The 576,716-nt window shown below is 45.1% G+C and overlaps 1 protein-coding gene across 1 annotated transcript; it reads right to left on the bottom strand.

Moving 5' to 3' along the window:
* Window positions 1-66,949: 66,949 nt before the first annotated feature.
* On the bottom strand, window positions 66,950-337,794 carry NOL8 (nucleolar protein 8). Its single transcript, XM_069206675.1, has 17 exons — window positions 337,659-337,794; window positions 306,017-306,202; window positions 294,467-294,529; window positions 263,984-264,062; window positions 259,105-259,252; window positions 255,095-255,157; window positions 251,685-253,880; window positions 249,026-249,148; window positions 224,467-224,586; window positions 221,425-221,515; window positions 190,132-190,276; window positions 189,495-189,578; window positions 186,239-186,534; window positions 171,126-171,261; window positions 128,593-128,663; window positions 88,426-88,508; window positions 66,950-67,313 (listed from the first exon to the last, which is right to left on the bottom strand). Exons 2-17 carry the CDS (start codon window positions 306,153-306,155, stop codon window positions 67,260-67,262), a joined length of 3,891 nt encoding a protein of 1,296 aa, XP_069062776.1. The 5' UTR covers window positions 306,156-306,202; window positions 337,659-337,794; the 3' UTR covers window positions 66,950-67,259.
* Between the last annotated feature and the right edge of the window lie 238,922 nt (window positions 337,795-576,716).

Here is a 576,716-nt window from a genome sequence, read left to right on the forward strand (position 1 = left end):
TAAAGTGCGTATGGGGGGAAACCCTGTCGGGTACCACATTCTTTAGAAAATGGAGTACAGAGTACAGAGCATGCCATTAACCTTGACTCCGTAGGGAGCAGTCTATAACATTCCAGTATATACCAGAAAGAGGGGAGCAATAGTCATTTTCACAAGAACCTAAAATCACCAGTCAATAGATTCAAAGGCCTTCCCAAAATAGACTAAAACCAGTGTGGAGGGGCCCTGGGATTCATCTAAACTTGCCTGTGCCACATGTAAGTGCCTGATTCCGTGGCAAGTGCCTAGCATGAAGCCATTTTTATATTGATGGATATTGATCATATTATTGTAATTACTCTAGAGGAAGCATCTTAGGTAAACGTTTTGTCAGTATGTTGATCAGTGAAATGTATCTGTCACAGGTTAAATCAGTTGAGGGCTTTTCAGATTTAGTATATCTGTGATAGTGCCCACAAGTCATACTGCATCAGGCCTGCCTGTAGGGCTTTCTCAAATATTGCCAGCGTCTGTGGGATCAGGGAGATGTATTCTTTTTAAAGAATTCTAAGGGAAACCGATTGGGGCCCGGTTTTTTAGTAGCCAGCATCCCCAGTATAGCCTCCTGTATCTTTACTGCTGAGTTTCAGAGATCTAGAGCCGATTTATGTTTTTCGAGTAGTTTGTTTATTATTAAGGCGTTTATTATTGAGGTTTCCATTTCGACGGGCAGTGGAAATACTTTAGTATAGAGTTGCTCACAGTAGTTTGCAAACACTTGTGACATTTTAATAGAATTTATCAAGGCGCCTAAAGATGGAACGTGAATTTATGCTATTAATCAAGATGTTAGTTCATGGTCAGCTAATCAGAATCACAATTTGTCGGGCTTGTCGCCTGTTTTGTATGCACTGTACTGTGTCGCTGCCCAGACCAGCTTAGCAATATTAAATACACCTTCGGCCACATTTACAAGGCACTGCAGGGTCATATTTACAAGGCTACATAAAGCCACCCTGCATGCCTTTTCATGGCTTTGTAAATATGGACTGAGTCAGCACAGCGCAAGTCACTGCGTTAACTCACCCTGCAACCGGGAGGCATTCTATGGGTGTTGTGGTGGGTGTTCCCACACAACACCCGTGGATTTTGACGCATTCCTACATTTACAAGGAGTTGTAAACCTGGGAGTTCGTCAAAAGCCTACACCTCCCCAGGGGAGGCATGCGTGAGGCGCAATGAGGAGAAATACCTTTATTTGTCCTTGTTTTTGTCTTTTTCTATGTGTGCTGCACTATGCAGCACACACAGAAAGAGGAAAACGCCTCTTGTGATTGTTTTTGTGTAGGACGGTATGCCTTCCTGCACTAAATAGGTCATCCCTGCAACGCCGACACCCTTGCACCATCGTGCAAGGGTACCTGTGTTGGTGCATGGCAGCCCACTGTGTGCCAATGCAGGGGGAAAAAAGACAGGAATGCACTGTATCTTGTAGATAGGGTGCATTCCTGCCCTTTTCTTTTGACGCAGGGCAGCACAGCAAGAAGGCTTGCGGCGCTGCCCTGCGCTAAAGGCATGTAAGTCTGCTCCTTTGTTTTAGGGATAGCTCGATCACTTCCCATTGACACAGGATCTGAAGGCACTCTTTTGAAAGATTCATACTCATATTCAGAACTATACCTGTGCACTAAAAATATCTTTCTCCCTCCTTCTCTGATAGCATGTACAGAGAGGCATAAATAATAAATACCATGTAGCTATTTTTTATAATTTTTTCCCCATTACGGAAGTCTTCCCTAGAAAACTCTGTTCACGCTAATTTCTGGGAGAATCATCTTAGCTTGAGAATGACAGCACGTATCACTCTATGGAAACAGCAACCCACAGTAATAATATTGAAGGATCAAGATAAAAGATCCTGAAATTGAGGGGACCCAAAATAGGAAAATAATATTTTTGGGGAAATAGACAAATTGAACCTCAAGTTTCCAACAGTATGAAAATGTTCCAATAATACCAAGCCTTAAAGTATTAACAAGAAAAGAGAAAGAAATATTTGGAAGTATACATTTTCTGAATCATTGACACTGTAACTTTGTGCAAGTTAACTATGAAATGTACGTCTTTATTGTAAAGACTTGCCTGCTTTCTCAACTAAATTTTTGTTGAAATACCAAGTTGACTCTGAAGAAGTACCCTAAAGCAGTGGTTCCCAACCTGTGGTCCGGGGACCCCTGGGGGTTCCCACGAAGCCGCCTCAGGGGGTCCGCGACTGCTTAGAAAATTAAAAAATATTAACAAATATTGACAAATTAGGTCCCCAGCTTCCAGTAATGACTCAGGCGGGGGTCCCCGGATTCCAATGATGATCCAGTGGGGGTCCGTGGGTTCCATTAATGTTAAAATGGGGGTCCACATAAGTCAAAAGGTTGGGAAGCACTGCTCTAAAGGAATGAAATTCGTTGGCTGTTAGATGTTTTAACTGACTAAATAATGAATAAAAAAGATTCTAGAATCTGCTGATTGAGTGCTTTTCAGATTATAATTTATTAACGTAACAAAGGCCTACATTTACTAACCTTTCATGCAATGCAGTGTAGCAAGGCAACTTGCTGCGCTGCATTGTGTGAAAGGGATAGAGCAGAAATGTGCCAAATCTACTAAGACCAGGGTGCCCTTTGTTACAAGGAGAATTGTTTTTGTGCAGGAAGGGACATATTCCTGCACAACAACAAACTCTGAAGGCAGATTGCAGCACAATAGAAAGAGAAAATGAGGAGAAAAAAAATGATTTTTCTCTTTGTTATGCCACCTCTGGGAGGCGTAGTGATTTCCTACTTTCCCAGGTTTACAATTCTTTGTAAATCTGGGATTGCGTGAAATCTACGGGTGGATGCATGGGATAGCCCTGTATTAGGTCTATTTTAGCGCATTGCTTGGGAACTCTTATTTTAGCTTTGGTCCTGAGGCCTCTGCCCTTTTACCTAGTTCATTTCTCATTTATTCCTTTTATTATTTTAGCATGGCTTCATTTTAGCAGTGATGTTTTATCATATTTTATCAATTGCTTTTTCTTGCAGGATTGTTATTAGCTCTTTCTGCACAACATTTTCATCTTGTGCTCGGCTCAAGGCGGTATATGATAATCTACCAAGTATTGCCTGTCCAAGAGCATGTATACCACCTTCTACAGAAAGGACGTGCTATCATTTTAAGCCGGTTCTTAGAAAACAACACATTTTATTATAAAAACACCATGCTGGCACTAATGAGGTTAGAGGGAACATTTCAGCCAGTCATGCTATATCATGTTGTTGCAGCTCTGCTGAACTTGGCCTTGTCACTCCAGCCACTTGGGAGGACTGCTAGCAAACAATAGACAAAGGAACCCTGCTTATTATGTCAGGTATGGGTCCGGGACTACCTCCCAGTGACTAATACAGGCAGATTAGGGCTAATACTCTCAGGTAGATGCTAGAAGTGTAGGGAGGGTTTAGATTCACTAGTGTGACAGGATGGTGGAACTTTTTATTTGTTTTACACTCTTGGTCACAATAATAGTCTTATTGTGTTTCATTTTCCTAATTATCACAACTCATGCTTTAGTACATAGAATGCAGTTAATTCAGTAAAACATATTGAAACCTGACCTGCATTTCTTTGTCTGCCTTGCCTGTATGAGACAGTGTGCAAATGAGAGAAAGGGGTAGGATCTGTTCTGCCACAGCTTCCCCGAGGAGTCTGAGTGTCATAGGTCAGGCTGCCACAAATCACCTTTACTTTCTAGGTTTGTGTGAGGTGCTGCTAGCTACCTGAAAAAGTTAGGCAGACAGCTGCCAGACGGTGTGGGCTTGACTCAGTCCCCCACACACGGTGGTGGTGTTGCCCAAAACAAGCAGTCTCATCTCTATGGTGAGAGTTCTACTACAGCCCATGTTCCACCCATGGAATGACTCTCAGAATGAAATGTAATGCAATGCAGCAAAAGTCACTGCATTGCATTACATTTTTTGACAAAGCCAAGCTAGGTGGCACAAAACGTCCCTTGCGCAGGTATGTAAATATCTACTAGCATTTTGCGTCATGAATGCATTACAAAAGTGCTGCAACAATGAAGTGGAATGTTAATAAATATATAAATAGTGTTTAATATACTTGTTTCAACCATAGATGAAGCTCTAGATTGAAGCACAAGGGCATGTGGAAACTCTACCTTCTTCATCTGAGAGCGAAGATGTTTTGGTTTTGATGCCCTCTCACAGTAGTATCTGAGTAGAAGCTAAGAACAGTATCATGCACGAGAGCTTTGAGTGTATACCATACTATACGATGTGGAGATTATAATACAATTCAATAAACACAGAGTTATGATCTGATATTGTTTTAGGATCTACCCTTATTGATGCCTGGTATATCATGGAAGTGAAGCCACGTATAATATCAAGTTTCGAATAGTTTTGATGCTGCTGTGAGTAAAAGGTGAAGCCTGCTTCGTTCCCACTCAGCTCTCTCTAGCCATTAGCTGACCCTAAAACCCCTTAATCAAAATAATAGCAAAGATTGTTCTGGACATTCTGTTCCTTCCTTTTATAGTAGCACTATCCAGTTTGGGATTTAAAGAGACTTTAAAATCTCTACATCCAGCATTTGCCAGTTCTGTCAGTAAAAAATGCAAAAACATTTCAAGGCTGTCAGTATTAGGGCCATAGATCGGACAGCTAGGGAGAACCTGCACACCATTGCTAACCTGTATTATAACCTAAGTGCTACTTCATCTGCCTTAGCTTCGGAGAATTGCCAGGTGTTGTTTTTACACATTGCTGCCAGCACTCTGATAGAAACCCTTTGAGTCAATGAGGCCAAAGAGAGAACAGCCCAAAAGCAAAAATGTGATGATTTTGAAATTAGATGTGCTTTTCCTGTAAACAAACGGTATTTGCCTTTATTTTATTAAGCACTGCTCTACGTATTATGTGCACGCGGAATGTACTTAAGCCATTCACATTTCATGTCACTTAACTAGCGGGAAATAAACTATGGGCCATATTTATACTTTTTGACGCAAAACTGCGCTATCGCAGTTTTGCGCCAAAAAGATTAGCGCCGGCTAACGCCATTCTGAAGCGCCATGCGGGCGCCGTATTTATTGAATGGCGTTAGCCGGCGCTAGCAGACCGGCGCTGCCTGGTGTGCGTGGAAAAAAACCACGTACACCAGGCAGCGCCGGCGTAGGGAAAAATGGCGTTAGGGCGTCTTAAAATGGGGCAAGTCAGGTTGAGGCAAAAAAATCGCCTCCACCCGATTTGCGCCATTTTTAACTTCGCCCAGACGCCATTTACATGAGTCCTGTCTTAGTAAAGACAGGAGTCATGCCCCCTTGCCCAATGGCCATGCCCAGGGGACTTATGTCCCCTGGGCATGGTCATTGTGGCATGTAGGGGGGCACAAATCAGGCCCCCCTATGCCAAAAAAAAATATTTAAAAAAATAATAATTATACTTACCTGAACTTACCTGAATGTCCCTGGGATGGGTCCCTCCATCCTTGGGTGTCCTCCTGGGGTGGGCAAGGGTGGCAGGGGGGGTCCCTGGGGGCATGGGAGGGCAGCTGTGGGCTCATTTTGAGCCCACAGGTCCCTTAACGCCTGCCCTGACCCAGGCTTTAAAAAGAGGCACAAATGCGGGTTTTTTTGCCCCGCCCACTCCCGGGCGTGATTTTTGCCCGGGAGTATAAATACGACGCATTTGCGTCGCAGTCATTTTTTTAGACGGGAACGCCTACCTTGCATCTCATTAACGCAAGGAAGGCGTTCACGCAAAAAAATGACGCTCATTCCTCATACTTTGGCGCTAGACGCGTCTAACGCCAAAGTATAAATATGGCGTTAGTTTTGCGCCGAATTTGCGTCGAAAAAAACGACGCAAATTCGGCGCAAACGGAGTATAAATATGCCCCTATAAGTATTTGATTACCTGATATCTTTAATTTCAAAAACCTTGGCATGAAAACAAAAGTGTTATTTAATACTTTATTTTTGCATTTTTCACTCCTGCAGCCATTACCCCTCCTACTGTACTACCACCACCCAGCCACATATCTGTTACTAATCACACTTAACCTTTGTGATGGTGAATCACCCACTACCTACCTGTGATCTTCGCAGCCATATGGGTGAACAAGGGTCTGCCTCCCTCCCCCACCTCCACCCCAACCTCCTCTCAGCAGGACTTGCTAGAATCTAGCCAAAAGTAGATAAAACATCTTGTGCAGCAAGAGACACTACATAATATGAGTAAACAATTCAACCATGAGAGTGGGTACTCAACATCTGATGTGGCACCACCCTTGCAAGAGTGAAAGTACTCTTGGAGCAAGATTTCAACATGAAAAACAGGGCACGAATGTTGTGATTGTTATGTCGTTACTGTTAAAAATTGAAGAAAACTTCCCTCAGTTTATACACTGGGGGGAATCATCTGTCTCTATCTTCTTTCAATGGTACTACGGCAAAATCAGATCAAAAGTGGAATGATACACCACACAAAGCAATTGGCTTATTTGGGCAGGCACGTTTATCCATACTTCCTCTAATTAGAACATTGCCAATATATATGACTCTGGCATGTAATGTTGAGCTGTGTTGAAATTTGACTGGGAGTTGATGCATCCTTCAAGTTATTGAATCCATATGCTATTTGGAGAGCCCAGGAAGTGCTTTATGAAAAGGTGAGCACTATAATTGCAAGCTTCTTCACCCCCCTCTCTTTCCTTGATGCAGTGTACCCAAAGATTATTCCTCTGAAGATAATTTTCCAAGCCCTCTAGTTTATTTGTGATAAAAGCAGATTTTGCCTCCTTGCTCTCTAGTCGCTTGGTAATTCAGGTACAGCAGTCTTCTATTGCGGATGTTCTTTCCTCAGTCTCAGAAATCCAGGTTTTCATAGGGCTCACATATTTTGCAATCTTGGGGAAGGTAGCCCTAGTCTTTAAATTAGCTGTTTCGTCTGACAAATGCTCATGGTGGTTCTCTACCCATTGCCCCAAAATTAGATTGCATATTTACCTCAGTGTCAGTTCTTGTATAGAAGAGTGGCTACTCTTAAGAGCCATACAAGCTGAACCATCTACTTACATTCAGTTACGCGTTTTCTTGTACATACTCTGTCTAGCTGCATAATGCTCACCTTTTAAATATTTCCCCAGTGTCAGACTCTATCCATCCCTCTTAGCAGTACCTCTACGTGCTCAGGTGGTGCCTTGCACTGATGCCATTCCGCTATGTAAAGCCAATGTAGGCTTCTGCACTCTGGTGTCAGTTGCATTCGAGGCATCCGCAGCTCTAAGCACACAGCTCCAGCATCCAGCTGACTCTGACCAGTGTGCAGTCTTGAGATCGTTTTTAAATGGTCACAGCCTAATTCACAGAACGAGGATGATGGGAGGGTATGTGGGGAATCTGCGATTAGACTGAGTCTCTACCAGAAAGCGGTTTACTGAAGGTAAGCAACTTGTTCTTCTGATAGAGACTCCTAACAGAAGATTCCTCATCTTTTGGATAGATACCAAAGCAATACCTTTTAGGAGGTGAGTCTGTGACTGGGCTCTAACCAAAAAATGCTGTAGGACAGAGTGGGTGAAATGCCCCCCTCTGCAAACCTAGCTATTCAGACACTAGTGCTACATGAACATATGGGGGACACAACGTTAGCTGACTGACATATGTCCAGGAGAGGAATTCCATGTGCCAACGCAGCGGTTGCAGTCTCGGCTCCAGTGGAATGAGTCTGTAATCCTTCCGGGGGCTGTTTCTTGGCCAGTGCATAGCAGATCGTGATGCAGAGCAATATCTAGTGCAAGATGATCCTTTTCTTCACAGCTTTGCCTTTCTTTGCTCCTATGAACCCCATGAAGAGCTGATTGTCCACTCAGTGTTCTCTGGTATGATTGACATAAAAGTTAAGCAGGCTGTTATGGCCTGATATCCGAAAAGTTATCCCCACCTTTATGTCATGTTTTGATGCAAAAGCTGCACAAACTTACAAAATATTGTCACATTTTGTAAGTTTGCGCCACTTTTGCATCAAAAAATGACATAAAGGCGGCGCTAACTTTTCATAAATCAGGTCCTTAGGGTCTAGCCGATGGGGTCTCTCCTCCTCCTTAGAGGTGTGAGGCAGAACATAGAATGGTGGCGAGGTGATCGTTTGACTGACGTGGAACATCATGACTACTTTTGGAAGAAAGAATGCCCAAGTTCACTGAACCAGTTTGTCTGGGAAGAAAGTGGTATGTGGTGCATTGACATAAAGAGCTAGGAGCTCATTCACCACCGCACCGATATTATGGCAATGAGAAACACCGTCTTGAGGGTGAGTAGCCACAAAGGACAGCTGTGTAGCAACTCAAAGGGAGTTCACATCAAATATATGAGGACTAGATTCCCACTGTGGCATAACAAAGGGAGAAGGAGAGAACAAATGCTGGAGTCCTTGCAAAAACACAGTACAGCAGGTGTTTCAAAATAATGAAGGCTTAACAGGCAACCGTAAGGTCGAAAGAACCAAAAGTTGCCCCTTAACTGTTCCCAAAGCAAAGGCTTGCAAGGCAAAGGACAGAACAAACAATAAAACATCAGGGCCCATATTTACACTTTTTTAGCGCCGCATTTGTGTCATTTTTTGATGCAAAAACGGCGCAAACTTGAAAAACTGCAATTGTATTTTGTACGTTTGCACCGTTTTTGCGTCAAAAAGCGGCGCTAATGCGGCGCTAAAAAAAGTATCAATTTGGGCCCAGATGACCTGGCCTGGAGGTGGTCAATCTGTCGTGCATTGCACCAAACCACAAATGTAACCAAACAAAAAGCTATACAATAGTTGTGGAGGAACGCCTGGCTGCCAAGATGTCATCAACCATCTCCGGAGGAACATTAAAGGTGTTCAGCTCTTGCTGCTCAGTCTCCAAGCATGAAGGTGGAGACTGTGGAGGGCTGGGGTGCAGGACCCGGACCCGTTGCTTTGACAGCAGAGCTTTCCAGAGGGGGAGCCTGATCGGGGGACAGATGTTCATGCCCAGGAGCTTTGGATATCATACTCTTCTTGCCCAATCCAGTGCCAAAAGGAAGACTTTCAATGCCATGTGGATGGCTTGCATTTCCAGGAGGTTGATGTGTGGCCAGGCTTCTGCCGGAGACCAGATGCCCCTGACCTTCATCTCTTTGCGGTGGTTGACCACCAGGTGACCACCCCAACCCAGAAGCAACGCGTCGGTCACCACTGTCAGCTCTGGGTGTGGTAGGGAGCGGGTCATCAGCTGATCCAATCGTGGCCATGCATCCACCACTACAAGTTGTTTAAGTCTCCTCTGATATCAGAACATGGTTGGAAAGGTCCTCCTTGATGTTGGGCCCACTGAGATTTCAGATCCCATTGCAGAGCGCGCTCACATATGCCACATAGCTTGCTTGACCAGCAGGATGCAGGAGGCCATCAGTCCCAGCAGCCTCAGAGTTGGCCTCACCTAAATTTAGGGACAAGACTGAAAGATCGGGATCATAGCCTGACTGCTCTGGACTCTGTTCTAAGGAATAGGCACAAAACCGGACTGTGTCGTGAATGGCTTTGATTAAAGGGAGCATCTGAGAAGGAGTCAGTTGTCATTTTGGCACATTCATAGTCAACACCAATGATGTCAGCAGGTTCGCTTTAGTCTGGGGGTGGGTGATGACTACCTGGGGGCAAGGTTGTCTTCAGCAGCCAGTCGTAGGAGAAGAACGAGACCCCTGACCTCCAAAGGTGTGCTGCGACCATCTCCATCACTTTTGTGAATGCCCAAGGGGCACTGGTGAGACAAAGGGGCACGGAGCAAACTGAAAATGCTCCTGTCCCACCATGAACTGCAGATTGCGCCTGTGGGCCTGCCTGATGGAAATGTGAAAATAAGCTTCTCGTAGGTCCAACATTACCATCTAGTCTCTAGGGTCGACGGTGGAGCATCTTGAACTTTCCCTTCCGGCGGAAGGCGTTAAGGGAGCACAGGTCTAATATTGGCCAAAGACCTAGTCCTTTTTTGACACCAGGAAGTTGTGGAAGTAACAAATATGACCCACTTCTGATCCGGCACCCTCTTGATAGCCCCTTTGGCAAAAAGGGCTTGCACTTCCTGATGAAAGGACAGATGGTCCTCTGTCAGTCGTACCGGTGAGGGTGAAAGGGGAGGTGGAATCCCAGAGAGCATGGGAATAGCCCGCACACCTATTGGGCCGGTTCACAGAAGCGATTACGAATACAGGGAGTAGTACTAGAGGAATACTGTTTTCCATATTGTCTCCAAACGTCCAACTCTCTATTAGTAACAGTGCGGAGAGGGCACTTTCCTTTCTATTTGTAGTAACAGCGAAGGAATATTCCCTGAATATTCCCATTGTAGCTGGTTTGGGGCTAATTCACAGAGGCATGTAAGAGTATGTAAGAGTACTATACAACTTCACTTCAGAAAATACACCTTTACTTCAGAATGCCTCTCTGTATAAACCCTTAGCATCTGAGCTGCAGGACACCGCTTTATGGCTAAAATAACGTATTAAGCATTTCTTCCATCTGCGGCTCATACAGTGAGCCCTGGTAAGATGGGAATAATAGCACACCTATCATTTGAGAACGATACGACAATTAGGATTGTGACGTGTGGACAATAAAGTTTGTGACGTTTGGTATAGTTAATTGTCAAAGTACCAAGACCATCTAGCGTGGGAAAAAATGAATTATGTTGAAGGTCTACATTGTTTTATAACGGTGAGACACTTCTATCTTGGCAGAAGAAGCCTATGTTTTGACGATGCAGTAGAAGCCATGGCAACTACATTGGCACGATATTTTTTCACACCCACCACTTCCCCAAACAATTCTTGTTTTATGAGTGTGCCTGATTTCTGTAGTCACTATTTCCGCTCCAAAGAATACGATTTCCTGCACCGTAAATATATAGGAATGGCGCCACCTAGAGATAAACTCAGAGATGGCAATGCTAAAGCGCGAGTAACATACCCTCACCTAACATTTGTTTATAATGTGAAAACTTGTGATTTAGGATCTCGTAGCAGCATCAACTTTTTTGCGACTTTGTGAATTTGATTGGGACCAATCCTTATTTCCGTTTAACTGTAATGTCACGGGAGTTTACCATTTAACATCGGCCCTGAAGCGCAAATTGTAGTTTAAAGTCTGGTGATGAAGGATGCTCCTCTGGGGGGAGAGGGGTCAGGTCTTAAAACAACCTCAACTGGTTTCTTTGTGCCTGATTACGAGTAGGCCCTTTGGAAAATAATTCTTATCGCATTTGATAAAATCCGACACCGAGATGTGCGGAATTTATGGGATGTGATAATTACTGCAAATTCCTACTTCTTGGGGAGTACCATGGGGATTTTGATGCATACTGCATATAGTTGGTTAGTCTAGGTAAATCCTGGGGTTTGATCTGCCTAAATTTAATGAAAAGTGTCTGGTAAATAGCCGGTGTAACAGGTCAAAAGTCCAATAAATATAGTGGGGGACAAAGTAACATCGGAAATGCACAATGATGCTTGTGGTGATATGTTAATGAATTTGTCGAGCGCTCAAATCCCAATGGCGTCTTGGCGCTAGTGTCATTTGTGATACAAGCTTAAGGGGCATATTACCTAATATGTCAAACTCTTGGCAGAGGGGAAAAGAAGGGAGACCTAAACCAATGACGAGAAGAGCCAGGTTTTTAGTTGCTTCCTGAAGGTAAGTAGATCGGACTGAACTCTAAGGTGATCAGGTAGCGTATTCCACCATCTAGAGGTCGCATGAGAGAAACTCGTTCCTCTACAATGTGTTTTATTAACTCTGTGAACAACCACCTGTCTGGGAGTACTGGATCATGAGGAACGGTTAGGCAGGGGCAGCTCCTCCTTAAGGGCGAAGGAGCATCCCCCCACCCCCAGCAGCAACCACTGCAAATCCTTTCACAAGGAACTATATTTATTATCCTTTCCTTGTGAAAGGGGCGGGCATTGGGGTGACGAGCAGAGAGGAGTGCACTGTGCACTCCCCTCAGAGCACGTGTGTTTGGCCGGCCGTCTTGGGCCGGCCAAACACACATGTGCAGTAGCCTCTTTCCAGCCCAGCAACAGTTGCCGGGCTAGAGAGAGCCTGCAAAGGCTCCCAGTTTGCCCGGGAGTGCCCTGGCTGGGCGCTCCCTGCCAATCCTGATGCTGCTTTGAGCAGCATCAGGATTGGCCGCAGGGCAAGCTGGGAGCCTGTGCCTACGTGCAGCAGAGGAGCGGTGTGGGAGCGGAAGTACGTTTTTTAAATAGATTTTAAAAAAATGTTAATTATTACTCCCCCCTCAACCCCCATGCGAGCCGCGACTGTGGTTAGGGGTGTATCATTTAAAGATTTTCTGGAAAAAAATGGGGCCTATCTGATGCAAGGCTTTATTGGCCCAGCATAGGGCCTTACATTTGATAGGAAGCCAGTGCAGCTCTCTAATTGCTTGAGACCCTGAACAATGCTTTGGAAGGTTCAGTAGAACCCGGGCTGCATTATTGTGGAGAATCAGTTTATTTAGAATGTGGTTTTGAATGCCAACATATAGGGCATTGCAGTGGTCCAGTTTTGGTATAACTAGTGCAGTGATTACACTTTTTCTCAAATCAAGCGGAATAAAAAGAAGAATCTTTAGTAGTCATAGGGTCAGGAAACAGGAGGAGGAGACATTGTTGGTTTGCTCTCTAAAGGTGAGTTTGGAGTCAAACATGACCCCACGTTCCGTGCTTTATGAACTGACGCTGGCAGAGGCCCTAAATCTGCTGACCACCATGAAGTATTCCAATAGGAGGAGTCACTGCCAAATAGTAACACTTCCAATTTAACTTTAAGTAGTTCCTCTTCCGATTATCTATGCTGCTTATAGGTTTGTTAAATTGACTACATTTTTTGGTTCTGATGAGACCAATACTAGTATTTGGGTATCATCACCATAAGAGCAGACTGAGAACCCATGTGCTCAAATCAATTCGACCAGAGTAGTCACGTATGCATTGAATAATGTGGGACTAAGTGAGGTCCCAGAGGGATCCCACAAGGAAGAGAGAAAGAGGCTGAAATAAAATCCACCAGGGCAACCATTTTTTCTCTGTTGGTTAGGAAAGATCTAATTAGTTTTAAGGCTGTCACTTTAATAGCAATCTTCTTGAGGCGGTTGATCAATAAAGCGTAGTCTACCTTATCAAATGCGGCCAAAAGATCCAATAGGATCTACGATGGTTCTTATTTCTTCTGATGCTGCCACTAGAGCCGACTTGGTACAATGGCTAGGTCTAAAACTATAATGTGCTGTTATCAAGGAGATTGTTGGCTTCCAGGAAGGAAATGATTTCCTTATTTAGAGCTTTTTCCAGGATATTGGCCAATAGCAGAAGGCACGATTTTGTCGTATATGGTTTCAGGAGTAATAAAATAGATGTCTTTTTCCATGCATCTGGATAAGAGCCCGAGGTTAGAATCTTTTTAAGCAACAGAGTAAGCTGGGCTGAGATAGATTTTGAAACAGGATGAAACACCTGAGGAGGACAAGGGTCGTAAGGGGCAATTGATTTAGTGGTTTCTATCAGAGAGGCAACTTTATCCTCAGTGAGTAGAATGATACTCAACAGAATGGGAAGAGTCTCTTTAAAAAGATCTTCTAGAGACGTTTGGTCTATTTCATTTATTGGGGGTGGGACTGGGTTGTTTTATGTTTTAATGAATTCTTGATACAGTTTATTTACTTGAGGAAAAAATAAATCAGCTATTGCATCACAGAACAGTCAGTCCAGGATAATCTTAGTTTTATTACTAACACTGGATAAAGACTTTACAGTATTTAAAAGTTCCTTAGTGGAAATGTCTGCTGACATGATTTTATCTGTATACAATTAGGCTTTGGCTACATGTATTTACATGTTATACTCTTTTATCATAGAATTGTATTTTATATTCTCCTCTAGGCAGTAATTCAGCCTCCAACGTTGTTCTTGATCCCTGCATTTTCTTTTGACTTCTCTAAGCTCCTGGGAGTACAACGGAGCCGACGGTGTAGTAGACCTATGGTTAGACCTAACTTTAAGGGGGCCATTTGGGTGACAGCAGCATCAATCCATTTTTAATAATTTGCTGCTGCTTGCTCAGCTTCATGAGCCATATGAGGTATGGTGTTGTGTAACAGCTGTTGTAGTTTTTAATTATCTATATTTTTCCAAGAGCGATATTTTAAAATAACTGGGGTCTTCTAACCTGTTGACCTTAGAATAGGGCAGGTCAGCCTAAAACAAGTGGCTGAAAGATCAGTTCACCAATTCTTAAATCAGGTTTACTAGTGAAAATGCAGTCTAGTGTGTGGCCAGCTTCATGTGTGGGAACTTTTATCTGCTGTATCACAGGAAGCGATGCCAAACTCCTTACAAATCTTTCACATTAAAAAGCAGTGGCTATTTTTCCCTTCCTCACTCGCCATGTGACAAGTATGTGACTGTGTGACAAGTATCATTCAACCCTTGCCCTAATGATAGGCTGCACAAGAAACACAGCCATCCTTGGCATGTGTGTCTTGTGTGATAGGAAGTGTTAGAGAATGAATGTGCAAAAGGAAGAGAAAGGAAGAGAAAAGAAGGGGTGACAAGCAGAGTGCTGCCTGTGCTGGAGGGTAACCCTCTGATAGGTAAGGGTGCAGGAGTGTGTATGTAAAGAGTGCTAGCGTGCCTGGTCCTTAGTAAGTAAACTTACAAGGGGATGCGTATAGGTCGATGAACCTTTTGATTTGCATGGAGTAGCCTAGCTAAGGTGTGACCAATGTACATCAATAATCAATACTCTAATCAATAACCACTTAAGAAAAAAACATTAATCATCAGTGAATAGTGTCATCTCATAAATAACCACAACTCAATTATACGTCTTTTCAATTTTATTTCCCTATTAGTTACAATACTAAGTCATGAGGTTAATTCAAACTTTATTCAATCCACTCGATTAATTCCTTAGTGACCACCAATAACATAGTCTAATCAGAATTAGAGAAAACATACATTCTAATGCCTCAACATAAGCCAAATACGAAGAATAGGTTAACATGGATAGCAGTGTTCAGCAAATCAGTCAATCAATCATTTGTCATGGTATATGTCAACGTCTCAGAATCAGAACTCTACCTAGCACAAATTTGGCATTAGCATGTGGGACTTCATGCGAAAATAGTTTAGAACATGAATTTGGAAAAACATGTAGCTAGGAGAAAAACTATGAAACAGCGCAGTTGGTACTAGAAAGAAAAGGCACAAAAGTTAATCAGTCACATTGTCATAGCTACCTATCCACGGAATGGATCAGCAACAAAGTCAGTCTTCGTCTTCAGGTCATTAATCGATCAGTAGCGCATCAGGCTCTCAGGAGCATGAGCCCAATGACAGAATCTCGCATTAATTTCAGCAAAGGTCTCTCCCCGATCATCTTCCTCTAACGTCTCCCTCAATTTCTGAAGTTTTTCCCCCTTGTCATGACATCATATTAAAGCTGCCTAGTCCATACCCTAATTCCTAATTGGTAAATTAATCACCCTATATGACGCTAGCCAATGACTTTTATTTTACAAATCTATGAATTCTAATATTTCATTGCTCTCACGTTTTCGATTGGTTCACGGTATGATGTCCTCATCATCCAGCTCATCAGATATCAAAAGTGTTGCATCTTCTTCTCCAGTCAGTGTCTCCATTGTTCGAGTCCTAGGAAAGTACATCTTGTCTGCTTTACACCGGGTGTGATACAATTTTTGATTCCCTCATCTCCTGTCCAGCAGTTCATTGCAGAAAATTCTAGCTAAGCAGATTTTATTAATGCAAGTGGTTCAGGGTCAGTTCAACACATCAGCTTTTCTACATTGCATGATTATTCAGCTTCTGCATGAGGCCTGGCAAAACTAGGCCACAACATTGGCTAAGTTAGCTCTACAATATAATGCAAAACATACGTTATATCACTCAATATGACATATTACCACATTATTATTATTACACATTTTCAACATTTTCACATATTTTTAGTCATTTTAGTATAATTCGTGAATTATGGTAACCACTCTTAGTGGGCACATTTTCAAACATGCACATTATTTTTCTACATTAATTTTCTCTACGATTTATTTTGTTATTCAAAATGCATAAACACTCATTAATAATTTTAATTAACATATCAGCAATAGTTTCAATGGAAAGATGTAAGGGGAATGTTTTAGTGAGATGTAGGTGCGAGAAAGTTGAAGCGACAGCTCATGTGAGATGGCTGAGTGTTCAGAAGAGAGACCAGGGGAATGCTGGCAAAAAATATGTGGGAAGAAGGCAAAAAATAGAAAATGTGAAAAAGAACGTTTGAAGCAAGGTAGATTATGACAACACTGAGGAAGAGAGTGGGAGGTGTGTGTTTTAAGTGTGCTACAAAAAAGTGTGCAGGAGGGAAACAAGAAGGGTGTCAAACGATAGCTAGCATAGGTGAATAAAAAACAGAAAGAAAAGGGAGGAGAAGGGTGAGGCTATGTGGACGCTTGGTGTAACAAGAGGAAGGGAGGTGAGCAAAGGTGACTTCAAGAGGGAGGAGGCACGAGAAAGAAAGGATAATCTAGAGACAGGGGAGAAGGAAGGGGGAGTTTTTTAGGGAAGGGAATATTAATTGGATTCCCTAGGGTTCCTCTAGCATGGCATGTCACATTATTAATAATACAAGCAGATAATTTTGACCTATTATTAGAGCGCGTGGGTCAGAAAAAGGCCTCTTCAGCTGGAGAACACAAGTCCTTGCACCTGCCCTAAGAGGTTTAGAGGGAGATACAGTAAGCGGTTGCAGGATGTGTGAGAGGAGGCAATCAAGAGAAGGAAAGAAGGGGAGAAACCCAAGAGAAGAGTGAGAGAGTAGATGTAAGAGAATAGGGCAGGATAGATGTAGATGGCCTAAGACAGTGCAAGAAAGAAAGGTGTGTGGAGGGAAGGGTCAGTGTAGAGGTTGAAAACAAGGCGAAACAAAAGGAATAGATAAGCAATTGAGATGATACAAATGGAGACATGAGAAGTGAGGAGCATGAGACAGAGAGAGTTAGGGAGTGCAATGGACAGCAAAAGAGGATGGAACTTACGCTGGAAGGAAACTGTGCATATCACGAGACACTGTAAATTGATTTGGCTGGTGTGTATGTTAGTTCTAATTCTGTTGAGTAATAATGTTATCATACGCCCGGATTAAGGTACCTTAATAATTTGGTAAATTTGTTTCGAATCCTAGCCCAGGGACATTCATTAGTCAGTGTATCACTATTCTGACAACAAGAACTGCTATTCCATTAATGACACTGCTACCCACTAATGACCTGCACCCGAAGTCTGGTACAGACATCAATGCAGGGCTTTCATGTCAAACCTGTATTTTGATCTACAATATGTACCACTATCCAATGACAGCTGCCTTGATTCATCTCTGTTTCTCTTCTCGTTACTGTTTCTTTCCCCTTGACACTCTCTCCCTGCCATTTTTCCTTGTACTGGTTTGATCTCCTGTTACTCTTACCCAAATGTTGTTATTGTCTCTGTCACACTTCCTCTACGCCACGTTCTTTCTTTCTGTCAATACTTCCCCATTACTAACAGGAGCCCACCTAAGAATGAAAACATGGCAGGAGTGCTATATGCAGACTTTTTAACTGTGGTTAGAAAAAACACACGTAAACACTCAGGGGCATATTTATACTCTGCGCTGAATTTGCGTAATTCTTTTATGCAAATTCATCGCAAACTGAACTCCATCTTTATACTTTGACGCTATACCCGTCTAGCATCAAAATATTGGAGTTAATGTAATTTTAAGGATGCGTGAAACCTCATTGTGTCAATGAGATGCAAGGTAGGCATTCCCGTCCAAAAAATGACTCAAAGCCCCTTGCACCTTGTTTATCCTCCTGTGCAAAAATAGTGCAGGGGGGGGACAGGCCTAAGTAATGGCGCTAAGCTTTCTTAGTGCCATTATTTAACACCTTGCTTAGTGCCATTATTTAACACATAGGGGACCTGTGGACCCATTTCCACGGTCAAACACCATGCAAAGAGCCCACAGATGCCCACTCCAAGCACCAGGAACACCCCCACCGAAACCAGAGGGTCACCAGCGGATGGGGGACCCCATCCCAGGTAAGTTGGGTAAGTAGAGGTAAGTATTTAAAAAATATTTTTAAAGTGCCATTGGGGGCCCTGAAATGCCCCCCCACCCCCCCCCACATGGCGACACTGGGTGCAATGGCCATGCCCAGGGGACACTTGTCCCCTGTGCTGGCCATTGGGGTGGACACCATGCAGATAACAGCAGGGTTGGGTAAAAAGCGTAATTGACTGCTTAGAAGCACTTCTTACATTGCAAGTAACCCCAGGAAGTAACGGATCAGGGTACAGCAATCGCTTGTAGAATTTACCACAACCATTGCTAGGAAGTGGATTACGTCCTTAAGCTCTCTTCGTACCCCAACCTCCAAAGCAGGTGATTTCATCGGGACAATTCCTTGATATCATTGTGGATCACATTAGTTGTATTGTTAGATTTTGTGTTAGATTTATACATATACATATTGTGTTTGTGTTGATGTAAGTTATAATTGTTTGATGGTATAAGGGACAGTTCGCCTCCTAGATGTTTCTCTTTTTCCTATTTGATTGTACAAAACTAAATTTGATAAAGAAATAATTATTCCAAGAAAGTATTTAGCACTTTGCTTGTTAGAAAATTGTAAAAAATTATCCCAGCCTTTTGACCAATGTTTGATGTTGATGTATACATGTTTCCTTACCCAGGTCAGGTAGGGTCTTTGGGTAAACCTCTTTTTCATTGTTAGCCATTGGGGTGGTGGGCATGACTCCTGTCTTTTATAAGACAGGAGTCATGTGGTATGGATGGGTTTGCATCAGGAAATTACGCTAGGCAGGTTAACTGCATTTTTTTGCCTCTAACCAGCCTAGCGTCATTTTGGAGGCAAACTCCCTTCCCCCGTACCGCCACCCCCACCCGGCTAACATCAATTTCCCAGACGCTAGCCCACCCTTTGTGCTGGCTTGCGGGGTTCTATAAATTTAGTGCCCAGCTGGCGCTCTGGAATGATGCAAGCCGGCGATATATTTTTTGAAGCAAAACTGCATTTGTGCAGTTTTGCATTAAAATGTATAAATATGGGCATCAATATGAGTGTGCAAGTAACTGGTTTATGCCGACATGCTCATGTTCAAATAGTGGTGCTTTTGCAGTATTTGGGGGAAATCTATTGAAGTGGTATGGTAAAGGACTACAGTCATGAAATATCTGGATCCCTAATATAGCCTTGCTTTATTTAAAGAATGATTTGCTTTTCCCCTAGCCAAAAGCACAGCAGGTCATAATATATGCACATGCAGCTGCCACAGGAAGTAAAATTAGTGGCCAGTGTTGGTTCAGCAACAAAAACTGTCTAAACATATCTGCATAGCGAGATATATATATATTTATCAATATTTATATATATATATATATATATTATACACACACACACACACACGTATGGTGCTTATTGTAGAGATAGTGCAGCAAAATTAGGTTGTAACAAAAGGAGATAGCCAGAGGTAGAACCAGGAATATGCACCTACATGGAATGCTGCAAGCCTGCCAGAGGCAGCTCCTCCGCAATGACGAAGGAGCATCACCCCACTGGCTGAGAGCCAGCAGATGAAAAATAAAACAATATTTTATTAGCGTTTTATTTTTCAGCTGCTGGCTGAGCCAGCATCTGGAGTGAGGGGTGGGGCTGGGCCAGGGGAGGGGGGAGGAGGAGTGGAGGGCACTTCAGTGCGCATGTCAGTTTGGCCATCCATCTTAGGCCGGCCAAACTGATATGGGCACTTAGGTTTCTCCAACCTGGCTAAACTGCACAGACTCCAATGCTCTGTCTGAGTGGCAGACCAAGCTGCTCAGACAAATCATGGCGCTGCTGTCTTGCTAGGTATGGCATTAGAGTAGCGCCAGGATTGTGTGCGGGAGCTTGTGCTGGTGTCCCAGGGACTGACGGGACACCATTAGGGGAGGAGCGAGGTGGCTTGCGGTGGCGGCGGCATCGAGCACAGTATTTTTTTTTTATTATTTAAGTACAGCGGGTTGTGGTCCTTCAGGAAGAAGGAAGAAACAACCTACAGCCTAGGTGAAAATACAAAGCTTGTCATATTCTAATGAATGTGACACATACTTTAACCAAGGCTGTTGCAGGACATCACTGTTTATTCATCTTTGAAGTTGTGCTGTATTCTTGGACTCTATATATCCTACTACCATTCACACAATATGGTGTTTACCACCTTTAAACTCGTCAGAGGGGGTGTCAGAAGTATGATTGACAGGTAGATCAGCCGAGATTGACTGCATTGTACATGACAAGAAGAGGCAGCAGCAGTCCTGACTGGAGTAACATAAAGTGTCTGGTTTTCAGGCTGGTAGGAAAATATGACAACATATATTGGCAACAGGACAGTGACAGTAGCAAAACTGCAGGATTTCATGGCAGCAGGACTCAAAATTGAAGTAGTGTTCAAAACCGCTTGCAGGATAAAGCTGAAGCATCTCTGACAGCACTGCAAGTGAAGCCAGAAGTGAAAGACTGTGACAACAGGTGTACTGACTTGGCATGACAATGTGAAAGTGGCACTCACCCATTCATCAACTTATTGACTCATCTTAGGCGATTAAGCACCTCCCCCAAAACATTTGTGAACACAAAAAGGAAATGCAGCTTTTGCTTAAATCCTGCTTCAACTCACAGGTGTGGACGCAGTCTTACTTCCACAAGAGGTCAATATTGCCCTTGAAATCCTCTGGTAAGTCAAAGTAAAGGCACAAACATAAAAGAACAAAGAGGGACTCAAAACTATCCCACCACTCTGAATCCAAAAGAAAGGCGCAATGGCATCATGGTGTGAGCGGTTCAACTTTGAGGTCTCTGGTCACGGAGCCCATTCCTCAGCTGATCCAGTGCACCAAGAGTTTCCTAGCAGTTTGCCGCAGCTGATCGAAGCTTTGAAGAAGGTCGTGATTCAAATTTTTGACAAGTTTCTGGTTCCCTCCAAAGCATCATGAGGCACCAAGGAGCAACGGGCCTCCCAGTTGGGTTATTGCCAGTGGATTCATCCTTGCCACCATCTGACCCCCGGAGGACCTGCTTCGGGTCCCGTACCAACACCTGTACAGGCATCCACTCCAGCTCTAAGACCTGTTATAGTATGATGCTGGCATCAGTTGGAGATCGAGAATGATACCGATGTCGGACACCGAACTAGCTTTGGCTTGGTCTGGTCAATGTTGTGCTATGAGATTACAAAAGCGGTCATTGACACAGTGCCTCTACCTCTACCAATGCCAGTTACGTTCCATTATCTTTTTGGCTGTGATTCAAATCAAGGGACAAAAGAGGATGTGGATGATGATGGTGGTGATGGGGATGACTTTCACCCCAACTACACAGATGCTTTTTACATAGATTTGCAGGACATCAATAGCCTTGAGGCCACTCCTGATTCCTGGCTAGACCTGCCACTTAGCCACCAACAGAAGAAAGCACCTCCATATCAGTGGTGGTCAGGAGGGCAGCTGAGGATCTGTATATGCAGCCTCTCCCAGTCAAGACCAAAACAAATGTCTGATCAGAAAGTTTGAAGCTTGGCTAGCTACTTCTGCAATCCTGTTCCCTTTTAATGAGGCCCTTATCTATATCTTCATGGACACTTGACTAAAGCCCTCTTCCAGTTCATCTGTAGATAAGCAAGTGGCCAGGGATCATAGGCCAGCCCCTGGTGATCCTGATTTTCTTACCAAGCATCCTACTTCAGACAGCCTAGTGATTCAGGCCTCAATCAGTATGTGAATCCCAATTCATTACCCACAACTTCTCCAGAGAGGTAATCCAAGAGCATTGAGGCTTTTGGCAAGCATACATGTTCCTACATCAATTTGACATTGTGGTCAGTTAATGCTGTTGTTTACCAGGTTGCTATACTGATGCCCTTTGGAATATCGCCAGCGATTCCCCGAAGACTATAGGACCACTTTGGTTCAAACAATTCATGATGGACAAGAAGCGTCCCAAATATATAATCCACGCTGGACTAGATATATGGCTTACCTGGGGAGGACAGGTGGCACCGGTATTGTGATTCATCAAGAAGCCTACTTCATAGTATTTTCGGGCATTGCACAGGCCTCGATCACAGATATGCTTTTTTGAAGGGTCTCACCTTTTTGGTGAGATGGCAGACTCTGTGCTGGAGCACTTTAAACAGCTGTTGACTAATTTCCACACCAATTCCAAAAGGTCAGGGACTACTCCAAAGGGCTGAGGTACAGGCAAGGACAGCCTTCCCAACCTGGGCAGCAGTCACCCTAGCCCTTTTGTGGTCATGGATGTGGGACTGTCCGGCAGCACATGGGTCAGAAGGGGCATCAGTCCTCACATTCCTCTTCCTCTGCTGCAGGAGACACAAAGTCACTTTAGTTTGCCCTTAGTGGCGCATGCCCAGCCAGTGGGGACAGGTTTCATGGTTTCCTCACAGAGTGATGATCCATTACCCCTGAAAGTTGGGTCTTACAAATCTTTCAACAAAGCTATGCCCTTCCTTTTTTCTTTGCCCCACCAAAAGAGTGCACTTCAAAAGAGCAACTGTCCATTCTGCTGCAGGAGGTGCAAATGTTAGTTTCCAGGGTGCTATCAAGAGAGTACTGGTCTCAGAAAGAGGATGGTTGTTACCCTTGCTATTTCCATGTGCTAAGGAAGGACAGAGTTTTCATGCCTATTTTCGACCACAAGTCTCTAAGGGCCATATTTATACTTTTTGACGCAAAACTGCGCTAACGCAGTTTTGCGTCAAAAAAATTAGCGCCGGCTAATGCCATTCTGAAGCACCATGTGGGCGCCGTATTTAATCAATGACGTTAGCCGGCGTTATCCGCCGGCGCTGCCTGGTGTGCGTGGAAAAAAACGACGTACACCAGGCAGCGCCGGCGTAGGGGGATATGGGGCTTGGGCGTCAAAAAATGGGGCAAGTCAGGTTGAGGCAAATTTTTCGCCTCAACCCGATTTGCGCCATTTTTTTCGACTCCCAACCCCCATAGAAATGACTCTTGTCTTAGCAAAGACAGGAGTCATGCCCCCTTGCCCAATGGCCATGCCCAGGGGACTTATGTCCCCTGGGCATGGCCATTGGGCATAGTGGCATGTAGGGGGGCACAAATCAGGCCCCCCTATGCCACAACAAAAAAAAAAAAAACACTTACCTGAACTTACCTTAATGTCCCTGGGATGGGTCCCTCCAGCCTTGGGTGTCCTCCTGGGGTGGGCAAGGGTGACAGGGGGTGTCCCTGGGGGCATGGGAGGGCACCTCTGGGCTCCTTCAGAGCCCACAGGTCCCCTAACGCCTGCCTTTTGCAGGCGCTAAAAAACGGCGCAAAAGCGGCCGTACGTCATTTTTTTTGACCCGCCCACTCCCGGGCGTGAATTTTGCCCGGGAGTATAAATACGACGTACATGCCTCGGAGTAAATTTTTTAGACGTGAACGCCTACCTTGCATCTCATTAACGCAAAGTAGGTGTCCACGCTAAAAAATGACGCAAACTCCATGGACTTTGGCGCTAGACGCGTCTAACGCCAAAGTATAAATATGGAGTTATTTTTGCGTCAGAATTGCGTAAAAAAAAACGACGCAATTCCGGCGCAAACGGAGTATAAATATGCCCCTAAATGCCTTTGTGGAGAAGCACAAATTCAAAATGATCGTGTTGGCCCAGTTCGTGCCTTCCTGGACTCTGGCGACTGGATGGTGTCCTTGGACTTGCAGGACACCTATTTTAATATATCTGTCCCACAGTCTCAAAGATGTTATCTGTGGTTTGAGGGAGGCCATAAGCATTTTCATGTTGCACTTCGACCTCACCAGTGCCGCATGGACATTCAAGAAAGTGATAGAACGGTTTTCTGCAAGTTTGGAGATACGAGATTTCACCTACTTCGCTGTGAAGGCTGAGCTCCCCGCTGTCAGCCTTAGATCACCTCCAGATCACAGCAGTACTCTTGACATCATTGGGGTTCACAATCAATGAACCATAGTCCTGCTTGACTCCTTCGCAGAAGCTTCCATTCTTTGGAGCTATCCTGAATAGGTTTTTCAGGGCCTTACCTCTACCGCCACAAGTCCAGGACATTTGGGCTTGATCCTGATTTGTGAGCCTCCATCCTGGATCTCAGTGAGTGCTGCTCTGACGCAACTTGGCCTCTCAGCCTCCTGCACTCACCTTGTCAGCTACACCAGATGACACATGCAGGCTCTAAAATGGAATCTGACATTCATATGGGCCCAACATCAAGTACATCTTACAATGTTATCCAGATCTCAAAGGAGGTGGCTCACGATCTGTAGTGGTGACTTCTCGAATGCAATTAGTCCAGCAGCAGGCCCCTCCCCCTGCCCCACCCTGAGCTGACGGTAGAGACGGATGAATGCCTTCTGGGCTTGGGAGATCACCTGGGGTAGGCCGAGTTCAGAGGACTCTGGTTTCCACTGGAAGCCTGATTCCATATCGGTCTTTGGGATTTGTGTGCCATTAATCTGGCTCTGATGACCTTCCTGCTACCCACAAGGGGAGGCTGGCTCAAATTCTCACAGACACAACCACTGCCATTATACATTGCAAAAAGCAAGGAGGAGTGGGGTACTGTCATGCCAGGATGCTCTGAGAGTTGGTTGGAGCACTAGGGCATTTCCCTGGTTGGAAACCACCTGGCAGGGTCCCTAAATCACAGAGGGGATATTTATACTTTTGTTGTGCCGCATTTGCGTCATTGTTTGACGCAAAAGCGGCACAAACTTACAAATCATAATTTTATTTTTTAAGTTTGTGCCACTTTTGCGTAAAAAATTATGCAAATGTGGTGCAAAAAAGTATAAATATGGGTCTCAGTGTCTGTCTGTCAGAACAGAAGTGGCGTCTACATCCCACTGTGATCCGGGCATCTTCCAACTGTGGGGTGAAATCTGGCTAGTTCTTTTCGCCACCATTGTGAACATTTAGGGCCTGATTCTAACTTTGGAGGACGGTGTTAAACCGTCCCAAAAGTGGCGGATATACCACCTACCGTATTACGAGTCCATTATATCCTATGGAACTCGTAATACGGTAGGTGGTATATCCGCCACTTTTGGGACGGTTTAACACCGTCCTCCAAAGTTAGAATCAGGCCCTTAGTATTGAAGGAAGAAGATTGACTGGACCCAAGTCATCAAAACAGCTCTGAATCGGTTCAGGAGAGCGTGGTACCTGGAGCTTCTGCGCTGAGGACCTCATACATGCCAGCATTTTAAAGGAGAAAAGTAGGAGATTTAAAAAAAATAATCAGAAGCATATATTTCTCCCACTGACTTCCATTAAAGCAGGGGCAATTTCAGACGGGAGACAGCCAGAATACAGCAATTTTTGGCATAAAAAATCGGGAATATCCCATCTGAATCAGGTCTATTGGCATGTATGGGACCTGTCCTCCGATCAGGCTGCTATTTCGTAAGGATTTTTTGTTCCACCAACAAGGCAGGAACATCCACCCAAATCTGCATAATCTACAATTACATGCATGGAGATTGAGCAGCACCAAATGACTACATTTGATCTGCCACCTGTAGTGGATGTAATTCGTGCTGCTAGGTGCGCTTCCTTGAAGTCCATTTATGACATGCGCGTTGGGACAAAGTTGTAACCTGGTGTGGTATTCAAAAGTCTGATCTTTTACAAGCAAAGTTGTCCAGTGTCCTTTTGCTTGTTTTATCTTTGGCCCAGAAAGGCCTGACAAGGGGCGGTATTATGTTATTTGTTGGCATTTCTACGCATACTGCACCAAACATCTTTGTTTAAATTATCTGTTTAAATAAGATTTAGTAAAAGTTTGACAGACAGGTTCCCTCCCAAGCTGTAAGTGATGTCACAGTGGGACCTTAATTTGGTTTTGATATTTTTCAGAGGTGCATCCTTGCGGCCAGTGCATAGTTGCTTGATGCCTCTAGAGTGTCTTCCTCATCACGATTACATCTGCTTGTCGTGCAAGTGAACTTCAGTCACATTAAGTGCAGTCGCCATACACCACAATTTTCTCGGACAATGTTGGTACTGAGGAGGTGGGCAGCAATCTTATCAAAAGTCACAACTCTTTACACATTGGGCAATCCATCACTGTGCCAGAGTTATTTGCTCCCCCCTGCCCCTCAAAAGAGGAGGAGAGGCTCCATGTGCTGCACTGCCAAAATGGGAGTTGAGACTTCATGTTGAGGGTACCAGGGAACACCTTGTGGACCATTAGCTTTTTGTGGAGCTCTCCAGGGTGAAGAAAGGGAAGGTATAGTCCTCTGCATCAAGATCTACTAGGTACTGGCATCTCCCAGCGGACTGGAAACACATTCTTCCAGTGTTACGACTACAACCACTGTGGTGGCTTGTGAGGTGTTTGTCTTTGACATCTGTGAGGCTTGGATGTGGAAGTCCTTGCATATATTCATAAAGCACCACTGCTTTGACAGCCAGGTCTGACAGGAATGGCACTTTGCCTGGTAGTTCCTGCAGGACGTTTTGGTTTGAGTCCAACTCCACAAACTCTTCACTGGGGGAGGTATTGCTTTAGTATTTATTCTAACTTGAGGAATCTGCAATTAGAAGTATCCATCAGAAGAATAAGTTACTTAGGCCCATATTTATACTTTTTTTAGCGCCGCATTTGCGCCGGTTTTTGACGCAAAAATGGCGCAAACTTTCAAAATACAATTGTATTTTGTAAGTTTGCGCCGTTTTTGCATCAAAAAGCGGCGCTAAAAAAGTATAAATATGGGCCTTAATCTTCTGTAACACTCTTTCTGGTGGATACTCAATCTAATTGCACATTCCCCACTGCCCTCCCACCTCCATGTTCTGTGGAGTGGCATCTTTTTAACTCCTAAACAATTTCCAAGCTAGTATTCACATGTTTGTACCAACAGATTTCATGTCCGCCTCTGAGGGCAAGGAAAAGAAGAAACAAATCGGAGAGGAGGGATGGTGCTTAAATGCAGCTCTGCTTCGTCACTTCTGAGCTGCTGCAGAGCCAACATGGAGCTGCATGGTGCCACCAAGCGGTGCACAGGAGCAGTGCTGTAAAAACACTTTTCTGCACTCAGTCTGGCAGCTGGATAGTATTAGAAAGTGAGGAATCTATAGTTAGATAGAGTATCCATCTGAAAGAGTGTTATCGAAGGTAAGTAACTTGTTCTTTTGACTCAAAAGTCAGAGTTGCTTCAAGGTATCATAAATGACTTTCAGCCATTTTACAATACAATGAAAAGCAAAATAAAATCTAGTTTGAGGGTTGTTTTGCCTTCTCTCTCCCATTACAAACTGTAAAACCTTTTTTTAATTTTAGTTTTGTAAAGGGAAAACTGTTTTTGATAACATCCCCCAAGACTGCCATGCAACTAGTCCTTCTCTTCAGTGCAACATGACTTTTGCTCTATCAGAATAAAGAACAGGCCGCATATCTTTATCAGGTAAGATGCAGAGAAGAGGGAGATGGCATTTCAAGTGCAGATGGCTGTTCCTCTCGTTTAATGGGCAAATATGAACACTCACAGGATGATGCATGAGAAACCTCAGTGTCCTGCAGAAAGAGATTCCACAAGGATCCAGCAGCAGCAACTGTGACTGAAAAGAAACGAGAAAGAAAAATGTGCTTCCATCAAAGAGCAGCCAGACTTCAGGTTCTGAATAAAAGGTACGCCTCCAAGCCTTCTTTGACTATAGGCAGTAACGGTATCCCCTTTATAAAGTTATTGAGGGGGGTGGGTGGGGTCTCTGTCCACACGCGTCCATCACCGACTTGTGTCTCCGGAAGTGCAATAAACATTACACCAATTATTATTGCAATCGCTGCTCTCACAGGTGTTTGTCCTGAGATCGCCATCTAACAGGACATTTGTAATCATGCCATTTGTGTTTGTATCCCTATTTCAGCTGTGATGCCCAGTCAAGGGAATATTTGTCCCCAATAGTCTGGGTATTTCTTGCTCCTGGTATTTGAAGCTTCAGAGAGGCTTATGGGGCTCTGTATGTACGTCCTGTGTCCCTGGCTGCTCTCTTCAACTTGTGGGCTACTGTAAAGAGGTGTCCTCTGGAGGTTGAGGGTCTTGTGACTCGCTAACAACCCATGCCAGTATGAGAGAATGAATGTTGGTTTGGCTTTGTTGTTGGGATGTGATGTGTGTGTCAACATAGTTGGCATCTCTGTATGTCCCAGTACCAATTGATTTCCCCATCCCAATGTAGGTGTGTTCCCAAACTCTCCACAGGGAAACTACATTGATAAGGTCACAAGGACGCCTACCAAATTGATACAGTTACCTGTAGAGCCCGGAATTGGAGAGGGAATTGGGAGGGAGGAGTGTAAAGGCTGCTGATTGCAAGCCCAGTGGCTTTCCTGAGCTCAGACTTGCAAAAGAACAAGGGAGACAGTGTTCAGTGGGAGATAAATGCCAGGGTATTAAAGGACATGCCTCGGAACACTGATCCCACGGCGACATGGCCTAGGCTTCCAGGTTAAACTTAATTTTATCTCTTTTTCCATCTTCCGCTTATCTTTTCTGACTTCTTTTTCCTTTAAAAGGAAGTTTTATTTATTAGTATAATATGTTATGTTATTACATTTTTTATAACAAGTTTTACTGGATTTTTTTAATCGCCTGCACGGACAGCATAAGGTCAGTAACAATAATGTAACAATAAAATATGCTCTCTCTTCATCCCCTGCATTCAACATTATGCATCATTGTCTCCCCGTTACTCCCAACCTCTTCTGAGCAGCTCCTCTTTCTCTCCCTCTCCTTCCAGGTTATCAGCCTTTATGACCCTGTATTTCCTCATCAAGCGTCGCCCATGTTCTTACAATTTTAAGCATGTTGTGCTTGATATATGAAACGGTACTCATTATCTCATAATGATAATTCTTCACGTACACTTTGATAGTTTAGGATTGTATTGTCTTCTCCTTATTCCTCAATAAAATCTTATTACACTGAAAAAAGGATCCTCAGAGGTTTGCCCCACCTACAGGTTAGAGAAAACACACACATACCTCCTTCCCCCAAATCGGGCATTCCAGCCTTCTTTACTCTCCCTCACTTCCTACCCACTCACTCTCCTTCGTGTAAAGTACTAAAGATTCCAGGCCTTTAATCCAGAGTACCCGGCTCCTGGACCGAAAAGTACCAAAGAAATAAGAGTAGAAATGAAACAAAGGAGAATCTTTAAGGAGAGGGATAGGTGGTACTTCAAAAGAAAAGAAGGACAATTAGAAACCTAATTGTGAGGTACCTCGTGGCATATTTACAAACCGCGTGGCGCAGGGCTGCGCAGCAAGTCACCTTGCTGCGCTGTTCTGCACCACAGGGAAAAGGCAGAAACGCACCATATTTACAAGATACAGTGCAATTCTGTCCTTTCCCCTTGCACTGGTGCACAAATTGCTGCCTAGCACCAACTCAGGCACCCTTGCATCATGGTGCAAGGATGTCTGTGTTGTCAGCAAGATTGTTTTTGTGCAGGAAGGGGCACCTTCCTCTACAAACACAATCCAGAGAGGCATTCTCCTCTTTCTATGTGTGCTGCAGAACGCAGACCACATGGAAAGAGGAAACAATGAGCAGAAATGAAGATATTTCTCCCCATTGCGCCTGGACAGGCGAACAGGTTTAACGCATTCCCAGGCTTACATATTCTGTTAAGTCCAAACCCATCGGTGTTGTGTGGGAACACTCACCGCAACGCCCATGGTATGCTTCCCTCACACAGTGACTTGCGCTGCAATGCCATACACGTTATACGTTATCTACAAGGCCATGAAAAGCCATGCAAAGTGTCTTTTTGTGGTCTTGTAGATAAGGTTCTACAATATGCGCTGCGGTGCATCACAAAAAGTGATGCACCAACAGCGCATGGGGCTTGTAAATATGCCCCCGTCTCCATGTTGGACATTCAGACTGAGCTCAGTATGTTTAAAATAGCGATCAAGTTGAACACAGCTACCATGGCACAACATATTACATTTACACCTAATATGTACAAACTGTTTGGCACAATGAATAACGCTGCTTTTCCATGATGTAAAAGTCGCTTGTCACATAGCTTTAAAGGGGGTCCTTCACATGGGGTTTTCTCATGTAGCAGATTCATCATGTCCCTTTTGGTCGATCTATAGAACAATAATTGAGACTCCATCAAAGTCCTTTTCCATGCTGCTGCATTTTTCAAAAGAAGGCAGATATTCTGTAGGTGGTTACAAAGCCATGAAGGGTCATATGCATCCTCCGACCACCAGACTACACTCAACTGGATGGGGGAGAACAGAAAAGTGCTGGGGAGCAGCATGTCCTTGGCCCCAGTGTCATTATAGGTTTATACTCCTACTTTATGTAATTAGATAAATGTGCCTTGACAACATATCCACCCCTAATGGCCTGTTGGTCACTGTCTCTCCCAGTACACTTTAATCACCTACATCTGAGACCTTCTCCATAGAAGACCTGCTAAGCCTTTTCCAGTCTTCAAGGGCCTCTTCATATGAAGCAGAGATTATCCCTTCACTTATTGTGAAAAAAATAAACTGTGCACTTACACTGCTACCAAATATCTCCAATGCATCCGTTCCTGAAGGCATCTTCGCAGAAGCTCTTGAAACCAGTGACGGAGGTGCGTCGCCCCCTCGCTGAGCCACCAGATGAAAAATAAAACAATCTTAATGTTGTTTTATTTTTCATAATTTTTCTTCTGCTGGCTCAGCCAGCAGTGTGTACAGGGAGGGGCGGGGTTGGGCCACGGGAGGTGGGGAGAGTGCACTAAGTGCGCAGGTGTGTTTGGCCAGCTGTCTGAGGGGCTGGAGCTGCGGCTAGAGGCGGTGGGAGACAGGAAGCGCAACGGAAACAGGAGCAGATTTAAGAACCCCTAGCGCCATCTTAGCGTCGCCATAGCGTCACTATTTTGATGCTAAGGTGGGGCTAAAGTGGCATTTTCCCAGCGCCATATTTGCAAAGTGACCGATTGCATGCATTGCGCCACTTTGTAAACCCTTGTGCCAGAATATGCCTGCACCAGGCATAATCTGTGCAAGGGGGGCGTTTCCCCTTTAGGGAGCTTAAAAAATGGCGCAAGGAAATCTGAGGGATTTCCTTGCGCCATTTTTTGGGCACTTTTAATGTCTGCTCAGAGCAGCCGTTAAAAGGGAGATTCTATTATTTAGATGGGCCCCTATGTACTCTGCAGGAGTGTCACCCACCCTTTGGCGCTACTTCTGCATGGTACATCAGTAGTGAAAAAAATTACGCTATTGCCCCCTACTTTAAATATGGCGCACACATGGTAGTGGTAGGAGGGTGCTAAATATGCCCCTAAATGTTGTTTTTTTTAAATGTTGGTTCCACCGTTGCCCCTCCCCCCTTGACATACGAGGCGGCAGCTGCTGCTTGAAACCAAACAATTGTCCCTGCCCCACAAAGTGAAGTCATTCCTTTCAGACAACACTCTCCCTTCACTCATTGTGAAAGAAAAAAAAAAAACACATTTAACAACGCTAGCAAATATCTTCATTGCATCCTTTTTGGAAGGCATCTTGATGCCCTTGAAACTGGACAACAGTCCCTGCTCCACAAAGTAAAGCAATTCCATTCACCCTCCAATAGCTCTATAAGCACTGATCCTGCTTCGACAAAGGCATTACTCTACTGACTGGCATTCAGCGTCCCATCTGATGCCAAAGGCAAGCATTTTTCAAGCAGTAGTATTCCTCATCAAAGGTCGGTGGACGTGAACTGGATAACTCTCAATGTTCAGTCAGACCCAGTGGTTTCCTATGCACGCATGCTTCATCTTACGGACCTAGTGCATTACCCACAGTGCATTCAACGAAGACTTGCCATAACTGGCCTCCAACACCAAGATGTAAGAATTTCTATCTAAGACTAACAGTGTCTGGAGGGCCATCTTTCAATATTGGTGACCTAAACCACTACCTATTGTGTCTCCTGCTGAAGGGGGTTGTTTTTTACCAAGCTGTGCATGCACAGCAAGGCTGCCAATCTGCAGGCAGTGAAGGCAAATCTGGCATTCACTGTACAGCAGCTCTTCCTCTTGACCTACTGAAACTTGCCCTCAGCTATTGCCGCTACTGCTTGCTGGTTGAGGTGGCTTGGTGATGGGCTAGGAAGCTGGTACTGCTACTATGGTTATCCATGGTACATTGTACATCTTGAACCCAATCAATAATATATGATAAGTGCCCAAGAGTTCAGCCAGGATCTTTCACATAGTTTACTGGATGAACATGCTGGAGGCTTATGTATTGTCAGGCACCTTTTTTCAGAAAGACAAGGGTCCAGATTTATAGTGCTCTAGCACCACATTAGCATCATTTCCTTTCACTAATATGGCATTAGGCTTCAAAAATCGCTGCGCCATGATTACAAAGTGGCACAATGCATGCTTTGCACCATTTTGTAACACTTTGCGCCACATTATGCATGCGCCGTGCATAATGTATGCAAAGGGGGTGTTCCCCTGTTAAGGGGGACCACAAAAATGGCGCAGTGGAATCTAAGAGATTCCATTGTATTATTTTTTGCAGCTACTTTTCACACTTGCTCAGAGCAGGCGTTAAAAGACGGCACTGCATTGGTTACAATGGGCACCTATGTACTGTTCAGGCTTAGCGTCAAAATGTTGGCACTAACCTTGTACAGTATATCATTAGCGTAAAAAAATTGACACTTTTGCCCTCTACCCTGCGTAATGGTGCACAGTATTTTAAATATGGTGCATGAATGGTGGCGGTAGGGGGGCAGTAAGGGGTACAATAAAAGTAGTGTTACATTTTTCTTAAATCTGCCCCAAGGTGTGAAAGAGTGATCAGCATTTCTAAAGGGAACTGAGGTGGAGTGCCGGTGACATAGAGGCTGCAATTCGAAGCTATCATATTCCTCATACCTTTAGAACAAAGCGCTATTACATTCAAGGCAAAACAAGTGTAACCCATAACATGTTGACTCTTTCATAAGGTGACCGCCTAAATGCGTGGAAAAATGTACGTGTTATTTACATAAGGGAAGTGTTCTTTTCACGTTTGCATTTCGAATAGTGACTTTTTTTTATAGTACTTAAGACGGTCAGAAAGCTTCTTCATGGCACCAATATGAACAAAACGGGGTCACAAATCTATTACAAACTGCATATGGTTTACATACGCACTTTATATCATAGTTACATGAAAGTATAATGCACAATGATAAGTTTTTACCTCACCTATGACTGCAAAGGAGAGTGTGACAAGTTTATGGCAACCATTATTTTTATGCAGGTGAGAGAGTGTAGCTTATAAAAGCTATATTAACATGAAATGTTTATGAACTAATGTACAGTAATGCTGCAGAGAAACTGTATTAATATGTTTTGTTAAAACATGCGCTTGAAATGTGCCCACGGGGGTGGCCGTCAACATATACGGGGACTAATAAAACTGACTAATAATGTTGAAATGATATGTTATGAAATGATTTTACACTAATAATAATAGACATATGTAAGAGTTTTGCTAATAAATCATTAGGCCTTAGTTAGCATGAGTCGAGGCCTAGCTGCCTGACTCTCATATTAAATGTTTTTTTCTCTAAACATGCAGTGTGCTGACTTGCCAAAGGACATGAACTCTTGTTTTTTTTTCTCCAAACTAGAAGCTGAATGTAACTATAGTAGATCCGTTCTCATGAAGTTCATCTTGCTTGTAGAAATATGTTAGCTAAATGCAACAGTGTAGATTAATGTTAGGTACAAGGTCGCCTAAACCGGTACAGACAATGGAGCCATTGACCGAAGATGTGCAAAGAATTACAAAAGGATGAAATCATACCGGACATTCTACCCCTAAAGATGTCAATCATAAGGATCAATAAAATGCATGAGAACTGTAATGGGTGACAAATTCAATGACCTAATGTAAAGTTAATTGGTTAAAGATAGTAGGGTGCAACCCTTTGTCCAATCGAATTTTAGGAGAATGTACAACGAAAAGGGGATAAAAACCCTTGACACCAGGAAGTAAATCAGAACTGGGAGTAGGAGACTAGGAGAGGGAGAGATGCTGATGCGATTTGCTATGATCCAGAGACTTTGTCACTTTGTTTAGTGACTTGATAAACTTTAGATTAGAACCATCCTTGTCTTTAGATTGCCCATTTACACTTTACCTCTTTATGAGGGAAGTGCCCCTTTTACCTGAGCCGAGTTCCTGACTGATAGCGAATCAACTGATGTCTTGAAGACGAAGACCGAACCTGAGTGCTGACCCAAACTTGGAGGGTAACTATATGACAATGAAATTGTGATTGTCTGTTTGCTTTTCCTTTCTAGGTACCAACTGCTTTTCTTTTTGACAGAGACCTTAGTTAGATGTTTTCAAATTGGTGTTACTAAATTGTTTTGCATGAAACCGAACATGCCAATGCTAATTAGAGGTTAGTTGAGAGGGGTTCACTAAACTGACGCAAATAGACAAATGACTGAATCAATGCCTTGTTGAATAATGTACTAGTGATACTCTGCTAAGGATAGTCTATGTTCACGCCTTGCTATGTTCTGATGTTTGTGATTCTTGCATTGATGAAATCTTATCAGAGTTGCCATATTGTGACTACGTTAATGTGTTTCTTTGTTTTAAGACTAATAAACTTATTAGTAGAATTGTAATCAATAGGGAATAAATATCACAAAACTCATACTAAACTGGTGTGGTTATTCATGACTGAAAGGTCATGGTGGTGTCTTGAGTTTAATTAAATGTCATTAACTAAGGTCAAATGCATTGTTGTGATAAATATTTATGACATTATTGACGTATTGATTGACATGTTGATTAGTTATCTCGTCCCAAGGTGTCTTCAATCAGGGTCAAAAGATTCATTGGCCTAAAATGAGACCCAATGTGTAATAATTAGTCATAAAGGGGCGTGTTAACACAGGCACACCGATTTGCGCTGCCTGTGCGAATTTGTCCTTCTCCTAGATTTATTAGGAATTCGTCCCTGCTTTCAGGGTTCATGGAACAGCAACATTAGGCATCCAACACTGGTTGGTTGGCACTGCACAAAATAAAGAAGTTATTTATTGTTCTTGAATTTGTGCGATTCTTTCGTTCCAGGGTCTTTTCCATTAACCATCATGCTTGCGAGCAAAGGCATCCTGCAGGGCACACTCCGTTTCTTGCATCCTCAACAGACCTGCTTATATAAACTGGGCTCCAGCAATTATTTGGTGCTCCAGTGGCTGTTGCTATCGCCAGGAATGGTTTGGGCCCTGTCACACAACATGACACGTCACTTCTGGCCAAATCCCTGCACCTTACAGACAAAGACTGCTCCGCATGGCAGAGTGAGCGGCAATAACAGACAGGTCCAACTAGAGGTGGGCGAGCCACCGGAGGGTCAAGCCAGATCCGCGGCTCAGCTCTATGTCCTTTTGGACTCTCAAGCCCAAAACAAGCCGCGCCTTCACGCCGCTTCTGCCTGCCATTCCCACTCTAACCGCATGCTCAAAGACTTATAGACAAACAATTACGCTTTGATGTAAATAGGGAGAGAGAAAGAGATACACCATTTAGCAAAATGTGTAACCAGAAAAACCGGGATCAATTCTGACTTCCCGCTTGATCAAATTGCCAGAGTTTTATTATTTAAACAACCTTCGTGCTAAAGTCAGCTGAGAAGCACTTCGGTGTTATCGTGGATGCTGCGGCAGAAAGCTGTGAATGAGAATGCAGCCCTGCAGGCCATATTTGCCCCAAAACAGAATGCATTCATTAAATGCACTGAGGCCACCTTCCTTGGACGTTAAACCGAAGTATGGGGGATAGACCGTTCCAACTAAAGAATATTTACAAGAAAGTGGTGCAGTAGCTATGATGCGCCACTTTTCCTGCATTGCCCTGCGCCCTCCCTAACATCACCATGGTAGCACTGTATTTACTATATAACGCACCAAGGAGCACATTAGCGTCATAATTTATGATGCTTTTGTGGTGCTTTGCTGGATTAGCGCCATAAATTGATGCCAGGGTGGACAAATTCAGCTGAGGGTGCCTAGTGGATCAAGAATAGTGGCTGTACTCAGAGGTGGCACAGGGCATCTTCCAACAATAGAGGGAACCATGGTGCATTTTTTTTGTTAGTTCAGAGAACATGCAGTGTCCAAACTTGTGTATTTTGGAGTTCTAAACCAGTTCCGATTTGGAGACAACTTTCACATGGATTGGGGTTCAGGACTCCTTTACCCTTTCCTGCCTCTATCGCAACAGCCCAAAGTTTGGAAAATCGATATCAAATGGGATCTAGTCATCCTGGGGGCTCCAGACTGGATGGCAAATGTATCCAAGTTTGTGGTCTGGAGGTACCCAGGGCGGGGCGTTGCACTACTCCACTTGGTGGGAGGGATGGAAGGAAGGAGAGCCATGCTTGGACTTCTTGTGGTGGTTCTTCCTTTTACCTGATGACTTGGATCTGGAAGAAGATTGTTCATGGGATCAGCCTTGAGAATGAGAATGCGTCTGTATCCTTGACTTTGAGCGGGATTGGGCCGTCCTACCTTTTTGTCTGTGTTTTGTGGCGTATAAATTGGCTTCATGATCACAGGAGGCCTTTGGATTCATCATTTTGCACTAGTTGCACAACGTTAAATTGCGTGACGTGCCCACAGAGATATCTCGGGATGATATATCACCAACATCTGTTTGTGACAGTCCTTGTAGGGTTCAAACCCTGTTGTTTTAGGAGGGGACATGTCCCTTGCACCATGGAAGAATTTTGAAGAAAAGTCTCTCAGGCCTGAAGGAATTCAAGGAAGCGAGTTACGGATTAACGTCCAAAAGCATGGAAGGAAAGGAACCTATGTTAGTGCGTCGATTGGTGATTATTAAAGGGCCCCAACGTCACATCCCTGGCAGGAAGGACCCCATGCGGAGCCACATGGTGCCACCTTCAGAAGTGCAAGGGAATAGCTGAGAAACATCTCTGGATCCATGCCTAGAATTACTAACCTTTAACACAACATAATGCAGCAGGGCAACTTCCTGTGCTGCCTTGCGTAAAAGGGAGAGAGGAGAAGTGGTCATTTCTATTAAGATATGGCACACTTTTGCTCTTGCACAGTGCTGGTACACTTCAGGCGGCCTAGCGCTAATGCAGACACCCTTGTGTCATGGTGGTAGGATGCCTACGTTATGGCCAGGATTGTGTTTGTGCGGGAATGTATACCTTCATGCAACTAAACAATCCTTAGAGGCATATTCCTCCTTCTGTGTGTGCTGCAGCACACATGGAAAGAGGAAGTAACAAGAAATGAAAATATTTCCCCTTGTTATGCTTCTCTTGGGTAGGCATGCCATTTTGGCACAAAACCAGGATTACTCCTTTTAGTATATCTAAGTTTGTGTCAAAATACATGGGTGGATTAGTGGGAATAACCATGCTCCACCCATGTAACGCCTATTTGACACTGGGTAATGCAAAGCAGTGCAAAGTGCTGTTATACTCTGTGGTGGAAAAGAGACACAAAACTCGATTTGTTTGGCTTTGTAAATGTCACTTCATCACTTGCGTTGCCTTATGCCGACTTGTGTGATGTATGGACAACGCAAATGCAGAGCAAATCTGGGCCCCTGCCTGGCACCTGGGGGTATTCACATTGTGAGGAATCTGCAGTTAGAATTGGAGCAGAGTAATTTAGTGCTGTACTCAAATATATGTTATTTATCTTCAGTGTATGTTTAATAATATTAATCTGGGTAAATTTATTTATAAAATGTAGTAGCAGTTGTACTAGTCCTCAAGATGAACAAAATATATAGATTATAATTATATAATTGTATTTTCTCATGTTAACTGTACTTTCTTGGAAGCTATATTGATTTGAAGTTGGCCTAACTTTTAACCAGACCCGAGTTGCACGTTTTGCACATTTACAAATGATCTGCAAGTTTCATGTTGTTTCCTCCTCTGCTGGTGCCTTATCAATCTCTTGTTAGCTAGAATAGTCTCATTGTTATTGTACTCACCTGATAGAACTTAATTGGAATTTAGCTTCGGACATGAAGACAGTGGTGGTGGGAGAGATCCTCCGGTACCAGAAAGATCATACTGATGATACATCCAAAGTCCGCAGATGTGTGTTCCTTTGTTCAGCGCTGAGAAACTGGGAAGTCTACCCGCTCTAGAGAACAGCTCCTGACTGATCAGTTTGGTGGGACCTGATACGAATAGATTTCCAGATTTTTTTTTATCATGTATTAATTGTATGTTCCATAGAACAGTTTAGCAGATCCTGTCCTCACTTCGCTGAAATAAGACCTCCTCTCAACCCTGCTCATATCCCCTGGCAGAGTGATGAGCTGAATGCTTGAGCACTCATGCCTTTTTATCTGAACCTTAAATGTGTTTCGTCTGATGCTGACACCTTCCTCGTAGAAATCGCCTTTGCTACTTCAATGTTTTATCGAGAATAGGGAAGCTTCTTTATGAAAGCTGCCTATTTGCTATTTTGTCTGTTCTATGTGGTTATATTTTGCATCTTTTTCCTTATAATATACAAATTCAGATTGCATGATCATATTAATAAGTATGCTCTTACAATATATTTGTTACATTTCTGATAATTGGGTTGACTTGTAACTTTGACTAAATAAAAAAAAAACCCTTATGATTGCGACAGCATCTTGTTTCTTTGGAGCCACTTTGGTTTGACTGATCTTGAAATGTATTGCTGATGTGAGGTCCTTTCTTACGCTACAAGTCGACATTCAAAGGTCCACATGACCTGTGGAAAGCCCTGTTTGATGACTTTACTAAGTTGCTGAGATACAAGGTTCTCCGCTCCATCAGAAGGATCCATTAGAATATTCTTATAGGGTGCACATGATAACTGTCTTCGCTCTTGGTTTTCCAATGGTAACATTATCAGGGCTTGTTGGGCTTCAGTTCATGTTTAAAAATTATCACTTTCAATAAATGCTTCTTAATTCTGTTACAATCTTATATGCTAAACTGGAACGCTTCTGCATGTTAAAAAAAAAAAAAAACATTTTGAAGAGACTTTAGCATACGTTTATATGATGCTTGTTGCAAAATTTACATGGCAAACATTTTCATGATTCAGCTTGAGCACGTTTTTTAGAGCCAAGCCACACCTTTGCCTGGCTTGAATCTGCCTGTTAATTTGTTGACTCACCCACCTTGCCCTAGGTCAGAGGTCTTCAATCTGTGGAGCGCAACCCCCACGGAGACCATGGCAATGGGTCACGCATTTCCCCCCTCACTTTGTCCCATCATGAACTTTCCTTCAGGGAATCTCCTGTGCTGTGAAATAAAGCCGTGCAGACAGCTAAAGACGCCTTTGTGCCAGGCGCCTGCTTCCTGAAATAAATGCAAATGTGCTCTCGGAGTTGATCTGCAACTGTAAAGGATGCTTGGGAGCTGGTTCTGGCTTTAAATGAACTAATCTCTCGAAGTTTTGTGAGGACAAATATTTATTATTTTTGAGTGATAGTGCAAAGAATTAACAAATGTGCTGTGAAGTGTGTGCTTTTAATTGTAATCCTATTTACGTAGCACTTACTTTACCTTTGAGGTGTTTAAGGGACAGCTATTAAAAATAAATGGTATTACATATACTCTGGTATTATTTAAATCTACATTTTGAAAGCACTGTTTTATCTTAAACCTTTTTATAGTAGCCTATATTATACTGTATGTCATGCAAGTATAAAATAATGCCTTAAATATTCACAGTGCTCTCTGTCACAGGCTGTTACCTCGTGGCACTAAAAGTACACATCACTATTCTCCACGGCACCAACCAAGATTTAATTCTGTTGCTCTCTGGTTACACAGAGACCTCTGTGGTGCATTAACTAGTAGAGGTTTCATAATGCACTAAAGTGCATTTCCCAATGCGTAACAACTTTATTAATTTTTCATTTAAGCTGACTGTTATTTTATATGTAGCTACCTGACAGTGAAGACCTAAAAAACGTACATAATATATTGGGGCTTATTTCTGAGGGGCTTGCGCTGGTGAAGCATCAGTTTTTTTGATGCTCCGGCGGCTCAAGCCTCTCAATCATACCTATGAGGCGACGTAAAGCCCCCTGCGTGGCTTAGCATGGCCTCATACATATGGAGTACGGCATAAGCAGCGCAAGCCGCTGTTTGGCCTTACTTTGTGTCAAGGAGGCGTTCCGTGAGTGTTCTCACGCAACACCCATGGATTTTGATGCCGCACCAGATTTCAAAATCATGTAAACTGGAGCAGTGCCAAAACCTTACGCCTTCTCTTTACATTGAAAGAGGGGAAAAAAACAAGAGAAATAAAAATATTTCTCCTTTTTAGGCCACTCCTGGTGAGGCATAAGGTTTTGACACTATTCCAGGTTTATGTCATTTAGTAAATCTGGGGCAGCTTCAAAATCCATTTATGCTGCATGATAAAACCCATTTCAACGTCCATGGAATGCCCCGACACAGAGTAAGGCAATGCAGCAACTTGTACTGCTGTGCTCCATATCTATGAAGCCATGAAAAGCCACAAAGAGTGGCTTTGTGTGGCCTCATAGATATGGTTCCGTGGTCTGCACCGCCGAAACATCAAAAAATGTGACGCTCCGGCAGCACACGGGGCATGTAAATATGCCATCTAGTTCTTATTAAAAGGCATGATTTTGTGCTGCCTTATGTCTTTTTATTCCACAAGCTGAAGCAGGTGCATGGCCGGAGATCAAGAATAAATGAGGAGGAGCTTTTATTATTATTTCAAACAGAATGAAGAAGACTCCTGCTGTGCTGATGTTTGCAATTAGGTTACTGTTTTATCTTGCAAGCAACAAGTACAACTGCAGCATAGATGATTTCAAGCTCCCTTTCAGGATGTGTGCATCGATTGTGGTCCCATTGTCTGTGGTATAATTATGTGAGATTAAAAATATATATTGATGTGAAAAATACACTGCCCGTAGAAATGTGAACAAACCTGGAAGTCTGCAAGCTGTCTTTCACAATCCACACAAAGAATAGAGAAAACAACCCCTGAAGAATTCCTCATGGCAGAAGACACAATAACCCAGGTTCTCAAGGAAAGCATGTGGCAGAAAGAAAGCACTGCAAGGCAGGCAACAGGTTGAGATTAACTCACACAGAACAAGTCTCTTCACTGGCGCGAACTCAAACAGGACCTGCTTTTGCACTTTTTAGGTCGAGCTTTAAACCTCTTGCATATCTTAGTGTACTTCTCTTCTGAGCTTAAAGCCACCCCTTACTTTCAGTAGTTTGTTTTAGTGTCCTTTAAAAATCCTTCCCTTCTAGTGGACAGTCCTGCCTCTTTGCTCCTCCTTTTTCTCTTTCGCTGTACTGTATTGTTACGCTTTGGTTGTTTATCTGTTCTTTGGGGGAGGGGAGGACTATTTTTTTTCTTCGGTTCCTACTCGTCTTACTGTTTGCAGCTTGGACACCGTAGCTGTTACATTTTAAAATAGCATTCCTCCATCCCACCTCCTTGACCCATTAGCCCTTTGTTTGCCTTCATGTCCGATGCAATCAGGTGCGCTTGTTGTTTTACAGTTTTATACAGCACAAACTCAATCCGAAGGTATTGGAGCACGTTACGTTATAAAAGGACACATTCATTTAATTTCTTTTTTTTTGGTAGGCACAGGAGATTACGTGATTTGCCCAGAATCACAGGATGTTGAGACTCAAACATGGTTACCCAGCTCCAAAGTCGCCAGCTCTGGCCACCACACCACATCCTCTTCTTCCTCATTGGGAAAGGCATCTGCAGGAGACACCAGAAAGTGAATACATTGTTCACCACACACACTATTGCTGCCCCTAGTTCAGCCCCACCCCCTTGCCAGGGACTTGACTCAGTGAGGCTGGTTAGCAGATAACTGTATGTCTTTGAATATACTGTGTTGTAGAAGTTGGCTTTCATTTAACAACCCGTTGCTTTCTGGACTTTGTAGTTCTGGTTGACATCAATTAAACCAGATGTATTACATCTACCTATTGCAATGGTTTGTGGCAGTAAATTCTGGACTGGTGTTCATGACAAGAAGCTATTTGCCAACCTTAAGAACTTGTTTACTCCAGCCTGTTTTAGTTTCTCTTCCACCTACTGAACGTAGCATCTGCTTTTTGCAGTATTTTTCCAGCATCCACTTTTCAATATCAGAATATAAATATTACTTTGAGAAAATTCAAGCACTTTTGCATGAAACCCTCTCGCAACTGGAAATTTGTCACCTCTCAACCGGGTTACTTTTTCATTTTGTATGTATTTTCTCTGCATTTCTCACGCTACCAGAAGCAGCACATTGAGACATTGTTTCTGTATAATTATGAAGCACCTGTTTAGTCCACCCTTACCCCACGATCACAACAAGGCAGCCTTCGAGAACCCCAAAACATGTGTGCCTCTGCGAGGCACTACATGAACATGAGGAAGTGGGAGTTGGAGAGACAGCAGACAGAATAGTAGGAGGGAAATCTGTTCATTTCATTTTTTTGGAAGGCACTGGGAGAATAAATGATTTGCCGAGAATCACAGGGTGCTGAGATGACGCCGGGACTCAAACCCAGTTCCCCAGCTCCAAAGGCAGCTCTGGCCATTACACCACATTCTCTCTCTCCTCATACAGTACAGGGAATTCCTGTTTTTAACATCTTCCACAATGAAGTCAGGCAAAAGGCCTTGTGCCTTTCATTATGTTTATGGGTGAAGTTCCTTCTCTTTGCGGAGGGCCTCTCCTCATACGTTAGTAACTTGTGTTAATGTGCCTGATCCTAGCATGGCACAAGGGATGGGCCGTGTCACGGATAAGGGTCCTTACACGAGAAAAAAACCCTTCTTAGAAATGCATGTCTATTTATTTGATAGTGATTTCTTCAGTGTTTAGATTTTTATTTTCTCGTTGAAATGCGTGGAAAGATTGCAGATTAATGCTGTTTTCTGCCACACAGCAGCAGATCCAAGTCTTAGTCTTGCCGGTACTCTAGCTCCTGTGTTGCTCCTGATAACCTCACTAAAATGCATTTTACTTCAAAGGGCTCAATTCTGAACTGGGGAGAGCAGTGCCCTCAGCACTGCAGCAGCAAAGGATGAGGGCTGCCGGTTTCTCACACCCCGCCCGCCCTCCCATTCACCACCTCCACCCGTTTGCCAAATGCAATAGCTCGCCCATACGCGAGACCCATTGGCCTTGCCAATGCTTGTTGTCCTTCTAGGTGGGACTGTCCCCACGCATACCCCGTGGTTGAGTCTGAAGCCTGTGTGGGGTGACTGACGCTCCCAGGGTCTGTGGCCCTGGTAACACCACATGAGGATTGACACAGCTGCTTGGGCAATGGGGCAGAAGCCTGTGTAGGTGTAGGAGCAGTGCTTAATTTGAGTCGGTAGTTGCAGGTGGGGCCCAAACCTGGCACTCATTTTTGGAGCCTGACACCTACCTTTCCTGAACAAACTTTGATCCGGAACAAGAGAAAAAAACACACCAAAAGGGGAGGAAGAAGGAGAAAGACAGAAAAACTATGGCAAAGGGAGAAAGCAGGGATGGAAAAAGGAACTGCAAGCTGAGAAGAAGAGGCAGGGAGTATCTGGTGAAGAATGAAAGAGGCATGAGGTGGAATCAAGATTTCGCAGCATTGGTATTCACTACCGTGAGCTTCACTGGCCACAGGTTCTGAAGAAAACTTTAGGGGCTAGCACTTTCTTTTACACATTAAGCACTGCATAGGAGTAGACAATGTCTCCTAAGCGAGGCCTTTTACTGCAGCCTGTGGGTAGCAAATATCAGTCACCGTATGACTGCGTACTGCGACTCACTAACTAGCGTTGGGTGAATAAATATGCACAAAAGGGAATCAGACGGAACCTACTCGTCATTTTTGCTTTGCCAGTACAGCGTTATTTGGCTCAAAAACGCCGAAATCCCCCAGAGAGATAGGCAGACTTCTAGATCGAACAGCCCGCGATTCACCAACTGTTCAAAGTGCCCCAGATGTGAATTTCGCAGCAGTTTGTGCAGCGCTGTAGAATTTGCCACTACAGGTAATTTTTTTAATGGATTCTGTAGGCTTAAATGAATCCAGCAAAATTTACGGGTTTCGCGCCCTGATTCACCTCCACGTACCATGCCAACAAAATATGCCAAACCTTATTACTGACACAACAGCACGTATGGGTGGGTTCCTAGTGGCACGAAGATCTAGTCTGAGTCTGCTGGGTTTGGGAGCAACTAGGACGGGAAGAGTCCTACTGCCTGTATCTATGCATGGGAGTATGGTGAGTCCGGAAATTGAACCCTAGTCTTGCTACCTTTGCGGAAATGTGAATCCCTCAGCAGTCAGGGGTTACTATACTTCGTTGGTGACCAATAGTTTACCACTACTGTCCTGGGGCCACAGAACCGATGGACCAACCTGAAATAGTGTTCTTTTTAGTACTCGACTCTTAACAGTCGCAGAACTCAGAGTACAATAGGGCACTTTAATACTAACTGCGCCCCCAGGGCAGCAGTGGAAGTGGCGGACACTGGAGGGTCAAAATTACTATTTTAAGTACAGTCTTAGAATATTTGGGGAAAGAGCAATTTCTCCCCAAATATTCCAAAAGGCCCATTTAGTATTCCAATTTCAGTCCTGTAATATTTTATTCCCCAAGTAGTTTTAGGAATGGTTTAAAAGCAATAATTCTGAATGGCAGAAAGTTCTGCCCTGAGGGCGCAGCTCAGGGCAAAAAACCTAGGAATACCTTAATACTACTTAATGACTGTCCAGTCAGGGCTTTACTTAATAACATAAAATACTATAATATACATTAGAAAAACGTTCTGCACATAAACTGATTATCCATTAAAACCAACCTCCTTAGCTTCCTAATAGGCAGGGGGATGACCCCAGATGCTTTTACAGCATTTATGCACTAAGTGCGACAATTATTGTTGGCGCCGGTGACTGTTCCACGTTTAAAGGGGATGAATTTGTGATTACACTCCTGGCTTCTGGTACTCAACGTGCGTGGATCCTCCCCCAAGGGACCTGTAACCACAAGCAATAGCGTACATCTCAGTTTTGTAAAAGATACCTTTCAAGGCCACACCGAAGAACACCAAAGGGCCCTGCCGCGCCTGCAACAGAACAAGGAAGCCTGCAACACCCAACAGCAACCACCTCCACTGCATAATCCTCAACACACGCTCCGCACGAAAGCACGCCATCGACCTCTGGAACCTGCTCGACACCACCACCCCAGACGTAGCCTTCCTGACCGAAACCTGGTGGAACGACTCCTTAGCCCCTAACATCGCCATAGCCATCCCTGACGGCTACAAGATCACCAGAAGAGATCGCCCCAATGGAATCGGAGGAGGAATAGCCATCACCCACAAATCCACACCCACACGGACGACACCCTGAAGACAGCTGAACACCTGCACTTCCGGATCCACACTGACCCCAACACCACCCTCAGGGGAACGCTCATCTACCAACCCCCAGGACCACGAGCCCCCTTCAGCGACATCACGAGCACCCACGCCCTCGCCTCTACGGACTACATCCTCCTCGGAGACCTCAACTTCCACCCGGAGAACAACAACGACGCCAACACCGCATCATTGACCGACAACCTCTCCAACCTCGGACTCAGTCAACTAGTCAACACACCCACCCACATCGCCAGCCACACGCTCGATCCTATCTTCTCCGCAAGCAACCACGTCACCTTCAGCCACACCACCGAACTCCACTGGACCGACCACCACTGCGTCCACTTCACATTCAAGAAACACACCGAACACCACCGCACCCCACTACCTCCTCACCGCCGCTGGAGCAAAGTCACGAAGACCAACTGACCAGCACCCTCGCCCAGAACCCACCTACCGACCTCACCGACCCTGACACCGCCGCCATCAACCTCCGACGGTGGATCCACGACTGCTCCAACACCCTCGCACCACTCAAGAGACCCGTCAACCAAGAAAAGAAAAAAGGCGCCTGGTTCACAGACGAACTCATCACCTCCAAACGCACCTGCCAGAAACTAAAGAAGAAATGGCTCCTCGAACGCACACCTACCAGCCTTACGACCCACAAGGAAGCCACCCGCAAGCACCACCAACTAATCCGACTCACCAAACGCTCCCATTTCACAGAATGCCTAAACAACAATGCATACGACAGCAAAGAACTCTTCTGCATCGTGAAAGAGCTCTCCAACCCCAGCGCCAATGACATCCCACCTTCCCAAGAACTCTGCGACGCCCTGTCCACCGTCTTCCATCAGAAGATCGCCGACATCCACAACAGCCTCAACACCACGCCTCCGCCAGACCCCACCCTCGACAACTCCTCCAGCGCCAACCGCCTTACCGCCTGGACCCACGTAGATGACGCCGAAACCTGCAAGATCATGAACTCCATTCACTCAGGATCCCCCTCAGACCCATGCCCACACCACGTTTACAACAAAGCCGACCCTACCATCGCACCCCAACTTCAAAAGGTCATCAACTTATCCTTCGATACCGCGACCTTCCCGGACAGCTGGAAGCACGCCGAAATCCACACCCTCCTCAGGAAACCCAAGGCAGACCCCAACAACCTCAAAAACTTCCGCCCGATCTCCCTCCTCCCCTTCCCGGCGAAGGTCATCGAGAAGATCGTCAACACGCAGCTCACCCACGACCTCGAGGACAACTCCATCCTGGACCCCTCCCAGTCTGGCTTCAGACGCAACCATAGCACCGAGACTGCTCTCCTCGCCGCCACAGATGACATCAGACAACAAATGGACAACGGCGAAACATCTGCCCTCATCCTCCTGGACCTCTCCGCAGCCTTCGACACAGTTTGCCACCACACCCTACTTACACGCCTCCACAAAGCCGGAATACAAGACAAAGCCCTCAACTGGATCTCCTCTTTTCTCTCCGGCAGAACCCAGAGAGTCCAACTCGTACCCTTCCGCTCCGAAGCCACCAACATCATCTGCGGCGTACCCCAAGGCTCCTCTCTAAGCCCGACGCTGTACAACGTCTACATGGCCCCGCTAGCACAACTGGCCCGCCAGCACAACCTCAACATTCTCTCCTACGCCGACGACACCCAGCTCATCCTCTCCCTCACTAAAGACCCACTCACCGCCAACCTCCACGAAGGTCTGAATTCCGTCGCCGAATGGATGAGAAACAGCCGCCTGAAGCTGAACTCCGACAAGACGGAAGTCCTCATCCTCGGATGCACCCCCTCGACCTGGGACGACTCCTGGTGGCCCACTACACTGGGACCCGCTCCTAAGCCAGCCAACCACGCACGCAACCTCGGCTTCATCCTCGACTCCGCCCTCACCATGTCCAAGCAGGTCAACGCAGTTTCCTCCTCCTGCTACAACACCCTCCGCATGTTCCGTAGAGTCTACAAATGGATCCCAACGGAAACCAGAAAAACTGTGAACCAGGCCCTCGTCAGCAGTAGACTAGACTACGGCAACGCACTCTACACGGGCATCCCAGCAAAGGACATCCGACGACTTCAAGGCATCCAAAACGCCTCCGCCCGACTGATCCTCGACGTACCCCGCCAATGCCACATCTCCCACCACCTGAAAGACCTCCACTGTCTCCCCGTGGACAAGAGGTTCACCTTCAAGCTCCTCACCCACGCTCACAAGGCACTCTACAACGCCGGACCCGCCTACCTGAACAGCAGAATCAACTTCTACGTCCCCTCCCGCCAACTCTGCTCTGCCAACCTCTCCCTCGCCATCGTTCCCCGCTTTCAACACAAGACCTCCGGCGGCAGATCCTTCTCCTACCTTGCCGACAAGACCTGGAACACCCTCCCCACCCACCTGCGGCAGACCCAAGACCTTCTCACCTTCAGGAGACTACTCAAGACCTGGCTCTTTGACCAATAGCAGCTCCCCCAAACCCCCCCACCCCCCCACCCCTCGGTGCCTTGAAACCAGAAACTGGTACGTAGCGTGCTTTATAAATTTCATGATTGATTGATTGATTGATTCAAAGCGGCAGGGTCCTTCTTGAAAAAGTATTTCTGTGTTTACTCTGCTATGACTGTGGTATCAGGTGCCGAAACTGGAAAGTTAATGGGTTTGAAACACCTGCAAGAAAACGTACTCGGATCTAAAGAGTTGCCCGCACACTGTCTCCCAAAAGATGAAGTGTGTACCCAAGCATTGGCAACATGGTTGGTTCTAGAAGAGCAGCAGCAAAGTCTACTGTCCCGTAACTGAGTATAGTCAGTCTGATTCCTAGCACACTGGCAAGTCATCGGGGTAACAGTTGGTGAAAGTGTACAAGAACACCCATGTTAAGCATGATGGAACAACTAATGCGGGAACCACACATGTCGGAACAATGACTGCGTTGTTACCACGCATGCCTTTACACGATTTTGTTGTTGTAAAAGCATGCCTAGCAAAGGTATGTGTGGTTCTAGCATGCCACCTCCCACCTGCCTCAAGGCCCAGAAGTACCCCACACCTAATACTAAAACTACCCGAGCCCCCAACCCCGCCACTAAAAACAAAAGTACCTCAAAACCCCCACCCACAGCCCTAAAACCTTACCGACCCTCCCCACCGCCCTAAAAACAATGGACCCCCCCACCCCTGCCCCTAAAAACAAAACTACCCCAACCCCTCACCCCCAACAAAACAAACTACCCCAACCCCTCACCCCACAAAAACCAAACTACCATGATCCCCCCACCTCTAAAAACCAAACTACCCTCACCCCTAAAAACAAAACTACCTGACCCCCCAAACCCACCCCTAAAAACTAAAGTAGCTGACCCCCCACCTTCAAAAACCAAACTACACCGACCCACCCACTCCTGCCCCCAAAAACCAAACTACCCCAATCCCCACAAACAAAACTAACCAGACCTCCCAACCCCTGCCCCTAAAAACCAAACTACCCCAACCACCCACCCCTCAACCCTAAAAACAAAACTAGCCCAAAACAAAAGTACTGCAACCCCCACCCCTAGAAAAAAAAAACTACCCTGACCCCCACCCCTGCCCCTAAAAACAAAACTACCCGACCCCCTCGCCCCTGCCCCAAGCCGTGAATACACCTCCACCCCTAAAAACTACCTCCAACCCTACTTACCTGTCCGCATCCTCTCCTGATCCACTCTGCCTTTTTCTCTGCCTTCACCACTCTTATGCGTTGTTCAGCACATGCATGGTTAAGGCAGAGAAAAAGCAGTCGATATTCCGGCAAGCGTGGCTACGCTTGTATTGTTCACGGCATCATTCTTCCAGTCCTTGTGAGGACGTTTCCACTCTGTCTTATGTAGGCAGATAAGCACTAAATACTGTTTGAACAAAGCTATTGTTTGCACGACCTTGATTGTTTGTTGACTGATTTCCACCTCTCACGGATATGTATGATCCCGAAGATGTATGGCCCTATAACGTTTTCCTACCAGATTTATGTAAATGGGTTCTAGTTTTGTTTTAAGGTGACATGTATGAACCAAATGCCCCCACTCCTGGTGACAGACACATACTTCTATATTTAAAAACCTATTAAATTTCACGACAGTGTTTGAGACCGATCATCTTCTCATTGTTATTCAAGACAAAGTGCTACATCTTGCACCGATAAATTGTGAAAATTGGTAACCATTAAAGACTGCCTATTGGAGCATATTATGTGTGGCATTACAGACGAAAACAAAATGCATTTTAAGCATTTTGCTATTAGTAGGAACACTTAGACATGCGGCCTTCATAATGTAAAAAAAATCATTATGCATAGAAGGTACCAGACCCGAATTATAACGAATTACATGCTCACCAATCTTTAGTGGACATTGCATAGCATCAGCATAATTCAATGACAGGTCATTAAACTTCTAGAGATGGCTCGGCGTAGGCAGATCAAATCAGACAAAGCCCAGTCGAAGACATAAGAAGGTCTCTTGCTATCACTTATTTAAACAAAAATAGAAATACAGAGAGAGCTTGGGATTTGCCCCCATTTAGTCTTTAGCTTTGATAGCTTGCCATTGTTTGAACGAACTTTCCAGGAAGAACAAAGCATTTCGGGCAAGGTTCCTTGTCCCATCTGGGTTTCCATGCGTGGGCCATAAAGTAGTCCCTTTGTTTGACAGCAGATGAGACAGGTATTTTGTAACTGATATCGAACGTGTGTTCTTTGGTGTATTTACTTTGTTGATATAAAGCGCTTTAACCACTGGATCGTGCCTTTTATGGTTAGAAAGGGCTTGTATGTGGACACCTAAACCTCTTATAACAAAGTGCTATTTACTAATCATTCTTGTGTATTCCTGTGTTTCACTTTGCTTGCACTATATGCTGCTTTGATTAAGGTTTCACAATGTAGTCGCATGAGTAAACATTTCCTTAAAGATGCAAAGAAAATACTGGTCTTTTTTTAAAAGTATTTACTATGCAAAACTTTGTGATGTATCCCTTTTAAGTTTGCCGCTTCCAACACAAACTTAATTTTCCAACTCCTTATAAAACTTAACTTATTACACTTAACTTAACTCTGCCTAGCAGTCTGTTAAACAAATGGGTCCTACCCCTAGCTTCCATATTCTTTGTACACAAAGGTGTGGCTCCATTGTGACATTTTTACATTTTCTTTCTAGGACAACTGGGGTCACACACACACACAGAGTCACTCAACTAACACCCAACAATTTCCCTAAAAAAGCCATACTTATTGGTTTTGTCCGTGCTTATTATAAGTGTGGTGAATAATTCCAGACTGTCCATTAGAACATGCTTCCATGGTGGTAGTGTCCACAAACATCTGCGGCGTACGACTGTGGAAAGAGGTTGCTCATTTTACAATTACCTCATCATGCTAGAGACCCAAAAGAGAACAGATGCAGTCACTAACTACCACTTGGTCAATAAACAAAATTTCACAATTAACACAAGTCAACATGCGTGCAATGAATATACTATCTAAAGTACCATCTACATTCAAAATATTCCTTGTATGTTATCAGATATTTGATTCTAAAGGCAAAATCCGTTGATTCTAAAATTTATGTGGGAGGGTAAACTCCAACTCAAGAACCCCCAAACCTTTATTCAGTGTTGGTTTAATGCCCTGTACCCTCCAGTGAGGAGGGATCGGGGAGGAAATGACAGTGACATGTCAGTCATGTTATCTGTGACAGCTTTGACATCTTATGAGAAGGCCATTTCAATTCGGATGATGGAGAATGAATGTCTTCATCTACTGGCACCTTTGAATTTGTTAATGTCAGCTGCTAAAATTCCACATTTCCTTTGCGCTTTTTCTCAAGGAGAAAATGGTACGCTGACTGATAAATTATCCTCTGATGTGGGGGCACCATTAGCTCGCAAGGGTGCAAAAACACTTTCCCTTACTTTATCCTTCTGCGTTTGTTGAAAACACTGCAAGTGACCAGTCTTTAGCAACATGACAGAGTTGAGAACGATACAAACCAGGCATGCGAATCATCCAAATAAATCCATCGCTGCAAACTGCGCATGGCTTTAGATTTTCTCTTTTGCATTGTGTTCAAGCCATTTCAGTATTTTACGAGTCAAAAGCATGGAAGGCTCTTACAGCAAATACAATGACAGAAACCCAAAAGCTAGAAAAGACCAAAAACAAGCCTGCATTTGAAATTCTGGTCATATTTGTTGAAATAACCGTGGAGAACTTGTGAGAGCCACTCGCGTTTGACGTGGTAGGAAACCGAGCTCAGGTCGCTAATAGTCATATAAATAAAATCCAAATAACTGTTTGACTGGCTTAAATTTTGGCGTGCACAATGAGACAAATGTGCTACTGAAAGGCACCGCTGTATTACAAATAATGCATAATCATTCTGCTTACTGTGGTTATTAATGTTACTACAGGCTCTCAGACTGACGATCGGAATGATTATGTCAGGATGCTGGGCTGTAAGTACAGCTCACCGCCATGTTGGGTTCATGCGCGAGGAAGCAGTACCTTTAGATTATCTACTACGCTGAAGGCTTTCCAAAAAAGGGAAAACTTGCGGTCAGTTTAGGAACTGGACACTGACTGGATTCAAACTGTGCACGTTAGGAACTTGCAGTGGGGTAGAGCATATGCAGTGAACTACATTTTCCAGTGAACCATGGGTCCATCTAGAGAGACTGCAGCCATCTTGAATCTTGAGGTATAATGTCTCTTGTGGTGCTTGGCGTCCTTGCTAGAAAATCTGTGATATAATGTTGCTGCTAAAGGACCCAGCTACATTGAGGTTGGATTTCAAGCGTCAAGTTCCCTAACAATTGGGTTAGGAGCATTTTGGCTGTCAGAGAAGTATCCTGAAGTTGATTTGATTTGAAAACATTCTATTTTGCACATCTGTTTGAATTCTAAAGGCTAGGGTTATATGTTCTTCTAAAGTTCCTGTGACAGAAAAGTTATGAATTTAAAAGGGCAGTTTAGAAGTATACAAATGTTAAATGTTAATGGATGAGTATTTAGGATTCCAGAATTACGATATAGGTATATGCTGCTAAGTGTACGGAATCAGAGGATGTTGATGATATTCAAGGTTTTCAGTTTACAGCAGTCAAGTAGAAACAAAATAGTTTCTTAGCAGCAAGAGTAGTTTTGCAGCTTGAAGAGTTTTCTGGATTTGCATGCTGTACATCTGCAATTCATATATATTTATTTTCCTTCCTTCCTTCCTTCCTTCCTTCCTTCCTTCCTTCCTTCCTTCCTTCCTTCCTTCCTTCCTTCCTTCCTTCCTTCCTTCCTCCCTCCCTCCCTCCCTCCCTCCCTCCCTCCCTCCCCCATTTGATGGAAAGTCCATCCTCTGTGTGACATCAGAAGTGTGCACCTGAAGTTCTTGTGCATGGTCACCATCTTTAGATTTCCCCTTGGCAACTTTAGTAGTTGGAAACTTCCATTCCCCTAAAGTGCTACTGACCTCACTATTTGTTTCCTCACATTTCCGGGGGAGGTGGGTGGGTTGCATTTTAATCCAGAAAACTATTCCTAGTGGTATGTAACCATTTCGTTTTGCAGCATGAATCATTTTCTGGATTCACATCCTGTGCACTGATTTTGTAGCTGTATTTGTCTCCTTGGGAGGTCCGGATGAAATGTCCTTCTGTTTGCAAACAGGTGTTGTAGTCATCTCAGTCCCTCCTGAGCTACCTTGTTGATCTGGATGTCCACAGAGTACTTTTAGAGACCATGTCACAGGGCCAGGGTTGCTCTCTTACTTGTGGAATGTGCCCTGGGCCACGGAGGCAAAGGTTTCCCTGCACTTGTATAGTGGGTTTGAGTTGTCTGTATTATCCATCATGATGGTTCCCTTCATTACTGGTATCCCCTTGCAAAGGGAACAAAAAGCTGATTTCCCTTAGAGTTTTTGTCTCTTGTAGGTAGCACACAAGTGCTCTTCACACGTCCATGGTATGCAGCATTCCTTCGTCCTTAGTCTTTAGATCCTGGAAGATGCTCTGGTTGAAATGGAATTGCAATACTACTTTTGGTAGCATCTGAAAGCTAGTTCTTAGTATCACCTAGACCTTGTGGATTCGTAGGTAGGGCTCTATTATGGTGAGCACTTGTATCCCGCTCACTATGTGCAGTGACATGACTGAAGATCTGCCTTGTGCTTAGGTTCAAAGAGTTCTGTCATCAGCGGTGTGAGTACAATGTTCAAATTCAACACTGGTGTTGGTGCAGCTCCTGGTGGAGCTACTTTCTTCGATTCTTCTAGGAATCTTTTTACTATGATATTCCCCATTATTTCTCTGGTGTATGCCACTATGGCAGCTAGGTGGACCTACATTGATGCTTAGGTGAAGCCGTAGTCTAGTAGGTGGATGAGGTAAATTAGCACCATGCTGTCCTCCATCCTTGTCTCTAATTTCTCATGATCCTTGTCCCAGTGGATGTATCAGACCAACTTAGCCATGTAGCATATTTATGTGCTCAATCTTCTTGCCTCCCTAAGGATTTCCATTGTCCTGGGGGAAGCTGGAGGTGGTCGGACTAGGGTATTCAGGAGCCAGGCTGCTAGGTTGAGCGTAGCAGGTTCTGGGTGACACACCATTCAGTTCTGCTTTGTTAGCAAGTGTTGTGAGGCCCTTATGGGCATGATCTTCCCTCTAGATGTCTCTAGCAGTCTGAGTACCATGTCTGTCTGGCTCACTGTGGGATGATGGGTCTGGGTGACATATTTGACTGTTTAAATTTGTCCAGCACACTTGAGATCAGGGGAACCACTGGAAAGGCATTAACAAATATCCCTGACCATTTTTATTCTCAGAGAATTACCCTTGGATTAGTGGTGTGTATATTTGCATGCAAAGTCTTGACATTTTGACCCTCATTACGACCCTGGCTGTCCGAAAACTGCCAAGGCCACGGTGGCAGTCTCACCGCTGGCCAGTCGGCGATGAAGACCGCCACAGAACGACTGTGGCGGTTTGGCCTCTGCCAAACCGACACATCTCTGCTGGTACCACAAGGGTGGTAGGACAGCCAGGCCAGAGGACAGCACCTCTGGGCCGGCGGTCCTCTGAAGTGAGTCACCTTTACGCCAGGGTTTCAGCGGGGTGGTAGCACAGTCAAGGAAACCTGGCGGAAAGCCTGCCGGCAACAGGAAATTTCTTTTTTGCCGCCAGCAGATGACTCCCCCCATCTCCCACCCCTTCAATTGCAAGACCCCTCCAACCCTCCTTTCATGACAGCACCCCCTCCCCCTACGCCACCCTACCCGCATACACACCCAATTGCACCCTGCACACACGCATTCACCAACACTTAGAAACAAGCATTCGCCCACCCGCATACATACACTAATTCACTTGCACCAACAGACACGCATTCACACAAGCATACCAACCTGCACTCACTTCAACAATCACATGCATTCACGGATGCACACACACAAGCATACACACTTACATTCACACATGCAGTCATACACCCATTCACACACAACACGCCCCTCCCATGTCTGATGATCGACTTACCAAGTCCGGCGAGGAGGTCGTCCGCCAGGGAACGGGACCCGACACTTCACCGCTGGCAGCGCCCTGCCATCAGTACAATACCACGCCGTATTACTGCTCATAATACGGCGGACGGAGTCCTTGTGGCAGTGTCGGCGGTGGGACCGCTTCTGCGCCATCAACCACTAGCATGACTGCTGACGGATTTCCACCCAAATTGTGGCAGAAATCCTTCAGTAGTCGTAATATGGCGGTCTTCTGGTGCACGCGGCTTCGGCGGGCTTAGAAAAAGACCGCCAAAGTCATAATGAGGGCCTTTGTGTTTTCTGAGCTTGTAAACCGATCTATGTATGGGCCGCTTCAACTCCTGAAAACATTCTCCATCAACTCTTGTTTTAGCTCCCATTAGTAGCAAGCTTTTGCTGGTCTGCTTAGTCTGCCTATTTCGGTAATCTAATCTCCTGGGAGATGTATCCCCACCAGATTCCATTTCCATTTGTCCTGTGCTAATTGAGAGAGTTTGAACAACTTTGTTTTCCCTTCTTTGTTGAGGTTGAGCATTGTTGTGCTGTATGTCTGAATAAGCACTGTCTGCCCCCTCTCGTGCGCCAGGAGGGCTTTTAGTGCTAAGAAGACTGTCTTGACTTCAGGTTTATGTATTTCACTGCGTCCACAGGGCTCCAGAGACCCCAATCTTTAGGTTGTCCATATGCGCTCCCCACCACATGTGGGGTGTCCATTGTTATGTCACCAAATGATTTGGTAGCTTGATGGGTCTCCCTATTGTTACATTCCTTGTGTTCCATCATGTTACTTCTATTTAAACCTTTGCAATGACAACCACTGGACCCTTCCAGCTCTTTGTGGCGTGTGGCCATTTGTTGCAGAGCAATTCTTGTATGGGTTGCACGTGCAGTCTTGACTATGGTATGAGTGGTATGCAAGATGTCATCATTCCCATTTATTTCATAACTGTCCTCACTGTTAAACAGACTTTTTTGATAGAGTCAAGCTTGCACTGCTATTGGCTTCACCCTCTCGTGGACTGGGAAGGCATGTGCTATCTTCAAGTTCAGTGTCGCTCCCAGGAATAATTTCTACTGGTCTGGGTGCAGAGGGGATTTTTTATGGTTTATGGTGAATTCCAGCTGTTGTAGCATGGGGATGACTATTTGTATGTCCTGTTGGCACTTCTTTCTTGAACTTGCCTTTACTAGCCAGTCATCCAGGTATGGGTAGATGTGTATACCTTGTCTCCTCAGGTGTGCAGTTAATGCTGCCAGGCATTTTGTGAACACTCTTGGTGCAGAGTTTATGCCAAAGAGTAACACCCTGAACTGGTAGTGTACTTTGTCTAAGACAAGTCTAAGGTACTGCCTGTGACCTTGGTTCATTGGAAAGTGTAGATAAGCTTCCTTTAGGTCTACAGTGGTCATGTAGTCTCCCTTTCTTAGGAGTGAGATTGCTTCTTGTATTGTTGTCATCATGAAGTGTTGTGCTCGCATGAGTTTGTTAAAATATATAATATCTAGCATTGGTCTGAGCTTTAGGTCCTGCTTTGGTACTAGGAAGTACACCAAGTATGGAAAATGTTACTTACCCTGTAAGCAACTGTTTGTGGCATGTAGTCCTGTAGATTAATACACTGTGCATACTTCTGCTATTTAGTGATGGGCTCAGACGTGTACAACTTGTTTTTCTTCAAAGGAAGTCTTTTTGGTTCAAGGGACCTAGTGACTTCATGTGATATTGCACATGGGCATCGCCTCCATTGTTCGACTGTTTGTCCCTGCACGTAGAGTGAGACTGAAGATGTAGCATAGAGAATACAGTAAAGGACCATACAGAGGAAAAGAACAAGAATGACAGAAAAATAATAGAACCTGCAACAACCTCAGGTGACGGGGTGGAGAGTAGGAGCATCTGAATCTACAGCACTAAATGCCACAAAAAGATGCTTACAGGGTAATATTTTCCTGGCATGTGTAGCTGTAGATACACATACTGTGCATCAACTGTAAAGCAGTCCTCCTAAAAAGCGGTGGCTTCGCCAGAGGGTGTTTCAGTAGACTAGAAAAGTGTATGCGGAACAGAAAGGCCAACTCTAGCTTGCTGTATGGCCACAACATCCACACAGTAATGTTTAGTGAAGGTATGTGGGGTAGACCATGTAGCTGCTTTTCAGACATCGACTAATGGTATATTATCCAAAAAGCCATGGAATCCCCGTGTTTATGAGTGGAATGAGGTCTAGGAGGGGCAGGAAGGCTTCTCTTAAGCTTTGACATAACAAGTTTGTATGCCTTTTGTAAGGAAATGCCTCCTTGGCATGGTTACCCCCTGACTTTTTGCCTTTGCTGATGCTAAGTTTTGATTATTTGAAAGTGTGCTGAGGCCTGCTAACCAGGCCCCAGCACCAGTGTTCTTTCCCTAACCTGTACTTTTGTTTCAACAATTGGCACACCCTGGAATCCAGGTAAGTCCCTTGTAACTGGTACCCCTGGTACCAAGGGCCCTGATACCAGGGAAGGTCTCTAAGGGCTGCAGCATATCTTATGCCACCCTGGGGACCCCTCACTCAACACAGACACACTGCTTGCCAGCTTGTGTGTGCTAGTGGGGATAAAAAGACTAAGTCGACATGGCACTCCCCTCAGGGTGCCATGCCAACCTCACACTGCCTACAGGTATAGAGAAGTCACCCCTCTAGCAGGCCTTACAGCCCTAAGGCAGGGTGCACTATACCATAGGTGAGGGCATAAGTGCATGAGCACTATGCCCCTACAGTGTCTAAGCAAAACCTTAGACATTGTAAGTGAAGGGTAGCCATAAGAGTATATGGTCTGGGAGTCTGTCATGCATGAACAACACAGCACCATAATGGCTACATTGAAAACTGTGAAGTTTGGTATCAAACTTCTCAGCACAATAAATGCACACTGATGCCAGTGTACATTTTATTGTAACATACACCCCAGAGGGCACCTTAGAGGTGCCCCCTGAAACCTTAACCGACTATCCGTGTAGGCTGACTAGTTTTAGCAGCCTGCCACACACCAGACATGTTGCTGGCCACATGGGGAGAGTGCCTTTGTCACTCTGTGGCTAGTAACAAAGCCTGTACTGGGTGGAGGTGCTTCACACCTCCCCCTGCAGGAACTGTAACACCTGGCGGTGAGCCTCAAAGGCTCACCCCCTTTGTTACAGCACCCCAGGGCACTCCAGCTAGTGGAGTTGCCCGCCCCCTCCGGCCACGGCCCCACTTTTGGCGGCAAGGCCGGAGGAGATAATGAGAAAAACAAGGAGGAGTCACTGGCCAGTCAGGACAGCCCCTAAGGTGTCCTGAGCTGAGGTGACTGTAACTTTTAGAAATCCTCCATCTTGCAGTAGGAGGATTCCCCCAATATGATTAGGGATGTGCCCCCCTCCCCTCAGGGAGGAGGCACAAAGAGGGTGTAGCCACCCTCAGGGCTAGTAGCCATTGGCTACTAACCCCCCAGACCTAAACACACCCCTAAATTCAGTATTTAGGGGCTCCCCAGAACCTAGGAACTCAGATTCCTGCAACCTAAGAAGAAGAGGACTGCTGAACTGAAAACCTGCAGAGAAGACGGAGACACCAACTGCTTTGGCCCCAGCTCTACTGGCCTGTCTCCCCACTTCTAAAGACACTGCTCCAGCGACGCGTTCCCAGGGTCCAGCAACCTCTGAAGTCTCAGAGGACTACCCTACATCTAGAAGGACCAAGAAATCCCGAGGACAGCTGCTCTGTTCCAAAAAGACTCCAACTTTGCAACAAAGAAGCAACTTTGAAACAACACACATTTCCCGCCGGAAGCGTGAGACTTGGCACTCTGCACCGACGCCTCCGGCTCGACTTGTGGAGGACAATCACTTCAAGGAGGACTCCCCGGCGACTGCGAGACCGTGAGTAGCCAGAGTTGACCCCCCTGAGCCCTCACAGCGACGCCTGCAGAGGGAATCCCGAGGCTCACCCTGGCCGCGACTGCCTGCTTCAAAGACCCGACACCTGGTAAAGGCACTGCATCCGCAGCCCCCAGGACCTGAAGGATCCGACCTCCAGTGCAGGAGCGACCACCAGGTGGCCCTCTCCCTTGCCCAGGTGGTGGTTACCCCGAGGAGTCCCCCCCCCCGCATCGCTGAAGAGACCCCTTGGTCTCCCATTGAAAACCCGACGCTTGTTTGCACACTGCACCCGGCCGCCCCCGTGCCGCTGAGGGTGTACTTTCTGTGTGGCCTTGTGTCCCTCCCGGTGCCCTACAAAACCCCCCTGGTCTGCCCTCCTAAGACGCGGGTACTTACCTGCTGGCAGACTGGAACTGGGGCACCCCCTTCTCCATTGAAGCCTATGCGTTTTGGGCACCACTTTGACCTCTGCACCTGACCGGCCCTGAGCTGCTGGTGTGGTAACGTTGGGGTTGCTCTGAACCCCCAACGGTGGGCTACCTTGGACCCAAACTTGAACCCCGTAGGTGGCTTACTTACCTGCAAAAACTAACAAACACTTACCTCCCCCAGGAACTGTTGAAAATTGCACTGTCTAGTTTTAAAATAGCTATATGTCATTTATGTGAAAACTGTATATGCTATTTTGCTAATTAAAAGTTCCTAAAGTACCTACCTGAAATACCTTTCATTTAAAGTATTGCTTGTGATTCGTGAACCTGTGGTTCTTAAAATAAATTAAGAAAAGATATTTTTCTATACAAAAAAAAACCTATTGGCCTGGAATTGTCTCTGAGTGTGTGTTCCTCATTTATTGCCTGTGAGTGTACAACAAATGCTTAACACTACTCCTCTGATAAGCCTACTGCTCGACCACACTACCACAAAATAGAGCATTAGAATTATCTCTTTTTGCCACTATCTTACCTCTAAGGGGAACCCTTGGACTCTGTGCATACTATTCCTTAATTTGAAATAGTGCATACAGAGCCAACTTCCTACACCTTTGCTTAACTAAAATGCTACACATACTATGGACATGGCACGTCCCTTGTGAGGCTTGGAAAATGACACTAATAGTTGCTGGGTCTTACAAAATGGTTTTGTTCTATCAACATAGTACAGGAGTGCTTTTTTGACATCAGAAGTATGCAGCACACATTCTCCTACAGTTTCTGGAATACAGAAAGAATATTGGCATTTTGAGCATCTGATTAAGGACCACCTTAGGAAGGAATTTTGGATTAGTTCTGAGGACCACTCTTTCTAGATGCACCTGGAAATAAAGCCCCCCCTCTAGAGTAAAAGTGTGTATCTCATTGACTCGTCTTGAAGAAGTGATGGCCACAAGGCAGGCCACCTTCCAAGACAGCAATTGTAGTGGGCAAGATTGAAGGGGTTCCGAGGTAGGACCCATGAGCCTAGTGAGGACAATGTTTAAGTTCTAAACCAGAGCAGGGGGTGTTATGGGTGGAATAACTCTTTTTAGGCCTTGCATAAATACCTTAATAATGGGTATTCTGAATAAAAAAATCTATTGTTTGCTCTGTAGGTAGGCAGCTACGGTACCCAAGTGTAATCAGATCTAGGTATAGGCTAGGCCTGATTTTTGCAAGTGCAGAAGGTGACAAACAATGTCCTGTACTGGTGCTGCAAGAGGATTAATGTATTTTGGGAGGCAGTAATGTACAAACTTTTCCATTTGGCTACATAACAAGCCCCGGTGGTGGGTCTGCGCAACTCTATAAGAATTTCCACATCGTGGGAATTCAAAGACCAAACTCAAAGACTTCAGGAGCCATTTTGGAAGACTGAATTCCTGAGGATTACGATGCCTGAGAGTGCTGTAGTTTTGTGGGAGAAGGTCCGGCACGTTCAGGAGATTCTCATGTGGGACTATAGAGTTCTAGCATCGTGGACTACCATGGTTGGTGTTCTGGAACCCAACGGTCTGTGGAGAAGCCCCTGTAATCTTCCCCCAACTGGTGTTATGTGATCATGAGGAAGCTGTAGGGCATCACTGTTTCGAGGGGACAGTCTTCTTAGTGATGGTGCCCTCACCTCAACCTCTGCAGTTATTGCCCTCATAACTGCCTCTATAATAACCTGTCAAGGGAGACTGTTGTGTTGGTCTTGTGAAGGTAGATAAGGTTTCTGGAGGGGAGATATGTGTGCGCCGAAAGGAACCCCTGGAGGTCTGTGCTTGGAGGGCACCCATGGCCTTAGCCGTCTCTGTCTCTTCTATGCTTGATTTTCTCAAGCATCTCATCTACCTAAGGGATGCTGACCATCAAAAAGGACGTTGAGTAGGTGTTGCTGCACATCCGGCTTAAAGTCTGAAAAATGCAGCCAGGAATGGTGTTGCAGCAGGATACTAGTGTTAATGCCTTGAGCTGATGTATCTGCAGCATCCAGAGCACAGCAGATGTTGGAGATGATCTTCCCTTCTGCCACCAACTGTTGCACCTTATTATGGTACTGCTCTGGGAGGTGCTCTACCAGGTTCACCATTTAGTCTTAGTGTGCAAGGTCATACCGAACGAGCAAGCCAATTTAATTAGCAATTTGCCAATGGGATGAGGAATGCTCTGCCCCTGCATCAATTGTCTTGCTGTCTGGTCAGGAGGCGGAGTCTCACCTGTTCCCCAAATGTTGGTATGCTTTCTGGCTATATGAACAACCCCAGAGTCAGAGGGACAGCTGGCCACGGATGTATGGTGGGTCATTAGGGGAGGCTTTATACTTCCTATCCTAGGTGTGGTCACTCTCACATTGACGGTGTCCTTAAAAATCTTAGTAGGAGGCTTGAGGACACCCTAAAGCAAGTGGAGATATTGTAGGGAGAGAGAGGTGGGTGGCGGAGAGTTTGCAAAAGGAAACCCTCTTCCTCCTGCTGCACATGGAGTTCTACATTATGCAAAATGGCAGCTCTGTGGAACACCTCATGGTACGATATGACATCATCAGGAGGGGATGGCTTAGTAGGGTACAGATCTGTGTCTGTGTCCACAGGGTATTCAGCCTCATAGTTATCCCATGGGTCTGGACCCTGTAACCATCCTCATGAGGGTAGTCATATCAGTCATAAGGAAGGCTAGGATGGTCCCCACCAAATTACAGTGAAGAACCTGTAGGTGAATGATGTGGCGACAACCCTAGAGGCAACACAGGAGATAGGTGGAGGTGGAGGAGGGGGATGAGTATGAGGTAGGGCCTTTTTGGGGGCTGGAAGTTCTGGTGAGTTGACAGCCTCCTCTATAGTAAGCTTCTTCTTCTTATGAGGTGCAGAGTTCTTTGTCCTATCTGGAGGTTTTGCCAAAATCCAACCTGTGTCTGTTTGGATATGAATGTTGTTGAGCATCCAAGTGTTCCTGCAGCTGCTCGAGAATTGGGTGATCAAACTCCTCTGATGTGGCCGAGAATGCACCATTGAAGGGCAGCCTTCATGGGACTGCATCAGTTCGTCGACCCAACTGTGTTGACCTCGATTTCAGCTCCAATTGCTTAGAGTCGACAGGTCTCAACGCTGTACTTGGCCTTGGCTCTTGATGTCTTGGGGCAGGAAGTCTCAGCTCTGAAGATTTCACTCAGAGGGTGACCGACGATGTGCCTTCAGCTCCGGTGCCAATGCTGCACTCGAGGTTTGGAGTGCATCTCCGAATGCCGGAGTCGATCATGACTAGATGGCGCTGGTGCACCAGAGGCCTCATAAGCGACCTGGGACCTAGAGGCTTGCGCTTCTATGTGGTGAGTTATGGGAGCATCCTTAACCCCTGCGACCCTCTAAGAGCGCAGGCTGGCGGAGGCTCTTTGTGGTTGACATCTGCCTCAGAAACAGATGCTTCCAGGTGAAAATGCCACCTCTACTACGATGCCTATTTGGCATCTGACTCCTGTTCTCCAAAGATGTCCTCTACCTCTTGTCTTTGTGTCATGGCGGTGGAGGCAATATGACATGCGCGTCAGTTCTGAACAGGAGCTCTCACTGTGGTCTGGAGATAAATAGATTGCAGACTTTGTGGAGGTAGGATCTCAGATACTTGGCCCAACAACTAGGATAAAATCAGGATGGAGTTGTTTCGATTACAGGAACATTCTGAAGTCGAGGGGATGGGAGTCAAGGGTGTTAGTTGAACTTGGAGTCAAAGGTAAGTAACGGTGGGAAAGTGACAAGAATGCAGGACTGTTGGTAGATACCAATGAGAGGACGTGTCCAAGGGTCCGGCGAGAACATCACGAGGCATCCAATCGGAGCTGTGGAAGACATGCCTGATCCAAACAGCGGAGAGAAAAAACAATCAAACAACGGAACCTATACCACTAATAGATGGAGTCACTGAACTCGGTGACTCGAAAAGTCTTCTTTTGAAGAAAAACAAGTTGTACACGTCTGAGCCCAACACTAGATGGCGGAAGTATGCACAGCATGTGTATCTACAGCTACACATGCCACAAACATGCCTCTTCCGTCTTCCCACTGTGGGACTATTTCTATGGCTTGTTTTCATGATGAGCTCTTTCACTTCCTGCCGCAGTTGTATGAGTTCTTGCTCCCTTAATTATCTTAACTTTGGGTAGAAAGAAGGAGGGTTCTTGAGGAGTTCTATGCACCATCTGTGCTCGTTTAGTACCCAACTGTCTGAGGTGACTGACCTCCATTCCTGGATCAATCCCCCAACCCCATTTCTTCCCCCACTGGTGTTCAGTGCAGGGTTGTAGGCAAAGAAAGTCACTTGTTTACTTACCACCCCCAACCAACCTCACCCCACCCAACTGAAGGTTGGCCTCTCCCACTTGGCTTTTAGCAAAAGGGCTGTCTTACCGGGTGCATCCACACCTGGTGAGTGGGTGGGTGCACAGTCTGCTGGCTGAAACTTTGCTGTTGTTTTTGTTGAGAGACTAGTGGGAATCCCCCATTGTTTGCAGATTTCTTAGTAAGCATTCCTTCTCTCTTGAAGGATCCCCGAACTCCAATGCACCAACTGCCTTTGGGATTTTATTGTCTTTTTTTAATTTGTTGTAGTGACTCGTCCACAGCCGGTCTGAAGAGGGGTTCTCCTGTGAAGAGCATGTTAATTACTGATGCCTACACCTCCAACTTGAATCATGAGACCCTTAGTCAGGGATGCCTCCTGTGTATTGTGCTTGTGCACATCGGCTTACTGGCCATGTCTGCTGTGTCCACTGCATACTTGAGGCAGGAATTTGCAATGTTCCTGCCTCATTGGATGACTGTCTTGGCTCTTTTCGCCCCACTGCTGTTGGCCACAGTAGTTGAAGAGGGCGTTGGGAGTTGGCAATTCCTCATTGTGTAGCCACTTCTCTTGCTTTCTTCCTGCCCAACAGGTCTATCCTCTTGCTATCCTTCTTTGGTGGCAGTCCGATGACTTTGGTGCATTGTTCTTTTTCCTGGTTGTAGCTATAATTACCGAATCTACAGGCACATTCTCCTTGAAGTATAGAGGGTCCTGTGTCAGATGTTTATACTTCTTCTCCACTTAGGGGGTTATAACAATTGCTGTGGCTGGCTTTGAAAGGCTTCTTTATCTTGTTCCAGGATGCTGGGTAGCAGAGTAGATACAGGTTTGCCTTCTGTGATGGCATTAGCTTTTAGAGGCGGAAACATGAGGCCTCATTCTCCAGTTGGACCCCATATGTGTTTGCTGCCCTCTTAATAAGTGAGGGGTTGTTGTTGACACTCTCCTCAGTGGATTCAGTATTAAGACCCTGCCACATGTCGTCAAGTTTGCCCTGACCTTTGGGTACAGTGAATTCGTTTTCACCTTAATTGAAGGGCTGCTCCTGCTCCGCTTCAGATGGCTCTGGAGTGAAGGGTGCCTCAATGTCTGGTGATTAACTCTGCATCCTGCTGCTCAAAGTATTTAGGTGGAATGAGAAACACCTTTAAGGAGTCATTGAACTCCTTTCTAACAGTGCCTCCATTTCGGCTTCGAGCCAGCATTTCTTCCAAAAAGAATCTGAAGATGGTGACCACGCACAGAAACTTTCTGGGCACGCATCTGATGTCACATAAGGTTGGACTTACCACCACATGGTGGTCGATACAGCCTACCTGCATGATGACTACCTATCTACATGGAGCTCATCACCGTCATCCTCAACCAAGCATACACCCCCTTCCATATATATGCAGATGACACCCAGCTCTACAAGGAAATCTCCTTACTAGATGACGTACACTGCCTAAATGCCATCCTAAAAGAAGTACAACTATGGCTATCCCACAACCACCTAAAACTCAACCAAAATAAGACAGAAATTCTTCTCATATCAAACACAGAGCAGTCCCCACCAGATGCAAGAATGGATAAACTCCATAGATGCTCTTAAATGCAATCTTACCCTAGTTAATTCTCTCAAGTCTCTAAGAATCACACTGGAACCCAATTTGACAAAGAAAGACTACATAAAGAACAGTGTGAAGAATGGTTTCTACAGCCTGAAACTGATGAACCAAAGTAAATCCTACCTGCCACCAGATCTAAAAAATGCCACGCAAGTGCTGGTGCTGTCCAGGTTAGACTACAGGAATGCCACCCTCACAGGCAAGTAAATGCGCATCTTGCACCCCTGAGACTAACTCACAATGCAGCAGCCAGAATGGTCACAAGAATCAAAAAAATGACCACATCTCCCCTGAAAGAACTGAAGTGGCTTCCAAACAGTGCTTGCTGTAGATTCAGAACTGCTTGTCTAACTCACAAAGCCCTTCCCACTGGGAAACCAGCATACCTCCCCTCTAAATTCAAAAAGGCATGGCAGACAAGAAACCTGAGATGCTCAAACACCCTACAGCCCACAAACAAAAAACCCAGAGCATTATTTTGCGAGCAATGCCCCAAAAATCTGGAACTCGATTCCAGCACACATCAGTACAAACCCTTCTTTCTTATCTTCAAGAGACACCTAAAGGATCTCCTCCTCAACCAACATCAAGGAGCTCCTCTTCAACCAACATCTCAACCAGACCTATTCATATTACACACAACAGCATACAGTGAGACCACTGAGGTAGTAATTGTAACTTTGGAAGATTCATATTATAAATCTAGCAAGAAATGTATGATCAGTGTTCCAATGACAACCTATGGCCTTCTTTGATCCCAGAAGGAACGAGGAAGACAGTAGAATCCTATGTCTATTTTCTCACGTAGCCCATCTCCACCCCAATTCTACAACTGGCTCTCCTGTTCTAGTATATGTGGTCACTGATGGGGAAGGTTAGAGATGGAAAAGAACATTGCTTCCACTTGATTTTTCACACAAGTTTAGTGCTAAATCTGAGAGATCCAAGCACAGGAATGTATAAAAAATCCTATAACAGAGAAGTGGTTATTCCATTAACCCAATTAGCCCAAACGCATCACTCAGCAGATCCATCACAAAACACATTTGCAAACACACATGCAATTATAGTTTGACATGAATGTCAAAAGCATGAGAAATACACCTTTAACTGCTAAGAGCAGTCTGAAGCTAAATAAATGGCAGAAAAACGCAAAACATATGCTAACACAAAACCATAAAACTTGCAAAAAGGAACTGTACAAATCTGCCAATAGAGTTAGATTTGTGAACCCAGTTCCGAACATCAACACTAAAATTGTGGTGAATATCTGACAGTTTCTGATTGGATGCCTTATCTGTAAAGCATGAGACCCTAAACTCCAGTTTCCTTTAACTTTATTGTGGTCTTGTAGCTCAGTGAGGGCGCTATCTTGGCATGCAGTAATGATCATAGTCAACATAACCAACAGGGCCACACTTTAATGTTCTTAGAACAGGAATTCCTTCCATAGGAAGGAGCACATTAGATATTTGCAGACATGTGAAAAACAGATTCCCCCTTAAAAGTAAGCAGATCACTGTTAAAAACAGACATTCGACTTACAATTAAAAGGTTTCCTAGACATGCACACTAATTTGATTCCTTAAATTTTATGGTACATTGTCACACTCGTTTTTTTGACTGAATTCTTGAGGTTGAGGTTTCAAAAGAGGCACTTGGTGATATGGCAGCTCCTTCTCTACTTTATTTGTGAGTCAGTATGGAAAGCCAAAGCTCACGGATCTGCTTTTACTTTTCTTCTGGCGTCTCTGTGTCTCTTTCTGCATGCCTGAGGGAAAACAAAAATGTAGAGGCTTTAAACAAACATATTCAGTGTCTTCAAAGTGATCTTGAAACACATCAGATACCCTGCATAAACTAGCACCAAATGAATGAACTAGCACCATTCTGCACTGCTTACTACTTGTGCAGCCCTAGAAAGGCAAAGATGTATGGAAATGGAGGATTGAACATCTTTCGGGGCGACATCTTATCCACGACCTCCATTTATTTATTTTCCTTTGTCCATTGCTTGCACAAAACCAGAAAGGATGTGTTAGGATAAGCCGGAGTCAAAGTGCTAAGAATGGAAGTGAGAAACATCTAAAGTGTGATTGCCTGTATCATGCAGGTATACTTCAACGGAATCAATTTTAAGAGACTGCAGAATAGGCATACCTACCCAAGTGACAAACGGCATTTACATATCTAACAGCTAGACTAGCTGAAGAATACATTCTCTTTCTGAATGCATAAAGTCTCCTAGATTCCCTATTGGGGGGATTGGAGGAAAGGAATTCGGACTGAAATTACTTATTTAAGTTTGAACAATCACGCACTTTGGTAATAATAGCTCAAACAAACCTTTCCCTGTTAGAAGAAGATCAGTCAGTATATTTGTTTTCATCTCAATAGTGGACAATTTAAATTTTAGTGTCTCAGCTACCTTCCAAACTACCCCTGCAAACGAAGCACTTTCCTCCGTTGGTGGCCCGAATGGAGAGATGAGCTCTGTTTCAGGGTATGTGTCTAGGCTGCTTGCATTTTCCAGGTCTAGGAATAATTCATCAAGAGATGAGAGTAGAACAACTGAAGACCTCTGAGGCTCCGTAGAGCCAGAAGGTACGCAAGAGAGAGCCAGAATAGTGTTACAAATCTGCAGTCGGGCCTCATTAAAGGTAGCCATTTGCTGCGGGGTTGATGACGGCCGGGGAAAAAAAGGGCTGGGACCACTTGCAGGATCTTTTCACAGTCAGGAGACATTGGGGAGTGCAATCTTTATCATGACCACCTTGCACTTTCGTGCTAGACTTTGAGTGGTGGGAGGTTTTCAAGTCCCACTTGGCCTTCTTTTGCTCAGAAGTTGACTTTGAATTGCCAGAAAACTCCTAGTGGGAAGTGTACTTATTTCAGGAGGAGCCTCGAGACCAGGACCATGAATCTGGAGCAGAAGCTGGAATGGTAGTAGCATCTATGATTCCACTGTGACTTCTTCTTATATACAGCGACATACAGATTAGTTTCCATTCCCAAATCCCCTTATGGTTCATTAGGGCACACTTCTTGCATGCTTTCTAGTAATGGCCTGCGCCAAAGCAGCAGAGGCAAACTTTTTGCAGGTTTGTGACAAACATCTGCTTCCTGCAATCTCAGCATGACAGCCATGTTGTCAGTGGGGACATTGTTCCATAGCACAATGGAAAAGTTGTTTAAGTCACTGAAAAACCAACAAAGTTGGGAGCAGAGCTTTGTATCTGCTCCGAAGGATGTGGAAAAAAACAGACATAAGCACAGGGGTGGCACATATATGCAACCCTGCTTTGCCACTTCCAGGGCACCATGGAATCACTGCAGGCCTTATGGCACTATATAGCAGTGGGTATGAGCTGTGCTGGAAGATACAGTCTGGACCCTTGAAGGATATTCTAATGGTAAGGAATATGCAGTTAGAAGTACTCATCAGAATAAACGAAAATTTGTGAACTTGTATTATGGTACACTCTACAAACTGAAAAATGATAGCAGCAGATAACTGCTCTAATATTATCATACTCAATGAATTATTATCAGTTTATCAACCACAGAAGAAAAAGAATAGGTAGATCTGCTGCAGTTCTAGCCTGTAAATTCAAGCTGCACATATCTATGCAGTGGACACATTAATCCACAAGGATGTAAGACCGGCTTTGTGACACGTGTTCTTGCGTCTCATAATTAATTTACTTATGTGCATGTCTTTCACATTTTATTACTCATGCATTCTTTTTACTACATTTAATCTCAAAATACTGGTAAGGTGGTTATACTTTTCTTTTTATAGTTTCCTTCCCAAATATGTTCTGCACGTAACGCTGTTTCATTTCTTTATTTTTTTTAAACCCCCCTAGCAAAAAGTGACACTCCAGCCAACTGTACCTGTTTTTTAACAGGTTTTCTACTGTCAAATATAGTAAACATAAAGAATTCGAATCAAAGATAAAATAAAAACCAAGAAGTGTCACTTTAGCCCAGGTTCTTCTTGCTGTGCAACCAGGTTACCATTTAATTTATGGGACTAAAACTAAGAGCAGGGTGAATAATCAGCTGTACAAACTCAAATGTGAAAACACACGCCGAGTAAGGATTATGTTACTTATTCTGTACGCATCTGTTCGTGGCATGTAGTACTGTAGATTCACATGCTCTGCATACTTCTGACATCTAGTGTTGGGTCCAGATGTGTACAAGTTGTTTTTCTTGGAAGAAGTCGTCAGAGTGAAGAGGTAAAGAGACCCCTCCTTTCGGTGACACTCTGCATGGGCATCAACTCCATTATTAGATTGTGTTCCCGCAGTCGGGTGAGAATGGAGTGTGAATATAGTGTTAGTAAGAGATCTCCATGCATGTGAAGTGCAATAAAAATATTGCAACAGCCACAGATGTCTGGGGAGGTGGGTCGGAGCATGTGAATCTACAGCACTACATGCCAAGAACAGATGCTTATGGGGTAAGTAACATAATCCATTGAATGGCATGTGTGGCTGTAGATACAAATGCTCTGCATAGGCTGTAAAGCAGTGCTGTCCCAAAAGTGGTGGCTAACCCTTGGGTGTTGCAGTTGTCTGAAAAAGAGTATGAAGTACAACTTGTCCAACATTTGCCTGTTGCCATGCAAAGACATCCACAGAATAATGTTTGGTAAATGTGTGTGGATTTGACCATGTGGCTGCTTTGCAGATGTCAACGATTGGTATGTTTCCCAAAAAAGCCATAGATACACCTATTTGATGAGTTGAGTGTGTTCTAGGAGGTATAGGCAGAGATCTTTTAGCTTTAGAATAGCATGTTTTGATACATTTGATTATCTATCTTGAAATACCTACTTTAGATACTGCGTTCCCTCTATGTGGAGATGAAAAAGCCACAAAAAGTTGTTTAGTTCTATCAATGTAGTACATTAATGCTCTTTTAACATCTAAGGTGTGCAGAGCTCTTTCACCAACTGAATCAGGTTGAGGAAAGAAGACTGGTAGCTCAACCGATTGGTTCAGGTGATAAGCGGAAACCACTTTTGGAAGAAACTTTGGGTTGGTACGAAGTACTAACCTATCCTTATGTACCTGTAAAAAAGGTTCTTCAAAGGTTAATGCCTGAAGCTCACTCACAAGTGTTAGTGAAGTGATTGCCACCATAAATGCTACTTTCCAGGAAAGAAACTGGATTGGACATTTATATAAAGGTTCAAATGGAGGTCCCATAAGTCTGGTAAGCACAATATTAAGATTCCATGTCGGTGTTGGAGTGGGTGGAATCACTCTTTTAAAACATTCTATAAATGCTTTAATAACTGGGATTTTGAATAATGTTAAGTGTTGCCTATTTTGTAGATAAGCTGCTATTGCTGCCAAATGCGGCCGTACAAAGTATATGCTAGGCCACAAGTTTGCAAAGAGAAAACAATACATTGAATAGTTACATCAAACGGATCAATTTGGTTGGTTTGACAATAAATAACAAACCTTTTCCATTTAGCGGCGTAGCATGCTCTAGTGATTTGCGTGCTTCGTTACGAATGGTCACGCATTCAGGAGGTAAGCGTAAATATCCCAACTCTATGACCTCAGGAGCCAAATTGCAAGGTTGAATTATTGGGGATTTGAGTGTCTGATTTCTCAATGGTTCTGAGTGAGAAGGTCCGGGCATAGGGGGAGCTTCTCATGTAGGACTACTAAAAGTTCGAGCAGTGTGTGAACCATGGTTAATGTGCTCAAGTGGGAGCACCCAGAATGAGGGTGAGATAGGATTGTCTGAGCTTCCTCACCACAAAGGGAAAAAGAGGGAAAGGAAAAGCGTAAGCATACATCCCTGACCGTCTCATCCATAGAGCATTGCCCTTGGAGAGGGGGTATGGGAGCCTAGAGGCGAAGTTTGTGCTTTTGGAGTTGTTTGCTGTTGCGAACAGATCTATGTGTGGAAATCCACACTGATGGAAGTATTTTTGTAGGAGTTGAGAGTGGAGTTCCCACTCATGAACATGTTGCTGCATCCTGCTGAGCAGGTTGGCACGATCGATGTCCGTCCCTAGGAAGTGTTCTGCTAACAGCTGAATGCAGTGTTGAATTTCCCAATGCCAGATTGTCTGAGCTGGTCAAGACAACTGTAGAGTGTGTCCCCCATCCCTATTTTTGTAAATAAAACATGGCTGTTGTATTGTCCACCCAGACTATAACAGTCTTGTTTTGAAGGTGAACTAGAAAAGCTTTGAGTGCTAGGTGAACTGCCTGAAGTTCCAAGTTCCAAGTAATTTATGTGCAGAGATTGATGTTTGGTGTCCCACATCCCTTGTGTTGAGAGATTGAGGAGATGAACACCCGAACCTGTAAGGGAGGCATCTGTTGTGAGAATGAGCAGGGTCTAGAAACGGCCACCCTTTTGTCAGATTTTGTGTTTTCTACCATTGCACAGAAGAGTGAGTGAGGCTGTCTACAAACACTAGATCGTGTAACTGACTCTGTGCTTGAGACCATTGACTCACCAGACACTCCTGCAGCGGATGCATGTGTAGTCTTACATATGGGACTATTGTAATACAAGATGCCATCATCCCTAGAATTTTTTGGATTGTTCGTACTGTAACATGTTGATTGGGGAATAGTTGATTTAATAGAGTTGTTATATTCTGAATTCTGATTGCATTGGAGTAGGCTAATCCTAAGTGTGTTAAGAACAGCTCCTAAGTCTGGCTGTATTTGAGACAGTTGTAGGTATGATTTTTGTATGCTGATGGTAAACCCTAACTGGTGTAGGAGATTAATTGTTGTCTATGTGTGCTGCAGACATTGCTGAAGGGAACTGGATTTGATAAGCCAGTCACCAAGATATGGGAAGACGTGAATGCTTGGTCTGCGTAGATGCGCTGTAACTACTACGAGGTATTTTGTGAATACACAAGGTGCAGTTTTTACTCCGAGTGGGAGAACTTTGAACTGGTAATGTCTGCCTTGTATGACAAATCTGAGATATTTTCTGTGTGCTGGATGTATTGGGTTGTGGAAATATGCATCCTTTAGATCTAGGGCACACATGAAGTTTCCTTGTTGTAATAATGGTATTACATCTTGTAGAGGGACCATATGAAAATGCTCGGATAGGATGCATTGATTCAGTGGTCTGAGATCCAGAACTGGACGAATGGACCCATCTTTTTTGGGGATGAAAAAATACAGAGAATAAACTCCTTTTCCCTTTTGATGATTGGGAGCTAACTCTATTGCTCCTTTGTGAAGGAGAGCCCGTACCTCTTGATTTAACAATTGGAGATGTTCTAGAGAGACTTTGTGCTTTTTTGGTGGTATATCTTGAGGTGTGGTTATGAGTTCTAGGCAATAACCATGCTGGATAATGTCCAACACCCACTGGTCTGTTATATTTTGCCAGCCGGGGAACAATTGCTGTAGACATCCCCAAACAGGTGTTGTGTGATTGGAAGGAATGAGGAGAATCACTGTTTTGAGGTGGAAGGGGTGGTACAACTGGAGGCACCTTTTCCTCTACCTTTGGAATTGTTCCCCCTATATGATCCTCTATAAAAAAAACTCTTCAAGACGATGGTGAATGCTGCTGTCCGAAAGACATACAGGATTCTGATGCTGCTTGTCTATGACTTTGTTTCAAAGTTGTTTTACGAAAGGAGCCTCGTTAGCATCTTTTTACATTTTTGCTGGCGCTTGGTCTACTTGTGGACCAGTAAGATGTTCCTGATAAAAAGGGGGGAATTTAACAGCGTTTGTTGAACTTCAGGTTTAAAACCAGATGTACGGAGCCATGGATGACGGCGTAATAATACACTTGTGTTTATTCCCCTGACAGCTGTATCTGCAGCATCAAGAGTAGATTTAATACAAATGTTGGACATCAACTTGCCCTCCTGTACAAGTTGTTGTCTCTTCTTTTTAAATTCTTCTGGGAGTTGTTGAATAAGATCTTACATCTTATACCAGTGTGCTCTGTCATATCTTGCCAATAGTGCTTGTGTGTTGGCAATCCTCCAGTAGCTAGCTGCTTGAACCCCCACCCTTTTGCCTTAAGTGTCAATGAGCTTTGACTCCTTGTCTGGAGGAGGTGCGTCCCCAGAAGTTTGAGAATGAACCCTTCTACAAGCATTGCAGACTACTAAGAAATCTAGACACATCTGTTCCTTAATATAAGCAGGATCTGATGGGGCTGGTTTATATATTTTTTGTCAACCCTGGGTGTAATTATTCAAACACGAACAGGGTCTTTAAAAATTTCATCCACATGCCACGTCATCCTCTACATGGGCAGATATTGAGATGCCCTAGTTGTGGAAGGGTTTCAAATACAAAATCAACTTCTATATGGTCCTTATGCAATGTGACCTGATGGTATGCAGCCGCCTAGCTACCAGCTCATTAAAAGATATAGGGGGTCATTTTGACCCCGGCGGGCGGCGGTTGCTGCCCGCCAGGCGGGAACCGCCATTCGGCCGCCCCGCGGTCAAAAGACCGCTGGGGCCATTCTAACTTTCCCGCTGGGCCGGGAACACAGAAGCCGGCTCCGAATGGAGCCGGCGGTGTTGCAGGTGTGCGACGGGTGCAGTTGCACCTGTCGCGCTTTTCACTGTCTGCATAGCAGACAGTCAAAAGCAGGCTGGGGCCCTGTTAGGGGGCCCCTGCACTGCCCATGCCAGGACACCCGTTCCTGCCATCCTGTTCCTGGTGGTAAAAACCGCCAGAAACAGGGTGGCGGGAAGGGGATCAGAATCCCCATGGCGGCGCTGCTTGCAGCGCCGCCATGGCGGATTTGGTCAACCGGGGGAAATCCGGCGGGAAACCGCCAGACAGAATGGCCCAGGAAGCACCGCCAGCCTGTTGGCGGTGCTTCCGTTGTCCCCGGCCCTGGAGGGCCACAGTGTCATCTGATGGAAAAGGTTTTGCCGGATATAAATCAGGATCTGTGTCCCCTGGTGTGTCAATATCAAATGTGTCCCAAGGATCTAATAGTGGCTGTTGTGTGTCATCATCCCTCCCCCTGATCTTCTACAAAGGAGTGTGGCGACCCTAATGGAGTTTGTGTGTATTAAATCTTCTGCCTCCGAGTGTGAATGATGTTGTGGTGGAGGATTGGGTGATAAAGGTGGAGGTATTGGATTGGTGGCAATGTCCTTTTTCTTCTGTGAAAGTGGTTGGACATCAGTAGCCTCCTCGAATGAAGTCTGTGCTTAAGATGTGAAGATTTTGCAACGATCCAACCAGTATTTGGTTGAATATTTATAGTCTTTTGTTTCAGATCAAGCTTCTCTGCCATCATCTGTAAAATAGGCTCTGGTGCAGAAACAGATGGTTATGATTCAAATGGCAAAATTTTCAGTGCCAACGAATGTCTTTGTTTCTGTGCTGAAAAGCTAGATGCCGATGTTGTTGGGACTGAAGACAGCCTAGGCTGGGTCGGTGTCGAAACCTCTGAGGCCACTTTATGAGAGGAGTCTTTAGCCTTAGCCTTCGGCTCAGAGCTTGAAGGCGGGGCATCCTCGGCAATCATTAAGTGCTGACCAAGGGCCGGCTGGCAGTGGTAGTCTCTCTTGAAGTGGAATACTTCCTTAGTACATGGGCCATTGTACTCACTGTGTGCTGCGCCGATGGATCCTGTTGTGTCTGCACGCTCTCTTCAGCCTCCAGCTCAGATTCCGAAAAGGATAAGGCTTCCTCTCCTGCTACAGTAGCCTCTTGGAACTCTTCTTGTGGCTCGATGTCCTGGAGACTGAAGATATCCGGTGTCTTCTTGAGGTCTTTTTGCTGCATTTCTTTTCAACGTGCCAGGCGATCTTGTAGAGTCTTCTTCGGTCAAAACGATTGACGGGCCTCACAGTCCTCTTCATTGTGATCCTGTGATTTACAAAGGTTACACACCTAGTGGATGTCTGCATGGGGGTTTTGGCATGACACCTAGGGCAAAAACGAAAAGGTGTCTGTTCCATCAGCAGCGCATTTCAGTTAGATACCGAAGTGTAGAAAAAACAGAGGCCCGATCGGGCAAGGCTCAAAGACCAGGGGTGGAGTACGTCAACGGGACAAAGTGAGTTTTGCATCCCAATTTCACACGCTATGAATGAAACACAATTGTAAACAATACAGATGAATATAGAAATCAAAGTTATTCTGAAGGGGACCCGAAGCAGTCTCAAATCGGTGCACTTAAGAACACGTCCAAGCCCGACGGCGGAACGAAAACAATCTAATAATGGAGTCGATGCCCATGCACAGTATCACCAAAAGGAGAGGTCACTTTACCTCGTGATTCTGACAGCTTCTTCAAAGAAAAACAACTTGTACACATCCGGACCCAACACTAGATGGCAGAAGTATGCAGAACATGTGTATTTATAGCCACACATGCCATTAAACTGTTTTTCATCTCAACAATAATGCATCATGATCCACAAAAGGACAACATGGCAAGCCTTCACTTTATAAGATATTTGCTTTTGAGGAAAAAGTATGCCTATCTCAAATATCTTACTTGGGAGTGTGCATCCATCTAAGACAAGAGGATGATTAAGGGTCTTCATGTACGAAAATGTATAAATGTCTGTAAACAGTTATTCATAGCCACACACAGTGACGGTGCCCAGTGGTCCTCATGGAGCGAGATCAGAGTAAATTTTGTGTTGTTTACATTCTGTCACCACACGATCGCCAGCTAACATTTTTGATGTTCTCTGATTTTAGAACCTGCACGTTTCCTGGCATGTTTATGTGTTGCTCTAGTCTGTTTATTGTTTCTTACAAACTATTCTAATCTGAATTAAACCTTATCTTTGTAATACCTGAATAATATAATACAACAGAACAAAAATACATTAAGGACTACATAACTCAAGAAGGTAATTTCCTGGAACAAACCGGAGAAGATTAAACGGCAAACAAATGTGCTCATTTTGAAGCTGAAGGAAGAGAATGGGTGGACGGTGCTCTTAGTTAAGCAGGAATTTCAAAGCCTGACATTACATTCATGGTTATAAATTTAAGTGCATGTTTCAGGCACACAATGCCAACAGGAAAGGAGATGTATGGCAAAATCACTGCCTATATGCCTTGATATTTTGAAGACTATGAAGAAACTGAACATAGGATTTTTAAAAAAACGTTTTATTAGGCTTTGGAATGCTTTTAATTACACTGAGTATTTTCAGTAAATCTGTGCTACTCTCTGATGAGGAATTAACGAAAATTTGATTATGCCCACTTGTATAATTAAGAGCAATATGGGAGAAAAAATCCTACCACAGCAGCACGTTTCTACCGTTTATGTTCTGTTGCATTTAGAGCTATTTCTTAATGCAAAATGCATCCACAAGCCCATTTTGGATGCACCGGTGCATCTTGCGCTTAGAAACTAGCTCTAAATGCAGGAGTAAGTTGGAGGAAAATTCTGCATTTAGCGGGCCCAAGCGGCTGCTCACAGTCACTATTTGTGTTCTCTTGCATTTACTGCTATTTGTTTTAGAGCAAAATACATACTCGGATGCAGGGTGGCATGTAGGAAAATAGAGCTAAATGCAGAAATACTCATTTTGCGTAGTTCTGCGGGCATTCTGTGATTCTTTTAGAGCAGTACTAATTTGAGAGTTATGTGCAGAACAATCTACCCCAAGGTCACATGAAAGACTGAAAGCTTCTCCTACTGTACAGGTTTTAGGAGAACACATTACCACTTACAAATCATAATATTCACTTAACTATCCTTTTTGAGGTTACTGTTTCAGTCACTTATGGATTATGACATTGGAAATTGCATTAAACAAGCTCGGGCAAAGCCAATCAGTCTAGCTTTGACAAAGCAGGGTGCAGGAAGTGAGGTGTGATGGAGAGGCAAGATGTTTGGGTGGGGGTAATAGCGAAGACACATTTTGGGAAAGACCAGTAGAGCAAGGTGTGTTATACAAAGGAAGCCGTAGAATCATACATCAGGGAGAGTCACCAAGTGGGATCACAAAAGGGAAAAAGGGAGAGTCGGAGGAGGCAACAAGAGTGAGACGTAGTTGGGGTCAGCGAGTAGCAGACACACAGGGATGAGTGGGAGGGAGCAACAGACGTGCTTTCACAAAGTGCTGAAAGTCAAAGGCAAAGAAACATGCAAAAGGAAAACAGTGCCCTGAAGTCAGCAGTGGAAGTATACACTCATTGTTTGAAAAACACATGGTGAAACCAAAATAGCCCAGATGCAGGTCAAGCAAAAGATCAGGGGACTAAAGCCATCAAATCAAGAGCATGGAACGGAAACAGTCAACAATGCCAGCAAATCATAAGTAAGGGTCAGACCCAAAGCCCACTCAACAAATATTCTAAAATACTATGATCATCCACCCAGCACACATGAAAAAAATGTTTCTATGACACTGATACTGGACAGAAATGTACATTACCCTCCGCCAATATGACAATCAGAAAGTGATTAAGTGTACCTGCAAATAAGTGTTTTAGTACCTGGGGCACATAGGCGGTGCTCTCAATGTTAGGAGAGTTACATTATACTCTAACTATGCATCAATGCCTTTTCTTGGGGTTCCAATGCAGTCAGTGATTACAGGGCCATAACTGTGGTCGTTTACCAATGTTGGGCTGTGGCAATAAATACTCATGTACTCATACTATATGACTAGGTACTTTCCTTTCACAACTGACTCGGGCAGTAGTGAGGTAGAGCAGCCAAGGTGGTACTTAAGAGGGTGGGATGAGGTTAAACTCTCAGAATGCAGTTTACTCTGTACTAATAGCTAATGTTGAGTGAGGCTCTCTACACTGAAAAAGAAAAGAACTTTAACACAGGTTCACACCAACTACCACACACTGCAAGAGAACATCAAGTAAACACCAGAAGTCTGTAGCACTTTCCTAGCCAAAGATATGGCTCCAAATAGTGTTATAGCTCATAAATGCACAGCACTATAAAGAAAGTGATACTTATATTGTAAGCCTCTGTTCATGGCATGTAGTGCTGAAGATTCACAAGCTGTGTATACTCTGGCCATCTAGTGTTGGGCCTGGATGTGTGCAAGTTGATTTTCTTCGAAGAAATAGTCTTGAGTAATGAGGAACAATGACTTCTATTGTTGGTAATGCACATCAGCTCCATAGTTAGTTTCTTTTCTACACAGTGGGTGAGACTGGAAAATGGAGCATAGAGCTACAGAAGAGAGATGACCAGACAAAGAAAAATAAATAATATAGGACGTCCGCAACACCAAAAGGATTCCGGGGAGGAGGGTGGTCACATTTGAATCTCCAGCAGTACATGCCACAAATAGATGCAAGAAGGTAAGTGCCATTTTCCATCTGAGGCACATGTGGCTGTAGATACACATTCTGTGCATAGACTTCAAGCAGTCTTCCCCCAAGCTGTGGCTAGCCTGAGGATGTTGCAGAGGACTGAAAAAGTGTACAGAGTATAGCCTACCCAACATTAGCTTGTTGGTGTTTTAATACAACCACATAACATTGTTTAGTAAAGTTGGATGTTACAGACCAGCTAGCTGCTTCGCAGATATCCGTTATAGGAATGTTTCCCAAGAAGGCCATAGAGGCACCCTTATTATGGGTAGAGTGGGCTCCAGGCAGGATAAGTAAAGGTCTCTTGGCTTTTGCTTAGCATATCTGAATACAGTTAATAATCCACCTGGATATGCCTGATTTGAGAAGAGCCCTCCCCTTATGTGGGTTTGAGAAGGTAAGAAAAAGTTGTTGAGTTTTGCAAAAAGGTTTTGTTCTATCCATATAGTACGTAAGAGCTTGCTTCACATCCAGAGTATGGCAAGGCCTTTTTGCAACTGGATCGGATAGGAGAAAGAAAACTGGTAGCTCAATGGATTGGTTAAAGTAGAAGAAACTACCTTATGAAGGAACCTTGGATTAGTGTGAACAACCATATCATAGTGAACCTGAAAGAAAGGTTCTTCCAACGTTCAAGCTTGAAGCTCAAAAAGCTCAGGCCCATGCCTCAAACAGATGGCCAGAAAATGAAATAATGCAGATCAGACAGAAAGAGGTAAGTGGGTGTGCTTGGTTTACTCTGACGGGAGAACTTTGCTTCTCCTGCACCCACAGAAAAAATACTGTTAATAGACAAGACTTACATCATATACAAGATTCTCAAAGCCACAAAAGTATATATAGATGCACATTAATGTTAAGGATTAGACTCTAGCACTACAGCTGAGTACAAGCATAGACCTCAACAGCTATCAGAAACACTCCCATGTTACACAAGGTATTTTAATTATGTGTGTGAGATCTGGAAATCTGAACCAGACACAGCTTTTTCTCCAAAGACACAAAACTCCCTGTGCTTCAAGGGGCACTTTGAAAGGAGAATCAAATATCATTTTGGCAGAACTGCACTCTTTATTATATGCACCCACATCGCTAAAAGTGGCCTGAAAAGTTAGAACAGCAAATGCTACTTTATTTTATGTTTAAAGGAGAATCTGAAAAATACTTTAATTAAAAGAATGATCTCCAGTGTATCATAAAACGTTAGGCCCACTTGTCAAATATTTTTTATTGACTGACTATGCATTTCAAGTTTAAATATGCTGGTGAGTCAAATGCAAAATGTTTAACGTTTGCTGTTTTGATAAGAGAACGCTTTCATGAAGATAACACAAATCCCAAACTCCCTCAAAGATGTCACCCAATAGCAATACAGTTCACTAATGTTGGGATCAAGTTGTCATCCTGGCAAATGGTGTCTCTATGGCAAAAATGGGCAGCATTTCCTGAAAAGTGGTTCACAAACTCTGTATCTGTCTTGTAGTGACAATCATTCATGTACAGTCTTATCCCACTCCAAAACAAAGGTTATCTTCTTGTGGATCAAACCTGGATTATGTTTTATCAAAAGCTATGCATTTAATGGCAATACACCTGCCAGCACCTTAGATTATTGTGGTTTTTGATCAGTTTCATGTCAGTTTGCACCCAGCCCATTTTGTTATTTTACTCCTTTCTTGGTTCCCATTGGTCTTCTTTCTCACTAGTACAATCTGGCTGCTTCTTACTCTCTGGAAGAATATAGTCTCTGGACAGATCTGGACTGCTGGGCTCAGCCATTCCAGTCATTTAGTAAGTACTTACATCTTACTCACCAGTACTATTCTTATGTGTGCTAAAGCTTCAAGGCACATGTATATATATTGTTCCTTGTTTTGCCTCCCCTATTCCTGGAACTAGTACATTTCCTAGGTTCGGGTGGTTTGGCATCACACCCTTACTGATGAGTCCCCATTCTAACAGATTCAGACACCAACCATCTGCCTGAGCTGTGCTATCTGGGGCAGTGAGGTTAGCCTAGGCACTTAAGCCGGCATACAGTTTATTTCTTCTCAATAAGGATGCACTGACTCTCTTGAAGACTTACATTTTTAAAAGGCTGTCAAAGAAAATGTAGCAATGGAGAAAGATTTTGATCTTGTGATTGTTTTGGTCCGGTTTTCATGGTTAATGAATATCAGAGATGAACCCATGAGTAAGATCTGCTTTCATGGTGAATACATCATTACCAAAGCTACATACTTACTAAAAGTGCAAGTAAAACCACTTGTGGTGTCACAGAGATCAAATCAATGTGTCCTTTTCTATTTATTTCTCATCAATGACCTTTTTTTCTCAATTCTGAGTTTTATTTCATCTACTATTACCACTACGGACTTGAGGACCTTCTGCTTTTAGGAGAGGGAGACTCTGGTCCCTCTCTTGGTCCTCCCATTCTTCCCATTTCCTCCTACTAGATGACAACGCACCTTAAAGACGAGGACTTCAAACCCTTTTGCTATCTCCACCTGTCACAGTTCGTATTGTTACTTTTTTTCACCAATTGTTAACATTGGCTCTCTAATGCTGCTTTTTTGTTCTCCACCTTTCTCTACTTCATCAAAATATGTTACAGCCCATTTCTTACAGGAAATCTTAGGTCTTTCTATTTATTTGGGCCCCCAGTGGTTTCCTCCTGGTTTGGCTGGTAGAATCTATGACTATAATGAATTGCTGGCTCAATGATACAGAGGTCACAGTACACGGCCATAAGGGTTTCCCTTTACAAAACCCCTGAAGATAGACGTGGGAGGCAGCTGCGTGAAGGGACAGCTGTAATATCAGCCCTTATCCCAGACTAATCTCCTAGAAAGAGACGTAATGGCTGAACTAAACATGTACATTCATTTCTCAGAAGATGTGACAATGACCTGCGTAACCCCTGGGGTTACCCCCATCAAGACTCATGTCCTTAACCAGCCCATACTGCACACATAAGAGTGATACCCGTTGACCAGACGGCCTTCACCAATGCTGTCCTCACATTGATTGCTAATGCACGGGGACTGCTGGGTTGGAGGCTTCAGTTGGCTGCGAATTTGTGTTCCACTGGGAGGGTCACCATGATATGAAACCCAAGAGGAGCCGCTGCTTTGCCTGGAGGCTGGCGAGGTGTGGCCCAAATATGGGGTCCTGCTGGCCACCGACCAAGGGAATGCCATTTGAGCATGTATTATTTTCACTATGCCTGGTCTCAGTATGAGGGAGGTAACTGATGACCAGCTGTTTGGTGAGTGTCCAGGGGCCTCAGGTATCATCTTCGCAGAGACGAGTAAGTTCAGAGTAGAATTGCGAAACAGGGCTCTGTTGCCCATGGCGGTACTGACGACATGGCTGGTGCAAGACTTATCAGCAGTACCGCCACAGTTATGGGCAAGTGAACCGTATGATGTGAGGCTGATCAATACCGCCAACCCAGTAAGGAGGGGCCATCCTACCTCGGGTGCGTCAGTACCCTCTCTCCAAGGAAGCTGATGAGGGTGTAACACCTCTAATCCAAGCACTAGTTGATCAGGAGGTTCTCCACCTGCAATACACCGATCTTACTGGTCAAAAAGAGTAAGGGAGGGACCTGGCACCTGGTGTAGGACCTGCGCCCTCTCAATGACATTGTGGTGCAGGTATTCCCTGTGGTGCCAGACCCCTCTATCATACCAACATACCTGCAGAAGCCCGCTATCTCTCCGTGATGGACACCAAGAACATTTTTTTTAGCATCCTGTTGCACCCTGACAGTCAGTACTTAACTGAGTTCATGTTCCGAGGGGTTCAGCTGCTATACCGTAGACTACTGCAAGGGTACTGTGAGTCTCTCAGTATCTTCAATCAAATTCTAAGAAAGGACCTCGCTAACTTCTGATGGAATAGCACCCTGATACAGTATGGAGATGACATCTTGATATGCAGTCGCTCTGAGGACCTGTCTTCAGGACACAACAGCCCTCCTGACTGTACTTGCTGAGAGAGGGTACAAAGTAGAGAAGGGGAAGATCCAGGATGTACAACAGGAGGTTAGTTATCTGTGTCAGTTGATCTCAGCAGCTGGTCGATGGATCACGTTGCAACGTGCCGATTCTATTAGGGCAATGCCGAAAAAGGGTATGGATTTTTTTTTTAGGACTATGCAACTATGTCTGGCAGTGGGACATTGACTACAGCACGCTTGTTGCCTCCTTACTCGAAGCCATAAAGAAAACGAAAGCTGGCCACGAGGAACTAGTATGGATGCCTGAGATGCACGATGCCTTCTGAAAGCTCAAAACAGAGATACCGCATTCCCACCTGTTAGGAACGCCTGACTATCAGAAGGAACTCTTCTTATTTAGCCACAGCAACAGATGAGTCATGTCAGCAGTCCTGACACAAAAGTATCCCCTGGTGTGCAAACCTGTTGCGTACTACAGTGGGCTTTTAGACTCAGTCATGCAGGGACTTTCCCAAGTGGAAAGGGGCTACCCATCGACAAAAGCACCTCCATTGTGTTGAGGGAACCGCTGACACTGTATGCAGAGCATTCAGTGCCAGAAGTCATACAAAAAGGGCAAGAGCACATTGACTACACACCAGGTTTCGGGTTACAAACCAATTCTCTCCAGGCCATCACTAAAAATAGTACAGTGCCATCCAGTAAACCCAGCAGCCTTTGCCGTCGACAAAAGCACCTCCATTGTGATGGGGGTACTAGTGACACTGTATGCAGAACATTCTGCACTTGTGGTCATACAAAAGAGCAAGAGCATACTGACTACACAACCGGTTTCGGGTTATGAACTGATTCTCTCCAGGCGATCACTAAAAATAGTAAGGTGCCATCAAGTAAACCCAGCCACCTTCCTGGCACGAGGTTGAAGAAGGGGAGGAGATCCATGACTGCGCAAACATACACCCTGATGGGATCAGCCCAGCGTAGGAGAATCCCTTCCTAGATAGTGAGGCAATGTACATTGCCTGTTCCTCCATGACAGACAAGAGACTGGGGTAAGACACACGGGCCAACGGTAGTAATGGCTTGTAGCCATGCGGCCTAAAAAAAACTGCAAGTCACCGCACAGCTAACTCTCCTTCCCCACCTCTCTGCACGAGCGGCAGGGATGACAGCATTAATCAAAGCCCTCACCCAAACATCGAGAAAGATGGCAACCATTTACTCACGATTCCGTCTATGTCACCACCACGGTGCACTCTAGCACAGGAATGTGAAATAGGCGAGGGTTTCTGAAATCAGACACACATCGGGATCTCCTAGGATTACTAATTGATGCGCTTTCCCTACCAAAAGGCGTGGCCGTGGTAAAAAGCACCACCCATAATGGGGAAAAGGACTTCATATTGTAAGGAAATGCATTAGCTGACCAATTTGAAAAAAGGACAGCTTATGGATAAAGGAGGCACAGGTACTACCCTTAACAACAGGCATCTTAGGCTGAACCTGCTGTTCTGGTGTTAAGGACAAGCCTTACAACAGAGCAGCAGAATTGTACTTGAGGGAGATGCAGGAAACAGCATTGCCTGACGTGAAGGAGCAATGGGTAGCCAGGGGCTACACGCAGACCACACATGACCTCACATACAGACACGCACCCTCAAGGAAACCTGTCATGCAGCACTGCTTAGTCAACATAGGATTGCCCCAGTTACATTTATCAGCAAACACAGCCAAAGACAACATGATAGCAGAACTTCAGAGTGACTGGTTTATTCCCAACCACACCGAAAAAGTGACGATGTATTTCAACAAATCATGTTGCTATCCACAGACCAACTGTTCCCTTCAGGACATTACACATCGACTTTATTGACATGATCGATCGATGTGCTAACTATAGATGCCTGATTGTAGCAGTATGCCCATACTCTAGGCGTATCGAAGCCGGTCCTTACAAGAACTTCAACCCCAAGGCAGAGCCAACGTTCCTTGTCAGAGATGTAATACCCAGGTACAGGGTACCAGATGTCATCCTGTCGGACAATGGAAAGCACTTTGTCAACTCAATGTTTGATCAAATCTGCATCCTTTTAGGAATAACAGATTATCTGGCCTTAGTGTATCGCCTCCAAAGCAATGACGTCAGTGAGAGACTCAACGGTCTGTTAAAAAATCAAATAATCAAAATCTGTGAAAGCCTTAGTACGTAGTGGCTCCACTGTATGCCCATGGCCTTGTTTGCACTAAGGAACACACCCAGCAGCGATCACCATCTCACACCACACCAGATTGCAACTGGTAGACTGATGAGGACCCCCATCACAAAAACACAGACCAAATTAAGTGTCAAGGCTAGCTCTCAAGCACCAGGTGACAAATTGCATATACGTCTCTTCGAGCTAACCAAAATCGCTAAGTTCCCATCCAAACAGGTCAGTTATCGGAACTAAAAGTGCACCACTGCCAAGCTACCATATCAAACACTTCAACACGGACAGGAAGTCTGCATCAGAAATTTTGTAAGGAAATGGAGGCAAGCCAAATTTGAAGGACCTTACTGAGTGATCTTTGTAATACCTACAGCCCTCAAGGTGGAGGGGAAGATGCGTGGGCCCACCTTTCAGATGGGCAGCTGAAACTTTCCACAGAAAAGCCAGACATGAGCTGCACCACAATGTTCTTTCAAACTGTTAAAACTAAGAAATTCCTATCACCAGAGGACTACAGACATCTCCCCTGGGTTCAAATCAAGACCTACAATGATCTATAAGTTATGTATTGTTGTACATTTGTATAACATCTGTTTACTAGGGGTGCTGTAGCATCCATTCATTGCCAAAGAACTGCCTATTCTAAAGGTGTCTGTCCAGAAATTGCCACCTAACCTGCGTAGGGACCTCTCCAATGTCACTTATAATTACACCAAAAACAACACCAGCATTCCAAACACACTACACAGCACCCTCTTACACAACACATGGTATCAGCACATGATGGCCGTGGGTTCCATGACATCAACCAGGTCATGTTGCGTATGTCTGTGATACCACATGCAGAAGGTGAAGACAGGCTTTACTTGTAGCCCCTGAAAAAGCAAATGGCCTTCTCCACCTATAACTATGTAGGATTAGGACCAAGATACAACCCAACAGTTATAGTGGTGAATCTGACCCGATACGAGACCAATCCCACAGCACTGTACCTTCTCAACTGAGCTAGATAGGATGTGCAGGAAGGGCATCATAGGGGAGGATACTGTGTAGCCCTGAGACATTCCAGAAAAGAGATTCTTGGAGGTAGCAAAACCACCAAATCAATGCACAACCACGTCCGCTTCCGTTTAAATTTGTGGTCCCAGGGTTACCCTTAGCATATCTGGGGCTGTCTTTGTTAAATATAAGTGGACCGGAGACATGGCGTTTCAATGTTGGGCCAACCACTTCGATGAGATGAAGGGAAAGGAGTCTCGTAGGGGAGGGTTGAATAACAGCATAGATACCCCATGTCAGGAACTCTGGGATCCAGAGATAGATAGGTATACGTGGATAGAAGGGAAGGGGTAACCCCTAATTGTATATAATCACACAATGCATTCCTTGTGTTTCAGAGGCAAAGGAACAATTACAATGGGTACGAATGAAAAATGTGGCACAATCCTGCACATTCCGAACATACAATGGGGCACTTCCACGTTGATGGACACTTATTGGCAATGCAGCGAGTTTGCCTACACTCAGCTCGTCCCTGGGTGGCGTGGCCTCTGTTCCTTGTCACCATACACACCCGACCCTGGTCATTCCCGGAGAAGATCTGTCAGAGTTGTACCAACACCTGCTAAGGAAGAAAACAACTTTGTTGCATCAGGCCCAAGAGAAAAGAACTGCTGATTATTTTGTTTGGGCTTAGTACAGGGACATTCCAGAAGAATTCAGACTGTTCTCTGATGCACAAGTATCATACCCTACAGACTGTTCTCTGACGCACAAGTATCAGCAGGAGGGTCCATACCCTTCTTCATCGTGCAGACAAAAGCGAATGCGCACTGGTTGCAAATAACCAGGTGGGAGATGCTCAAGATGATGAACAGCACTAAGCTCTGCCTTAATTCAATCAAGGAAGAACCGAGAGCCATCTGCCTCATGGTGATGCAACATCGGTCTGAATTGAACTTGAATATCGCAATGGAGGGTAGGATCTGCACAAAGATCGGTGTGTCCTGCTGCACATTTATACCAGTCAATGGCACGGACAATGGGACTCTGACTCTTGCCATCCAGGCATTGCACCGTTCCCAAAGAGACATGCGTGAAAAGGGCGGTTGCCCTGAGCAGGAGTGGTTTACGAACTGGTTCTCCTGGCTCCACCGGTGGCTGACTGGTCTGTGCATGTCACTGTTGCCTGTTTGTGTATTGTTATTGTTTTTTGTGTGGTTTCCTGCAAGTGGGGGGTTCCTGCTGTAAAAATGCAGTGTTCAAATTGGGTAAAATGCAAGGGGCGAATGTTAATATTGGAAAGTCGATATCAATTCACACAATGATACATTCATATATAAAAACAAAATCGCACCACCAATATTGAATTTACCCATCATGAACTCTCCATCAACACCGACAGAGAAGTACTTGGTCAGGCAGGCTCTGCGACCTATGCCTGAACTTTCTGATTGATAGGTTACAGGTGGGGTGGTATGTAGCCGGCATACAAACATGGGAATAAGAATCCTAGATCATTCCCACAGATAGGCACAGTGACACACAATGGTCAGAGGAAACTGGCCGCAATAAAACACACATGGACGGAGGGGTGACCGCATTCCTAAAACAACATAAAGTCAGATTACACATGAAGTTAGGAACACTTATTCAATCAGAACAGCATGCACTGCAACACACAGCGATCACTCGCTTCTCAGGCCAGATATCTGGTCACATTACCCACTGGCCCTCATTGTGTCAGGTTCCAGCCCACATGCATTCGTTATCAGGACCTTATATATGACTCCAAGACAACTGTTTACATTCTTTACCCTGAAAGAAATGCTATAATTGTTTTATGGTACTCAGAGAAATGTATAAAACACCGCTTAGATCAACTGTGCCTTGAGACTGTCCTCAGACCCAGTTACTGTAAGTGCTTTCCCAGCTGTAATGTTTAATTAAAAATACTTTTCATGCTTTGCAAATGCCTCTTGTCTTTCGCTTTTTTCAAGGTAAATTCACATTTGAGCAACTTTTCCAATAGATCTTTGGCCGCTTGGGTACTGTAAGTATGCTGCATGGTCATGGACTGACAGGCATTAAGAATTCATAGCTCACTCCACGTCCTGTCAGACCAAGTGACTTTAGTGAATAATGTCAATCAAGTCAAGTAACATGGCAAAACATCTTACAAAAATAAACCAGGGCACACGTTAAACAGACTATATGCACAAATATATATGCCCCAAAACATAGAGCTAAACTTAGAAGCATAAAACACCATTTGACCAAAAACAAAAAATAATAATAAAAACAAAATCAATAATATTACCCTCTGTGATGAGAAATTAAAAAAAATTGTAAAGAGTGACAACCACACAGAGAAAGGATCTATGAATCGAGTGTGCATACCTCAAGTAAAATTGTACGCCTTTCCTCCCAGGCTTCTAGGTCTTCATCAAGGTTAGATGACCGCCAGAACATAGTAGGACCCTCTAAAAAAGACAGATTGAGACTAATATTAGGTTTATTCAAAACTATAATGGTTTGCTTGCTTACGCTTGACCAGACCAAGACTGAGTAGCGCAAATGAAGAACTAGAAATAGGTTGTGTGCAGGAGGGTGAAATTTGCCAGAAGAGGTACGGCTGGTCTGTTTGGCATTGTTTTTATAGACCAGATATTTTCATCTATAAATATTGTGTACCTCGACATGCATTTCATTCGGAAGTGATTGTGTGAGTGTAGTTATGTGGAGCTCAGGGTAGAATGCTCCAGAAGCAGCCTTAGATGAATGAGGGTGATGGTGTCACAGATGGCATGCAGGAAAAGGTTTAAGCCAAAAGTAAGCAGCTAATAATGAGGAGCTAAGAGAATAAACTGATGAGGACAGCAGCAAGTAGGGATTGAGCCTGAAGACTGGAGGAGTTATGATCAGTTTCTTCAAGGACGTACCAGGAAAGAGTTTCACTGACGTAAGCCTAATTGGGAACTTCCTCGTAATTCGTAATGTGCCACATGTGTATGGATCAAGATAATCAACCCTTCTTTAATGTGCTGCTGAGAGAGGGACTCAATACTCTAGGATAAAGGTGGAATACTTGATATAACTTTCTCCGGATGCCAACCAGTGCTGCAACTTTTTGTGATATATGGGGTACTTCACTCTTAAGTCTTCATTATTTTTTCTTCACAAAAGATATCCAATCCTGGTTGGTGTCTATTTTATCCATGTTAAGGACCCAGGGTTTGTGGGTTACCTGGAGGGAACATAGAAAGTAGCCAAAATATTGCAGATTTGTTATGTGGTAACTGATTTTTCTCTTTGTAGGTTGTGGGGAAAATAAGTGTGAAATGCACGGTACAAGCTGAAAAGTAGACCAAATTCAGAATCCAGCAAAGGATCAATTGTGCAGACAGCTGATGGATTTGACAAAGTAACTAACGTTTGAATTGAAAAAAAATAATGACAATTTTTTGGGGCCTGATCGTCGATTTACAAAAGTAATATACTATTGCGTCTGTCATACTTTTCTGGTTTCAGGAATATATCATGTGTGTTGGGTGTCCAAAAACATGCTGTACTCAGAGCCAATAACTAAGCTGCAGATGATTCAGATTTTTCATTGTGTATCAATCCAGCATCAATCCATATGTTAAGATCTAATTAATGAAAAATAGGTAGGCAGTAAATTATGCATTTTTAAATGTGTACAAAATACTGAGTATAGGTGTAGGGAGTATTTGTTGAACTTTCTTGCACGCTGAATTAAATTTGGAAGCCAAACATTGCCAAAAATCACACGGTTGTCTCACATTCCTGAGAGGGAAAGTTTCTGCAATCTTTGGGGGCACAAAATCCCCACCACCTTGCATTCCCACACCTCTCCCAATAAAAAGAGTACCCCATATGCCTGGTTTGGCCCATTGCCTGTGGCAGGAAAAAAAGTAACCACAAGAAGTCAATGTTGTCTTCGCAAAGTCCAAGGTTTGGTCCATTCTTGTCTCCGGTAATCAGCCTACTCTTTGTTTTTAAATAAGTAAATGAGAATGCTGGGTTGTAGAACTTTTGTGAATCCCTGCAGATTCCAGAAGAAAGCCCACTAGATCCAAGGGATTACTTACATTAAAAAAACACTTCTGTGCCCTTTAGGAGATTGGAGCACAGCCCGTTGCTTGATGCTAGTGAGATTCATGCCCCACCTTACCCAGGGAGGGAAGATTGGAGGGAAAACGCCCTTTAAGGTTGAGGGCACGGCATAATGTCAGGACGGCAGCCCTCAACCAGTTTTTTGTTTACAAAAAAAAAAAAAAAGGAAAATGTTTATGGGCTAGTGGTTTTCTGCTTCCAACACTCAAGGGAGGGGAGGGTGGATTGGATTAAACCACCCGAGTAGCCATCCCCAGGGGCCAGAAAGGCTGCATTTATTTTATTTCAAGGGGGAACACTTGTCCATGTCAGGGTGGCCGCTCTTACCCTCCAGTGAGTGAATCCTTGCCTGGGGACTGCCCTCCTCTCCTGATCCCTAAGCAGGGATTTACAAGGGAGAGGGACCATTTGAAAGGGAACATAGTACCTTTCCAAAAAGAACTTCGCCTGGTTTGATGGAATGGTTTCAATTTCTATGAGTGACGTTTCGTTCCAAAGTGCAAAAAAAAAAGAAAAATAATAATGTTGGACCAGGAGGGAAGCTCTTGTTTGTGTCCCGAGGTTATTTAAAAATGCAAGCGCCAGAAGGACTTTATGCCTCTGTGTGGATGACTAGACATTCAAGTCCTTTGCATTTCAGAAGTAAAGCAGAAGATGCAAACGTCCTGACCGCCACGTTAAAGAGGTTGAACATCAACATAGGAAAGTTTCACTACTCTCTTCTAGAGGGAATGGCTATTATGCCAGCAGGTATGATAAAAAGAATGACAGCATAAGTTCTATTAGAAGCAGCCTAGCATAATCAACCACATATTTCCAAAAATGCCTCAGGGTGAATTTGTAGCTGACTTGCCTAGCAGAGAGTAAACTGTTTGTAAAAGAAAAGAAAAAGAAAAAAACGTTCCTCATAGTCTATGAGGCAGTGAAATTAAAGCAGTGCCTTATGGGCCAAAAGAAGTTACATATATAAGCAAAAGACATATCAAGGCAGCACCAAGAGGTCACTTCAGGAGGCTCTGGGGCATCCGTATGCAGAGGTGCTTTTCAGTGTCTGGTGCCTTAATGTTATCCTATGGGGAATGGTCCAGTTGGAAAGATGCGGCAAGCTGGGACTAGGGGACCAGTCAGGTTGAACCAACTATGGGGCTCAGATCTCATGATGCTCGGAGACGTAGGGAGACCTTTGGTCCTCTTCTCCTCAAGCCGGGGCGGCAGGGTGCAAAGGTGTTCTGAGGCATCAGGTTTTTATCAATGGGTCACTTGCGGTAGATGTTGACCTGCACAAAGAGGCTGCAGGCGGCATCTTGAAGTCCACAGTTGGCAAACTCAAGCTGGGCTTTGTCTCTGAAGGGTCAGGTGACCATGCTGGCACCATTTGCCTCCTTCAACCTGGGCCAGGGGGCACGGGTGTAGTGGTGCTTTCCGGTGTTGGGTTTTGGCGGACCTGAGTCCTTCAAGATGCAGGAGAGCAGCTCCAGTACTCCGCCAGAGTTCCTGGGTCTTGGTTGAAGGTTGGCAGTCTCTTCAGGCTTTTGGAGGACAAGTCGTCTTTGGTGTAATTGTCAAGGACAGTAGGCAGGCACTGGGCCTGGGGCCAAGTCTGCTGCTTGTCTTCTGTTCTTGCAACTCTTCAGGGTCAGTCTTCTTCTTTCAGGGCAGCAGGATCTTATTTTCTGGTGCCAGGGGCTCCCCCTAAATACTGACTGGTATCAAACAGCCTGCCACTACAGACATGTTTCTGCCCCCCTGGAGGTGAGCACTTGCACTCTGAGGCCAGAAACAATGCCTACTTTGAAGGATGTTATCATCACCTCCTTCAGCAGGATGGCTAGCGAATCTGCATGCCAAGGTCAGGGACTTTAAAATCCCTGCTGCTTTTGATATGCGACCCCTGGCTTCCCCCAGACCTAGGATTTGCAACCCCCTGCCCTGAGGCCCACCTGACACCACGACAGGCGGGAAATTAGCTATGCAAGTGTAAGTGTTGCACTACCAGGCTGGTCACATCCCCAAGATGGGCAGATTGATGTGCTCCATGAAAGAAGGGTTCCACCATCTTGGTTTTGGTGCAATTAGGAATTCTGAGACACAATTATGCCCACTCCCCACTCGCCCCTCCCCCTGCCATCCGTGCCTTTAGACCCTCACGGGTGAGTAGTGCACTTTACAAATTCCTTGATTGATGTGGTCATTTAGGGGGTGTAGTCCCCCCAGGGGTAAATAGCCCATTGGCTACTAATCTACACTCTCATACAACACTCCTAAATTGGGTATTTGGGTGACCCCCTAACACTAGAAGGACAGAAGATGACAGAGAAAAGCCGAAGAACTGCAGACTGCTGATGCACTTTAGAATCAAACCCTGCCTGTCTATCTGCTCCTATCCCGACAATCGTGACAAACCGACTTGTCCTGCAGCAATTTATCCTCTAAAAGACTTAAAGGGTCCCCAGCACTTCGCCAAGCCATCACCATTTTCCTTGAAGTGAAGAAGCCACTTCCCTGCATCCTGCAGACACCAACTGCAACGACGGCTCACCGGTCTGCTGACCACCAAGTCACTGATGCAGCAGCCGCATAGGAGAAGGTCACCATGCCCCAGGAGGTCAGATCCGTCCCCCACCAAGAGAGAAGACACCAGGACGGACTGTCTCCCCACCAAGTGAGAAGCTGCCCTGCACCAATATCCGGGGCACTGGACCCCTTGAAGCATCCAAAGCTTGTTTGAGTCCGATCTGCACTCCAACATCGCAAAGACCGACCAACCAACGAGGGATGTCAGCACTGTAGAGGCCAGCATTGAGAATGGCCCTGCTGTCCTGTTTTATCCCTCTCTTGCAGATCTAACTAAGAGCTGTGGGCGGCTTTGATGCACAGGCACCCACCAACCAAAACCTTATGCACCAGAGCTCCCCAGCCCGGGTCCACGACTACAGACGGTGCTCCCTTGCGCCCAGGACCCTCACAGACCGAGCACCTTGTTGTGAGCTCCCTGACTTGTCCTTAAGTCCCCCTCTGCAACTTGTGTCTAGGTATCCCCCTCTTTGCCAACAGTGCAGTGTGCAAGGCACCCAACCCATCCAGCATCTCTTTACCGGGGCACCCCAGGTAGGTAACAGAGAACTTCTGGTGTTTCTTGTGACCATGGCTCCCATGCACCTTACAAACTAAAGGGGAGTCTATAAAGATACCTGTTAGAAATTGAATTTCTGGTTGGCTAGGGTATGCACCTAAGCCAGGCAGAACCAACCCACTATAGTCAGGGCAAGGGAGTTACACGTCCAAGATAGTTTGGCACGAGCAGTCAGGTATAACACGGAGGCAATGTGTAAAGCGTCCTGTGTCCACTTCCAAGTAAGTATCTTCATGTCTAAATTGTGGGGAAAACTCCCCTGTACTTATACTTAGTTTACAGTGTGTTTCACAAAGAGAGGGGAGAGGCGTTTCCAGCCAGTTACAACTGGTTCTGGGAGTGCCCCCTCTCTCCTCCGGCACAGGCCCCAAACCTCATTTGGGGGTAAACAATCCTATTTTGTGAGGCCAGGGCACAGCCTTTACAAATGCAGGTGTGCCCCGCCTCTCCCTTCTCTCAGCCCAGGAAGACTATTCAGTATGTATATGCACCTCTGTAACACCTCCATCCTCCCTGTGTACAGGCTGTCTGAAAAGTATGCACAAAGCTCAAATGTCACTCTGCCCAGACGTGGATTGGAGTCAAGCTGCAAAACACTACAATCATAAGCACAGAGAAATGCTCACTTTCTAGAAGTGGCATTTCTGTAACAGTAATAAATAATCCACTTACACCAGTAAGCAGCATTTCTCATCACCATTACAACCATACCAAACATTCCTAAGCTACCCCTCATAAATCAGACAATACCCACTACACAGTGCATTCCCAATGCAATTCTATGAGGAGGCAGCACTCACAGCAGTGAGAAACCAAATAGGCTGTTTGTCACTACCAGGACAGGCCAGGCCACATTACTAGGTACAAGTCCTGTTCTCTACATACATAGCACCCTGCCAGTAGGGCTAGCTAGAGCCCACCTTAGGGGTGACTTACAAGTAGTAAAAGGGGAGTTCTGGGCCTGGCAAGTAAATTTAGATGCCAGGTCTCTGTGGCAGAAAACTGCGCACACAGGCCCTGCGCTAGCAGGCCTGAGACAGGTTTGAAAGGCTACTTCAATGGGGGGTGCAAGTAGCGCAGCAGGCCCACTAGTAGAATTTAATTTACAGACCCAGGGTATAGAGATCCCACTTTACAAGGGACTTATAGGTAAAATTAAATATGCCAATTAGGTATAAGCCAATCATACTAATTTTACAAGGGAGAGCACATGCACTTTAGCACTGATTAGCAGTGGTAAAGTGCTCAGAGTCATAACGTCAGCCAACAAGGGTCAAAAAAATAAGGAACAAAAAGGAAAAAGGTTTGGGGAATGACCCTGTAAAAGGGCCAGGTTCAACAATAACTATGCAGTAAATATACTTTACCCATTGAAAGTTATTAGTGTAAAGGCAGATTGGTGTATTTACTTACGCCACTGTGAAGGATTACTTTGAAACAGTATTTACCTTGCCTTGAAGATTTTCCGGAATTGAAACGTATATAAAAGTGTTGTATTTTTCAAAAATTGGTCTTGAGTTTCTTCTTGAGTGTGCATCTCATTTACTGACTATGGGGGTCATTCCACCGCCCGCCAAACTTACCCCGTCAAATGACCGCTCCGCGGTCAGAAGACCGCGGGGGCCATTCAGACTTTCCCGCTGGGCCGGCGGGCGCCCGCCAAGGGAGCGCCCGCCGGCCCAGCGGGAAAGGCCCTGTAACACAGAAGCCGGCTCTGAATGGAGCCGGCGGTGTTGCAGGGGTGCGACGGGTGCAGTTGCACCCGTCGCGATTTTCACTGTCTGCTATGCAGACAGTGAAAATCATGCTGGGGCCCTGTTAGGGGGCCCCTGCACTGCCCATGCCACTGGCATGGGCAGTGCAGGGGCCCCCAGGGGCCCCACGACACCCGTTCCCGCCATCCTGTTCCTGGCGGGAAAAACCGCCAGAAACAGGCTGGCGGGAAGGGGGTCGGAATCCCCATGGCGGCGCTGCTTGCAGCGCCGCCATGGAGGATTCTCCCAGCCGGGGGAAATCCGGCGGGAAACCGCCGGACCCGGCTGAGCGACCGCGGCTTTATAGCCGCGGTCGGAATCCCAAATGAAGCACCGCCAGCCTGTTGGCGGTGCTTCCGTGGTCATCCACCCTGGCGTTCGATGACCGCCAGGGTTGGAATGACCCCCTATGTGTTGAACAAATGCTTTGCACTATCCTCTGATAAGCTTAAACTGCTCGCCCATACTAACACACAAGAGAGCATTTGGGATTTTTATTTTCACCCCAACAAGGGTCACCTAGACTATCTGCAGTGTCCCCTTACATTTGGTATACTACACAGATAGCCAGCTTCTTCCATAGACCCCTTCCTTTTTTGACTCTGAGAGACTTCTTAGGGAGGCAATGTGGGAAGAAAGAGCTCAAAACCCAACAATCAGTCAACAGACATAATAATGTAATGCTGAGCTTATCTTTAGTTATAAAGAAGTACTTTAATTTCACAACAAAACAAAACATATAGTTCAATTAAGATATGATTGCAGAGTTGCAATTTATGGTCCTCCAGTAAGGTGTTGCACAGCTCATACTCCTCCCCCTGGCGCTCAGCAGATGCCCGCTCCTCTCTCCAATATCTACAGTTCCTACAATATGCAGTTTGCTCTGGATTTCCCCTTTGTCTAATACATAGAACAGTTCAATGACTTTCAACTCAAAGACATCACATGCATAAAAAATCTCTTGCTCACATCGCAGACTTCTCTACAGGCTCAATTTTTCTATCTATTTGAGCTTAACCCCTGTTTTACCTTCTTGAAAGAGGTAACAGGTGCAGTGTAAGAAAACTGTGCCATTCGCAGTGGCTGCAGGGATGCAGTGCTGTGGTAGCAGCCTCACTCTAGCCGTAGACCACTGGTGGAAATGAGTGCGCCAGGCCTGCATGGGGACACTCATCTTCATCGGCTGCAGGCTCTCAGACTTGATCACAACAACTGATGTCTTTCTGGCAGGACTCCAGCGGGTGATCATCTTTGTCAGTTGCTGCCTCCTAGCTCAACCAGGATTTCCACATCGCCAATGACTGTGGTTCTCCTTGTGGCTGTTCTGCAGTCAGAGAGCAGCATTAGTCTTTAGGGAACCTGGTAAGGAGCCAGAAGACACAATCTTGCTTCTCACGTATGTAGCTTGGAGTACTTCACAATTGAAACATCTAAGGAATGCTCCACAGAACATAAGTCAATTCTGTCTTTGCTCTCACAGGCAGTCAGCTTCTTCTAGGTGTTCCTCATGCCAGGAACACACTGGGCTTCCCCTTCTGGACAGTCTCTCCTCCTGCAGGGCAAGACACACTTCTTTCCTCTCTCAGCAAGGAAGCAGGCAGGATTTGAGTTGCTGGCAGACCCTCAGCTCCTTTAACAAGAAGGCAGACTTCAACTGTTGACCCCACACCTCTGAGAGGTTGGCTGTCAAGCAGACACCACCCCTTGTTACACACCTGTCCTTCGTGTTCTCTGCGAGCACTACCTTCCTTGGTCAAGAAGAACTTGAAACTGGGCGCTAAATTGGGTTGTTTTGGGTCCCACATTTTATGCTCATTTTCCAGACAAGGGTTATCTCTCCTGTGTCCAAGACTTTGGAAGGGTTTGGGTTGGTTCTTTTTCAAATAATCATTTTCTGACCATTTCTGGGACATAGCCTTTCTGCAAGTTGATGATCCTCACAAAAGGGAGAATGATGCTTGCTTGAAACAGTAGCAGCAAAAACAAGGTCACAATACAGAGTGAGGGCTCTGTATCCTCTGTCATCACACTTCCTGGGGCTGTAATCAGTGATAGATAAATGAGTGATCCTACATAGAAACTTCCTCATCTTTAACAGAAACTGCAGTCCCACCCTTCGCTCATACAATCTACTAAATAGAGTTGCTCTGAAAAAACTAAACAGCAACGCTCTGCTGACAAGGCCTTCATTGAATTTCTAAAAGTTGCTCAGTCTCCACTACCTCACTTCAGTGCCTGAGTCACTACACTGCATTCCTGTGCTTTAAGGGTAGGGGACCTCCAATCACAGGAATGTAGCTAATATACTTTCACTCTCTAGGAAAGCTGTTTCACCTTCAATCTTGTGTGATGCAAAACCAGGGGCTATCCAAAGTGGTTTACCCGGTCCCAGTGCTGAGACACTCTGCACACACAGTGATACTACCATAGATGTATTACACATTCACTGTGCATACATGCACTCAACAAGCATGAGGGTCTGAAGTCCATACGAAAGTGAAACTTTACATGGGTGGGGTCAGTAGTCCATCCTCTATGTTGACACAGAAAAATATGTAGTTCTAACTAAGGATTTACAGAAAAAAGGTACACTGCCACCACAACTATATGTGACTAATCTAGGACATTAACAGTACACTTATTCCAGAATGGGCGCAAGCTTGATACGTATCTCCAGATCACAGAACAGATTATGGACCTTGCATTTCAATGGACTGATCCAGATCTCTATTTTAGTGTGGCTACAGGGCTAGAGTGTCCTGCTACCAGTTTCACATGCAGGTAGGCAGTCAGGGAAGGGGTAAAGGCCTTGTTACCATGCAGGAGACATTCTTGTCCCAGCTCTGGGCAAAGACATCACAAACAAAAGGGCATCTGAAAGCTTCAGTGGCAGAGGGTCACCCTGCTTCAGCTCACACCAGATTACAAATTTGGACCAATGGCCCGAGTATATTGGTTTTGAACAAGGTCGGTGAGCAGGTAAAATAACTGAGTCAGACGGAAGATCATAACCACTCAGATGGTTCCACATACATATGGAGGTTGTTAAATAAACAGATCCTCCTGAAGCAGTGGTCAGATGCCAAGGGTCAACAGTTATTAGTTTCAGGCCACTTGGTCTAGTTCAGGTCCACCAGAATCAGTTGTGATTGAGCTTGCCCAGCCCTTTTCAGGACCTGCAGGATCGGCGGCGGATAAGTAAATTTATAAAGAAGGCTGGAATCCCAATAGAGGTGGGAGACATCCCTTAGTCACTCTAGTGACCCTAGTGGCCGTAGAAACTCTAGAGCACAGAAGTTGAGCCAGATAATGTTTTCGGAGGTAGCAAAAAAAAAAACTACAGACAGTAAACCCCAACAAGCGTGGATACCCTGTGCCACCTTTTAGAACAGTCCCTACTTGTGATCCTCATGGTGACGTCTGCTGGATGTTGAGGGAACCCAAACAGGTGATTTACTGTTAGTAATTCCTTGGCAGCCTCAACACTTCCAGATAAAGGGCGCTGGACCTCATTACACCCTGCTTATTGCAGTACTATCTGACAGCCTTATTGTATGTTAGTACCTAGCTAGACCAGCCACTGATCGAAGGAGAAATATCTTGCGAGTCAGGCAGCTTTTAGCTTCAAAAACATTACATGACAGCACTGCTCCACAGGAGACTAGATGCCTGTGATCACTAGCTTGTCCAGGTGACTTCCCCAACATGAAGTGGGAACATCTGTAACCACTGACAACGTCGGAGGGCAAGGACAGAAAGCTGTGCCACCTGTTAGGTCAGATTGGCACCACTGAAAATCCCAACCAACCTCAGAGAACCATCAGGAGTTCCACAAGGCAACCCGGTGCAGGATCAAAGGCAGGCTAAGGTTACACTGAAAGGCCTGAATGAACAGTGAGTGTGACGCACCAAAAGAAAGCAGTTGGAGACCAAGCCGCCTTACCGTTAAGGCTGGGACAGGAGCTCTCACATGAAATACTGGGATCTTGGCCTGAATGTCCTGGTTTACATTGTGAATGCCCTTCATGCCAATCTTGTCTAAAATGGCCCGAGAAAGGGAAGCCTCTGAGATGGTTGAAAATGGGACTTGGGCTTTCTGATGGAAAATTCCAGAGCACATAATACCCACTGTCTGGAGGTGGTCTGAGACTAGCTGAAGCAAACCCACCATCAACAGCAGTTGTGGTGGTACAGGAATATGTGTATCCCCAACCTGCAAAAACTGGCCACCGCCACTAACAAGACCTACGTAAAGATGCGAGAGGCTATGTCAGGTTGAAGGGTATAATTGTGAATTGGAAATGGCTTAACTTCAATACAAAATGAAGATAATTTCGGTGGCCTGCTGGATTAGAACATGAAAGTATACTGCTTGTAGTTCCAAAGGCACCATCTAGTCCATGGAATTCAAGGACAAGTGAACGTGTGCAAAATCTGTGCCAGATTTTGATTTCAAGACACGGAGGTCCAAGACTGATCTCGGGCCCGCATCATCCGTTGAAATAAGGAATTACCTGGAATAGCATCCCAGATATTCTCTATTTTAGTAACCATTTGATTGCTCTCTTGACAAACAATATCATTATTTGTTGGGGCAACAAAACATCATGATCTGTGGAATTTGAGCAAAGAGGGTGCATAAAAAGAGTAGGGCATAAACTTGCTGACTAATCTGAAGAACCCAATGGACGATTCTATAGATAATGCTGAATGCAACCTCCTACTGGCGCCTATGGGCTCATGAAGGTGCAGCCATAGGGCTTGGTGGCTATGGCGCTGGATGAAGAAGTTAGTGTTGCTGTTGGTGACCTCCTCCACTACCACTGCCTCTGCCATTGCAATGTCAAAAGGGCTGAACTAGCTAACGGGTTACGAGGGTTGCATCTGAGAACCAAACCCCCTAGAATAGTCTTACTATTGGCAGAGCTGGCAGGAGGGGGAAGCAACCACAAGGAGTGAGTCACAGCTCTGCCTTTGAACTGTTACAAGGCAGAATCTGCCCTATCACGAAATAATCGTGCCCTATTCAAAGGCACATCCATAACTGAAGATTGGGCAACCCCAGAAAACCCAGTGGCATGCATCCAAGCAATGAATCTCCTGATAATACTAGTGCCCACAACCTGGGCAACACAATCAGTGGTAGAGGCCAGAACTCAATCAAACCACATCCTGGCTATCCTGTATGTCTCCAAAAAATGAATTGCAGAAGTACTCAGGCAAAGCAGGCAAAATTCTGTTCACCATGTCCAAAGGACGTGGGTGTGGTAGCCCACGAGACTAACTACATTTAAGGGTCCACCTGGCAAGCCAATGAAAAAACCCTTTTGCTCCCTAATTTATTTGATTCTCTGCCCAGTAGAACATTAGGAAAATCATTTGGAATGACTCTGCTCATGGGCCTAAACTGTAAGTCTCTCAGTGGTAGCATGCTGCATTAGGAAAGGAGGATTACCTAGAGTAGGTGAATGCAGTCTGGCAATCAAGAAACCCATTGGCAGTTTTAGGCAAGGCTTGGAAACAGCTGCCATATCAGTCTCAGTTAAAGCTTCATTGAATAGCAACAAGAGCTCCAAAGTAGAGAGCCCAGTCTGCAAGATTTCTGTCAGAAGATTGGCATTAGTCAGATACAAGCCTTCCACCTCTGCGACTCTACTACCACAGTGAATGTAGCACTTCTTCAATGGGCGTCCCTAAGGCGGAATTCAGTCAAGTCTCGGGAGAAGTGGCCACGCCAGTGGAGTTTTGATAGTCAAGATATATGTGTTAGCATTGGTGTAATTAAGGGGAGCAAATGGTCCATCTCCTCATCTTCACTGTGAGGAAATTCTCAACATTCTAAAGTGCCAAAGAGAGGCGCCATCCTCCAGAAGTACTGTCTGCGTGGCAAGGGGACAGAAGGAGAGTAATCCTCATATTGAAGTTGAACCCTATGGATGTTAGAGGTCATCCTAGTGCATGCCCTAGCCAAAGTTGTTTCTGGGTGCACAACTGGAGTTGAAGATGAATCCTGTATCAGCACCTCTGGAGCTGAAAGCAGTGCACGTAGGTAACAGGCAGCAGGGTCAACAACAGAGGAGTCAAGGCATGACTCTGAAGCAGAGCAGTCTGAGGCAGTGCAGGATCAGTTGGTTCAAGGGGATGAACTGCCAGAAGAAGCCCAACTCAAGGGTCCAACGGTTCTTTGGGGCAAGAAGACAAACAACTGGGATCCAAACCCATCTTGAAGAGCTGCAACATGGCCTTATTAAAGGCCACAATCAGCTGTGGATCCGAAGATGACACAGGGAACTAGTGGAACAAAAGCTTGAGGAGTGGAATCTGATAAGAGGCAACAAAGCCCAAGTCGGATATTGAGAGTGCCGACAATGAGACATTTCCCTGAAGCAGAGTGACAAGAGACTGAAGTGCTAAGGTTATAGTTTTTTGTGTTTTCTATTTAACTTGTCCCCGGCTTCATTTTGAATTTACCTGGTGGTGCATCAGAAAGCACTTGTAACAAGCCTTTGGGGCATGTGTGATGCCAAGACACCAAAGACAGACATTGTGCAGTTCTGTGACAGACATCTGTTTGCAACACATATGGCATGGCTTAAATTCTATATGTTTGGGAAACTCCAACCCTGCAAACAGTCACAAATTTGGGAGAAAGAAACTTCACGAGAAGTTTAAAAATGAAAAAAACATAGCTCTGAACTGATTTCGAAAGGTGTAGGAAAAAGAGAAAATTGTGTCTGCTTACTGCGGTGTTGCCTAAATGTGGCTCTGTGTTTCCCTATCTGGAGCTCGGATGGAGTTGCAACAGAGGCTGATATCGCCACCAGCAAGTATGAGGAGCTACCGCAAGAGATTCACAAGGGGAAGAATCTGTGGTTACAAGTATCTAATCAGAAAATTGGTTATTGGTATTGTGAAAAGGGGAAGCAATCCCTCAATCAGAAATATAAACAGGAGGTTTAATCTGTTGAAGAAGAAATTAGTTACTTACCTTGAGATCCTTTTTTCCAGCATTAGTATCTTTCATAGATTCACATGCTTAAATCATAAGATCATAAAATCAAAGAACCCCTGGTACTTTTCAAATAATAATAAACAGTGTTGACATAACACCAGTGTTTGTTCAGTAGCACACCAACCTCAACCTAAACTTCAGCCTAAGAGACTGATGTACTGAAGTCTCTACACCCACCAGGGTCCAACACTGCTCTGATTTCATAGTACAAGTGTGAAGGATACCTGGAATATGGAGCGTTTGACTGGGAAGAATGAAGATCACGCGAATCTACGAAAGATCCCGAAGTTGAAGAACTTGAGTTACAGGTATTCAACAAATTTCTTCTCCTGCACTGGATATTTCATAGACACAAATGCTTGAATCAGAATACCTAGCAGTATAACAAATATCCAATAAGAAGGAAGCAGCTGGAACAGGTTGTATAGGACTGCTTGGCCAGTGAAGAGCCAGTTGCCGTATTCAGAATCAGACTAGAATGCTTCATGAATGCGGGTTTGCTGTCCCACATAGCTACACAACATATGTCTGAGTGGCACTTGAGCATGGCGTGTAGCTGTTGCCAACATGGTTCTGATAAAGTATGCTATCATTCTACCACAAAGAGGATGGGTTGTTTTTTATGTGTCAGACAGTGATGAAGCCTGAGAGCTAGTCAACAATGCTCTGCTTAGACAACGTGTGGTCCAGGCCCAGGCAGCCAAAAAAAGACAAAAAGGTGGTCAGATGTTCTTTTTTTCTTGATTCTATCTATGTAGTACTCTCTCATCTGACGTCAAAGGGTCCGGAAAGAAAACAAGAATAATACCAAGCTTGTTCACACAAAGGTATAATCAGTCTCCGTGACGGCGTAGGCGAGCAAGTCCTTTCTGTAATAGCGGTGGTTACCTAGGGCTCAGTCACCATCCTTGTGGAACCACAGCAGTTGCCTGCTAGTGCCCTGGAACTGGAACCTTAGCACAGGAGGAGGAGGAACGACGAGCAGGGACACGCGGATGTGGTGAGATACAGCAGCAGGGGGCAAGCAGATGCGGTCCATTGAGGCCGAGGCATGAGGGGTGGCTCGAGGAGCAGATGCAGACGCAGATACATCGAGGTCTTCGGGCCCAATGAGGGCCGAGATGCGGTGAGGTGAGCAAGGACGCGCAGAGTTACGCGCAGGTAGAACAAACACGAACGGACGTGGGTTCATAGAGCCCGAGAGGCGGCCTGAAGAGTGGCCTGAGGAGCGAGGACCGGGGGAGCAAGTTAGGAGTCAGGAGCAAGAGGCAAGTAGTAAATGGCAGCAGGAGGCAAGCAGCCCGGCTTGGCTCTGTTGGTTCAAGACAGTATCCTTCCCCTCCCGCACCCAGCTCAGCATCTAGCCCTGAGGGAGTCAATATTTCAATCAGTCGGCCCAGCCTTGGATTGTCAGGACCGCAAGGTCTGCCCCTTTTCCTCCAACCCTGCTCCCACTATAGCTCCTGCTCCCACTGATTACAGCAAGTTTGCCTGTTTCTTTCCTGTTCTATATGCTTATCATGCAACAGTCATAGTGGATATCACTGCATTTCTGCATCACGCTGTGTCGCACATGACGCTGTATCGCACAGAGAGAGTTCTTAAGGCCTTCTGACAAACAGAGTAATAGAGGCCGACAGAGGTGAGCGACGGGCCTGAAGTAGAGGAGGTAGAGGAGCAGTGTGCGGGGGAACAGACTATAAAGCCCCGGGTGACCTTAGAGCCCTCGGAGTTTGCACAGAATCTACAGGGGTACGAAGTGTGGAGAGAAGTTTGGTGATAACCGTTAAGTGTCTGAGGCTGTAATTGTGGAAGCGGCTCTTAGCCTAAGGGCACCGCTTGCGACCAGAGTGGTTCAATAGGGAGTGGCATTTTTATTATTCTATCTCTAGTTTATTTCCACCTTACCCTCTATCTTACCCTCTATTCCCCCTCGACCTTATGGCCTCTGCGTGCTCGTGCCCCTCGATTAAGCGAGGAGAGGCGGCGCATTCTCACCCCTAGAGTCAACAAGCCTGTAAATCGTCCAAAGGAGGAAACAGAGTACCCAAGGATTAAACTCGTCTATTTGGGAGAATGAGCTCAAGAAAAGAGAAGTCATCTCACCCATTAACAAAAAGAAACAAAAGGAAACAAAAATCTCCAAGTTTGCAACCAGCAAAGTTAAAGCAGTCAAAAAATAACGAGGAAGAACTTCTGAACCTTATTTCCCCTATAGCAAGTATGTTTAGTAAGGCAGTAAAGGTGGCATATAAATTTGACTTCTTGCTGAATCCTGTGGAGGCAATATTTTCCACCTTCAAGGACCAACCAGCCCTTCCCCAACCCATTTCTCCAATAAAGAGGGAAAATAGTTTAACATTTGACAAAGGGGAGAAAGGGGAAAAAAATGGGATCTGTGGAGTCACGTGAGTTGCTAAGTGTCCTGGGTGAGTTCCCCCTCCATTCCAACAGCCCAAGGTGCTCCTCAAATACAATCTTCCCCAAATAAATGTAAAGTAAGTGGGAGCAGCTTGAATTATTATCTGGGAGCCAAAATGGTCTAGTAGTCGCGGAGGAGGGGACAAAAATCTCCCTGGGTATTCCTATTAAATCATCGATAGAAAACAGATGGTGCTCTATTACAGATCTGGAGTTACTCACCTTAAGATCACCTTCTCCATTACCATCACTCACAACGACAAACGGCCTGATCAAGAGTTGTATCCCAATACCTTTGTGGTGAACATCACCATAAAGAAGGCTTCTGAAAACCCAAATATGATAACAAAGCAAGAAGTTCAGGGGGGTGACTATCAATGTAGTAACTCTTATCCGTTGATTTCCCCTCAAACCTCGGAAAGTGTGGTTTCCAGCCTAATAATGGTCAGAGGACGCACAGATAATGGGTGTCAAGGTGTTCCCCATCTCTGCCCTGGTAAATGCTATCCCAATGGCTCTAAAGAAGGTGGTTCATCTGAGCCAGGGAGTATGTTTCAAGTATCGCAGGTCAGCGGAATGAACAATCCTAAGAACCTACCATTTCAAGATCAAAGAGCTTTAGAAGGTATTGTGTTGTCTCAAGCTCAATTGTTAGACATTCCAGGTCAAGACACTCCAAGTCAGGGGGGGTTGTAGCGACCATTCAAAATCCACACAGAATTCTTTTGGGTCCATCGAACAAAGCAAAGTATGGGATATCTTTTTCAAAACATCACAATTGACTATGGATGCTCTGTTTTATCAGTCTACAAAAATGGATGTACAGGTGGACCTTTTAAACATGATGGCTCAGTCCGTCACTGGGATTGATAAAAAATTGCAGACCTAATGACTCTGATTAAAAGAGCTCAATCCTATGCAGAATCAATTGAGCTTGACTGTACTTGTGGACCAATAGTTAGCAAGCTTGTAACTCTACCGGAGGTAATAACTGCACCAATGAATGCTTTTAAAGCTAATCTTCCCTTGGTGAAGAGAACCGATGATGAGTTAGAGAGGTATTCTAAATGTAAACTAAGGGATAATACCCAGAGGAATGAGGGCAAACAGAAGGGTAGGAAATACAGGAAAGAGGCAGGAGAGGGTAAGACAGTGAGAAATATAAAAGAGGTTAAACAATGTTATGTAAATGAAAGTGTCATAGAAATTCCATCAGAAGAGATAGTTCACATCCCTGAAGGAATATCTAACCAGATCTCGCAACTCTCTTCAGTTCCCATTTCCCCATCCCCTAATAGCCACGCAGAAAAGTCGGTGAAAATGGCAGTTAACAAAAGACAAATGAAAAAGGAAAGAAAAGCTGGGAAAAGGTCCCGGGGCAACCCGCAAAATAATGACTAACACAACAAACCCCTAAACACCAATTACTCAACAGGAAGTAGTCTAAAGAATGAAATAGAGGACAAAAGCAGTCAACTGACTCCCAAATTGTTTCCTTTATTCAATATTCAAAAAGAGGGGATTGTCTTTTTAGGCCCTTGGGAACCTAATCCAAGGTCTGGGGAGCTAGTGGTAACAACAAATAGAGTAAGCCCGGGTCACAGAAAAATAAAGTCAACAAGTGGGCCCGGATGCTGGCTGTAGAGATCGTAAAGAAGGGCCTGAAAACAAATTCTCAACTGAAGAGAGACTAAGGAGGGGATCCAGAGCGATGCCAACTGAAAACACCATTGAAAATGTAGCTCTAACAGCAGAGGCCTTTGCAACAAGCAGTCATGACTTAGTTAGCAGACAGACACCCCCCACAGGGCAGGGGTCATATGCAAAGGATGGGTATCCTGGGCCTTTTACAGACCACCCAAAGTCAGCTAGCTTGATGTAAGCTCAAATCAAATCCCACAGGCATGATCTAACTTGTGCAAAGTCAGCCAGGATACCAGAACTTTGCCAGTGTGTCTGCCCTGGGGCTGGGAATAAGATAATTTTTTCTCCACAGTATCAAACTTGGGGCCCATACGAGATACTAATTCGCAGCAATATTTTTAAACTTTTGGGAGCAATACCTTCACAGGAGAATATCCAATCAGTAGATATTGATTATATAGAATTCCTGACTGGGGCTGAGTTAGGAAGTAGTTCCACCTGATAATCCACCATGGTAACCTGGGTTGCATCTCAGCTTGTTAATAGGGTTTATAAAGAGAAAAGTGTCTTTCTAAAATGGGTAATTGAGCTTCAAATCCCCCAGCAGATTTATTATCCTGAACCTTTCGAAATTGATAATAGGACATTACAACTCACACAAAACAGCGGCTTTCAAAAACCCTATTCAATTCTTAAAACTGCAATAGGGAATTCTACTCCAGCTATTTATCATCTGATAAACTATTCCCTGAATAACGGACATGAGTCTGGGCAACTTAGTTTAGGATGGCTTTCAGCCGCTCCTCACAAAAGTAGAACACCCTGACAGACTTACCCCACATCACTAAGATCGACTAAGATTATAGATAGGAAAAAATACGCTCCTGGAATATAAACAGGCTTAGTACTAATAATCAATCAAAAGACCTAACAATATTAAAATATTTCCAGATTGTGCTATTACAGGAGACCTGGGCGACTAGACCGTTCTCTATTGTCAGCTATATCGTTTTTTTTTTCCACAGCATAAAAGGTAAAAAAGATCGGCTGTCCGAAGGGTGGCTTGCCGATCTCCAATGCAGCTGGGCTAAAAGCAGTGTGTACGCAACTAAAAGAGGAAAATACAGATCTTTTCATAAAATTGTTTAACTGGCATGAAATGATAAGAAGACCTCTCCTGATAATTAATGTTTATATTCATCCTGACCACCATTCCAAGAAAATCATGACCTCAAAATTAGTAGAAGAAATTCTAACAGGTTTAAAAGAATTTGATGCTCCAGAGCTTCGAATTCCGGGGCATTTCAACATGAAACTTTGCAACCTTTTGAAAGAGAAGAACAGATTGTGCATCAGGACCTTATGTGGTCTGTCCCTCAACAATTCATAGGGAACAATGGTTCAGGCCCAATTGACGCTAAAGGGGTAACGTTTGTTAAGAACTTGGAGGCATTAGGCCTCAGAATCCTAAATGGAAGGTTCCATCAGGATATTCCCCCTTGATTATGTAGTGGTCACCCTGTCTCTCCTAACCCTAGTTGCCACCTACCATATAGTTAGGACAGTGCAAAGCATGGAAATTAACTATAGCTTTCAAATGCATAAACTTGCTGTTACTCATTCCAGATATATTACCACGACTAATTATAAGAAGCTTTGATGGTGTGGTGATTCAATTGAAGCTATTGGTATTAATTCAGAGTTGCTGTTAACCCAACTTATTTGTGAACAGGCTGGTGTTTCAACTGAAGATCCTATTTCCCAATAGTCAACTTTCTTGGATAAATTCACCACTGACTTTCTCTCTGAAAACCACTACAAGTTTCATCAGTATAATCCTTTGAAAAAACAAGGACTAGAGGTAAAATAAAAATAACAGCTGCTATCGCCCTACTGGGGAAAAAGAGGAATAGGCTACTAAAACTTGCAAAGAAGAACTCAACTGATCCTTATATTCAAAAAGATCTAAGAGACACAAGTAACTTATATGGGAAACAGATGTGGGATGAATAAAACAAGGAAAGGAAGGATTTCTGGGTAAATGCCTTATCTCTAAGTAAAACAAAAAAAAAGAACTCCCAGGCATTCTGGAAAATGGTACACGATTTAAACAAACCCCCTACGATCCTGCCGGATATTTCTGAATCATCTTGGTACGATTTCCTAACTCAATATATTAACCTACTAAAAAATAGTAAAGAAGTGGTGCAGAGCCAAGGGGAGTTCAAAGGGGTTCACGATCAGAGTACCGTCAACACTTTTACCAGCCCTAGGCTCAAAGAGGGAAATGACGATTCAGTTACTGTTGCCCAGATCACTAGACTTTATTAATAAGAGTAGGCAGATTGGTGCTCCGGGTCCAAATGGGATCTCCAATGCCTTATATAAAACCAACCCAGGTTTTTGGGCAGAGAAGTTGGCTGTTGTTTTTAATAACGCACTGGAACTTGAAGTTATTCCAAATTCTTGAAAGGGCGCCATCATTCACCCAATTTTTAAGGTGGTACACGTGCCAATCCCAGGAACTATTGGTTAATCACCCTAACTGACTCAGAATCCAAGTACTAAGCTGGCTCCCTTTTGGAAGATCAAGAGTTGGGCAAACAATAACATCATTCCAGTCAGGTTTCATCAAAGGGATGGGAAAAGCAGTTAATATTTTATCTCTTACCACTACTACAGATAAATGTATTAAAAATAAACATCCTCTGTACGTATGTTTCATGGACTTCAAATCTGCATTTGATTTGGTTCAGCGTAGACAGTTATGGGCAAAACTAACCCAATGGGGCATTCCAGCGCCGTTATTAAGAGGTATTCAGATGTTATACATTGACACTTGGATTAGGGTGAAAGTAGGGGATGCCTCGTTTTTAAATCAAGAAAAATTAAGATAGAACACAGTCTCAAACAGGGCTGTGTACTTGTGCCCTATCTTTTTAATCTATTTGTTTCTGATTTATCCACAAAGTTAAATGTGGTAACTGCATACCCTCCAAAGCTTGGGGAGCTCTCTATTTCAAATTTGTTATATGCGGACGATGTAATACTTCTAAATCACACCAAAGTAGGATTACAACGATTGATAGTGAAAGTAGCAGAATTCGACAAACAAAGTGGAATGGCTATAAATGAGAAGAAAACGAAGACTGTGGAAATAAATAAAAACAAAATACATAAAACATGTAAGTTGTATCTTCAAGGCCATGAACGTGAACAAGTAAAACACTATAGATACCTGGGGTAATATTTCATGAGGAGGGGTCTTTTACTCCCCAGAAAACTGACTTATGCGTACCCTGCAAAGATCACTAGATGGTCCTAGCTATCGCCCTTTGCTTCAAGTGATAACCGCTAAACTAATACCCAGTATCACCTATGGTAGTGAAGCTTTGAGGGGAAGAGATGCAGTTACCCTGAATGGGATGCTTGGTAAAGTCTTCAGTGATCTTTTTAATGTCCCAGTAAATGCATCTCAGGCCCAAATCAGGTTGGAATTTGGGTATATGAATCAATTAATCGCAAAGCAGGCTGCCTATATAAAAGTTTGGAAACAGGTTCAACAAGCAAAGGGGAGCGGGTTAAGTCAAGCAGTCTGGCAGGAGCTGAGCTCAAACCCAAACTCTCCATGCCAGGTATATTTAAACCAAGCCTTAGAAAATCTGGGGTTGAAGTCTTTGTGGGACGAGAACTTAGCTCTCAATACTTTTTTTAAAATTATTATTCGTGTTATGAAAAAGAAAATCCTTAGCTAGGGACAAGGGTTTTCTGGGCAACAGATCGCACTCATGGGTTATAATAAATTAATATAAAACTATGAAACACCAGCAGTACCTGGAGTCAGGATGGTCAAAGAAAGTCAATATCTATTCATTAAGTATCGATTTGGCCTTCTCCCAGAAAGTTCTATTTCCTGCTGGGAACATTCCAGTTCAAATTACCCCTTATCTCATGCAGGCGTGGAGTTGGGAACCTTATAAATTGGATCTGTACATGTCAAGGTTTAAAGCAAGATAGCAAAATATATGAATATACGTACAAGTAGGCAAGCGGTAATTGCTAGTTTCAAACCATCCGATATTATTTTAAACGCAAGACTAACACATTGTTTAAGCCAGGTTTCCAAAAAAATGGACGCTGAATGTAAGTCAAATTTAAGTGAGGGCATGAAGTGGTGGTCTTTTAGTATGTTAATTGATACTGTACAAATTTACACAGGTGAAATGCAATAAGGTGGTCGTGGCCTTGTAGCAGACCTATACAGTACCTGGTCCTAAATCAAAGTTATCGGTCATGAGCACTTCTTACGAACAAATATTAGAGGTTAAGATTCATGTGTAGAGGTCAAGCCAGGCTAACTTAAATTTATATTTTGAAATGATCTTACACTGGAAAAAGGTTTAAGTGTTTTTTAAGGATCACAATTAGAATTTGATATTGTACTGTAAAATAATGTTTTATGTGATTTTATGGTATTTCATGAAACGTGTATTGTGAATTTTATCTTACTAGGATGGTGTAAAGGTTTTTATGAACTATTATGCACTTTAATAATAAAATCAAATAAAGGTCTGAAGGTACTTTGGGCAAAAACTTTGGAATGGTGTGCAAAGTAACTTTGTCCGTCTTCAACCACAAACATGGTTCTTTTAGTGTTGAGGCTTGGAGCTCTCTTACTCTTGCTAATGTCAAAGCCAAAAGGTGTGCTTTCTTCCTTGAGGGATATTTGAGACCAGATTTAAGGATGGGTTCTAAAGGGAATAACATAAGCATACTCCGCACTGTGTTGTCATGGCACTTGAGGCTGTCAAATCAGCACAAGGGACTGAAGCTGGTAGTTCTGAATGAGCCTTTAACAAATGGTTTGATGATCCCCTGCGAAAGCAAGAATGGAGTCAACGCACTTCTTGAACCTTGATATTGGACCCTGACACAGTGGTGCATTCCCTGGTCACATGGACAAGATGCCAAAGTAATTGGTGCGGTTGTAAAGAGTTATGATCCATCCCTTTACTGTTGCACCACAGGAAAAAAACACTTTTACTTGCCACTGTAGGCCTTAATCATAACAGGGGTGTGTGTTGCTCCAGAATTACCCTGCAATGACAAGTGGTGTACAATTTTCTGAATTCTAGATGGGCTAGAGACAAGCTGTCAAGTTCAGTTCCTTCACATTGTGATGTAGGACCCATAAATTGTGTCCGGGGAGCTTCTGGTGGATCTTCTTTGGGACAGGTGGATATCAGGACATCTAGAAAAAGCTTGTATAACCAAAACAGGTTTGGCTAAGCTGGCACTACCAATATCAACAAACACAAACCTGTCTTTGCCCTTCTGCAGTACCTTAGGGATGAGGGGAAATGGTGGAAAAAGGTAAGCAAAGTGGAACAACCACATAATCGAGAACAGACTCTCACAGAATAGCTGTGCAGGACTTGTTTTTTGTTCTGCAGGATGGCAACCAGGACTTAGGTAATACGACCCCATATGATTAAAGATTCAATAAAGTTGTTGCTGGTGCATTTCCCTCTCATGGCAACCCAAAAGGGAGGAGCTGAGGATATCTGCTTATTTGCATCCCCGGTAGATGTTCCAGGGAGATACGTAGTCTAATCATTATTACCCAGTACATTAACAGTTGCGCCTCCTCTAACATGGTGTAGAACCAACTGTCTCTCTGTTTAGTGAAACTATACATGGAGATTTACTTTTCAGTTCTGATTTGAACGACTTGATTCCCCAACTGTGGCAGGAAAGCTCACAGACCCAAGCAGATGGCTGCAGTTTCAAGGAACTGATGTAATGGGATTTATCAATCTCTGATCACAGACCACTTTTAGACAACTCCTGCATGCAAGCTCCACAGCCTGTCACGGAGAAGTCTGTTGTCATGGCGATTCTGGCTACTGTATGTTGAAAAAGGAGGCCAACATTGAAACTTTCTGGAAGTCCCTACTAAAGCATATCTTGTTTGAGGTGGCAAAAAAGTCTTACATCAACATTGAAAAAAAACAATCAAAAGGGAGTTTGAGTCTAAGACCAGCCATCAATGTTGAGGGAAAACAACACTCAGGGCTGTCCATGACCAAGCACTGTGAGTGTCAGCACTACAAGCTCCTGCCAGTGCACTGACAAGTACCCCAATGCCCGGGGTATCAGAAAAGTGCGCCAAGGGGAAAGGTAACAGTAACTCGGGTGGGACAAGTTCCTTTACTCACTCCTTTGGTGGGCTAGCCTTTTTCCAGATCAGTCCCAATGAACAAGTACCAGCAATGGCTTCACACTGTTAATCCTTGAACATAAGGAGACTGCTTTTTCTCTGACAATCTCTAATCTTGAGAAGAAAATAATCACAACTACTATTAAACCGTAAGCAGACAGTGGGAGAAAGGCATGAAAGAAAAGTGTAAATATATAAACCTTAATTTTGTAAAATATGGAAGATTGGCCTTCAAAATGTTAAATAAAGCAGTAATTTGCTCCACAAGACTAGTTTAACACAAGGTGAAGGTGAAGTTGGCCAGAGACCAGTGTTCAGCACCTTTGGTATACAACATGAATTAAGAAAAAAAAGCAGATTCACTTGGGCTGCATTCTGGGAATATGGAGCTGCCTTGAAGACTCGCTGCAGTTGTTCCCACAATGTGAAACACTGCAATCCTTGAAAGCTTCCTTTATTTTTTTCTCATTAAGTTATCCCAATAAGATGCTCCTTTTTCTTTTAGACTTTTTCAGGTGTCTCTGAGGAACTGACACCAGACAGCACTTTAAATGAACTATGGTTGGCCTTGAAAAATCTGGCCAGTCACCCTAACCTAGTACTATAATGGAACACTTTAATAAAAGGGGCAAATTGTAATCTGGGTTATTAAGCTAAACGCCGAAGAGGCTCAACACCAACTTAATGATTTGATGGCTTATAAAATGTTGAAAAAGATCTAACACCTGAAATGATGGTCATTTTGGAGGAGTTTCTCACAGAGTGGCACAATATGGTTATTTTACACAAGGAGGAAGTTCAGTTTCCAAAGACTGAATGTCCCACAGTTGCCACATTCTATCTGTTGCCCAAGGTCCACAGTCCACTAATTAATGCATTTGGCAGACCCAAATAACCTAACATTATTAGCATTATGAGATTGAGAGAAAATACATTAATTTACAATAATCTATTGATACTTGAATAAATTACTGGTTTATCAAACCATCAAATGAAACTGTGAACCATATTAATGTATTGCCTTGCCTTTCACATGAGTGTAATACATGGTCTAGAAGCTATGAGGAACTTTATGCAAGACCTATCAATATCTTATGATAAGCATAATGTGATGCTATTGGAAATGATTCATTTTATATTTTGTAACAACTACTTTATTTTTTAATGTAATGCACATTTAAACACGAGGACAGCCATGGGCTCCTAACTGGCTCTCATATATCATAATTTACTAACGGATCTTGGGAGAACCAAGTGCCTTGGAATAGTGATTTCAATATGGCACACACCATCCTATGTCCATACTACATTGATGTCCTAGACATGGTATGGTAGGACAGCATGAAAGAGCTTGTAGATTATATTAAGGCATTAAACATCAAGTTGAACCTAGGTTGTAGGAAAGTACCTTTCTTGGCATGGTTACCCCCATTTTCCGCCTGTTGTCAGTGTGTTTGACTGTGTCCACTGGGAGTCTGCTAACCAGGACCCCGGTGATTATGCTCTCTCCCTTCTAACTAGTATCATTTTCACCCCAAATTTGGCATACTGGTGCTCCCATGTAAGTCGCTAGTATATGGTACACAGGTACCCAGGGCATTGGGGTACCAGGGGATCCACTGTGGGCTGCAGCATGTATTATGCCACCCATGGGAAGCTCATGCAAAGTGTTCTGCAGGCCGGCCATTGCAGCCTGCGTGAAAGGGTGCATGCACCTTTTTTCACCATAGGTGTAGGAGGCTGGCCTGGCTTGTAGTGGGTACCAGAGGTACTTACACCTTGTGCCAGGTCCAGTTATCCCTTATTAGTGTAGAAGAGGTGTTTCTAGCAGCTTAGGCTGATAGAAGGTAGCTATGGCAAAGCAGCTTAGGCTGAACTAGGAGACATGTAAAGCTCCTACTATACCACTGGTGTCATATGCACAATATCATAAGAAAACACAATACACAGAAGTACTAAAAATAAAGGTACTTTATTTTTATGACAATATGCCAAAAGTATCTCAGTGAGTAGCCTCAGTATGAGGATAAGATATATACACAAGATATATGTACACAAACCAAATTTGGTAAGTAATAGCAAGAAAAGTAATGCAAACATTGTAGAATTACAATAGATTGCAATAGGAGCACATAGGTATAGGGGCAACACAAACCATATACTCCAAAAGAGGAATGTGAACCACGAATGGATCCCAAACCTATGTGAGCTTGAAGAGGGTCGCTGGGACTGTAAGAAAACAGTGAGGGTTAGAAAAATAGCCCACCCCAAGACCCTGAAAGGTAGGTGTAAAGTGCACCTACTACACCCAGAGAGCACAGAAGTCTTGATAGGGGGATTCAGCAGGAAGAACAAACACCAGCAATGCAACAACAGTGGATTTCCGGACCTGAGTACCTGTAAGACAAGGGGACCAAGTCCAATAGTCGCAACAGTGTCGAGAGTGGGCAGGAGCCCAGGAAATGCCAGCTGAGGGTGCAAGGAAGCTGCCACCTGTTGGAAGAAGCTTGGAGTTCTGCAAAAAAGAAGAGAGCTAGGAACTTCTCCTTTGGAGGATGGATGTCCCACGTCGCGATGAAGCTTGCAGAGGTGTTCCCACGCAGAAAGACTGCAAACAAGCCTTGCTAGCTGCAAGGGTCGCGGTAGAGGTTTTTGGGTGCAGCTGTGGCCCAGGAGGGACCAGGATGTCGCCACTTGGAGGAGGAGACAGAGGAGGTGCCCAGCAACTCAGAAAGCCCTCACAGAAGCAGGCAGCACCCGCAGAAGTCCACCCGAAGTCACAAAAGGGAGTCCCACGAAGCCGGAGGACAACTCAGAAGATTGTGCACTGCAGGAAGGAGTGTTGGGGACCCAGGCTTGGCTGTGCACGAAGGAAATCCTGGAAGAATGCACAGGAGCCGGAGCAGCTGCAAATCACACGGTACCCTGCAATGCAGTCTAGCGTGGGGAGGCAAGGACTTACCTCCACCAAACTTGGACTGTGTGAGTCACTTGGACAGAGTTGCTGAGTTCCAGGGACCACGCTCGTCGTGCTGAGAGGGGACCCAGAGGACCAGTGATGCAGTCTTTTGGTGCCTGCGGTTGCAGGGGGAAGATTCCGTTGACCCACAGGAGATTTCTTCAGAGCTGCTGGTGCAGAGAGGAGGCAGGCTACCCCCAGAGCATGCACCACCTGGAAACAGTCGAGAAAGCTGGCAGGATGAAGCAATACAAGGATACTAGTAGTCGTCTTGCTACTTTGTTGCGGTTTTGCAGGCGTCCTGAGCAGTCAGCGGTCGATCCTTTGGTAGAAGGTGAAGAGGGAGATGCAGAGGAACTCTGGTGAGCTCTTGCATTCGTGATCTAAAGAATTCCCCAAAGCAGAGACCCTAAATAGCCAGAAAAGGAGGTCTGGCTACCAAGGAAGGAGGATTGGCTACCAAGAGAGGTAAGAGCCTGTCAGAAGGAACCTCTGACATCACCTGCTGGCACTGGCCACTCAGAGCAATCCAGTAGGCCACAGACACCTCTGTTTCCAAGATGGCAGAGGTCTGGGACACACTGGAGGAGCTCTGGGCACCTCCCCTAGGAGGTGCAGGTCAGGGGGGTGGTCACTCCCCTTTCCTTTGTCCAGTTTCGTGCCAGAGCAGGGCTGGGGGATCCCTAAACCGGTGTAGACTGGCTTATGCAGAGATGGGCACCATCTGTGCCCATCAAAGCATTTCCAGAGCCTCCCCAGCCCTGACACCTATTTCCAAAGGGAGAGGGTGTTACACCCTCTCTCAGAGGAAGTCCTTTGTTCTGCCTTCCTGGGCCAGGGCTGCCTAGACCCCAGGAGGGCAGAAACCTGTCTGAGGGGTTGGCAGCAGCAGCTGCAGTGGAGACCCCGGAAAGGCAGTTTGGCAGTACCCGGGTACTATGCTAGAGACCTGCAGGATCATGGAATTGTCACCCCAATGCCAGAATGGCATTGGGGTGACAATTCCATGATCTTAGACATGTTACATGGCCATGTTCGGAGTTACCATTGTGACGCTGTACACAGGTAGTGACCTATGTGCAGTGCACGTGTGTACTGGTGTCCCCGCACTCACAAAGTCCGGGGAATTTACCCTGAACGATGTGGGGGCACCTTGGCTAGTGCCAGGGTGCCCACACACTAAGTAACTTTGCACTCAATCTTCACCAGGTGAAGGTTAGACATATAGGTGACTTATAAGTTACTTAAATGCAGTGGTAAATGGCTGTGAAATAACATGGACTTTTTTCACGCAGGCTGCAGTGGCAGGCCTGTGTAAGAATTGTCAGAGCTCCCTATGGGTGGCAAAAGAAATGCTGCAGCCCATAGGGATCTCCTGGAACCCCAATACCCTGGGTACCTCAGTACCATATGCTAGGGAATTATATGGGTGTACCAGTATGCCAATGTAAATTGGTAAATTTAGTAACTAGCCTGTTAGTGAAAAATCTGGAAAGCAGAGAGAGCATAACCACTGAGGTTCTGGTTAGCAAAGCCTCAGTGAGACAGTTAGGCATCACACAGGGAACACATATAGGCCACAAACCTATGAGCACAGGGGTCCTGGCTAGCAGGGTCGCAGTGACACATAACAAACATACTGACAACATAGGGTTTCACTATGAGCACTGGGCCCTGGCTAGCAGGATCCCAATGAGACAGTGAAAACACCCTGACATATACTCACAAACAGGCCAAAAGTGGGGGTAACAAGGCTAGAAAGAGGCTACTTTCTCACAATAGGTCACTTCACCAGGTCACTATAAGTCACCCCTATGGCAGGCCTTCCTAGCCCAGAGGACAGGGTGCAAGTACCTGTGTGTGAGGGAACACCTGCACTAGCAGAGGTGGCCCCATTAACTCCAGTGCCTTTTTCATGGACTTCGTGAGTGCGGGGGCACCATTTTACGCGTGTACTGGACATAGGTCACTACCTATGTCCAGCAACATAATGGTAACTCCGAACCTAGGTATGTTTGGTATCAAACATGTCAGAATAATACCCCTTAGAGGACCCCCAGCATTGCTACCACCAGTCTTCTAGGGTTTTCTGTGCAGCCCAAGCTGCTGCCACCACTCAAACAGGTTTCTGCCTTCCTGCTGCTTGATCTGATCAAGCTCTGTTCTGCCTTCCTAAGGATTTCCTTAGGGAGAGGGAGGTAATACCCTCTCCCTTTGGAAATAGGTGTGACTGGCGTGGGAGGGGTAGCCTCCCAAAGCCACTGGTATGCTTTCAAGCCACATTTGGTGCCCTCTGTGCATAAACCAGTCCACACCGGTTCAGGGACCCCCAGTCCCTGCTCTGGCGCACCATTGGACAATGGAAAGGGGAGCGACCACTTCCCTGTCCATCACCACCCAAGGGGTGGTGCTCAGACCTCCTCCAGAGGGTCCCTGGGTTCTGCCATCTTGAATCCAAGGTTGGCAGGGTCCTCTGGGAGCATCTGAGTGACCAAGACAAGCAGGTGACGTCAGAGTCCCTTCCTGATAGATGGTCACCTAGCTAGGTGACCAATCCCCCTTTCAGGGCTATTTAGGGTCTTTCTCTTAAGTGGGTCCTCAGATTCGGCTTGCAAGATACCAGCAGGAGTCCTCTGCAAACTTACTTCGACTTCTAGACACTGGAACCACGACTGGACCCTCCAGGAACAGACAATCTGCATCCACGAAGACTCTTCTTGCAACATTGTTTCTATGGCTCCTTCCAGCGTCTGCAACATTTCGCCAGCTGTGCATCCTCTGAGGGTGGCAAGTCTTCATCCTGCACAAGAAGGAAGATGGAATCTCCCTTGGAGTGAAGGAGTCACTCCCCTGCATTCTCAGGCACCTCTTGCAACGATGACTGGCTGTGTGGATCTCCTCTCATCCTAAGCTGTGTGGATCCTGCATCACAGGTGGAGGTCTGTGTAATCCTCTTGGTCCTCTATGCCAGCTGTCCACCTTTGGTGGAGTTACGCCCCTGCCTTCCTACACAGGACAGTACCCCCGTGCACCGCATCTCTTCAATCAATCAATCAAGAGATTTATAAGGCACGCTACTCACCCGTCAGGGTATCAAGGTGCTGGGGGGGAGGGGTGGGAGCTACTGATCAAATAGCCATGTTTTTAGGCGTTTCCTGAATGTCAGGAGGTCCTGGGTCTGGTGTAGGTGGAATGGTAGGGAGTTCCAGGTCTTGGCGGCGAGGTGAGAGAAGGATCTTCCTCCGGCAGTGGTGCAGTGGATGCAGGGGACGGTGGCGAGGGCGAGGCTGGCGGAGCGGAGATAGCAGGTGGGAGTGTGGAAGGTGAGTCTGTCATTGAGGTAGGCCGGACCAGTGTTGTGAAGGGCTTTGTGTGCGTGGGTGAGGAGTTTGAAGATGATCCTCTTCGTTACAGGTTGCCAGTGTATATCTCTGAGGTGGGCTGAGATGTGGTCGTGGCGTGTGACGTCGAGAATGAGGCGGGCGGATGCGTTTTGGATTTGTTGCATTTTCGTTTGGCTGTAGTTTCTGTTCATTCGTAGTCTAATCGGCTGTTGACAAGAGCGTGAGCAACTGTTTTTCTGGTTTCGACGGGAATCCATTTGAAAATCTTGCAGAGCATGCAAATGGTGTTGTAGCAGGAAGAGGAGATTGTGTTGACCTGCTGAGTCAAGCTGAGTGCCGAGTCCAGGATGAATCCTAGGTTGCGTGCTTGAGTGGTGGGTGTGGGTGCGGTTTCTAGGGAGGTAGGCCACCAGGAGTCGTTCCAAGCTGAGAGGTCGGTGTCGAAGATGAGGATCTCTGTTTTGTCAGTGTTTAACTTGAGGCAGCTTGATTCCATCCAGTTGGCGATGGCGTGAAGTCCTTTGTGGAGGTTGTTTTTTGCGGTTGTAGGGTCTTTCGTGAGACCTTGCAGCTGCCAAGGCTTGTTTGCATTTCCTCCAAGGGAACTTAAGGCTATGTGCAGCTCCAGCCCCCAGCACTCCTTCCTGCGACGCATAGCCCTCTGCATGGTTCTCCTGCTTTTTGGGATCCCTTCCTGTGGTGCTGTGTGTGCTCCTTCTGCAACTTCTGTGTCCCTGTCCTGTGGGTGCTGCCTCTGCTCCTGTGGACCCTCTGTGTCTTTGAGGGTCTCCTGTGACTCCCCCTTCTGGGCCCTGGTGGTCCCCGGCAGCACCACTTATCCGCCAACTGCGAACTTGCCTTTGCTAAGGCTTGTTGAAGGAAATCCTTCACCGACACCCGTCTGCAATCTTCACTCCAGTGTGGGACATCTTCTGCTCCACTGACACTTTTGGGCTTGGTCCACCTCTCTCCACAAGTCTTGCTCTCCAGAAATCCACTGTTGGTTTCTTTCAGTCTTGCATGGGTTTCTTCTTTTCTTTCCTTTTGGGTGGTTTGGGTAAGTTCCAGTGATTTACTCCTGCTTTCCTGGTTGCTCAGGGGGTACTGTGTTACTTACCTCTGTGGTTTTCTAGTACTCCCAGCTCCCCTCTACATATTCAACTTACTTAGGTGGGAGTCCTGTGTTTGCATTCCATTTTTTTAGTATATGGTTTGGGGTCCCCCTAGGGTCACTATTGTCTAACTGCACCTGCACTGTTCTCTATCACTTTCTATGCCTCTTTCGGGTAACTAGTGTATATATTTGGTGTGTTACTAACCTCCTATTGGAGGGTTGACTCTCTAGTACTTTTTGGTATTATGTCACCAAAATAAAGTACCTTTATTTTTGTAACACTCAGCGTTTTCTTTCATGTGTGTAACTGCTGTGTGACTACAGTGGTATTGCATGAGCTTTCCATGTCTCCTAGATAAGCCTTGGCTGCTCATCCACAGCTACCTCGAGAGCCGGGCCTCTAGACACTATCTACACTTCACTAAGAGGGGATACCTGGGCCTGGTATAAGGTGTAAGTAACTTGGGTGCCCACCAAACACCAGGACAGCTTCCTACATAAGTTCTCCTGGAATTTACACTAGACATATATAGAGTTCCTACATACCAAGGTACATATTAAGGATGAGGAGATTGATGCAAGGTTATGTAATAAAGGTACTGCAGCAAATGTATTTTTACCCATAAGGTATTTGGATCCCAAACAAAATTCGTCAAAGCACATTCTGAACAAAGGAATGGCTCAGAAGAACAAGTGACTTACCTTCAATAACACCATATCTGGCAAAGACTCTATCTAGCCACAGATTTCTTGTGTTAGAATAATCCCCGGGCATCAGACTGGATAAGAAAAGTTTTCATGAGCAGTACCCTCATGCACCAGAAGGCGCGTCGTTCAGCTCCATGTGGCATCATCAATGTCATCTGTGTCATAGGTGATGTGGGCAGTGCCTGTACACGCGCCACCCAGAAGTGCTGATGTCAATTTCTTTTCACAACTTTCCATGCCAGGAGCACGGAGCCACGAAGAACATTGACCCCTGGTGTGAAAACTAGGGCCCTGAAAGGGGAACGGCCCTGACCCTCAAAATCAGTTTGCAGAGCAGGGAGGAAGGGTGGGTTGGTAAGGAATCTGCTGCTAGCTAGAGTCTCTACCAGCTAAGGTGTTACCGTAGTTAAGTAACGTGTTCATCTGATATAGACTTCTAGCTGCAGATTCCTTCCCTCAGAATAGATACCAAGCAATACATTCCTGAAAGTTAGTCTGTGAAACAATTTCACACTAAAAGGTCCTGCAGGACCGAAAAGGCAAAGTGCCCATCCATTCAGACCTGACTGCCCAGGCAGTAGTGCTTGGTAAACGTGTGCGTAGATGACCACATTGTTTCCTAGCAGAAGTCCAGGACAGGCACTCCGTGTGATACGTCAGTGGTTGATTTTTCGCCAATGCGCAGCATATTTTAATGTAGAGCACAACCCATCGGGAGATGGTCTCTATTTCATAGACTCCCCTTTCTAGACCCTGAAGAGTTGATCGTTCACCCAGAAAGGTTTTGTGCGGCAATAGAATGGCAATGCTCTTTTTGGGTCCAGCTGGTGGAGTCTCTCCTCTTCTTTTGAGGGATGAGGAAGAATGCAAAAGGTAGGCAAAGTGATGGACTGGTCTAAGTGGAATGGGATGACTACCTCTGTTAAGAAGGATGATCGAGTCAGAAGGAGTAATTTGTCAGGAAAAAAGGAGGTGTAGGGAGACAGAGGACAGTGCCTATAGCTCACTGAACCTCCAGGCAGATTTAATGTCACTAGAAAGTCCGTCTTGATGGTGTGGAGCCTAAGAGGACAAGAATGAAGTGGCTCAAACAGAGAGCACATTAAGAAAGTAAGAACGAAGTTAAGGTCCCATTGAGGCATAAGACAGTGAGCTGGGGAAAAGTGTTGCAGTCCTTTAAGGAACTTATTTACAATAGGAGACTTGAAAAGAGAGGGCTGATATAGCAGCAACAGAAAGGTGGAGATGGCAGACCAACAACCCTTCAATGTGCCCAATGCAGAGCTCTGCCTGGCTAAGGTAAGGATAAACAAAAGAACCCTGGAAAGGGAAGCAGATAAAAGATCAAATTGTTTCCTGGCACACCATGCCACAAATCTATTCTAACAGTCAGCATATACCATCTTGTTGGAGAGACGCCAGGCTGGCAAAATAACAATGCCGACTTTGGGCGGAAAGTTGAAAGCTGTTGACTATCGCTGCTCATTCTCTACCCATGAAGGCAAAGCGTTGACAGGTTCGGGTGGAGACCCCTCCCATAGGCTGCAAAAGACAATCCTCCCAAAGGAGAAGCCTGTATGGAGGAAGACCGATGGCAATTCTCAACAGCTTGGGATACCAAATTCTCCAAGCCCAGTCAGGAGCCACGAGAATGACTTGGGCCCAGTCATTCCTGAACTTCTTCAGAACTCTGTGCAGGAGTGGTATGGGTAGAAATGGGTACAGGAGGCCTGAGCTCTACTCGAGATGATAAGTGTCTCTGAATGAGAGCAGCCTTGGAAACTCCAGCATGCAAAACTACAGACATTGCTCATTCTCTGCAGTAGTGAACAGATCTAGCTAACAGCACTCCCCACAACTGAAAGAGACCATGCACCACCTCTGGATACAGATGTGTTTTGCGATCCACTAGGCAAAGTTAGCTGAGTTTGTCCACTCCAGTGTTCAGAGAGGCCGCCAAGTGTTGAACCACAAGGGTAATGGCCTGACGTTCTAGCCACGTCCAGAGATGCAGGGCCTCTTGACAAAGTATCACATGGCTGTGGTGTTGTTCATGAACACCAGCACTAGCCTTCCATTGATGGAGGATAGAAAGGCTTTCAATGCCACTCGGACTGTCCGGAGCTCCAACAAGTTGATGAGGAATCTGAAATACACTGGAGAGCTCCACCTCTGCCAGAGGGCTGCCCCAGCCCAAGAGTGACACATCTATCACTACTGTAAGATATAGTTGGGGAAGGAAGAGGGGTCTGCCGCTGACCTAATCATGGTCCCCTAACCACCACTGCAGATCTTATGCAGTTTCCTTTGAGGTCTTGACCATGTCGGAGTTGGAGAGATTCCCTGGTGGTGCACCCACTGAAACTTCAGGTCCCACTGCAGAGTCTGTATATGCCAGTGGGCATGTGTCATATGCAGGAGGCCACGAAGATCAGCAGCCTCAGAGTCAGTCTCACTGAAGCCCAGGATAGAGACTGAAACATCAGTATAATAGTCTAAATATCCTGGCTTCGCTGCTTGGGAGGATAAGCTCGAAACTGCACTGCATACAGAACAGCTCTGATGAAAAGGAGTGTCTGAGAAGGGGTCAGGTGTGACTTTGGCACACTGATAGTGAACCCTAGCGAGTGCAGAAGATTGCTGTAGTCTGGAGATGGGAGACTACTGCCTGGGTTGAGGCAGCCTTCTACAGCCAGCCGTCGAGATGGGGAAAACTGGCACCCCTGAACTCTGTAGATGAGTTGCAATCACTGCCATCACCTTGGTAAGCCCAAAGGATAGCATGGCAAACTGAAAGCGCTTGTGAATTAGTGTGAACTGCAGGAAATGTCTGTAGGCAGGCAGGATGGGGATGTGGAAATAAGCATCCTGCAAATCCAGTGCCACCATCCAGTCTCCCTGGCCCAGGTGCGAGCCTGAGCATTCTGAATTCCAATTTTTTTAGGAAGAAATTGAGAAGCGCAGGCTTAGGACAGGACAACGGCCTCCGTCCTTCTTGGCACCAGAAAGTAGCAGGAATACCAACCACGATATACTTCTGATTCCGGCACCCTCTCTATGGATCTCTTGGTCAAGAGAACTTCCACTTCCTGGAGGAGTAACGAGAAAAGGCCCTCCACCAGCCTGTACTAAGTGGGTGGCTTGAGTGGCGATGGGAGGGAGTAGTCCTTTCAGACAATATGGAGAACCCATCGATCTGATGTTATTAACCTCCAGTGGTGCAGGTGATGGCGTATACTGCCACCCACTGGTTGCTCAAGAAGGTTGGAGGGCAAACAAAACAGGGCTGGAGGCTGCTGCTGTAGGGGTGGTGGACTGGGCCGAACTCTGGCTCCCTGTCCCATGGGGTCTGTGGATGCTGCACCCTCGGTCACGCATTGGCTGGGAAGTTTGCGGGCCATGGTGACTTGGCAGGTAGAGACGTGGCTGGAAGACCATTCTGTGGCCTCAAAAGGAGCAAAAGGCCGATTGGGTTTGGGGCGGTTGGGAGGGGGGTTTGTGGTTAGGAGGGAGGTTACGGAGGTGGTGGGGTGGATTGGTATGGGGAAAGGCCCATGGATCTGGGTGTAGCTCTGCTGCTGTCCTTGGAGTGCTCCATCGATGAGTCCGCCTTGTCCATGAACGAAGGGACGACAGTCATCAAGTGGCATGTCCATAAGCGAAGCTTGGACATCCTCTGAAAAGCCTGTTGTCCTCAGCCTGGTGTGGCAATGTAAGGCCACTGACGAAAAAACTGCTCTTACCAGAGAGGGGCGACTTTGACTGCAACGAAAATCTATGGCTCGGCGACCAATCCTAGGATCTTCCTCTTAACGAGGACTGAGACAGTTGCGGCGTCGCACATCGCGTGGCAACAAGATTGATGGATTGCTTCCATAAGGCCTTGGGGTGCATGGTGCATCAATCGATGCAGGTCTTGGTGTCGTGATTGTGCTCAAGGAACCAGAGACAGGCGAGGTGCGGGTCTGTCACCTCGCCTTACTCCTCCTGGTGACAGGTGTGCAGGGGTTGAATCCAGCCTTCCTCGTGGACATCCCTGCCACACCATGAGACAAGGGTCAAAAATGTTTGAAAAAAGGCTAAAAAAGACAGTAAAAGTGATTGGGGGTATCTCTCTCCCGATCTGCACTGACTGGGGTGGAAATATACACAACAGATGTCAACACGCTGGGGTGGCACCTATATTGGCACTGTGCATGTCACTTCTGGCGCGGACGACGCAACATGGAGTCGAACTATGCCACCAACCGGAGCACAGAGGTACTGCTCACAAATAATTTCTGGATCCAGTCTGACACCTAGGGATAATACTATGGTAAGGAATCTGCGACTACATGTCTGTATCAGATGCAAAATGTAGCTACCAGACCCCCATAAAAAAATAGAAAAAAAATGGGCTGAAGAGGGACTTGATAGAAATAGAGAAAAGAACCAAAGCTACCAGGGAAGAGCAAACACAAGAACAAGAAGGAAAGCCATCAGATATGAAGCAAGCAAATAAGACTGACAAGAAAGCCAACCAATGATAAGCAATGGGTTGAACTAAAGCACAATTAAGGTAATGATACTGCATCCAATAGCTCTTTCGATAAAAGACAACAATAGGATGTCTGTAGGCAAGAGCTAAACACTTGTCATCAGTATACGGGGTAAATAAAACTATCATGAAAGCATTTCTGTCCTGATCCTAAAAAGCTTTTATGGGGTGACTGATAACTATCTGCAGAGTTAAAACTTACAGAATTGTACAAGCGGGAGAGCCAGCAGGTCAGAACATTTAAGTCTATTTTCAAGCAGTAAAATTGTGATTCGTTTTGGAATGGTGCTGTACAGATACAGGAAAACTGCGATACTTCACTGATCATACAACTGCAAAATGTCTGGTGTGGATGGTTCTCTGGTTTGATAGGAGGGTATGGCCCAAGCAGACTAACACTGGTCACACAAACCACGGGAGGGTTAGTGGGATAAAGAGGATAACCTTCATTCCCATCACCATTAACCTCAACTGAGTCGAATATTTACTTCACCCTGGCACTCCAGGTTAACCACTTTAGTTATGGAAAGAGAGGCTCCATAACAGTAAGTGAGCTACTAAATCCCTAGTGCAGTTTAAAGACAAATACAGCCTCAGGAAACAGAATGGTTACAATATTGCTAAGTATGGCACTGGTAAACCCTCTCCATGACAAGATTTAAGGGCGATAACATCCCTCACTCGATTCAGAAATGGCTAGTGCAAAGGGACCACAGTAAGCCCTTGACCTTGGACATAAATAAATTACTGGCAATAGGGAAATGAGCAGAGTAAACAATAACTCATACATGCTAGGAGACAGATCCAGGACTGAATGATGAAGAATATCAAGGATTTTCCTAGCATGCACACAAAACAGTCAAGCGAGCAGCTAATCCTTTTCAATGTGTGAGTAAAAGAAGTTCCATCACTGGCATTCTCTCAATGCACTCCAAGAGAGATTAACATGCATCCCTGAATCTTGTCAGCAAGGCAAACTGTAGAAACGCACTGGGGCAAAGTATCACTACCCTTTCCTACAGAATGCCTAGCCATGATATTGGACCGGCTAATGACTGCAAAACAGACACTAGCTATAGAATACAAGCAGCTATGATGCATGTGCATTAATGTGTCCTTGCGAGTTGGTCTACATTAGAAGTATAACATGCCCATTGAAAATAAGAATATCCGAATTTGTTAAAAAAATATTATTGGGTCCATCTAGGCCTAAAAAATAGTAGCCCATTATACTGTTGCCTCTTGTTGGTGCGCTAGCAGAAAACCATGTAAATAAACATCTATACAAGTTTTTGGGAGGATAACAAGATCCTACACAGAACCCAATCCGGCGTCTGTCCCTTGCACAGCACAGAGTCAGAGTTGCTACTTGCTTCTGAATCAGCAAGACGAACTATGGATGTGGGCAATATGGCGACCATTCTTATGCTTGATCACAGTGTTGCGCTCAACGCTTTCCCACAATATATTGGTCAAGCGGTTATGAAACTGCAGCATTTGCGGCACTGCACTACAGTGGCTGTCCTCTTTCTGGAAAGGGCGCACCTTCCAGGTGTCACAAAAAACATTCTAGTCATTAATGCGCTTTCTGCATCAGGTCGTGCCTCAGGGCTCGTCTTTGAGTCCAATTCTTTTTAATAGCTATGTGAGCCCGTTGGCTGTGATCACTGAGCAATATGCTTTCACCATTATTTCATACGTATAAAACACTCAAATTGTCATCATTCTATCCCACAATAATGAGCGTGTGGTCTCCTCTCTCCGGGCGTGTCCGTCAGGTGTTGGCACCTGGATGGACCTTAATTGCTTAAAGTTGAATGCTGAGAAGATGGAGGTTCTGATATTGGGCAACTATCTCAATATTTGGTTCAACACTTGGCGGCCAGATAATTTGGGCTCTTTACCATCCTCCAGGCCCAAGGCTAAGAACCTGGGCATCTGGTTTGATGAGAGGCTTTACTTTGATGCCCAGATTAATGCCCTTGCAGGAAAGTGTTTTGGGATTTTGAGATCCCTGAGAAAAATCATTCACCTCCTTCCTGAATCAGCTCAGAAAACAGTAGTTCAAGCTCTCGTTATATCCATGTCCTTTATCTAGGTGTCACTCAATAGCGACATAATAGTGCAGAATGCAGCCCTGCTGGGGTTCCCGAGGCGAGTATCTATTAGCACTGCCTCAAAGAAATTGCACTGGCTGCCTGTGAAACAGAGAATCACTTTTGAGGCTCTCTGTGACTGTTATAAGGCAATTTCGTGCCTAGCTACAATCCATGGTTACACCCTATATCCTAGCAAAAATCTTAGGTTGGTTACTGCTCAACTGGCCTCTGTTTCTAGGGTCAAAAAGCATGAATTTGTGGATGACCCCAAAACTTGGAATTCACGACCACAGAAATTTCGGCTAATCCCCTCTGAATCGATCTTCAGAAAAAAATGAAAACTTGAGTTTTTGGATCCAACTAAGCACTCTTGTCTGGGTGCCAAACATTTTCATATTCAGCCTCCTACGACTGGGACACTCCATGAGAAATAGCCATGCGCTCTACAAATGGCATTGTTACTAATTCTATACAACAAAAATACAGATTCAAACTGTTCTGTTGACCAACACTTTTTTTGCACAAACCTTCTAATGACCCCACTATCTAAAAGTGGTGGGTCAAATGTAGATCAGTAACTATGGAAGTAGAGGCAATCCTGACACAACATTTCCGCTTATGACTAATGGGAAACTATGTTTAGCCAAGATAGATTGCAAGCATATTTCTCACTTTTCAACACTACATAACAAATGTGGCTTTCTGTTGTAACCCCTAATAAATAAAGTGTTTATCGTCCTTGAAATATCCAATATTGCATGAATTCTCAACTATAAGATTTAAGGCAACTGGTCACAGTGTAACAATAGGCAACCAAGACAAGTCCCAGTGATCATTGGGAGGTATCAACACACATAATGGACTGTATTTTTCGTTTTTCCTCCAGTCTGAAGCTGTTTGTGAGATGATTTGTAATTATTTTACTATTAGAATCAAATGATACCCTTGAATGGATCTAAGCTGATGGATTTCACTGTATGGTCCAGTTAAATGGTATTTTTGTAATATCATAATAAACCTTCCTAATACCTATCTATGCAGGTGAACTGATTGGATAAAAATACATTAATTGCATAGGTATAAATTTGTATGAAGTTAATAAGACATATGTGTGGCTGACATTTAGAAAGTATGGCTATTACCCAACATGCTAGATCTTTTAATTGCTTGAAGTATACAGACTGTTCACAAATTTAAATAACCAGGTTATAGGGGACATAGAATTAAAGTTAGTCAAGACAGTTGAATGTTTTTGAAAAAAAGTGTCATAAAGGTGTTCCATGATACTACATGCGTGAAGACAGTCTAAGGCTTATGAATATTACTAAATTACCCCATGACAGGAAACACTATGATGTGAATAAAACAGTGTCCACTGCCACAATTATCTCATCATTTCTAGCCACTGGATAAAATACGGTTTTACTCTCCACCTTTAGGGTATTTGTACTTTGTGTAGCTTTGAAAAGACAATAAACACAATACCTTTTAGCCTCTCATCGTCTTGGGAGAAAAAGAAGAATCTTCCGACAGCCTTTCCAAGCGAAGAAGAGGTGCTGGAGAGGACAGAAAGAAAGTACTTTTACAATTAGAAATTAACCAGTAAATGAATGTAACTGTTCAAGTGTTAGAAACAAGCAAACAAAAGTCTTGAAATAAAATAATAAAAATAGCAATTAACCAAATTAAAAAAGCTTTTTGTTTAACTAGCCATTGTATCAGCTGACAAATGGTATATTTTTGCATGTTGATGGCAATCGCCGATGGTCACACAACCTGTCTTTGGTCTAGAAGTCTAGCTAGACTGCTCTTGCTCTGGAATTCAACCAGGGATTAGTACACCTAGGAAAACAAAGATCTCCTAACTTAAATGTAATCATAAAAGTCATAATCCAACCCCATCTAACAATGGTTTAAAAAACAACAGTAAAAAAACAAATGTACAGTGTCATACAAACATCGGTTTCTTACGAGAAAGGGTGTATAACATTGTGATGATGAAATTAAAAAATCCAAAAGAAGAATTTCCTAAATTTCCCAATAATTTTCTTACAGATTACTAAATTTTCAATCAAAATTGTTACATATCTTTGTGAGCCTGTCTACAGAATGAACAGAGATCCAGTCTGATATCCGACACTGTAAACTGCTTCTGGAGCGAGAATCTATACTGCTTAACACTTAAAGAACATCATTAAAATGTTTAATCTGAAAATTAGTTCAACCACACAGACTGCATTAAAACATCAATTGTCCCCAATCGTCATTGGGATGTAAAACATCACACTGCACTTATTCTCTTACCTAACATCAGAATACTGCTCTAAAGCAAATTATGTTGCAATGTGGCATAAAAGAATAAAAAACAATACAAGTAACATGCAGTGAAAGCTTTCTGGAACTGTCAGGAATAAAATAATTGGGAGGGGTTGATAATGTTAATTAGTTCTCTACTCTCACAATAGAGCATTCACACATTAGTGGTAAAATTAAACTATATTATGTACTTTGTGGCAATCTTGTCACATTCTTACCAGTGTCTTGTAACAACTTTGGCTCTACCGGGTGCTATAAAACATTTCTGTGTAACTAACGAGCTAACTTTTTTGTGGCGATGGAGATGGGACAATCAAGCAGTGTTTTTAATGCTGAACAACATCAACATAAAAATGTATTCTAAATCTTTACAGGTTGATACATACGAACTTTGATACATTAAGCAAGTTATTACTCTAACAACAGAAGGTCCCTATCTCAGAATTCAATATCATCTCTCGCATACAAAAAACTGCTCATTGTAATGAGACTGCTTCTCAGATTTCCCATAAAAAATATCACATATCTTAGCTGTTCGTGGCCATTACCTCACCAGCAGTGATTGTTCTCAGATCACTACTCACTGAATAGTAGGGCCTTTCGAGGGCGTAGCGAACCAAGATGGCTGGGTGGACGTGATCCATGAGGGTTACCGACTTTCATTGGAGGCAAATTACCTCCTCCGTGATGTGAAACTATTGAAATATTAGGAGAACCAAGGGGGAGCTTGATGACCCCTGTAAGGCTGGCAACAGTGCAGCAAGGAGGCCCTGCACCCGAGAGGTAAGTGCATCGGCAACCCTCCATCATTTTCGACAGGCTTGAGTCATCCCTGGACGATGACAATGAAGGCCACTCACCACATGCAGCAAAGAGTGGGGGCCACAGAATAAAGGTAAAGAGCTATGAGGGGTAATTATCAGCACCACTGACTGCAGGAGCGGCAACGCAGGCAGGACGGGCCTGCGATACACACAGTAGCATTAACATCTACCTGAAGAATGCAATAGTGCCTATGATCCCACTGTGCTCCGATCCCCCATAAATCTCCTCTGGCCAGACTTCCAGCTGAGCAGCACTGTGGGGAACATAGGGCCAGCATTTGAGCCCAGCAGAGCTGCTATACAGAACCTGTGACGCCAGATTGCCTGACCTTCCAATGGCGTCTCAGCCGCGAGGTGGACTGCAGTAACTCACCTAAGAGCGGAATAAGCTCAGGCTCTTGCAGGCAGGTTGTATTTAGGCACGATGCATCTTGGCACCACATGGCTCCCCTGCTGCAACCCAACTGAATTCCCCTGAGGCCCCAACAGTCACTGGTGATGTAGGAAGAATAGGAACACATCACATACATCACATACAAACAAACATAAGTTCCCAAATCCCAATACAAACATTTTAGGCTAGGGATAGTTGTAAACTAATGTAAGTAGTGAAAGGCTTAATACATGACATGCTAAAAAAAGACAGACTGTGGGTTCAATAGAAAAGGCAGGTAATATTTAGGACAAACAAACACCTATTACTTAGGAAACTTATACACATGCTGCATTGTTAGCTGTGCTGAAACACACAAGAGGCCCAAGCCACATTAGAATGAAAGTTTTTCTTTAAAGCTGAACCAACTGTCGCTTTCTAAATGTTCACTAAGCACGAACAGGGTGGAACAAAAGGGTGTATCCTGCCTTAGCACAAGGGTCCTAAAAAACCAACCACAAGTCATTCATATCTTGGTGAGGGGAACTGTGTAAGGGTCAGATAAGCATTAGTACAAGGCAGGGCTACCGTGAGCATCATGTAAAATATAATCACTTGTTGTGCACGAAAGATAGAGATGCTGAACAACGTCAATGTTACTTACCCACCCATGAGGTGACCAGTAATCGTGCATGTGCTCTTGTCAAGAGGTCCCTCTCCCCTATTATCCTATCTGTACTGCTTGTCTTGCTTACGTCAATGCTGAACTTGTCAGCATAGTTTTTTGTGGTTTTTACAGTATAAATACCACTGCTTGTGAACTAGAACTTTGAACTTCAGTCATGGCCTCTATTTTAAGACTGCCTGTTGTTCCCAGCTGAAAATCGATTAAACCTATATTATTGTGTCAAATTGATCTGTCTTACTTTAACAGATTTCCCTCTAACATATTGGCCAGCTAAGCCAGGAGCTCTACTTTGATCTCACCAACTGCTGGACTGGGGGCCCTGCCTGTCTCCACGAGGTGATCTGTGCACTTTTTAAAGAGGTAAGGGAGATGCCAACATTTATGTAAAAATCTCTGATTTCGTGGGGACAGATGGGACTCAGTTGAAGGTAGTGAGGTGGACAAAGTATGAGGTCTGTTCCTTTTATTGTATAAAGACATTTACAATTTTGACACTGGAATGTATATAATTTTGGTGTTTGCATGCAAGATTATGTATGAAATGATTTAATATTAAGGGATCCCAGTGGTAAGTCCGGAAGATACAGGGAGCTTGACTGAGTAAGTCAAAAGTGGTCAAGAGTAGTGTTGGACTTGAGGCTGAGCAATCAGTGTATGTTCTAAAGAACACTCATGTCAACCTATCCCAGACCTTAAGTCTGAAAGTCACAATTTGTAGTTGCAAATAGTGAAAAGTTGTCCCCTCTATGAATCCGGAGGGAAGTGACCAGTATTTTGTAGTATTTGTTTGCCCTAGTATGAAATGAAGAATTACTGTGTATGTATATGCATGTATAGATAGAAATATGGCCACATAATAATGTCAATATATAAGTTTATGTTATTTAGTGTATAATTTAGGAATAAGTATCAGACCTCCTATTCTTATGAAGGTTAAGTTATAACAGGATTTTTAAAAGTAAAGTAATTGACTGGATTGAGCAAATGTCCCAAAAAGTAAACTAATTAATTCTACATTCCTGAATTAATTATTCATTTTTATAATGGTCAGGCTGTCACCCTCTGCAACAGAACTGAACTTAGTAGACCAGTAATATCAATACCATAAAATCATTTATTTTTAAGTCAAATGTTTATGAATGTCTAGGTATTTATAGTATATCACCTCTGGGCAATAAAACAACCTAAATTGACATAAGAGAAATGCCTGTTTGACAATTATAAATAATTATTCAAAAAACTAATAAAAGGAAATTGTCCTCCAAGTTAAATGTAGTGTAGTAGCCTCATGAACCCCATAACAAATACTGACACTACTAACTATTATCCACATTATGAAACTATACAGCCTCAAGACTGAAGGCAAGATGAATTATCAAACAGTATAGACTGGGACATATACACATATCTTGAGGGTATACAAATAGAAGGAGAATTATCAGCTACTATACATACAAACATATTTAACTACCTTTCAGATAGATGTGAACAGGACCTCCGCATAATTAGAATAAAAGAGTTTGTTTTTAAATCTACAAAACCTGTTGCAGTTGTCTTTTTAAGAGTGAGGCACCCCTTTGAAGGCCTCTAAAATATTCAGTTTAATTTTTCATGTGTGACACTGGTGCAACCTTGTGGCAAGAAAGTGAATATATTGAAGTCACTGCAACTTTTCAGTGGAACCATGGGCAACAGTCACGTGAATTCCCTGCAATAACAACAGACTCATATTTAGTATTAGACCTCCTACTGTATGCATTTATTAGGGACCTCCCAGTGTGGAATTTAGGATATGAGTAACTTATAAAAATGTGTGTGTGTGTGTATATATATCTATATCTATATCACAATAACATTATTGTTTGTTGTGTTAGGCAAACAAACCACTTAGGCCACACATAAATGTACCTACCTAATATATATATATATATATATATATATATATATATATATATATATATATATATATATATATATATATATATATATAAATGAACAGTCCTTCAGAGATTGTTCACCTTCACAGCCTAGTAACAGTGTATGTGAAGTCTGGAAATACCCTAGGAAGTAAATAGAAGTCCATTTAGAGTGTAAACCATATAGTATAAAGGATTAAGCTCACTAAACAGACAAGGGGTCTCCTTTAGAACACATGGTTAAAGTGTTCTCAGGAGTCAAGGACAGGATAGGAAAATACTGTAAGGAATGGCACAAAGCATCATTAAAACTTGCACATGCATGGCCCAAAGAGGGTACATTTGATAATACAACAATAGAACACCTGCCTACAGAGTAAATTCAAGGGAAATAAACTAGAGAAAAGGAAGATCACACTAGACCTATGGAGGGTCTTCTGTGAAACAAATATGAATGAGTCAAATACAAAGCCTCATACCCTCCCTTCAGCTCTTCCACCCCCCTATCTTGACGTGCAATTAAGGTTAGGCAGTGCAAAGGTACAGTGCATGTATACGATGCAACCTGGTACCCCACACTCACTATCCACCTCTTCACATCCCCCTGCTGTGGGATATACAGACCCGAGTATAGCCCACCATTGGAATCTTTTTCTGAACATAGAGAATATGTCCACCCATCTCCATGTCCTCAAATGGCCAGTACACCACAGGAAATGTTAGGTGGGGACAGTACTAAATACATAGGGACAGTAGATGCCACATTTACACTTCATTTAGAGGACGAGATGTCCCCCACTAAGAAAAATGAAGGTATACCTAATGAAGGGTCAAGAGAGGCACAGAGAATGGAGGGGGCTAGAAAAAAAAAGAAGGTGTTTTGCAAAAACTAAGTACCAACATTAAAAATGAGACAAGAAGGTTAGCTTATACACCAGAAAGTCCTCCCACAGAGTGCTGGAGGTTTATGCACCCAGGAGCAGAGGAGAATAGTGTAGGCAAGGGGATCACAGCGCAGGAAAATGGACGGGAAGACAAAAGAGCGACTTGGGAAAAGGAGGAACGACCCTTGAGGCAGTCAAGGGCCCTCACTGGGCCACAAATGATTGAACAAGAAGGACTAGATGAGACAGTCTCCACACATAGCAGCTTAGGTGAAGAAGATCTGGATTTAGAAAAATCCTACAAAGGATCAGAGGGGGCATTAGATGACATCACTGAACATGTTAAAAGAATGTCCCTTTTTGAGGACCATAACAGGGAACAGTCACAATATGCCTGTGAGGGAGAAGAAAACAATAAGACAGGACAGACTTTACAAAAGAAGTCAAGAGAATTACAGAGATTAGTAGATGATGGGGCGCATGCACACCCCTGAGAAAGAAAGGGAACATTTGATATGGCAGGAAAAATGACACTGAGGAAAGACATGGCACATGCATTCCCTGTATGCCCTGGCAATAATTTGACGCCCAATGAAATAGTAGTTCAGTATGAAAATAGTTGGTATAATGTTGTCCCTTTTACTGACAACCTAGCAGGTTGGACAGAAGGACTGGCATCACAGATGACACCATGGCTGCGAGAGGGTTCCTTTGAACCCTGAGACATGGCTAATGCAGAAATGTGCATTTTCAGTGCACAGGGGATCCTTACTAGGATTATCCCTATATGCAGAAAATTCTAAGAGTGTGGCAGAAATATGCTTGTAAGTATGACTCTCGTTACCCTACTGGCAATAGGACTACAGTCCTGACACAACTGCCCTTGATATTCAAGGGCCCAGGGGCGCCTCAGTATATACCATGGCCCCAGATGGACAAAGAAAATTTAAAAAAACAGTTGCCACAACTTGCTGAGGGTGCTGGGAAATGGATAGCAGCTCTGGAAAAACATACTGCAGGGATTACTCTTGCAATAGGGGACATTAAGAGTTTACTAAGTTCTTTAGGAGATGAGACAGACCTATTGTTCTCAAAGGCAGGAGTAAAGGATGTGACATTGACCAACCCAAAATGTGATGGCGCACCATTTAATAGAGTAAGGGGAATTGTTTGGAAACAACTGAGAAAAATGTGTCCAGACAGGCCAGACATTGGGTCCCTTATGGCACAAACAATGCAGCCAAATGAGGACCCAGACAAATTCCTCAGCAGAATGAAGGAAAAATGGACACAGGAAGCGGGGGAGAGTTGGGATGTAACTGGACAGAATGCAATACTATTTTACAATATAGTGAAAAGGGGTCTCCCAGCTGAAGTACAGGATAAATTAGATAATATAGTGGCCTTAGAGGCTAAACCATAGATAGAGATACAAGCACACATAATACATTTTTGTGAGAAGAGACAAGAAAAGGAAAAGAACGAGAAAGATAAAATAGAGAAAGCAGCAGCTAAATTGGTCCAGCAAAAACTGTCTAAGAAAACAGAGGAAGGAATTGGCACTGCCACCACCCAGTTAGCTAAAGTGTTCCTGGGAGTGCCCCCTTCAGGCACCCCAATGCAACCCTACCGGTATGCCCAGAGAAGCAATAACAGGAATAATGGAAGAGGAGGACAAGGAAGGTTTGGGGGAAATAGAGTAAACACATTCCAGAGTGGACAGACATGCCACTATTGCAAGATGACAGGACATTTCATTAGAAACTGTAGGTTTAAAAAGGAAGATGAACTTAGCAACCAGACAAGGGCAAATTATGGCCAACAAATGGTACTGCCTGGTGGCATTGTAGCACAACCTACCACGAGTCCCCAACTGATATATCTCCCACAGCCCCAAATACAACTGCAGCCTCAACCACAGATACAGCCTTAGCAGTTACAGCAATCAGTGCCCCAAATACAGTATGGGCCACAGCAGACAGTGCAGCCCACCCTGCAGCACCAGAACTTACAAGGAGGGGTAACTGTCAGGGGAGGAAACCCATTCCAGCAAAACTAAATGGGAGGATATGCACAATGAAGGTGCCCAAGGAGAAGTCTCATGTGTCCAGTCTTATCTGTAACCCACAGGCCAGATGAGGAACCGACTGTGATGGTAGCAATAAATGACAAAGAGTACACCTTTCTCATTGACACTGGGGCCACTAGGTCCTGCATCCGTGTGAGGAGACTGCCTTTGTCAAACTGATCAATGGACACACAGGGGTTCTCCGGGGCTGTAATGAGGGTTCCATTTACTAAACCTGTGGATATGGAAATAGGGGGAAGGTATGTTGATGGATGTTTCTTATTCTCCCCAAATGCACCAGCTAATCTGTTAGGACGTGATCTCATGGCAAAATTAAGCATGACTATTCACTTTGAAGAGGATGGGACTATGATCTGTTCATCACTGGAGTATCTAATACACGCATCATGACAATGGTTACACACCCCCAGATGGTAACCAAGTTAGAGCCAGACCAGTAGACATTTTAGCTTTTATTAGAGCAGTGTACACCGTCATAGCAGAAACACCAGAACTGACAGGGAAGCTAGACGAATTACCCAAGAGCTTTCACTTTAGACAACAGGGCCCCTATTTTGAAATATTAGACAAAGACCTCATTCTGGAAATAGAGGCTCTAGAAGTGCCCCCCACCTATGGGACACTGATGGGAAGTGACCACACTGGTGCGATGTGGGCATGTGTCATCTTTTATGATCCCAACATGCAGGTGGGAGACATATCAGATGAACATTTGTTTGCTGATGACCTTAGAAAGACAGAGATTGTTTTTCAAAACAGTACACCTCTACGCGCCACACTGGCGACAAAGCCTGTGATACCAATAAATGTCTCCAGTCCTATCAAAGATAATGACCTTGCGCAGGTACCCTCCAACTTGTGGACAAAAAGCCCTTATGATGTAGGCCTCGTCCGCACAGCAGTACCATTCAGAATAATTTTGAAGGAAGGAGCAATACTACCAAGAGTGAGACAATACCCTCTATCCAAAGAAGCAGAGGAGGGCATTGCACCTGTTATACAGGCATTGGTGGCGCAGGGGAGTCATATACCCAGGTGTATCCCCCTGCAACACCCCAATTTACCCTATAAGGAAGGCCATTGGGAAATTTGTGGTGCATGATTCAAGACCTGCGCCCCCTTAATGACATAGTGATACCAGAATTCCCTGTAGTACCTGACCCTTCCATCATCCTAACCAACATACCCCAAGATGCTAAATACTTTTCAGTCATAAACTTGAAGAATGCATTTTTCAGCATTCCCATGCACCAAGACAGTCACTATTTGACAGCATTTTCCTATTGCGGTTCACAGTACCTTCATTCCCAATTACCTCAAGGGTACTGTGAGTCCCCTAGTGTCTTTAACAGGATGGTCAAGAATGACCTCGCCAATTTTCAATGTGACAGCACAGTGTTGCAGTATGTTGATGACCTACTGATCTGTAGTCCAGCAGAGAGGAAGTGTAGAAAGGACACTGTGTCCCTGTTGTGCACCCTTGCTCAAAGAGGTTACAAGGTAGACAGGGACAAATTACAGTACTGCCAGGAAGAAATTCAATACTTGGGGCAACTACTGTCAGCATCAGGCCACTGAATTAGGCCTCAGAGAGCAGAATCCATTCGGCAGATGGCAGAGCCTGAGACTGTGAAAGGAATGCAGAAGTTCCTAGGCTTATGTAATTATGTCAGACAATGAGTTTTTGACTACAGTACTTTAATATCACCACTGCTTGCATTTATCAAACAGGCAAAAACACAGAAAGACAGGATAACATGGACTACGGAGATGGAACAAAACTCCAGTAAGCTAAAAACAGAGATAACAAATGCACCAGTGTTAGGAACACCAGACTACAACAAAGAGTTTTTTCTTTTTTGCCACTGTAATGGCCAAGTGATGACGGCTGTCCTCACCCAAAAGTATCCTTTAGGCCACAAACCAATTGCATATTTTTGTGGCCTACTTGATTCTGTCATGAAAAGCCATTACCCTTGTGAACAAGCACTAGCCACAGCAGCCTTTGCAGTAGAGAAAAGTGCCCCCATTGTCATGGGTGCACCTCTGACACTGTATGCTGAACATGCTGTGTTTGCAATAATTCAGAAAGCTAAAACAACATTAACAACACAGAGAGTATCAAGCTATGACATATTATCATTACCATCCTTGAAGGTGGTTAAATACCACATAGTCAATCCTGCTACCTTCTTTGCACACCCCATTTCAGACACTGACGATGATGCCCATGATTGTGCCACATATACTCCAGATGAGTGTAGCCAAGTAACAGAAGACCGAATTCCAGGGAGTGTTGTATATTTTGTGGATGGGTCTTCCACAATAGATCAGGACACAGGGGTAAGACATACAGGTGCTGCAGTTGTCAGAGCGATGCAGCACAGCTCTTCAGACACACTGCAGATAACTGAGAAGATAACTTTGCCATCTCAATATTCAGCCAAGGCTGCTGAATTAGTAGCTTTAGTGTCAGTCCTCAAACAAGGGGAAGGAGAAACAATAACAGTATACTCTGATTCAGTCTATGTCACTACAACAGTGCATTCCAGCATTATGCGGTGGAAAAGACAGGGATTTCTCAAGTCTGATGGAAGCCCTGTCATGCACTGCCCCCTTTTAGAGGACTTGATATAAGCTTTAACACTGCCACAAGCAGTTGCAGTAGTGAAATGCGCAGCCCACACTAATGGTCAGGATTTTGTGTCCCGTGGAAATGCTCTGGCTGATTGGGCAGCCAAAGATGCAGCAACACGCCCTCTTAGTGACACACATACCACAGTTTTGTTAGCTAGTGAAACATTGACACCTTCAGACCCTTTGAATGCATCCAGACATTACACAGAGACAGCTCATCTGCATATAAGAGAGTTACAAGAAAAGGCCCCAGAGCATGAGAAACAGTTGTGGGAAGCCAGAGGATGCACACAGACAGGAACAGATTTATTATACAGACATATGTCAACAGGGAAGCCTGTCATGCTCCAAACATTGCAACTGATAGCTCTAAACCAGGTACATCTTCATTCAAATACTGCTAGAGACAATATGTCCCTCCAAATACGTCAGGATTGGTTTGTCCCTAACTTACATGAGATGATTACAATGTACATACACATCTGCACAGTGTGCCAGTAGTATTCACCAAGTCCCACCTCTAAGGTAATAGCTTCTACAATACCTCGCCCACAAGGTCCCTTTAAGGAACTGCACATTGACTACATTAATATGATTGACATATGCAATCATTATCGCTATCTTATAGTTGTAGTCTGCCCATTCTCAAGGTGGATTTAAGCAGGACCTTGTGTTCACTGTGATGCCAATTCTGCTGCTAATTTTTTGATCCATGAGGTAATATCGCGGTTGGGTGTCCCTGAGGAGATCAGATCTGACAATGGCACCCACTTCGTCAATCATATATTTTCTCACCTCACCACCTTGTTAGGAATAACACATAAATTGTCCTCAGCTTATCATCCGCAAAGCAATGGAATTGTGGAGCGCCTTAATGGCCTCCTCAAGAACACAATAAGTAAACTATGTGTGACATTGAAGAAGAAATGGTTATACTGGTTATACTGCCTCCCTGTGGCACTCTTTGCTTTGAGAAATACCCCAGGACCAGATCACTATTGGACTCCTCATCAAATAATGACAGGTAGAGCAATGAGCACATTTGTGCCATCAACTAGACATAAGTTGGAGGGTGCACCTGAAGCTGTACAAACTAAATGAATGAATACATGTCTGAACAAACCAAAGTTGCAAAGTTCTTCTCTAAACAGGTTACACGTGCAGCCAAGAAGCGCACCCACGCATCTCCTGTAAAGGATCAACAAATACCATTACCTTTGGGAACTTTAGTATATATTTGCAATTTTGTCAGAAAGTGGAAGGACTGCAAATTCAATTGACCCTTCCCAGTGACAGACAGCACGACTACAGCAGTGAAAGTCCAAGGCCACAAACCATGGTACCACCTCCAGGACATCCGCCTGGCCCCAACCATGCCATCCATCCCTTTGGACACTGAGCAGGAAAAAGAGGGGGGAGAACAGGAGAAGCAACCAGCGTAAAGCATCCCTCTAAAGCTCCAATATTAGACAATTCTTCTTTCCAGTTATGTATTTTATGTTTGTTTTTCCTCCTCGGTGCATTGATAATGATGTTTTTAGCCCTTGGATATTTTTATTATTTTGATCCTATATTAATTATTACACGCATGAGTAGAACTGTTGATAATGATATTGACCATCACCCTCTCCATACTGCTTTGTTTGATAATATGTGGTACCAGCACATGCATAGTATAGGCACATCCACGTCCAACACCAGTTGTTATGTATGCACTCTCATCCCCCATGCTGCTGGAGTAGATAGATTGTATCTCCCAAAAGAGGTATCCCCAAACATCACACATTGTCTCCTGCACCTATTTTTATGCAGAATGAGAGCACAGCTACAACCAACTCACGTTAGTCCTGTTACTGAACTAGTTAACACAACTAGATTTGACACCACCCGAGAAGTCCTACAAGTCCTGACAGGAAAACAAGAGATAATGGAAGAGATATCAAAAATGAAGAAAGGGCAAAAAAGGCCTCACCCAGATTGGGAAAAAGGGGTATTACAACAAGGTATTTTTGGAAGGTCTTACCCATCATCTGAATGTAGTAACTATTTAGCTAAACCCCTGCCCCCTGATTGCGCAGGCAGGCCAGTTCTTAGTATCACAGGATCAGTATTTGCCCATGGTAAATGGCATACCGAGGCCAAAGTCATAAGTAGAGCAATATCATTATGGAATGGCACTGAGACACAAGGTCCGCTAAGTTTTAATAAGATAATAGTCCAATGTCAGGAAATATGGCATGCGAACATACAGAGATATACATGTGACAGGAACTACCATACACCCTAGAATAGCAATGAAATTAACACAGTTTTCTCTTTGTTTCAGAGGGAATGGGACAGTGAATGTAGGGAGTAACCTCACCTGCAACATCACCACCTACAACGCTGATATGCAGGGCGGCACCTCCAGCCTGATGGATCATTACTGGACGTGTGGGGCCCGGCTCCACATGCAACTACCCCCGAACGTGGAAGTGACTTTGCACACCCCCTTCCTGGTGATACCAGGTGTGGACATCTCTCAGCTACATGACCATCCCATGACCCGTCCAACAACCTTGCTTCACCATTACTGGACAAAACGAGCTGCTGAGTTTCTTGGTACTGAAGTGTGGAAAGACGTTCCACAGGAACATAGACTATTTAATGATGCCCAAATCTTTTTTTGTAGCATCCTACCATTTATTCAGGCGAAAGCAACTGCACGCTGGCTGCAGATCACACGCTTTGAAATGAAGAAGACCATAAACGCCACCGAAGATGGGTTCAATGCTATCAAGAAAGAACTCCGAGCCCTTAGGCTGATGGTAATGCAACACAGATATGTACTTGATTGAATGACGGCCATGGAAGGAGGGGTGTGTAAGAAGATTGGATCGGCCTGTTGTAATTATGTGCCGGCCAATGATGCTGACAATGGGACATTAACTCAGGCCATTCAGACACTGCATGATCTACAAAAGAAAATGATCAATGAGGGCGGAGCCCCTGATGGGTGGTTTGAGGGCTGGTTCGAATGGGTGCCGTCCTGGATGTTGGGGTTGTTCAAGGCCTTGTTGCCTTTGATCGTGTTGTTGCTCTTGATGTGTCTTATTTTTCAGGTAATAACAGCATGTTGCAAAAGGATGACAGCTAAATTGGGAGGGACAGAGTAGTGGGTATGTGGTGAGTCCCCAAGTTTCATTAGTAGATGGGAAGGTAGGAAAAGTAGTTGAATAATCAACTAGAGGGGGGAATGATGTAGGAAGAATAGGAACACATCACATACAAACAAACATAAGTTCCCAAATCCCAATACAAAAATATTAGGCTAGGGATAGTTGTAAACTAATGTAAGTAATGAAAGGCTTAATACATGACATGCTAAAAAAAAGACAGACTGTGGGTTCAATAGAAAAGGCAGGTCATATTTAGAACAAACAAACACCTATTACTTAGGAAACTTATACACATGCTGCATTGTTAAGTTAGCTGTGCTGAAACACACAAGAGGCCCAAGCCACATTAGAATGAGAGTTTTTCTTTAAAGCTGCACCAACTGTCGCTTTCAAAATGTTCACTTAGCACGAACAGGGTGGATCAAAAGGGTGTATCCTGCCTTAGCACAAGGGTCCTAGCAACCACAAGTCATTCATATCTTGGTGAGGGGAACTGTGTAAGGGTCAGATAAGAATTAACACAAGGCAGGGGTACCGTGAGCATCTTTGTAAAATATAATCACTTGTTGTGCAGTAAAGATAGAGATGCTGAATAACGTCAATGTTACTTACCCACCCATGAGGTGACCAGTAATCGTGAATGTGCTCTTGTCAAGAGGTCCCTCTCCCCTATTATCTTATCTGTACTGCTTGTTCTTGCTTACGTCAATGCTGAACTTGTCAGCATAGTTTTTGTGGTTTTTACAGTATAAATACCACTGCTTGTGAACTAGAACTTTGAACTTCAATCATGGCCTCTATGTTGAAACTGCCTTTTGGTCCCAGCTGAAAATCGATTAAACCTATATTATTGTATCAAATTGATCTGTCTTATTTTATTAACAGATTTCCCTCTAACACTGGCACTATTGTTGACAACAGCCACATAGCTAATCCCAGCAGCTGAATTCCTGGAGCACCACGTGAACTGTGAAGGGAGGCGGGCATATCTTGCCTTGCCAACATTTACTGAAAAAGGAACCTGAGGCTTCTATTTGTAGCCCTGCAGGAGGAGCGTTGGCTCCTCTCCTAGTCAGGCCCATTTTGACCAAGAGGTGCCTGGTGCTTAGGGTGAAGAAGCTACCATCATCATAAGCCTACGAGGGTGACCCGACTACAACATGAAATACACAGATGTGTGCAGTGATCTTACCCAACTAATGCCAGCTCAAATTAGAGAGACTGCCTCACCTGCCCTGCTTTGTGCATCTACACAGACCTATCTATAACATGATTTACTAACTCCAGGTTTCTCTGTTCTTCACCAGCCCTCACTGCGCTGCTTAGAAATTCATAGTGCTCCCTGCTGGCCACGAGCAAAAATTCTATGCAGCCGAAAAAACCCCAATCCAACAGTCACAAGTTCCTTTACAACTGCAGAGGTGAGGAACACCACTCCAGTGGAGAATCAGACTGACATAGTGGCCCTCACTAAAGAAAACCTCCTGTCTTCTCTAGGAGTCCTTCAAAAGAGAGCTCCAAGAGGACCTAAAGGCTTGTCCAACATCCTCACTTGAATCCTTCAAATATGAAATCAATATAAAACTTTCCTCCCTCCAGCAAGATGTGGACTCAGTGAGCACTAGAACCCTAGATCTCAATACTGAAGTCTAAGACCTGTAACACCAGGTCAGCCAGATGGAATCCCCAAATGACATCCTCAATATACATCTCCAGGACTCTCTCCTGAAATGTGAAGACTTATAAAAAAGGTCCCAAAGGGATAACACATGAATCTGCAATTTGGAGGAGGAAGTGGATGGCCCAGACCTGAAGACGTTTGTGATCGGACTGTTTTCGGAGGTCCTAGGTGACTATCAGATGAGGATTGAGCTCAATAAAGTTCCATAAACCCCTGGGGGAAGAAAACATCCATGAGATGTCCTAGCAAAGCCTCACTCTTACAAAGTCAAGTAATCGATCTTACATGCTGCACAGAAAGCGGATGACATTTTCTTTCAAGGGGCCACCTTCTCTATATTTCAAGACATAGCCCTAGCAATGCTGGCTCACCGGCTACAGTTCTGCCTTTATCACAGACAAACCTCGCCTTGGGCACATTAAATATCGATGGACATACCACTCTGGTCCTATCTTTGACTTTTAAAATAAAACATATCACTTTACAGAACTACCTGAAACAGAGGCCTTGTTGAAAGTATCTCTCACAGAAACGCCGTGCCTGGAGAGGGGCCCAGAGGGCCCAAAGGGAGCCTGTCCTCAGCAGAGGAAGGGACAATGGCTCTCGCAATTAAGCCAATGGACTCAGAGGAAGCGTTAACCTGGAGCCGTTTTTGCCACTCTCCCATCCGAAAACTTTGTCAGTACATGATACTGAAGCCCAGACAAATTACACTTAACTCTCAACCAGTGAACTGAACCTGTGATCTTCTCTCCCTTTACTAGACACCAACTGTTGCTTGTGAGACAAATCCTAGTCTGTGAGCTGCCAAACCCTGTTTTTCAGGGTTAAATACTATTTCAATGTCAGTATGCCTTGATGATTTTACTCTTCTCTTATAATGTACTAGCGGTTTTTGACCTACAAGCCTGTATAGATACCTCGTGCAGAGATGTCTTTCCATTGTTACGGACTCTCAGTCCTACTCACTATTTGTTTTAGGTTTAACATGTTCTTATTTCAGGGGTCGGGCGAGTACATGCAACACTGACGGTAGGGAGATGGAGGGGGAAGTCTTGGCAGAAATGTCACCCCTCGCTGCAACAGATAAAACAGAGCTGAGAGATAATAGTGTTACAGAATTGAAACTACCCACTAATACGTAACTATGGTAATTACAACACTCACATGGAATGTTAAAGGCCTTACCTCTCCTGCAAAACGCCAGAAGCTCTGGAAATACCTGCTCGATTAATGACAGTGTGGTAGCTTTGCAGGAGAAACACCTTAGGTGGGATGAGGAATACAGATTACGACATAAAGCCTACTTGTAATGTACAAATCATCTGCCCAGACTAAACATACTGGAGTAGCACTTTTTTCCACCCCTCTTTAAAATTTCAACCGGAGGGTTGCAAGACTGATAGGGAGGGTAGTATAGTATTGGTGAAGGGATGCCTGGTTTTGCTTCCTTATATGCACTCAATTCTGGACCGGTCCTGTTTCTACACTCACCGTCATGCCTATTGGGAGGTTTTGCGGAATGCGTCATTTTCTTGATGGGAGATTTTAATTTGACATGGAGCTCCAGGAAATATAGTATCCACACCCACAAAACTCCCACGGGGAGTTTTCCTAAAGCCTTAAAATAGTCCTTTCACTCACTAGGACTCATAGACGCATGGGGAACTCTCCACCTGACATCCCAAGGCTACATTCTTCGCCCATTCCCACCGTACCTATTTCAGACTAGATTATGTTTTCATCAGCCAATCTCTAACACCAATATTAGTGGATGCCCAGTTTTATCCCATTGACCTCTCTGACCATGCTCCTGTGGGACTAACACTAGAATGGGATGCCCCTCCATTTAATAAACACTGCTGGTTCTTCCCGAGCTCATTGACTAGAGATAGACTTTTTAGGGATGAAATACACCAAACAATCTGGACATTTTTCTGCCTGAATAATCCACGTGACACCAACTTGTCTGACACTTCTTCAAGTGGTGATGAGAAGGAAATACATAGCTCTCCTAGTTACATTAAATAAATAAAGATCACGCAACAGACTTGTGTTGGCGGCTGAACTCTGCGGGCAGAAAAGACCCATAAAGAAAACCTGTCTCTGACCCTACAAAGAAAAGTAATAGCTTTAAGGGGGAAACTTAATGCAATCTATACCAGTAGAGCCAAATTTACTCTATCACGCCTTAAACACTAATAGGTTGGGCTCCCATCTGGCATGGCAACTTAGAACCAAACACGAGAAAGAATACATAGGGAACATTACCCAATCTCGCAGTCTCGGATGATAGAGAAAGCTAAGACCCTTGGACAGTTCTACAAGCAGTTCTACACTACTGAGCCCAGACATGAAGCAGCACAACTCAAATACTTAAACAAGGTGAACTTGCCCCAAGTGACAGACGACCAAAATTATGTCCTGGGGGGTCCCATACAACAAGAGGAGGTCCAAGCTCCGATCTTTGCGCTGAAGCTCCGTAAATCACCTGGGCCGGTGGCTTCACAGCCCAATTCTACAAAACCTTTAGGTCTGATCTGATACCTCAGCTAACAGCTTGGCTTAATTACATGGTTGAGAACCAGGCAGTCACCCCATCCATAAGTGAGGCTTCAATAACTGTAATCACATAACAGGGGAAAGCCCCCCCTGTCCTGCAGCTCATAGAGGCCTATAGCACTCCTCAACTTAGATGCTAAATTATATACAAAGTTCTTGGGCACCAGACTGGAGGATTTCATGCCTGACCTGGTCCACCTGACCAGTCTGGGTTTATCGAAGGGAGAAAACCCCATGACAATCTGTGGAGGGTGATTACCTGGTCGAAAAAGCTACAAAAAAAATCCATATCGCCAATCTTACTGGCACTTGATACAGAGAAAGCTTTCTACCGGGTGGATTGGTCCCTCCTCTTTCACACCTTGCGGCGCTTTGGCTTACCATGGTAAAGGCCAACTATGTTATGCCACGCTTGCATATTCTGGCCAATGGGGTGACCTCTGATCTTTTCCGCTTAGGGAGAGGGAGAAGGCAGGGGTTCCCCCCTTTCCACACTCTTGTTTGCTCTGACCACTGAACCCTTTGCAGCCAAAATACGCACGACGTCCGCCATTCAAGGACTCCGCTTCAGATCGATAGTTCACAAAATTTCCCTATTTGCAGATCATGCGCTGCTGGCACTCACATCCCTCCAGACTTCACTGTTGGCCCTACAAACTGAACTCCACATCTATGAAGGGGTGGAAGGCTTTCACATCCATTTTGTTCAACCTGACTTTTCCGCCACGTGATAAGGAGACTTTGGTGCACTCCTCACCTTTTACGTAGGCTAAAAAAAGAGATCACCTACTTGGGAATCAGACTAACCCCTAGAATAGCAGACCTCTAAAGGGCAAATTATCCTCCACTCCTGCAACAACTAAAAGCAGAACTCAAACAATGGGCCCCCATGTACATCTCATGTCTTGGCTGTATTCATGCAATTAAAATGACGGTCTTACTCAAATTACTATACCTTTTTCAAGGCCTCCCCATTGAGTGGACCACACCCTTTTACCAACGCTACGCTACCTTTTACATGATTTATATGGCAAAACCGCAGAGCTGGCCTTGCCTACAAACTGCTGAGGCTACCAAAAAACGTGGGAGAGCTAGCCTTCTAGTAGGCCTTCCAGCCCTAAAACAGGGTGCATTATATTACATGTGAGGGGATATCTGCATCAGCAGATATGCCACTGCTATGTCTTTGTCAATTCTCAGACATATAAGTGACCAAGGAAGCCCTTTTAAATGCATGTGCTGGACAACGGTCACTAGGAGTTTCCCGGCTACACGATGGCTTCTCTGAATAAAGGCATGTTTGGTATCAAACATCTCAGACTAACAAACCCTCACTGATGCAAATGAGGGATTTGTTAATAACTGCACCCAGGGGGCACCTTAGAGGAGCCCCTTGAAAACCTACCAGCTTCTTGTAGGTTGACTGTTTGGTGCTGACCAGTTCAGCCACCACAGATGTGTTTCTGGCCCCCTAAGGTGAGAGCCAGCCCTCTTGATGGCCAGAGACAAAAGCCTGCACTAGGCCGAGGTGTTATACCCTCACCCAGGCAGGATGGACATTCATGAGTGGGAATCTTCAAAGGCCTGCCCGCCATTGTAATGAGACACAGGTCTCTCCAGATGGTGGAGATGACCGACCCCCCCCTGTCCTGACCCCACTGTTGGAGGCAGCACAGGTGAGAAAATTATAAAGGTTAGGAGGTGTGCCCACTTCATACCAGTCCCACCCCTAAGGTGGACAAGTAGATGTGGACACTCATTTTTAGATTTCTCCATCTTGTTTGGAAGGAATTAGGCCACTAGGGTTAGGGTTATGCCCACTTCCCAGCGGAAGTGGTCTCAGAAAGAGTGTAGTCACCCTAAAGGTGGGCAGCCTACTGGCTACCGCCTGGCGCATCCCCTACATTGATTCTTTAAGTGGCACCTCTGAAACCTAGAACTCAGATCCTGACTATCTACAAAGAAAAGGATAAAGAAGAGTCGCCCCCTCAGAATAGGAAAAGAAGCAGTTGAATTGGGACCAGCCCCTCCAGCCTGCCTGCTGACCTCCACAGACTCTGCCCAAAAGATAACTTGTCCTGCAGCGGAGCCTCCAAGTAACCCAGGAGGACTACCTGCCTTCTACAAAGACTCAGACTCCTTTGAGCAGCAGAACTGCTCTGCAACAAAGTTTCAAGAAAGGACTCTGCAGCCCCTGGAACAGCAAGGACCCAAACCAAAATGACCTCTGCACCAGACAACCAAGACCTGAGAGGTGAAGCCAACCAGTGGTGCCAGCCCAGCTCCCCAGCTGTCCACTGAGGTTTCACCCCTCTTGGACTCCCACACGTTATCTGCAGCCTCTGCAGGCCCCCCGTCTCTTGCAGACTTGCAGTGAGAGAAAACCTGACACCTCCAGCAACCACTGAACCTGTCGCCTCTGGCCCCATCTGAGGTGGGTCACTGGTGCCAACAGCGTCCTCCAGCTCCCCTGAGCTCAAGTCTACCTTGGATTTCCCTCTGCCGGACTCCCTGATGAAACCTGCAACCTCAACACGCAGGACACTCTGACCGCAAGTGCTCCTGGACAAAGAAACCGACGCCTAAGAACACCCCTGCATTCACCACCCCTGGAGAAAAGGACCAAAGGTTCACCTACGTCCCGAGGACCCAAAGTCTACAACCTATCTGTTTGTTGTCCCCAACTGGTTTTGTAGACAGAGCCTGAAGCCTGTCTTCACAAGGACCAAGCTCCCATTGCAAACCACTGGGCACCTGGTGCCTTACTGCACCTCTGCACTCGGCCACTCCAGTGCTGCCCAGAGTGACCTTCTGGTGTGGTTTTAATCAGTGCCCAGTACTTACCTTAACTCCCTGAGATTGGCTTTGTAAGTTGTTGTTAATCCTGTGCTTGGTGAACGTTGTTTTCCTCCATAGCATAACATTTACAAACTCTGAGAATGGCACTGTGTTAATTTTTTAAATGTATGCTTATAAAACTACTTACCTGATTATGAAGTTTTTGGGTTTGAAACATATATAAAGCAGAAGCATTATTTTTCTAAATTGGTCTCGGTTTTATTCTTTGAGTGTGTGCTTTATTGATTGACTTTGTGAGTACAGCAAATGCTTAGCACTACCCTCTGATTAACCTAACTGCTCGCCTACACTACCACAAAATAGAGCATTAATCCTATCTACGTTTGCCACGGCAAACCAACTGGGGATCCACTGGACTCTCACCACAATGTACTTCTTTTTAGTGCACCATATAGAGAGCCAGCTTCCTACAAACCTATCCAAATTGTGATACAGTATGTACATAAAACAAAGTAGGTTAACCTTAGTAGTAGTAGTATTTATTCATGTTGAAACACTGGTCTTTAAAACATTTAAACAGATAAAATCATAATTTGTCACCCACCCTTGCCCTTCACACTTCTAAAACAAGGTATGACCAAAACAAACCAACAATTATACATCAACAGTCCTCCCCAACACCCCAGTCCTCAAATATCTAACCCAAGTAAGCAGCCCTCCTACATTACTAATCCAGACAAATTTGAAAGAATTTTGCCAAGGCGCACGCAACATCTAACAATTCCTCATTGCGATGATTTATATCATATTTTCAAACAATGGCTTTAAAATCAAATGATGAATCCTATTAAAATGATGACAGCCAATTACCAAATGAACATTAGAATTTCGGTACCACAAACCACATCTCCCAGCCTTTATGTACTGAAAATTCCAACCTAGCCGGAATTTTATTATGACGGACTGTAACTGGACATCCGGTAGTGCGAGTATATGTAAGGAAATGCCCACTTATTTTCCCAGGATGCATCCATATGCTTAGCAGCCTCTCTTGTACAGGCCATTTTTAATTTAGCTTTTGACAAATGGGAGACCTCTGTTATGTTAAATTCCTCCATTTTCAGGCCTCCCGCAATAGTTACTAACCTTTTTCTGACCTCCACTCCCCACCTTAACTCGCTCCTTCCTATCTCAGCGGCACACAAAGTGGATATCTTCTGTCCTTATGAAGACCAAAGTGTGCCCAAAAATCGTACGCTAAAACTTTCCGAGCCTGCAAGACAGCTTCCAATCTTATTGCCTGACTCACCGCACAATTTGGTAGGGCTAACAATTTTTTTCAAACACTTTTTCTCGCATCTCTCCTAACTTCCCCCCATACTTAGAGACAATACCTCTGCCCCAGAGAAAAATGCGTGGGTGCCAAATGGAACCCTGCCGTAATCTATTGCCTAAAGGAATTCTTCCTGAGAGGTCCCCTTCCTGATCTAATTCCACTTGCGTCCAATTTTCTGAGTGCAATTCCTGCAGGATCGACATTGGGGGATTTTCTGCTGCCCTAATTTAGCCCATAAAATACTTTGATCGACCAAACTGAAAGCCAACTTAAAATCAACAAAACAGCAGAATAAATTACCAGTTGTTTCTTTTGCCTTCTCCCTAAAGACCCACAAACTAAAACAATGATTGCAGAGTGCCCAGATAAAAAAAAAAATCCCTGTACCATTGGTACGATGACTTTGCTCTCTATCCAGTTCAGGCAACTAAGTATAACCTTGCAATATAATTTTGCACCTACATCCAGTAAGCTTATCAAACAATACTTGCCTGGTATACTCATTACACCCAGGTTTGATTATAGCTCCCCTCCAGCTAGATGGGAATGCACCGGTCTTTGTTATTACTATAAACGTTTTTGAGAAAAACACTGCCCACCACACTGGGTTTGTCTTAATCACAACTGTTGAAACATTGCCTGGACCAGCTGTTCTTGTTAAATTTAAGGAGGTTATCAACTTGGCTATAGATTAAACCGAAAAGGGCTCCTAAGCTTACTCCCCCAAGTTTGGCCAGTTCTACCTTGATATTGAGTCTCTGGCCTCGTAGATATAACTTAGGAAGGCTACCCAGTCGGTTTCAGGGACCACACATCTTGCTGGTAGGGATGCATTACACAACCAGATTAGACCAACATCCAGATCTTACTCAAATCCTTTTTCTGATCATCAGGTCCCAGTTCGACTGGAAGAAGGCCTGCTTTTTCATCTTAACCAGGCCCTCATACTCCCTCTTCTTACAATTATAGACCTCAACTACATTTAAAGAGTTCTTAAGTTGCCTCATCCTTCCTGCCTTCCTTGGCTCCTTTCTAGCAGCTACACACTCTTCATCAAACCACTGCTGTTTAAAAGGCTGATGGAATGAATCCTTTTTTGCTTTCTAATTACAACACCTTGCCACTGGTACCAAACAATCAACTACTTTGCAATTGTTTTTGAATATCATACCAGGAATTATTTACCTCAGCCATATCAAGGTTCATCTCATGAGTAGTTGGATACTGCCTCAAATGATCCATGTTTGTTTCACCTATCCTCATTGTCAGGCATTTTGGAAAATCTACTACCATCAGTATCACCGGTTCCCTGGACAAAGGTGCTGTTGCTATGGCCATTTTTAACCCCCAGTGGTCACTGCCCCTTAATCCTAACTCCTTAAATTCCATACAAAGGGTAAAATACCATGCCTGAACGAAAATATAATTACCTGGGCACTGCTGGTTCCAAAACAAGAAAGTTTGGGCTGCTGGTAAATCCCCCTTAAAACGGCCATTTAACAAATAAACCCTAATTCATAAACAGCACGTGTAATTTTTCCCTTCAAACTTAGATTGTGCACATTTTGGGAAAGTTGAATAGGGGAGCCCCATAGCTTCCTAGTAGATCTGGGGCCCAAGGATCAACCTGACCTGGATCAAGACAGTGATTAAAGCCCCCTAGAAGGAGTATCCCCCCTCCTGGTACTCTGTTAACCCCACCAGATCCCCCAAGAACACCTCCCACACCTCCTTCAGGGTCTCCTCTTGATTTATATAGACATTCACTAATATAACTGTATTATGCCATAGGCAACTGTCATAAAGATCCAGTAAACAAGCTAGGAGCCAATCACTACAAGTCTCAATCATACTTCCCACTTTGCTACATTTAGTTGAAACTAGAGTCATAATCATAAATCCACCTCGCACCCGCCCGGGCCCCATCTTGTTTTCTCCCTTTACAAACTGCATAAAACCACTCTGGTGGGATTTTATCACCCACCAACCAAGGCTCCTGGAAACAAATGATCTCATTCCCTCCCATAAATCATTTAGGTCTGTCGATCTTAATAAATTCCTCAATCCATGTACGTTCCAGGAGACAAGTCACAAGCAGGCGGGTGGGGCCACTTCCCAATCTAGTTCTTCTCCCCAAAAAAGATCACTCTCCCTATCATCACTTAAGTGCAAAAATCTATTGTTTAGAGGGATCTAATCTACCACTCTCTCTTTTGAATAAAAAGGAAGGTTACCTTTAGGGATCCACGATTAAGCCCCACCACCCGGGGTCAGGATGGACTTAGTGACGCCCCCTACCACCAAATTTAGCTAGTCCTTATTTAAGCTTACATGGTTTACCAACAGGGGAAGTTTAGTACAGGGAGGTTATACCTCAATTGCCTGCAATATTCTTAATCCTAGTTTATTAAGAGCATCACTTGCCTCTAGAACCAAGTCTAAAAAGACAGTAGAAATAACATTGACTTTTGTTATTTCTCTACCTGCTTTGGACTGAACAAAGGCTCTGTACTCAATATCTCTTGACACAGTCTCCTCCAGTACCTTACAAGAGGTAAAAGCAGACAGGATACTTGACCTATTTAATGGCTTCTGTCTATTAGCTTTTTTCCTTTTTCGGGTCACCTCCAGATACACATATTTTACCCCTGGCGCACTATGGGTACAGTATACCCACTCTAAAACTAAATCTTCATCTGGGAGCTTTGAAGTACCTGGCCTTCAGAGTTCCTTGAGCCCCTTACACCCTTGCAGGAACACTTTGCTCCCTTAGTGCTTTGGGTGGCATAATCTTCATTCTTAGCCCTTAACTCCTCCTCAAATTTTGTAGAGTCCACTTGGCCCTTACTTTCCACTCTTTTTATCGCCCCTTCTTCTCTGCACCTATCTCTCTTGGCGTTTGCTGCCTCTTTATCAGGGTAAGCTGTATTTCCTGAGCATTGACTGGTTTAGACTTTAAAATGGGGAGCCTCGATCTTGAGATCCTATTCTTTCTCTCCATTCTCCCCTTTAATTCACCCAACCGCCAGCCTAACCCCACCGAAGATTCTGTCTCCTCACCAGCACTGGCCTTTTGGATACATATACAGATGGCCAACCGTGTTCCCCTCGGTCCTGTAGCACCTCACTACTCCAAGGTGGGAAGATACGGGCCCTACCAACGAGGGCATACAATAATTAATTTCATTTAATTCTAGCAAAATCTCTTTTAACACCACAACCTCTATTTTTCAGTGACTTGTTTGCAGCAATAGAAACTTCAAACAGCCCATACAGTGTTTTCTGCATTAACAGCAGAACATCCAACACTGGGGAAGGGCCTGATAAAACAAAGGGTCTATATTTGCAGCTGACATAGATAATTTTCCTTGGTTACCATCCCAGCCAGATAAAACTAGTGCTCCAGACTGCATGCCCCTCCATTGACCATCCACAGATTTTTCCTTACTTGAAGCAGGGCCTTTTTGCTCCCCCCCGTCCCCTTGCCAGAGTTTGCAAAGCTCCATCCTTCTGGTCAGAACATACATGGGGGAGGAGGAAAGCCGAGGGTGAATCACACCCTGAGTTCCATAAAGGTACCTTACTTCCATCAACTCCTGGGAGCCCCCACGTGAAGTAATCGCATGTCCCATGTTTGTAGTCTCAGGCAAAGCTGGAGGTTTAAAATGATTCCCCACAAAATCCTTTATTGAAACTGCCAAAGATATTGCTGAAGAGTGAGGTTTTCCCACTAACTGGACACCACCAGCTTCCACTCGTCTTTTTTCTACATGGGCGGGGGTCCCAGGCTCCTCTGATAACAGTACATCTTCACTCCTCTTATAGACATTCCTACCTTTCCCTGCTCCCAAGGATTTGGCACCTTTTTTCTTCAAAGGGGCATCTTGGGCAACTTGGACACCTCGAAACAAACAACTACTACTGAGCATTAACCGTTTGAATAAATGCAGAAAACACTTACCTTCCCCCTCCAGCTATTAGGATCTTTACCTGTGAAGTGCAACCACGCCGCCACCACCACCCCTTTACCACTTTTACTGAGTGGTTTATATCTCTTGATGAAGCTACAAAATAACTGCAGTGCTCCGGGTTGCACAGTTAAAATATTCTGTGCTCCTGATAATTGTTTTTTACTAATATGCCCATCGGTGGCCCATTGGCTTTAAGGCTCAAGGCACAGGACTCGCACTCCCTGTGGCCACCCTTAGGGCACCCACTCCACCATTAAGCTCGCTCAGGACACCCCACAACAGCAGCAAAAAACATGACAAACAGTCTACGGGCAGGCAAGAGCACAGGCTTACAGGCTGCAGTACAGCTCAACGCACCATCAGTGTTTGGTGTATGACGTCAGTAGGAAGAGGAGAGCACAGCATCTTGCGTCAGCAGGAGGAGGAGAGGCCAGCCCTAGGTGAGTCCAGGTTGGGGTGTGATGTCGGCTTACATGATCTTATGGTTCACTAAACAGTGGTGTCAGTTTGTGCAGGTTTCTTCAACAGAACCCACTCAATGTTATCCATGAGTTACTTTGTATTCACGCCTAATCAAATAAAGCATCATTGATCGTTTAGAACTAGTCTGATTTATTAATGACTTTGAACTTTTTTTTTCCTAGCATTGTGCAGTTTATGTCTTTCTCTGCATGCCTTTTGTTGATAACTAATTTGATGCTTAATTTAGTGCATTTCATGCTGATCTTGCCATGTGTTTCGTGGACATTACTCCCAAATCTCTGAGCCCAAAGAGATATAGTATAATGTATGTAACATGTTCACTGTTAAGGGCAGTGAGAGATCTTTGTTCCCAAATGGTTTCTAGGCCAGTATGGATGCAAATGCTATCTTGGATGTGCTTACATACTCCACAAAGTCCACAGGGATAATTTCCAGTAACTGTTAAAAAATGTTAATATTTGTGTTGAGAGGCGCTGTCCTGAAGCATGTGTGTGTTTGATGATTGTAGCTGTCATTATCTTTTTTTTAAACAAACAAAAAGGTGAACTGTGGGTGTCTAAACCGAGGTTATATGTTTAGGGCACAGTAATCCTTGTTTATTACTTTTTGTAATTCACTGGACAATAGACCAAAGGCACTCACGCAAGTCTGTTGTTGTCTGTCTTTATGACAAAGTCCAATAAGGAATTTCTGTTAATGAACACTCTTTTCTTGGATTTTATTTTTAAACTAATGTATTAGGGTAATGACTTGCTTTAAATTTTCATTCCAAACTCCTGGTTCTGCTCAATTCATATGCAGAAGAAGTGAATAAAGGGCAAATTCTCTAGAAGAGCTTCAGGATGGTCATTGTCAAACCTAAGAAGGCAATTTCTGTCTTCAGGTTTGAAGTGGACCAGACTCCGTGTGTAAGGTACCTTCTTGGGCCATAATCCATAAGTCAAGGAATATTAGATTTTCTCTGCTGCTGGTGAAAGTAAAGGTGGGGGATCCCTGCTGTTCATCCAGTGTTAACTTCAACTGCCTGTTGTTCACTTCCTCTCCTGATTAATAGTATGTTATCTATAGAGCACTTCCATAACTGTAGCTTTTATTTAAATCAAGGGAACTCAATATAGGTATTGGTAATTTCAAACTGGTGTACATAACGGTTAGCCAGACCTAGAGCAAATTAACTGCCTATTGATGTGTCTTTAATTTGTAGGTAGTAATCTTTTGATTAAAAGTAGTTTTGCATTAGTGGGTTTCGGTAAAATGTATTATGAAAACTACAGAGGTATTAAATGTCCAGTAATTGCTACTAAGAAGTTTTTTTAATACATTGTAAGGCACCCAGATTTTTAAATGATCTTTACAGATAAATAAAGACTGTAAATAATGTTCCTTTTCAAAACAGAAAAATGGAGGAAATTGGTCTTCTCTTCCATGATTTGGAATGCTGTCATTCAAGACTTCCAGGCCAATAAATGTGTTGACTGATAACATAGAATTTAAAAAGTGATGAAATGCTCTTAAATAACTTTAAATGTGCACTTCCTAATACTACAATGATAATATTTTCACAAGTGTATTGCTGTTTTGTATTTGGTTTCTTACAGTAGCAAAACTCCATTGGCATCAAAGTACGAGGCCACATTTATCAGTTAAATAAATGTGGAAATATACTAGGTACTAATTCATTAACATGGTAAAATATGAATATAGGCATGGATTCTGAAAAAATAAAAACCATGACTATTAGTAATTCAGTACTTTGTGGGATTTTTGTGTATAATGCCTCCATGTTAAGTGTTATTCACACTTACTTTTTGGAACAAAGTGTACTTCCCTCATGAGGCTCAGTATATCCTTTGTATCCCAAAAGTATGATGGCAAAACTCATACTAAAAGGCTAAAGAAATGGTGCCAGAATTAAGATAAAGGTTCTACCATTACCCTATGCCAGATACAATTTGCTGTCTAGCTGGTGGGGGAAGCAGCTGGAGTTTTATTTTGTGCATTTCTGTCAACGTGTAGCAATATGAGGTGGTACATTTGTAAACTCTTAAGAATTCAGCTGTTGGTGGTCCGCGTGCAAACTCTACTTCATCAATTAGGATGTGGATTTCAGTCTACAATATCTCTGGTGAGTCTTTAAGTTTTGTGTAACTTTTCCATCTCATCAGATAACAGCCTCGTAGATTCACTCAGAAAGGCTTCCTTTAAGTGGACAATTCTAAGCCCCCTTTACCTGCTTGTCTGATGACGATGCTCTCTCTGGGCTTCAGAGCTTTATTCTCAATGTTTGTCAAATTACTTTAGGTTATCTTTCTCTTCCCTTCCATCCCCTTATTAACTCCAAGAATAGTCTTCTTGAATGAAATGACCTAAAAAGACATGCTGATAAGTAAGTTGAAAGCTGATTTTTTTTCTTGAGCCAGTATCTCCTTTATTCTCAAGTCTGCCTGTTTAGTTTCCAAAAATGTTTTAAGTCCAATTTTCAAAAGAATTGATATATCTCAGTCCCCAACTGGAAAATATGTTTCTGCGTGCTTATGAAACACTACTCTCTATTTAGGAGGTGGGACTCAGTTTCTGTAACCAGCATGTCAGTTATATTCAATACAAGATTGAGATTCATGTGAGTCATGAATTTTGTTGAGCCTGGTTTCCTTACATCGCCTTGCCTTTGCTCCTAGTTATTCCTGGGGAGATTTAGCTTACATTTTTGTGATAACTGTAGGAAGCTGGATCTTTATATGGTATACAAAAATGAGGTACACTGTGCAAAGAGTCCAGCGGTTCCCTTGTAAGTGGACCTGGGCTTGCTCTAGCAATACCAAGGCGCTCTCTTAGGGGTAGTAGGGCTGAGAAGCCTTAGGCTTATCAGAGAGGAGTGTTAGACATTTGCTGCATGCATCCAGTCAATAAATGATACACAAGACTCAATAAGGAGATCCACGCTAATTTATAAAAATAAAACTCATCTTTATAGAATTTTAGGCACCAAGATCATTAAGATCAGATAAGTACGTTTCGAGTTAGGAATTTGTACAGGTTTGAAAAATCAACAGTGCAATTTCTGAAGCGGTAATGTCATCCAATGGAGGAAAGGCATATACTGCATACAGGTACTTTACAGCGACTTACAGGGCATATCTTCCTCACTTAAAGTGAGTATAGGGCAGGGTCAAAGGCAGCACCAAGAGGTCACCTTGGGAGGCACTGGGTGCAGAGGTGCTTTTCAGTATGGGGTGCTCTAATGTTATCCTATGGGAAAGGAACATACAGTGCATTTGTACACTTAGCAACGACTTACAGGACTGTTCTTCAGGAGTTAGGGTAAGTATATGGCAATGTCCAAGGCAACACCAAGAAGTCACTTTGGAAGGCGCTGGGGCACCCGGGTGCAGATGTGCTTTTCAGTGTCGGGTGCCCTAATGTTATCCTATGGCAAACAGAACATATATTGCTTTTGTGCACTTAGCACCGTTGGCCCATTTCAGCTCTTGCTAGTAGGCCCGGGTGTAGTGGTGCTTTTCTGTGTCAGGTTTTGGGGGTCCAGCATCCTCACAGTTCTTCTGTGTGCCTGCAGGATGCAGGGACGCAGCTCTGCTATTCCCCTGGAGGTCCTGGGTCTTGGTTGAAGGCTGGCAGTCCTCCCAGGCTTTTGGAGGCACAGTCAGTTGCTGGACAAGTCGTCTTTGGCACAACTGTCAAAGACAGCAGGCAGACCAGCAGGTTTTGGCACAAGTCAGCTGCTGGGCTTCTGTTCTTGCGAGTCTTCAGTGTCCATCTTCTTTCAAGTCAGCAGGATCTGATTACATAGTGCCAGAGACTATCCTAAATACTGAATTTAGGGGCATAAGGGGATTGTAGGGTAGTAGTCAATGGGCTATGTACCCTTGGGGTCCCCACGCCGCCTATATGACCACTTCCTGTAGAAAGTGGGCACAACCCTATCCCAGGGTTCCTAGTTCTGCCATCATCAAGACGGTAGACTTTCAAATTTTGAGTCCACATTAGGTAGCTCACCTTAGGGCTGGAACTGGCTTGAAGGTGGACATGCCTCTCTGACTACTATTTTTCCCGCCTGTCCAGATGCCAAATGGGCCCTGGGACATGGGAGTTGGCATCTCCTCACCTCTGAAAGAAGCCAGATTCACATATCAAAGATGGTGGGCTCTTTGAAGCTCTGGAATGCTAATTCACAGGTCATCTTGTTGTAAGGGGTGTGTAACACCCTGCCAGAGCAGGCTTTGTTCCTGACTGCCCAAGAGTGGAGGCTCTCACCCCTGGTGGTCCGAAACTTGTCTGTTGGTGGCAGGCTGCTTAAGACTAGTCAGGCAACACACTAGTAGTTGGTAGGTTTTCAGGGGGCACCTCTAAGGTTCCCTCTAGGTGCACATATTAAAAAATCCAGCATTGGAATCAGTGATGGTTTATTAATACAACATGTTTGAGACCAAACATCCCTATTTTCAGTGAAGCTATCATTTAGCTGGGGAACTCGTATTGACTAGTGTCCATCACACGTACCCAGAATAGCTTCCCTGATCAATTACAATGTCTAAGAATCAACAGACATAGCAGGGACATTTCTGCTCTTGCAGGTATGTCCACACATGTAATATAATTCACTCTGCCTTATGGCTGGAAGGACTGCTATAGAAGTGACTTACATATATTGTGGGGTAAATAATCCTTGCAAGAAATGCCATGTGATGGCCTACCTGAATATGCATAAAGTAGGCATAGCTTTATTACAGGAAACACACCTCACAAGTAATACAAGTCCATTGCTTCACATCATCCTACTCTTTGTTTGCTAGAGTAGCCATTCTCATTTGAAAAGGCATCCCATTCCATCTCTCACATACAGCACTGGAAGCACATGATTGTTACATTGATGTTCAGGGCACAGTAGGCCGCAGGCATTTTACCATAATGAATAACTACGGGCTAAACTCAGATGATCCCATCTTTTTTAATGACTTACAGTCATGCGCTCTCGCTTTCCCCAAAGCAATTATTTGGGACAGATCGCAACACTCCTGCTAGATATAAACCCTCAGCTGCAAAGACACTTTAAGAAACACTCCGCTGCAAAGACACTTCAAGAAATCATGTTGGACCACTATATGGTACATAACAGGAGGACAAGATATCCCTCACACAGAGAAGACATATACAACTCTTCAGTCTACAACATGTGATCTCGGCTGAACATCTGGCTGAGCACACAGGATGAGTGCCCTTGGAGGGACAAAATGTGGCATTTCAAGGACCCTCTAGACCTCGCCCCTATTGTTATAAACATACGGGTGCCAGTTGGCTTCAGGAATAAGCTCCTGTTTTGACTTTTACCAAACACACTGCTAGACAGGGCGTTTAGAGGGAAGGAGATTTTGGAATATTTTGCACATAATAAAGGATTGGAGGTTGAGGTAGCTTCAGTATGGGAAGCCTTTAAAGTAGGATACTGCATAGCTGAACTTTTTTGGGTGTTAAAACCTACTAGAGAACACCTGTCTAGACCGGAGTGTGAAATTAGAAAGTTGGAATCAGTGCTAGTGCTAGCTAGACTAGTGATAATCCTGCACTTGAGGCCAAAAACATATTTAAACTATCTGAATATAACAAGGTGGTGGTAAGGGCATGACCAGGCTTGCACATTTGGAGATGGTGACTGTCCCGACAGATCAAGCTCTAACAAGATAAAACAGCCACGGGCATCCACATCAATTATATAAAGGACATCCCTCAAGTATGAAGCAGAAGAAATACTGAGGGTGTTAAAAAAACTACTATACAGATCTATATTCAGCTAAACGGTTTGGATGGTTTACAAACGCTGATACATCTCTATAAGACACCGCTATGGCACGGCTGTGAGATGCCCAGTGGTTGCTCTTAGAGCAACTATGGCACAAGGAGAAGTTAAAACGGTTATTAAAAGTCTGCAGGCTTTCAAGTTGTCACTCAGGTATAATATGTATCATGTTATATCCTCACTCAGTGCTCTCCAGCTAATTTTGTTAGTGATGTGTGACACAGACAGCCCAAACCGTTGAACACAACCTAGTCTACCTTAATGGCTGTCAATCTCCCTGAAAACGATAACTCTATTACTAAAATACATTTATGTCCTAACCAAGATAACTCAAGAGGTCAAGAATGTGTTGCTGTGATGCATGCAGAATGAATGATGAACACTTATACAAACAGCTATCTAAATCACATCCAGTACCTGCTAATATTACTGGGATGATGTGCTTTAAAATGCAGACTACACCCACCCATATTCATTGTATAGGGTGCCCCAGTCACATCGATAAGTGGATCTCTAAATCATATACAGTTTAGACAAAAGTTCTGGCCCTATGCAATTTTAAAAGGTGTTACTTTACCATATCCCATTTTAATAGGCTGCGACAATATCACCCTCATTGTGTTTGGAAAAAAAAAATGACAATTAGGAATATCAATAAACCCAAACATTCAATAACCTTGTGCTATCGGACACGGATCTTATCTCGGTGTCAGTCAACAGCAAGGGAGTCATCAAGAAGAGAGCATTGCAGAGAACAGGGAAAACAAACCACTCTGTTTTGGTTTACATGGGCACTCGCCCTCAACTTAATGGGTTGGGCTGGTTTTGGATTTATTTAGTTGGGCATTCACCCTTATTTTATAGGCCTGGCCTGAGTTATGGTTGTGTGGGTCACAGGTGAGGAAAAAGTCAATTATTATGGGAACTTCTCTAGCAGATGTGAGGAAGAAGCGGTGAAATGCATTCTTTTGGTGACCTGTCTGCTCTCCAAAACAAATAGGGTCTTAGGTGGGGAGCCGACCAAGGGAGGTCTCCACCCATGGGAGATTGGGGAATAGTGCAGCCCATTAACTGCGTGGGCTATGTTTGGGCTACTTGCATGGGCCACTACATATAACCAACCATGTTAAGTGCCAGTCACCATTTTGCGTTTGGTGACACAGGAGCTGGTCATTAGGCAAAAGCAGGTTTCAGTATAGGTTTAGCAAGTTTATTCTTTCGATAATAGGGGGTTGTTGATAGGAGTGTTGCACATGCATCATCCCAATTATAGCAGCTTTGCTATGAAATGTCTTACTAGAATGTCGGCAGATGAAAAAGTTGGCCAGGCAATGTGGCTGCCTGAGGAAGCGAGCCATCTTGATTAAATGGTGCACGGTAACCAGGAAAGCAGCCACCTAACAAGGAGGGCCTCCGAGGGAGTTGCAGCAGCAGTTTGGACATGCTTGCCACCGTGGGCAACACTCTAACTTCGTCAGCGGTAAGTGGGAGGGGCCACCCTCATCTCAGGACAGTGGCCCCTAAAGGGGTGTCTACAAGTATGCGAGCAGCCCTGGGATTGCTATGTATGAAGGAGGCCCTCGTGCCCACGAAAATAGAGCACTTGGCAACCTGGCCAGGTTAGATGGGGCGGCAATGGAAACTGGAGCGCAGGCCTTCTCCGGTGTTCGGAGAGGCTGCACTCTCTACAGTGAGAGGCGGCACCTTTTTGAACACATGAGCCTCAGCAATAAAAGGGCGGACCCACCATCCCTGTCTGGTGAGCTCCACAGCGGTGAATACAGGGACTCTGCAGCCTCCCAAAGTGAGGGTGAGGTGGGGGGGGGCATGATAAAACAACAGGGAGGGAGGAATATAACAGAGGATGGTACTAAACCGTATTATAGTCAGCAACAGCTGGGGGCTCAGTATGTGCAATCCACTACTCAATTGGAATCATGGGGGGATTGTGCCAGGATGCTTGGGGTCAGCACATTTCTTTGCATGAGGCTCAGTTGTTGGAGAGGGCACCAATGGGGGCACATGATTATTTGGGCTCCCTGATGGTTAATGAGGAGCTTGTGAGGCAGTGGCACTCGGGTGAAGGTCAAGTAGTGGAATGGCAAGAACCTAGTACAAATCCTCAGGGTTGCAGAGTAGTGGTAGGGCAGCTGCTCTTGAAGTGGCATAGTCAGAATGGAGATATGAGGATGGAGTGGTTGAACAGTATGGCCACAAAATATCGTATGTGGACCCAAAACCCTCTAGAAAAGTTTTCAGTATAGAGGGGAAGGGGCTTAAGGCTTCCGGCTCTCAGGTAGGTAGCAGTGAGGGGATGCGCCCAGGGCCTGGGGCCCAGACTGTGGGGCGTTGCAGGCAGGTGGTAGATTAAACCAGCATGACGGACAAATTTTGTTTCATGCAGGGTGGGACGTCAACGGAGGTTGCAGACTTGGGGGAAGCTTGGTGCGGCTCCGCAGCCTCAGGCGGAAGTGAAGGCGAGGCCCCATGCGGCCAGCTGGAGTGCGGCAAGGGACCCTACATCATCGCTGCCACAAGAAGCGAGAAGGGTGGGCTTTGCACTCTAGTGTCACTGCACACAGTTCTGTATTGGGGTGGGGTGATGGAGGGCAACCATGCAGCCTCTCAAAGACTCAACAGCACCGGCCACCTGGTGCACCCGGAGGCAACAGCGCAGAGAGAAGCACAAACGTTGTCCTCACGGGCAGGTGCTAATGGACACATGGATGATACTATGTTAAGATATGATGAGGATAGACTGGAGGAAGGGGAAGTGCGGGATGAGGCTAAAGAGCAGGAAAGGCAATAGTGGGCCACGAGGGTAGGAAGTTGGAGGGGCATCCCACAGTCATGTACCTTTTATGTTGCAAACAATATGCCGGAGACAAGAGGGGCAGCAACAAGTGGAGACCATAAGTCAGCGGCAACCGGCGAGGTGGCGGGCTCTCCCGCAGGTACCGACTTTGGAGCCAGGTAAGCCTATCTGCTGGATAGTGCAGTCCTCACAGGTGGTATTGGTTGGTGTGGTGGCAAAAGAGTCTCCAAAGTTCAGGGAGGCCTGCCTGTTCAAAGGTGTTTATATGCATTATATGGGAGTGGGGATGGAGGATAAAGGTGAAGGTTTAAAGACGTCCAAGGAGGTGTCAGGTGAGGGCAGCGGACATGAAAAGAAGGGTGAGGCAGACAAATAGGAGGTGACGGCACCTTCAGAGTCCAGGACAGGGGGTGAGAGGGGCAGACAAAATGCAGAAGGAGCCTTTAGAGAGTAAATAATTGAAGGTGAGGAAGTTACCCTAAATGGGACATCTAAGCCTTTGGGGGCTCATCTGATGCACACAACTAAGGAGCGAATTTGGAAGGGTGAATACAAAGAGATGCTAAAATTGCTGCATGGAGAGCTTAGGGTGAAGGAAGGGTCCAAGGAGGAAGATTATGAACTAGGAAAGCATCCTAAAGTACCAGTAACTATAGAAAATTGGACTGCAGTCTTTCTGATTTACACCAGCCTGTAATGAGAGAAGTACCCAGAAAGGATGGTTGCCCTAAACGGACGTCATACAAGAGGCATCCATCAACTATGGTGATTATGCTTGGGCCCAGTATGATGAAGAATTCAGGGCATGCATGGCATTTGACCCTGACATCCAGTGGGGCGAAATCGATTTGGATTTGTGGCAACATACCACGGGTCTGGCAAAGTTTGGCAAAACGATACTTACAGCTAGCAGTCTGCCGATCGTCTACCAGCCCCATCAAGGGCGCCCCACTCAAGGGGGGGGGGGGGGGGGGGGAGATTTGTCAGGAAAGGTCCAAGGGAACGCAACCAGCACCAATAAGCCAACAGACGTGCACTGGGATTTTAACAAAGGCTCCTGCACCAGGGAGTACTGTAAATGTCAACGTGGACACAAAGCGGATTTGGGGCACAGCAGTCACAGTCAAGGAGTTTCAGGGGGTGACGTGGGACTCACATTCCTAGGGAAAGAGCGCTTACTCCAATTGACACAGCTAACTTGCAGTTTTTGTTGGTATTTTACAACAGACAGGATGATGCCAAACTGTTTCACCTGGGAGTTCAAATTGGGTCCCAAGAGGCATCCGTGGGCGTACAATTTGAAGTATGTTAATGACCATAAACAAACAGTGTGGGACAAACTCCATACCGAGGACCTGGAAGGATGTATGGCACGCCCATTTGACGATTGGCCTTTGCAGAATTTGACTGTGTGACCTATCGGAATGGTCCCCAAGAAAGAGAAGGGCCAATTTAGGTTAATACAGCACCTATCCTGGCCAGCAGGGAGCTCAGTAAACGATTACCCGAGGATTAGGTCTCAGTGTCCTACTCGTCAGTGGACATTGCAATGGCAATGGTGGAACAAATCAGACAGGGGGTGCTTATGGCGAAGAGCAACATTAAGTCGGTCTTTTGCTTGCTGTCAATTTACCCTACCGATTTTGGGCTCCTGGGTATTCAATTCAAAGGTCAGTGGTTTGTAGACAAAGCCCTTCTAAATGGCTGCTGTATATCCTGTGCATTATTTGAGTGCTTCAGCACATATTAACAGCAGTTGTTAAAACACATCACAGGACACAGACAGGCTGCACAAAACCTGGATGATTTTTTCATAGTGGGACCATCTAGGTCCTCCGAATGTCAGTCGTTGCTACACCGATTCCAGTACATCATGTAAGATCTTGGGGTGCCATAGCACCAGAAAAGACAATGAGGCCAGCATCTAAATTGGCATTTTTGGGTATTGAGATAGCCTCTGAGTCTATGTTGGTGCATTTACCACAAGAAGATTGTGATGCTATTGTTGATTGATAACATGCTATGCAAATACAAGTTATTGAAAGAAATTCAGGTTCTTCTTGTCACTTGAACTTTGTATGCCAGGCAGTTCGGGCAGGGCGGGCTTTCTGCAGGCGCCTGGTCCTTCTGCTATCCAGGAGGCATCTGCTGCATCACCACGTGCGATTGCCAGCAGGTGTAAAGAAGGACCTGCGGATGTGGCATTTTTTTCTTGGAATCCTTTAATAGGATACCGTTGTCCATGTGGCGGGACTTTGAATGGATGCACAAGTGTTTACAGACGCGGCAGGGGGTCAGGGATTTGGGATTTACTGGAAAGGTAAATGGGTTGCAGAACATTGGGCACAAGAATAGAAAAATGGTGGATGCAGCATTGCTTTTCTTTGGTGGTAGCCTTGACATTGCGGTTGGCACAGCTGCTACACTAAAAGTCCTGTTTTGTGTAGCTAACATGTCAGTAGACCACTAGGTCAACCACCAGTCTGCCAGGGTTCCGCTGGTGATAAAACTGCTTTGGGTATTAGTGCTGGGTTGTCTCTGACATGATATTGCATTTTGTGCTCGTAATGTGCCAGGTGTGGACAATTACACTGCAGATTCTTTGTCTTGTTCACAGTGGAAAAGATTCCATGGACAGATGCAGATCCTGTCAAGACGCAGATCCCACAAGAACTGTGAAAAATAGGAGACAGTGGATGCTACAGCTGGTTTTGAATTTACTAGCAGTCTCCACCAGAACGGCTTACTTACATGCATGGTCAGAATTTTCTGAATAGTGGGGCGCTGCGGAGAACGCAGATGTGGGCAAGGACTGAGGATGTAGTTCAATACGTGCTGTTGCTCATTGAGCGAGGACAGTCAAGTGTTACTATTACTGGGAAATTAGCAGGTATAGCATTCATAGAGAAGCTAATTTGGGGCTACTCTAGAATTCTAGAAGGCTGGGCTAGGGAAGTGGAATCTGGGGGCCAGAAGAGGAAACCTATTTCTGTCACTTGATTGGTGTGTTGCCCTGCATATGTAGTGGCCCTGAGGAGACTGTTATTTGACAATCTTTTTTAGTCCTGTATGTTCTTTGGGGCACTTAGAGTATCTGAGTTGTTAGGCAGGAAAGAGGGTCAGGGAATTATACGGGGGAAGTTCAGTTTAACAGTCACAACATTCACTTATGTCTTTGTAGGTCCAAAACTGATCAGAGGGGTAAGGGAGAAGCAGTATGACTCCGAGCACAGTCCAGAAAGGACGTTTGTCTTGTACGTTTGGGACAGCAGCTTCAGGCTGCTGGTGCTGGGGGTTGCCCAGAGGTATTTTCACAAAGGGATGGGAAAGCAGGGTCTGCATTCAAGCTCTTGGCAGTATTACAAAAGGCGCTGCAGAGTGTGGGCAAAGATTAATCAAAGTTTGGCACTCATTCATTCCGTCTAAGGATGGCCACTAAAGCAGGAAAGTATGGGTGGAGTAGGGAGAAGATAATGCATTTAGGCAGATGGGATTCCAACTGTTTTCAGAGATACTTTAGAGTAAGGGGGAAGAGTGTTGGTGAGGATGGCCTACCAATTTCATCCTTTCTGTTTTATAGGATCGGTGCTTGGTCCTGAGGCAGCGGGCTTGAGCATCTGGATCATGGGGTATTTGTTTATAAAGAGGGTGGAGAGACCGGCTCTGTAGACCAGTTTTGGGCAACATTTGGGTTTGGACCGGCTCTTGGATCATATACAGTGGCATGGGCAAGGGGGAATGAGATGGCACAAACTGTTTCCATGTTTGAACAAATTGATGAATCAAGGCACATGCCCAAACATTCTATTATTGTACTTGGGAGAGAACGAAAAAGAAGGTATAAAAAAGGTTGGCATTGATAAAACAAATGAAAAAGACCTCAAAGTGATCTAGTCACAGTAGTATGGATGTCATGTGGCTTGGACAGCCTTCATGCCGAGAAGGAAGTGACATGGAGCTATTTGCCCTACAGGTATTGAAAGGGCCCGGCGTAATCTGAATAAGGAAATGAGGACCTTTTGTAGGGGAAGAGGAATCAGCAGAGTAGAACATTCCGACATTAGATTTGAGGATATAGAATTCTTAAAGGATGACAGGGTGTACTTGTCCTTCATGGACATGGAACTATATTTGCTACAAATTAAATAATTCCTGAAGTTCATTTTGAAGATTACTTAGTTAATGGGTTTTGGGGGTGCAAGGGGGGGCCGGGGGCAGAAAAAGTCTGAGGTATTTTTCTGGGTGGCGCTTGGAGGGCATGTTATCCTTGACAGGCTTTGAAGGTTGGTTTCAAAGTTATGCATTGAGAGGTTAACAGGTTCACGAACTGAAAGAGGTTCTAAAGATAGACAGAGTACAGAGCAACAGGGAGGAAGATAGCAACACAAGATTTCTGGGAGAGGGAGGGTGTTTAGGGAAGGGGGAGAGGGGACATAAGTTTCACTCCATGTTTAGTGAGGTGGTAGTTTTGTAAGGCAAAGGCCTAGGTTATGTTATTGGTATGCCTGCCTATGTCAATAAAGTGGCCTTTTAAACACCATTAATCGCAGTTGTCATCTGTGCACACCTCTTCCCCAAATAACAGAATGATTAATGAAGTACACCCTAGAAGCACAAAAGGAAACAGACCAACACTCCGCTATGGGAGAAAGGCTTTATTAAACAAACAATTACAACTTTACCCTGTGTTGTATTCTTATGTTACTTTTTCTTTAAGTCATCGCAGTGCTTCTTTGATTAGGTAAAACCTTGTGTAGAAGTTCAACAGGGAACTTAGAAATGAAAGAAAGTGCAGTTGAATGAACGTACTGTGGGGTAAAGCTGCACTATCTTGTTTGAATAAACTATATCATATAATAATGACTGCAGCAGCTTCTTCACTGGCAATGAGTGTTACTGGCTGCTGGACCCTGTCTATAAGAAATTTCTGATTGTGTGCGAGATAACGGACCACAACAGAAACAGTGAAACAGACTACAAAAAAATTACAAAAAACTGGGAAACAGTAAGTTTAGCTGCCTTCTCCTTGGGCAAAGGGGAAACTGCTTCCTAGTGTTGTGCTTTTGGGACATTGTTGTGGACTTGAATCCTAACCAATAACCCTTAACCTTACCATAACCCTTACTTTATAGTACTTACATGTACCTTCCCCACTTTTTTCACTTCCTTGTTTTGGTTCTCTCATTTTTATTACCCTGAAAAATATGCACACTGAGATGTATCTCTCATCATTTTTTATCCTTAAAATAACTTGTCATAAGGCAGCAATCTAGATAATTAAACCAGCCTTATTCACAAGAGATGGCCAATAATGGCTTCTATTCGATCCCATTTGAGATGAGGGTATTCCAGATGCCCGCTGTGCCATTTCACTGCTCCTAAACCAGTAAGTAACTCATTTTATAGTCTACTTAGGCTCTTTTGAGTCAGGATTTTGTTTTGCAGGATTAAGGTTATGGGGACTAGTCTAGAAGGTATTTGAGGTTTATCACCATTCCCATCAAAGTGTCATTCTGAAATGGAATACTCAAGGCGTTTTTATTCATCGATACTGGATCTTTAATGACAGTCTGATCTTGCATATATATATATTTTTTACAAGGTATCAGATCAATAGGGTTTGGGAAACACCTTGCAATGGAAGAAGTTGGATGAGACTAATAACCATCTAGCACTGATGAGGGGTAGCCTCAATTAAACCTTGATCCAGAGATAAAATTGGCATGTCTTTCTGTAAAGAGATGCACCATGTTGTCTTACTGTCACTCAAATAAAACAACATAGAACCTCTAATTTCATGGTTTTCTCAATGTCAAGAACTATTTTAAGATACTTTCCTGACTTCATGGTGACCCATATGTTGTTATGGGGATTGCTGATGCGGTTGCCTCTTCCACTTGATTCTTAGGATGTGGTCCATTGGAAAAGTCCTGGCTCTTTAACATCCTGCCTCATTACAGATTCTTATGAAGGTCACTCGGCATCTTGATCTTGTGTGATACAAGTTCTTGTAGCAAGAACTGTTTGAAATCAAGGATCAAATACATGGGTTTCTTGCAGCCTTGTCAAATGCAACATAAAATGGACTTTGACAAAACATGTTGAGAGAGGCAGGAGAGAATGCCCAAAAAGGAATTGGATTTTAAGTATCACTGAGTAGCACTTAATGTTTACACCTTTTCTACATAGGTTTAGTTCCAACAGAGAAACCATGTTCCCAAAGAATAGTCCTAATGAACAAAACCAGTATGTCAAATTATATATAAAATCTCCACTGAGCTTCAAAGCAGGCATCTTCCCGTAAAAACACAAGTTCTCATCAGGGAGAGGAAAAGTTAGAGAAACACAGAAAATCACTGCAAACCTTTTTAATAGAATGTTTTGTGGTATGAAGTCGAAGGCATAAAATGGATAACCAAGCCCTAAAAGATTTCATAAAAGTAAGCTGCAAAAATAATTATTGAAAGGACAGGACTCTTTGCTCTCAAATATTGCCTTAGAGAGCACAGAGCACAGAAAAAGAACTGAGAGGCCAGCTGTCATTATGCAGTATTGTGGTGCCCTGGAGCAGCTTGACTGCCTTAGATATGCAGTCAACTTTCATTCAAGGGCACCTCTTTGCGTATAGAAACATTATCATTTTATTATTTCTTTACTGTGGAAAAAAGGTAAATAAACGAAATTTGCTATGGATTGTAATGTTTTTTTTTTTTTACACATTTTTATTTTCGAATGGGTACTTACATAAGTATTAATTAAGAGAGAAAAATTATGTGCCTCTAGACAGGTATTGTTAATTTATAACTGGGAAAAAGTTCCTCTCTGCAGCAAAAAATTGTCTGAAATCCTACGAATAGCTGACCTGTTCAGAGTGTTGATATCAATAAAGATCCCTTGACAGAAAACAACTGAATCAGGATATATTAACAAGCATTTACAATGCAACGGGTCTCGCGTTTGCTCATGTTAGAGCTGATCGCGTTGTAAACTCCTAACCCGACTTTTCACCTATCGGGCAAAAGTGCATTTATGTACATAACCCGAAAAAGTTAAATTAACTATGTAAAGCGCTCGACTTCTGCCAAGCGAGACCGCGCTCGTAAATTAGAGAAAAAGAAGTCCACGAGCCCAATGGAAAACAGCGAGCCTTGCATGTTTTCTGTACTCGGTCGCTGCGCTCGAGGAGGGCTAGCCACCGGAAAAAGCATGACGTGTGCATGCCTTCGACTAATGAAAGCACGCAGATTTTATTAGGCAAGCCCACGAACCAATAAAAAAACACTGACGTGAAGTTGACAGGGCTCCGAGCCCTTTTCTAAATACAAAAGCGTCTCGCTGCGATACGCATGCGTGAGCACATGCAACGCAGGCTCGACCCTAAAAATGGGTGTATCTGTCCTTTTGTGCGCTAACTCAACTAAGTTTAAAAGTCTGCATTTCTTGGAATACCATCTAAACATCTGCATAACTGCCAATCACATAGGTGTGTGTTAGTGTGCAAGAATAAAAGCAGTTTATAGTGCCCCTACTGCGTGGCAATAGTATCTAAATTGAGTGAGTCAAGCAACCGGAGTACTCCCATGAAAAATGTAGTTTGACCCCGATTAGATTTTTGCGTAAACAGAATCGGCCATCCTTACTGAAATCAATAGTGACACAATGTAGCAGCCTTACCTCACTGTAGGTTCTTCATTTGTGATTTGGATCTGCCCTTCCTTTTCTTCATCATCTTCCTCACTACTATCCTGAAAACGCATGTCTTCTTGCCAAGCCACTTTTGCAGGCTTTATCATTTCAATCTTGTATGGTTCTGAAACAAAGACATACCTTTGTAATTCTCTTGTGTAGGTACTCGAAAAGTGTTCTCTTTTTTAATATTATGATGTGGCCCATCGTTAAAATATGCTTAGCACTAAAAGCAGCCAGCTTCCGAAAGCTGTTCAAATACATTCTTTAGTCTGAAAGAAATTATGGTATTTAGCCAATGAGAAATAACACCATGTTATCCATAACTACTCAGAATTGTAATTTTCTAAATAAACTCAATCAAATCACCATCTATTTGCATCTAAGGTAAGTTGGCTTCCAATTGTGAATAATTCTATTTTTGTTATCAATTTGTAATAACATCTTCAAGGAAGGCGCCAGAGTGATAATGAGGGCCTAAATCTTCAAGAAAGAAATGGGATACAGTTGTCACCAAGAGGCCATTGGGTGTGATATTGGTCCTTGCACATTCAGTCCTGATTTCCCAATGCATGGCTATCATGACCAGTTGTTTCTTCAGGGCTGCAATTGAGTTCCAGTCATCATTGTGGCTGCTAGTGGTGTGCTACGATCTGCCGAACAGAGACGGAGTTCACAGAATCCGAGTTACAATATCTTCACCATAACTAAAACCCTGGTTGTCAGTCATCTTAATAATCCAAGCAGTGTGAGGTACCTGAAATCAGCCTGGACTAGAGTGAGTACTAGCCTTACTAATCAGTGTGAAAATTAGCCAAAAAAGAGAGTAGGATGTGAAAGGGGTAGCAAATGCCACAAGGCTGAGCAGCCATACTTTAACAATTTAAACACAAGTGTGGGGACAAGAAGCTGACAAAGGTCCAGCAACCGCACTCCTAAATTATTATCAATATGTCAAAAAGTGCTGTTCCTATATAAAAAAAAGGAAAAGAAAGTGGTTGGAAAGTATTTATCTTGTTCAAAGGCAGCCCTCTGTGAAGATGTATGATAAGACTTAGACTTGTTAATGGAAAACCCCAGGGTTGACGATGACAACATTGTTTTCTGCTGGTGATGCAAGAAGACTAACTGGAGTAGAATTCAGTAAGCGAGGGCCAGGGAAAGCCAATGAATCAACCAAAGTCATCTGGTAGTCCGAAACCCTGGTCGGGGCAGGTCTCAAGGAAAAAAAACACTTCCAGAAGTAGGGAATCATCCTGGAACGGGTAGAAGACCCCGCTATCCATACACTCTAAGGCCACGAAAAAGTGCATTGGGCAACAAAAGGAGGTTGTCTGCGGCTCCCCACATGGTCCTAAAGGGTGCAAGGGGCATGACCCTGGGAACAGACTCCAACACTACAGGGAGTGCCTGGTCCACGCATCATGCACCGAAACAGAAGGACAGCAATGAGAGAAACGATTGGCGAAGGGAAGCCTGAATCCTCAACCAGATGCAAGCTACAAACTGAATCTCTGCCCCAGGAGAAAGGATGCCCATGACAGTCACCGCTTAAGGCTCTGTTCTTGGAATATTCATGGCCTAAAGGACAAATTGCAAGACCCTGACACACTTAACTATCTTCAGAGCTTCTCGGTCATTGCTCTACAAGAAACCTGGGCCCAGGAACCAAAACCCATCCCAGGCTATTTCAATGCCCTCCTACCTGCTATTAAGGAAGGCAAATTTGGCCGCAGGAAAGGGGGAGGGGGAGTACCTGTCAACTGCTCTAAAGGCCACCTTCAAGATGCTCTAATCCGACGCTGACAAATTCCTCACTGTGCACCTGACCTACAGCACAGAAGGAAGGAGGAAGGGCAAATCCTAGTCAACATGTATATGCTTCAGAGATGGAAAAATCAAGAGGAAATGTCAAAATTGCTTGTGGACCACATCACTCAAGTGGCTGGCTCTCACCCACTCCTTCCACTACTAGTAACTGGGCACTTCAACATAACCTGTTGGGAGAGTCAGAAACTAACAAGGTAATCGATGCTCAGGAACGCCAGTGACCTATCCCAGAACAATCACTGATTACAACGGCAAAAAAGAAGCAACATAGGAACAGCCTTACTAGACTCTCTTGAGCACTTAGGTCTCAGAGCGCTAAACGGCTGGTTTAGCCAAGATACACCCCCTCCTTATATTTCCATGGCACGAATGGAAACTCAATCAATTTCACCTGGGTCTCCCTATCACTGATGCAAACTGTCTTTTCCTTCAAACTGGATCTAAGGTCCGAAAACGATCATCCACCACAGGAAGTGTTTTTTCACTCCGAACCCAGCCTTACATACGATCAACATGGAACCTGCCGGCTCCGTACAACTGAGTCAGCTGAAAAGAATCAAATGGACAGCTACTTCTCTAGCTTCCCTGGCCGAGAAAGCGGAAAAGCACTTAAAAACCTCCCAAAGAAGAGGTGCCAAACCCCAAAAGTCACAAAGAAGTCCTATACCTCGCACAGTTTGAAACTGCTAAAGAGGAAAGTTAATCAAGCACTCTGGCTGGTCTGTTGGTTTCCCGACCAGAAATGCCACCTCACAGAACCGAAACAAGTGAAAGGAAAGCTGAAACGAGCAGCATGGAAATCGGGAAGTTACACACAGAGAAATCTTGGGCCAAACTCATCTGGGACACCAAACACAAAAATGCCAGCAAATTCTGGAATACTGTAAACGCCCTGAAAAACCCACAAGGTACAGTCCTGGGCTTGAACATCTCGGAGGTGGATTGGGCGTCCTTTTTGAAACTCCATTTTCAGTAAACCAAATGCGAAGAGAAACATGCTATCATCAGAGGGCTAAGCAGGCCCACCCAGCTCGATAACCCAGTCGCCTGCAGCACCAGCAATATGATCAGCAAACTTGCCATCTCCCAGACAGGAATTCAACGGTTAGTAGACAGAGGGAGAAAGACAGGAGCCCCGGCCCAAATGGGGTTCCTCAGCCCATCTATAAATGATGTCCGCCATAATGGGCCGAAGTCATGGTCCCCTCTTCAACCACGTCCTGGCCGGAAAACCAATCCCGGAATCCTGGAGAGGATCAATAATTTCCCCAATATACAAAGGCGGCGAGAAGTCAGATCTGAGAAATTACCGACTGTTCACACTTATAGACAATGAAGCTAAGTACTACGCCGGTGCTCTCTTTGAACATCTGGTTGACTGGGTCAGTCAAGAATGAATAATCCCCCCCCAAATCAAACAGGGTTTACCGGTAACTCAGGACGAACACCAACATTATGGCTGTATCTCTTATACTAGACTCCACGAAGGCCGCAAAACTCCCACTCTATCTCTGTTTCATTGACTTCAAAGTTGTCTCCGAATGCATCAATCGAAACAGACTCTGGGAGAAATGTAAAAGCTGGCAAGTCGCACAGCAACTCCTAAAAGCTATTGAGACCCTGTATACCAGAATGTGGGTTAGGATTAAACTGAGCAACTGATCAAACCGATCTAGGAAGATCCAGATGACAAAATGCCTAAAACAGGGCTGTGTGTTGGCCCCAACATTATTCACTCACTTCATGGCTGACTTTTCAACAGCGCTCTCTTTAGTCAACTCCCAAGCACCACGATTGGGGAAGAAGCAACAGTCGAACCTTCTATAAGCAGGTGACGTTGTGCTGCTCAGTAGAACAAGGGTAGGCATGCAATGTCTCTTGAAAGCCACAGAAGACTACTCCCTTGGAAACGGGCTGCAAATCAACCACAAAAAAACAAAATCATGATAATAACCAAGAGATCCCTGAAGGGGGTTACAACCTGGGGGCTAAGTGGGAGCACAATTGAAGAAACAGCAACTTACAAATATCTAGGCCTCCTGTTTGACCATCAGAGTTCCTTTCTCAAACATAGAGAAGAAATAAGGCAGAAGGGTGTTGCGCTCTCCATGGGGCTACGGACATTGTCAACAGAACTGAACGAGCACACACTCATCCCACTGCTAGAAGTAGCTAGACCTGAGGTGGTTGCCACATTAGCCTATGGCAGTTTCACAATTTGCGTTAGAGATGCAAAGGTCTTTGACATTACAGTACCGAGTGTCTAGAGGCAAATGTTCAAGCTCCCAAGGTATACATCAACAGCACAGATAAGGCTGGAGTTCGGTTTACTGAAACAGTCTTTAGCAAGGAGAGCAGCTTTTACCAACTTTTTTCACAAAACAAGGATTGCGGCCACAAACATCACAAATCATGACATTTGGGAAGAAATAATGATGAAGCCCCGCTCACCATCAAGAAAATACCTTAATACCTCAATAAAGCAGTTTGACATCGAGAGCCTATTGACATTGGAGCTTAACCACAAACTTTTCAAAACTTTAACCAAAAAACAACTACGTTTTTATCCATCACTGAAGACAAGACAGCCCTCGAGAAAAGGCACCACGCCTGGCTAGTTTTAAACAGTTATAAGACCCTAGCTCCCCAGCCATATCTGGGTGAAATTTTAGCCTAGTATCAAGAGGAAGTACCTGCTCTGTCGCTTGGGGGGTCCTCCCAGTAGGAATATATGAGAGTCCATGGCAACGGCCCGCAAAAGACGGACTTTGCCAGCTCTGTGGGGTAGCACCCGAAACAGTGACCCACATGTTCTGCCTGTGCCCCATGACCCTGAAGGAGCACCGCAGACTTCTGAGACTGCTGTGGGTTCAACTGGGGGTCAGTACATGCAGACACACAATAGTAATCTGTCTTAATTCTGCCAGACACAAACCGATCGCCCACACGGTGAGTTATCTGGAGGGTGTGGAGTGCACCCTGGCCGCTGCAATCCCGGGTGACAAGACTCTGTAACAAGCCTTCTGCCAGGGATCAAAAACAATATCCTTCCAGTATCAAATGACACCTGTCGATTGAACAGGATATAAGTGTAATGGTTTTATTTTATGGGGTCCATTCCTTATAAGAGTAATAGTTTGATTTTATGTGTTTTTATTGTGCATAAGTGCAAAGATTTTCACTAACTAGGTGCACTGATAATAAAATTTGATTTGAACTGGGGTGCATCTGCATTGAAAGGCCAATTGTCGAGGTATGATAATACATGTATCCCTGTATAGGCTGTGACACCCTACAAGACTTTCGGAAAGATCTGAGGAGCTAATGTAAGGCTGAAAGGGAAGTGAACTTGATGTGGTCCAATGCTACCACACAGTGAAACTTCCTGTGGGACTGCAGAACTGGCAGATGAATATATGTAACCTGCAGGTCAGGTAAACCATATAAACCTCATGGTCAAAGGTCAGCAAAATATGTGAAAGGGTTATCATCTTGAACTTCTTCCTCTGCTCCATCTCAGGGACCAAGTTCAATAGCCTCCTTCGTGATCAACACCAATACTTTTTTTTTTTTTTTTTTAAAAAGGTACTTACATGGTCTGCTAACATTTGAGTGAAAACAGAGATAAATGCAAAGAGGGATGAAAAGAAAGTGAAGAGGATAACAAATTCAGCCAATATGGAGGACCCGTAGGTTCAACAAGATTGATTACCAGTGATGTTCTATTTGTCCCCCCTTCCTACCTCGGATGCCCGTTAAAGGGGAAATTCAAGGGGCTTACAAGTATTGTCTAGAGAAGAAGAAGAATAATAATGCAGATGTGGTGGTCTTTGACACTGCCTCTGCCTCTAACTGCACAAAAGGTCTGTGCAGGCTGCTGTATGTTTTGCAACGGTTACTGCTGGGGGAAGGTGGAGTCACCAGAGTAAGCGTGGAACTTCCTGTAGTTCTGACAGAGTTGGCAGGCTGGGGATATCAATCTCGGGGACCGAGCTGTAGCTCTGCTGTTTTTGAAACATTCCATAGTTGCATCTGCCCTACTTCCAAAAACTTAGGCCATGTCAAAGGCTTATCCATCAGTGATTCCACTGAGTAGGTGGTTATAAAATCTGTAACTTAGTCTTATCCATCTTGGACTATTTGAGTAAAGGCATTACGTCGGTTTTCAGGGAGCTCAGGAAGAACCTCAGGCGCCAAGTTACAGAGGATGACAGCGAAGCAGATAGCATTTAAAGGTGGTGTTACTGCCAGAAGAAAATCTTTCCTGCTCATTGTGTCAATTCCATTGGAGTCCCTTGTCAAAGAAGCTGGGAGAAATGAGTTAGGATAAACCCTGGAAGTGGAAGACTGTACCACAAGACTCTCTGGAGTGGGATATGTCAAAAATGTTTCATCACCAGTAGCTGGTGTATGATGCCTAGCAATGGGGCTTTTCACTGCAGGCACATTAAATGGTTTACACCAGTTGACATTATTGGGTCAACCAGAGTCCCTTTAAATGGCAACAGAGGTTGTGAAGTCGAAGGTACCAGGATCAAAATATATGCAATATTTATTCTCCATGTCTTCTCAGTGCAGGGGGGCAGTTGTTGCACTTCTGTGTCTCTCCTTACTACAACTGTGAAAGAAGTACTTTCTTTGGTCATGGGTACCAAGAGGGAATCAGAGCGAAATTCAGTTGCAGTGCTGTGCATTATTCCCTGAAGTCTCTTTTTGTTTCCATGGGCCTCATGGAACATTTGTATTTAAACCCCTCCTTATGTGACGTCAGACGTATACCCCAGAAATCCCTAAATGCAGGCACCATCTTCCGATTCTTTTTTCTTCCTCTAGACGACATTATTCTCTTAAGATGAGTTTGTAAACAAACCTTTATTGGTGGAGGTGGGTAGGTTGCATGTGAATCCAGAAACTTCAAGGTGCAAAAGTACTCCTACGGGTAAGTAATCATTTCTTTTTGCAGCATTAATCTTTTCTGGATTCACATGCTGTGCATTGATTACAGCACGGTTTTCCTTTTTGCTGGTTGGTTGGGTTCTTTGGTGTGTATTCACAAACAGATGCTTCAGTGCTCTGTCGCACTTCTGCTTCTTTGTTGAACTAAATGTACATGCAGTAGAGTTTTGTCAAGGTATGTATCGATGATCATGTAGCAGCTGCGCAAATGTTCTCCAATGCCACGCTGCTTAAGAAGGCGAGTGTTGCTACTTTTTTCCTCATTAAATAAACCTTTAGCTTTTCTTCAGGCTTACTCCCCCTGCTTTGTGACAATATTGTACTGTTGTACTATTCATCTTCCAATATTTCCTTGCTGAACAGGAGCCATTTTCTTGTGTGCGTGAGGGATACAAAGAATAGTTTTCCTTTCCTAATGTCTTGTATTCTCCCTAAAAAGTACATAATTCCCCTTCTTACATTCTAAATTGGGAAATGCTCTTTCAGCTTGCTTTTTAGGTTGTTTAAACTATGGATTGCTTGGTTCACATGGAATTTTGATACCACCTTTGGAACGAATCCTGGGTTTGTTCTAATGACCACCTTGCCCCTGTGTATTCGAGGTATGGCTCTTTAGTGTTGATTGCTTGTATCTCACTTACTCACCTTAGTGAGGTGTTAGCGATGAGAAAGGCAGTTTTGAGGGTTAGAAACCAAAGTTGTGCATTCAGCATTGGTTCTAAGGGTAACATAATCAGCTGGGTGACCACCACATTCAAGTTCCATGTAGGCTTTGGAACGCTTCTGGGGGTGTTACTTTCTTCACTCCTTCTAGGGAGCGTTTCACCACTGGTATGGTACAGTGTGCCTCTTCGGTATGCTAGAATGGCTGCCAAATGGACTTCGATTGAGGCCTAGTAGAGGCCTTGTAGATGTGTCAGGTATCTAATGACTCTGGCCTCTAGTAGTTTGTCTAGTAGATGTGTCAGGTATCTAATGACTCTGGCCTCTTGTGCTAGTGTCTGTTTTTCCAGGCCTGTTACACCATAGCTAGAATCTCTTCCATTTGCTGCTGTAATAGTTTCTTGTTGTTGGTCGTCTTGCTTCCTTTGGAATATTTATCACCCTTCTTGGCAACTTGAGATGCACAAATTTTAAGTCCTAAGGAGCCATGCTGTCATGTTGTGGGTGTTTGGTTCCAGGTACCAAACGTGGAGTTCCTGTATCGTTAGCAGTTGCCTGTGTGCTGGGAGTGAGATATACTGCCCCGGAATATTTCCATGAGGTTTGAGAACCATGTCTGTAGAGTCCATTGAGGGCTATCAGGATCAGAGTGACGTGCTCCGGTAAGCACATTTGGATTACCTTTAGTATTATTTCAAACAGTGGAAAGGTGTAAGCAAATTTCCCTGCCCAATTTATCCACAGAGCATTCCCAAGTGACTCTGGATGGCAGAAACTGTGTGGAAAGTTTTGACATTTTGCATGTTGCGAAAAGGTCTACTTGTGGAGACCTCCACATTTGGAAGATCTGTCTTGCCACGTCTTGTTTTAGTTCCCACTTGTGTGTGGTGTTTGCCTTCCTGCTTAGCCTGTTTGCTTCTGTGCTTTCTTTTCCTGGTAGGTATACTGCCACGTTTGATACCTTGTTCGCTATTGCCCAACTCCATATACCCTGAGCCAAGGATGATAGCAGGTAGGATATTGCCCAGCCTTGTTTATTCAAGTAATGCATTGTCTCTGTATTGTCCGACTGAATTAAGATCATCCTCCACCGTCATATGTTTCTGGAAGGCCTTTAGCGCCAGAAAAATGTTTTCAGCTCCATCACATTTATGTGTTGCATTGCTTCTTTAAGGTCCCAGAATCCCCAGACATTCATCTTGCCCATGTGAGTGCCCCATCCCATTTGGATGCATCTTTACTGGTCATGAAGGGAGTTGGTGGTTTGAACGATTTCCCCACTGTCAGTATTATGCAGTCCCACTGTTGCATCTCTTTCTGAACCTTGCCTGTAACAACCATCAGATCATCCCAACTCCTGGATGATTGTGAACATTGTTGTAGGACTCATTTGTGTAATGGTTGCATGTGTAGTCTTGCATGCAGCACCAGGGGAATGAAGGAAGCCATCATGTCCATCATTTTCCCCAGTCCTCTATCCATCAGGCGTTGCCCTTTCTGGAAATAGCTACTGAGCTCTATGATTGCTTCAATCCTCTTGTCCACTGGTCTCACTTTGGCTGTCTGGGAATCCAAGATTGCCCCTAGGGATGTTTTCTCTTTGACTGGGTTCTACATACATTCCAACCCTCCCGATTCAGGCGGGAAATTACCGATTTCAAGGCTAGTCTCCCGCCTCCCGATTCCTGCATGCAGAAACCTCACTCAGAGTTTTCTGAAACTTGTGAAAACAAAATGTTTGGCGCGCATGCTCCAATCTTCCCCTCCAAGAATAACCTGACATCAAAGGTTAATGCTTTGTCCTTAAAGAGGGTAAGAGCATGTGACAGACTTCAACATTTTATTTTTGGCAGTTTTACATAGCGGAAACAAAAATAGTGTTTAGAACTCCGTTTTTGTTTGTGCTATGTCATTAAATTTCCAAAAATGAAATGCTCATTGTATCCATACATACCATTAGACCAGATTCAAGCAGACTACTTCTCCTTCAATACAAGTCAGTAGGAAAAATACATTCTCCAGACAATTTATTTTTAAACCTCCCACTTGCCTGCTCTAAAATGTTGGCATGTATGGTTCTGAGATGACTTCTCGTAGTTAAGGGAGAAGGCTAGTGCGTGTAAGGTGTTTATCACCTTGCTGATGTTCCCCTTGTATTGACTGTTTGTATTTGCTTTCACCAGCCTGTCGTCTAATTGTGGGTAGATGTGTATTCCCTGACGCCTTAGGTGCTCTGCTTCCACAGCTAAGACTTTTGTAAACAGTGGCGGTGCTGATTTTATTCTTAAAGGTAACACCTTGAATTGAGTGGGTCTTGTCCAAATACAAATCTGAGAAATTGTTGGTGACGTTTGTTCACTGGTGTTAGCGTCCTTAAGGTCTATAGTTGCAATGTATTCTCCTTCCTCTATCAGGGGAATTACCTCCTGCAGTGCTGTCACTTTGACTTTTTGTGTTTTCATGAACTTGTTTAATGACTTCAGGTCCAGTATTGGTCTTGATTTTTTTCTGGTTTCGGTACCAGGAAGTAGTTGAAGTAAAACCCTTGAAGTCTTTCTTCCTGAGAAACTAACTCTATACCTTCTTTGCTTAACAATTCTTTCACTTTTTGTAGTAGTCATCGTTGTTCATCTAGTTTGATCTTCTTTAGCCTTAGTTGGGTCATTGGAGATGACTCTGTGCAATAGCTGTATTTTATGCTACTTAGTATCCATTGTTGGAAATAATTCTCATCCATTCTTGTAAGAATCATCTGATTCTTCCTCTTACTGGTGACTTGTGTAGGAGGGGTTCTTGTGGGCAGTCACTTGGTAGTGTGGTTCCTCCTTTCGGGGTTCAGCCTCTTCCACAGCTGGGAAAAGACTGACTGGAGCTTGAACGATACTGCCATTGTGCAATGGTGGTGGGTTCACTTCGCTGGCTGCTGAGGCTTGTGTGGGATGTGTGTGATTGTATGGTTCCTTTTACTGTGGTTGCTCTCTTTTTCTGGGCCAGGGCTCCCCGAAAGTTTCCCTTGTATTGTGTGCTCCCCCACTGCCTTGGCAGTCTCATTGTCCTCTATCATGCGCTGAAGTGCTTTGTCCATCACCTCCCCAATAGCCTGTCTCCTATGAAAGACATATTGATGATGGCTGGTTGTAGCCATGCATAGGTGTCTACCAGTTGTGTATGCTGCATCCAGGGTGGATTTCAGGCATGTGTTGCAACTGTCTTGCACTCCTGCAACACTGAGTTACTCTCCTTTTAAATTCCTCAGGGAGGTGTTCCTTTAGTTCTTCCTTCTCGTCCAAGTGCTGGTGAGCATACCTATTTAGTAGGTTGTTTGACTTGGCTATCTGCTCCTGTGCTGCTGCTGACCTTTCATTTTTTCTCCCTACCATATCTATTCTCTTGCTCTCCTTGTCAGGAGGTAGTCATGTGGGCATTGGTGTATTGGGCCTTTTCTGTGCTGTTGCCACTATGAGGGAGCCTGCTGTCACGTTTCCCCTGATGTAAGTTAGGTTTCTTGATGAGTACTTCTTCTCTGGCTTTGGGGTTATTGCCTTAGCCACAGCTGGCTCTTTAAATGCTTCTCTGCCCTGATCTATCATGCTTGGGAGCACTGAAAGAAACTGGTTTCCTTTTTGCTTTGGTAACATTGTTTCCAAGCGGAAACATGTTTTGGATTGTTCTTCCTCTAGCTGCAGCCCTCTTTACTACTGTGTTGCATGCAGTGATGTTGTCTGGCTGTAATGGTTTTGATGGATACGACCCCACCTCTTTGTCTGGTGAATCTGCACATATGTCTTGCCAGTCATCTGTTATTTCTCCTATGCGCAAGAGGTCTTCTCACTGTTCTTCCTCCAGGTCTAAAAACTCCTCTTTTAACTCTTCCTGAAGTTCTGGGTATAACAGGGGTAGTGGGTTGTGATAGCTCCTGTGTTTCCTCTACTTCCATCTGCCTTTTTCAGTGGGATTCTGTAACCCTGCTGGAGTCTTCGAATCCTCTCTTCTTTTCAATTAGGGCTTCGAGTTTGAACTCAAGACACTTTCCTCTCCTCTCAAGTGATTTTCTTTGTTCATCAAGCTCTGCTTCATCTCTTTTTTTTTAAATGTCAATGCTGAAGAACTTTTAGATGTTGAGGTCCGGTGCCTCTGTGCTGCGGCTGTTTTTAGTGTTGATGTTGAGTGGCTCTTCAACGTCACTATGGCTCCTGTCTTTGCGGACAGCGTCAAGCTAACTTTTGCTGACTGTGTCGAACTGGCTTCCGCCATCTCCCTCCCATGCCTTTGATCTTCTCTCAATGTCAAACTACATTTCAAGGGTTTACCTCCATCGGTGTCCATTGTCTTTGATCTGTGTAGCACCGTGGGCATCACTCTGTCCTCTGTTATCAACGATTTCAGCATCATTGTCAGTTTCTTCAAGTCTGAAGTCTTCGGCTCAACTGTTTCTCGGCTCTGAGGGCTTAGCTTTGGCCTGTGTTCCTCCCTGGCCACATTCCTGTACTGGTTTGTCTCTTAATCTCCACAAGCTCTGCTCTTTCCCTTGGGCCTCCTCTGTTTCCAGGGTGTCTTCGTTGCTGCTCGACAGGCTCTGGTCCATTAGGAACTGCTGCTTTGTCTGTGGCGATGCCATCTTGTAGGGTGCAGACATCTATTTCTGTCTTGCCCTGATGGTCTTAGGCAAGAACTCTGCGCACACTACACATTGCTCTGCGCTGTGATCTATGGGGAGGCAGGTTATAGACCTCCTGTGTGTCCTTCTATTCGTACTTCTGTTCGTGGTGGCCCTTGGGCAGAATCTACCAGGGTTATACTCCATGCCACTTTCTCATTCTCTGACCGCATGGTCTTGTTACGTTGGTCTTCTCATCTCGGTGTTCCTCTGTGGCTCTCAGCATTTTGTCGGTCTTCTCTTCTTCCAATCGGTCAACCCCAATCCTCTTTCCTTGGCCGTGATTTTCATTGGAAAAACCATTTTTGATTTTGCAATTCCTCCTTCCTTGACTCTGGAGCTCTTCCTTAGGCTTCCAGACTCCATGGGCGGAAAAAAGCATCTGAAGATGGCGCCTGCACTGAATGATTTCTGGGACATACCTCTGACGTCACACAACAAGGGGTTTAAACCCAAATGGTTGACAAAGCCCGAGTTAAAAAAATGCTAATAATAAAAAATAAAAAAACTTCAAGGAGACTTTTCAGGACCCAACCACCAGATGGGGGAACAATGTACAGAATGTGAATCCAGAAAAGATTTCACGCTGCAAAACCTTTTCTTTGTTGGCTTGTCATTCAACTTTTCCTTCACCTCACAGACAGTGGTCTGGCCTGGACGCAATGCAGTGATGTGGATCAGCATCAAATCTGATTATTGTACTCACTGACCGAGTGTGGCTTCCTACTTTCTCATGGCTTTGGAGTACATCAGGCAGAATTTAACACAAGACTTGTTGAGTTTTTTTTGTTGTTTTTTTTTTTATTACTGATAAATACATATGTACAGATGCATAAAAGTGCAATATGCTATTTGTTACCATTGTTGAGTGTAGGGAAGGACCATGGCCTGCAAACAGCAAAGATTTGAGTGAGTCATGATTCCTGTATCTCAAGAAGGGGAATGAACAATGAAGATTCACGGGGTGAACAAATGTTCCTTTGATAATAACTACGGCACGCATTGGGCAATCCACATGACACATAGCAGATATTTCACATGCCTAGTCTTCCATGGTACGTTTTGTGGAGAGTCATCTGCATGAGGCAAAACTGAAGGCGTGGGGTGGAACAGTCTCATGTGCACTCTGGTAATATTTAACAAACCTGCACGAAATCTGGAACACAGTTACCAATTTTGGCTCAATAGACAACACCTGGCATGTTTAGCTTAGTTTTGATATTTTTAATTTTTCTAATCGGGGGCATTTTAAAGGAAGAAAGAGTGAAAAAAGTATTTGTTAGCTGCTACCTTTTGCACTGCTTAAGAAACCTCTGTTAGGGTGTTAAATTTTTAATCGCAGCACAGGGATTACAGTTTTCAATTAGCTGTGGTTAACAGGCGGGGAGAGGAGTTAAAGTGGGTCACTAATATTTGATTTACTAATGACTTTGGTGGCATTTCATAAATCTGCATGAACTTTGACAGACACTTGGCTTGAGAAGCTTGCTTCCTATATATTGTATTTCATAGAGATCCATTAAGAGGGCATTGTTTAAAACGGGAAGCCTGGCTAGAAAATCAGGCTAAAAGCAAAAAGTGATAATTTTCAAATAAATTTGGCACCCTTTGACAAACATGCACACTTAGTATTCTATTAGTATTCCAGGTTAAGCCCAGTGTGGGGGTACCATGTTTAGTGCAGGTCTGACAAGCAAGGGTAACGTTGCATGAGGGATGAAGGGGAGGGAAGTGTATATAATCACTAAAGGTGTGGGGTAGTAGGAACTGAGGGTAGGACTGAGTCAGTGTTCCCTCATAGGCGGTGTCAGTTAAGTGGCTTTAGGTTCTAAAGCGGGGAAAGCATGGTTGGAAAATATCCAAGCAAAGGGGTGCTATGTTATCCTACAGGGGGAGGGGGGAGTTCCCTTACGGACTAGGTGGTCTCACACACGTAATAGTGTCTAAAAGGGAAATGTTACAATATCTTTCACCTGATAAAATACGTTGGCACCATCTTACTTGATGTGCATGAAGGTTTAGATATAATTGGGTTTAACTTGCAAAATACTTGTGCAGCTGCTGACTAGCCACAAGAAGAGTATAGCTACCTGGTGCAAACAAACCATGCTCCTGATCAAAGATTACACTGAGTGGTGGTTAACCGCTAGGTGAGATTGCACATAGTGTAAATTATTGCCATGCTCTGTAGTCAACCCCTGCTGGACAAATATGAAGGCCATGCACAACCAAAGAGTTGGGTTCCAATACAAAATGGTTCAGAGGCAATATCATTCACCACCAGAACAACATAACAACATAATTGATTTACCACATATATCCACACCACCACCAGTAAAACAAGTTTACCTGTCTTTCTTTAAAAAGAAAACTCGCAGTTAATATGAAGTTATGGCTAGCTTTGGTCATAACACTTTATGTTTGAAAAAGTCATGCCAAACAAAGTTAAAGTGCAGTTATGGTTACAAAATAGAAGTGTATTTGTAAAATGAATTATGTTATGAACAATGATACAGTTCTAGAATGCCACACACGGTTAAGAGTTTCTCTCTGTGAATGAATATCAATGCAGTACTCAACTGAATACAATACTGAAATGGGCAGTCTTCATAGCATACCACCAATAGTAATAGAAAGGTAAAAACATTGAACTGCAAAGCACCGTGAGTAATTAATACTAAAAGTGTCTCACATTTCTTTGTTTATTATACACGTTTTGTACACGCATGTTACACATTTTTAAAGGAACAAGACAATTTGTATCCACAAACAAAGTTGGTGAATCACTCACTCAACAATCCTAGTTAGAGCTGTTCAAGTCTAATAGAACAGTGACAGACACTCAAGAAACCATTCAAGGTTATTTTTTTTTAATGGACCGGTAAATATAATGTCAATAATTTTATCCACCATGCAATTAAAAACAGCAATGTATTAAAAGGACTAGCCCAGAGAGCTCACAAAGCGAACAAATGGCAAATGTTGTCATAGTTACCTTCTTTCATGTGGGTCTCTTCTTCAGCTGCAAAGAATGAAAAAGTAAACCCTGCCGAGCTATCCTGGTCGCCTTCCTCTAAAGAAACCCTGGTGTGTTTCTCTGCAGCTGCGCACTGAGGTGCCACCTTTTCCTCCTCCTCCTGATCCCACGGAGTCTTTTCTTCCTTTTCCTCGGGTGCTGACTTTGCAGCTCCAAAAACTTCTTTGAAGTCCATGGCAACCTCATGATAAATTTCTTTCGATACCTCAGGTAACTTTTCAGCTTCTTCTCTCATTTTCTTTCTCTTGGCTTTGCTGGAGAATGAAAGGGCAGAAAAATGGTGACACAAACATTTTAAACGACAGCTCTCTGAAGAAGCATATAATTCACGAGGACACAGGAAGTCTGCTCATCCCATCCTGGTGAAAACGTTCTTATTTTGTAATACTGCTTCAGCATGTTTACATTTGACTTTCCATTTAGGTTACATATAATTAAATATTTTGGACCTAGGGTCCAAATTACTACTACCCACAGTCTGCCAATTTCAGCAGTTATCTGAAGTTCACCTTCAACTGCATCTTTTGAGTTGAGTACACATACTGTGAACCTTAAACAGGGCATTCCGCAGGTGCAGGGACACATTGGTTCAAACAAGCATTGGCAAAGGCAATAGGTCGGCCCTTGGCAGGCACAAGTAATGGTTGCATTTTTGTTTTGTTTTTACTGCAAGCATATACCACAGAAATAAAAAGAACACATCCCTTTAAAGGTGACAGCCATATGCTTGCAAAGAAAATTTGCATTTTTTTATTTCGTAGCAGGCAGGTGTACGTGGAAAGGTACATCAACGTCTTTTAGTTTTAATACGCACCAGAGGAAAATGTTTTTTTGTTTTTCTTCCCTAAAAAGAAGTTACTACTAGCTTTGAATTACTGTAGCCTAAACACACACAAAGGTGATAAAAATGTGTGATGGAAAAAGAATGAAAGGACAGAAAAACCACTGACAAAGTTAAAGTATTAGCAGACTAAATTTGGCGGTACTGACGTGCACTTCCTTTTAGGCATGTGTGCACATTTAATCAAAAATGCAGTAACTCACTGTGCAAAAGAGCTAATGGGAGAAGAAGGATGAATCACTGCACCATTCTACACGTGAGGCAGATCGGAGAGGAAGCATGAAGTGTGCCTATTGTGTAAAAAAAAAAGCATATTGAAGGATGAGCAATCAAATGAACTACTAAATGAGAAGGACTGTTTTCCTTAAACATACGTAATGAAACGTCTACGCACTATAATGACACGAAAAACACAAGGATTAATAGTAGATTATCACAAGTGTCTGAAAAACTCATGCTTAGAATATTTATTAGCCTTTTAACTGTAACCCAGTATCCCTCTCTTATGCTTGTGTAGTGCAGTTGCAGGCAAAACAATGCTAAGTTACATTTACTTTCATTTGCTTTGTGGGGTACCTCAAATAAAGTCAGCTTTGTAACTCCCTAAATGTTTTGTCTGTGATTTACAATAAAATGGTTTCTGGGCTCACGTTTCGAAATGCTGAATGGAAGAATAGCAGCTTGGCTTGTAAACTGCACTTATGTTTCAGTTTACCGCCAAATATTCAACATAACCATTTTGTTGTGTCATTCAAACTTTGTATATTTAATACAAATATAAATCATGAAATCAAAAAGATTTTTTGATAAATCTAGCCTCCATTAAAACTAAATTCATCCCTTAGGTTCATGACACAAATGCCCTAAAACTCAATTACAACCTCTCTCCAAAATCAAATCTCAATTTTAACGCTAGGTAAAACATGGAGTCAAAGTCACACTTCAGGTTGCACTAATTATGCAAAACAAACATTCAAGCAAAAGTATGATTGTTTCGAAAAACCACCCACACAGAAATCAAAATTAAAGCCAACAATTAGGAAATTAATTAACTTTGCCCCTTCTTGTTACGGCATGGAAAAAGCTAACTGGCCTGCAAGGGAGAAGTAAGAAAGGATGAGCATGTGTGTGACTGTCACGAAATGACATACATTTCGCCACCCGCTCGGCTTCCCCAAAGCATCGCTTTGGGCTCCTTGCCAACAGAGCTGCCCTGTTCCTGCATCACAGGACCGCATGGCTCATGTGGGCGTCTAAGTTTTCTCGTAACTCTGCGGTGCCTTTTCTTCTCATCTATGTTACATTGTTTTAAGAATGCTATCAATGGTTGTGTTGTCTTGAACAAACAACAAACATGCAGCTCTATAAAGAGCTATAATGTCAGGACAGGATTCTCTGACCTTATGGAACGGACAATCCAATGACTACACCAAAAGGACACAGACACACAAACAGCAAGGTGGCTCAGTCACTTAAACGTTTGTTTGCCTTGCAGTATGCGAGAGCAGGAAGTCTCAAGTTCATGTCCCGGCATTACTAACTGAAGGCTTTCATCTACAGAGGTTACAAACTGAATATGTTATTTTTATTAACATAAGCATGTTAGTTTCAGTTTGATTAAAGATTCAAATTACTAAATTTTGTTTCAAGAATGATAACATAGCCGAAACACACAATGCATCAGCATGTAGACTCTACTTTAGAGTACTGTTTTTTTTTTTTACCCTACTGGAAGTTGTAGTCTGCTTGTGTGTGAAGTTATGAAATATGAACTGCTTAGCAAAGCTACCTAGCAATCCTTTTGCTTTCCAACCACAGTGGCATCGGGTGGCATGTGTGCCATCTACAAGAAGACAAGCTGCAAACAGTTGGTAACGGGAAAGTAACAATTTTAGTTGGCAGCATTTGTTATTGTAGATTACGTTTATCATATACTAAAAAGGTATTGTTAAGGCACATGCGGACAGGAAGAGAGGTAGCGAATAACGTTTTTAGAGTGCTTTTGCCCAACTGGGCTAATTTTCTTGTATGAACATCCTCACAGAATTGTTTGGCGAATGGGTGTGCGCAGATTATATGTTGCTGCCTTACAAATATCCACCAGAAACATACATTTGGAAACTAGCTACATTATAAAAAATCACTATAGAAGTTGTCATTAACAATACCAACAATATATGTGCCATTATGAACAGAGATGTCATTCTTTTCATGGAGAAGGCACAGATTTAAGGAATACAAAATACAAGAAACGTAACCCTGACTGTTCAAAGCAATGAAAACCAAATCTCCCAACTAATCCCATCACCTGCCTTTGGAACAAAATGAATGTCTTTATTTTGAACAAGGGCATAACATTCAAGATGTACCTACCTCTCCTTCTCAACAGGTTCCACTTTTCTTTCAAACACAGCATGATCCTCCCGTGTGGGATCATAATGCAGGGCGTTAATATCTCTGTGGTATAAAGAAGAGATTTCTCAATTGCTAATTGCAACCACCAAACTACTGTTGATTAAATGATTTAAAAAACATGACATCTTTCAGAATCCTCACATAAAAATGTTAACATTTTAATCGTGCCAGAAGAACCGTCGTGTCCAAAACCAAAAATGTCAAACCTGATCTCAAAGTATAAATGTAGTTTATGCTTAATGCAGAAAATACTTTTGAGAATCACATAGTGATTTGATTTATCTGGAACAGTCAAGCTCAACATTCAACAAACAATGCTCCATTTATTGTCTTCACTGATTGTGATCAGGTTGAGCAAGTATCAACCATTTAGTCGAGTCCTGTGATGGGAGGAAATCTGTCATGGAATCTTCCTCAAGATTTGCTGTTTTGACAGCAAAAGAAAGTAAAACACATTGGCTTTATCTTATCTTTGAAAGGTGCCATACAATGGACTTATATGTCCTTTAGACTTTTCTATCTGACATTTTTTTGTAGATTTGACTACAATTAAAACAATGAAAACTAGATTTTTTTCTACAAACTAAAAACATACCGAAACAGCATAGCCTTTGTTGTTTGTTTGCTAGACTTCGAGCTTCCTATGTTGACATTCAACAGGCTTTGTAAAATGTCCATGTTCTTTTTTTTCTCTGTGGCAAGATCCACATCTTCAGCGGTATCATCTGGCCCATTCTCATCTATAGGAAAAATGATGAGACAACTGTCATGATAAATTGGTGATATCTGCTTCTTAACGGCTTTTTAGTTATCTATTCAAGTAATGGTGAAAGGCAATTTTATCATCGTACATGGTTACTTACCTTGCATACCTGCGTCAGACAACTAGTGATATATACATGAAATGGCCCGTTGAGAAAATTATTAATATCTTTTTTTTCTTTTAACAGGGAAGTAAATCTCTCTTTAGTTATGTTTCTTTGAGAGATTCTCCCCTGTAAAATGATAGACGGGTTCCTCAGGAATCTTAATTAGGGTGCCTAAGAAGTCATTCTTACTGAAGATTTATTAGGCAAAATCAGCTACAAAGGCTGTAAAGGAACGTGAAGACTAGGGCGCAGCTAATTTTAGGGCCTGAGTGACTGTGGAGAATGATTTTATCTGAAGTTTGCCATGGCTGGGAAGGTATAAAGATAATTTCTCTGAAGACGGAGCTAGCTTTGACTTCTTTAGAAGGTGTTATTGCCCTTAGGCCTTTATGCTGTTGGTCCATAGGTGAGCCAAACTGATGCAATGTTTTTAATCCATCTGAAAGATATTTGTTCCCGACCAGGAAACATCCTTCCATAGTTTACCATATGAGAGAATGCTTTTTGGAAAGTTAAACCTTAACTGAATGTGTGACCCACACCCCCACAATCTCACACAGGAGCCTCTATATGTAACAAATATACTGGCATTGGAACAGGCTTACTACACTCACACAAACATGGTGGACTGTATGAAAGATTGGGGCCACTGTGTTGGGTAGGCATTCAATAGTGGTAAGTGTGCTATTGAACCTTACCTGGAAGAAATATGTCAGTCAGATTTAAAAAGATTTACTTCATGCTCAAAATGGGTACACTCAACATTGACAACGAGTGCAAGCCACTGATCATTGTAATCTCGGCATTTTTTTTTTTTTTTTTTTACTTGTGATGACGAATATAAAAAAGTTCTCAACTTTTTTCTGTTTGCAGCCCTTTACACTGGTATTTGTAAAACCTGGTCAGGTCTGCTGTTTCAGGCACATAATATATTGGTTCAGTTTCTTGCTGCACAATTCGTGTGGCAAGCTTGCAACATATGGGAGACTCAGCATCATGAACTAGTAGTTTTAGTTAGCCTGGCTGCTTCATGAATGTCTCCCTTTCTTTTATATTAAAACTATGGTTGCTGCTGTCTTTTACAGGCCCTTGTGATATTTTAATTTTTGATTAATCGTTTAATACTGAAACTTTGCTGATAATAAAACAGAAGATTAGCAATACCTCCTACTACACCTCAGAACATTCCCAACTTTTTTTATTTTTTTATTCATCAGAAACAGTCTGGCATGTTTAGACCTGTGCGCAGATAAGTGGTGCCATTTGGCTCCACTCTGACTCAGACTCTGTTTTGCCACTGAGATGACGGAGTGGAGCCACTGTGTGCTGACATCAGTGTCTCCTTCAACACCCTCGGACGCAGAACACTGTGAAAAAATTGCAGGTGACAGAATAACAAAACCTAATTTGGAACCTTATCCAGATGTCCACAGTGCTTAATTTGAGCTGATGGTTGCAGGTGATCCCACCTGCACTCCTTTTTGGCGACCAGCACTTAATTTTCCTCATCAGACTTTGAACCAGAGCAAAAAAAAAACTGAAAAAAACCACAAACATAGGAAAAGAGGAGAAAGAGAGAGACAAAAACAGTGACAAAGAGGGAAAGCAGAGATGAAAAATAACCTGGAAATGTGATATAAAGGGACAGGGAGTATTCAATGGTGGAAGAAAGAGGCATTAGGTGGAGCTTCAGTATTGAGCAATACTGACATTTACTTGTCCCGGCTGATAGCGGAGGAGAACAACTTTGGGCACTAGTACTTATTATTTTACAAATGAAGCACTGGATGTTAAGAGCGCCACTTCACAGAATGGACAGGTGTCATGGCAGGGAACAATCTACAGTTAAGAGTTTCCACAAGAAAACACATTACCAAAGATAAGTAACTTGTTCCTCTGATGGATTCTTCTATGCTCAGGTTCCTCTCCTTATCATAGATGCCATAGCAGTACCTCCAAGGGGTGCAGGGTGTGGGTGCTGTACTCAGACCAGAAAGTCTTGTAGGACTGAGGAGGCAAAATGGTACTCCTGTTGCACCTAGCTGGCAAGGTAGCAGTGTTTTGTGAACTGTGCACAGATGCCCACAACACAGATGTCTCAAATCAACACACCTGTTGTAGCAGCCTTGACACTGGTGGAATGGGCCCACAGGCCTTCTACGTTTGCTCCCTTGTCAACACATAGCAGATTGTAATTTAGAAGACTAGACATCTTCACAATTTCCTTTTCTGCACAGCCTTCCCTTTCTATACTCCAGCAAATCCTAAAAAAAAGGTGGCATCCTTATGAGGGTCACTTGCACGATCAATGTGAAAGCTTACGGCCATTATATGATCAAGCTAATGAAATCTCTTTTGAAGGAGGAGGTGAAGCGTAAAACCTTGCCAGAGTGATGAATTGGCCAATATGATAAGGCTTCACAACTTTAGACAATAAGGCAACCCTGGTCTTCACCAGTAACTTATACAGAATAGAGAGCGACTGTAATTCACATGGCCGCCGTATGTGATTGTAATTAGGAAGACAGTTCTGAGCTGCATTAGTTGCAGTGAGCAGATGTGCACTGGCTCAAAAGGCATACACGTGAGATATGTCAATACTAAGTTCATGTCCTGCTACAGCATGATGTACAGCTTTGGGGGAAATATGTAGTCAGACCCCTTTTGTTGAAATAAGAGGTCTTCCTGAAGTGGTAGCTGGATCGGAGGGCAAATGCTCATGCTCAGGAGCTCAGAGTACTATAATCTAGTCCAGTACAATTTGAGCATAGCCTGTCTTTAACTTCCTCAGAGGTTAAGGCAGGACAGGCAGAAATGCCTACAGGGGAACCATGCCCCATTGCAGTTGTAACTCCACTGCACAGAAGAGCTGACATTGTGCTTTCTTGCATGTAGCATAAGATCTAACCAGGGCATACTGCACTTAAGATGCCCCTTGCCACATAAGGGTGGAGGTGCCACTTAGGATCCATCAGCTTGGAATCTGCTTGGCTCAGATGCTCTGGCAATGACCCTGCCAGATGGCTGGCTATCAAAAATCTGCTGGTCCGGTCACTTCCATACAAGGAGGGCCTCCTGGCACAAGACCTTCCATTCCACACTGCTTTTTGCAGTACCACAAGGTGGTACTGTTGTCCACGATGGCCTGCACCAGTCTCCCCTTAATTAATGGCTGCTTTTAGGGTCAGACACCTCACCCAAAGGACCATTAGACTGATGTGTAGTTGGCTCTCGACCAGAGATGAAAGGCCTCTGATTTCCACTTAAGTGACCTGATCCCAAGCCCAGCGGTGCACCGGTCACAACTCTGAAGTCTGAGTTGGGAAGGGAGAGTGGCCAGCCACAGGTCAGGTTGGCTATATCCGCCACCACAAAAGATGAGCCATCTCCTGTGAGATCTGGATGGAGTCAGAGAGGCAGCCCTGTGCTTGGTGCACTGTAACCAGAGATTCTACAGCAACACCCACATATGTCTTCTAGTCCGGACAAGGAGGATGCACCATGCTAGGAGTTCCAGAAGCCTCAGCATCCTCACAACCATCATCATCAAGACTGAGGACTGAGCCCGAAACATTGGGATCCTATCCTGAATGTCCTGGGCTCACTATGGTGGTAAAGAGGGTTTGAATGGCAATGTGTCCAGGACAAACCCCAATGGAAGGAATGGAATCATCAGCATGGGGCACAGGTGTGACTTCCTCTCAATGGAAGGAAAAAATCCAAAAGATGTGACGAGTTTGCCATCGTCCGGAAGTGGTCTCCTACTCACTGCGACTTGCCCATAAGTGATGCCTGGACATCTCATTAAAACCTGGTTCGGTGCATACAGGTGTAATTTTTAACCACTACACTGGTGCCAATTGCTCTGTCCACACCCATCAGAAATGTCCCAAACCAGCATGAAAGACATACTTCGCCAGGTCCTGGCCATCATGTATAGTTTGAGCCAGCAAAGCCCTGGGTTCTCCTGCGACGGACAGAAAGAATTTGCTGTCCATGTTTCTTAAACCATGGATGTATGTGCCCAGAAGGCAAATCTTATGCAAGGATCTTAAGGCACCAATGACCAATCTCTTCTCTTTGGCATCAATACACTCCAGATGGAAGACTTGTTGGAATCTCACTAGGAGTGACATTATTTGTCGATGCTTATACCACCCAGCTTTCAGACATATGGTGCCTTGTCAGAAAACTGGGGTCACCAGGAGCCAGCCTATGTCACCTGGCAACAGGTCGACTGACTGGAGGTCCTTACCATGATTTGGGCTATGTGGACATAAGGGGTTCCATATGAGCCTCGCTGAATGGCAATAATGGATCGGCAGCAGCTGGATCTGCTTGAAAGATTTCAGTTAGCAAGTTTCCCCTGGTTTAAACAGTGGGCAACTGTAAATCAAATACATCCCATTGCACAATTACTGCAAAACATGTACTTTCTTCCACTGGTGGCATAGGTAGAGAGTTCAGCTCAGTCTCTGGGATGTACCTAATCCATTGGCATTTTGCACATCCAGGGATAGTCAGCCATCGTTATAGAGAAGAGAGAGTAGGATGATCATCTCATCATCATTAATGCCATGGGAGATATGCTTACTCTGAACCACATCCGAGTCAGAATCAAATAAGACCTCCAGGTATCATATTCCTGATGCCCAGGACATATTGTATGGGCCAAGGACAACAAGTTTTCGTGTTTATTTTGTCCTTGGGACAAGTAGGTCCAAACCTTTGCAGCAAAAACCCTTTGGCTGCCGGTTTACAGTACCACATTATGGAGCCGGGAAGTTAATTGTCTACAGTTGAGGTACTATTTGTGTCCATATCTAAATGCTGTTTGAGCTTGTATTCATGGTTCATTAATGTAAATCCTTTATTATTAGGGTGAGTGCTCTAAACACATGTTGTAAGCTTGGACTGCAGTAAGGACAGGTTCCAGTAATATAAACGTGTACACACGTTTGCAAAGTTTAACAATATGAGGCTACATATAATGCTCTCCGAATGCTCTCGGATTAGATGCAAATATTTGCAGAAGCTTGAAGCAAGACTGATGATTCTTTGCTTTTAAAATAAAATGTTTGCAAAAAATGCAAATCGGAAAAAAACGTTTGGCTAAATTGCTGTGAAATTTTAGATGCCATTTCTTTGAAAACATCATTCATTGAAATGTTTTGATGCATGCCAGTAGTTCCCAAAAATATTCATAATGGAAAAATCAATGAAACCAGTTTCAACAAGATTATGAGAAACATGAAATTTAACAAGCACTGGCAAAGTCAATAGGTCACTGGTTGGTGGCCAGTCTTTTGGTTTTATCAATGTGTGTCTTATTTTGACATGCCTTCTATCAAACATTATTGCTGTTGGAGCTGTTGGGCCCTCACCATTGTAACAAACACTGGCAAAAATCAAAAATATGTTTTGGTCTCAAAGAGTACATTTTGCCTCAGAAGTTTCTGGCACCAAACACAACTACTTTGTGTGCTGATATGCTCCTTGTGACCACTCACAGTGAAGCCAGGCAACAGATGGATAAAGAGAAAGACATAATTTTAATAAAAACAGCTAGAAAATGGAATCAGTAAGCCACCTCATGTGCACGTGCCCAAAAGTAATGACTCAGAGGAAGGTATTACTCAAGCAAACTTTCCAGGAGTTGAGTATACCTACTTGCAGGCAAGCAGTCATTAGCTAGCTGGATGGCTTATCAGTTCCATTGCTATGCAGAGCAGTAAAATTTGCCATCCTTGTAAATAAGCAAAATGCTGCCTGGAATTAAACATTCACAGGACTTGGAGAGGCCAATCCAGGATCATAGAGGTTAGCACAGCCACATAATTGACATTACAATTCTAGGCCCCATGAGGGGTTGAAGTGAACTGCTGTGAACACTCAAGCACTTTATGGTTGGTAAAAACCGAACCAAGTATTTTTCTTATATCACATGAAGAGGTGACGCATTCATAGATATTTTTAGTTTAATAGACGTAAAATGGTAATGTATTTTAGGGTAGTCCCTTTTTTTTTTTTTTAGAGAGAAGTTTTGCGTTGCATGCAGTAGGCCCATATAAGCTTAATGGACATAGGCACAGGTGTCTGAACCTCAACATTTGGGACTTGTTAGTCGCAGTATTGTAGGCTGTGTGGAAGAATTGTTTTGTACTGCATACTATGCGTATCAATGATGAACTTGTTTCTTTTTAAGCAACAGTGTAATGGTTTTAATGAACTATGCTTTTTTTTCTTAAACTTGAAACTAATAAAAACAAATGGTCTTAGTTAACGCCAAATGTAGTTAGGGGCCCAATTGTTGAATGAAGTCACAAAAATGCACCCATGCTATATGTCTTTGCATTAGTGCAGATTTGAATTCACATGAATTTACAGAAGTAGATCAGGAATTCATTCACATGAATTTACAGAAGTAGACCTAGAAAAAATCTGTGAACTGCATTTTAGCACGAGCAGATATGCATGTGTAGATTTGTTCATGCAAAAAAATGTTGAGTGTTTACAAGTTCACTTTCCCTTTAACCACTTTTTCCCCAAACCTGGAAGAAGTTTTACTTCTTTCCTTGTCAGGAGTAAATTTCCAACCTTTCCCAGTATGGGAAAAGATTAGGGAAGAGCTCGTGAAAACCCATAAAACATGCATGTTAGTAGGTTTGCACATACTCAAGAGGGTATTCCAACCCTGGAACTTTTGTTTACCAATGCCTCCAGCCCAAGTATGTAGATCTGCAGAAAGGTGGCAAAGTAAGAAAATTGCTAGTATTCAAGCTCTACTATAGTATTAGCCCTGTCATATCAGAGAGGCTATTATTAGAGCTATTATATAATGAGATTGCTGTCATAATGCGTCACCGCTCTACGTGGCACAAAAGGGACATGTAGATGTTTTTTTACAGGACAAGTAGATTTATGAAGGAACATCTCCTATGGACAAGTAGATATTTTTTTCAATTCCACACCATTGAAGAATACATTTTGGGTGCGAATAGAATGGTTACATATTTGTGATCGCACAGGCAACATAGGTCTAGAGCGAGCTGATGGCTCAGGATCAGATACTGGTGTTGGGATCGGGTCCGGGGCTGGCTGAGTAGGCAGTGGCATGAAGGGAATGGAGTGAACCTTGCGGCTAGACGAAGTATGAACTGATGTTGGATAGGGCCTGGGTACAGGTCCTATGAGGTCAGCTGGGGTAGAAAGATAGATCGCCAGCGGAAGTCGAAGTGGCATCCCTTGCGGCTCTGTGGGGCCTAGAGGTGCACCAGATGGACCCAGAATCATATGAGGATGTTGCAGCAAGCCCTCAGGTAGTCTGCAATTTACTCTGGTGTTGACGATGACCTATGGAAATTTGGGGTGCTCTGGACAAACTCACGGACAAGATCAGAGCCAGAAGATGGTTGTGGCATTTGACCCTTTCATTTACTGTACATTTTCACCTGATTTCGAGTGGTGGGATGGTATCGAGCCTGCTTGGCCTTCTTACACTTACAGCTCGTCTTCGACTTTCCAGAAGAATTTCTTCAAAAAGAGGATTGACTACCTGAAGGAGATCACAAGCAGCCTCCCAACTGGAGCAGGTTCTATTTTTAAAACACAATCTCCAATATTCAGTGACAGAGTTTTGCTCACACTCTCAATTTGCTTGGGGTGCTTAGGGGTGCATTTATCACATAACTTCAAGTCATGACCAGAGCACAAGCAATAAATGCACACATTTGCATGTCCATGACAGAGATCTGCTTCCTCCAGTCGAGTCACAGCTTAAATCCTATCTTTTTAAGGAGAGATTTTGTCTGTGGCACATTGAGCATAATTTGTTTAAGTCATCAGAAAACTGGCAAACTTGGAATGGAGCTCCAGACCTGCAGCAAAGGGTGCAGAAAATAAAGGAACAGTTGTCAGTGTGTGTAGTGGTGCTTACATGCAGCTCTTTTCTGTCAGTTCTGAGTGGAACTGAGTCACTTAGGAGCCATATGGAGTCACTTACCGGCACAAATTGCTGAGTAAATTCTACAGATCCAGTCTGGCGTCTTATGGGAGGAATTATGTGGCCAAACACCTGAAACTTCCCGGTCCCGAGAGAGTCAGACGGAGCCGGTGTTGGCGTGCGCGTGTTGAGTGAGCAACGTGCTCACTCTGACTCTCTCGGGACCGGGAAGTTTCAGGTGTTTGGGCTTATCAGGGCCCCACCACGGACTACTCTTAAGACTTTGGATGTTTGGCGTACACAGCCTTACGTCACACAGGAGCCACGTTTTCCTGTAACTAAGAAACTGCTGTTTGGACCCAGAAACCAATTCTTTTATATGGTTTGCTTTGTGACTTTTCTTGCCTCTGCACAGTGAAAAACATAAAAAAATATTTTTTTTCGCCTTGAAAAAGTCCTGCTGGACGAAACATGGGCTGGCTGTCTCTGAACGTTTATGTTGTCTATGTTTCCAACACAAGGAATTAAAATTTCTGGATTTCTGCTCACTGTGGACTTATTCATTGGAGTGCCCTGGTACTTTCGGTCTACAATTTGACTTTACAGCACGGCTCAGAGGGGGCATTTGTGCCTTCTTCCTTGTTCTGTGCAATTTAATACCCGTGGTGGTTGGGTAGCAATACCAGGTTGGCACCTTTCTCATGATTCTACCGTATCCACTAGGACATTGCTGTTTCGGTTACGGATGTGCGTTTATAAGCATCAACCACTCTTTATAGTAATCCTAATAGGTTATAATTTGTTATTACTGGAAGCATTTAGCATTTCTGATCTAATATCTCACTTCTTGTATCACTTTTGGTGTCTTTAACATTTCGGTAATAAACACAATTGCCAGCCAACAGAAATCGGTTTTATAACTGAATTAAAAAAATAAATAAAATTTGGGTTTTATTAAGGAGGAGTATTATTGGGTTCCCATATCACTCGGAGGGAGAAGGAGCAGATAATATGAATATTAGGTTACGCGTGTAAGATGATTTATCTCAAAACAGACATGATGGACATAAAGTTCTGGGGACATTGGAACTGGGTGCAGGGCATACAATTTGGCTACTCTCACTGACAAGAGCCAGCATGGTAAGGCCTAGTGCCACGCCCAGCATGGTCTGCTGGTCAATGGGGAAAACAACAAAGGCCTGGACATGCCTTGCACATCCAGCTCTACAGCTGGGGATTTATGAGCATGGTGTGACAAATCCTGCATACAGAGACAAATGAGTTTGGTCAAAGTTCATGCACTGTGTCTTCGGGGGGGCATACCAGTCAGGGGGTAAAAGGGGAGAAGTAGATCATAACAAAACCAAATAAATTAACCAAAAAAGGAGTTTGTTACTTACCTTGTAGGAATCTATTTGTAGCATATCTTACATTCTAGTGTAGGGCTCGTACTTTACTAGTTTTTCCTCAAGGAAGTCTTTTAGCTGGTGATCTGACTGACTCTCAACCTCCTCGAGGAAATGTGCATGTTCAATGGCTCCTTTGTTAGATTGTTCATTTTTTCCTCTGCTATAGTGGCCAGCGAATCCGCAGCACTACATGCTAGAATGGATGTTTACAGGGTAAACACATTTCTCCATTCGTAGCATTTGTTGGCTGCAGATACACATGCTGTGCATAGACTGTAAAGCAGATCTCCACTTAGTAGGTCCGCTACTGAATTGCCCCCTCCCGGAAGATATTCCGCCAGGAAGTGGATTTGGTGTTGACTTGCCCATTTCCAAATGGTCTGGGCTTTCCGAGACATGTGCATTGAATGGGTCCCTTCTTGCTTTTAAATGTAATACATTGCCCTCATGTTGTCTGTTCGGAGAAGTATGTTCTTCTTTGTTATGATGGCTTTGAGAGCCATTTGAATGGCTATGACTTATAATACACTGATGTCAAATGTCTGTTGGTGAACAGTCCACTAACCCTGTACTGATACTTCGTCCATGTGTGTGCCCCATCCTATATGGATGCATCTGTGGTGATAGTCACTTGTGGTATTGGGTCCAGAAAAAGTCTGCCCTTTAGTGTGCTGGTTGTTCCACCATTTCAGAGAATGATGGACCCTGGGTGAAACCAACACTAGAGCCTCTAAGTTGCCCTCTGCTTGTGACCACTGAGATGCTAGATATTCCTGTAAGGGGTGCATGTGCAACCTGGCATATGGAACTATTGCTATGCAAGAGGCCATCACATCCAGAAGGAGCATCACTGCCCTGACTGGCAGGTGACAAAGGGGCTGAAAATGAGCCAGTTGCTTTTGGAGATTTAGAATCCTCTGTGAATTGAGATAGGCTTTGCCAGGGATCGAACGGAGTAACACTCCTAGATACAGTTGTATCTGGGGATGTTGTAAGTGGGATTTTGTCACATATATTTTGAATCCTAGGTTGCACAGTAAGTTGATAGTCTCCTGTGCGTCTTGTAAACACCTTTGTTTGCTTGAACTCTTGATCAGCCAGTCATCTAGATATGGGAAGGCATGAATGTTCTATCGCCTTAAGTGTGCAGCTACCTTCACTAGACCTTTGGCAAACACCTGTAGTCACCCCAAAAGGTAGTACTTTGAACTGGTAATGTTGACCACTTACCACAAATTGGAGGTATTAATGATTTGCAGGGTGGGCCAGGATAAGGGACAATAATGCACAGCATGTGAATCCAGAATAAGATTTGTGCTGCAGAAGTATGAGTCTTTCAGATCTAACACTGCCTTGAAGTCACCTTGTTGTAAAAATGGTTTTAGATCCTGTAGCGTTATCATGTTGAAGTGTTCTGACAGGATGTGATGATAGAATGTCCTAAGTCCAAAATTGGTCTTAGTGTCCCATCTTTCTTTGGAATCAGCAAGTATAGGGAGTACAGTCCTTGCCCTTGATGTTTGCATGGCAGAGGCTCTCAAGCTTTTACTTTTTTTTTTTTTTTTTTAGAAGGTGTAGATGCTGAAGATTTAGGTTTTGTTGCAGGGAGGAATGTTTGATGGATGGGTTTACACTTCTCCTTACATATATTATCTATTACTCACCAGTCCGATGTTATGTCGGGCCACAACTGATGGAAATGTTGCAGTCTTCCACCCTGACAGATGTTTGGTGGGAATGGAGGCTAAGTCATTGTCTGGAGATGGAGAGTCCCTTTGTGGGACTTCCTATACATTTTCATCTCTGCTTATTAGCTCCCCTATAGTAACGTTGTAACTTTTTCAAGCCTGTTGGTGATATTGCTGGAGGGTCTTTGAAAGGTCTGGGGTCAGGAGCAGCAGTATGGAAGCCCCCTCTTCCCTGACTGTTCTGGTGTGCTTCACTGTAAGACTCCCATAGAAGATTTTGCTGTCTTAATGTCTCTTTATTTTTTCAAGTTGGGAGTCTAGCTCAGGACCAGAAAGGTGCTCCTCATCGAAGGTGGCGTTAAGTAGGTGCTGTTGTACCTCTTGTTTAAATCCTGAGATGCATAACCATGCATGTCTTCTTGGTAACATAGAGGAATTTATTCTTCTTGCAACTGTGTCAGCACTATCTAGAGTGCAACGTACAGTTGCATTTGATACCCTTCTGCCCTCTGCAACTAGATCTCCTCCTTTCTTTCTGTACTGTACTGAACTCACAGCCCTTGGCGCAGTCTTCATTCTTGGCCCCGAACCCAGTAGACTCAGGTCTGATTGTGGCTCCAATACTGACAAGGCTGGTTCCTCATCTTCCTCTTGTTGGCCAAACTCGACATAGTGTGGACTAAGATGGCGTGTCACTCTGTTGGAACCTCGACTTCCTCTTCGTCTTGGAAGACATGAAGATGGTATTCCTCTTCTGGAGGGAAATCTGCTTCCGCTGCCACCTCCATGTTATGGGATGGCCGACAATCCAGTCTGCAGCAGTGTGTCTTTTTATTTTTGAACAGGCTTTAGGCTGCACAAACCTGTGCTGTGTGTTCTGGCGAGAGGCAGAGATGGCAGACTTCATGGGTGTCTGAATAGGCATACTTTTCCCCACACGGTGGGCATGAGTGGAAAAGTCTGTCCTTTTTACCCACCATATCCAGAGCCGAACATTCTCAACGGGTCCAGGAAGAGGGGAGAGTTGACGAGTTTGACCGTTAATCCTAGGGTGTCTGAGACAAAGAGAAAGACTTCACTCCTCTCGCCGACAATGACTTGGTGTTGCCGATGAGACCATTTCAAGTCATTAGGCGTCCAAGAAACTGGTAAAGCGTGGAAGTTGCAACTGCTTTAGCACAATCTGTCTGAACCCGATGGCAGAAAAATTAATTCAAACAAAGTGCAGTTGAACATGCGCATTGCCTCGAGGAGGTGGAAACTCAACGTCACATCACCAACTAATAGACTTCCTCAAGGAAAAACAACTTGTAAAGTCCGAGCTTAATACTGGATGGCAGAAATGTACAGAGTATGTGGATCTGCAGCGAACACATGTTACGAATATGTTTATTACAGGTAAGCTATGGATGTTTACTTATATCATAAATAACATGTTGTAAAACTATATGCATACATAAGTGTGGGTGTGGGGGCCCTGATGGTTTAAGATTCCATAACGTAAGTTGAAAGAAGACAAATTTTAGTGAGTCTAGAGATGTGTGAGATTATAATTATGTGTTTGTCAACAAGGCCAAGTGACTTTAAGGACAGAATCAAAAATGGCTGACATCTGAGAACATGTCATGCCATATTTGTACTGGGGCAGTGGCTCTCTGAAGTGAGTGGGGAGGGTTTAGTTTTAATCAGAAAAAGGGTCATTCAATTAATACAAATTTCCATTAATATTTTTAGAGTTGCCCTGACTGATGTACCATAGATTTTCAAGTAAAGTTGGATATCAACTGCATATTAAACCATAACAATCGTAATTCTTCTAACATTGAGCCTAGTGAACCCATGACAAGTTTAAACAGGGAGGGTGAGGAACTGAGCCCTAGGGGACACCATATTTCAGAGGTAAATGCCATGAACTGAAGTAGTTAATTCTTACAAACTGGGATCTTGATGACATAAGTTATGAGAACAGTTTAGTACTTAACCTTTGAGCACTATTCTCACATACAGAATTCTGAATGAGCTCTAATGGTCTAAGGATTCACATACTGAAGGTAAGTCTAGAAGCAAAAGGAGATAAATGCTGCCTTAATCTAATATAGGAAGAATGCCATCAAGCATTTAGGTGGTTGCTACTTCAGTGCTTAATTTTTGCCAGGAACTATTGACATCGTTTTATAAGTTCTTGAGTGAAAAAGTTGGAGAAAGAGTTCATCCATTATTGTACTGAGGAAGAGGAAATTGGAGATGGGGTTTAGAAAAAAGCAGGGTGATTTTTTTTTTTTTGTATAGAGTTATTGAACTTACTAGGTTTGAGAGTCAAAGGAAATGTACCTTCTTCTACAGAGGAATTTGCAACTCTATAAATAACAGGGGATAAGTCTTGGGACATGTTTTTATAATGTATCCTGCGATGTGATCACTGGTTTAAATACATGGTCTGATGGACATGATGGTGTCTCAGATTAGGCAGAAGAAAGGATTTTTAATGCATTTTTAAATTCTAGATTTTTTTTTTTTTTTAGAGAAGATTGCTTAGGTAAGGATTCGTTTGCTTTTTGAATGGATGAATGCAGCATTTTACATTTTGGAGAAGAGTATTTCACTAAACTGCAACCTTTTTTATTTATTACTTGAAATAATAGGCATTGGAGGGGAGAACAAGGCCCTTATGCATTGTTCTCTGGGATTTCGAAGGTTGCAAGGATTCAGAGGTTGTAACTTTTCCCAAGTTGTCATTTTGCCCCAGTTGAGGAGAATGCTATCTCCTGGATGGATATTAAGTCTAGACTGGTGATAGATAGATCTGATTGTAATAACTCGAGTGATCTTCAGTGAAGAGTTGGATGTTCCAGAATCCTGCTGAGGATTTGAGAAAGTTGATTGGAGACGTGGTTAAAAGTTCTCCATACAGTTTTCAAAACATAAGGATTAATCTTTTTCATTGACATTTAGTGCAATCATTTAGTATGGTAAAGCATGGTATTCTGTTCAGTGAAGCTTGATCGTGGTTTTGAAGATTAAGGGGAGAAATAACGGTCTTACAGTTGTTGCATATTAGAAGAGAGTTGAGTTGTGTGCGTGTCAGAAGACAGTCAAGTTGTCTAAAATCATGTGGACTCGCATGTCTTAATTTAGAAAATAGGTTTTTTTTAAATGTTCGAGTAGACACTGAAGTCTCTTAGAAGGGGATAACAGAGGATATTAAAATAGGTGGTTTTGCTGTGGTTAGGTTTGTTAGTTAATTAAGAGTTTGAAAGTGTGGAAGGATTAAAAGACCGCTAATCCATATGTATTCTGGTATACAATTCCTAGACCTACTCCACTTCTATGAGGCATGTTATTGTGAAGGGAAGAGAATCTACCCAGTAGTGAGAATGAGAAAATCCATATAGGGAAAACAAAACTCTGTGCTGAAGTGTAAGTCTAGAGTGTAGTAGTTCTAGGTCGGTGAGCTCTGAAGTGTGAGCCTGGGCAGCTCTTGCAGCTATTATCTTTAGTTTTAGTATCTGAATTAAGTTTTCAATGGGAAGAACTTGGTAGTGTTTCCCAGAAAGGCAAGGCATACATTGGGGGGTGAGCATTTCTGTTTGTGGTCGAGACACAGGGGTAACTGTGTGTTAGAGAAGCGCATATTGTGATATGTAAGGTAAGACACAAGTGAGGCAACTAGAATTTAGCTTACAGTGGTGAAAGAGAGATGTAGTGGGGAGGTGATCTGAAGTATAGTTACTCCATCAAACAGGGATGTAAAAACATCTATGCTGAGCTTGTGGGTAACAGGGGAAATAGCTGGAATTAGAGATGTATGTATGAGTGCTAAGAAGAAGCTACTCACTAAAGAAACAGACAGCTGAATTAGTTCCATAAAGCTCAAGGGGGAATTCAGTGAATATAGTAAAGGATGATGCACAAGAGTCTATAAGGAGCTTGTGTGTAAGAGGGAAAGTTTGAACTTCATCTGCTTGGCTGTTGAGGAAGAACTGTTGGTAACGAGAAACCTAAAATTAGTATTTGAAGGCTGAAGTCAAAGTGCTACACAAAGAGGCTTGAATTCATACGCTTAGTTACTGAGTAGAGTTACAAGAAAACACAGGCAATATCTGCAAATCTTGCCACCACTGCCAATTGCTTGGGCCACATTATTTCCATTTTTTGGCCACTCTGAAATTTCAGACATAAATCAACCTTATACAAATCAGACTTGCCTCTTTTCCAATAGGAACAATTTATCCCAACATTCTAGGATAGTTCTCCTCTGAATTGGGCCACAAGCAACTCCAAATGTTCGTCATCAGCAAGATGCATTTCAAGTCTCCTGGCGCAACCAGCATATCTGGCCATATATCGGTCATACTGAAACAAAAAAGCAATGGGTGGAATGTTTGTTCGCCTCTTTGTTTTTCCACTGAGATTCTGGAATGGTGGGATGCTTCTTGTTCAGAGAGAAGGACGTGTTTTGGTTAAGGTACTAAAAGATGGAGGTTGGGCAGACAATCATTTGACTGAGGAGCGGGTTGTCTTTCGGCAAGAACTGGTTGTGTTTCAGGGCCTGCATTCATCTTGCTTGTCATTTCATGGCCACCGTGGACCTGAGGCCCACTAATGCTGGCTGATAATTAGGCTGGAACAGAATAACACATATTCATCGGGTCCTGGCTACTGATGAAGCGAGGTGTTGAGTGCAGAGCAGCTGACTGATGAGTTTTCAGGTCTGTAATCTGGCCAATGGAAGTCACCGCTTGCATGTGATGGGTGTGTAAATATGGTTGTTGGTGCTAGGTGCCTTCCTGAGGTTTGCGGTAGAATACAAAACTTAGGGCGAGATGTAGCAAAGGGTTTTTCCCATTCTGTGTCAATGGGAAAATGTGTTCGTACATATGGCCCTAAGATCTCTGCCAGAGATGGTGGTGCAACCATGTGGAGGTCATGGCATACCTGCAAGGACGAATGTGGCCACAGGTGCCATACACTTTTCTTTATCTCAGGTCACATCTGCCTGCAGCAGGAGCTTGGGTCACCTGCTGCATTCTGCGGATTGCGATGTGAACGCCCTGTGGTTTGCAGGCTGATTATAGATGTTATCCAGATGAGACCTCAGACTTCTCGATATTGCCGTTTGTGAGATATGAATGTAGTACTGCACGTTTCCAGATTTGTCCAACAATGGTTAATTGTCATTAAGGAATCCACAACATTTCTCTGTTCGATTTCTTTTCAACTTTAACTGGATATTTCTGCCAGGTTCTTTTTCCCACATATTACGGTGACTCCTTTATTTCTTGGACGGCAAAGACTAATCCGACTCATGTAAGTGTGGTCCGAAGCTTTTGGTAGTATGAGAGAAAACCTAAGAACATGTGCTCTATAAGGTGCAAACAAAGCAGTAAGTAACCTACAGTTACAATCTTTCTGGGGGATACTCTATCTACCGGATGATTCCTTACCTTTTGAAAATCCCCAGGCGCAGACTAGATTCAGAAACTTTTCCCAGATCTCCACACTAGCAGGGGGTACCTGTTGTACATCATCACCGGTAGCACCAGTAGAGCCGTAAGTGCCCCTATCGGCTATCTGATGTTAGGTTCCCATCCATTTTTTGTTTTTTTAAACACCAACAGGTCGGTAGGATGAGAATAACCTCAATAACTTAATAGTGCAGTGAAACAAATAATTGAAAATGTATTAAAGCAACTGATTGCAGGGCAATAACATTGTGACATTATGAAATAATTGAAGAGCATCCTTTCAGACAGGAAGAAAGGTGGGACTGGTGAGGAATCTGCAGTATCCACCAACAGGAAAATGTTACTTACCCTGCAAGCATCTACTGGTAGCATGTAGTGGTATAGATTCGAAAGCTCTGCATACTCCTGCCATCTAGTGTTCGGTTCAGACACATACAACTTTTTTTATTTTAATAAAAGTGTAAAAAGCTGAATCTCTCTATGGTGCACTAAAACGAAGCACAATGTGTAGAGAGCCCAGGTAATGCCCTACTGGTTTACAGGCCTTTGTTCAAAAATCCCAAGTACTCTATTTTCAGTTTTTTTGGTCGAACAGCTAAGGCTATTGAGAGGGAAGTGTACCACATTTGCTGCACACACACAGTCAATAAATGAACCCCACAGTCATTAAAGCAATCCAACACCAATTTATAAAAATAACACAGATCTGTATGTAATTTTAGGCACCCAAATCTTTGTGATCAGGTAAGTAATTTTTAAGATAGGTTTTTAGAATTTAAATAGACGATACCGTATTTGCGGTAATGTTAACCGATCGGGAAAAACATATGCGGCATAGGAACACTTGTCAACGACTTACAGGACTGATCTTCAGGATTAAATGTAAGTAGGGGCCAAGGTCAGAGGCATCATCAACAGGTCACCTTGGTCCCCTCAGAGACATCTGGGTAGAGTTGCTTTCTGATGCTGTGCAGCCCGTTGAAGTCAATGGGAAACGGTACCTGTAAAAAGAACCTCCAAGCAGAGACTGGAGGCCAGTCTGTTCGGTCCCAAAGGGGGGGGGGGGGGGGGGGGGGGCTCGGATCTTTATGGTGCTGGGAGGCACCGTCGATTGATTTGGACTTAGGCTGTAGTCTTTGATCCAGTGGGTTGCAGCGGTCAGTGGTACTCAATATCAGCCAGCCCACAGAAAGAGGCTGCAGGCAGGGCCTGGAGGACCAATCCGTCAGAACTCAAAGGTAAGCTCAGGTCTTTGAGGTCTCTGGATGCTAGAGACACCGTTGGTTCACTTGAGTTGGGCTGTGGGCCTCAGGTGAAGAGGGGCTTTGAGGTGCCGGGTAGCAGCAGACAGAGACGCTTGCTTCAGGTGACGATTTGGAGATGGGGATACAAGAGGACAGCTGGACGATTCTAGGTGATGGCTTCTGTGGTACCAACGTCCCTTGTCAGCTGGTAAATCTCTTCAGGATCAGTGTCCGGATCTGGGCCACCAACACGTCTTGGCTGCTGCAAAGGGACCGGTACCCCGGGTATTGGTGCTGTGGTGCTCTTGGCCAGTCTAGTGTCTCGTTACTCATTGAGGAGACAGGGCTCTCTGGAAGCACAGAACAACTCTTCCTGTGTGGCTGCTGCATTGGTGAGGTGTGGAGGTCATCTGTTTGGGAAACCGGAGCTGGTGGTTTGGTGCCTGCAAGATGCACGGAAGTAGTCCACTACTCCACAGAAGATGCTGGCTGTTTTGGGAAGTGCTGGAAGCCCTCCCAGCCTTTTGGAAGCGAATCAGCTGCAGAACAAGTGGTCTTTGTCATATTTGTCCGGGACAGCAGGCAGGACAGCAAGGTTGGCGCCAAGTCAGTTGCTGCTCCTCAGTTGTTGCTTCTTGCGGCTCTTAGGTGTCCTTCTTCTCCTTAAGTAAGTCCAGTCTGCTTCTCTTGTGCCAGGGGCTCCCTCAAATACTAACTTTAGGGGTGTTAATGGGAGTGAAGGGTAGTAGCCAATGGGCTACTTACCCGTGGATTCACCACACCTCCTATATGACCACTTCCTGTGGGGAGTGGGCATAACCCTGTCCATGAGTTCCTAATTCTGGTATCATCTGGTATCATCAAGATTTCGGAATTTTACTAGAGTGGTGCACATCAAGCAGCTCACCTTAGGGGTGTGTCTGATGTGGGTGTGCTTCATTCCTCCTTGCATAGCTAATTTACTGCTTGTGCTGGTGCCAAATAGGACTCAGGGCAGGGGGTGGCATCCTTTAGGTCTGAGGGGCAATCCAGGGTCACATATCAAAAGTGATGGAGGCTTTGGAGCCTCTGACTTTAGTATGCTGATTTACTAGCCATCCTGCTGGAGGAGGTGTGAACACCTCCTGCCAGAGCAGGCATAGTTCCTGACCTGTGAGAGTAGGGATCTCACCCTCTTGGGGGTCAAAAGCACGTCTGCAGTGGCAGGATGGACTGTACCAGTCAGCCAGCACAATAGAGGACTAGTAGGTTTCAGGGGCACCACTAAGGTGACCTCTGGGTGCATGACTTAACAAGTCAATTTCAGGAATCAGTGTGGGTTTAATACGAGGTGTTTGATACCAAACACCTTCGGTTTCAGCGAAGCCATCAGGAAACTGGGGAACATGTAATCACCAGTGCCCAGTACATATACTTAAGATGACTTCCCTGTTCACTTACAATGTGTAAGAATCGACTCAGACATGGCAGGGGCATATCTGCTAATGCATGCAGGGTGCATTATATTACACATGAAAAATAATGCACCCTGCCTTAGGTCTGTAAAGCCTGCTGTAGGGGTGACTTACCTATATTGCATGCAGTGTTGGCAGGCATGGCATACAGAGGGGTGCTGTGTTGTGTTTTCTCTTCTGTCAGCACCATTTCACGCAGCCTGCAATGGCAGTTTGCATGATTGTGGCAAGTGGTCCCTAAGGGCTGCACAATACAGGCTGCAGTGCTTAGGTACCCTCTTTAGTACCTATGCCCTAAGTACCAGCAGTACCATCTACTAAGGACTCTGGCACTGGGGACCTGGTTAGCAAGAACCTAGTGCACTTTGGTCAAAATTGCATCAGATACCAGGCAAAAAGTGGGGGTGACCATGTCAAAGAGGGCACTTTCCAACAAGAAGTCTTTCGAGTCATGAGGCATAGTGACTCCTACTATGAGTAGTAAGGCAAGTTGTTAAATTATTTTACCACACCCTCACCTTGGGGAGAAACTTTCTGTTCCTTCTAAGGACAACCTTGTCAGCATGAACCCTATCATTAATATCTCTCACCAGTTCATCCACTGTGCACTGAAAATGGACTGCGGGTGCAGTACCCTGGGTGCGAAGCTTGGCCATGTAATGTTTTTGGTGGCTGCAAACAAATCTACATTGGGGAATCCCCAAATGTTGAAAGAACGGAGATCGGGGGTGGAGTTCCCACTTGTGGACTTGTTGCCGCATCCTGCGGAGCAGGTCTGCGAAACTGTTGTCCTCTCCTGTAAGGTACTCCCCTGGAAGAAGTACCCTGTGGTGAATTGCCCATCACCAAATGCTCTGCGCTAATGCTGAAAGCTGAGGAGAATGTATGCAACCTTGTTTCTAAAGGTAATAAATGGCAGTCATGTTGTCTGTTTTGACCAGGACTGTTTTGTGATATATGTGGCAGAAAAAAAAGCTTTCTGAGACAGCTGGACTACCAGTAACTTCAGATAATTATGTTCAAGGGGCGTCCATGTGCCTTGAATAGTCATATCCAGTTTATGTACCCCCACCTAGTGAGAGAGGTGTCCGTGGTAATGGCCATCTGTGGAACCGGGTCCAGAAACAGTCTGCCCTGCAAGAGGCTGGTGCTGTTCCACTACTGCAGAGGGCGACGGCCCAAATCAACAATAGATCCTCCCAAAGACCCTACGTTTGCAACTACTCTGACCCAAGGCACTCTTGAAGTGGACGCATGTGCAAGTGAGTGTCAGGAACAATGGCAATGCATGAGGCTATCATATGGGGAGGTGCACTACTGTTCTGATTGTTAGCTGGTGATATGGCTACAAAAGAAGAGGCAGCAGCTGGAAGACCAAGACCACAGTGTGGGGCTGGATTAGCATTCCCAGTGACTGTATTTAGAATTGCTCCTAGGAAGGGCTGTATCTTAAGGGGTTGGAGGTGGGACTTGCCCACACTGATAGTGAATCCAAGATCATGGAGGAGATCTAGGATGATCTGTGTGTTGGTTAAGCACTGCTGTCTATTTGTGCTCTTGATCAACCAGTTATTATGGCATGGGAAAACTTTGACGCTGCTCCTTTTGAGATGAACCGCTATCACTGCAAGGCATTTGAAAACGACTCTCTGGGCCGTAGTTACCCCAAAGGGTAGTACCTTGAATTGAAAGTGTTGTCCACATACCATGAATGCTGGTGTGCAGGGTAGATCGGGATGTGTAAACAGACATACTTCAAGTTGAGAGCCCCCCAACCCCCTAAAAAAAGTAGTGTGGTCAAGGGAGAGGGAGTCACTGATTGGCAGAGATGGCTCTCGTTTGCAGCACCATCTCTGCTCTTGTAGTTATTTCCCCTATAGTCACCTCTAGAATAACCCTGGTAGGCCTGCTGCTGCCTCTGGTATGAGGTGGACGCTTCGGGTGAGGTGGCATTGGTCCTACCACAGAACTGTGAGCAACCAAAGGACCCACAGGTGATGGTGACTGAAGAACTCCCATTGCCTTGGCCATGTCTGTGTGCTTTTTGATATTCTCTAGTATTTGATCAACTTGAAGGCCCAAAGAGGTGTTCCCCATCTGAGGGCATATACGGGATAGTTTTTCCCTCGGCTACCAACGCCTGACCCTCTGCCTGTACTGATCTGAGTAGTGTTGGATCAGGTCCACCATCTCATCCCACTGTGCTCGGTAATACCTAGAAAGTAGGCCGACCAAGTTAGCGATGCACCAATCGATTGCTGATTGAGTGGGCCACTTCCTGCCCGCTGCATCTATCTTTTTATTTTATTTGTCAGGTGGCAGGGCATCACCAGAACCCTGTGCATTCGCCTGTTTATGGGCAGTGTGCACAACCAGAAAGTCGAGTGCGCGCTGCCCTCTATTGTATGGTGGGTCAGAGGGGGAAGCCTTTCAACATTTTGTCGATCCTGGATGGAACTACTGTGGCCTTGGAGGGTCTTTAAAAACATCATGAGTGGATTTCAATATACTCCTAAACATGGTTAGGTATGTGAGTGTGTGAACATTTCCACCAATAAGTAATCTTCTGTGATGGTGTGTAAGCCTACTGTGTGGAAGGTGGCTGACCTGTGGATGACCTTGTGATGTGAGGTGGTATTACCTGGAGAGGAAGGCTTGGCTGGGAGTGAGGTCAGGGTCATGGTCACCTGGGGGGAACAATAACATAGTTGTCTCAAGTATCACCCTGGGGCTCCAGGTTATATGGTGCATCATACGGGTCTGTAGGATGAAGGAGACTACCCTCCCTGGAGAAGGAATGCGAGGACCTCTCTGGCATGGATGGCCTGTGTGGTGGAGGGGGAATCATGCTTTAGATGGAGGAATGAGAACCCTGCATGGCGGAAGAGGAATTCTACGAGGAGGAGAAGGAGAGGGAGGAGGTGAAGAAATAAAGGAATGCCCCTGTCCAGATACTTTCAGTTTAGGAGGTGGTGGTAGCTCCAGTGTAAGCCTCTCCTCTAAGGTAAGCTTCTTTTTTCAAGAAAGATTGTCTTACACCTTTGGTGGAAATTTGGCAGAAATCTTGCACATTTGAGCGAAGATGAATAGTCTCTTCTGCCTACTGTCCAGCTCCTCTTGATGGCACTGTAGAATGGGGGCTTCAAGATCCTCGCAGCCCACTGAGGAGTGTGGAGTAGATGGCTGAGTCGGTGCTGACGGCTGTTTCAGCTTCGAAGCCGGTCTGGACGTTAAGTTGTGCTGCGGGACTGAAGAACCCGTCTTCGCTGGTGAGACTGAAGGCATCATAGGCGTTGCCTAGGCCTACGAAGGCCGTATCTTGTGCAGCAGTTCTGCCCCAGGGACCAGAGTCTGCTCTGAAACCTTGTGTCAGTGCCTGCCATGGCGGCTCTTGAGCTGCTAGCGGGTGTGACGCCCAATCCCTGAGGGGTGGTGGGATACAGTACACACAGTCGATGTCTTCGGGCTTTGGGCCGGTGGGGGCTGTTGAAGAACTAAACTCCGGGCGGATGGCCGCTGGTTGGAAGGCTGATGTGGAGGTGCCAGTTTCTACTTTGACGTACTAACCTAAGATGTTGGTTTCCTCATCTTGTCGCTGTGCCTTCTTGTGACAAGCGAGGCATTGATCACGGAGATCCCTAAGAGCCTTCATGGACCAGATTGCGAGCAAGGCGGTGCAGGAGGTGTCATTGTGCCCCACAGTGACAAGCTGAGGTTACAGACTGGATGGTTATCTTGCCGCAAGTTCTTCGAGTGGCACTCTGGACAGTACTGGAGAGAGGTCCTTTCCATCACGGTCTGCACATTTTTAAGAAGGGTGACCGAGTAGAAGTGCCTGATAAGGGCTCAAGTACCAAACAAAGCATCAACAATATATTGGGGGCTTAACTGATGGAACCAGGACAAAGTTGAAAAGACTGGAAAGAACACAACTGATTTGTGCCTACGGGGTGAAAACACCAGAGGGCCCTTATGAAGAACGCCACACCGCGTCGACTCGGAGCTTCAGCGCCACATTCCAAATTTAACAGCAAAAGAAAAAAATCTAACAATGGAGCCAATGCGTATGCACATTACCAGTCACAGGAGGAGTGACTATAACTTGTGACTCAAAAGACTTCCCCGAAGAAAAACAACTTGCACATGTCCGAGCCCAACACTACATGGAAAGAATATGCACAGCAGCTTTATCTACAGCTACACGACACAGATTGTTACCAAAGGTAAGCAACTTTTTCTTCTGATGGATACTTCTACCTGCCGATTCCTCATCTTTTGAATAGATTGTCGACCAGTACATTATTTGATGGAGGGACTTGGATAGATGGTTGTACAAGTTAACTAAGGAGGACAGAATGGGAAAATGATCACACTTCATAATCCAAGCAGTAGTTCTTCACTAAAGTGCAAAAGGATACCCATGTTGCCACTCTGCAGATTTCAGTCACAGACTCACACCGGGAAATGCTGAGGTGGAAGATCTGGCCCTGGTGAAATGAGCCCTGAAGTACGCAGGTAGATATTTAAGGGGCCAAGCATAGCAAATCTTAATGTACAGAATCATCTATTTAGATAAGGTACTTTTCTGTTTAGCTTTTCCCTTCCTATTGCCTGCAGACCCTACAAGACCTGGTCATTTGTTCTGAATGCTGTAGTGCGGTCAGTGTAAAAACTGACTGCCTTTTTTGGATCCAGCCAACTGGAAAATTAACTTCTCCTCCTCCTTGGTGAGATATGGAGGCGGGGTTAAAGAAAGGAAGGATGATGGAGTGACCCAAATGGAATGGGGTCACTACCTTAGATATGAAAGCAGTTCTTGTTCTGAGGATCAATTTGTTAGTGAAAAATCAAGTGAAGGGAGGTCGGTAACTCAACATCTTTGACTCACTGACATGTCTTGCTGAAATTATGGCAACTAGAAAAACATATTTAATGGTCAAAAGCCTTAAATGACAACTGAGAAGATGCTCAAAGGGAGAACCCTATCAAAAAGGTTAAAACCAACTTAAGATACCATGGAGGCATGACAAATGGGTAGTGAAGGAGAAAATGTTTGTCAGACCTTTCAGAAAGTGTAAATTAATGGGTATCTTAAATAGGGATGACTGGTCCGGAAGACAGAGGAATGCAGGAAAGGCTACTAGTTATCCCTTGACAGTCCCCCCAGCACAGCTGTGCTGGGCTAGCAATACGGTAAAACTGAGGATGTCAGATAAATGGGCCTTCAAGGGATCCACGTTATTCGCAGCACACCAGGTGATGAACTTGTTCCACCTTGAGGAGTACAATGTCTTGCTGGAATGACAGCGCACAGACAGAATGACATCTATCACCTCTGCTGGTAGCTGCAAAGAAGACAGATGTCCTTGCTCAATCTCCAGGGATAAAAGTGGAGGTTCTAGAGGCTGAGGTGCAGAATTTGTTCCTCCAATTGGGAAAGAAGGTCAACTCTGAGTGGAAGAGAGAACAGGGACAATAAGGATAGATACAGTAGGTCTGTATACCACATCCTTCTTGGCTAATCGGTGCTTTGAGAATGATTTGAGCCCATTCTTGGTGAAGTTGCTTCAGAACCAGAGGAATCAATGAAAGAAACGCAGAGAGAAGAGGAAAATTCAACTTCAACTGAACAATTTCCTTTAAGGCTTCTTGCAACTGATATGGGAAGGAACAGAACTGTTGGCAAGGTGTGTTACAATGAGTAAAAACAGATGCAGATGAGGGGGTATCCTATTGAGAAAAGATGAGCTAGACCACCTACTGGTAGAGACACCACTCTTAATCTGCAAGGCAATGCTGTCTGGGGGCTGTCAGCTCTGACGTCAAGAGAGCCCAACAGGCATTACAAAGAGGCATACTTTGTGCAAGCGAGCCCAAGACCGAGTCCCAGCGATTCCCGACAAAGAGGTTGAGACTCTCTCCTCTCTGCTTGCTGATATAACTCATTGTGCTTGTGGTGTTTGCAAAGTCCTTGATGGAAATGAAGGAACGACTTGAGGGCCAATAGCAATGTTCCCTCTAATTTTTTTCCACTGTGTGCGGTCTCTGTGCGCTGCAGCCAAGGATACGTGCGCCAAGAAATTGACCATTCACGCGTGCGCAGCGCATAACTAGCCAAGATCTTTGGCATTAGCCTCTCCATACCACTAAAGCAAAAAAGGGATATCATTGCTCCATGCAATAGGGCATCAAGGCAGTTTTGTGACCTGGTTGCACACCCCAAGGACATGACCTGTTAGGGGAGCACGTATATTGCTCTAAAAGGCTTATTTAGGCTTAGAAAGTGATAACGCATATAAACTACCACAAAGTATAGGAATGGTGGAACATTTGATAACAGCACATTTTCTACTGTTCTGAAGCATTTCCTAGCTCATTAACCATTAATTTCCAAGACAAATATCACTTGCTCGCTTGTATGCTAAAGTACGCCAAATGATGTTTAAAACACTCCCGCGGCATTTAAACGCTGTTTTCACAACATGCGCGCTTGCCAAAGGGGCCTGCGCGATGGGGGAATGAAAGGTGCGCGCGCGCCTTACAGGGAACATTGGCCAATAGAGTGCAGAAGCTGCTCCTGTGAATACTACAAACCTCAGATCTCAAGTTCTTCTACCTAAGCACCCTACCGTAGAGTGGAAGTATGTTACCACAGTTGTATGGGTTGGAAGAACATCCGTGAAATAAGGTATTCCTCTAAACTCCACTAGGTCAACTATGCTGGAGCGTCCTGGAAAATCACATGCTAGAATCACTGCCTTCAGGAGGCATCACTCGAGGGCCATCATGTGCCAGAGTGCGTGACCAGAGAGATGCAAGAAGCCAGAAGACCTAGCAGGCGTAAAACCATCAGAACAGGAATTCAAGTAACTTCCGGAAACACCAGAATCATAACTAATGTCCTGGATTCTCCAATTTGTTTTTGGGGGAGGGGTGGCAATGATGTAACCAGTACTGCCCCTATGAACAGGAGGTGCAGAGAGAGCACCAAGTACCATCTATAGAGAGGATTCCGAGGCTTTTGTTGTGGTTGCAGGGCATGACGCTGTTGAAAATTAAAGCCTATCTCAAATCCCCTAAATTAGACAAATTGCTTGTCGTCTCACTGAGGAGGCTGTAAAACAAGGACCATCACGGTTGCCCTATTCTCCTTGTATCTATCAAGGTCCGAGCCCAATTTGCAGTCACAAAACTTGGATCCATCAAATGATAATTACATTCGGGCAGGTTAGACATCTGATGATAACCGAGAAGGGCTAAACCAGGAATGACAGCGGATGACAATAGAGATGCTCATGGTTCTCACAACAGATTCTATGGTATCAATTGCAGATTTGATTATTTTTCGTCTTTTAAAAATTCCTTGAAGCATGGCTCCAAATTCCCTGGCAGGTTTAGTACTACTAAGTTGGTCATATCATATTGGAAAGGGTACAGCATTTCAAGATGCAGGATGCGCTAAGCAACTTAAATGCCAGGCTGCGGGAAAATAGGTTTGCGACAAAAACCTCAGACGCTTTTTTTGATTCCCTATCAGGGATGCAGAAAACGATACAGGTGACTTCCTGGAAGAATGAGGCCTGAACCGCTAGACTCCCATGTGAAGAATGAAAAGTGAAAAAATGTAGGTGTGCCAGTTTAAGGTCGATAGCATCTGGCTACAATCCTGCTGACTGCCGTGGAGGTAATGGCAAAAGGGTTGAGCCGATGTAGGCATTGGTACTAAAGGCAAGGGCAAAAAAGGGACAAACAAACCCAAGGTCAAGTCCACCAATGGAAAAGATGCTAGGATCAAGTCCCATAGAGATCAAAGTGGCTTCAGGGGGGCCATGGCCTGCCTAAAGAGGTCAAGCATGATGTTGAGGATTGTAACAGAGTCTGCTCCTAGAGTGGGGAACTCTGAAAGGGCCTGAGGCTGAGGCCCTGGTTCTTGCAGCATCAAGGGCCACCGAGATGGCGTTGTGTTGGTGGGAGTCGCAGACACTGCTCTGATTGTGACTAGATCCTCTAGCAATTGTGGCTCCGAAAACTAATCCTCTAGGGTCGGAGTCTCGAGGACTTATTTGGAGTGATGATAAGTACAATATTCTTAGTTTTTCTTGTGCTTCTTCTTTGATATTTAGGAGAAAGACTCTGGTGCCCTTGACTGAGGTTAGAACTTGTGGGCCCTGGCGATGAAACGCTTGGCCTCCCTCTCTTTTGAGGCCTTGGCATGCATGTTCTTGCAAGAGTTACAGGCCGTCGTATCATGGTCAGAGCCAAGATACCAGAGGCAATCTTTGCCAGTATCTGAAATGGACATGTGTTTATCATATTTCTTACAGAGATTAAAGTTTACCATTTTGGCAGGCAACATGGTAAAGCACTGCCCCGAAATCTCAGAGGGAGGCTCTTCACAGAGCGAGGTCCAGACCCATGCCAACTGATGTCAGCTAGTCAGGCCTGCTTTATGGCTCCACTAACTGAAGCAGGTGCCCGTGCTGGCGTTGAAAAGTTTCTGGATACAGTCTGTGTCTGGGGACATTCAGAAGGGGAGGAATCTGCAGGTACAAGAATCCTTTAGAAAGAGGCTGTTATCTGTCAGGGAACCTTAAGGTATGGTCCAAACCCTAACTCAAGCTAGATGATAGTTAGGGGGATAAATGAGAAGATGAGGGCAAAGGTTTGGCACCCATTCAGCCAGAAACACAATGTACTATAAAATATTCTGAGGAGTTTTCTTTAAATATATTGATCAAGTGCCGATTGGGGTGCAAAAACAATGTAATAGGAACTTTTGGTCTTAAAATAGAATGGAGAGTTTCCATTCTGATCTACTGGAAAGTCTAGATTATATCAAAGACACATAGGTAAGCATTATGGGGGTTATTCTAACTTTGGAGGAGTGTTAATCCGTCCCAAAAGTGACGGTAAAGTGACGGATATACCACCAGCCGTATTACGAGTTCCATAGGATATAATGGACTCGTAATACGGCTGGTGGTAAATCCGTCACTTTTGGGACGGATTAACACCTCCTCCAAAGTTAGAATAACCCCCTATATCTCCTGGGCTCAATACAAGGATACTTGAAGGTGATATGTTTATGTATATGAGTATGTTTGTGTATGTGATAATGTATTATTGTAGAATAATGGTCTGTTTTTTGCGGTTATTTGTACAAGCCACAGTGACATTTGCTTATAGTAATAAATGTCACTGTTCAATTTTCTTCTGGAGCATACTAAAATAAGTGCCACTGACTTGTGGTTCTGTCAGAAACCATTTCAGATAGCCATGGTGCAGGCAGGGACTATTGGGCCCAATCGTGGGAATTAAGGTATTTTAACCTTGCTGTGCAGGGCCCGACCTACCATGGATCTTGAACACCTGGGCTGGGCCCCTATAGCACTTTACTCTTAGTGGTACAGTCTGTCAAGCAGTCCAAGGCTTCCCAGCAGAGAGGTAGCTGCAAGGCATACACAGATGTAAGACTCAAAGTACAAACAGTAACTCCCAATAAGCTGACTGTTCAGTCAAATATTCACTTTTGTAATAAAGGTAGTATTTAATAGAAGCATACAAAGTACATTAACAGCACAATAAATAATATCCAATCTCTTGATATTGGTGCACTAGCGTTGTCCTGGGCAATGTCTCCAAGTCCACTCGTTCCTTCTAATACAGCTGGTCCTTCCCCATTCGATAATGTAGGCGACTTTCACTCTAGTCACCACGTGACAAAGTCTTGTTCTGGCTTCTGGAGTCAATGTGAGCAGTGATACACTGTATGTTTGTGCAAGTCCAGGAAGGCCTGAAGGCCCAGAACAGTCTTACCTGACTTGTGGCAACCAGCGAGTTCAGGGAGGACTGGGAGAGTCTTCTTGGGATCTGCCCTCAAAATAGAGGACAGTTGCTGCATCTTGTGGTCTCTTCTGGGTGAAGAGTCAGGTCCCCACAATTTCTGGTCAGCCTGCAGTGGTGTCAGATGTCTCCTCCATAGCTTCCTCGCCATTCCGTAAGCGTTACCATATGGAGGTGGTCTCTCCTTTTGGCATGGTGTTCCAGTGGAATAGGTCTACACTTCAGAGTAGCCCCCACCTGGCACAAAAGGGGTCGCAGACATACTCCATCACAAAGCAACGGCCCTACACTTCACTGTGGTCCCCATGTGGCACATCGGAGTTGCCAAATTACTACAGCAAAGGGGACAGCCCTAAGCTTCCCAATGGCCCACACCTGGCATATGTTGTTTGCTGACTGTCCATGAAAGGAAAGGGTGGCCCGCACTTTCGCAACACTCGAGACAGGATGTCTCAAACTTCGCTCACTGGAATCCAATTGACAGGATCCTCGCTGGGCCTAGCTCCTTCCAGGTGCTCCCCTCCTCCTCACAAGGTCCGCTAATATTGGCAGGCAGCCAGAAGGCTGGTCCTCCATGCTCAGGGCAAGTGGTCTTGACCTTCTTGGGTGATGGCCTCTCGCCTAGCCAGCAAACCTTGCTCCCCAGTCCTGTTTGTAGCAGCTTGAAGTCTTGGTGATCTTCTATTCAAGCAGATGAACAGCTTGTGGCAATTATGCTCCAATTTTTGTAGTCCATATGAAGACACAGATGTGAATTTGTGTTTGGTCCTTTGAAATTCATGCTATGGGTGTCATCTTTGAATTTCTGTCTGCTCTGTCCTCTGTTAAAGGGACAGTCTGCAACGTGAGGAGCATCTGCAATTACGACTGACCCACAACACAGGCCAAGACAGTAACCAGGGTCCCATCTGGCTATCAGCCTCCATTAAAATATGCCTCACAAATGCTCAAATGCCTTCCACTCTTATGATTTTCTGGTCCAACAGTGCCAACCATGTCAGTCCTACGATGTTGCCTGACAATGAGCCCATGCTCCCCCTGATCAGTTAATCTTCCTTGAATCAAAGATCTTTGATGTGCACTGAGGATGCCCTGCTCCCTTTCCTACAGTGTTCATGATCCCACACCAACCCTCAGAAATGTCAGTAATCTACATCTCCTATCTGGGGTTGCAGTCATGACCGCCAACTCACATTTTGAGGCCCTGGGCTTCCAAAAAGGAACTCACAGGTCTTCATATTATGCACCACACAAATCAACAGCATGCTGCATGGCACTATAGACAGTCAATCATGTACGTCACTCCAGTGGCACAGGTAAAAATGCCTGTTCGCACTACTGACTCTTAAGAAACACAAATCAGGTATGTTGGCCCCGACACACTTGTGTCACTTAATGCCTCACAAGGGCATTAGACCACTAACACTTTTTGGGTACCGCTTGGTGCACCCCTCCAGTCTAACAAGACCAAATTACTAGTAGACAGACCTACGTAATGGACACACATGATCTGTGTTCACCCATGACCAAAAAGCAGTACTGTGGTCCAGATGTCTATGCAGTTGGGGCACTCAGGGTAGGTGGTCCATGTCCCTCACCATGCAGGGGACTTTTCTGTCCCATGAGTTTTACTTTCTGCTGCTAGCTACTGATATATATTTCAACTATCATGTGTTTCAGGGGCATACACACAAAGAAATTATTAGCATACAAAGGGTGTGCAACAATTGCCTGTGTTATTTACAATGTAGAATCCCAAACAAGCTGTCTGAAGTATACAGATTAGCAGGACTGAGACATGAGAAAGCTGATCTACATTGTTATCTGACATCAAACTGCTTTTTCTCCATTATAGTGATACTATGTTATATTCCAACCACATTTCAGAGTGCAACATCAACAGCACATACAAAATAAACTAGAAAATGTCAGAGGCTTCCACCACTTGGCAATCAATGCTTAAATCACACTCACCTATATTATCCTCTTCGTGGTCACTTCCAAGGAAGCGCGCATCCATACGAAAACGTTCATCTGTACCAAATCTGGATTGTAAATACATGAGCTACACACCCAGAAACAAGACTCAAAATTAGAATTTGGGGAAATGCCTATTCTTTGCAATCAAATTGAAAGGCAGTTTTGGAAAACATTTGCTGTAACACTTCTGCTGAAAACTGAGTTACAATGTCTGTGTGTGAAGCATGGACAAAACAATATAGTTAACATTAACAATTGTTTTACTACACAATTGGTCAAAAAGAGGGCTTTCTAGGCTCAAATACATCAGTCCAAGTTATAAGATGTAATTGCTACAACAAAGTCAACACAATACACAAATCGAAGGGTAATATTTCAGTCGTTCTTTAAAGGACACAAAAGCTAATTAGCCAAAAGTAGGGTAGACAAGGAAGTAGATATCCACAGCTTCACTCTGCATATTCCTTGCATGCTTATCTCCCTAGAATTGAATACTCCCTGTTTTAACATCTATGTTGTATGCCCATGTTTCTGAACATCCATAAAACCTCTGCATAATAATTATTCGAGAAAGACTAGCAGATTCCAAGCAGATGAACACTAAAATATTACCTATTTTGCATGAGTGACCTTAGAGAATATGTAGGTCACTTGTCTCTAGACAGCATAGTTCAATAGGGTATAATTCGAACATATCCGTTACAAACCTTCATCAGCATACGGTGTAAATAGTTTAAAAATGTAGTGTTACTTTTGTTGTAAAGATAATTTATTCAATTTAGTAAAGAAAGATAAGAGTGTTCATTGACTTGACTTGAAGGTAACAGACTTGCCTTTAGCAAGGAAATGTCCATGTCAAATTCGAAGTACATACCAGCAGTCATCTAACAAGCAGCCAAATGGCACATACAACATGACTTTCTCCTGTTTACCCTAGAACAAGGCACTCATCGTTTTCAGTTTAGAGGTTTAGCATCGGCAGTATTATCATGTTAAAGAGGCACTTTTATAGCTCTGTGCCAGTTTGGGAGAGAAAGAAACAGTGCACAGCAGCACAAGGAGCAGTATATAAGTATAAGTAAAAAACAATCTATAGGACAATTTGGAATTGTCAAGAAGTCATTCTGAATGATATTGATGAAAGTTTATGAATTTATAGAGCACATATTTATATAACTCCCGAGGAATTCCAGGACAATACAAATAATTTCAAACATATTTGTAATTTCTTTTTAGGTCTTTCTTTTCTAATCAAAGAATGACACGTGTCACATGGGTTTATTTTTCCAATTTATATTTTAAAGGAGATCTATATCCTGACTACCATCATACCCAAAGATCATTCTTAAGTTAACAGTTTCTAGTGGTTTCACTTCTTCGAGGTGTTTAAAGTTCACTATAATGAATAAAAGGCAATAATCGGTCCATGTTGTTATCCGCAAACATTACACTATAAGGGCCTGATTGTGAGTCAGTGTTTTTTTTTGCAACCCGTGCATATTACGAGTTGAGTGTTATTTAACACATCCAATCCGGATGTGTTGCATTCCTCAACCCGAGTTCCATTTCAGCAGGTCAAAACTGCCAAAATATAACAGAGGAAAACCATAAGGTAATTACTGCATCATGCAGATTTTAGCGTTTATATATTAGTGCTTTGTTTTGTATGATAACAGACTGATATACTGTGATTCAAACAGCATACTAGCAATAGTATTCGTTGTGTAGGCAATGCATTTGGTACAGAATGTACACAGGTAACACAGATGCGACAAAACAATGTTGCCCCTGGTGCTATATGATGTACTAGGCTGCGAGGAATTGCTGGCAATTTCCGAAGAACAATCGAACAAATGCTACATGGTTTGACTTTTTCCAAGGCCATTTTTGTCTTGCTGGAGAACTCCGGCCTACTATAACCAGGGCCCAAGTGTAATATTTCTAATGGGATGCATAACTGTCTCCAAGTGTGGTTTGTCTGTTCTGTGCTGTTTCCACGAGTGCTAAACTTGAGAAGATGTCCACCTACAACAGGTTATTCCATAACCCAGCAGACGCACCTCTGGTCACAAGTACCAAACAAATCCTGCTTCACTGTAGATCTAATTGTTTGTGCATTTGTCGTAGCAAATCCTTCCAAGTTCTTGGCTTGTTTTGCAACTACTACAGAAGCAGCTGTACTTCCTGTTTCTGCTCAATCCCTGCTTCAGTCTGGCTCTGCCTGTACCAGATGCCACCTGGGCACTCCATGTATGGACCTCTAGCCCGGGCCTGTACGGCACTACCTGCTTCTAGCTATTCCTGTAAACTCCTGAGCTACGTTTAGCAGTGTATTTGCTTGTGGTTTTTGTTTTCTTCATCTTCTAGTCTCACTTATATTAGAGATTTCACACATGTAGTATTTGCCTTAGCACATTTTTTATTTTATCAATTTGATGTATCTGCAATTAGTTAGCATAATGGCTTTCATGCGCGCATTCTAGCATTATTAAGGTATTATTCAGTGGCATCTGTAATTCCATGCACCAACACCGAGCAATCAAAGCTGTTTGCTTTCTGAAGGGTGCATTGCTTTCCATTCTAGCTTCATGCCTACCATTGTCCATGGCTGCATGTTCCCGAGTTAGTCTGTTTACAGAGTAACGAATACTTGGACTTTACACCTGCTCCATCTCCAAGAACATACTTAACATTGTGCCAATCCTATCCCCTCCTAAAATCGTCAACCAATCCTATCCTACTTGACATACCATTTTCGTGGTCGGTCCCTCCCCAACAGAACTAAAATCATAACCCCAGCTCTACGTTGCTTTCCATTCTCGTGCTTCTTCGAAGTTCACATAATGTGATATTACAGTTCAATTTGAGCATTCTGTTCGTCCCATTTCAGTTTCTTTGTGTCAGCCTAGGCAGGGTTCTGTCAATTATAATGCACACTAATTATAGAGCTGGAAAACTTGTCACATTCAGTACTTCTCTGCTAAAAGTCATAAATTGACATTCCTTTGGCCAAGTGAAGAGTTCATGTTCACTCACCTTCTCGCCAGCTTTGCCTTCAAACTGTGATTTAATGCTGAATATTTTCTCATTGTCTTCCTCCACATCCTCCTCATCACTGCTCTCAAACAGCTTTGAAGGCTTTTTGCTAGTAGCTTCCTAATGATATTTTAAAAGACAAAACTAACATTTAAAGCAAGCAAATTTTTGTGTTGAAAAACCTTTCATGATCCTAGACCTAGGTTACAGCGGCATTCCGGATGGCTGAATGTAACTCCACATCGCTCAAATACTTTTGGATTTAGCACAAATTATTTGGGGATACCAGCCTGACTGCCCAGTCCACCAACAAACTAGTACAAGACACTAAGTTTATGCCTAGTAACCATACCACGACAACATGATTAACAATGATGGAAGGCTGTTTAACCTTACTGCACACATAAAATTACAATGTTCTTTACCTACCCCATTCCCCCACCCCTTCCCAGGTAAAATAAACCAAACACTTTGGTCTTAAACAACATCAGAAGTCCACAACAGTGGACAATGGCAACTCCACAGTATCATGGCGAAACAGCACTGATATCCCAAACGGGACCACACAAAAAGAAGAAATAAATATGCTTTATAGATGCTGGTGATATAATAGTTGTATTTTAGAGATTAAAACCCACTTGTTGCAGACCAATTTCATTGTTGTAGTACACAGTGAACTTGTGGGCAGATTAACGTTGTCACACTTAAGGAATATGGCAGATTAGAAGAACAAGGTAATTACCTTTGGTAACGCCGCTTCCGGTAGAGACTCCAGCTAGCTGCATATTCCCTACTTTAGAAATATCCCCAGCATCAGGAAACTTTCTAGCACTACTCGTCACACTGGTAGGTAGAGTAGTTCAGCTCCGCATCAGCAGCATCTGTGCCGGAAGTGAAATATGTGGTACCTATATAGGCACCACCTTGGCAAGCTGACATCAGTTCATTTTTGCGACTTTGATCGCCAGCAGTGCATGTAGGAAGATGGCTCTCTATACAACATATCAGAATGAGTTATAGTGTGCAAGGAGTGCAGGGGTTCCTTTGCCAGTGGACAGGAGCTTGCTCTAGCAATCCGAAAGTTCTCTTTTAGGGGGTAGTGTGGTCGAGCAGTCTTAGGCTTATCAGAGAGAAGTGTTAGACATCGTCAAACACAGTCAATAAATGAGACATCCGACTCAATAAGGGAATCCACACCAATTTACAAAAATAACAAGTATCTTTAAATATGTTCAGGCACTAAAGTCAATACTATCAGGTAAGTATGTTTTGCAAGAAAAATCTTTACAATTTTGAAACGTCGACATTGCAATTATTGGAAGCTGCAATGTTATCCTATGGAGGAAAAACAAATACAGCAAACAGGTAGAGTAGAGCGACTTACAGGACCAATCTTCAAGACTTAAGGTAAGTATGAGCAAGGGTCAGGACCACATCAACATGTCACACCGGGCAGCAATGGGATGGCTGGGTGTAGAGGTGTAGTACGGCGTTGGTTGCCCAATGTTAGTCAATGGGGATCGGTCCGGTTGAAAGGGGGCTGCAGGTTTAGACAGAGTCCAGTCGAGGAAAACCAACAGGTGGGTTCAAGTTTTGAGATGCTCGGGGAGGGAGGGACACCTTATGTCCTCTTCTCCACAGGCCAGGGGCAACAGGAGCAGAGGCGTTCTGAGGCGTCCAGTTCTCTCCAGTGGGAGCACTCAAGGTTGAGGTGGCCTGCGAGCAGAGGCTGCAGGTGGCATCGGTGAGTCCACAGTGGGCACGTCCAAGGTGGGCTTTGTCTCTGGAGGCCTGGGAGACCACACTTGCACCGTTGGTCCACTTCAGCTTGGGGTAGGCGGCACAGGCGCAGTAGTGCTTTCAGGCGTCAGGTTTTCAGTGGTGAGGGGCCCTCACAGTTCTCCTGGGGTGCCAACAAGATACAGGCAAGCAGCTCTGCTGCTTAACGGCAGTTCCTGGGTTTTTGTTGAAGGCAGGCAGGACTCCCAGGCTTTTGGAGGCACAGTGGCTTGCAGGACAAGTCAACTTTGGTACAAATCAGTGGGCACGGCTGACAGGCTGGCAGGGCTGAGGCCAAGTCAGGTGCTTCTTCCTTAGTCTTTGCTTATGCGGTTGAGAGACTTCATTCTATGTAGGTCGTAAGGAATCTGATTTTCTGATGCCAGGGGCTCTCCTAATTACTGAATCTAGGGGCGTTTAGGGGAGTGTAGGGTAGTAGGAAATGGTCTAATTACCTCTAGGGTCATTATACCCCCTATATGACCACTTCCTGTAGGAAATGGGCATAACCCTGTCCCAGAGTTCCTACTTCTGCCAAACAGTAAGATGGCAGATTTCTAAATGGGGTGCCCTCATCAGGCAGCTCACCTTAGGGTAGTGGTTCCCATGCTTTATCAACCGGCAGCTCCCTTGACAAATTGGCCTTTGGCTGCGCTTCCATAGTACATTACTTTTTTGGCAGGGGGTGGTAAGATATAAGCCCATCCTCAGTAGTCCTTCCATTTTAAGCCCTAAAGAAAATTGAGATGACGGTATGGAGAAGAGTGCATGCAATGCAAGGATATGGCTACTATTTTCTTGGACCACGCAGTACTGCATCTGTTTGCTCTTCCTGCACACTCCTGGAGCTGGACATATCCAGCCAAAATCAGCCAGGGGCATCAAGGTGCCACAGCACAGTTTAGGAACCTTTCCCCTGTGCAACGGTTCCTACCCTCATTATCTGCAGGTGATATTCTCTAATTTGTCAAAAACCCAGGTGGGAACCTGGTGCACAATATACAGGACGTGATCAAGTTTGGGGATCACTTAGGTATTTGGATCAAATGAAGCAAGTCAGAGATGTTCCTACTCACAAATAACACTACTAGGATGGTGCAGCACTTTCACTAACTTGGAGTAAAGAGTGAAATATCTGGATATCGTCATCAATAGAAACAACTTATGGACTGATGACTGAAAAACGTGCCACAAAAATAGAAAGATGGATCAGACTAACCCTAGCTCTGGCAGGCAGAATCACAGTTGCTAAAGTGGTAGTGCTGCTCAAAAGATTGTATTTGTTCATGCACATATCCATACACCCAGGTTATCATACGTATGCTAGACTTCAAGCTTTGCTGGCTAAATTAGCGCGGAGAGCGAAAGGTCTCTTACTTAGATGGGAGTGGCTTACTCAGCCCCATGAGGTGGGCTTATTTACCATGACTGATCCAGGACAAAAGCTTGTTTCCTGCACAATAGCACCCCTATAGAGAGCTCAAAGTGCACTTGGGACACTAACTATTGTGTTAATGTCTAAGATATCAATTCATTGAAACAGTTAACTGTTTACACTGGGGCAGGACAAACAAAGGTGTACTCTCGGAAATGCTCATCGCAGATAGTCCTGCTTTGCATAAATCATTGAATCAATGCAGATAGTCCTGCTTTGCATCAATCATTGGATACAGTATGCCGGCTACAGGTGGACAAGATGGGACAATTATTCCTTAATGGTTATTTTATAATCAAGCAGTTTTGCGAAACTGGCATGAGCAATGCACTAGTCATATTTGCATTCGTCAAATTAGACAGTGGCCTTAGAATTTCAATTGCACCTGAAACGGAATAAACATTCTGGCATTAGAAATATTTTGCTTGAGTAAGAGGAGCCAGTCTTGGAGTGTATGCTCATACTGGCATCTAGTGGCTACGCTAAGAACTGTAGTTTGCTGAAACAATCTAGCTTCACTGCTGAAGAATAACATTGATAGTTTTGAAGCACACACTGATTTGAAGAGTTGTGTAGATTATGGATTCTCCTCTAAGACGCCCTGGCTGGTTATTGTGGCGCACTGTGGTGATGTGGCGCACAGTTTGGGAACTGCTGCCTTAGGGGTGGGACTAACCTGAAGGGTGGAAAGACCTCTCTGAATACTACATTTCCTGCCTATCCCGGTGTAAAATGTGCCCTGGGGAAGGGGAATCGGCCTCTCTCCTTTGAGTGAGGCCAGATCTGCATACAAGGGCGGTGGGCTTAGAATGCAGATTCGCAGGTCATCCTGTTGGGAGGCAAGTATAAACACCTCTCCCACAGCAGGCTTTATTTCTGACCTGAGATCAAAAGCTCTCACCCTAGGGAGTTAGAATCACATCTGGTGGTGGCAGGCTGGCTAAAACTAGTCAGTCCGCATATTGGTAGATTTTAGATCTTCCCTATGGGTGCACGTATTAATAAATCCATCACTGGCATCAGTGAGGGCTTATTAATATGAGATGTTTGATACCAAACATCTCTATTTTCAGTGAAGCCATCATGTAGGAACTCGTATTTACCAGTGTCCAGCACATGTACTTAAAACGGCTTGCCTGATCACTTACTATGCCTAAGAACCGACAAAGACATAGCATGGGCATATCTGGCTCTGTATAGACTATATCAAAATTAGATATTGTGTGTACAGAGTCCAGGAGTTCCCCAGAGGCTTAACAGAGGCTAAAGTAGATAGTACTAATGCTCTCTTTTGTGGTAGTGTGGTCGAACAGTTAGGCTTATCAAAGGTGTAGGGAGCATATACTGTATATACTACATCAAAATAAGATATAGTGTGCACAGAGTCCAGGGGTTCCCCAGAGGCTTGACAGAGGCAATAAAATATAATACTAATGCTCTAATTGTGATAGTTTGGTTGAGCAGTTAAGCTTATCAGAAGTTAGTGTTAAGCATTTGTTGTACACACTCAAGCAATAGAAGAAACACATACTCAATGACTTAACTCCAGACCAGTAGGTTTTTATACAGAAAAATATATTTTGTTAATTTATTTCTAGAACCACAAGATTCAGTTTGCAGGTAAGTACATAAAATGTAAGGTACTTTTCATAATTATAGCTTTGAATGAAATCAACAATTTAGACAGTTTTCTTTAAAACGGCAAAAAGCTATTTTAAAAGTGAATACAGTGCAATTGTTACCAGTTCCTGGGGGAAGAAAAGATTGAACGGGTTTACAGGTATGCATTCGACTTACACTTCCTATCCCCGGCTTTTAGGTAGTCTGCCATTGGGGGTTCAAGTTAACCCCAAACAGCCACCACAAGCAACACGGGGCCGGTCGGATACAGAGATCAAATTAATGTTGGCTCATATGGCTCATATGGAGACGGGGGGTACTCGGAATCCGGTCGGCCAACAGGTAAGTACCCGGAACTCGGAGGGCAGACCAGGGGGGTTTAGATGAGCACTGGAGGGGTCACAAGTAGACATCAAACATGCACCCTCAGCGGCACAGGGGCGGCCGGGTGCAGGGTGCCAACAGGACATTGGGTTTCCAATGCAGATCTATGGGGGACATCAGGAGTCTCTCAGAGGCTGCAGGAAGGGGAGGGGAAGTGTGGGGCACACCACTGGTCGGACACAGCAGAGGGCTGCCTACTAGTCAATACTAAACCGGGGGTCAGGTTCTCCAAGGCCTGGGAGCTGCGGGTGCAGTATGTCCTTTAGGCATTAGATATCTTTGATCTGAGTTAGGGGGGGGGGGTCCTCTGGATTCTCTTAGCAGGCATTGTTGTGGGGACTTGAAGGGGTCAACCCACGGTGGGCTTTTGCTCCCTATCGCTGGGGGACCCTTTCTTGCTGGGTGGACCACCTGAACACGGTCCGTGGGCATCAAGATTCGGAGTGAGGTGGGAGTCCTTGGTTGAAAGTTTCTTTTGGACAGAGCCACTTCCTCTGGAGTTCTTGGTCCTTTGTGGTGCAAGGCAGTCCTCTGGAGTTGTCAGAGTTCGCTGGGCCCGCTGGACGTGTTGCTGTTCTTTTTGCAGGTTCTTTGAAGCTGGAGACATGCCGGTAGGGCTGGGACCAAAGCAGTTCTCGTCTTCCTTCTTCTATGCTGGGGTTTTCAGCTTAGCAGTCCTTCTTCTTCTTGTAGGTCACCAGGAATTTGGTGGGCTGGGTTCAGGGAGGCCCTTAAATCCTAGATTTTAGGGGCGTGTTAGGGTCAGGGGCAGTAGTCAATTGCTACTGTCCCTGAGGGTGGCTACACCCTCGTTGTTCCTAGGGTTGTAACTCCTCCCTGTTTTTGCTAATTTTCCCTCTGGACTTCCCCCCAAGAGTAGGGCTTTGTATGGGGGGGCGTCACCCCATGTGGTCACTTGTTTGAAAGTGGCAGGCTGGCACAGACCAGTCAGTCCTACACTAGCACTTAGGCTAAAATACAGGGGGCATCTCTAAGATGCCCTGTGTGTGCCTTGTTCAATCAATCCCACACTGGCATCAGCGTGGGTTTATTGTGCTGAGAAGTTTGATATCAAACTTCCTAGTATTCAGTGAAGCCATTATGGTGCTGTGGAGTATGTAATGACTAACTCCCAGACCATATACTCAATATGGCTACACTGCACTTACAATGGCTGAGAATGGACTTAGACACTTTAGGGGCATATTGCTCAAGCAGCTATGCCCTCACCTGTGGTATAGTGCACCCTGCCTTAGGGCTGTAAGGCCTGCTAGAGGGGTAACTTACCCATGCCACAGGCAGTGGTTTGTAGGTATGGCACCATGAGAGGGGTGCCATGTCGACTTTGTCTTTTTCTCCCAACTAGCACACACAAGCTGCAAGGCAGTGTGCATATGCTGAGTAAGGGGGTCCCCAGGGTGGCATAAGACATGCTGCAGCCCTTAGAGATGTTCCCTGGCCACAGGGCCCTTGGTACCATTGGTACCTTTTACAAGGGACTTAACTGTGTGCCAGGGCTGTGCCAATTGTGGGAACAAAGGTACAGTTTTAGGGAAAGAACACTGGTGATGGGGCCTGGTTAGCAGGGTCCCAGCACACTTTCAATCAAAGTTGGCAACACTAGGAAAAATGTGGGGAGGTAACCAGGCCAACAGTGGCACTTTCCTACAAGAGGGTAGTGCAAAGCATTTGTTGTGCACACACAGTCAAGAAATGAGGCACACACTCAATTACTAGTAACTCCAGGCCAATGTATTTATATGGAAAAATTATATTTGTTACTTTATTTCTAGAACCAAAAGATTCTCGTTGCAAATAAGAACAGCTTTAAGTATATATCAAGCATATGTATCAAATGTACTTTAAGTTTGGCAAATAAAACAGTTTACAGGCAAGTAAAACTTCACTTTCAAAAGTTGACAGTGCAGTTTGCAGAGCAGTCGGGGGGGGGGGGGGGGGGGGGTGAGGGAGTGTTATTGCAGTTTTGTGGTAAATACTCGACTTACAGTTCCAGTCTCCAGGGGATAGGATGTCCACTGGTCGAGGTTCAAGATGACCCAAAACATACTCCACCAGCAACACGGGGCCTGCCAGGTGCAGAGGTCAAAGTTGGTGTTAGATTTAAAATGGGATCCTATGGAGACTGGGGGCACTCGGAAACAGATCTGCTAGCAGGTAAGAGCCCGTGACTTCGGGGGGCAGACCTGGAGGGTTTAGGTGGGCACTGGGGGGGATAGGGGTCAGCCACAGGTCAGCACCAAACACACACCTTTAGTGGCACAGGGGAGTCCGGGTAAAGGGTGTAAACATAGTAACGAGCTCACAATGCTTTTCCATAGGGGGACCCCAGCGGTCAAAGATGCTGCAGGCTTGGTCCAGGGGATAGGTTTCAGGAATCCACAGGCTGGACAGGGAGGAGGGCTGTAGGAGGCTGGCCTGGCTTACAGTGGGTACCAATGTTACTTACACCTTGTTCTAGATCCAGTTATCCCTTATTAGTAGAGTAGTAGTGTTCTAGCAGCTTAGGCTGATAGAGATAGCTATAGCTGAGCAGCCAAGGCTGAACTAGGAGACATGCAAAGCTCCTGCAATACCACTTACATCATATAGGTACTATATCATAAGAAAGACAATACTCAGTGTTACTAAAAATAAAGGAACTTTATTTTAGTGACAATGTGCCAAAAATATCTCAGAGGATATACTCCCTTAGGAGGTAAGTAACATACACAAAATATACACAACAAACCAAATCAGGTAAGTAAAACAGGCAGAAAGTAGTGCAAACATTGTAGAATACAACGGGATGCAATAGGCCTAGGGGCAACACAAACCATATACTAAGAAAGTGGGATGCGAAACACGAATGGACCCCTAGGCTAGTGTAGTGTGTATAGGGTCGCTGGGAGTGTAAGAAAACACTAAGGGTGTCCAAGATACCCCACCCCAAGACCCTGCAAAGTAGGAGTAAAGTACTACTATTTCCCCAGAAACACACTAAAGTCGTGATGAGGGATTTTGCAAAGACCACAACAGACTGCAAAGCACTGAAGATGGATTGCTGGACCTGAGGACCTGCAAAGGAAGGGGACCAAGTCCAAGAGTTGCCAAAGTGTCCGTTGGGGGGGGGGGGGGGTGGGGGCCGGGGGAGCCCACTAAACCCCGGATGAAGGTGCAAAATGGCTGCCTCCGATGGGAAGAAGCTGAAGATTCTGCAACAACAAAAGGAGATAGGAAATCCTTCTTCGTGCAGAAGATGTCCCACGGCGTGCTGGAGGATGCAGAAGTGTTTCCTTGACAAAATACCCCAAACAAGCCTTGCTAGCTGCAAGAGTCACGGTTGGAGAAAAAGGGTGCGGCCCGGGCCAAGGAAGGACCAGGATGTCGCCAATTGGGAGTGGAGACAGAGGGGGCCCTCAGCAACGTAGAGAGACCACGCGCAAGTAGGAAGCACCCACAGAAGTCTTTGAACACGGGTTCAAGAAGACTGAACACGGCGGTTGTCTCAAAACTGCAAAAGGAGGTCCCACAACACCGGAGATCAACTCAGGGAGCTGAGGATCGCAGGACAGAGTGCTGGGGACCTAGGCTCGGCTGTGCATGCAGGATTTCTTGGAAATGTGCACAGAAGCCCTTGTAGCTGCAGTTCACGCGGTGCACAGGATAACTTTCTGGAGAGGGTCGGCAAGGACTTACCTCCTCCAAATTTGGACAGGTGGACCACTGGACAGTGTGGGTCACTTGGGTCCACCACCTCTGTTCCAGGGGCTATGCTCGTCAGGATGAGAGGGTTCCCAGAGTACCGGTGAAGCTTAAGTTAGGTGCCTGCTGAAGCAGGGGGAAGATTCCGTTGACCCACTGGGGATTTTTTTGTGGCTTCCAGTGAAGGGTGAAGGCAGGCAGTCCCCAGAGCATGCACCACCAGGAAACAGTCGAGAAAGCCGGCAGGGTTAGGCGCTACCATGTCGCTGGTAGTCTTTTGGCTACTTTGTTGCAGTTTTGCAGACATTCTGGAGCAGTCAGCGGTCGATCCTTGGCAAAAGTAGAAGAGATAAGTGCAGAGGAGTCCTGCTGGATTCTTGCAAGTCGTTATCTGAGGAAAAGCCCACTGGAGAGACCCTAAATAGCCCTCAGAGGAGGATTGGCCACCTAGTCAGGTAAGCACCTATCGGGAGGGGTCTCTGACATCATCTGCTGGCACTGGTCACAAAGAGGCCTCCAGAGTGCCCTCACACCTCTGGAAACAAGATGGCAAAGGTCTGGGGCACAATGGAGGAGCTCTGGGCACCACCCCTGGGGTGGTGATGGACAGGGGAGTGGTCACTCCCCTTTCCTTTGTCCAGTTTCACGCCAGAGCAGGGGCGGGGGGTTCCCTAAAACGGTGTAGACTGGCTTATGCAAGGAGGGCATCATCTGTGCCATTCAAAGCATTTCCAGAGGCTGAGAGAGGCTATCCCTTCCACTAAGATGCACAGCCTTTAATAGCAGTATGCATGTGCTGGGTGAGGGGTCCCTAAGGATGGCACAATTCATGCTGCAGCCCTTGGGGACCCTCTCTGGTGCCCATGCCATAGGTACCAGGGGTACCATTTACTAGAGACTTACAGGGGGGATAAAGGTCCTGCCAATTGGGGAACTATTGCAGTTTTAGGAAAAGAGATCTGACCCTGGGGACCTGTTTAGTAAGAACCGAGTTCATTTCAGTCAAAATTGCATCATGTACCAAGCAAAAGGTGGGGGTGACCATGTCAAAAAGGGGAACTTTCCTACAGCACTGAGCCACGATGAAAGCTGACCACTAATGTGAATTTCTAGGTCCTCTGTAAGGAGTAAGTCTGATCTCATCCTTTAATCATACTGAAGGTAAGTCACTTATTCATCTGATAAGAGACTTCTAGCCACAGATTCCTTACCTGAGAATACATACCCAATGAACCTCTCCCCAGAGGTGGGTTTGTAAACCCAACTTAGACCCGGAAGTCCTGCAGGACCAAATGGGCAAAAAGCCCATCCTGATTGTCCCGATTATTCAGGCAGTAATGGTTCGTTAACATGTGCAATAAAGCCTACATTGCAGCCTGACAGATATTCTGGAATGGAACTCCGCAAGCTAATGCAACTGTCACAGCTTTGGCTCTGGTCGAATGAGCGCGCAAGATCTCATGTGGCTGCATTTTAGCCATTCATTCATCTGGAGATAGATAATTTCTGGACAGCCTTCCCTTTCTTGGCCCTGATCTACTCTGTGAAGAGTTGGTCGTTGTAAGGAAATGCCTCCTTGGCATGGTTACCCCCTGACTTTTTGCCTTTGCTGATGCTATGTTTTGAATTGAAAGTGTGCTGAGGCCTGCTAACCAGGCCCCAGCACCAGTGTTCTTTCCCTAACCTGTACTTTTGATTCCACAATTGGCACACCCTGGCATCCAGATAAGTCCCTTGTAAGTGGTACCCCTGGTACCAAGGGCCCTGATGCCAAGGAAGGTCTCTAAGGGCTGCAGCATGTCTTATGCCACCCTGGAGACCCCTCACTCAGCAAAGACACACTGCTTGCCAGCTTGTGTGTGCTGGTGAGAACAAAACGAGTAAGTCGACATGGCACTCCCCTCAGGGTGCCATGCCAGCCTCTCACTGCCTATGCAGGTATAGATAAGTCACCCCTCTAGTAGGCCTTACAGCCCTAAGGCAGGGTGCACTATACCATAGGTGAGGGCACCAGTGCATGAGCACTGTGCCCCTACAGTGTCTAAGCAATACCTTAGACATTGTAAGTGCAGGGTAGCCATAAGAGTATATGGTCTGGGAGTCTGTTTTACACAAACTCCACAGCACCATAATGGCTACACTGAAAACTGGGAAGTTTGGTATCAAACTTCTCAGCACAATAAATGCACACTGATGCCAGTGTACATTTTATTGTAAAATACACCCCAGAGGGCACCTTAGAGGTGCCCCCTGAAACCTTAACCGACTATCTGTGTAGGCTGACTGGTTCCAGCAGCCTGCCACAACCGAGACATGTTGCTGGCCACATGGGGAGAGTGCCTTTGTCACTCTGAGGCCAGTAACAAAGCCTGCACTGGGTGGAGATGCTAACACCTCCCCCAGGCAGGAACTGTCACACCTGGCGGTGAGCCTCAAAGGCTCACCCCTTTGTGCCAGCACCGCAGGACACTCCAGCTAGTGGAGTTGCCCGCCCCCTCCGGCCACGGCCCCCACTTTTGGCGGCAAGGCCGGAGAAAATAATGAGAATAACAAGGAGGAGTCACTGGTCAGTCAGGACAGACCCTAAGGTGTCCTGAGCTGAAGTGACTCTAACTTTTCTTACTTGTACCCACCCTCAGGGCTAGTAGCCATTGGCTACTAACCCCCCAGACCTAAACACGCCCTTAAATTTAGTATTTAATGGCTCCCCTGAACCTAAGAATTTAGATTCCTGCAACTTACCGAAGAAGAAGACTGCTGAGCTGAAAACCCCTGCAGAAGAAGAAAGAAGACACCAACTGCTTTGGCCCCAGTCCTACCGGCCTGTCTCCTGCCTTCTAAAGAACCCTGCTCCAGCGACGCTTTCTCCAGGACCAGCGACCTCTGAATCCTCAGAGGACTGCCCTGCTTCCAAGAGACCAAGAAACTCCCGAGGACAGCGGTACTGCTCCAAAAGAACTGCAACTTTGTTTCAAGGAGCAGATTTAAAGACCCCCTGCAACTCCCCGCAAGAAGCATGAGACTTGCAACACTGCACCCGGAGACCCCAACTCGACGGGTGGAGAACCAACACCTCAGGGAGGACCCTCCGGCGACTCCGAGACCGTGAGTAACCAAAGTTGTCCCCCCTGAGCCCCCACAGCGACGCCTGCAGAGGGAATCCCGGGGCTCCCCCTGACCGCGACTGCCTGAACTCCATTTCCCGACGGCTGGAAAAGACCCTGCACCCGCAGTCCCCAGCACCTGAAGGTACGGAACTCCTGTGCAGGAGTGACCCCCAGGAGGCCTTCTCCCTTGCCCAGGTGGTGGCTACCCCGAGGAGCCCCCCCCCTTGCCTGCCTGCACCGCTGAAGAGACCCCTTGGTCTCTCATTGAAAACCATTGAAAACCCGACGCGTGTTTGCACACTGCACCCGGCCGCCCCCGCGCTGCTGAGGGTGTACTTTTTGTGCTGACTTGTGTCCCCCCCGGTGCCCTACAAAACCCCCCTGGTCTGCCCTCTGAAGGCGCGGGTACTTACCTGCTGGCAGACTGGAACCGGGGCACCCCCTTCTCTCCATTGAAGCCTATGTGTTTTGGGCACCTCTTTGACCTCTGCACCTGACCGGCCCTGAGCTGCTGGTGTGGTAACTTTGGGGTTGCTCTGAACCCCCAACGGTGGGCTACCTTGGACCAAAAACTGAAACCTGTAAGTGACTTACTTACCTGTGAAAACTAACAATACTTTACCTCCCCCAGGAACTGTGAAAATTGCACTGTGTCCACTTTTAAAACAGCTAAATGTGTTTTATGTAAAAAGTATAAATGCTAGTGTAATTGTTGAAAGTTCCTAAAGTACCTACCTGCAATACCTTTCAAATGAGATATTACATGTAGAATTTGAACCTGTGGTTCTTAAAATAAACTAAGAAATTAAAATGTCACTTACCCAGTGTACATCTGTTCGTGGCATCAGTCGCTGAGATTCACATGGTCTGCATTAGCTCGCCATCTGGTGTTGGGTCGGAGTGTTACAAGTTGTTTTTCTTCGAAGAAGTGTTTTCGAGTCACTGGACCGAGTGCCTCCTCCTTCTGTGCTCATTGCGCATGGGCGTCGACTCCATCTTCGATTGTTTTCCCCGCAGAGGGTGAGGTAGGAGTTGTACTATAGTAATAGTGCCCGCGCAATGAAATGTGTAAGTATGTACCTATTAAAGGTTTAAATAATATATATACAAATGTACAAAATTGAAGGTAACTTCTGAACTGCTACAGGCTTCCGGGGAGGTGGGTGGGCCCATGTGAATCTCAGCGACTGATGCCATGAACAGATGTACACTGGGTAAGTGACATTTTCAGTTCGATGGCATCTGTCGCTGTAGATACACATGGTCTGCATAGACTAGTAAGCAGTTATTTCCCCATAAGCGGTGGATTAGCCTGTAGGAGTAGAAGTTGTCTGAAATAGAGTTCTTAATACAGCTTGACCTACTGCGGCTTGTTGTGCGGATAGCACATCTATACAGTAGTGTTTGGTGAATGTGTGAGGCGTAGACCATGTGGCTGCCTTACATATTTCATGCATTGGGATGTTTCCTAAAAAGGCCATTGAAGCACCTTTTTTCCTGGTTGAATGTGCCCTGGGAGTAATGGGCAGTTGTCTTTTTGCTTTAAGGTAGCAGATTTGGATGCATTTAACAATCCATCTGGCTATACCTTGTTTTGATATTGGGTTACCTGCATGAGGTTTTTGGAATGCAATAAATAGCTGTTTAGTCTTTCTGATGTTCTTTGTTCTGTCAATGTAGTACATTAATGCTCTTTTGACATCTAATGTATGTAGTGCTCTTTCAGCCACAGAATCTGGCTGTGGGAAAAAAACAGGTAGTTCTACCGTTTGATTTAGATGGAACGGTGAAATAACTTTTGGTAAAAATTTTGGATTAGGTCGTAGGACGACCTTATTTTTATGTATTTGTATAAAAGGTTCCTGTGTTGTGAACGCTTGAATTTCACTTACTCTTCTCAGAGATGTAATGGCGATGAGAAAGGCAACTTTCCAGGTTAGGAATTGTATTCCGCAAGAGTGCATGGGTTCGAAAGGTGGGCCCATGAGTCTTGTTAGGACCACGTTTAGGTTCCATGAAGGAACAGGTGGTGTTCTTGGTGGTATAATTCTTTTAAGACCTTCTATGAATGCTTTGATGACTGGTATCCTATACAAGGAAGTTGAATAGGTAGTCTGCAGGTATGCAGATATTGCTGCAAGGTGTATTTTAATAGAAGAGAAGGCTAGCCTTGCTTTTTGTAAATGGAGCAAGTAATTTATTTTATGTTTTGGAGTTGCGTCTAGTGGTTGTATCTGATTATGATGGCAGTAACAAACAAATCTTTTCCACTTACTTGCGTAGCAGTGTCTAGTGGATGGCCTTCTGGCCTGCTTTATGACCTCCATACACTCTTGGCTAAGTTGTAAGTGTCCGAATTCTAGGATTTCAGGAGCCAGATTGCTAGATTCAGCGATGCTGGATCTGGGTGTCTGATCTGTTGGTTGTGTTGCGTTAACAGATCTGGTTTGTTCGGCAGTTTGATGTGGGGTACTACAGAAAGATCTAGCAGTGTTGTGTACCAGGGTTGTCTTGCCCACGTTGGTGCTATTAAAATGAGTTTGAGTTTGTTTTGACTCAATTTGTTCACTAGATAAGGGAGGAGAGGGAGAGGAGGAAAAGCGTAAGCAAATATTCCTGACCAGTTCATCCATAGGGCATTGCCTTGGGATTGCTTGTGTGGGTATCTGGACGCGAAGTTTTGGCATTTTGCGTTCTCTTTTGTTGCAAATAAGTCTATCTGAGGTGTTCCCCAGAGTGTGAAGTAGGTGTTCAGAATTTGTGGGTGGATTTCCCATTCGTGGACTTGTTGGTGATCTCGAGAGAGATTGTCTGCCAGTTGATTCTGGATCCCTGGAATAAACTGTGCTATGAGGCGAATTTGATGGTGGATTGCCCACTTCCATATGTTTTGAGCTAATAAGCTTAACTGCGTTGAATGTGTTCCTCCTTGTTTGTTTAGATAATACATCGTTGTCATGTCTGTTTTGACAAGGATGTATTTGTGGGTTATGATTGGTTGGAAAGCTTTTAGTGCTTGAAAAACTGCTAATAATTCTAGATGATTTATATGCAGTTTTGTTTGATGTATGTTCCATTGTCCTCTTATGGTGTGTTGATTGAGATGTGCTCCCCACCCTGTCATGGAAGCATCTGTTGTTATTACGTACTGTGGCACTGGGTCTTGGAAAGGCCGCCCTTTGTTTAAATTTATACTGTTCCACCATAGAAGCGAGAGGTAAGTTTGGCGGTCTATTAACACCAGATCTAGAAGGTGACCCTGTGCTTGAGACCACTGTGAGGCTAGGCATTGTTGTAAGGGCCTCATGTGCAGTCTTGCGTTTGGGACAATGGCTATGCATGAGGACATCATGCCTAGGAGCTGTAGTATTGTTCTTGCTTGTATTGTTTGATTTGGAGACATGTGTTGAATGACTCTGTTGAAATTGTGAATTCTTTGTGGAGTTGGCGTTGCTACTCCTTTTGTCGTGTCTATTATGGCTCCTAGATATTGCTGTACTTTGCTTGGCTGAATGTTTGATTTTGCAAAGTTGACGGTGAACCCTAGTTTGTAGAGGGTTTGTATGACTTGATTTGTGTGGTTTGAGCATTGTGTGAGCGAACTGGTTTTGATTAGCCAGTCGTCTAGATACGGGAATACATGTATTTGCTGCCTTCTGATGTGTGCAGCGACTACTGCTAGGCATTTTGTGAATACCCTTGGAGCGGTTGTTAAACCGAAAGGCAATACTTTGAATTGGTAATGTATTCCTTTGAATACAAACCTTAGATATTTTCTGTGTGATTGATGTATTGGTATATGGAAATATGCGTCTTTGAGGTCTAGGGTTGTCATGTAGTTGTGTTTTTTGAGCAATGGTAACACTTCTTGTAGTGTGACCATGTGAAAGTGGTCTGATTTGATGAATGTGTTTACTACTCTGAGGTCCAGAATTGGTCTCAGTGTTTTGTCCTTTTTTGGTATCAAGAAGTACAGTGAATAAACTCCTGTGTTTATTTGTGTGCTTGGTACTAATTCTATTGCATTTTTTTGCAGTAGTGCTTGAACTTCTATCTCTAGAAGCTGTGAATGGTGTTTTGATACATTTTGTGATTTTGGTGGTATGTCTGGAGGGAATTGCAGGAATTCTATGCAATAACCATGTTGGATAATTGCTAGGACCCATGTGTCTGTAGTTATTTTCTCCCATGCTTCGTAATATTGACCTATCCTTCCCCCCACTGGTGTTGTGTGGGGGGGGGTGAGTGACGTGTGAGTCACTGCTTGTTGGTAGTGGTTTTGGGGCTTTGAAATCTTCCTCTATTCCTAGGGAATTGCCCTCCTCTATACTGGCCCCGAAAGCCTCCCCTGTACTGTCCCTGGTAGGTGGACGGTGCGGACTGTGAGGTACTGGCTTGTGTGGCCTGACCCCGAAACCCTCCTCTAAAAGGTGTTTTGCGGAAGGTGGTATAAGATCCTCTGCTCTGCGGGGAGTAGAGTGCGCCCATGGCCTTGGCAGTGTCAGTGTCCTTTTTGAGCTTTTCTATGGCTGTGTCGACCTCCGGACCGAACAGCATTTTTTCGTTTACTGGCATGTTAAGTACTGCCTGCTGAATTTCTGGCTTGAATCCAGACGTTCTGAGCCATGCGTGCCTACGGATGGTAACCGACGTATTAATGGTCCTTGCGGCTGTGTCTGCTGCATCCATAGAGGAGCGTATTTGATTGTTGGAAATGTTTTGACCTTCTTCAACAACCTGTTTTGCTCTTTTTTGTAGATCTTTTGGGAGATGTTCAATGAGATGCTGCATCTCATCCCAGTGGGCTCTGTCGTATCGCGCTAGCAGCGCTTGTGAGTTTGCGATGCACCACTGGTTTGCTGCCTGGACAGCGACCCTCTTCCCGGCTGCATCAAACTTTCTGCTTTCTTTATCTGGGGGAGGTGCATCCCCAGAAGTGTGTGAATTTGCCCGTTTTCTGGCAGCCCCTACCACCACAGAATCTGGTGGCAGCTGAGAGGTGATGAATACAGGGTCCGTAGGAGGCGCCTTATATTTTTTGTCCACTCTAGGCGTTACTGCCCTGCTTTTGACTGGCTCTTTGAAGATCTCCTTTGCATGGCGAAGCATGCCTGGGAGCATAGGCAGGCTTTGGTAGGAGCTGTGGGTGGAGGAGAGGGTGTTAAATAAAAAGTCATCCTCTACTTGTTCAGAGTGTAGTTCCACATTATGGAACTGAGCTGCTCTAGCCACCACTTGTGAATAGGCTGTGCTGTCCTCAGGTGGTGATGGCCTAGTTGGGTATGTGTCTGGGCTGTTATCAGACACTGGTGCATCGTACAAGTCCCACGCGTCTTGATCTTGGTCGTCGTGGCTCATGGCGGTGTGAGCTGGCGAATGTGACGGGGTGTAAGTTGGTGAAGCCGGAGTTACAGGTGGAGGCGAGGGAGGAGGTGTTACCGTCTTTGCTGTTTGTTGCTGAGGAGCCTCTCGTGCTACAAACTGAAGTGTTCTCTTTCTTTTGACAGGTGGAAGGGTACTGATCTTCCCTGTCCCCTGCTGAATAAAGATACGCTTCTGCGTGTGATCCACTTCAGTGGATTGCAGTTCCTGTTCGAATCTGTGTCTTTTCATTTGTGAAGACATAGAAAGTTCTTCAGTATAGGAGCCTGAAACTGGGTCTGTTGGTGCTTTTTTCGGCTCCGAAAACCCTGTTGTTTGTGTTTTCGGCTCCGAGGTAACCTTCCTCTTCTTTTGTGCCGAAAAATCTTGGCCTCTATGATCTTCGGCGCCACTGTCTCGGCGTCGATCCGTGTCGACACCGAACTCTCGGTGTCGATGCTTCTCTTTAGCACTCTCTCGGTCCCGAGGAGGCTGCGTGCCGGTGTCTCGACCGGAGTCGGACGATCTCGACACTGAATGGGCCTTTTTCGGTGCCGATTGTTGGTCACCGTGAATTTGGGTTGAGCCATGGCCGGTTGGCAGTGGCGTCCCCTGGGCCTTTTTGCCTTTTTTAATTTCTGATCTCGACGTCTTACTCACTGTTTTTGGATGGTCGAGTTCGTCGGAGTCTGAATCCTGGATGGAAAAGGATTCCTCCTGTTCCTCTTCTGTCTCGAACTGTCGATGCTCTTTTGGCGTGGACGCCATCTGCAGTCTTCTCGCTCGACGGTCGCGCAGAGTTTTTCGGGACCGGAACGCCCGACAGGCCTCACAGGATTCTTCGCTGTGCTCGGGTGACAGGCACAGGTTACAGACCGAGTGTTGGTCCGTATAAGGATATTTGTTGTGGCATTCAGGGCAGAATCGAAACGGGGTCCGTTCCATCGGCGTTGTTCTCCACGCGGTCGGGCCGACTAGGCCCCGACGGTGTGCCAAAATCTACCCCGAAGGGCACCGAAGCGCTTCGATGTTCAATGCGTTGTCGTATGTGTTTATCTCGAACCGGATCGCAACGATACCGTCGAAAATCTTCCGTTTTCAGCTATCTTTCCGTTCCGAAACTCGGAGCGAGAGGAACACGTCCGAACCCGATGGCGGAAAGAAAACAATCGAAGATGGAGTCGACGCCCATGCGCAATGAGCACAGAAAGAGGAGCCACTCGGTCCAGTGACTCGAAAACACTTCTTCGGAGAAAAACAACTTGTAACACTCCGACCCAACACCAGATGGCGAGCTAATGCAGACCATGTGTATCTACAGCGACAGATGCCATCAAACATATATTTTTCTAGAACAAAACCTATTGGCCTGGATTTGTCTCTGAGTGTGTGTTCCTCATTTATTGCCTGTGTGTATGTACAACAAATGCTTAACACAACTCCTTGGATAAGCCTACTGCTCGACCACACTACCACAAAATAGAGCATTAGTATTATCTCTTTTTGCCACTATCTTACCTCTAAGGGGAACCCTTGGACTCTGTGCATGCTATTCCTTACTTTGAAATAGCACATACAGAGCCAACTTCCTACAGTCATCCATCCAGAATACTTTTGTGCGGTCAAGGTAGAACCACAATGCTCTTTTAGGATCCTTACACTGGAGACTCTCGTCTTCCCTAGAAAAATGAGGCGGGGCAAAAAAAAACATAAGCATGGTGATCGTCAGGCCTACATGGAAAGGAGTGACTACATTTGGTAGGAAGGAAGCACATGTCTGGAGAACTAGTTTGTCAGAGTAAAAAGTAGTGTGAGGCGGGTGCACTGAGAGAGACTGCACCACGCTGACCCTGCTGGCAGATGTAATAGCCACCAGAAAGCCAGTCTTGATGGTTAATAATCAATTAGGTCTATTTTGCAATGGCTCAAAAGCCACACACATCAGAAACATGAGGACCAGGTTCAAGTCCCACTGGGGCATGATGGATGGTCTGGGGGAAAACGTGTTGCAAACCCTAGAAAGATATTGTCACAAAGGGTGGCTTAAATAAGGAAAGTTGGTCCGGAAACTGCAGAAATGGCTAAAAGATAGCTCTTAGCAGTGCCCACAGCAGAGCCTTACTTGGTGAAAGAAAGAACAAACAATTAGACCTGAAAAAGAGGTGCAGATGGGGAATCAGTGATTTTAGATACACATGATGCCACAAATTTGGCTCAGCAGCAGGTGTATAATGATTTAGTGGAGGGATGCCTGGGTACCAAAATAACATCACAGACTTTGGGAGGAAGGTCGAAGGCTGTCAACTGTCGCTGCTCAATTTCCAAACATGAAGGTGTAGAGTATGCAGGTTCGGGTGCAGAACCCTTCCCTGCTGTTGCAACAGAAGATCCTCCTAAAGAGGCAGCTTGACCACAGGACAAATGCTCATGCTCAACACCTCAAGATACCAGACTGTCTGTACCCAATCCAGAGCAACAAGAATAACTTGGGCCCAGTTGTCGCTCATCTTCTTGAGAACTCTGGGCATGAGTGGTATTGGTGAAAAGGCGTACCAGAGGCCGGAGCTCCACTCGAGATGAAAATTATCTCTGAACAAGCACTGCCTTGGAAACTTCAGTGCCCAGAACTGCTGACATTGAGTGTTCATGGCAGAGGTGAACAGATTTAACCAAGGCTCTCCTCCCTCTTAGGAGAGGTCTTGCACCATCACCGGAAGAAGATGCTATTCGTGATCCACTAGTCATCTACAGCTGAATTTGTCTGCCCTGGCGATCAGAGAGTCTGCCCTGGTGTTCCAGCCATGTCCAGAGATGCAGCGCCTCTTGACAAGGGTCCACGACCACCAACCAGCTCTGCCCTTTTGCAGTACCTCATGGTGATTGTGTAAGATCTGGACCATGTCGGAAAGATTGCCCTAATGCTGCGCCCAGTGGAACTTTGAGCCCTACTGCAGAGTCTGTATATGCCTTCACGCATGCGTTACCAGCCGGAAACAGGAGACTATGAGGCTCAGCAACCTCCGAGTCCTTCTCACCGAAACACACAATACAGGCTGAAACATCAGTATCATATCTTGTATATCCTGGACTCACCATTGGGGAAGATAAGGAGTCAGGTGTGACTTTGGCACGTTGATAGTGAACCCCAGGCAGTGCAGGAGGTTCGCCATAGTCTGGAGACAACTACCTTGGGTGAGCCTGCCTTCAACAGCCAATTGTCAAGGTAGAAGACTGGAACCCCAGACCTCCGCAGGTGTGCTGCAGCCATGGCCATCATCTTGTTGGACACCTGAGGGGTGCTGGTAAGGCTGAAGGAAAGCCCTGCAAACTAAAAGTGCTTGTGGCTCACCGTGAACTGTCAGGAACATCTGTCGGCGGGCAGAACGGGGAAATTAAACTATGCATCCTGCAAGTCCAGTGCTATCATCCAGTCTCCCAGGTCCAGGGCAAAGGAACTTGAGCGAGCCTGAGCATTTTAAATTTCTCCTGTTTGAGGAAGAGATTGAGAAGGCGCAGGTCTAATATAGGACAAAGACCTCTGTCCTTCTTAGGAACCAGAAAACAGAGGAATAGCAACCAAGATCTACTTCTAATGCCAGCACCTCCTCTTTACCTGCCTTGGCCAAGACAGTCAATTCTTCCTGATGGAGTAAGGGAAGATGGTCCTCCATCAACCGGTGGTAAGTGGTGACATGGGTGGAGGAGTAGCACAAAGGGGATGGAGTAGCCTCTTTGTACAACCTGTAGTACCCAACGGTCTGATGTTATTGACCCCCAGTGGAACTGATGATGCTGTATCCTCCTCCACTGGATGTCCAAGATGGCAGGAGGGCAAACTAAAGGGTCTAGGAGGCTGTGGCTGCTGGGGGAGTGATGGAGTGGCCCAACCTCTGGCTACCTGTCCCAGGTTGTCTATGGAAACCGCATCCTCAGCCACGAAAAGATGTGGAAGCTTGCTGGAACTGGGAGGGTATTGACGTAGTTAAAAACCCCTTCCATGGCCATGAAAGGGGTGAAAGGTAGATGGGGGTGGCGAGGGGCCATATAGCGGCCCAAGGACCTGATCATAGCCCAGAAGTCCTTAAAATGATCTAGTGCTAAGTCTGCCTCATCTCGAAAGAGACGAGAGCCATCAAAGGGCATGTCCATAAGCGACGTTTTGACATTTTCAGGAAAGGATATAGTCCTCAGGCAGGCATGGAAGGGGCACCAGCAAATAATATGCTCTCGCTTGTTTCCAGACCACAATGAGTGGCGAACTTTGCTGCATTTCTCCGACTGGCAATAGCCTGAGAGAGTATGTCTCGGGCCTCCTTCAAGATCATTGGCAGCACTCGCTCGACTGAGTCCCAGATCGTATGGGAGTAACGGCCCAAGAGCTAAGCGGTGTTCACTGACCTCAGTGTTAGACTGGCAGAAGAAGAGAACATTCTTTTGGCAAAGGTATCCAGCTTCCTGGATTTCCTATCCGGTGGAGCCGAAGGAATGCACCAGGGTTTATTCTGGAAGTGGAAGCCTGGACAACCAAGCTCTCTGGAGTGGGTTGCTGAGTGAGGAAACTGGAGTCCCTGGAGTGGGGCGGTGCCAGCTGACAATTGTACTGTGCTCAGAAGCCCTGTGCAGGAGTTAGACCACGCCCTGAGGAGGACGTCAGTAAGGTCTTTATTAAAAGGGGAGCAAGAGTTCAGAGGGTACGGCTGAAGTACCTCTGTCAAAGTCTTCAGCTGCCCTACTCACAACCACAGCAAAGGAGACCCCTTCCTCCGTAGCCAAAGTAGAAGGGGAGACCAAGGCAGTGTCAGATGAGGTGTCTAACCCACTCACTTCCTCCAGATCCCCATACTAGGTGCCCTCTGTATCATCAGAAGGGCGGCAATATTCATCAGGGTCGCCATTCCTCTCCCATTCATTCCCAGCCTGTCAAAGACAAAAGGTCCTGGCTCCAACCTGGAATGCATGGCTCTGGATGAGGTGGAACCGGCATTGACTGAGGGGTAGCTCTCCACACATCTCCACTATATGGCATGAAAAGGAAAGAAAGGACATAAGTGTGCCGAGGTGGTGCCTATAAAGGTACCACGTAGTCACTTCCAGCGCGGACGATGCTGACACAGAGCCGAATGTTGCAGTCTATTGGAGCGCAGGGGTACTGCTACAAAATTTCCAGATCCAGTCGGACACCTGGGCATAATTCTAAGGTAAGGAATCGGGGTCTATAAGTCTCAATCAGATAAGTAGATACGCATTTTCACGGATCTCAAGTATGCCATTAAAGAAAGCACCAGCAGTGACAAACAGCACCTGAATTATCTGCCGGTACTGATGTATACAATAGCCATGGAAGGCTCAACTCATTTAGCATTTATTAAGTCACAATTTTCTAAACAGAGTAAACTTGTGGATAACCTTTCCGCAAATGTGAGAGAAAAGAATATTAATGCACTTGCTAAAGAGGATGCATTAACAATATACTCCTACAGTTACATATGGCCTCTATCAGGAATGCAGTGATTCCACCCTCAGCTAAAGCAATTCAACAATGGTGTTTTTATCGCTGTTTCATGTAATATATGTATTAGCTCTTTAGAAAAACATTTGAAATTAGCATGGTTTGCCGTGAGTAAGGCCTTGATAAATGTCCATAGTGCTGCACTCCAACAATGCAGTCTTGACCCAACACATGGATCAGCATTTGCTATAAAGCAGTGTTTCAAAATCAAAACCTGTTCATTTAACCACACAACACAAAGCTCAGAATAATGTATATCCAAGCTTAAGTCCCACATGGTGGTAAATGTATTTTCATGTTTAGGGTGAGAACTTGTGGTCAATCTAAACTGGGTCTCTTTCAGGAAACAGGCACTCTCAGATAACCAATGAAAGACAGCGTATGTTAATATCGGCAATAATATGGTGGGTAACAAGTTCCTAAGAGGCAAAAAAATTGATGAGAAAAAAACTCATGCTTACTGTACCTTGGGAAGAAGAATATGACGGTATGGTAAGCATTTTCTCATACAACTAGAGTAACACAGGATTTGTAAGAGAGCGGAATGCTTGCTTTAAATGAACTCTGGAATCCATCAAGAGCTAAGTTTACTCAGTATTATATACTTCCTACTTTGGCAATCATAGTTTTATGGTTATCAGTTTGATCACATAATTGTACACTCCTTATCAACGTTGAAATAAAGGAAGTTAATTCGCAAGAACTGACTTTGGCATTCCATGCAGCTTTGCAAATAATCCAACAATAGCTCACATAGCATTGTTTTTTAATTAAGGACTCAACAATCATTCATGGCATAAAAATATACAGATTTTCTTGAAAAAAAAAAACCTTCCCATAAACTGCTACAGAGAACAAGACTATTTGGTTAAAACATTTCTTTGTGAGAAATGTGCTAACTGTCTTTTTTATGGGCGAGCACAAAGTGCTCCGTCCATTCTGTAATCTCTCTTTGGGCTTAAAACCACGCCCTTGCCACGTCAGTCACTTACATTGGTTTGTGGGCTTGCCTTTTAAAATCCGCTTGCTTTCATTTGTGAAAGGCATGCATACGTCATGCCTTTTCCGGTGTTTATCCCACTTACACAGCACTGGTTAAGTACCAAAAACATATGAGGCTCGATGTTTTCAGCCTGGAGTCCAGACTACTTTATTTGTTTATTTTCCACGCAGCGCAATTGCGCTGCGTTTTTTTTTGGTTTACAATGTTAATAGCTCTAACTCGAACAAATGCGAGACCCGTTGCATTGAAAATGCTTGTTTATTTTTGGCCTCCCAAACTGTGAAACACCTTAAACACCTGCTTAAGATCAGAACCCACCCACAAGCACTTTACAGGCAACACCAGAAAATGCAGCTGAAACTTGTTGTAAGGATAAACTATCCACAAAACAAGTGTTGTGATTGCAACACACCAATCACAGTTCTCTGCAATGACTGAAAGGAGATATACAGTGCTTTATAAAATTCTAAATGAATAAAAAAAAACTATAGTGATGGCCTGTGAAGTCACAACTGACTAGTAGCACTACTTGAGCACTGAATCACGTTTTAATGAATATATCCTAGTGAAGGTCAATGTTTATCGCAAAAACTGGCACTACACAACTAACTACATTACAACTTACAGTTATAAGATTGATCTTACCACACAAAACGTACTTTTGTTTGAGGTGTATTATGTTTTTTAATTTCCGTTTTAACAGACTTTTCTTCCATCTCGACTTCATCTTCACTGTTGGAATCAAACACAATATGGCGACCTTTGTTTGCTATCTGAGAGTCCTGGACAGAAAACATTGGTTAAAATGATGCAATCAACAAGTAAAGCAGGCAAGATGTTCACTGTAGAAAAATATGTAGCTCAAACTATCACAGGAAAAAGGGAGGCACGTAAAAGCACGTAAAAGCAAACAGCTTGAACAGTTAGAAAATGAACCACTATTTGCATCACAAACTACAAAACTCTCACATGGTTTCAAACAAACAGAATAAACATGCAAATTACGGGTTGTTGCTTAATACTTTCAAAGCTGGTGGGACTGAAAGGGAAAAGTTTAATTTCTAACGTTTTTGCAAAGTGTGCCATAGCATCGCATCAAACAGGCTCGAGGACCAATGGTCCACAAAGAATCTTTGGTCTTCATATCCTGTGTTTAGTTTGAGTTACCGACCCGCTTGCTTAATCTACCAGTAGACAGCCATGTGCATTTGGGATTATGCTACGCCGTATGTTCCAACACTAGAGATCTATGCAGAAATCTTATAAAAAGAAGAAATTATCCCAGCCTTTAGATGTAAATCATCCGACACTTCAAGGCAGCATATTTTCCTGCCCTACTTCACTGTCACTAGAGTCACGGAAATTAGGGTCTTACTGCCCCTCATAAATTACATGCACTATAGAAGTCTAAGCGGTACGTCTTTGGGACCTAGTCCGAAACGCTATCTCACTCCTGCGGACAACGGGCCTTTTGTCTTCTTCCAGCCCCTCTGCTTCTGCAATACATTGATATCATATTGTAAGTGTCCTTCTGCATTCCTGCATCCCCCTGCCCCCCCACCCCTTCACAGGAGCCGATTGGTGGAAGTGTACCCTGCACAAGACACAAGGGCATATCATTTGTTTGAAGTGGAGGTGGTCAGTTGGGTAGGCTGCCCAACACACAGCACAATGGGCCCAACAGTATATACGCCCTATCAACCCTTATGGGTGAATATTGGAGGATTTAAATCAATTTGGACCGATTACCTGGGACAAGAACGGGCCAATTCCAGGGACCATGAGAACACAACAATGGCTGAATATAGTCACAGTTTTCATTAGTTCCTTTCCCAAGCAATAGGCCCAGCCATACAAATGGGGTAACATTTTTATAAGAAGTGAGGGAATGCTGTCTAGTAGGAATTCTATGGATCCCTCAGGTTTTGGAAATTTCCCTCACTGAAAGGTGCAGAAAATATGTGATTTTGGCCAACATTTGAGGTTTGTAGGTCATTTGGATCCACAAAGTCACATCATCCTGGACTCACCTAGAGGTACAGCTTTCAGTCATGTATAGATTTAGTAGGTTTCCACGAGTTGTGGCCAAGTCTGTGTCCAAATACTGCATTGCCACAATGGGTTAATTTGTTTGGCAAAAACCTAATGTCTCCAAATGAAGTTGTGGCGCCTATACAAGTGGGGTACTATTTTAATCAGGAGACATGTGGGACTATAGAACAGAACAACATTAGTTATTATCAAATGCATTTCTCTCCATTTTGGCTTCTAATTGTAAGCCAGTGTGAACTAAAGAACACTGGACACCACATTTGGCTCAGAATCATATGACAGTATGGATAACCCCAAATTTAGAGTTGTAGAAATAATCACTATTGCTAAAGTCTGTACTTTGGGCACATTTAAAAAATGAACCGGTTTCCTTCATGACCATTTTTCATTCAATAGATTTTATCATTTGAACTGCTGCATGGTTGATACAAAATGAAATATAATTATAAGCTGCAGATCAGTTGTTGGATCTAGGTATCGCATAGTTCTGGACAACCAAAAAACACCATACGCCCTTGAAACCAGAAGCATCTGACAAACAAAATTACTTTCATAAATCAGCCATTGAGACAAAACCTACAGATGAAACAGCTGTCACCTAGTTCTATTGTTTCCATTATTTTTTTTATTTCTATGATTAGAATTTTTGGGAAAACCACGAGCGACCTACACAAATGACACTTTGCTAAAGCCACAAAATTTTGTCTAGTTTAGTACAGCTTTCAGGTTTGACCCTTGGTTTCACACCTGCTTCCACCATAAGCTGCAAGTATGTATAAACCACGAGAAACAGAACAAAAATCACCTACCAGGTAGAAAAATGTAATATGAATTTTTATACCTTTTTGTGGTGTTTGTGTATAAAGTACCTGGTGATAGTTCCTCAAATTGGACATGTTGCTGAAGTGCTCATGTTCCTGTGACTTGTGTATAAACCCTGCCTATGAAACTTGATATTTGTCAGTTTGTTTAATTCTGCTTCGACAGAGTCATGAAGTGGAGCTCAGAGTAGGGATTTGGGGACTGATCAGCGTCGGGAACTAAGGGGTTAACTTAATTCTTTGATATTTTCCAAGTATTTATCAACACAATTTGGTACCTGTGAACCTTGCCTCTGTTGACTGAAATACATTATTATTTCAACTACCTCCCTACTTAAGTGAACTGAAACAAAAGGAAAATCCTCACAATGGAGGTTTAAAGCTAAATATTAAAATTAAATACACCAACACATTTAATTTGAATTAATGAACAAGGATTGTATACCAAGTTTGATAGTGCCCCCTGGATACATTTCTTCTGAAGGTCAATCTCTTTCTTTCGTTCCTGTACAGCTGCCAGGCGTTTCTCATTGTCCATAAGCTGCTTTGACAGGTCTGGGTGTGGGGATTCAGTTTTTTTTTCCATGGAAGCAGACAAACCCTTTTTCTCCACAAACAATTCAACACTGGAATATGCATTTTTCTGTATGTTCATGTTCTTTGGTGTTGCTGATGAAGAGGTGTCAGAGCTGCTACTTTCTTCATCAGTAGAAGATCCACTGTAGCTTGCCTCACTTTCTTCCTCAGATTCGGTTTGTCTGGTTCTGTCCTGTGCAGGACATTTTAAGGACAGGGGGTCTCTATCAGCAGTTAATTTAGAAGCAAGCTTTCCAGTTTCTGCTTTTGAGTCAGACACATTTGCTTTGATCTCAATGTGCCCTTCACCAGCTCTTTTATCCTGCTTTGGAACCACTTCAAAACCAATTTCCTTGGTTTTAGGACCACCGCCTTCATCAGCCCTTAAACTTTGTTTAGCAGGCAGAATTGAAGAACTGGGGCTTACAGAGAGGTGCGTTGAGGACTCAACCTTGCTGTCTGAACAATCAGGCTGTGAGATGAGGTAACTTTCAGAAGTTTGTTCTTTAACCATTTTCCCCGTCATCAGTGAGCCCAAACCAGCAAAAGTTGGAAGTTTAGGACGCATGGACTTGCTTTTAGACTTGGATTCATCATCAGTGCTTTCATCTCTTAATATAGAAGAAACAATATCATTGGGCTGTATGATCTTAATTGATGAGATTGTCTCGTCCAATGCCTTTTCTGTATTGAGCGATTTATGTAGCAAGCAGTCATCAAGGGAAGGCTCAGTACTACTTCTGATTGGTGTTTCTACATTTTCATCACTTGAAAGGTCCTGGGCATTATTGGCAAGCTCCTCCAGATCTTCTAATGTCAAGTTTATACGATGGCAGTTTTGCATCATTTCTTCATATTCAGGGTCTTCCTCAGTTTCACTGCTGTTGGACAGACTGTCACTTTCTGAACTGCTTCTAGACTGAATTGACCGTGGCAATGAATGAGATGTTTGTTTGTCAGTTTGTTTGGGTACATATTTTTTATCAGATTGTGAGGGAGTGAGTAGTTTGTTATTGTTTGCACAAACAGCAGTATTTTGTTTCAAGCGACCCTGCTTGCTTTCTGATACACACGAGTTAACTGAAGAAACTTTCTGCAACAATTTACATGAGGCTCTATTCTGCACCAGTGGTTCAGTCAAAGCAATGGTCTCGTCAGAATCTGCAGATTCAGAACCAGTTCCACTGCTGTCTGAGGAAGGCCTACTTTCAGAGTGGCGTTTAAATGGCTTGGACTCTGCTGGAGGGCAAGTTGAATGTGTGTCAGTACTGCTGGGGACAGACTTCGGATTGGATTTTGAAAGCACATCACTCTTGGAAGACTCCGAGCTAGTCTTGCTTTTCCATGATTCCTGGCTTCCAGGCATATAAGAGGTAGGTTCCAGAGTTAATTCATTCTTTGTTTCTTTCCTCACCATTGGTTTGGTGACTGCAATAATCTCATCAGTATCCGCAGAGTCATACTCACTGTTGTTGTCTGAAAACCTGACATTTGGTGTGTTTCTTATCAAGCTTTTCTCTGCTCTCGCTGAATCCCACTGAGTCCAGTGAGATGCATATTTTAGCTCAAAGTCTTCCTTGACAACTTCTATGTTGAAGTCTTCATTTCCCATCTTTGTGATGCCTTTTGGTAATGAACCTTTTGCTATCAGAGACTCCATTTCCTCTTCCGAATCTGCCTCGCTGTCCATGCTATTTCTAGTCTTAGATGTCACTTTCTTCATGTGATCAAACGATCGATTTCCCTGGGCATTAACCTTTGGGATATTTGCATATGATAAGTCAAGAGATTGATTAGATTTCACATCAATTCTTTTGGTGGAAGTGCTGTCCTGGTTTTGAATAGTCAAATTTTTAGAATGTTCATTTTTCAAAACGTTTTCGGATCCCTTTTTCTTTTTCAGCTGGTGTTTTGGAGTGGGAAACTCTCCTCTACGCTTCCTGCTAATGTCATCATTCCCCTCATCCAGATGCCAGGTGAGCTGGGAGACGGGAACCAGTTCACCAGAGTCTTCTTCAAGTCTTTTGATGTTGTGACAATATTTTGATGGGTCATATTTCATGGCCTAAATTTCAATTAAGGAATACTCACAAAAATTATTTGATTGTTTTTCAAAACACATGTACCTATGACAATGGATGGAATATAATGTTGAACACCTATAAGCAGATTGTACACAAAACGTTTTTTTCCTTGAAAAGTAATTTTGCTAGTTTGCAACCATAAGGTACTAGAAACATGGTAGTGAATGCACTCAGGTTAACTTATTTTGTTTTTTTAAACAGTGTGCAGTGCCTGGTAAGCTATAGCAAAACTTACACAATTTATAACCTCCTCCCAAAATGTACAACCAATAAGTTTAGTAAATCTACTGATGTTAAAACATACTTTGCTGCTGTAGTTCTTTACAAAGCCTGTTTCTGTCCACAGCATTTACACAGGATTTGGGTTGCACATGAATGGGTTAAACAGTTAGGAATATCTGGACTATTGGTGTAAACAATGATGTCATTGAATATGTCATAAGTGAAGTAATGTGTGAGGTCATAGGAAGTGCATGACCGGGGTACAAGTTATTGCTAGGCACCAAAATATATCTGGTGAATTTTAGAGGTAGATTTGAAATATTCAATTTATTGTAATTTTTACCCACAGCTTGAACTCTCAAAAATTCTTACTCAATTTCGAAAACACAGCTGCATAGTTTGTCAGCTTCACAGATTCATCACCATGTAACAGATCACACTCAAACAATATTCCAACTTTACAAGCACATATGTAATGTTCTCAGCCTTCTCAAAGAGGTAATTTGTTATTAAGAATGTTGTACTCTACTGACATGCCATGTTAAACATGGGTTTTTTGCTAGTCCAAAGCACTCATCTGACACCCAAGACGTACATTGTAATTGATTGTGGATTTGGAACACTGTACAATAACGGACCATGATTTGAGTAAAAACCCCTGAAAATGAAAATCTGTGCAACTCTGTTCAAGGAAGTGTGATAGAATCTTTAAGAGTGCATCATAGTTGTAAAATCAAATGTCTAAATTTAGAGAACGTGTTTTGATTTGTTCATAAAGTAGTTCATGTACATTGTTAAACATGCTCAGCATTAATCCAGGGCGTCTAACCATCAACAGCTGAATTGCTCCCGCCATTATACAAAGCCAATGTCCTGCTGATGAACAAATCGTTTCCTGAAGACCAGAGATGGCAAAGAGCAAATGGAATATTTGGGGATTAATATTAAGTATATGCATTTTCCAAAAGGATATTTTGTTTCTGTGTTGGAGGTGAAGAACCGGCAACACTCTCCCGAATTTACTGACCACCCAGTCCTGCAAATAAATAAAAGTAAGAATATTTAGTAATGTAACATTATTTTTTTTGTTAGTGTTAATCTTAGCAGATGACAATATTGCACACACAGAGTCAAGAGGTACAATGTGATCAACAAAAACTTAGTGAAGACAAAAGAGAGTGAGTTGTTGGCCAACCAAAGGGAGGTTGAGGCTCCAGCAACATGATGCGCCTTACAAATATCTAAAATATTTGTTTAAAATGTTTTTTTCTTGAGCAGGCTAATCTGGGCATCACGTTTATATTACAAGTCCAAAGTGCTAATGGGACTGCCCAGTAGAGCAATCTGTGATGGCTGTTAGGAGAAGGGTAGGATAGGTGGAATGGTTGGGCAGACTCCATTATGTACTGGAAAGGAAAGAGACAAAACACTTGTAAGACAACTTTATTTTTATAAAACTAATATAGCATATGTCTCTAGCTACATGTTATATGACTGCTGTGGATTGGTGGTGCTGAAGCATGGGTTTTCACAGGGCAGGCTCCGCAGGGGATGGAAACACATAAACATCGGTCATGTTACATTACACAAATAACTCTTATTTAGAGTCTATGCAAAATAAAAAACTGCACCCCAGAGTGTGCCAGAATAAAGAAAATGATCACAACACTAACTTGTCTGACAGTTACATTGACTACACATCTAAGCTCTGCAAATTAAAGAAGCCTTGTCATCATAAAGCAGATTTAGGATCAGATTCTTGAATGGGTGAAATCAACAGGTCTACAAGGCTATGCGCGCACACAAACCACTACGAAATTATCGACAACATGTCATTGTGAGAGCAAACATTGTGACTGCTTAATTTCCATGCAACAAGACCTTGCAATCTGTGACATGATGCAGCATTACAAACTACACATTCTGTGTTTTTACAGACACAAAGGAAAAGTCAAGTGATTTAAAACCTCTCCTCTACTATCAACACACTACCTTACATGTAATGCTAATTACTAACACCATACTACCTTACATGCAGTGCTAATGACTAAGGGAATTGAAACACTGTGATACATACAAGGAAAGTGAGTTATTTGTAATGTTAATTCTCATTCATTTGTATCCTCCTCAATTTCGTGCACCCAATATTAACCCTGCCCATACACAGGACCCCCAAAACCTCTAATAGATCACATTTTCACATTGATCTCATACAGAATGCTGTATGAAGAAACATTTTATGTTATTGTTCAGAGGGGCAGACAAGACTGTAATGATTTACAAAGGTGTGGAGAGAACTCTCAATGTCGCTGAGATGGGGGCATTTCTCTACGGGGCACAAAGGTGCCCCAAAGTTAGTGGGCTTTTTTGAAAGAAGCGATTATACAAAGTATTACAGATTTTGTAAAGGATGTTTTCATGGGAGCTATACGAGAGTGGAAGGTTGAAGAAATAGAAATAGAAATAGCTTTTTTGATCTTCAGTGATGGTAAAAGAAGTACAGGCTCTTAAGATTCTAGGGTTTTAAATATTAGGTCATTTCTGACCTTCATCTATAATTTACCAAGCCAACATGGTACATACATTTACCGACCCATGTGACAGATAACACAGACACATCACTTAGTCATAATTTATTCAATAAGCCTACATTCATCAGCAGCCATGGGATCGTCAGCACCACTGAATGCACTGGATTCACCAGCTCCCACCAGGAACTGGACATTTCAGTTAGGGCCAATCATGCCTTCATATAGTATCTTTAGAACAAGACCAGCTGGAAATGTGGTTTACACAGTTCTAGAATCAATACAACCCTCACCAGCAAAAGGAACTGGACCCCATGGCAGGAGTGTAAAGTTATTGGTATTTCTGTGGCTAAGGAAGGGGTTATGTAGACACCCCAAGAGTATGAGACGATTCAGGCAGTGCAGGCTCTCAAATCCGAAGAAGACAGGCTATGCTATAGCCCCACTGCAAAGGAAATGTTGACCTTTGTTTTATTTCTCCAGACCAGCAGGGTTCTCCAGCATCTTGGACAGTCTCCATTGACTAAAGCACATTCCCTGCAGATTCTCAATCAGTTGGACTTTGTGCATGTGTCCCTGGGATGAAGCACTTGTTCTCCTGACAGGCACATAACAGCTTGTTCAGGGAGAAACATGGCAATGAAATGAAAAAAAGCTTTATTTAGGATTCCACCCTCAGGGGCAGTCTGAAGGGGGGCAGCTGCAAACCCTCAGAAGTTGAGCTCCTTGCAGCGTTAGTACTCCACAATGGTGAGCAAAGTCTCAGGGTAGCCCAGATGATTACCATTTACTGAGCAGAGGAGGGTGGACACTATGTATTCCACATTGACACCCAAGACAGGATGCTGGATCCAATCAAAGAACTGCATGTTTTTTTAAGGTCCTTCAGTCCTGGGGAAGTACATCTTCCAATTGTTATACTGTTGTCCAAGTCGCAAGGACCTCAGAAGCAGGTCACAAAGACCAACTGCAACTGGTGAAGGCCAATATGTGGATTTCAAGTCAAACAGAGTCCAGCAAAGGTCAATACTGCCTCAGTAAAGAGCTACAACTCAGGAAGATGAGCAGGGGCAGGCGATGTGGGGTACTTTTTTGTAGTGGAACATCTACTGCAACAAGTGAATGGACAGACCCGTTTCGGAGAGCTAGAATGCATTCTCCCCACAAGGGTACAGGTAAAAAAAGCCTTTACTTTTGCACAATATGCATTGGCACCACCACAAGACACCACACACTGCTGGAAGTGGGAACAGCAGACTCCATCAGTCATAATTTGTTCCTAATTAGGCTGTTCTCATGTAACTATAGCGTAGCTCTCATGATGATGAGTGAGTTAAAAAAAAGATGTGCTTCACCAGTTGACCTGCATCACGGTCGAGTTCACGTGAGGGAAAAAACAGGCTCAAAAAACAATAGGACAAAATGGCACGTTTCCCAAACCATGCAAAGGGCTTTCTTTCAACATGCACCATATATTTAAGGCCATATAGAGAGCTAATATGATTCAACAGAACACAAACTCAACTAAAGATTCGATTCACAATGATTTTTTCTCAGATAGCACTATGCAAGAGATTGATAAACAGAAGGAAAATGCCCACTTTCCCTCCCAATTCCCTGAGCTTCAGCACTCCCTGTTTTCGAGACCCTTTTAAAGTGTTTGAAATGCCACCTCGCATGAAGGGTAATAGAAGTACAGTGAGTCAGATGGATGATGAACCTATGTCCCATGGTGTCCTCTAAAAGATACCTTCGTGCAACTCTGAACACAGCCCTAGCTAATTGTTTTAAGGCATTTCTAGAAAAAAAGGGTAAAACATCAAACTAAGGACAAGATCGAATGTGTGGTTACATAAAGCTGTGAAACACAGAAGTTTGAGGATGAAGGCTGCAGACTGGGAACAAGACAGCACAGACCCTAATGGCACATATTCAACACATTATGCAGAATACAGTAGGAAACCAGGATTGCAAGTGGGCAAGGTAAAGGTAAAAGTGGAGAACTCGGGTAGGATAACAATGCACATAACAAGAACTGGGCTATGCACGTCAGAGCAAACGTGACTTACAACTGAAGTGGTCAGCATGTGAGCTTTGTTAGCAATTCTAAAGGTGGGCAGGATGAGTAAAGTCCTGAGGTCAATAAAGAGCAAATTCTAAAGAAAGTAGACAAGCTGGTGTATTTGTAAATTGTATACATTCAAGATAAACATGTTTAAGGCTATGTACTTTGTGTTTCACATACAGACACTGTAGGTAAACACCCATTGCACCTTGTGAGTTTGACGGAGAGTAGAGCATGGTGCTAAGTGCGCAATCAGAGTTTGAAAATGGATACAAAAGTGTGATGTGTTGTGAAGGAAGGACAACTGTAGAGGTCTTATTGTATAGATTGTGGAAGACACCTCCACATATGGTTGCTGTCATAAGTCAGTGGATTTTGAAGGGATCTTGCCTTATGATTTGGTACTTCAGTTCCTGGCACAGCTCTCATCTGAAAATTCTCCACGCCAGCTTTTTTCATGGACTGAACCAAGTTAGACTTCCTGTCTTGTTGAGGGCAATCTTTTTTCTCTTTCGCTTCCTCCCGCTCTTGCGCCAGCCTGTATGAAACATTTGAAGTGAAAGTGGTGTTATTTTAACATTTTCCTCAGTGTAAAGACAGAATAGTGTTAACAGTTTTATCTTAAAGACTAGATCTTATATTATATTACTTTATATCGCAGAGAACATTTAGGGCCATAGGCTCACTTATGGAGTGAACGATCCAATTACTCCAGAGGTAAGATCCAAAATAAGCATATTCAAGGGCATGCCTGTTAAACAGGCTTAAATGTACAGCATATATATTAATAGGTTAAGCAAAGGTTAACATAACTCAGTCACAGACAAAGGATTTAATGTATAACACTATTAACACAATAAACAATAACATGAATGCTGATCTGATAAAATTAATTTTAGCATTTGTCAATGTAGGCCGCAATTTCGAAATGGCTAACTGTGCTTGCAGCCATCTTTCAGCATGGTCATTTTTTCATTTCTCTCTCAACCTGCACACAGACTATTCATGCACAAGCCAGTTTGTAAACAATGATTTGAAATGTAATGTCACTTCATCTGCTTCATCCTATTTCAACACATTTTATTCCGCGTTTCATGATATTTTCTTTATATAAATGATTATGATTGACTTTAACTTTTGAATTTGTCTTCTGTAATGGTTTTAACCCTTAGTAAACCTTTATGTGTTTATTTTAATATTTACTCCTTTTATATTTGTAAAGTCTAATGTGCTTCATGATTTGCAATATGAATTGGTTGACTACATACAGTTGAGGAGCAACAAACTCCTTGTGGGATTAGCACCACTCCTTGTCTGTCAGAAGTGCTTTAACTAACATCAATGACAAAAAGGGCCATCATTTTCAAACAAGAAATTTAACAACAATCCATTCCAAGATAGTCCCACAAGACTGCCTGCCCTCCATCCAACATGAATAAGATTCCTCACCAAAAGCAAAATATCATTATAATTTGTTCACTACTCTAAGCGAAGAAAAGTTCTTTTAAAATCCATCAAACAATGAATCAGTCTAATCTCAGACTGCTGCAGTCCTGATATCCCACCTGACTGGCTAATGCAACACAACCTATTCATCTTTAGACAGACAAAATAGATCAGCAGTGTTGGGTTCCATCTCAACCAGTACCAACACAAACAAAGAGCAAGGTTTACATACAGAAAATGTAGATTAGCACAATCTCAGAACAAGCAGATGTTTGTAGATTTCCAACAACTGGTCTCTGGGGCCATTCATTCGGGAAACTACACCACTGCTGTTTTCTTCGCAGCTAGTGAACTAATCTTACTCAAAGGAAACAACCCCAGAACATGCAGTGAGCACCATGTAATCAATGGCTCCCAGCTGTAGAACAATGAGTTCTAAAGAACTAGCGTAAACTATCCTTTAAAAACGAACATATTCGCCTGTGGATCATAGCAAAATTATGGCCCTATATCCATCGAACTTCAAAACATTGTTTTGATCGAGATGAAAAATGTCAGTAAGATAATAGATTCCAACCTATCACTCCAAACTTAACTCAAATAAACATCCAGATACGCATTATCTGATACTACAAAATATCTTCTCTTACTGGAGTCTTTCCTAAAGGATACAGGCTTCATTATTAACCCTGGAAGTTCTCTCAGCTTGATTACACCAAAGGACTTCAGATCGGTCTCCCCACATACTTATTAGGCAAGCTGCCATAAATCCAGAAAGCTGCAGCCAGACACGACGTAAACATTGGCAGACAAGATCACATTACCCCCACATGCTCTACACTGCTTACCAGTCACAATAAGAATATACTTCAAAACCCTCTACACACTATGTGGGTCATGGGATGGGAACAATCATCTTACAACCTAAATACAGATTGCACAGTGAAAGGAGAAACCTCAGACTTTTGAATGGTTCCAATCCTGGTAATTTCGCCTTTTCAAAGTAGCCTTATCAGGGGAGTTATTTACCTGCACAGAGTGCTATGAACTCTGCTATTCAGGAAAGGGTTCGCCGACAGCTTACTAGAATTCAGAAAAGCTATAAAGACCTGGCTGTTTTCAAAATCATGACTAAAGTGGCCTACTATAAGTCAAACTGGTTTGTATAATGTTCAGCACATAAAACTATCCTTCAGACCACCTTTGCTTGCACTCCATATGTAAGACACATCTACATGCCACATCAATAGATGATGACCCATTCAACATGATTCCCCATCCAGGCACTAGACAGTAGCTACTAAATCGATCAAGCGGACAGCCATTTAGGTCTTCCTCAAGGAGTTTAAAAGCATTTTGACAATAATACAACAATTAGCTAGGTCACCTTCATATCTTACATCTCCAACATCCTTCAAAACACCACTTTTCAGAAAACAACTCATTTCACACTACTTCTGTCACCTTCTGTGGGTCTGGCTATCTCGATGCTCCTTTACTACTGTATGATGATTTCCTCACACATGCTCATTCAGTTAATTAGTGAACTTCAAACACGCCACTACCAAAAATTCTGAATTTATGTCTTAACTCCTACTACTTTTCCACTCTTTTTCTCAAAGACTTATCCAAGGACTCTCACAGACTGCCTTCCCTTGGTTGGCCTCCTAAAACCAAGCCAAACACAATTTCATAGCAGATCTCTGCTCTCTTAATGAATCAAATAGTGCTTTACCCACGGTCAACTGTGATATGGATCTATACAACATCAAGGTAAATTGCAAGGACTTTGGTTAAAACAATCCGGATAACCATAAATTGTACTACTTCAATAACAACTCTCTTCAACCTACTGAGACAAAGGCAGCAGCCTCAAATCAGGAGGTACCACACCTAATCACACTTTTCCTTTTGTTCTGGTGATGTGATATTGGCACCCCCTCCATGTAGGGTGGATTTCAGCTTAATTATTTCTGCCAACAGAAACTGGCTTCTAACACTAAAAAAGGAGCAACTACATTTTCACTAATTCCTCTGTGTACTGAGCGTAATGTAAACATACAGCTCTCTTCAGCGGTTCTTTCTAATGGGGAGTATGTGACCTAGTGGGAGAAATGAGCGAACGATCTCCTTTCAACTATGAAGCACACTGAAAGTGTGCGTCTAATTTACTAATCCTAGCATGGAGACCAGGGAATGGCGGAAATATGAGTATGAACCTTTATACACTACTGGTATGATTTACTTGGGAAAGCCTAGATTATAATCTAGTTTGCAGAAGTAGTACTAAACAGTTTGATGAAACGGGACACACAAGTGGACATGGTTGTTATATTCATAAATCACACACATAATCCATGATGAAAGTGTCATTAGTGTCAATTATACTGGCAGAACATGGGTGGAAATCATATATTGACTGTATTAACAATCATACCCCTATAAAATGGCATAAATTACAGGCAGCCTTTTGAATGTTTTGGTATATTCTAGGAGACATAACTTACATTGCGGTAAATGCAACTAAAAGCATTTACCACAATGCATTTACAATGCATATGCGTTTACCAATCATGCCTTTACCACGAATATACCTTTACCACACATGCATAAATGGTAAAGGTGTATGCGTGGTAAAGGTTTTAAAGGTAAGTATTAAGTGGGTTGAGTCATATATATATATATATATATATATATATATATATATATATATATATATATATATATATATATATATATAGGGTTTAGGGTGGGTAACAGATATTGGTGGTAATTGCATTTGTTTAGGGTCGAGCCTGCGTCGCATGTGCTTGCGCATGCGTTTCGCTAAGCGAGACGCTTTAGTAATTAAAAAGGGCTCGGAGCCCTGTCCACGTCACGGTAGCGTCTGTCATTGGCTTGTGGGCTTGCCTGTTAGAATATGCTTGATTTCATTAGTGGAAGGCAAGCACATGTCATGCCTTTTCCGGTGGCAAGCCCTCTTCGAGCGCATCGACCAAGTACAGAAAACATGCGAGGCTCGCTGTTTTCTGTCCGGCTCGTGGACTACTTTTTCTCTATTTTCCTAGCGAGATTTTGCTTGGCAGAAGTCGATCGCTTTACACAGTTAATCGCACTTTTTCGGGTTATGTACATAAATGCACTTTTGCCGATAGGTGACAAGTCGGGTTAAGAGTTTACAACGCTATCAGCTCTAACACGAGCAAAAGTGAGACCCGTTGCATTGGAAATGCTTGTTAAGTTTTAGGGTGGGCATGGGTTCTGGGGGGGTAAGGGCATTTTTAGGTTTTAGGGAGGGCATGGGTTATGGGGTGGTAAGGGAATTTTTAGGTTTTAGGGTGGGTATGGGTTTTGGGGTGGTAAGGGCATTTTTAGGTTTTAGGGTGAGCATGGGTTTTGGGGAGGTAAGGGCATTTTTAGGTTCGGTATGGGTTTTGGGGTGGTAAGGGCATTTTTAGGTTTTAGTGTGAGCATGGGTTTTGGGGAGGTAAGGGCATTTTTAGGTTCTGCATGGGTTTTGGGGTGGTAAGGGCATTTTTATGTTTTAGGGTGGGTATGGGTTTTGGGGTGGTAAGGGCATTTATAGGTTTTAGGGTGGGCATGGGTTTTGGGGTGGTAAGGGCATTTTTAGGTTTTAGGGTGGGTATGGTTTTGGGGTGGTAAGGGCATTTTTAGGTTGGGCATGGGTTTTGGGGGGTAAGGGTATTTTTAGGTTTTGGGGTGGGCACACACACACACTCAAAGAGCCCCATTCCCCCCCCCGCACACACAGACACACACACACAGCACTGGCCTCAAAAACACCTTTCATTGTGACTTTTACCTATGTAAAAAGCTTTCTTTGGCCAATTCAATTTGTAATGTTCCTCCTCTCCATTTTGTCTTATTTAATATAGACATGCCTGCAAAAAATAAAAATGAATAAAATACAAATTTCAAGTATTGAAAAAAGCTGCAGCTATATTTAAGGAGATATTGTAGTAACATTTTAATAATTTGATTTAAACATTTCATTGTCATTTCTATTTAAGCAATTGTGAAAGATTCACCATAAGACACAAAATAAAAGAGCAGTGCGTGCTGTTTTTGTTTATTGAACTACTTTGAGTTTGAAAAAAAGACACATAACAACAATACCTACTTAAATTACAACACTGTTCAAAAACGTTTGCCACCTTTCCTTGTGGGGCACCTACACAAAGCAGTTGCTTTAATCCCGGAACAATTGTAGGGAATCCTATCTTGTTTTATTGGGAAACAGGAGCTAGCTTAGCCTTCTAGCTTGTAGAATTGTGCCCCCGTCACCCAGGGACTTTTACCCTACTTAGCTTGCCCTGTTTTAGCGCAATTATTTAATTATATCTTTGCAAGATGGCTGCATTGTTTTTAGTTAGGACAATGTTTTAGTTTCATGCTATCAGTGCCACTCTGCTAAGGCGTCACTATCAAGCGACAAAGATAAACAAACTATAGGTATTCACATTAGGTACTTTCCCTCTTTGCGCTTTCGAGGGAATTGTTTATATAATTGCCGCCCCAAGCATGTCGCGTTACCTATTTTTTGGGAACAGACCTACATCATGGGGTCTGATCCGATCTGTAAAAATACATCTCACACAGACAGATAGTCAGGGGGATTCCTACCAGATGCCATTGATGCTATCCACGGAACACGTCGCCTTGAGGCACCCAGTCTTTGTGCCCCCACGCAGTCTGAGCTAGAGACCTCATTCTAAGATAACAAGGGTTGGGGGGGGCTCTTCTCATGGACAAGGTACTGGAAGATTAGCTTTATCACACCTAGCTCTCTTTAGGTTAGGGTTTAGATTCATCATGCTAGGGTATGACACATATCATATCACATAATTTTATGCTATTGTAAGATGGTGGGGGTCTTTGTATTAATGACTCTCGTGTTCACAATTTTGCTTCTTGTACTGTTCATTATCCTTATCATTGCAGCCCATGCAATTTATCGTAGATTGCAGTATTGTTAATAAAAACCTATTACGATTTTTACTGCATCTCCTTGATTGCCTGTGTGTTTGACTGAGACATGCTGTTCATGTGAGAAAGGGGTAATCTCTGTTTAACCAGGACCACCCTTAGATGTCGCACTCTTGAGTCCATGCGTAAAGGCTGCCACAAATCAGCTTCTAATGTTTGGATTTTTGGTGAGGTACTGCTTGTGAGCCGGGAGGGTTGGGACGACAGTTGCAACTTGTTGTAGGACTGGCATAGTCACCAACAACTATAAGTACTGTCATCCTTAAACTAGCAGTCTTGCCTCACACCAAGTGGGTGAAAGACTTTTCTCCCACTTGGAGTTCCATTTCTTTACCCATTTCACAATATGGCTAACACCACAGACATTCCTGAGAATGCTAGACAAGCATTAATATTACCCCTAGTAGCGCATGGCTTAACAGACGAGGGTGGGGTAACAGACGAGGGTGGGGATGTTACATTTATAGTAGAAGCTAGTGAAGCCTACCAAACATAAACATTCTATTCTTGGGTCACCTTTCCTGAGGAAGACCAAAGATCATTCACATTCTACACACACAGAATTGCAAACGTACCTCAACGGTACCAATCATAACAGTATCTTGAAATCCCGATTACTTATCAAGAATATCAGAACTGGTTTAATGATGCCCTACCACATGTAATACAACCCGTGCGGTTAGGTGTCTTAGGTAATGAAAAACCAATTTAGCATATGTTTGCCACATACACACCTCACCTAGATATACAAAACATGCAGGCAGCTGATCTGCGCAATTTATACATTGAGCTAGTAACACTATACTGATTCGTAATGCGAACTCTGAACACAACACCAACGCGTCCAGCACAACCAGCACCTGCTGGTTACAAATTGGCTACTACTGGAATAAATCCACAAACAGTACATTCTATCATGGGTAAAGTGCCCACGGAACAAGAGAAAATCCCGTTCTGGATAGCCCAGAAAACAAATCAGCTGGAAGCTATGTTTCCCCATACGGGACCACAGGAAAAACATAGAATTCTCACAATGTGTTTGCCCTTCGGGATGGTTCCCTCAGTGGATGACTGCGCCACATGGGGTACAGTCTTTGTTGAAACTTATACAACCACACATGGTACCCTAACACTTGCCAATTTACCGGAAGTGTTAAAACAAGTTCAGAATGAGCACGGTGCTGCTCCAGCCCTAGATTTGGGGATGAAACTAATGCGTAACTTTGACGCAGTCTCCTCATTCATAATCAGTAACATTAAGGGGGAAGCAGTAGAACTGGCTATACGCTAGCGGCTCAGAGAGAGTCCACACTTGGAACAGGAGAAACAACTACTGAAAATTATTTCTGACACCTATACCAGTATAGGACGGGACAGTTTGGGAGCCAAGCCGAAAAAGCTAGAAATACTAAGTACCACCCCTAAGGAGGGTACTAAACAAGCACAGGAGGGTTCTAAAAAGTGCTGGGATAAATAAAAACAATTTAACGACAGACGAAGTCAGAGTGCAGATTCTACACATCCAGAAACTCCGACAGGAGGCATTCTCTCAGAAATAGAGAAAATATAAAATCTCCTGACAGATATACTGAGTCACGTCCCTCTTGTTTCTTTCAGGACGCACCAGATAGACGTAGTGAGAGAGTGAGCCGGTCAGAGCGACATCCTGACTACGTGCAACAGAGGAAAGAGTCATCACAGTTTAAAAATAAAAAGGTGGCAGCACTGTCAATTAAAAATGCCAGTACACTTGAAAACATTGCTATAGAACAAGACGTGGGCAGTGACACTGCTAGACAGCTCGGCAGATGTCCCGATATGTCGCCAGAGTCCGGAAGATCATCTGGATGTGACAGGAACTAGCGATTTTATTGTAGTTGACAATGCAGACGGGCGGTTCTCCCATTAGACAGGGTTTATGATTTAAATATCCAAATTGAGGGAGACATAGAGCGCACCGTTAGTGTGATATTCTGAGCTGAACTTAGTTGTGATATTCTGCTTGCCAAGAGGGACTGGCCACCCGAGCACGTCCGTAATCTCCCACATGGGGAAGATGTCATTTTTGCCATCTTTCTCTGATTTTGTTCCAGACGTGGTAAAAGATGTCCACACTGTCAATTGGGCTTTAGCACAAGCACCTGCGTTGCACTGCAATCATGTAGGTTGGAACAGGGATTCTCCTTGTCATGTGATACTCGAGTACCAGGGTGTAATTGAGCCCTGTGTCTCTGCAATGAACAACCCGTTATTCCCCATGGCAAAACCCAATCATTCATACAGAAGGGTCTGACATTTAAACAGTCAAACACGCACATATGCTATACAAAATTCATATAGCACAGCGCTAATTAACAATATAGTGTGTAAAAAATATAAAACAACCTTGGATATCTCCATCGGTTTCTTCTGCCAAAACTGAACACAGCCGTAGCTACCAAACACCAATACTCAGCTGCTCACGCAGCTGTGAGTGGAGTAATGAAGGATGGTGTATTCCACCCTCACAATACTTGTACGCAGACCCTAGGGCAGTGGTTCCCAACCTGTGGTGGGGGACCCCTGGGGGTCCGTGAAGCCTCGTCAGGGGCGCCGCAGCTACTTAGAAAATTAAATACTATTAACAAATTAGGTCCCCAGCTTTCAGTAATGATTCAGTATGGGGTCCCCTGATACCAATAGTGATTGAGTGGGGGTTCCCGGGATCCAGTAATGATAAAGTGGGGGTCCACAGACATCAAAGGGTTGGGAACCACTGCCCTAGGGGACTGCACAGCTCAGCTGGGTGAACTCAAAGCCTTTATCATAGCGCTAGAACACACAAAGCCAGGACTACTAACTTTAATTGTCTGTGATTCATACTACTGTGTGCAATCGTACAATGATTAAATTAATCACTGGAAGTTGAACAGGTTTAGAGATTCCAAAGGGAACACCATAAATCAAAGAACTCTGTGGGGAAGGGTGGCTGATCTCAAGGATAACCTACCTTGTGTCCATGTAGTACACACATTGGGCCACCAACGTGCAGGGGTACACGTTATTGGCAATAATTTGGCTGATGAAGAGGCCAAATCTGCAATAGCTACGGCTTCTGTGTCTGCAGTGACTCGTTCTCAGACTAGATTGGATGTAGAGATTTTGCCTTGCGTGAAAGCTTTGGCTGAAGGCAAGCCTCTCCGAAAGCATACCCTAAAAAATACTCTTACCACATCAGTGCACGTAATGTTGCCTACCCAACACTTCCTGGGGTCGGAGACTGATCAATCTTCAACCAAGACCAGAGATTGGATCTCATAAAAGCAGTGCCCGAGTGTGTAGCTTCTGCACGCGCTGGTATTGCGGCCACAATAACACTCTCACAGAAAAACGTCTGGTGGCTAGGTCTTTACAAACAGACAAAGAAATATGCCCGTTTTTGTGACATTTGCCAGCAAATTAAGGGCTCCAACATCAAACACCCATTGCAGACATCCCTCTTAGTGTCCAATAGGCCACTACAGTATGTGTACCTGGGCCATTGTGGTCCCCTACAACTCAATGGAGCACACAAATACATCTTAGTCGTAGATTCTTTTTTTCCTTTTTTTTTTTTTTCTTAAAGTCCTCATTTTATAACAAAAGACAGGAGGAATCCGAATTGTGTCCCGACTCTGGTCAGACCCCTAACCAGAAAGTTAACACCTGAGAACTGGCCTCCATTAAACAGAGAAAAGGAGGCGGAAGATGGGAAAGAGGAGAAACAGTCCCCTACCCTCACCTCCTCTCTGTTGTGACTTATTAGTTAATCATTGGACTCTTACATATTCAATTATCAAAGGCAAAGCCATGTTATGTATCCCCCAGACTAAGGATAGAATTATTTGTATAGAAAACTAAAAAGGGTTCCCACATTCCCCGGCGTTTGTCTGAACCGTTACTACAATCTAGGTTAGAAATTCTCTTCGCTGATAATAGCCAGTCTGTATAGGTAGGGGGGAATTTAGATATCCAGTTGAAAAATGTTTCCCTACAAGCTATTAGCACCAGGAAAAAGATAAGATGTGCCTAAGCTTCTCCAGCTTGTATTATGAACTCCTCCCAGACCGCTCTTGCAGACCAAATATAATCATTGCTAGGCTTATCTCTATTCGTCTGTTCATTATAGTTGAGATGACTTACCCACTTTTTGCCAGAAGGTTTGAATTTCTGGACACTGCCTCCAAAAATGTTTGTCATTGTATCTTCCAGGGCGCACTTCGAGCAGTTACTCTTCCTGGGGAGTCCAATTTTAGCTAACTTTCTAGGAGTCCAGTAGGCCCTGTATACAGTAAACAAATGGTTCTGTCTTAGAGGTGTGATTTCACTACAGCCCAAAGTGTGCGCATTGATATTTGCCAATGATGTGAGAGGTCAAGGGCAAGCAGATCCGATTTCCAGACATCTTCCGGTAGCAGGAGAGAGGCGTCTTCTGCTTGTATTAGTAACCAGTACCATTTTGAAACTTCTTTCTTTCATTTCTGTGTATCAAATATTGCATTTTCCCAGTCTGTACCAAGCCCTACCTCAGGTTCTCATTGTAGCAAACTTTTGATTTGTAGGTATTTAAACCTAGAAAGCCTGGCATTTGTCACGTCCGGTAGAGAATCCCATGGAATCGCAGAACCCTCCATGGCTATTTGTCCCCATGATGAGATTCCCACATCCATTAATGGGGTTGCCAGTGCATCCTGCAAACATTTCGGCGTGCCAGGCGAATTCCAGATTGGCGCCATCTCACTGTAGTACGGAATTCCTAATTTTCTTCTTACTTGAAACCATATCCTACAAGCCGTATTAAGAACTTTTAATCTTACTTTTTTGTAGTACCATGTAGGAACAAATTTATAAAGAAAGTAAGAACCCTGCTCCCGGAAGACTTCTGTTAAGGCCCGCAGTCGAGAGGATGTATATTCCTTCGACAATGGCAGTCTGATGTTTTTCAACTGAAAGGCTGAGCAATATAACAAAGTCTGGGAGTGCAACTCCCCCATCTAGCTTCTTTTTCCTCAGTTTCTTCCAAGCAATTTGTGGATTTTTATGTGACCAAATAAAACTGATTATTTCCCCCTGCAGTTTCCGTAGCCAGTCAACTTTAAAAAAATAGGGGCAAAGCATTAAAGATAAAGGTAAATTTAGGCACAACCACCATTTTTATTAAGTTTGTTTTTCCTAAGAAAATGAGTTGTAAATGTGACCATTGCTGGAGAAGTTTATTTGTTTCCCTCACGATTTACCCGAGCCATATCTGCCAGATTATTGACCGCCTTTACCCCTGAATATCAAATTTCATCCATCTCCAACTGGTTGTCCTGTGGGCCATTCCAGGTCATCAGCTCTGATTTATTAGTATTGACTAAATAGCGGGAGATTTTTCCAAAGCCTGTTATGATTTCTAGAACTGCTGGAAAAGACCTTTGAAAGTTGTGTGTATAAATCATAAGACTGTCTGCATATAGAGCTTCCTTCTTAATGAAACATTGATACTGAAAGGTTACTATTCTCTGATCTTGTCAAATTCTCCTAGTCAACGGTTTGATTTATAAATTAAAAAGGAGTGGAGAGAGTGGACATCCCTGTCGTGTTCCTCGTTTGATTTGAAAGTGTGGCTAGAGATTACCATTAACAAGGATCCTGGCCAAAGGTGTTTTGTAAATTGCTTTATTAGCATTAGGAAAGTTGTCTCCTAGGTTATTCCGATTCACTACTGCCTGCAAAAAAAGGCCAGCTCCCTCTATCGACCGCCTTTGTAGCATCGGTTGTCATTATGGCAAGAAGCAAGCTGCTAGTTGTTGCAATGTCAATTGCAGAAACTAGGTCAGGAGTCTAATCTCCTCAATACCTATCTCTCATGAAACCTTTCTGATTGTCATGAACTAGGCCACCAATCACTTTATCCAACCTCCTGACGAGCACTTGTGTGAAGATTTTGTAATCATTATTAAGCAATGAGATAGGTCTGTATGACTCACATCTCCTAGCATCTTTCTGTGGTTTAATATTAGAGTTATAGTAGCTTTGTTCCATGAAGCAGGGACGGAGGCGGACTCTATGAACACCGAATTAATCAGCTGGGTTAAAACTGGAGTGAGTTCTTCTTTCAGGGCTTTATATATTTCGGCTGGTATATCATCTGGGCCCGGTGCCTTCCCGTTTTTTTAATCCAGCAATAATGTTACCTACTTCCACTGTTTGGATTCGCTGATTGAGGATCTGATTCTTATCTTGCTCTAAGCTGGGAAGATCATCTTCCCTCAACAATTATCAATTTCCTCCTCCAAGGCAGATATATCTTCTTTGTCAAGATCCGAAAATAAATTAACAAAGGCCCTTTCAATATCTCGATCTTCTAGACAAGTATTGCCAGACTCGATCATTATTTCTTTAATAACATTTCTGGTGTTGCCAGTCCTGGTTTTCCAAGCTAGTATCCTCCCACAACCGTTGGCATACTCAAACTGCACTAGTTTAATAGCTTTGCATTTACTCCTTACTATTGACTCCAGAAATACCTCAGGTGAGTCTTTAACATCCCGAATAGGATTCTGTAGGGCCACTTGTACTATCCGATCCTTAGACATATCAATAAGACCCTGTAATTTACAAAGCTTACCCTCCAGGGTCTCCACAGTGATTTTGCTTCATTTTTCTCTAAAAGCTGCATAGCTGATCAACTTTCCAAGAATAAAGGCCTTATATGTTTTCAAAACCGTACTTATCGAAGCCGAACCTTCATTAAGCTTAAAGTCCTTTGAGTCCCTTTTTAACAGTCTTATAATCGCTCCCTCACCCTAAAGTGACCTGTCGAGTGTCCATCTGGCACGAGCAAAAGAGCCAGTCAATGAAAGCTCGACTTGTACTGCTGAGTGATCCGAAAGGTGATGTGGCTGGTGGGTGGGCCCTACTAGCCTATTTCGAAGCCTTGCATCTATCAAAAAGAAGTCAATCCTGGAAGCATCCATATTTTTTATTTCGAAAGGTGAAGTCCTTAGTCTGCCCCACTCTAGTTTGCCAGGGGTCTATCAGCCCCACGTTCTTCATTATATTATGTAGACAATTTCTCATCTTGGTTGTGCTAACTGTAGGTCTGAGGGTGGACCTATCTAAGGTAGGATTTAGCAGAACATTAAAGTCTCACCCCTAGTTTCTGACAACTGGTTATTAAGTTCCATAAGTGGGCCTGGGTCATCCATGTAAGGACCATAATAAGACACTAAAGTGTACTCGACCCCTACTAGTCTAATATTTGCAGTTAACCACCTACCCCCAGGATGCGTCTTTACATCAGTCAAGAGACCTTGAACCAGGTTCCTTACAATAATTGCCACCCCTTTCACATTACAGGTGTGATTTGTACCGGCAAACTGGGTAATCCGTCTTTGCCCCTTGAGTATGTTCGTCCACTCCTCGTGTCTTAAATGAGCCTCTTGCAGGAAAATATTCTGATTATCTGAAAGCATTAAAAACTTTAAAATGTTCCTTCTCCTGCTACCTACCCTAAGTCAAATTACATTTCAGGTGAAATTTTAAGCTTAGAATTGATCCCAGACCCCTTCATCATATTTCGATTCCTAGTGTTTGCTTCCTGTCCAACAAAAAACATTATATTTAAACATGAGTACTCTTTTTTTGTATTTTTTCCCCACATGCTCCCCACCTTGTGAAACCGTAACCAAAAAAGCAAATTCGTTCTAGTTTGTGGCCCTTTGCCCCCTAAATTGACCCTCGCCCAACCCTCCCTGGGTAACCCTCTTTTTGCCAAACTGGGTATTCCATCTTACCCTTGATAACCCCCCCCCCTCTCTGAAGTCAGCTAGCTGTCCACTTTTATCCTCTCAATTAATGCCGCAACTTCTTGGGGATCCCTTACATTATGCATTCTATTTCTCCAGATTACTCTCAGGGTAGCAGGGAATTTCAGTGACGGGATAGCACCTAATGACTTAAGCTCCTGCATGAATTTACCCAATTCCCACTGTCGATCTTGGGTTGACCTGGAAATGTCTGGTCTTATTAAGAAAGACCAGCCCTCGTGCTTGAAGCCCTTAACTTTAAGAGCTTCTGTGAGGATCTGCTCTTTTACTAGATATGAAGCAAAATTGACCAGAACCTTCCTAGGTCCATCTCTAATAGGATTCCTCCTAAAGGGGTCCCGATAGACTCTTTGTATTTCCAGATCAAGAATGATGGGGGTTACCGTAGGGATACGTTCTTTAATTAAAGTTATAACAAAGTCGTTGATTTTGTCACCTACTGGGATATTCAAAAATCTAAGGTTATTCCGCCTACAGTTATTTTCTATGGATTCTAGTTTGTCTCTCAAGTCTTTCTAGCTTTGCTTTAAAGCTTGAACTTCGTGCCTATTAGATTTCACCTCTACCTGCAATTCTCTGAAAGAGGTTTCCATAGCCCCAAGTCTCTCCATCAGGATAGTAATTTTTGCATCAACGCTATCACAGACGCCCCGGATTTTAGCTTGGTTAGATTCCGATGCTGCAAACTTGTCTCTCATCTCTTCTAATAATGATTGTAGTATGGTGTCGGTGTGGGTTATACTGCTCCGCACATTACCTGCCTCATGTGATAACACAGGAATCCCCCAGTTGCCCCTTTGTCCTGCCTCCTGAATAACGTAATTCTGTAATTGATCCAGCGGTATTGAAAATACTCCTGCCGACGTAAACTCCATATTTGGGTTACATATCCTGTTGGTTAGAGGGCCTAGTATGCTCTTGAATATTCCGAAACATGATGTAACCCCTATTTCCTTGTTATTCTCTGTTGAAGGTGATTGCCTACTTTGAGGAAGGGACCCCCCCCCTTGTGGTGTGATGACAATAATGGTAAATTAGGGGTCTTACCTTTAACGGCTCGCTTCCTTCTAGCCCCAGTGCCCAACAGTGATTGATTTGAAGAGGGTGCTGGTTCCAAATAATCCAAAATGGGATTAGATAACCGGGATTTCTGTCCCAGTTGTCGTGTCCTGGCCCCGGGCCCGATGCACATTTGGGGCTCATACAGGAATACTCAGAAGCAGTCTGAATACGCGTGTTGAATGAAAACTGTCCTCCACTGTCAGGCTACTTTTCTAACAACAGAGGCAGAGCTAGCGTGGAGCCTGTGCTGACTCTGCCCAGGCTGCCCCGGAATCTTAGCCTGGCTGCCGCGCCTCTGCCCCAGCGGACCAGCCAGGCTGCCTGCGACCCCCTCTGCAGCTAGGGCGGCAGGAGCGGCGAGGTTGCAGACCACACAGAGTTTCCCTGAGTGTTAGTTAGCCCATCCAACTCAAGCAGAACATCCTGAAAGGCTGGGGGACACCCACAGAGGTGAGCGGTCACTTCAGAGAGCCGGAGGCTCGCAGCCGGCGTACCTAGCTGGTAGCCATGATCCACTCTGATTCATTCATCCCATTTTGTGTGACTGCTGTAAATTCTTGTTCTGGATTCCTGTGGGTATGGCCACAGCGGTCGGCTGACGCTCGAACTGTTATCAAAGACCTGCTGATCTTTATCGGTACATATGCGGTTGCAGCCTTCCACTCGGACCAGGGTCCTGCCTTTGCCTCTAAGACATTCAGAGACACCAAGGGGACGATGGGTGTTGAATTCCATTACTCCTCACCATACCATACCATCCAGATTCAGTTGTGGAGAGGAGAAATAGTGATCTAAAGCAGTCCTTAATAGCTAGAGTATTAGGTTCTGGCCACAGTTGGCTTCATCACCTATTCGGGGTCCAGAGAGCACTAAATAATCTGCCAGGACGGTCCTTTGGTGGGACGCACTCACTTTGAGGTTCTCTTTGGGATACCTATGTATGTCCCAAATCTTGATGGCTTTGGTATTGTGGCAGCAGTCACACCATTTGACATAAATGAACGTCTCACTGTCTTACAGGAGCTTCAGCAATTCCGTGATGAAATCTCATCCGCCAGTGCTGCCACCTTAGGAATAAGGAATTCATCACCAACTTCCACTGGCTGGATTCCTAAAGTTGGGGATCTGGTTCGTGGGAAGATTGCTGTAAAGAACGATTCAGCCCATCTTACTGAGCACCGGTCCCAGTCCTGGGAAAACAAGGTTTCAGAACTATTATCCTACCACTGCTGCTAGGCTCCAAAGCTAGCAGATTCAGTTCCATTGATGACATCAAACTTCACCATGTGGCCGATCCTGCACAGTAGACCCAGAAGTCCCTTGGGTAGTTCCTGGTCCCCTCTCACTACCCAACAGGACATACCACTTCAAAGAAGAAACAACCATACTTCTGACTACAGAAGCATGTCCAACGATGCTATAAATACCTCCTCGCCCAGGGGGAGGGCAGAAAATGAGCTCTTGCTGATTCCGGTTACCACCTCAACGACATCACCTGTCCACGATGTGGCATTCTTCTATTCCAACACAACGCAAACTCCCAACATCGTCTACTATAAACCTCCACGCGAAGTGGATCCAGCTACCGGTAATGCACCTGCTCCTGCGTTTGCAAAGACTGCTTCTGGATACTTCATCGACATTGATGACTTTTCTTCAACTTCATACACTCCTGCGATTGAAACTGTTTACGGTTTCAAAGACACATATGCGGTACATATGGCTTAAAAATAGCTTTCCAATTCAACCATGGAATTACCTATGGTTATTCTTGACATTATTTGCATTTTTTCTATGGATTAGTTTTGTGACTGTTTTCTTCTTGCTTATAAATGATCATTATCTTCCTGAACGCTTCTCTGTTGAGTTCGTGGATGAAGTCTTCAATCCATATCTTTCCTCGCTTAAGGTCCAAAGAGACTTGTCCCTTGAGAACATTTCAGCAGTATCTATTCCTGATGGGATAGTGTGGAATAAAGTTCCATTCGATATATAGGGGCCTACTGAGGTCATTCAAGTTCCTAATGTCTTCAAAATTTCTACAACTGATTTATTTACACCTGGTGTTGTATCGGATGATTGGGATGTTAAGACAGTAAATTCTATGTTAACTGAAATGAAAGACTATGCGAAGTGATGATGTGTATAACAAAGAATTATGGGGAAATGTTCTTCTATAACAACTGGGGACATTACTAACTGCACCGTGAAACTAGACATAGATCAGTATTCAATTATACACAGTGGGAACACTGTTCAACTCCACCTGTGGGGAGCCCAAACCATTATGTGGATAAATTCATCTTTTTTTTCTGGGCATGACACAAAAACCGCAGAGTCATATTATTTCAAGTTACCACCTTCCATGATTAGGAACATTTTGCTAACTAACACAAAATGGATTTATTCAGATTCATTTGTTTCCTGTCTTGCAGTGAAGGTTATGAATACTGGAAGAACACTATTATTGTAAAGAGTGTATGAGGAACACAAGATTGGCAAATACAGGGTAGGGAAGCTTTATTTAGAGTGTGCCTTATTCCTGTAAAAATGATCTTTTTAAATGATACGATTCAGCAGACTTCATGCCTAGGGTTAGCCAAAATAAAAGAAATGTGCCCAGTATTCCCACACCAGCAAAATTTAATAAATGGCAGTCCTTCCTGAATGTCACAGAGGAAGAACCAGATGCAAAGGTTCAGGCTGGTACCCATAACTCTTCACTTTCCAGTCCTGGTGGGTGGTTACTATGGCCAATGGACACATATGGGTGTCAGGAACGTTTTGTTAATTCCTCAGGGGGGTTTCAAGATTAGCCGGCCAGACCCTTGCTTTGTTTCGGGTCAACACCCAGGTATAGTTACAACATACAGTGTGGGTAAACTGTGCCAGCAGTGGTTACAGACTAACACGTTAGCCGCAGTTAAGGGACATCTTAACACTCTCTCTGAAGATATAGACTTACAGGACTTCTTGTTAGGTCCAAAGAACCCACGCTCCAAAAGATTCATCCATGCCATATATATTGAGATCTGGGAGCTTTACCAAATAGAAGTTACTATGTGTTTAAGGCAGATAGACAAAGAAAATGTAGAAAAGGCTTTGGCTGTTGTCGACAACGGCATGAATACTCTGTCCAACAGGATTTATTTCCTTAATAACATAGTGTCATCTGCAATTGACATCATTCAGAATGACATGTCCCTTTTATACCATGGACAAAGTCAGCTGCGTTCCATCATGCAGTTAAGTTAGACATTACAGACTCTGAAAAACGGCCACGATCCGTGGGAGTATATTAACGGTAGTGACTTGTTTGCAGCTTTTAAATTTGTCCAAGTAACAACGGACGGTGGCTAAAAGGGAAGCGAGTTTCACCATGCTTCACATAGAAAAGTTAGAGAACTTGCCTTTCACAGTTGCAGAAAGCCCATCAACAGTATGGCTCCTATATGGCATTATCAATCTCCCCATTTCCACTTTTCGTTTTTCAAAATGCCTGAAACATCTTGCCAAAGGCAGATACAAGCGGCTGGGCGATAGCTATATTAAAGAAGAGTGGGAGTTGCCCACTGAATATAAATGTCTGAACAGCGAAACAGAGGTCTTTCTTAGCGGAAGAGAGGGTTACACTACTGTTAGTCATTCAATGATCTGCAAACAGGTGTCCCTTTATGGCCTTTGCAATGTGGGGGCCACAAACATGGCCTGTTTTAGGTATGGTACTCCCGTCCCTTTGATTCGACCAGCATTTAATGTACTTTCGAATGGAAGTTATGTGGTGCTGAGCGACCAAAGCTGTGGCGGCATGCAACCAGGAACTGCCTACGCAATTTCAGTCTCTAAGGTTGTAACGTGTTGCGGACATGTTTTATCCCCCCCAACACGAGAGATAAGAGTAGCAGAAATGTGGCCTCACATTGATACTACTAATGTAAATTATGACAAGCTGAGCAGACTAAAGGCGCTACTGTTCCAGAAACAAGTTGCGTTGACATCAGCTAGAGTGGCCTATGCTCGCCAGATAGCAAGATCATCAGCCAAGATACAATCCCTATTAAATAACTTCTCCAAGCATTTTGGAGAGCTGGTATCCAGAATTTTCAACGATTCGAGCACTAGGGGATTGTATATTTCTTTAAGGCTGTTGGGCCTGGATTTGTATCCATCTTCCAGACAGTCTTCGGAGTCATTCCTTCAGCCATCCACGCACTCTTTTCCGGTGTGTTTGGAGGCTTTCCTTTGACTTTGGCAGGATACTACTGCTTTTGCTTTTGATTCGCAGTGGTTGTGCCTTTCCAGCCAAACTGAGTAATGGAGCCACTACCACTAGCCCAGCTATGCCGTGAACGCATGGTTCAATTGTTTAATGCTCCGTTGCTGGAAGAGTTGGAGCGTGACTGGTCACCGTCATTCAGACCAGTCCCATGGTGTGTGTAGCCAGTCTTTCGCTGTGCGTGGTGCCTCTTTGAACATTTGCCTACAGTGTGCCTTGCTGTTCCGCCAGTGCCTCCTGTGGGCCAAGAACTGTTTATGCTCCCGATGAGGGCTCATTCACGGTCAAGCCCCTTGAGACTAAGGCTGATTTGCGAGGCCACTTTTGAGCCGCCCTTTGTGGATGATCTGGCTCTCTTCAGCACTGTGGAGAGTGCCGCTCCTGCATGTGGTCCTGCACAAGAGGCTGCTAACACTACTCTTCTGTGGATCCATCTGCCTATCCTGTCATCGATCTAACATCTGACGATGTGGCCTCTTTCCTGAGGGCCTTTCCATTCAATGGTGTTGAGAGAGCGTAGCTTATATAATCAATATTAACATGAAATGTTTATGAACTAATGTGTAATAATGCTGCATAGAAAATGTATTTATGTATTTTGTTATAAGGTGTGCCTGAAATGTGCCCACGGGGAGTGGCCGCCAAAATATACGGGGACTAATGAAACTGACTAATAATGCTGAAATGCTATATTATGATATAATTTAGAATATTAATAATAGGTATAAGTATTAGGCCTTAGTTAGCATGAGTCGAGGCCTAGCTGCCTGACTCTCATATTAAATGTGTTTTCTAACGTACAGTGTGCTGACTTGCTGAAGGATATGATCTCTTGTGTTCTCCAAACTAGAAGCTGAATGTAACTGTAGTAGACCCGTTCTCATGAAATTCGACTCGCTTGTAGAAACATTTTAGCTGAATGCAACAGTGTAGACCAGTAGCAGGTACAAGGTCACCTGAACCGGTACAAACAATGGAGCCACTGACTGAAGATGTGCAAAGCCACAAGACTATGAAATCATACCGGACATTCCACCCGCTGAAGACGTCAATCATAAGGACCAATAAAATACGTGAGAACTGTTATGGGTGACAAATTCGATGAGCTAATGTGAAGACAATTGGTTAAAGATAGTGGGGTGCAACCCCTTGTCCAACCACATTTTAGGGGAATGTACAACGAAAATGGGATAAAAACCCTTGACACCAGGAAGTAAAGGAGAACTAGAGAGACTAGAGAACAGGAGAGAATAGGAGACTAGGAGAGAGTTAGGGAGATGCTGATGCGATTTGCTATGACCCAGACACTTTGTCACTTTGCATAGAGACTTTGCTGTTTGGTTCTTAAAACCATTCTTGCCTTATATTGCCCGTGTACACTTTACCTCCTTATGAGAGAAGTGCCCCATTATCCCGATTGCTGTACTCCTGATGGCGAGCCAACTGATGTCCTGAGGACGAAGACCGAACCTGAGTGCTGACCCAAATACGGGGGGTAACTATATGACAATGAAATTGTGATTGTCTGTTTGCTTTTTCTTTCTAGGTACCAACTGCTTCTTTTGACAGAGACCATAGTTAGATGTTTTCCAAATTGGTGTTACTAAATTGTTTTGCATGAAGCCCAACATGCTAATGCTAATTCGAGGTTAGGAGAGGGGTTCACTAAACCGACGCAAATAGACAAATGACCAAATCTATGTTTTGATGGATAACTTTATGATGATACTCTGCTAGGTATAACCTATGCAGACGCAGTGTTATATTCTAATGTTTGTGATTCTTGCTTTGATGAAATCTTATCAGAGTTGCCATATTGTGACTATGCTAATGTGTTTCTTGGTTTTGAGACTAATAAACTTGCTAGTGGAATTGTAATCAATAGGGAATAAACTTCACAAAATCGTACTAAACTGGTGTGGTTATTCATGGCTGGAAGGTCATGGTGGTTTTGAGTTTTATTAAATGTCTTTGATGAATCTGAATTGTCGTATTACTGTGAACTTTGATGACATTATTGACATATTGTTTGACATGCTGATTAGCTATCTCGTCCTAAGGTGTCTTTAATCAGGGTCAAAAGATTCATTGGCCTAAAACGAGTCCCAAAGTGAATAAATTAATCATAAAGGGATGCGTTAACAGTATCGAAGACGCTCTTCAAGATCATGGCTACTGTTAAATCAATTTGACAATTGGCCTATTCCAAAGTTTAAAGCTTACTAATAACTTTGGCCTGCTGTGCTTGTCATGGTCGACATTGTATCTCTTTATATGTTTTTAGCTATTTTTATTTTACATGTTTTTAAGTACAATTTTAGCTAATTTTTAATGATTTTAGCTTTGATTCAGTGGCATCATCCTATGGAGTCATACCTGATCCGGCAATGGGGAGAGTGTAGTGAATGCTATCTTGTTTTAATGGGAAGCCGGAGTAAGCGGAGCCTCCTGGTTTTGTAGACTCGTGCCTCTGTCACCCAGTGACTTCTACCCTACTTAGCTTGCTCTGTTGGAGCGCAATTATCAAATTATATCTTTCCAAGATGGCTGCATTGTTTTTAGTTAGGACAATGTTTTAGTTTTATGCTGTTAGTGCCACTCTGCTAAGGTGTCACTATCAAGGGACAAAAATAAACAAACTGTAGGTATTCACATTAGGTACTTTCTCTCTTTGTGCTTTCAAGGGAATTGTTTATATAATTGCCATCCCAAGCATGTCTTACTATCTATTGTTTGGGAACAGACCTACATCAGGAGTCCGATCAGATCTGTATAAATACATCAAACACAGAGAGGTAGTCAGAAGGGATCGACGCTATCCACGCTACACGCCGCCTTGAGGCTGACCCAGTCTTCGTGTCCCCACAGAGTCTGAGCTAAAGACCTCATTCCAAGGTGAGGGTTGGGGGGTCTCTTCTCATGGACATTGTACTGGCAGATTAGGTTTATCACACCTACTTCTCTTTTGGTTAGGGGTTGGATTCATCATGCAAGGGTATTAGGACATATATCATGTCATTTTATGCTACTGCAAGATGGTGGGGGTCTTTGTATTAATGACTCTCGTGTTCACAATTTTGCTTCTTGCACTGTTCATTATTATAATCATTGCAGCCCATACATTTTATCGTAGATTGCAGTATTGTTAATAAAAACCTATTGCAACTTTTACTGCATCTCCTTCATTGCCTGTGTGTTTGACTGAGATATGTTGTTCATGTGAGAAACCGTTAAACCACAACCTCTCTGAGATGTCGCACTCTTGAGTCCATGCGTAAAGGCTGCCACAAATCACCTTCTACTGTTTGGGTTTTTGGTGAGGTACTGCTTGTGAGCCGGGAGGGTTGGGACGACAGTTGCGACTTGTTGGAGGACTGGCATAGTCACCTACACACATAAGTACTGTCATCCTTAAACCAGCAGTCTTGCCTAGAGAAAGAGTCAAACTACGGCACAATCAATGCAAATTATTGGTGCTATTTTAGCATGAAAATTAGTCTGAATACTCACTATAAAAAGTGAAGCATTACCATCTTCTATTGAGTGCTCAGAGAGCAACACAACCACATACCACTCTAGGAGTTGTGTTAAGCATAAGAAATAATACTTCTGAAAGTAATGACCAATACCCCACCTATAGTACACTTTGGTAACAAATAACAGTTCCTGAACAATAGGGACAAAAAGCAAAACCATATTCTGGCTGTGTTCATACACCATACTGATGCTATTCGTGCGAAGTCGACACCCATCCTCCTACACTGATGGCAAGGAGACCGCCTGGATAGTGGGATTCTTTTATTCGTGCTTGCCTAAAGTTGTCAAAAGCTGACTTTTCTCATCCATCGTTCTTGGGTAGGGACAAGCTGGTGAGGAGCGTAGATCAGTCATTTATTGCATCGAGCCTCCAGAATAGCAAAAGTGTTTTTTTTTTTTGTTTTTTTTTTTAAAGGTGTAGGGTCTCTACAGAAGTTAAAACGGTCAACCCAGACAAGCAATTTTGGGTGGTCTGTTTCGTGAACATGTATTTTGGGGACAGACCAAAGCCTGAACACCGGGGAAACAGAAAAAAAAACATGTTTTCACATCATGCACACAAGGAATTTGGTGGGAGATAGCAGATTTAGACCCTTGCAATTGACAGGTCAGGGCACTAAAAGCGCAGACTGTGCTTTTGAAGAAAACTTCAAGTGGCATGTCTTTGAGCCTCCAAAATCAATTCTAGGTGAAGCCCCACTCCCCTCCTGGTGTGTCTGGTTACTAGCCACACACATGTTATGCAAGGTTTCTGTGATTCAATAAATCATTGCTCAAGTACTTAGCTTAATACTAATTTGCAGTGCGGCCCTCTCTATTAACAATATTTATATGTGAAATAACCACAGCACTGTAGCCAATCTAATATTGTGTCCCTCTTACAATGTGTAAGTCTAAAAGTAGGAAGATTATGCTTACTTCTGTGGCCCCTCCCTCTTCAAATGATAAATGTAGCCTTTTTGAGAGACTGTTTTACAAGTCCATTTACAACCTGTTGGCATTCTACCACCTGGCTGGAGAGCCACTAACTACCCTGTGCATTTGCACAGCCAGTACTGTGTGTTAATGTGGCCATGTTCCCTTGCCCTACACAAGTTTGCATCAATGCCAATCCCCACTTTTTTAATGTAGCCTACACATGCAGCGGTTTTGAAAGAATGGCTGTGTGGCATGCAAGAGATTGTTAGACATGGGAAGACACCCTAAAATCAGCATACGGTTAACTTTATCCTACATCCTGTGTCTCCCTTAGTCCCAAGCTTTAAGCGGATTGTGAAAAAGAAAAGGAAAGGAAATAATTCATCGGGCAGTCAGAGGACCGAGTGAAGATACGTCTTATGAAATCTTGCCCAAATTGTGCATCATTGCTGGAAGAAGCATGACAGTGAAGTGAACAATAGTTACTGCCAAGTGGTTCACAACCAAGGAGACATGATTTGAATGTTCACAATGTGTTTACTTACAGCCAGTCCGGTTGTAGAAAAAAAGGTCATGCTGTTGCCAATGTCAACTATGCCAGTAACAATGGCTTTTAATTCTACAGTGCATGTGGACAGATTCATCAGATTTGTCAATCAGGGAAAGAAAAGACATATCTGCAAGGTGGTCCCAGGCCTATTTCAGATGAGTTGTTCCATGACTGTATTCTATTGCTATGACAGGCAGTAGGGACACACCAGCAACTGAATGAGGACATGGGCACACCATTCTCAAGGATAAAAGAAGCGATGTGTGGAGCGGAATCAACTTGGAAAGGCAGACCAGACTAATAGCCTGTCTTAGTGTTCTGTCAGGTAAAACAACAGGGGTTGTATGTGCAGATTGGACGGAAGAACCATCCCATTTGCAGCCTGAGAAGCCTCTGGAACCAGCACGTCATTAGTGAGTTATGAATCAAGAACAGAATGAAAATGTCACTTACCCAGTGTACATCTGTTCGTGGCATCAGTCGCTGTAGATTCGCATGTTTTGCAATAGCTCGCCATCTGGTGTTGGGCCAGAGTGTTACAAGTTGTTTTTCTTCGAAGAAGTCTTTCGAGTCACGGGACCGAGTGACTCCTCCTTTTGTGTCCATTGCGCATGGGCGTCGACTCTATCCTCGATTGTTTTTCCCCGCAGAGGGTGAGGTAGGAGTTGTATTGTAGTAATAGTGCCCATGCAATGGAGTGACTAAGTATGTACCTATATAAGGTTGAAATGATATATATACAAATAGTTGAAGGTAACTTCCGAACTGCTACAGGCTCCCGGGGAGGCGGGTGGGCACATGCGAATCTACAGCGACTGATGCCACGAACAGATGTACACTGGGTAAGTGACATTTTCAGTTTGATGGCACCTGTCGCTGTAGATACGCATGTTTTGCATAGACTAGTAAGCAGTTATCTCCCCAAAAGCCGTGGCTCAGCCTGTAGGAGTGGAAGTAGTCTGAAACAATGTTCTTAATACGGCTTGCCCTACTGTGGCTTGTTGTGCGGATAACACGTCTACACAGTAGTGCTTGGTGAATGTGTGAGGCGTAGACCATGTGGCTGCCTTACATATTTCTTGCATTGGGATGTTTCCTAGAAAGGCCATGGTAGCACCTTTCTTTCTGGTTGAGTGTGCCCTTGGTGTAATGGGCAGCTGTCGTTTAGCTTTAAGGTAGCAGATTTGGATGCATTTAACTATCCATCTGGCTATACCTTGTTTTGATATTGGGTTTCCTGCATGAGGTTTTTGGAATGCAATAAATAGTTGTTTAGTCTTTCTGATGTTTTTAGTTCTGTCAATGTAATACATTAATGCTCTTTTGACATCTAATGTATGTAGTGCCCTCTCAGCTACGGAATCTGGCTGTGGGAAGAACACTGGAAGTTCCACTGTTTGATTTAGATGGAACGGTGAAATAACCTTTGGTAAAAATTTAGGATTAGTCCTTAGGACGACCTTATTCTTGTGTAGTTGTATAAAAGGTTCTTGTATTGTAAACGCCTGAATCTCGCTTACTCTTCTTAGGGAAGTAATGGCGATGAGGAATGCAACCTTCCAGGTTAGGAACTGTATTTCGCAGGAGTGCATGGGTACAAAAGGTGGACCCATAAGTCTAGTTAGGACAACATTTAGGTTCCATGAAGGAACAGGTGGTGTTCTTGGTGGAATAATTCTTTTAAGGCCCTCCATGAATGCTTTAATGACTGGTATCCTATAAAGGGAAGTTGAATAGGTAGTCTGCAGGTATGCAGATATTGCTGCAAGGTGTATTTTAATGGAAGAGAAAGCTAGGTTAGATTTTTGTAAGTGAAGCAAGTAACCCACTACATCTTTGGGAGTTGCGTGTAATGGTTGGATTTGATTAATATGGCAGTAGCAAACAAACCTCTTCCATTTACTTGCATAGCAGTGCCTGGTGGATGGCCTTCTGGCTTGCTTTATGACTTCCATACACTCTTGTGTAAGTTGTAAGTGTCCGAATTCTAGGATTTCAGGAGCCAGATTGCTAGATTCAGCGATGCTGGATCTGGGTGCCTGATCTGTTGGTTGTGTTGAGTTAACAGATCCGGTCTGTTGGGCAGTTTGATGTGTGGTACTACTGATAGGTCTAGCAGCGTTGTGTACCAGGGTTGCCTTGCCCAAGTTGGTGCTATTAATATGAGTTTGAGTTTGTTTTGACTGAGTTTGTTTACCAGATAAGGAAGGAGAGGGAGAGGAGGAAAAGCGTAGGCAAATATCCCTGACCAGTTCATCCATAGGGCATTGCCCTGGTACTGCCTGTGTGGGTATCTGGATGCGAAGTTTTGGCATTTTGCGTTCTCTTTTGTCGCAAACAAGTCTATCTGAGGTGTTCCCCAGAGCTTGAAGTAAGTGTTCAGAGTTTGGGGGTGAATTTCCCATTCGTGGACCTGTTGGTGATCTCGAGAGAGATTGTCTGCGAGTTGATTCTGAATCCCTGGGATAAACTGTGCTATTAGGCGAATTTGGTTGTGAATTGCCCAATGCCATATCTTTTGTGCCAACCGGCTCAACTGCGTTGAGTGTGTCCCCCCTTGCTTGTTTAGATAATACATTCTCGTCAAAACAGACAACATGACAACAATGTATTTGTGAACTATTATTGGTTGGAAAGCCTTTAGTGCTTGAAAAACTGCTAGCAGTTCTAGGTGATTTATATGCAGTTTTGTTTGATGTACGTTCCATTGTCCTTGTATGCTGTGTTGATCGAGGTGTGCTCCCCACCCTGTCATGGAAGCATCTGTTGTTATTACGTATTGTGGCACTGGGTCTTGGAAAGGCCGCCCTTTGTTTAAATTTATATTGTCCCACCATAGAAGCGAGAGGTAAGTTTGGCGGTCTATTAACACTAGATCTAGAAGGTGACCCTGTGCTTGTGACCATTGTGATGCTAGGCACTGTTGTAAGGGCCTCATGTGCAGTCTTGCGTTCGGGACAATGGCTATGCATGAAGACATCATGCCTAGGAGTTGTAATATCATCTTTGCTTGTATCTTTTGTGTTGGATACATGCGTTGTATGATGTTGTTGAAGTTTTGAATTCTTTGTGGACTTGGAGTGGCTACTTCTTTTGTTGTGTTTATTATGGCTCCTAGGTACTGTTGTACTTTGCACGACAGGATGTTTGATTTTGCTAAGTTGACGGTGAACCCCAGTTTGTAGAGGGTTTGTATGATTTGATTTGTGTGGTGTGAGCACTTTGATAACGAATGGGTCTTGATTAGCCAGTCGTCTAGATACGGGAATACATGTATTTGCTGCCTTCTGATGTGTGCAGCGACTACTGCTAGACATTTTGTAAAGACTCTTGGTGCTGTTGTTAAACCGAAAGGCAATACTTTGAATTGGTAATGTATTCCTTTGAATACAAACCTTAGGTATTTCCTGTGCGATGGATGTATTGGTATATGGAAATACGCGTCTTTGAGGTCTAAGGTTGTCATGTAGTCGTGTAGTTTGAGCAATGGTAGCACTTCTTGTAGTGTGACCATGTGACAGTGGTCTGATTTGATGCATGTGTTTACTATCCTGAGGTCTAGGATTGGTCTTAGCGTCTTGTCCTTCTTTGGTATTAAGAAGTACAGTGAATAAACTCCTGTGTTTATTTGTGTGTTTGGTACTAATTCGATTGCATTCTTTTGCAATAGTGCTTGAACTTCTGTCTCCAGGAGCTCGGAATGATGTTGTGATAAATTATGTGCTCTTGGTGGTATGTTTGGAGGGAATTGTAGAAATTCTATGCAATAACCATGTTGGATAATTGCTAGAACCCAAGTGTCTGTAGTGATTTCCTGCCATGCTTTGTAATAATGACCTATTCTTCCCCCCACTGGTGTTGTGTGGAGGGGATGAGTGACATGTGAGTCACTGCTTAGTTGCAGGGGTTTTGGGGCTTTGAAATTTTCCCCTATTCCTAGGGAATTGCCCTCCTCTGTATTGGCCCCGAAAGCCTCCCCTGTACTGTCCCTGGTAACTGGACGGTGTTGCCTGTGAGGTGCTGGCTTGTGTGGCCTGACCCCGAAACCCCCCTCTAAAGGGTGTCTTGCGGAAGGTGCCGTAGTTTCCTCTGCTCTGCGGGGAGTAGAGTGCGCCCATTGCTTTAGCAGTGTCCGTGTCCTTTTTAAGTTTTTCTATCGCTGTGTCCACTTCTGGACCGAACAGTTCTTTTTCATTGAAAGGCATATTGAGAACTGCCTGCTGTATCTCTGGTTTAAACCCAGACGTTCGTAGCCATGCATGCCTTCTGATGGTCATGGATGTATTAATTGTCCTTGCAGCTGTGTCTGCTGCGTCCATGGAGGAGCGTATCTGGTTGTTTGAAATGTTTTGACCTTCCTCAACCACTTGCTTTGCCCTTTTTTGTAGGTCTTTGGGTAGATGTTCAATGAGGTGTTGCATCTCATCCCAATGGGCTCTGTCATAGCGTGCAAGTAGTGCTTGAGAGTTGGCGATGCGCCACTGGTTTGCAGCCTGTGCTGCGACTCTCTTTCCAGCTGCATCGAACTTGCGGCTTTCCTTATCCGGGGGTGGTGCATCCCCAGATGTGTGGGAGTTGGCCCTTTTCCTAGCTGCTCCTACAACGACGGAATCTGGTGGCAGCTGTGCAGTGATGAAAACAGGGTCTGTAGGGGGCGCCTTATACTTTTTTTCCACTCTTGGTGTGATTGCCCTACTTTTGACCGGCTCCTTAAAAATTTCTTTTGCGTGCCGGAGCATACCAGGGAGCATAGGCAGGCTTTGGTAGGAGCTGTGGGTGGAGGAGAGGGTGTTGAATAAAAAGTCATCCTCGACCTGTTCTGAGTGGAGGCTTACATTGTGAAATTGTGCTGCTCTAGCCACCACTTGAGAATACGCAGTGCTGTCTTCTGGTGGAGATGGCTTCGTAGGGTATGCCTCCGGGCTGTTATCTGACACTGGGGCGTCGTATAAGTCCCATGCGTCCTGATCCTGGTCACCCTGGCTCATGGTGGTGTGAGCTGGGGAATGTGATGGAGTTTGTGCTGGTGAGACGTGAATTACAGGTGGAGGAGAGGGTGGTGGAGTAACCTTTTTCACCACCTTTGTTTGTGGTGTTTGTTCAGTTTGGAACTCCAGTCTTCTCTTTCTTCTAATAGGGGGAAGGGTGCTTATTTTCCCTGTTCCCTCCTGTATGAAGATACGCTTTTGCGTATGGTCTACATCGGTAGATTGCAGCTCTTCCTCGAACCTATACTTTCGCATTTGGGAGGTTAGTGAATGCTCCTCTGTATAAGAGCCTGAAACTGGGTCGGTTGCAGGTTGTTTTGGCACCGAAACCCTGTCTGCATCTTTTTTCGGCTCCGAGCTGACTTTTCTTTTTTTCGGGGCCGAAACCTCTCGGCGTCGATCTTCGTCGGTGCCGCTGTCTCGGCGTCGAGCCGTGTCTACACCGCTATCTCGGTGTCGATGCTTGTCTCCAGCACTTTCTCGGTCCCGAGAAGGCTGCGTACCGGTGTCTCGACCGGAGTCGGACTGTCTCGGCACTGTTTGGGCCTTTTTCGGTGCCGACGGTCGGTCACCGAATTTATGGGTCGAGCCATGGCCTGGTGGCAGTGGCGTCCCCTGGGCCTTGTCAATCTTCTTATGTGTTGTTTTCGACGTCTTACTCACGGTTTGTGGGTCATCGAATTCCTCGGAGTCCGATTCGTGGATCGAGAAGGTACCTTCCTCTTCTTGTTCCTCGAACTCTCGGTGGGCTGTCGGCGCGGACGCCATTTGAAGTCTTCTGGCTCGACGGTCTCGGAGTGTTTTTCGGGACCGGAACGCACGACAGGCATCGCAGGTGTCTTCACTGTGCTCAGGTGACAGGCACAGGTTACAGACCAAGTGTTGGTCTGTATAGGGGTACTTGTTGTGGCATTTGGGACAGAAACGGAACGGGGTCTGTTCCATCGGCGTTCTTCAGCACGCGGTCGGGCCGACCAGGCCCCGACGGGGGATCGAAAAACTACCCCGAAGGGCACCGGAGTTCTTCGATCTTCGATGCGGTGTTGAATCTAACTACGCCGATCCCGAACGCAACAGTACCGACGAAAATCTTCCGAATTTAGCTATCTTTCCGTTCCGAAACTCGGAGCGACAGGAACACGTCCGAACCCGATGGCGGAAAAAAAACAATCGAGGATAGAGTCGACGCCCATGCGCAATGGACACAAAAGGAGGAGTCACTCGGTCCCGTGACTCGAAAGACTTCTTCGAAGAAAAACAACTTGTAACACTCCGGCCCAACACCAGATGGCGAGCTATTGCAAAACATGCGTATCTACAGCGACAGATGCCATCGAACCTATGGTTTCCCTGATTAAGGACTGGCACTGTAATATTAACCTATCTGGATGGCAGCAGAGAACATACAGGGTGATTCACTGAGAAAATAGGATTGTGAAGAGTGCAGAGTATCAGGGCACAGTGGTTTGTAGAAGGACTATGAGGCTGGCACTTATAGGCTGTCACCCTCTCGTGATGGTGCACCCTTCAAAGTGAAACTACAAAACCTGCATGCACACACCACTGCAGGAGGCCTGTGGATTCTACACAGGCACACTTAGTACCTGGCACAGGCCCTGTCGAATTAATATATCTCCCACCGCGCCTGTGCCTCCTCTACTCTATTGGTGATTGGAGAGCATCACTCAAGTGGCATACAACGACTAGCCCTTCTGTATGCCTACAAATTGGTGCCCACTACACAAAGCAATCTTTTAATAAGAGACACTCTCACAAACTGAAAGAACGCCCAAAGAACCTAAAGGCAGAGACGCTGATACAAGCCTCAGTGCCCATCTGGAACAACACAGGCCTCGGTGTTGGCACCGGGGTTCAGTGGAAGTTGTGGGAACGGCAAGGGATAGTTCATCTAGAACAAATGATAGAGGGCAACACTCTCAAACCCTATGACTCACTGCGCACAGAATTCATTATGACTGACACATACCACTAGCAATACCACCAATTGACGCAGGATCTCTGTGACAGATTCAGAAGGCGACCAATGAACTTAACAAATTCTACTATTCTGAGGTACATTTCTGCCTTGAGCTCATTTCGGAGAGTGGTGTCAGGTGTGTATGGTGAGCTTGTTGGCAACTACTTCTCGAGACAGACCATGACCGACACAAGAAGATTTTGGCAATAAATCTAAACAGAGACTAATTACACTGAAAGACACTGTACTACACAACTGATACTGCACCCACTACAAGCTACGCTAAACACACTTATTCCCACTCTCTGAATGTTGCAATGCCACCTCCCCGGCTGTGACCGGTTACACATTCTGGGGCACTGCCACAACATTTTTGTTTATTGCATCAGCGTAAGGGCACACCTGCAACTTCTGCGTGATACATGCGACTTGATAAGCATGACAAATCACAGACAATGGTGGACACCGACGTCTTTGGCATTGGCCATCATGTTCCTTCTTAGTCACTGGAGATCACATATAATGAATCACAGTTGACGAGTGGCTTATAAAACGTATTGATCAAGTTGATGTCTTTTGTCACATCTGGTGACATTTGCTAAACACACGAGGGGCACCTGCTAAGCCATGACAAAGGTAATGATGAACTGTTCTTTGTGGCAGAACGCCCATTATCACACGTTGCGCCTTCCGTCCCTGCTCTAACTATAAATTTCAGATACCTTGGACCTTATATAATTTTGAAGAGATATGTCAAAATGTAAGGGTCAACCTGCCTTAACGCAACAAATGACACCATATGTGCACTGGTGGGGCTATTAGAGCGCTTCTTCTTGACGTTGTTAGTACTACAGGAATACACAAAAAGAGTGACAATGAAGTCTGATACTGGCCCTTTTTATAGCATCAATTGATGTACTAATATACGGGTCCAGATGATAGTTTTCCTGTCCTCTTGGCATCCATCCTTTCCTCACATTTACATACCTGTACACTACTCAGCTTGACTCACTACCAGCCGTCGGTGGATCACCAGCACTTCTCCGTTTACCCCTAACTGACCGCACTGGGGAAAAGGGATCCTCTACGGAAGTGGCCGAGTGCTTGCAATCGACGGAAAGGACCTAGGAGCATACAGTATGGGTTCCATGGTGTAAGTGGAGGGAAAGCTTTCAAGAGCGAGGGGCACAGCGTGTCCTCAACAAATTGGCATGGCGTACCAATGTCTCAGGAAAGTCACAAAGTCCACCTGTTGCCCTCATCTGTGGAGTGTGAGCTGACTCCCTTTTCTCCCCAGTGTGTTATATATTTCACTGTGAGGTTCACGCAGCCTGCCTGGCAGGCTGCTGGCACAAAAGAAGGCCCTGGCCTTAAACAATTGCAAAGACTTGTCTTTTGAACGGAGGTCTAGGATCAGGATAGAAGTTAATGCAAGCATCTCAGTGACAAAGTCCCAATGAGGTACTGCTGCCACACCTAAGCTATCAAGAACATTAATAAAGTTTGTTCTTTGAAGAGGAAAGACAACACCATTGAGCTTGGTCGTTGTTGAGTGACAGCTGTTTTAGGTCTGCGCGTGCCAAAGCATGGAAACATCACTGTTCATGAAAAAGGCAGGTTTGTCACTGGGATTCCAGGTCATAAGTGGCTTTTGTATCACCGACTCATGCCCAGATTATCATTAAGGTGGTGACACTGTCAGAAATCATCAAGTTCGCATGTGGAACAAGTTGTTAAGAATTCTCAAGACACTCATTGAAAATACAACCTCAGGCAGTGTAAGGGCTATATTACATTTGCTGCCCTCCACTAAGGTCACTGTACAAGGCTTGTTCCAGAGGATGCTCATACCATAACACATCGGTAAATGGTTAAATAGGTGAAGTATAAGGAGAAGCTTGTGGCATTTCATTTATCTTCAGCCAAAATATTTTTGTCTGCCCTTCCCTTAAGAGGTTTAGCACTGTATGGCAACCAATGAATCGTAAACTTAAAACTGCCAGACCGTGTGCATTCCAAATGACAGCAGTGGTTCAAAATCTTGATCCCAAGCACTTCTTGTAAACCCCCATGTCATTATATTCGAGAGTATTTCTTAAAGGTATGATATTTCTGGAAGTATCTGAATATCTAGATCCACTAATGCACATTTTCCAGTGTTGCACAGTCACTTAACTTTAGAGTTTATAACTGTAAGTACAGAGTGCTTGATTCATGTGTCTTTCTACTACCTAAACTCATTTTGGACCTTAGAAAAATTATTTCTCATTATTTATTTTTACTCTGGTTAGAACGAAGAAAGAAATGGATAAAGAGACCGACAGCTTAAGTTCCTCAATATACTGCTCTCGTCCGCTCTCCTTTTAAGTTTAAATACAAAATTAGTTTATCCTGCATCACCCCAAAAGTGTATTCCACTGTTCTAGTGTAACATCTCCCCATCTGTGGTCCTCCAAACTGGTAAGGGGTCTCTCCACTCTGTTGAGGTCATCTGCTCTCCTGTGATGTACAGCATGCTGCAGAGGAAACTGGCTGCTATGTGAGGTCCATGATGGTTGGAGTTTCCACCAATCTTTCTCTTGAATACTCTCTCCCTCAAATTATTTCACTGTGCGGTGTGAAGGGCGATAGATGTACCATCAGCTGATGGAACACTGTTGTTACAGCCTTCAATGGATTTGGTTAGTGTAGTCCAGGGTGCCTGAATGCTGGAACAGATGCATTTCCAAGTCTTTCTGATATTTTCCACAGTTTGGAGTTTCACAGGCAAAAACCTTACTAGTGATGAACCCTAAAAATGAAAAAGCTCTCCCACCAAGATATTCTAATCTCATTACGAAGCAATATCAGACATCATTCTAAATGACCAGTTTTTCCCCGCTTCAGCAAATAACAAATTACTAGTCAAATTAGGAATTAAAAGTATGATGAGAAAACCAGAATTCCAGCTTCTGTTCCTTTATGGGTAAAAACAATGCTGGTTGAAGTGAAAAAAAATGGTCACAACAGTGGAAATTGCCACTATTCTTCCCATTTACTACTGACACCTCCCATGGTGCCAGTACCTTCTGATGCAGAAATATGGATGACAAAGTCCTGCATAAATTGTAATACCGTCCTTAGAATGTTCTGGACAGCTGGTCGTTCATAATGAACTTTTATCACTGTAAGCTGACATAAGTCCAAGATGACCCGATTCTTTTTAAATTTTGAAGACAACCACTGACTATGTAGAGAATTAATTGTAATACCTGTAGCATGTAAATTCATCTTGGATGGATTTTCTGAAAATAAGGCACTAAATAAGCTTTGCTGACCTATGTTTAACACTTTACACTTTTATAGGTAGTCCAAGGTCAGAGAGAAGAGAAAACAATTTTTAATTCAACCCTATGCTTGACTGGCAGTGGAGGAACCAAACATAAAGGGGCGATATGTTCCGAAAACCCAGGATGTGCAGACAACTACGGGGCCACACTGTTAAACTTACTGGTTATTGGATCTAAAAGACTTAGTAAGATGCTATTGCAGCCTCCTACAGTGGAGCAAAAAAACAGTAAGCTCCAGAGTGACTCGATGTTGCTTTGGCGGACTGCCCTCCTAAATTCACCTTGGTCTCTGGTAGACTCCACAGTTATATAGTTTACTGTTATGTAGTTGGTATCAGCTAATTGATATGGGGGAGATACTGAAGCAATATATGATATGGACAAACAGGTCAAGACGAAACTAAGGAAATTTATTATGGTGACAGGTATCAAATAATAGGTAGAGACTATTTTTGGGATGAGGTTGTAACTAGAAATCACTTGCCCCAAATGTATGCCTCTATTTTTCCCCTACTTGAGAAAACGTTTGCATCCAAGGAAGCCTGTTTATAAATAATAAACCTACAAGAAAAGATTGACAGGCTGAGACCATTTTTACCGAAGCAAGTAAAGGTTGCTCAGTACTGGTAGGACAGACAATGCAGATGGGGAAAGACACTCTCCTACAGGCCTTAAAACAATTTAATAAATGATATATTCATGAAGCAAAAAATAGGAACGAACACTTAACGAATTCAAAGGTGGAAAAAAAGCCCAACAAAGCTATACCTTCTCAACAATAAGTGAGACTCAAACCAAATAAAAGATTTTAGTAGGTAAAGAAACTTACATTTTTTAAGATCTGTTTCATTAATATTGATATTCATGTAAGCAAAGGTTTTTGAAGGGTTTCCTGTAAGATAAAACAATGCATAAAACATTTTTTTTAGGCTGCAGAAATTTCAGATGAACTTGTAACCCATCTTAGCCAACCAACTAGTTTAGCCTTCAGGCTTAATTCAGCCTAGTTGCACTGTTCAATCACGCACTTAGAGACCAACGAATATAGCCAGTGATATCAAATATATTTACCATAATATACATACAAAGAAGACTTGGCACTATAGCTTGCAGGCTTTTTTCAGTAATAAAACATATTTTGTAATAAAACATTTCCCATGACGAGACAAACCATACCCAGTAATCAAGGTCAGAAGAAAGACATGTTGCCAGTGTTATACTGCTTATGTGAAGATTTGCTTACTTATAGAGCATTAAAACGGTCAATAAAAGGCTGCCACGCACTAGGCACTTCAATAACCTCAAGAGTACCTGTTGGAGCTGAACAGTCAACAACAGTTTGTTAAAGACATACCTTTTCACTAAGTGCAGACGATAACTGACATTTTCTTCAAACATTTGGTCCCACTGTTGCTAATGATCTTTCATCTACAGTAGGTTTTTCAGAATAATGATGCCATCTTTCATGGTGGACCTCAAAAGTCCTACCTAGCAGGCGTATACCACTGTAGCATTAGTTTTCATATAGTGAAATGCTCCAGCAGATGAATGCAATGTCTAAAGAACAATGGTGGGTGTTTTGAACAAGACATATTTTTCTGCCAGTAGGTGATGCAATGAGCCTACAAAAGAAATAAGTAATAGCTCTCTGATATTTTTGTTACCATTTTCTGCAACTGAAATATGGAACCTATGTATATAGATAATAATATTTTGTGCGAATTCCAAATTTAACGGAAATCTAATTGTGTAGGAGTGACCCAATCACAACTCTGGGTAGCACTCTTATCTGCTTAAATGGGTAAATGCTAAAAACAGCGTGTCACAACTCCATTGTGTACCTTCTGTGCGGTGGATTTTACTCTCTGGGCTCAGGTCGCCCTTCCCTTATGGCACCTTGCTTCCCCGAGTAGCCCCCCCCCATCATGCTTTCCCTATGGCGCATTCCAGTCTCGAGCACTCCGTGATTTCCCTCCCAGGACGCCTGAACCATTGACCCTCCTGTTCTGTTGCTATGAAAGTTCGCCTAGTGCAGATAATCACGTGTCTTCTAGGATAAGTTACGTAATCCACTACTGAATTATACCATCATGCATTATGAGTTCCGTTGTACTTGTTTATTGTTGCCAATTACTGTTTCCAGCTGCCACCTGCAAGGCCTCATACCCGTTGTATGTAACAAGTGATCTTTCCCAGGTTAACTGGAGTATTCCACGCTTCCACATGGGACACATGTCTATCTGAAACACTTTTTCCTTCCAGTATAAATAGCCCCTCTGAACCTGTATCAGCCTTAGCGTTGTTCCAGTCCTGCACTCACCTCCTGAGTCGCCTGGAACTTCCAGCACTCTAGTCTTCCAAGCCTTTCTGATGTTTCCTTGATCCAAGTAACTGCCACGCTTCCAGTGTCTTCCTTCATGGGCTACGATTCTGCATTCACTTGAGCTACTTGCACGGAGCTCCCTTTTGTCTTTGGATTCCAGTTTAAGTACTGCCATGGTTAATTGCTCAGGTTAATGCACACAAATCCATAGGTTACAGTTAATCCAAAAGCCGATTCCTTTGAAGGTGTTAGCACATTTTTCTGATATTGGACATTGTTTGAGTACCGACCCCCCACGGAGGCCCAGTGTTCAGAACTCTACTGAACTGGAACTAAAACTTGACCACTGAGTTTCTGGCAAGTTGTATGTAGTATTTTGGGAGAAACTTCTTGAGTTTGAAGTTGTGAGTTTGAATCAGAATCCTGTATGTTCCGGAGTGCCAGAAAATCTCCAGTTTATTCTTGAAATGGTTTTTGCTCGCTCTCTCTCTCTCTCATGGGATATTTACGAAGAAAGTCTGAAAGCATACAAACAGTGTAAACAACTGATAGATAATTTTGAGGTTGGAACCTATGGGTAATTTTGCCTCTTGTTGTTTTATGTGTATCACACCAGGTTTGAGGATAACGAGGTCCACGGAGTCCCATTCTTACTAGGCAGTGCACAAGACAGCCGAGCAGTTCCCTCAGTGACGCAGGTTCATCATTTGTTGTTTTATCCCATCCCTTTTCCCCTCTGGCAGTTTTTGGAACCAGACAGATGTTACTTGTTTCATTAAGCTGCCCCAGCTAGGTTTGGATGTCCAGTATCATCTCTGCGGTTGGACCCAGGTGAGTATGTGATGATGCATATTAAGTTCCGGATAATGTTACAGTTCTGTGCTACCATATCACTTGGTGCTCCAGTCAATGTGGGGTCAAAGGTAAGCCCCAGTGTTTTCAAACTATTCAATTTAGGAATGGTAACTGCATTTATAGTAACATTGTCTCATTGCTATATGCTTGAATGCGGTATGGTAGTCTTTGGGACAAAATGTTTTTCTTGTGACTATTGTCTTATCAAACGCCCCCCTTTCAACTCGCCTAGACATTGTATGTTTATGGCACAGCCAAACTTTTTCCAGCAAACATTTTGCAAACGGGCCACAATTCCAATAATTGCAACAAAGTCTGAAAATACTAGACATTCTGTCAACCAATCACGTTTGGACTAATTTGCAAACCATCAATATGAGTTGGCAAACCTCAATGGATGCTACACAATCAAGTTTCATTTTAACTTTTAAATCTTTGGGGACTTTTCTAGTGGTACACATATACACCATACAGTGTATTAGCATTTTTTAATCTTCCTAGTACCAATCAAATTACTGTGTAGATTTAGACCAAACTCCTAAATGGGCTGGAAATGATACAAAGATGTATCTTTATGCCAGATTTGGTGTAAATCTTCAGTCTTTTTTGCAGTAGATGGCTGTAAAAAAAACTAAAAATTGAGATTTTGTACACACCTCTACCCTCATCTCCTACCCCCCCAAAAACAGAGAGATTACTTGTGACAAACCTGTATTGAATACCCAATACCCAATACCCAATGAATAACCATCACTGAATGGAACTTGCATCCTGTGTGAACTGTCAAATGTGAGACCTATTGACTCTGACAATGGTTTTAGCCATATTACACAACATCATGGCTGAAAGTAAAATAAAAAAAGGGCTGTAATGTGGTCAGTGCTGGACACATCATATTGCTTTTTTCCATTTTTTTCAGCTGCGCTTCTGCACAACATGCGCTATTATGGGGTGCTGCATCTTTAAAAAAATGTTAGAGTGCTCTGAAAAACAAGATTTTTAAATGTGAGGAAATTGACAAATTTCATCTCTCAAAACACAAGGTGACTGCCTGGCTAAAACACACAGCACAGCCTGAGACAAACTGGCATTTTCAAGGTACATCAATCAGTAAAAAGGGTAAGTATAACCCCGATACATAATCACACCTCCCGTCTTGTGTCCCTTGGGAGTGAGCACCTTGTGTGCTCCAACTAGGCTGGCTTGAACTATTACAAAGCAATTAAAAATATGTACTGGGAGAGTGCAAAATATTACTTGTAACAACAAAATGAGATGACTAGAAAAAGGATATAAGTAAGGTATATGTGCTCGCCGTAGCTGTGGAACACACAGCATCTCATACTTTGCACAATGCTGTATTTTCACCTGAATGTCTGATGAGGAGTAACATGGGTGCGTCCGATATACCCTTACCCCATCACCCCACGCCGCCTATAACCTAGAAAATGCAAGCAGTTACTAAGGCTGTGGGGGCAGGATGGTGGTGAAGAGCTAGGTTATGGTTAGACCAACCGCAACACAATTTCTGTTTAATTTAAACAATCAATTTTGAGAAACGAAGACAGAAAAACATAAACAAAGGCAGATTGAAAAAGTGATGCTTTTTTTAGTGAGTGAATCAAAGTATTTGTTTTAACATTGAAGGAGGCAGGTTTCTGGAGCAACGACAATGGTCAAAAGAGAACATACGCAAGGCTTTATTGCAAGGAAGAAGAGTGTGCCAGAAAAAACACAATGTAATTTTTCCGGGCGCTCTGAAATCATTGCAGGGTATGGAAAGCATGGAAAAACCTAAATCATCAACAGAGTGCTCTGATCAGCTTCTCAATCGACCACTTAGGTACTATCACACATGTGCAGTGTCTGGTTAAAGATGCGTTTTTCTGGTCAAGAGACTTAAGGAGACACAGACCATGAGATGGTGAGCGAGGTTATAGTGGCCATGTTATGATGCGACAGATGAGTAATGGAGGCAGTAAAAGCCGATGAACTGCCTGAATGTGGAAGCTAAGAAAACGTTTGTGTGTTTCTCTGTACCCTGCCAGGGAGCCCTGCTCCTGTCTAGCGGACAGTAGTGCTTGGTAGAGATCTGAAAACGGACGTGCACGGGTCTTACCCGTCTGCCTGTGGAGCCGGGTAAGACCCATACCCACATCAAAAGCTTCAGACAGAGCCTCTGACAAGACCACGCAGGCAAAATAAAGGGCAGGGAAAGACAAAAAGAGAAAAGAACCGAAAACGTGGATGAGTTATAGGGGGAGAAGAAACAGACATGGTGTGGGGGAGATGGGACAGGGTGGGAGGTGGCTGGGATGAGTGTGAGGCAAGAGAACTAACGACGGGGGTAGGAGGCTGGGTGGGAAAATATGCAACATGAATGGTGATGTGGGAGTGCCTGAAAACAAAATGGTTACTTACCAGTAGAAGTAGTTCTGCAGTTTGAAGAGTTTTCTGGATTCACATTCTTTGCATTACTGCGCCATCTAGAGTTTTGGTCCGGAATTGTCTTTTTTTTTTTCTTTCATGGGCTTCGTTCACCACCATTTGGTGGTATGCCCATCCCATATAGGATGTCAGACTGCATCCATGATGTTCATGTGAGTAGTCGCCGTTCTTGGATTCTTTTTCCCATATTTTGGAATTTTACTCATTGCTGTTTTATCTCTATTGTTCCCGCCTGACTGTAATATCTCCCATTTCAGGGGAGGCAGTTGGGTCGCATGTGAAACCAGAAAACTACTCCTACAGGCAAATAACCATTTTGTTTTGCAGCATGAATCCTTTTCTGAATTCATATGCTTTGCATTAGATTATGTAGCAGTATCCTTTCCCTTGGGTTGGATGAAATGAGGAAGATTTGGCAAACGGGTGCAGCAGTACTTTTTGTCCCGCTTGTGCCTCCTTGTTCATTTGAACATCCAAACAATATTATTTTGCAATTGTGTGTGAAGGTGCCCATTGTCTACTAGTACGTTTGACAGGAAAGCTAACATTGCATCCTTCTTTCTTGTTGGGTGTGCCTTTGAGCAGTGTTATCCCTGCCCCTGAGTAGCAGGTTTGTAATGTTTCTACAATCCAACTACAGATTGTTCCCTTTGTTACTGGGGACCCTTTGGTTGTTTTTGCGAAGGATACGAACTGGTTTCCCTTATGAAACTCTCTTGTTTCTTGCTGATAGTATATTAAACCTCTCCTTACATCCAAGGTGTGTAGGTTATTTCCATATGTGTTTGTGGTTCCATGAAAAACACTGGTAGCTGTGTGCATTAATTGACATGAAAAGTTCGTACCACGTTAGGTAGGAATTATGGGTTCGTCCAGAGAACCATGCTGTCTTTGTGTATCTGCAGGGACAGTTCCTGTATTGTTAGTGCTTGCAGTTCGCTCACTCTCTGCAGTGAAGTGGTAGCAGTTAGGAATGCAGTTCTGAGTGTGAGTGATCTGAGATCCGCTTTGTGCATAGACTCAAACGGCTTTGTCATTAATTGTGTTAATACTGTGTTTAAGTTCCACATTGGTGCTGGAACTGATCTTGGCTGAGCAATTCTTTTTGATCCCTCTAAAAACCTCTTTACTACTGGTGGAGTGAAGAAACTGTCACATGAGGTGCCCCTAGAGAATGCTACTATCGCTGCCATGTGTACTTTTAATGATGAATAGGTTAAGCCGCTATCCAACAGGTGAGTGAGGTATGTAAGTACAGTTACGAGTCTTGCAGGGCTCGAAAAATCTACTGGGCCCCTCACTATGGAGTTTTATTTTATGAGGTCGAGCTATTTTTAGATTCCACTCAACCCTTCTGGTGAATGGACAAAGAAGAGGTGTTCTGTTCAGTCAGAAACTTAATTAGCGATTAAGATGCCTTTAAATCTTATTCTTGTCACATATGCTCTGTGTTCTGAGACAGAGGTCAGAAGTCAGTTTGTCTTCTTGCAATGCAAGTACTTTTTCTTATGACTGCAGAGTTCCAGGATTTTGGAAGATGAACGGTCTGACCTATGCGACATGTAAGTCTTTTGTTTTCAGGTTTTCCCTAACACACAACATTTATATAACTAAGTCAACTTTACAAATGTTTCAAAATATATTTCAGTAGCTGTGAAAGACCATTCTTGTATTTCTGTGTGATGAAAAAAATATTTTAATAGGATGAAAAAAATCAGAACACTTAACTTGGTGATGTGTAACTCATAAATGTTTTCTGAAACCCAATGTTCACAGATTATTGTTAATACACTATTTAGTTTTATCAGTAAAGATGCACATTAGTGGGAAGGTTTTTAGACATTTCTTCGAAATTTACTGTCTGTAAATGACAGTGCGCTACCACATAAAGCTTTAGACAGTTGGATTGTGTGTAAATTCACTCTAGACAGTCACACAAAAGGAGCTGAGGTGTGCCCTGCATATCCTGATGGGTCTTCCTGGGCTAGAGTGGTGGGAAGAGCTGAAACTTGCACCTGAATAGGGGTGTGCCTGTTCTAACACAAAACAGTCTCCAACACCCTAGAGCATGTCTAGAGCCCGAGCAGGAAAGGCAGGGTCTTGTTCACTACACCCCTATTCAGGGGTCTTGTTCACTACTTTGAGGTTTGCATACTTTAAAGACAGAAATGGGTATAAATGGACCTCTGACCCCACAACTTTAGAACACTTCTGGACTGAGGACATTCTGCCAGGAAGAAGAGCTGAATGCTAGGAGGGACTGCCACTCTGCCTGTTGCTTTGCTGTGCTGGCCTACTGCTTCTACCCTGGGAGTGCAAGGACTGGACTTTGCTTTCTACATCCTGATTTCCAAAGTTCTCCAATATCTTGAACTGAGCCTGCTTTCTGTTAAGAAGTCTCAGGGACATCAAAGACTTTATCTGTCAGCACCTGGGCTCTTTTGCTAAGAGTACTGACTTGGCAAGTGGTGCCAAATCCAGTTCCTGGGACCATGGAAGTGAGTTCTGGTGAAACCAAGAGGAAACAAAGTGCAACGACTCCAGAGTGACTTCGGAACTGACGCCGCTATCTGACTCCGCACCTCTGTCTGCAGCAGGAGCCGTGGTACCCACTGAGAGCAACTACTGCGACCAATGTCGCTGCAGCACCTCCAAAGCACCCGGTGGTGTGATCGCGACACCGCAAACTCAACACCCCACGTCTTGACCTGCTGGGCTCATCTACCCCGCCGGATGTTAAGGAACTGACACCTCACCACTGATGCCGCATCACCACCCGTGCAACCGTAAGGAACCGGTGCCTCACCTCTCCTGCCTAGCAGTAAGGAACTGATGCCTTACCTCCCCGTAAGAAGTAAGGAACCGACGCCGCACCGACTCCAGTAATGTCTCACCTCCCTAACTCCGTGCAATGTCTTTGTTTCATCATTTTCAAAGGTACTGTACCTTGGGGTCCGTGCGACACTGTGACCGGCCCACACTCCCTTGGCGAGTGGGTCTGGACTGTTGGGAACGACTTTGTCGACGACGTCATGATAGCCCCAGTTGGAGCTATTTTGTCTCTCAGCGCTATACTGAAGTTTAATCTTTGAACATTTGTATCTTTGCTTGTTTATGTTGCATTTGGTTGTTTTGGTCTTGTTTTATTCAATAAATAGTGGCTATTTTTCTAAACTGGTGTGGAGTACATTTGCGGCGTTTTCACTGTGTCACTGTGTGTGCATACAAATACTTTACATATTGCCTCCAGGATAAGCCTGACTGCTCGTGCCAAGTTACCCAGGGGGTGAGCAGGGGCTATCTTAGCTGTGTGGCTCTTTTACTCACTAGAGTGAAGGTCTTTACTTGGACAGGGTGCAACCTACTGCTAACTAGAGACCCCATTTCTAACAGTTTGCAATAGGGCAAACAGGAACTGCTACAAACGTGGGTAGGGTTTACCCCTGGGAATGTTTACCCCACTGGTTAGGAAGGGACCAGGTTTCACCCCCTCCCAGTAGCTAGTGGCAGGCATAAATGTCACATACCCAGGCACCATCTCCAGAACACTTTCTGGACATGCAAAAGAAAAGAAGAGGACTGAGCCTGCTGTCTGTGGCCTTAGAGGATTCTGCTGACCCTCGTCAAGAAGGTATCTGGCCTCATGGCACTCCATGTCAGATACAGCAGCAGCCTTGCCCGCTGAAGAGTTCCTACCACCAAAAAAGAGACTAAGGGCTTGATTACAACTTTGGCGGAGGGGATTAATCCGTCCCAAATGTGACGGATATCCCGCCCGCCATATTACAAGTCCATTATATCCTATGGAACTCGTAATACGGTGGGCGGGATATCCGTGGGCGGGATATCTGTCACATTTGGGCTGGATTAACCTCCTCCGGCAAAGTTGTAATCAGGCCCCAAGTCTGAAGGTATAGATCTGGGCCTGCTGAAGATGCCAAAAGTATTTGACCGGTAAAAGAACTTCCATGGGCGTGAGATTTGATTTTCTCCCTCCCTGAGTTTTTCCTAGTAATGCTAATGTGTTAGACCTATCAGCCATAGGGTGGTCTTCACCCAAACGTTTTGCCTTACTCTTCCATAGTGTGCTCACTCCTTAAGACATAACTTTGGCTTATCCCTTAGTCATTTAGTGCTTTGCACCTGTCTCTGGGTCACACGACTGGGTGTTGTTGGTTTTTGTGCCTGAACAGCTATTCACAGTAGAGAGCTTAGGTGTCCCTGGATAAGCCATCACCGGCAGGATGGGAGGGCAAAGTTGGGGAAAGCCCCACCTGCACCTGGATAGGCTGTGTCCTGGCATCACACAAAGGATTGCATACCACCTGTAGTTACTGTGGAGCCAGGGCAGGGGAGGCAGGAAACCTGTGCACTTCAAAGGGAAACCTCTAGAAGCGTCTCCCACTTCAAAGGAGGCACAGGTTTTAAATACTGGACGTCCGACACCAACTCTTCAGTACACTTAGGGACCTGTGGAAGGCTCTGGTAGAAAGAAGGACTGCTGTGCTGCTGAAACGACTGCCACTCTCATGGACTGCTGACCTGAAGACGTCTTGCTTGAGTGAGAAGAACTGGGCCTGCAACTTGTACCTAAGACCACCAGAGTGACTCCAAGTGCTAGTCTCTTGTAACCATTACCTGGACTCTGCAACTGTGAGTCCTACCCTGCCAAGTGGTGCCACCCAGTCCAGGACCTTTGTAAGTGGGCTTCAATGTACTCTGCCATCCCACCTGTGGATTAAATAGAATGACACATAACCTCTGCTGCGCAGCGCAAGCCCAATTAGAACCGATGCATTCCCTCTGTTGTGAGGATTCTTCCAGTGCAAAGACTCTGCATCAATCTTCCAGCCGCATCAGACCCACTGCTGCGCCGCTCATCCCAGATACAGGCCCTTGCATCGCAACGGCAGCCTCGACAATGATGCAGGACTTCTCATGGAAAGACTTGCAGCCTCTTCTCAACCAGCCAGTGCGTGACACATCCCTGATGCAGGACTTGCACCACAAGCTTCCCTCGTCGGCGATGCAGGACGTTGCACCGCAGCCTCGCAGCTCCCCTCAACTGACACATCGCTTCAACTTCACTACCCATCCAGGACGCAAGACCTTGCAATGCCCCACAACCAGGATTTAAGGTACTCGTGTTCAGATGGTGTAACTGGGTCTCTGTAGCCGGGCTTTGCTGCATCGCAGTCAGCCTGAACTTGTGACTGTGTCCAGTCCAGTATGACCAGATATTTACAGTTGGTGTTTTTTCCTTTTTGGCGGTACTTTCACTAAAATGTTAAAATTGCATATCTTCGGTTCTACTGATTGGATTTTTGCCATTTTGATTCTGTTTTATTAAAATGTACTATATTTTTCTCATCTTGTCTGGGGTAATTTTTGTAATGTGCTTCACTTTTTTACTATTTGAAGTGTTGCACTAACAGTTTTCATATTTCTTCTGGGTTAAGCCTGACTGCTCTGTGCCAAGGTTATTGAGGTTGGAGCACAGGTTAATTTAAGGTTTGCTTGTGACTTCACCCTGACAGGGACTGTGGTCCCTGCTCGAGCAGGGTTTCATCGCTCCCCTCACCAACCAGCAACCACAATGTTTTACACAACAGCTTCATTGGGACCTCATCCAACACCTACCCAACTTTGTGAGGACTTCATCAAATACAGCCTGCTGCCTTGCCCAGCTAAGGGATTTTGACTTCCAGAAAAAAAAAAAAAAAAAAGGACTAGGGCCTGATCATGACCTTTGTGGATGGAAACCTCCGTCATAAATGTGACTTATATTCCATCCACCATAGTACGAGCTCCCTAGGATATAATGGAATTGTAATACGGCGGAAGGAGTAACAGCGTAATCAGGCCCTAAGTGCCAAGCTAAAACCTCTGATCAGGTTGAACCTGGTTAGCGTTCCCAACGTGCGTTGGATCGCGGCTGGCCTAAAATCACACCTATGTCCTGATCTACAGCAATTGTTGGCACTATTTTTATTTAAATCATTTTAAAAAATCATATCTCAGAGTTCTCTTCTTGGATTTTTGTAGTTTTGGTGTCGTTTTGTTCATTAATTTTTACTCTATTATTTTAAACTGGAGTGAGATTTATATTGTGTTATGTTGGTTACTTTTAAACTGTTTGGGTACTTCTAAATGCTTTATACATTTTCTCTAAGGTAAGCTTGCTTGCTCTGTGCCACAACTGGTAGGGGCTCAGCGCAGGTTTAAATTACTGAAACCTTTAACTGGATCTATAATTTTAGGGACTAACATCCACCCCAACTAACAATTCACTTTCCCACAGATGCACTGGTGCATTCCCTAGGAACTGGGAAAAGTCTCTTAAACCACATAAACCAGACATTAATTTTAAACAAGGGTGAGTGATTCACATCTTTATCAGCCTTCCAGGAGTATGAGTCAGGACCATATGAGTTAGGACTGGACGTCAACAACTCAAACTAACTAACTTCGATGTTGGTGGACTGAAGTGCCATACAATGCTATATAATGCATAAGAGTTGGATTGTTTTTAACTAGCCTAATTTTTATTTATTTTTTATCAGCACAAATCAACTAATTTATTTTTATTTTTCAGACACTGCATGGTTGAGAAAGATACACTTCCCATCTACCACTCTTGACTATTCCAAAACATGTGGATGGAGTGTACTGTATAATATCACCCAAATGTTTAAGATAACAAGTTACTATGAATATGAAAATTATATTTACATACATGTAAAAACACCTTACCTTGTTCATCTTTTCTAGCAACAATTTCAACATCAGTAACATCTCCAAATTTGCTGAATCTTTCTTCGAGCTCTGCTTGAGATATTGTATGGCCAAGCCCCCCAACGTACAAGCGCTTCACAGATTTATTTTTCTCCATTTGTTTTTTAACAGGGGATGGATCTAGTAAGCAGTCCTTGGATTCATCTGCAAAACATTAAACAACACTTTTGAATTATGGAAGCACAGAAGAATTTACCGCACTAGAGACCTGATTTTGAGTGGGGCTTTAGCAACTAAGGGACTCATTTTGAGGAGGGTAGTAACAAGACTCATAACACAAATTAGTCCACTTCTAAGACCTCCCTTCTGAACCATTTAGAGGGCTGTGGTTTGTAATGGGCCTGACGGCTTGGCCACTCCAGACTCTGTCATCTGGAACACCCTATTGGTGTATGTGGCACACCACAGATGGTCCAGGTCATGCCCGCCAGCACCCCTTCTGCCTGGGGACGACACTGAAACCATGTCAATCACTGTAATAAAAACTATTTAAGAGCATCTTCACTATTTACATGGGAGGCAATTAACTGGCATGGAGCACTGGATTTCTTGGTTCTTCTTTCCCCTGAAATGTCTTCATCTGTGCATGCAGAAATCACTTTGAGGGCGCTGGGCACAATACTCACTGCCACTGTAAACAACTCAAACTTTGCAATCCCTGTTACCTCGACCACACTGGCTACTTGGAAGCTACCAAATATGAAAGGAGATCGTATGTAGCTGAAATCATTAAAGATGTCCTTATGGACTTTGAATAGTTCTGAAGTCAATACTATTTTCAAGAAAACATGTGTAAGGTTTGTATATTCACTCCAAACCATCCTAGCCATAAAAGATTGAATAGCACTATGTTTATCCTAGAATACAAACGTACAAGTTATATGCTGCTAATCAGATCTAGAAATCATTAAACACTATTTGAAAGTGCAGGTTATTAAGTGGAGAACCTAACTGGATGCAAGTATTCATCCAGTCATTAAGCGATAACGTCACTAAAAATACAAACATCTTTTTAAACAAGCCATTTTAAGATAGCTCAGTATGATGATAGCTTTGTAGGTTCAGCACTCCTGACGCCTATCTAGGTTTGTAAGTGTTATGTTGACACTTCACCCTTTAGTGGGCAATAAATGGAGCACCAATGAGTTGGGGGAAGGCATCTTGTGAATAGGGCTATAATGCTGCAAAAGAAAAGGTGGTAAAAAACATTACATGAAAACACAAATTATTATTTTTGCAGGCAGGCTTAGAATGTTTTTAAGAACACATTATTGTTTCTGAAAGCAACAACAGATCTACACTACTCACCAAATTCACATCTGCCAATTCTTCCCAAACACAAGCATCAACAAAAAATAGTCTGTCTCATTTTTGTATGAAATTGTACTGTGACTTGTTCTCAATGTGTAAAACGTCTTCACTTAGTATTTACCACTAGTGGGTTTGCCAACAAGACATATCAAAATAATAGTGCATCTTACTGGTACAGACTACTCATTGCTGTGCCCTGTGAAATGGTGTAATGGGTAAATTTATCGCATAATGTTCGAAGAAGTGGACCCAGAGTTAGTAACAGGCTCACCTCATACATTTGTTCCAATATTTAGGGTTGAGGCTCCCGCCTGTTGTAATGTCTCTGTGGGCTTTTAACCGCGCCCATGTCACACCCATCACTTTCTTTGGTTTGTGGGCTTGCCTTTTAAATTTGCTTAATTTCATTTGTGAAAGGCATGCATACATCATGCCTTTTCCGGTGTTTAGTCCTCCTCAAGCCCACCAGCCAACTACTGAAAACATATGAGGCTCCTTGTTTTCCACATGGTTTCTGAACTACTTTTTCTTTTTCTTTCCTACACAGCGTCATCTCGCTGGGCTTTACACAGCACAGTCGCACTTGTTTTTCAAAAATATAAATATTCTTTCAATTTCCCTGTCCCTGTCTACACCCCTGCCCACCCTCCACTGGAGGTTTGCAGCAGCAGCCACCTCACAAATGCATTCCCACGCATCCTCTAGTTATTATTTACTATTAGAGAATTGAAATAGGTTCCTAGCAAAAGTACACACGTGTTTTCCATAGAATAACGCCACTAATTCTTAACACAAAACTAAATGTAGTCCCGTTGTAATATAGTTGGTATAACACAAATATTTACTTATCATATAGATTTTGACATAGGAATATTTTATTACAATTCAAATAGATTAAGTTATGGAATAAAATCATAATAATGTAAATATGTGTTAGAATAAACAATGGAGTAGGAATGGTAGTTCCCTTTTTCTTCCCCCCCCCGTGGTCCAAGATTAGGACGATCGGAATGTTGGGGGTGGAGGGAAGAGGAGTAGGCTGTTGTGAGGAGCTGGACGTGAACTGTGTGAAGGGAAGAGACAATAGAAGTTTTGGAGATGGAATAAAGTCTACCTTGGAAATTCCTTCAGTCTCCGACTTTATATCAAGTCATCTAAAAAAAAAAAAAAAACATATCATGCTCTAGGACTGGAAAGCTGTGGAAAATACAAGGTTTCTAGAAAAGATGCTTATTGTTGATTGCTAGCATGTTCAGCTAAGGATTTGTAGGTAAAGGTGCAGGAAGGTAAGGCACCAACAGAAACTCGTTTAAATGCTTGTCCTTCACCAAGCTCAAAGGGCCTGCAGTCCAGCAGACCATTGCTGCGGGTTTATTGAAACGTGAAACCAACAGTTTATGCGAGCACAGTGGGGTGAAAAGGCAGCTCCAAGGGGGGGGAGGGTTGCCTTTGTCAAGCAATGGCGAGACTATGCCTCCATATGGAGAGCATAAGGAAGGCTGAATTCCACGTTTTCGGAAGCTAGGCCACTTTGTTCTCAGTGATCGGTACAGTCGTCGCTTAGGGGGCAAGCAGCGTTTTTAACATAACATCTGCATGGGGAAAGTGGGGGAACTGGTTCTCCATACGGCTTCCAGATTCCGGGCATTATCTGCGTCGTCGTCCAGATACTGAACCCAGGCGAAGGGATGCTCAGGCTCACCCATCGCTCTTGGCTAATAGTTTACCCAGCGGAGCCATTGTCTGACCGCCATTTCCATCTCATAAGTGTGCCCACGGGAGTCTTTCTGGTAAAGACCAATAAAGTGAAAAAAAGTAAATAACCCCCACTTAAAGGATGTGAGCTTTGTGCGTTGTCCAATATGGCGTGCATATATGATCGTGAGGAAAAGCAGATTCTATCACAGGACCGGAGGCGAGGATTATGCAAATCTTTCTTCACTCTTTATTCAACAGCAAGTTCAAAGTTAAACAAAACATGAACAGAAAAACTACAAGTTCCATGAGCCCGCCGCCATGGTAACGAGTATCCAATGAGGTGCCCTCCTTCACGTCAGTATAAATGGCCCGAGACACGTCACACTTCCTCTTTCTTCACTGCTCAGATAAGTGCCTTTTCTGCCTCCGTTGGGGGTTTGTTTCCTAAACTTGGCGCGCTGCCGCTCAATTGTTTTGCGGGGCTTTCTGTTGTTGTAGCAGCTTTATCGCCATGAGCGGTCCGGAACGGACGGGCCGCTCGAGCGTTTAATTTCCTTTCGGCCCTCGGCGTGTTTAATACACGTCGGGCCCACCAGAGGGAGCGCGCGCTGTGTTCTTTATCGTCGGAGAGCGTGCCTCTCAGTGCGCGGCTCGCGTTTAGCGTTTGCTTCTTTTTTCCCAGAATTGAGGGCTTCTCCTCTACTACATGCTTGGCACCTTGGTGCATTTTTTTCCTATTCCCTACCCTGACACCCGTTTGGGTAAGAATTACCCCATTAGGGAAGGCATTACTTCTTGGCTCGCTATCGGTAGACAGAGAGGGTAGGGATTTTTTACCCTATATATTGTATATTTTTTGTTGGGTGTACACTCTGTCATAGTCCTCATTATGCATTCCTCCCAAGAGAATGAACCTTTTACCAACATGTCCCCAGGTGAGGGTCCCTCTCACCGTACCCTTCCCCCCGGAGTGGACACTTTGTTTTCCCAGGCTATTTCTCACGCTTTAGCCCCTCTTAGGGATACTGTAGCTAAGCTTACTGAACAGGTGTCCAGAGGTACGGGCATGTTTGGTGTGACGGGAGCGGAGGGTGATTCCTCTACCCTTTCGGCCCCCAGGAAAATGCGCAAGCGCGACGCGGGGCACCTGGGGGATGGTGTATTTTCACCCAATCCCAAGAGTGCGCGCGCGCATAAGCGCGTACCCTCCCGGGAGGACCGTTTGCCCGGAGTACTGGGTGACAAGCTTCACCACCTATGGAACCCTGATCTGGGATCCCCCAAAGGCTTCATGGGAAGTTCAGATGAGGACTCATCATCTTTAGATGACGACTCGGGTCGCCCTTGGCGTCCGGGTGCTACCCTACCAGATCCTTCGGATCACGCTGATTCTGACTCCGATATGTTTGAACCGGAGGGTATCTACCATCCGCGTTCCTCGGAGTGGCGTCCAGACCACAAGGTGGCTGAATATGTCGCCAGTAAAATTAGGCAACCTCTGGACAAAGAGGTGCGCACTCGTCTACGGGCGGAGTGCCCACGCCCGTCTTTATCGGATAAGGTCGCTTTCACGCCAGTTATTGACCCAAAAATGTGTACGTTTTTTCCAAGTACACCAAGGATCCCAAAAAAGGGATTGATCGCTCCTGGAGGGCATGCCAGGATAAACTTCTTGATGTGTTAGGTCCCCTCACACAGATTATTCAATTGGCGGAGCGGGCCAAGCAAGCAAACACTCCCCTTCAGACGGACATCATAGCGGGATGGGCTCAGAGAGCTGTTTGTCTTCTGGGCAACGCGAACTGTGCCATCTCTGCAGAAAGACGCAGATCTTTATTGATCAAAATCGACCCCAAGTTAGGGGAACTGTCTAACTCGGAGGCAGGGGCTGTTGCCCAAGGCAATTTATTTGGCGATCCCTTTGTGAAAGAGTTGGGAAAATTTGTGGCTACGTTTTCAGCTTTGGATAAAGCGCAATCTTCGATTAAGAAGGTTTTCCCCAACAAGGTTTTTGGCGGGGCCGGGCGAGGCAGGGGTCGCTCTTCCGGCCGTCCTTTCCAGCAAGGCCCCAGCTCCTTCCGCAACAACGGTTGGAGGGACGGCAGACAAGGAACCTTCTTCCCCAACAGAGGCAGGGGAAGAAGCAGAGGTTCCAGAAATGCACGAGGAGCATATAATGCCCCAGGAGGTCCCTCGGGTGAGGCTTATCCCTTTTTCCCCAACAAATTTTGGCGGGAGATTGAGGTTTTTCAGGGACAATTGGAGGCGCATTACCTCCGACGCATGGGTTCTGCAAACTGTCTCAGGTTTTCAAATAGAATTCTGGGGTACCCCATTTCAGGAGAAACTGCCTCAGCCCATCGCGTTCTCGGCAGAAGACTCAGAACTCATAGATTTAGAGGTTCAGGCCCTTCTTCACAAAGGTGCCATTTCCTTTACTTCCCTTCACCCCACAGGCTTCGTAAGCAACATCTTCTTGGTGGAAAAGAAGGACAAAGGGTTTCGTCCCGTTATCAATCTTCGTGCTTTCAACGAGTGGGTGGTTTACAGACATTTCAAAATGGAGGGTATTCACATGCTCCGCGACCTCCTCTTACAAGAGGACTGGATGGTTCGTCTAGATCTCAAGGACGCGTACCTCACGGTCCCTATTTTTCCACCCCATCGCAGATTCCTGCAATTCTTATGGAACAACCAGGTGTTCGAATTCACCACACTCCCCTTCGGCCTGTCGTCGGCGCCGTGGTGCTTCACAAAACTTCTCAAACCAGTAGTGGAAACTCTGAGGTTACAAGGCATTCGCCTCATAATTTATCTGGACGACATCCTTTTGATGGATCAGTCCAGGTCTCGGTTGATGTTCAATCTGAACACAACTATTGCGCTTTTCCAGGACCTTGGTTTTGTGATCAACCAACAGAAGTCGCAACTTACTCCGACTCAATCGTTAGTCTTCCTAGGGTTTCTAGTGGATTCCCGCTCAGCGTCTCTCAGTCTCCCGGCGACGAAGATTTCCAAGATAAAGAAGGAACTGAGAAAGGTCCTGCAACGGGACCAGATCTCTCTACGCCAGTTAGCCAGAGTGGTAGGCCTGCTTTCGTCTTCGATTCAAGCCATTTTTCCGGGTCCCCTACACTACAGAGCCCTGCAACGCTTGAAAGCGTTTCACCTTCGCCGAGGGGTGACGTACTCCGAGTTGATCTCCCTGTCTCAAGAGGCAAGGACGGAGTTGTGTTGGTGGCTGGACCACATGGAGGCATGGAATGGCAGGGCCATCTTTGGAGCGGCCCCGGATCTGGTGATCGAGTCAGATGCCAGTCGCCAGTGATGGGGGGCTCGTTGCGGGGACATCTCGTTGGGGGGACGCTGGACCCCGCAGGAACTAACCATGCATATCAACTGCCTGGAGCTCCTGGCGGGTTCTTTTGCAATCAAGTCTCTCACGAGAAACAAGGTCTCATGCGTAGTTCTACTACGGATGGACAACGTATCGGCAGTGCAATACATAAATCGTTTAGGGGGAACAAGATCAAGAGCCCTAGCGGGGCTAGCGATAGATTTTTGGCATTTTTGCCTTCAACACCAAATCTCAGTCACAGCGGAGTATCTTCCGGGAACCCAGAATGTGTGGGCAGACTGGAATTCTCGGTTTCTCCGGGATCCCAGCGATTGGCGACTACATCGCTCGGTTTTTCAGGCGATCATGGATCATTGGGGTCCCTGTTCAGTGGATCTCTTTGCGTCTCGTTGGAATGCCCAGCTTCCCCTATACTTCAGCTGGCGTCCGGATCCGGGAGCGATGGCAGTAGATGCGTTTCTCCAACATTGGGGCACTCTTCAGGGTTATGCTTTTCCCCCGTTTCTTCTTATCCCGCGGGTTGCTGCTCAAGTTCGCCGCCAAGAGGCGACGGTGATTCTAATAACCCCTTGGTGGAGATCACAGGCATGGTTCCCGACTCTGCTGGAACTCTCGTGCGAGTGTCCTCTTCGCCTCCCGGATTTTCCCTCGATACTCCTGGATCCGTCGGGGTTCTGCCACCCTCTAATCCTTCAAGGTCATCTTCCCCTCATAGCTTGGAAGATTTCCGGCATCATTGGCAAAACAAACGGCTTTCGCAGGAAGCTAATAACTTCATCGCACAGGCCTGGGCCCCTGGTACATGCAAACGATATAGATCAGCATGGAATAGGTGGTCTAGTTGGTGTGTGGGCAAACACTGCGATCCCATGGGGGCCAGCATTGCCGACATCATCAATTTCCTGGCGGAATTAGCTGCATCCGGCTTAGCGTATCGCACCATCAATTCTTTTCGCTCGGCCATCTCTGCGGGCCATCCTCCCCTGAATAATCTCCCGATTGGGGGGCATCCCTGGGTTTGTAAACTTCTTAGGGGTATTAGACTCTCCAGACCTCCACAACCTAGATATTCGGAGCTCTGGGATGTGAACTTGGTTCTTAATCTCTTATCCTCTTGGCGGGACAACCAATATTTGTCGATGAAGGAATTGTCGGCAAAATTAGCCATGCTTCTCTGCCTCATTTCCTGTAAGCGTGTGTCAGATATCAGAGCACTGGATGTTTCCGCTCGAGTCTTTACTCCAGAAGGAGTCACGTTTACTATTGCAAGGAGAACAAAGAATAATACCAGGTCGGTGTCCTATCCCGTTTTTCCTGATTCCCCGAGGCTATGTGTGGTTAGATGTCTCAAAGTCTATGAGGAAGTGACCAGTTCTTGTAGACCTCCAGGTGAGACTCAATTGTTGATTTCTATTAAGAAGCCGTTTAGGGCGGTTTCTTCTCCCTCCATTGCCAGATGGATTCGGTGGATTCTCTCTGAGGCAGGTATAGATATTCGAGTTTTTGGGGCTCATTCTACTCGGGGAGCTATGGCTTCCAAAGCCATACAAGTGGGGGGCAGGTTGGAGGACATCATGCATGCTGCTGATTGGTCTTCAGAGTCTACTTTTAAGAAGTTTTACTTTAAACCAATTCACGACGCAGCCGCACTGGTGGTAAGTAAGCTTTGAACTTGCATAATCCTCGCCTCCGGTCCTGTGATAGAATACGAAATTTCCTAGCTATCGTGAAGGAAAGTTTCAATTCTATTAAGGACACGGAGGCGAGGATTATCCCACCCACATACATTTCGCGGATATGTTCCCTCCCGATTACATCTATCTGCGTAGCAAGGTAGTATACTTGCGTTTATGCCTTTGTTTATTGGTTATTCTGCTCATATTTTTAATTTTTCAGGTAAACACTTGATTCAGATATATTTTCATTTATATGTGTTTTAGAGTTCATAACTTTGTTGCCTTTGGTAGGTTTCCTGTGTTCTATCGGATTTGCATCTAATTACACCTATTTTTTAGGTTCCGAAACTACGACCAATTGACTCTACCAGGATTCCTTCTGCAGTGAAGTCGAGGAAGTGTGACGTGTCTCGGGCCATTTATACTGACGTGAAGGAGGGCACCTCATTGGATACTCGTTACCATGGCGGCGGGCTCATGGAACTTGTAGTTTTTCTGTTCATGTTTTGTTTAACTTTGAACTTGCTGTTGAATAAAGAGTGAAGAAAGATTTGCATAATCCTCGCCTCCGTGTCCTTAATAGAATTGAAACTTTCCTTCACGATAGCTAGGAAATTTCGTATTTTAATTTGGTTTTCATGAAACATATATTTGTGGGCTTAACAATCCCCCAGGCATATAATGCTAACTACTACAGGGTGATTACAAATAAACTATGCTCTTACACTAACAGGAGCATGAAATGGAGGGCATATTTGGTTTATCAAGGCAGTTGTTGATTAAGAACACTTCACCAACAGCCACTCTCATTTTCACATTGTAAAAGCAGCACAAATTAATGTCATTTCCGCTTTCTGAGGACTCAAACTACCGGGATTTTGGAAAGTAAAATGCTAGTGCTGTGTCTTATGAACGTAAAAACAACTATCAGCAGCAGATTCAATCAGCGTGCAACTGACTTGACAGCCCAAAGCAGGCGCACATATGAACTACGACTCTCATTCCACAAAGATTGCAGAAAGGCATGCAAAAGATCTGATTTACTAAAAAATGTAATATTACGTGCAGAGCTTTACCCACCCTCCTACATTTAGATTTGTTTTGTATGTATCTGGAATTTGTATAGCACCAACCTCGCTAAAAATACAGTGAAGGAGTGGAGGAATTCGGAATACTTTCCGAGTTTTTGATTAGAAAGCGGTGCCGGTCACAGCTTTCGAAGTATTAGGCCTTAGAAAGCTTTGTAGATCCCATTTTTGGGTAGGCTTGGTATTTGAAAAATTGGGAAAATATATGTGCAGTACAATTGCCACTCTTGAACGCAAGCGCCCTTGTGCAATAACATTTTTTTATTTCCTTTTAGGTCGAGCGCACAAGGTAAGCTTTGACCTGTTCTTCACCCACCCTACACCCATCACTTTCACTTATTCGGGGGCTTGCCTTTCAAAAATCTCTTGATAACAATGGTAAATGCTTTACGTATGTACTGCCTTCGGGCGGTTTGGTTACCACCCTGCAGACTGAACCTGTTACATGGATTATTGTACGACTACCGATATACTTCAGCACGGATGATCTATGTTTTTCTTTTGTCTCTCCCCTTCATGCTCAATGGCAGCCATGGCCCTCACAGCGCCAACAGCACAAACTCTATCGGCGGTATTGGAGTGCTGGTCACATTGTTCACACTGCTACCTAATCAGAGTAATTTATTTTGTCTCTCCCCTTCACGCTCCATAGCTTTCCCAAAAACACTTACAACTGATAAATGTTTTAGTAAGAAACACAGGATTCCTCAAAGCAATACTACTATATTTACTGCACTCTGGAAAAGTCACACAATAATGCTTTGCAAACATTCTTTCTCAAAACATTTTTGCCCATAACTGTTGTGGTCCTAGGACAATGGGACCACCAACAAAATATCCGGCATGATACACCCTTTCAGTTTAAGTCATCTCTGGTTCCCCACACTAAGTTAGTGGGGCCTAAAATAATAACCCCTCTCACCGTTCAGTTCCTTTTTAATCTCTCTTATGGCTGGAATATTTTGTTTTAAAGCTTGGAGTAGTTTGTGTTTTAAGGGTCTTAGTATTGCAATATGCCTGCGAGACCTGAAAATGTGTAAGGCACTATAACCTTTAGGGGCTAAATATATGGTTGCATTACGTTACTTTGTGCTATTCTATTTTCATGTGGCTATGCCCTCGAGGGGCTAATTGTATTGTTACACAGCCATATTTCTTACAAATTATATTTTTATTGTGGTGTCCTTGAGGGGCTGTTCCGAGCATTACAGTCAACATACTACAATATTTGCTGCACTCAGTTGTCCAATAATGCTTTACAGGGCATTCTTTTACAAACGATTTTTGCCCATAACTCAGCTTGTGGTGGTCCTAGGACAACTGGACCTTCAAAACATTCACCACAACCTGTTCTTTCTGTCTAGATCACACCAGCTTAGTGCAGACCCCAAAGTAATAACCCCTCCTTCCAATCAGCGTCTTTTTAACCTCTCTCATGGCTGGAACTTTTGTTTTACAACTGAGAGTAGTTTGCGTTTTAAGGGTTTTGCTTGAAATATCATTGTAGTAGGCCTGCTAGCCCTGAAAATGTGTATTGAACTATGTGCTGTAAGGACTAAATATATGGTTATGTTGCAATATTATCAGTTATTTTCTTTTCATGTAGTTGTGCTCTGTAGGGGCTAACTATGTTGTAACATGGCCATGTTTCTTACAAATTTTATTTTCATTGTGGTGTCCTCTAGGGGCTGTTCTGAGCATTACAGTCTAATGCCAAATGTTCATTTCTGATAATGTTTTCTATTGGGTTTATATGATAATTCTATAAGTTGTATTACTCTCTCCTTGTTGCAATTATGACCATGATTCAGGCCAACTTAACATCCTTATTACACTAAGACTGTTTGAACACTCTTAATATGTTTGGGTGACCCTTCTAGTTTATTTCTCTCTTTACTCCTCTGTGGCTGTCTTGTTTTGGGAATTGTGTTAGCCAGCCAGCAACTCTGATGGTGGGGTGGTAAAAGTGGCATTCTCTTGGAATTAGCATGGCAGATTTAAATTAGGATGCTAAATGGCAACATTTTCATTTTTGGCTGCAGATACAGAAAGAAGGTAAATGGAAGTGATTTAGGTATGTGCAGGGCCACTGGAATTATGTGGCAGGAAAGGCCAAATTATGAGGCAGGGTTGACCAATTTATGTGGCAAGAAAAGTCAAGTTATGAATTTTCAACGCCAATTTACAACGCTAAAACCTCCAACTCAAGCAAATGCGAGACCCACTGCATTGCAAATGCTTGTACTCCTTGTTCTTCTACAAAACAGCACTCCTATTACATTGCTAGTTATAGTTGTGCATTTCGATCCATAACTAGGAGCTGGGTATCTCTGCCTGTTGGAGGTTAATGAGAATATCCATTTAACAATGGCGATGAGTGTAAACTTGAGGAGAGATGTGGAGGAGTGCAAGTGAGAAGCCGTAAGAGAAAAACTTTTTCCAGTGGAGTCGAACTATGTGAACTGGTTTTGTGTTGTCGTTTTCCACATATAACAGCAAGTTTGGCAACATTCTTGTTCTTATAAAAAAAAAATTAAAAACAAAAACAAGTATCAGATTCGCAAGAGGCAGAACCAAGCATAAGCTAGTGAATGAAGCACATTAACTGCTGGAGTCTTTGAAGCTTATCTTTAAATATTTGGCTCTGCTCAAGGCAAGAGGAATTTCCACAACGGGATGAGAGCAGTCTCTGGATGGAGGCCAGCTGCCTCAAGCTCAACTCGGACAAGACAGGAGAGAGATCTTCTGCTTTTGCCAACCGCTCTGGGTAACGTCCCTGCCTCCACTCACGATGAGCGCAACCTGGGCATCATCCTCGACTCTTCTCTATCGATGACCCGCAAAGCCAACGCCGTCTCTTCATCAAGCTTCCACACCCTCCGACTCCTGCCAAAGATTTTTAAATGGACCCCCCCCCCCCCCCCGACACGAGAAAGACAGTCATCCATGCACTCATCACTAGCAAACTGGATTTTGGCAATGCACTTTATGCCGGCATCACCAAGAAACTTCAATCAAGACTACAAAGAGTCCAGAATGCTGAAGCCAGACTCATCCTGGACATCCCCTCACACAGCTGTATCTCCTCCCACCTCAAAGACCTATACTGGATCCCCGTCAACAAGCGCATCACATATAAACTCCTGATCAACACCTACAAGGCACTGCACAACATAGGACCAGCATACCTCAACCACTGCCTCACCTTCTATATACCCAACAGACGTCTCTGTTCCTCCCAGCTCACCATGCAGCTGTCCCCAAGATCCAGAAAACTACAGCAGGAGGAAGATCCTTCTCCTACCAAGCAGCCCAGACATGGAATGCACTACCTCTCATGCTCAGGCAGACCAAATCACTGAAGCAGTTCAGGAAGGACCTCAAGACCTGGCTCTTCGACTGAGCAGCACGCCCACATCCAGCGCCTTGAGACCCTATGGGTGATTAGCCACGCTCTTCAAATCCCTAATTGATTGATTGATTCAAATGGTGTTGTGATGAGAGGCCATCTTTATTGGGATCATCTTCTTCTTCCATTCAGAAGTGTACAACCCGCGTTCCAGCATCACTGAATTTTTGCCTCACCTCCATGTGCACCTGGTATTTGGCTCGTTGGAACGTGGCAGCGAGGAATAAATAATTTTGGAGGTGTATCTGTACTCCTTTGAGAAAAGGAACTGTTATTCACAGACTCGTTGAAATGAATGTATTGCAAACTGTACTTCTCATTTGAATTGATTGTGCCAGCGAAAGGTGTCAGTCAAGATTATAGTGACAACTTTCTTTACTATGGTGTTTCGGAGTACCGACCTCCGCTATAATCTAATCTGTCTAATATCTTTCTCCACCACATCGCCAACTCCGTTGAACCATTTATTGATTGGGAGGGGTGGCTGGACCTGTTTCAAACACATGAGGAGGTACTGGAAGGAGTGCAGCTCTCTGAAACAATGATCGTTGATCGCTGCCTAGCGATGGTTGATTTCAAAAGTTCAAAGCTTTTCTGCCTCTACAGAGAACTGCTATTATGAAAGCTTACCACGTGGCTGTCAAACAGAAGTAGTGGAAATTACATACAAATACAGTTTGGAGTGATGCAGGTTCTAGTCTAAAATTCACAAAGCAGATGAAAGAATTCATCAATAAGTTGCAACCTTGAGTATGACAGCAGTAAAGTGAAGTTTTGACCTCATCGCTTATGACCGAGTGTTGCGTGACAAACCTTTAATGAAGACTAAGGCGAAAAATATTTAAGAGCTGGGCAGGTTCTACACTTCAGAGAACCACAAGGATCGACAAAGCATTGACTAGTCAGAAAATATGGTCAGTAAGTCTGAAGGAATCTACTAGAATTAAATAGTAACGAATTGAAGGGGAAACAAAAAAAAAAAAAAAAAATGGAAAATGGAGTTAGGGAAGCAATGTACACCCCAGGCGAAAAAAGACTAGTGATGTCAATATGGCAGTTTAAGTCCTCTAACCAACATGAAGAACTATCTACCTATTGACAAAACATGTGATCAATGTAAAAGGAAACAACATTTTGGAAGAGTGTATTATGCTGTGTGTAACAGAAAAACTATGTAGATGGCCGTGAGCATTTCAGGATGGTGTTGTCTTATGGTTGAATAATGAGGATTCTTCTGAAAAGAAAACTAAAGGTTTACCGCATTAGGATTATAAAACTGATGGTGCAATAATGGGTAGTATGGGTGACTTGTGTGTAAAATATACTTTTATCTGTAAGATAGTCGTCAGGAAAGTGTTCCACACTAAAACATGTCCTGGTTGTTACACTGACCATAAAGTTGAAATTAAATGTTATTTTTGGTTAACCTAGACTTTAGAGGGAGGACAATATATGATTTTGTGAAGGTGAGTGTAGATGTGAGAGAGGGAGTTGAAAGATATACTGATATGGAATACTTGTTGCAGGATGTGTTTATAGAAAATGTGGGAATGCTGTAAGGTTTTTTAAACACAGAATTATTTTAAACAAAGCTATTGATGTGATACAACATATAAAAATATGATCTTATTATTATAGAGAGAAACACATTTATTTTAAAGGACATGTGTGACACAAATACCATACACCGCTTTTAGAGCTTATCCTGATTCCTTATGGTCATGATTTCTCTAAACCTTTATGGAGATTTGGTAAAGATTAGTGCCGTTTCAACAAGGCAATATAGATTGACCAATCTGCTTAACCGGATTTTCAGGTGATGCCTTCTACTGGTTCTGGGCCTGCAATATTCCACCATCGTTCCGATTGGTGTCAAACATCGGATCCAACTGACAGGAGTCAAAACGCCACACTGCATTTATCACAGCAAAAAGATTCTATCAATTCAAAATAACGTCTTATAGAGCTGCTGCTTTGTTTCAGAGGCTAATTAATGGAGTTTTGAAACGGCTTGAATGAAGCAACAGCTTTCTATGATAACGTGCTGGTCTTTGGAAAGGGTAAATGGGTTAGGGCAAATGTGTGGTTGTGGCAAACACTATGCATATGGTGTGGCAATGGTTTGGATGCATAGAGTTGTGGAGATGAAAAGGGTGTGTCTTGTGGCAGCATGTTTTACAGAGAATAATTACTATGCAACTGATTTGGAACTTTTGGCATCTATGTGGACAGCAGAAATCTTCTAGGACCTAGATTTGGGCAACGAGACTGGCCATCAGAGTAGACCACACGCCTTAAATAATTAGGTTGGCACCTAGAGGTGGTCACTCTGAGTGCTCGTTTAGCTAGGTTAGTGTCAAAGTCGCAGGGTTTTTAGTTGCAAAATTCGGTACGTTTCTGGGAGGTTAAATGGACAGGCAGACTGGGTATTTATGATGCCCTTGACATTGGGATAAAGAAGAAATAGGTTGAAGCAGGGAAATTAGTTAAAAATATTATGGCAGAGAGTAGGTCGGTTCTGGAGAGTGAAAGGTCCCTTTGATTGTTAAAATAATAGTTAATGACGCAGTGGCCAGAGGAGGGCTGTTTATATGGTGAATGACTAATGTATGATTGAATTAAATAAGATTTATTGTTGAATAGTGAAAATGTAGTGAGATGTGAAAAGATTGAACCATCGAAAAAGTTAAAGAAGAGAATAATAGAGACGTGCTATAATAGTCACTGTGGGATGTCAAGTACTCAGAGGAAAGCTAGAGAGAATTTTAAAGAAGAGGAACAGCATTAACGTGACAACTGATGGATGGGTAAGAATCTGTTTTTCTTATAGCCAAATACACTGGGACGCTGCTTTTCTAAATGTGGCGAGGAGTAAAACTGCTGAAAAATATCATGCCACGGTGGTCTATTAATACGCTAGAACAGTTGAATTACACGAATAAAGGTCAGAGACATACTTAAATTTTTTTTTTACAAAAATAAAAAAATAAGAAATATGCTTATATCAGGAAGGCCTACAATTCTGGCCTTTTTAAAGTAGGAAAGAGAATTAAGAAGCCAGGGCCAATTAGCAGAAATATAGATCCGCTGAATGGTGTTGAGGTATTGGAAATCGCATCTCAACAGAAGTTCAGTGTGCCATGTTAGCATGGATGTGGGTGATGCTGGGGGAGCTGGCTGGTTTTCAGTAAGTCATGAGTATGATGGCAGTGTGCTCCTCAATGGGGTGGGGGGGCGGGGGGGAGAGAGTTGATGAGAGGCTGCGATTTCGAAGGCTAATGATATGACTTTTGTTGCATAGGAGGGGGGTTAGAGGATCCCAGTGCCAGAACTGCTGTGTTTTTTACTTCTGAGTTTGGCTATAAGTATGTGAGTAGGGTGTGTAGAGTTCCTGGAAGGTTTGAGGATTTTGTTTAGAGTAGGGATGTTATTAGTTGTAAATTAGGATAAATATTTTTACAGTTTCATTTTGTTGTGCAATCTTGTGAGGAGGGAGGTTTGTGCTCAGTATAATGAGGTTGGATGGGTGCAGATGAAACGATTAAGTGTGTGCCTGAACTTGAGGGCAGTAGGACTCCTACCTTTGTACACGCAGGATGCATCTTGCATTGCTACTTTAATGGGAATAGTAGTTTTAATGAAATAAACAAGTGTACTGTAATGACTGGCGTATTGTTTGTGAGCCCACATCCAAAACTCTCCTTTTAACACCACTTCAGTGCTTCTGGCTCCTGTCCATACCAGTTATGTTGCTCACCCACAGTACCTGAACTTTTTACATTGTTTTCTGTTCTCCGATATCAATGTTCCCCTGCTTCGTGTTCTCCCTGGCTCTCTCTCAAGAACACAATATTGTCAACACACACAGCCCATAAAGTATGCATTCCCCATTACACACCACCACATACAAACGCACTGCCATCTAACCTATTACAAATATCTACAAAGCCACACACATTGTGTATTATGTAAGGCAGAGGATGTGGTCTTATGGCTAGAGTTGCTGACTTTGGAACTGGGAAACCAGATTGGAATTGCGGCGTTGGCTACACATCCTGTGATTCTGGGTAAATCACTTAATCTCCATGTGCATGAATGTGACCTTGTATATGGTGACTAGTGGTCATTAAAGCACTCCAGTACCATTGGGTTGAATCCGTGCTATATAAAATTGCAATAAACAAATAAATACACTCAGCAATGATTTCATCCACACAAATTCTTGATTCATCCAAATACACAGTTTCTTCCATCATCCACTGACCCACTAAACTATTATTCTTCCAATTCCACTACGCACGCATACATTAATTCACCAACTCACTCCACCACAAAGCTCAGTTAGTTTGTTTTGGGGGGTTGAAGGACCATCCCCAAACACCCACTTCCACTAAAAGTAGCCTCTGGTCCACCCAAAGCCCACAAGTTGAATAATGTAGGAAAGGACCTCTTTGCATGATCACTCCTCTCCCCTCCAGTTTTGGACCATATGTTACTGGCTTTTCGACTCTGTAGTTCACCAAGCCCTGTGGCCAGGCCACAGTGCATGTGCTCTGTCACAAACCCGTTCAGGAGGCCACAGGGCACACCTGAGTTACTGGGTCAAAACAAGGTGTTTGAGGCCTTTTACTCCCAATGTACTGGGGCCCACCCTAGTATGGATCCCACTCACCTGGGTCAAGAATCACTGATTGCACCTGACTCTCAGTTGCGTAGTGTGGCTCATGCAGTCAAAGCTCCTTCAGGGGAATCTCAGGTACATATCAGTGAACAAGACTCGTAACTCAACGTGCGGGCAGCGCAACAATAAATCATTGTCCAGTCAAATACTTGTTTTTGTACAAAAATAAGTATTTTAATTCTAACTATATACACATACAAAAGTAAACAACATTCAACATTCAGAAAAGTTATAACATAACATAATTCTCCCTAAGGTCAGGGCTCTAGTACTTGTCGGGCCACTCCCTGTTCTACGGCCTCAAGGGCTGGTCTGTTTGCTCCAAAGGGCTGCATTAGTGCAGTCTATACAATGCGATTAAATCCCACCTCGCTCGGCTTCAGCGTCTCCGGCAGATCCTGCCCTGGTTTTCTCACTCAGATCACTCTGGCCTGATATAGGTGACCCAGTGGCCCTACTTGGCTTACTGGGTCCCCAAGGCAATCCAGCACACGGGCTAAGGCCCAATTGATGAGGGACAGGTTTCTTGTCACACTTCTCGATTCACACAACAGCGTCCCTCCTAGCACACTGGGTCACCAGGTCACTTCGGCACACAGCATACGGACAACGGCTCAATCTGTGCAGGGAACAGGTTTCTTCTACTGCACTCCTCAAGCTCAGATAATGGTAGCCCCTCCTGGAATACGAGGTTGTCGATTCAGTGAGGCAAACTGGCCACTGGCCAATCGGGGCAGGGAGCGAGTTTAACCCGCTGCGCTACGCGGGTCGCCGATTCAGTCTGGTGCATGGGATCCTGCCTGATTGGTGCAACGACATGTTCACACCTCGCACAGGGAGTCTTCTTGCCAGGGCTCCCCTCTAGACCTCTCTCCTTCCAATGCTCTCCTCTTTGTCACTGACACACCGGTCTTGGCAAGCAGGCAGGCAGGCGCTGATACTCTAAGTTCCAAGAGATCTTGGCTTCCCCGGGTGATGGCTCTACACCTGGCAGGTAGACTAGTAGGCTGGGTCCCTAGTAGTTGTCACAAAAAGACGCCTTGCAGAGATTCCCCTCCTCACATAACCCGGCTGGCTGCTCTGCAAATGACAATGTTTCGGGGTCTCAGACACCCCTACTTATAGTCCTTTTCCAGGAACAAAATGTTAATTTAGTGTCTAGGTCATTGAAGTTTTATGCTCTGCTTATTCGAAATGGACATCTCTCCCCTTTCTTCTTCCTCCTGAAGGATGGATGTCACAGAAGGCAGGACTCCAAAACTAACTGACCCACACAATTCATGGGAGTGGCCAGAGTTTACACTTAGATGTCAGCCACAGTGATATATGTATCAAAAGGTTAATCTTCGGCCCTCAGCCCCACTCTTTATAATTCCCTTATCGGTCCCATCTTTCTCTTCCAGAGATGTGTCCAGGCCCTTTCATTGTGATCTCTCACTGAATTAATGAGCCCTTTGAAATGCACAGGGAGAGCCCAGCTCTCCTATTATCCAGGGCATATTCTACCCATCTTTACAGGAATGCTGTAATACACAAATCTGCCTAGGGGATTCCTTTACTCCTCATGTTTTCACCAGGCAGGCCTGGGCTTCACAAAATAGAACCCATGGTCCTACATGTAATATATCAGTGCAGGCACTTCTGCACGCAGTGTACATCCACAGCACACTCACTGCCCAGTACTGTTATCCTCCTGCATTATCCTACCACAAGCATACCAACATGCAGTACATGCACTGAGTCTACACACAATATTTGGTACTAGAGTCTCTGTATTATACCACAAAGTGCTACTTTAAAAACACATACAGCCAGCATACACATTTACTAAGTGCACGCTGCACCACACTAAACCTTTTGGGTAATGTATTTCTTGAAAGCGCAGATGAAATCAGCACGTTTCCATCACACACACACACTTTCACAACAACCTGAGGGAGGCCACAGGTGAGTTAAGCACACAACAGCTGAACTTTTAAAAAAAGGTGAGTGAGCCTGTATACCTCACTCCAGTGACATGGTAAAAAGGACCTGGTCACTGCTAAAGATCACTACCCGTTATGCCATCACCACCATGCGTGTGCTGTTTAACTCCTGGTGACAGCACTAGCCTTCCACCTCTATGCCTCTATGAGGGTAGCACTTTTGTGTTTCTCCCGGGCCACCATGACCACAATCCGTAAGACAGACCTGTGTCATAGGCACATGCTGATCTTGCATGTGCACTATGACAACACAGTTGGTCACTCAGGGCAGGTGTACATGCCCCTCACCATGCAGAGAACGTTTCCGTCCCAACATGCTCTGACCCCCAAAGTAGGTCTACAAATGGCTAACGCCTGATTAGCTCATTTAACTTACCTGTATGTTCATAGTTTATGGTACCTGAGGTACCCAGGGCTAGTAAGTTAAATGTCACTAGAGAACTGCTGTTTGTAATTGTATCACCACTGCAGTGGCAAGGTGAAAATATGACTTTAGGCCTGCAATGGTAGCCTAATCAGGCAACTACAGAAGTGCCAAATCTATTCTGCAAAATAAACCCTTTTGCCAAGTCAAATCATTCCTTTTTAGTATGAGTGAACCATACCTAGAGAAGGGCTTGGTAGCCCACCAGGGAGGGTAGTTAATATTAAAAAGAAGGACATGCTCCTTTTCTGTTTAACATGCCCTGACAGTGAAAACACGAAATTGATACTTTCACTGTCACAATGTCAGTGGTCCCATTAGTTAACATTGAGTTTGACTAGCCACTGCACTAAGTACAAACTTCTTTGGAGCACCTACCTTATTCTTTCTATTTTTTGCTGTCATGATCTTACTACTGGATTGAAAATGTATGTGTATTTTGTTTCACGCATTGCCATTAAAGCATAGGCTAACATGTTTTTTCCTATGGAATAACTGTAAATTGTTTGTTCAGATTATATACCCAGGTTCTAAGGAAATAAAGGGTTCCCCTCAATTGTTCAGTACCAATCGAATTTGCAACTTACTTCATGAGCACTAATGAGGTAGTTCAAATTGAGACCCATTCTAAATGGTGATTTTGAAACCAACCTAATAGTACAAAGATAAGTTTGCAAAATCTAACTGGAGTCGCAAAAAGTTGATGCTCAATGTGCAACCACTTTTTTCAAATCCAATTTTCATACATCTAAACCTTATTTTTAGATATGGTACCATATACCGACCCAATTCACATCTTGAGCACTTCAGGCACACCTCTAAGCCAAAACACCCCTGATGATGGTGAGGTCCAAGAATAGCGAACCGGCTGCCAGCACCCTTTGGGCACAGCCTGTATGGGTGCCCATAGCGCACTGACATGGGGAATGGTCAGCACTGATATCCAGTACCCCAGTGGTCAATGGTCTTAACCTTAAAATCCAACATCACTAGAGACAAGTAACTTTCACTTCACATGTCAACCCCCTTTTGCTCAGGCATCTCCTTGGCCCACCAATGCTTCCTCATGACATTACTATAATCCTGGAGTCAACCCAGGCAACCACTCACTCATTCATTCATTCACATTCAGCTATACACGTATTCACTTACCCAATCGCTGGTTGACTCTTTCATCCTTTCCACTATAAGTTGGACTCTAGTCAAGGAGAGTATCTATGCACTGGGTGTATCTACAATTGCTTATGTGCGTGTCTACATTTCGTTTTATTTCTTTGAGTTTTCCTCAACAACTCATACCCAAAAAATAAACCCTACAGATAATTAAAAGGAGTAATCCTCAAATTAATAAAACAGAAAGAAATCTATGTTAACTTCATCTGTTTATTATTCATTATACAAAAACATTCCAAAAAGGCTTTTTTCTTTAAACAAAGTTCAACAATTGAAGCATACAGATTTTTTTTTTTTTTTTTTACTTTTCATATATGTTGTACCTGGCTTTTTAACAGGGTCATCCCCAAACTTTTTGCCTCCTTCCTCCTATATTTTCTGACCTGTTGTTGTTGGCTTTTGACTCTGGGCACTTTTACCACTGCTAACCAGTGCTAAAGTGCATATGCTCTCTGTGTAAATTGTACTATTGATTGGTTTATCCATGATTGGCTATTTAATTTACTTATAAGTCCCTAGTAGAGTGCACTATATTTGCCTAGGGCCTGTAGATTAAATGCTACTAGTGGGCCTGCAGCACTGGTTGTGCCACCCACTTCAGTAGCCCCTTAACCTTGTCTCAGGCCTGCCATTGCAAGGCCTGTGTGTACAGTTTCACTGCCACTTCGACTTGGCATTTAAAAGTATTTGCCAAGCCTAGAACTCCCCTTTTTCTACATATAAGTCACCCCTAATGTGTGCCCTAGGTAACCCCTAGAGCAGGGTGCTGTGTGGGTAAAAGGCAGGACATGTACCTGTGTAGTTATATGTTCTGGTAGTGTAAAACACCTAAATTCGTTTTTACACTACTGTGAGGCCTGGTGAAGTCGGATTTAATATTACTATTCTAGAAATGCCACTTTTAGAAAGTGAGCATTTCTTTGCACTTAAATCTTTCTGTGCCCTTCAATCCACGTCTGGTTAGGTTTAGTTGACAGCTCCTTGTGCATTCACTCAGACACACCCCAAACACAGGGTACTCAGCTTCACTTGCATACATCTGCATTTTGAATGGGTCTTCCTGGGCTGGGAGGGTGGAGGGCCTCCCCTCACACAAAGGACTGCCACACCCCCTACTGGGACTCTGGCAGACAGGATTGAACTGAAAGGGAGCTTGGTGCATTTCTTAGACACTCTTTGAAGTCACCCCCACTTCAAAGGCACAATTTAGTATAAAACAGGGCCTCTGCCCTACCTCATCAGACACTTGCTGGAGAAGAAACCTGAACCAGAAACTACATCCTGCCAAGAAGAACTGCCTGGCTGCTCAAAGGACTCACCTGTCTGCTTTTCTACAAAGGACTGCTGCCTTGCTGTTGGCCTGCTGCCTTGCTGAACTCTTGTCTGGCTGTAAAAGTGCTCTCCAAGGGCTTGGATAGAGCTTGCCTCCTGTTCCCTGAAGTCTCAGGACCAAAAAGACTTCTCTTTTTCACTTGGATGCTTTGTGCGGCGAAATTGTCGACGCACAGCTTGTTCCGCGGCGAGAAAAACGCCGCACACCGACGATGATCGATGCGACGCCTTCGGGACGACCGGAACTTCGACGCACGGCCTCGCAAGGACAACGCCGCCTGACTTCCAAGGAGAAATCGACGCAACGCCTGCTGTGAGAGCGAAATTTCGACGCACATCCCCACGGAACGACGCGCAGCCGGAGAACAAGCAGGAGAATCCACGCACAGACCCGGGACATCTGGTAATCCCCACGATCCACAGAAAGAGACTGTGCGCGTGCCGGAAAACGACGCACGTCTTCCCCGCGTGAAAAATAACGATGCAAGTCTGGTGCAAGTTTTCCACCAGAAACCAGGTACTTTGTGCTTGAAAGAGACATTGTTTGCTTTTTAAAGACTTAAGACACTTTATATCACTTTTCAGTGATATCTTTACAAATTCATATTGCATCTTTGATCGTTTTGACCTGCAAATACCCAGTTAAATGCTCTACACATTGCCTTCTAAGTTAAGTCTGACTGCTCGTGCCAAGCTACCAGAGGGTGGGCACAGGCTGATTTTGGATTGTGTGTGACTTACCCTGACTAGAGTGAGGGTTCTTGCTTGGACAGAGGGCAACCTGACTGCCAACCAAAAACCCCATTTCTAACAATATACATAACATGTACTTCAAAAGATCACTTAATCAAACCTTTGTATTCCAATGCAATCATAGTACCCCATAAGTTGTATTAAGCGAAGAAAAATAACAACTACCAACAAACCCTGGTATCAGGATCATGCTATCAACCGTTTTCTTGATATTAGAAAGCCAGTTACATTTCTCCCACAGTAATTCCTTTGTTTCAGTAAATTTCCAAAATTAATCCTCCAAGAACGTGCATGTTACTATTCTCGTTTCACAATATCCAGTACTCCTTTCATCAAGGGGATATGTTTTATTAGGAAGTTAAAGCGCCTCAGCTAACATAACATTCACAGTATCTTTTCTATTTAAATACCTGGGCATTTCCTCTGGATTTTACATTTTTCAAGAAAGTGTTTTTGGGTCAATCTATGTATAATACTTTCCCTTTTCCTTCTGAACCACGATGTTACCTCTTGGCCCTATATGGAAAACGCATCACAAAAACCACTCCTTATATGTCACACAGAAAATTTTAACATTTATTTTTCTCACACACCTCCTCACTTTATCTCATTAGTCCTCAAACTTGTGCTTTGTCCTGATTTTATGTGAGCTTTAAATGTTCTTCAAAGTGTAATTTACAGTCTCCGTATCAGGGAATAAAGGGACAGAAATCTAAGGCAATCTACCTGTTCTTTTACCTCTCAAATTTTGCTTTCAAGTACCTTATTTAGGAACATGCCATGCCACACATCTCTATGTCAAATAGTCAAAATGGCCTTTTTGGATTGTTTTAGTATGATGAACAAAAGCGAGTACGTTAATAAGAAAAAGTTTTTAAAAAGTCAAAAAGAATAACAAAAAGTCAAAAGGGCAAACATCCAGGTAAGATATTATATGCTTCCTCATTCATCCATCCATCAATCCATCTGTCTTAGCCAGAGGGTGGTCTTGCCCCAGACGTTTTGTCTGCTTGACTCATATTTTAGCTGTTTCTTTTGCTAGAAGGCCTGCTTTTTTCTTGTGTTGTACTGTTGCCGGCTGCCTGCTGGACTCTGACTTTGCTGAAGGAGTGCTGCAAACTGCCTTTCTACCTGAAGTGTCTCCAAAAGCTGGCTCGCTTGCCTCCTATTGCTTGAGACTCAGGGATATCACAGTCTCTGCCCCTGTGACTGGTTCACTGGAAGTGGACCCAGATACTTGTGTCACGGAAATCAACACATCTTCTGTCTGCACGTAGCAGAACCGGTGCATCAACCCAGTTGCAGGAGTAGAATCCTCGCTCCGCTCTCAGAACCAAAGCTTTGTCTTGAAAGCCTGATGCATCAGAACCACACTTAACCTCCGTAGCAGTCTACGGAGATTGACGCATCTCTTACTGAGTGGAAAGACCCAGTGCATCACACTGGGGAACCAGCACGCTGCAGCTCCCACTCTTGTCTTTGCATCACCATCACAGCGCTCGACAGATTGATGCATCGCCATCCCTGAGTTGACCCGATCAATGCACCTCACCATGCATCTTGCTGTTGTGACCAGAAAGGGTACTTTGTTCAGTGGGGGCCTGCATGGGTTCTGTAGACGGCCTGTGCTTCATCAAGGTTGGCCCGAACTTTGACTATGCCATGGTCCAGTGCGACATAATATAACCCCTAAAGCGCTATTTGTTTCTCAAAGATAGAACTTTATTATTTAAAAATGTCTAACTCAACTTCTACTTATTGGATTTTTTTCATTTGGTCTTGACTTGTTTATAAAATTATTGCCTATTTTTCTACACTTGTGGAGTGTTTTTGTGTTTTTTCATTGTATTGCTGTGTGTGTTGCAGCAAATACTTTACACGCTGCCTCTTTAGATAAGCCTGACTACTCTGTGACAAGTTACCAGTGCTTAAAGAACAAGAAAAAAGTTGTTCCCTGAAAGTGATCATTGGAAGAATACAGGTCATCCAATCAAAACAAATGTAAAGAGGCATGTTCTAGTCAAGGAACAAACACAAGCGGAGAAGGAAAGCAATTGAGTAAGAAGCAATCGATCGAGAGTGACAAGAACATCAACCAATGGAAAGAAACTGGCTTGCTCAAGCTCACATACATTTTTAGGTTTTGCTTGCACTGCGCTTGCGCTGTACTTGAAAATCTCTAGTAAATAAAAATAAAAAAACAGCCTTCGAGCCCGGCCATCCCTTACCTATGCTTACCACTGGGTGGGTACGACAACACTCTTTTCCTGCACATAATTTGGTTTCACTCTGCACGTCTTCCTGCTCTGCTTTGTCTGTTCATGCCATGGAGCTTTGCCCAAGCACAGCTTCTGGCCAGTTGCCACTGGCTGGTGGTCAGTGCCCTTCCACTAGCTATGCAGTCTGAAGGTACTTTTTTTTTGTTATTTGCCATCTAGCACTCTGTACAAGTGCATCTGCTATTGGTGGCTTTGCCAGAGCTTGTTTCTCAGACGCCATCAACCTTCATATGACTTTAACAAACATTATTGTAGTATTTTGTACCTTTTCCATGTAGTCAGGAAGGGCTGCTTCAAAAATCGCACCCGGATAGCTAACACACTGAAGGCTGATAAAATCACAGCTTCAAAGGCGCTTTATAAGCACTATTTAGAAACGCATTGGTTTGCCGAAAGCAAACCAGACTCCGTTGTCTAACAGTGCTGAACCGCAGCAGTATTGTTCAGAGCAGAAAGAATATTCATCTGAAAAGGTGAAAAAGGACTGGCGGGCGAGATAAACAGCAGAAAATATAATTATAATGTTAAGAGAAGCCTGGCAGTTTTTGCAGTGTTTGTAAAGGAAAGTAACGCACTGTCATACAACAGTTGTAATTTAGTTTTTCGGTTAGTGATTTTAGAAAGCGCCGCATTTAGGTTACTTCAGAGCACTGAATAATGTAAGCATTTGAGAAAGGCAGAGGCTGAAGCAGCGGTAGAGGCCATTCTGGGCTGGAGGGTGATCGCCACAGTTTTGTGCTAAGGCCCAAGGGTGATCCTTTGCTTCTGGCATAGCTGTCACTGGCTAAAGACGATAATTAGATTCAGTGTCGATCAGACAGCATTGGATAACACTGGCGTGTAGAAGTCTCGGCATGGACATATCGATGGTAGCCTCTTATACCATTTTAATTAAGCCCTATTTTTATAATCTGTAATCACAGATCAATATCGCTTTGTATCCCATTCTAATCCGTTTTAGTTAAAGAATTAAAGTTCTCTTCCATGAAGCCTCTCGAGCAAAACAATGGTTGAATAATAGTAAGCTTCTTGAAAAAACAAATGGGAATTTGTACTGCAGCAGTACAAGGAGGTGGACAAAGGGTTAACCTCAACCACAACGGTGTCCCTAAAAGTGGCCTTAGAGTGCGGTTGGTACGGATCACATATGTGACTCACATTGGCTTGACCAGTTCACTCGGTGCAGCCAATTGCTGATAGTGAGGATTAGTGTTCTGCTGTGCACTAACCCACAACTGCAAGATCAATCAATCAATCAATCAGTATTTGTAGAGCACAGCACTATCACTACTGGGGGGATATGTGTGCTGGGGTGCAAGGTCTCCATCGAAGAGCCAGGTCTTGAGTTTCTTCCTGAAGTCAGCAAAGGGAGGAGGAGTTCGTAGGTGGAGGGACAGGTTGTTCCAGGCTTTAGCTGCAATGTAGGAGAAGGAACGGCCACCACTGCAGCGGACACAGGGTATGTGTGAGAGAGCCAATGAGAAGGAGCAAAGGTGTCTGGAAGGGTTGGTGGAAGGTCAGTTGGTGGTTGATGCAGGCCGGTCCTTGGTCGTGTAAGGCCTTGAAAACGTGTCAGGATCTTGAGCTGGCATCTCATCTGGAAGGGGAGCCAGTGGGGGTTTCTGAGGTGAGGGGGTGATGTGGGTCAGCTTGGGGAGGTTCAGGATGAGTCTAGCTGTCGCATTCTGAATGGTCTGGAGACTTTTGAGGAGTTGTGTAGAGATGCTGGCGAAGAGTGCATAACCGGAATCAAGGCTGCTGGTGATGAGGGCCTGGGTGACATATTTCCTGGTGTTGACTGGGATCCATCTGAAGATTCTGCAGAGCTTGTAGAGGGTGTGGAGCAGGAGGAGGTGTCTCTGTTGCTTTGTCCCTTTCTTCCGGTGGTGGGGTCATCAATGAGCGAGAGAATGAACTGTGCGTCATCTGCATAGGATAGGATGTTGAGCCCGTGGGATCTGACAATGTCAGCCATGGGGGTCATTTAGGTGTTGAACAGTGTGGGGATGAGGGATGATCCTTGGGGCATGCTGCATATGATGTTCTTGAGTTCGGAGGGTTGAAAAGTAGGGTTTTAAGTGGGACGGGTCCTGCTGGTGCTGAGCACTAGCAGTTTTTAAGAAGGGGCATCAAAATGGGTCCCTATTGGCTCTGTTCTCATGTCAGTGGCAGAGAGGGACTAGTTTTTGCTCAAAATGTAGCATTAAAGTAAGAAAGAGCACTAATGTGAAAAAAGCTGTGCTTATGCTCACTTTTCACAGAGGAGAAGCTGCGGCGTGACATCATGCCAGGTAAGCATTGTAGCGTAAAGGTAAGTCCTTTAAAGAGAGACATTTTCTCTCAGAATTTCCCTTCTCTTTCTACAAAGCCAGAGCAGCAACAACATTGCCCGTTCTGTAAACATCATCTGTCCTCAGCCATTGGGGACAGATCCTGAGGCCAGATCCTCAGAAACACCAGTGTCTGCCCCAGCACAATCCTACTCTGGCGACTCAAGTGAGAGCTCACAGAGGACCAGCGGCAACCAGCCACCAGAGTGACCCTGCTCTGCCCTTTTACAGCGACCATCAAGCATGCAGACAGACTGCAGTGGTATTCAGCCACAAGGGGAAATATTTCTCTCTCCTCTTCTAAAGGTGCTGTGTGATCCTGCCCCAGCCCTAACAGCACCATCAAGTTTCAACTCTGCTGAACCTCTGAAATCCCCCTGAGTAAAGATTTGAATGCCATGTGTTCTGAAGAAAGGTAAATTGTGAAGGCTGGGGGCGGGGGTTATTTGTTTTCTTCTTGCTAACTCCAGTGCAACACAACTTCCACGATCGCCACCAGAAGTAATGAATGTGCCCTTGTGTAATGTAACTGGTTCTCATGTACAGCACTCCTGTACCAACTGGTTTAGTTTGTGCTATATAAAAGTGCAAGACAATATATAATAATAACTATTTTAACACTAAAATTAAACCTTGTATTTTCTCATATCCCATGCATGCTGTATTTATGTAGGGTGTTGGGGGGGGGTTGAATCTTGTGTGCACTGTAAAAGAGTACCTTGTGCAAACACAAACACTGTGCATTGTGCAGGGTCCAAGCTTGCATTTTATTAAATAAAGCGATCCTCTGGTGCTTTTGTCTGTTGCACCGAAGACTTGGTGGTCTATCCATGCCCGGTTTTGGGTGTGCCCCCTGTTTCTCTACTTCAAGACATTGATCTGCACACTTATACATTGGGCATGGGCCAAACAAAATCATAGCTTTTTGTAAAAATGTGCAAACAAAAACTAATTTGAAAAGACTTCTTAACATATATTAAAACATTTAAAAAATTGGTTCCTTTAACATTTGTAAGTAATAGTTTTAAAACTTTGACACATTCAAGAATGCTCTGACGAGTTGCCACGAGTGACCAAATTACTCCAAGTGTCACTTGCATCAATTTGCCAAGGAAAATTAGGTGTGGTCTAGTAGCAGTATGCCAAGGATCATGCAGTTTAGTTGAGCATAAACACTGCGATTCGATCCCATGATTTGTAACTACAGCTGATAATTTAGTCACTAAACAGGTATTTTTTTCTCATTCTTTCTTAAAAAGAAAACAAACCGCCTGCCATCCCTGGTCCTTGCCAGCTCTCTTGTGATTCATGAGAAAAAAAAAAAGGCGCCCTTGTGTACTGTAACTGGTGCTCTTGTAAAGCACTCCAATACCTTCGGATCAAGTTGGTGCTATATAAAACTTCCCCAAAAAAAAAAAAGGCTGTGCGCTAGCTGCCCAGTAAGGCCTCTTCCATAAGCTGGCGGTGATGGGAGGGGAGCAATCAAGGATGCAGCACCTGCTGCACGGATTTCAGTGAATGTGTGCAGGGGTGGCAGCTATCCTGAAAATACTTTGGGGTTCTGAAGGCAATGGTAAGACAGCAAAGCAAACAGGGGTCTAAAGAGTAGTTTCCTTTTATGCAGTTTACTAATTTCTTATCTTTTTTGCATTTTTATATAGCATGGACTTGACCAAAAGGCATTTCCTAGCAGGAAAGATAGGCCAGGCCACACATTGCCCTGCCCCGCCGAAGGATTTCTAAGTAATGTAAATCACTGTAGAGTGATTGTTGTTTTCATTGCTTATGATTAATAAATATATCTTGTTGTATAGCTATTTAGCCATGTTTAGACACATTGTTTTAAGCTAACTAGGCCTGCCACTGTGCGCTTTAACCCCGTTACATTTTATTCAGCATTGCTTTATTTTTCTAGCAAGAGCAACATTTGCGGCGCTGTTTTATTTTCTTTATCTCATTGTACTTTCACCTAGGAAAGCATTATGTTCTTAGTAGAACATTTATTTCACTTAGTGCTTTCTCCAAGGTTACAGTCAGATAGGGTTGCCGACAAACATGGTATGCTGTGTCTCCAAAATTCACAGAAATCACACACTCATACGTGGGGACTATGTCTTAGAATGTCAGCTGTTTTATTATAAAAACACTCCTTTTGTCCCAGACACATTAAAGGGAGATTCCAGCCAGATAACCACGACTGCATGCTGATTGCTGACTTCTTTGCTGCAGCTACTTGCTTAGACAGCCAGACCCCTGGTCCACATGGGGACGGTGTCTCTCTAGACTACAGGCTTCTTCCTCCAGGTATGAGGGACGATGTACCCTCAGGGGGGAAACCTGAAGGGCAGATTCGGCTTATTACACTGTGCTCAGACGTAGTGTAGATAGGAGAAATATATACATCACTTTAGGTGACAGTATGGTAAGACTATTCTTGTGTTTTACTCTGTTAGTCACCTGTTTGTTTTTATTGTGTTTTATCATCCTATTTATTGCAATACATGCCTTATTGCAATACATGCCTTTTATCTAAGATGCAGTTATTTCAATAAATCCTTATTGAACCATATTCTGCCTCTGTTGTCTTTGCCTGTATGAGACCCATTGGTAACTGAGAGAAGGGGAAGGGATCTGATCGACCACGATTTCCCTGAGGAGTCTTCCTTGTCATGCGCTCGGTTGCAACAATCATCTCGGCCAGAGATGAGGCGCTGCTAGTTAGCCGGAGAACCCGAATTAGGCCGACAGGTGTCATGTGGTGTGGAATGTGATCCTGGCTCCCAAATCCAGTAGCCTCATTAGCATAATGAGAACATACGTGACAACCTTTTTGCTATTTTCTTAAACTTTGCTGAGTGAGACAATGATGTTCTTAAGCACACAATGCAAATTCTCATTATTTAGGCCATGCCCCTAACTGGGTTAGCAACACCTCTTTAGGAAGTGTGTCACGCCCCTTGCAGAGACATCCACCTCCTCCCCCCCAGTTTTTTCTCACATTTAAAGCCCAGCAGAAAGGCCCATGGACACACCTGAGTAAATGAATGTGACAAGCACCTGGCCTCCAGCAGGGTCAGGCTGGACACAACATAGGCCCCTGCACCAAAATAAAAGTGCCCCTCACACCCCCAATTAGCAAATCAGATAGCTAATAAAATAGCATGTTTGTAAGCTGGGCCAGTTTTTAACTTGTAAACGCAATCCGTTGTGTTTTGCAAAGTATAGAAGAATGCATGGATTTGGGCTTGCAGCAGGCAATGTTTGTTTTACTATCAGGGAATTACCGGTAAGAACTGGCCCAGCAGACTATAAAAAAGCACACAAACAGCCAAAAAATGCCACACACACTGACTTGTCAGACCAGCTAATCAGAGACTGCCTGACTGCCTTATAGGCCCTCCTGCTTCAGCCACCTCCTGCGCCCTCACTTGTGACCCCTGAAGGTAGAGTGTTTTACATAAGCACCATTCATAATATACACTTTCATTTTGTTTTTTCATTTATTGATTTGTCCAGGATACTGTGCGGACGACAAGACTAGAACTTAGTTTCCCAGCTCCAAGGTCGGCAGCTGTGCCTTTCCCATGAATTAACTGTGTTAACCTACCACCACCGTATATTCTAAAACAATAGTAATACAAGCACTGGCAGACATTAGATGTCGCCAAGGCGAAGCCTATCGGCTTTGCCAGTGCTCGTTTACAATTGGTTCTCAAAAGGTCTTCCGCTGTCTGTAGGAGAGATCTAAACTGTAAACACTTGCACAACACTATCGCAAAACATGACCACTGGCTTTGCAACCAGGAATTACCACAGAGGCAGGGGTGCTTCTCTAGGTTTAACAGTCTACAAGTATTTTAGGTTGTGACCCCTTAGAATACACCCCCGCCCCCCAGAGGCTTAGCAGATAGCTAGTTCAAAAATCCTGTCTACCCTTCATGTTAAAAAGCAAAGGTCTAGTCCGCCTGCTCGTACAGACCCTATCGCTGGGTGAAGTGTCACATAAACGATTGTTAGAGAGAATCAACCTGAAGCTCTGTAGAAAGCCTGTCCTGGAGTAAACCCAGGGCTTTGAGACTCTTGAAGCAGCTGCAGACACTTACCTATGAACCGATTCACTGCAGTAGTTGTTCACCAATCCAAAAAATCCTTGGACCTACATTACTACTTTACGATTTGTTTAAAAGCCCAGGAAAAGAAACTAGCTCGAGCCTGGAGCACCCACGTGCTTAGCGTACTTAACCAATCAAGTAGGTGAATACATATTACTTTTTGTGTGGCGAGTGCGGTGGTATTGGATTGGTTGGGGGATGGTGAGTCGTTGGATTGGTTTGGCGAGCTCCTGTCAGTTGTTTATTGGTTGTAGGAATTTTAGCGTCACAGGGCAGAGCAGGTTCTGATTCGCTCACTAATAGTTTACGCCTTTAGCTTTTGAGCGCAGCCTCGGAAAATATGTCATTTGGTTGTGTAAATGGAAACGTTACCCGGGGCTTACAGCGATTTTTTTTTTATCCTTTGTTATTTACTCTACGTGACCAACCTGGTTGTTGCCCTCCCCGTTGAGAATGAAACATTGAGGGAAACGGTAGCAGAGAAAGGGGATACCATAGGAAACTGGAAGAGAAAACTATACGGCGGGGGGAGGCGAGGGCTGGCGGGGGTGGTTGAAAGCTCAGGAAAAGAACAGAGTGGAAGAAACCAGGGGACCAACACTGAAAGAAAACTGACTTTTCTAGAATATGCATACAAAAATTCATTTATAGACTGGTATTCTGCAGTTGCTGTTAATTTCCTGGTGCTTGGTGTGTATTTTATCTGTTTAGAATGTACCGCGAAGTAATTCCAAGATAGACCACTGGGTCAGTTGTGATCTTGCCTGCGCTTCCTCTTGATGTGTTTTAGCTGCCACAACTGGTATAGAGCGTTGAAGATACGTGCTAGTGTCCTGTTTCACTTTTGAGAGAAGTTACCATACTGACGCTCTACAGCTCCTGCTTTATGTTGTACTCCTTTTCCCAATGCTAAAAAATACTTTCTTGTAACAATGTAGGTAAAGCACATGGGCCCGTTGCAGTAAATAAACGTTGCAGATGTAATCTTTACTTTGTATGTGTTTGATGGAGCACGCCCGTGATCTTTTGCGGGCTGCTTTGTTTTGTTTTTCAGAACACAATACAGTGTAATTTGTTGTAAAATTGGAGGTTGAAGGGAAATTAAAAAATGTATAGCTATCACGTCAAGAATTATAGATTCTATTAAGGACTACTAACTTCCTCCCTTGGCCAAATTGCGTGAGCCTAGATACATCTTTTTATTTAAGAGGGCCTCATTTTATTTGAGCAGCCAACTTCAGAGCAATTTGGAGTAACTCAGTTCAGGAAGAGGGCTATATGAACAACCTCATGTAATTATGGTTTAATAAGCTTTAAATAATCTTCAAATATAACAGTATCAGCCGTACAGTCCCATATGACGCAGCTATTTCGTTGGGCACCCATTGAATGTTGTCAGGATATTGGGATTTTCATGAATGGTTTAGAAACAATTACTTTCAATAAATCTTTCTAAAAACGAAACACGTTAAAGAAATTATGTAGGAAGTTGGCTCTGTATGCACTGTGGTTCTAAAAATTCTGGACCCATGTAATTTACTTTGCCACAGCAGTACGATTTTAGTATCAAAAGACCGATAATGACTAGTACACTAAGCATGAGCATTTTCGCTCAATTCCAGCAGCGTTTTCACCTCGAAATCGCCATTTTCGTCCTGCACTCGTGGCTCCCATTTTATACACGGCAGCCAAAGTTTCCCTCACATAGGCTTATAATACAGTCAGATTTGATTCCAAGGACACGTACACCTTGATTGACTTTTCTCTGACCTGGGCAAGCTGGAACCATTGCCTCAGGCCAAACCTGTTTGGTCAGTCCCTCTCCCAGTGGCCGAATCAGATAGCATCAAGGCACACCATGCCATAAAACCCTTATTATCGCTCACACACCCTGCCTAATCTTGCTCACACCTGCACCTGCTCTTTTCTTCTTCTTACTTTACGAGGGGGAGGTGCCTGTTTTTATTGGGGATCCACACTTATCTGATGTAAAATACTAGGCCTTGCCGGGTAATTTATTATGGGTTGGATGACATGAAATATGAGGTTTCATCATGACACTGTTTTTTCCTTTGTAGTGAAAACATGTGAATGACCAACCAAAATGTCAAGAATGTTTGCCTGAAGCTTAAAAAACTGTATATAAGGAAACCTGACTTTGCATTGAAACACAGTCTCCTGAGAACATACAAACAGTGCTGTTGTACTTCTAGGACGCTTGTTACTTGGCTGCAGCCAATAAATTCGATCTTTGACTTCACCTAGAAGACTCTGAGTTTCTGTGGTCTGAATCAGGAAAGTACCCGAGGTCTTTGGGTGTACCCTGGCACCGCTGGGTTACCGGATCAGTACCGGTTCTGAAAAACCCAGTACCTCAGTTGGCGCCCAACGTGGGGTGATACCAGCAGTACCGGTCCAAGCCTGAGGTCCGTGGGGAGCTTCGTGTGAAAATTCTGGAGGAAGGCCGCCACTTCATCGACCCCTGCATGTCGACGTGGTCCGAAAGTCTTTGCTGCGAGGTTCCCCGCTTCCCGACGGCTACGAAGGACTGCTGCCCTGGCTATCGCCCTGATTTGGACCCTTGATGTTTGGTAGAGCGAAACGATAAGACGAGTCTTCTGGTGACGTCATCGATATTTTCAGTTAAGTATAAGTGGAGCGTCTCCCAGTCCTTAGTTGGACACTTGGTTTGGTCCTTAGTTGGACATTTGGTTTGGTATCCCTTCGGGATCACTTTGATTTGGAACTTGCAAGTACCAAAGCCGAAGGACTCGTGTATTCACGAGACTATCGTAAACGATAATCCTTTGAAGTTTGAAGCTAGACTAGTGAGCGAAGATGCCTGGTCTTAGCAGACTTGGAAATTTGTTTTGTCTTGGTTGTAAAAGGGACTCCCGGTTGGAGGACTCATGTCCGGTTCCTCCGATTGGAACTCCAACCTATGAACTATATGTGAAGCACGGAGTAGGCCCCATCACGTTTAATAAAGTATGGGTCCGCTATTCTTGGAAATAATTGAGAAAAGTTTTCTTTTTTTTCTTGTAAATATGACTTACAACTAGGATCTGCAAACGGTTCTGTAAGTAAATCGCGACGGCGCTATTTATGAAAAATGGCTAAAGCGCGCTGTATTGTGTGTACTGAGTGTTTTCTGTTTATATCTGAAATGAGCTCAATGTGTGTTTGTGGGTCTTCTTGATGTTTACAGTTTGTTAAGTAAAATGTTGGTTAATTAATATTAAGTAGAAACTTAGAAAAAATCCAGAAATGAACCATGTGATGTGCTAACATAGCTATATGTTGCTCTTTAATTTATACAATGAGCAATTGTGCACATATACAAAACTGCCGTTAAATGCTTAATAAATTAGAAAACACATTCAATAGATATAAATAGGGCCCCAAAAAAAACGAAATTATCTATTTTTGCAACAAAAAAAAAAATACATTTACAGCATTTTTCTTAGATTCATTGTATTAGATGTTCACAGGCAAACTTTTCAGCTGCAGTATATTTGATAGGAATGTTCAATTCAGCCAGCACTTTCCCAGTTAAACATGGGTGGAATTTTGCATAACCTTCCTTTTAAATGAAAGTGGCGCAAAAATGTGACGCATTTCAAGTTAGGCTTATGCGCTTAGGCTTGTGAGTTAATGTATCCCAAATAATAGGCAAGGGATGCAGCTTGCTTTTATATGTGGAATTATCACAAAAAAAAGAATAATTGTTTTTTTTTGTTTTTTTTAAACAAAATTATTAATTATGGAAAAATTATTAAAAAAATAAGTGCCTTTCAAAATCGTTTTTTAATATTTATAAAGCTTAATACCTATACTATGACCTCCTAACATTAAAATTTAATTTAAGTTATGTTGCACCGCTAAAATGACATTTGTATGTGCAATTTTCCCTTGGCGCAGGAGCAAACAAGCTGATTTCTATAAAGTATAAGTTAATATTTTTCAATGGCTGACTCATGGATTGTGTAATAGACATTCTGGTAATGCATATTATGCAAGAAAATTGTAGGATATTGATTTTGTAATGCCTAAAATATCAAAGTCAATTTTGGGCAAAAGCACTGTTTAAACTGCATTTTCTTTCATTCAGAGTACTTTTTAAAGTGTCTCAGGCTTCAGTAAATGCATACAGTTAGGTTTGATATATATTTGCAGGTTGTGCCTTCTTATGATTCAATGAGTCAATGTGCCAGTACAAAGGCTTGTTTTAATATCAAGGTTGAAGGTTCTAACTTCAGCTGGGCCTACTGAGACGTTCATTCATTCGAGGTTGATGAAATATGTACCATTGCATGGGATTGCAACAAGCATTTATTCTAACAACTGGTATGTGTGTTATTAAGGTTTGTGAATTATTCACAGTAAATGTAGTTTAATAATCTGGAAATAGAGATAATTTTTTTAGCGCCTAAAAAGGAATTTTTTTTTTTTTTAAATAGAGTGAATTTTTGCAGGTTAGAAGGAAAATATGAAGGCCTACTGTCTTTGACAGATTCAGAGTGGCAGAAGCTAGGAGAGCTACAGAGGCTGGCTCAAGTCACGCTGCTGAGATGCTATCTTTAGTTTTCCCATAAACAATGGAGGAGGCTGTCATGTTGACACTTGTGACCTTTTAAATTAGGGCCTTGTCTCTGTGAAATGCAGAATGACCCTACGGGCCTCTAAAAGTGGGATTTCTGGTTTCTCCAGAAGAACATCAATACAATTAAAGAACTTAATTCCAAAGGGAAAATATAAAAAAAGGGGTTTCTTCGAAAGTCCCAACATCATGTTAAATGCTCTGCAGAACTGATACATTTGTGTCTCCGCTCTAAAAAAATAAAATGATGCCTGCTAGTTGCTTTTATTTGACAGAAAACGAAGTGTTGCATTAAGTCTTAGACAGAAAATAAGATGCAGCCCTTTTCTAAAATTTTGAAGGCTACATGCCTTAATGAGAACGATTTGCCAATTAAGACTTATTTTTCACAGTGGAAATTGTGGGTGCCAAATTAATATGGAGGGTCAGTGTAACAATTTTTACTTTTTAGAAAGGTAAAACTAAGGTGGCTTGATGTTGCGAGTAACTGACAAGAGGGTAACAGTTAAGTAATGGAAATTTATTTTCATGTATTTGGTCCTATCATGAATTGTTCTTGCTGGTCCTGTATGTTAGAAGAGAAACAGTAAAGTTATATTTGACAGCAGATTTCCATTGCCTGGTGATCTACTGTCAAAAGGAGGGTAAGGATTTTAAACCTGACAAATTAAACAGGCCCAAATATTGGGTTTTGGGCTGCAGGTTTACAGTGCATAAAGTACATGACATGGTGTTGTGTGTCACCGCTTATTCACACATGCTATTGTTTTGTCTATGCTTTTTGTGCTTGATACACAGCAAGTATATCTGATGGCTTGACGTTTTGTGCGTTTTTATTATTTTTTATTTGTTTTTTGCATGTTTGTTGCTGCTTTTGATACTATTACAAGCTCCCCTGTGTTGTGAGGGGATGGTCATGACGATGCCCATCGCTACGCAACAGTTGGTTGAACTTGTTCTGGTTACTAAATTCCACAGATAATGATATTTCATGCTGTGAACATAAGAGACAACACTTCATCAGTGCATGTCTATTTGGCTATAATGGTATTGAAGGAAAATAAAAAGAGATATACAGGATCAAAGTGTGTCACCTGCAGTTAGTCACGTTACTGCCCCTTCCCTTAAAGGAACAGGCAGCCCTACATTTATGTAGCCTTGATTGGACCTAAGGATGAAATTATAGATCTGTGACTCAAGGTGGCCTAATTTCTATATTACATTAGTTAATGATGTTCTGTTTCCTAAGTAGCATATGGCTTTCGTTCCTTAAAAGAAAACCAGGTTTTCATTTTTTCCTGAAGAAGGAACTGAAACATTAGCTAGGAGTACCGTATATGGTGTAGTCGCCAACGGTAGAGTTAAAATTTGTGTAACTTTGGCCTTTGTGTATCACCCGTACTCTCGGTGTTGTGTCACATGCCTGACTAGCACCCAAATATTTTTTTTTGTTCTTCCTATAGATTTTTTCTTTTGTTACTTCCCCTGACCAATGTCGCATCATGCTTAGTTATTGAGATTTTAGCTATGTCCTAGTCCCATTTCTCTTTTTCGAATTCCTTTCACCAGTCAGCCCTTTTATTATTATTGATGTATTGTTCAGGTTCACATTTCCAGACTGCAGTGATGTACCAGGGACCCCCATGTTATGTATAATTCCCTTTGGTATGACCAGACTGGTTTTCAAGAATTTGCCTTAGGCCTGCTTCAATGTTTTCCAGCCTGACTGTCAGGGTAGCGATAGACTGGTTAACTGACTCAATATCATAGTAAGACAAGTTTTCCATTTCAATAGGAGATATCTTATGTTTACCTTTTTGAACATGACAAATTTTCAATGTCTATTTTAATTTGGTTTTCGGTTCCCTTCTGTTCCTGCTACTTTAATTTTTGGTGGGATCAGATGTGTCCTAATCATGCAAATATCAGGACCCTCTAGTTCTTGTCTTTTTGTTTGCACATTTGACTATTAGCCTGTGTATTGCATAGTGCACCTGATGCACAGTTTTTAAAGGAAGGTTTCTACATGTCCCTGATAATCGGTATCGTGATTTCTCTATTGAGCTGTTCTAAGGTAAGGAGGAACACCTAGACTTAATCATTGAGGAAAATATGTGTTTACCCCATTAGACAATGCCACTGTGTGAGGAAATCCATTCAGATAGAATTCTCATGTAGCTATAGATGGCAGAGAATAATGGAGAGAACCCAATTAAAGATGCTAGAGACCCTGTTTTGCCCTTCTGCCTTTGTCTTTGTATTTTATGCCCATGGTGTATGGCTACTCCTTTGAAGATTGCAGACCACCTGCTTGCAGTCCCCTTATTAAAAACCATGAACTGTTTTTTTACTAAATTGAAGGAAACTAACAACTGTGGCACATTTCCCACGTCACTAGATTCTGCGGGTATCAAGTCATAATAACCTGCAGGACATTGATTTAAGCCTAATTCCCATCAGTGACAGCTACAGATGAAAGACGGACGTCTTGGCCCTACAGTCTCAGCACCCAGAAAGTAGCAAAGCTGGACAGCGATCGCCAGCGCATGGTATCGTACTTGCTCCATCAGACGGCGTTGGACATCACAAAACCAAAGTTACAGTGTAAAAGAGCTAAAGAGAAGGATTCCTGTTGTTGATAGCAGAGCTGTTTTGAGGTTTCATTTCTCTACCTGTCATGTGCTGGTAACCTCTGACAGTGTGCAATCCCTTGAGCCCCTTGGCCTGAGTTTTGGCCACACCCCCCCTTTTCTTTGCTCCAACGAAAGAAGGGCAGTGCACCGGAGATTTCAAGTTTGGAAAAAGGCACTATATTGTGGTGCCCATGGAAGAGCAGCTTGAGCGTCCTCTGACACTAAATAATGAGTGTTGGAGTCTGAAAGTGCTGCTGAGCTTGAGCTACTTCCCAATTAATGGTGCTTGGGTCTGCACGAGATGATTTGTGCCCTTGATCAATGAAGAGCACATTGTTTGTAGTGTCTGCCACAGAGGAGAGACACTGGTGCATTGCTTTAAGACATTGAGACTTTCGAGTGAGCTGTGGGTGTTTGCCAGGAGGGCACTCCAACTAAGCAGTACTTTTCTCACGAAGAGGCCTGAATTGAGAGGCCCATGCGAAAGAAAACAACAAAAGAAAATTTGATGGACAATAGAAGCCTGCCAGAGAGGCTTTTTGAACGGACTCTGGGCATAGTTGGTTTCACAAGAGGTTTCCGTGTGATTGTATAGACTAGGTGTTAGGAGACTGATTGTTTTGCTGGCATTGTTTTAAAGTACTATTCTGTTTAGTAAAAGCAGAATAAAGTCCATTTTCTGTGGAAAGAGTACCCCCTTTTCACCTTAGAGCATTGATGAGAGTCACCACTGTTCCACCTGAACATACAAAAATTACTGAAATGCAGAGGAGCCCTAAAAATGTTACTAGATAATTTTCGGATTTGCTTTTTGGTTAGGGTTGTGAAAAATTATTATTTCATTTGTAATAGTGGTCACTACTTTCTCCCGTTGTCTATATGTTCTTAATAACGTGTTTTCTAGTGTCTTTTAAACATGACGTTGTCATTTATGGGTGAGATTGTTTTTCTCTACTCAATTGATTTCTGCACCCACTTCCCAACCTATGTCTTTTCCTACTATTGTTTCTTTGCACTCTTTTCACCCTTTTCCTGAACATGAGCAGGTTAGAAGATCAGAATTCGTAAGCAATTCTTTTGTACAGCTTCTGCATCAACACTAGTTAGTAGTGAACATCACTAATTGTTGGGTGTGTGATCTTATGCCACCTACTGCAGATAGAGGTATTCCTTATTTTGTCCTGCCATATGTGGCCTTTTGTGCTACTTCATGTTCGAGGAGACCTGTCCAGAGAGAGTTACCAAGTACTAGAATTTTGCTCCAGCAACATCTCCATGGCCTTATAAACATAGACCTGGACTCAGATTAGCATGAGAATAGGTTTATTGCCTATGTAAGGGCAAAAGGAGGGTTTGTGGTTCTAAAAATTCTGGACCCATGTAATTTACTTTGCCACAGCAGTACGATTTTAGTATCAAAAGACCGATAATGACTAGTACACTAAGCATGAGCATTTTCGCTCAATTCCAGCAGCGTTTTCACCTCGAAATCGCCATTTTCGTCCTGCACTCGTGGCTCCCATTTTATACACGGCAGCCATTTTTAAAAGTTGCCCTCACATAGGCTTATAATACAGTCAGATTTGATTCCAAGGACACGTACACCTTGATTGACTTTTCTCTGACCTGGGCAAGCTGGAACCATTGCCTCAGGCCAAACCTGTTTGGTCAGTCCCTCTCCTAGTGGCCGAATCAGATAGCATCAAGGCACACCATGCCATAAAACCCTTATTATCGCGCACACACCCTGCCTAATCTTGCTCACACCTGCACCTGCTCTTTTCTTCTTCTTACTTTACGAGGGGGAGGTGCCCGTTTTTATTGGGGGTCCACACTTATCTGATGTAAAATACTAGGCCTTGCCGGGTAATTTATTATGGGTTGGATGACATGAAATATGAGGTTTCATCATGACACTGTTTTTTCCTTTGTAGTGAAAACATGTGAATGACCAACCAAAATGTCAAGAATGTTTGCCTGAAGCTTAAAAAACTATATATAAGGAAACCTGACTTTGCATTGAAACACAGTCTCCTGAGAACATACAAACCGTGCTGTTGTACTTCTAGGACGCTTGTTACTTGGCTGCAGCCAATAAATTCGATCTTTGACTTCACCTAGAAGACTCTGAGTTTCTGTGGTCTGAATCAGGAAAGTACCCGAGGTCTTTGGGTGTACCCTGGCACCGCTGGGTTACCGGATCAGTACCGGTTCTGAAAAACCCAGTACCTCAGCAATATTTCAACGTAAGGAATAGTATGCACAGAGTCCAAGGGTTCCCCTTAGAGGTAAGATAGTTGTAAAAAGGGATAATACTAATGCTCTATTTTGTGGTAGTGTGGTCGAGCAGTTGGCTTATCAAAGGAGTAGTGTTAAGCATTTGTTGTACATACACAAGCAATAAATGAGGATCACACACTCGGAGACAATTCCAGGCCAATAGGTTTTTGTATAGAAATATATTTTCAACAGTTCCTGAGGGGAGTAAGAGTTTGTTAGTTTTTGCAGGTAAGTAAACCACCTACGGGGTTCAAGTTTGGGTCCAAGGTAGCCTACCGTTGGGGGTTCAGAGCAACCCCAAAGTTACCACACCAGCAGCTCAGGGCCGGTCAGGTGCAGAGGTCAAAGTGGTGCCCAAAACGCATAGGCTTCAATGGAGAAGGGGGTGCCCCGGTTCCAGTCTGCCAGCAGGTAAGTACCCGCGTCTTCGGAGTGCAGACCAGGGGGGTTTTGTAGGGCACTGTGGGGGACACAAGTCCACACAGAAAGTACACCCTCAGTGGCACGGGGGCGGCCGGGTGCAGTGTGCAAACAAGCGTCGGGTTTTCAATAGGTTTCAATGGGAGACCAAGGGGTCTCTTCAGCGATGCAGGCAAGGGGGGGCTCCTCGGGGTAGCCACCACCTGGGCAAGGGAGAGGGCCACCTGGGGGTCGCTCCTGCATTGGAGGTCGGATCCTTCAGGTCCTGGGGGCTGCGGGTGCAGTGTCCCTACCAGGCGTCGGGTTCTTAGAAGCAGGCAGTCGCGGTCAGGGGGAGCCTCGGGATTCCCTCTGCAGGCGTCGCTGTGAGGGCTCAGGGGGGGCAACTCTGGCTACTCACAATCTCGCAGTCGCCTGGGAGTCCTCCCTGAAGTGATTGTTCTCCACAAGTCGAGCCAGGGGCATCGGGTGCAGAGTGCCAAGTCTCACGCTTGCAGCGGGAAACACAAGTTGTTTCAAAGTTGCTTCTTTGTTGCAAAGTTGCAGTCTTTGGTGAACAGAGCCGCTGTCCTCAGGACTTCTTGGTCCTTCTAGATGCAGGGCAGTCCTCTGAGGATTCAGAGGTCGCTGGTCCCTGTGGAAAGCGTCGCTGGAGCAGTGTCTTTAGAAGTGGGGAGACAGGCCGGTAGAGCAGGGGCCAAAGCAGTTGGTGTCTCCATCTTCTCTGCAGGGTTTTTCAGCTTAGCACGCCTCTTCTTCTTAGGTTGCAGGAATCTGAGTTCCTAGGTTCTGGGGAGCCCCTAAATACTGAATTTAGGGGTGTGTTTAGGTCTGGGGGGTTAGTAGCCAATGGCTACTAGCCCTGAGGGTGGCTACACCCTCTTTGTGCCTCCTCCCTGAGGGGAGGGGGGCACATGCCTAATCCTATTGGGGGAATCCTCCATCTGCAAGATGGAGGATTTCTAAAAGTCTGAGTCACCTCAGCTTAGGACACCTTAGGGGCTGTCTTGACTGGCCAATGACTCCTCCTTGTTTTTCTCATTATCTCTCCTGGACTTGCCGCCAAAAGTGGGGGCTGTGTCCAGGGGGCGGGCATCTCCACTAGCTGGAGTGCCCTGGGGCATTGTAATACGAAGCCGGAGCCTTTGAGGCTCACTGCTAGGTGTCACAGTTCCTGCAGGGGGGAGGTGTGCAGCACCTCCACCCAGAGCAGGCTTTTGTTTCTGTCCTCAGAGAGCACAAAGGCCCTCACCACATGGGGTCAGAAACTCGTCTCTCAGCAGCAGGCTGGCACAGACCAGTCAGTCCTGCACTGAACAATTGGGTAAAATACAGGGGGCATCTCTAAGATGCCCTCTGTGTGCATTTTTTAATAAATCCAACACTGGCATCAGCGTGGGTTTATTATTCTGAGAAGTTTGATACCAAACTTCCCAGTATTCAGTGTAGCCATTATGGAGCTGTGGAGTTCGTTTTTGACAGACTCCCAGACCATATACTCTTATGGCTACCCTGCACTTACAATGTCTAAGGTTTTGCTTAGACACTGTAGGGGCATAGTGCTCATGCACCTATGCCCTCACCTGTGGTATAGTGCACCCTGCCTTAGGGCTGTAAGGCCTGCTAGAGGGGTGACTTACCTATGCCACAGGCAGTGTGAGGTTGGCATGGCACCCTGGGGGGAGTGCCATGTCGACTTAGTCATTTTCTCTGCACCAGCACACACAAGCTGGCAAGCAGTGTGTCTGTGCTGAGTGAGGGGTCCCTAGGGTGGCATAAGACATGCTGCAGCCCTTAGAGACCTTCCCTGGCATCAGGCCCTTGGTATCAGGGGTACCGGTTACAAGGGACTTACCTGTGTGCCAGGGTTGTGCCAATTGTGGAGACAATGGTACATTTTAGGTGAAAGAACACTGGTGCTGGGGCCTGGTTAGCAGGGTCCCAGCACACTTCTCAGTCAAGTCAGCATCAGTATCAGGCAAAAAGTGGGGGGTAATTGCAACAGGGAGCCATTTCCTTACAAATTACTTTTGTTAAAAAAACAATATGATATAGCAATCATATTTTTACATGAAGTTATAACGTAATTTCCAAGCAAAGACATTTTATGGCTCTACTCGTGTTGGGGCTATTAGAGCCAAGCCAGACCACAAGGCAGACTCGGTCTCTGCATTTGCTGGCTCGCCCACCACTTCTTGGTTGAGCATAGGCATCGGAAGCTAAAGATTTCCTTAATCGCTCAGAGCATGTACAGAACAGGCAGCAACAGGGCAAGTATTAGCCATACTTAGAACAGTTAACAGTCAAGAGTTGATGTTCCAGCCACTTAGGCAAATTATACTGTTGCCTTGAGTGCTAAGTGGGATGTTGAATTCCAGAAAAAAAACAAGGTTTGACAAAGCCAGTAGGACTCGCCTTTAGAACTTATCAGCTTTGCCAATGGGTTGAAACATGGCCAAAAGAAATAAAAGTCACAATGATGCATCTGTGTTATTTTGTAGGTGTGCATATGGGTCATTACACATTTGCCCAGATAATGTGACACAGGTGCCATTGTTTCTGGTCACAGATTCAAAATGGATTGGTAAATACAAAAAGTAGTATGAAAGTGCTTTTTTTTTTAAAGTGGCGGGACCAGCAGCAGTTTTCTGCCTTGTCCTCCCAAAAACATAAACGTTTTTTTTTTCAAAGAGAGAGTTGGGGGCAACTGATGAACAAGTGAAACGGGGAAGGGAGAACTATCACAGGAGGGAGAGCAACATGGGGGAGAGACATGCGAGTGCGAAAGCAACACAGTGCTGGGGAGGAAGGGAATCTGGCCAAGGAGAAGTGCACAAAAGAGATTGCAGCATGAGCGATACACCAATATGGAGCTCGGGGGAAGAAGCACTTAAAGGAAAATGCTGGAAAACGTGCATTGTCATTCTAATAAAGTGCATAAGCAATCTGAAAAATGTAGTTCCCTAAAAGTGAGTAGTGAAGGATAGAAGTCAACCAATCAGGGAGAAAGTACAAACGCTATGCTCCAAGGGAGTGCCAATAACAATATGGACATGGAAAGCCATCAGATAAGAAACCAGCAAACGAGTGACAATGAAGCCAACCAGTGCTAAGCAATGTTGGGGAAACGGGGACTTGAAGTCCCTGTAAGCCCTTGGTGAGCACACAACAAGTCTTTTGTAACCGGACAGTTTCCACTCTAGTAGGTGTGACCCTTATAATGAGAAAAAACACTGGAGCTAACCCTGCCCCTGGGGCTTGGGGGCAGGACGTTGGTTGCATGGTTTGCAAAGGACACTAGCTGCTGGCATCCAGTCTTAGGGCTTTGCTGGTTTCAGGACATTAGGCAGCAGTGCAAGCTTCCTTTGAACTTCTGCATTTCTGGTAGTCATATCTGTTGACTTCAAAATAGGTAAATAACATGAGAGGGCCACAGGGAAACTAATGGAAAACAATCACGGATGTGCAGAGGGTGGGATATTACCACCAGAATAGGGAGGTTTTAACCACTGTAGTGTGTGCAAAGCACTGGTAAAATGTCAAATAGAATATTTGGGTTTAGAACATATTTCTAATGTGTCTAGTTGTGGAGGATTCATTTACATTGTGACCAGATCTGGAGATCTAGGGCCAGATGTAGCAACTTTAAAATTTGCGAGGTGCAAAGTGCGAGTCCATGCGACTCGCACTTTGCACCTCGCAAATTGGTATGCAGTACGGTGTCTCAGACACCGACTGCAACTCGCTATGGGGTCGCAATGACCCACCTCATGAATATTCATGAGGTGGGTCGCAAATTGCGGCCCCATAGCGAGTATAGACACTCGCAAACATGGAGGCCTGCTGTCGTCGTTAAAGGAAAACGAGCTGCACTTAAAAAAAAAAAAGAAACCTTTAGTTTCGGTATTTTTTCAGTGCAGGGAGTGGTCCTGCCCAAAATAATTTTGGGTCCATTCACAAAGTGGAAGGGGTCCCATGGGGACCCCTTCCAATTTGCGAGTGGGTTACCATCCACTTGAAGTGGATGGTAACTGCGATACGATTTGCGACCGCGTACGCGGTCGCAAATGGTATTGCATCCCACTCAGACTCGCAAATAGGAAGGGAACACCCCTTCCTATTTGCGATTCTGAAATGCATATTGCGAGTCGGTACCGACTCGCAATATGCATTTCTGAATAGCAAAGAGGCTTTTGCGCCTCGCAAACGGCGATTTTCGCCGTTTGCGAGGCGCAAACCCTTTGCTACATCTGGCTCCTAATCTCTAATTTTGAGTACAATGACCAGTTCTAAATCCAGAATATCTGGTGAGTTGTGTCCAGTTTTGGAGGCCTTATAATGAGACTATCCAGTACTGAAGGCCTCATTGGGAGTATTTTAAAATGTTTATGAACCTACATATATACCATGCTGTGTCTAGTTCTGGAGGCTTCATCTGGAATACTGTGTCAAGTGCCTGAAGTCACTTCTGGATTATTGTGTCTAGTGTTTGATGGTTTATCTGCAGTATTGCAAAAACCTTTAGGAGTAACATATTGCTTATTGTGCCTAATTCTCGGACCATATCTTCTGTCGTGCATCCAATTATATTGACCCTGTCTGGTGATATAGCCAGATGTCTGAATACCTATCCAGTGTTCCCCATTCAATGGCAAATTCTAGACTGCTACAGATACACTTAGTGGCTGTCTCTTGAGTACTATGTCCAGTTCTGAGTTCCGTTTTGGAGGTCACCTTTGATGCATTAGGACCAATGAAATTTTTTCTAGCTTACGCGTCAAGAATTTTCAATTCTATTTAGGACACGGAGGATACCTGGAGTTCCAGTCCGCAACAGCGTTCTGAGCTCCCGGTAAATACTCCGCTACAATTACTAACCTGTGGTTCAAACAATAGTGCCAGAACTCCTTGGCTATCTCCGCTAGAACTCTGGATCTCGTTCCCCCTAACTTGTTGACATACCTCACTGCTGATATATTGTCCATCCTTAACAGGATGCAGCAATCTGTCTTGAGGAGGGATAAGCTCTTTATCGCAAACGATCCTGCAAGAAGTTCCAAACAATTGATGTGAAGAGATTGCTCTGTCAAAAACCAATGGCCCCCGGTCACCACAGACCCGCAACGGGCTCCCCATCCCCATTGGCTGGCATCTGATTCTATCACCACCTCCGGATGGGACCCGAATATGGCCCTTCCATTCCAGGCTTCCATGTGGTGAAGCCAACACTGAATTTCTTTCCTGACCTCCCTGGACAACGGGATCAAGGTCGAGTAACTCCAACCTTGTCTCAGATATTTGATTTTCAATCTTTGCACAGCCCGATAGTGTAGCGGAGCTGGAAAGATTGCCTGAATGGATGAAGCCAACAGGTCCACCAATCGAGCAATGCTTCTTAAAGAGATAGTCGGCCTGGCTAGGGCTGACCTCAATTCCCTCGTTATATTGCAAATCCTTAATGAGGGAAGAATCAACTGAGCTTGGATCGAATCGATCTTGGAGCCTAAGAACTTTATTACTTGAGTTGGATTCAACAATGACTTCTGCGCATTGACAAGGAAACCCAATTCCTGTAAGAGATTGATTGTCCAAATCAAATGGGTCTGTAAAGTTGCTGGTTCCTGGGCCATCAATAAGATGTCGTCCACATAAATAATCAAGCGAACCCCTTTGGTTCTCAAATACTCCACTACCGGTCTCAACAACTTCGTGAAGCACCATGGTGCTGAGGATAGGCTGAATGGGAGAGCTGTGAACTCCAAACACCGAGCCTTCCATTGGAATTGGAGGAATCTCCTGTGTGGTGGAAAAATTGGAATTGAAAGGTAAGCGTCCTTCAGATCCAATCTTACCATCCAGTCTCCTTCTATTAAGATATCTCTTAGCATGTGAATCTCCTCCATCTTGAAGTGTCTGTACACAATCCAAGAATTGAAGTCTTTCAAGTTCAAAACCAGTCGATTACCTCCTCCTTTTTTGTCTACGACAAAAATGGGGTTGCAAAATCCAGCTGGGTGAGGGGTTGAAAAAATTACTGCACCTTTGTCTATTAGCGCTTGCACCTCTGTATTTATAAATTTCTGACTTTCTAGGGAAAAAATCATTTGAAGAGGAGGGGCCAATTGGCGTGGAGTGCTGATAAACTCCAGATGAAAACCTGATATCGTCTGAAGCACCCAAGGATCCCCAGAAACCTTTCTCCAATTCTGTGCACACCGACCCACTCTTCCCCCAAGAATAACCTGAGAAGGATGAATGAGCCTTACCAGCGTAGGAGGCGCCCTGGATCGCTCCTTGTTGGCCTCTGCGATGTCCTCTGCGGAATCTAGGTCTAACACCTCTGGTCCGAGTGGGGTAGAAGGTGGCATCCGATTGATCACCTGACCAGTTACCTCGTCCTCTCGGATAATAATATTGGGGACTTGCAAAGGAGCCCCGGCCGGACATTCGTCCACCATAACGTCCGGCTCTGAGAAAAAGGCCTCGTCTAAAAACTTTTTTCAGGGACAACTGTGCTTTGTCGAGGGTGGAAAAAGTGGAACAAAATTTTGTCAGTTCTTTAATAAAAGAACATCCAAAAAGGAGGCCCTCAGCAGCTGGGCCTGCCTCAGATGCTGCTAGATCCACCAGTTTTGGAGCCATGCGCATGAGAATTGATTTTCTTCCCTCCGCTGAAATAGCACAGTTGGTATTGCCTAATTGGCATACCGCACGTTGGGCCCAACCTAGTAAGACATCTGTATCAACTGGTATTCCTGATTCTTTTGACTCTGCCGCTAGATCCAGAATTTTAGTCAGAGGGCCTGACATGTCTAGCAGCTTATCCTGGCATGAACGCCATGACCTATCCAAACCTTTTTTAGGGTCTTTGGAAAACTTTTTCAAAAAGGTAACCATAGTCGGATCAATCTCTGGAGTATCAGCTACGTTATTCTCTAAATCAGGTCTGGGGCATTCAGTCTTGAGGCGAGTATGAGCTTCCTTATCATAACTTTTCCTGAGGTTATCGTGTACATATTGCGCCACTTCTGTGGATGGAAGCCAGTTAGAGGATCTAGGGTGAACGATTTCTGAGGGGTCGAAATCTAACAGTAGAGAAGTGGAATGTTTTTTCGCCTTCTTACTGGGGATTGGCGCGATCAGGTCATCCGAATCCTGGTCAGACGGATCTCCTGAAGAGGAGGAATTATTCAAGGTGCTGTAATTATGCTCAGCAATACGCTTCTTGTGCAATTTCGCAAAAACCTCCGCATGTATATCCTCAGAGGGATCTTCATTTGCAAGATTCTTAGTTTTAGCCTTAGATTTGAAGGCAACTTGAGGATTGGTCCCTTCAGGGGTAGAAGGGGATGGATCCAGCACCCAGCCTTGAGAGTGAGCGTATTCTAGTAATCACCCTGAAAAGTGGCCTAATGCTTTCACCAAGAAATTATTAACTGACTGTTGCACTCTAGTGTCGAGTGCCTCAACTAAATTAACCTCCAGTTGATTGTCATTATCTTCAGGGTAGTACCCTGCATCCTGATCACTCCATTGCACCATTGGAATCAAAAGTGACAGTACTAAATATATAGGGGGAGTGAAAAAAACCCTCACAGGCAACAGGTAGAAAAATGTAAGCCCTTAAATAGAGAGTGGAGGGAGCTGCCTGTAATTCACTCTAGGCAGAGCCTAATAATATTTTACAACCCAGTTTGTACACTCCCTGGGCGTTATATCTATGAGCCGATCTGGAGGAGAAACCTCTGAAGAATGGATCGGCTCGTAAAACGCGCGTAGGTCAAAAGTAATTGAAAATGAAGACAGACTGCATGCAGCGCGCGCAGTGTTCCCACTCCCGCTCCACCATAAAATCAATAAACAATCGGGCATAACAAGAGAATAAAGTAAATGAAGTGCGTGAAATGGCGACGCTAGTTTTTACAAGTATAATACCAAATAACAGTTAATACACTCATAAAACACACGCAAAAAGATAAAATGGCACTTATCTGCTGCGAATCAGCAAAAAAAGAGGATATAACGTTGGGGGTCAGAGCTCTTATTGTAATGGGTCACGATATGTGATTGGAGCATGTGACATGAAACATGTAATTATGGGAAATGTCGTTTTTTCCTTTATTGTATTGTTATTGGCTGCTGTGAAAGTTCAGTAAAAGAAAGAGACAGCATAATCCGAGCCTCTGGTCCTGACATAGAAGTACAGAGGCTACCTTTAGCATACTTTCACCATATGCAGGCCACTTCTTTTGTACTTTTTTAACATCTCTACATATCATGCTTAGTTCAGTGGTTTTTCCATTGTGTCCAACTCTGCAGGTCCATGGTATAAAGCCATATTTCCAGTTCCCAAGACCACCTTTGACGTGTTGTTTAAGGTTTTAGAGGCCGTCTTTAACATATTGGGTCAGATGTATCATTGCGGCCCATTGCGATTCGGTAATAGCGATTTTTAAGAAATCGCTATTACCGACTCGCAAAGGGCCATGTATCACATTTGCGAATCAATAACAGCGATTTCTTAAAAATCTCAAATGCTATTACCGAATCGCAAATTGTGATATCGGACCTATTCGCAGCTATGGGCCTGTTGGCCCATAGCTGCGAATTTTTTGCATTTCCAAAATTTGGGAAATGCAAAAGGCCAGGGTGCTGGGGGCCTAAGGCCCCCTCTCCTGCACCCCAATTTTTTTTTTTTGTAACATGTAAGGTACACACATCCCAAAAGGGCATGTGTGCTTTACATGTTCAATTTAAAAATGCTGTTTTACTGCATTTTTTAATTTTGCACCAGGTTACCACCTGGTTGCAGATCATGGTATTTTGCATGTGCAAAATGCCATTCTGCGAAAAATTGCAATTTGCGATTTTTTCCAGCATTTCCTTGCGACCTGGATTTTGCAAATCGCAAATTGCGATTCGCAAAATCCCGGTCGCAACGCAAAAAATCGCAATTTTAGCGATTTCTACTTTGTGGTCTGCGAATGCCTTTCATGCATTGCAGATCACTATTTTGCACTCGCAAACGGCCGATTTTGCCGTTTGCGAGTGCAAAATATTTTCATACATCTGGCCCATTGTGTCTAGTTCAATATCTTTAAGAGTTGCCTGGAGTGGTATCCCCTGCGGAATATTGCTCCGAGTACCTACATGTTTTTCAGTGCCTCTGGGCTTGGAATTATCAGGTCTATAAACTCCAAGCAGACCTGCCAGTTTCAGGCCAGAGACACCAGTCCCAGAATCATTTGTGTACCTATTGGGGCTGTGAGCAGCTGCAGTGCCCGCCCTCACATATAAGAGCATGGGGGAGCAGAAAAAGTTCCTCCAAGTTGAACTTTGAAGCCCTGTACCCTCCTTCTGCCCCATCCACCTCTGCTGCATGGCCAAGGAAAACAAACTGGAGATGAATATGTACAGATTCAGTCTTGGTATTTTACATAGAGAGGGATAAACATATGTAATAGGATCTGGTATTTCAGGGTTTGCATGCTATTTTCCACTCAAGGAGATATCATTTGTAATCCGTTTTAACTCACAGAGAGATACTGGCTGCAATCGTTAATTGCTGCTTGGTTATCTTCTCTTCGGATTTAATGAGAACTCATTGGGTGTGCTAGTGTTTTGTCCATTTTTACAGACTCTAGCTGAAGCATTGTGTTAAGTGTTTAAAATTCCACTTAAAATCCTCTTTTCAAATTAGGATGCTGTTGGTGACTTTTTATTAAATAGAAATAATGCCCAATTTAGACATGGTTCAGAGAGCATGAGTAGGCCTCAAACAACTTGCACTGACAGATATTCATATTTGAAGAATGATAGTGCACTTTTATTTTATGTGAGCAAGACTTTCCCTCTCTTATATGCTTGTTTGTTCTCCATTTTAGGAAAAACATTGACAAATAAGCATCAACAGTGGTGTCTTTAATGTAATATTTTTGTTCTTTCTAGAAATCAATGTTCAGGATTTTTCTTCATGTTGTAACTTTTCAAAGTTTCCTGCTGATGTTCTGTGTATGCCATTCATTAGCCAAACAAGACGTTGTATTGCTTTGTTTTTGTGTATAACCAACTTTTATTGGCTATTTTAATAACAATGTCACCCACAGGAAGACATGCCCCAAATTCTCACTTACACATTCTAGTGCTGATATACGAATAAACAGATCCATAACAATCCTCAAGTAAGGACTGATTACAGTCTTATTAGTCCCAGCCATCTATCCCATATCTTATGGTATTTGCCCTCACAGCCCCTTACCTGATAAACGGGCCTCTCCATTTGGGCACACCAGTCCATTCCCATCTTCCACAGTTGCACCGTGGGGGAGTCTTAGAGGACCAGAGACTAGCAGTGTCTCTCTTTGCAATTAATAGGGCTGTGCCCACCAGTGTTTGGATCACTCAGCAGTTTCCAAACCCCTCCATCAGCCCCAGCAGGGCCATCTTGGGGGAGGAGGCCAGTGAGAGGTCTAACAGTGTGGAGAGTTTGTTTAGGATTTGTGCCCAGTACTGTTGGATCGGAGGGCAGGACCACACCACATGGAAGAAGTCCGCTGGTGAATATGCACACCGGTTACAGCAAGGGTCCGGTCTGATCCCGGCCCAGAAAAGCCTAGCCGGAGTTAGGTAGGCACACTGCAGGTAGTATGTCTGCACCATGCGCAGTCTAGTCGAGATTGTAAGGACTGGCGGTGCCATCAGTGCGTCCCGCCAGTCGTCTAGGGGACCAATCCAGGATTCCCAGCGAGCCTGCAGGGGTTGAAGGGATGGTGAGGTATTTAACACAAGTGTGTGGTAGATGTGAGAGATCCCCCCGGCTCCCAGGGCCCCCATCATCACCTTGGCCTCAAGAGGGCTAAATTCAGGACCAGAGACTAGCAGTGTCTCTCTTTGCAATTAATAGGGCCGTGCCCACCAGTGTTTGGATCACTCAGCAGTTTCCAAACCCCCCAATCAGCCCCAGCAGGGCCATCTTGGGGGAGGAGGCCAGTGAGAGGTCTAACAGTATGGAGAGTTCGTTTAGTATTTGTGCCCAGTACTGTTGGATCGGAGGGCAGGACCACACCACATGGAAGAAGTCCACTGGTGAATATGCATACCGGTTACAGCAAGGGTCCGGTCTGATCCCGGCCCAGAAAAGCCTAGCCGGAGTCAGGTAGGCACAGTGCAGTTGTATGTCTGCACCATGCGCAGTCTATTCGAGATTGTAAGGACTGGCGGTGACATCAGTGCGCCCCGCCAGTCGTCTAGGGGACCAATCCAAGATTCCCAGCGAGCCTGCAGGGGTTGAAGGGATGGTGAGGTATTTAACACAAGTGTGTGGTAGATTTGAGAGATCCCCCCGGCTCCCACGGCCCCCATCCTCACCTTGGCCTCAAGAGGGCTAAATTCAGGTAGGGGGTGCCATCACCAATGTGTGTTCTCAATGCATGCCTGAGTTGCAGGAATTTATGAAACTGTGTCTGGGCCAGGGCAAATGTTTCTTGAAGTTGCTGAAAGGACATCATGTGCATGTTTTACCAGATATCTCCTACCTTTGTTATGCTTTTGCTGTCCCATCTAAAAAAACCTTCTAAGTTGGCAACCTCCCGTAACCACTGTCCTCGCCATAGGGGGGTAAGTTGTGTGATTCGGCCCCACCACCCCGTCAATTTCTGGGTGACCCTTCAACTATGGAAGACCTGGCTAGTAATTTCAGGGATGGTCGTAGGGATGGGGCTTCCATATGACATATTCATGAGGCATGGGAACCCCATTGTGGATAACTCAAGACAATAAGTTGGGTCATCCCATCCCCCAGTGCGCCATTCATTGATGATGAGCAGTCGGGCAGCTAAATAGTAGCAGTTGAGGTTGGACATGGCTAGGTCACCATCGTATACATCGCGTTGACATGTTTCCCATAATAGGTGCCACCGGCCATCATGCCACACAAAGAAGCGAGCCATTGCGACTATCTGTCTGAACCATTGGCGAGGAAGCCAGAGGGGCCATTTTTTGAGAATATAGAGGAATCAGAGTAAAATAAGCATTTTGTAGAGGGCAATGCGACCCATCACATTGAGTGGCAGTGTCTGCCAGCGCCCCAACTCCGTCTTCACTTTTCGGGTTAGAGGGGTGAGGTTAAGGGTCCATGTCAAATTTGGTTTGAGCGCCACTTTTAAGCCCAATACGTGAAACTTAGGCGGCGGATGGGGATGGTCTGCTGCCAGTCAATTTGGTCACGAGTCTCTGATAGCGGGACCAGGAGGGATTTCATGAAGTTTACCTTAAGGCCTGAGACCTCCCCAAATATGCGCAACAACTGAATACACCGGGGCCCGCTCGACTCTGGCCGTGACAGATAGAGCAGAATGTTATCTGCATATAATTTGCTTTGCCTCTTCCAAGGAGTGAGTTCTGATTTCTGGGTGCACCAGCTCCAAAACTCACCCAGATTCCACCCCCCTGGTCCTAATCAGCTCAGCTCAGCTAGCTGAAGTGCCCAGGTCTCCAGGGACACAACATGGGGCCGTCTCTCTCTCTCTCTTTCTCTCTCTCCCGCTGTCTCAGTAGGCCTTTGGCCTGGCCACGAATTGCGGCCTTGCCCGCGGACCAAATTGTGATGTATGATTGGACCGAGCCCTCATTGTCTTGGAAGTAATGATTGATCTCGTTATGGAGATCAGTGCAATATGTCTCATCTTGCAAGAACCAGGCATTGATCCGCCATAGGGGCCTTAGACCAAGATAGGAGTGGCCAGTGGTCAGGGAGACGGGAGCATGATGAGGGAGGCCACAGGCTAATATCTGGACTTGAGAGACCATGGACAGATCCGACGCAGGGGCAAAAATCAAGTCAATGCAGTCCTGAGCGTTATGTGCTGCTGAAGTATAAGTGTACTGCCGGTGGTGAGGGTGCCAAGTTCGCCACTTGTCACAGAGACCAGTACTGGTCATCCACCTGGCAAGGGATAAGGAACATCTCCTGTGGACATCAGATAAAGGGCCCGTGGTGTCTAGGGACGGGTCTAAGACCGCATTCATATCATGAGAAAAGTGGGGCCCACAGGCATCTGAGTCAGTAGTGTGGTAAGGGTGTGAAAAACTTTATTGAGTTTTGTCGGAGGGGCATATACACTGAGTAAATTAATTTAGTGACCATCTACCCTGCCCGCCAGTGCCACGAACCTTCCCTGTGGGTCCGACCATTTCTGTTGCAGTACCAGGGGATAGTCGCAGGGCAGGAGTATCGCCATGCCTCTGGCTCCCCTGGTGTATCCTAGTGGTATACCCGGTCATAACCATAACAGGCCAGGAATGGGCAGATGGCTCCCATCAAGTGTGTCTCCTGGAGGAGTAGGACTGAGGGATGGAGGCGTTGGGCCTGGTGCAATACAGCTGTTCCTTTAATTTTAACCAGGAGACCATTCATGTTCCATGAGATTATATTAGTGGGTGCCATGTGGCACTAAGGAAAGAGGGAACCCCACACCTGCTTGTGACATGGAGGGTTTGGGATGTTCGCCCGAAGGGCCTATAAAAAACTGGGGTCTTGCATGTACATAGTGCTTGAGGTGTTCGAAGGCACCCTCCCGGCTGTGACATCAAGGTATAGAGAACAATAACAAACAAGAACATAGCAACGCAATCGTGCAGTGAAATAATCCTCCCAACTCCCCCCTCCCTTTACTTCCCCTCCCAACTTGAAGAAGCATCTGTCACCCCAAAATCCCCAAAGGAACCAAAAGGAAAAGAGTAGGAAAGAACAAGTCTCTGTTGGCATGGAGTGGTGGGCCCCTCCCGTGGATCGGATCACATATATATGCTGATGGTGGGCCCACGCTGTGCCCGCTAGTCCTGTGTCAGATGGTCAGATTGGTGGGGTTTGGCTCAGCCTCTCCTGTTCCTCCAGAGGCAGCCGCCCCGGGGTCATCGACTCCCGGGAGTTGTCCCACTGTCTCAGGGGTGATGGGGAGAGAAGGCCCCCACCAAGGGATCATGAGCTCCTCCGGGACCGGCGTCTCCTGCGACGGGAGCTGGCCCAAGGGTCCCCAGAACGGCCTGGCTCCCCCGCAGCCATCCTGGGTGCACTGGCAGGTGTTTGCTCGGGGAGAGGCGGAGCCCCCCCCGCATCGCCACGAAGCAGGTGCTCCTCCGTGGCCCACTCCCATGCCGCCTCCGGTGCATCAAAAAAGTAGGTTCTACCAGCATGCAGCACCTTAAGTCGAGCCGGGAACAGGAGCATATATTTCAGTTGCAGCACCCTTAGTTTCTGCTTGACCTGTTCATAAGAGCACCTTTTGGATTCGACCTCCCGGGAGTAGTCTGGAAATATCAAGATCTTTGCGTTTTGGTATTGAATCTCCAGTTGAGCTCTAGCCTCACAAAGGATGGCATCTCGGTCTGTATAGCTGAAGAAGCGAGCAACAAATGCCCGCGGCGGCGCCCTCGGCAGGGGCCTGACAAAGAAGGCTCTATGCACCCTCTCAATGGCAAACCAGGGGGACAGTTTGTCCTGGGGCATCCACGATTTAAGCCATTCTTCGAGAAAGACAGTGGTGCAAGGGAACCCCACAAAGCGCAGTTTATTCCACTTTGAGTGGTTTTCCACATCATCAGGGCATTGTTGCAGTTCATGATTGTGTGCATTAGGAGGCAGGACACCTTTGTCATAAGGCCGCAAACCTCATCTTTCACTGTGGAAACATGCGTTTCAGCTTCTGTAAGTTGCACCAATGCATTTTTGAGGTCTTGCCTCAATAGTGACATGTCGACCCTTGTCTCTTGGCAGAGGGTCCCCAGGGCGGCACCACAATGACTCCCCGATGAGGGAGCCGTCAGTCAGCAATGGGCAGCTGTTGGGCCCCACCGCACTCCCAGCGGATGCCCATGGTCATCGAGCACCTCCAGGTGCAGGCAGGGCAACGCGCTCCGTCTCTGGAGGCATGGGGCAGCTCAGGTGGCCACCTATAGACTAATGTCCCTGGTTGACCCGGGGCCCCAGCAGGCCACCCGTCTGTGGTCGGCCCGGCACAGGGCCCCAGATCCTTTCACAAGCGAGGCGCAAACCAGGTGCCCAGCCTCACGCCACCTGGGTCTAGCACCTCTCACTGGTATCCGCTGCCTCTGGACCTTATGGAGTCATCAATGGAGGGGAGATCCGGCAGCCCCTTAAGTCCAGGCACTGCTCCACCGCGGACTTCATTCCTCTTCCAGCTGAGCAGGGTCGGGGGCACCGCCTCACACTAGCCCACGTTCAGCAGGCCGGGCAGGCCCCAGTCACGGCCCGGGGCCAGTACCACTCAGGGCCCCCGCAGCCTCCATCCCATCACTGGGCCAACGGGAATGACAGGGGCCCTCTAGACACTCTGCTCAGCCGGCCGACACCTCTGTTCACTGCCGGAGTCCATTCTGTTCGATTGTGGGCAGGGGGGGCCTACACAACCACAGCCCACCCCTGCCCCTCTTTTTAGCAGTCGGGGGAGGCCCCACACCGTCACCAGGGCTCAGCCCCCTCCAGATGGATCCAGTCGTCACCAGCCGGGCCTTGGGCTCGGACCTCTCCATGGCCCCTACAGTGGGGAGCGGTGCCTCACAGCAGGTGCCTCAAGGCCGCACCACCAGGCCCCAGTACCTGGTGAGGCCAGGTGGCAGCATCCCGGCTCCAGCACTGGCACAGCTCTTTCCTTTGGCTGGAAGGGCAGGGCCACTGCCACCACTCCAGGCCACTGGGGGGTACACAGACCCCGTACCTCCGGACTCCACCGCCGCACCGTTTCTCCGGGGCCCAAGTTGTCCCACCAGGCATCGCTCAGGCCCAGTGGGCCACCGCCATTTTGCTTATGCCTGCCGTCCGAGTCTCGTTGCCACTCCGCCCTACGGCTTGAAGAGAAGCTGGAAAAATGTCTCCCCTTGGCTCACAGCCTGTTCTGTATCAGGTCAGTACCGCCCATACCAATCCTGCGGGGCCATATGCAGCGTGGATCGTGGCGGATGACGGAGGGGTCCAGAGCACTCTCAGAGTCAGACTGCCATCTTAACGCCCACAGCCACGCCTCCTGTATTGCTTTGTTACATAAAATGTCCATTTGTTTCCTTCTGTATAGCTTAGCCAATGTTATCCATTAGGAAGCAGGCATCTCCGTGTATCTTGTGTACCAGAATATTGATTGGATTATGTGTTTGCAGCATTGCTTCTCCAACCATGCTATGCCATATCATACTATGAAATGTCTGTGGCTTCTACTCCCTAAACATTATAAAAGCTGTGCTATTTTGAGGAAATATGTTATTTTGGTTTCTATCCAAGCAGACTCTGCACTAGTCTGTTTATTGATTCATACTTAGGCCATCATTATGACAGGAAAACCCAACATAACGCCGCCGTTGCGGACAACCGCCAACCATAATATGACACCCACCCACCAATCCGTCACTATACAGCCACACACACAAGTCTGCCAGCCCAAAGGTCAGTGATAAACTGGTGGTAGCAAAACCCACACCGTTACGCCAACAGAACAACGCCCACAACATTATGACCCATGAATCACTGCGGCAGACATTTAATGGCGGTAAACCAATGGCGGTACATACCGCCGCGCTCAAAATACACACACTCAAACAACACAACACCACATTGGTTAATTCAAACTACACACACCTGACACACTTACACACCACCCACACCACTATAAAACACCCACCCACATTACCCACAACCATTTACGAATACAAACAACTGCCACCAGAGAGAGACAGCAAGAGCACCCATACAACCAGAGCCACATACCACCATCACCCATACACCACCCACGCACCTTACATCACACATCCCAACACATCACCCTACACACCCCCACCCACACCACTCACACCACACCCATGGCACCACAGCTACACCCCAGATTCTCTGAGGAGGAGCTAACGGTCATGGTGGAAGAAATCCTCCGGGTAGAGCAAAAGCTATTTGGATCACAAGTGCAGCAGATATCTATTGCTAGGAAGATGGAGCCATGATGGAGAATCGTGGACACAGTCAACGCTGTGAGATAGCACCCCAGAAAAAGGGATGACATCAGGAAGAGGTGGAATGACCTACGGGGGAAGGTACGTTCCATTGTAGCAAGACACCAACTGGCTGTACAGAGGACTGGCGGTCGACCCCCGCCTTCTCCCCCACAACTAACAACATGGGAGGAGCAAGTCTTGGCAATCATGCATCCTGAGGGCCTGGCTGGAGTATGAGGAGAACTGGATTCTGGTAAGTGAACTCTCTATTACTATCACCCCCCCACCTACCTGCATGCCATCGCATACCCCCACCCCTACTCTTACTCCCATCACTCCACCACCTCCCACATACCCCACCATCACGACCCACTCATCCCAATACCAAGCCCTGCATGCACCACCAATGTATGTACACCCATCACAGACCTGCATGGACACCTCTCACCACAGCATACACACTAGGGAGAATCACCTAGCCCACCAAATAACAACTCACACAAGGCAAAGCTGCCACGGCAATAACAACCAAAGAGGGCAACACACCCCTGCACAAGATGTCACATACAAACAATAACACTGCTATTACATCCCCACAGGGACCCCAGCCAATGTCCCCAGAGAAGAGGTGCCAGCAACACCCCAGAAGAGGCCCAGAAGTGATGACAGCAGCTGTGGTCACCTGGATCTGGATGACCAACCTGGCCCATCAGGGACCTCCGGAAATTCGGTTACCCAGGCACAGTCACACACCACCACAGAGCCTCCCCCCTCAGAAAACACCACCACAGCACCCACCCAGGGGGCCCATACCTCTGTCCACAGGACACGTCAATCAGCAGCGTGTCTACCACTACAGGGACCCCAGGCCACCCCACAAACACAGGACAATCAGGGACCTGGGGTAAGTGGCAGTGGGCACACAGTCCAGGTGACAGAGGCACAGGACAACAGGGAAGCTGGGAGGACTATTGTGTGACAGGGGAAGGACAGGCCCAGGGAACCGACCATCCAGGAGGCACTCACCGCGATCCTGGGAGCATACCAACATTCCCAGGATACGCGGGGCCAGATACTGGACAAGTTGCAGGAGAACATGTGGCTGCAGGAGGGACAGTACCTGGGGATCAGGGAGGACTTGAAGTACATCAACAGCACCCTGGTCACCATTGCAGTGGTGCTGGCAGACATGGCCAACACTATGAGGGAGGCAGTGGCATACCACCGGGCCCCTGACACTAGCCAAACCACCGAACAGCCCTCCACCTATGCTGCCGCTAGTTGACAGGAGGCCCGCCACAGGACCAACAGGCCACCAGCACCCCACCCCCCTACAGAAGGAGAACCACCCTGTATACGTTCCCTGCGATCCAGGCAGAAGCCAGAGACTATTGCCAAGACCCCCACCAGGAAATAAGACTCTCCTGATTGTCACCCTTTTGTCCCACTCTGTCACCCTGTCCACCTTGAACTGCCATTGCTCTCCTTCCTATGCCCCCTTGGACAATGCACCTGTGATACAAATAGACTGGACTCTATCCTGGACTTTCCTCCACCATCACCCCACCCCATTGCACTACCCCCTCTTCCTCACAGCACTGCAATAAACACACTTTGATATAACACAAGTATGGTGTATATCAGATTTTTCAAAATGTATTTGTTTAACAAAGGTTCAAAGAATGCAATTCAACTGTACAATAATGTTTACATTGGAAAAACCTGTAGTTGGCTGCACTGTACTCACCAGGAGCAATAGTGGGGCACCAACATCTGCAAAAAGAAATGCCAAAGGGTACAGTGAGTGGGCATAGAAGTATGAATACACAGCCTCTCAGAGACAATGTCACACATCAAACCGTCAATTATATGTGTATCAACACTGTCTTACCTGTGTCTCATTGGAAGTATTGACGAATAATTGCACTTGTGTTGTCCTCACCCTCATTCTCGGCCTCCTCATCTTCACTGTCCACAGGGTCCACTGCTGCCACACGGCCATCTCCAGCCTCCTCCTCCTGCAGAAAAGGCACCTGGCGACGCAAGGCAAGGTTGTGCAACATGCAGCATGCCACGATGATCTGACAGACCTTCTTGGGTGAGTAGCACAGGGATCCACCAGCTAAATGGAGGCAATGAAACCTGGCCTTCAGGAGGCCAAAGGCCCTCTCTATAATTCTTGTTCGCCTATCTGCCTCATTCTCTTGTTCCTCTGCCCTTGTCCTGCTATTCCTCACAGGGGTCAGTAGCCATGAGAGGTTGGGGTAACCAGAGTCACCTGCAAATATTGAGGGACAGCTGTTAGCCACACACTAACCCTTAGTGCCCACACCATACCCATACCTCAACATATACTGGGTGGGAACCAGGGCTCACCTATTAGCCACACCCTGTGCCACTGGAGTTGAGCCATCACATTTGGGATGCTGCTGTTCCTCAGGATAAATGCAAAAACAACAGATGATGGATGAAATGCAGAGAAAATCAAGCATTCACCCCCCAGTCACAGATCTGGGTTTAATCCATCAGTTTTTTTGCTTGCCATGCCTTTCCAGTTTGGACCCAGCCATATGCAAATCAATCTTGACCCTGTTCCCCAAGGGAACAGTCCAGCCCGAACTGCCAGGCCAGGTCTTCCCTGGACCAGAAACAAGCATCCTGGGACCAGTTTCAGGGTATCACCCTTTATCAGCCAGGCTAGCTTGAATCTGGAGGCATAGCAAGCACGGGACCCACATCTGGACATACCCTTCCCACTTGGGGCAACAAATGCAAAAACAACAGATGATGGACGGAATGCAGAGCAAATCAAGCATTCACCCCCAGTTACAGATCTAGGTTTAATCCATCAGTTTTTTTTGCTTGCCATGCCTTTCCAATTTGGACCCAGCCATATGCAAATCAGTCTTGACCCTGTTCCCCATGGGAACAGTCCAGCCCGAACTGCAAGGCCAGGTCTTCCCTGGGCCAGAAACAAGCATCCTGGGACCAGTTTCAGGGTATCATCCATTATCAGCCAGGCTAGCTTGAATCTGGTGGTATAGCAAGCACGGAACCCACGTCTGGGCATACCCTTCCCACTTGGGGCAACAAATGCAAAAACAACAGATGATGGACGGAATGCAGAGCAAATCAAGCATTCACCCCCAGTCACAGATCTGTGTTTAATCCATCAGTTTTCTTGCTTGCCATGCCTTTCCAGTTTGGACCCAGCCATATGCAAATCAGTCTTGACCCTGTTCCCCATGGGAACAGTCCAGCCCGAACTGCCAGGCCAGGTCTTCATGCACAGACCCAGGATACCTTGCATTGACGTGGGAGACGTACCGTCCGCCAGCCACACCATCTGCACATTCATGGAGTGAAAGCTCTTTTGATTTCTGAACACCTGTTCATTTTGGCAGGGGTGGGGGGACAAATGCAATATGTGTTCCATCAATAGCCCCAATAATGTTGGGGATATGTCCCATAGCATAGAAATCAGCTTTCACTGTGACCAAATCCTCCACCTGGGGGAAAACTATGTAGCTGTAAATGTGTTTTATAAGGGCAGACAACACTCTGGTCAGCACTATTGAGAACATAGGCTGTGACATTTATGCTGCCAAGCCCACTGTCACTTGGAAGGAGCCAGTTGCCATGAAATGGAGCACTGATAGTAATCGCACAAGAGGGTGATCCCGGTGGGGTGAGGAATAGCAGAGATTAGGTCAGACTTCAATTGGGCATACAGCTCAGTGATTGTGGCCCTGTCAAGTCTATAGGTGAGGATAATGTGCCTGTCCTCCATAGTTGCCAAGTCAACCAAAGGTCTGTACATGGGGGGATGTCTCCATCTCCTATTCATCCGCAGCGGTAGCAATCTACGGGCAGAGTAGTGAGTAGCTGGTCATTATCTGTACATTATAACCACTTCAGAGCAATGCATTCTGTGACTGTTACATTAATGTTGTGGGATATGTGTCAACATCTGGGCAGTGCGCGCTCTACGGGCGGCTGGAATGCAAAAACCCAGCACTTATGAGATGACGTAATTCATGCATTATGTTGATATGCTGTTGCTTAACCTTTTGCATTGCAGAGTTTAATCCTGAAGACTTATATTCAAGGTGCTTGTAAATACTGTTCATTTGCAGTGTATTGCTGCAGGCTTTCAGAGTGTGTCAGGGTGTAGTCCCTTTCCAGGGCCTCCTAGAAACTTCCTCTGCAGCATGCCTGGGTGTGGTTTGTGGGCTGGGCCAAGACTCTATATAAGGGAGCCAGCTCCACATGCTCACTATTCAGAAGTCCCGGTGCAGAGCAGCAGGATCTTCCTGAGCTCCTGTTCCGGAGGCCTACTTTGATCTTCCAGGCCTCACCCTTTCACTTTGTTCGGTGATTCTTGATCAGGGCGGTAAGACGGAGGTCGGGCTGGGCCCCAGTTCCCATTCTCGAAGGATTTGGAGTTCTTGGGCCTAATTAGAATGATAAAACTATTTTGCTCTTGTGCGTGTGAATGTGCGCTTGATGTTTAATGGCATTTACATGCTGGCATTGGAATCGGCTAAACGCGTGATTCTTTACTCGAGTACAAATCTTGATACCCATTGTGTGCTACCATTTTATGGCATTTACAAGGTAGCATTCGAATCGGCAAGACGCACAATTCTTTACTCGAGTACAAATCTTGATATTCATTGTGCGCTACCATTTTATGGCATTTACAAGGTAGCATTTGAATCAGCAAGACGCGCAATTCTTTACTCGAGTACAAATCTTGATATTCATGGTGCGCTATCATTTTATGGTATTTACAAGGTTGCATTCAAATCAGCAAGACACGCAATTCAATTCCGGTGCTTAATTCATGTTACTCATTGTACGCTGCCATTTCTTGGCATTCACATGGTGGCCTTCGAATCGGCAAGACGCGCGATTCATTTCATATGTTTAGTTCATGATATTCAGTGCGTGCTACCATTTCTTGGCATTCACATGGTGGCCTTCGAATCGGCAAGAAGCACAATTAATTTCTTGTGTCTAATTCATGATATTCATTGTACGTTACCATTTTCTGGCATTCACATGGAGACATTCGAATCAGCAAGAAGCGCGATTCATTTCTTGTGCATAATTCATGTTATTCAGTGTACGCTACCATTTCCTGGCATTCGCAAGGTAGCATTCTAATCGGCAAAACGCACGATTCATTTCTTGTGCTTAATTCATGATATTCATTGTGTGTTACCATTTCCTGGCATTCACGTGGAGACATTTGAATCGGCAAGACGCGCAATTCATTTCTTATGCTTAATTCATGTTATTCATTGTGCACAACCATTTCATGGCATTTAGAAACTCTTGTGGAAACCCGCAATGTGCGCAATTCGTGTTCCTGCATTCTAAGAAACTAAGAGCTAGAATTCTAGATGTTACATTCTATGTGCATGTTAAGTCTTTAGTACCATTCCTATTGTTTTCCAGGGAATGTTTGAAAGGCCTTTTCATCTTCATGTACTGAGGCAGTGTTTGTTCTGGGACATTGTTCTAGAAGGTTCTTGTATTCCTAGAACATTATGTTTCAATTCATGAAAATTCAACATGAAACAATGTACTAACCATTCTTGATTCTTTTCCACGTACCTAGATTTCTTGAGGCCTAATTAGAGTCTAGTCATTCATGTTTCCTCAGTCTAAGTATTATTTCATGTTCCGAGTATCCCTGAACTCTAGACTCAACAGAGTGTTAATTCATGTTCCGAGATCACAGAACTCTAAACTCAACAGAGTGTTATTTCATGTTCCGAGTATCACAGAACTCTAGACTCAACAGAGTGTTATTTCATATTCCGAGTATCACAGAACTCTAGACTCAACAGAGTGTTATTTCATGTTCCGAGTATCACAGAACTCTAGATTCAACAGAGTGTTATTTCATGTTCCGAGTATCACAGAATTCTAGACTCAATAGAGTGTTACTTAATGTTCCAAGTATCACTGAACCCTAGATTCAACAGAGAGTTTTTATGAATCTAATTGTGGTTTCATTCTGATGTTGTGTTGTTTAACCTTTTGTTTTCTACAGGTCTCCTTCCCAGCTGTTCCCTTCCTAATCCCCTTTTCCCCTCTTGAACTCTCTCAGCCTCTGTGATTGACTTATCAGAGTCTTGGAGCTGTTCAGTGGTGGACGTGTTGGGAACGTGCGCAGACCCCGAGGATCTGGTGACTCTGACAATATGTCCATAATGTGTATTTGTGTACTGTGACGCAGTTAGGATCCATGGCCTGACCCCCACTGAAATGGCATCTGCCTGTCCTATACGGAGGGACAGGTGGAAATGAGGTAATTCCGTTGTCGTTGTGCGCCGTTGCGGGAGGCAGTTGAGAACCACCATGCAACTCCTCATTGGTTTATATTGGGCTCTATGGATTACAGTGGCTAATGGTGATTTACGCGGTGACGGTAAGCAACGCCACAGACATGACTGCCATTTTCTGTCTGTTCACTCACTTGCCACCCGACCTTCAACAGGAGAGGACCTACACTGCATGTGCTGCTGTGACCTGTGTCTGGAACCAACCATGGCTCGTGTCACTGGGGAAAGGGCCCCTACCTTCACTTCGGCGGAGTTGGAGAGTCTAGTGGATGGGGTCCTACCCCAGTACCGACTGCTGTATGGGCCTCCAGACCAACAGGTGAGTACACTGTGTGTACGATGCCTGGGGCGTGAATGCATGGAGTGGTGTGTGTGAAGGCCTCATGTAGGGGGGGCTGGTGGATGGGCCCTGGGCAGCGTGCAGCATGTATGCTGGGCCATGTCTGGGTGTAAGGTGTGGGAAGTGGTATGGTGTGCAATGAGTGTAACAGGCAGGACGGTGTGACCTGTGTGTATTTCCTCTGCAGATCAGCTCCCATCAAAAGAAGGGTATATAGCATGCCATCGCCAAGGACTGGCAGTTGCCTATCTGGAGCTGGATGGGTGCTTGGGGGCATCACAGCAGCAACAAGGGGGTGAGTACAGTGCCCTAAGATTCAACTTGCGCCTGGTGGGGTGGTATCCGGGTGGGGTGTGTGGGCCTTGTGGGTGCCCCTTGGCCAGGCCTGGCATTGCAGGGTAGGTCCCATGTTGTGCAGTGTTCTAATGTGAAAGTACTCCCGCCAAGCTAGTAGGCATCCACTACTGGGCAGGGGTCTGTGGGTCTCAGGTATGCTGCAATTGGCTTTAGGTGCCCCTATCAATGGGCTGGTGACTAGAATTGTGACTGGTAGTGCATTGGCTAGTGCGTAGGGCCGTTCTCTGTGTGTGAGTGTGTTGTGTACACCAACGGTGGTGTTGTGGGTGCCATTGACCAAGTGTATACATTGTCTCTCCTCCCCCTTTTTGTTTTGTCACCCTGTCCTTATGTGCATTAGCATCATCTGGCGGAGGAGCAGAGGCACCGGCGATGGAGGGAGCTGCATCCCACATGACCTAGAAGGCAGAGTCCACTGACGGTGAGGACTCCAGTGGGACAGAGGGTGAGGGGAGGACCACGGCGGAGACTGGAGGGAACAGTTCGGACACGGATACCTCCTCCGATGGAAGCTCCCTGGTGGTGGCGGACACCTCTGTACCCACCCCAACTACGGGTACAGCTACCACCCCGTAGCAGCACTGCCCTCCCAGTAGCCCCTCATTGAGTTTCCCGTGCCCGCTCACCCAGGAGGGTGGGCATCTCCTTCGCCCCAGGCATCTCAGGCCCTGCCCCAGTGAGCCCTGCTGCCCTGAGTGGGGAGGCTATTGAGCTCCTGCGATCCATCTCTGTTGGGCAGTTGTAGGAAGCTGGCTCTGTATGTACTATTTCAAAGTAAGAAATAGCATGTACAGAGTCCAAGGGTTCCCCTTAGAGGTAAGATAGTGGCAAAAAGAGATAATTCTAATGCTCTATTTTGTGGTAGTGTGGTCGAGCAGTAGGCTTATCAGAGGGTAGTGATAAGCATTTGTTGTACACACACAGGCAATACATGAGGAACACACACTCAAATACAATTCCAGGCCAATAGGTTTTTATATAGAAAATATATTTTCTTAGTTTATTTTAAGAACCACAGGTTCAAGATTTACAATCAGTACTTCAAATGAAAGGTACTTCACTTAGGTATCATAGGAACTTTGAATCAGCAAAATAGCATGTACAGTTTTGGCAAAAATGGCAATAAGCTATTTTAAAACTAGACATTGCAAATTTCAACAGTTCCTTGGGGAAGTAAGTATTTGTTAGTTTTGCAGGTAAGTAAACCACCTACAGGGTTCAAAGTTGGGTCCAAGGTAGCCCACCGTTGGGGGTTCAGGGCAACCCCAAAGTTACCACACCAGCAGCTCAGTGCCGGTCAGGTGCAGAGGTCAAAGTGGTGCCCAAAACGCATAGGCTTCAATGGAGAAGGGGGTGCCCCGGTTCCAGTTTGCCAGCAGGTAAGTACCCGCGTCTTCTGAGGGCAGACCAGGGGGGTTTTGTAGGGCACCGGGGGGGGGACACAAGTCAGCACAAAAAGTACACCCTCAGCGGCACGGGGCGGCCGGGTGCAGAGTGCAAACAGGCGTCGGGTTTGTAATAGATTTCAATGGGAGACCCAGGGGTCTCTTCAGCGAAGCAGGCAGGCAAGGGGGGGGCTCCTTGGGGTAACCACCACCTGGGCAAGGGAGAGGGCCACCTGGGGGTCACTTCTGCACTGGAGGTCAGATCCTTCAGGTCCTGGGGGCTGCGGGTGCAGTGTCTTTACCAGGCGTCGGGTTCTTAGAAGCAGGCAGTCGCGGTCAGGGGGAGCCTCTGGATTCCCTCTGCAGGCGTCGCTGGGGGGGTTAAGGGGGGGTCAACTCTGGCTACTCACAGGGTCGCAGTCGCCAGGGAGTCCTCCCTGTAGTGTTGGTTCTCCACAGGTCGAGCTGGGGGCATCGGGTGCAGAGTGGAAAGTCTCACGCTTCTGGTTGGAGACGTGTGGTCTTTAAAAGATACTTCTTTGTTGCAAGTTTTGGTTTCATTGGAACAGGGCCACTGTCCTCGGGAGTTCTTGGTCCTTTTAGATGCAGGGTAGTCCTCTGAGGCTTCAGAGGTCGCTGGACCCTGGGGAGCGCGTCGCTCTTGCAGTTTCTCTTGAAGTGGGGAGACAGGCCGGTAGAGCTGGGGCCAAAGCAGTTGGTGTCTCCCTCTTCTCTGCAGTGCTTCAGGTCAGCAGTCCTTCTTCGTCTTAGGTTGCAGGTCACAGGGCCCCTGGTACCACTGGTACCTTTTACAAGGGGCTTATCTGTGAGCCAAGGGTGTGCCAATTGTGGAAACAATGGTACATTTTAGGTGAAAGAACACTGGTGCTGGGGCCTGGTTAGCAGGGTCCTAGCACATTTCTCACTCAAGTCAGCATCAGTATCAGGCAAAAAGTGGGGGGTAATTGCAACAGGGAGCTATTTCCTTACAGCAGTCAACCATTGTGAATGCCATCCAGGGGCTGTCAGCCCAAATGCAACAGACACATGCATTCCTGGAGGGCATTCACACTGGCTTGGCGGCCCAACAGAGATCAATCCAGGCTATGGCCTCCTCTCTGATGGCAGACATTGTCCCTGTTTCCCCCCTCCCCCTCCAACTTCCTCAACCCTAACCCATCCCAGGCACACATACAGACGAGCAGGCCCCTAGGACAACACACAAGAGTGGACATGGCAAACACAAGCACCACACTTCATCCCACAGGCACTCACACAAGCACCATCCAGAATCAGTCATACCAACATTCACTGTCTCCACTGTGTCCCCCTCCTCCTCGTACTCCACCTACCTCCCAGTTGCGTCTACACTCACACCTGCATGCACTACATCCTCATCCACTACCTCCATCACCAGCACCCCATCAGTACACACCCCTCACTGGCAGTAACCACCACCACATCTATGCACACGTCCCCTGTGTCCTCTCTGACTGTGTCTGTGCCCCCTCCTCCCAAAGTACACAAACGCAAGCACTCAGACACCCAACAGCCATCCACCTCACAACAGCATCCAGCCCATGCACCTGCACCCAAACACAGCAGACAGACACCTCCTACAACCACGCCCTCTTCCTCCACTCCCAAACCTTCTCCCTCTTCCTGCCCCAATGTCCCTAAGAAACTTTACCTCACCACCATTGACCTCTTCCCTAGCCCTCCCCCCGTCCCTCACGTCAGGCCAGGGTGGTCAAAACCCAGGCAAGCACCTCAGCCAACCAGTCCACGGACACTGTAGTGTTCCCAACTACTCCAGGTGGGAAAGGATCCCGGCCACCAGCCAGCCAGACTCACAGGGTGCCAGCCCCAACTGCATCAAGGAAGGGCAAGGAGTCAGCCGAAATGCGTCAGGGAGGAGCAAGGAGCCAACCCCAGCTGCAGGAAGGAAGGGTAAGGGGCCTGCAACAGCAGGCAGTAGAGACAAGCGCCATGGTGCAGGGACTCAGTCGGAGCCCCCACCACTAACCATAGTGGCACAGCCATCCGAGGCTGAAGGGGAAGGGCTGGAGCCTCCCCCACCACTGCCAGCACCGCCACCAGCAGCAGCAGCCCCAGTGGGCAGCCATCAGAGGCTGCAGGGGATGGGCTGGAGCTTCCCCCCACAACTTCCACCAGCAGCAGCAGCAGCCCCAGTGGACAGCCATCCGAGGCTGCAGGGGAAGGGCTGGAGTCTCCCCCCACCACTGCCAGCACCGCCACCAGCAGCAGCAGTCCCAGTGGGCAGCCATCTGAGGCTGCAGGGGAAGGGCTGGAGCTTCCCCCCACAACTTCCACCAGCAGCAGCAGCCCCAGTAGACAGCCACCCGAGGCTGCAGGGGAAGGGATGGAGTCTCCCCCCACCACTGCCAGCACCGCTACCAGCACTGCCCCCAGCACCGTCACCAGCACCGCCACCAGCAGCAGCTGCACCAGTGGGCAGCCGTCTGAGGCTGCAGAAATGGGTTGGAGCCCCCCCCACCACTGACAGCATCTCCACCTGCAGCAGCAGCCCCAGTGAGCAGCCGGCTGAGGCTGCAGGGGATGTGCTAGAGCTTCCCCCCACAACTTCCAGCAGCAGCCCCAGTGGACAGCCATCCGAGGCTGCAGGGGGAGGGCTGGAGCCTCCCCCTACCATCGTCAGCACTGCCACCAGCACTGCCACCACTTAACAGCCATCACTGCCGGCGGACAGTGTGTAGTCCTGCCTCCATGGGCTATTGTGCGGCCTGGCCCCTGCAAATCCTGTGGGTATGACACCCAGCTGAGAGACTGTGGCCTTGCACTCCCCAAGATCAGCATCCCTGGGCACAATGCCCCCTTTAGAACCAGTGGAAGTAGCCATCCACTCACCCAATCCTCCCCAGGATGAAGCTCACTGCACACAAGGCCCCCTCCAGAACCAGTGGGGAAGCCATCCACTCTCATCCCATCCTCCACAGGATGAAGCTCACTGGGCACAATGCCCCCTCCAGAACCAGTGGAGAAGCCATCCACTCAACCCATCCTCCACAGGATGAAGCTCACTGGGCACAATGCTCCCTTCAGAACCAATGGAGAAGCCATCCACTTGAGAGACTGTTGCCTATCACTCCCCAGGATAGAGCACAAGGCATGTTGCCCCCGCCAGAACTAGTGGGCAAGACACCCACTTGAGAGACTGTTGCCTTGCACTCCCCAGGACCAAGCACAGGGCATGTTGCCCCCTCCAGAGGCAGTGGGCACGTCACCCACTTGAGAGACTGTGGCCTTGCACTCCCCAGGACAGAGTAATGGGCATGTTGCCCCCTCCAGGACCAGTTGCGTTGTACCATCTTCATCTTCGGGGGGGCTGAGGTGCCCCCCATTCCCTGTCCCCCTGAGGTGCCTGGCTATTTTCAACCTGATGCCCCTGCAGTGTTCTCTGTGTTGTTGTAGGAGTGAGGTGGGGCCTTGGACTATGTGATGTGGCCCTGTGGCCCACAGACATTGGGGACTGGGCAGTGTCCCTACATTTGTAAATGTGTATATATTGTTGTTTGGGATGCACATATTTATACTATTTTATCTGATTACACTTACCTTATTCAATTAATTTTGTCCTTGCATTATTCCTGAGGGGTAGGGGGTGAATATGTAATGTTACTGCATCTGGTTGTGTGTATGTTGTTGGGGGTGGGGGTGTTGTGTGTTGCTTGTGTGTGTCACTCTCTTTTTCCTCCCTCCCTCCCCTGTGTGCTAGGTGGCAGTACTCACCGTGGTCGTCTTCGCGAGCGTTGGTGTTCATAGTGGATGAGTACATAGAAGAGCATGGCGAACACATGCAACTCGGGCTCCATGGCGGTGTGGTTCTTCCTTGAGTCTCCAGAGGTGAGTTGTTTCCCTTCTGTGAATTATTTCCGCCAGGCTTTTGATGTCATTGGACCGCCCCGGAAAAGGTGGCGGGTTTGCCTCTCATAATACAGTGGGCGGAACATTGTCTTCCGCCTGGCTGTTGGCGGTTACCTTCGTGGTGCTTGTTAATTTCGCCCTGGCGGTCGGTGTGTTAAAGTGGCTGTCTGTCTGAGCGGTTTCCACCGTGGTCATGATTTCATATTTATTACCGCTGGCCTGTTGGCGGTATTACTGCTGCTATAGCCCCGTCCGCCAGGTATGTAATGAGGGCCTTAGTTCTTTCTGTGGGCTTTCTTGAGAGGGATACCTAGGGGGTCATTCTGACCCTGGCTGGAACCGCCAGAATACCGCTGCGCGGTCAAAAGACCGCCGCGGGTATTCTGGGTTTCCCGCTGGGCGGGCGGGCGACCGCCAGAAGGTCGCCCGCCCGCCCTGCGGGAAACACCCTTCCATGAGGATGCCGGCTCCGAATGGAGCCGGGGGAGTGGAAGGGGTGCGACGGGTGCAGTTACACCTGTCGCGATTTTCAGTGTCTGCATGGCAGACACTGAAAATCTTGGTGGGGCCCTGTTACGGGGGCCCCTGCAGTGCCCATGCCAATGGCATGGCCCCACGACACCCCTTACCGCCATCCTGTTCCTGGCGGCCACAACCGCCAGGAACAGGATGGCAGTAATGGGGGTCGGAATCCCCATGGCGGCGCAGCAAGCTGCGCCGCCATGGAGGATTCCCCAGGGCAGCGGGAAACCAGCGGTACACCGCCGGTTTTCCGTTTCTGACCGCGGCTGTACCGCCGCGGTCAGAATGCCCATGGGAGCACCGCCAGCCTGTTGGCGGTGCTCCCGCGGTCGTTGGCCCTGGCGGATTTTACTGCCAGGGTCAGAATGACCCCCCTTGTGTTAGTCCTCTGGCAAAATATTACTTTGACTGTTTTGTTGAAGCTGATTCATGATTAACTGCCACTATTTTTTTGTTTTCAGTAATGATTATAATTTTTTATAAACCCATGTAGTATTAACCTCAAATTGTGCCTTGCTCAGGTTTGTATTTATTAGCCTTAGGCTATGTCTTACAACGGCAAGTTCTTATGAAGACAGTCTTAATCTTGCACTCAACACTCCTAATTAGTGCATGAGAGTGTTGACAGAGTTCTCACAGATGAGGTGGGTAAGAGGGCTAATTATCTGAGTTTACATAAAAATCTAAGTAATTAATTGTTTTGGTTGGTGGAAATGTGATGAATCTTGGAGATTTTTCCAGATTATTGTCAGAGTAATGTGTCAATTTAGTTAATATTTATAGGGTTTTTCTGCATTGTGCAATGTCATGCTAGGTGTAATATTTTATAATGATTTGGTGATTATGTTGAGGTCTGGTTATATTTTTACGCAGCAAGCAAAGGTGTTACAAATTGTAATTAGCTTTATGTTATTGTAATGATTTTGGGGATCATATTTTGTTGAAGAGATGTCATGATTTTATATGATTTATGTAAAAGTTTAGATTTATGGATATGTTGTGCTATATATAAAGTTGCCTGCTGATTAAGGTATGGCACCAGGTCAATTATAAGTTGAACTTTATAGTATCCTTAATAGTCTAGCTGTGAAAATGTACTAATTAGGAATTGTGGCATTTTTATTCTGTGCATAAGGATTGAATACATGTATTCTAGTTTGGTTTTGAATCACCAGTCGTGAAACCTAGCTCAGTGTGTATGTATGTATTATCACAGCATACTGTATCCCTTTCAATAGAGAGTTTGATTCCCTTCCTATATTCCAGTAGGCAGACCAAGATTTATTTTCTTTGATTTCATTTACAATGTTCAATTTTGCTAAAGGTTTTGCTTTGAAATTGTATTGTGATGTATTAAACACATTGTGTAAGATTGGTTAAACCAGCAATCGATATGCATGTGGCAAAATTTCAGAAATATTTCTATGGTGAGGAGGTTCCACATCCAGCGGGAAGAGCTGCATATGCCATGCTGCTGAAATATGGTTTACATATGTGTCTGTTGCTTTAATATTGGCATAGGGCTACAAAAGTTGCAGTTTTCTGAAACTGGTACATTTGAAGTAAAGAAACTTGAGTATTTAAGGCATGTCATTTTTTATATGAGACCACAACGTAGACCTGCATAGTTTGAGGCATTGAATGAATGGGATTACTAGGCATATGAGAAACAAATCTGAAAATATTAATGGGTGAAATTAGTAAAGTGGTGAATTATTGGTTGGAAGAGACATTGCATTTGAGGAAAATGGAGTGGTGTGAAAATGACTTAGAAACTGTCAAAATCTTTCCTGCGATTGCTACTGACTCCACCAAAAATAGAATGAGAAGAATGAGAAGACTGAGAATGAAAGTGATTCAGAGGAAGAGGATGAATTTATAAATGATTTGTTAATCATAATGTGACAGCTCCATACAATTAGGCTCATGAAGAAGCACAGGAAATTAGATGATAAAAGTAAGCAAATTACCTTTGAATCAGTCTTGGAGGCTGCACTTTCATATGAGGCAAAAACTGAGGAAATGATTACATTAAAACTTAAAGATGATTTTTACCAAATTTTGGATTCAGGCCTTTAAAGGGATACAATTCTAAAATGTATTGAAGAAGAATTAGGCCCTCATTACGACTTTTGTGGTCTTTTTGTAAGACCACTGAAGCCGCGGGTGCTGAAAGACCACCTCTTCTGGCGGTCTTAAGACCACCCTGTTATGACTGATATTGGAATTCTGTCTGAAATCAGGTGGAATTCCGAAACCAGTCTTGCTGGTGATCGGCGGTGAAGAGGCGGTTCCACCGCCGGCACCACCACACCAAAAGGATGCCGCATGCCATATTACGACCCAGCGTTGCTGTGTCCTGATGGTGGGGTGCTCACCACCAGCCTGGCGGACTGTGGATAAACGGCGGGACGGGTGGAGTATTTGTAGTTTGGCTCAGAGAACTCGTAATTTGGCGGTCTTTACCGCCGGCCCGTCGGAGGTGAGATCTCCACCTTGACCCTGTCGGTCCGTAATAAGTGCCTCTCTGTTTTTTTTATTTGGAAGCAGGGAAATGTGCTACTTGTGCATATGAAAAACTTGAAAGGTTGGTTGAAGAATTTGATGCAAATGTGCAAAAAACACATATTTGTAAACAATACGGAATGAGGTTGACAATGGGAATTACAAAAAGAAAACATTGTATTTTTGAGAACACATCTCAGAGAATTACTTGGCTTGATCAGAGAGTAAGGGAATATGAAAGAGTATGAAGATGATTGAGCTGAGACTTCTGAGAAGCTGAAAAAGAGTTAGTTGAAACAGTTGTGATCATGAGCGATTCTAAATGCAAAGTGACAGTTGAAAGCGAGTGCACTTTGTGAGAAGTTCCTGGCAGAGCATGTATGAGCAAACATTGGAGACACCATGACTTCAGGATGTTTGCAATTAATTTTCAGAAACCTGGAGCGGAACCAGAAAGGGGGATACTGAGATAGAAAGAATTGTGACAATTTCAGAGGTGCTTTAGGAAAAGCGGGTTGTGTTGTTTTTCATTATTGTACTTAAAGATTTGTGGATTGAGTGCAAGACAATAGTACAGTGGCCCAATGTAGAACAAAGGCCCACATTTGCCTTATCTGAATACCATGCTCTCATCAGGAAGACTAGGAGGAATTTTATTTGTAGCCGAATTGCTAGTGCGGGCAACTCCTCTAAGGAATTTTTCAAAGTACTAGCTGACGTTGTTCATCCCCATGCTTGCGTCTAAGATATCCCTGCTTCTCAACACTTTTGTGGCTCTCTTACTGCCTTTGTTCGAGAACAAAATTTACACTATTTATTAGAAATGGCATATCAGTCAAGGGGAGAGCAATTCCATCATAATAATATTCACCTTGCAACAACTCTTCTCTGCTCTGGGATAGGTTTGAACCCCATACTATATATTGTATTCTTGTACTCCTGATGGCACCCCTCTATGCTTGTGCAGCTGGATCTTTTGGCAGCTTTCAACACCGTTTCCCATGCAGTACTGATCAGCAGATTGCATGAGATCGATGTCAGAGGTACTGTCCTTCAATTGCTGTCTGACTTCTTAAAAGATTGGACTTGAATTATTACCGTGGAGTCTTTTAACTCTCATCAAATTTTCATTACCAGGGCACAGTGTTGAGCTCAACACTGTTTAATATCTGTGTCCTTCCTTTGGCCCAGATTGTTAAAACATTTTTCTCGACCCCCCACTTGACGAATCACCCTGAAACTTTAAAGACAGCAACTGAACTGACCAAAGTATAAGATTTGAAACTTTTGTGAAGATTTCTCAAGCGGCGCCAAAGTTATAGGCAAAACAAAAAATGCTCCGTATATGGAAGCAAGGGCTACATGTATCAAAGTTTGGTTTTGCGACTCACAATTTGCGAGTCGAGAAACTGTATGTTGCATAGTGTCAATGACACTATTTGCAATTCGCAAGTGGGTCGCAAATGCCCACCTCATGACTATTCATGAGGTTGGTCGCAGTTTGCGACCCCCTTGGAAATGATGGCCCTCACAGGGATGGTGGCCTACTGGAGACAGCAGACCACCATGTCTGTGACTGCTTTTAAATAAAGCAGTTTTTGTTTTTTAAATGCAGCCCATTTTCCTTAAAGGAAAACAAGATGCATTTCAAAAACAAAAAATGAAACGTTTTCGTTTAATTTTTTCAGAGCAGGCAGTGGTCCGTAGCACCACTACCTGCTCTGAACAAATGTTTTTACTGACATTAACAAAGGGGAATGGGTCCCATGGGGACCCCTTCCCGTTTGCAAATGGGTTAGTACCAGTGTGACACTGTTACTAACTGCGATTGTTTTGCGACCACATTCGCGGTCACAAAACAATCATACATGGGACTGCGAGTCGCAATTAAGAAGGGAACACCCCTTCCTAATTGCGACTCGCAATCCCTTTTTGCGATTCGGTAAATAGTTTTCCGAATCGCAAAAATGGTTTGGTACATGTCAAAGTGCATTTTGCACGTCGCAAACAGCCCAATTCACCGTTTGTGACATGCAAAATTCTACGTACATGTGGCCCTTAGTTCCTAACTATAACTACCTAGTGGCCACTATGTTATATATATAATCTGCAAATCATAGAACGGCTTACAGAAGACTTGCATTTGGTACTGCTAAAAAGACCTCTTTCTCACCATTCAAACATGTGTAATCAAAGTGTAGATCCCACATCCCATGGATATAACTGTCTCCTAGCTGTTCAAATCTGTCTAGAGGAAAATGTTTTAAACATAAAGTATATTTGAATGTTGATATGAGCAGATTAATCACTCCATGTATTAACTACACTGACAATGGTATTTCCGCCACAGAAAAAAGCAACTTTTCTAACTTTTTAATTTTAAGCATGACATAACAAGTTTCTTAGCCAGTATCTGTTGTTTCTGTGTCAAATTAAAGTTAATGTGCTTCCAAGGCACATGCCCATTTTTAAGAACTTGTAGCGTCCATCCCAACTGCATAGTGGACCTAAGTCGACTCTGTCCCTGGTTCAAAGTGACATATCATTTTGAATAATTTCAATTGCAGAAAGCATGAAGTTTAATGTGTAATAGCGACTGGACAATGTGTTCATACCATTATCAACAACGGCTAGAGCTTTCTTCAGATTTTCCCTTAGCTTCCATTTGCAAACGCTTCCAAATTTCATTTTATATTGCATATAAGAAACGTTTTTAGTGTGCTTTTCTGGGACCTAACAAGAAGTCTTGTAAGTCTACATCTTCTGAAAGGAGACTATGGTGTTCTTTTACAGCTGATAATGTGGAAGATTTTAACCATTGTTGTCAGAGTTTGCCCATGCAGTATGTTGTGACAATACCAGTGGCTTGTGTAGTAATGCAATGAGGGTCAGGTCTGCTCACTCTAAAACCCTGTATAAAGTTAACAAAACGTACATGACAACCATTTGTGTACACTGGCCACAATAACTACCTGTTGGGATCTTAAAGTGTTAAATTAAAGGTGCCGTTCTGAACCCAACCATTGAGCTGTTCTTCAGTGACATTTAAAATCTTTTGCCAATTGTTAAGTTTAGCTGGCAGCATTCACTTTCTTTATTTTCACCAAGCCTAAACAAGTTGTTCGCTGCCTGGTGTCATTAAGAAATATAATTTGTAACGGAATAAGGCAAACTATAAATGAAGCCTCATGTACCCTGTATTTTCCAATCCTTTGTTCCCCAGACACTCTTTAAGTCTATCAACTTCATCCATTACTCATAGTCTTCTATATTCAACTGGGAAACAAAGAATTCTGAATAAATCAATTTGGTGAGCAGAGAGGCAATCAAAGTCAGAAGTATCCACAGATAATACCATGGACAAACCAAATAATTATGTTTAAGCCACATGTAGAGCTTACGTGCTGTTGATACAGGTACTGTAGATGATGCTGAAGAATTTGAAGAAAAGTTGTCAATGTTGGCAAAGTAACCAGAAGCAGTCTGTGTAAAAACTGGAGCTAATGAAGGTGAAAGGGAACCGGTAGATGTATCCATTGATGGGTCATAGTAAACAATTCCATCCGTTTGTAATGCATTTGAAGAGTGCAGATTGACATTTTTAGACATTTCTTGTCGATGAAGTGGTGACAGGAATCAACAAAAGTTCATTCACTGCCCTCCCCGAGGTCGGGAACATAATTTCATCATTGTTTAGTGATTGAAGAAGTATATATTTAGAATTATAGTGAGAGTGGTGCAGGAACTACCCAGGAGTCCTTGTTGTCTACTGTGCAGGATCAGCCACATGGTGCAGTTTGACGGTGTAAATTGAAACATAGCAGTTTTTTTCAGAACCAGGCTTCAGTGGTAGGATGACAGTACTGGTACCATGTATTCCTAGGACCAGCAGCGGCTGGCTCTTATGTACAATGGGGGATAGGTGGCACAATAATAGTAAAAGAAAAAAAATAGCACTTACATTTGGACGGACGTTCTCCTCTCGACGTCTCTCCTTCTTTCCTGGGTCCAACAAGTGACGGGGACCAGGACCATGAAATTGCACTAGCCAATCGTGGCACTGCTTTCATGCTGGTAACCAGAGCGCTGGAGGTCTGTGCCTTCTCTAACCCATCTGTCTTCAGACAGCTGGGTTAGAGATGTTTAAAGTGCTCATGTCAGGATGGCCGTCAGAAGACAGCCAAACAAAGGGACATGCGCACTTTAAACAAGTGCACAGCTCCCTGCTGCTACTCGGAAGCAATTGCCCTTCCCCATCCTGATACTCGGTTCAGGACAGGGTGCTTAAAAGTCAAATGATAATAAACAAAGTTTATTACTATTTTAGTTTTCTGTCCTGGGGGGATTTTTCTTAGTAGGGCGACGCTCCTCTGCTCTCATGGAGGGGCTGCCCAGGATGGAACGGGAGCTCTGTAGGATGGGCCAAACTCTTTCTTGACAGATATCTTTCACAAACTAGATCCCAATCTTTAGGAATCTAGCCTGTGGTAGGTGGCAAATCCTTCATTCCCAAGGTTGCTGCATATGCAGATGGTTTTTCATGACAGAACTGTTGTAATTCCTGCAAGACAGTGACGCTTATTTATGTCAAAAGGTGTTTCTGCTGCCACTGTGCCAGGGCCATCAAGATCTGGGACATACATAGGTATCCCAAGCAGGACTTCATAGGGGGTGCATCCTTCCAGAGACCTTGTGGGCAGATTATTTAGTGCTTTCTGGACTCCATACAGGTGGTGAAGCCAGCTACGACCTGAACCCAGCACTTCATCTGCTAAGGATTGCTTTAATTATTGTTTTTTCTGCTCCACAATGGCATTTCCCTCGGGATGATACGGAGGTGAGAAATGCAATTCAACACGCATTATTGGCATGGTGTCCCTTGAATGCCCTGAAGGCAGAGACAGGGCCATTGTCCGAGTGGAATGCTGCAGCTGCATATGTCCTGATGAAGGCTTGCAAATCTTTAATAACAGTTTGAGCATCAGCCAGTTGTGGCCACACCCAGAAAAATTTAGAGCTTGAATCAGGAGCAACAAGAATATATTTGTATGCACTATCTGGTTGTAAGGGACCGCAGTGGTCCAGGTACACACATTATAATGGTGTGTTGGCAATAAAGAGGAGTCTCTGCGGTAGGCGTTTGATGGCTGACCCTTTACTTTGTTGACAAATGTCATGACTCAGGACATACTCCTTGGTCCTTTTGTGTAGACCTTCCCACACATAGCAGTTTTGCAGTAGGGATTTGGCAGCCTCCACACCAGCATGGGAAGAAGAAACCCCTTAATGTGCTGCTTTGATAAGATCTAATCTTCGTTCTTGGTTGGGGATCACACAATCACCCACTTCTGATATTGTTGCAAATGCAATATTATGGGCACTTAAGTGGTAGGAGTATTTTGCAAGAGATGCTTTTAAGTAAGGCCCGTAGCTACTGCAGATTTGGCAGCTTTGTCAGCCAAAGTGTTTTTACAACATGTGTTCCAACATGTTGGTGACCCAATGTATGTACTACATGAGCTGACGGTAGCTTCTCTTTAAAACCAGCTACCTTCACCCAGACTAATTTGTATTTGATGGTATTTACCGTGGAGTCTCTGAACCCATTAAGGCACCAGCAGTGTAAATATTTGTTACAGGACTAGACAGAGTAATATGAATCACTCACAATCAAGGTAGAAAGTTCAGGATCAGTGTGTTCTAGTGCCAAGATAAGAGCCGTAAGTTCTACAAGTTGTGCTGTGCAGTTCTGTAGGGTCTGCTTGTAGGTTTCTTGAGGCTGGAATTGACCATCCCTAATTTTATCACAAACGGCTGGGCAAGCAGTGGAGTATTGGTGTTTGGTTTCTACAGCTGGTTCAGATGGACCATCAGTGTAAATGATGATTCGATATTGTTCAAGAGGCAAATTGTTGGTGGAAATGGGGTATTCAAGTTCATATTGAAGGAATTCTTCGGTCTGAAGTTTTGGATCAAAAACATTATCAACATCAGTGGCAGTCAAGGAGGCAGCCCATTGAATCCAATGTGGATGTAATGGTTTTGCATTTGGAACGCTTGCTTTGGTGGTAGCCAAAAGGGCTGGTGGTCTCTTCTTTATGACAAACATTTGGACAGGAGTCAGGATTTGTTCTGTGGGCAAAAAGCGCTGTCCAGCGTTGGAGTACAAATGAGATTTATATTTAATGGGTACAGTGTCACTTTCATTGAATGTAACATTGGTGAACCCGAAGGTACCAGCAATTACCAGGATTATCAAGTTTGTTTTATTCCCACATGGGTGCAAGTGTTTTGCTTCAAGCATGTCTATCTGCAAAGCTCTGCTAATACGTTTGTGTTTGGGCATCCAGTGTTTACTTGAGAGATCTGGGCAAATTAAATCATACAGTGGTTTTATGCATTGTGCATATTATGGAATGTAGATTCTTCCAAAATTGAAAAAACACAGCAATGACTGTAGGTTCTTGATGGTATTTGGTGTTTGTAATTGTGCACATGTCACTAGTAATTATGGGGTCAGAGTCTTTCCCTCACTTATAGTTCATATCCTAAAAGTATGACATGAAAAAAATCAAATTTTGTTTTCTTGAAATTGAATTTGTAGCCCCGGGTGATGAATTCCAAAATAATGTAATCCACACTGGCTAAGTGTGTGTTGAGATTGTTGTCAGTCTGATAGATGTCATTGACATAAGACAATGCCTCAGAACCAATGACTGCAATATTGATGTTACACTGACTGAGAGCAATCCTAGACTGTTATTGGACCCTTGAGGGAGCCTACAAAATTTCCTTTAAGAGCTGGGTGCTGTGAAGGTGCTTAAATCCCTACTTTCAGGTGCTAAATTTGGGCAGGAAAAAAACATTGAAAATTTGATGCACATTATGTTGTTGATATGTGCTATACTAAGTGAATTTTGTATTGAAAATTTACGTTTGTGGCTAGTTAACTGTCTGAAATCTAAGTCTATTCTTTATTAGCGGTCTGGTTTAGCTAGAGGAAACAAAGGCGTATTCACTGGAGCTATGCAGGGTTCAATTACTCCCTGGTACTCAAGTTGTGAGAGAATTTCCGTCAGTGGTGCTTTAGCCTAATGTTTATTGGGGTATTGAGGCTGTATTTGTGGAGTGGACCTTATTGGTATGACTTGGTAAGGGGAATCCCTATCTCACCCCACATGGTTGTGGTACAGCACTGGTGCTTGCACCAATGCCCACTTTTCAGTGTAAGCTTCTCTTACTGCGTCTGGAACAAAGACTGAGGAAGAAGGCAAAGTTACGTCTTCCCCCTGTGGGATCAAACACAAAAAATGTAGGTGCCAATAGTATGTCATAACTTAGTGTTAATCTTCCCCAGAAAATCACTTTGATGGTGCGCTCAATCTCCCCTTAATTTGAATTCATAGTTTGTAGACCCTGTCTGTTGGGGAGATGTGCCTGTCTGCTGTTTCCACTTCAAGGAAGTTGTTTGTTGGTGTCACACTCAGAAGTTCTAGAAGATGCTGGTGAACTATTGTGACCTCTGTGGGGCTGTCTGGCAGAGTCACTGCTGATGTCATGTTCTTCAGTAAGGTTCTCAATATGTGTGACATGTTTAGCCGAAATTGCTGCAACCTTTTTCTTTTTGAATTGGGGGTTTTGTTGTGGAAGTTTCTCTTCCTCTTTAACCGAAATCTCAGATGAGCATTGTGACTCCTTTCTCGGTTTCACATACATGTTTCAGTGATCTGACTGCTCTCCTCTCTGACTGCGTTTGGTGAGTGAGTCCTGAAAAGAATGAGATGAGTGAGTGTCAGAATATCGGTATGTGTCAGGATATTTTAAAGTTTCTCTATTTGTAAGATTGTATCGCTTTTCTGAGGTCTATGAACGTAGAGAATCTCCTCTTTGCTTTTGTTGACCTTTATTTTTTTCCCAAATGTCCCAGCATTTTTTAGAACCCTATTATCCTTACTGGATTTACCTTGTATTTGTGGTCAACCTGGTCTGGCTCCCAGACTATCCCAACCTATAGTGGTATAAGTCTTGGGGATAATCTTAGGCAGCTTGCATTTCTGTTCCTGTATAGGTACGTCCCTGAGTCTCTGGCGTACTGCCAATGCTACTGTTTCCCCTTTAATATTACTTAATATAATTTAGGACACTGTGGCAAAATTACCCATGAATTGCGTCCCCAAATCCAGTGCTGGGGCAGCCCCGTACTTGACTTGAGTTTGTTTTAACTCTTCCGGAAGATTCACAAGTGATGGTGTACCATGTGCGGTAGTATAAATTGCAGCAAATACTGCACCCCAAGTGTTACAGTTATCAACAGGGAGAACCAACCCAAATGGTAAGCACATTGTGAGAATCCCATGTTTATCTAGGGGGTCCCCTATGGGAACACACTGCTTCCAGCACATGTATTTTTTCTGCTAGCCAAAAGGGAATATCTTCACAGTTGGTGGGTACATTACCCATTATTGAATGCTCAGTTGCTGGATTTATCCCAGTTGTAGCCAAATGTGGTGCTGCTTTAGCAGCGCTCGCTGGGGCGGTGTTTAAAGTCCACATTAGGAATTGTATGAAGCCTCTTTATATATATCTACAAAACTATTAAATAAACAGCATAAATTCGCTATTGGCATCTTTTCTACTTTGGGATGTGGTGTATACGTGGCTAGTTCTGGCCATTTAAATCCTTCATTACTTAGGGGAGCTACTCTAATGTTTTGTACAAGATGTGGTAAGGCGCCTTCAAACCAGTTTTGGTGTTCTTGATAAGATAATGGCATTTCTAAATATGCATAAGCTCTGTATTGTGGAGGTGAATTTGCTATTGTGTAATTGTAGAAAAAGTGTGTGTTTCCATCTATTGCTGGAAAAGTGACCCAGGAATAACAAATGTCTGTTCTGTATGCATTGTGTGTCTCTACCATGAACGTAACATCCCCACCCTCTTCAGTGAGTCCATGAGCTAATAGATGTAGTGTAAGAGGTTGTCTCATATTTACTGAAATTGCTGCCCATTGAGAGTCTGCCCTATTTTAGAATCGTAACTTCAGAGATAGAAACACCAATTTGGGGAAATCCTTTTAAGGTTCAAGCTTGAACAATCTACAGCCAAAGAGAGGTACTACGTATTTATCTGAAGATAATATTTCCCTAACATCACGTACATCTCCCTATAAGGTAATTAGCATGTTAGAGATAGAGATACTCAGGAGATCCAATAAATTAGTGCCTGACCAACAATGGTGGTGCCATGTCGTAGGACTCCTACCGTGGGGTAAGGCTGCTTGGTTTTGGGCAGTAGCACCACCGCGTGTGGGTCACTGAGTCAGTCCCACACTGACTGGAAGTTGTTGGCCTGACCGTCTCGGCTAGCTACCAGCACCTCAACCAAAGCTAGAAAAGTAAAGGTGATTTTTGGAAGCCTAAAAACATTACTCTTGGACTCCTCAGGGAAGTCGTGGTGGAACAGATCTTACCCATTTCCTCACCTTTGCACAAATCTCACAGATGTGAAAGCAGACAAAGGAATGCAGGATAAGGTTCAATGCATTTATTGAAGCAACTGAGTTATGAGATAAAAAACATGAGCTGCAATTATTAGGAAGATGAAACATAACACAATATTGATTTTAACCTTTAGATCAAAACATATAAACAGTTCCAATATCCTGACCTAATCATTAGTCTGAGAATCCCTACCTACACTTCAAGCCACTAACTTGAGAACATAGCAATGTTAGTGCTTTTGCCCATACTAGTCTATGGGGGGACCCCGACCCCATACCTGGAAAGGCAAGGGTCTGCCTGTTGTTCTGCTGGTAGTCCTCCCAGTTGGCTGGAGAGACAAGGCCAAGATTAGTGCAGGTGTTGATGAAGTGGCACACAGCATAAGATGGCTGGCTGGAATGTCCCACTACCCTTCTTCGGCTTGTGTGGTGCTTATATAACAAAACGTGCTGTGTTCTGAGAACAGGCCTGATGTGATAATATGTCTATGGTGAGAAGGTTGACTCTGTAACTCTTGAACTGGCAGTACCAAGTAAACTACTGTGTGCAATGACAGCCTTGAACAGAGCACAGAAGCAATGCTGTGCAAAGGAATTGACAACAATGCATTCTGAGAAAGGCAACAGACTAGAATATAAAAACATCCCTGCTTAAAAGCAAGCTGTACTAAAATATAATAAAATGAATAAACAAAATGTGTATATAGGTAAAAGTGCACACGCTGAAGGCCCGGAGCTAAAAGAAAGGTGCCCAGTCTATGCACTAAAGGAACCCACAACAATATACACTTATTAAAAAATGCATGAATAGTGCCAATAATAATATTTGAATAATAATTGACCCTCAACAAAAAATAAAAATCATATTTTAAATGACTCATTGAGTACTGGAAATTTTTGTAATGGACCAGACGTTAGAGCAGACACTTAACCTTTACTTTGAGCATTTAAGAGCTTAACTACTAAGCTTACAAGTTACTTTTTAGAATAATAATAGGCCATCACAATAAATGAAAAACTATTTTTAAAATACTTATTGAACATTGGAAATCTTTATAATGGACCAGACACACAGACCATGGAAACACGAAGAGTCAAACACTTAACATTTGCATTGAGAGTATAAGACTTTAACACTAGCCCAACATTTTACCATGTTGGAAAAACAAAGCCAATGTGGCACCATAGCATGTGCAGTTGTAGCTGTATCATTCACAGAATAAGAGGAAGGGCAAGAGCACAAGAGAGAAAGATCTTAGGTGAAGGCTATACTTATTAAAAAAAACACATAGTGCTACAAAATTATTCATCCTTAAATCATTCATTGAATAGTTGAATAATTTGTAATGAACCAAATAGAGCAGACATATGATCATGGAAACCCCAAGATTCAAACACTGAGCCTTCCTATTGAGAGTAAAAGTTCTTTGTGGCCAGGCCACAAGTAACTCTTTACTATGTGGGATCAAAATCTATCCATGATCTTCGACTCACATGACCATAGAAACACAAGGAATCAACCATAGTATAAGATGTTAATCATTAGGCCACAAATTACCCTTTACTATGTTTGATCAGAACATAACTGTGACATTCGCCTTAAAAAATAAAACCAATGTGCAGTCATAGGTGAGTGTGCTAGCTGTATCATTTACAGAATAGGAGGAAGGAAGAAAAAGAGAGACAGAGAGAGAGAGAGAGAGAGAGAGAGAGAGAGAGAGAGAGAGAGAGAGAGAGCAAGAGACGTTTTTTAATCCGACGGGCATGATATATTCATAAATAAAATTGATACATAGTGACAAAAATAATAATCAACTATCAATATAAATGAAAATCTCTTTTTTAAATTACTAATTGAAGTCTTTCTAATGGATCAGACCTTTGAGTGGACAAATGACCATGTAAACAGAAGTCAATGTGAAGCCGTACACTTCCGGCTGTATCATTTGCAGAATTGGGGGAAAGAGGGAGAATTAATTTTTTCATCTTTGATGGAAGAATAAATTCATACATGGTTCCAAGAATAATATTTGAAATATAGGTGATTGCATACTACTAGCTATATTATTCACAGAATAGGAGGAAGAGAGAGTGAGAAAGAAATGTTTGTTTTTGCCTTAGGGGCAAGGTCTAAGACCTTAAGTATTAGGCCACAGTGGCTCTTTACTATGTTAAATCAAAACATAGCTCTGACATTAGATTAAAAAATACAAGTTGATGTAGAGCCATAGGTGAGTGTACACTGCTACCTGTATCATTCATGTAATATGAGGAAGGGAGAGAGAGATCTCAGGGGCATAGTATTCTTATAAAAAGGCATTTGTAGGCCTAAGACAAATATAGTAAAAGTGAATATCACATTCTAAATTACTCATTGAATATTAGAGCTTTTGTAATAGATCAGACACATTATAATGGAAGCACTAGGACTCAAATAACTAACTTTCAAATTGAGTTTAAGACCTTAACCACCAGGGACAACCAAACTTTGGAATGTTGGTTCAAAACATAACTGTGGCATCCGGTTCAAACTTAAAAGTCAGTTTTGCAGTGATAGGTGAGTGCACACTGCTAAATGTAACATTTACACAATAGGAGAGTGAGTGTGTGCGAGAAAGTGTGAGAGAGAGAAAAGTTAGTTTTGCATCTTTTGGCAAGATAATATTTTTAAAAAGTAATACATGTTGCCATGATTAGAGTCTAAAACATTAACCAGTAGGCCACAAGTGACTCTTGGAACCATAGGTGAGTGTACTCTATTAGCTGTGTAATTCACGGAATATCAAGGAGAAAGAGAGAGAGCGCACTGTAGCTGCTACTATGCCATGGGAACTTGAAAGACTGGAGAATTGTCTTGTTTATAGCCAAGTCTGAGCCTGCCTTGTCCCATCTGCCCCCAAACTATCAATGCTCAATATATTATTGCTAATACTAACTACATTTCAGGGGATTTAAGAGCGAAAGAGGCCCTAAAGATACCTTCAGCAACACTGCCTGAAAGTTTGGAAGCAGTCAAAATGATGGCTAATACAACTGAAAATGAGAATGTATTTTTTCTCCCGCTTTCCAACTCTAGTTTATAAATTAGGCGAAGCAGAGTGTTGTCAAGGTTCATTTTCCCTTACCCAAGGTCCAAGATAAACGCTCCTCAAACCCCCCCAACACTCCTTGAAAGAATGTAAATTGGTCTGAGGAAAGTCATGACTTGCTATGGCCTTTCACATGTGTTCTGAAGTGAAAGCTATAATCAACACCAATACTAAAGCAGTTTCTTTGGGTAGCAAGGGTTCTGGATCACAGACAAACCCGAAGTATTTTAGTGTAATCCCCAATTTGGAGGTTGAGTTTGACTGCCTTCTGGGAACAGAACATATCTGTTAAGAGTGTTTCGACACCAATATAACGCTGAAAATATTCAGTGTTACTCGTCATTCAATAAAGGCAGTCCAAAAACCACAGGCGTTTCACATACTTACTTAAAGAGCAGGGAGTCCCACAGCTGTTTTACAGCTACATTGTGAGCCCTTTAGCTGCATAGGCGAGGCAGTCTAGCAGATTTGACTTGACTGTGAAATACAGCAGCATTTCAGACTTTTTTTCCCAAAAAATAAATAGCATCTGAAGTTATCCTCTTTAAGGAAGCTATGGGAGGGTCCTCGCCTGCCTAAACAGAATACGCACATGAAGAACAGGAAACCTTCCCATTGGCCCCAGGACTAGAGCATCTATGACTGTTGAAATTGTTTTTTTTCACAAATTCAGTTAAGCTTCCATTTGATTGGGCCAGGTATTATGTTGAAAAAAAAATGCATTCTACATAAAGAAACATCCCTATTTACCTCCACAAAGAAAACATATTGGTGAATAAAACCCTAATTGAATCAAATGAGTTATACATTATTTAATTCTGAACCAGGATGTGACTTTTAAAACTCTGAAGAAAGGGGTATGTGGTGAATGGAAAATAACAGAGGTTGTTCATAACAAACAGGAGTCTCTCTTGAAAACTAGTGACCATACATCTTAGCTGGACTTCAATAAATAACATTTGGCAAGGAATATGTGTTGAGGTTTAACTTTTACATTGTGTGAACAAGTTGGATGGAGAATCACAAAGGGAGGTCACAGGCTTGTATCCTGCAATAGCTCGTTACACTTTCCAGGAATGGTCCTAAGCCAGAAAAGCTTATGCTTCAGGTAGCACAACGTGCAGCTCTCTGTAACTTCAAAAGAGGGAGTGTGGCCCCTTTTGATCAACCCACAGTATGGGATCCAATGAAATTAGGCTTAAAGTCAATGAAGCTGGGCGTCGGGGGTCTTTCGAAAATGCTAGAGTTGCTTGTTCTTTAGTAGCTCATGATGATTTTCAATGATCAGAAGTAGCTCTCACTACAGAAAAGTTAGAGACTCCTGGTCTAGGGACTACCTTAGGAGTGGCTTATATGTATTAAAAAGAAGGTTGTGGGCCCGGTAAGAGGGTTTACTTGCCAGGTTGACATGGCAGATTACAACTGCACAAACAGGCACTGCAATGGCAGGCTGAGTCATGTATAAAAGGCTACTAAAGTGGGTGGTACAATCAGTGCTGCCAGCAGTAGTGTTTAATTTACAGGTCCTGGGCATGGATGTCATAGTTGGGACGTATAAGTAAATTAAATATGCCAATTGAGGGTAGGCCAATATTACCATGTTTTAAGCATAGAGCTCATGCACTTTAACACTGGTTAGCAGTAGTAAAGGGCCCAAAGTCCTAAAGCCAACAAAAACAAAGTCAGAAAAAAAGGAGGAAAGCAAAAAGTTTGGGGTTGACCCTGAAGAAAGGACCAGGTCCAACAGCATGATAGCTGTTGTGCTAGGTAGCTGCTCCTAATGTGAAGTAGTCAGAACCCGATTGCTTCAGTGTGTGCAGGTTGTTTTGCTGATTTCATTTGTAGCCTACTTCCTCCCCAGATTAATTATTTTTTGTATCATTATCAGTTTTGTTCACAGTTTACCTTTGTACGAGTTATGGAAGCATTCCAAATAAGTAATTAAAACAGAATGACACATCCATCTCAATTATTTGCACTCTGCACCTTAGATACAGTTCCAAATGTTCCTAGTTTTTCATATCATTTTGTGTGCTAAGGACAAGGGTTTCTAAGTTACCAGATACAATGTTTTCAAATCTTGGTTTTGCGCAATACACCTAAGCATTTAAGATTTTCCAACACCCATCTCATACTGAATCCTCCTATATTTGTTTGGTGAACATATTATTACAATAATTTTGTAGCTTGAAAGGTGTGAAAAGGTTTGTGTCAGTGTCATCATGTCACGTAGGGAAGTGGCTGATTTAGTGAGGGTCATCAAAATATCATCCAAGGACAGGAAGAATTTGAGTTCAATTGATATCAACGGCCGACAGTGGCTCCAATTCTGACCATAGTAAATTTTATAGTAATTTCATATGATTAATCGAGATTTCCCTGTGGACAAATGCCATTTGTTAATCGTATTCAGGATGGGATCTCTTTTCTGGAGTCTAGTCATCAAGATCTTAGCCAAACGTTTTGAATCTATACTAATCTGTGCAAATCTACTGCATAGCGAGGTGCCTTTCCCTCTTTATATCTGAGGGAGATGATTGCTTTAGTAGTACTAATCCACTAGGACCTTTTGGCCTCAGCCTCTTTTTATACAACATAACACATGGGTGCTAGTACATCCGCCCCACCTTATGAAATCAAACGGGAACCTTTCTTTGCTTGGTGATCTGCAAGTGAGTACATTCTTAATTTTTTTCTCTAATTTTTCCAGCATTATTTACCCTTCTAGCACACTCCCTTCTGGGGACAGTCCTGGAAGTTTAACATGTCTCAGGAACGTACATGTATTCCGTTTCAAACTATACCATTATCTTAAAAGGATGCACATTTTTCAGCTATCTACATCAGGTTAATGCTCATACGATCCATTTTGTTGTGTATTGCAGGGATACACTTTTGGGATTATCTTTGTTTTAACTAATAAGCCAGCAGTTACCCTGCTTCCCCTCCACCACCCTCTCAATTGGGCAACTCTAGTTTAATTAGCTCTTTTTCTGCTTTTTCCATGAAGGAGGCATTGTGTGTCAGCTTTCCAATCACCAACCTCTTTCACAGGTCTGGGGATGATCTACATGTATACTGTGCAGACAGTGATGTAATGGACGAATCCAGTTGCTGTTGTTCTGGATAGACACTGAATAGACACTTTTTCATCATACATCAGAATCCCTCATTAACACACCTCACCACATGGCTTTACCAGATGCCCAGAGAGTATGTGCTGAACCGTCCGGTGGTTCACTCGCTAGTTTGTAGTTTCTGATATGAAAACGGGGTCGCTCCTTCTCCAGAGGAGTTTTATACTTAGAGGCTTGCATATGCCACATTTCTGTAGAAGGAGGGTTCTGTGCCAGTCCTATTTCTAGTTGTACAAGTATATAGTTCCCTTGGCAAGATCCCATAGTATGTAAAGTTTTATCCAAGACTCTGTACCATGTGGTCTAGAAGAGAAACACAGATGAAGAAGCTCTGCCAGTAATGCTCTATCATTATCATTTGACCGGTCTATCGGTCATCATTTATGACAGGATGTATTGTGATGTTCCAGTCACCTCCCAGTACTGTATTGAGAACATTAAGGTCAATCAGTACTCTTGAGAATTTAGATAGTATAGCTGTTTTAATTCTGATCAGGGGCATAGATGGGGCCTGTACGTAGAATCTTGCACAGGGTTTTAGGCTTTTCAAAAACAGGAATCCTAGGATCTTCCTTAAGATTCCATTTATATTCCCATATCCAATCCTTTATGACTGTATCAACAGAACACCTTTTTCAGGTCTGGGTTCTGTAGTTTCAGGTCCTGATTTGGGCGTGGAACAAGCACTACAAATCACAGTGCCTACCCAATTACAATTCAAGTTATCTGAGGTCTTGCCTGACGTGTGTCTTCTGGAGGAGAGCACTATCAGTATTCGTAGGTCTTAAATAATGTAAAATCTTCTCTCTCTTACCATATGTGCCTAAGCTACTGACAGCGAGTGAATAATTTACCAGTGATTTCAAACTGGAAAGGTACATGCCTCTCAAAGTCTTTAATGTTGTGTTTTTTATTGTGATCTGTCTAATAGGAGTAATGCCTAGACCAATTGGTCGAGGGGAAGTGAAGCAATGGAAAATAGAATGGATGAAGAGTGAAAAAGCTTACAGTCTAAGCTTATCTAGTAATAGATATTCTCAGGTCCCCCGTAATTAAATTACCTTTAAGGTGCAGGCTCTAGCTCTTGAGTGCCCAGAGCCAAATTAATCACAGAGAAAGGCATGGTCATGTACATCATGGATCAATAGTAGCATGTCATTTCACACTGAACCATTAAATGGTCTATCCTTTCTTAGCAAACAATTCTCTCTAAATATTATTGCTGTGAATTAATAAAAACCCCTGACAACACGAGTGATTAAGAGCCTTGATTTGTTTTATCATTAACATGGCAACCAGAATGACTAGTTAATAGTGTATTGGCATTTAAAATAACAAAACATATTGGCTGATAAATTAACAGCCACCGGCCCAGATGTATGGAGCTTTTTTCTTTTACAAATTTCCCATTTGGCAGAATTGGGCTCTTTGCAAACAGAAAAAAATATTTTTGGATGTACCAAACCCTATTTTGCAATTCGAGGGTTAGCAATTCGGTATTAGGGTGTCCTTTCCTAATAGCCACTCACAGTGGTATGTATGAATGTTTTGTGACCAAAATGCAGTTGCAAACATTCGCTTTTTGCCACCAAACAACATTAGGTGGTAACCCATTCGCAAACAGGATGGTGTCCACAAGGGATCCCTTCCTCCTTGTGAATGCATGCAAAAAAGTTTTTTTAAGGGCAGAACGTGGTCCCACGGATCACTTCCTACTCTTAAAAATTAAAACTCTGAACGTTTAATTTTTTTATTTTGAAACACGTCCCATTTTCACTTAGATGAAAATGGGCTGCATTTTAAAAAATTGCTTTATTTAAAAGCAAACACAGACATGGTGGTCTGCTGTCCCGGGCAGGCCACCATCCCTCTGTTTTTTGTGATTCCCAATGGGTCGCAAATTGCGAGCTACCTCATGAGTATTAATGAGGTACACCTATTTGCGACCCACTGGGAATCGCAAATGGAACTCAATAGAGTTTTGTACATTGAAAATTTTGGTTTCCTAACTGTGATTTGCATGGAATCGCAATTAGGAAATCTCAGTTCCTAACATACGTACATGTGGCCAATTATGTATCTCAATCACTTTTGAGCATATTAACAATCCTGTTGAGATCTTCTTCTACCCAATCTGTTTTGCACTGCATCTATCTCATGCTTCATATGGGACTTTCCTTGAGGGTCATGTGCTTTAGCCAGTAAGCCTGTTCTGTATTGTGGTACTGTGCCCATCCTGTCAGATTCCAAATGTCCAGAAAGGCCTCCAGACCACCTGGGGATGGAAATTCCATAGTTCTTCATTCCACTGTGATGATCATCATTGGGGGTTCCAAGAGCCCAAATTTAATTTCCAAAGCTTTGTTATGAACACTAGTTTTTTTTTTTCATCGTAAAATGTTAGTGTCTGTGGAAAATGTAGCTAGGATAGTGCTTACGAGTCCATTGTAGTGGAAGGGGACACTATTTTTCTTTGTGACTTGATGCATCAGTCTCACGTGTTGTTGCCTCTAGAAACAGGCTATCATTGACCATGGCCTCTTTAGTGGTAGATGTCTGAGTCATAGTTTGTACGCTCTCTGGAAATTGGGATTGTTTAAACCTTATGTTTAGGTATTTTGGTAAAAATTGTTATCATATTCTTTTTTCATCATTTTCAGTCAGACTTTAAATTTGTATGTTGTTCCAGCAACTTCACTCTTCAAAATCAGTGAGTTTCTGTTTTTCGTCCCACAGTTCTAATTCCCAGTCATGTTCTTTTTTCATCCTTGTCTCATCTCAGTTGCCATTACTCAGTTTTCGATGGCTGCTAGGCATGAGTTAAATTCCGAGGCATCTCCTCTTGATGACTTAAGGGGTCATTATAAGTTTTGCGGACGGAAAAGGCTGTCCGCCAGACTCCCAAGGTCAGGTTACCATGAGTGCAGTCCCCTTCCCATTAAGAGTTTCCCGTTGGGCCAGTGAGCGGAAAGAGAGTTTTCACCTGCTGCCCTAGCAGGAAACAGCCCACAACATTGATGCTCATAATTGCAAAGCAGACAGTGAAAAGTGCAATGGGGCTAGCCATGGGGGCCCCTGCACTGCCCATACCCAGTGCATGGGCTGTGCAGGGGCCCCCATGGGGCCCCCTTAACCCCGTCTCAACCAACCTTTAAATGGCGGGGCTACTGCCATGTAATCGCTGGTGGAGAAGGGACTCGTAATCCCCAGGGCAGGGCTGCTCTGGCAGATTTGGACCGCCAGCACCGCCAGATTGTGATTTGGAGGTGCTGGCGGTCTGACTGTGGGTGCGACCGCCACAGTTGTCCCCCCCAGGGTCGTAATGACGCCCTTAATGTCTTCTGACATTTTCTGCATTTTAAATTCAAGATTACCTGTTCCAGGCCTAATGGTGATATTTCTCTCATTAGTGATTCAAGAGTATTCTCCAAAGTTTCAGGGGTCAGGATGTCTTGACTATTTTTTCCGTATATTGCCTCTGAAAAGAAAATAATTGCATGGAAGATTTAGAGGAAGTCATGTATGAAATTTCTGGTATGGGTAATTCTGAGCACAATGTACATTTGTCAGTACAGGTGTAGATGTAACACACCATGCCTTTTGTTGTTAGGAAGTGAGTTCTGCAGGTAGTCCTCCATAAACCAAATGTTAAGCATGTAAAGTTGTGAAAATAAAACCCCAATAAGTCAACATTAGCACTGTGTGGTCAACTGGTGTGTTGTGCAGCGTGACTTCCTTAGCATCTAGCAAAGCTGAGTTTCTAGTGGATCCCAAAGAAGTGGCATTCAGCAGGATACATCTTTTGTCAGCAATTCCTTTGCGCACAACTGGACCATAAAGGAAATTTATTCTGATTCCTTGTAGTCCAATCCATGTTCCAAGAAGGTACCATGTTTCCAATGGCAGTAAGTGGCCAAGTAGTGCCTCCTATGATCACAGTGGTATGCACACACATTCACCTCCACTATCTATTGTAACTCTTGAAGCCATAAAAAAACAGGTCCGTTCTGGTGCAGTTTAGGTGTTTGTCCATTCCTCCAATCAGTCTCCTCTTTTCTTGATCAGGGCCCACCTAGACAGACTCGTCACTGAGTTCTTTGGAGAACAGGTGTGACAGTTCCCCTTCTCAGGTTAAATGGCAAACCATGTCAATAGGAAAGTGCTCCTTTTGACATGGTTACCCCCCACGTTTTGCCTGATATTGATGCTGACTTGACTGAGAATGTGCTGGGTTCCTGCTAACCAGGCCCAAGCACCCGTATTCTTTCCCTTAAACTGTACCATTGTTCCCACAATTGGCACACCCCTGGCACACAGCTAAGTCCCTTGTAAAATCCACCAGTGGTACCAAGGGCTGTGTGTCCAGGGAGGGTCCCTAAGGGCTGCAGTATGTATTGTGCCACCCTAAGTGACCCCTCACCTAGCACATGCACACTGCCATGGCAGAGTGTGTGTGCTGGTGGGGAGAAAAAGGTAAAGTCAACATGTCATCCCTCCCAGGGTGCCATGCCCACCAACAACTGCCTGTGGCATAGATAAGTCACCCCTCTAGCACGCCTTACAGCCCTGAGGCAGGGTGCACTGTACCACAGGTGAGGGAATAGCTGCATGAGCAATATGCCCCTACAGTGTATACGCCCATTCTTAGACATTGTAACTGCATTGTGGCCATATTAAGTACATGGGCTGGGAGTTTGTCATTATGAGCTCCACCGCTCCTTGATGGCTTCACTGAAGACTGGGAAGTTTGGTATCAAGCTTCTCAGCACAATAAACCCACACTGATACCAGTGTTGGATTTATTGTACAGTGCACCGAGAGGGCATCTCAGAGATGCCCCCTGTATTTTAACCAACCCTTTAGTGTAGGGCTGACCATTCTGTGCCAGCCTGCCACTAAAAGATGAGTTTCTGGCCCTGTGGGGTGAGAGCCTTTGTGCCCTCTGGAGTCAGAAACAAAGCCTGCTCTGGGTGGAGGTGCTTCACAACCCCCCCTGCAGGAATTGTAACACTTGGAAGTGAACCTCAAAGGCTCAGGCGTCCTGTTAGAGTGCCCCAGGGCACTCCAGCTAGAGGATAGGGACAGATAGGGTTAGGAATGTGCCCCCCTATCCCCAAAGGGAGTGGGCACAGAAAGGGTAGCCACCCTCGGGGACAGTAGCCATTGGCTTCTGCCCTCTGACCCCTGTAATGCCTCTAAATCTAGTATTGAGGGGCTCCCCTGAACATGGCTCAACAGATTCCTTGCGACCTCAAAAAGAAGAAGAAAGATGCAAGAAGAAGGACAGCTAAGCTGACTCCAGCAGAGAAGACTCCAGACACCAACTGACTTGGCCCCAGCCCCACTGACCTGTCTGCAGCTTCTGAAGCCCTGCTCCAAAAAGGCGACGCATCCTGCAGGACCAGCGACTTCTCCAACCCCCTGCCTGCCCACCAAGAACTCCAGAGGACAGCGTTACTATCCAAAACAAACACCAAGAAGGACTCCAGAACTGCCCGGATCCACGAGTCCTTCCTACCCTGCACCCGACGCCCACGGTCCATGTCCAGGTGCCCCACTGGTCCAGAGCAGGTCCCCAGACGATTCTGACCTTGTGTCCACCCTGGGTTGACCCCCTGCTGGCCAATACGACAATGCCTGCAGCCTGAATCCAGAGGACCCCCCTGACCGCAAGAGAACCGGATGAAGATTCAAGACGTCTAAAGTTACCCCTGCACCCGCAGCCCCCTGTCATTGCGGAATCCGACCACTGGTCCAGCAGCATTCAGCAGGCAGTCCTCCTCCTTGCCCAGCCTGTGGTTTGCTGGACCCGCCCCCTAGCCCAGCCTGCAGCATCTTTGTGACCCTCAGGGTCCCTCTATTGAAAATCATTGGGAGCCCAATGCTGTGTCTGCACTCTGCACCCAGCCGCCCTTGCACTGCTGAAAGTGTGTGTTTGGTGCTAACCTGTGTCCCCCCCCAGGTCTGCACTCTGAAGTCGTCTAAACCTACCTTCTAATTTGACCTCAGCACTCAGCCTGTCCCAGGTTGCGGGTCATCCTGATCCCCGACCGGTGGACATCCTAACTCCCAGACGCTGGAAGTGTAAGTTGAGTAGTTACCTCAAAACTGCATATATACTTCCCACTCTAGGACTGTTCTGAAAATTACAGTGTCAACTTTTAAAAGTGAAAAATGCTACTTGCCTGTAAACCGTTTTATTTGCAATATGTAAACAAAGTTTTTTTGATACATATGCTTGATACCTACTTGTAAATGTACTTATCTACAACAAGATCCCTTTTGTCCTAGAATTAAAGTAACAAAGTATATTTTTACAATATAAATACATTGGCCTGGAGTTAGTAATTGAGTGTGTGCCTCATTTCCTGACTGTGTGTGTACAAGAAATGCTTTGCACTACCCTCTGAAAAGCCTAACTGCTCGACCAAATTACAACAAAAGAGAGCATTAGTATTATCTACTTTAGCCTCTGTTAAGCCTCTGGGGAACCCATGGACTTTGTGCACACTATATCTCATTTTTATATAGTATAAATAGAGCCAGCTTCCTACAGTGTCTTTGGTGTGCACAGTTGCGCCACAACTATTACCTCTCTTCAGTGTGGGTAGTGACATCTATATTCAAAACTCATGCTGCAGATGTGCCTTCACTAGTGACAGTTTCAACTTTGATGGCACATGACCCATGATAAATTTCTAAAATATGCTCAATGTAAACCCTGCTTTGCACTGTTCTGCTAGAGAGTGGCCATCATGGCTGTGGCAAACCTTTACCAGTCCAACATTTTTTTAATAAATATCTCACCCCATCGTAGATTTGATCTCCTCCTTTGGCTTCAATTTCTGCACATACATGGATGACAAGAGGCTCATCCTGAGACTAGATGGTGTTTGCAGTGTCCCTCAGGAGCACTTCAAACTGTGTTTTCCTGTAGCCAATTGGATGACTGCTAATTTTCTACAGCTATAAACCAACCAAACTTTCTCTCATTATTGATTCTTTGCTCATCTCCAAGGTTTCAGGGGTCACAATGTCTTGACTCAAAGCAATTTATTAAGTTTAGTGTTAATAAGAGAATAGAGAAAAACAATTGCTGAAAGCACCAATGCAACGAAAACAAAAGGAACCCATACTTTACACCACCACAACTTTCCAGACCTATCCCCATGCCCCTCCCTTTTTTATTACCTCTCGCCCTCCATGTCTATTCCTCTGGGGGTCCTTCTGGAGTGTATTGCCTCCTGTTAGGAGGTGTTTTCTTATGTGTTATTTTTCTTGTTTTCAATTTCTTCTCAGATATTCTCGTTCATACGAAGCCTTGGACTTGGCGGAACTGATATTTTTGCGTCACTGTTATATGGTGTCTGTATCTGAAAATTCTATGAACATTCAGTAAAGAATCAATACACAGAAGCTATACAAAAACAAAAGGAACACAATACCCCCAGTGCCAACACAACATTATATCTACATACTCTGCTGAGAACTAAGCAAGTGAAACAGCCTTGCCTTTCAGTATAAGACCCATCATGATGCAAACATTTAGATAATATCTAACAGGTGACAAAATTTAGGTGCTGGGCAATAGGATGCAAATACCTACTACTCTGAAACCCACAAAGACAATTCACAACTAACATTATTATAAAACAGTTTTGGCTGACAGGTTGTATATCATCCACAGGGCACAGCACTGGGGAAACTGACATTTTAAATCTTACTCTGCACAGTCTCTCTGCTTGTGGACTTGCTGGTCGACCACTCAATGAAGGTGTTAGAGTGCAAACCTTATTAATAAAAATTGTGACATTAAAATATAATGTGAAATAACATATTTTAAAAGGCCTAATTGATTAGTGTATTAATAAATAAAAGTGTGTAACTGATATGGTGGACACCATAAACAACCTATATCAAGCGGAAAATATCATGGATAATGAAAATGTATTTTGTTTAATAGTAATTAAATTGACTGAAAACGAATATTAATATGTATTAAAAGGATTAATAGTTTAAACATTATGGAATGTTTTATTCATCATGCTTGGCATTGCTTTTAAAAGGCCTCACATTTTAGCAATTTTCCAGAGGCAATATTTTAAAAGAACTCTGAAAATTATGTTTTTCTGTAAGCATCCTGTGTGACTTACACACTGTGGAAAGGTTATATTCTTGTGTTGTAACATTTGTCTGTTTTCCTGGGATGAGATAATGTGTACCCAGGAACAACAGTCTTCAGTGCTCATGTATACCCTGCAACAATTGTATTGTACTGTGGAAACTAGTGACCAGGACAAGAGAAGATGAGACAATCGTGAGAGTAGAAAATGAAGAAAGATACTTCTGATACGTGGATCAGAAGTTATTGGTTGAACACTTAAATACACCGGTAGTCTGACCAATAGAAACTTAGCTGGTTGCTTTCTAGGAATTTAATAGAGCAACGTTTTAGGTGATGTGAGTTAGAATTCATTCAGCTTCACTTCTGTTTAGATGTTTTTCTGTGTTTACCTATGATTCTCTCAGTTCAGATGCATTAAGGCCAAACTTTACTGAACTGTTTCCCCATTCATAACATTGATGCCTCTCAACTGATGAAGGCGTCGCTGCTTGCTGATTCATTGAGGAGAGGTATAACCAAATGTGTGTTTGTTTTTATTGCAGATTTTGGCCCTCATCCGCCAGGGCTGTTTTGTTGATTGCACCGCCAACAGGCTGGCGGTGCAGTCTTGGGTATTACGACCGCAGCAGCACCGCCGGTTTCCCGCCACAGTGGTCCCGGCGGATTTAATCCTCCAGGGCAGTGCTGCTTGCAGCGCTGCCCAGGGGATTACGAGTCTCCCTCCTGCCAGCCTTTTCATGGTGGTAGGAACCGTCATGAAAAGGCTGGCGGAAAGGGGAGTCGCGGGGCATGGGCAGTGCAGGGGCCCCCTGGCACAGCCCCATGGAGCTTTTCACTGTCTGCATAGACAGTGAAAAGCGCAACGGGTGCAACTGCACCCGTCGCACCGCCGCAACACCTCCGACTCCATTTGGAGCCGGCTCCCGTGTTGCTGCCGACATCCTCGCTGGGCCGGTGGGGATGTCGTAATGGCCACCGCGGAAGTGTGGCCGCATTGGCGGCTGCATGGCGGTTATAACTTGACAGGCGGAATGTTGTAATGAGGGCCTTTATGTTTTCTCTCATTAGAAAATTTCAACTGCTCTTTTGGTTAGTGCCATACTGTTAGAAATTGGGTTTTTGGTTGGCAGTCAGGTTGCCCTCTGTCCAAGCAAGAACCCTCACTCTAGTCAGGGTAAGTCACACACAATCCAAAATCAGCCTGTGCTCACCCTCCGGTAGCTTGGCACGAGCAGTCAGGCTTAACTTAGAAGGCAATGTGTAAAGCATTTGTGCAATAAATCATACAACACCATAGCATAACACCACAAAAATACACCACACAGTATTTAGAAAAATATATAATATTTATCTGGGTATCTTCAGGTCAAAACGATCAAAGTTGCAATACGAATTTGTAAAGATATCACTGAAAAGTGATAGAAAGTGTCTTAAGTCTTTAGAATATAAACAAAGTCTCTTTCAAGCACAAGTACCTGGTTGGGAGTGGAAAAATCTCCTCAGAGGGCCACAAGAGAAGAGGTGCGTGGAAAAAGGGTGTGTGCGTCGATTTCTCCCCAGCACACACGGACTTGCGTCGTTATTTTCCACGCGGGGAAGTCGGCGTCGTTTTCCGGCGCGTGGACAGTCTCTTTCTGTGGATCGCGGGGATTACCAGATGTCCCGGGTCTGTGCGTGGATTTTCCTGCTTGTTCTCCGGCTGCGCGTCAGTGTGCGGGGCTGCGCGTCGAAATTACGATCTCACGGCAGGCGTCGCGTCGATTTCTCCTCTAGACTTCGATCTGCGGGGCTGTGCGTTGAAAGTACGATCTCACGGCAGGCGTTGTGTCGATTTCTCCTCTAGAGGTCGGGCGGCGTTGTCCTTGCGAGGCCGTGCGTCGGATCTTCGATCGTCCCCAGAGCGTCGCGTCGATCAGCGTAGGAGTGCGGCGTTTTTCTCGCCGCGAAACAAGCTGTGCGTCGGAATTTTCGGCGCACGGAGCGTCCAAGTAAAAGAGAGAAGTCTTTTTGGCCCTGAGACTTCAAGGAACAGGAGGCAAGCTCTATCCAAGCCCTTGGAGAGCACTTTCACAGCCAGACAAGAGTTCAGCAAGGCAGCAGGGCAACAGCAAGGCAGCAGTCCTTTGTAGAAAGCAGACAGGTGAGTCCTTTGAGCAGCCAGGCAGTTCTTCTTGGCAGGATGTAGTTTCTGGTTCAAGTTTCTTCTCCAGCAAGTGTCTGATGAGGTAGGGCAGAGGCCCTGTTTTATACTAAGTTGTGTCTTTGAAGTGGGGGTGACTTCAAAGAGTGTCTAAGAAATGCACCAAGCCCCCTTTCAGTTCAATCCTGTCTGCTAGAGTCCCAGTAGGGGGTGTGGCAGTCCTTTGTGTGAGGGCAGGCCCTCCACCCTCCCAGCCCAGGAAGACCCATTCAAAATGCAGATGTATGCAAGTGAGGCTGAGTACCCTGTGTTTGGGGTGTGTCTGAGTGAATGCACAAGGAGCTGTCAACTAAACCTAGCCAGACGTGGATTGAAGGGCACAACAAGATTTTAGTGCAAAGAAATGCTCACTTTCTAAAAGTGGCATTTCTAGAATAGTAATATTAAATCCGATTTCACCAGTCAGCAGGACTTTATATTACCATTCTGGCCATACTAAATATGACCTTCCTGCTCCTTTCAGATCAGCAGCTGCCACTTCAACAGTGTATGAGGGCAGCCCCAATGTTAGCCTATGAAGGGAGCAGGCCTCACAGTAATGTAAAAACGAATTTAGGAGTTTTACACTACCAGGACATATAACTACACAGGTACATGTCCTGCCTTTTACCTACACAGCACCCTGCTCTAGGGGTTACCTAGGGCACACATTAGGGATGACTTATATGTAGAAAAAGGGGAGTTCTAGGCTTGGCAAGTACTTTTAAATGCCAAGTCGAAGTGGCAGTGAAACTGCACACACAGGCCTTGCAATGGCAGGCCTGAGACAGGGTTAAGGGGTTACTGAAGTGGGTGGCACAACCAGTGCTGCAGGCCCACTAGTAGCATTTAATCTACCTGCCCTAGGCACATGTAGTGCACTCTACCAGGGACTTACAAGTAAATTAAATAGTCAATCATGGATAAACCAATCAGTAGTACAATTTACACAGAGAGCATATGCACTTTAGCACTGGTTAGCAGCGGTAAAGTGCCCAGAGGTCAAAAGCCAACAACAACAGGTCAGAAAAAATAGGAGGAAGGAGGCAAAAGGTTTGGGGATGTCCCTGTCAAAAAGCCAGGTCCAACATGACCCCCTACCAGCCTAAAGCCAGGGGAGAACAATCACTATCCTGATGTACTTCCCTGTTTGAAGCGACAGAACAAGGACCCAGGCCCACAACAGCAGGGGCATGCTCCAGTTCTTCGCCTTCCTGACTCCAATTGGGTCCCTCTGTCCATACTCTCAGGGCCCACTAAGCCAACCCATGGGGAACCTTTCTCCTTACCTGCGGATCCCATCTGTGCAGCACCTAACCTTACTTTGCTCACAGATGTATCCCAGGAGCAGGATAGTACCACCATGACCAACACAGTGGTGTTGCCCACTCTACCTCCAGGGTGTGACACTTGTTCCCTCCCCAGGGATAACTCTGTCCACCCGGACAGCAAGCCACAGTGGTTACTGACAGCTGCTAGGGATGAGAGCCAGGCCCCAGGCCTCTCAAAGCTCTCCCACCACTGTGGCTGTGGAGAGTGGGGGGCACTCTCCCTTCCACCAGGTCAGGGATGACAGCCTGAACCTGGTCCTCCCCTCTGGGGCTCTGTACCCTCCCTCCTGAAGCGGTACCCCCAGAGTCCAACATGGTCAGGGTGCTTATAGAAGTCGCCCTGTACCATTCCTCCACCAGTGCAGGGCTGTTAACCTGCAACTGGCCCTCCAACCTGGGGTCTATACCTTCAGGTTGGACTAGGGCCCGGGGTGAGGCTTCCCTCCCCCTGCCCTCCCTTCTGGGGTCCAGCACCCTCCAACTAGGAGCGGCCTCCTCAGAAGACAACATGGTAGGGGCACTGTTATCAGTAGCCCCTCCCTCCAGGTCCGGGGGGACACCCTGAACCTGGTCTTCCAGCCCAGGGTCTGTACCCTCAGACTGGATCACTGCCTGGCAAACCAGGACTTCCTGGGGGGCACACCTACCCCCCACCAGGTCAGAGTTTAACCTCTGCACCTGACCATTCAACTCAGAGTCACCACCCTGAAGTTGAACAATTGCCTGGCACGCCAGGACTTCCTGGAGGGCACACTGACCCTCCACCAGGTCAGAGTTTAACCTCTGAACTTGGCCATTCAACTCAGAGTCACCACCTTAAGTTGAACAATTGCCTGACACGCCAGGACTTACTGGAGGGCACACTGACCCTCCACCAGGTCAGAGTTTAACCTCTGGACCTGGTTCTCCAACCTAGGGTCACCACCCTGAGGTTGAGCAACTGCCTGGCATGCCAGGGCTTTCTGGGGGCACACCTACCCCCCACCAGGTCAGAGTTTAACCTCTGAACCCGGTTATTCAACCCAGAGTCAGCACCCTGAGGTTGGACAACTGCCTGGTACACCAGGACTTCCAGGGAGGCACACCTACCTCCCACCAGGTCAGAGTTTAACCTCTGAGCCTGGTGCTCCAACCCAGGGTCACCACCCTGAGTTTGGGCAATTGCCTGGCACGCCAGGACTTTCTGGGGGGCACACCTACCCCCCACCAGGTCAGAGTTTAACCTCTGAACCTGGGTATCCAACCCAGAGTCACCACCCTGAGGTTGGCCAACTGCCTGGCACACCAGGACTTTGTGGGAGGCACGCCTACCTCCCACCAGGTCAGAGGTTAAACTCTGAACCTGGTTCTCCAACCCAGGGTCACCACCCTGAGGTTGAACAATTGCCTGGCACGCCAGGACTTTCTGGGGGGCACACCTACCCCCCACCAGGTCAGAGTTTAACCTCTGAACCTGGTCATCCAACCCAGAGTCAACACCCTGAGGTTGGACAATTGCCTGGCACAGCAGGACTTCTTGGGAGGCACACCTACCTCCCACCAGGTCAGAGTTTAACCTCTGAACCTGGGTATCCAACCCAGAGTCACCACCCTGAGGTTGGCCAACTGCCTGGCACACCAGGACTTTGTGGGAGGCACGCCTACCTCCCACCAGGTCAGAGGTTAACCTCTGAACCTGGTTCTCCAACCCAGGGTCACCACCCTGAGGTTGAACAATTGCCTGGCACGCCAGGACTTTCTGGGGGGCACACCTACCCCCCACCAGGTCAGAGTTTAACCTCTGAACCCGGTTATCCAACCCAGAGTCAGCACTCTGAGGTAGGACCACTGCCTGCCGCACCAGGACTTCCTGGGGGGCACACCTACCCCCCAACAGGTCAGAGTTTATCCCCTGAACCTGGTTAGCCAACCCAGAGTCACCACCCTGAGGTTGAACCATTGCCTGGCAGGCCAGGACTTCCAGGGAGGCACACCTACCTCCCACCAGGTCAGAGTTTAACCTCTGCGCCTGGTTCCCCAACCCAGGGTCACCACCCGGAGGTTGGGCAATTGCCTGGCACGCCAGGACTTTCTGGGGGGCACACCTACCCCCCACCAGGTCAGAGTTTAACCTCTGAACCTGGTCATCCAACCCAGAGTCACCACCCTGAGGTTGAACAATTGCCTGGCACGCCAGGACTTCTTGGGAGGCACATCTACCTCCCACCAGGTCAGAGTTTAACCTCTGAACCTGGGTATCCAACCCAGAGTCACCACCCTGAGGTTGGGCAATTGCCTGGCACAGCAGGACTTCTTGGGAGGCACATCTACCTCCCACCAGGTCAGAGTTTAACCTCTGAACCTGGGTATCCAACCCAGAGTCAACACCCTGAGGTTGGACAATTGCCTGGCACAGCAGGACTTCTTGGGAGGCACACCTACCTCCCACCAGGTCAGAGTTTAACCTCTGAACTTGGCCATTCAACTCAGAGTCACCACCTTAAGTTGAACAATTGCCTGACACGCCAGGACTTACTGGAGGGCACACTGACCCTCCACCAGGTCAGAGTTTAACCTCTGGACCTGGTTCTCCAACCTAGGGTCACCACCCTGAGGTTGAGCAACTGCCTGGCATGCCAGGGCTTTCTGGGGGCACACCTACCCCCCACCAGGTCAGAGTTTAACCTCTGAACCCGGTTATTCAACCCAGAGTCAGCACCCTGAGGTTGGACAACTGCCTGGTACACCAGGACTTCCAGGGAGGCACACCTACCTCCCACCAGGTCAGAGTTTAACCTCTGAGCCTGGTGCTCCAACCCAGGGTCACCACCCTGAGTTTGGGCAATTGCCTGGCACGCCAGGACTTTCTGGGGGGCACACCTACCCCCCACCAGGTCAGAGTTTAACCTCTGAACCTGGGTATCCAACCCAGAGTCACCACCCTGAGGTTGGCCAACTGCCTGGCACACCAGGACTTTGTGGGAGGCACGCCTACCTCCCACCAGGTCAGAGGTTAAACTCTGAACCTGGTTCTCCAACCCAGGGTCACCACCCTGAGGTTGAACAATTGCCTGGCACGCCAGGACTTTCTGGGGGGCACACCTACCCCCCACCAGGTCAGAGTTTAACCTCTGAACCTGGTCATCCAACCCAGAGTCAACACCCTGAGGTTGGACAATTGCCTGGCACAGCAGGACTTCTTGGGAGGCACACCTACCTCCCACCAGGTCAGAGTTTAACCTCTGAACCTGGGTATCCAACCCAGAGTCACCACCCTGAGGTTGGCCAACTGCCTGGCACACCAGGACTTTTTGGGAGGCACGCCTACCTCCAACCAGGTCAGAGGTTAACCTCTGAACCTGGTTCTCCAACCCAGGGTCACCACCCTGAGGTTGAACAATTGCCTGGCACGCCAGGACTTTCTGGGGGACACACCTACCCCCCACCAGGTCAGAGTTTAACCTCTGAACCCGGTTATCCAACCCAGAGTCAGCACTCTGAGGTAGGACCACTGCCTGGTACACCAGGACTTCCTGGGGGGCACACCTACCCCCCAACAGGTCAGAGTTTATCCCCTGAACCTGGTTAGCCAACCCAGAGTCACCACCCTGAGGTTGAACCATTGCCTGGCAGGCCAGGACTTCCAGGGAGGCACACCTACCTCCCACCAGGTCAGAGTTTAACCTCTGCGCCTGGTTCCCCAACCCAGGGTCACCACCCGGAGGTTGGGCAATTGCCTGGCACGCCAGGACTTTCTGGGGGGCACACCTACCCCCCACCAGGTCAGAGTTTAACCTCTGAACCTGGTCATCCAACCCAGAGTCACCACCCTGAGGTTGAACAATTGCCTGGCACGCCAGGACTTCTTGGGAGGCACATCTACCTCCCACCAGGTCAGAGTTTAACCTCTGAACCTGGGTATCCAACCCAGAGTCACCACCCTGAGGTTGGGCAATTGCCTGGCACAGCAGGACTTCTTGGGAGGCACATCTACCTCCCACCAGGTCAGAGTTTAACCTCTGAACCTGGGTATCCAACCCAGAGTCAACACCCTGAGGTTGGACAATTGCCTGGCACAGCAGGACTTCTTGGGAGGCACACCTACCTCCCACCAGGTCAGAGTTTAACCTCTGAACCTGGGTATCCAACCCAGAGTCACCACCCTGAGGTTGAACAATTGCCTGGCACGCCAGGACTTTCTGGGGGGCACACCTACCCCCCACCAGGTCAGAGTTTAACCTCTGAACCCGGTTATCCAACCCAGAGTCAGCACTCTGAGGTTGGACCACTGCCTGGTACACCAGGACTTCCTGGGGGGCACACCTACCCCCCAACAGGTCAGAGTTTATCCCCTGAACCTGGTTAGCCAACCCAGAGTCACCACCCTGAGGTTGAACCATTGCCTGGCAGGCCAGGACTTCCAGGGAGGCACACCTACCTCCCACCAGGTCAGAGTTTAACCTCTGCGCCTGGTTCCCCAACCCAGGGTCACCACCCGGAGGTTGGGCAATTGCCTGGCACGCCAGGACTTTCTGGGGGGCACACCTACCCCCCACCAGGTCAGAGTTTAACCACTGAACCTGGTCATCCAACCCAGAGTCACCACTCTGAGGTTGAACAATTGCCTGGCACGCCAGGACTTCTTGGGAGGCACATCTACCTCCCACCAGGTCAGAGTTTAACCTCTGAACCTGGGTATCCAACCCAGAGTCACCACCCTGAGGTTGGGCAATTGCCTGGCACAGCAGGACTTCTTGGGAGGCACATCTACCTCCCACCAGGTCTGAGTTTAACCTCTGAACCTGGGTAGCCCACCCAGAGTCACCACCCTGAGGTTGAATCTTTGCCTGGCATGCCAGGACTTCCTGGGGGGCACTCTCACCCCCCACAAGGGACATACCGTCCCCAAGGGCCACACAAGAGTCTTGTTGGCGCAGGTCTCCCGACCTCTGCCCATCCGGCAGAGTCTGGGTTTCCCCCAAACCAGAAGCGGTTTCACCGGGGTCATTCCTGGGGGGCTCTGCTCTCAGAGCTGTCCCCTGACTCTCAAGGTCCTCCACTGGGGTCTGCAACCCCCTCTCAACCCTATGTCTGGACTTCTGTACCCCCTCACTAGGAGGGGTACTGCCAGACACCAGAACTGTTGGGATGCTGGCTACAGTCACCCCCCCAAGTTCTTCTGACACTGCGGGGCTTCCCTCAAAAGGTGGCCCTACGGTACAGGCTAGGCTTCCCTCCTGGTGTTCCCTCATGGAACCCTCTAGGACCTGGGACCTACCTGGGACACTACAATCCTTTCCCACCTCACTCGGTTGGGAACCACCTAGACCACTCCCTTCAGGAGCACCCCCAAATGCCTCTTCAGACTCTCTGGTACTCACCCAGAAGTCTGCCTCCATTGTAAGTTCCCTGGGGTCAGAGAACTCACACTCCACCTGGTGTGGGCGTAGCTCTGGAAAATAAGGACCAGACATATGCTCTCCAGCAATTACATCACTCTGCCCTTCACGTGTATTAACCACAGTACCCTTCACCCAACCACCCTGTAACTCAGCCTTGGAAAAGCACTCTACATCACCCTCCTGAGACTGGTGAGACAGTATCTGCCTGTCCCTGACACTCAACCCATACTCTTCTGGGATGTCTCTACACTCTCTATCCAGGACGTCCACCAGGGGGGAACCCTTTTCTCTGTCACTCTCTGCTAGAGTCAGTAAAGTGTCCCTCCCCCCAGTAGGAATATGACTCCCTGTGCCAGTTCCCCAATCCTTCTCAGGGACCCTGTGCATAACGGGAACTACCTCATACCCTTGAACCGCCTGGGGTGTGTCAACTCCCTTCTTCAAGTTGGGCACCACATCTCGGGGCTTGTGCCCTTCTTCAGCAGTACTAGATGCAAGATTTTTGCTGCCACCATCTGAACTGGACTCAGCCCTTCCGGCCTCCAGTTTCAGCTCTTTACAGCTCAGCTCTTGAGCTACAATCTTTTCTTCTTCCAGGGCTAAGAGTCTTTTTGCCTCAACCTCTGCAAGATACTCCTCTAATTGTTGCTCCTGTCGCCTTTGACCTCGGAGCCATTCATCTATTTCAGGGTCACTGTCCAACTCTGAGTAGTCTTCCTCCTCATCTGAGTAGTCTTCCTCCTCATGTGCGTAGTCCTCCTCCTCCTCTGAGGGGTACTTAGTCATTTGGTTTCTTTCTGCCTCTCTCTCTGCCCATCTTTCCTCCCCCCAGACTATGTAGTGATGGAGCATCTCCGCCTTAGTAGATCTCCTTGCTACAGGAAGGCCCCATTGTCTGCAAAGCTTCCTTAGGTCAGCCTTAGTGAGGTGGTCAGTACGAACAAAGAATGAGTAGGTAAGCAATCCCATTCTGATAAGCTCTTACTAGCAAAAACCAAAATCCAAAGTCCAAAATATCAATAGTATATCCAGGAGGACATCAGAGAACCAAAAGCCAAAAAAAAGATGAAAAATCAAGTTGACCTTCAACTGTGGGTAGGTAGTGAAATACTTAGCTACTGTATGTCACTGCACAAACACAAGTCCTATCCTCACCGCTGATCACCAATGTTAGAAATGGGGTTTTTGGTTGGCAGTCAGGTTGCCCTCTGTCCAAGCAAGAACCCTCACTCTAGTCAGGGTAAGTCACACACAATCCAAAATCAGCCTGTGCTCACCCTCCGGTAGCTTGGCACGAGCAGTCAGGCTTAACTTAGAAGGCAATGTGTAAAGCATTTGTGCAATAAATCATACAACACCATAGCATAACACCACAAAAATACACCACACAGTATTTAGAAAAATATATAATATTTATCTGGGTATCTTCAGGTCAAAACGATCAAAGTTGCAATACGAATTTGTAAAGATATCACTGAAAAGTGATAGAAAGTGTCTTAAGTCTTTAGAATATAAACAAAGTCTCTTTCAAGCACAAGTACCTGGTTGGGAGTGGAAAAATCTCCTCAGAGGGCCACAAGAGAAGAGGTGCGTGGAAAAAGGGTGTGTGCGTCGATTTCTCCCCAGCACAAACGGACTTGCGTCGTTATTTTCCAAGCGGGGAAGTCGCGTCGTTTTCCGGCGCGTGGACAGTCTCTTTCTGTGGATCGCGGGGATTACCAGATGTCCCCGGTCTGTGCGTGGATTTTCCTGCTTGTTCTCCGGCTGCGCGTCGGTCTGCGGGGCTGCGTGTCGAAATTACGATCTCATGGCAGGCCTCGCGTCGATTTCTCCTCTAGACTTCGATCTGCGGGGCTGCGCGTTGAAAGTACGATCTCACGGCAGGCATCGCGTTGATTTCTCCTCTAGAGGTCGGGCGGCGTTGTCCTTGCGAGGCCGTGCGTCGGATCTTCGATCGTCCCCAGAGCGTTGCGTCGATCAGCGTCGGAGTGCGGCGTTTTTCTCGCTGCGAAACAAGCTGTGCGTCGAAATTTTCGGCGCACGGAGCGTCCAAGTAAAAGAGAGAAGTCTTTTTGGCCCTGAGACTTCAAGGAACAGGAGGCAAGCTCTATCCAAGCCCTTGGAGAGCACTTTCACAGCCAGACAAGAGTTCAGCAAGGCAGCAGGGCAACAGCAAGGCAGCAGTCCTTTGTAGAAAGCAGACAGGTGAGTCCTTTGAGCAGCCAGGCAGTTCTTCTTGGCAGGATGTAGTTTCTGGTTCAAGTTTCTTCTCCAGCAAGTGTCTGATGAGGTAGGGCAGAGGCCCTGTTTTATACTAAGTTGTGTCTTTGAAGTGGGGGTGACTTCAAAGAGTGTCTAAGAAATGCACCAAGCCCCCTTTCAGTTCAATCCTGTCTGCCAGAGTCCCAGTAGGGGGTGTGGCAGTCCTTTGTGTGAGGGCAGGCCCTCCACCCTCCCAGCCCAGGAAGACCCATTCAAAATGCAGATGTATGCAAGTGAGGCTGAGTACCCTGTGTTTGGGGTGTGTCTGAGTGAATGCACAAGGAGCTGTCAACTAAACCTAGCCAGACGTGGATTGAAGGGCACAACAAGATTTTAGTGCAAAGAAATGCTCACTTTCTAAAAGTGGCATTTCTAGAATAGTAATATTAAATCCGACTTCACCAGTCAGCAGGACTTTATATTACCATTCTGGTCATACTAAATATGACCTTCCTGCTCCTTTCAGATCAGCAGCTGCCACTTCAACAGTGTATGAGGGCAGCCCCAATGTTAGCCTATGAAGGGAGCAGGCCTCACAGTAGTGTAAAAACGAATTTAGGAGTTTTACACTACCAGGACATATAACTACACAGGTACATGTCCTGCCTTTTACCTACACAGCACCCTGCTCTAGGGGTTACCTAGGGCACACATTAGGGATGACTTATATGTAGAAAAAGGGGAGTTCTAGGCGTGGCAAGTACTTTTAAATGCCAAGTCGAAGTGGCAGTGAAACTGCACACACAGGCCTTGCAATGGCAGGCCTGAGACAGGGTTAAGGGGTTACTGAAGTGGGTGGCACAACCAGTGCTGCAGGCCCACTAGTAGCATTTAATCTACCTGCCCTAGGCACATGTAGTGCACTCTACCAGGGACTTACAAGTAAATTAAATAGTCAATCATGGATAAACCAATCAGTAGTACAATTTACACAGAGAGCATATGCACTTTAGCACTGGTTAGCAGCGGTAAAGTGCCCAGAGGTCAAAAGCCAACAACAACAGGTCAGAAAAAATAGGAGGAAGGAGGCAAAAAGTTTGGGGATGTCCCTGTCAAAAAGCCAGGTCCAACACATACTCAGATGTTTTCCAAATTAATTTTGGTCTTCTTTTTTCTTTTTGCATGAAGCCCAAACATGCTTATTGAATAGGTGCTCTGGTGTTTTTAGAGAGTTTCGGCTAATTCTATTGTTTATCATGTATTTTTTCTTTTGTTACAATAATCTGATGGTGGAGTTATTCAATACTTGTGCGGGCCCCCAAATAGAGCAGAACAGTACTGAAGCCGAATAAAACAACAGTTGCAGTAGTAACTTCAGCAGAGGAAAGAGGATGAATGTGTTAAGTTTAAAAATGTTGAAGAGATGGAAAGAATTGTTTTTCAACTGAAGTTACTTGAGATGCACACTACAAGGAGAAGTTGAACTGAAAACCCAGATTGCAGGCAGAGGAAAAATAGAGAATAGCCATGGGATGAAAAGAAACAGGTTGGGCACACTATTATTTTTTCACTTGAGATTTACTGGCCTAGTTATTTTCTCCTGAAAATGGGAGGAGTTGCTATCTCAATTACAATTATTATGTATGCAAATGACTTAAAATTACTTGACTTAACTCCATTAAACCTTCAACCTAGGCTGGATATACAGTAAAAAAGAAGCTGAATAAACCTACAAAAACAGATATGACGATTTTAGAAGGTTAAGGTAGTCTTCACGACTCTGGCGATTCAGTGAGATGAAACTGGAGTCTCTAATGGAGTATCCAATCACTGGCCAGCAATGTGTATGTCAAGCTGTATTTTCACACACAAAGGGCCAAAACGAACTCTTTTTGTATGCGTTTGCTACAGATTTTTTCAAAACAAAAGGAAACATGATAGCTTATCACTTCTCTAGTTCTGTGCAGATAAATTTCCGCGGTTGCATTATATGTTGTTGAATGTTTAATCTACAGCTTTATAGAGGCTGTGGCTAAGGTGAAAGGCTTATATTGCCTTATGGCAATTTTAAAACGTGAGAAGCTATGATTGTAGAACAGGTTCTCCGCAATGTGGAATTTTTGCAGCTATGACATACTATTCAACAGTCAAGATACAGTATCTAGAATTATTGTTAGTAAGGGGCATGCAGGAAGATACTTAGGGCCAGATGTACGACGCTTTTGGTCAACCGCAAAAAAAGCGAGGTACGATGTACCACCTCTGTTTTTCAAGTCGGTACACAGTTACTGACTAGGGATTGCGACTCACAATTAGGAAGGGATGTCCCAAGGGCATCTATTCCTAATTGCGAGTCAAAGTAGTATAATGATTATTTTGTGAACGTGAATGCGGTCGCAATTCAATCGCAGTTAACACCAATTTCAAATTGGTGTTAACCCATTCGCAAACGGGAAGGGGTCCCCACCAGATCCCTTTACCTCTGTGAATGCATGCAAAAATATTTTTCCAGAGTAGGCAGTGGTCCTAGGGACCACTACCTACTCTGAAAAAATGATAAGAAAACTTTTCGTTTTCTTTTTCAAATGCATCCCGATTTCTTGTAAGGAATACGGACTGCATTTCCAAAAAAGAAAAACTGCTTTATTGGAAAGCAGTCACAGACATGGTTGTCTGCTGAGCTCCCAATCCTGGTGCACGCCACCAATCCTGTGGTTGCGGCCATTCTCAATAGGGGTTGCAAATTGCGACCTACCTCATGAATATTAAGAAGGTAGGTCATTTGCGACTCCACTGGGAATCACTAAATGTGCCTGACACACATTTGTACATTTAATTGTGCGAGTCTCTAATTGTGATTCGCAATGTAGCACAATTAGAGACTCATAAAATTAAATAGTCCTACATCTGGCCCTTAATGGCTTCTGCGCCCAAGAGTACATGAAAGTACGTGCATGCAAAGATTGCAGGCCACTGAAAGTTATTACTACAAGCAGGATGCAGCATATAATTGTCACCGCACTTAGAAGCATTTTCCAGCATCTTTGGAAATGCCTTGGATTACAGAGAATCTGCAGGGTGCGAACTGCTTCTCTTCAAGGTGTTAAATTTCTTCCACCATTTTTGCAATGTTCTGGTAAACCGCATGAAACTTGATTCAGGTTGTTCCTGGGCAATCAGGTTACTCTGCTCCAGTTGTAAAAATACGAGTCATTTCTCACTGTTGACCCACCACACCTGTACGATTGGATCCCAGTCCCCCTTTAGCCATAAACTCTTAGGCAGCGACGCAGAGTAGCACAAGCCTTACTCCTCGAGGTGAGAAGACACTAAGAACGCATTAGATGACAGAAATATCACTCAATAACTGTCTCCCTTCAGAAGGTGCTTTACTTTGAAAAAGGAAAACAGCATTTCACTTAACGTTGGAGTCAATGGCCAATGTTAATCATGAAAACTGCTAGTGATCAGTTTCTAACTTTCAGAGACTGGTATCAAGCGAACATTGCAAGCATGGAGCTAAGCTTACAGATCGTTGCTTTTTTGTTGAACTTAGGACAGTTCATCTGATTTGCACACAAGCATGGCCCCAACTATCAAAAGCAGAATACATGATCTGAATCGTCACTAGATTCAATTCAGTGTTGCCACCAGTCATCTACTAGTTGGGTTGATACATTTCCATTGGCAGTGTATCTGATGAATCTACTGAAATTTGTATTGCTGTCCAAAGCGTAAGTGTTTTACTACTTTTTATGCACTGGCTAAGAAACACTCACCTAGCACATGCACACTGCCATGGCAGAGTGTGTGTGCTGGTGGGGAGAAAAAGGTAAAGTCAACATGTCATCCCTCCCAGGGTGCCATGCCCACCAACAACTGCCTGTGGCATAGATAAGTCACCCCTCTAGCACGCCTTACAGCCCTGAGGCAGGGTGCACTGTACCACAGGTGAGGGAATAGCTGCATGAGCAATATGCCCCTACAGTGTATACGCCCATTTTTAGACATTGTAAGTGCATTGTGGCCATATTAAGTACATGGGCTGGGAGTTTGTCATTATGAGCTCCACCGCTCCTTGATGGCTTCACTGAAGACTGGGAAGTTTGGTATCAAGCTTCTCAGCACAATAAACCCACACTGATACCAGTGTTGGATTTATTGTACAGTGCACCGAGAGGGCATCTCAGAGATGCCCCCTGTATTTTAACCAACCCTTTAGTGTAGGGCTGACCATTCTGTGCCAGCCTGCCACTAAAAGATGAGTTTCTGGCCCTGTGGGGTGAGAGCCTTTGTGCCCTCTGGAGTCAGAAACAAAGCCTGCTCTGGGTGGAGGTGCTTCACAGCCCCCCCTGCAGGAATTGTAACACTTGGCAGTGAACCTCAAAGGCTCAGGCGTCCTGTTAGAGTGCCCCAGGGCACTCCAGCTAGAGGATAGGGACAGATAGGGTTAGGAATGTGCCCCCCTATCCCCAAAGGGAGTGGGCACAGAAAGGGTAGCCACCCTCGGGGACAGTAGCCATTGGCTTCTGCCCTCTGACCCCTGTAATGCCTCTAAATCTAGTATTGAGGGGCTCCCCTGAACATGGCTCAACAGATTCCTTGCGACCTCAAAAAGAAGAAGAAAGATGCAAGAAGGACAGCTAAGCTGACTCCAGCAGAGAAGACTCCAGACACCAACTGACTTGGCCCCAGCCCTACTGACCTGTCTGCAGCTTCTGAAGCCCTGCTCCAAAAAGGCGACGCATCCTGCAGGACCAGCGACTTCTCCAACCCCCTGCCTGCCCACCAAGAACTCCAGAGGACAGCGTTACTATCCAAAACAAACACCAAGAAGGACTCCAGAACTGCCCGGATCCACGAGTCCTTCCTACTCTGCACCCGACGCCCACGGTCCATGTCCAGGTGCCCCACTGGTCCAGAGCAGGTCCCCAGACGATTCTGACCTTGTGTCCACCCTGGGTTGACCCCCTCCTGGCCAATACAACAATGCCTGCAGCCTGAATCCAGAGGACCCCCCCTGACCGCAAGAGAACCGGATGAAGATTCAGGACGCCTAAAGGTACCCCTGCACCCGCAGCCCCCTGTCATTGCGGAATCCGACCACTGGTCCAGCAGCATTCAGCAGGCAGTCCTCCTCCTTGCCCAGCCTGTGGTTTGCTGGACCCGCCCCCTAGCCCAGCCTGCAGCATCTTTGTGACCCTCAGGGTCCCTCTATTGAAAATCATTGGGAGCCCAATGCTGTGTCTGCACTCTGCATCCAGCCGCCCTTGCACTGCTGAAAGTGTGTGTTTGGTGCAAACCTGTGTCCCCCCCCACGTCTGCACTCTGAAGTCGTCTAAACCTACCTTCTAATTTGACCTCAGCACTCAGCCTGTCCCAGGTTGCGGGTCATCCTGAACCCCGACCGGTGGACATCCTAACTCCCAGACACTGGAAGTGTAAGTTGAGTAGTTACCTCAAAACTGCATATATACTTCCCACTCTAGGACTGTTCTGAAAATTACAGTGTCAACTTTTAAAAGTGAAAAATGTTACTTGCCTGTAAACCGTTTTATTTGCAATATGTAAACAAAGTTTTTTTGATACATATGCTTGATACCTACTTGTAAATGTACTTATCTACAACAAGATCCCTTTTGTCCTAGAATTAAAGTAACAAAGTATATTTTTACAATATAAATACATTGGCCTGGAGTTAGTAATTGAGTGTGTGCCTCATTTCCTGACTGTGTGTGTACAAGAAATGCTTTGCACTACCCTCTGAAAAGCCTAACCGCTTGACCAAATTACAACAAAAGAGAGCATTAGTATTATCTACTTTAGCCTCTGTTAAGCCTCTGGGGAACCCATGGACTTTGTGCACACTATGGGGGTCATTCTGACCCTGGCGGTCTTTGACCGCCAGGGCGGAGGACCGCGGGAGCACCGCCGACAGGCCGGCGGTGCTCCAATGGGGATTCCGACCGCGGCGGTAAAGCCGCGGTCGGACCGGCACCACTGGCGGGGTCCCGCCAGTGTACCGCGGCCCCATTGAATCCTCCGCGGCGGCGCAGCTTGCTGCACCGCCGCGGGGATTCCGACCCCCCCTACCGCCATCCAGATCCCGGCGGTCGGACCGCCGAGATCCGGATGGCGGTAGGGGGGGTCGCGGGGCCCCTGGGGGCCCCTGCAGTGCCCATGCCACTGGCATGGGCATTGCAGGGGCCCCCGTAAGAGGGCCCCTACATGTATTTCACTGTCTGCTGCGCAGACAGTGAAATACGCGACGGGTGCAACTGCACCCGTCGCACAGCTTCCACTCCGCCGGCTCGATTCCGAGCCGGCTTCATCGTGGAAGCCTCTTTCCCGCTGGGCTGGCTGGCGGTCTGAAGGCGACCGCCCGCCAGCCCAGCGGGAAAGTCAGAATTACCGCCGCGGTCTTTCGACCGCGGAACGGTAACCTGACGGCGGGACTTTGGCGGGCGGCCTCCGCCGCCCGCCAAGGTCAGAATGAGGGCCTATATCTCATTTTTATATAGTATATATAGAGCCAGCTTCCTACAGTGTCTTTGGTGTGCACAGTTGCGCCTCAACTATTACCTCTCTTCAGTGTCGGTAGTGACATCTAGAGTCAAAACTCATGCTTCAGATGTGCCTTCACTAGTGACAGTTTCAACTTTGATGGCACATGACCCATGATAAATTCCAAAATATGCTCAATGTAAGCCCTGCTTTGCACTGTTCTGCTAGAGAGTGGCCATCATGGCTGTGGCAAACCTTTACCAGCCCAACATTTTTTTAATAAATATCTCACCCCATCGTAGATTTGATCTCCTCATTTGGCTTCAGTTTCTGCACATACATGGATGACAAGAGGCTCATCCTGAGACTAGATGGTGTTTGCAGTGTCCCTCAGGAGCACTTCAAACTGTGTTTTTGTTCCTGTAGCCAATTGGATGACTGCTAATTTTCTACAGCTATAAACCAACCAAACTTTCTCTCATTATTGATTCTTTGCTCATCTCCAAGGTTTCAGGGATCGCAATGTCTTGACTCAAAGCAATTTATTAAGTTTAGTGTTAATAAGAGAATAGAGAAAAACAATTGCTGAAAGCACCAATGCAACAAAAACAAAAGGAACCCATACTTTACACCACCACAACTTTCCAGACCTATCCCCAGGCCCCTCCCTTTTTTATTACCGCTCGCCCTCCATGTCTATTCCTCTGGGGGTCCTTCTGGAGTGTATTGCCTCCTGTTAGGAGGTGTTTTCTTATGTGTTATTTTTCTTGTTTTCAATTTCTTCTCAGATATTCTCATTCATACGAAGCCTTGGACTTGGCGGAACTGATATTTTTGCGTCACTGTTATATGGTGTCTGTATCTGAAAATTCTATGAACATTCAGTAAAGAATCGATACACAGAAGCTATACAAAAACAAAAGGAACACAATACCCCCAGTGCCAACACAACATTATGGTGGTCATTCTGACCTCGGCGGTAAAAGGCGCCTACCGCCGGTCAGAAATCCTCCATAATTCCGCCGCGGTCGCGGTAACCCGCCACGGTCATTCTGACCCGCAGCAGCCAAACCTCCGAAAATCCGACAGCCACAACAGACTGCCAGACCAGCGGTCGGCGGAAAAGTGGAGGTGACAAAACCTCCACCGTCACGCCAACAGAAATACGCCCATGCCATTACGACCCACGAATCCACGCGGCGGTCTTTCAAACGCGGTTTTCCATTGGCGGTACACACCGCCGCGGTCAGAATACACACAAACGAACAAAACTCAGCCACATTGGCCGATTTGAATTCCACACACCTGATACACATACACACACCACTCCCACACACACAATACAATATAAAACACACACCCACATCACCCACAAACCCCTTCGACCAAAATCCAAAAAGAAGCACTGAGAGACACAGCAGCGATCACAGAACACCATCACACAGAGGCACACTACACCATCACCCACACAATATCCACACACAAAACAACACACACCACCACACTCAACACACTTAACTACACATACTCCACCCCACACATCATACACACCACTCCATGGCACCCCAAAGACACCCCCGCTTCTCAGACGAAGAACTCAGGGTCATGGTGGAGGAAATCGTTCGGGTAGAGCCCCAGCTCTTCGGCACACAGATCCAATACACCAGCATTGCCCGGAGGACGGAGCTATGGCAGAGGATTGTCGACAGGGTCAACGCTGTGGGACAGCACCCCAGAAATCGGGAAGACATCAGGAAGCGATGGAACGACCTACGGGGGAAGGTGCGTTCCATGGTATCAAGGCACAACATCGCCGTGCAGAAGACTGGCGGAGGACCCCCACCTCAACCCCCACAATTTACAACATGGGAGGAGGAAGTCTTGAACATCCTGCATCCTGACGGCCTCGCAGGAGTCGGCGGAGGAATGGATTCTGGTAAGTTGAAGGTTCACTACTGCTTCCCCTCCACCTGCATGCCAAATCATACCCCAACCCTCACCCCCATCCTCGAACCCCACCCTCACCCCCACCCTCACCCCCACCACCATCCTCACCCCCACCACCATCCTCACCCCCACCCCCAGCACACCTATTCCCTGCCAATGTCTCACCATCACAACCCACACATCCCAAAACCTAGGCCTGCATGCGTCCACTAAGCAGGGACACCCATCACCAAAGCATGCCCAATGCATATACACATCCCCCCCACAAGCCACCCTCACCAAAGCCCCCACACACGAATGCCAGCACTTGGGGACACGGGAACCCACAGATACACCCATATGGCACACATTGAAACTATAACCATACCTCTATACCCCTGCAGGACCCGACCGCCAACACACCGCCACGGAGGGCCCAGAATTCTCCACACCCCCCACCCAAGAGGCCGTCAGCGATGACAGCAGCTCTGTCGACCTGGACACTGATGACCAGCCCGGACCATCGGGGACCTCTGGACAGTCGGTTCCCCTCACACAGGCACAGGCCACTACAGACCCAAACCCCTCTGGGAACACCAGCACAGCTCCCACCCAGCGGGCCCATGCCTCTGTCTCCAGGGCGCGTCAATCTGCGGTGTGTCTACCACTACAGGGCACCCAGGATAACCCACCACCCCAACAACAACAGGGACCTGGGGGCAGTGGTAGTGGGCACACCGGCCAGGGGGCAGAGGCCCAGGGAAACAGGGCAACTCGGAGGGCAGCTGTGCGACAGGGGGGGGACGGGCCCAGGGAACCCACTCTCCACGAGGCCCTCACCACCATCATGGGAGCATACAACCGCTCCCAGGACACGATGGCGACGGTACTTGCCCGGTTCCAGGAGATCCAGGTACTGCAGGAGGAACACTATCGGGGGTACAGGGAGGACATCAGAGCCCTCACCTCCACCCTGGTTACCATGGTAGGGCTGCTGCAGGAACTCATCAACACCAGGACGGACACTCAACAACAACAAAGGGCCCCTGCCACTAGCCTGGACCAAGAACAGCCAACCACCTCCGCCGGCGCTAGTGGACAGGAGGCCCCCGCACAACAGCAGCCCACCAGACCCCCACCTCCTGCAGGAGAAGAACCACCCCGCAAGAGGGCCCTGAGATCTCGCAAGAAGACAGAGTAGGATGTCAAGACCCCCGCCAGCAAAGGATACCACCTGATGTCATCCCACTGTCCCACATTGTCACCCTGTCCATCCTTGAACTGCCCATGCTCCATCTCTCCACAGGCCTATGGACAATGCACCTGTGTGACTGTTACTCTGGACTCTGCCATGGACATTCCTTCACCATAGCCCCCACCCACTTGAAACCACCCATCCCATTTTGAGCACTGAAATAAACACCTATTTTGCACAAAACTATCTGGAGTCTGGCTGTGAATTCAAAATATTGTAATTGACATGACAGTGCAAATATGTCCTTGTACATAGTGAAGTCAACAAACAGCTGCCACAAAGCTGTAGTCCATGGGGAAACGAAGCACAGGACTCGTAGTGGGGACCCCAGATCTGAAATAGGGAGGGAAAAGCCACAACTCAGTCATCATACACTGGGGCAAATAGACAGGCAGCAGAGATGCAGGAGAGTAGTTTACATTAACAAAATTATGTTTGAATTGTTACCTGTGTCCTATTGGAAGTACTGTGCAATGATTCTGTCCCTGTTGTCTGTTTCATCCCCGTCGTCTTCCTCCTCTTCTCTCTCCACAGGTTCCACAGCTGCCACAACACCACCATCTGGACCATCCTCCTGCAGGAAAGGCACCTGGCGGCGCAAAGCCAGGTTGTGAAGCATGCAGCAGGCCACGATGATGTGACACACCTTCTTAGGTGAGTACATTAGGGATCCACCTGTCATATGCAGGCACCGAAACCTGGCCTTTAGGAGGCCGAAGGTGCGTTCGATCACCCTCCTAGTACGCCCATGGGCCTCATTGTACCGTTCCTCTGCCCTGGTCCGGGGATTCCTTACTGGGGTCAGTAGCCACGACAGGTTGGGGTACCCAGAGTACCCCAATAGCCATACACGGTGTCTCTCTAGCTGTTCCATCACGTAAGGGATGCTGCTATTCCTTAGGATGTAGGCGTCATGCACTGACCCAGGGAATTTGGCATTTACATGCGAGATGTACTGGTCAGCCAAACACACCACTTGGATGTTCATGGAATGGTAACTTTTTCTGTTCCTGTACACCTGCTCCCTGTCTCTTGGGGGAACCAAAGCCACATGGGTCCCATCAATGGCACCAATGACGTTGGGAATATGTCCAAGGGCATAGAAATCACCCTTCACTGCAGCCAATTCGCCCACCTCAGGGAAAAGGATGTAGCTCCTCATGTATTTCATCAGGGCCGACAACACTCTGGATAACACCTTCGAAAACATGGGCTGAGACATCCCAGAAGCAATTCCCACTGTTGTCTGAAATGACCCACTTGCCAAGAAGTGGAGTACTGACAGGACCTGCACCAGAGGGGGAATCCCTGTGGGTTGGCGGATGGGGGACATCAGGTCGGGCTCCAGCTGGGCACACAGTTCATGTATAGTGGCACGGTCAAGCCGGTAGGTCAGGATAATGTGGCGTGCTTCCATTGTCGACAGGTCCACCAGCGGCCTGTACACGGGAGGATTCATCCGTCTCCTCGCCAAACCCAGCGGACGGTGCCTAGGAAGGACAACATGGAGCACACAGTCAAGCAACCCACAGGTACGTACTCACAGCTTGCACAGTAAACGATTCTCTATGCAGTGAATGGCGTGTCTGAGTGGCTATGCAAGGCCTAGGCCTGTGTGACGCAGTCGAAATTGAGCCATGTGGACCCTCGAAATGGCGGCTGCCTGACCTGTGAAGTGTGACAATGGGATGTGAGGTCAATGCGCTGGCGTGGCACACCGTGGCGGTAGGCGGTCGAAGACCGCGGCGCGAAGCCGCATTGGTTAACATTGAAGCCTATGGGTTTCAGGAGCCAATGGCGAAGGGCGCCGGCGGTGGCGGTACGCACCGCCGCGGTACGCACCGCCGCGGACGTGACCGCCATTTTCTATCTACTTATTCACTTGCGACTTGAACTTTCACAGGAGAGGACCTATACTGCAAGTGTTGCTGTGACCTCGGTCTGGAAGGGACAATGGCTGCTGCGCCTGGGGAAAGGGCCCCTGCCTTCACTGGAGAAGAGTTGGAGAAACTTGTGGATGGGATCCTCCCCCAGTATGCGCTACTCTACGGTCCTCCAGACCAACAAGTGAGTTTAATTCAATATGGATTTGGGGCCGCTGGCTGGCTTGGGGGCCTGGCGGGGGCCTGGCGGGGATGGGGGGCATGTTGGGCCTGGCAGGGGGCCTGGCGGGGGGCCTGGCGGGGATGGGGGGCATGTTGGGCCTGGCGTGGGGCATGGCGGGGGGCCGGCGGGGATGGGGGGCATGTTGGGCCTGGCGGGGGGCCTGGCGGGGGGCCTGGCGGGGATGGGGGGCATGTTGGGCCTGGCGGGGGGCATGGCGGGGGGCCTGGCGGGGATGGGGGGCATGTTGGGCCTGGCGGGGGGCATGGCGGGGGGCCTGGCGGGGATGGGGGGCATGTTGGGCCTGGCGGGGGGCCTGGCGGGGGGCCTGGCGGGGGGCCTGGTGGGGATGGGGGGCATGTTGGGCCTGGCGGGGGGCCTGGCGGGGATGGGGGGCGTTGGGCCACTGGCAACGATAATGCAGACAAACTTGAACGTGGTATTTCTCCCTCCCTGTACGTGTCACATAGGTCCGCGCCCATGAGAAGATCGGGATTTGGCGTGCCATCGCCAAGGAAGTCCGGACCCTGGGGGTCCACCATCGACGGGGCACCCACTGCCGCAAGAGGTGGGAGGACATCCGCCGCGGGACCAAGAAGACCGCCGAGTCTCTGCTGGGGATGGCCTCCCAATGTAGGCGGGGTGCCTGCCGTCAACTGAGCCCCCTGATGTTCCGGATCCTGGCGGTGGCCTACCCTGATTTGGATGGGCGCGTGAGGGCAGCACAGCAGACACAAGGGGGTGAGTACAAGCATAATCTACTCTGTTGTCGCGCAGTGGAGGTGTCTGGGTGGGGGAGGAGGGCTGTGGGTCCCCCTAGGCCAGGGCGATATCTGTAGGCTGGGCACCCCCGTAAGCCCCTGTGTCCCCAGCCACCACCCTCAGTAGTGTGCCAGTACAGCCATCCCTGGGCCGTGTCATCCATGGGTGCAGTTGTCAACTCTAGGCGTGTAGGGCATGTTCCACGGAATGCGTAGGGGACCCCAAGTGCGCAACTTAGTGCAGGGGGCATCTGTGTCTGTCATGTCCGCTAACTGTACCGGTGATCCATGTACTCAAAATCTCTTTATTTCTCTCTCCCCCCCTTTTTGTTTGTCTTTCTGTGCTTGTGTGCATCAGCATCATCAGGCGGAGGAGAAGTGGCATCGGGGCAGGAGGGAGCTGCATCTCACATGGCCCAGGAGGGCCATGCCACAGAGTCTGACTGGACCAGTGAGACGGAGGGCGAGGGGAGCTCCACAACGGGGACGACTGGACCCTGCAGCGACACGGACACGTCCTCGGAAGGGAGCTCCCTTGCGGGGGTGGCACCATCCGTGCCCCCCGCCATTACAGGTACAGCCGCCACCCAGCGCACCATCTCCGCCCTCCCAGCAGCCCCTCAGCGTTCGCCCCGTGCCCGCTCTGCCAGGAAGCCGGGCATCTCCTTCGCCCCAGGCACCTCAGGCCCTGCCCCTGTTACCCCCGCTGCCCTCAGTGAGGAGGTCATTGACCTCCTCCGAACGCTCATTGTTGGGCAGACTACCCTTTTGAATGCCATCCAGGGGGTGGAGAGGGAGGTTCATCGCAGCAATGCGTACCTGGAGGGCATTCATTCGGGTCAGGCTGCCCATCAGCGATCGTTCCAGGCTCTGGCCTCAGCACTGACGGCAGCCATTGTCCCTGTCTCCTGCCTCCCTCTACTAACTCCCTCCTCCCAGTCTCCTGTTCCTCTGCCTGTCCCACCCACACCATCAGACCAGCCTGCACACACCTCAACACCCAAGAGCAGCTCATCCAAACATAAGCACCACAGATCACGCAGACATTCACACAAGCAACATTCCGATGCAGACATGCCAACAGTCACTACCACCTCTGTGACCCCCACCTCCTCGTCTCCCTCCTCCCTCCCTGTGACGTCTACACTCACACCTTCATTCACCTCACCATCAGCCAGTGTTACCATCACCAGCACACCCTCCAGTACAGTCCGCACACGTGCAGTCACCACCCCCACTGCCATTTACACGTCCCCTGTGTCCTCTCCCACTGTGTCTGTCACCCCCTCTTCCACACCACACAAACGCAGCCACCCACCCACCCAACAGCCATCCACCTCACGACAGCCTCCCGCTCCTGCACCTGCACCCAAAGACAGCAAACTTGTCTCGCCTACAACCACATCCTCTCCCTCCACTCCCATACCCACTGTACCTACCACTATCCATTGTCCCAGGAAAATCTATCTCTCTACTGCTACCTTCTTTCCTGACCCTGAGCCCCCCCCTCCTTCTCGTCGGGGTAAGAAGAGCACCTCAGCCACCACCAGCCCTGCAGCCCCCTTGACAAGGGTGCAGGGGTATTGGAGCCCACCAGCCCGCAGGTCTGGATCTTCGCCCAGCAGCAAGGGGACAGCCAGCCCACCCCCTGGGAAGAGGAGCAGAAGGCGGAAGGGGCGCCGCAGGAGCCCGGGTTCTATATCCCCCCAGGACACTAGCCAGCCACCGTCAACAGCCACAGCTCCAAAGGGAGGAAAGGGCCACAGACTCCCGACTAAGGAGGGCAAGGGCAGCAAGGCGGAGAAGTCAGGCAGCAGGCCTGCTGCCCATGGAGGACCCGTCACAGCTGCCCAGGAGGAGCCCGCAACCCCCATAGCCGCTGCCCAGGGAGGAACCGGCACAGCTGCCCCGGGAGAGCCCACCACCCCCATAGCCGCTGCCCAGGGAGGACCCAGCCCAGCTGGCCAGGAGGGCCCCACCACCCACAGCCCAGGTGGGCATTGAAGGAGCACCATCCCCGCTGCCCAGGAGGGCACCACCAGGCAATGAGCAGTTGGCCATAGAATGGCCGCCGTCTCCAGCACCGCTCCGCTGGGGACCGCCGTCTCAAGAACCGCTGAACTGGGCCCCGCCGTCTCCAGCACCGCTCCGCTGGGGACCGCCGTCTCAGGAACCGCTGAACTGGGCCCTTCAAGGCAAGAACCGCTGAACTGGGCCCTTCCAGGCAAGAACCGCTGAACTGGGCCCTTCAAGGCAAGAACCGCTGAACTGGGCCCCGCCGTCTCCAGCACCGCTCCGCTGGGGACCGCCGTCTCAAGAACCGCTGAACTGGGCCCTTCAAGGCAAGAACCGCTGAACTGGGCCCTTCCAGGCAAGAACCGCTGAACTGGGCCCCGCCGTCTCCAGCACCGCTCCGCTGGGGACCGCCGTCTCAAGAACCGCTGAACTGGGCCCTTCAAGGCAAGAACCGCTGAACTGGGCCCTTCAAGGCAAGAACCGCTGAACTGGGCCCTTCAAGGCAAGAACCGCTGAACTGGGCCCTTCCAGGCAAGAACCGCTGGCCCTTTGGCAGACGTGGCAGGGCAGGATCTGTCTCGGGCAGGGCTGCAGGATGTCCTCTGGCCAACATGCCTCCTCCAGTGGCAGTGGAGTCTGTTATGGACTGTTTGGACTGTGGCTTTGCACTCCCCAGGATGGCCCAGTGGGCAGGCCAACCACTGTATGGACTGTATGGACTGTGGCTTTGCACTCCCCAGGATGGCCCAGTGGGCAGGCCACCCACTGTATGGACTGTATGGACTGTGGCTTTGCTCTCCCCAGGATGGCCCAGTGGGCAGGCCAACCACTGTATGGACTGTATGGACTGTGGCTTTGCACTCCCCAGGATGGCCCAGTGGGCAGGCCACCCACTGTATGGACTGTATGGACTGTGGCTTTGCTCTCCCCAGGATGGCCAAGTGGGCAGGCCACCCACTGTATGGACTGTATGGACTGTGGCTTTGCTCTCCCCAGGATGGCCCAGTGGGCAGGCCACCCACTGTATGGAATGTATGGACTGTGGCTTTGCTCTCCCAGGATGGCCCAGTGGGCAGGCCACCCACTGTATGGACTGTATGGGCTGTGGCTTTGCTCTCCCCAGGATGGGCCAGTGGTCATGGAGTCCCCTCGTGGATCTGGCGTCGTGTACTCAAGTGGCTGAGGTGCCCCCCCTTCCCTTCCCCCTGAGGTGCCTGTCCTTTTTTCTTTCTGATGCCCCTGCAGTGTTCTCTCCGTGGAGTTCTTGTCGTGGGACTGGGCCTTGCCCCTTTGCTCAGGACCCCTGTGGTCCACGGACAGTGGTTGGACTACATATAGTAGATGTATATATTTTGTACATAGTGTATTTATTTATTTGGATTACTGCTGTCCATTTTTCAATATATCTGCCCGTTTAAGATCTCTTCTTTTGGTCTTTGCATTATTTCGGAGGGGGGGGGTTTGTGGGTTGTGACAGTGATCTGTGGGAATGCATTGATGTGTGTGTTGTAATGGGTGTGGGTGGGTGGGTGTGTGCCGGTAATCTTTTCCCTCCCCTGTGTCGTAGGTGCAGTACTCACCGATGTCTTCCGCGCCGCCGGGCGTGCTCCTGGTACAGGAGCAGGTATAGGAGTGCGGGGATGACCTGTAACTCGGGTTCCATACTGCCGGAATCTCGCGTGGAGTATGTGGAGGTGAGCGTTTTCCCGTTCGTAGTCTGTTTCCGCCGTGTTTTTATCGGCGGTGCTCCCGCCCCGGAAAAGGTGGCGGATTGGTGGGTCGTGATAGGGTGGGCGGTACATTGTCTGCCGTCTGGCTGTTGGCGGGGACCGCCGCGCTGTTTGTTTGTTCCGCCGTGGCGGGCGGAGTGTTAATGCGGCGGGCTGTGTTGGCGGTTCCCGCCAGGGTCAGAATTGCATATTTTGGACCGCCGGCCTGTTGGCGGGTTGGCCGCCGCTTTATCACCGACCGCCAGGGTCAGAATGAGGGCCTATATCTACATACTCTGCTGGGAACTAAGCAAGTGAAACAGCCTTGCCTTTCAGTATAAGACCCATCATGATGCAAACATTTAGATAATATCTAACAGGTGACAAAATTTAGGTGCAGGGCAATAGGATGCAAATACCTACTACTCTGAAACCCACAAAGACAATTCACAACTAACATTATTATAAAACAGTTTTGGCTGACAGGTTGTATATCATCCACAGGTCCCAGCACTGGGGAAACTGACATTTTAAATCTTACTCTGCACAGTCTGTCTGCTTGTGGACTTGCTGGTCGACCGCTCAATGAAGGCGTTAGAGTGCAAACCTTATTAATAAAAATTGTGACATTAAAATATAATGTGAAATAACATATTTTAAAAGGCCTAATTGAGTAGTGTATTAATAAATAAAAGTGTGTAACTGATATGGTGGACACCATAAACAACCTATATCAAGCGGAAAATATCATGGATAATGAAAATTTATTTTGTTTAATAGTAATTAAATTTACTGAAAATGAATATTAATATGTACTAAAAGGATTAATAGTTTAAACATTATGGAATGTTTTATTCGTCATGCTTGGCATTGCTTTTAAAAGGCCTCACATTTTAGCAATTTTCCAGAGGCAATATTTTAAAAGAACTCTGAAAATGATGTTCTTCTGTAAGCATCCTGTGTGACTTACACACTGTGGAAAGGTTATATTCTTGTATTGTAACATTTGTCTGTTTTCCTGGGATGAGATAATGTGTACCCAGGAACAACAGTCTTCAGTGCTCATGTATACCCTGCAACAATTGTATTGTACTGTGGAAACTAGTGACCAGGACAAGAGAAGATGAGCCAATCGTGAGATTAGAAAATGAAGAATGATACTTCTGAAACGTGGATCAGAAGTTATTGGTTGAACACTTAAATACACCGGTAGTCTGACCAATAGAAACTTAGCTGGTTGCTTTCTAGGAATTTAATAGAGCAACGTTTTAGGTGATGTGAGTTAGAATTCATTCAGCTTCACTTCTGTTTAGATGTTTTTCTGTCTTTACCTATGATTCTCTCAGTTCAGATGCATTAAGGCCAAACTTTACTGAACTGTTTCCCCATTCATAACATTGATGCCTCTCAACTGATGAAGACGTCGCTGCTTGCTGATTCATTGAGGAGAGGTATAACCAAATGTGTGTTTGTTTTTATTGCAGATTTTGGCCCTCATCCGCCAGGGCTGTTTTGTTGATTGCACCGCCAACAGGCTGGCGGTGCAATCTTGGGTATTACGACTGCAGCGGCACCGCCGGGACCGGGACCGCCGGTTTTCCGCCACAGTGGTCCCGGCGGGTTTAATCCTCCAGGGCAGTGCTGCTTGCAGCGCTGCCCAGGGGATTACGAGTCCCCCTCCTGCCAGCCTTTTCATGGTGGTAGGAACCGTCATGAAAAGGCTGGCGGATAGGGGAGTCGTGGGGCATGGTCAGTGCAGGGGCCCCCTGGCACAGCCCCATGGAGCTTTTCACTGTCTGCATAGAGAGTGAAAAGCGCGACGGGTGCAACTGCACCCGTCGCACCGCTGCAACACCTCTGACTCCATTTGGATCTGGCTCCCATGTTGCTGCTGACATGCTCGCTGGGCCGGTGGGGATGTCGTAATGGCCACCGCGGAAGTGCGGCCGCATTGGCGGCTGCACGGCGGTTACAACTTGGCAGGCGGAATGTTGTAATGAGCGCCTTTATGTTTTCTCTCATTAGAAAATTTCAACTGCTCTTTTGGTTAGTGCCATACTCAGATGTTTTCCAAATTAATTTTGGTCTTCTTTTTTCTTTTTGCATGAAGCCCAAACATGCTTATTGAATAGGTGCTCTGGTGTTTTTAGAGAGTTTCAGCTAATTCTATTGTTTATCATGTATTTTTTCTATTGTTACAATAATCTGAAGTGGAGTTATTCAATACTTGTGCGGGCCCCCAAATAGAGCAGAACAGTACTGAAGCCGAATAAAACAACAGTTGCAGTAGTAACTTCAGCAGAGGAAAGAGGATGAGTGTGTTAAGTTTAAAAAAGTTGAAGAGATGGAAATAATTTTTTTTCAACTGAAGCTACTTGAGATGCACACTACAAGGAGGAGTTGAACTGAAAACCCAGAGGAAAAATAGAGAATAGCCATGGGATGAAAAGAAACAGGTAGGGCACACTATTATTTTTTCACTTGAGGTTTACTGGCCTAGTTATTTTCTCCTGAAAATGGGAGGAGTTGCTATCTCAATTACAATTATTATGTATGCAAATGACTTAAAATTACTTGACTTAACTCCATTAAACCATCAACCTAGGCTGGATATACAGTAAAAAAGAAGCTGAATAAACCTACAAAAACAGATATGACGATTTTAGAAGGTTAAGGTAGTCTTCACGACTCTGGCGATTCAGTGAGATGAAACTGGAGTCTCTAATGGAGTATCCAATCACTGGCCAGCAATGTGTATGTCAAGCTGTATTTTCACACACAAAGGGCCAAAACGAACTCTTTTTGCATGCGTTTGCTACAGATTTTTTCAAAACAAAAGGAAACATGATAGCCTATCACTTCTCTAGTTCTGTGCAGATAAATTTCTGCGGTTGCATTATATGTTGTTGAATGTTTAATCTACAGCTCTATAGGGGCTGTGGCTAAGGTGAAAGGCTTATATTGCCTTATGGCAATTTTAAAACGTGAGAAGCTATGATTGTAGAACAGGTTCTCCGCAATGTGGAATTTTTGCAGCTATGACATACTATTCAACAGTCAAGATACAGTATCTAGAATTATTGTTAGTAAGGGGCATGCAGGAAGATACTTAGGGCCAGATGTACGACGCCTTTGGTCAACCGCAAAAAAAGCGAGGTACGATGTACCACCTCTGTTTTTCAAGCCGGTACACAGTTACTGACTAGGGATTGCGACTCACAATTAGGAAGGGATGTCCCAAGGGCATCTATTCCTAATTGCGAGTCAAAGTAGTATAATGATTATTTTGTGAACGTGAATGCGGTCGCAATTCAATCGCAGTTAACACCAATTTCAAATTGGTGTTAACCCATTCGCAAACGGGAAGGGGTCCCCACCAGATCCCTTTACCTCTGTGAATGCATGCAAAAATATTTTTCCAGAGTAGGCAGTGGTCCTAGGGACCACTACCTACTCTGAAAAAATGATAAGAAAACTTGTTGTTTTCTTTTTCAAATGCATCCCGATTTCTTGTAAGGAATACGGACTGCATTTCAAACAAAGAAAAACTGCTTTATTGTAAAGCAGTCACAGACATGGTTGTCTGCTGAGCTCCCAATCCTGGTGCAGGCCACCAATCCTGTGGTTGCGGCCATTCTCAATAGGGGTTGCAAATTGCGACCTACCTCATGAATATTAAGAAGGTAGGTCATTAGCGAATCCACTGGGAATCACTAAATGTGCCTGACACACATTTGTACATTTAATTGTGCGAGTCTCTAATTGTGATTCGCAATGTAGCACAATTAGAGACTCACAAAATTAAATAGTCCTACATCTGCCCCTTAATGGCTTCTGCGCCCAAGAGTACATGAAAGTACGTGCATGCAAAGATTGCAGGCCACTGAAAGTTATTACTACAAGCAGGATGCAGCATATAATTGTCACCGCACTTAGAAGCATTTTCCAGCATCTTTGGAAATGCCTCGGATTACAGAGAATCTGCAGGGTGCGAACTGCTTCTCTTCAAGGTGTTAAATTTCTTCCACCATTTTTGCAATGTTCTGGTAAACCGCATGAAACTTGATTCAGGTTGTTCCTGGGCAATCAGGTTACTCTGCTCCAGTTGTAAAAATACGAGTCATTTCTCACTGTTGACCCACCACACCTGTACGATTGGATCCCAGTCCCCCTTTAGCCATAAACTCGTAGGCAGCGACGCAGAGTAGCACAAGCCTTACTCCTCGAGGTGAGAAGACACTAAGAACGCATTAGATGACAGAAATATCACTCAATAACTGTCTCCCTTCAGAAGGTGCTTTACTTTGAAAAAGGAAAACAGCATTTCACTTAACGTTGGAGTCAATGGCCAATGTTAATCATGAAAACTGCTAGTGATCAGTTTCTAACTTTCAGAGACTGGTATCAAGCGAACATCGCAAGCATGGAGCTAAGCTAACAGATCGTTGACTTTTTGTTGCATTTAGGACAGTTCACCTGCTTTGCACACAAGCACGGCCCCAACTATCAAAAGCAGAATACATGATCTGAATCGTCACTAGATTCAATTCAGTGTTGCCACCAGTCATCTACTAGTTGGGTTGATACATTTCCATTGGCAGTGTATCTGATGAATCTACTGAAATTTGTACTGCTGTCCAAAGCATAAGTGTTTTACTACTTTTTATGCACTGGCTAAGAAACACTCAGGCTCAAAGCAATGCCCGCAGACTCTTCCAAATAGACAGAAGAACCCTTCCTAGGCCAACTATAGTAGAACAAGGCTATAAAGTCACAAAAGGGGTGAAGGTGGCATTACACACTGTTGGGTATGGTTTTCTCTCAAACCAGTAATAACAAAGTTCCCAGTGGCATTTGTATTTTTCTCTTTAAATATATAGGAGGAAACTATTAGATAATAGTGAGAAAGAGTTTTGAAAAACAATTTATTTTGAGAAAATTCACGACCCTTTGCTCACACCTGTACAATCAGGAGGAGCTGCAAATGTTTAGCTATAGTTGCTGGATTAACAATAGGTCTCCTGGAGTTCTTGAGCATGTTGCAAGATGACAAAATCAATTAAAAGACTTTTGACTGAGATTACAATTAAAATTGGGGGGCATTGGTATGGATGGGAGATTGGTTGACTGTGGAGATGGAGAATGATTGATGTGTAGTGCGGGAGATATGGTAGGAAGGAATGGTGAAGTAGTTGGGTCAGAGGAGTATAAGGAAGCTGCAATGGAAAACCATTTTGCAGTTTGTTTTTTAGGTGGCAGACACCTTTTAAGGACAGATGGTGTTGTGGGCTGAGGGAGAGCTTTGCCCTACCACTTATTGTTGGCAGTGAAATCCTTCAAGTTACCCATGAGGGGGATCTTGGGCAAATCCTCTCTAAAAAGATGGTTAAGGGAACATTTTTGGTGGTTTGGAAAAGATGTAGATGTCAACAGCTGGAAAGTTATTAGGATTGGTAAGAGAGCGAAGAAAGGCTGTAAGTGTGAGGGGAAAGTAGAAGCGTATGATAAACATAAGGAAGCCTGGTAGAAGGGTTGCTTGTATTGACCCTTTAATTTTTTGTGTGTAATTATGGGAGCTTTACAGTGACACTGGTGAATGTTTTAAGAAAGTGGTTAGACGCTGTGTTGTGAGAGAGATAACTACCAGTTAGATTATTAAGGTGTTGAGAGTCCGTTTTTTAATGAAAAGTTGTCTTTGTTGGTCTTACACAATTGAGTACAACTAGTTCATCATGAAGTAAATGCAGTTGTTTCTGCAGTGGTCCAGGGAAGATCAATTGTGTGGTTAAATGTTACAGATTTCTTGATCGGAGATATGCATAACTGAGTGTATCTACTAGGGCAATACACCTCGATAAGGGTTGAAGAAAAGCACTACTATTTAACATTTTTCACCTACATCTAAAGCGTGAAGTAGGCTGAGGAAATTTATTATACCAGAAAGATCTGATTTAGACCTTTCAATAAATGTATATGCGTTCACTGAAGAAAATCAATTGCACAGGTTGCTAGGAAAGAAGCGAGGTGTGGCAAATGTTAAGCATGCTGCAGGGGCTGGAGTGACTGGAATTATTAATTTAATCCACTCAGAGATACCTGTTATAGTCTTGGAGATGAACCTATACTCATGTATGAGTAACTTCTGACCAGTATTTTCAAGGTAAAGATACTCAGAAGCACAAAAAGAAGATATCTAAAACCTATGCAAAGCCTTGAACTCCTAATATTAGGTTAGGGTTATTTCATTTGTAGACGATTTCCAGTTCCCCATAGGTGAAATGATTTACACCCTAAACATGGTGTGGACAGGGCCTCTTAAAGACTGCTACGTATGTTATCATTTGGATTTGTAGAAGTACATATGTCCCTCTTGCAAAGGTCCTTATAGACCTCACAGAGTAGAGACGCTTTAATTCATGTCTTCATGTTTATGAGATGTGAACTAATATTTTTTTAACCTGGTATTCAGTTGCACATTTTGGCATTGAATTATTTTTGAAACACTCAGGTTGACCTATTCTAAACAAATCAAGACTGCTGGCCCCATGTTATTGTTATCAAGAACAGTGCCACTTGTTAAAGGAGAAGTGTATTGTATAATTAATAATAATGCACGCACTGCAATGTATTTGTTTTCAACAAAAACACCTGATGGGCCAGATTATTTGACTGTGGCATTGCTCTCGACTCTGGAGCACTGCTTAAACTCACCATTGGGTGGCAGCAAAAGACTACTTGACACTTTTCCTCTAAGTTTTTATGAAAGTTTTAAATGTTTGCTTTAGATGTTTTTAGTTCTCCTGAATCATGGTTCTCCTACATCTCTATGCTGCGGGAGCTACCACTGAGACCTCTGACTGTTGCCAGACGCTGTTTATGGCAATTTTGGGACTCAGAGATCTTCATATCTGGCCCTGCTCTGGCCTCGAGTGAGAATATGGCCGCTCGTACCCTTTATTTATTTATTTTCCTTTTTCACTGTGTTTGTGAACTGAAGCTTACTCGTCTTCGGCAATTGAAGGCCGCCTTATTTCTTTTTGCATTGTATTTCTGTTTGTTCAATTTTCTTCTTTTTAGGATCAGTAGCCGCCGGCTATTACTTGGGTGTTCAAGCGTGTGTAAATGCCACAATCAGTTTGTGGTAGCAGGGCTACATTCCCGCAACGTGCCTTGCAGTAGCCGGGTGGCTTACTACATCCTTTTTCCACTTTACTCTGGTTCCCAAGGGTTGATTCTGCACACAGTCATTCAGTCTTTGAATCCGCTGAGCATTTAAGATTAGTACTGTCTGTTAGGCAGTTTCTCTTGGCTCACTTTACCTTGGGAGTCTGTTGTCCGACTTTCACGCCTAACCCTGTGGGTGGTTGTGGGGCCTGTATGCTGCAGTGAGGACTTCATCCTCTTGGTCCCCTTCCTCAACCTCATTATCCCCTCCGGTGAATCCACCTGCTTAAACCAGGATGTGTCCCGAGTTACTGTCTCCATTCTTCTGCAGCCAATCATCATAAGTGCCATCCACAGTTGTTACCTCCTACACTCCTGGTTCGGATGGTGTCCAGAACTTCCACCCCAGCCGGTGGTCCTTCAGGAGTACTTGATCTAGTCCGAGATGGCATTGGGCGCTCTCCTCTTAATCCTTGACCTTTTGCTGTTCTGCACCTGTCTGTTTTGGGTACCATCTGGATTATACTCAGTCAGGGTCCACTCCAGGTGCACCAGAATCGTGTCACACCAGTAACCCTTTTAGCATGAGATTCCAAGCAGGGCACTGGGAGGTGCAATGCGGGGTACCTCGGTACTCCCGCAGGAACTGATGTGAGCTGGTTTCCAGGTTCAGTCCCTCATACACATAGATTCTCAGGGCCTCATTTAATGTTCGCATAAAGCACTCAACATCACTGATCACCTGTGGCCGCTGCAGGGCGATTCTGCGATGCCATATGCCCAGGGGGTGGAGCCAATCCTGGAATTTGAGGCCCTGAAATGGCAGGCCATTGTCAGTCCTAATTTCTTCTGGGAGGCCGAATAGGGCCAAGACCTTCTCCAGTGCTGGGGCAATGTTGGACTACGCAGTTGATTCAATGAACTCCGCAATGGGGTATTTGAAATGATTGTCCACTAGTACCATTGTGGGCATTCCATTTAAGAAACTGCCAAAATCAAGGCTGACCTTCTTCTTTTGAGCATCACAGGGCTCTTCCGTAATTATTGATGGTGGGGTGTCTGGGCTACTGGTGACCTGGCATGCGTCACACTGTCGTACAAGGTCATCCACCATAGCCTCCAACCCAGGGAACCACACTTTCCCCTGCAGCTTGGTTTTCGTTTTCTCCGTCCCTTGGTGACCTCAATGGGCAAGTTCAGCTATCTGCCTGGTTAGACTTCAAGTTGGACTCTCCAGAGCTGTGCTAGTCGTTCTTTGTCAGGGCTATTGCAGTGGTTAGCATCCTGCTGAACGTGTTCTAGGACCCTTTGTACAAAGGCACCATGACTCTCATCAGCACAGCATCATTAGTAGTCGCTCGGCAAATCTCAGGGCCCCGGTTACCAATTGTATGTATTTCTCCATCTGATTTGCCTCCTACTTGGGTCTAATGTCTGCTCAGGGCAGGTGCTGGGCTAAAAAGCCTTCTGAGTTCTTAGAGGCTTGTCAGTATATCACTTCAAACTGGTAGTGCTGCAGCTGTATTGCCCAGCTTTCAATCCGGAGTGAAGGATGGGGCTCCATGCCCTTGAAGAGTGAAACTAACAGCTGATGGTCAGTGATTTCACGGGACGATTGTCCGCACAGACACAGGTTGAAATGCCCGCAGGTCCGCTTCATGACGAGGGCTTCCCTTTCAGTCTGGGCATATATTGCTTCCTTTGGGGATTGGGCTCGGCTTGGGAAGGCTAAAGGTGCCCAACTACCAGGGTCGACCTCTTGTGTGAGCACTGCCCCAAGTTCCAGAGGGATTGCATCCACAGTGAGCTCTGTCCTTTTGTTGGAGTCAAAGTAGGCCATTGTCGCTTTGCTGAAGACCACCGACTTAACATGTTGGTATGCATCCTATTTCTGTTGGCCCCAGGCCCATATGGCATCGGACTTCATCAGTGCCCTGAGTGGTTCCGCTGTGGTTGCGAAGTTGGAGATGACACGTCCATAATAGTGGCCATTCCCAGAAAACTGCAAACTTCTGAGGCATTTCACAACACTGGGGCTTTCTGAATTGCTTGCAACTTCTTTGATCGACCTGAATGCCGTCCTGGTTGAAAACATAGCTGAAGACCTCAGTGCTGGTCTGAAAGAAAAAGCATTTCCCCTGGTGGAGATTAAGGCCATGGCCACACAGGTGCTTCAAAATAGCTCTTCAGCACTGGTCTTGTTCCCCTGCAGATGCGCAGTGCATTAGAATATAATTGCTGATGTTCATGACTCGTAGTGCAGAGGGCACCTCCCTGATGGCACTTTGGAACACTTCAGTCGCGGGTGATATTCTAAAGCTCAGGCGCTTGTTTGGAAGGCAAATGTCAATGCAAGGAGTATTTTGCCAGGCTGCTTTGTTTTTTCAGCAATGACCATTGGCAATACCCATGGTATTGTCCCGAAAGCCTTCTCAATCACTCCCAACTTCTCTAACTTATCCAGCTCCTGTTCGACCTGCGGCTGCAGGTAGAAGGGCACATGCCGATTGCACAGTGCCACTTGGCTTGACTGACTTGTCTATGTGGAGCTGGATCGGTGGGACTTGGAGGCCCCCCAGCCCTTATAAGAGGCTGGGAAACTGGTTCAACAGTTTGCCAATTTGGAACGCCTTTACATTCCTCGCACAGGTTACTAGGCCTAGGTCCTCAGCTCTATGATGCCCAACAATGGTGTCAGTGTCCTTTTCGATGATGTGGATGTGGCTGGAATCTCCTGAGTGTTGGACCAGACACGTACATTCATTGTCCATTTTAGTGGTTGGTACATCTTCCTCCAATATGTATAGATCTTGGTTGAAGATGGTGAAAGGACTGGTCTAGGGTTGATGCGTCGTTACTGCTGGAAGTCAATCACATTGACTGAAGCCCTCATGTCAGGGAGGTCCTTGAAGGATGTGCCAGCTATTTCGACCACACAAGTGGGTTGAAGTCTCCTGTGTCCTTTGAGGTGCTTGGTGAATGAGATGAAGAAGAATTCCTCATCCTTGGAGGGTGTGCCATCCTAAGTGCCCCCTGCTCACATGCCGCACTGGGCTGAGATCTGGCTTTCTGGGTCAGCCAGTGAGAGCTGGTGAATGGCTTTCATAGTCACCATTCTTCCAGATGCCTCATTGCCCCTCGGTCCTCTCGGCAAACCTTGGTAAAGTGACTGAATTTTCTCCAGTTGGAGCATGCCTTCCCTTGGACCAGGCAGTTCTCCAGGGAATGTTCTTCATGTCCACAGTTCCTGCACCTTGCAAACTACTCCGCAGGTGTGGGTGACTTGGGGTGGTTGGCCTTTGCTCTGGTGGACACTGCATTCAGAGTTTCCATATTCACTCCCAGTGGCTTGCTGGAGTCGTGTATCAAGGCTATGTCTATCTCAGTGGCCCTTGTTGCTGGTAGGTCGTGGGACCTTGCCAATATAAAAATGTCATCTAGCTACCTGATATTAGGTTGTCTCAGTATCAGACCCTGAAAGGTCTTGGACCGGCACCCTTGGATGAACTGTGTATGCATTTCCTTTGGCTGGTTATCAGCAGTGCAGGTGCTGGCCAATTTGATGATGTGGGTGTAGAAGGTATCAATTGTTTTCCTTTCATACTGGCATGCATGGCGTAGCTTTAAATGCCCAAAAGTTGGGGTTCAGCTGACGGTCGAAATGAACGATGAGGGCCCTCACAGTGGGGTCATAATCATCATCTGTACCTGTGTTGTGGAGGTGTTCAAACAGTTTGTAAATCCCCTCCCCACATAATAAAGTAGAAGGGAACGGTTGACTGACCCATCAGTTTCACAAATAGCTTGAAAGTAAATATTCAGCCGGCTGACCCAAATCTACCATTGAGGGGTAACAGTGGGAGGTCCACTAGCTCACTGAATGGCTGAAGGACCCCGATCAAGTGGTGCTGCGGAGGACCTGCAGGCTAGGGTGGCCCGGGCCACGCATGGCATTGGCATCATCAGCCATGGAGTAGTGATTGTGTGATCAGCACAGGAAGAAGGAAACTGGCACTGCACTACATGGAAAGTCACTGGGGCCTCTGATAAACTCCCCTGTATTCAGCAACATTCACTGCATGAAATGAGGGAGGGAAGCCCCTCAGGCTGGGCCCCCACTTCCAATGGGGCAACCAGGAGCAAACCCAACTCTGTCAATATGGAACAATCCAGGTGGGATGCAGCGCCTGAGCTCCATGCAGATCTGCCAGAAGTGGGGGCGTGACTTGGCCCCGAGAGCATCTGGGCCACTGATAGAACCTTTCTGAGACAAAGGTGTAACGTTCAGGGTTGGATTGTGGATGGGGCAGCGACAGAAGTAGCAAGTGGCAACACTGGCGCAACACTCAGGGCTGGTGTGTGGTTGGGTCTGTGAGTGCCATGCAGGTGCAAGAGTTGACCCAGACACGACAATCAGAGCTGGTGCATGGGCGAGGCCGTGAGAGCTGCAGTAAGTTCTAATACAGGTGCGATGGCGATGTAGTTGTGCAGGCCGGGATGCAAAGGTGAAGCCGCGGAGAACAGCGGCTGTCATGACTGGAGCGAGGCAGCTGGAGGCATCAGGTGAGTCCTTGTCACCAATGTGGGCTTGGCCTAGAAGAAAGCCTGCGTAACAGTAAGGCAGCAGCAATAATGGGATGCAGCACATGGATTACTTGTTATGGGCAAAGACCCTGAGTGACCAGAAAAAGAGGTTCCCCACCTCCAAACAAAGGTTCTAATTATAGAATCCAAAGCCAGTTATTTAAAACTGTTTCAACTATGTAGACTAAAACAAGTCAATCAGTAATCAAACATTTCCTTTTTTAATATACATATCAAATGATAATCACAATTAAAGGTTTACTGTAATGCAGTATACCAATGAATTATAGACAGAACCCCCCCCCTTTTACATAAAATATATACCACTTATAAATTCCAACCCACCATTCATACTCACACATCACTCCATTATTTTAAAAACTGTAGCACCAAACCATCTCATGAAGAAAACAGAAGAAAAGGATAATACTCTCAATAGACATCTAATACATGCCATTCATAATTAAGAAAAATACTTGAACCTGTCATTCAAAACCCCTCTTTGTGGAATGCAACAATACAGTTCATTCATATAAATTGGACTGCCCAAAATTGTGATGCAAATCGTTGTTAGAAAAATGAAAATGGCCCCATGTTTTATATCCAATTAAGCTATTCCTTGAAATCACAGTCAAAGATACAAAAAACTATACATGAGAGTCCTGTATAGAATTTATAGTCTCCAAAATTATAGTCTGCTGGAAGGCTATTGTAGGAGTGCTGATGCGTGTTTCGGTGCTAAGTGGCCCAATGGCCAAGCACCTTCTTCAGGACACACTCAAAGTTGACATTGTAAATAAGAGCACTAGGGAGAGGAGGAATCCTTGTCACAACAGTAGTCTACAAGAATGCAAAACTCATAGAAGAAAACATGAACAAAGTCTCATACTCATAACTATATCTCAATAAAAGCAAAGAATTAAAAGCAATAGCATTTGCTATTCCTCGTTGGCCTGGGTCGGGACTACCTCCCCCAAGCATCCAGGCTCCCGGCTGCTACCTGAAATTGACACGTCCTCGCGCGGGACGCTTATTTGATATTCCTCATTGGCCCGGGGTGGGACTACATCCCCCAGGCATCCAGGCTCACGACTGCTACCTGAAATTGACGCGTCCTCAAGCGGGACGCCCCCGGGCATGTGCCCGGGTGAAGACCAGGCCAAGACGGGCCCGTCTTCACCCGATAGAGGCCAGGCAGGGCCCACTAACTTGGCTGGAGAAGTAAGCATCAAGTAAGAGCATGTGGTTTATTTCTCTTTCATCTGGGCTGTTAAATTCATCATTTAGTAGTCATCATGGGGAAAATGAAGGCTGTTGATTTTCCTGTGCCTTTCAATGACACCAAAACATTGAAAAAACGCTCTAGGAAGCAAGCACGCTCGCCACTAGATGTGGACCAAACCCGGTCAATGAAATTGATTTACTGTTTGAGGAAGTAGAGGCTATTTTGAAATGTGACACTCATTCAGCCTGGGGCATGTCCACCAAGAAGGATTCGACCCGAAATGGAAAAATTCCAGAGATTTTTACTAGGAAGAAGAGGAGGCAATTATTAAACTCAACTCTTCCATAGAGGCTGTTGGAAGGGAGGAATTGCACGTTTCAAGGAACACTGCCATATCTCCATCGCAGGTAACATCTTGTAGTGTCCCTAATTTTCCACCTTGTCAGGAGGGCACTCTTCCCGAGGGAGCAATGTCCACTCCCCATCCGCTAAGTCCAGTGGTTAAGGTGGTTCCAAATATATTATGCACCAATCGATTTTCTCCACTGGCAGAGGAAGGGGACTTACTTTTTGGTACACTACAATCTCTGTCCGGAACAGCCATTGACAATAATGCTTTGACCAACCCACCATCTATCTTCAAAGGGTTGGAACCGTTAGATAGCAGAATTAACATGGCTCTTATTTTACAAAGGTTGGATGAAGTTAGGAGTTTGGTCATATTATTAACAAGATTAATGAAGGAAAAAATGTCTCATCAATGTGGTTGTAAATGTCAGCAGGGTGACGTGGAGGTAAGGGGGGACGAAAACCCTGCTATGGCTAAATTAACCATATCCAATAATCCCCCCATAGGGGGCCAGCAAGTTTCCCTGTTTGTGGAAAATTGTCTACACTTGGTGCAGAGGGGCACCACTTAGATCCTATAAGTAATTCCATGAGCAATAGACAGGGACCCAGTAGAACATTTAAATGTGGAGATTCCACAGGGAATCTGATATGCAATATTGCCCACCCTGATGTTCCTAAAGATAGGCTAAGACCAAGGGGGTATGATACTTTTAAAACAGCCGGTAAGGAGGTTGACCCCCCTCCCCTCATGAATAAATCATTTTAACCTCTCATTATTGTTAATACTCCTTCTTGTGACGATCCTAGTGGTTTAGTAACTATGGCCCAGGATTTAGGTATAAAAATGAATCCCTGATTAATAAGGTAATACACTGGCTCCGACGGAACTGTCTTTCAGTTATCCGTTCGGATATTCTTGCAGTGGAAAGATGTAGTCCCCCGGGTTCAAATTTTGATCTAATTTCTATTCATCTTCTTGACAACGTACTGGTGAAACAACGTATAGCCTTTGATTTACGTACTCGCCAGTATAGAGAGTCGAGAAGGGGGGGATTAGCCTTGCATTGAAGCCATATAGTGGCTGTTTGATTGCTACTCATGGAACTTAAATTATTCCCAGGTAAGGGAATCATCTGTGACAGTTAAAACCCCTTGTTTGTAGCTAAAACCTGTATGACTAATTACTGCTCAGGAAGCACCTATTGAGACTTGTTCTGAGGATTTGTATATGAATGAGATAACTAGGTTGGTGTCATCTGGGGCTTGCGTTGAGGAGATGGACACGGAGGAGGCCGGTTGCCTGATTCATGGAATAGAGTTAGACAATCACGAATTAACAATAATGACTTGGAACCTAGCTGGACTTGATAGGAATTTGGCCAACCCAGATTGGATTACGTACATTAATAACCAGGACATCTGTTTGTTCCAGGAAACCTGGGCCGAGGACAAAATTAATATAGATGGGTTTCTCTCATTTAGTATTTGTACCCAACCATTGGATAAGGGGATAGGCCGTGCCAAAGTTGGGTTATTAGTTCTTTCAAATAAGAAACTGCAATGTGATTATAAGATTTTAGACATTGACTCTGTCGATTTAATGGGCATGTAAATTTCGTTTCAGCAGAATTTTAATATTATTATTATTAATGTTTACTTCTGATCTGTCTCACGAGGTTCTGAGTCCCAGACCCTAGTTTTATTTTCTGAATTTTTAGATACCTTACAGTCTTTGTCTTTTTTAGTTATAGCAGGGGATTTGAACTGTACTTTTGAACCTTCTGTTCTGCTTAGTGGATAAACGGTTGAAGAGGATGAACTCTTGGGAATTCCACAGTTAACTCATTACTGGTACTGTACCCGTTCTTGTGTGGCTTCACAGTTGGCCTCTCTATGTTTAAAGTATGGCCTTAGGGCCTGCAATGGTCGTATGCCTTCTGATTTAAACACCTTGCCCACATTTAAACGAGGTAGGTCAAAAAGTGTTATTGACTATTTTTTGGTGGATGTTAGGTTATGGCCTCTGCTGAGGGATATGAGGGTGGATCTATGATGTGAGAGTGATCATTACCCCCTGTTTCTTACTCGTTCTGGGGATGTATTTAGGAGGACATCTAATAATCAACACACAGCGGTTCCATCCCCATGTTTGAACAATAATTCCACAAGGGTTGGGTGGCCAAAGGTGATGTCTAACCCCTATTTGATATGTGGGATTTACCAACTGTTTATAGACAATTTGGCAGTTTATGAAGAACAGGATGTTAATGATATTCCTATACTTAGTATACACGAAAGTATGTTTTTAAAATTGCAGATTTTTTTAAATAAAAAGGTTGGTTTGAGACCCCGGGGTGGGAAATCAGGTAGTAATGGATGGTTTGATGAAGCCTGCTCTAGGGCAAAGTCTGGGTTAAAAACAGCAATTATGACTGGTTTCCTGGGGGAGATACTACAAGCCAGATGTGTATGCAAGGAGATTACATTACGAGCAAAAAGATCATGGGAAGATTCTATTTGGCAGGAACTATTGGATGCTTCAAAATCAAATAATAATATGCTGTTTTGGGAACTACTGTCTAAAAGACAAAGAGGGGGTAGGAGCAATATTAGGAATCACATACAGCCAGAAAGTTGGGTGGATCATTTCTCCTGTCTTTATGCTATACCTGAAAACGCCTTGGTACTTGATTCTCATGACAGAGATCAGGTCCTCTTATTGACGTTGGATGTGAATCCTAGTTTTGACTCATTAGGGGAGGGTGTCAATGCCCTTGAGGATTATATTTTTTTTTACCATGGAGGAAACCCTTGATGCAATTAACTCTCTCAAACCAGGCAAATCTCCTGGGCCGGACAAGCTCCCGGGAGATCTTTATAGATCAGAACCAGTCATGTGGTCCAGGTACATAAATGTAATCTCAAATAAAATCGCTGCAGGGGGCCAAATTCCAAATACGTGGAAAGGGGTCGAAATTATCCCTATTTATAAAAAGGGCACTGCAAATCTCCCAACCAACTATAGACCAATCAGCCTCATTGATAACTTAGAAAAAATCTTTGCTACACAACTTTTAGGGAGGCTAATCATTTGGGTCCAAGATCATCAGATCCTCTCCCCACTCCAGGTGGGGCTCCTCCCAAAAACTAGCACAGGAGATCAGAATTGTAGGTCCGCTCTTTTATATTGGAAATATGTAGTTCTTTCCAAGCAACATCTATATGTTGTTTTTGTAGATATATGATCCGCCTTTGATTTGGTCCCAAGAGAAAAACTGTGGGAAGTGTTGCACAGGTTAGGGACCCCAGTTAATATAATTCAAATGCTAAAGCGGATGCACGAAAACACATATGCGCAAGTGCGATGGGGTAATCAGGGTGAGCTGACTGAAAAAATCCCTATTCAAAGGGGAGATCACCAGGGCTGTGTGATGGCTCTGTTATTGTTCACCTTATTAATTAATCAGGTGGTGCAGGCCCTGACTTCTTGCCAGAATGATGCCCCTTCCCTGAATGCTCAGAAAATTCCCATTCTTCTTTTTGCTGATGACTCACTTATTTCAAAGACACCAAGTGGTCTACAAATTCTTGTTGACAGATTTAATTCATTCTGCAGGGATTATGGCCTGGAGTTGAATATCAGCAAAACAAAACTGATGGTGTTCAATTCTGGACCTTGCAAGAGATGCACCATTAAATTGGACGGTGTTCCTCTGAGCAAGGTTAGTTCAATAGACTACTTGGGAGTGAGGCTAACAAGTAAATTACATTGGGAGGACCAGATTAGTAAAAGTGTGGGGCTTTTACAGCATAGAGCAGCATCTATCCTGCGCTTTTATAAAAGTACAACTACAAAAGTGGACCTCCAGCTATTAAGATCTATGTGGCCAAGGCGCAGGAAGATGCTGTCCATGGTGCAGAGGTATGGGGATCCTCCAATAGTAATAGATTAGCTGTGGGTGAAAACAACTTTGTGAGGGCCTTGATTGCGTGCCCTCGCAGTACACCATTGATCCCAATGTTTCTTGACTTGGGGTTAAATCGAGTAGCTGATTTAATTGCTTTAAGACCTTTATTATATTGGATAAGGATCTGGACTGTCCCTGAACTGGATATATATAAGATCTCACTTCTCGATTTATTAAAGAGACCAAATGCTGCTACCATTCCTGGGGTCAGACATGTGTCCAATTGGTTCCATACCTTGGGCTTGGGAGATTATTGGGAGAATCCTCATAAATTAGAGAAATCCCATAAAAATGTTTTTAAATCTGTATACTGGTCTCATGTAAGAAATTATTATATTTGTCGCAAATCTCATGGTCGATTAACTAACCTTTTTATTGATTTTAAGTGGTATTCGCAGTATGAACCTTATTTAGACGTGATACCCGACTTACTGGGCAAAGGTTTATATGCTAGATTTCGTTTTGGTACCTTACCGCTGATGTCTTTAACAAGTAGTTGGGGGTCAATTGTTACTCCTGACACATGCCCAGTATGTGGTGACGCCCCGGAAACAGTTGAACGTTTTATGTTCCTCTGCCCTGCTTATTCTTCTCCACGGTCAAAATGGATTTGTAAAATTTGTCGTGAAATGGGGCTGAGTAAATGTAGTATAGCAATAAGGGTTTTAAAAAGCCATAGTTCTAATGTGTTAGTTCTTGCCGTTAGTACGTTTTTAGTGGCAGCATGGCATATACGTAATTGTTTTGTAAATAAGGTCTCATGAAGATTGATTGGGTTGGATTTTAGATGAGTAGCTTGAGATTTTTAAGTATTTATTATTTATTAATTAATGATTGTATAGGTTTCAAAATGAGTTTTAATGTATTGTGATGCTTTGGTGGTTAATTGACCGAATAAAGCTTGTGTTGATTGAAAAGCAATAGGAGGAGCAAAGGTAAACATTAAAAGAGCAAGGAAAAGCAGAGATCCATAGTCACCACCAGCACCTCATGTGTATAGATAAAGATGATAGAGAATATTTTATCTCTAAACAGAAGATTTCCAGTGTCAAATGTTAATTTGCTTTAAAGGTTACCTCTTATTAGTACATCTACAAATATATAGAACCAAGTTGAGTTGATAGTCCCTGTACGAACATGCACTGCAAGTCTTACTACAGATTTCATGCCCCTCAAAGTGACAAGAATTATTATTTTTTTCAATCTTGCATTGCGTCACCATTTTATCCAATTTTAAATACATGTGGAGTCCTCTGCTCGCTGAATGCTAGAAAAATATCTGAGTTTTTCAAGGCCTTCTATACATAAACAAAAGCAAAAGGGTACTTTTGACAATGAGTTGTACTCAGGCCACTAGGAGACCAATGTGTCTACAAATCTTGTGCTGAAAATACCTAAGTCCAAAAGCACGTTTTTGCTAAGGAGCACCCAAGATCAGAGGCGGTACACCCAGAAAAGACATCGTGAGTGGATCTTCATAAAAGACCATCTATGTAACTAACCTATAACAAACACACAGATATGTAACATGAAACAGCCTGAAATACGAATACCTCTGATGAAAGAGTCTATAATCCCACACCCGGGTTCCACAATATACCATATCTTCATTTCCATTGATTTCCTCAAAAATGCTTGCCAGACTAACATTAGGCCACCATCATCAGGAGAATACATAGACTGTCATGTCTCTTTGGTATTTCAACCAAAGGTCATTTCTCACAGGGCCAATAAGAACGTCAGCCTTTCAAGATTACATCACTAAAAGTGATGGATATTCTTAGATGTTAATACATGTAACCCAGCAGCCATATTGAAGGAGAGGATTCGCTCATAATATAAGAAGCAAGACAGTTGGTCTTAGGTGCCTTTGATTGCCAAAAAAGAATACATATACAACCTATAAAACCAGAAACCTATAAAGTGATTGACACGTCTTCCAGACACTGTCTCAAGATTATATTCTCCGCATAATAAAGAGGAGAGCTACAGACTAATCTAAACAACCAGCAGACATATTTTAATCAATTTTAGTTCTCTTTAGGCCACTCTAAACATCAATCCCCCATAACTGCGTCACTAAAAATGACAGATGTGGGTAAGATAATACAAGATGTAATACAGCGGCCACATTGGAGAGGAGGGTTCACTCATAATATATGATACAAGACACATTGATTTAGTAATCCCTTGCTGCCCAACCAAAACATGTAGACCAGAACATATAGATTGATTTACACATCTTCCAGAACCAGTCACCAAATACCATTCTCCGCATAGAATGGAGGAGCCCATCGGGTTCACCTAAGTGACCAGCAGCTATGTTTAAAGAACAAGAGGGGTACTACAGGGCCCTTATTTGCATATTTCTAAGGGCCTAGAGATAATGAACAAAGAACGTACCTGATCTGTGAGGGATCTTCCCTACCAGAGGGCCTTACAACGAACCTACGGTGTATACATAAATGCTAAATTGTTTCAGATCCAGCAAAAAACTACAATAAATATAAAACAAAACCAAGGAATAAAACAAAAAAAAAAAAAAATAACCAAAAAATATATCTCCACCAAAAGGCTTTTGCAAGGACTAAATTCTCTAAAGTTCCCACAATGTCTTCTAACTTTTCTGAAGTTCCTACACTGTTTCATAAAAAACGGCACCTGGTCCCTATAGTGCATTCTCCCAAGGGATCCTATCATTGAGACCCTTGGAAACAGAGTCCAAAAAGAACATCCAAAATACCTCTCTCTTTTCTCTGTATGCATTCATATCCCCAGTATATCCATACAAGACTTTTTCAAGAGTAGTCAATTTAAGGTCACATTCTGTATGTCCTTGCTCGATACAGTCAGAATCCAAGGGGGCGTGTACCTTTTGGGTTCGAAAAGCTGACTTAAGTTCACTAAATCTGACCCTGAATTGTCTCCCAGTTTCTCCAACGTATCCTAAATTACAGGGGCAAATAATGAAATGGATAACATTGCTACTCAGTTAGTCATGAGCGGCACCTTTTCATTATCGTATGCTAAATTTTCTGATACAATGCCGTGCTCACGGGCATGACATTGTCCACAACGAAGGATCACAGTAATAGGGTTAGGCCCACAATGGATTTCTGCATAAATCGTGACTGATTAGTTATCTTAGCCCTAACCAACTTGTCCCGTAAGTTACACTTCCGTTTGAAGGCAAGAACAGTCTGGGGGTAAAATTAGGCCACCCTTGTTGCTATTCAAAATGTTCCACTGGGCATTGACAACTTGTCTAACTTTGTTGATGAAGTTAGAATGCATTATTACACGTGCGTGCCAATTTCTGTTGGTTTTCCCTCTGTTGGTTTGAAAACATGCTTTGACGATCGTAAAACCTGCTATTTTATACACATCATGTTTAAGTCTTCTCGGGTATTCCCTTTTGAGAAATTCCTCTTTTAGTGTAATGACGTTCCTGTCACACTCTTCTAAAGTACTGCAGTCCTTCTGAATACAGAGGAATTGACTGAATGGTATCCTCTGACGTTGGCACCATGTGTGATAGCATCAAAGTGTAATAATGTATTGCGTGACATAGGTTTGGTGTAAAGGGATATTTGGAGTTGTCTTTTCTCTTCATAAATACAGATATAAAGGAACTCAACTTTTTTGTTACTCACTTTTGAGTGAATCTAAGATTGGCATCACAGACATTGATCCACTCTGTGAACTCATTCAGGGTAACAGTGTCTCCTTCCCAGGTAAAAAAAAGATGTCATCTATATATCTTGCCCAACTTTTGATGTATTCAAAGAAAGGGGCAATTTTATTATAAATGCATTTCCTTTCAAATATTTGCTATGCTCAGGGCCCAAGCCGCACCCATACTGACACTTTTAATTTGTTTGTAGATGTTACTGTGAAATTCAAAGTAGTTCTCTTGTAAAACAATTTCTAGGCATTTGAGGATAAAAGTCGAAGGAAGCTCAGATGTTTCTTCAAGTAGCACTGTTTCAACTGCATTATAAGCACCCTTCTGAGGAATGTTGATATAGAGGGCTTCAATATCCATGGTTACCAAAGATTCCCTGTTGAGGTTGAATTCGAGACCCTCTACCTTAGAGATCATATGATTAGCATCTTTTACAAAAGAAGTGAATTTACAAACCAATGGTTTAAGAAAAGTGTCAATTTATTTCGACAATGGTTCAGTGGCAGATCCTATTGTGGATACAATGGGTCTCAGGTGGGGATCTTGTACTTCTTTATGAGTCTTGGGCACACCGTATATAACTGGAAGTTTAGGACTGGAAGCCTGTAAATAATCAAAATCGTATTTCGATATCATGTTGTTGCACAGTGCCTCCTCACAGATATTTTGAATCTTGGAACAGATAGCTTTGGTTGGGTAATTTATATTACTCCTATAGTGATCCATGTTGGATAAAAGTCTTGCTTTTATATGTATCTGAAATTAACAACACAATTCCTCCACCGCTATCACAAGGTTTAACCGTAACGGAATTGTTATGTTGTAGATCCAACAAGGTTTTTAATTGTTCTTGAGGGAGATTATGTTTAGGTTCAGGAACACATTTCAGAATGTTCTTTATTTTAGTAAGAACAGTCTTTTAAAAGATTTCTACCTCGCGAACCACCATATCCAAACTCAGAATAAATTCTGAGAGAGGTTTGAGTCCAGATGGATGAGTTTCAATAGTGTGTTCTCTATGTCTAATTCTCATAAAGAATGCATGTAAATTTTAATGAGTTAAAACATATTAATTCTTTGCCTATGGGACAAATGTTAAGCCTTTAGCAAGGAGTTTGTTCAATAGAAAAATTGGTAAGCTTGAAAATGGAAAGGGCATCTGACGAAACTGTGGTCTCCGATACTGCTGCCGACGTGTCTGGAGATACTGATGGGACTGGTCTGGCAGGTAATGAAACCTCCCTCTCTGTCTGTTCTGGTGTCGTCCCCAGGGTCACCCTTCCCCCCCTTGCTGTTTTAAAAAAACATTTTTGTTGGAGGGTACTTGTTGTTGTCTTTCATTGCAATAATCATGTCTATTTGATCCTCATTCCCTTTCTTTTTCTGAGGTGTCTGAAATTATAACACGTCTTCTGTGCATATTCAGACCATAATTATTCACTGGTGCCATGCCACTGGCATGGGCAGTGCAGGGGCCCCCTAACAGGTCCCCGGCCAGCTTTTCACTGTCTGCATGGCAGACAGTGAAAAGCACGACGGGTGCAACTGCACCCGTCGCACGGCCGCAACACCGCCGGCTCCATTAGGAGCCGGCTCCTATGTTGCGGCCTCATCCCCGCTGGGCCGGCGGGCGCAAACTTGGTTTGCGCCCGCTGGCCCAGCGGGAATGTCATAATGGGGGCCACGTGAGTGCGGCCGCATTGGCGGCCGCACGGCGGTTACCGCCTGGCGGGCAGCGGTAGCCGCCCGCCAAGGTCGTAATGACCCCCATAATGTCTTAAATTCTGCAATTTACTTATTATGTGAAATTGCAATAAATAACATGGGTGCATCACCGGGCTGTGTATTGAAAGTAAACCTCCATCTCATTGTTCAGTGTGTGGTAGTGGCGCCTCACACCCTTACCAGTTCACTTTTGAACAATGTAGAAAAACACAAATGGTTCAGTCGGGCTCTTGGTTTATGCTTAATATGACTCTAACGCTTTATATTACTCTCAAATTAATATGTATTCTCCTACAATAGGCATAGTTCAACATATGGAATAAATCAAAAAAGTGCAGACGGCGCAGTGCTTAAGTGTGTGATAGCGTGCAGCTTTTACAATGATGCATATATATACAAACGGGATGTCTATTCAAGTTCATAAATTCTTCAACCACAGTCTGTTTCTTACTCACAGATTCTTGTTTCCAATTTAATTGTATAATAGAGGGTCCCATTTAAAATTGTTGATGTTTCCAGCCTGTGGAAAGTGCGCAAGGGTCTTCTCAGGAGAAGAAATGCCATCAGGCACTTCACCTATCAGGCTGGGAGTATAAAGATAGGCCAATTTCCAATCTACAAAAGACCAACCTATTTTAAATAGGGTTAATAAATAAACAAAGATCCTACATCCTAGCAGTGCACCTTGTTCACATGCTAGGGTATCTGGAGCCACTCTGAAATAAATCCATTAAATCATTTCAGAAGGTGTATAAATAGCAGTATAAGGTGCTACAGTATACAATAAGCCATGGGTAGATTCATATTCCACCTTAACCATTCAACAGCCTAAGAGTGGCAATCATTCAGTGCCACCTGGTATTGTGTATTGCTAGTCAGCCATACCAGATTCCAGTAGTGATTAACATGCTACATGTAGTGTCTACCCAATGTTACAGGCGAGAGATACTTTTATCTCGCGCAGGCCTCACCAAGAACTAAACAGCTGACCCCAAAGGCCATCTTAAATGGATAAGAGCCAGCCTATTTGGCTGGTTCTATAGTGTAATGCTGTTGGACCTGGCCAGGAGGGCAGAGTCCAGTCAATATGGTGGCAGTATTTCTTTAGTACCCTCTGAGAGGAGGGTCCACATACCCAAGGTTCCGATGTTTGTCTATGTGGTGGGAGACAACAAAGATAGATATTTTGAGGTCTATGCAATTACTCCTCAGAGAACAAGGTCCCTGCAGAGGATTGTGGAGCTTCTCTGTAGAGGCACATTCCTAGTGTGGGGAGGGACAATCTAATAGAAGGGAGAGACAGGATGAGATATCCCCCTAGGAAGGAGGCCCTAATCAGGAAGTTTGGTCTGGTCCCAAAAAAGTACAGGCAGAGGTTCACGGAAAGTCAGATGCTATCCAAAGAGACCTGAGGGGATTGCGTGGATTTGTTTTTAGAAGGCACTTGATGGTTGGGGAAAGGGCATTGAGGCAAAGGATTACTAGGGGCTGTGTAACTTAATTGCAAAAGAGTACATGTTATTTTCCAGGTCTGCGCCAACACCTTGTTGACAGTAAGCTCTCTGACCTCATTGATCTTGCTAAGGAGCAGACCACTGGGTCTGCACCAGAGTCCACAGGAAGGTACCTGGGAGTCATCCCAAGTAGGGTGGTTCAGGTTCCCCCCAGCAGAGTGAGAAAGGATGTCAAGGGAGACACAAACAAGTCCCAGAGTAAGGGGAGAGGAAAGGATTCCCATGCCCCTTCTGAGAAACAGGGAGGTGGTTCTGGTGGGCGGTGGCCAGGTCGCCCCATTTCCAAATCCACTGATTTCATTGTTCTCAGCGAGGACACAAGCATGGGGATCCTGTCCTAAGGAACCACCCACTGGTAGAACATCTATAGGGATGGCCAGTGTGGCCTTAGGAGAAGATAGTGCCCAAGGGAAAGTCATAGACCATGCTGTGATCTCCCTTAGCTTGGAGGTTGATTCAAAGGGTGAGTTGGTGACCCCTGAGGGTGGGAGTTTTCACTTCCACCAGATGACAGTGAATGGGGTCCCAGTCGCTGCTCTGAAAGACGCCGGGGCTACCCAGACCAAGGTAGTGGAAAGAAAAGTGTCCCCAGAGCAGTACACTAGCCACCTGTGTAGGGCGATACCAGCCCATGGGTAGGACTTTTTCTGCCCCATGACCCTGGTATCCCCAGATTGGGGTGTGGAGGTCATAGTTAGACCCTACATGCCCATAGACTGCCTTTAGGGGAAGGAGTTACTCCCGGTGCAGGGGAAGTGAGAGGGGCGGCCATCACAGGTGCCTCACAGCTCACTTTTCTGAGGTTACCACTCCCAAGTGGAGGGTATAGGACCCCAAATGGTGGAGTAGGCTAAGGAAGAGCCCACCCTTGTCTCCTGTACAGCCTCAGGGTGCAAAACCTCAGCTGGATGGCCAGTTTCTGGATACCACCCTTGAACTGGTAGGAGTGGGAAAATGGTGAAAGGCATCTGGGGCTACTGCCCCCCACTTTAAGAAATCACAGAGTTCATAGAACCCTGGATGCACTGGGACCTGGTTGTTGACAGTGACAGCTGTCAGTGGCCTCTGTTGGCTGTTGTCCTTGTGGACAGAGGATTCCCTAGGTTTGGTGTCAGAAGTCAGACTCAAGAGGAGGAAGGGGCCACAGCACTTTGCAGTTCTGAGCAAATTAAGGTTAGGTGCTGCATAGAGAGGGTTCAGAGATGAGGGGAAGGTTTCCCCATGGGTCGTTCAGTGGCTCAGGAGAATATAGACAGAAGGATCCAGCTGGATTCAGAGAGGTGGAGAACTGATAAATGCCCCTGCAGTAGTGTGCCATTGTCTACATTCTAGCGCCAAAGCAGGGAAGCCTATCAAAGTATTGATTAGTCTACCCTTGCTTTAGGCTGGTGGGGGGAGGGTTGTGTTGGACCTGGTCCTTTCTATAGGGTCACCCCCAAACATTTTGCCTTTCTTCTTTCCTTTTTGCTAAATTTGTTTGTGTTGGCTCTTGGACTCTGGACACTTTACCACTGCTAACCAGTTCTAAAGTGCGTGTGCTCTCAGCTAAAAAATTGTAACATTGGCCCTAGTAAAATGCACTGCATGTGCCCAGGGCCTGTAAATTAAATGCTACTAGTAGGCCTGCAGGACTTATTGTGGCACCCACTTTAATAGCCCTTTAAACATTTCAGAGCCTGTGTGTGCAGTTCTAAACTGCCATGTCAACATGGCACGTTAACCCTTTTATCAGGCCCAAACCTTTCTTTTTAATACATATGTCACCCCTAAGACACCATCTGGTCAGACCCGAGGGCAGGGTGGAGTGTATTTAAAAGGTTGTACATGTATGTCCAGGTAGTGAAAAACTCTTAAATTTGTTTTTTCACTATTGCAAAGCCTATCTCTCCTGTTAGTTAACATTGGGATTGCTTTAATACATTTTATAAGTGTAATTTCCAACTGGGACAGATAGATATTTAGAGTTTGGTGTCTCTGGACTCACAATTTAAAATCAAAACTTTAAATTGGAATTTCATGTGTTGTGTTTTGCTGTAGTGTTTCACTGAAGAAACTTCTTCCATCTCACATCTAATGTAGCTTCGTCTTGGCAAGTCCTTTGCTTGATCATCTATATTGTTTGACCTATGTACAATAATTAGTATAGGCAAATAATCAAGTATATCAAATTTATACTATTAGAGTTAGAGTGATTAGCAACTGTATTCTTGATCCCACTACTTCTATCACTTTACTGTCAATTGTATATTTACATAGCGCACAACTACCACACCTTAAATGGGCAATGATAGGTGGTAATCCCAAAGTCTGTGTAATGGTCTCTGGTTTTATTTGATCTCCATATGCCCTAACCACATAATCCCTTATATTTTTTTCTTCTTGTAGGCATGTAAGGACCATCACATTCACATGTTAATCTCTAGTGTCTGTTGATGATTCTACAAATGGATTTACTGACCGGAGTGAATGTGGATACCTGTCTTCCATCGGTCAATCAATCAATCAAGGGTTTGTAAAGCGTGGCTAATCACCCATAGTGTCTCAAGGCGCTGAAAGAAGTCATGCTGCTCAGTCAAAGAGCCAGGTGTTGAGGTCCTTCCTAAACTGCTTCAGTGATGTGGTCTGCCTGAGCTTGAGGGGAAGTGTTTTCCATGTCCAGGCTGCTAGGTAGGAGAAGGATATTCCTCCTGTTGTGCTTTTCTGAATCTTCAGGAAGGCTGCAAGGGTGAGCTGGGAGGAACGGATACGTCTGTTGGGTATGTAGAAGGCGAGTCAGTAATTGAGGTATGCTGGTGCTATGTTGTGCAGTGCCTTGAAGGTGTGGATCAGGCGTATGTGATGCGCTTGTTGACTGGGAGCCAGTGTAGGCCTCTGACGTGGAAGGAGAATCAACTGTATTGGGGGATGTCCAGGACGAGTTGGGCTGCCGCATTTTGGACTCGTTGTAGTCTTTACTGAAATTTCTTGGTAATGCTGGCATATAGTGTGTTGCCGTAGTCCAGTTTGCTGGTGATGAGTGCGTGGGTGACTGTCTTCCTTATGTCGGGGGAATCCATTTGAAGATCTTCCGCAGGAGACGGAGGGTGTGGAATCTAGATGAGGAGATGGCTTTAACTTGGTGGGTCATTGATAGAGTTGAGTCCAGGTTGTGGGCATGGTCCGTGGGGGCGAGGGTATTACTCAATGCAGTGGGTCACCAGGAGTCATTCCAGGCAGAAGGGGTGGAGCCAATCAAGAGGATACAAGTAATGTTTCCCTGGGACAGTACCAGACTCACTTAAATGCTGTGCGCACTATGTTTCTGGGATATCCTCTCTCTGTCAGTTTCACAGCTGGGGTTTCTACGTCTCCGTGTGCAACTATGTCTGATCCTGAGAAATTGCCCATAGGGTTAGTTATCCCTCAGTGATCTCGGGAGGAAACTTTTGTAAGACAGTAGTGAGTTGTTATCCGTCGTTTATCGGTATAGTGTAGTATACATTTCTTCATTTTCATGTTTGACTAGAATGTCTAAATAGTTAATCTGTTCCTTGTTGTGGTTGTGTGTGAACTGCAGGTCTGGGTATTCAGCCACTTGACAAACTGGCGGTAGGGTCCCATTTCCCATATCGTAAAGACATCATCTTCATATCTTTTCCAAGTTAAAATGTACCCTCTAAATGGGTTCTGATATGTTAGCACAATATTATTCTCAAATTCTGCCACAACCAGAATCACTATGACTGGAGCAAAGCACTCTCCCGTCTTCTGTTGATAGTAATTATTCTTAAACAAAAAGTCATTTTTATTCAATCCAATTTCACTTAATTGTTGAATAAATTGTACAGGGTGGTGTTTATCTATATCTGATTCCAATTTCTTCCTGATCACTTTCAGACCAGTCTATTGTGGTATATTGGTGTACAAAGATTCTCTATCAAGTGTCACCAAAATCTGTATCTTGTCATCAAACTTTCTCCCTTCAATGTGGTAAATAAAATCTGTGCTATCTCTGAAATGGAAGGGGGTCTTAAGTACATATGGTTTTATATCGTAATCAACAAACTTACATAATGGTTCTAAGACTGACCCGCAACCTGAAACTATTGTTCTACCAGGTGGTTCTTGACTGTTTTTGTAAATCTTTTGCAAGGCATATTTCACTGGTATCCTAGGGAATGGCCTGTTTAAAAATGCATGTTCCTTTTCAGTAACTATACTGAGACCAAGGACTATATCTGTAATATGCCTAATATCGTCTTCATTAATCTGAGATAGTGGTCCTCATTCACAAGTTGTCTTTCAATCTCTTTCTCATATGCAGTTGTGTCCTGTATAAGCATGGCACATCCTCTATCTGCACGGTTAGAGTAATCTGTCTTTCTTGGAGCTATTATACTGTATATACCTATTCTCTTCTTCAGGGGCTTGGATTTGTTTCACCTGGTGTTCAACGACAATGCATCTCCAACTGTGTGACTCGGAACTGATGCATATACTTTACATCACTCCTCGAATTCGACTCACCCTCAAACAAAGGTTCTGTCTACGGTGGACCAAGGCTGGTCCCTGCATCCACCCCCGCTCCATTGCAGTCAGCCTGAACTTTCTGATTTACCGTGGTCTAGCGTTACCACATAGCCCCGGTTGGTACTTTCTGTTTCTAAGCACTACAGTTTAATTTAATCTTTATAAATTCATATCTTGACTTCTACTTACTAGATTTTTGTAATTTTGGTCATGGTCATGTTTTACTCATAAAATTAAGCTCTCTTTTTCTAACCTGGTGTGGTGTTTTCACTGTGTTACTGTTTTGAAGTGTTGCACAGATACTTTCCACATTGCTTCTTAACTTAACCCTGCCTGCTCTATGCCAAACTATCATAGGGTGAGCACAGGTTAATTTATGGTGTGTATCTGACTTATCCTGACTAGGATTGTGGTTCCTACTTGGACAGAGTGCTTACCTCTGCCAACTAGAGACCTGATTTCTAACAACAGGTATTATACATTGTTTTGCTACATTTGTAATTTTATACCTGTATGCTTAAGGTTGCCAGTTTATGTGCATTTCAATAGGCTTGTGTTGATTTTGGTGTTCAGCCAATGCCAAAGGCTACATGTGTTACCAGGTCATTAGGACTAGTCGTGCCAGGCTCCGTAGGTTTAATCTGTTTATTATGAAATGTTATGACACATCCAAGAGGCCTCACTTACAAATTGTGGAAAGTGTTGTTGAAGGCTAAAGGCGTTTAAGGATGTATTGCTATTGCACTGTGCTAAGTATGTAGGTATGTATCTTGTTACATGGAATCTCACAGATTGCCATAGTAGGCATGGATTTTGGTGTTGGTGACCCACCTGAACAAACTGTGAGGATAGAAGATGTGCACTACAATGACCCTTATGAGACTCTTTTAGAATGGATTTTATAGCGTTGTGACAACTATAATTGTGTACATATTTGCTATTTTATTATGGTATACCTAATGTTTGCTTTACATGAAAGCTTTACACCCAACACAATAGGTCTGTGGTGGTGATGATGCCAGTCCAGTGATAACCAGTATATGCCTAATTGTCTGTTATGAAAAGTTCTTTTAAACTCAGTATGGATGTCATATTTATTGTGAAAAGCATATGTTAACGTGAATAGGCATTTAAGGGTGGCTCGTTATGATGTTGTATTAAAGCTTGCAGATAGGTATTTTGTTACATGGAATTTTACAGATTACCGTAGCAGGCAATGATTTTGGTGTTGGCTACCTCCTCTGACCAACTGTGGATTTAGAAGATTTGCATTGTGAGAAACCTTTTTATGCCCTCCGAGGAGAGACAGTATTTTGTTTTGCCACAGTAATTTTGAATATTTTTTAATTTTCTGACTGTGAGCCTGATGGTTGCTGTTAGACATGTCAGCCTTAGGGTGCTCTTCCCCCAAACGTTTTTCCTACATGCCTCTTATGTTTGCTGATTTCTTATATTGACCTTAGGACTCTGAGCACTTTACTACTGCTGACCAATGCTAAAGTGCACGTGCCTCTCCTCTAAAGATGGTAACAATGGTGTACACAATTGGCATATTTAATTTACTTTTAAGTCCCTTTAATGTGTTAAACCATCTATCCAGGGCCTGTAGCTTATATGCTACTAGTGGGCTTGCAGCACTGATTGTGCCACCCAGTTAAGTAGCCCCTTTAAACATGTCTCAGGCCTGCCACAGCAGTGCCTGTGTGTGCAGTTTGACTGCCACTTCGACTTGGCATTTAAAACCCCTTGCCAAGTCTTAACGTCACTTTTTATTTCAGATAAGTCATCCCTAAGGTAGCCCTTAGAGCAGGGTGCTATGTGACTAAAAGATAGGAAAAGCAATTTGAAGTATTACAAGTCCTGGTAGCGAAAATCTTCCTAAGTTGTTTTTCACTACTGTGAGGCCTACTCCTCTTGTAGGATAACATTGGGAATTTCTTAATACACTTTTAGGCTGTGATTCCTTATTAGAAAGGAGTAGCTGTATCATGTTTCATATCTTTGGATTGATAAATGCTTCTTCACTAGTAAAGTGGGGTCTAACATTACTATTTTAGAAATGCCACTTTTATAAATTGGACATTTCTCTGCTCTTACAGCTTTGTGTGCCTGCAGCCTGTCTCCAATATACATCTGGGGTGGGTGAAGGTACACTTTGTGCATTCCCTGTAGACAGCCACAAACTCAGGGAGGTTAGTTGTGTCTGAGTATTCATCTGCATTCTGATGGCTCGTCCTGAGCAGGAAGAGCAGGAGGAGGATGCCTCACCTGAATAGGTAGTGCCTGTCCCCAAACAAAGGCCTGATTACCCCTAGTGATAGTCTGGCGCCAGGGCTGTGGAGGAAAGGATCCTTGTGCGCTTCAAAGACCCTTCTTTGAAGTCATCCCTACTTCAAAGGCACTTTTGGGTCTAAGTACATGGTCCTTGACTCCACCAAATCAGACACTTCTGGACCGGTAACTGGAGTTTGTCAGAAGAACTACTGTGCTGCTTAAATGATTCACCTGCTGGACTGCCAGACCTGGAAGGCCTACTTTTCTCTTGTGTTGCCCTGCTGCCTGCTAGACTCTGCCTCCCACCTGAAGTGTCCTGAAAGGGCTTTTTGGCTTGCCTCCTGCTGCTTGAGACTCATGGATATCAAAGTCACTGGAAGTGGACCCAGATACTTGCATCACAGAAGTCGACGCATCTCCTGTCTCCGTGTAGCAGAACCGGCTCATTGATCAGGTTGTGGGAGCAGAATCAGCACATCACTGTCAGAACCACTGCATCGCCATGAGAGCCTGACGCATCAGAACCCCGCATCACCGCCGCAGCAGTCTCCAGAAATCAATGCATCCCTTTGATTGCATGGAGAAACCCAGCACATCACACTTCGGTGCCAACACATCTCAGCTCCAGCGCTTATCTTCATAACCAACGCATCGCCTGCATTGGACAGATTGAAGCATTGCCTTTCTTGTGAGGATCCAATCAACGTATCACACCACGCATCTGGCTGTTGTGACCAGGAAAGGTATCTTGTTCACCAGGGCCTGCGTGGGTCCTGAAACCAGCCTGCGCTCGAGGTCAGCCTGAACTTTGACTGACCCTAGTCCAGCCTGATGTAAAAGTGCTATTTGCTTCTAAGCACTATTTTTTACACTTTTTCTTCTAAAAATCATATATTGACTTGCACTTATTGGATTTTTCTCATTTTGGTCTTGTGTTGCTCAGAATACAATAATCTATTTTTCTAAGACAGTGTAGAGTCTTTTTGTGGTGTTTTCATTGTGTTACTTTGTGTGTGTGTGTGTTGCATAAATACACATTGCCTCTTTAGCTAATCCCAATTGCTCTGTGGCAACCTACAAAGGGTGAGCACAGGTCATCTTTTAGTGTGTATTTGACTTACCCTTCTCCTTGTCCACAGTGCATACTCTGACAACCAGAAACCCAATTTATAATAGTTGTATTGAGGGAAAGCTTATGCTCAAAACAGTAGGCCTGAGTTGGTTTTGATGTCAAGCTATAACCCTGCCTGGTTCACTGGGAAACATTATGGGGGTCATTCAGACCCCGGCGGTCGGCAGGAGCCGCCCGCCTGGCGGGAACCGCTGAATGACCGCACCGCGGTCAAAAGACCGCGGCAGCCATTCTGTGTTTCCCGCTGGGCTGGCGGGCGACCGCCAGAAGGCCGCCCGCCAGCCCAGCGGGAAACCCCTTCCCACGAGGAAGCCGTCTCCGAATGGAGCCGGCGGAGTGGGAAGGGTGCGACGGGTGCAGTAGCACCCGTCGCGAATTTCAGTGTCTGCTAAGCAGACACTGAAATTCAAAGTGGGGCCCGCTTACGGGGGCCCCTGCAGTGCCCATGCCATTGGCATGGGCACTGCAGGGGCCCCCAGGGGCCCCACGACACCCCTCACCGCCATCCTGTTCCTGGCGGTCGGAGCCGCCAGGAACAGGATGGCGGTGAGGGGGTCGGAATCCCCCATGGCGGCGCAGCAAGCTGCGCCGCCATGGGGGATTCCTCAGGGCAGCGGAAAACCGGCGGGACACCGCCGGTTTTCCTGTTCTGACCGCGGCCAAACCGCCGCGGTCAGAATGCCCTGCGGGGCACCGCCAGCCTGTTGGCGGTGCTCCCGCCGACCCCGGCCCCGGCGGTCAATGACCGCCGGGGTCGAAATGACCCCCTATGTCTGATAACATAGGTCTGGACTGCCTACTGAGTAAATGAATAGGTCACTTGTAAAGTGGGACAGTTACCCAAAATGAGCATCCTGGTGCTGCAGTAAGTTGTAGAAACAGGCAATGAGAGTATGTGAGCATTGGTTATCCAGATCTTAAGAGCCAGGTTTTCAATGGCTTGTATTAGCAAATCTTGTTGTCACTACTACATAAAGTAATAGGAAGGTAATTCCAAAGTTTTGTGGCCAGAAGAACACCCACATTTCCTCATCTGCTTGATCCAAGGAATTGTTAACAGTTGTGTATTTGATGATCTTAAATCCCAGATGGGGTGAAAATGATTTATACGTTCATTCAGAGACCTAGGACCCTGAAAGCCTAGTATGTAAGGAGGAAACTTTTAAAATGAAATCCATTAATTACCTGGGAGCCAGTGTAGGGATCTGAGATGTGGTGTTATATGTTGATTTGGTATCTTCAAAATCAGAACTCAGCCTGTCCATGGCAGTTTGCACCAGTTGGAGCCCCTAATCACTGAGAAAGACCAAGATAAAACGAGTTAGCATAATCCCGTCTGGATGTAACCAAAGCATGCACAACTGTCTGTCACAGTATGACAGACTCAATGTCCAAAAATCTCTATTAAGAGCTTAACAAAAAAACCTGTTATCATCAGTGGACAATATTTGGTGGTGGAATGATAACTCAGTGTCAAATGTGATGCCCAGATATTGTGCCTTACTAGTGGGGCAAGGGATGTTTTTGATTTCCTTGGGAAGCTAATCAGGCGACCAGATGGATTGAGGGCCGCCAAAGATCGGAATTTCAGTTTTGGCCAAGTTTAATGTCAAACAACTGGTTTTCATCCATTGAGCTACATAAGTAAGGCATAGCCTAAAAAGGCTTCCTGGGAAATGGCAGGATTTTTTATCAGCATACAAAACTACCTTAAGGCCATAGGACTTAACAATTATAGCTAAAGGGGCAATTTAGACATTAACTAATATTGGACGATTTTGATCATGATTGATTGACTTCTGTTTAACAGGAAAGATTCTATCCAGCTGAGGGCTAGCTATCGCCCCCCACACTAGCAGGTCATGCAAGCAAGATGGACACCATGATGAAAACTGTGGATAAGACCTGCAGCACCAGAGCATCAGAACCACCTTGATCCAAACTAAACATAAATTTGATATCTTCAAGCATTGTTGATTTGGCACTGTAATTTGGGTGATAACCAGACTGTGTTACATGATGAAGCCCGTGTTGCTCTAGATAGTTAGACAGTTCAATCAATCAATCAATCAGTGTATTTGTAGAGCGCACTACCACCCGTGAGGGCCTCAAGGCACTGAGGTGTGAGGGGGTGCTGCTACTGCTCAAATAGCCAGGTTTTCAGCCACTTCCTGAAAGTCAGCAAGTCTTCGGTCTGTCGTAGGGGCAAGGGAAGGGTGTTCCAGGTCTTGGTGGCGAGGTGGGAGAAGGATCTGCCTCCGGTAGTCACTCTTCGGATGCGGGGGACGGTGACGAGGGCGAGGTCGGCTGAGCGGAGTTGGCAGGACGGGGTGTAGAAGGTGAGTCGTCTGTTGAGGTAGGATGGACCGGTGTTGTGGAGCGCCTGGTGTGCGTGGGTGAGGAGCTTGAAGGTTATCCTTTTGTTGACGGGGAGCCAGTGTAGGTCTCTCAGAAGGGGAGTGATGCGGCTGTGGCGGTGGGCATCGAGGATCAGGCGTGCAGAGGCGTTTTGTATGCGTTGCAGTCGTTTGAGGAGTTTGGCCGGGTGCTCCTCGGTAGAGGGCATTTCCTTAGTCAAGTTTGTTGCTGACGAGGGCTTGGGTGACTGTTCTTGTATCTGTGGGGATCCATCTGTAGATCCATCTGTAGACAGTTGGCAGTTGACTATGTTCATGAGCATCTTTGAGGCTGTTGTAAGCACAGATATTGGACGATAATTTAACAAAAACAGAGGCATGCTTTTAGCAGCCAGGAACAGTTGTGGTCTCCAGTGATTGATCCAACAGTATGTAAAGCTTCGGGTTGATGATCTGTTGGTCTTCTTAATCCCTTTGAGGAATCAAGGTCAGATGGAGAGCTAGCTGTACACTTAAAAAAAGCCTGGGTCGAGTCCTCTAACAAGATTATGGTAAATTAAAACAGATGCAGTCCATTAGGTAAGAAGGCAGGCTGCATACTAGGCAAAGTGTCAGTATTACCTGGAGGAACTAGTAAATCTAGGTAAATCTCATGAAATATAACATATAAAGTTATGCCAGAGGCCTAGCTTATTTATTGAAAAAGCATTTGGTAAAGCCAATAGGCCTTTACCAGTGGGTTGTTATCAGTCTGAGATTGCATTACAGAAAACAGGCAAATATTTTGTTACATGTAATCTCACAGATTATCGTAGCAGGCAAGGATTTTGGTGTGGCTACTGTAGTGATATTTGTATTTTGACCACTGACTTTGTATCACACCAATTTTCACTTGGCTTAACTACCCACCGTCACATTAGTTGTCACCAGTTACAGACTCCTTTTATGTATTCAGCTTAGCCTTAGCTTCACTGCTTCACTGTCACGTTGGAGGTGCGAGTAGTTTTCTGTACAAACATGTTATGCAATGTGTTTTCTATTTCTGTGTGTTCTCTTTCTCACCGAAGAGCTAGGACATATTATCACCGAAGAGCTAGGACATAATACAGAGGAGTTAGTCAGTCAGCACAATAAGGATGTACTAGACTGATGTTTACGGTATAGCAGGGAACAGTTTGGCTTTGGGAGGGATGCCTTGGGATTTTGGCCTATTCCCAACGTGTTTCTTTCAAAGCTTATCTAAACTAGCCAGCATTTTTGAATATTTCTTAATGGGAGGGGCTTTCCCGAAAGCTCCTTCTCTGGTTTTTTAAGATATAAAAGATGTCCCTGATCGACAGTAGCAGATTCAGAGACCTACATCAGGATTCAGACGTCGGATGCCTGATATAGATTTACCGTGAAGGTGGTGATCTCTCTTTCTCGCAGTCGAACGGGGTCATCAGCTTGCTGGCAGGAGAAAGATGAAGTACCTGACAGGCCCTAAAGTGATGCATTTTTATTAATTATTTGCTTTGCATTGTGTATGAATATATATACATATATCAATATCAGTGTTTGTATTCGTGTATGTATATATTTGCTGTTTATAGATTGAAGATTCTTTATATATGGTCTTAATTCATGGTTGCACATTTTAAATGTACACTTTTTTGCTAATCAAGTCTTCCTTCACGAACCTTGCACAAAGCTATAATAAATGTCTTCTTCAGATTAAGAAGTGCATTCCAGAGAATCTTTTTGACTCCTTTCAGTGTGTATATTTTGGCTCAGTCAAACGCAAAGCAAAACGGCTACCCACTCTGACAAATCCTGGTGGTCATTGTGATACTTCCTGTTAGGCCATATTAGGAGGCATTATGTATTATTTTGCCATCTGTATTTTTCTGCATATTTGTAATTTTATAACTCTATACATGATGGTTGCCAGTTTATGTGCACTTAAATAGCTCCTTGCAGATTATGATGTCAAGACAATTGCAAAGGCTATATGCCTTATTGGTTATTGGGGAAAGGTTATGCCATATTCCATAAATTTGATCTGTTTATTTTGAAATATTATGTCATAACCAGGTGTTCTGTTTTACATACTGTGAAAAGTGTTTGCTAAGGGCTATAGGCAGGGTCACTTGAATCATGTGTTTCTGTTGCTTTTTTCACCTTATTTAGGACTTGCTGCATTTGCCACATAATCCATCATTTTATGCATAATCTGCAGATTTTAACAATAAGAGTTGGTTTCTATCTCAATTGAATCAAAAATAAAAAATAAAAAAAATGTGTCGATCTACGTTTGCACATGTTGGAAGAACATTTGGAAAGGTTACCTGGCCATTTTCCATGTATTTGGTTTTTAAACTGGTACTAATGAGGTGCAATCTTTGCCTAGACAGTATTAACATGTGTACAATTACAAAATAATGAAGTAATACTGTGAACAAATGTGCCACATTATGCCGCATAATTTTCCTTTTCTTGCCGCATAATGTAGTCAACTCTTCCTGATAATTTGGTGCTCCCCTGCTGCATAATTCCAGTGGCCATGGCTATAGTCTTTTAAGAATGGATTGTTATTACAGTTTGCTAACACCTGTAGGCATGGATTTTGTTAGATGAAATCTCACAGATTGTTATAGTAGGCAAGGGATATGATGTTGGTTTCCCACCCAGTCAAAACGTGATGATAGAAGATGTGCACTATGCTAACCCTCATTAGGCGTTTTAGAGGGATTTTATATTGTTTTGATGGCTGTAATTTTGTACATATTTATACCTACATAATGGTATACTTGGTGGTTGCCTTGTTGGAAAGCATATGCCTAACACAGTAGGCCTGAGCTGGTTATGGTGACAAACCTTTAATAATCGGTATAGCCCTAATTGTTTGTTCTGAAGGCTTATGGTAAATGCAGAAGGGTTGACATTTTTTTGTGTGAAAATCATATGTTAAAGTCACTTGGCATTTAAGGATGAATTGTTATTAGTGTGTACTAAATCCTATTGATAGGTATTTTGATACATGTATTCGCACACACTACATCGATAGGCATAGTCGCCTCCTCCTGCTTTCACACCCTCCGCATGTTCTACAGAATCTTCAGATGGATCCCAGTCAACACCGGAAAAACCATCACCCAGGCCCTAGTCACCAGTTGCCTCGACTACGGCAACACAGTCTACCCTGGCACCTCCACCCCACTCCTCAAAAGACTCCAGACCATATAGAACGCTGCAGCCAGACTCATCCTGGACCTCCATAAGTGAACTAACATCACTTCCCACCCCAGAAACCTTGGCTCCCCATCTACAAGAAATGTCTGTTCAAGATCATCATGCATGCCTCCAAAGCCTTGCACGATCAAGGACTGGCTTTCATCAACCACTGACTGAACTTCCATAAAACCCTTCCTCCTCCACTTCAGAAAGAAACTCAAGACCTGGCTTTTCGATGGGGACCTTGCACCCCAGCGCTCAGATACCCCAAGGGGTGACAGTGCTGCGCTCTACAAATGCTGATTGATTGATAGATGTAACATATGTTAAAGTCAATAGGCCTTTAAGGATGGATTATTTTTGCTCCATCATTTAAAAAAAATATATTTATTGATGATTTCAGAGCATAAAACCACTGTAACAACAATGATTGGCTCCAGCTCCAGAGATAAAACAATTAGGGCCTCCTTACAACTGTGGCAGTCAGAGCACCGCCACACTTGCGTTGACGGTCGGACCACCACATTCTGGGTGGTCCGACCACCCAATTACAATCCTGGCTGGCTATCCTACCATGGGACTGCCATCCCCACCGATGAGCTGACAGTGGTCTTGGTTGTAGTCAGCGAGGGCAGCAATGAACTCAGCGCCACCTGGCTGATACAACCCTGTTCTCCACCAGCCTTGTCTTGGTGGTTTCCCCACCATGAAAAGGCTGGCAAAGAACAAGTGCAGGGGGCCACGGGTGGAGCCCTGCACTGCTCGTACATATGGAATGGGCAGTGCAGGGGGTCCCCTGCCCAGCACCGCCGGGATGTGCACTTCCTGTTTTGCAGACAGTGCAAATTCAGAGGGGGCTGGGTGACCCCTCTGTGCTATGATATAGCACTCGACTCCCTTCAGGGAGCATGGTTTCTGCTGGACTGACCATGAAAAGGCTGGCGGAGAACAAGTGCAGGGGGCCACAGGGGGGCCTCATGCACTGCCCATGCCCATTGCATGGGCAGTGCAGGAGCCCCCCTGCCCAGCACTGTTGGAATGGGTGCTGTCTGCTTTGCAGACAGTGCACATTCCGAGGATGTTGGACGGCCCCCTTGGTGCTACGATATAGCACTTGGCTCCCTTAAGGCAACCAAGTGCTATATCATAGCACGGTTACCACCGGACTGACTGGCAGGAACGCGTATTGGAATGTCAGTCAGCCTGGTGGGAACATTGTAACACACTCAGGGGGACACCACCGCAGTGGTGGTGGGTACTCCCGCAAATTTGGCAGTCCCATGGTGAGACAGCCAAACTTGTAATGAGGGGCTTAATAACATGAAATGCATTGGATGTTGGATCAGGGGAGTCAAGAGGCATACATGGCATGGTTCAGATTGAGCAGATAAGACAATAATAATATATTAGAAGTGTTTTACGTTGGATTTCCAAGCCCTAAGAAGACACCCTTGTATAGCAAGAGGTACATAATCCAAATAGCAAGTGATGGGAGCACCTTGTGATGGAGGCAAAGACTGCATTTGCATCATCAAGTTCAACTGAAATGGGTCCCAAATATCTCCAGGTCGACTAGCAGAGGGAAGCATCCAGTGGTACAGTGTTGATTGTTCTTGACAATAAGTCATGTCTAACAACCACTCTCAGGCATTAGGGACCCTCCCTTGACCCCATAAGCACACCACCTTATGCTTAGCAAGCAGTAATGTTAGTGCAAAAACTTTCTTATGGTTATCCGTCATTTCCATTGGGAGACATAACAGTGCCAATCTAGGGTTCAGTGACACAATATCGAAATAACAAATATCGTGATACAGAAATATTGTGTCAAAAATATTGATCACAAAAATATTGTTTACATATACATATAATGGTAAGTACAGAACTATTACAAAATATATTGTTTAATACTAAAATATATCCTTAATAATTAAATACACAAACACATAATAGTAATGTATATTTAAACAATATTAACAAAGTCATTAAACTATAGCAATAATAAATATACTACTCCCACTCTAATCTGTTCAACACTAGGGAAAGCACTGGACACTGAAAATATAAAACTTACTATTCCCACTCCAGTGTATGCAACAGTAGGGAAAGCATTGTACTCAGAAGAAGTTAAATTGACTGTTCCCACCCCAGTTGGTGCAACAGTAGGGAAAACCAGAGGGGTATAACTTACTATTCCCACTCCAGTCTGTGTAACAGTAAGGAAAATGTTGGGTCTGAGGAGGAGTAAAATGTACTGTTCTCACTCGAGTAAGTGCAACAGTAGGGAAAACATTGGACTCAAGAGAGGTAAAATGTACTATTCCCATTCCAGTGTGTAAACCACTAAGGAAACTGTTGGACTCATGAGAGATTAAATTTACTATTACCACTCCAGTAAGTGGAACAGAAGGGAAAGTGTTGAATTCAAGAGGGGTACAATTTACTATTTCCACTCCATTCAGTGCAACAGTATGGAAAGCATTAGACTAAGAGGAGGTCAAATTTACTATTCCCACCCCATTAACTGGTACAGTACAAAGAGAATACTTCACTTCTGACGAACAACATATTTTAACAACTCTTTTAAATATCCCAAAATATAAAATGCTAATTATAAAAATGAAGGGCATGTTTACCACTTTGGCGGTCGGACTGCCAGACCGCCGCAGCAGCTCAAATATTGGCAGTGGCAGCAGTCTTCTGGCAGTCCAAACGCACAGATCATAATCAGTCAGACCGCCAAGGAGGCGGTGGTCGACAGTATGGTGGTCCCAAGACCACCAGAGTCGTAATCAACCCCTAAATCTCTTGAATTTACCAAAAATTTAAAAAATAACATAACTATTACACATGTTAATAATTATTATCAATTAACACAAATATGTTTAATATAATTAAAATACCACACTATATTCCCACAAATTTAAAAGCCAACAGTTGAAATGTGATAGAAAGGAAGAAAGTATAACACAATTAACCTATGAAATAATAATGAAATACATTTTACAAAAATTGGACACCTTTTTTTTAATTTATAATTACTTAAATACCTTCCTCCCCCATTACTGTACAAACTAAAAAACACATGCCTAAAATATAACTCAACATAAAAATCTCTGTCCCAGAGCATGCTGCCAGGAGTTAGGATTAAACAATGCCTCTAGACAGTTTAGACAAAGTCTGGGTCATCGATATTGGGCTCAGATGTACTAATTATAATAAGATGCTTCCCCTGTATAACCATTTGTAAGATAACATACCTGCCTTGTGGATCAAGAGAGTTCCCCTTAGTAAGCAAACTGATATATCCTTATGTGGTGGATCCTAGTTTGTTTTAATGGTCTAACAGGAGTTACCTTAGCCTTTGGCTTGCAGACTCGTGCCCCGTCACCTAGTGACTTTTAACTTACTTAGCTTGCTCAGCCTTAGCCCATCTAATTATTTAATTCATCTAAGATGGCTGCCTTGTTTATAGTTAGCAAAAAAATGAGAGGGACTGGGAGAATTGTCGTCCAGTGTACGGTCTCCCAAAACCTAGATATGAAAATAGAAATAGTACACTGTTCCAATATATATGCACATGCTGGGAGAAGGAGTGTCAGTATTATCAGGAGAGCCCTCAAGCATCCACTAGAACGCTAAGCATCATCATTGGGCTAACTCCTTGTCAGACCAGCACTGCAATGTCTGGCGGACCACCCCCCACAAGGTGGTGGCACTCAACTGAAGATAATCTAGCAGAAATGATAGGTCTGTGAAAAATACTGACAATAAGAAAAAAAGAAGAAACAAAAAAAAAGAAACAAAAAAATGGGAGACAAATGGATTAAAATTGACTCTGAGCCTTAGGCATCATGATTTAATAACTCAGAACAAGGATCAGGACAAGATTAAAAAAAGAAACAAGAGGAGTTAATACGGGGAATAATGTCCCACTATACTCCATGGAAAGGAAAAAAGGTAGTGTACCTATTCCTAACACAGTGTGGTCAACATGTTTCGCAATTTACGGTCAAAAAGTGATACCTTGGCGCTTCATCAGGACCATAATAACAACTACTCCTAATTATATAAAAAGAAACAAGTGCTAGAAAGTCACTTACTGTACGAAGACTATTTGTCACCGTCAATTGGTCAGTAGGTCGCCCATCCCATAGTAGAGAAAAGGCATCCTAGGAACGTGCAAGCCTCAAACCAAAGGGAACATATACAAATCCTCCTCCGATCCGACGGTAAACCTACCCAGGGTCGCGTGCCTGAAAACCTTGTTTATAGTTAGGCCACTTGTTATGCTTTGCATTATCAGTGCCACCACGCTAAGGCGTCAAGATCAAGCGACAAAGACAAACAAACAGTAGGTGTTCACACTTAGGGATTTTCCCTCTCTATACTTTCGAGGGAATTGTTTATAATAATTGCCGTCCCAAGCATGTCTGTTATCTATTGTTTGGGAACACACCTACGTCAGGGGTCCTGGTAGATCTGTATAAATACATCGCACTTTAGACAGATAATCAGAGGGATTCCAACCAGAGGGCATCGCCACCATCGCTGATATTGATGCTGCACGTCGTCTTGACGCTGGCCCAGTCTTCGTGTCCCTGCGGAGTCTGAGATAGAGACCTCATTCCAAGGTAACTAGGGTTCGGGGCTCCTCTCATGGACATGGCATTGGCAGATTAGGTTTAACAAACCCAGCTCTCCTTTAGGTAGGAGGTTAGGCCTATCATATCAGGGTATTAGGGCATATTACACCTCTTATGTCTTTACATGCTATTGCAAGATGGTGGGGGTCTTTGTAATAATGACTCTCGTCTTCACAATTCTGTTTCTTGCACTGTTCATTATCCTAATCATTGCAGCCCATGCAACATATCGCAAATTGCAGTTATGTTAAATAAAAACGATTGAAACTTTACTGCATCTTTGTTATTCCCTGTATTTGAATGAGGCATAATGTATCCGTGAGAAAGGGGTAATCTCCGTTTACCCACGACACTCCCTGAGATGTCTTACTCTTGTGCCCATGCGTAAAGGCTGCCACAAATCACCTTTTACTATTGTGTTTTTGGTGAGGTGCTGCTAGTGAGCCGGTAAGGTTGGGATGACAGTTGCGACTTGTAGGATAGGCATAGTCACTTACAAGAAAAAGTACTATCACCCTTAAACCAGCAGTCTTGTCTTGAGCAAGAGTCCAAACTACGACACTTACTGACCGGCAGGGCCACACCTCTGGCATAAGTAGAATAGCTGCATATACCCCATGAGCACCCATGAGCAGCCATTTTACCTGAAAACAGCACCTGGGGCTTAAGGTTCATCTTGTGCAATAACACAATATGAATATTATGGCACGTCAGATAATCGGTGGTCGTTAAGGCAGTGCACATTCCAGGTGATAAGCTTTAGATTGTGTTTTAAGAGAAGACTGTGCCAAGCAGTCCTCTAAGTAATGCTTGATGCAAATGGCACCGTTAATTAGGGGACCTAGAGGGTGCTCAATGATGCCAATCTCTCATGCCCAGGCAAGCATCCTTAAATCTAATTAGCAACTGAGGAGCATGCAGAACCATGAAAGGAACAGAATCAAAAACATAGCCACCCCGCCCCACACCCTCACTGATCATCCCTAGCATCAGTGCACACCTTAGCAACAAAAAAAGCATTTGAACCTCAACCACCGAAAACAGTCTAGAAGGAAACAGTAGAGTTAAACACTGGAAGATTGCAGAGCACCAGGGATAAGCTCAATGAAGCCAACCACCCCTCCCACATATCACCATGAAGGGGGTACTACCCCACGAGCAGGAAACGTGATGGCAATAGCTCTCGAAAATGGAGAAGTGTGGAAGCAGAGAACTAGAGATGCCAGAACTAGCAAAAAGGTAAATGCATTAGGACATTAAAAATTGCCTATGTATTTCTGCCTGTCAACTTAAGATAGTGTTCTTGTATATCAAAGGGTCACCATTCAGAAGAAATCTAGTTGCAGAGGATCAGTGGCTCTTCAGGCCGATGGTATACAAATAAGGAAAGAGTTTTTCAGGGTCAAACATTGGGTGCTGCAATGTTCAATAACCCAATGTCACTACAAGGGGTTGAGGACGGCATCTTCTGCGCAGGCCAATGGCACCTTTAATGCAGTGGAGTACCTTCATTGGGGAGTAAATATGGTAATTTTCCCATTAAATTTACAGTAGAGGTCTGCTGTATTCAGCATGGTGAAGGGCTTGTTGGGGTCCCGGAGAAGTGCCTTCATCTCCAGGAAGGCACGCCATGCCTCCTGCACTCTGAGGGTGAAGTCTGGGAAGATTGCCAGTCTAGTTCCCTGATACCTAAGTTTGCCCTTTTCTCGAGTCAGTCGAAGTGCAGCAGCTCGGTCATGGTACTTAAGAAGTATAGCTATGATGGGACTTTGAGGCGCAACTGGAACAGGATGAGGGACCAGTGAACAGTGAGCCGGCTCCACTCAAAACAGTTGGAAAAGGACTCCGCGTAAAATAATTCTCATAGTAATTTCCTAACAAATAGCTCCATCCAACCAGTATTAGTTGACTCCGGAATACCCACCAAGTGAATTTTGTTTCATCCAGAACGGCCTCCAGGTCTTCAACTTTGTCAGCCACATTAAGTAGTTCCTCGTGGAACTTGCAGTATTCAGCTGCAAGAGTTGCTGGTTAGTTTTCAGGGAGGAAAGGTGTTACTTAGCACCAGTGGCAAATGTTTCTTGCTTCATGAGGTGAGCCTCAAGCCTATTAAACTGGGCTGTTAAATCATCAATTTTAGCATCCATACGCTGAAGGATAGGACTCATTTGAAACAGCGGTGCATGCGAGGACGTCTCACGTTGTCGTGGGTCCATTTTAGTTCCTTGCCTGGGTACAGTATTTGGCTGAGCTTAGGCTTGCGGCCTGTGTCCTTTTATTCTGATAATATGTTCTGTTGACATTTTTGATTTTATTCATTTTTGCACAGTTTGTTTTAGCAGCAATGCTTTTTTACTCATAATCAAAACTTATTCCGCAAGAGTGTCACTATCAGTGACTTATTTTTCATTGTGTTCTTTTACCCCGGGTTAGCAGGAACAGAATGCAAGGCACACAGAATAATATTTTGTAATGCTGCCACAAGACTGCATAAACAGTCCAGTGTTTGGGGAATACCCATGTAAGGGTTCTTTGCAAGAACAAAACATTTCCCCTATATAAACATCTTGTGGAACAAAGGGCATTAAAGGGGGTTCCAGCCAGGATTTTCCATCAATATTGCATGCCGGTTTGCGGCTGACCTCAGCTCTCTATGGAGCCTGTTCTGGAAACTAGAGGCCAGACCTTGTACCAAAGTAACGGGGGTGGGGTGTGCTTTACACTGACACTGCACGGACAAATTTTGGCTTGCACCACCATACTCTCACAAGGGGCTAGAGATTAGTTCTATGTATGAATTATATATTCATGTTATTGTAATATGTTGTGGTTTTTATAGTCACATCTCTGATTTTTACAATCCTGATGTTGTTATTCATCATTATCCTAATCATTGCAGCTTATGTATTTTATTGTAGATTGCAGTCTTTTTAATAAATGTATTAAAAACTATTCTGCATCTCTTTTCCTGCCTGTGTGTGTGTAAGAGACTTGTATGTGGAGAGAAAAGGGTTTTTCAGAGTTCCATGTGCTAGGCTACCACAAATCACCTGTACCGTTTGGGTTTGGGTGAGATGCTGCTAAGATTGGGCCGGTTGCTGCCAAATGGTGTGGGACTGATTCAGTTGCCTACAAGCAGAGGTGCTGCCACCCCAATCCAGCAGTCTTCTTGAGATATGAGAGACCTTACGACAAAGTGGAAGGACATCCCCAGACAGCTGTGAAGTGCCTGCCTCGACCAGTTACTGAGAGCTGGCCTTTCAGGGCCTTACAGGGTTCAAACCCAAGCTTTGGCTAGCTCAGATCCATCTAGTTCATTATGAGTGTGGCTGTAGGGAGGCATACAAGACCCCCAATACAACAGCATGAGTTCACCCCACACAGTAAGGCAAAAAAAGTCAGAGTGTAGGTGATGAGTCCTCCTGAGGCTGCCGACGCACCTCCTGCCACTGGCAGAGGAGTCGACACCAGATGACAATGGCTGTCACTTCACCTCCCATTCAGTGAGGAACAAGAGAAGGTGCAACTCCCCTGGGGGTCGTAGCATGCGGCAAGCTCATAGCAGCTCACAGCATATCACAGCAGGATAGGGTCAGCAGCAGGCTCCAAGACAAGACAATGACACCAGCAGAAGTATTTCAGAGTTCATCATATCAGGCAAAGCCAGGATAGAGAAAATCACCCAAAGTCCCAAGAACAGCATAACAGCAACATGATGAGGAGCATATTAGGCAGAAAACTGGCTATAAATAGTACAAATACCAGCCCCACAATAGTCATTCACGAGGGGAGTGCTGGCAGGCAGTGACAACAGATGGGGCCTCGGCTGAGGAATACAAAGGTCAAAGGGGGGATCTTGCAGAGTCTCAAAAAATGGCCAGTATAATGGCACAATCCATCAAGGGGAAGGAGAGGCCCCTGCCTAAAACATCCATAGGCTTCAGGCAGGTGATGTACCTGGATTGGGCTTGAGGAGCAGCAGGGAAATGATAACCCCCAGAGGGCCAGCATGAGCCCCCAAAGATCGCACAATCCCCCAGCCGGCACCTCGCGGCTCATCCCCACCCATCCAGTTTGGTAAAAGCCTGCGGAGGAGCTGAGGCCTCCAGGGCCCAGGCCCCAGACAATTAGAGAAGGCGCCCGCCGGCCCTTGCCTAAGTAAGCCTCCAAGTCCCTAGGTGCCTCTACCGCACCCCCCCAAGTTGTGAAAGAAACGCAGGTACTGCCAGTTGGTTCCCTCCTTCAGTACAGCATGGGCCACAAGTGCCAGGGAACACTCCTGCCTCGCACCCGGCCTCATGCCTCCTGGCTCGGGAAGCCCAACTGCACGGCTCTACCTCCTCCGTACAGCCAGCAGTCACCTCTGATGAAACAGTAGACATAGGCGTCCCTTAAGCAAAGACCACAAACCAACTTAGGCCTGCCGCTGCCCTGATGCAACACCACACAAAGGCCACCCAGCAAACCTCTGAGAGTGAGGTGCAGCCCACAGCTCCATCACAACCAGTGGCCCTCAAGGGTCAGCCAGAAACAATACGGGGCTCAATGGGTTGGCAACCAAATCAGGAAGCACAAAAGCTGGCTTAGAGTCACATTCAACCCATGTAAATAGCAGATGATGATAGATGTTGTGGGCAAGGTAGTGGAGCTCCCCTGCTAGACAGCCATCTTGGTCATCTGCATGCCACCCCCCCATTTTTGTTTCATCCTAAAGGCTGCAGGCAGATATTTTGCTAAATGAAATCACACAGGATACCTTAGTAGGGAAGGATCTTGGCGTTGGGTACCCCTTTTGATAAACCCTAAGGGGTAGATGATTTACAATGTAATAATCTTTCCTACAAATTCTCTTTGGAAGGTCTGATGGGCATATCAGTTTGTCAGGGTATTGTAATAAAAATAATTAAATTACACACACCTCTATATATTTATATATATTTATATATATATATTGATATAGATACATAGAGAGCTTTTGGGTCTGCACTTTTTTGTTATTTATCTGTCTGAGTGTCATTTACACCTCTGCTTCCAACCTTGACAACATATTTCAAGGGTAATGGTTGAGCCTTCATAAGTCTGTCCTCATGGTTATTTGGCCCTGTGAGTGACAGCATTTTCTGATCACATGCGCATCCACCTGACTATGAGTGTGTTTCAGTGTAAGGGTTGTTTTACGGTCCACCTTTCATTTTTTGCTTCATCTCATTTTCATATTTATTTAGAGGATCCATGCAACATGCAGTGCAAATGTCTGCTTCCTTACAGCTCAGCTTGTATACAGTGCTCTGTACACCCCTGTGTCACTTCCTCAAATTTAGGCACATTTATGGAATGATATTGCCCATTGGGTATCATTGTTTTTTTAAAGTATTCTAAAATGACCAAGAAGTTGGTTCTAAGTGGAGTGGTCTTGCTGGAACTTTAAACCAACAATAGACAATTTACAATGCCCCTGCAAGATGGACAACCACTGCTATGTTTAGTTTTGCTATTGCAGGTATCTGCCCTCAATGTTTGGGTGACAGCATGTTTTCTTTTTAGACAGTGGAGCTGTCTAATTTGCTAAAGACATCTTGGGGACTTTCAGAAAGTTGACCTAGAAATGCATTCTGCCCTTTGCTTGCCATTGGCTTTGTGGTTTGTAACACATGTTTTCTTGCTTTCCATTTGCTGGCTTTATTTGTTTTAGGGAGCCCAGCTGGATTTTGGTCCTTCCCTTGCCAAAACCTTATTCACAGAATCCTTCTGAGTTCTACCTTTCTGTAAACAGGGGTGTAAATCTTGTTCTTATCTTGCCACATTTGTTGTGCATTCAAAGACCGAGGTAAAATGCCAGTAGCTGCTTTCCACGGGCACTTGCTTACTTTTCTTTCTCTGTTTTCAAAGTGAGAGGATTTACGTGACAATCTTGCTGGATAGTGAGGGTACGAAAGAGTCTTATTCTAGCACACAGCCTTTAAATGAACCGTGTAAGTATTTCCGAATGTGTTGTCTGTAATGTCAGTTTTCTACCACACCATAAATGCTTTATTCTATGCCACTCCATTCTACTCTGCCCCACTGCACTCTACTCTGCGCCATTCCACACCACTGCACTCTACACCCCTCCATTATATGCCACTTCACTCTATGTCAATTCACAATACACTTCTCTACTTTATCCTGTACTACTCTACTCTGTGCCAGTGCACTCCTCGCAATCTGATCTACACCACTGCACTTTTCACCACTGCACTCTACAGCACTCCAGTGTACGCCACTCCAGTCTTCTCTGCACAACTCCACTCTACTGTGCTTTACTCTATGATACTATGCAACACTGCATTCTATGCCACTGCACTCTATGCTAATACACTCTGGGCCTGATTCTAACTTTGGAGGACGGTGTTAAACCGTCCCAAAAGTGGCGGATATACCACCTACCGTATTACGAGTTCCATAGGATATAATGGACTCGTAATACGGTAGGTGGTATATCCGCCACTTTTGGGACGGTTTAACACCGTCCTCCAAAGTTAGAATCAGGCCCTCTATGCCAATGCACTTAATTCTGTCACACTTAACTCTATGCTCCTGCTCCCCAACCGACTGTATGCCACTTTTATCTCCTCAGCACCACTGCACTTTATGGCACTGCACTCTACATCACTTTACTCTATGTCAGTACACTCTATGCCACTGCACTCCACCCTGCACCACTCAACTCTGCGCCACATCACTCTACTCTGAAACAGTCTACTCTATGCCACTGTACTGTACATCACTCTATTCCACTCCATACCACTCCACTCTATGCCACTGCACTCTATGCCACTCTACTCTTAACCACTGCACTCCACGCCGGCACATTCTCCACACCTGCAATCTGTCACTGTACTCTATTTCGCTGATCTCTGTGCCACTCTTCTCCACTGCACTCTGGCACTCTACCCTGGAACACTGCACTTTCCAGTACTGAAATCTATGCTACTCTACACTGCACTACTCCACTCTACACTACTGTACTATATGCCACTGCACTGTATGGCACTATACTCTACTCTTCACCACTCTATGCTACTCTACTCTGCACCATTCTATGCCACTGCACTCTATGCCACTCAACTCTACTCTGCACTCTTCACCACTGCACTCTATGCCACTCAATTCTACTCTGCACCACTACCCTCTGCATCCCTCAACTCTATACCACTCTATGCCACTCTGCTCTATGCCACCACACTTTATGCCACTCTACTCTACTCTGCACCACTCTACCCTGCGCCACTCCACTCTACGACACTGCATCATATGTGGTGAATTCAATGCCACTACATTCTATGCCACTGCACTCTCCACCATTATACTTTACAACACTCTATGTCATTGTACTCACACCAGTCCACTCTACTTTATGCTACTAAAGTGTATGCCACTGTACACGACTCCACACTATGCCACTCTAATACAGAACACTCTTTATACTCCACTCTACAATACTCTACTCTTTGCCATTCCACTTTACGACACTCCACGCCGCTAACTATTAGCCATGCTGAACAGCAGCCATGCTAGTGTACAGCATGGCTAAAATACATTGGCAAAGCCATTAGCTTTAGCACACGTGAGACCTATTGGCTTTGCCAATGTTTGTATATACTTGTATTCTTTACATTTGTTTTGTATATGCTGTTGAGTTTGTGTTTATTTTGTTGAGGTATGTCAAAGGTGAATGTAACAATGAATCCGTTGATGAATGGTAGGATGCATGAGTACATGGATGAGGGGGTGCATGTTTGATGATTAATTGAGTGCTTAAACTCATCAATAACACATGTGTCACTTTCATGTCAGACCTATTGACGTTACCAATGTTTGTTTACTTTTTGCTAGGTTTGTTGGTGCACTACAAGTCACTCACAATTAATAAATAAAACAAATATAAACATATGTACATATATATTGTCAGATTGATTCTGTGTTTCTGATAAATCCCATTTTCAAAGTGGATCACTGATTCTGGTCTGAATTTTACTATTTAAAGCATTGCTAGATTCTTGCTTCTTCTGTACTTTTTTTCTCAAAATAAACCTGGGACGTGAAAAGGAAATCAGAATTCATTCAGTCATCTTTTTCATTCTAAATCAAAAGTAGATTCACTGAAGTGTTGAATCACCCAGTGCTTAATTTGAGCTGGTGGTTTCCGGTGTCAGTAATTGTCAACATTGGCACTTATGACACTCTGCCACATGGTGGCTCTGTTTGACTAAGTTGGAAATGAACACAATAACAGCTGTTTGTTAATTCATTATACATTAAAAATTTTAATTCATTATACATTAAAAATGAATAATACCCCCTGCCCAAACCTTTTGGGTCCTGAAATTGTCTGACCTGTCACACTTACAGGTGTGACGGTTGGTAGGTGTGTTGGTGCTTTCATTGGTGGCGCTGTCAGGGGCAATGGGTGGTAGAAGCTGCAGTGACCTGCTGACGAGGGTCCTGGCACTTATTTGTTTTTGACAAATTAAGCATTGGCACCACCAGATCGAAGTGTTATTTCTTATTGTTCCTCAACTACTGTCAGTGCTTAATTTGAGCTGGTGGTTGTAGGTGCGACCCTCCTGTGCTTATTTTCCTTCATCTGACTTTCACTCACAGCAAGAGAAAGAAACAGATAAAAGAGGGAAAGAAAGAGGAAGAAAAAGACGGACAACAAGCAATGAAGAAAAGTTATTTGTCAGAGTGAGATAAAGAGGCAGCGAGTGCGTGGTGGTGAATGAAAGAGCCATGAGGTGGAGTTAGGACTGCGCTGCCTTGGTTTTTGACAACCCGAACCTCCATAGCACCGGTCGTGGGAATCTTGGCAAAGCTTTGGACCCCAGTACTTATTCTTTTACAAATTAAGTACTGATTACTTTTACCCAAATCGAGTTGCATTCCTAAAATCCTGATAACATTTGGTGTTCCAGTGTTGTCTGAGCCTGATAAAATATTTCAACCTCTGTGTGAGTGATTGTCTTTATGCTTTGGTGGTTTTAATATTTCTTCAGTGCGTTGCTTTAAGCTTTATACTCATTCTTCACTCATTGCTTTGAGCAAGTCTCCCAATCTCCAGACATCTGAATGCCAGAGTTTTCACTGTAATTTTGTAAGTGTCTCAGCAGTGAGTAATTGCCAGGCCAGGAAAGGTTAAGTACTACAAAAAATGTCAATTATAGGGTAACAAGTGCTGGCATCGCTGTTGCCGGAGGTAAAATACTGACAGTTTACATGTTTTTCAGACGTCGCGGACAATGTGATATTTTCCTGCTGTTATATTATACTACCTGTACTTTGGTTGTGTTGTCGAAAAGTCATGAAATGGCCAATGAGTAAACGCCTTGTTCCAAAGAAATTTTGTTTTAACCTGAGCACCGATTGACAAGGTAAATGGGTCTCGCTTTGTTATGATATAAGTATAGATAAACAACACTAAAAACATGCCCAGATAACATAAAAATAGGCGCGAAGGTCAAAATTTCAGGTGCACGTACATGAAATGAAGAGCACAAACCTAGCACAACTAATCCACAACCATCCCTCCCCAAATACCACAATTTTTACTAACCTACTAACTACTAATCTTGGGTTCCGGAGTAGCGTGCGACCCGCCGACAAAGCGCTTCTATACCTCCTCAGGTGTCATAAGCGCTATTTAAATACATTTACAAATAGAATTACAATAACAAAAGTAAATGCACGGACAGACGCACATGCTCATATAGACTGTAAAGACACACAAACATCACCAGATGATATATTTTTTTCTGGTGTGTGTGTTTTAAAAATAAATTAAAGGAACTAAAGTGAGCTTAAATAGAAATATCAGTTCATCCTAATTTACATCTGTAATAGCTGTATGAAAAAACAAACCGGGAGAATATTCAATGCGTGCCACGCGGTCTGTTTTCTCTAAATATAGAAACAAGATAAATAGTACAAATAAAAACACATCTGTTAGTTGGGTCAGAATATTTCACATTTTAGAGATTCTAATTATGCACCACCAAAACCATCTTCTAATTCAATTTTGCCTTCATTTTTGACTTCAAAAGCTATGGGCAACAGGCAACGGACCACTAAGTAAACAATGATAAGTGTTTTGGCAACATCCTTATAAAACCAGCTGTTATATAAATGCTGCCTGATATGCTGAAATATGCCCCCCCTCCCAAGCCCAGTGTTGACTCATCTCACTGCTTCACAAGTAAGATGACTATAAAAAACGCAGTTTTATGGTATCTCTCTATTGGTCACAGTTAACTGGGCACTATGAAAACATACCACACATTATATTTTTTAACATCTACGCATACTAAGGTTTCTATTGCTAAGTGCCAGACCTCCCTTCTTTTGTTTCACAGGCTGAGAGCTCGAGCTCTACCATAGTCACCAAGGTTGAGGAGCACTATTTGAATGACAGATTGAGGAACGATAAAAAAAACCTGCAGAAATCTTTGTGTGTGCTGCATTTATCAGGGAGTAATATTGACAAAATTCTAACTATGGTGATTAATGCAGTTGATGGAGAGATCTGTGCTTTGTCTAGTGATAGTTTTAACTTATGCTAAAGTAAAATAAAGGGATACTATTCCTGTTGCAAAGCACAGCGTGTAGTATGCATATCACTGATTTGTATTGTGTATTTTATGTGGCTAGCTCATTGAGTTACTGCTTTTGTCAAAGAGATCATTCTGTTACTTGTGCCTCATAAGTTATCATCCTTCTAATAAGGCACAGTGAGCTATAAGCTAACATCAAACTGCAAGGTGTAGTTTTATTAGTGTTGGACACCCCCAAACACTTTGTAACATTTTAATTTCCTGAGTTTGTGAGGAAGATGGCCTAATATTTTGCATCAGATTTGTGTCACAGATGTGACACAAACCGCGTGCAAGTGTGGTTTTGAGATTGACTTTCATCACAAATTCTGAATTGTGTTGGAAAGTAGCCCTAAGGTAACGTGAAGTAGCAATAAGTTGCTCTACTTTGTGTCAGGGGCATGTACCATGAGTGGTACATGGACCTTCCCATGCAAACACTCATGAATTTTTATTCTAATCTCTATCTACTAGAAAGGGATTTTCATCAAGAAAGTACACCTTCCTGAACCAGATGTAACTGTTCAGTACACTTAAAATGGAAAGTGTTAATCCTTGTCAAAGCACAGATTGTTTACTGGAATTACCTTTATCGTACAAAACCAAAGTACACCCTCCTGGTACAAAACCTATGCTTGACACCACATACACACCGTTGACAAGGCAGCGTAAGTTAAGCCAGTGCAAGGGGAAAGAGCAGTAGCACCAAATCTTAGTAGAGACAGTCTCTCTTTTCAGACAACACAGTGCAGCAACTTTGGTTACTGCACTGTGTTGCATGAAAACTTAGTAAATCTGCCTCTTAGTTTCTCCAGATGAAGCACTCAACCGATAATGACTACCAATATGGGTGACATCTGACTCCTAAACCTTGTTACCCTCCTAAACATTGTTACTCACATTATCTTATGTAACATGTACCAATACATTGATTTATACGTTCGTTCATTGTCTCTGTACTATACCTTGGTATGCTTAGTGTCATATCAAATGTAAATGAATGTGTGAAATGGCAGATGAGAGATAAGAGGCACCATTGGAGAGTGGACATGAGTGAATCCGTGTAGAAGGAAGTCATGGGGGCCTGTGGAGGGCCAACAAAGATTACTGCATTGGGTGCCTCCTACGCTAAAGCTGGCACTGACTATACATAGCAGTGTCTTAGAACTGCACGTGTTAGGACCCCAGCACTAGCGGTTAACTTTTGAAGGAAATTACATAATTCATCTGGGAGGTGTCAAGGTGTGGTCCTAATGGTTATTGCGACATTGAGAGTTAGTTACATGTTGTACACTGTTGAGTAAAGACGTTAACTATGGGCTCTGTGTGTGGTGTGTTCTTGTGCATACTACCAGGCTGGGTAAAATGCAACAACTGGCAAAGAGTAGGGGATACGTACCCTGAAGAAACAGAAGCGCTGTCCCTGAGAGTCTGCAAGAAATAGCAAACTGCCCGTACCTCTCATGTGCACCCAAGCTAATATGAAGCCTGCAGTTGGCGTGTGTGGAGGGCAAGCGCCACTCCAGTCCGTATGAGGCCTTGTGGAGAAGTTGAAGGCCAAAGAAGGAAGCACCATTGGAAAAGCCTGCCAAGACTTGCCTGTCAGGCTAAGTAAAAAAGAAGGTGATGCGGCACAACACAGAGCCTCAATCATACAAAGAAAACTCTAAAGGCAGTGACAACCAGGTACAGCATGAAAGGCAGCGACAATCAAAAATACCGTTAGAAGGCAGTGGCAACCAGTTATAATGTCAAAGGCTGCGCCAGTCAGATGTAATGCTACAAAGCAGTGACAACCAGGTACGCGTAGTGAAATTTACGCACTGGCCATATGACCTCAAAATCATGCAAGTGGCTTGAGAGTAAACACAGGGGTTGTGCTCGCAAGGTTGTTGGTCCCCCGAGAAGCTGCCAGAGACCAAGGAAGTCGGCAGTCAGTGGCCTTCAGTACAACTCAGAAGTCTTCAGTACAGTGAAGACTCCCTGTAGCTGCCACCAGAGATATGAAGTACAGTGCTGCCTCATTTTCTTAAACCTTCGCCACCATTTGATATTGCCAAAAAGCTAAATATTGGCGCCAGATGCACCATGTGCATTGAGACTTTCGATGATTTCATAGATGCTCTGGAAGAACTCAGTGATGAAGGAATCATTAAATACTGCAAAAATCTCATTGATAAAGGAGTGAATGCAGTGATAATGAAACTCTCACAGACTCAGACGATGTCCTTCCATCAAAAAAAGAAACATTAGGAGCCAAGTTCAATCGAATGGCAAACGTTGACTATGAAAGGGTTCATTTTCAATCAAACAAGATAACAAATTGGTGAAACTAATGATGAGTTTGTTGAAAGACTTAGGGGGTCATTCCGACCCTGGCGGTCCAAGACCGCCAGGGCCGGGGACCACGGAAGCACTGCCAACAGGCTGGCTGTGCTTCCCGGCCCATTCTGACCGCGGCGGTAAAGCCGCGGTCAGAAAAGGGGATCCGGCGGTTTCCTGCTGGATTTCCCCTGCTTGGGCTGAATCTCCATGGCGGCGCTGCAAGCAGCGCCGCCATGGAGATTCCGACCCCCTTCCCGCCATCCTGTTTCTGGCGGTTTTTACCGCCAGGAACAGGATGGCGGGAACGGGTGTCGTGGGGCCCCCTAACAGGGCCCCATAAAGATTTTCACTGTCTGCTTATCAGACAGTGAAAATCGCGACGAGTGCAACTGCACCCGCCGCACCCCTGCAACTCCGCCGGCTCCATTCGGAGCCGGCTTCATTGTTGCAGGGCCTTTCCCACTGGGCGGGCGGGCGCTCTTTTGGCGGTTGCCCGCCGGCCCAGCGGGAAAGCCAGATTGGCATCCGCGGTCTTCTGACCGCGGAGGGGCCATTTGGCAGTGACCGCATGGCGGGCGGCGACCGCCTTAATGTGCTCTTCAGTCACTGCAAATTTAGTGAATCTAATGATGAAGAACACATGAGTCTCAGAGTTATTGTTGGTTGTTTGTCCGGCTTGTTCAGGAGATGCCTATTGCTAGAGACTCTCAGTGTAGAAAAGGTATTGATGGCTGCTAGAGCTGAAGAACAAGCCAATCTGCAAGCTGCCAACATGGAAGCAGGAACAGCAAAAGGTGAATCAACATTGGTCATGAAGAGTAGAAACCAGTGACAAACAGATGCCTGTAAGTCAAAATCCTCGATAAAAGAAAGACTATGGCCCTCATTATGAACATGGCAGTCCGGACCCCCATGCCGTTGGTGGCGTAAATAACCGCCACCGGCATGGCGGTCCGGACCACCACATAATAGACACGTTGAGGCCACTACAGGTGGAACTCTGCCACCACCAGGCTTTCGCCACCTGGCAGCCCGGCAGCCTGACGATGGCCGAGTTCCTTATCCGACAGGGCAGTGCTGAAAGCAGTGCTGCACACCGGATAATGAACCTGTTTTCCCCCAGCCTTTCCCTGGCGGTTTAGGCCGCCAAGGAAAGGCTGGGGGAATGGGTGCCCCAGGGCCCCCCTGAGGGCCCCTGCACTGCCCATGCACCTTGCATGGGCAGTGCAGGGGCGCCTGTGCACAGCCCCGCGGCGCATGTCACTGCCCGATTTATGGGCAGTGATATGTGCGACGGGTACTGGTGCACCCACCGCACTGCTACATTGCCGACAACTCCATGTGGAGCTGTCAGCAATGTACAGGCCCAGCATTCTGCTGGGCCGGCTGGCGGAAACACTGTTTCCGCCCACCGGCTCAGTGAAATGTTGTTTATTGGGCTGGTGGGGTCTTTGACGTGCTGGCAGTCGTTCTTTCGACCGTCAGCACCTAACTCTGTGGGATTTCCCACCGAGTTCGTAATGAGGGCCTATGTTTCCAATGTGGATTTTCATTTCCACACAAGAATAAATGTCCTGCCACTGAACAAACGTGTAAAGGGCGAGGAAAGGAGAACCACTTTGCAAATATTTGTAAAGTGAAGAAAAATCCAAGTGTGTCACAACAAGATGTGAAGATGGATGCCAGAATGTTCCGGAAGCAGGCTCACCACACCCACAAAGACAAAAAATGACTTTAACTGTGGCAGGTCGAAACTAAACGAAGTCAATCGCCACCAAGTTCATCCATCAGGGGTTCCTGAATATCAATATCGAGCGACAGTAAAGAGGTTTATGTTAATATTAATGATAAAGAGACTGCTAGTAGGTTAGGTTTAGTTCTAGTATGAAGAGGGATTTGCAAGTTGGTTCCACTCTTTTGCAGTTGAGGTGACACAACTACTTTCTCCCCATTTGGTCCATTTGAACCTGGGAACCACCAGTTTCAGAGTGCCAGTGGAACAAGAATGTTTCCCTGGACTGTACAGTTTAAAATATTTTTTTCAAATATTCTGGACCTATGCCATGAAGAGTTTGGTAATACAAAAGGCTTTGAATCTGATATGCTGCTGACAGGAAGGCAGTGAAGCTTTTTGATGGCTTGTGAAACAAACATGTTTGGGAATGCCTGCCAACAATCCAGTGGCAGCATTTTGCAAGACTTGTAGCCTGTTGAGATGTTGGTGTTGCATATTAAGGTACAAGCCATTGCAGTAGTCTATCTTAGATAGAACCAATGGTTCTGTACTATGATCACTTCTGAACCTGAATTGAGTGGTACCTAGCAGTTGGTTGTCCTGTAAAAACAGTGCCAGTTGCTGGCTCATAGCATTTTCTATGACATTTGCTGGTAAAGGTGGCCGAGGGATAGTTCAAAACTTATTTGGCTCCTTAGGATATAGGTTAGATGTTTTAGTAGGAGTAGAATGGAGGCTTCCTTCCATTGGGTAGGAAAGCATCCAGACTCAAACATTGAGTTGAAAATACTAGTCAAATAGGTGGCCACGGTTTTGCTGCCGATTTGATAACTGCCGGAGGGAACGGATCCATAGGCTAGCCAGATTTGGGACCTTGAATTAACAAGGTTACTTGGTTTACTGAAGGAGAAGTTGGTAAACTTGGGAAAATCCTCATGAGTGGCAAGTAGAATTATGCCATTCTGTCTGCTAGTACTATTTTGGTCAAATTTTGTAAAAATCTGGGCCACATTGTCCAGAAAGAAATTTGCTAGTGTATCACAAAAGGCCTGACTGCTCTTGATTTTGTTATTCCCAGGGGCTGAGGCCAATTTGGACAGAACCTGAAAAAGTTATATCTGTGAAATTGTGGGCGCTTCAATATTTTGAGTAAATACGTTTTTTTCCCCATGAGCAATAGAGCTTTATAGTTCTTAATACAGATTTTATACTTGTCTTTTTCCACTTTAATATATTATTTCCTCCATTTCCACACTTATCTTCTACAGACTTGCTTTTGTAGTCTTTGGTTCTCGGTAAACCAAGGGGCTGAAGGTTTATTCCTTCGTGAATGTACTACTCTAAATGGGGCAAAATGGATAAGGCTGAGTTTAGCCATTTAGTTTAATTGAGGCTTTTGTTATCCAGATTTCCAACGGGTGTGTGCAACGTGTCTGCTAATGTTCGATTTAAAATGCCTTTCTGCACTTTATACCAGGCACGGGATTTGAAAGACTGATGGAGAAGTTTTTCAGGGGCACCTTTAGGTTTTAGCATAATGTCAAACATGATTGCATGGTGATCTGACGAGGCTAATGGCCGGGAGTCTTTTATTATCATTTGAGGGTTGTTAGTAAACAGCCCATCAAGGGTGTGTCCCGCTGTATGGGTAGAATCTGTAATTAGTTGGGATAGGCTGAAGCCTCCAAGGGTCTCGGTTAGGGCCCATGTGTCGCTGTCTAGAGTGTTTTCCAAGTGAAAATTAAAATCGGCAAGAATAGTAATATATTTCGCGCATAAACTTTCCTATGGGAAGACACCTATTTTTTGTGTGAAAATATTCCTTGGCCCAGGAGGGTGGTAAATAAGTATTCCTCTAAAGGATTGTCTTTTAGAATTTTCAAAGGCCACACTCTGGGAGAGACACTTGTTTGATAATGGCTGTCAAATATCCCTATGGATCATTGCTAATCCTCTGTCTCGTTTCAGTGTCTATCGGCCCAGTGTAAGATAAAGTTGGGGGGGGGGGGTGGTTGATGCAGCTAGATCAGGGCCAGAGGCTTAATCAGCCCAAGTCTCTGTGACCCACGCAATATCTAACTGATGACTGTCCATAAGGTCAGCGAATTCTATCTGATGTTTCATCAGTGTCATCACATTTAAAAGGACTCACCTGATTTTACCAGTAGAATTAATGGATGAGTCAATGGAGTTAATATAAGTGTTTTTCCTGTGATTGCACGTGGACCCCAACCAAGTTAAAATGGCATCCCAGTTAGGACAAGCATGACCTCCTGTGGGTTAGTATGAAAGTCTAAACATAGACACCCCTGGTACCTTTGGTATTTAGAGCATGAAGCTGTTTCCCTGCACAGACTATCTTTGGTAGGAGATGGGGTCCAAAGTGGGCAGGGGGGCTGGCGATGTTCGCGGATGGGTACCGACAGGCTTGCCTTAGGGATGCCTTCGGCGCCCACAGTGTGCCCGCTGCACATGGATGCACTTCCTGCTTTTCAGCGCGACTGATTCCAAACAGGTAGGACAAATGATAGATTTATCAGGGTCCAGCTGCCCTGTTATCCACTTGACAGGCTCCCCTGTGAGGGATAAACACTGGTAAATAATATTGATGTAACTTAAAAGGGGGAAAAAAACTCGTAAAATGATTTAAAATGGGCATCGATCAAGATCATGGCAGTTGAACAATTTCACAGTCTATCACCTGTACCATGACTCAAAGCGCCAGGTACAAAAGTCTACACATAGGCTGCTTCCAAACCAATGCGAAGTCAAGGATCATCCATAGCGACCCTGCGACACAAAAAGACATCTGTGCAGGCCTCAATTCATGTTCTTCAAGGTACTCCATCTGGTGCATGCCTATTTACCTTTACAACTGCTGTTGACATAGGGCTGATGTCCACCAATTACAACTTAAATACACAACTTGAAATTGTGAGTCAGGTCCTGTCACTATTTCATGGACTAGGAAGGCTCTAAATATTAAAAGGGCAGCTTTACATTAAAGAAGCGATTGCGGAGGATTTAGAAGCTCTGCTGAAATATGACATTATTGAGTGCTCTGCTGGTCCCACAACATGGGTATTGTCCATCAAGGAAATGCTGATAAAGGATAATGAAGGTGCACTGTGCATTTGCGTGGATATGCACCAAGTCAACAAAACGATAGAGAGAGAGAGAGAGAGAGTGAGAGAGACATCCTGGCCCACACTTTGCGGATATGATCATGCAGTTCAATGGATCCAAACTTTTTTCCCATCTTGACCTGAACAAGAGCTACTATCAGCTGGAAGAGAACTGCAGGTACATTACCACTTTTTAGACTCATGTTGGTTTATTTAGATACAAAAGAGTACGCTTCAGAGTGTAATCTGCTGCAGAAATATTCCAAGATGTTAAACATAGGATTATTCAACCTGTGACACATGAATGCAGTTACATTAATGATATACTGGTATTTGGTGCAATACTGAAGAAGCCTGATAAAGCCCTCAAACAAGTGTGTCAATTACTTACAGATGCAGGCCTCACCTTAAATCCAGAAAAGTCTGAATTTCTCAAAACAAAACTCAAACTCTTTGGATGTATACTTTCTGATGGGGGAATGCACTGTGATACCGACAAAGTATGAACACTGACAACCACCATTCCTCCATAAGATGTCACTATGCTAGGGTCTTTGTTGGGCATTGCCAGCTATTGTTCGAGCTTCATGACTATGCTACAGTGAGTGCTGCCCTGCGAGACCTGATAAAGCGAAATGTCTAGTTCCAAAGGTCCACTGAATGACCACAGTTTCAGAAATACAAAACATGCAATTGAAAATGTGACTTAGATGGCTCACTTTGATCCTAAACTGCACACTGAGATCACTGTTGATGCAAGCCTGATGGGGTTGGGAGCAGTCCTTGCCCAGGGTAGTGAACAGACAAATGCTCAAAGACACATTTTGGCATATGGCAGTCGAAGTTTGTCTGACATAGACCAGGCCTCTTCTCAGCCAGAAAAGGAGAGTCTGGAGTGTGATATGGACCTGTGAACATGTTTCTGTGTTTCTGTATGCAAAGCATTTAATGATCATCTCTGACCACCAGGCGTTACTCACCATTTTCAGCAATCTGAAAGCTAAGACGCCCCCTCACATTGGGAGATGGAGGTTGCATCTACAAGAGTATGACTATACACCTGGGCACAAGCCAGGCAAAAATCAAAACCCTGTTGATTGTTTCTCATAAGTACCCCTACACTGAAACAGTTAAACGCCGAAAACTACTGATGAGTACATCAACTGCATTGTAAAGTCCAGGATGCCTGCAGCTCTGTCTGTTGATCAGATCATTGCTGCTGCCAGTGCTGATAAGGACATATGTGCCATTAAAGACATTATTACAGCCCAGTCCTGGAGACAAAGGGGGTCATTATGAGTTTGGCGGACAGAAAAGGCCATCTGCCAAACTCCCGCAGTCAGGTTACCAACAGTGTGGTCTCCTTCCGGTGGGCCCCATTGAAGGTTTCCCGCTGGATCAGCGGGTGGAAACAGAGTTTCTGCCCACTGGGTCAGTGGGAAATGGCCTACAACATTGACGGCGGCTCATGATTGAGCCAGCGCAATGCTGTAGTGCGTAGGGTTCACAGGGGCCCCCCAGGGGCACCCTGCACCCTGTCTCCACTAGCCTTTACATGGCGGGGCCACCGCCATGTAATTGCCGGTGGAGAAGGGACTCGTTATCCACAGGGCAGCGCTGCAGATTAGGACCACCAGAACAACAAAAAGTTGGAGCTGGCGATCTGACCATGGTGTGACTGTCGCGGCTGCTGGACTACCACATTGGCAGCATTCTAAACACCACTGCAACATTGGCGGTCTCAAGACTGCCAGTGTCGTAATGATGCTCAAAGTAATGGACATTTAACTGGCAATGTCGAATTTAAAAAATACTGCAATGCCTAAGATGAGCTGTCTGTTACCAAAGATGGGATTGTGCTAAGAGGATCCTGGGTTGTCATACCTGCAAGTGTGAGACAGCAATTGATTGAACTTGCCCATGAAGGCCATCATGGCATTGTGTCCACCAAGAGGGCATTGAAGGACCGTGTGTGGTTAGTTTGCTTGGGCAAAAAGTAGAGAGGTAATTAAAGGAGTGCCGTTCATGCAACAGCCTTTCTCCCAAGATGACCCAGCATCCCCTGACAATGTCTGATCTCTCTGCGCATGCATGGGAAAGAATTGCTATTGACTTCTTTCGGCCTCTGGCCAATGGCCGTCACCTTATGGTGATCACTGACGAGCATTCACAGTTTTCTCTGGTAGAAGACATGTCATCCACAACCCACGACAAAGTAATTGAGCAGCTAGATGACATATTTGCAGTGTAGGGCATTCCAGACATTCTTAAGGCTGACAGTGATCCATCTTTCAGCCGCAAGGAGTTCAAGGAGTTTCTAGCCGGTCTTAACATCAAACATCAGAAAAACACACCTTTTAGGCCTCAAGCCAACTGTGTTGTGGAGCGATTTATGGGGACCCTGAAATGGGTGATTCGGTGTGCATCAATAGGGGGACTTAATCTGAGTCAGGAGTTATGCCAATCCCTCCGTACTTATCGGTCAACCCCTCATTCCACTACAGGCAAAAGTCCTGCCACTCTGATGTTCATGGGAGCCATGAGAACACAATTACCATATTTGACCCCAGAGCGAAACGTACATGATGATGTGATTTGTACTACTAACCCTGCTCTGAGCATCAGATGAAGACATATGTAGGTCGATGTCATCAAACTCAAGAGGTTATGTTCGATCAAGGTGATTTGGTTCTTGTCAAACGAAAGCGGGAGACAGATCATCCACTTGATGTCGAACCTTCAAAAATTGTGACACAAAAGAGATATATGATAACGGCACATTGTCCTGGCAAATCCATCACAAGGGACTCATCCCACTTCAAACATCTGTCTCATCAATCATCAGTCTCTACTGATTCAGAGGAAACAGCCTCACCTGAAGAAAGAGAACAAAGGTCCAATAATGTTGGCAAGTGTTCTTATGAACTTCTAATAGAAATCTGCGAGTCCTAAAAATTACTTGAGTTCATCTTTATTTAAGGGTTGGGGTTCTTTGACAATGGCTACTGCAAGATCTAAATTAGGTTAAATGCCATCACAAGAGATGGTATGTCCCAGGTATTCCACAGACCCCCTTCCAATGCAACATTTCTTTCTCTTTATAGTACACCCAGCTTGTCTTAGTCTCTCCAAAAATTCTCTCAAAGCATGGCTGTGGTTTTCTTCATCATTTCCAAATACAAGTATATTGCCCTGGAAACATAGGACATTATCTAACCAATTAAGAATGTGTTCAGTGATGCGTTGAAACACTGCCGCTACTGAAGCTAGCCTAAATGGCAAATTACGTCAAATGATGTGAAGATGGGTGTACCTTTACCTGACAAGAGGCCACCGATAAATCAAGTACACTGAATTGAGATTCATTATTGATCAAAGATAGGATTTTGTGAATATGGGGAAGTGGGTCCCAAATGTTGGCATCTACATTATGTATGCCAATGCATAGTCTAAAATCTTTTTCCCCACTTTTGTGGCTAGGACAACTGGTGCTCGCCACTCAGAATGCTTGGTGGGGTTTATGATACCTTGTTCCAACAACTTATCTATTTCTTTCTTCAGGGGGGTCTGCATAAGGTGTGGAATGATTTGTACTTCATGCATTACTGGTTTGGCATTGTTTTTAAGTATGAAACAATGTTGATAACCTCTTAAGAGAAATAGGGCTTAATTATGAGTCTGGCAGTCTAATTACCGCCAGACTCTCGGTGGCGGTATGTACTGCTGCACGCCTGGCACTCCGACTGCCCAATTATGACCCTGACGGTCGGACTGCCAGGTGACCACCATCACCACCAGAAACATAGTTCCCAATGGGGTGACAGCAGTTGGAGTTGTGCCCAGCCACAGCAGTGCTTAAAGCAGCACTGCTAAGCTGATCACGACTACCCTTTCCGCCAACCGTTTCATGTCAGGGACCCCGCCATGAAAAGGATGGCAGAACGCAAGTGCTTGAGGCCAAAGAGGGGCCCCTGCACTGCCCACGACCATGTTGTGGGCAGTGAAGGACCCCCTGCCCAGCACCCTTGGAATGCACACTGTCTGCTACAGTAGACAGTTTGTATTTCGAGGGTGCAGGTAGCACCCTCTTTGTAAAGGCATAGCCTTGGCTCCATGAGAAGTCGAGACCAATGCCGCTGCACAGTTTCCGCTGGGCTGACTGGCGAAAACGTCAGACTCCAGGGGTTTCTACTGGTCAGCCCACTGAAAACCTTATAATGGGGCCAGAGAGGAAGCATGCGAGCTCCGTGGAGGTCTCCTCTCCACAGGGCTGGGGGGCCAGCAGTCAGCCCACCAGCCTCGTAATGAGGCCTCTAGTATATTGGTAAAGACTTCAGCAAACTCTTGCCACACTTCTTCGCAAAGTGAGAGGTCAACTTGTTCCACAGGGTCCTTACTATTCATGTCAAGTTTGATGCATAACTGTTTTTGATATCTTCATTCAAGTAAATTGGGGTCCTTTTTGTAATGTAGACTTTCCCTACAGTAGATCTACTTTGAAAATTGAGGTGCATTCTCACCATGCCCTTCAAGGGAATTGGGCCTGTCAGAAGATTCCACAACATATTTGTTTCCTGAGAAATATTTCTTAAAATCATTGCTATCCATAATGGTAAAAAGGGATCATGAATTTGCATAAACAGTGACAGGTATGTCATCTAATAAGATTTTGCATCTAGGAGATGTAAGGTTATTGTAGGGCTCAGATAGCTGAAAGTTTAATTTGTTATCCTCAGTATCAACTAAATCAGCGATGTGAACATTCTTGGAAGAAATATCCTTGCAGACTCTTGCGTAGTGTCCCGTTTTCCCACAATTGCCCCTGTGATGCCTCTTGCTTGGCATTTAGCACTGTTGGCTAAATGACCATTACTTCCACAAGGGAAGCATTTTAGATTTCATTAGAAAATGGCAACTCTTTGAATCTCCTGGGGTTAAGGTCTTTGTTCTTTGTTGTTTTGTTTCATTCTTGGTAAGGATGTTGACTTCAGATTGTGACTCCATTGTAGTTTTCCGTAAGCAATCAACAGTATGTTCAATACTAATTGCTATTGATATGACATCTTTTAAATCAGGGTTTTTAGCTAAGAGCCTTTCCTGAATTTTAAGACTGTTCATACATCTCACTATTTGGTCACATATCAGAGATTCAGTGAGAGCCCCAAAATCACATGTTGGAGAAGCCCCTCAAATCTGCAATATATGCAGTTACTTTTTCATTTTTTTCTTCGAACTCTTCTAATAAATGCCTGTCTCTATAGCACTATGTTTATTCTTTATCCTAATTGCTCCTGTAGTTTGTTAAAGATGAGTTGATATACATCCAACTGTTCAGTCTCCTTCTCTCTCCATTGTATTTGGTCAGTTTTCATAGATTTTTCTTTCTTTGTTTCCAAGGTTATGTAGAAGAATGTGCTGTTTGCGTACAGACATGGATTTGTCTCCACCAATTGCTACAAGTTGACACTCAAAAAGTTTGGCCCATTGTGTCCAAGGGAGTGAGGGTTCCCCAATGTCATTTAGAACTGGCAAAGGTTGCGACTTGCTGACTTCAGCCATATTTACAATTCTTAGAGATGTTTAAGGGATATGGAAAAGAATGAACTTATTGGACAATATATAAAAAGGCAATCTGGTAGAAGGTGAATGCAGTCAATGGAAATAGGATTACTATAATAAATATTCCCTTAAATTTAAGGTAGTATACAAATTGAAAATAATATTATGAACAGTATGGCCCAAATTATGCTTGTTCTGTAAACAAACGTATGAGTTGTAGCAGTTCCATTTATTATTTGGTTGAGGCATGTATTTAGTGAAAGTCCTGTGTTTTTTGTCTGGTGAAGATTCCCTGAATACGAGTAGGAGGGCAGTGTGTCTGCACCTTGTTGAAGGAGGATGATGGGGTTATTAAGCTTGTGGGGAGTCAGGGAAAACCCCCACAGTGTTTTAAAAAAACTCCCCCAGTAGCACCAGCACCATGCCCAATGAATACCACAGACCACTGTTATGCCACGGAGCAACTCCGATTCTGGGTGGGTGAAGGAGAGGTATTCACACTATGCCGTAATATGGATGAAGTTTCAAACCGTGCATGTAGAGCCCTGTCACAGTTCCTGGGATATAAAGAAGTAGATGTCATAGGATCACTTTGAGTGAGCTCTTTTTCAAGCGACAAGGAAAGGCCAATGTCATTTTTCTGCAGAAAGGAGTCCCTGAACGGGTCTGTTGGTGCAGAGCGGCCAGTCAGAAACCGAAAAATTAACAAAGAAGAATCTGCTGAGTAGGAACTCAGAGGTGTTGATGTTATATTATCAACTTAAATACAATGATCTAGGTGACAGTTGACAGCTGTGAGGAATATACCATAGAACGGCAAGATAAGGGGGGTGAGAAGGATGGGTAAATGGGGCAGTTTATTTATATGATGAGATGAAGTAATGGTAGGTATAGAAACAGATTACAACAGGGAAATTCTGCAGAGATGTCTGCAGTAGGCTGTCATGGAACAGCCAACATGCAGGGGAACGTACGAACCCCAGACAACTGTGTAATCTAGACACTCAAGGTAAGCGGCATGCATGAATCCAAACATATTTTGTTACACGGAATCCCCTGCAAATGTCAAAGTATAGGTAAAAATACAATTTCTTAAATGTTCTGTCAGAAAATGTTGGCCTTTGAGTGGCAAATGTCCTACCATCCAATGTTCCCACAGTTCTCAGGATACAAATGATGCCTGCCACACGCGGGAGAGGCTATAGAACAGGACTGCAACAGGCTGAAATTGTCTGCATATGAAGACCACATTGACCCTATATTGTCTTCACACAATCATACATTTGGCCTGTTCCTGTCAGTTATGGTTGGCCCACTTATACATGAGGTACTGTTTATACTGGTAGAAGTGTGGGTACATATGATTGTGGGAGATTTGTTCTTCTCCCACAAATCCCAGAACTTTCCATCTCAGAAATGTGAGGAAATTCTTTTTTAACCAATGTTTGACCTGTGCAGGGAATTTTGGGTAAGAAACATTTGTGGCATCTATGCACATCACCCAGAATTCCTCCCTATTTCTAGTATTCAGAAATGTAATGGGTTGGCAGGTTCCCTAGCTGCTGGACGGCCTTGGCCTAGATGTTTATTTATGATCCCCAGCAGATAGCCAGACACTGTTTGGATTTTTTCCTCAAAATAAGGGAAAGCCCAGACAGTGTCTGGCTCCTTTGTGAGACACAGACACACAGCCCTTTCATTTCACAGTGCTTCTGTTGGGCAGAGAAGCATTGCAAAGTTAAAGAGTTCTTTGAAAAAGGATAAGAAAGTAGGGGATAGAAAGGAGAGGGGCTATAAACAGTCATAGTTCATCTCATTCCATTTCCCACTTCCTGGTTCAGTTCTTCTGTTGGTGGTTAGGAGCTAGGCTGCTTCTGCCCTCTCTCACCTTCCTTTCACCAACAGAAAAATATGTGGATCACGTTGGGTGTGCCAGGGGAGAAGCTGGGGGCAGATTACACTGCATTTAGCTTCTCCTGTAGCCCTGTCCACAAGGCCAATATGTGGATAGACCTGAAAAGTACTACATAATCCCTTCCAAGCCCATCCATATGTATGTGTGATGTTATTAGTGATGTCACATGTGTACTAATGGGGTGGCCCAGAAGTGAGTTCTGGGCCACTTCATTTGGGTATTTGACAGTGCTCAGAAAGGATCAGGCCAATAGGCAACTTCCTCCAGGCAACCCTAGGTCAATCAATCAATCAGGAATTTGTAAAGTGCACTACTCACCCGTGAGGGTCTCAAGGTGCTTTCGGAGGGGGGGGGTTGGGGAGTGCTGCTTTTGCTCGAACAGCCAGGTCTTGAGAAGTTTCCTGAAGGTAGGGTGGTCTTTGGTCTGGCACAGGTGGGTGGGAAGAGTGTTCCACGTTTCGGTGGCGAGGTGCGAGAATGATCTGCTGGTGGTTATAGTTCTGCAGACGCGTGGGACGGTTGCGAGGTCGGTGGAGCGGAGATGCCGGGTCAGGGTGTAAAAGGAGAGTAGTCTGTTGAGGTATTCTGGTCTGTTGTTGTGCAGTGCTTTGTAAGCGTGGGTAAGGAGTTTGAAGGTGATCCTCTTGTTGACTGGGAGTCAGTGGAGGTTTTTCAGGTGGTCTGTGATGTGGCAGTGGTGGGGGATGTCCAGGATGAGGTGTGGGGAGGCGCTTTGAATGCGTTGCAGCCTCTTCTGAAGTTTGGCCGTGCTTCCTATGTAGAGGGCATCGCCTTAGTCCAGCTTGCTGCTTATGAGGGCTTGGGTGACTGTTCTTCTGGTTTCCGTGAGTATCCATTTGTAGATCTTTCGGAGCACGCGGAGGGTGTTGAAGCAGGAGGAGGAGGTGGCGTTGACTTGCTGGGTCATGGATAGTGAGGGGTCCAAGATGAATCCTAGGTTGTGTGCGTGGTCGGTGGGAGTCGGAGTGCTTCAGAGAGTGGCAGGCCACCAGGAGTCATCCCATGCGGAGGGGGTGGAGCCGAAGATGAGGACTTACATCTTGTCGGAATTGAGTTTGAGGCAGCTGCTCTTCATCCATTCAGTGATGGCCTTCACTCCTTCGTGGAGGTAGGTCTTGGCGGAGTCCTTGGTGAGGGAGAGGATCAGCTGGGTGTCGTCGGCTTATGAGATGATGTTGAGGTTGTGGGATCGAGCGTTGTTAGCAAGCGGGGCCATGTAGACGTTGAAGAGGGTCGGGCTGAGGGACGAACCCTGGGGTACACCGCAGATGATTCCGGTGGCCTCCGAGCAGATTGGGGGAGGTGGACTCTCTGTGTTCTGACGCTGAGAAAGGAGATGACCCAGTCCAGGTCTCTGTGGCGGATTCCAGCATTGCTGAGGCGTGAGCGCAGGGTGTGGTGGCAGATGGTGTTGAACGCTGCCAAGAGGTCCAGGAGGATGAGGGCTGCGGTTTTGCCACTGTCTAGTATGATTCTGATGTCGTCGGTGGCAGCGATGAGGGCGGTTTCGGTGCTGTGGTTGCTGCGGAATCTGGATTGGGAAGGGCCCAGGTTGTGGTTCTCCTCGAGGAAGCGGGTTCGTTGACAGCCTTCTTGATGACTTTTGCAGGGAAGGAGAGCAGGGCGATAGGCTGGAAGTTCTTGAGGTCCTTTGGGTCCGCCTTGGGTTTTTTGAGGAGGTCATTGATCTCAGCGTGTTTCCAGCTCTCCCAGAAGGTGGCAGACTCGAAGGAGCTGTTGATGATCTTCCTTAGTTGGGGTGCAATGACGGAGCTTGCTTTGTTGAGGATGTGGTGAGGGCAGGGGTCAGATGGAGAGCCGGAGTGGATGGTGTTCATGATTTCGATGGTGTTGTCGTTAACGGGGGTCCAGGAGAGCAGGAGGTTGGTCAGAGGTAAATCTGTGGTGTTGGTGGTACCCGGGGGTTCTGGGTGCTGAAGCTGTTATGGATGTCAGCAGCAAAAACAAAATGCTGTCAAATGTAGGGGGACAGTACCTTATTGATAAAAAAATATAGCATAAGAGGATCCTGTTAACGCCCTTTCATGATGTAGAGAAATCCCAAATAGGGCAGCAAACAAGTTAAAGTGACTTGGCTTTATTGTAATGTTACTTGCAAACCTCCTTTCCAGTAAACCCATTCGTTCCTAAATATTAATGCCATGAAAAGTGTTCAGGCTGCAGAGGATAGAGATGGAGTAGATATTCGGACCTTTGTTCCAAGATGGTCCTTGGGGTGAGGCTGCAGTTCGAGTGGTTGTTAGAACACATTAATTCTCATTACTTGTTACTTCAACCATTGGTGTGGGAATGCAGCACACTGGTAAATCTTCCAGGAATACAACTCACACAGGCCGCAGGCCGTAATTCTCATATTAGGAAAGATTTTAAGAGTTATTTGGAGAGTTTTGAAAACTCTGTCCACTGTTGTTTTAGATGGTGGAGCATTTTTTAAAATTCTATCTTTTTCTGTGTTTCCACCTGAATCTTTTGACTTTATGGATCCTTGGTAGCTGTTATTTGGACTTGAAAGCGCGGGATGACTACACAACTTCCGAAAGGCATGGAAACTCTTTTCATGCTTAAATTTACATACTTGAAATATGACCTGCAGCTTTTGCCATTCATATCTGAAGCAAACCGCACAGTAGGAGGTGTAATGCAACCAGGTAACACTGAACACAGCAGTCCCTGCTTGGGTGTTAGGAGTTAAAACAAAGTCATATTTGAACATTAAATTGACAACTTTACTGCTTTTTAAAACGTATACTCATCTGCCCACTGTTAAGAAATGACTTGCAATGTGATTCTCGTAACATTTAAATAATTGAGGCAAGTAAAGAAGTATTGTTTTTCAGATGGCGCAAATTATTTTTATAAGCTGCAATTTTTCTTATAGGAACATTTCCAAGTCCCACGGCAAAGCAAACGTATTAAATAATATGCTAAAGTATGTGCTAAGAAGACGTGTCCTCAGCTGCTAGGATTTCCAGATTTGCAGCCAGGTTTGAAGCTCTGGGGAACTGCAGTTTTGAGCTATTGAACCCAAAGGAGCCCTGCTTGGCCGGAGCTTTTATCTTGGTTTGATCACAGATTATTATTTCCATAAAAGTGACGAGGTCAGAAAGTAAGTAGTTTGACGGGGACAAACTGCAGATGAACCACGAGCTCTGTCAACGGTCATCCTCCAAGGATGTCTCAGAAAACCTCAGCTGTAGTCGGTGTTTTTCATTTACAACATACATGTTTTTTAGAGAAAATTCTGGCCGCTTGTGCAAACATAACCTCAGGTTTCCCCACAGAAACCTGTTAACTCATTAGAACTCCGATTGTTTTATCTTTGTCGGCGCCCAGCCACATCTCATGTCGAGACTAAAGACTGTACTACGGATTAGAACAATCCAGTTTCTACAACGCTTGACACTGCCAACATACCCAAGGCTTTGTGTCACTGCTGCGGGACACAGTTGAGTAATTCCAGGTGAGCACATGTGATGTAAAACACTTTAAGAAGTGAAATTTACCCAGAAGTGAAATCTTTTATGAACCAGTAACAAACTGGAATGCATAAAGGGTAATTTAGAGTTTAGCAGAATGGTGCATTTACCCCAAACAAAAAGGATGAACCGTTCTGTCAAACTCATCGTTCTTCGGGCTTTTTAAAGATGAGGGAACTGCTGGGTTTGTGGCAGCAAAGTCTTGGATAACTCTGCAGCAAAAGCCCACGACCTTCCATCACACTGTCAGATCATAGTGGCAGTCAGCCTGCCCTTCAAAGAGTGGGCGACCAACACTTGATTCTTTACCCATTTGAGATATGGTGGTGTAGTTTGGGAAATCGCACAGTGGCCCCCAGGTGCAAAAAGAAAACTCCCTGGGGATTAGGCCATTGTTAATTTGTTTTGTGAACACAAACTACCACCCCACTTTGACAGTTTGTTCTTGCAAATAAAATACTGCCAAGCGGGTGCATCATACCCAGAGCAAAGGATCAGTGCCTTCAGTAGAGCATTGGGGGCTCTACTGAAAGCACAGAGATTCCCACCAGGAAGACACAGATCTCAATCTGGAGGGGGGGTCCTCACCATGAGAACAGAGGAGTAGATTACACTAACCTTGTGGGCCAGGAGGTCCATAGTCTTTGGAACTTTTTTTATTTAAGTTGTTGTTTAGTTCTAAGTATCTTTGCTGCTTCATTGGTTCTAAATTGGCACCCTGTAGTAATTATCCTCTCCTTTTTTACTCTTTGTAAATCCTTGCTTTATTCCCACTTTTTGGCACTCTCACTTGTTGTGTACACCTGACTGGCAAACTTTCAAGCTTTTCTAATTATGGAGGCTTCCTCATTCCACACCTGTGGATTCTTGTAATTTCTGAGAATGTCAAGTTGTCCAAAGGTTTTATTTTCATTGTGTGCGGGGGTGGGGGAGAGGGGAATGTCTGCGGAGGAATGAAAAATTTGAGCCCTTAACATTTGAGCAGATAGGTGGGTGTGGTACTGATGAATACTGTTTCAGGAGTGAGTATGTGTTTACCTTGTTTTCACAACCAGGGGTTTGTTAATCAGGTCATCTGAACTCTACAAACATGAGAACTGTTTTCCTGAGCTTGTTAATTAATCTGTTGTTTAATCCATGCCTTGAAAAATAATTCTTTAAGACTCTCCCTAAAATGAAAATGATCAAATGATTGCCTGCCAACAACGCATTGTCAACACAGGTAGATGTGAAGTTAATAAGATTAAATCTACACTTCCCAACATGCATCCTTTAACGAAATATTGGTAGTTGATATTATAGATGCAATATTTTTGCGAGTTGATAATACAACCAACATTTTGTGATACAAATTCATTCACATGCTTTATATACAAGGGTCTACCTCAGCGTCAGTGCCTGTGGGTTGATATGTAGCAGAAAGCAGAAGCATGACAAAGAACATTGTTTTCCTGTGCTCCTCTCAATAAAAGTGCCTGGAAATTCGATAATACTTAATAAAGCCCTAGAGCGATTGTATAGGGCCTTTAAATGGGAGCATCCCTTGCCCAATTGGCCGCTCCCCAAAACAACAAAACAACACCTAAGAAATTTCCAGTGGCATGGTGTGTGCACTCCTGCTTCACGGTTGCCCCACCTGCGATCGTGCAGCAGGAGTGCACTTCAGAGAGACACCAGGGAAACCAAAAAAGTATTTCCTTTCCTGCCAGTGCCCCCATCCCTCCCAGGAGGAAAACTCATCTCCTTTCTCCACAGACACTGGAAGCAAATAGCTTCCAGCGTCTCTGGCCTGCTCTAATGATGCTGGTGTGCAGCAATCACCAGGGGTGGGGCCAGGGGTGTAGGTGGAAGTGCTTCCACTGCCATTCCTGGGTAGGGGGGCATTTGTGTGCTGGCCCACAGGGGAAGTGCCCTGTGGGTGAGTGCGAGAGTGTCTTGGAGCCGTACTCTGCGCACACCTACTGTGTGCACGGACTGCTTGAAACCATCCAGTGCACACAAAGGGTTAAATGTTAGGTAGCAAAGCAAGGGCAGCATGTGTTGGATCCATGTTACCAAGGAAAGTGTGGCTTTACAACTGAACCCAATTTCAAGTATTTCGCATTTTGTATAAGTTTTATGATTCCAGTCAGAAGCAACATTGAGCTACTATAAATGTCTGTTTCACAAAGTTTTGGGAAAAGTGAAAGACTTTTCACAACACACTGTATTGAAACACCGTAATATTCCTATCAAACACATCCTGAGGAATGTTTATTTGTCTGTAAGAATGGAGTTATGAAAAGTGCCTAGGCAAATTTGTGAAGATGGTGTGACTGAAAACATAGACGCTTCTGATTGTATTTTCTTTGTAATATTGGTGTGCAATAAGACAATCTTTGTGTTTGTGTGCTGATGTACATGTTTGTGTGCATATGGCATTTCTCAAATACACAAATTATTGCCGACTGTCATCTGATTTAGAAAACTAACGAATTATTAGCCACATTGGCAAGGCAAGTACTTTTCACCACTTACTCTGAGGACAGCCTGTCACCAAATTGAATTATCTCCTTAGAGCAGTAGATTTACCACTCATCACACTCGAAGGTGAATTTAATTACTTCAGAATGCCGTTTGATTTAACCTCTGATTCCATAAGGCCTCTCTGTTTGGAGAGATAGAGGGAGTGGTGGCTTTCTAGGTTGACATCTTTGTGTTCTCAAAGATTGTTGAAAAACATAGTTGTTGGACTTTTGCCTTACGCAGGGTCATCCCCAGTCTTTTTGCCTCCTTCCTCCTGGTTTTTCTGACCTCTTGCTGTTGGCTCTAGGACTCTGAGCACTTTATCACTGCTGACCAGTGCTAAAGTGCAGGTGCTCTCCCATCTAAAGTTGGTATGATTGGCTTATACCCAATTGGCATATTTAATTTACCTATAAGTCCCTTGTACAGTGGTATCTCTATACCCAGGGCCTGTAAATTAAATACTACTAGTGGGCCTGCAGCGCTGCTTGCGCCACCCACTGAAGTAGACTTTTAAACCTGTCTCAGGCCTGCTAGCGCAGGGCCTGTGTGCACAGTTTTCTGCCACAGGGACCTGGCATCTAAATGTACTTGCCAGGCCCAGAACTCCCCTTTTACTACATGTAAGTCACCCCTAAGGTACGCCCTAGGTAGCCCTATGGGCAGGGTGCCATGTATGTAGAAAGGCAGGACATGTGCCATATTGCATGGCCTGTCCTGGTAGTGACAAACAGCCTAACTTGGTGTCTCACTGCTGTGAGTGCTGCCTTCTCATAGGATTGCATTAGAAATGCCCTGCCTTATGTGTAAGGGGTATTGTCTGATTTATGAGGGGTAGCGTAGGCGTGTTTGGTATGGTTGTAATGGTGATAATAAATACTGCTTACTGGTGTGGGTGTATTTTTTTATTACTATCACAGAAATGCCACTTCTAGAAAGTGCGCATTTATCTGTACTTATGACTCTGGTGTTTTGCAGCTTGACTCCAGTCCACGCCTGGGCAGAGTGACAGTTGGGGCTTTGTGCATACTTTTCAGACAGCCTGTACACAGGGAGGATGGAGGTGTCACAGAGGTGCATCTGCATACTGAATAGTCTCCCTGGGCTGAGAGAAGGGAGAGGCGGGGCACACCTGCATTTGTAAAGACGGTGCCCTGGCCTCACACAATAGGGTCGTTAACCCCCCACTGATGTTTGGAGCCTGTGCTGAAAGGAGAGAGGGGGCACTCCCAGAACCAGTTGTAACTGTCTGGAACCTCCTCTCCCTACCATTGTAAAACACTGTAAGAACTGACTATAAGTACAGGGGAATTTTCCCCACAATTTGAACTCTCTTGGAACTTGAAACTGGACACAGAACGCTGATGAATGGACTCACCAGGAAACCACATTGGACTGCTGCTTCTGTGCTGACCTGTGACCTGCCTGGTCACTAGGAGGAACTGCCACCATCTGCACCCCTTGCGCTGGCCTGTAGCTGGGCCCACCAGCCCTGTATCTTTTACTTGCTTGAGTGTTCCCAGGGGCAGGGTGCTGTGGCCCCTGACCCCTGCCACAATCTCTACAGCTGGGTCTGCAGTGCTTGGGAACGCGCTCTTTCTTGACCCACTGCAGAAAGATCACCGACGCAGCCCGGGCTTTAACTTTGCCCTAGCGCTCTGAAAAGCGCTCCCCTGCTGCCAAGTTCACCGCCGCAGCTGGGTTGTTTACTTATTTCGGAGCGCGAGGATCGCGCTCATCTCAGTGCCCCCGGGGCATGAGAAAACGATGAGGAAGAATCAGGAGCAAGCCTGCTCCTTGCGGTGCCCCAGGGGTAGGGATCGCTCCGAGGAGCACCCCCAGGGCACCGGCCTGCCCGACCTTGGGCCAGCGTTTCGTCAGAGCAGGAGGGAGAGGAGGACGCCTCTCCCTCACCTGCTCAAGCCCCGGAGGGCTCTCCCTGAGCATGTGGGTGGGGCGGCAGCCTCATCGGAGGCTCGCCCGTGCCGCAGGCTCTCTAATGGGCCCCCTCATGGGCCAAGGGCAATTGTGAAGGGGTCTCCCTTCGTGGAAGGGCAGACGGAGGCCCAGGGAGACCCCAGGAGTTTGCGGGTCGCCGGAGGGGCCTGTTCACAAATCGGAGGGGGTGCGTGGCGCCCCCCTCCTTACTCCCAGGATTTCCCTGACCTGGGCCCCCCTGGAGAGAGCCGGTGGAGGCCCGAGGGGTCCCCAGTGATCCCGGGTCCCAGAAGGGGCCTGTCAGGAATTCGGAGAGGGTGCGTGCCGCCCCTCTAGGTCCACAATGCTCACAGGAGGCCCCCGTTTTGCATAGAGGAGCGCCGGGGGCCCCATTGTTCGTTCTAGGCACTGGAAGTGCCTCTGCATCAAAACAGGTACTCCCTAAAAGGGGTCCATATATATAATCTCAAGTTCTTCCTACAGACTTTGGCTAATTGATATATTGCCTACCTGTTCTATGATGCTTTTACATATATGTGCAAATGTTCCTTTTATGGGCATGACTTGCTAATATGTTTCCCTAACTTGCCATATGTTTCTAATGTTCCTACTTTGGGCGTTTTATGATATCCTTATGACAAGTGTTCTAATGTGATAACGTGTGTCCTGACTACTGCTTATGTTGCAGAATACTGAGTAACCTGTGTGTTATGTGTGACTACTGCTAATTGGCAGAGTAACTAATGTGTAACGTTCTGACAACTGCTAAGGTAGCAGGATAGTACTGACGTGATGTTTTGGTCTGATAATTGCGTTGTGTACAATACAGTATATTTTCATATAAGCTGGTGTTGTGTTTCCTTTGTGGTGGGGATATTGCGTCACATGTGTGTGTGTGTTGTGCAAATGCTTTACACATTGCCTCCAGGTTAAGCCTGACTGCTCGTGCCAAGCTACCAAGGGGGTGAGCAGGGGTTATCTTGGACGTGTAACTTCCTTGCCCTGACTAGAGTGGGTAAGTTCTGCCTGGCTGAGGTGCATACCCTAGCCAACCAGAAACCCCATTTCTAACAATAGTCAAATCTTGGGAAATGTTGTGGGAAATTAGCAAGAAAGGGCATGCCATTACAGTTGTTTAAGTGTGGATTTTTAGTGGATTAGGTTTAACAGATAACATGGACAAGTGAGATTTTCCAAAGACAAAGACCAGGTTATATTTGTGATTGTGTGAAATTTGTGTTAAATTTGTGGATGGATGTTCAACAGTTTCCATTCCCTCAAGAAAGTTACTAAACATAATGTCAAGTTTAAGTGGACAAAATAATACAAATCTGCATTTCAAGGTACAAGGGCTGTCTTTCACAAACAAGTGGTAATGTAGAAGAGAGGATTGGCAAAGCCATTTGACCTTGCATTTGGCTGTCCCAATACAGCAATACTGTCTTTGCAATTGGATTTTATTCATGCTGTTGAGCATCCATAATGAGCGAGGAAAATGGATTTTGCAGGTGCATCCACATAAAAAAGGCACTATGTATACGCATGCATGGGCATCACACTGTACACGTATGCATCCTGATGCTGTGGTGGCTGCCACGCGGTGAATAACCATGCATGCTTAAGTTTCAATGCTGGTGCATAGGATATGGCACAGCGCCAATTATCATTGTTGTTTTTTTTTTACTAAACTGTTCGAAGACAGCGGACGCCAATCTTAGACCGACAAGTTAAAAGTTATGTATGAACGCTCATGAAAAAGAAAGGCGTATGTAGTGATCTCATACATTCTACATTCAATGTTATACGTGGAATGTGGAATGAGAGATCCTTGGGGGCATTCCAGAGGGGACAGTTGGAGAGAGCAGTAGGAGTGGTCGATGACTGTGGCAAATAAAGATCCAACTTAATTGAACTGATCATCGGTGTTCATTCTCATTGTTATCACCACAAAATCTGGCGACGAGCTGGCCACAGTCAAGAACCCGCTTCCAATTTTTTGGGACCTCGAGAGGTTCTCCTTCATTGAGCACGACGAGTACAAAGAGCTTGCGAACTGCGCTACATGGTTTCAGGCCAGTTGTTTCTTATTGTTGTGAAGTTCTGACAGGTTCAATGTCAGAGACCCCTCATGTACATTGATTTTGCTTAAATTTTACAATTCTATAAGTGATTGTTACTTCCGCTCCCAAGAGGTCTCCTCCATGTGATACGTAGCCTCACGCTTGTCCAGCATCACCCGTATTCAAGCACGTCCAGCATCATGTTACATCATTACGTACATTCAGCCCTACGCACGTTGAGGCACCCACGCTACGTGGCTCTTACAAATACACACGTCAGCCATATTTTGAGAAAATGTGATCCGCATGCATAATAAGTACGGCGGACATACTTTGGCAAAATCCATTACAGAAACGTGCGATCTGCATGCATAATACGTAGCAACATACGGCGATCTAATCCCTCACCGACGTGTGTGGACTTCACTGTGATCCTCATGCAGAATAAACCCCTCACAGAAATGTGTGGATTTCACTGCGATCCGCACGCACAACAAACCCACTGCAATCCACACGCATAATACTCACTAGCCGGTGGATTTTACTGCAACCCACACAAATAAACTCACTGCGATCTGCAAGCATAATACTCAGGAGTTTGCGGATTCACTGTGATCCAGAAGCAATTAGGGAGCAACTGAAATAAAAGCAAAGCAGTGTTAAAAAATATATTTTTACATACTACTACAACACGTTATCAAAACGAAACAGCGTTACTCAAATTTATTTTTACATACTGCTACAACACATTATCATAGCCATTATGCAGAGTGTCAGCCACCATTCTTACAAACACCGGGAAATCCAACAATACCTTGGAGTAGTTGGCATAGTGCTTTTATCAAATATTTAAGAGCTATAGAAGGTAATAGGTGTTGCCCAGATAGGAAAAGATTTTTATTATAATACAATTTAGGGTTTGAAGGCCAATCCATTTATGAACACTTACCACCGTATGAATTACCGGGTGGTGAAGCAGATGATTTTGATGAGTATCAACCTGCAGTAAAAAAACTTGAAAAGCAGTTTGATGTTCAACCAAGCTTGACATAAATAGACATACATTTTTCACACAAGTACAACATCTAGATGAATCAATTGACAGTTATGTAGCAATTTTACACACATTAGCTTCCAAATGAGAGTTTGAAAGCATTACCGCACAACTTATTTACGATCAAATAGTGGTACACTGCTGGGATAAGAAATTTCAAGAAAAACTGTTTATGTTAAAAAAACCTTCTTTATCAGAAACAGAAGAAATTGTAAAAAGTATAGAAATTTCTCAGAAAGGATGCAAGGAACTTTCACCAAAAGAACTTGTTGGAGTAAGCACAATCAATATTAAACGGAACTCCATCGATGTCACTGAAGAACAAACCAAGAGGTCACCACAGAACCAAACTAAAGGTGAATTCTTCAGTAGAAGAAACATGTGTTTCAGATATGGTAATCCTAGACATGGTAACAATGCTCGCCCATGTCCAGCGAAAAATGTAAAGTGCAGAATATGTGGGAAAATAGGGCATTTTGCCAAAGTTTGTCAGAGTAGTAATAAACCAGTGAATGTGATTGAAGAACTTGATCCAAATGAAAGCCCTACCGATGAAGTGAACACAAAGAAAGATGTAATAATAGTGGTCCAATGTGGTGAACATAATTGCATGGACCCTCATGAAAATATTGAGGTTGATGGGAAGAAACTACGCCTATTAATAGATTCCGGGGCAAGGATGACCATAATTACTGAAGAATTGCTATTACAAACATATGGGGAAAATAACCTGTTACCCTCTGACAGAAACCCTGTGTCGTACAATGGAAAAAAATAGATCTCATTGTTTTTTTTGAAGCATGTTTGAAATATAAAAACAAAGTGATTCTTGGGAAAGTTTATGTAGCAAAAAGAGGTTTGAATATACTTGGGTTGTATCACCAGGGGTTATTCGGTATGACATTAGGACCAGGGAGGAGTGTTCAAGTCCATCAGATGGGTTAAATGATGAATCGCTGGTAGTTCAAGACAAACAACCCAAGAATATTTGGTTACAAAAGTTAATTGAGGCGTCCAATAATAATTTGGACAGAATCACAGGTTTTAAACATAAGATCAAAGTACAAAATGGTGCTGCACCTGTAAGGCATACATTGAGAAATGTATTCTTCAGTGTACGTAAGGATTTAGAGAGTGTTCTCTAACAAATGGTTGTTGATGGAGTTATTGAACCTATAGAGTCATCACTTTGGTTATCTCCATTGGTCATCGCACAAAAAAATGGACAATGAAGAGTTTGTATTGATTTGTGTAGTCTGAACAAGGTCATATGGGTCGATTCACATCCTTTACCACGTATTGATGAAATCATATCCACTTTTGCTGGAAAAGATGTTTTCAGCAAAATAGGCTTATCTTCGGCATATCATCAGGTTGAGCTAAAGAAAACTTCAAGGCATTACACAGCTTTTGTGTCACCTTTTGGCACTTTTCAATTCAAAAGGATGCCCTTTGAGTTGGCGTCCACCGCTTCTGTCTTTCAGAGAGTTATAGAAAACATACTTCAGGCTATTGAAGGTGTAATAACTTTTTAGGATGATATACTGATCACTGATGAGGATGAATGTACTCATGATGAAGCAATGAATAAAGTGTTACAAAGATTACAAAAATATGGTGTAGTAAAAAATGTAAAAAAATATGAGTTTGCTAAATCCAGCATAGAGTACCTAGGTCATGTCATCTCAAAAGATGGGCTTAAACCAAGACCAGGTTTGGTAGAAGCGATCGTGCACCTGAACCAAAAACAAAAAAACATGTTGCATCTTTTCTGGGTATATGTGAATTTTTTATTCAAAATCCATTAAGAATCTTTCTACTAAAACAGCAAACTTACGGGAACTCCTCAAGAAAAATAACAAATTTGTGTGGGCTTCAAAATCACAGGAAGAATTTAGAGCACTTAAAAATTACATAGTTGAGGCAGGAATTTTAGCGCCATTTGATCCTATGGAATCGTGCAATATTACGGTAGATGCTAGTAACGATGGTTTGGGAGCAATGTTATCCCAAGAAGACAAACACAGTCATGAACAAACTATAGGGTTTGAATCACGTTGGGACGCCGTGAAGAACATTGGCGTCCCACTTGCGGCTATTTTTCCATTTACTTTAATGTGGCTTTTCCCAATCCAAGATGGTGTCTTCATTACTTCCTGCATGTCACTTCCTGTTTGTCAGTATATAAGCACAGTTGGTCTTCTGTTCCTTGTGTTGCAAACACGTCCGTTCTGGTTGTGCTCCCTCTCCTGTATCCTGTGATTTTGGACTTCACCTGCTTTGCCCTGTCTGCAGTTTTTGTTTCAGACTTTTTGTGCCTTACTTTTTCTTTTCTTTATATCTTTTCCAGGAGTTCCTTCATCCAAGGTTTTTCCCAAGTTTTTTTTTTTTCCTCTGGGAGTCCTTCTGGAAGTTATGGCCTGTTTGGTGTTCTATTATCAGCAGCACACAGACTACTGGAAAGGGTTGCCCCTACCTTGGTCAATCCAGAACAAGCAAGAAACCTGGTGGTGCCCAGAGACGGGCAGATTACATCGGTATGAATCATCCAGATCGTGACACACGTTCTTTGAGAGTCAACGAAAAAGTTTTTTCCGTGATAGAAAAAGAGTTATTGGCTTGCTGTCAAAAATTACATTTGGGAGAGAAGGTTTACACTCAAAACTGATCATAAGCCATTAGTGAACATTCTTAGTGGAGATGTTATCAAAGAAAAGACTCAGAGAATTGCTAGATTGAGTTCAAAACTACTACAGTATGATTTCAAAGTAGAGTATATTCCTGGTGGGAAAAATATCAGGGCTGATTATTTGTCTTGTTCACCAATCAATTTGGACGAGAAAATAGAGTTGGTGGATGAAGAAGAAGAAGAGTGTTTGATTGCAGTTGTAGATGTGTGTGATGGGAAGACTTTTATGAAGACTGAGTGGAACAAAGAAATTATAAAAGCTGGAGATATGGTACGTATAAAGAACTATTTGACCATGGTTGGCCCAAGGAAAGTTCTCTGCCAATAAATTTACAAGCCTACATTAAAGTTGCAGACAAATTATCGGTACAGGACAGTGGTATTTTGATGAGGAACCATAAAAATATTTCCACCCAGAGGCTTAAGAGACATAGGACCTCATTATGACCCTGCCGGTTGATGGAGAAGTGGCAGTTTTACCGCCAACAGGCTGGCGGTAACATTTTTGGAATTATGATCATGGCGGTTACCGCCATGGTCATCCGCCACTTCTCCGATCAGACCGCCAGGGTGGAGACGACCGCTGGGCTGGAGACTTGGGTCTCCAGCCCGGCAGCCGTCACACTACTGCCGGCGGTATCATGACCCGGCTCACCGCCATGGATTTCATGAAATCCATGGTGGTGAGCACTATCAGTGCCAGGGAATTCCTTCCCTGGCACTGATAGGGGTCTCCCCCACCCGAGTCCTTCCCCAACACCCCCCACCCCCTGCCACCCCTCAAAGGTGGCAGGACCCCCCTCCCCATCCCCACCCTCAACATCACATTACTGATTCACACCAGACACACACTCAGGCACCACCAACACACATACCCGCACACACACCAACAAACATGCCAACAGCCACACACATAGTCATACACACACACCCACATTCAAACATACATGCACACATCCATACAGACATACATAGACAGCCACACACACATTTCCAAACACACAACACCCCGCATGCATACACGCACTCACACACCCCCTCTACATACTCAGACGCACACCCCCATGCACACATATAACCCACAACACCCCCCACCCGCCTCTCCTAACGGACGATCAACTAACCTGGTCCGTTGATCCTCCAGGAGGTGACGGGATCCATGGGGGCTGCTCCGCCGCCAACATCCCGTAAACAGAACACCGCCATGCCGAATCACAGAACGTGATTCTGTGGGCGGTGTTCTGTTGACGTGGCGGTGGAGGTGGAGCAACCTCCACTTCCCCGCCGACGGCCAGTATGGCTGCTGGCGGCTCTCCATCCGGAAAAAGACGGAGGGCTGCCAGCAGTCAGAATGCGCCGAGCAGAAAACCACCTGCACTGGCGGTCTTCAGCAGGGCGGTCCCTCAGCAGTCTTGTAAAAAGACCGCTGAGGTTGTAATGACCCCCAAAATCATTATGATCGGTCATCATGGACATTTAGGGCAAACCATTATTAAGGGAAAGATAAGAGAGTGTTATACGTGGCCAGGTATGGATCTTGAAATAGTTACCTGTGTGAGGAATTGTGTGATCTATGGAAACAGTGACAAAGTATTGAAAACTCAGCCAACACCTTTAACACCAAGTATTGTGCCTGCGGCACCATGAATTAAGGTGGCCATTGATGTTATTGGTCTAGTTAGCATCCTAGCAAGAAGATCTGCCTTCGTGGTGGTGGGCTATTATAGCAAATGGTGAGAAGTAGAGTTTATGGAGGAACACAAGACAAATGCAGTTATTAAAAGTTTGAAGAGATTATTTGCCAGGGAAGGAGTCCCTAAAGAATTAGTGTCTGACAACGGGGTACAGTTTTTCTCTAGAGAAATTAAAGAATTTTGGGTAAAAAATGCCATCCAACACTAGCCGGTAGCTCTTTATCATCCTCAAGGAAATGGTCTTCTTGAAAAAATGAATCGCACAGTGGTTGAGTGTATGCAATGGGTGATTCAAAATAAAATAGAAGTGAATGAAGCAGTGGAGGACATGTTGTGGTCACATCTTTCCTCTCCAAATGCAGTTACTGGTGTAAGTCCGTTTGAAGAGATGAGAGGTCGAGTTTTGGCCTCTAAGCTGTGACCTGCTTGGTTGAAAGAAGTTGAGACCAAAGCCGATAAAGCTAAGCCTTTAGATGAGATCATTAGACCTCGTGTTCAGAAGTTTCAAAATAAAATGAAAGACAACTAGGATAAAAAACACAATGCACGGGTAGAAATAATCAAAATTAATATAGGTGATTGGATACGGGTAAATGATCCCACTCATGTGGCTAAGGGGTTGTCTAAATTCAGAAGTCCAGAGAGAGTAGACACTATTTCCAAAAATGCAGTAAAGCATCATATGTCACGAATGGTGGAATAAAAGAAGAATAGTGAAAATTAAGGGAGATTACGATGGGGGAGATTTCACAATGTTATTGAAGAGCCAAGTGGGATTAAAAATCACGGTGAACAAAGCTCAAAAAAGAAACCCGGTTTGAAAGCAAACAATGAAGAACTTTTAAGACACAGAAGTAAGAGGATTATTAGAAAACCCGCTAGATATTGTGATTAAGCTTTTACTTATGTATTTTGAAATGCATTTATATTCAAGTGTTATCATTTTGTTTAGAGAAGGAAGATGTTGTGGTGACCTCATACATTCTACATTCTATGCTATACGTGGAATGTGCAATGAGAGATCCTCGGGGCATTCTAGAGGGGACAGTTGTAGCGAGCAGTGGGAGCACTCAATGAAGTGGCCAATAAAGTTCCAACTTCATTGAACTGATCATCCGTATTATTCTCATTATTATCGCCACCGAATAGTTCATTAGTGACCTGCAAATGTCACCCCTTCAAAAAATATGTATAAAAATGTTTGTTTTAAAAAAAGAAGGAATAGACTTTGAGAAGTGGGGGTACAATAGAGGAGGAGTGGAGGGAGCACGTTAACACTATCAAAGCAGGGCTTGTGTGAGTAATTAAAAATTGAAAGAAAAAATCTGGACAGGTGAGGTTGAGGGGAAGAAATGCAATAACTGTGGTGGGGAGAGGGATTTGAGGGGGAAGCAGCTAGAGAGGGAGCAAGAAAGAAAATACATGTACTTCCATGGACTGCTCGTGGCAAAGAAAAAAGTAGATCCATTAATTTAATCAGTAAAAGGGTATGTCATCCAAAAAAAGGATAGAAAAGAGGGTATTCTCAAGGTGAGGGACAACCACAATAAGACGAATCTAAGCCATTAAATAGGATGCAAGTAAATTAGAATGAGAAGAAAGCCAACAATAGGGCTCACTACATGTATGTATTTTAAATACTCTAGAGACAATGGCCCTCATTACAACATTGGCCGTAAATCCCGCTTACCGTCATGCAGAAGACCGCCAACACACCGCTACGGCCGCGTAATTCTGCCACAGCTATTACAACCCACAGCTTGGAATCCGCCAAAATCTAGACACCCTCACAAGTCCGCCACACCAAAGGTCAGTGATAAACTGCTGATAACAAAACCTCCACCGTCACGCCAACAGGAATATGCCCACACTACCATGACCCACGAATCCACGTGGCGGTCTTTCAAATGCGGTATTCCATGGCGGTATACACCGCCGTGCTCAAAATACACACACATTTACAAAACACTACCACATTGGACAAATCAAAACACACACACCTGATACACATACACACACCACTCCCACACACCCAATACAATATAAAACACCCACCCACATTACCCACAAACCCTTACAAGAAAAAATTTGGAAGAAGCAGAGAGACAGAAAAGCAAAGACCACACCAGCATACAGAGGCACACAACACCATCACTAATACACATCCACGCGCAAACCAACACCCCCCCTAAACATCACCCCACACATCACAGCACACAGCACCTCACACATCACCCACACCACCACATGGCACCGCAAAGACACCCCAGGTTTTCTGAGGAGGAGCTCCGGGTCATGGTGGAGGAAGTCATCCGGGTAGAGCCACAGCTATTCGGATCACAAGTGCAGCACACCTCCATAGCTAGGAAGATGGAGCTATGGCGCAGAATCGTGGACAGGGTCAACGCAGTGGGACAGCACCCAAGAACACGGGATGACATCAGGAAGAGGTGAAATGACCTACAGGGGAAGGTGCGTTCCGTGGTCTCAAGACACCACATTGTGGTTCAGAGGGCTGGCGGCGGACCCCCACCTCCTCCCCCACAACTAACAACATGGGAGGAGCAGGTCTTGGCTATATTGCATCCTGAGGGCCTCGCAGGAGTAGCTGGAGGAATGGACTCTGGTAAGTCAAATCTTTAACTACCATATACCTCACCCTGCATGCTATCACATACCCCCACCCTCACCCCCATCACTCCAGCTCCTCACATATTTCTCACTATCACAAACCACACACCCCAACACCAAGCCCTGCATACAACAACAGAGCATGTACACCCATCACCACTGCATGTCCACTACAGATACCCACACAGACCCCAAAACAATTATCACACAAGGTCCTACACAAGAATGTAAGCACTGGGGTACAGGGTCACCCACCCATTGCACACCATGGCACACACAGATGCAATAATCATGTGTTTACACCCCTGCAGGAGCCCTGCTCAACGTCACCGGACAGGAGGCTCCAGACATGTCCACTCCCCCCACAGAAGAGGCCCACAGTGATGACAGCAGCTCTGTCCAACTGGAGCTAGATGACCAGCCCGGCCCATCTGGGACCTCGGGACAGTCGGTTCCCCTGACACAGTCACAGACCACCACAGAGCCTCCCCCTCAGGAAACACCACCACAGCACCCACCCAGCGAGGCCCATACCTCTGTCCCCAGGACACGTCAAGCAGCAGTGTGTCCACCACTACAGGTACCCCAGGCAAACCCACCACTTCAAGAACAGCAGGAACCTAGGGGCAGTGGGCACATGGTTCAGGGGACAAAGGCCCAGGAATACCGGGGAACTGGGAGGTCTGCTGTGCGACAGGGGGAGGACAGGCCCAGGGAACCCACTCTCCACGAGGCCCTCTCCAACATCATGGGAGCGTACCATCATTCCCAGGAGACGATGGCAACAATACTGGCCAAGTTTCAGGAGTCCCAGCGGCTGCAGGAGGAACAGTATTTGGGGTTCAGGGAGGAACTCAAGTCCATCAACACCACCCTGGGCACCATTGTAGGAGTGCTGAAGGACCTTATGAACACCAGGAGGGACACTGTGGCACAACAAGGGGCCCCTGACACTAGCCTGGACGATGAACTGCCCACCACCTCCGCTGGCGCTAGTGGACAGGAGGCACCGCCACAGGACCACAACACCAGCACCCCACCCCCTGCAGATGGAGAACCACCCCACCAGCGGTCCCTGAGATCCAGGACAAAGACAGAGAACAATGCCAAGACCCCCGCCAAGAAATGAGACCACCCTGAATGTCATCCTTCTGTCCCACTTTGTCACCCTGTCCATCCTTAAACTGCCCTAGCTCCACTTCCTATGCCCATTTGGACAATGCACCTGTGAGACAAATAGACTGAACTCTGCCATGGACATTCCTCCACTATCACCCCTGCCCATTTTACAACCCCCTCCACTATTTTGCACTTAAATAAACACCCTAGAATCACAAAACAATCTGGAGTCAGTCTGTGCTTTCACAATTGTGTATTTGCAATAACTGAGGAAAAACCCAATGTCCATTCTAATGTCTACATACCTATGTCACACAGCTCTAGTCCATGAGGTAACATAGCAGAGGTCACACAGTGGGACCCACATTGTGAAAATGAAAGGCAAAGTGACAAATCAGGGTCCATACACTGGGTGAAAGTGACAGACAGATGATAGGTCTAACAATTTTATCAGATGTAGGAGGCAGTGATGTCTTCTTACCTGTGTCTCACTGGAAGTATTGCTGGATCACGGTGTTTCTATTGTCTATGTCCTCTTCTTCTGCCTCCTCTTCTTCACTGTCCACAGGCTCCACAGCTGCCACAAGACCTCCTTCTGGACCATCCTCCTGCAGAAAAGGCACCTGTCGTCGCAAAGCCAAGTTGTGCAGCATACAGCAAGCCACGATGATCTGGCACACCTTCTTTGGTGAGTAGTATAGGGAACCACCTGTCATATGGAGGCACCTGAACCTGGCCTTCAGGAGGCCGAAGGTCTTTCAATAATCCTCCTAGTTCGCCCATGTGACTCATTGTAGCGTTCCTCTGCCCTTGTCCTGGGATTTCTCACTGGGGTCAGTAGCCATGACAGGTTGGAGTACCCAGAGTCACCTGCAAATGTCGAGGGCCAACTGTTAGACACACACTAACCCTTAGGGACAACGCCAGACCCAGACAACTTTTCACACGGTATAGGGTCCTTGTCCTCACCTAATAGCCACACACGGTGCCTCTGGAGTTGCCCCATCACATAAGGGATGCTACTATTCCATAGAATGTAAGCGTCATGCACTGAGACAGGAAACTTGGCGTTCACATGGGAGATGTATTGGTCAGCCAAACACACCATCTGCACATCCATAGAATGGTAGCTCTTCCGGTTCCTGTACACCTGTTCACTCCTGCGGGGGTACCAAGGCCACATGTGTACCATCAATGGCACCTATGATGTTGGGGATATGTCCCAGGGCATAGAAGTCACCTTTCACTGTAGGCAAATCTTCCACCTGAGGGAACACGATGTAGCTGCGCATGTGTTTCAGCAGGGCAGACAACACTCTGGACAACACGTTGGAGAACATAGGCTGGGACATCCCTGATGCAATGGCCACGTTGTTTGAAAAGACCCACTTGCCAGGAAATGGAGTACTGACAGGACCTGCACTAGAGGGGGGATTCCTGTGGGATGGCGGATAGCTGACATCAGGTCTGGCTCTAACTGGGCACACAGTTCCTGGATCTACAGTAGTCTGTAGGTGACTATTACATGCCGCTCTTCCATTTTCAACAGGTCCACCAGTGATCTGTACACTGGAGGATGCCGCCATCTCCTCACCTGCCCCAGCGGCGTGCCCTATGGATGAGAACAGCGAGCACAGAGTCAGCCAACACTGAGGTAGGAAAAAAACAATTGTTTTGCACACATTTGTCAAAACGCTATGTGCCTGTCTCTGTGTATATGCAAGGCCTATATATGTGTGACTCATTAAAAAATAATGCCATGTGGCCACCTGAAATGGCGGCTGCATGACCTGTAATGTGGGACAAGGGAATATAATGTTACTGCACTGGCGTTCTACACCGTCGCAGTAGGCAGTTGAAGACCGCGGCGCACTCCTGCATTGTTTAACATTGGGCCCTATGGGTCCAAGGAGCCAATGACGATGTACGCCGGCGGTGACGGTATGCACCGCCGCGGACGTGACCGCCATTTTCTCTCTGTTCACTCGCTTGATACCTGATCTTCGACAGGAGAGGACCTACACTTCAAGTGCTGCTTTGACCTCAGTCTGGAAGCGACGATGGCTCATGTGTCTGGGGAAAGGGACCCTGCCTTCACATTGGAGGAGTTGGATGAACTAGTGGATGAGGTCCTCCCCCAGTACACGCTACTCTACGGTCCTCCAGACAAACAGGTGAGTACACTGTAAGCATGCTGTATGGGCAATGCCTGTTTGGAGTGGTGTGGATGGAAGATACGGGGGGAGATGAGGCCTGCATGACCGGACGGTGAGTGTATGTGCGTCAGGGCAAGGGTGGGAACGTGGGACAATGACTGTGACGGTCTGGACGGTAAAAGTGTTACATTTTCCCCTGTACTATTCCTCTAGGTCAGCGTCCACCAGAAGAAGGATATTTGCCGTGCCATCGCCAAGGACGTCCGGACCCTGGGGTTCCACCACAGACGGAGCACCCACTGGCGTAATAGATGGGAGGACCTTCACCGCTGAAGCAAGAAGACGGCGTAGACCCAGCTGAGGATGGCCTCCCAACGTGGGAGGGGTGCCTGTCGCACCATGACCCCCCTGATGTTCAGGATCCTGGTGGTAGCGTATCCAGAGTTGGATGGGCGCTTGAGGGCATCACAGCAGCTACAAGGGAGAGAGTACACTCACATTCAACTGACTCTGCGCGCATTGGAGGTGGGGGAGGTGGGCAGTGGGTTCCCCTAGGCTAGGGCGAGCTTTGTAGGCAAGGACCCTTGGTGAGGCAGGCTAAGTGGCACCCCATCCCCACCAGTGGTAAGAGCCATCTACACCTAGTCAGGCTCCTGTGACTTCCATGTGCGCAGCAATCGGGCATAGGCCATGTACCCCATGTCCCTGTGATTAATTAGGGAACTCCAAGTGCATGGCGTAGTGCAGAGGGCTGCTGTGTCTGTAGTGTCCGCCGACGGTAGGTGTATTGTATGCACTGAACATGTCTTTCTTCTTTCTCCCCCCCTTTTTGTGGTCTCCCTGTTCTTGTGTGCATTAGCATCATCAGGCGGAGGAGCTGTGCCACCGGAGCAGGAGGGAACTGCATCACACATGGCCCTGGAGGGCCAGACAACAGAGTCTGAATTCACCAGTGGGACGGAGGGCGAGGGGAGCTCCACAGCGGGGACAGGAGCTGAGACCAGCAACACCGACTCTTCCTCCGATGGGAGCTCCCTTGCGGTGGCTGGATCCTCTGTGCCCACCGTATCTACAGGTACAGCCACCACCCCCCCACCAGCACCACCCTGCCAGCAGCCCCTCAGTGTGTGTCCCGTGGCCGCTCACCCAGGAGGGTGGGCATCTCCTTCGCCCCAGTCACCTCATGCCCTGCCCCAGTCAGCCCTGTTGCCTTCAGTGAGAAGGCTATTGACCTCCTGAGATCCCTCACTGTTGGGCAGTCTACCATTCTGAATGCCATCCAGGGTGTAGAGAGGCAGTTGCAACAGACAAATGCATACCTGGAGGGCATTCATTCTGGCCAGGCAGCCCAACAGCGAGCATTTCAGGCTCTGGCCTCTGCACTCATGGCAGCCATTGTCCCTGTGTCCAGCCTCCCCTCCAACTTCCTCCACCCAGACCCAATCCCCAGTACCTCAGGCTATCCCAAGCACACCATCAGACCAGCATGCACACACCTCAACACACAAGGGTGGCTCTGGCAAACATAAGCACCACACATCCCACAAGCACTCACACAAGCATCATACACATGCACATGCACACATACCAACATCCACTGCCTCCACTGTGTCCCCCTCCTCCACGTCTCCCTCCTCCCTCCCTGTCACGTCTCTACTCACACCTGCATGCCCTACATCTTCAGCCACCTCCATCACCAGCATGCCCATCACCACACACCGCTCACATGCACTCTTCACCCCCACTACTATTCCCTCCAGTGTCCTTTCCCAGTGTCTGTGAGCCCTCCTCCCAAACTACACAAACGCAGTCACACACCCACCCAACAGCCATCCACCTCACGACAGCCTCCAGCCCATGCACCTTCACCCAAAGTCAGCAAAGGAACACCTCCTACAACCACTACCTCTTCCTCCACTCCCAAACCCCCTCCATCTACCCGTTCCAGTGTGTCAAAAAAACGTTTCCTCTTAAATATTGACCTCTTCCCTACACCTCCCCCCTCCGTCCGTCCCCTAGGGTCCGCCTTTTAAGGTCCCAACCCAGCACCTCAGCCACCACATCACCGGGCACAGTGGTGCCAGCAATACCCAAGGAGCGAGGCCAAGGACATTTCCCCACCTCCAAAACAGAAAAAGTTGCCCACACCCCAGAGGGAGAAGGCCAAAACACTTGCAGCCAAGGGCTCAGCCAAGACAAGTGTGGGGAGTGGCAAGACAGCTGGGCCAGCATCCAAGGTGGCGAAGGGCCTGAAGCAGAAAGGCAAGTCAACGTCGACGCCAACCTGCACGGCGCACAAGAGCGGCACCGCCACATGCACCGCCGGCAAGGACACCGCCACCAGCAGCCCAGATACAGAGCCCTTTAGCAGCACCGCAGTCAGTGAGTCCGCCACCAGCACCACCACTACTGACACCGCCGCCAGCACCGCGGTCAGTGAGCCCGCTACCAGCACCGCCACCACAATGACCGCCGCAAGCACCGCCGCTAATGACACCACCGCCAGCCCCGCCAGCGGCACTGCGACAACCTGAGCCAGTGGCACCACCGCAGACATGGCTGCCATCCCCAGTGGTCATCCGTACGTGGCTGGTGATTTGTTCCAGGGGCCTGGGCTGCTTCCATGTTGCCCCACCGTCAGTGGAGTATCACATCCACTACCTCAGTCCTTGGCAGGGTGAAGCACTCTGGGCAGAAAGCCCCCTCCAGAACCAGTGGAGAAAGGCATCCACTACCTCAGTCCTTGGCATGATGAAGCACTCTGGGCACAAAGCCCCCTCCAGAACCAGTGGAGAAAGGCATCTACTACCTCAGTCCTTGGCAGGATGAAGCACTCTGGGCACAAAGCCCCATCCAGAACCAGTGGAGACTGTTATCCACTTGAGAGACTGTGGCTTTGCACTCCCCAGGATAAAGCAGTGGGCAACCCACCCACTGGAGAGACTTGAGAGACTGTGGCTTTGCATTCCCCAGGATAATCAGTCGGCAAACCACCCACTGGAGAGACTTGAGATACTGTGGCTTTGCACTCCTGGAGCTGGTGTCGTGCACTCATCCGGCTGAGGTGCCCCCCCCACTTCCCTTCCCCCTGAGGTGCCTGTTTATTTCGATCTGATGCCCCTGCAGTGTTCTCTCCGTTTCGATCGGGTATCTTGTGTAGTCCTCGCCCATGCATTTTGGGCCCAGTGGTCCACAGACTATATAGGTGCAGTAACTGGACTTGAATTCTTGGTGTACATATTTGTTTAAAGTGTATATACATTTTTGACTAATGGATGTTTATTGATTACAATGGTTACCATCATTTCCTTTTGTCCTTGCGTTCTTCCGGGGGGGTTGGTAGGTCTAAATGTAATGTTTCATCATGTATCGGTGTGTGTGTTGTTATAGGTGAGGGTGGGGGTGGGGTTGTTGGGTGTTGGGTGTTGCATGTGTGTGTCACTCTCTTTTCCCTCCCCCTTCCCCTGTGTTGTAGATGCTGTACTCACCGTGGTCGTCGCCGCCGTCGGTCGTGCTCCTGTTAGAGGAGCAGGAAGACAATCGCAGGGAGTATTTGGAGTTCAGGCTCCATGGCATCCTGGTTTCTCGTGGCGTGTGTAGAGGTGAGTGTTTTCCCTTCCAAGTCCTGTTTCCGCCGTGTTTTTGTTCGCATTGAATCCGCCCTTGAAAAGGTGGCAGATTGGCCTGTCATAATAGTGTGGGCGGTACATTGTGTTCCGCCTGTCTGTTGGTGGTGACCGCCATGCTGTTTGTTTGTACCGCCATGGCGGTTGGAGTGTTAAAGTGTCTGTCTATGTTGGCAGTTTCCGCCATGGTCATTGTCCTGCCATTTGATTAATTTTGTTTGACCAATGACTTTGTGTTTCACCACTGCGCATATTAGTTGCTCAATGTTCACCAGTAGCACATTGTATGTTTTATTCAGTTGAGCCGCCTATTGGCTTTGACATGGCATTAGCCATTACTTTCTGTATTCAGTTTAGCCGCCTATTGGCTTTGACATTGCATTAGCCATTACATTCTGTATTCTGCCTATTGGCTTTGACATGATGTATTCAGCTCAGCTGCCTATTGGTTTTGACATGATATTAGACATTGCATTTTATACTCAGCTCAGCTGCCTATTGGCTTTGACATGATATTATACATTGCATTTTGTATTCAGCTCAGCTGCCTATTGGCTTTGACATGACACTAGACATTGCATTTGATATTTAGGTTAGCTGCCTATTGCCTTTAACGTGGAGTTAGACCTTGCAGTTGAGAATCCAAGCTGTATTTTTCCAAGCTGTGTTTTTGCACAAGATGAACCAAGCTGTTTTCTTCTCACAGTAGACTAGACCTGATAAGAGAGGGTACATTGGTTGTTTTTCTCTCTGCTTTAGCTTGGGAAGAGGAGCAGTCTCGGAGATCTGGCCAGTCTCCAAAGGCTTGCGTAGTTTTCCCGAGTCTGAGAGGAGAGGGCACACCTTTGTAACGGGTGACACAGGCTTCAGAGAATTAGATTCGAATCTGCCTGACTTCGTGCTGGAGCTTGGCGCCAGTTGCCAGCATCCCGTGTGGGTAGATAAATCTCTTTCTTGCAGCTGACAAGGAGTCATCAGCTTGCAGACCCTAGAAAGATGAAGCTGTAAATAGTTTCTCACACGGTGAAGTATTTGTTTTGCTTTGCATTCAATATCTTATAAATATAACCTGCTGTGTATATTGCAAACTGATATATTTTGTTTTCATTAACGTGTGCTTGAAATCTAATAATTCGTCATTCATAAAAATTGCGGTTGGGGAAGAATTAACAACAATAAAAGTCTTCTTTGAACTCAGAAGTGCATTCTTGATATGTTATGTAAGTGCTAAAACGAGATAAGAGCAGAAGCACTACAGTCATAATTACATTTTTTTTTACCGCCGGCCTGTTGGGGGTTTAACCGCCGCTTTACCATCGACCGCCAGGGTTGTAATGAGGGCCAATATGTCTTTGATCTGTGGATTTCATTGAGGAAAGCACAAGGGAAGAGACATTTGTGCAAGAACATTTGAAATAGCTATAGACTGTTTCTTATTTTGATGCCATTATGTTGCAAGATTCTGTATATGGTAGTTGGGAGCTGTGGATGTTTTGGCAGCTAAGGTGTGGATTTCCTGTAAATAAGTATTGTTACCTTATCAGTCACTCTCTGTCATCTCTACATGATGTGTCTGAATAAGTAAACCCTTTTCTGCAGCTTTGTTCTTATCGTATAATAATGCTAAATATCCTTGCTAGTAGATTAGATAATATTTTTGAGAAAATATTTTTATTTTAGCTAATTATAGTAATTGGATGATAGGGCATAGAGTAGGATCCTTACAGTTTTTTATTTTTAGCTGCTGTCCAACTCCCGTAACTTTCATGGTTCCTGAAAGTGGTTGATACTATAAGTATAATAGGTTAAGGTATATTATTCAATACCAAATGCATTTTGGAATATCAACAGAGGCATTTTTAAGTCCCTCCTCATTCCAATTCATCAAATATTAGGAACATTCAAACCTGCTGCTTGACAGAGCATTAGTAAGGGATCTTTAAAAGGCCTAGCTAAAAAGTTGTAATGTTGGTACAACATGCTGAAGTCATCCTTAATCTCAACATCACTATTTCTAAACAACTTTGTTGGAATTTAATATGTATTTTTAGGTTTAAGAGTTGTGAAATGCATGTTGTGGTCCCACAGAGCAGAGGGGAGATAATATCAACCGCTGTGAGTCAATGTACATTTATTGGATGCTACCTCAGAAACGGGCCAGCTGCCAATTGAAGTTGGGACACCCTTCACCACTCTAATACAAACATTCTGTAATGGAGTTACCTGGTAAAGACCCAAGACACCACACATCGTTTACTCAGAAAACAAAACAAACAAGCATTGAGCTAAAAAACAAGGCAAGCATATAAAGTGTAAGAAACAATCATTAGGACACAGAATCATGGCATACATATACTTATTGTAAAGCTGCACAGGACGAAGAACTATATTAGTTAGGATAAGGATTTAAAAGACGTAGTCCTTAAAATATTCCAGCCTCTTCACCATGTGTCTTGATAGGCTGAAGCTCAATATGTTCTTGACACCTCTATTCTCTGCTCCATGCTTCATACCATGACCTTCACGTTCCTCTGCACTTACTTTTCACATTGAGATCCTGTTCAGATTCCAAATTCTTCCATCTGAAGTTTTTACCATTCTACCAAACACATTGACAACATTTACCATAAATTTGAATCATTCAGCTGTTCCCATTGGTGGCTTCCCTTATACCATATCCCCCATGTACACAAATACATTATGATATGCTTCTTCTCATCAACTTCCTTTTCCTTGACAATTGGCTGCATCCTTCCTTCTGTTTCCAACTCTTGTTCTGTGAGTCACTCCATCACTACTTCCAAAGGGAAACTTTAAAAACACCTGATAGGTATCAGTATACTGACAGTCCCCAATGTTGTTCCTTTCAGGACACACCGGATAAACGGAGTGACAGAGGAGGGCGGTCAGAACACCGAAGCGACTATGTGAAGCTGAAAAAGGGCTCACAACATTCCTCAGAGGCTTTCACAAAATAGAAGAGAAACTTCCATAGCAAAAGCCCCAATTTAAAAAGAAAAAGGTGGCAGCAATTACAATCAAAGATGCCACTCGCATTGAGAATGTTGTTGAAGAACAGGACGCGGGCAGTGTCTCTGCTAGACAGCATGCCAGAGGTCACGATATGTCGCCAGAGTCTTCTAGCTCTTCTGGGTGTGACACAAACTAACGACTTCCTTGAAGTAGAAACACCGGACAGGCGCGTCTACCCACCTGATAGATTATACAGATGAAAAATTCAGATTGAAAGAGACAAAGCACGTACTATTAAAGTTATCTTCTGGAAAGATTAACACTAAGGCCCTCATTGTGACATTGGCGGTAAATGGCACTTACCGCCATGTTGACTGTCGCCAACATACCGCTGCTGTGGCAGATATCCGTTCACCATATTATGACACACACATACCAATCCATCACTATTCAGCCACACACACACGAGTCCGCCACACCAAAGGTCCGTGATAAACTAGTGGTATCAAAACCCACCTCATTATGAACCACAAATCACCACAACAGACATTTAGTGGCGGTAAACCATTGGTGGTACATACCGCTGCGCTCAAAATACACACACACACACACAAAACAGCACTACATTGGTCAATTTAAATAGCACACACCTGACACACATACACACACCACACCCACACACCCATACCACTATAAAACACACACCCACATTACCCACAACCCCTTATGAATACAAACCATTGGCATGAGACAGACACCACTACTACAGACAAAACCAGAGCCACACACCACCTACACCTATACACCACCCACGCACCCCACATCACACACCCCAACACAGCACCCTACACACCCTTACCTACACAAGTCACACAACACCCATGGCACCACAAGGACAACCCAGATTCTCAGAGGACGAGCTAAGGGTCATGGTAGAGGAAATCATCAGGCTAGAGCCACAGCTATTTGGAGCACAGGTGCAGCAGATATCCATTGCTAGGAAGATGGAGCTATGGTGGAAAATCGTGGACAGGGTCAATGCCGCGGAACAGCACCCCAGAACAAGGGATGACATCAGGAAGAGGTGGAACGACCTACGGGGGAAGGTAAGTTCCATTGCAGCAAGACACCAGCTCGCTGTACAGAGGACTGGCGGTGGACTCCCACCTTCTCTCCCACAACGAACAGCATGGGAGGAGCAAGTCTTGGCAATCATGCATCCTGAGGGCCTGGCCAGATTAGCAGGAGGACTGGACTCTGGTAAGTCAACTCTCTACTACTATCACCCCCCTACCTTCATGCCATCACATACCCCCACCCTCACCCTCACTCCCATCACTCCACCACCTCCCACTGCCCCCACCATCACATCTCACTCATTCCAATGCCAAGCCCTGCATGCAATACCAATGCATGGACAGCACTCACAGACCTGCATGGACACCTATCACTTAAGCATGCACACTAGAGAGAACTAATCATCCCACCATACACCAATGTACAGAAGTGAAAGCTGCCAGGGCAAATAGAAACAAAGAGGGCAACCTACGTACAATATGCACAATATGTCACACACAGAAACAATAACACTGCATTTACATCCCCACAGGTATCCCAGCCAATGGCCGTGGCGAAGAGGTGCCAGCACTATCCAGTCCCCCAACTGAAGAGGCCCACAGTGATGACCGCAACTCTGGTCGCCAGCATCTGGATGACCCAGCGACCTCTGGACATCCAGTTACCCAGGCACAGTCACAGACAACCACAGAGCCTCCCCCTTCTGGAAACACCACCACAGCACCCACCCAGCGTATCCATACTTCTGTCCCCAGGACACATCAATCAGCATTGTGTCTACCACTACAGGGACCCCAGGGCACACCTCATACCCAAGACAATCAGGGACCTGCGATCAGTGGCGGTGGGCACACGGTTCAGGGGACAGAGCCACAGGCCAACAGGGAAAATGGGAGGAGTGCTGTGCGCCAGGAGGAGGACAGCCCCAGGGAACCGACTCTCCAGGAGGCATTTGCAGAGATTCTGGGAGCCTATCAGCATTCCCAGGATACGCTGGGCCACATCCTGTATAACGTGCAGGAGAACAGGTGGCTACAGGAGGGACAGTACCAGGGGATCAAGGAGGACTTGCAGGCCATCAACACCACCCTGGTCTCCACAGCATGGGTGCTGGCAGACATGGCCAACATTATGAGGGAGGCAGTCTCACAACAGCAGGCCCCTGCCACTAGCCAGACATCTGAACTGCCTTCCACCTCTGCTGCCACTAGTGGACAGGAGGCACCGCCACAGGACCAACAGGCCACCAGCACCCCTTCCCCTGCAGAAGGTGAACCACCCCGCAGACATTCCCTGCGATCCAGGCAGAAGCCAGAGACTATTGCCAAGACACAGGCCAGGAAATAAGACTCTCCTGATTGTCACCCTTGTGTCCCACTCTGTCACCCTGTTCACCTTCAACTGCCATTGCTCCCCTTCCTATGTCCCCTTGGACAATGCACTTGTGCACCAAATAGACTGGAACAATACCCTGGACTTCCCTTCATCATCACCCCATCCCAATGCACTTGCCCCTCTTCTTCTTAGCACTTCAGTAAACACCCTTTGAAAAAATACAAGTATGGAGTATGTCAAATATTTTAAGTATGTACTTGTTTAACCAAGTTCAAACATTGCAATTCAACTCTATGGTAATGTTCACATAGGAAAGACTTGTAGTTGGCTGCAGTGATCACACCAGGAGCGATAGTGGGGCACCAACATCTGCAAAATGAGTTGCCAAAGGGTACAGTGAGTGGGCATAGAAGTGGGAAACAACAGCATGTCAGTGCCGAAGATAATCCAAATAATGACAATGAAATGTGAAGTAACACTGTCTTACCTGTGTGTCATTGGAAGTATTGTCGAATCACTGCAGTTCTGTTGTCCTCATCCTCTGCCTCCTCATCCTCACTGTCTACAGGGTCCACTGCTGCCACACGGCCATCTCCAGCCTCTTCCTCCTACAGAAAAGGCACATGGCATCTCAAGGCAAGGTTGTGCAACATGCAGCATGCCACAATTGTCCGGCAGACCTTCTTGAGTGAGTACCACAGGGATCCCCCAGTTAGATGGGGGCACCTGAACCTGGCTTTCAGGAGGCCAAAGGTCCTTTCGATTATCCTTCTTGTTCGCTCATGTTCCTTATTGTAACTGCCCTTGTCCTGGCATGCCTCACAGGGGTCAGTAGCCATGGTAGGTTGGGGTAACCAGAGTCACCTGCAAATATCGAGGGACAACATTTAGGCACACACTATCCAATATGCCCCACACCATACCATACACCAGCATCTACTGGGTGGGAACCAGGGCTCACCTATTAGCCACACCCAGTGCCTCTGTAGTTGGGCCATCACATTTGGGATGCTGATATTCCTCAGAATAGAGGCATCATGCACCGACCCAGGATACTTAGCATTGACATGGGAGATGTACTGGTCTGCCAAGCACACCGTCAGTACATTCATGGCGTGGAAACTCTTTCGATTTCTGAACACCTGTTAATTTTGCCGGGGGGGACAAATATGTGTTCCATCAAGTTCCCCAAGTATGTTGGGGATATGACCCATTGCATAGAAGTCAGCCTTCACTGTGGCCAAATCCTCCACCTGGGGGAAAACAATGTAGCTGCACATCTGTTTAATCAGGGCAGACAGCACACTTGTCAGCACTATTGATAACATTGGCTGTGAGTTTCTTGCTGCCAAGCCCACTGTCACTTGGAAAGAACCTGTTGCCAAGAAATGGAGCACAGCTAGGACTTGCACAAGAGGGGGTTCCCAGTGGGGTGACGGATAGCAGATATCAGGTCATGCTCCAGTTGGGCACACATCTCTGTGATTGTGGCCCTGTCAAGTCTATAGGTGAGGATAATGTGCCTGTCCTCCATTGTTGCCAAGTCCACCAGGGGTCTGTACATGGGGGTATGTCTCCATCTCCTATTCATCCACAGTGGTTGCAGTCTAAGGGACAAAAGAGTGAGGAGCTGGTCACAAACTGAACATCGGAGCCACAACAGTACAATGCATGATGATAAATTGTAATGTTTAAGTGATATTTGTCCTGTATATCCTATTTTGAACTGTGACGCAGTTATTATCCAGGGCCTGCTCCCCCCCTGAAATGGCGTCCGTCTGTCCTGTGTAGAGGGACAGGTGGAAGTGAGGTAATTCCGCTGACATTGTGAGCTGTTGCGGTAGGCAGTCGGGAACTGTTGTGCAACTCCTCATTGGTTATTATTGGGCCCTATGGGGTACAGTGGCCCATGGTGATGTACACCGGCAGTGACGGTATGCACCGCTGCGGACATGACCGCCATTTTCTATCTGACCACTCACTTGCTACCTGACCTTCCATAGGAGAGGACCTACACTGCATGTGCTGCTGTGACCTGTGCCTGGAACCTACCATGGCTCGTGTGACTAGGGAAAGGGTCCCGGCCTTCATCTTGGCGGAGTTGAAGCATCTGGTGGATGGGGTCCTACCCCAGTACGGACTTCTGTATGGGCCTCCAGACCAACAGGTGAGTACACTTTGAGCACGATGCATGTGTCATGAATTCATGGAGTGGCATGTGTGAAGGCCTCGTGTAGGGGGGTTGGGTGGATGTCCCCTGGGCGGCGTGCAGCTTGTGTGCTGGGCCCTGTGGGTGCAAATGGTGATGTGAAGGGGTATGGTGGGCTATAAGTGTAACAGGCAGGGCGGTGTGACTGATACCATTTCCTGTGTGTATTTCTCTGCAGATCAGCGCCCATCAAAAGTAAGGGTATATGGCGTGACATCGCCAAGGACGTGTAGACCTTGGGGGTCTACGGCAGACAGAGCACCCACTGTCGGACGCTGGGCACAGAAGATGGCAGAGGCCCAGGGGTGCCCGTCGGACCCTGACCCCCCTGATGGCCCTCATACTGGTGATGGCCTATCCGGAGCTGGATGGGTGCCTGAGGGCATCACAGCATATACAGTGCCATTATTACAACTTATGCATAGTGGGGGGTATCCGGTGGGGGAAGTGTGTCAGTGGGTGCCCATAGGCCAGTCCTGACATTGTAGAGTAGGTCCCATGTTGGGCAGGTTCTGAAGTGATAATCCTGCTACCTAGCTCGTAGGCATCCACAACTGGTCAGGCCTGTGGGTCCCAGGTGTGCTGCATTTGGCGGTATGTGCCCCTCCCCATGCCTTGGTGGCTAGCATTATAGCTGGTAGTGCAATGCATGGTGCGTAGGGCTGTTCCTGTGTGCGATGGTGGTGTGTACGCCAACGGTGGTGTTGGTGCAGCCATTGACCCAGTTTATCCTTTGTCTCCCCCCCTTTTTGTTTTGTCAGCCTGTCCTTATGTGCATTAGCATCATCTGATGGAGGAGCAGAGGCAGCGGCCACAGAGGGAGCTGCATCCCACAGGACCCAGGAGGCAGAGTCCACCGACGCTGAGGGCACCAGTGGGACGGAGGGTGAAGGGAGCACCACAGCAGAGACAGGAGGAGACAGTTCGGACACAGATACCTCCTCCGATGGAAGCTTCCTGGTGGAAGCGGACACCTCTATGACAACCCCAGCTACAGGTATATCCGCCACCCCCGTACCAGCACCGCCCTTCCATCAGCCCCTCAGCGAGTTGCCCATGTCCGCTCACCCAGGAGGGTGGGCATCTCCTTCACCCAGGCACCTCAGGCCCTGCCCCAGTTAGCCCTGCTGCCCTGAGTGAGGAGGATATTGACCTCCTGAGATCCATCTCTGTAGGGCAGTCAACCATTGTGAATGCCACCCAGGGGCTGGCAGCCCAGATGCATTCCTGGAGGGCATTCACTGGCTTGGCAGCCCAACAACCCAACAAAAATCAATCCAGGCTCTGGCCTTCTCTCTGATGGCAGCCATTGTCCCTGGTTCCACCCTCCAACCTCCTCTTCCCAAGCCCATTTCCCTCAACCTCAACCTATCCCAAGCACATAGGCAGAAGAGCATGCACACAAGACAACACACAAGAGTGGCACAGGCAAACACAAGCACCACACATCATCCCACAGGCACTCACACAAACACCATCCAGATGCAGACATACCAACATCTACTATTTCCACTGTGTCCCCCTCCTCCTCCTCCTCCACCTCCCTCCCAGTTGCGTCTACACTCACACCTGCATGCACTACATCCTCATCCACTACCAGCATCACCACCACACCTAGCAGAACACACACCGCACTGGCAGACACCTCTACAACAGCCATGCACATGTCCCCTGTGTCCTCTCCCACTATCTCTGTCCCCGCCCTCCCAAGGTACACAAATGCAAGTACTCAGACACCCAACAGCAATCCACCTCACAACCAGCCCATGCACCTGTACCCAAACACAGCAGACAGACACCTCCTACAACCAATCCCTCTTCCTCCACTCCCAAACCTTCTCCCTCTTCCCGCCTCAATGTCCCTAAGAAGTTATTCCTCTTCACCATTGACCTCTTCCCTACCCCTCCCCGTCCTTCACGTCTAGCCAAGGTGGCAGAAACCCAGGCAAGCACCTCAGCTACACAGTCCACTGGCCCAGTAGTCTCCACACCCACTTGTGGTGGGAAAGGATCAAGGGCACCAGGCAGTCTCAAGGAAAGGGTGTCTGCCCCAGCTACTACCTGGAAGGGCAAGGAGCCAGCCCTAGCTGCTGCCCGAAAGGGTAAGGAGCCTGCCCCAGCTTCTGCCAGGAAGGGCAAGGAGCCATCCCCAGCTGCTGACTGGAAGGGCAACGAGCCATCACCAGCTGTTGCCAGGAAGGGCAAGGAGCCATCCCCAACAGCTGCCAGGAAGGGCAAGGTGTCTGCACCAGCAGACAGGAAGGACAAGGTGCTCTGAGGCTGCAGGGGATGGGCAGAAGCTTCCCCCACCACCATCAGCAGCACCACCACCCGCAGTGGGCAGCCATCTGAGGCTGCATGGGATGGACTGGAGCCTCCCCCCACTACCACCAGCAGCAGCAGCAGGAACCCACAGTGGGCAGCCGTCTGAGGCTGCAGGGGATGGGCTGGAGCCTCCCCCCACCGCTGCCAGCTCCACCAGCAGCAGCACCACCACCACCACTGAACAGCCATCACCACCGGCAGACGGTATGTAGTCCTGCCTCCATGGGCTGCTGTGCGGCCTGCCCCCTGCAAATCCTGTGGGCATGACACCCAGCTGAGAGACTGTGACCTTGCATTCCCCAGGATCAGAAGCACAGGGCACAATGCCCCCTCCAGAACCAGTTGGAAAGACACCCACCTGAGAGTCTGTGGCTTTGCAATCCCCAGGACCGAGCACAGGGCATGTTGCCCCCTCTAGAGCATGTGGCCTTGCACTCCCCAGGACAAAGCTATGGGCATGGAGCCCCCTCCAGAACCAGTTGGGAAGACACCCACCTGAGAGACTGTGGCTTTGCAATCCCCAGGACCGAGCACAGGGCATGTTGCCCCCTCTAGAGCATGTGGCAACTCACGCACTTGAGCGACTGTGGCCTTGCACTCCCCAGAACAGAGCTATGGGCATGTTTCCCCCTCCAGAGCATGTGGGCAAGTCACCCATTCAAGAGACTGTGGCCTTGCACTCCCCAGGACAAAGCTATGGGCATGGAGCCCCCTCCAGAACCAGTGGTCTTGTTTCATCTGCCGGCTGAGGTGCCCCCCTGTTCCCCGTCCCCCTGAAGTGCCTGCCTATTTTCCAACTGATGCCCCTGCAGTTTTTTTCTCTGTGTTGGTGCAGGTGACAAGTGGGGCCTTGGACTTTGGCCTGTGGCCATGAGGCCCACGCACACTGAGGACTGGGCAGTGCCCCTTGAACTGTACAAATGTATATACCATTACATTGCATTTTCGTATTTCTACTGTGTTGTTATTATTGCACTCACTTTTGCACATTCCTGTAGTCCTTGCATTATTCCTCAGGGATACGTGGTAAATATGTTTTATTACTGCAGCTGATTGTGTGTATGGTGTTGGGGTGGGGGTGTGTGTGTGTTGCGTGTGTGTGTCACTCTCTTTTTCCTCCCTCCCTCCCCTGTGTGCTAGGCGGCTGTACTCACCGGGGTTGTCTTCGCCGTCGTTGGTGTTCATGGTGGAGCAGGACGTAGAAAATCATAGGGAATATTTGTAGTTCTGGCTCCATGGTGGCGTGGTTGTTCCCTGTGTCTCGAAAGGTGAGTCCTTTCCCTTCTGTGCAATGTTTCCACCAGAATTTTGATGGCGGTGGTACCACCCCAGAAAAGGTGGCGGTTTCCAGGATCTTAAAGTGGTGGGTGGAACATTAACTTCTGCCAGGCTGTAGGCGGATACCGGCGTGGTGCTTGTTGTTTCCACCCTGGCGGTCGGTGTGGTAAAGTGGCTGTCTATCGGAGCTGTCACCACCATGGTTAGAATTTGTCGGTAGTTACCACCAGCCTGTTGGCGGTATTACTGCCACTTTGTCACCGACCGCCAGGGTTGTAATGAGGGCATACATTTTGATATTTCATTGACAGAAAGAGATTGGCCACCTGAATTTGTCCACATGGTCCCACAAGGGCAAAATGCCATTTTTCCTTCTTTCTGAGCCCTAGCTCCAGACGTAGTAAAGGAAGCCTATGCTGCTGATTCGGCCCTGGCACAGGCTCACACACTGTATCGCAACCATGTAGGGTGGGATAGAGATTCCCCCTACCTTGTAATACCAATTAGATCAACTCCACAGATCTAGCCTCAATATCCAATAAAGCATAAAGCTAAAGAACCCGTGAGAGAGATTCTCACAGAACTTGAGTACCAGGGAGTAATAGAGCTCTGCTTCTTTGCAATGAATAACCTGTCATTTCCTGTAGCAAAACCTGACCATTCATATGGAATAGTCTTAGATTACGGACATTTAAACAGTCATATACACACATTTATTAATTTCATTTATTTATTTGCGTAGTTTGTAGGCGGCTACCACTAAGATTTCCCAGTGCTGGCAAAATTACAGATAATAGCACTCAAGCAGCTTACAGACGTAGGGCCTCATTACAACCTCGGTGGTCTTTCCCAAAGACCGCAGAGGCAGTGGGCACCAGTATACTGCCAGCACTGTGCTGGCGGTATCACTGGCTCCCTATTTTGACTACAGCGTTACCGTCCGCTGGCCCAGCGGAATAGTCACATTAACATTGTATTGCATTGCATTGTAATAGAGCCGGCGGCAATGCTGATGTGCAGCGGGTGCAGTGGCACCCATCATGCATTTCACTGCCCGAGTCCCCTTACTGCCAGCCTTTTAATGGCGGTGTTTACCGCCACAGACAGGCTGGCGGTAAGGGGAGTCGAAATGCTTGCAGCGCTGCCCTGGCGGATTACGACCGGCGTGACTGCCGTGGCGGTATACTGCTGGTTCCGGTGGTGTTACTGCAGCAGAACCTCCACGGTCCAGATAAGGTGACGAGTATGGCCAGCCTGTTGGCGGTACTATCGCCACTATTGACCTCCAGGGTTGAAATGAGGGCCATAGTCAGTTAAAGGCAAATAGTTGGAATAGCCTAGTTTTTAGGAGTTTACGGAATGTCAGGAGAGATCTCTCAAAATAACGGCAGGTTGTTCCAAAGTTTTGGTTCCAGGTATGAAAAGGCCCGACCATGCTGGCAAGTTTTCCTAATTCTGGGAATTGGGGATAGCCTCTGCTGGCTTGAACTAACCAGGTGGCTAGGAGCATACCAGGCCACCAATGAATTCAAATAGCAGGGTGCAGTGTAGTGAAGGCATTTATGCATACAGCATAATTGTTTAAATTGCACCCTCTGCTCAATGGGCAGCCAATGTAGTGATGTTAGTAGGCTGGCTAAGCTTGTGAACTTAGGAGGGCAGAGCAAAAGGCCAGCAGCAGTGTTTTATACAATTTGGAGGTGCCTTAATAATGATTTAGCCACACCCAGGTATATCACATTCCCCTAATCCAGCCTGGAGGTCTCCAGTGCTTCGACCACAGTCCTCTGAGCCGCCGATGGAACACAGTAAAGAATCTTCTTAAGCCATTTCAGTATTCCAAAGCAAGTAGCTGCTTCCTTCTAAATCAGATGATTCATGATAAGTTCTGGATCCAACCAGCCTAAAAATTCTTACAGCTGGTGCTGGAACAGGGAAATTACCTAAAGAGTCTGGCCACAAGTGTCCTCCCCTTGATATGGCAGCATTCCCTACCAACATCACCTCTGTCTTGCCACCATTTAACTTTACGGAGTTGGCTCCCATCCAGGCTGACACCTGATCAAGACAGAAAGGCAAAGCTATAGCCTTGTGGCTATCCTTAGATGACTCAAGAAAGGATTTAAACCAATCAAGAGCTGTATCCTGTATTCCCATTCCTCCCAATCTATGTAAACATATATTATGATTGACAGTATTTCCCAGCCTCTTTGCACATTTTCAATCCACAGTGCGCACAGCACAGCACTTATCAATAATACAGTGCTCAAAAAATAAAATAAAAACAACCTTGGTCATTTCCAATGGCTTTTTCTGCAAAAATCTGGTGCCTAAAATTCAGGATTTAAGATCTTGGCTCTCAAAGGTGTTTTTGCCATTCTACCCGTGTAACATCAATACTACATGATAGTGATCCAGACGCATTATCCTATGTGGATGTCATCTATCTTACAGATGATGACCTCAAAGCACATTTGGCCCTGGTAAATCACATGGTTTCAGGATGTGCTGCCCAAGGCTACAAATTCAATTTAATAAAACCAAAATTGCTTTTCTTAGTGTCCTATTTCTAGGATACAAACTGTCTGATGAGGGCAAGAGGCTTGCTCTGCACTTTCTAGTAAAATGCAATCAATTTCAGCCTCCAAATACCATCAAGAAACTACAGCCGTTACTGGGTTTCTTACATTTTGTCAGAGCATGCACAACGCATAAAACCACTTTATGATTTCATTCATCCAGTTTCCTCAAACAAACACTAGACCCCAGAACATACACGCATACTCAGAGCTTTACAGCAAGACATGCTAGTAGCACAATACTTGCACACGTGACAACAAAACAAATTTTGTCAGCAGAATAATTCCTGGTGTCATCTGATTCACCAATGTCACATTTAATGAGGGTAACACTGTACCCATAGCATACAAATCACACTTGTACTCCAAAGCGGAACAAAGATCTGTAACAACAGAAAAAATACTGACTGCTGGACAGGTGGTTGTCATTAAGGGAAGAAGCCACTTGCCCAAGGGTAATGCATTTATGTTGTTGCCCTGGGGTCAGCCCTTGAGGAGGTTACCAAAACTAGGGTTCCAAATGCAAAAGCATTACATCCATGTTAGATTCAATGGGCAACCTCCCTGACTGCCAGTGATGTCGAATATGGTTTTGACCCCAAACTACAGACCCAAAAATTACTACAATATGAACTGGAGTACCTGTGCCTCTAACAGCATGCCTCTTGATCATTACAGAGCAATCATTTACACGGATGATTCAGCACAACCTGCTGTAGGTATAAAATACCAATATTCTGCTGTTTGCGCAGCTGTTGGGGAAGAATGAGGGATGGTGCATTCCACCCTCAACATACCTGCATGCAGTCCCTAGGGGACTACACTGCACGACTACGCATCCTGAACAGTCTACACTGATAGTGTGTGACTCATACTACTATGTCCAGTACTACAGTGATTACCTACTTCTTTAGCACCTGAACTGGTTCAGAGATTTGAAAAGGAACACCATCAAACACAGAAACTTGTGGGGGCGGATTGCAGATCTTAAAGACAAACAGCCAAGAGCTCCTGTAGTTCATACATTTGGCCATCAATGTGTAGGAGTACTTGTTATAGGAAACACTTTGGCCTGTAAAGCTGCCAAATCCATAGTAGCTATGGCTTCTGTTGTTCAATTACTTGTTCTCAATATGTGCTTTGATAATGGGACATTGGCTGCTGTTAAAGCTTTGGCTGATGGCAAGCCTTTACCAAAAGCATACCCGGCTAAATATACTTACCACCCCAGTGCCCAAAATATTGCATTTGCAAGTATCCCAGGGGTGGATGATAGTGCAATCCCCAACCAAGCCCAGAGATTAGATCTCATTAAGCAGCGCATGAGGGTGATGCATCTGCCCAGGCTGATGTGGCAGCTACTATCCCCCTAGTGCAAAAACGCTATTGGTGACCAGGTCTGTACAAACAGACCAAACAATATGGACTTTGTTGTTACATCTGCCAACAAATTAAGGGGTCCACCATCAAATGCCCACCGTAGACACCCATGTTAGTGTCCAACAAACCACTACAATGTGTGTACTTGGACCATTGTTGCCCCATGCATCATGATGGTGTACACAAATACATCTTAGTCGCTGTTGAATCATGTTCTAGATTCCTGTGGGGGTGGCGGCTACCATCTCCCTATTGCACAAACGCTATTGGTAACCAGGTCTGTACAAACAGACCAAACAATATGGCCTTTGTTGTTATATCTGCCGACAAATGAAGGAGTCCACCATTGAACACCCACCACAGACACCCCTGTTAGTGTCCAACAAACCGCTACAATGTGTGTACTTGGACCATTGTGACCCCCTACAACATGATGGTACATACATATACATCTTAGTCGCTGTTAATTCATATTCTAGATTCCTGGGGGTATGGCCACAAGGTTCAGATGATGCCTCTAGGGCATTCAGGGACACTATGGCAGTGATGAGTGTTCAACTCCATTTTTTGTCTCCATATCATCCCGAGGGCAATCCTGTTGTGGAGTGGAAGATCTGAGATTTAGAGCAATCCTTAAAAGCTAGGGTAGTAGGTTCTGGTCTTAGTTGGCTTCATCACCTATATCGGGTCAAGAAAGCACCAAATAATCTGCCCAGAAGGTCCTTTGGAGGACACACGCCTTATGAGGGAGCAACTTCTCTGACCTCTGGGCAGCGTTTGCTTCGCTCCCCCAGTGTAGCTCCGCCTTCTGCTGCCTTTCATCCTCTGAACCTGCCTGGCTAGTTGTGTTTGAGGCCCTCCTCCACCCGCAGGCTCAGGCTGGCGCCCCATTCCTGGTGGCCTAGTGGTTGCCTTCTGTCTCTCTCTCTCTCTCTCTCTCTGCTGCCTTCTCCATTTTGTGTACCCATTTTGTGCATTTCTGGCTCTGTTGCTTTTCTTTCTGTTTTTTACTTCCTTTAGCCTTTTTGCCTCTTTCCCTCTGTTTTCCATTCCCCACAGCTCCCCTGCTTCTGCGGCGCCTGCGGACCCACCCCCTCCCAACACCGTGTTTCCTGCCCTCCCGCCTCCAAGCTTAACGACCCCTCCCATTTTCCTCTCCTTCTTAATGGCGGCAGCTGCACTGTGATCGGAGCGACTTCACCGACCTCTGGTCAGTGTTAGCTTCGCTTCCCCCTTGCAGCTCCATCTGCTGCCTTTTCAGTGCCCTTTTTCTGCCTTTTTTGCTCTGTTGCCTTTCTTTCTATTTTTTCTACTCCTATTTGCCTATTATGCCTTTTCCCCCCTGTTTTCTGTTTCCTGTGCCTACCCGGCCGCTGCTGCCCCTGTGGCCCCCCTCCTTCCAGCACCATGTTTAACCAGCTTAGCAACCCCTCCCATTTCCCTCCCCTTCTTAATGGAGGCCTCGAACCAAAGGCATGTCCATCTTCGCCCGTCCGTGCCTGGACCGCATCTAGCGCCACAGACCCTGGTTCCTGCTCCATCCACCGATAGGATGCCAGGGCCCTACACGCCTTTAAACACCAGAGGCTTTACCGCCTGCCACTGTGCCTCGCCCAAGGACACCCAAGGCTCGTTCTCCTGCTGCAACTGCACCTTCACCTGTCCTTGCATCCTAAATCCCCCTCAGCTGGACCTCCCAGACACCTCCGATGTATACTACTCAACACTCGTTCCCTAATCAAACACGCTATAGAAGTTTGGAACCTCCTCGACTTCATCGCCCTGATGTTGCCTTCTTCACGGAGACCTAGATCACTACCTCCTCAGCTTCAGACATCGCACCATCTCTGATGGTTGCTAGATCATACATCAAGACCACTTCAACCGACCTGGAGGTGTCGCCATTGTCCACAAAAATCACTCTGCCTCACATCCAGTATTGACATCCAGAACACCTTCACTTTCAGATCCAGACTAATCCTAACACCACGGAACGCTCTTGTACAGACCCCCCGGACTCCACCCACCTTTCAGCAAAGCACTGACCGACTTCATCTCCCCATTCCCTCACCTCAATGGACTACATACTCCTTGGCGACCTCAACTCGACAACCACAGCGACCCAAACACCTCTACCCTCATGGAGGATCTTGCCACACTCGGACTCAAGCAACTGGTCAACCTCCTCACGCACTCATCAGGACACACCTTTGACCCTGTCTTCTCAGCAGGAAACCACATCTCCTTTTCACACACCTCTGAACTCCACTGCACCGACCACCACTCCGTCCTCCTCCACCAAGATGGTCGAACACCACGAACCCCACTACCTCCTGTGCAGGAACTGGCCCAACATCACTGAAGCCCAGCTCACCACCACGCTCCACTACTCCCCACTACCAGACAGCACAGACACCAACGACTCGGCACACAACCTCCACCAATGGATCACCGACTGCGCCAACACCCTAGCCACCTAAAAAAACCTGCCGGCAATCATCACCACAGGACACCCAGCTGGTTCTCCCCCAACCTCCAGGAATCCAAGAACGCATGCAGCTGATCCAAGAGAAAGTGGAGAAACAGCAAAAGCACAACAGACCATAAAGCCTTCAAGATGCCATCACAACACACCACCTGCTCATCATATCGACTAGGAAATCAGTCATTTAGGAGAGACTTAACACCAGTGCTCACAACAGCAAGGTACTTTTCACCATAGTCAAGGAATTCAGAAAACCCGACACGGACATCACCGACATCTCACGCTCTTCCACTGGAAAATTCAGGACATCTATGAAGGATTCACAAGCTGAGGACCACCCCTCCCGCTGACCATCATCTCCACAGATGCTTATCCCCAACCTATTGTGGAACACTGGACCCTCCTCACCCCGGAAAACACCCTCAAGCTCATGAATACCACCCACTCTGGGGCCCCCACGGACCAATGCTGTCACCACATCTTTAATCAAGCAAGTGCTATCATCGCTCCCGAGCTATGCCACACTATCAACTGCTCCATCTAAACGGCCACCTTCCCGGACACCTAGAAACACGCAGAGATAAGGCCCCTCCTGAAGAAACCTTCCACAGACCCTACAGAGCTGAAAAACTACAGACCTATCTCACTGCTCCCTTTTCCAGTCCAGGTAACCAAAAAAGCGATCAACGCACAGCTCACCAAGTTCATCGAAACCAATCACATCCTCGACCCCACCCAATCCGGATTCAGGAGCAACCACAGCACCAAAACTGCACTTCTGGCAGCCACAGATGACATTTGCACCCTACTGGACCACTGTGAGACAGTTGCCCTCATCTTCTTCAACCTCCCTGCCACCTTCAACACTGTCTCCCACACACCCTGTGCACCACACTACATGACGCCAGCATTTGCGGAAAAGTCCTGGAATGGATCCACTCCTTCCTCACTGGCCTAATCCAGAGAGACAGGCTCCCATCTTTCACCTCGAAGTCGACGGGAACCAGATGCGATGTTCCCCAGGGCTCCTCCCTGAGCCCCACCCTCTTCAACATCTGCGTGAGCCCCCTCGCTGAGATCAGCAGACACCACGGGATTCACATCATCTCATACACCGTCGACACACAGCTCATTCTCTCCCTCACCGATGAACCATCTACAGCAAAAACAAACTTTCACAACCGAATGAAGGCAGTCCCTGACTGGATGAGGGACAGCTGCCTCAAACTCAACTTAGACAAGATTTAGATCCTCATCCTGGGGCCCAGCACTTCTGTCTGGGATGCCTCCTGGTGGCCCAGTAGACTCGGAACTGTCCCACCTTCAAGCGACCATGCTTGCAACCTTTGCATCATTCTCAACTCATCATTGTCCCTGGCCCGCCAAGTCAACGGCGTCTCCTCATCATGCTTCCACACCCTTCTCCTGCTTTGGTTAGATTTTCAGGTGCAGCCCATCGACACAAGGTACTCTATGCCAGAATCAACAAAAAACTCCTAGCAAGACTCCAGTGAATACAGAACGCCGCAGCCAGATTGATCCTGGACATCCCCCGCCTCAGCCACATCTCCACCCACCTAACAGACCTGCACTGGCTCCCCATCATCAAACCCATCACCTTCAAACTCCTGACCCATGTATAAAAGGCCCTCCACAATATCAGGCCTGCCTACCTCAACCACCGCCTCTCCTTTGACACCCCCACAGGCACCTCCACTCAGCACAACTGGCCCTCCCTACCATCCCCAGGATCCAGAAAAATACGGCTGAAGGAAGATTCTTCTCCTACCTCCCTGCGCAGACCTGGAACACGATGCTGCTGCACCTCAGGCAGTCCCCATCACTGGCTCAGTTCAGGAAGGACCTCAAGACTTGGCTCTTCGACTGACTCGCGCCTTGAGACCCCTTAGGTGATAAGCTGTGCTTTATAAATGTTGAATGATTGATGAGGTCCTGTTTGGGAAACCTAGGAATGTCCCAGATCCTGATGGCCTTGGCACAATGGCGGCAGAAACACCTTTTGACATAAATGAAAGTGTTGCTGTTTTACAGGAAACACAGCAATTCTGTGATGAATATTGATCTGCCTGGGAAGGAGGGATTTTCCAACAACATCTAATGGCTGGATTCCTAAAGTTGGGGATCTAGTACAAGAAAAGATTGCTGTAAAAAAGGAGTTTGGCCCATCTTTTAGAGCACCGGTTCCAATCCTGGAAATACACAGTACCTGAAATGTAATTATACCACCTCTGCCTGGTTCTAAAGAAAACCACTTTGTTTCAATTGACAGCGTAAGATTGCACTATGGCCGATCCTGCACAGTAGAACATGAGGATTCCCAGGTAGTTCCCTAGTCTCACTCACTACCCAACGGGTTCCCTAGTCTCCCTCACTAACCAACGGGATTACCTCTTCAAGCACTAAACAATGCTTCTGCAAGTACCAATGCTACAGTAGTCTTCCCGAGCTTGGGGAGGGTGGAGAATGAACTTCTACTACTTCCTGTCACCAATTCACTGACAAGAAACATCCAAACTATGGATCTCTACTATTCCAGTTCAATACACAGACGGATGACATAGTTTATTATGAACCACCACCATTGGGTCCATCTAACAGTTCTACACCGGCTCCTGTTTTTGCACCAACTGCTTCTGGTTAGTTTGTCGACATTGATGACTCTTCTTCAAATTTCTCTACATCTGAGATTGCACCTGTCTCAGTAACACATAAGCTTTGTAACTGGCTTAGATACAATTGTTTGGTGTGTCCATGGTATTATCTATGGATACTGCTGACATTGCTTGCCTCTCTGCTTGGGATAGGGTTTGTCATCATTTTCTTTTTACTGATAAACGGTCACAATGTTCCTGAATGCTCTGCTGTTGAACTGGTGGATGAGGTTTTGACACCTTACCTTTCTTTCCATAAGGTCCAAAGAGACTTGTCTCTTGTGAACATTTCAGCTGTTCCTATTCCTGATGGGATTGTGTGAGGTAGAGTTCCATCTAATATATTTGGACCTTCTGAGGTCATTCAAAATTCCATATGCTTCTATGAATGATATTATTACACCTGAGATAATTTCTGATAACTGGGATGTTAAAACAATGATTCCCTACTTCCTGAGCTTGAATATTACACTGTATTTGAAAGTGAAGATGTATACATGAACACAGCGAATTATGGGGAAATATTCTGTTACCATCTGTTAGACTTGGCATCCTTGGTGTGGTCTCCCCTAACTTTTTGCCTGTTTCCCAGGTTGTTGATGTGTGCTGGACTCTGTTTTTACTGTTTTTGATACTCTGGGCACTTCACCACTGCAAACCAGTGCTAAAGTGCAGGTGCTCCTGTACAAAATGTATGTATAATTGGCTATCCATGATTGACATATTTGATTTAGTAGTAAGTCCCTAGTAGAGTGCACTAGAGGTGGCCTGGGCCTGTAATTCATATGCTACTAGTGGGTCTGCAGCACTGGTTGTGCCACCGACATTAGTGGCCCTGTAAACATGGCTCAGAAGTGTCACTGCAGTATCTGTGTGTGGAGCTTTAAACTGCCAATTTGACTTGGGAAGTGTACCCACTTGCCAGGCCTGAACCTTCTATTCTTATACATGTAAGACACTCCTTAGGTAGGCCCTAGGTAGCCCCATGGGCAGGGTACAGTGTGTGTTAAAGGTAGGACATGTACTTATGTGTTTTACATGTCCTAACAGTGAAATACTGTCAAATTCTGTTTTCACTGTTGCAAGGCCTACCTCTCTCACAGGTTAACCTAGGGGCTGCCTTTAAATGTTATTAAAGTGCAGATTCCCTTTGAGAGCAGAAAGAAATGTGCAGTTTAGGGTCTCTGAACTCACAATTTTAAAATACATCTTTTAGTGAAGTTGGTTTTTGGATTGTGAGTTTGAAAATGCCACTTTTAGAAAGTAGGCATTTTCTTGCTTAAACCATTCTGTGACTTTGCCTGTTGTTTTGGATTTCCTGTCTAGGTCAGTTTGACAGTTGGGATGGTTGCACCTCACACTAGACAGTGACACAAAAGGAGCTGGGGTGTAGTCTGCATTTCCTTATGAGCCATCTGTGCTAGGAGGGAGGGGAGGAGTGGTCACTTACACCTGAAAGGGCTGTGCCTGCCCTCACACAATGCAGTCTCCAATCCCCTGGTGTGTGTCTGGGGCCTGGCCTGGGCAAGGCAGAATTTTACAAACAAGAGTGCCTTTTTTTAAGTTTACCTACTTCAAAGGCAGAGAGGGGTATACGTATTGGACCCAAACCCCCTGACAATTAGACTACTTCAAGGATTCAAGAGCAACCTCTACCTGTAGAAGAGCTGAAGAGCTGAGGAGAAGTGCTGCCCTGGCATGTGACTGTGCTGTGTTGGGCTATCCTGCAGTTGTTGATTCTGCCTGTGCAAGGGGATAGAGACTGGACTTTGTTGTGCATTCCTACTTGAGAAGTATCTGAAGGGCTGGGAGTAGAGCTTCCCTCCTGTTTTGAAGGCTCAGAGACAGCAAAGGCTCCACCCCCCAGTTCTAAGTCTGCCTAATGTGGACTCTAGCTTACCAAAGGGTGCCATTCCAGTTCCTGGGCCCCTGGAAGTGAATTTCTGGAGAAAAACCTGCCTAACGATGCCGGACGACGGCGTGCGACTTCGCAAAGGATGCCACTGCCCGGAACCGTGACGCTGCCTGCCCCGAGGGCCTCGCAGAGTGAAAGGACCCCGATGACCCTGTAGGCTTCGCCTCACTGTAGCTGCTGATCCCGCCCGACCTCGCTGACTTCGGAGTGTCATGAGTCCGACGTCTCCGACATCCGACGCCATTGCAGCTCCTGTGGCCCTGTGACGTCATCGCAACCCTGTGAGGTTGCCATGCAGCATCGTGACTTTGCCGGACTTCGTGCCTGCAGGAACTGACAGCCTGACTTCACAACCGACCCTGCTTCACCTTCACCGCTCTGCAGTAAGGACCCGATGCCGCTGTGCTACTCCTCTGCCCTTCTGCTCCGCAGCACCAGAACCGACGCCGGATCGGATCCTGCGACTCCGCTCTCCCCGGCCCAGTGCACCAGCCTGTTTTCTACTTGTTTGCTAAAGTACTGTGCCTGGGTGTCGAACGACTGTGTATACTGCGCAATTGGCATTGTATTGTAGGAAATGACTCCGTCACGATGCCGCTTAGTGTCAACTTGCAGCATTTGTGCCTTTAGCCACTATTTTTGTGCTTTTAAGTGCTAAATTCATATTTTTAACTGTGTATTGTGGATTTTTACCCTAGTTGGTCTTGTTTATTTAGATAAAATAAAAACTCTTTTTCTAAACCTGTATTGTGTCATTTTGTAGTGGTTTCACTGTATTACAGTGTGTGTTGGTACAAATACTTAACACATTGTCTCTGAGTTAAGCTTGCCTGCTCATGCCAAGCTACCAAGGGGGTGAGTGGGTGTTAACTGAGTGTGATTCTCCTTCACCCTGACTAGAGTGAAGGTCCTTGCTTGGTGAGGGGGCAACCTGACTGCCAACCAAAGACCCAATTTTGAACACCATTGTTAGAAATGGAGTCTTTGGTTGACAGTCAGGTTACCCCCTGTTCAAGTAAGGACCCTCACTCTAGTCAGGGTAACAGAGAATGACCCTCAGCTAACCCTCAGCTTACCTACTTGGTAGCTTGGTAGAACAGTAGGCTTAACTTCAGAGTGCTATGTGTAAAGTATTTGTATCAACACACACAGCAACCTAATGAAAACACTACAAAATGACACAACACAGGCTAAGAAAAATAGGAAATATTTATCTAAACAAAACAAGACCAAAATGACAAACATCCGACATGCACAAGTCAAGTTATGATTTTTTTAAGATTAAACCCCAAAATAGCGCTAAGAAACACAAAATGCTTCGATGACGTGTTAAAACGGCGTCGTGACGGAGTCGTTCCCAACAAGCCGACACCAGTGGCGCCGGACACGGAGTCGCGTAGACCCCCAAGTACAGTACCTTTGGTGAAGAGTGAAAACAAGTTGATGCGCGAAGTCAGGGATTGCGGCATCTGTGCGAAACGTTGAATCCGCGCACTTTGAGCAGCATCGGTCACGAAGTGGTGCGGTGACTCCCATGGAGTCTCGAACTTCAGCAAGGCTTCAACAGCGTTGGGCCTGAGAAGGTCATCGCGTTCCAGCGAAGATCACGGAGTCGGTTGCAGGCGGCGTCACCGGATTCAGCAGCGGCGTCGTTCCGAAGTCGTCCGAAGTCGATTTCCTTGGATCTCCCACCAGCTTCCCTTCCAAGGGCCCAGGGACTGGATAGGGCACCACTTCTTAGTGCAGGAGTCTCTCCAGAGACTCTGGTGCTGGCAGAGAGAAGTCTTTGCTGTCCCTGAGACTTCAAACAACAGGAGGCAAGCTCTAATTCAAGCCCTTGGAGATTTCTTCACAAGATGAAAGGCACACAAAGTCCAGTCTTTGCCCTCTTACTGTGGCAGAAGCAGCAACTGCAGGATAGCTCCACAAAGCACAGTCACAGGCAGGGCAACTCTTCTTCCTCAGCTGTTCAGCTCTTCTCCAGGCAGAGGTTCCTCTTGTTTCCAGAAGTGTTCTAAAGTCTGTGGTTTTGGGTGCCCCTCATACCCAATTTCTCCTTTAAAGTAGGCCTACTTCAAAGTAAAGTCTCTTTTGAATGTGAAATCCTGCCTTGCCCAGGCCAGGCCCCAGACACTCACCAGAGGGTCGGAGACTGCATTGTGTGAGGACAGGCACAGCCTTTTCAGGTGTAAGTGACCACTCCTCCTCTCCCTCCTAGCACAGATGGCTTATCAGGAAATGCAGACTACACCCCAGCTCCTTTTGTGTCACTGTCTAGTGTGAGGTGCAACCAGACCAACTGTCAAACTGACCCAGACAGGGAATCCACAAACAGGCAGAGTCACAGAAATGGTATAAGCAAGAAAACGCTCACTTTCTAAAAGTGGCATTTTCAAACACACATTCTTAAAATTAACTTTACTAAAAGATGTATTTTTAAATTGTGAGCTCAGAGACTCCTAACTCCACATGTCAATCAATCAATCAATCAAAGAGAAATATAGAGCATGCTACTCACCCATGAGGGTATCAAGGCGCTGGAGGGGGGAGAGACGGGGGGAGGGGAGATCACTGTTCGAAAAGCCAGGTTTTAAGGTTTTTCCTGAAGAGTAGGAGGTCCTGGGTCTTGCGGAGGTGGGTGGGAAGGGAGTTCCAGGCTTTGAGGGCCAGATAGGAGAAGGATCTGCCTCCAGTTGTGGTGTGTTTGATGCGAGGGACTGTGGCGAGGGAGAGGTCGGCGGAGCGGAGGTGGCGTGTGGGAGTGTGGAAGGTCATTTTTTCGTTGAGGTAGGTTGGGCCGGTGTTGTGGAGGGATTTGTGTGCGTGGATGAGGATCTTAAAGGTGATCCTTTTGTCTATGGGGAGCCAGTGGAGGGATTTGAGGTGTGGTGAGATGTGTTCATGTCGGGGCAGGTCGAGGATGAGTCGTGCTGCTGAGTTCTGGATTCGTTATAGTTTGCGTTTGAGTTTTAGTGTGGTGCCGGCGTAGAGGGCGTTGCCGTAGTCAAGCCTGCTGTTGATGAGTGCGTGGGTAACTGTCTTTCTGGTCTCTGTGGGGATCCATTTGAATGTCTTCTTCAGTGTGCGGAGTGTGTTAAAACATGAGGGGGTGAGGGCGTTGATTTGTTGTGTCATAGAGAGGGAGGGGTTCAGGATGACGCTGAGGTTGCGTGCGTGGTTTGCGGGGGCAGGTGTGGGGCCTAACATGGTGGGCCACCAAGAGGGGTCCCAAGTGTTTTTGTGAGGACCAAAAATGATTATTTCGGTTTTGTTGGAGTTGAGTTTAAGGTGGTTGGCTGTCATCCAGGCAGCGGTGTCAAGGAGTGCAGCGTGTAGGTTGGTTTTGGTGGTGGTGGGGTTGCGGGTGAGGGAAAAAATGAGTTGTGTGTCATCAGCGTATGAGAGGATGGTGATGCCGTGGGGTTTGAGGATGTTGGCTAGTGGGGCCATGTAGATGTTAAAGAGTGTGGGGCTGAGGGAGGAGCCTTGTGGGACTCCGCAGGTGATTTTGGTGGCGGAGGATTGGAAGGGTGGGAGACTGACTTTTTGGGTTCTGTCGGTAAGGAAGAAAGTGAGCCAGTCTAGGGCTAAGTGTCGGATCCCGGCGTTGTGGAGTCGTGTACGCATTGTGTGGTGGCAGACAGTGTCAAAGGCTGCGGAGAGGTCCAGGAGTATGAGTACTACGGTCTCGCCCATGTCGACTCTGGATCTGATTTCGTGGGTGCAAGCGATGAGAGCGGTTTCCGTGCTGTGATTCTTGCAGAACCCAGATTGGGAGGGGTCAAGTGTGTGGTTTGTCTCGAGGAAGTGGGATAGGTGGGAGTTGACTAGTTTTTCCGTGACCTTGGCTGGGAAAGGGAGGATGGAGATGGGGCGGTAGTTGGAGAGGTCGTCAGAGTCGGCTTTGTTTTTTTTTAGGAGCGCAGTGACTTCCGTGTGTTTCCAGAGGTCCGGGAAGGTGGCGGTTGCGTATGAGCTGTTGATTATGGCTCGGAGTTTTGGCAACGATGGTGGGGCTGGCCTTGTTGTATATTCGGTGGGGGCATGGGTCGGAGGGGGAGCCAAAGAGAAAGGAGTTCATTGTCTTTTCAGTTTCTTCGTCGGTGGTGGTGGCCCAGGTGGTGAGTTGGTTGGGGGGTGTGTGTGGTGGGTTTGTGTTGGGTGGGTGGGGGTTGTGTGTGGAGGGTGTGTGTGGTATGAAGCTGTTGTTGATGTCCTGGATTTTGCGGTGGAAATGATTTGAGAGGAAGTTGCAGAGGGTTTGTGTGTGGGTGGGGTCTCGGTTGCTGGCTTTGGGTTTGGAGAGCTCTTTGATGATGGTAAAGAGTTCTTTGCTGCTTTGGGAGTTGTTGTCAATACGTTCCTTGTAGTGTGCTCTTTTGGTGGTGCGTATGAGTTTGTGGTGGATGCGTGTGGTGGTTTTGAGGGTGGAGAAGTTTGTGGCAGAGGGTTCTTGTCTCCAAGTTTTCTCTGCTTTGCGGCATTTGCGTTTGGACTTGTGGAGTTCAGTGGTGAACCATGGGGCATTCTTGATATTGAGGGTGGTGATATTTTTTTTGAGGGGCGCAAGAGCAGCGGCACAGGTGGTGATCCATTTGTTGAGGTTGTGTGTGGTGATGTTGGGGTCGGTGGTGTTGGGTGGGGGGATTTGTGTCAGTTGGGAGTTCAGGTGCTCTGTGGGGATCTTGTACCACATGCGGTAGGGGGTGGTGTGTTGGTGGTGGTGTGTGGGTGGTTTGTTGTAGGAGAAGTGGACGAAATGGTGGTCTGTCCATTGGAGTTTGGTGGTGTGGGAGTAGGTGACGTGTTGGCTTGAGGTGAAAATTGCATTGAGTGTGTGTCCAGCCGAGTGGGTGGGGGATGTAACCAGATGTTTAAGTCCCAGGTGGGTGAGGTTGTCCAGGAGGGAGGAGGAGTTGTGGTCTTGGGGGTTTTCCAGGTGGAAGTTGAAGTCGCCGAGGAGTATGTAGTCTGTGGAGGGGAGCGCGTGCGTGCTCATGGTGTCAGCGATGGTGTCGCAGAAGGGGGGGCGTGGTCCAGGGGGTCTGTATATGAGTGTGCCTCTGAGGGTGGTGGTGTTGTTGATGTGGATGAGGAAGTGCATGTGTTCTGCGTTGTTGAGGGTGTTGAGGGTTTTGGTGGTGACCTTGATGGTGTCTCTGTGGAGGATGGCGATGCCGCCTCTAGGTTTGTTAAGGCAGTCTTTGCGTTGGAGTTTGTAGCCCTCTGGGGTGGCTGTGGCTATGTCTGGCTCGGATGTGAGGTTTGTCCATGTTTCTGTGAGGAAGACGATGTTGGGTGAGTGTGATCTGATGAGGTCCCAGAATTCTATGGCATGTTTGTGTAGGGACCGGGTGTTTAGTAGCAGACAGCTGAGATGGTTGCGGGTGGTGTGGTTGTTGTGATGCGAGATAGCGTTTGCGGGGGTGCTTGTGGTGTTGCTGTGGGTAGAGGTGGCATTGGCGTGGGGCTTGTGTGGGTTGTGGGGCTTGTTGGTGGGTGCGGATGTTGTTGTGTGGGGGCTGTTGTGTTTGGTGTTGGTGTGGGGTGCGTGGGAGGTGGAGCAGGAGAATAGGCAGGTGCAGCAGGAGAAGGGGCCTTGTGTGTGTGTGGGGCTGGTTAGTATGCAGTTGGGGCGAGCTCCGGGGTTGAGGGAGAGGAGGGAGTGGGGGTGGTAGTGTAGTCTAGGGGGCTTTGGCTGGTTGGGCCAGGGGGACTGGCGCTGGGCGCGGTCCGGGCGCAGACGGGCTTGCCTCTGGCACACCTCCGGCGCGCCAACGGCGTGGCTGCACAGCGACCGCCATTAAGAGGGGGAGGTGGGAGAGAGGGGCAGCTGGGAGGCGGGCAGGAGCGGGAGAGGGAATGGGGGTGGGAGGGGGGGGTGCAGGGACACAGCGGCGGGGAATAGGCAGGAGCCTGGGGAGCGCACAAGGGTCGAGATGGCCTAGAAAAGAAGGAACGGTGAGGGAAAAAACAGTGAAAAAAGCAGTGAAAAAGGCACTAAAAAACAAAACACAATGCACAGGCTAGTAAAGAGAAGCAGAAAACAGGGGGAAAGTGGATGAGGTCAGGAACAGTGGAAAACAGTGAAAACAAGCAATACAAAGCACAGACTAACAGCGGAGGACAGAAGGAAGGAGAAGAGGTCAGAAAACGGTGGAAACAGGCAATACGAAGCACAGACTAGCAGTGGAGGACAGAAGGAAGGAGAAGAGGTCAGAAAAGCGGTGGAAACAGGCAGTACAAAGCACAGACTAGCAGCGGAGGATAGAAGGAAAGGAGAAGAGGTCGGAAAACGGTGGAAGCAGTGGAAACAGTGGAATACAGGAGACACAGTGCCCAGATTAGTAAAACTTACCAGCGTGCACTGGACACCAGGGATGCGGAGGAGGGCCTCGAACACGGGATCGGTCGCGGGGGTCAGGGAGGAGCGGCACAGCAAGGTGGTGCTGTCGGCGCAGGGGAGCGAGCTCCGGCCAAAAGAGGTCAGGGGTCTCTCACCTGGGCCACACAGCGACCGCCATTAAGAGGGAGAGGCGGGAGGGAGGGGCAGCTGGGAGGCGGGCGGGAGCGGGAGAGCGAATGGGGGCAGGAGGGGGGCAGGGCCGCAGGGCCGCAGCAGCGGGGAATAGGCAGGAGCTGGGGGAGCGCAGAAGGGTCGAGATGGCCCAGAAAAGAAGGAACGGTGAGGGAAAAATCCGTGAAAAAAGCAGTGAAAAAGGCACAAAAAAACAAAACACAATGCACAGGCTAATAAAGAGAAGCAGAAAACAGAGGGAAAGTGGATGAGGTCAGGAACAGTGGAAAACAGTGGAAACAGGCAATACAAAGCACAGACTAACAGCGGAGGACAGAAGGAAGGAGAAGAGGTCAGAAAACGGAGGAAACAGGCAATACGAAGCACAGACTAGCAGCGGAGGATAGAAGGAAGGAGAAGAGGTCAGAAAAGTGGTGGAAACAGGCAATACAAAGCCCAGACTAGCAGCGGAGGATAGAAGGAAAGGAGAAGAGGTCGGAAAACGGTGGAAGCAGTGGAAACAGTGGAAAACAGGAGACACAGTGCACAGATTAGTAAAACTTACCAGCGTGCACTGGACACCAGGGATGCGGAGGAGGGCCTCGAACACGCGATCGGTCGTGTGGGCTGGGGTCGGGGAGGAGCGGCACAGTAAGGTGGTGCTGTCGGCGCAGGGGAGCGAGCTCCGGCCAAAAGAGGTCAGGGGTCTCTCACCTGGGCCGCGCAGCGACCGCCATTAAGAGGGGGAGGTGGGAGGGAGAGGCAGCTGGGAGGCGGGAGGTGGGCGGGAGCTGGAGAGCGAATAAGGGCGGGAGGGGAGCGGGCCGCAGGGACACAGCGGCGGGGAATAGGCAGGAGCCGGGGGAGCGCACAAGGGTCGAGATGGCCCAGAAAAGAAGGAACGGTGAGGGAAAAAACAGTGAAAAAAGCAATGAAAAAAGCACAAAAAAACAAAACACAATGCACAGGCTAGTAAAGAGAAGCAGAAAACAGAGGGAAAGTGGATGAGGTCAGGAACAGTGGAAAACAGTGGAAACAGGCAATACAAAGCACAGACTAACAGCGGAGGACAGAAGGAAGGAGAAGAGGTCAGAAAACGGTGGAAACAGGCAATACGAAGCACAGACTAGAAGCGGAGGATAGAAAGAAAGGAGAAGAAGTCAGAAAAGCGTGGAAACAGGCAATACAAAGCACAGACTAACAGCGGAGGACAGAAGGAAGGAGAAGGGGTCAGAAAACAGTGGAAACAGGCAATACGAAGCACAGACTAGCAGCGGAGAATAGAAGGAAAGGAGAAGAGGTCAGAAAAGCGGTGGAAACAGTGGAAACAGGCAATACAAAGCACAGACTAACAGCGGAGGACAGAAGGAACGGAGAAGAGGTCAGAAAAGGGTGGAAACAGGCAATACAAAGCACAGACTATCAGCGGAGGACGGAAGAAAGGAGAAGAGGTCAGAAAAGCGGTGGAAACAGGCAATACAAAGCACAGACTAGCAGCAGAGGCTAGAAGGAAAGGAGAAGAGGTCGGAAAACGGTGGAAGCAGTGGAAACAGTGGAAAACAGGAGACACAGTGCACAGATTAGTAAAACTTACCAGCGTGCACTGGACACCAGGGATGCCGAGGAGGGCCTCGAACACGCGATCGGTCGCGTGGGCGGGGGTCGGGGAGGAGCGGCACAGTAAGGTGGTGCTGTCGGCGCAGGGGAGTGAGCTCCGGCCAGAAGAGGTCAGGACATGTCCATCCACTCCCAAAGGGAATCTACACTTTAATCAGATTTAAAGGTAGTCCCCATGTTAAACTATGAGAGGGACAGGCCTTGCAACAGTGAAAAATGAATTTAACAATATTTCACTGTCAGAATATATAAAACACATTACTATATGTCCTACCTTAACCATACACAGCACCCTGCCCTTGGGGCTACCTAGGGCCTACCCTAGGGGTGTCTGACATGTACGAAAAGGGAAGGTTTAGGCCTGGCAAGTGCTTACACTTGCCAAGTCGAATTTACAGTTAAAAGTGCACACACAGGCACTGCAGTGGCAGGTCTGAGACATGATTACAGAGCTACTTATGTGGGTGGCACAATCGGTGCTGCAGGCCCACAAGCAGCATTTGATTTACAGGCCCTGGGCACCTCTAGTGCACTGTACTAGGGAATTACTAATAAATCAAATATGCCAATCATGGATAAGCCAATTACAAACACATTTTGTAAAGGAGCGCTTGCACTTTAGCACTGGTTAGCAGTGGTAAAGTGGCCAGAGTAACAAAAACAGTAAAATCAGAATCCAGCACACATCAACAACCTGGGGGACAGAGGCAAAAAGTTAAGGGAGACCATGCCAAGGATGAAAAGTCTAACAACCATCATTATGGACATCACTTTTTGCACCGAGCTAGGAGACCAAAATCAGTTTTTAATTACAAACAATGGGAGCATTGTCCGACTCCACCAGTGGGTAGTTCCAAAACGTATATAGAAAAGTTTGCATATTTTTTGGGCATGATGCTAAAAATACGGAGATATATTACTTTAAATTACCTCCTTCTAAAGTGAGAAAAATATTACTAACAACACAAAATTAATCTATTCAGTTCCCTTTGTTTTACCAGGCTATGAATTTTGAAAGCACTCTGTTGATTTGAAGATTGTATGAGGAACACATGATTGGCAAATACAGGGTAGGGAAGCTTTAATTAGAGCATGCCTTATTTCTTTACAAATGATATTTCTGAATGACATAGTTCAGCAAACAACTTGCCTCTGCTTGGCAAAAATAAAAGAACTGCATGTGCTCACTATCCCAACACCAGATATTTTTAACAATTGGCAGACACTCTTAAATGTGGCCGAAGTACAACTCACTAGTTGGGTTCAGGATGGTACCTTTAATTCCTCACTTTTGCACCCTGATGGGTGGTTATTGTGGCCAGTGGACACAAATGGTTGTCAGGCACATTTTGTAAATTCCACACAGGGTTTCAGAGCAAGCCGACCAGACCCTTGCTACGTCACTGCTTAAAATTCAGGTATCATTACAACATATAGTGTGGGTAAACTTTGCTTACAGTGGTTACATTCTTCCAAGTTAGCAGCTGTCAAAGAACTCGTTAGTCTCCTTTCAGAGGAAGTTGACTTACAAGATCTCTTGTTGGGTCCTAGAAAGCCACGCTCAAAATGCTTTTTACATGCCATATACAATGAAATTGGAAGCTTTCGCAAATGGAAGCTGCTGCATGTTTAAGGCAGATTGATAAAGAAAACTTGGAAAAGGCTTTAGCCGTTGTCGAGAATGGTATGAACACATTGTCCAACCGCATATACATGTTAAATAACATTGTGTCATCTGCAATAGACATAATTCAGAATGATATGTCATTTTTACATCATGGTCAACTTAACTTAGGCCCGTTGTGCAGCTAGGTTAGACATTGCAGGTTCTTAAGAAATGGGCTCCTGCCTTGGCAGCAGGTTAACTCTACCAAGTTATTTTCCACCTTCAGTTTGACAAGATAACAGCAGATAATGGCTAAAAACAGAAGCAAGTTACATCATGCTTAACATTGAGAAATTGAAAAAGTTGTCTTTTTCCTTAGCGGAAATTCCATCCGCACTATGGCTAATAATTGCTGCTCAAATATTTTAGCATAGATTATAGTCTTTTCAATAAATGTATTGAAAACCATCCTATATCTTTTATTTGGCCTATGTGTGTGTATGATACCTTTGCTAATGAGATACAGGGGTGCGATTTGTCGACCACAACTTTCCCTGAGAAGTCACTGAGTGTCATTCAGCAGGCTGCCACAAATCACCTTTGCTTTATATGTTTGGGTGAGGTGCTGCTAGCAAACCTAAAGAGTTGGGCCAACAGCTGCCAAGATGGTGTGGGATTGACTCAGTCACCAATAAAAGGTGGTGCTGCCACCCCGAATCCAGCAGTCTTGTTCCAATAACGAGAGTCCTATGACAATTCTCATGTAACCAAGTTATATACAGCAGTAGGTAGCCTTGTGACTTTGGATGCAACAGATTTGGCTTTTTGATGTAAATTCATCTTGTGGACATAACTTTTTAGGCACCCTAGCTTATTACTGAACACTGTAGAAATATCTCCTCTAAATCCGGACAGCTCCCATCCACCTTCCTCACCGTCACCTAGTGGTCAGCTTTGTAGTACAACCATCTTCTTAGATCCTTTTGATCTGGCCACCGAAGATTTTCATCAACCTTTTTTGGAACATACATTTTGTTCATAATAGTCTGGTCTCCATATTTAATAAAATATCCAGCCATTTTTATGGACTGTCCTCCTTGTCTATCTAGTTTGACATCCATAGCTTTCAACTTGAAGTCATTTGAAAACAGTTTTTTGTATATTACCTTAGAACTTCTCCTCTAACCACTGTTCGTCACTTACTTCTCACATCTGCAATCAAACAACAATTGATCACGTATTCTTTCATCTGTAAGCTGACCAAATGTACATGGTGTAACTAACTTTCTTGAAGCAGTACCACAAGCCTCCAGAGTTTTATACTCAGCTGTTATGTACTTCCCAAAATGGTTTCGCTGCAAAACAGCTAAAACCTTTGAGGGATAATGCATACTCAGTTTCTTCAGTGCCACATTTAAGTAATTCAAACCTCTTGCCATATCCCTCTCTAGATCAGGTAAATTGTCTAAAACCTGCTCTGTAGTAACACAACCATTTCTTGATCTACCCTTATGTTGGACCTGGCGTTTCTGGCATTTTTTTCAAACCTTTTTTCTCTTTGGCTCAATACATTGGGGGTTCTTCTAGCTTAGGGAGGAAAAATGATGGCAGTGTAGTATTGTGTATCTTTCGCTCCAGATCAACACCATAAAATAATGGTTCAGGAAAGAGCTGAATGGTCTGCACCATCATGTAATTCCCGGGGTTCACAAATTCACTCTAACACGTTTAGTGCACTTAATGGAAAGTTCAGAAATGTACCTTCTGAAGAACCCTTCCATGTCAACACCTCATATTTTCAGAATTAACTTAGGAGGGTTAAAATGTTATGTGTATGTTACACATACCCCTTATATCAAACCCCTTAAAGATTTGTTTACTTCTATATGTACAATGTGTTCACCATTGACACGCCAACACAAGAATGCTGTCAAAGTCTGAGTCGCCTGGTAAGTGGAAAATGAATGCTTATTCTTGGAAGCTTAGGTGCTGGTGGGAGGCTCAAGTGCACCTCCTGGGCTATTCTTGAATTTTGTCTTACCGCTTTAGTACCAACAGAAAAAGTTTTCCTCTCACTGAGTTTCACTGAGTGTTTCAATTCGGCAGTCCCTTACCTGTCTTTCAGAACCATCTCTGAAGGATATGCAACTTTATTGTTGGCTACCACCAGTTTTTTTCAGTATACAGTACAGTGCCAGCTCAAAGTTTAGGTGAACCCTTGTGATGTCATTACCTCACATGACCACTATAGGTTGCACCTGACGCATAGCTCTTCTTACTGGAATGCAAACCTAACAACTATGCTGTGTTCCAGCAATAACAGTTGCTGTTCTGCTTGGAAGCCAGACCAACAAAGCTGTTGAAAATCTTTCTATGCTACGCAGAAGCTTTCTTTGAGGCTGAGCTGGATTGTGCATCTTCAGTTTGCTTATTATTCTGCAATATTACATTTTCTATCTCCCGAATCTACACAGCTGAAATCACACTTTTCGTCTTCATCTTGTCCTGATGATGAGCCTTGCAACACACCTTGTCTTCCCCTGTGTGACATACACACTGTAAGTCTATAGAAAAGTGGGGAAACAGACAAAGTTGAGAGCTGCGAGTCAAGGTAAGTTCATGGAATGGAACCTTGTGCATAGACAAACAGCCAACTTAATTTAGAAGACACTTTACCACTCAAGGCCACATATTCTGAAATAGTACCTGGCATTGGTAAAAGTTTCTAGATTCCAAAATAGTATTATGATTTTCAATGTTTTAGGCTTTATTTTGGCAAACCAACCACTTTAGATTTTCATTAATGTCCTTACAATTAATTAGCTTTTTTTGTCTTCCTTTGAAATATTCCACTGTATAACAATTTAAGCATGTTTGCTTCTTTTTTCACCCTTTGCGTTTTCTAAGGCACTCTCTAAATGCTTATAAAGACTATTGATTCCCAGTCATTGATTTGTTAATCTACCTAATTTCTCTACATTTTGCCATCCTAATGTTGTAATCACTTTTTTCTGCTTTAAAATCCCATATTGCATTTCAAATATATGCTTTATTTGTTTGCATATTTTGAATTACAACCACATTTTTCATGTAACTACTTTTGGTTTGAATCAATATGTTTTTTTATGTTTGCTTGAGTGTGATTTGATAGTTCAGTAATATTTTTTTATAGGCAGCTGAAGCATTCAACTATGCTTATATTTAATGTTGGTTCATGCACCTGTTCATATCTGCATTTCAACAGTCAACAATGTGTCGCGGAGCTGGTTAGTAGGGGAGGAGCTGCAAACATCTTCTTCGAAGACGACACTGGCTGTTTGCTTGAGCAGGCCAGACAGTCTTATCGGCTCTTGCTAGAAAGCCATTATCGCTGGCGATAGACAGTAACTCTCTTTGGGCGACACTACGTCTTCATTGTACAATTGTTCAATTAACGTATGCGGGTGGGAGGCCGTTTTATAATTCTTGCTGGCTCCTTTTGGTGGCAAAGCAGTTTGGTGTAGATAGGAGGTGAAGGGTTGGAGAACAAATGCTAAATCACTTTCATTTTGGAATTTTTCTTTGTATTAATCTGATAGTCACTGTAATTGCCACTACCTTGTTTCTTATAGTTACTCCTATACATATTTTATGTACTAAAATGGGATTTTGATCTTATTTTAAATACATGTTTAAGATGTTCTTAAGTGTGTCTATTTATAGTGAAAGTGGGTTTTGAACCTCTGGGTTCTCTTTCTCAGGACTATTCCATTGACTGTAGGCCTGATATGAAGGAATATGGCTACCTCTGCAGTGTACCAAATTTAGGGCTTGGGGACAGCATAATCTGATACATTTTCTCCCTGTCTGCTAAACTATAAAGTACGCCCCAAGCCCTTGATTCCAAAGTATATAGAGTGCACCCAGCTTTTACCATATTCCGGATAAATCCAGAAAACATATAACCAAAGAGTGTAATATTTTTTGTAATCTAAGCCATGCAGGTGTCCCAGGCGATTAATAATAGTTGTTCTACCATCTCTAGAACGCCTCTGTTGATTTAGTACGATAGCTAATAAATCTGTTAAGCTGCGTTAAAATTCTTTTTTTATCATTCAATGCAAAGACTGCTCTTTTTGCAACAAAATGGATGATATTATTGGGCTACAAAGCAAGATTGTTCTTGGCAGTACAGTTGTTTTACAATTCTGTGTACGCAAATATTATAAGAGAAGAAACATATTCATAAACTCTGTTGAACATGCTAAGTTATATGCCATTTCCCTTTCCTCATATCCACTAGCACAACATTTCTTATAAATACATGCATCTGTTTTCTGGTCTCTCAAGATTTCTACATAAATGAAGCTTAAATTCCTCTCAAACAAATGGAGTTCAGCATAGTGTTCTATTTTCAAATATACTGTAAAAATGTAATTAACTGAGGCCTTAACAGGAATCAATATTTGGGATTTACGATTAATTTGGATCTCTGCTGTTACCCACTTGCCCTTAGCATATTTGGATGGTTTGCCTACATCCACATTGACCTTGGTAGATACCAGCAATGCAAACCCTCTTGGTGACCTAATCACCAGATTAGTCATAATCACTCCTATTTTGTTGCTTGGCAATCTGGCTTCTTGATTTGAATTTAGGTGAGTTTCATGCACCTTTGCAACATAGTGGGACAGATGGGGCCTCATTCCTGGAGGGACGCGGAAGCACCGCCAACATGCTGGCGGTGCTTCAGAGCCCATTCTGACCGCGGCGGTAAAGCCACGGTCAGAAAAGGGGATCCGGCGGTTTCCCGCCGGAATACCCCTGCTTGGGCTGAATCTCAGCGCCGCCATGGAGATTCCGACCCCCTTCCCGCCATCCTGTTTCTGGTGGTTTTTACCGCCAGGAACAGGATGGCGGGAACGGGTGTCGTGGGGCCCATGGGGGCCCCTGCACTGCCCATGCCATTGGCATGGGCAGTGCAGGGGCCCCCAAACACGGCCCCACAAGGATTTTCACTGTCTGCATTGCAGACAGTGAAAATCGCGACGGGTGCAACTGCACCCGTCGCACCCCTGCAACTCCGCCGGCTCCATTCGGAGCCGGCTTCATTGTTGCAGGGCCTTTCCCGCTGGGCCGGCGGGCGATCTTTTGGCGGTCGGGGTTACTTTGGCGGGCGGCGTCCGCCGCCCGCCAAAGTCAGAATGACCCCCATAGTCTTTTCGTATATAGATTTACTTACATTTTGTGGATCATCAACATTTTAATACTCTACATTGAAGCTTACTATTTATTTATAGATTTTGCAATAGCTTTTTAAGCCCTAAGAAGCAAAATGTGCTCTGTTACATTTCTTAGTTGGTCAGCATTTCCATTCTTTGAGTTTTACCACACCACAACACGTTTTCAACAAATAGGCCATGAAAGACTATGCCAATCATGCTTCTCTGTTTAATTGCCACTTACCCCGTACATTTCTCCACCCATCTTGTCAAACCATGCCTATTTAGGCACTTTATGTGGCATAGTAAGGCTTCGAATCAACCTCTTTGTACAATAACTATTCCACAACCTCGACAATAAATAAATAACGGTGAGTGAAAGGTATGGGTCCACCACATTCTTCTGTTGTTCCCTTAGTCGCAATCTCTACATTGAGGAATCATCTTAATTTCTTTTTCTTTTTTCTTTAACTTTATTTTAAGTTTTACAGCCGTACGTCTTATAATAACAAATATGGCATAAATCAGATAAAACTATCACATACATAATTTGATTTGCAATACAAAGAAATACAGACTTCCAGTGCTGTCAATGGGTTAATGGGGTATAAAGCAGTGCACATATTTCGTACAATTTGATTACATCTGCAACAGAGTAAGCACATACCCCCGGGGTTGCCGGCCATCCGACACCCCGCCCCCTAGCTTGTCCTTCTGTCTCGTACTTTGCTATCCATAGTATCCATGTAGCTTCCCTTGCTGTCAGTTAGCCATAGGTTCGCTCTCTCTTTGCTAGATACTGCATGTGCCCCAGTGCAGGCCAGGAAAGCCTGATTGGGGCGGCTGCAAATCGGTAATAATTCTCAGTAGGTATCGGAATGTTTATTGCAGTACGTCATGTCTACCATCCATTCCCTCAGTATCAGGAGTGGTCCACCTGCCCATCTTAATGCTATTCTACGCCTCACAAGCAGCATGCCGATGGCCATCAGTCTCCGCGCTGTGGCCAGAACGTCCCTATCAGATCGTAGTAAAGCAAGCAATGGAGCCATTTCTATACGCTCACCAATTATCTACTCAATGTCCGCTTACAGTGCCTGCCAGAACCTCTGTATACCTGGGCAAAACCACGCCACCTGCGTAAACCCTGCGTCGTTCACCACACAGTGGGCGGTATTCTAACAGGCAAGCTGGCTTATTATACAGTCTATTAATATATTTAATATGCATTAAACTTATCTACTGTTTAGTGATTTCAACACGGAGCAACAATATGCCCACTGCTTGACACGGAGAGGGACATCTAGGTCCCTTTGCTATTCCAATCTGACCTTTGAGATCCCACGCCTGCGCGCTTCCTTTGTAAAGTTTAGCTATAAGTTGTTGTGGCATGATCATTTGCATCAAGTATTTTAATGCTGGCAATTCAGGTGGCTAAAGTAAATCCTCTCCAAGTAGGGCATGCACCGTGTGGCAGGCTCTAAAACAGTGAAACTGAGCCAGAATAGAGCATTCAGTTTTCTGCTCTCCAACTTGGACCCATGAGCGCTTTGCACCTTCCAGGAAAAAGTCTCCCATGGAGGCTAGCCCCGCACCTTAAAAACATTCACAGCACCTCTTTCCTACTCCGGAGAAACCACTTACAGAATCCTAGTGGGGCACGTGGTGAATAAAAAAGGGAGCTGGCCTGTTGCTCCAAAACGCAATGCCAAGATCAGACCGTTGATTTAGTGGGTCACGCACAGTGTAACGCCATTTCAGCTTTGCAAACAACATTTAGGCAAGTGACAGCGGGGAAGCTGCATCTCTTTTCAATCCTAAAAGGCGGTAGGTCCTCTGGACCATGAATCAGGTAGTGGGCATACAGGCGCTACGCGGCTCGATGGTAAACCTCCAGGTCTGGAATGTTTACTCCCTCCAAACCACAAGGCAAAGTGAGTGTATCCCAGTTTACCCGAGCCTACTTTCCAGCCCAGGCTACTCTGGTCAAAATAGTTCGGAAACTACGAAACACCTCCTGTGGTAACCAAATTGGGATATTCCCAAAAAAAAAAAAAAAATCATCAAAACTACCATTTTCATTATTGCTATATGACCACTAAGCGATAGTGGGAGCCGTATCCAATGTTCTACCACTTCCGAGAGCTTCTGCATCTCCTTGCTGTACTTTTCCAATATGGTTACCATTGGCTCTGTGTGTACCTGTACTCCAAGGTAGCGCACTGGGTCCGTGGCCATTGAAGCGAATACTCTAACTGTACTGAAGTTGTAGCCGCGCTGTAAGTGGGAATGTTAGAGACTTATCTCAGTTGATGTGCAAGCCAAAATGTCCACCGAACAACACTACCTCATGGAGAATTGGTGATAAATTACGCTCTGGCTTTCGCACATATAGAAGAATATCATCTGCATAACCCAAAATGATTAAATTGTAACGTGGGAATTGTAGCCCCCTGTGAGCATTGTAATCTTGTAGAGCACAGTCCAAGGTTCCACCACCAGAGCGCACAGCAACGGTGACCGGGGCACCCCTGTTTGGTCCCTTTGGTGATATGTATAGGGTCTGTGACTTTACCATTAATCTGTATACAAGCCTTTGGTCTTCTGTGGGGGACTTGGACCAGATGTAAAAATAAGTCTCCTGCCCGATTTGCCTCAATAACGCAAGCGTGAAGCCCCATTCTACCGAATCAAATGCTTTATCAGTGTCTCTATTATTTATTTCCCCCCTGTCTTTTTTTTACATTCCCCCTGGAGCCATGGCAGAATGTGGGTGAAGAGTCGGCACCAGTGCAAGGAGAGTATTGAACCCCACACCCTGTTGGCGTGAGCGCCCCTCAGGGGTGCAGCCTGGTGGCATTTTTAGCAAGGAGGAGGTGGTAGCCTTTGTTTTTTTTTGTGCAGCCCACCTCCGTTCCATGCTGGCAGTAGATGGCAGGCCCGGGAGTGTCAGCATACTCGCTTTTGTTTCATGCGGCTACAATAGAATCATTTTTTCGGCATTTCCTCGAAATACACAAGCGAATATAACATGGGGCATTGTGTTGGAACACGTTGAATTTGACCTCTAAACTCGGCAGTTGATTGTAAAATTGACATTGCATCAGCCCTGAGGAAGTCGTTGGGTTATTCCCCTAGACGAAACACGTGTTGGGTGTGGTGGTTTTGAGATACGTTTTACATCTAGAAGAACAAGATTTTCACTTGAAGCAATGCTGTGATGTATTTGAAGCACAATGTTTTTCATATAGAAGAATGAGACCTGTACTGGAAACAAATAAACTACAAACTATTTGGACTACGGAGAAGAATTGCAACGTATTTTATCTACCGGTCAAAAGACCAGATTCTCTTCATTTCTATGTGTTTTGGACTCTGATTTTGTTTTCTTTACATGATTAAGATATTTCTGTGTTATTACTAACATAAGATATATCCCTAATCACTTTAGTGTGTGCCTCTATATATGTAGACAGTCCCAGCAGTTATTAGGGCCTGCAGGAGCATCGTCTGCTGTTGCAGAGGGTGCGCTGTTGCATCTGCTGACACACTGGAGATCGGCGCACCCAACAGAAGCTAATGCACCGCTGGGACTTGCTGGCTGTCCAGGTTGCGGAGCTTGGTGAGTACCAGTAATTAATTATTACTAATTTTGTTGTGTCCTATCCTACAATGCAAACATTTTTTTCAAATAGCATGCTGCTCACACTCAGAGGTAAATTAGGTTCACGTAACATTCCAAATATTATGTAATCCAATTTGAATGAGCCAGGTGGTCTGTGCTACCTAGTTCTTCTCATTGCTGAAGGTGCTCGCTTGGGCTGATTATTCAAAAAGTTATGCTGACTCTTCTGTCCTTCTCTCACTAAGATAGTGGTACTGTGATAGTAGTAGTAAGTAATATCTACCCGTGAGTTAGCATTCTCTGTGCCTTTTTATGTAGCTCGTACAGTCCTAAGCAATCTTCCAGTGACGTATGCATTCATCTATGCATTGAGACGGAAAGGGGGTTGCGAATGCTATTTGCGGAGCAATAATTGTTAGCTGCAATGCATTAGTATTTCCAAATGTAGTTTAGGAAATTTGAACCAGGGTTTAGGTAAAATGTCAGAAATTAATAATAGGTAAATCACATACAGAAATAATTGCATCTCCTGAAGTGTTAATTACCGGTACAATGACCTCACCCGTTGTATTATGTTATGGATTCTTGAAGCCAAAACAGAAAGTCAAATATACAAAATATTGATTCAAAAAACACTTTTTTATTATATATATTGCTTGATATCACCAATACAAAAAAGATATATAAACATGAAAACATGATAACTGCCTAAATATAACAGTCATGAGTCTACCTAGGGTCACTACACTAATAACACTCAATCACAATATCACAATACATACACTCTCAAACATTCATACTATAAACTGTAAATAAAAAAAACAGCGCAGAATCTATTTGGTAATTGCTCACAAGAACAACCAGAACAGAGGGACAAATTAATACAGAATATAAACACTGTTGCTTCTGTTGTCAATTACTTGAAGAAACTAAGATTCAATGACTCAACTTTGCAACTTAAATTCATTGATGATATTCAAATGCACAACTTAGCATATTGCAGTCTGCTGTCACCATTAGATGGTCCATATATATACAATTGTGTTCCGAATGTAAAGATAATACTCAAATTCACAACATGGAATCTTGCAGTCCACTATATATGCTAGCGATCCATGATTTTGGCCAACGCACGTTTCAATAGAAATCAATAGAAATCGAGGGCCACCTTCTTCAGTGCGAAATTGTTAAAACAACAAGTGATGGACCCCAGGAATACTTCTAGATAAACAGAAAATAATACATATTGTCTCCAAGAATACCGAGATGTTAACAATGAAACACTCAGACCTTTCCATTGATGGGATAAGTCCAATTTAAAGTGTGACCCATGCTCAATTTTATAGAAAAGTCCCCTGTACCTTACCCTGCTGCAGCAGACTAAGGGCCTGGTTTAGAGTTTGACGGAGGGAGTTACTCTTTCATAAATGTGACGGTTATCCTGTCCGCCGTATTACAACAGTTATTAGAGCAAACCAGATATCTGCCACATTTGTGACAGAGTAACCCCCTCTGCCAAACTCTAGTCTAAAAACGAAATCAGTCCCTAAGTCAAGTTTTATTTTCCTTTCCTTACTGCCAAGCAAATGTATTTGATTTAAATAATTTGTGTCCGAGCATGAGGCCAGGAAATAAAGTGTGATTAAGGGGTTTATTCTAACTTTGGAGGAGGTGTTAATCCGTCCCAAAAGTGACGGAAAAGTGACGGATTTACCACCAGCCGTATTACGAGTCCATTATATCCTATGGAACTCGTAATACGGCTGGTGGTATATCCGTCACTTTACCGTCACTTTTGGGACGGATTAACACTCCTCCAAAGTTAGAATAACCCCCTAAGTGTCTGTGATTTTGTGTTTTGCATATTGGATACTCTTTGACGAACGCGCCTGTTAGACCTTACAGCCTTAGAGTGGTCATCCCCCAACTTTTCTGCCTGCCTCCCTCCACTTTTCTGACACTTTTTATGCTGGTTTTAGGACTCTTCACACTTTACCACTGCCAACCAGTGCTAAAGTGTATATGCTCTCTCCCTTAAAACATGGCAACATTGGTTCATACCCAAATGGCATATTTGTCTACTTGTAAGTCCATAGTAAAATACACTATATGTGCCCAGGACCTTTAGATTGAACGCTACTAGTGGGCCTGCTGCACTGGTTGTGCCACCCACATAAGTAGCCCCTTAACCACGTCTCAGGCCTGCCATTGAAAAGCCTGTGTGTGCAGTTACACTGCCACTTCGATTTGGTATTTAAAGTACTTGCCAAGCCTTAAAATCCCCTTTTCCTTACAGCCTGTCTCCAGTCCACGTCTGGGTTGGGCTGGTTGACAGCTCCCTTGTGCATTTCACCCAGACAACCACAAACACAGGATACTCAGTCACACCTACACTCATCTGCAAACTGAATGGGTCTTCTTAGGCTGGAAGAGTGGAGGGGCCTGACACTTACATTTTAAAGGCTAGTGGCCTGCCCCCACACAATGGACTGCCAAACCCCCTACTTGGACCCTGGCAGATAGACTTGTACTGAAAGGGGACCTTGTGCACTTCAAAACCACTCTTTGAAGTCTCCCCCACTTCAAAGGCACTTTTGGGTATATAAACTGGGTCCCTGACCTCACCAACTCAGACACTCCCTAGAACCGACACTCTGAACCAGATCCTGCAACCTGCCAAGAGGAGCTGCCTGGCTGCCCAAAGGACTCAACTGGACTGCTTTGCTGTGATGGACTGCTGTATTGCTCTTGCACCGATGCCTTGGTGGCCTGTGGCTCTGCTGAGAAGTGCTCTACAAGGGCTTGGATTGAGCTTGCCTCCTGTTCCTGAAATCTCAAGTCCAAAAAGACTTCTATTCTTTAAAGAAAACTCCTTGTGCAATGAAAATCGATGCACAGCCTGCCAGAATTGACGCACAGCCTGCCCAGCGGTGAAAGAATCACTGCATCACCGAACTGGAACGATGCAGCCTGGCTCCCCGAGTGGAGACCGATGCAGCGCCTGTGTTGCGCCCAGAACTTCGATGCACAGCCCTACTGGATCGATGCATTGCCAAGCTGGAACGACACAGCCTGACTTCCTGCATGAGGAATCGACGCAGCACCTGCCGTGCAACAGAAACTCCAATGCATCGTCACACCGGATCGACGCAGCACCTGTGACTTCATACTGCATGCCCAGGATTTCCACGCATCATCCCTGGGCATCAAAAGACCCCGCATCGCAGTGAGGATCCAAGACTGTCCATAAAATCTATACTGTATAAGCTTTCCTTTCCCTGTACTGAAGTGCATCATTTTTCCCACCGTCAACTTAACACCAGACAGGATATCTATTATCACCATGTTATACATCATGTGTGTGACATATAATCATCATCTGCCTCTTTGCCTCTAGGGTACAATTGAAAGGCATTAGTAGAAGAGCATGTCTAGTGCAGCTGCCCCAACTGCAGACTGCAGAAAGTAGCAAATATGTACCTGATGTGCTAGCTAGCACGCGTCCAGTAATTTAGCACACCAAGAATAGAATAGTTCTACTCCATACTGGATGAGGCCTTAATCATCAGAGTTCTTTTTATTTTTTTCCACACAGAGGGCCTCATTACGATTTTGGAGGTCCAAGGACATCCATGTTGGCAGTGGCAGTTGCACCACCAAGAGTCTGGCGGAGAACACCGCCATATTATGACCGCAAGGGTATTCCCAAAAGAATACAACCAAAGCACCGTCGGCACCACCAGTGCCGTCTAGCCTCCATGGATGACAGTATTCACCTGCAGGCCATCGAAGCCCATATTTCCACTGGACAGATTACGAGGTTGCACACGCAAAGGTTTACGTTGCGGTCGCACCACCATGGAAACCCAGGTGGAAACCCTGAAGGAGACACTCATCTTCAGGAAGCCATACTCGTCCAGAGCTGCCATTGAATCTGAACTACACGTCTTCCTGCTGCTCCTACTCACCCAGAGACACCGGAATCAACGCTGAAAACGACAACAGCAGCTGTGAGTACAAACACTCACCTGTCACTGTTGTAAATTGCCAAAGTTTGTACGCACACACATCATACCAATCCAGAATGGGTGTCGAGGGCAGCACACACAGGTAACCTGAGACGCACACTCACAGATAGCCACATACACACAGGCACATACACAGTACACACACTACGGCCATCACACACACGTGTCAAAAACACACACCTACTCCCAGTAACACAGCACTGGCACAGTCTGACACAAAACCACAAAACAACACTACAACACCACAACCGCAACACCATCAATGCATTGAAAAGCACCCACAATAGACACTATCCATTGACAAATCACACGTACAACACAACGTACCACCAACAGTGAATAAACACACCCAATCACACAACCATACAATGCAGCATTCGACATACCCAGCAAACACACATCACAACTTATCTGACTTACCAAACACTCACACAGTCAAAGCACACAAAGCCACTCAATACTGCAACAAACACGTCAACAGAAACACCACTCAATACCATGACAACAACATGTCCCCAACATACACATGGCCATCACACAACACACACCCATCACTGGAGGACAAATGCTCTGCACACAACCTCACATGCTACCCAGACAGAACAGGTAGCACAAGCGCCACTTACACACAGAAAGACACACATAAGCAATGTCAATCATTTTCAAATATGCCTTAAGAAAAAAAATGCATGACAAATATGTAATGTCGAAACCAACAACTGGTTGGTCCAATTATCTATTAAAAGTTAGAACAAATATGAAAATGTCCATGGCCATAGGTCAGTCCAAATAGAAATAGTGCAACCTGCAATCGATGCACATCTTGGTGCCCCGAACTTTACTCCTGACTGCCATGTAACCTCCACAGGTAGGGGCATCAAGGTGGCAGGCAGGCACCTCAGGGGTTATGGAGGCTTGGGAGGGGGTGCTTTGGGATTGGACTTGGGAGGGTGGTATAGGTGTAGTCTTAGGGGAGGGTTCGGTTCTCTTGGGAGGGGTAGACTTTTTGGTGGGGGGAGCCGCATGGGTACTTGCAGGGGGGTAGGAGAGGCCTTGGAGGTGGAAGGGACTGGCCTGGGGAGGGACATGGAGCATTTAGGTATTTCACGGGGGGAAGAGGAGTAGGGAAAAGGTCAAACCATGAACGGAACACTTTTATAGACATACGGGGATGGTTTTCAGAAGGGGGTTTGGGAGTGGAGGGTGTGGAAGTAGTTGTCTGACATGGCGGTGTGGTTGTCGTGGGTGAATGTGTGTGGGAGGTATGCTTGTGGGTGGTGGGTGTCTGTTGGGCTAGGTGAGTGAGGGTGTTTATGTGTACGGTACTAAGGGGGGTGGAGGTGCTGGGGAATGCTGTGGTGGGTGGTTGAGTGTCTGTTGGGGTAATGACTGCAGGTATGGTGGATGTGCTGCATGTAGGAGAGTCAGTGGTTGTGATGTCTGCGGGTGTGGTGACTGGGGTGGATGTCTGAGGGTCTGCTGTGGTGCTGTCTGTGGGTATGATAGGTGTAGTGCTGGATCTGTGATGTTGGTGTGGTGTCTGCAGGTCTGCAGGTGTTGTGTCTGTGATGCTGGGTATGGTGGGGGTATCAGGGCAGGTGGTGACTGTTGATGTGTGTTCAGGTGTATGTTGCTTGTGTGCATGACAGTGGTGTGTCTTGTGTTGCTTGTGTTTGTCTGAGCTACCCTTGTATGTTTAGGAGGATGCATGCTTGTCTGTCTGTGTGCTTTGGCTGGGTAGGAATAGAGGGGCTTGGGATTGGGCAGAGGAGGGTGGAGGGGGGACAGAAGACAAAGGGTGACTGGCTGCTGTCAGTGTGGAGTTCAGCGCCTGAAATTATTTCTGTAGGCCAGCCAGTGTACTGTGAATGCCCTCCAGGAATGCATTGTTCTGTTGTATCTGAGTTGCCAGTCCCTGGATGGCACTCATGATGGTTGACAGACCTGTAGAGATCAACCTCTGGAAAGCAATTGCCTCCTCACTGAGGGCAGCAGGGCTGGCAGGGGCAGAGGTGCCTGCGGCAAAGGAGACACCCAGTCTAAGGAAATGCAGTTGACTGATAACACCATTTCATGCCTACCCCTACTCCACACTTGCCCAGTTTATCACCAGTAGTCATGTTCCATGAAAGTAAACTCACCTCACTTCAAATACGACACAGCATGTTGCATTCCAATCACATGCCTAACTTATCATTCTGTACACAACTTACACAATGGCAAACACATCAGATGAAGGCACTACACATGGCATTCCCATACAGTGTGCATCACAAAATGATGTAGCATGTCATTGAAACATCTATCTAATAGTGGGAAAATATTCATTAGGAGTTTCTGCACCCACTAATCTGACTCATTGTCACAAAGACAACAAGTCTATGTACTACAATAGGGGCCTACTTAGCACACAGGATACATCAACAGACAACCACAGGGAACATAGTAACACCAACAATACAATGGGCAACAAAGAATGTGCATGAAGGGCTCATAGCGTTCCACCATACATGCAGAATAGAAACCTTTAAATGACAACATCTGAACATCTACTTCACTAACAACTGTGCAGATGTGATTCCTACTACCTTAGTCCAGAACTAACACAGAACTGGTTACTAATGTACCCATCTAGTGTCAAGCAGATTGAATGGCGATGTATCCTTCCACACCAACAGGTGTATGTGAAATGGAACACCTGCTACACCATTCAGTCAGGCAGACATGAGCAGAGCCATAACCAAAACTGTCCAAATAGACTCAGATTTGCTAAGATAAGTCTTGTAAAAAAGAGGTTTCAACATCAAATCAGGCTCTAAGTATCAACTGATTCATAATGTAGGAGGCACATAGCATATGTTGCACTCATATAGGTATGGTATTGCTCTATGTAGCATGGGCAATATATATAAACTAAGAGATCAGCAGCCTAGCCATTTACCTTCTCAACACCAAATACATTAGGATAAAAAGTATTTGTACCATGTTAGTGTAATACCATAAAATGTCAATGTATTATTGTCACCATGAATTTTACATTGTAGGATGTCCACCCTGATCAAACTTTACATTTCCCAAAGTATGAATCTGACATGACAATGAGCACACCTCCTCAAACCTCATATGGAGTGTAGTAAGTTGGCCATACCAAAAGCCTGATTGGAGTACAGCCTCACTTGAAGTTTTCCAACTATTTCAGGACACAGGATTACTTGGCCCTGTTACTTACCTGTCGGACCCAATGTTGCACATAGAGCAGATCCAGTGGAATAGGAGTGGTCAGAGACCAAAGAGCTATACAACTTACCATTTGGGGAAATGGACTTGGGAGCACTAGGTGGGAAGGATGACACAGCAGGTTACAAATATGTATGCCTGAGTAGAGTCACACATATGACACAGTCACATGTGCATTTCTACATGCAGTCATACTATTTGGTAGACAAAGGTGATTAACATGTTCCCATGCACAATACAATGTGTTTTTTTTGTTGGCAACTGTAGTACCACGTCTTCCTAGTAGTCCCTATACCTGTAGTACTTACCACATCGTCACAGCTACAATACTTAGACATCATACACTAAACGTTCAGAGGTAAGTAAATGGGTTCTTTCAGTACCTATCCCCTTGGGGCTGCTGTGCTGCACCCATCCACCTCAGGGTAGGTCACCACCAAAATGCGGGTCATTAGAGGGGTCAAGGTCTAATGGGCACCCATCCCTTGTTGGAAGGACATCCCCAGCTGGGCCTCTGCAGCCTTCCGGGCCCAGGGTCTCATGTCTTCCCACTGCTTCCTACAGTGGGTGCTCAGCCTGCTGTGGCCCCCAGGGTCCACACTTGCTTGGTAATGGCACACCAAATTCCCTTCTTTTGATGAGCCTTGACCAATATGGATTACACAGACAAAAGGAAAAAGTCATGTCCACTAGTAGGTTTTCACATAGTTTTCCCCCATTAGGAGTGTACCGTCCACTAGTAGACCTGCACACCATGGAGGAGAGACATTGTATCTAGACATATCTGCTGAATCGTCATAAAATCATGGATCTTTGTGATCAATTGGAGCCAGATCTGATGCCTGCCATTCACAATCCCTGTAGCATACTCCCTGTTAGAAATAGGGTCTTTGGTTGCCAGTCAGGTTACCCCATGTCCAAGCAAGGACCCTCACTCTAGACAGGGTAAGTCACACACAATCCAAATTATCCTGTGTCCACCCTCTAGTAGCTTGGCACTGAACAGTCAGGCTTTACTTAGAAGGCAATGTGTAAAGTATTTGTGCAATAAATCATACAATAACACCATATAGCACCACAAAAATACACCACACAGTGTTTAGAAAAATATATAATATTTATCTGGATAAATGCAGGCCAAAACTATTAAAATGCAATAAGTAGATGTTGAGATATCACTGTAAAAGTGATATAATGTGTTGTAAGTCTCTTATAAACAATAAAGGTCTCTGGCAAGCACAAAGTACATGGTTTGCGTTCAAAATCTCCACAAGGGACCGCAGAGGAGGTGATGTGTGGAAAACAGGGAGGTGTGCGTCGGTTCCGCCACTTCGCATTTTTCACGCATGGGATGTCTTTGCGTCAATTTCCTGTGTGCGGACTTGGTTCCTCTTCAGAATGCGGGGTTGTCTGCCCCCCTGGGGACTGTGCGTGGAATCCTGGGCTTGCGGAGAGAAGTCACAAGTGCTGCGTCGATCCAGTGGGCGTTGCTTGGAAATTTCTCCCACATAGCAGGTGCTGCGTTGATTCCTCTCTGGAAGTCAGGCTGTGTCTTCCCGGGTCGGCTGTGCATTGATTCAGTGGGATGTGTGTCGAAGTTTCCGTTGCAATGCAGGCACCGCCTCAATCTTCTTCTTGCAAAGTCACGCTGCGTCGTTCCAGTTTGGCGTGCGGTGAATTTCTCACCATGGGGCAGGCTGTGCATCGTTTTTAGCAGACTGTGCGTCAAATTTTTGCCGCACAAGGAGTCCAGTTGCAGGAGTGAAGTCTTTTTGGTCCTGAGACTTCAGGGTGCTGGAGGCAAGTTCATTCGAAGCCCTTGGAGAGCACTTCTCAGCACTGCTAGGGAGCAGCAAGGCAGCAGGGCAACAGCAAGCCAGTCCTTTGGGCAGCCAGGCCGCTCCTCTTGGCAGGTCTGGTTCAGGGATTCGTCACCCAGGTTTCTTGTCCAGAAGTGTCCGTGAGGTAGAGTGTCTGTGGGTTTGGATGCCCTTCTTATACCTATTTTGGCCTTTGAAGTAGGCTTACTTCAAAGGAAAGTCTCACTTGATTGTGTAAAACTGCCTTGCCTCAGACACACAGCCTGGAGTTGGAGTCTGCATTGTGTGAGGGCAGGCACAGCCCTTTCAGGTGTGAGTGACCACTCCTCCCCTCCCTCCTAGCACAGATGGCTCATCGGAATATGCAGGCTAACCCCCAGCCCCCTTTGTGTCACTGTCTGGAGAGAGGTGCAAACCGCCCAACTGTCAAACTAACCCAGACAGGGAAGCCACAAACAGGCAGAGTCACAAAAATGGTGCAAGCAGGAAAATTCCCACTTTCTAAAAGTGGCATTTTCAAACACACAATCTTAAAACCAACTTTACTAAAAGATGTATTTTTAAATTGTGAATTCAGAGGTCCCAAACTCCACATGTCTATCATCTCACAAAGGGAAGCCACGCTTTAATCATGTTTAAAGGCAGCCCCCAGGTTAACCTATGAGAGGGATAGGCCTTGCAACAGTGAAAACCGAATATGGTGGTATTTCACTGTTAGGACATATAAAACACAATAGTATATGTCCTACCTTCACCATACACCTCACCCTGCCCATGGGGCTACGTAGGGCCTACCTTAGGGGTGTCTTATAAGTAGGAAAAGGGAAGGGTTAGGCGTGGCAAGTGGGGACACTTGCCAAGTCGAATTTACAGTTTAAAACTGCACACACAGACACTGCAGTGGCAGGTCTGATACATGATTACAGTACTACTTATGTGGGTGGCACAATAAGTGCTGCAGGCCCACTAGTAGTATTTGATTTACAGGCCCTGGGCACCTCTAGTGCACTTTACTAGGGACTTACTAGTAAATCAAATATGCCAATCATGGATAAACCGATTAACAGAACAATTTACACAGAGAGCATATGCACTTCAGCACTGGTCAGCAGTGGTAAAGTGCTCAGAGTTCAAAAGCTAACAAAAACAGGTCAGGAAAAATAGGAGGAAGGAGGCAAAAAGTTTGGGGATGACCCTGCAAAAAGGGTCAGGTCCAACACTCCCCATCGTTCACGTCTTGTAAGTGCTACACTTCCTGGCCACTGGGTCCTTACAGAATACAATGGCCCTAACTGCAGGAATGCCTCAGCCCAAGTTCAGTCTGGTTTTGAGGGATGTACTGTGTTCATTGTTGAAACTCCTTGTCAGATACATTAGGTTTCCCCAACATGCACATTTGGCCTATGTGAAGGCAGGGTTGTATGCAATGGGATACATTCCACATGAGGTTGGAGCCATAAATGGCACCCATGTTTCCTTGGTTCCCCCCAGTGCCAATGAACAGGTGCATAGGAACAGGAAAACTACCACTCCATAAACCTTCAGGTGGTGTGTTTGGCAGACCAGTAGATTTCACAAGTCAGTGCTAAGTATCCAGGATCCGTCCATGATTCCTTCATCATCCAAAACAGCAATGTCGCACTGCTGATGACACGACTCTATACAGCGAGGGTCTGGCTGGTTGTTAAGTTACAACTGAAATGTGTTTTTGCAATGTAGGTCTCCTGCCATCACAATCTTTCATGTACCACATATATGTGTGTGTTGTTCTACCAATTTGTTCACAGGTGACACTGGCTATCCAAACCGTCTTTGGTTGTTGACACCAGTGAGGTACCCAACCATGCTGGGGGAAGTCCACGACAATGAGGACCACGGGAGGACAAGGCATGTCGTTGAGTGTACTTCTGGGCTCCTGAAGGTAAGATTTAGGTGCATGAACAGATCAGGAGGAGCCCTCCTCTATTCATTCAAAAGGGTGTGTCAGATAATATTTGCCTGCTGCAAGCTCCACCATCTTACCCTGAGATGACAGATACCATTTATACCAGATGAAGGGGAGCCAGCAGAACCTGTGGGTAGAAATGCATATTTGCCAACTGATGAAGTGCCAGAGGAAGATGAAGAAGAAAACTCTAGGGCAGATCTCATCAATCAGTACTTCAACTGACTAAAAGGTATGTGAAGTAGACGTAATGTTGAGGTTCAAATTTGCAACCTGAAGTAGATGGGTAGCATGTCACCTCCTTTCTTGCATCATCTGTGGTGTTGTAGATAGCTCCTATGCCTTTGAGTGAGTTGTGCATGCAAACTGAAAATATGTATTGTGTACCGAACAGAGTGGTCTACAGTATCATGTATTGTTATAGCTGATGCAAAGTTACACTTGTGAACATGACTTCTTTGATTTGAGGAGTGTATTTTGCTAGGACCCATCCCTCTTCTTTTACAAACACAGATTTGCCTAGATCCTGTTTTACTCATCAACCTTGGCAAATGACAGACATTGTCAGAAGCAGATGGGAATTGCAGACAGACATGAGAAGTGGACTTGGCTGATACCAGCTACTATAAGTCTTGATTATATGGAGTGTGACTAACATTGTTAAACTCTCAGGACACTGGGGTGGAAAATTGTTTTCCCGTCAAGGTCATCTGTAGGGTACAGGATATTGTCAAATGTTGTCATTTGTGTCTGGATATGTGTCCGGCTTATGTGTCAATATAGGACCATAGCCTCTCCCAGCACAATGATAACAGTTGTATGTATTCTACCTTCAATGTAGCTGTCAGCGTGGTCCTACTTTGTAGACTAATGAGCATTTCATTGTTGACTGACATAGGTGAGTGACAAGCCTACAGGTATGTGACCAATGCAAGTGAAAGTTACCAGTAATGGGTAGATCAGTACTGATCTCTGTCTGTACCATTGGATATGTTAATTTGGACGCTGTGGTATGGGTATGTGGGTAAGGCTTTGCCAAGTGATACAAAGAACCAATCCGTGTGCCTCCTGCCTTGTTGGTAGAATGACA

Source organism: Pleurodeles waltl, chromosome 9 (genome assembly GCF_031143425.1).
Source record: "Pleurodeles waltl isolate 20211129_DDA chromosome 9, aPleWal1.hap1.20221129, whole genome shotgun sequence".
NCBI classification, from domain to species: Eukaryota; Metazoa; Chordata; class Amphibia; order Caudata; family Salamandridae; genus Pleurodeles; species Pleurodeles waltl.

Coding starts and splice junctions, on each gene's coding strand:
- NOL8 (XM_069206675.1), bottom strand. CDS start 306,155: ATGGAGAAAAATAAATCTGTGAAGCGCTTGTACGTTGGGGGGCTTGGC. Junction 224,587..249,025: donor ATAATACACCTCAAACAAAA/GTACGTTTTGTG, acceptor AAATATCATTAG/GAAGCTACTAGCAAAAAGCC. Junction 67,314..88,425: donor GGCGTACAATTTTACTTGAG/GTATGCACACTC, acceptor GTTTTCCCTCAG/GCATGCAGAAAGAGACACAG.